The sequence below is a fragment of the Pipistrellus kuhlii genome, unplaced genomic scaffold (assembly GCF_014108245.1).
Source record: "Pipistrellus kuhlii isolate mPipKuh1 unplaced genomic scaffold, mPipKuh1.p scaffold_m20_p_10, whole genome shotgun sequence".
Lineage (NCBI taxonomy): Eukaryota > Metazoa > Chordata > Mammalia > Chiroptera > Vespertilionidae > Pipistrellus > Pipistrellus kuhlii.
In genome coordinates this window covers 34,136,653-34,713,368 of record NW_023425405.1, presented here as the reverse complement: position 1 = coordinate 34,713,368, position 576,716 = coordinate 34,136,653, and the positions used below count along the sequence as shown (strand labels likewise).

At 39.3% G+C, this 576,716-nt stretch overlaps 3 protein-coding genes and 1 long non-coding RNA gene across 17 annotated transcripts in view; 3 read left to right on the top strand and 1 right to left on the bottom strand.

The window, feature by feature from the left end:
• GLCCI1 (glucocorticoid induced 1) overlaps positions 1-35,226 on the top strand; it is a 79,498-nt gene extending 44,272 nt beyond the window's left edge. Inside the window, exons 4-8 of one of the 4 annotated variants that reach the window (XM_036429323.2) lie at positions 14,245-14,358; positions 20,476-20,628; positions 22,178-22,388; positions 31,170-31,290; positions 32,432-35,226. In XM_036429323.2, coding sequence (XP_036285216.1) covers positions 14,245-14,358; positions 20,476-20,628; positions 22,178-22,388; positions 31,170-31,290; positions 32,432-32,780 — 948 coding nt within the window. In that variant the 3' untranslated portion in view covers positions 32,781-35,226. Of the gene's footprint in view, positions 1-14,241; positions 14,359-20,475; positions 20,629-22,177; positions 22,389-31,169; positions 31,291-32,431 lie in introns of all 4 variants that reach the window. The other 3 variants (XM_036429322.2, XM_045578380.1, XM_045578378.1) reach the window with 3 other exon arrangements.
• A 15,093-nt stretch (positions 35,227-50,319) lies between these two features.
• ICA1 (islet cell autoantigen 1) lies at positions 50,320-163,259 on the bottom strand. Of its 11 annotated transcripts, XM_045578392.1 has the most exons (15): positions 162,805-162,948; positions 143,719-143,755; positions 140,303-140,468; positions 136,378-136,450; positions 131,181-131,304; positions 126,533-126,731; positions 85,357-85,482; positions 84,040-84,138; positions 71,719-71,816; positions 69,602-69,654; positions 66,821-66,883; positions 66,677-66,709; positions 57,588-57,857; positions 50,452-50,601; positions 50,320-50,408 (listed from the first exon to the last, which is right to left on the bottom strand). In XM_045578392.1, the coding sequence occupies exons 2-14, from the start codon at positions 143,733-143,735 to the stop codon at positions 50,480-50,482; spliced, it is 1,443 nt and encodes a 480-aa protein (XP_045434348.1). In that variant the 5' UTR covers positions 143,736-143,755; positions 162,805-162,948; the 3' UTR covers positions 50,320-50,408; positions 50,452-50,479. The 11 variants fall into 11 exon arrangements, with proteins under 11 accessions (XP_045434348.1, XP_045434350.1, XP_045434354.1 ...); XM_045578394.1 differs by lacking the exon at positions 162,805-162,948 and adding an exon at positions 163,137-163,259 and having other exon boundaries at positions 50,320-50,601; XM_045578398.1 differs by lacking the exon at positions 162,805-162,948 and adding an exon at positions 163,137-163,205 and having other exon boundaries at positions 50,320-50,601; positions 140,303-140,465.
• On the top strand, positions 163,125-172,221 carry LOC118714256. The gene is made up of 3 exons (XR_004986522.2): positions 163,125-163,701; positions 169,002-169,098; positions 170,867-172,221. It is a non-coding gene; the product is annotated as an uncharacterized LOC118714256 (long non-coding RNA).
• Positions 172,222-257,995: 85,774 nt separating this feature from the next.
• NXPH1 (neurexophilin 1) lies at positions 257,996-521,156 on the top strand. Its single transcript, XM_036429321.2, has 3 exons — positions 257,996-258,572; positions 259,396-259,559; positions 519,145-521,156. The coding sequence occupies exons 2-3, from the start codon at positions 259,506-259,508 to the stop codon at positions 519,904-519,906; spliced, it is 816 nt and encodes a 271-aa protein (XP_036285214.1). The 5' UTR covers positions 257,996-258,572; positions 259,396-259,505; the 3' UTR covers positions 519,907-521,156.
• The last annotated feature ends 55,560 nt before the right edge of the window (positions 521,157-576,716 follow it).

Sequence of the window (576,716 nt, the reverse complement as noted above, 5' to 3'; positions counted from 1 at the left end):
GTGTTCTGGAAATCAGACAAACAAATTGAGAAGTTTTGTTCATGAAAAGTACTAAACTCAAGGCAAGAATAACACAGGTTTGTGATGTTCTTATCTGGTGCCATTCCTTTCCCCCTCCTTACTCATCCCCTGCTTTGTTGGTGTGATATTTCAACCAGGATGGAGCAGGCCTTGAAAACCAGAAGCTTTGCTGCCCTACTGCTGGTAGAGTACTTGATAGAGAGTATAGAAGATTGAAATAGTCATCTTAGTTGCAAATGAATAGGGAGAAATAATGGCTTTGTGAGTCTGAGGTTGAAGTCTTGTTTATGGCAAGCAAGATTTTATCAAGTTGTAAGAGGCAAGATAGCCACAGGGGCTTGATAAGTTCACCACATCTATCCCAGCTTGACTGGATATGCACAGCAGAAAATGAAGTGGGCCCAAACCATCCATGCATCACTGGTCAGTGCAGCTTATAAATACATAAAGAGGAGATTCAAGTAGGCCTGGTGATAATAAAATTTGGGGCCAACTTGTAAAGGGCTCAGACTTTGCACTACTCATTCTATACTCAAATTACATCTAGGAGTAGAAGCTTTACTGGATTTTAACACTCAGTATCATTATCAAAATGGTAATTCTCCCAAAATTGATTCACAGTGATCACTGTTAAAATGTCATACCTTTTGTTTTGGGCAGAAATTAACAAGGTAATAATCCTAAGATTTATGTGGAAATGCAAAGGACCTAGAATGGATAAAATAATTTTGAAAGCGAGAAAAATTTTGGGAGGACTTACATTACACAATTTCAATACTTTTTATAAATGTACATTAGTGCAGTTGGCCAATAATTAGCATAAAAGAAGACATACAGATAAATGGATCAAAATTGTGAATCCAGGAATATACCTTATATTTATGGTCAGTTGATTTCATTCAGTAAAGTTGCCAACACAGTTCACTTGAAAAGGACAGTTTTTCCATCCTAGGTACTGGGATAATTTTATATCCATATATAAAGAAAAAAACTTAGAGAAAAATGAACTCAAAATGGATCATAGTTCTAAATATAAGTTCTAAAATTATAAAACTCCTAGAAGATATTAGATTAAGTGGGGCACTCTTAGGTGCAAGGCAATAAGAGAAAAAAAATATGAATTGAACTTTATTAAGTGAACATTTACATGTGACTAAGAGCATGCACAGACAAGCCCCAGGCTGAAAAAAAATATTAGAAAATCATGTATTTGATATAGATCTTATCCACAGAATATATAAGGGACTCATACAAATTAATAAGACAACCCAATGAGTAATACACTTGAATAGAAGTATTTTCCCCAAATATTTATGGGTACCAAATGTGTTCAGCATCATTAGTCATTAGACAAATGCAAATTAAACCATTAAATACAACTACACACCAACTATAATTACTTTAATTTAAGAGACAAGGTTGAGAATTGAAATGGATGGAGAGAATCTGGACCCCTCATACATTTTGGGGAATATAAAGTATTATAGTACAGTGACTTTGGAAAATAGTTTCTTTAAAAGTTAAATCGTCAACTTAGCATATAACCCAGTAATTCCATTCCTAGGAATCTGTATAATAAAGATGAAAACACCTGTGTACTTTAAGACATATACTGTTGTTAATAGCAGAGTTATTCAGAACAACTAAAAACTGGAAATTATTAATCAGTTGGTAACTGGATAAATGAAATGTTGTATACTCATGCAATAGCATACTATTCAGCAATAAAAGGAAACAATGTACTGAATATTAATGCATGCTACAGTGTAAATGAAGCTCAAGAAGATTTTACTAAGTTAAGGGTTGGCAATATTTTTCTGTAAAAGGCCAGATAGTAAATATTTTAGGGTTTGTGGGCCTTATTATCTTTGTTGCCACCACTCAGCTCTGCTATTGTAATGTGAAAGCAGCCATAGACAAAATGCAGTGGATATCGTTATGCTCCAATAAATTTTATTTACAAAAACATGTGGCAGGCTAGATTTGACCTGAAGATTGTAGTTTTTAAATTCTTGTTAAATGAAAGAAGCCAGATGAATAAGACTACCTATGATATGGTTCCATTTATATTGAAATGCCAGAAAAGACAAATTTATACAGGAACAAAAGAAACCCATTAGTGGTTGCTTGTGGCCAGGAGTGGGGTTGGGGGATTGGTGATTGGCTACAAATAGACTCAAATCAAATTTGGGGCTGATGAAATAACTCTAAAACTGCATTATGATTATTGTTATAGAATTCTGAAAAGTAATTAAAAATTACTGAATTTTACCCTTCAAATGGATGAAGTTAAGGGAATGTAATTTTTATCTCAGTAAAGATGAAAGAAAAAACTGGAAAAAATATAAAAGACTGGTGGCTTTTTCATGATATGTCATGAAGGTATTAAATTTTATATGATGCATATAACTATGGCTAGAGAAAGTATCAGAGTATATGGGTGAAGACTAAAAGTAAAAAGAATCAGCATTTGAGAAAATTATGAAAAGTAAGAGCTATTATTGAAATAGTAATATTTTTAAAAGTTATATACTGTAGTGTTTTTTAAAAATGACTTGAGCCCTGGCCTGGTGGCTCAGCTGGTTGGAGCATCATGGGATACATTGCAAAGATTTCAGGTTTGATTCTTGGTTTGGGCGTAGGTGGGAGGCAACGGATCAGATCAATGTTTCTCTCTCATACCAATGTTTCTCTCTCCCCCTTCCTCTCTCAAATCAGTCAAATAGGTGGATGGGTGGGTAAATGGAAGGGAGGGAGGGAGAGAGGGAGGGCAGAAACAAACTTGGGTCATATTGCTGGGGACTAGGGAGGTTTTTAAGCCAATTTTAAGAAAGTGTAGATTTCTACACATTTTAAGAGCACCAAATATATCTTGCAAATACATGGTGAGAGATTGGAATGGGGCTGTTTGCATAAATGGAGACCTGGGACTATGTTTGTAGGCAGTAAAACTGTACCTCAAATAACCCCATGTGACATTGTTGGTGTTTTCCTGTGGGCCAAAGAGACAGCTATGTAAAATGGAAATAGTAACCATATGCTGTGTGTGTATATGGCATCTGGAATAGAGCTCTTCCAATGTGGGACCAAAGCCCCAGTCATACTAATTTAAAACCTGCTCTTGAGCTATGCAACTCCAGAGGCCAGTCTGAGCAACCATGAAGTAACATGGCAGGAAAGAGCTCACCAAGAACAACACTCTCTTGTAAGGTGATCTTGCAGACAAGTATTTTAGGGAATGTAAAGAAAAATCTATTGCCATAACAGACAGCAGATGCATTAAATAGAATCCTATACATCTGAAGAAATAAGGATAAGAACACAGTCCCAAAAATAACTTTAAAATAAGAATGTTTAGAATTTCAAATGAAATAATAACTTGTAATGAGAATAGAAATAAATAAGAACAGGCAGGATGATAAAGATCATTTGAAAATTTGTTAAGGAACAAAAGTTGGTGAAATAAACAACTGTTTACTGTATCCAAAGGAAATAGCAGAAGAGAATTAGTGAATCAAAAGACTCAACTGAGAAGTGAAAGTCAGGATAAGCAAATCATCTAAAATATAGAACAAAATGATAAAGAAGTTTAAACATGAAAGAGAAATTAAGAAACATGAAAAATAGATAAAGGAGTTCCAGAAAGTAAGAATAGTACGAATTAGGAGAGAGAAATTTTTTAAGGATGAAAATTTGCTAGATTTGAAGAACCATGTGTATTTTTATATTGGAAAAGCCCACCAGTTCCAAGGAGGAAAAACAGGACAATGAAAATATTAGGTCTAGTGTAGTAGAATTGTAGATCAAGGACACACACACACACACACACACACACACACATTCACATTTGGAAAAAGGGCAGATTACCTACAAAGAAATGTCAGATTATCAATATATTTATCACAAAATACAGTTGATGTCAGTATACAGTGAGTTTTTGGTTTGTGTCTATGTTAAGGAAATGAGTTTAAATGAAGCGTCATTTTCCTTTAAGAAAAGATTGCTTTTCTTCCTTTAGATTATGTTTATTGAAGGATTGTTAATCCAGCCTTTATTTACATTTTGCAAACCTCTAAAAAATGTACAAGTGTACTTTTCCATTGGTTCCTTGTTTATATAAAACAATTTAAAATTAATGTACACAGCATAACTATAGTTTAAAAGTCTGCTAAGTAAATGACAAAGATTTAATACTTGTCACTTTTTATGATACTTGATTTCTACAATTTAGTAGAGGTAAAAGAGCATAAAGGTAAATTTAAATTTAAGATTTTTTTAAATTTTTATTTATTTATTTATTTTTTTAGCAAACATTATCACCCTTTAGTGGCACTGCATTTATTCTTGGAATAATGTCAGATAAATAAGACTATGCTCAGTATTGTGTAAAGCACATAGAATTTCAAAGGAAACAGTAGATAACAACTATCTACTTCTTAAATAGCTTAATTACATATTAGGAAAAGCAGCTGAGACTTTAAGGAATAATCACAAAAGGACTTTATATTAACTCCTATTCTCCTTGTTCAATGAAAGAAGAAGGGATATAGTTTGTGATAAATATATTTGTTTCCTGCCTGTTAGTACAAAACTAGAATCTGATCACTTACACTCCTGCAGTCCCTCCAGATGAGCATGCTTTCCAATCTCCTACCATACTCAATTCTTCTAACTTCTCTCATGGTTATATTGCTCGTCTTCTCCCAACGAGGGCCTTCTACAGCTGGGTGCCTTCATGGGGAAGGGATCCTGGAGGTTCCTTTTCTGTGTATTGCTCACCTCCTTCCTAGCTCCATAGCTCCTGTTTCCGACGGAATTGGAGCTTGGGGGAGAGAGGGAAAGGTAAGGGGAATAGATATGTTCCTACTTGACTGGTACTGTTGTAAGATGCCTTGACATTCCCTGGGCTTGACATATTTTGTGACTTCATGGATTCTTTGGAATTCCTTGTTGCTACACATCTCTTACCTTTAGTTCTGTCTTTATGAGTTAGTGAGTCTCTTACTCTCTCCTTGGCCTCTAGAATTCTAGACCTAGATTTCACATTCCCAGCTGCTGAGCTTCATCCTCTAGGCAGCCAGCCCTCTTGCATGGGACCTAAGACACCCCTCCACAATGGCTCTCACACTCATTTCCCAAATGGTTTCTGGAAAACTCACATATTTTTTGTCTGGTTAATGTCTGGAGCTTATGCTGATTCAAATGCTACAGTAAAACTCTGTTATACTACCGTCACATTTTGAGTATCTGGAGTGGGTATCAGATACAAATTCATCATGACCCCTTATCTATGGGGAATATACATCAGGCATTCATGTTGTCCCATTAAAACTTCTCTCCATTTGAGGCAAAGGAGAAAGTATACCCTCTTGGGTCTTGGATTTTATTTTTTCCTACTTAGAGCCTAAAAAGCTGCTTTTACTGTTTCATGGATGCTGGCAGTGTTATGAGACTCCTGGTTTAGAAACAGTGGACTTCAGCACAGCAAGTATCAAGATTATCAAGTTTGCATTTGTTCTGAACTTGAAGTCACGTGGAGATGGGGAGGGCCCAAATGGTTGCCTGCCCATGCAGTAGATCCCATTTCAGAAGAGAGAAACAGAGCTGGGGGAATCCACTGTTTTTATAGTAATCAGTAAGCAAACCTTTTGATCCCAGAAGGTGTCATTCCCAGAGAAAACAAAAATGATACATGTTGTATTATTGTTTTGTTTTGTTTTGTTTTTTTACTATTAATGATTTTGATAAACATAAGTTGAAAAAGGTGGGTTTACTATTCATAAGTCCTTCAGTGGAAATAAGGAAAGATCATAGGTTGTTTCTTTATCTTAGTCCTGCTCTCATTAGAAAGATAGTTTTTCTTAGAGGGAACCATCTGTGGAAGTAAGAAAAATGATTAGGGATGCTTCTCACTTTTAATGAAATAACAATTATTAGATATGGTTTCATTTTATTTATTTACATTTTTATTTGATGTTTAGACAGAGAAACGTCGATTTGTTATTCACTTATTTATGCATTCATTGGTTGATTCTTATATGTGCCTTAACCAGAGATCGAACCCACAACCCTGGCATATCAGGATGATACTCTAACCACCTGAGCTACCTGGCCAAGGCCAATTATTAAATATTACTGATATGGACTTCTCTTTTTATATAAGAAAAATAAAAATTTCCTTATATTTTTACTAAGAGTATACCTTTTTCCCTAACATTCTTTTAGTATTGGTATTTAAAAAAAATACCAATTTTTTTATCATACTATAAGAGGCGAAAGTATTGCAATAATATTTTCTCTGGATCTAAAAGACAACAGAATGGATAATTTTGATTATCCATTTGAAAGCAAAGGAATTGTGTAATCAGCCTCTTAAAACTAAATATTTTTAATAGTCTGTTTCAGTCCATATTGAGTTATAAAGATGTTTTATAATTTTTCATTATTTAAAATTGTATCCAATAGGCACAGTCCTAAATACTGCTTATCAGAAAAATAGAAACTTATCAGTAGGTTAGTATGTAGTCAGTTAATTGCTCCATCACATTTTTGTTCATCTTTATTCTATTTTCACATCTTGCAATATCTTCAACATTAAGAAAGGAAGTTACTTAGCAAAGTGGTTGAGATTATGAGCCAATACATAGTAACTGGTAGTTATTGCAGTTGAACATTAACCTAGTATTATTTTCAGCACTGTTGGTAGGAAATAGAAGTTACAGATTAAAAACTGAAAGACTAAGCCTGCCATTTATTTGCTGTGTTACATTGGGAAACCTATTTTAATTTTTAGTGTTTCCTGGTCTGTAAAAGAGATACAATAAATCTGTGGGATCAAGTGGGTTTGTAAACTAAGTGTATTTTAAATGTTAGTCTGGTATTGTTGTTAATTGTTGAAAATTGTGCCTTGTATAATAGGTAGTTATAAATACATTCTGTATTAAAACTTATATGTATAAAACTTGTCCCAGAGCTGGCTGTATCTTTGGGGATGAATTAGTGTGTGGGAGTATCTTTGTCTGTTCCTGGGTAAGCGTATCTGTGGGTATGTGAGGGTTGATGTTTGTGCAGGTAACCTCTCCTTATGCATGTGTGTGTGCTCCTTTTACATTCACATTTGTGCATGCATGTGCCTGCATTTGCTCATTTGATTATTATGGGGTGAATAAATAGCAGAGAGTTCATTTGGGTTTGCCTATTGGCACTATAAATAAAAACAGGAAGACAACACTGATGATGCATATTTATGGAAAGACAAAAAATGTTTTAAATTTTTATCTATGTTTAGTGTTAGGTGGTGTTGAATTTTAAATTCCTCTGAACACTGTTAAGGAATATAATATTAAAAATTTGTTTTCAACTACAGGACCTTTTTTTTGAGACACTTGATCTTTACAAGCACTAAAGTTTGTCACATATTCCCTTTTTTTCCATATAAAAGTGAATAACAACTTGAGATTCATGACCTCTTATGACATTTTCAAGAAAATGTTTTAGGTAAATCGCTGTAATAATTTTTTTTTTCAGGTGTCAAATTTTCATTTCCGTTTGTATGTTTGTATTCACTTTTTATAAGATTTCTTTATCTCCTCGTGAGTTATTAACTTAATTCTTTAAACAATAGTGAATAGTGGTTAAGATAGCAAACTCTGGAAATACACTTCCTAAATTTAAATATTTGTTTCATCACTTAACTATATGACTTTTAGCAAGCTCTTTCATCTTTCTACCTCTCAATTTCCTCATCTATAAGATGGGGATATTAGTAGTACCAACTCATCTGCTTTTCTTGACAATCTAGAGGCCCAGTGCACGAATTTCAAGCACAGATAGGGTCCCTAGGCCTGGCCAGCAATCAAATCTGATTGGGGCCTTCTGGCTGTTGGCTGGGGCCTTCCTTCATTCTGCATTGCCCCCTTGTGGTCAGCATACATCATAGCAAGTGGTCAAACTCCCATTCTGTCCAACTCCTGAGGGGACAATTTGCATATTAGCCTTTTGTTATATAGGATGAATGAGGTGATTCCCATAAAAGCACATGGCAAAGTAAACTAGCTTATAAACTACCCTGTTTCCCCGAAAATATGACAGTGTCTTATGTTAATTTTTGTTCCCAAAAATGCACTAGGTCTTATTTTCAGGGGATGTCTTATTTTTCCATGAAGAAGAATACAGTACACATTTATTGTTAAATGAAAGTAAAGGAAATTTATTACCTGTATATGGTGTGGTAGTACGGTAGTTGTCAACACAAACCAGACAAACTGTGAATCCTACAGTATCAAGAATTTACTCATTTATTCAGTGACAATCATGTCATCATCTTCTGGAACATCATCATAACAATCCAATTCCTGAATTTCCTGGTGAATTTCTTGTGACTCCATTTCTTTCAGAATCAGTGGACCAAATATCTCATGTTTAGCAATAGCACTGTCTTTAAATGAGTGCTTCTTGTCAAGGTAGCCTGCTCACAGGGCATTTGCAATGCAACTGTCAGTGATTTTCTCCCATGAATTCTTCACCCAAGTCACAACTTCTTGCAGTTTAGGTTTCACAATGTTTCCACGTTGATTTCTCTCCATTCTATTTTTCAATGTAGTCATTAATTTCCATGCGGAAATTGTCTTTGAATGGCTTGTTTATTGCAATATCAAGAGTCTGGAGCTAGGCCTTATTTTCGGGGGATGCCTTATGTTTCACTCAGAAGGAAACCTGTAAGTAGGTCTTATTTTCAGAGGATGTCTTATTTTCGGGGAAAAGTAGTTCTGTTTTCTTTTCTAAAAGCCTTAAAATCCTGCTTTTACTCTTTAAGATTTCTCATTTCTCTGTCCTGTGGAATAGAATTCATTTGGACAAACAGTGCCTGAAGCAAAAGTACTCAGTTATTTGAGGCTGAATTTAGTTTAGTTTTATTTTATTTTTAAATGCTAACAACAGTATGTTTGAGGAAGGGAGACTAACAAGACAAAAATAGCAAATAAACAAGGATGATGTTATCAGGTTTTCAGAAATTTACATTAAAATGTATTCATAATTCTCAGATTTTGAGTGGGGCCAAACCTTGATTTTTGTTTATCTGATTCCATAAATGTTTTAGTCATTTCTTTGTATGTATGCTATTTCTTCTTTTGACCCAGGATCACTTATTCATTAACTTTTTAATACTTTGTACCTTATGTACTGGGGACTCCTTTCATGTTGGGATGTCGAACTACCAATTTTGGCCAGATTCCCCACAGGCCAGGCCGAGGAACCCCACCAGTGCACAAATTTGTGCACCAGGGCTCTAGTTGACATATAACATTGTATAAGTTTAAGGTATATAATGTAATCATTTGATATATGTATAAGTTGCAAAATCATCACCTCACACACAGTTTTTTATGTATAGTGAGAACTTTTAAGATTTCTCTTAGCAACTTTGAAATATACAATATAGCATTGTTAACTATGGTCACTGTGCTATACATTACATTCCCAGAAATTATTCGTCTTACAACTGGAAGTTTGTACCCTTTGACCACCTTCACCCATTTCCTGCCCACTTCCCCACTCCACCTCTGGCAGCCACAAATCTTCTCTTATTATGATTCCACATACTAGTATAAGTGAGATCATACAGTATTTGTCTGTCTTTGTCTACATTATTTTACTTAGCATAATACCCTCAAGGTCCAGTCTTAACTTTTTTTTTAAGGTCACCAAATAGCTAATGAATATTTAGAAACACAAAGTCAGGTTCATCTATAGTTTCGTTTTAAAAGTTCAGTCAGTATAACTCAGTAAAGAAAAGTTGTGTGGTCATTTCATCCTAGTAACCAGGGTGGGTAGGCTCAGCCAAGTGAGGACCAGGAGCTTCTGTGTGATGCGATGGAATGTGGGCTTTAAGGAGGCTGTCTGAGGCAGAGGCTCGGAGCTGTGCACAAGGGGGGGAGCGGTGTGTGTGTGTGTGTGTGTGTGTGTGTGTGTGTGTGGAAGGGTGGGTGGGTGTGTGTTTGTGTGTGGAAGGGTGGGTGTGTGTGTTTGTGTGTGGAAGGGTGGGTGGGTGTGGAAGGGTGGTTTCCTTCTACACCTCCCTCCCAGAAGACACCTTTGTGTCTACTCTCCACTGGTGCTAAGGTCAGGGAGAAGAGATAGCTTTGGCTGTCGTGTGGTCTTGAGCATCAAAGGGAAAAGAAAAGACAGAGTCTAAGTGAAATCTCTGGAAGGTGAGAACATTTACAGTTTTACTATGTAGGTCTGCGCCTCTCCTGAATATGGTGTAAATAACACAGGGACCTCCTATGCTCTGAAGCAAAGAAGGATTTATGGCATCTTGCTTTCATTTCACATAGTTGTTGACAAAAAAAAATGTATAAATGTTCTGAGTACATATATATTTAGGGAGATGAGCTTCACTTTTACTCTAATCTCTGCTGGGTTGTAAACAAGAGCATCACTATGTTATATTCCAAAAATAAACAGTACCGTGTGAAAACTATAAGGTTGCATAATTTAAATTGGTATTTCTAAAAAGTAAAGTGTGTACTTTGATGTATACATTTTGTTTTCAGGGGTTTATTAAAGATGTTTAGGACAAAATGTTTTTTGGCGCTTTATTTTTGTTCGTTTATTTTAAAGATATTTTTTAAACTCTTGGTGGTTTCAAAATACCAATAAATATCATTGGTACTCAGAAAACACTTAATTTTATATCTCTATCCTCATTAAATGACTTGTATGATTTGAAATTCTATATTAATAAATATAATAAACTGTCTTGATCTAGAGTAATTATCTACTAATTCCTTTTCTAATGAAATTAACAGTCTGTAGAAGAACGTTATCTCATTATGACAGCACATGGAACACATAGATAATCTTATTTGTATATCTTTGCAAAGACATTGTATGAAAGACCATAAGCTACAGAGATTTAGAAAAAGTAAAGGGATAAATGGATATTAATATACAAGAAAGGATATAAATCATTCTTTGTTTAAGTGCTATATTTCTTTCCATGCTGTTTCTCCTCTATTTGCCACAAGTAAAAATAAATTTTCCCTGTAACCTATTTACTTTTTCCTTTGAGCTTTATTTTTATTTTTATTTTTTTTAAATATATTTTATTGATTTTATACAGAGAGGAAGGGAGAGAGATAGAAAGCCAGAAACATCGATGAGAGTGAGTCATCGATCAGCTGCCTCTTGCACACCCCCTACTGTGGATATGCTCGCAACCAAGGTACATGCCCTTGACCGGAATCGAACCCGGGTCCCTTCAGTCCCCAAGCCGACGCTCTATCCATTGAGCCAAACCGGTCTCGGCTCCTTTGAGCTTTAATAACAGCTGTCTATTTTGCTTTTTTTGTCATGGTTATTAAAGGTATTTAGCTAATACTAAAAGATTTTGTATTTTTGCTTTACTATATATCTTTGAGGAAATATATTTTACAGACTTCACTTTGTATTTACACCTCAGCTAGTAGGTAACATAGAAGTGGTTTTTTCCAGGTAAAACTGTTAAGTGATGTAATATTTTCATAAATAATACCATTATTAAATAACTTCTCTCAAATTGCTAATTGCACCCTTTAAAATGCTCAGGGATATTTTATTCCTGGTCTAGCACATTTTAAGCAGATTGTACTTCACCTAAAGTACATTAGTAATTTAATGATTTCCAAGCTATATTGTAGTCAAATGACTTTTCTTTAGCCTGTGACTGTTACCATTATATTTTAGGGGAATAACCCTAAGTTATGTTTGTTTTATAAAGTTGTGTGATTAGAGCCAAGTGTCTTTCAGTGAATGAATGGATAAAGAACATGTGGTAAATACACAATGGAATATTATCCAGCCATGAGAAGGAAGGAAATCCTGCCATTTGCAGCAATATGGATGAACTTTGAGAGCATTGTGCTAAGTGAAATAAGTCTTATAGAGAACGGCAAATACTGTATGATATCAATTGTATATGGGACCTAAAAGAGCTCAATTCATAGAAACAGAGAAGAGAGTTGTGATTATCAGAGCTGGAGGCTGGACAAACTGGGTGTTGACTGAAGGGTTAACACTTCCAGTTATAAGATGAGTGAATTCTGGGAATCTAATGTGCAACATTTTCATTACAGTTAATAATATTGAAAAAGTTGCTAAGAGAGCAAATCTCAAATGTTCTTGCTACAATAAAGAAACCGTAGTTATGTGATGGGATGGAGGTGTTAGGTAATGCTCAGGTGGCATCATTTGCAATATATAAATGTAGCAAATGAACACATTGTGTATCTTAAACATATGAATATTTATGTCAGTTATATCTCAGTAAAGCTGGGAAATTAAATGCCATTTGTGTGACTAAAGAGTAATAAATAGTAAAATATTAAGTACTAATAAAATACTAACAAATTACCTAAATTATTTTATTTTTCTTACTACTATGGAATTTAAAATTTTCAAGTATTTAGTAATTGATAAGCCAGGTTGATTTTGTTTACATAAAACTTAACTAATACCGTCCCTATATTAAGAGATTGGGTTTGACTTTAATCCCTAGGAATGTGAAATACTAGTTTCTCACCTTACAAAGAGCATTTTATTTATTTATTTTTTAAAATATATTTTATTGATTTTTTACAGAGAGGAAGGGAGAGAGGGATAGAGAGCCAGAAACATCGACCAGCCTCCTCCTGCACACCCCCTCCCCCCCCACTGGGGATGTGGCCGCAACCAATGTGCATGCCCTTGACCGGAATCGAACCTGGGACCTTTCAGTCCTCAGACCGACGCTCTATCCACTGAGCCTAACCGGTTTTGGCACAGAAAGCATTTTAAAGAGGAAGATATTTCTGGTGTTACAAAGATAAAATCTGAAATAATCTGGGGAAATTTACTATACTTGTTTACTAGCAATATTATTTAAATTGTGTAATTGAACATTTATAGCATATATTATTTCTTTTTATAATTTTATTTATTTATTGTCTAAAGTTTTACATATGCCTCCTTTCCCCCCAATTGTTCTCCCCCCACCCCCAGCTATTCCCACCCTGGGCAAGCCCCCACTGCCCCAGTGTCTGTGTCTATTGGTTATGCTAATATGCATGCATACAAGTCCTTTGGTTGCTAACCCCCCCCCCCCCCCCACTCCCCTACCATTTGTCTCTGGATCTATTCTTGTTCATCCAGTTATGTTGATCATTATATATCACATATGAGTGAGATCACATTATATTTATCTTTCTCTGACTGGCTTATTTTGCTTAGTATAATGCTCTCCAGTTCCATCCATGCTGTTGCAAGTGGTAAAAGTTCCTTTTTTTATAGCGACATATGTAGATGTACCACAGTTTTCTAACCCTCTCATCTGCTGATAGGCACTTAAGCTGTTTCCAAATCTTAGGGGTGCATATATCCTTTCTGATTGGTATTTATGTTTTCTTGGGATATATATTCCTAGAAAGTGGTATTACTGGGTCAAATGGGAGTTCCATTTTTAGTTTTTTGAGGAAATGCCATACTGTTTTCCACAGTGGGTGCATCAGTCTGCATTCCCACCAGCAGTGCACGAGGGTTCCTTTTTCTCCTCCGCATCCTCTCCAGCGCTTGTTAATTGTTGATTTGTTGATGATAATCATTCTGACTGGTGTGAGATGGTATCGCATTGTTGTTTTGATTTGCATCCCTGGGATGATTAGTGGCTTTGAGCATGTTTCACATGTCTCTTGGCCTTCTGTTTGTCCTCTTTCAAAAAGTGTCTATTTGCCCATTTTTTGATTGGATCATTTACCTTCTTTTTGTTAAATTGTATGAGTTCTTTGTAAATTTTGGAGATTAAATCCTTACCTGAAATATGTTCTCCCATGTAGTGGCCTTTCTTGTTTTGTTGATGGTTTCTTTTGCAGCAGAAGAGGCTGCCCGGCTAGGGGAGCGAGGTGCACCGGCCGTCTGCCGGTTTCCAACAATCCCTTGGAATATAGCTATCCCTCACTCACAAATACAGACACTCCCCACACCTCCAAGCTCTCTCCTTTCCTTCTCTCGCACACTGTCTTGCAGCCTGCTGTCCCATCAGCAGACATCTTGGATCTCTCCTATTTATTATTTATTATTTTTAAAAGTCTTAATCATTAAAACTTGGAAGAATGAATCAATCTATTATCCAAAAATTAAAGAAAGAAGTACTTAAAAATTGGTAATCACTTTTGTTCTCTTTCTGATTTTGCTCTCTCTCCAAAGCAGATTGCCAAACTGCGGCAGCAACTACAACGTAGTAAACAGAGTAGCCGGCACAATAAGGAGAAAGATCGTCAGTCACCTCTCCATGGCAACCACATAGCCATCAGTCACACTCAGGTAGGCTGTTTGTTAAAGGGTTCATTATAAAGGGAGAATCTTCATCACTTTAGGATTAAAAATTAATAATGTAAATTCCTAGATCTACTAGATCAATACCATTTTCTAAATTGTATAAGAAGTTTTTTTTTTTAGCTATATATCTAATCTTTTTAATGGCATATATATAGTGGTCTCAAGGATAATTGATACTGGCCTGAGCTGAAATTCTAGCTCATTCACCTATTAAGCAATTATGGGCATTATCTCATTTAATCTTCCTAATAGTACTATAACCCATCTATCTCTGTATCTCTTATATTTTTTACCCCTATTTTGCATATGAAGAAATTGAGGACTATAGTTTTGTTAGGGTTTTTCCCTCCTAGGAACATATACTAACATAGCCCAATGGAACAAAATTTGGGAAAGGCTAGTTTAGACCAAATTAACTAAAAAATATTTATGTAAATTTTAATAAAGAAAATGTAGTTTATGGCAGGAGAAACCCGAGTAGTATATAAAAACAAGTCCCGCCCTGGCTGGTTTGGCTAAGTGGTTAAAGCATTGGCCTATGGACCAAAGGGTCTTGGGTTCAGTTCCTGGTCAAGGACACATACCTTGGTTGCAGTTCCCCAGCCCCAATAGGGGTGCTTGCGGGAGAATTGTTGTGTCTCACGTAGATGTTTCTCTCTCTTTCTCTCTATTCCCCCCTAATCCTCCCTCCCGTCCATTCTCTCTAGAAATCAATGGAGGGGGGAGCATAATCCTCTGGTGAGGATAAACAAACAAAAAACCCAGGTCTCATTAGGGATTGTTTCACAAATGTGAGGATGATTCAACATTACAGAATGTATTAGCTTCATTCATAGCATCAGGAGGTCAAAATAGATGGTAAAAAAAACTCTTGATAAAAACTCAGTACTCATATATGATAAAAAATATCTTAATTTGACTAACTGTACATACTGTGAGATTTTTTAAAATATATATATTTTATTGATTTTACACAGAGAGGAATTGAGAGGGACAGAGAGTTAGAAACGTTGATGAGAGAGAAACATCAACCAGCTGCCTCTTGCACCCCCCCCACTGGGGATGTGCCCATAACCACAAGGTACATGCCCTTGACCAGAATCGAACCCGAGACCTTTCAGTCCACAGGTTGACGCTCTATCCACTGAGCCAAACCGGTCCTGGCAATACTGTGAGATTTTACGAATAAAATATTGGAAGTGTTTTTGTTATAATAAAAATCAAATAGATGTCTATAATTATTGATATTATTTGCTAATAATATAGATGCTCTAGACCAGTGGTTTCCAACATTGGGCACATGCCCTACAGGGGAGCAATTTGATTTTTAAGGGGGGCAATTCGAGAATGAGTTATTAACAGTGAATTTTTTGTATTTCTTATGGTTCTGGAGGGCTGATATACAGTATATATACACTAAGTGACCAGATTATTATGCTCTCTGGACGCATTATAATCTGGCCACTCAGTTTATATCCTATATAATAGAAGGCTAATATGCAAATTGTCCCCTGGACCAGGAGTTCGACCAGCAGGCAGGCTGGCCAACTGCCCATGTCCCCTCCCCCTAGCCAGGCTGGCTGGACCCCACCCATGCATGAATTCATGCACCAGGCCTCCAAAACACACACACACACACACACACACACACACACACACACACAGTGAGTGGCCAGATTATTATGCATTCAGAGATCACAATAGTCTGGCCACTCAATGTGTGTGTGTGTGTGTGTGTGTGTGTGTGTGTGTGTGTGTATGTATGTATTGGGTCGGCAGGTAAGTAATTGCGGATTTTTTAAAGAAAATCAAAGACAATTTTTTCATGGAACTAAATAACTTTATTCTGTAATGTATTGCCCATTTTGATCAATGACCTTTTGTCATCTTTCAGGCAGCATCATAATCCCATGTTCAAAAAACTTCTGTTTTTTATTAGCAAAAAACTGAATCAGGTACGATTTGACATCATCATCATTATTGAAATTTTTACCATTCAAGGAGTTTTGTAAAGATCGAAACAAAAAGTAATCAGATGGTGCAAGGTCAGGACTATATGGTGGATGTGGCAAAACATCCCAACCAAGCTCCATTAATTTTTGCCGAGTGACCAAAGATGTGTGTGGCCTTGCATTGTCATGATGGAATACAACACCTTTTCGATTTGTCAATTCGGGCCGCTTTCCTTCAACTGCATTGTTTAATTTCATTAGTTGTTCAATGTAGACATCAGAATTGATCGTTCGGTTGGGTGGTAAGAGTTCAGAGTAGACAATTCCTTTGTAATCCCACCAAACTGATAACAAAACCTTCTTTTGATGAATATCAGCTTTTGATGTTGTTTGAGTTGGTTCACCTGGCCTGCTCCACGATCTTTTCTGCTTGATATTGTTGTAAACAACCCATTTTTCATCGCCAGTTATCAGTCGTTTTAAAAATGGATCATTTTCATTACGTTTCTTTAGCAAATCGCAGCTGCTAATGCGTTGCGTTAACTGTGATTCTTTCAGTTCGTGAGGAACCCATGTATCGAGTTTTTGAACATAGCCAAGTTGTTTTAAGTGATTTTCAATGCATGTATGTGATACATGAAGCTTCTCTGCAATCTCACGTGTTGTACTGTGACAGTCCGAATTGATTATTGCTTTGATTAGGGCGTCATCAACTTCAACTGGACCACCAGAGCGTTTTTCATCTTTGAGTGAAAAATCACCAGAACGAAATTTGGCAAACCAATTTTGACACTGCCGTTCTTTTAAGGCTTCGTCACCATAAACAGCACATAACTTTTTATGAGCTTGCGATGCGTTTTTCCCTTGTGGAAATAAAAAAGCAAAATATGACGAAAATGTTCCTTTTGATTTTCCATTTTTCAACGAACGCCAAACGAAAACTACAAAACAGATCAAAAAACTTTTTTTACTGATTAACAGCTGAATAGCCAACTATCAAATAACAAAATGTGTTTTACATTTTTACTACGTGTGCAAACCTAAAAATTCAACTGAAGCCATATATGTGTGAAACCCGCAATTACTTACTTGCCGACCCAATATATATATGGTGATCTACCAGTATTTATACATTTTAATTCTCTATTATATGTTTTGAAACTTTATTTGCTACTTTTTTCATATCACTTCATATTATTATATTTTAAACAATTTCATAGTGATTTCTTCCTCAATATTTCACCTGTCCTTTTGTTCTTTTATTTTTCTCTTTCATGGATGCCATGTTCTTTGGAAGCTTGTTTAGATCAAGTTAATGGCCTTTCAGGCTTCTTCCATGTGAATAGGAATTCACTTTTTGAATAATATGTCACAGGGTGGCATCAGGATTTTAGAGATGCTTTAATCATGATAGGGCATGGCCAAGAAAAGTTTGGGAATCATTGCTCTAGACCACATGTGTCAAACACAAGGCCTGCGGGCCAAATCCGTAATGCCAGGCCTTGCAATGTGGCCTGCACCGCGCTGTCATCACTGCACTCCGCTGCGTTCCCATCACAATGACAGTTTATGACTGTTCAGTAAACCATTCGGCCCACGATTTAGGCTTGATTTTAGATTTTGGCCCCTTCTCTGATTGAGTTCGACACCCCTACTCTAGACAAAGCAGTGGGGGGAAAAAAAGAAATAATTTATATTATTATTTGCATGCAATATTATATATTTAGAAAATTAAAGTGAATGAACTAAACTATTAAAACTAATAGGACAGCTAAAATAGAAGACAACTGACAATACCAAGTATTGATGAAGATGTGAAACAACTAGAAGAACCATACTTTGGGGGGGGGGGGGGTTGGACACAAAATGGTACAGCCACTTTTGAAAACAATGTGGCATTCTCTGCAAAAGTTCAGTATACACTGGCCATACAGCCCAACAGTTCCACTCTTTAGCATCTGTCCATGAGAAGTAAACACATATGTCCACACAAAGACTTGTATAGCAATGTCCATGAAGGCATTATTCATAAGAGTGAAAGAATGGAAACAAACCAATATCCATCAGCTAATGAATGGATAAACATTTCATCTATCTGTACAGTGTAATACTACTTAGCAGTAAAAGGAAGGAGATACTGATACTTAGATGGTTGAATCTCAAAAACATGCTAAGTGAAAAAGTGAAGAGCAAAAGACTGCATACTATATGATTCATTATATTAAATTCTCAAAAAGGCAGAATTATAGAGACAAAGTATTAGGATTAGGAATTGACTACAGAGAGGCCCTAGGGAATTTTTCAGAATGATGGAAGGTTCTAAATGTGATTATACTCATAATTGGATTGCTGTGTATATTTACAAAGCTTAATGAACTGCATAGTTAAAATGGGAGGATTTTATTGTACGCCATTTATACTTCATCAGAGCTGTAAAACAAACATGCAATTGCCAAGCAAGCCTCAGACATTTCAAGTGAAATTTCACATGACTTTCTTTTTAACCTTAATCTGATAGAATTAAAATACTATTCTTATTTTATTTTGAGCATCTTTTCTGTAAGACTCCAATGCATTTATAGTAGATCTGTTGTCTTCTTGACTTAAAAAAAAAAATGATGTGTTTGTTCCCAATTTACACAAGAAGTTTTTAGCATTTGGTTATGTGTAAAAATAATCCTTGCTATACATATTGAACTTTTTGTAGGTGAGAGGTGAAGTCTAGAATGTTCTTTAAAATACTCTAAGAACAGCTGAAACCGGTTTGGCTCAGTAGATAGAGCATAGGTCTGCGGACTGAAAGGTCCCAGGTTTAATTCCGGTCAAGGGCATGTACCTTGATTGCGGGCACATCCCCAGTGGGAGGTGTGCTAGAGGCAGCTGATCAATGATCAAGGGATTCCCACAACCCCTTCTTCAGTTCAATAATTGGCTGTAATGGCACACAGAACTCAAATAAACACATCTACCTTGTTTCCCCGAAAATAAGACAGTGTCTTATATTAATTTTTTCTCCCAAAGTCGCGCTAGGCCTTATTTTCAGGGGATGTCTTATCTTTCCATGCGCTAGGTCTTATTTTTGGAGAATGTCTTATTTTCGGGAAAACACGGTATTGGTGTGCCTTAATGGTATAATAAAGGATACAGATGAAGAGGAACATAGGGCAAGATCTGAAAGATCTTGAGTGCAGGCACTTATGTCCTGGTGAAGTTGGGGTATGTCACCGTTTGGTGGATATGGATATGTGTTCACCAACCTGGAAGGTATCTGAACCCAGAGTTCAGGGATTTTTATGGGGGTTTCATCACATATGCATGGTCCACTGTTAACTCAGTCTTCGTCTCTTCTCCCCTCTCAAGAGGATGAGGCAGGGTGGGAATTTCAAGCCTATGATCATAGCTTGGTCTTTCTAGTGAATAGCCCCCATTCTGAAGGTATTCAGGAGCTCACTAAGAGTTGTCTCATTAGAACAAAAGACCCAGGAAATTCTAAGGAATTTAGGAGCTCTGTGTCAGGATCTGGGGTCAAAAAATAAATATTGGAACAAAAGGTGCTAATTGACGCCCCCATCACTCAGGAAGTTACAAGAATTTTAGGAACTTTGTGTTAGGGACCAGGGCAGAAACCAAATATATACTTCTGGCAATAATGTTATATAAGTAATAAAAAATATAACATGCCTAAAATTAAGCCTAAATGGCTTAAGTTTTTTTTAAATGACTGACAAAATGGAAATGAAAAATACTTGCAGGTAATTATCTCAGTGCAGGAAACAGACTGACACACACACACCCACAATAGTAGAGTCACATGGTACATGATTTCAACTATGCTTTTTTCAGTAAAAATAGAACAGGGTAAAAATTAAACAGTGTAGATAATTAAGTCTACTATTCTACCTTACCAGGTAAAAGTTTTATTCATTATACATACAGTCATATCTATTTACTTGCATAAAGGATTATTTTGATTGTGATTTTTAAATTTCTTATTTTAGAACCTAAATTTCTATATGTATATCTGAACTTACATTGTTTTGAAAGGTGAAAGTAACTATGCTCATTGTGTTTGTAATTTCAGATTTACATACTCTTTAGTTTTGATTTCTTTGACCACAAATAATTTGATATTACCTTATCTTATTTGTAGGCTACTGGATCAAGATCAGTCCCTATGCCACTGTCAAATATATCAGTGCCAAAATCAGTTGTTTCACGTGTGCCCTGCAATGTAGAGGGAATAAGTCCTGAGTTAGAAAAGGTATTCATTAAGGAAAATAATGGGAAGGAGGATGTGTCCAAGGTAAGTTTACATGGAATGTTTGAATTCCTTTTTTAAAAAAATATTGTTAACTGTCTCAACAGTTCTTTTTTGGTAACAGTTTTAAATGTAATTCACATACCATAAAGTTTGCATGTTTAAAGTATACAATTTGGTGGTTTTTAGCATATTCACAGAGTTGTGCAGCCATCTGTACAACTGATTTTGCAGCATTTTCATCACCAAAAAGAAACTCCATACCCTTGAGCAGTCATTCTTCATTTCCTTCCAATGGTCCCAGCCCTAGGTAACCACAGATCTACCTTCCCTATTTATGGACTAGCCTATTCTAGACATTTTATATAAATGCAAGCATGCACTATGTAGCCTTTTGTAACTGCTTTTTTTTCACTTGTCAGAAATGTCACTTTTGTTTTAACATGTATTAAGTTCTTCATCCCTTTTTATTGCCAAATAATAGTCAGTTATGCATGGATTTTATCTATCATATCATCAATTGGTGAACATTGGTATTGTTTTTACTTTGGGGCTATTATGAGAAATGCTGCTATGACATTTATATATAAGTTTTCATGTGAGCATATTGTTTTCATCTCTCTGGGTTTATACCTATTGTTGGTATGGGACCATGGTAACTTTTTGTTTAACCTTTTGATAAACTACCAGACTGTTTTCCAAAGTGGCTGCACTGCACTTTTTTTATATTCCCACCAGCAGTGTATGAAGTTCTGATTTCTGCATCTTCACTAACACTTGAAATTATCAATTTTATTATAGTCATCCTAGTAGATGTGAAATGGTATCTTGTCATTGGTACTTATATGCATTTCCTGATGGCTAATGAGTTTTAGCTTCTTTTCATGTATTTGTTGACTATTTGTGCATCTTCTTTGGAAAATTGTCTATATTTTGCCCCATCTTAAAATTAGGTTACTTTTAAAATTATTTAATGGTACAATAAAAGTTCTTTGTAAAATTCTTTATTTTCTAAATAAAAGGCCCTTATTAGAAGTATTATTTGGAAATATCTCACATTCGTAATTAGAAAATTTGGGTAATTTGCAAAGGAAATAGAAAACATTGTTCATGGCCTTCAAAATTAAAATAAGAAAGAACAAACAGAAAAATGTATACTGTGAATATTAGATTTTAATTTCTTATTGGCAAGTGAAAGAGATTTCTTGAGCAGTTGGATGAATTAATTCAGTATATATTTACTGAATGTCCGCTGCGTGCCAGACCCAGTACTTGGCATTCAGGATTCAGTGTTAACAGAAGCCTCTGCCCTTGGGGGATAGTGTGGAAATGCTGACCTATAGTACATATAGGGAGCTGTGTAATTTTAAAGACAATTTACCCTTAATACTTTGGACCCTAAACACCTTGGTATATGAAAGAAATTTTTTGTTCAATAAAGGTAACATGCAGAATTTAAGATTGGTATCTTTATTAGAGTAAGAATCACAGATGCTGATAGTGGAATATGACATCTGAGGAAACTCATGTGTCTTCTGTGTGAATCGAGAGTATGCACTGTCATTCACATGTTTCATGGTTATTCCTCCTACAGCCTTTGGATATCCCCGACGGCCGAAGAGCTCCGCTCCCTGCTCACTACCGGAGCAGCAGCACACGAAGCATCGACACTCAGACCCCCTCTGTCCAGGAGCGCAGCAGCAGCTGCAGCAGCCACTCGCCCTGTGTCTCCCCTTTCTGTCCCCCGGAATCTCAGGACGGTAGCCCTTGCTCAACAGAAGATTTACTCTATGATCGTGATAAAGGTAAGATGGCACCACCCACCTCGATAGAGGGTTTGTTATAGGGCCTTGCTCATACTTTCTTTGCCTTAGACCATTGCATCATTTTTTTTTCTTCTTTTGTTGAGTGGTGGGATTGTAAAGGATTGGTTAACCTAGGGTGGTTTGTTCATTGGTTTTACATATTCCCTTCTTTGTGACTCTTACAAACATCTTCCATAAATGTGTCAGAGAAGCACAGCACATGATTCTGAGAGCCAATGAAAGCTGTAAAATGGACTATGTACAGCTTCATGTCATATGACACAGGTTTTTCTTTGGTATTGCCCAGAGTTAATGATGGTTATGGTAGAGTCTATATTTCTTGTGCCTCTAGTTAGACTGTGTAATCAGATTGTTTTGGGAAGAAATAATTTCTAAAAATACTATTGGAAGAAAGAATCTTTTTTAACCAAGTAGATAAAGTTTAATATGTTACCTTTAGGACATCGGGGATTAATTATGTTGTATACATGAATTATTGATAGCACCAATAAGAGGGCAGAACCTTTGGGATTTTTGTTGTTGCTTGTCAGGCCCAAACCATCTCCCACGTTCTTGTGCTCACTCTCTTGTTTCAGTCTCTGGCCCTCTCAGACCTAGACCCAGAAGGCAAACAAAGACTGCCTTCCTAGTTGCTTTCAAAGAAACACTGAAATTATTTTATAACTCATTTATTGCTTCTCACTGTAGAAAAATAGATCCTAGGCAATAAAAATTTTAAAACATAGAAAAATTAAAGTTTAGAGAATCTTAGAGGATTTTTATGGTCCTTGTCCTGACTTGATCTCCCCACCCCCACTCCCTTTAATGTGTTTCATTTTGAGGTATTTTTACATGTAAATTGCATGCTTACATGCTCAGTCCAGTGAATTTGTGTAAGTGGATGCAGATCAAGATTTAGAAGGTTTAGCACCCCAGAGCCTCTCAGCCCCCTTACCAGACGGTATCCTTCCCCTCTACCTGGAAGTCACCACCATTCTGACTTCCATCACCATAATCGAGTTTGTCTGTGTTACTGTATTTCATAGAAATGAAATGGCATTTTGTGTCTGGCTTCTTTCATTCATCATTATGCCTGACTGTCTGCTGAGATTTAAATGGAACCTACTTTGGACTTTGTCCTCTGCTCTTATTTCTGTGGGTAGACCCCAACGGTTCTCTCCTTCCTTTTTGCCCTTTCCTTTTTGAAAGCTCTGTGAGCTCCCTTACCCCATTAAGGCTGTATTGAGTAGGATAGTACTTAAGGCATTTCTTTGCTTCAAGTCAGCAGTCTACATTTGATAGGATGTTAGACCAGGAAACTATCTCACTGAGGCGTCCTACCAGAGCAAATATTTTTAATCACCCTCTCATAACATTTTCAGTAAAACAATCAAGAAAAACTCCTACTAGAAGCAAAGTGTTATTTTGAAGGTAAATGGAAATGTGAAATAATGTTAACCTGTTTTAAGCTACACAGGCGGTAAGTGGCAAAACAGGTCTGTCTGATTGATGCCAAAATCCATATTCTTTGTTACATCCATCTACAAAAGGCCAGTGGCTGTAATGCTGTCACCAGGAGGTGCATGGAGCACCTCTCGGTCCTTCCCTTTCCCCTCCCCCTGCCAGCTAGCTGCTCACAGCAGTGGCAGGGCTCACAGGGCGCAGAGGGGCTCATGTGGGGCTCGCGTGGCGCGGAGGGGCTGTGGGCGTGTGTGGCGAGGGAGGGCTCTCAGCGGCAAGCTACTCATGCATGGCTGGTCTTCGGGTCCCACCAGTGTGGTGGGTCTGGAGTCCCGCCAGTACAGTGGGTCTGGGCCTTGTGCGATTTCACATGCTGGCCTCTAGTGGAAAAGATAAGTATGTTTTAGATTGATCTCTGACGGCTTATTAGGTCTTGTAGTGGGTTAAAATGAAAAGTAAATGTAATAGTGATAGTATGATTAGAAAACTCTGGAGTTTTGTTTTCTTCTTTTTAAGTTTAATACTCTGAGTATTTGAGAGACACTGACCCACAAAGGAAATATTTTAATAAGTTGACAGTGAACCATCTTGGTTCACTGGTTGTGAGGTTGCCTTCAGGACTCTTAAGTGTCTGTATTCCATGAAACAGATAAATCTGGACTCTGCAGTTCGATTCTAAGTTTAAAACCATATATGTTCTTTAATGCCTTTTTTCCCTAAAGACTTACAATCTTTGTTCTTATGAGAAGGTATATTGATGCCACTCTCCTGCACTGCAAGGTCTTCTGCAGGGAGCACTCTTCAACACCAGAGCTAAGAGCTTTGACACACAGGAATGGATTTGAGTCCTTAAAGTTTTGGGCATAAAATTTGCATTAATTCTCAAGGATTTCATAAATGGTAGCTGCTGCTATAAAAATAATAATTGTTATTATTACTTATCTCCCCAGAGCAAATCTTTTCTTTGCAACAGCAATTTTCAACCAGTTTGCTACAAGAATTTTTAAAACATGCAATACCTGACTATTTAAGTCAGGGACACTGACCTATTCTCCCTTAGATTGTCAAATAAAAAAAGGACAACAGCCAATATAACAATTAACATCTGGTATGAATGAATCAAAATTATACCTTTTTGGTCAGATCTCTATGTACAGTCTAAATTCTGGGGATTTTTTTTTTAAAGGTACTTATTTTATCTTATAATTAGCATATTTTTGCAATAAAACATAAATTGCTCTTTTGTTTCCATATATTTGCAGTAAAGAAAAATGTGAAAGTTAATAGGTTTCTAATAGGTTTGCATCATTAACTATGAAGACAGAATTGATCCTATAATGTTGTAGTCAACTAGGATTGATTTGGAGACTCCCATATTGTTCAGTTCTGTGGGAGACTAGCCAGTTCAGACATCCTGGGGCCCTGGTTAGCGTTCTCAGGAGGGGAGGGCCAGCCGCTGGAATATGCGTTCTAATGAGAGGTATGCTGGTGCTGCTTCCATTACTCCTCTATTCAACACTTATTTCTGCCTCTTTCTAGCATCTATTCTCCATGAATCATGTGTAATTTGAGACCTCTAAAATAATTTTAGTTCATTAGCCTTCTGGGTTTTTTTTGTTTTGTTTTGTTTGTGTGTTTTGTGTGTGTTTGTGTGTGTGTGTGTGTGTGTGTGTTTTGTTTTGTTTTGTTTTTCTTGGGCTATTGCAGTTGCCCAAGACAGAACCATTCTATTGAGAAAGGTCCAGCCGGGAAGAGACTGCTTTCAGGTTTTGGTTTGTGTGTGTGTAGAATTCAGGGATCCAGAATAAGAGCTCTCATCTTGACAGCCTCAGACTATATCCTAAGAGTCGAGTCGGCTAAATTCTTCCACATTATTATGCCCCAACTGCAAGGGAGGAAAATAGTAATTTATATAATACAGATGGCAGCATAAAAATATTAGTTCCCTTAGCAGCTCTGTCAGTGTTCCTTGTTGGTAGCCAAACTGGTGCTGGGCAAGCCACAAAATCTAGACTTCAGTCTGCCACTTTTAGTTGGTCTTTGGCACAATTCATGTCAGCAGTTGTTATAACATTCTGCAGTTTTGCAAGATATAGTGGAAACATTGATTATTGTAATCTAAGTCGACTCAAAAGTTCTACTCAATCCAACTATGGAGAGCTGTATTCCAAGAGCCCATAAATTGGTTATTTGGAACATAAACTATATTTTCCCACAGGAACAACATATGTTATGTGGATGGAGTTTCCTAAGACCAATGAATAAAAGCCTATTTAACTCATACTGTGATTTAACTCATAAATATTAATATTGCTAAGACTTTTTGGGTGTTAGAACTGAGCAGCCCTTATTCACAGAAGAGAGGAAAAAAAATTCTCTTGTCTTTTCAGGGTCTCGAGTTGACCCTAGGCAGACTTTGAATTTTTACTATCTTCTAATTTCTTTCTACATATATTTTAACTCTATCTGATTGATCTGTAGAACTCTATTTCTTAACCTTTTTTGGCCTTTACCCTTACCATACTTTAACCTTCTATCTTCCAGATAGCCTAATCAGCCAAGATTTTGGAGCACTGTTCTTTTTGTGGTTTATTTTGTGAAAATAGATACGTTGGATATACTTCTTTTAGCTCCTACATCTTGCCAATCACTGCTTTTGAGCCTGAATCGGTTTTTCTATGAAAGGAATCTTCCCATGTGGTTCTAGGATGGTTATTCTAGAAGAACCTCTTGGTGGTGAAATTCCAAGGAGTGTAGAGATTCCGTTCCAACAAAGGAGTTACCTCACAGATTAAAGCAGATCTCTTCTAAAGTGACAGAACAAACAAAGCAAACAAACTCTTAGACACAGGCAATAGTATGGTGGTTACAGAGGGGAAGGGAGTTGGAGGGGGATGAAGAGAGTAAAGAGGGATCAGTGGTGACAGAAGGAGACTACACTTTGGATGGTGAGACACAGTGCAATATACAGATAACGTATTATAGAATTATACACTTGAAACATATAATGGTATTAACCATTACCCAATAAATTTAATTTAAATAAATAATAAATATTAGCTACTATTTCAAAAAACTGATCTGTTTTAGAATTATGTCTCTGAGGTCATCTTTCCAATTTCTTTTTTTTTAAGATAATATCTAAAATTATGTATATCCTATTCTGACAGCTTATAAGGAACATCTAGTAAATAAATGCCTTTTTCCCTACTTTTGGAAAATGTTCACAATTGTAGCAATGGCAGATGCTGTGCTAGCTCTCTGGATAAGTTACTGTTCATAATTTAAAACTAATAAATATACAGCTCAGTTCCAACAATTACAACCCAGAATCTATAATAGAAGCAACCCAGAATTTATCATACCTGCATGTGTCTTTCACCTAATCTCCTGTTACACGTTTAGCAGAATGTGAGATCCAGCAGGAACAGGTAACTTTATTTTGCTTGTTGCTTTATCCTTAGCAAGTGGAGTAGTGTCTAGCAGAGTGGTGCTTAGTGGAGACTTTTTGAGTAATCCTTTAAGAGCTTTCTTGGTGGTATGTCCATTTTTAAGGATATATTTTTATAGCTGTGTTGAAATTATTAGTGTCTTTTTTGTTAAGCTCTTAAATTGTATGTGTTTGGCTTTTGAATGTTCAGGAAGAGTGTGATACTCTTTCTCCCCACCTCCCCATAAACAAATAAAAAAACTGATTATGTGAACCTAGTGATAGCCTTTTGATGGGAAAGAAGACATGAAGCTTCATTTCTTGTTGAAATTAGGGGAAAGGAAGTACCTTTGCTAAAACCCGTCGCATCTTTAATTCTGTTCATGACTGGAGAGAAAATAGGGTATCAGCCAGGCTAGAGGAAAAGGGGACCTGTTGAATTTTGTCCCGTTACCTTTTGTTCTCCTCTCAGAACAAATATCAACACAGAGGTCAGTCCTTGTACTGTATATCTTTGTGAAGCTAACAGAAGGCAGACCTAATAAAGCTGTTACCTGAGCTATAAGATTTTAATTAGAAACATAGAATGCTAGGCTGGGAGGAACTCGATCTTCTGGTCACCTCATGTCTCTAATGAGGACAGTGGACAGTTGAGTTGAGATAGATCAGAACTTTGGCAGACAGCCTAACGGTAATGAACTCTGACTCAGATTCACCAGTTGAATCCCTGCTCTGCCACTTACTATATGTCCTTGGGCAAGTTACTCAACCTCCCTGTATCTCAGTTTTCTTGCCTGTAAATTAGGGATAATGATGGTACCTGCCTCATAGCATTGTTAAGATGATTAAATGTGCTCAGATGAGTTTACCTGTGTTATCTCCCGTAATAATGCCATAATCCTATGAGTATAGATATTGTATTTATATTATCAGTAAGAATGCAGAGTCTGAGGCTTAAAGAAATGAAGTAACTTAAGTTCTCTGCAGTCCAGATGTCAACAAAAATGTTAACTACTACTTGACCCTACTTCTTGCTGCCTTTGCAGGAAGAGTGCAGACATTCAGTGTGAAAGGGCCTGGTATGTGGAGGAAGTAAGTTGTGTGGCTGGAGCACAGGGGTGAATGGTGGGGAGCAGGTAGAAAGCAATGCACCTGGAGAGGTGGAGGAGCAGCTACTTTATAAAGGGCCTTGGAGGCCTCGGGAAGAGAAATGAAGAGCCAAGCAAAGACCTTTTGTCAGCTAAAGGACACGACTAGCTCTCTCTTTTGGGACCATAACTTGGGTGGAATTACAGAACTGGAGAGAGACAGCAGGAGTACTAGCTAAGATGCTTTTGTAGGAGCCTAGACCTGTGGTCTCCAAACTTGACTTATTACATACACTTTTCAACCATTTTTAATCTGTGTCCGTAATATAAATTCATATATTTCCAAATTATCTGTATGTAATCCATTCCCCAAGCTAAATATGTGCTTGTAGAGCTTCCTTTCATATTTCAAAGATTTAGAGTAAATATGAAAATGTTCTAATATTTTCTTGCCTGTCAGCAAATTGGGTTGTGCACCTCAGTCGGGAAACCACAGGTTTAGGGTGAAGTCGAGGAGGGATGGCAGGGGCAGAGGACTTGGAAGAAGGGATGGAAGAAGGATCAGCAAGCAGCATTTGGTGGCTGATTAGATGTGTGAGGTGAGGGAGGTGTATGTGAAGGGAGATGAGGATAAAGGCAGAGCTCTAGCTTGGGAGTTGTGAAAAATGATTACCACAGCTAATAAGGCAGTGAGCATCAGAAAGGGAGCAGGATTTTAGGAATATAATGATACAATTAAGGTTCCATGTGGCTTTCTGCCTGAAGATATTATAATACCATTTTCATGTAGCAATTTTTAGAAATTGGAAATTAGAAAAGTTTCAAGAAGAAAAACCATTTAATTCATAATAGATAGTTAACAGGAAGATAATCAGTTTTGTAGATCATTCAACTCACATGTAACTTTCAGTTCTGGGAAAGTCCCTAGCCTAGTGATGTAATAAGAAATAGAATACAGATTGTAACTGTGGCCAAGATGATTTTTCTCACATGACAATAGGGTGAATCCTTGTTTGCTACTGACACAGTCACACCCCTGCCGATGGCAGAAAGGCGTTTAAAGGCCTGGGGCCCATCGTCTTGGGCCTCTTCTGCACACCAGGAAGCTCTGTTATTGCCAACAGTCATCTCCATGGAGGCTCTATCTACTTTCTTCTGTATTTCCTGTGCAAGTCTTGCTGTTTGGATAGCAAAGCAAGGTCCAGCTATGTTTTTGGAATTACAGCCTCATTCTCACTCGTTTTCTACTGTGGACTAGTCTTTTTGGCTAGCCTAGCACAAATAGAGAGCAGCAAACTCAGACTCTAATCAGGTTAATGATACTTTGCATCTTCCTGAGAGAGAAATTCATATCCTCTTCTCCCCACTCCCACAGGAGATTTGTTTAAGCAGTATAGTGTAAGTGTTGAATCTAAGACAATCCACAAATCTGTGTGGTATGTGAAGAAACCCAACTTAATGCTAAGACTTGATTATTTCCAAGAAACTCCGCATAATCTGTAGGGACACGCATAACAGTAGTGATGGAGGAACTGTGTGCTTCTCTAGGTTTCCCAGTAGTATAGCCTTATTTTTCAAAGTAGTGATTTCCCCGCCAGAGATAGAGCCACATCCAAATGCAAGCACACATCTTTGTTCCCAGGACTAACATAGAAGCTCTTTAAATCACTCACCAAATACACTGTAAGTGTGCCTGAAGGGTCTACTTTCTAAGCATGTACTATACTTCATTAATAATGATAAAAAGTCCCTATACTCAGATTCTGAATGTTAGACTGTGTTCCATATCCTAAACTAAAGCAACTTATCAAAATTGTGACTAATGTAATTATGGTGCAAATGCCATCTTTCTGAATATGTATGAAAATAATACATTTCACTAGATCATGTGCTTAGTATTTTAGCAGGGGGGGATTGGATTTGCATTAAGTCAGAATTTGTTTAAATGCGACTATTGTATTTATACAAGCATGTTACTGACTTTACAGCTTGGCATCTCATGGAGATAATGACACATTTTGGTGGGTTTGAATTTCCAAAATCCTTTGCCAGATAGGAAAGGAAGAAATTACATATAGATTTTACAGCTTTTCATGAATAAGACCATTTTCTTTTTGGTCAAAATATAAAGAAAACATGTTAAGTAGAGACGTTTTTAGATTTCTCATGCTTCCAGTAGCAAAAAGACAAATTGTGCTAAGAAAGTCCTTTTCTACAGGCATTTTCAAGGCAAAATCCTGAGCAAATTATTTTTTCATCGTGGGATGAAGGGAAAAGACATTGTGTTATAAACTCGTGTTTTTCCCTGCATACATATTATTCATAATGTTTAATATAAAAGTAACGTTTCTGCTAAGAGCTAGCGAAGATTATTCCACATACTAAAATTTCCAATTACATTGGTTGGACAGTTAGAATACATAGAGAACCCTGTATTACAATCTCTCGTAATTCTGTTGAATGACTTACACATATTGCGCCACTCATTTACATTTTGCAATACATAATAATGTATTTGTTTTCAGGACTACAGCTCTACTTTATTCAGAATGCAGTTTTCTAGACCCAAATATCATCCTTTCATGTTCCGTGGTGTGCCAGATTACTGCTGCATTGAAGATTCCTTTATAAGAAATGTACTACAGAAGGGTGTTAGAAATAGCTTTGCCATAAAGGAAGCTCTGTGGTGGAAGCCAAGGGGCCAGAGTGGATAAATTGTGCAAACGGCTGCTTGTTTGGAAATCAAATTTAATTGAAAAGAGCTTTCAATCACTAGTTAATATAACTGCTTTAAATTTACAGACAGTGGGAGTAGCTCACCGTTACCCAAGTATGCTTCATCTCCCAAACCAAACAACAGCTACATGTTCAAACGGGAGCCCCCCGAGGGATGTGAGCGAGTGAAGGTCTTTGAGGAAATGGCGTAAGTAATGTCTTTTCTGTCAGCTGGGATCTGCAAAGCTGTGAAGCTTTTCACCGAGACCAGTTGATTACAGATGAATCAACTACTCCGTCCAGCTGATAATGTGTTTCAGAATTATAAAAGGAGAAACAAATGGGAAAAAGAGAGCTTAGTGAAGGAGAAGTGGAGGCTGTATGCTGGGAATATTTAAGCTAACACAAAAGGAACTTGGAAACTCATCCTTAACGAGCTAAAAGATCCATTTTTAGTCATTCAGAACGTTCCCTCCCGAGGCTGTGTGGATGTAGGTGGATAACACAAAGACTTTGAGCAGCAGAGTCAGTACCACGCGTGGTGCGTCTAATGGCAGTGGCCACCAGCCGGAGGAAGCCAGTCTCCTTCCCTGTGGACACATGTGCCATGTATAGTCACTGGACTTTCTGTTTACAGATTCTTTTCTTTCTGAAATTTAAATATGTACACATTAAAAATTAAAGAAAAGAAGTTCATACTGAAACTACTTGGCAGAATAGCCTAAACAAAAAAACCAACAAAAAAACCAACAACCTGTGTGGCTCTTGGGCAAAAAAGTACAACAATCCCTGTGCCCAGTGCAGGTGTGTGGTGGAGGCCGCGGCCCCTTGCGTGTAGCAGGGACAGCCCTGCCTGCAGGGGAGGATGGCTTAGGCTCTGGGCGTGGAGGACGGGAAGGGCTCGCAGACCCTGCTTTGTCGGGCTGACTGGCTCTTTGAGAAGCTACTGAAACTTTATTTTTCTGATCTGTGTTACTAGAACGTATGTATAGAGATGCACAAAAAGGAGGAAATGCGGGGCAATCCTCTCCCAGTATACTTTTTCTTAGAAGAAAGAGCTTTCCAACTGAGCATGTTCTTCAGCTATAATGTGAGAGGTATTCCCACGTCCCTGAATGTTTGAAAGCAAACTAATGAACTCTGGGAAGATTAGTCTGCCCAAGTATCACTTCCGTGCTGTGTGCATCAGGATCTGCCAGCTGACTTTGCTATGGAAGATGTTTACCCCTCTACACTTAACTCATCCCCTGTCATTCACATTGTAGCTGTTTTAGAAACTCCTATTAGTTCAGAAAGTGCTTAACTTTTTTGTGATTGTAAGTAAACCTCATTTTATTTTATGGTTTTAGGTCTCGTCAGCCTCTCTCAGTCCCTCTCTTTTCATGTCCTGACAAAAACAAGGTTAATTTCATCCCAACGGGATCAGCTTTCTGTCCTGTAAAACTCCTGGGCCCTCTCTTACCTGCCTCTGACCTGATGCTCAAGAACTCTCCCAGCTCTGCCCAGAACCCAAGCCTGGCCACCCTGACCGTGGAGCAGCTCTCCTCCCGGGTCTCCTTCACATCTCTCTCTGACGACACCAGCACGGGCTCCATGGAGGCCTCCTTCGTCCCGCAGCCATCCCCACAGCCCCCGCAGCTCCTGCAGGACCTGCAGGGCGAGGAGCACGTCTCTGCGCAGAATTACGTGGTCATCTAACGCAGCCAGGGCTGGCCCTACCGGACCTTCCACGGTAGGAACCAGGTCTCAGACGTCTACCTGCATGGAGTGACAAACTTTCTGAATGCCACCACCGACAACAAGCTACTTAGCAGCATCGTAAAGTATCTCTTAACACTGATCTTGGCAGAGATGGAACTCCTCGTCAGCAGTTTTTTGTGGAAAGCAGCAGTGCTTGCAAAATGTGTGTGTCACTGAGCATTTTAAGTGGAGACTATGCATTTCATAGTATGTTTGACAGATTAGTACTGTGTCCTGTGTTTTGTTCCAAATTCTTCAGTATAAATAAGCTCTATATCAAGAAGTTGCCTGTCTAAATAGAAAATGTCTTGCTGTGTTTTGTCCTATGGAAAATACTGTACTTCAGGATTATGTTTACGATCGATCCAGGTGTTTGTTTCTAACTTTGGTAATACATACAATGCAAAAAATAAAATAATAAAATAATGGCCACAACAGTTGCACAGTGCCCACCCTATGGCCTAGCTTCAGGTACTTCAGTTGAAGTCTAAACTCAGGTAACTTGGAATGTATATCATATTGGGATATTAACTATTTCACAGCTAAAAAGCTAAAGAGGGAACATCACTCTTTGCCTTTCCATGTTTTACGCATTTCCCTTTCCTCATTACATTCCACTTCCTTAGAATAAGAAGTGCATTCAGCCCTAGGAGAATGAGGACCAGCAAACCCAGGGTGTCTGACATCACTCTTGTCATGTGGTTACCAGGAAAACAGCTGTTGCATTCATGGTCACAACGTGTGTAAACATGGCTTTTTATTATTATTATTATTATTATTATTACAAGTTCAGGTGTTGCTCAGTTAATGACTGTTCAGTGTCGCATATAAAGTATCCAGTACCAGCCTGTGCACAAACATTCCACATTGTGTGTGATGGAATTTAAAGGAAAGAATGTCTAGGTTTAAATTCAGAGCGAATGAAGTTTCACAGGGAGTGGTTGAGATTTGTTTGTTTATGTTGGCCATCAAGGTCATGAAATGCTACTGTTTTATCTAAAGGCATGTTAATGTCTAGTTTCCCTTTTGGAAAGTCTTTAATTCGCAGGTTTAAAAAACGTTTGGGGTTATTGTCTTCCTCAAGCAGTTCAGGTGCACGAGTGACATTCATGTAGAGAGGGAATGTGTAGGTCTCAGAATTAATGCCACGGGAGTTAGAGGTTAGTTGGTGACTTACAAAAGCAGTAAGGTCAAATAGCCTTGACCTTGCAGACTTGACTTGACTTCTCAGCGCAGCGTGAACAGGGCCCCCAATGCTGCCAGCTGCTCAGGGGAAGAGCCCAGCTTTCAGACATTGTTTTCTGCCACACAGAGAGAGGATCCAAAAGCAAAGGGAAGTTTTCGTATTTTCATTGCATTGCTTTTAGTTCAATAAAACACAGAGTTGTTTCCATCTGCACCTTCCGTACATGGCACAGTTTTCTCAAGAATTAGGGGAACAAGATGTCTACTGGAACGTTGCAGTTCCCTTCAGTCATTCCCAGGTTGTTATTTTCTAAGGAGGTTGGAGAAGGAAGAGACGGTAGAGATGAAAGCAGCACCATTGATTTTTTTTTATTTTAAAGAAACGGCATCTATGTGTATGTGTTTGTGTGTGTATGTATTCTGTGTATTATTTCGTCACGATTCCAATTTTCTTCTTTCCACCAAAGTTTGCAGTAATATTCTCTCCTGAAGGCGCATTCTGGCTCCTTTAAATTAGTCAGTGTTACGTTGTAGGAGACTCATGGGAAAGGATTCAGTTTACTTTTGCCGTTTTCACAGGGGAACCTTTTTAAACAATCTCTTCAGCAGCAGACACCTTTAACCCTAATAATCTCAGGCCTTGATGAAAATACTATATTTTGTAGAATATGGTTAAAGGGAGAAACTTATTAGTTCTGTAAGATAAATATGAGCTCCATTAACTTCTGATACCCAGTTTAGCATTACCCATGTGTTGATCTTAATGCTCTGCTTTTGTCCAAATAAGATGCAATAGTATCAATATCAATTTCCAAAAGATGGACTGAAGATGCTTTTCTGGTGATGAAATCTGATGTACGATATTTATAGTGATATGTGCTTTTTATTTTCTCATGATAAACTGAATATTAATTGTGTTGTACATTTATTCTTAGCCTATATGAACGTTTTGAACCAAATGTGTTAAAGCTTATGCTTTGCCATATAAATTCGCCGGAAGTTGTTGAGCTCAAATGTATCCTACATCCAGCTGTAGAAAAATGTCAGAAAATTGTTTAAATTTTGTACATAGTCTTACTGTTTAATTCTAGCCACTGCGCTGAACAGTATTGGAGTTACCATCATTATGGCTTTACACAAGGAAATGTGTGGCTTTTGTTTTGTATTTTTTCAGTATAGAAGTTCCTGTGTCTTATTTAAATAAAGTTATTAGTAAAAGTGGAACTGCTCACAACCATCTTTGGGGAGACTGGGAGGCCGGCATCTCAACCATCACAGGAACTCGATGCAGGGTGATGGCCCTCTGTGGTGCTCACCGGTTCCCGACCTGCGTCTCCGGGGCTGAGGGAATCTAACTGGATCAGGTTTCCACAGCCTGCTTTCCTTCGACATTTAATTTACACACTTTCCATCACAAGGTAAGAAGCTAGATGTCTAAAGTTCCAAGTCTCTGAAATGCCCCCAGCTCTGAGCACCTGAAATAGAGAAAACATTGTTCCCAAGTTATTATTTTATACCTAAGAACTCTTGGTGGGAACAGGTTATTGTCTTAAGTTTGGTGAAATCATCTAAAAAAAAAAAAAAAAAAGTTGCCTATTTCTTGCAATGAAAGCTATAGTTTAAAAAACATGTTTATTTTCTACTCTTTTCATTTATGTTTAGATTCAGGATAAGAGGGAGAAAAGCTTGACAGAAGAGTGGAGCGTTGATGTTATGTCCCGCTACCCAAATGGGCTCATGATAGATCCTGTGCCCTAAAAGCAAAACAAACCACATGGAGCAGTAGTTTACCAGCAGAGGGCTCATATTCAAAAGCACATCTTACCCAAGAGATAAGATTTCACCTTTAAAACAAACTTTAAAATGACTACTTAATGTCTGTGCTTTTGCATGAAAAAAGGTAAAACACAACATTTTAATTGTGAAGTTTGTCAACTATCTTGAGGATGATTCATAATTCAGACGGGGAATTATGTACCTTATGCAACTTAAAAATTCCATTGCATGCCGGGACCGGTTTAGCTCAATGGATAGAGCATCAGCTTGGGGACTGAAGGGACCCGGGTTCGATTCCGGTAAAGGGCATGTACCTTGGTTGCGGGCATATCCCCAGTAAGGGGTGTGCAAGAGGCAACTGATCGATGACTCTCTCTCTCATCGATGTTTCTAACTCTCTATCTCTCTCCCTCTCTGTACAAAATCAATAAAATATATATTTTTTTAAAAATTCCATTGCAAGTGAATTCGAAGGAAAAGTAGAATTCTCAGCCCCATCTCTGCATGACTCAATCAAATGACAGGCTTAATATATAAACAGCCCTGGGAAACAAGCAGAATGTCAGTATTTGCAAAATAAAGTCTTGAAAAACAAAGGGGGGAAATTAGGCCTGAGTTCGAATATATGTTTAACCTTATACTAGCTAGAAATAACCACTGGAAGGTTATGAATATTGCAAAATAAGGGCTTATCCCCATGCTCCACCCCACAGGGTGAGGCCCCTTCTCTGTGTGAAATTTCCTATCCACCCATGTTCCCTACAACTTCTGCCTTCTCCCTCATCTGCTCAGGGCTCTGGGGCTGCAGGACTTGGTGAAGTTGGATCCCTTCATTCATAGAAGCAGTCAACAGCTGAATGCTGTAGTCTAGCCCAGGGGTTGGCAAACTCATTAGTCAACAGAGCCAAATACCAACAGTACGACGATTGAAATTTCTTTTGAGAGCCAAATTTTTTAAACTTCTTCTAAAGCCACTTCTTCAAAATAGACTCGCCCAGGCTGTGGTATTTTGTGGAAGAGCCACACTCAAGGGGCCAAAGAGCTGCATGTGGCTCACGAGCCGCAGTTTGCCGACCACAGGTCTAGCCCCACAGTTCCTCTCAGATTTGCCTCATTCCAACTTCAATAATTAAGTGGGATGAAGACACTATCTTATCCCCTGTTGCACCAAATCAGCTTGCCTCCTTACTATCCCCCATGCCTGTTTCCCAGAAGGCAGACGGAATTCCAAGTCCTGGAGTGTTCCCCATCTAAATCTCTCTGATGAGCCTTTTCCTTCCTCCCGTCTTCCCACTGAATTTCAAGATGCAGAGGCACGGTGGCTTCAGATCAGACAGCCAACCAGGTGGATGAATTTCATTGGAAATGGGATTCTCATGGCAAGGAAAGAACATTAAGAATGCTAGACTTCAGTACCTCTCTAAGCCATAGACCAGGGAGGGGTCAACCAGCTACTGCACATGGGCCAAATCCACCCCATGCTTGCTTTTGTAAGTAAAATTTTACTGGGCCAAAGCCACCCACACTTACTTGCTTATGTAATGAGTAGTAAAGTCTTAGGGGGATTAAAAGTTAGATGTGGGTTTCTGTCTGCTCCCCGAACCCCCACATTGTTCATGGATCAGGGGTATTGCCTATGGCTATCTTTCTGCACAATAGCAGAGTTTCGAGAGTTGTAGCAGAGACAGTCTGGCCCCCTTGCCTAAAATATTTACAGTCTGGTCCTTTACAAAAGAAAAACTGCTGACTTCCGCTATGGACCAAAGAGCAAACTAGAGATAGGTGATATGTACTATACATGTGGTTGTCTGTGAAATATATTCACAGACTCTTTGACCTACCTCCTTACAGGAGGTAGAGCTTCGTTTTCCTCCCCTTAAGTGGGGGCTGGATTTGCTCAGGTATTAGAATACCGCAAAGTGCTAGACTGGCCCTTCCGAGAGAGGGTTATAAAAAGACCGGCTTCTGTCTTGGGGTGTGCACTTTTCTTGGATCACTTGCTGGGAGGGAGGAGAGAGCTGTTATGAGCATTCTCGGGAAGTCTATGGAGAGACCCATGGCAAGTAGTGGAGTCCTCTGTCCGGTAGCTAGCAAAGGAACTGAGGCCCGTTGCCAGCAACCATGGGATTGAATTTGGAAGCAGGCCCTCAGCCCCAGCAAACCACTCCTGGGTTCCTGACCCTCAGAAACTGTGAGACAACCAATGTTTTTGTGTTCAGATGCTAAGTTTTAGGGTCCTTTGCTACACATGGTTAAAGAACTAATACAATACAGCGGCTCCGCTCCATGCCACCCCCTACCACCACACACATAGTTATACTCAGTATTGACACCTAAAGTCTTTAGATAGCGTTCTATCTTCTGGTTGCGTAAAACAAAGCTTGCCCCATTTTAGAATGGACACTTTTTTTTTTTTTAATACATTTTATTGATTTTTTACAGAGAGGAAGAGAAAGGGATAGAGAGCTAGAAACGTCGATGAGAGAGAAACATCGACCAGCTGCCTCTTGCACACCCCCTACTGAGGATGTGCCCGCAACCAATGTACATGCCCTTGACCGGAATCGAACCTGGGACCTTTCAGTCCGCAGACCGATGCTCTACCACTGAGCCAAACCGGTTTCGGCTAGATGGACACTTCTTAAAAGGAGCCCTTTGGACTCAGTCCATAACAGAGCTTTCCCATGCAAATTTTGCTATTGAAGCAAGTCACGTGGTATTAAGTTCACTGTGTGTATTGATACCTAAACGTTGTCTGATACTATTGTACTAGTAAACTATGCTACCTGAGACAAACCAAGTGAGGGAGTGTGGGGATTAAACCCTTCCAGAAAAGGATTCCCTATAGAAAATGAGGCAAGAAGGGATGGGGCAGATGATCAGGTTTTCAAGCTGGGAAAGAAGAAAAAGCAGAATAAAAAAAAAAAAAAAAGAAAAGAAAAGAAAAGAAAAGAAAAAGAAATACTTCTACCTCAAAGGTCTTTGTTTTCCCCCCTTAAGAGGAGTCTGGTAGCCACTGGTTCTAATCCAACCCATTCCATTCCATGGGCATTTGCATCTCTCACAAAGGAGATAAAAAATAAATATTTCAATGGCTCCAGATTAGTTTGGTGATGGCCCCTCTCATTCAAAACAGCCATTTTCTTAACCCTAAGAATTTGAACAATTAGGTCATTTTTCCTCCCAAAGATTTTCAGATAACAAGAAATGGGTTTCCTTTCACATGACAAATTCTACTCAAGTCTTGGCATCAGTCTGGAGCATGACTTCGATGACATTCCTTTAGCCAAAATTGGGTATGGTCCTGCAGGCAATGGATGTTATTTCAAACCGCTGTCTGGAAGCGAGCTGGATAAAAGGTGGATGTAGGGCTCCACCCGGACCTGCCAAATGGGGAGAAGGGTTCACGCTGGAAAGGCAAACCTTTCTCAGGTTTTCTGTTCCACTCTGTGAAGGAAAAGGGTCATCCCCGAGGGACGGCAGTTAACAAAGGACACTGCTCACGGACTGCAATCACAGCCTGCCATTTTTCATATGGGCTGAAACCAAGGCAACAGGTTCATCCTAACGCACTCTTCCTTCAGCCATGTCTGACAAACACCTGGCGTGGCCTCCCTGCTTCCCTTCCCGGGGACCACCCTGGGAGTTCTGTATGAAGAACCTGTTGCGTTTTGAATCCCTGACCCCTTCTCCTGATGGCTCCCCAAAATCCCAGACCATGGCAGCAGGACTTGTGAGGAGATGATAAAAACTTGGTGGGAAGGGGGTCTGTGGGTGGAGGAGAAAGTGCCAAGACACGCTTTCACAATAATTTGAAGCATTTTATCTTTTCTGACATGGAGCATGTATTATAATTTTTATAATGTTTTGTAAAAGAAGCAACATGCTTCATTCTGCAATTATTTGCAGTCTCCTTCCCCTGCCAGCTCCGGCTTCTTACACATCCATCCACCATCCAGCTTGCAGCAGAAAGTGGGTGTGACTGAAATGACTGCTTTCCATGTTTCTAATATAAAGACAAAGTGAAAAAAGACAAAGACAAGGTGGAATTCAAGGGAAGTGATCAACAGGAAAATAAATGCTTAACCTCACTAGTCACCAAAACATTGCAAATTGAAATAATGTTGTGGCCCTTAAACTGGCGAAGATTAAAAATAAGAAAAATGTTCAGTGTCCACGGCGTGGCCTCAGAGGAGTCACTCCCATAGCTATGATCAGAAGAGTAAATTGGGACAGCCCGAGCAAGAACGTGGCAGCTCTCTCACGGAGTGACAAAAAGCAGGTCACAAACCAGTGTGACCCCCTGGTTTTTCAAAAATGCATACATAAGTGAGTAAAAAAAAAAAAAAAAAAAAAGATATAAAGAATGTACTGAAACGAATCATGATTATATCCAGTTACATGAGCTTAAAATCTCTGCCTCTAAGGTCCTTAAGGACAGTGTAGCTCTATCGTCCTCCTGCTGCTATCCACTGCCATTTGCACCTTTCCTGGCCTGTGGGTGAGTCCGTCAGAAGCCACCCCCTGGATACTCATGCAAGAGGCCCTGGTCCTCCCCAGACCTCCATGCCCTCCCTGTCTCCCAACTGCCCTTGCCCTGTTCACACCTACAAAGCGAGGCCAGAAGACCAGGACGTGTCAGACCTCAGCCTGGACCCATTCTCGGTCTTCTCTGGGTAATTTGCCTGTAGCCGTGGACATGGTTTATGGGTCAGAAAAAAAAAAACCAGCCTGCTTGGCCTGGGCTTCTCTCCCCTGGGCTCACCAGTGAAGCCCTAGATACAGAAGCCAGGGATCCCCGGGGCTGGTGCCGAGGGCAGGTAACAGATGGGTGGCAGGCTGCAGGGAGCAGGAGCTCAGGCCGGTGTGTGGTCAGGCTTTGTTCTCTCCCTGCTGGCTTCTTCCTCTCTGGCTGGAGCCAAGGATGGCAGCTCCCATTGGCAGGATAAAAATACCTCGCAGCTTGACGGCTGAGGCCCACGCATGGCCAACTGAGCCACTGAGGGCAAGGGCAGAGGAAACGGTACAGAACGGCTGTGGCCGGCCTGCAGGGGAAGGTGGCCGGAGGACGCTCCCGCTGGCTTCCACGTGGATGGTTTGGGCTTCCAGTGCTCACAGGAAGTTCCAGGGACATAGGTGCCGCTGCATCGGCGTGAAACCCACAATCGGCATGCGTGTTTGACTTTTATTGTTCATCTATCCCTTGGAGGATTCATAGGAGCTATAGGTCATTTCCTCAGGAAAAATTCAGAGGTACATTTACACACACACACACACACACACACACACACACACACGATCTCAATCTCAAAATATGTATAGAACTCTGGGGCTAAGAAGTCCATAAATTCCTGGACAGGAATAGGGTTTATAATCCCAGCTGCCAGGAATAGCCATGAACTTCTAGAAGAGAATGAGAGGAAGGGTGTGGATGTGCCGAGTGCTGTGCCAGTCCCGAAAATGCCTTTTCTTTGTGCTGGAGACGGGCGCCATGGAGGATGCTCTACGATAGGGGTGTCAAACTCAATCAGAGAAGGGGCCAAAATCTAAAATCCAGCCTAAATCGCGGGCCGAATGGTTTACTGAACAGTCATAAACTGTCATTGTGATGGAAACGCAGCGGAGTGTAGTGATGACAGCGCGGTGCGGGCCACATTGCAAAGCCTGGCGGGACGGATTTGGCCCGCGGGCCTTGTGTTTGACACATGTGCTCTACGATGTGGAACCAGCAGAAATGCCAGCGAGGAGACACCTCCGGCCGAAATCACTTAAAGAGCTCCCGGGAAGTGGCTGGAGAAGGAAGCCGGGAGCTGATGTATATAGCCTGGCCTCCACTGATGAGAAATTATTTCTAAAGTCCATCACCTCTACCCTGGCTTGCAGAGGGGCCCTGGGTGCAGATCTCAGTTGGGTTCAGACGTTTCCTGAGCTCTGTAAAAAAAAAAAAAAAAAAAAAAAAAAAATATATATATATATATATATATATATATATATCTATATATATTTTTTTTTGATTTTTTTACAGAGAGGAAGGGAGAGGGATAGAGTTAGAAACATCGATGAGAGAGAAACATCTATCAGCTGCCTTCTGCACACTCCCCCCTGGGGATGTGTTCGAAACCAAGGTACGTATCATTGACCAGAATTGAACCTGGGACCCTTCAGTCCGCAGGCTGATGCTCTATCCACTGAGCCAAACCAGCTAGGACCATTTCCTGAGCACTTCTAATCCGCTCTCTGTTCGGGCAAGTCATGGAGAAGTGGCCCATCCTAATGCCAAAGCCAGGACTTAACATGAGGTGGAGCTCAGGGGCCATCTCCCACCAGTAGAGCATCAGGCAATAGGAATAGGGGCCTGGGGTTGGGAAAGGAATGGAGGCGGGGGGGCATGCAGGAAGAGATTTGATAGAGAGCCTATGGGGCCCAGAAGTCAACTGAGGTTCATCGTGTTCTCCAAGGAAACTGGCTCAATGAATGTGGCCACGTGCTTGTGAACTCCAGAGCGAGCACATGGGCATGTGGCGAACAGTAGGGCTCTCGTCAGTCTCCTATCAATTATCAGAAGGCAGGATGTAGGTGTATATTTTGTATTAAGGCTAAGGACCCTATTTTCAGAGGGAAGTACAAGGAACAAAGAGGTGCAATGGATCAAAGTTCAGGTGAGCCACAGGAGAGCAATCATGCTCATGCTGACCTAGTAACTCCAGGGTTGGGCCATGACAGCCCCCTCATCTCCTTCACCGGGTGTCCTGTCTAGACTTCTCTGCATCAGCTTGCTTAGACTCCGCCATTCCTTAAGGCTCCCATGGTTTTATAGTCACTGTGCATTGCTTGTTTTCATTTGGATTTCTACTCTTCTGTCATGGACACATTGTTTCATGTCATCCCCAGTTCACCATGGAAGGTGGGAGAAGCTGATAACTTCTTGACTCTTGTCGGGGTGGAAAGTTAGTTCTGCCAGGACTGCCCCGGGTGTGAGTTACTAGCTAAGCCCTGTCTCTCCTAGCAGGATGGGAGCCAGGACTGCTTAGAGGGGGACACGGGTGTGACAGGTAGTGAGTACGTTCATGTGGAACTTTCTAGTCTCCTGTAAAGACAGAACTGCCAAAATTACAAGGCTATTTTCCACTAAAAATAAAAACAACTCATGCAGCTTCCTTTTTTAATCCATATCTATTTTCTTCTTTCCTTTGGACAAACTAGATTTTACTAGTGGTTAGACAATCTCATACGTTACACAGTGTTCCCTCTAGTATTTCCAGTACTCACCTGACACCATACTAGCACGTAATTATTATAATATTATTGACTTAATATTTGCTACACTGTACTTTACAACACCATGGCTTTAAAAAAAAACAAAAAACAACAACAACACCAATCTGTACTTCTCAATCCCTTCCATTTTTTTCCCTCAGCCCCCAAACCCTCCTCCCCTCTGGCATTCATCAGTCTGTTCTCTGTATCTAGGCATCTGTCTGTGCTGAATTTTCATGTAAGGTTTTCAAAGTCAACTTTGAAGACCTAGAGCCTTTTTAGGGCAGATGTACCAGTACCCATGGAATATTGTCTGCCCTGTCCCAGTCCCCGGCCCCTTACAGTGAGGCATGCAACCATTTCTGGCCAATGGGCTGTGTACCATTCCTTGGGTAACAGCACAGCCCGTGCACCACACCCCAGCTCTACCTTGCCTTGGTTCAGTGATGGAAGTACTCACACGTTTCTTGAGATCAGCCATCAGCTGATGACGCTCCCTCAGCATCAGTCCCTGAGGGCTTGTGAAGGTCCAGCCTCACTGACCCATGCTGGAAATATAGCATTAGTGAGAAAGAAAGGAAATTTTCTTGTTGTAAGGAAATGTGGTGGTGGTTGCTGAAGCGTAACCTGGCCTATCCTGACTTTCCCACAGATGGAGGCTGGAAGACAGCCGTGGGGACACACCGGGAACAGGCATCTTCTTTTGAGGTTCATGCCTATAGACTCCTGAGTCTGCAACCCAGGCTCTCTGCTTCTGCTGCCCCCACAGGCTCTCCTCCTGGAGTGCTGCCTCCCTCTGTGTATGAGCCAGAATCCACTTCTTTTTTCTTTTCGTTAAAGCCATGCTTACTGAGGCGTACAGTGACGTTCATCCTTCTTAGTGTGTGGTTCTATGGATTTTGACAAATGCAACCGTGTAACCACCAACACAATTAATTTCCAGGAGCATCCCGACATACCCAGAACTTTCTTGGGCCCCTCCCCCAGCCTCAGGCCCTGGAAACCGCTGATCTGACACCTGTCATAGATTTGCCTTTTTCAAAATGGCATACGAGAGGAATCACACAGTGTGTAGCCTTACAAACGAACAACCTTTTTACTTGTGAATGCTTTTAGGTGGATAGAAAAGTTGTAAAGATGGTATAAAACTTCTTACCTGGTTTCCCCAATATTAACACATTACGTAGCTATAGGACAGTGTCAAATGGAAGACATTGACATCAGTATGATACTATGATACTATTAATTAACTATGGACTTTATTTGGGTTTCATTCATTTTTCCACTGATGTCTTTTTTTTTTTTCTTTCCAAGATTCAGTCCCAGATCCCACATGACATTTATATAGTTGTCTTTCTCTTTAATTTCCCCCATCAGCGGTGGTTTCTCAATCTTTTATTTTTTTCATGACCTTGGTACTTTCGAAGGATACTGATCAAGTATATTGTAATTGTCTCTCAGTTTTAGTTGGTTTTATATTTTTGTTATGACTGGACGGAGCTGTGGACCTTGGGGAAGAATACTACAGAGGTGAAGTTTCCTTCTTACTGCATCCCAGCAGGGAGTACAGGACCCCAAGGTGAAGGATGGTTTTGCTTTGGGAATTAATGGTGTGTTCCCGTGCCCCGCTACCTAAGCTCCCGTGGCATGCATGTACCACAGTTCCTTTATCCATTCGCTCAGCAAAGGATATTTAGGTTGTTTCCAGTTCGGAGAGATTATGCATAAAGCTGCTACAAACATCAAAATCCACGCTTTTGTGGGAATGTAAATATTATTTCCCTGGAGGGTGAATTCCTAGGCGTGGGATTGCTGGGTTGTATGGTAACTGCATGTTTAACTTTCTGTGAAACTGCCAAATTGTTTCCGAAATGGCTGTTCAGCCAGCCTTCCCATCAGCGATGTGTGTGAGTGCCCGTTGCTCTGCATGCCCCTTCCCTTTGATCAGTGGTCTGGTCAAGGGTTCGCGTGCAGAATGCCTTTCCGACGAGCACGTCCCCTTCCTGTGACAGAGCCTACCTCACTCCTACTCTCAGCACGAAATTTTGCCCAACTTTATGGAAAAGTCAGGAGCCTCTTATTCATCCTTCACGCCTCCATTCCCGTGGGGTCTGGGAAAGAGCTAATAAATGATGGGGAGAGAGGGTGGCACTTGAGGGTCTCCGGGAAGGTGGTGGGAAGGAGATGCTCCCACTCTTACTTCAATAGCATTTACCAAGCGAGTAAATGGGACACTAGTGGCCACGCTTGTGTGCTGTTGTGTGAGCACGATATTCGCTCATGTAGAAACTCCATGAGCAGGGAATGCTCCATCCCTATGAGATGATGAGAAAATGGAAGCTCAGAGAGGGCTTATGACTTGGAGCTGGGGCAGCCTCCACTTGACCACAGATTTGTCCAGCTCCAGAGCCCAAACTCTTAAGTACTGCCCTCTACTACTGTCCTGAATCCCATTCCCAAAGGCTGCATGTAATAATTGGGGGGGGGGGGGGGGGGGGGAGAGAGAGAGAGAGAGAGAGAGAGAGAAAGAGAAGAAAAAAGAGAGATTGGACCCTAATCAGTTTGGCTCAGTGGCTAGAGCATCAGCCTGCGAACTGAAAGGTCTCAGGTTCGATTCTTGGTTGTGGGCACATGTGTGCAGGAGGCAGCTGATCAATGATTCTCTCTCATCAGTGTTTCTATCTCTCTATCCCTCTCCCTCCCTCTCTGTAAAAAATCATATATATATAGTTTTTTTAAAAAAAGAGATTGGTTCTTAAAGGAGTGTTGGGTGTCTTTGTATTATTTTCTTCGGCTTTCAGTATCTAGCAAACACATTGAAGTAAAAGTCGCTTGGTCTGAAGTCAGAGTACGTGTATTCCGGTCCTGGCTTTTCACTAACTTACAGTTTTGTGGGGAGTTTTATGGGAGGGGGTGTATAGTTTTTGTTTTGTTTTTTAATTTTTATGTCCCTCGGTTTCCTCATCTGGACATGAGCAGATTGGCTGCCAAGAGCTCCGTGATGCTGTTTGAGTTCCAGGAAGCCAGCTGTAAGAGAGCTGCAATGTAAGTCTCTTCAGTGGGCCCCCGGGGAGCGCCAGGCCATCCAGCGGAGTGTCTGGAGGTGGCCTCAAAAGGGGCCCCTTGTAGTGGGGTTTCTGGAGAACATCCCAGTTCTTTACACCGCCTCACTCCATACCCCTCTGGCAAGACTACACCAGTGTCTCCTCAAAGTCATCCCAGTGAAAGCCAGAGTGGATCACTATTGCGTTTTCCTGCCCAGGATCCACTTCCTCTTCCTCTAGTGACAGCACCCCAGTTCTCCATGCTCACCCTGAGGGTCAGGGACAGGCACATGTAAAGCCTGATTCCCCCACCCACATTCATCCCAGTGGTTGACAGGCAATTGGACACAGGACCCAAGGCAGGCTCAGTTCCAAAACTTTGCTGAAGGTTCTAGTCCCTTTGCTTCCTTATGAGAAGTCTCTTGGAATGAAGAGGGATTTAGAGCTAGGAGCTGAAGAAGGGACAATTAACTAGGGTATTGCCTGAGCCTCTAGATGCAGCTATGCCTGAAGCATAAACTCTTCAGTTACTTGGGCAAATATATCATCACTTTTTTTTTTTTTTTTTTTTTTTTGTGTGTGTGTGTGTGTGTGTGTGTGTGTGTGTGTGTGTGTTTAAATGAATTCTAGTTGAATGAGGTTTCAGATGTGTTCTTTGAACTTTCTGCTTTCTCATCCATACTTGCCCCTCTGTCAGGGTTCCAGAATCCTAGTTATTTTGATGATGATGATGAAGAAGAAGAAGAAGGAGGAGGAGGAGGAAGAGGAGGAGAAGGAGGATAGGAGGAGAAGGAGGATAGGAGGAGAAGGAGGGGAGGGGGAGGAAGAGGAAGAGAATGAGGAGGGGTGAGGAGGAGGAGGAGACTCTATAAGCTCCATGAAGGACAAGCTCTAATGTTGTGTTATGAAATATATAACATTATTGCCGACACTCCACACCCACTTCAGACCCATCACAAACATCATTCATTTTTCAGAAGCCTTGTCAACGCAGAATTCTCGGCAGCCATTGCCAATCAGTCCAGCTTGGCTCCAAGCTGAACGCTGTTTTCCAGCACAGCTGAAGAGACCTACACCAGGGCGCGGTGAGTGGTGCCAGTTGGTGGATTGTGGAGATGGTTTAAATCAAAGCTGAGGGTTCATTGCCATGGCCCGTCTGAAGGACACTAGTTGATCACAAAGACAGATGCAACTTTGATCTCCTGGCAAAGTCAGCAGTGCTAATAGTTCGCCTGATCCACTGCCAGGGCCTGGCCCCTGGGGGCAGGTCTCTGAGAAAGGGAAGCAAGGAGTTCAATCAATGTTGGAGGTGAAGCGTGAGCAGAAGGCAGGAGAGGTCTGGCAGGTACCATTGACCCAGATGGCCAGGCAGCCGCTCGGGCACCTTGGGGGTCTCATCCTGGCCTCACACCCAATGGAAAGACCCTCCCCAGCAGGATGGGTGAGCCCCACCGACGTGCCCCCTGGCAACTCAGGGTTCCCCGGGGCTGCCAACTCTGAGCAGATCACATTTTCTTGGGCCTAAACCTCCGTCAAAAAGTGCTGGTTCTTTCTACGTTGGCGCATTTCTAATTCTGAATCTGATGGGTGCTTTTCTCACTCTCCCAGAACTCAAAACCAACTTGACATTTCTAAAATTACATTTTGAAGGCAATGAATCTATAATGGGCACCAAGGCCCCTGCCAGCTGGGGGGAAACAGTAAGAAAGGAGGAAGTAGAAAGAGTTCTGGCTCCCTCCTTCCATTGGAAGATTCTCTATGTATGGGCAGGGCAGGGGGAGAAGTGTTTTTTTTTTGGGGGGGGGTATGTAGACCACCTGAGGTTGCAGCCAAGTTCTGCAGGAGCAGGTGCTGTCCCAGTCTCCCTGAGGGTTCCACTGCAAAGGCGGGTCAGGCGGGCCTCAAGACGTGGCATGAAAACGAAGAAGTGAGACTGGGCGAGATGAGGGTGGGGCTCCTTTTCTTCATGCCCCAGAGTTGGGGTGTTCTCTGAGGCTGGCCCCCAGAGAAGGCCCCTGGCCCGGCACACAGCCCCGCGTAAAAGAGAATCTGGCAGCAGCTGCTTCTCCTTAAACTGAGAGGTCGCCGAGGGGCTTTGTGTGCGCCTGGATCAAAACACGCCCATCAAGAGGGATCAAGAGCCCAGCCAAGTGGATTGCAGATGGGAAAGGGGGTTGAATCTTTTTTCTTTTTCTTTTTTTAACAAAAAAATGTAAAGAAAATTCAGGGAGAAAATGCCCCATGTGCGTTTCTTTCTTTTCACTTGTTGCAAAGCCTGCCCGCCGACCACCATTCTCCTCTCCCCGTCCGTCACTCACAGATCAATGTTAGCGTGCAGCCTGTTAGTGTTTAAAGTGATCCATTCAACATGGGAGAACCCACAGCCTCTACCTGCCCCCTCCCACCCGGCTCCCTGCGTCTGCAGCCTGGAGTCAGCCCCTGCTGACCCGTCTCCTCTCTGCGGCTGCAAACAATTGTGACCCAGGATAGAACTTAATGCACATTCCACCTGGGGCAGTGCCCTTGAGCAATCATTAATCCGGGCTACAAGGTGACTCCAGGGTGCTGGGGACTGGGAGACAGGGGACAGGCAGGCAGGGGCTGTGTTCTCCGGTGGGGGTGGGGGAGGCAGATGCAGGGTCATGTCTGCGCTGAGTCAGGAGCCAGGAGAAGGGCAGGAGGGGGCTGTCAGGGTGAGAGAGGGTGGTTCCTCAAAAGGAAACCACACCACGCTTGTGGGGAGTCCCTGTGCAGAAGGTGGGGTCCTGGGGTGGGCAGGGCTGGGATAGGGTAGCTGAGGGTAAGGAGAGGGGCATCGTGGGTGGAGGGGGCTGCAAAGGCACAGGCCCAGAGACCAGGGTGGTTTAAGGGTACAGCAAGCCCTCATGTGTGAGTGTGTGTGGGGGGGGGGGGGTTGGGGAGGGTGGCCAGGTGGGGCCTTGGGGTTGTATCTTGATCTCCTTAAAAACTGAGAGTGCCCTGCTAGGAACTGTTAAGTGAGGTTCTAATGAATGAGATTCCGGGACAGCCCGTGCTGGCAGGAAGTGAGCAGATACACAAGCCACATAATGCACATCCCATCCCCCCACCCCCGTCTTCTTTCTGTGCAGAAAAGGAAGCTGCCTTCGGCTCTCCCTGTCTGCCTTCCTCCGGACTGCCACCCGGGTCCCGGGCAGTGGCTGGGCCCTTCCGTGAGGGCACACACAGGCAGTGGGGAGCCCAGCATTCCTGTGGGTTTGGGGGAGACCCTTGCAGAGCTGGGGACTAAGGCCACAATGAGAGCAGAACCTGGCCCGCCCCAAGCCCAGCTGAGCACTTAGAACCATTTCCTGGCTAATCATCAATTCTACCCCCACACAGGGCCACTACCCACTGAAAGGGCGGTATGCAGGCCTCTGTGGACCGCTGGCCTCTCCCTTAGCATGCCTCGGGGGACAAGGGAGGGGCGGATACCGGCTCTGGGGTCTCCATCACTGTGCGGTGTGTACTCCACTTATGTTCCCATCTGCAAACTGTCCCTCCCACCCCTGCCTCAGCCAAGAGAAGTGCAGGTCCTCCCAGCTGCTGGGCCTCCTGCGGGTGTGAGCTCTCCTCCTCCTCCCTCCCTCTCCTGTCCCTCCCCCCACGCACCTCCCCATTGTGTCCCCACCACAGATTCATTTATTAACTTGACTTTGCGAGTCAAATACCTTCTCCATTTAATTAAAAAACAACAACAGCTCATGTCACAGGGACTACAGAGATACATGCTTTTGAATTGTGGCCTCGGAAGGACAGCAGGAGACACTGGCATGGCCGACAGGGCTGCTTCCCAGGGATGGGTCATGCAGTCCACCCTCTGCCCAAGGACCCACACGGCCATCGGGAGGGGCCAGGATGGTGTCTGTGTGGCGTCCCGAGCTGTTTGGGGGGTCGGTGGCTGGGCAAATGGAGGTGTCTCCCTGCAGCCCCCCTCCCCAGGGGACGGACAGGGGTGCAGCAGGCGGCATTTAGGCTTTGCTGCCCCTCCTGCTACCTCCGAGTCAGCAGACACCTTATATAAATCCAACCCAGAGTAGGTTTAAGGCTTGAACTTGGACCTCACCATAGCCCAGGGACAGACACATCAGCAGCCACGAGGCAGGTTTTGGCAGGAGAGCGGCCAGCCTGGGACCCCCTCCTAGACAACCCTGTATGGTTAGGTCCCCACAGAGAATGCACCACCTCCCTGTAGACCAAAGAAGAGTAAATAATCATACCAATAGAAACTGGGCCTTGGACCCTTTCGCTTTATTAAAATGGCACGGAAATAGTAAAACAGCATACTGATCACGTGATCCGCCTGCAGCCCCCCCACCCCCACCCCCGGGGTGCTGCTGAGGAGCGAACATGGGCCCCCTGCCAGAGGCCGCAGACTCATGCATTGAGCAATTCGTGTTCTTTATCGGTTTTTCCCACGGCGTCAGGGTTTGATAAGGGGTCGAGGTCAGCAAAGAGGCTGAACCAGGCGGTCAGGTCCGAGGCAGGCTTGGCGGGCTCTGGAGAGAGACGAGCAGAGGTCAGCACACCACCTTCCAAACGCCCGCCTCCCCCACGCTGCCTGCGGGGCCCAGGCTCCCCGTGGAAAGGGTGGCTGCTCAGCCAGACAAAGCCCATGGCGCTGCACCTGAGACCCAGGAGGGAATTCCAAGTCCCTCTGCTCGCGGGCTGTCACATTTCTCAACCATGGCCTGATGCTCAGCAAAGACCCACTCTTGGTTAAACCCCACACCAGCGGCTGTCCAGAGCCCACAGAGTTGTCTGAAACCTCAGGCCCAGCCACTTCACCACCAGCAGGAGATAGACAGCAGTTATTTCCAGAATCGGACTGCGTGGCTGAGGAAGCGAGGTGCCTTCCTGGGTCCCCCCAGAGGAGTCATTCCCAACCCGCTGGGTCAAGAGAAATACCAGTAGCCACTCCTCGGACTTCAAAGCCCCAGGCCAGGAAGGGGGCTGGAGTCCAGGCCTGAACACTCAGGGTCACTGCCTTCTTCAACCCCCTCCCAGCAGGCAGGGGAGGCGGCTTCCACAGGGGCCCCAGGCGCCCTCTGGGCTCTGAACCGACCCCACCCCCTTCGGCCTCACCGGAGCATTCTCTTCAGCTGTTCTCTTCCCAAACCACCTGCCCCCACTTCCTGAAGACCACAATTATAGAGCCAAATTATTTCCCAGATGAGAACATTTTCAAAAGAGGGACTGATGCAAGTGATTTCTAAAGAAGTCGGGGGCTCTTCTTTATCGAAACCATCCCACATGAGAAGGGGAGTTCACTGGTGTGGATGACCCGTGCGTTCTTCCCTTCTCCAAACAGGTGGGAGAATCAAAAGCACAAAGAAAACGTCTCTTTGACAGGTGATCCTTCTAGCTAAGAGCAGCTAGGAATATGCTTGCCATCTGGCTAAAAGGAGCCTCAGAGACTGTGGGAGGGCGAGTTGCTAAAAGTGGTTGTATCAGAGCGATGGGGAGCTGGGGAACTGGTGGGAGTAGACCACCATAAGCAGGAGATAATCAATGTATCTACTAGAGCAGTGTTTCCCAAACTTCTCTCACGAGGAGAATCACCTGGTGGAATTGTTAAAACCAGAATTCTAGTTTAGCACTTCTTAGTTGGGATTCAGGAATTTGTAGTTTAACAACCCCACCAGGTGATTCTCATCATGAGAGAAGTTTGGGAAACACTGTACTAGAGAGATAAAACTACTGTCAGCAAGGCTAGTTGGTAACATGCCAGCATCACTGTGTGACATTAGCTGAATCCCATGTGCAGTTAGCCCTCAAGACCCTTGGTTTATTTTGATACCATAAACTGAGACTGGAGATATCTCAAGATTGTCTGCTTGGGAGTGGGGAACAAGAAAAAAAGAAAGAAAAGGAAGTAACTTTCTTTTGTCATGGAAGAGGTCACACAAGGGAACTGTCTGGAGCAAGACTGATGTAGGCGGATAGAGAATATCAAGATATCTTAAAGAGAGCCCCAGCGAAAACACCCTTCAGACTCACTTCCCCTTCCTCCTAACCTTTGCAAAGGCCTCCGAAGGCCCTGAGTGGGCGTGGCCTGCGGGAGGCTCTGGCTCCAGGCCCCTGTACTTGGGGGCGGCCCTCATATTCCCCAGCCCTCACGGTGGGAGGGAAAACCAGGTGCAACTATTTGCACACACCTACAAGAACGCCATGGGCATGCTTTTTGAAGATAGCAGACACTCCCTTTAATGTCCTGTGTCAGCCCAGGGAGAGGGGGGTGATGGCCAGAGGGAGGGAGAGCCGCAAAGGCGGGCGAGATCCCCAGTGTAGCAGGTGTTCTCCGGCTTGTCTCAAAGGAGAATGGAGCGCAAGAGCTCGGTAGGCCCTCTTCTGAGACTAAGAAACCGGCTCCTCCTGAGAAGCGCTCAGTCCTCGCTTTGTCTGGTGGTGGCAATGGCCTTTTCAGCTAAAGACAGCAACCCTCAGTGGCCTTTCCTAGCTTGCTGGTTTTTTTTTTTTTTTTAATTTTTTTTTTATTGATTTTTTTTACAGGGAGGAAGAGAGAGGGATAGAGCTAGAAACATCGATGAGAGAGAATCATTGATCAGCTGCCTCCTGCACACACACACACACACACCCCCCCCCCACCGGGGATGTGCCCACAACCAAGGTACATGCCCTGGACCGGAATCAAACCCGGGACCTTTCAGTTCCCAGGCCGACGCTCTATCCAATGAGCCAAACCAGTCTCGGCCTAGCTTGCTGTTTTCACCCGATCTTGGGGGAGCAGCCAGTCACATGGAAACACACGTTGGGTTCCTCCTCGGTAGATTAGACGAAGGGAATATGAATGAGGACAGCCAGCCAGGAAAAAGAGGGGAAGAATGTACTACCTGGGATCATGCATGATTTCAGATATTGCATCAAAAGCAACCAGATTTTGAGGGAATTTTTCTGGACTCTGATGACAGTTGTGTAATAATATAAAGTTACCAGAATCCCAGGAACCATCCCCGTACCGTGGGTGAATTTTATAGTATGTAAATTATAGCTCAATAAATCAGTTTTTAAAAAATGAGCACTATTTGGCGTCATCCAGGAGTAACATAACCTCTCCGATTCCTAGAAACAGCCCTGGAGCATTTTGCTCCTAAACCCAAATCACATCAAACAGTGGAAATGTGGAAAGTTAAGACCTCGGTTCCACTGAGTGCCAGACAAAGCCGAACGAGGTGGAAGCTAACTGGTTACATGTTACCCCTTCCCTCTGCTTCTCTCCGGAACACTGAGGCCCGTCTGTGCTCAGCAGAGCCTGGCCCCTCCCCACTGCCCCTGGGCCTGGCCTGGACGCCCTTGGTGCCCACACCAGCAGCCTGTGCAGCACCTGGGAGCTGGCTAGAAATGCAGGTTTACGGTGCCCACCTGACCTCCCGGATGGGAATGCCGGGGGTGGAGCCCAGGAATTGATTCTAATGAACCCTCTGTGACCGTGTCCGTGAAGCACGTGTACGTCTGGGAGGCGCTGCCACAGATGGTCTCCAAGGAGGCTGCCAGGGTCCCCATCTCCGTCAGAATCAGAGCTGGGACAAGGAGACAGGCCCTCCTGGGAAATACAGGGGTCCGCTTCAGGGTCCCACATTCTCCCCAGGCCGCGAAGTTTTAAGCTCTTCGATCCTTCAAGCAATCTGGGTTCAGGAGGCTGACGCTTCCAGAGGGAACCCGAATGACTGGGAGGAAAGCCAGGGGCGAGGCAAGGCGGGCAGCCTCGCTGGAGTCCGCGTGCTGCTCACTGCACCGAGATCGCTCTTTTTCAAGGTCACGCTCGGCGCTCAAGTTTTAAAATGACTCCAGAGATCACTGGCAGGAAGAGGCAGGTCCCAAGCATCATAGTTTCCAGAGTATTTAGTGGACCACATTCCTAAAGGAGGCAGGTCAAGACGGAGCTCCCGTTCCTTTATAGAATGGGCATGTTTCCTGAACGTCCAGCTTACGGACCTAATAAAATGTCTGTGGGTCAAGTCATACTTTATAAGTACCACAAAGACAACTCCGAGTTTCAGGGCTATCATCTGACTGTGATGGCGGCTTCCTTCAATCAGACCACAAATGTCTCCTACCTGGACTCCTTCATAAAACACTGTGTTGGTGAATGTGGTCCACCTCATGACCCACACAGGCCACAGCTAGGATCTATGGAGTTGGGGGCTCTTCTGCAGAAGAGGGCATGGAGGAGGAAGAGCCTAAAGATACCCCCTCTTTGGGGACTAAGAGCATGGAGACAGCCTATCTCAGAATTGTCACAAGGACACAGGGCATCAGGATTCCCCTGTCCTGGGGCTGAAGCAGGACATTAGTCCGCTTGCCATCACAGTCTCTGCTCAGGATTGCTAGGAAGCATCAGGCCAGCAGTCCCTCTCTGTGTGCACGGAGGGAGACAGTGGTGTGCCTGTGTCACCCATTATAGATTGTTTTAAAATTTTCAAGGCAAACACAGAGCTCAGCTGCCATTTCCCCCTCACGCGTACCTCGCAGGGAATTTGTAGGGGAGGGTGTGGTGAGGGTGATGATGGACGGGATGCCAAGCCAGGTCTCGACCCTCTCAGCCTCTGTCAGGAAGATTTCTATTGAAAGGTAACTCCAGTGTTGCTAATATTCCTCTAATTGCTGTCAACTGTTCTCGCCACGGTGTTAGTCGGCTGAGGCGTTAACACGAAGGAGTGGCTAGAAAGACTCCCATCTCAGAGGAACTGTCAGGAGAGGGTGGTGAGGGAGGGGGGGGGGGGGCGCGGCAGTGCCGAGAGCTCTGTGAACAAATGACTATCCTAGAGCTCTCCATCCCTTTGATATGTCAACTGTGCTACCCATTTGCAGGAAACACATAAACTTTTATTGGAGCAATCCTGCCTCCTCTACTTACATAAGGGAAAATATAAATCAGCCAGGAAGCTCGCTGGCCAGCTAGAGCGGAGGAAGCCAAAATAACGCCCTGCAGAGTAGCTCTCTACCGTGAATGGAACTGCACCAAGGGGAGGAGGGGAGCACAAACACCCAGGCGGGGCTGATGGCCACTGGGGAGGGGTGGGCTATCCTTGCCTTCTCATTGGGGCTCAGGCAGTCCCTCTACCCACATCTCTGCATGCCTCATTTTCTCACCTTCTGCAAGTCTTGGCTCAGGTCTCATCTTCCCAGTAAGAATCCTATAATTCTGCAGCCTGCCCTGCAGCCCCACAGCATTCCCCATCCCCTGCTTCTTTTCCTGTTTTTTTTTTAGGACTACCAAAACCATACTTGTTCTTTTCTCCATAACACTGATCAGTTTCCAGCCTACAATGTTATTTGCTGATCATCGTTTTCTCTCCGTTAGAAGGTGAACTCCAGGGAGGCAGAAAGCTTGTCTTTTGAGTCCTTGGACAAATCCCCAGGGCCCAGCACTCAGAGGACCCCGTACATATTTGCCGAATGAATGAGAAACTTGCCAGAGTGCTAGTAGGGAGGTGGCCCCAAGGGAGACTTTGTTTGGCTGAGAAATAAGAGGCCGCCCTATAAGACCTCTTTCCCTTTCCATGGGAGAGCTCACCTTTCTCTCTTGTGGCCAGAACCCCTGTGTCCTTAGACTCTAGTGTGGGTTGGTGCCTTTCCTTTGGACTTGGGGCAGGCTGACGTGCAAAGGCCTGGGCCTCTGTTCTTGTCACTGCTCCAGGGCCCAGTGCTGGGGCCCCTCTGTGGGCGCTGGGCTGAGGCCTCACTCTGCCTTCTCAGGAAGAGGGTGTGGAGTCTGACGTGTAGGTGTCAGAGTGGAGCACGCACAAGCGCATGACACAGCCACCCTGGCAAATTGGGGACACCACCACCACCACCACCACCACCACTGGACTCAGATGGCAGCAGGGGCCCTGGTGCCTCCATAGCGGGGGCTTGAGTAAGGTTCATCCTGCTGGATGGGAGATCGGAGTTGTGGGTGCCGGCTCCGCCTCCTGACACCCCCATAGCTTGTCAGACCTCCACACAGGCAGGTGGGGTGACGCTCAGCCATGGCTGGCCTTGCTTATCTGGGAGCTCTGTGCAGGCAGCGATGAAACCAGCGGTGAAACCCAGGGCCAGAACGCATTTTTGGATTTCATGTCTCCTTCCTATCTCTAACTCCATTTCTGAAAAGAGTTGAGATGGCTACCAAGCAGGACTCACAAAAGAAGATGAAAGGGAGGATGGATTTCATAGAGAAGGAGGACTTTTTTTTTGTCTTGCCCACCAACTCTTGTTGTGTCCGTGATCTCATCTCCAACAACCTGAGGTTTCTCTAATAGCCCATAATTACTTAATCATCCCAGCTCTGCCGTTTGTTCTCAGCTTTAAGTGCGAGATAAACAAGTTGTTTATTAAGGAGCTAGGCTAAATTCATGGAAAATCCAAAACAATTTGAGAATTTCTTAATACTTTCTTATAATTAAAGCAGTACGAAAGGAGGAACCATATTGAAATACTAGAAAATGGTTCCCTTTACTAAGGTCTGTTCGACTAGAAACTCAAACTTGAAAATTGAAATTTCAACCTGCGTGAGTCTTAGTTTTTGCCTCATCAAATCAATATAGCTTCCAGGCCAGCAGTTCTCAACCAGCGTACCGGCTGTTGGTGCGCCCCAGTGTGCCCTGACCCTTCACCAATGCTTCTGACCACTCTGATGAGTGTGGAAATGACTCATGCTGTCACCAGGGATACATGGAGTTGTTGGGCCATTGCTTCAGGCAGGAGTGAAACTGCTGAGCTGAGAGCACACTCAGGGTAGGGATGAGCCATGATGGGGAGAGAGCAAGAGCAAGATAAAACCTAGTGTGAAGAGTTAAGAAGCCCAGTGTTGTGTCAGTTGGGGACGTGAAGAACTTTGTCTTGTGAGAGTACACAAGGGCACTCAGGAGGGTGATGGCCGGGCAGGAATGGCAATCTGATCTCTCAAGTATACCATGAACGCGTCTAAAACCAAAAAGGCAATGAGATTGAGAACCACTCAACTCACCGTGTATGAATAGAAAATATTAACATGGAGAAAATTGTGAGAAGGAATAGATTTTAAACCCTGTGATATATATTTTACGGCTAGAATGTGATTCTAAGATTTCAGCTGAAAAGTTCTTGCAGATAAGAGAAAATGACAAAAATTAAGAAACAAACCAAAAAGATGCTAGATAGGAAACAAAACTCAGAAAACTCAGGAAAAAAAAAAAAAGCAAGAAATAGGCCTATGGATTAAAAACAAAAAACAACGAATGAACAAACCACCCTAGCTGGTTTGGTTCAGTGGATAAGCATAGGCTCTTGGCTGAAGGTCTTGGGTTGCAGGCTTGATCCCTGGCCTTTGTAACCAATCAATGTGTCTCTCTCACATGATGCTTCTCTCCCTCTCCCCCTACTTTCCAGTCTCTTTAAAAATCAATGGAAAAAATAGCCTCAAGTGAGGATTAACAAAAAGACAACAAAGAATAAACAAACAAACAAAAAACCCCACCACATTTCAACCCGTCTTACATACCTTGCAGCGAGGCCTTCAAGTCTTTCATATTTTGGTCTAAAAGCTGTGAAGGAAGGAATCCTGAGCCTGTCTGGGGCTTGAGGTCTGGCTCTCCTGGGGTCATGGTGGGCGCTGGGTCCTTCAGCTGACCGTCTCCAAACACAGCAGCCCACTCCTTGCTGAATTCGCCCTCATCCAGGGAGGATGCGTTGAAGATCTCACTCAGCAGCAGCATGTCATCTTTGTCAGCACCTTCAAGTTCCAGATTCCCAGCCATCGGGCCCAGGCAGGCTGAAACAGAGCACAGTACTCATCACCATGGAGGGCCAAGCGCCGGGGGCAGTAAACACAGTGGGGGCTGGGATGGGACAGATGGGCAATGGCTAGAATTAGAAAACGTTAATCAAAATATAAATCAATCTCATAATAGCTTCTCTTAAGGCATTTCAGAATGAACTTTTTTCCTCATCCCCTTACTTTCAAAAAAAGTCTAATTTTTGAGCATCCTTAGAATTGCATTGAAATTGTTTCCACAAAAATTCTAAGGTTTTAGTGTGACCTTCATATAAAAAAGCAAATCTACCACCAAAATATTTCTCAGATATGAAACAAAGCCAGGATTGGAGGCATGTTGTACATTTATCCCTTGTTTATACAGTTTCCAGAATCTTCTCCCACAAGCCTAAATCCACAGCCTGCATGACATGTGGCAGCCTTCCCTCCATCAGGATGGGAGAGAACCCTCCCCACCCCTGCCTGGCTCTGGGGGGCCGTGGAAAGTCCAAGGATGACCAGGAAGGGGATCCTGGCTCCCTCTCTCCTTTGCTGCAACCCAACTGCATAAAGCAAAGAAAAGGTGGCTCTGGCTTGCCTGAGGGAGTCAGTGAAAGGTTCACAGGAAAACAGGACAAACCATGCAACCACCTAAAGCAGGGGTGGAGACATCCAGCCCATGGGCCATATATGACCCACAAGATCATTTGGTCTGGTTCTGCCAAGACAACTGTAGGCAGGACTCAAAATTCAAATAAATCTAGGAGCTTTTTTCACACCAACATACATTTACAAGTGAATCCTATTAAGCGCATGATGTTTTAAATATCCAAATGGCCCTTGGCAGAAACAAGGTTCCCCATCTCAGACCTAGAGGATTAGCTCTTAGGTCAGACACACAGCCCTGGAAGGTTGGAATGAGCATGGGACCCGAGGGGAGCCTGGATCACCTTTTGCCTGCTGTGTGACTACAGCAAGACCCTTATAAAACCCTGGGCCTCTATGTTTTTCATCTATAAAATTACAATATTAATAATGCCTGCGTTGGAGTATGGTCATGAGGACCAAAAAGATATGTACCTTAAACTTCTCTGTCCGGGCCGAAGGAGAACTTTGAGAGAGTCATTCTTACAATGCTAGTATGAACACTGACAAAACACCAACTAGCAAAGACAACTACAATCAGAAATTTTTACTATCAGATATCCTGCAACAAGTTCTTTCATTGAGTTTTCTACATATTTTTGAAAACCAAGGGCTGATGGTTTTATCAACTGCGGCTTTGTTGTGGTCCTTAATTGCCACCTGGGAACTGAAGAGAATCAGGAAGTGAAGGAACAATCACAATTTATAGTTTCTCTGAGCTATACTGCAATTCTGATATGTCATATTAAGTGAGTTTAGTAGGTTTTCCACAAATACATAAGATAATTACTTAGTGAAGGTTTTTTTTTGTTTGTTTATTTTTGTTTTGTTTTTTTAAATAAAGCTTATCTCTGTTGGCTTTACTGGATTATTTTCAACCACAGTTTCTATCAAGATCTACAGATTGAGGGGATTTTTGACGTGCTGAGCAGACTGGCTGTAAGTCAGGGAGGGGAGGAGTCCAGTCATTCTTTTATCACTGTGATTTATAAATAGCAGCAAAATATCACTTTAGTTGGACATCTGTCTAATTTAAGCCTCCTTATAGTTTGCGTAATCACAGAAATCTGCACCAAGATGTAGCCTGTAGGTGTGGTGGTGAGAAGATGGGGAAATGCATCCAGATGATGAAGGAAACTGAGCCTGTGTTTGGTGGGGAAGGCAGGGCAGGTGAGGTGAGACAACCCATCTCTACGAGGAAAGGAAAGGAAGGAACATGGGGAGACAGGGCGTGTCTGTCAACAGCATCTATGCCTCTGCCTTCCCCAGCTCTCTCAGCCTCTCTCCTTTTACATATAACCTCACAAATATCTGTACTTCATACTCTCAGTTGGGGCTGAAATGTCCAAACCTTTTCGCATGGTTTACTTTCTGGCCCAACTGAAACCAGATGATTGCTAAACCAAACCCTTGTCAATGGAACTCATTCAAATTCTTGAGTGCTTAGAGGGACATATGACTTTACGTGAACGTTGGGAATGATTGGTGTTCCTCCTGAAGTCACTTTACAGCCTCTGCTAAGTCACACCCTGGAGGAGGCATTCCTGCTTGCATCTAGACGTCAAACCAGGGCAGATCACAATGAACATCAGCGACAACAAATAATAATAAACTTTGAGCCTTCCAAAATAACCACACACAGGGAAAGCTCTATCTTTGTGTTTAATGTTTAGGGTTTGTGTGATGAATGGTATATAGAGTGGACTTCTTGAGTTTGGCTATCTTGGCATCCCTTTCCTTCTTTTCTTGTTTTCCCCTTTGAAACACCTTCTCCAATGTGATCCTAGTGAGACATCCAGTAAGATGCGTCATCTCACCTCATCCAGGTGAATGTGTGACATAGGCTGGCCAGAGTTCCACATTTTGCGGGCCTTAGTGACTGGCTCAGGGGTGGGCACATGCCAGAGGCTTCCCTGGGTTGGTATATGGAAGGACGAGGGAAGAGGTTCTCTATGTCTTTAGGATTCCAAGTTCTAAAGATGCAGTGTTGAGGCCCCAGGTATGATGGAGCCAAGCATAGAGAGAAATAGGATCAGAAGTTGGAGAGATAATGCTGACAACACTGTCTACACCCCTAGATCCAGCCTTGCTTGAAGCCAACACACCACTGCATGTTCCCAATACCCAATACATTAATTCCTTTTCTTTCCTTTTTAATTTTAAAGCTAAACTATTTAGAAAAGGGTACTATTACTTCCAATCAAAAGATTCCTGACTACTTATTGTATCCAATCAAATGCACACTCAGTGACAGAAGTGAGAAAAAGACCCATGGTGAGGATGATATTGTCTAGAGCTATTTCAGAATAGAGTGTGAGGTCTACCATGGGATTTGGCCTATGACTTGGTGTCCTGGTTCTTTAACAGTGAAGCAGGACATTTTCTCTTTTAAAAGAACTTATTACTTAACTCAGAGCAATGAAACTGGCATTGACTTGAACCAGAAAATAAGGAAACCTCGCAATTATTGCCCTGATAATTAAGATGCTTGAGATTACTATGCATACTTGTAAGAAAAACTTAATTACAAGCAGAAAAGGACAGGTCTGGGTCTGTAACCAGACAAGTCAAGACTTGAAAAATAACACTAGTCAGCTGGCTCTTAAGAATCACGATCTCCTTTTCCTCCGAACTAATTCAACTCAACTGTGAGAACACAGGGAAACACACAGAGATAGGACAAGGTGGTTGAAAGAAGCCCTGGTAAGAGCTACACAGCCCAAGTCACAGCTGCTACCAGTAGATGAGGAAGACTGCTCCCGAGCGATGCCATCCTATCCTGCTCTCGTCTTAAAGGATGAACAGAGGTGGTCGAGCTCTCAGGTGTCAACCCCCCAGAGGCTACTCCAAGCCATCATCTTCCTTTGCTAGTTCTCTACAGAAGATCTTACTTATTATCATGGTTCCAATCTCATCTGGGAAGATTCTCAAATCTCCAAGTGTTTTTGGAACTCTGATAACACACTCCTGACTTGGGGACCCTTCAGGGTTTGCCCATTGGCCAGCTTGCTGGCACTCTCCAGAAAAGGCACCCTCCCCTTACGCCTTTACTCAACTCAGTTGTGAGATTATTACTCCCTTACTCAAAACCTTCAATGGTGTCAGTGGTTGAGTGGTGACCTATGAACCAAGAGGTCGTGGTTTGACTACTGGTCAGGCCATATGCCCGGGTTGTGGGCTTGATCCCCAGTGTGGGGTGTGTAGGGGGCAGCCAATCAATTATTCTCTCTCATCACTGATGTTTCTTTTTTTTTTTTTTTTTTTTTTAAATATATTTTATTGATTTTGTACAGAGAGGAAGGGATAGAGATAGAGAGTTAGAAACATCGATGAGAGAGAGTCATCGATCAGTTGCCTCTTGCACACCCCCTACTGGGGATATGCCCGCAACCAAGGTACATGCCCTTGACTGGAATCGAACCCGGGTCCCTTCAGTCCCCAAGCCGACGCTCTATCCATTGAGCTAAACCGGTCCCGGCTCATCACTGATGTTTCTATCTCTCTTCCTCTCCCTTCCTCTCTGAAATAAATAAAGATATATTTATTTCTTCACGAGTAAAGGAACACTCCTTACAGTGGTTTCTGAACCTCTGTGGTCAAGATCTAATGCAGCCCTTTCAGCAACACTGCCTTCTGGGAAGCCTGTGATTTGACAAAACTCCTCTGCTTGCCATTTCTCAACTGTGCCTTCCTGCCTTTCTGCCTGGAAACCTGCTTTCTCCCAATGAGGTGCCCAAGAGGAGAATCACACTCAACTGAAGGGGTCATGGAGATCGTCTCCTCTAACTCACTGGACAGAGAAGGAAAGAGAGACCCTTGCCCAAGGCCATGTAATCTATTACGGACATGTTATCTGGCTGGAAACCCATGTTTTCTCAGCATAGCTTTCACTTCAGAGCCTGTGGAGGATTTCACATATAAACTAGTACCTAAGCTTTGGTTGTTTTAAGGGTTTCTAAGGTCAGATGATTCCACTGGCCACCCCACAAAGCTCTTGGTTGCAGGCGCTGTGGCAAAATGGCCAGGATGGCAGAACCAGTCAGCATGTTAGCCCCATGCTGCCCAAGCGTTCAAAAATAAAAGCCCTACACCCCTGGGAAAACAATCCTTCGGAAAACTGATCCAGAACCAGTGAGCTCTGACTGATTATGGCCCAAGGAGTTTTTCAAAGAGTGAAAACTGACATACAGAGGAAGCTCTCTCAAGTTCAGACAGAGTGTGGGCGACAGAGAGCTAATGTGGGAAAGTGGTGGCAGCCCCCTCAGGGAATATTTTTGAAATCATACTGAGTTTCATGACCTCAGCATAAATTAGAAACACAGAAGATGGAAACAACTACACAGACCGAAAATGAGAGCACAGGAAAACAGATAAATGTCACCCAAGTTACCTTCATCTGTGTGTGAAACAGGAAGACTGTTCTCTGGTTTTCTTCCTGGTCCCCACACTCAGTGCTATGACTAACTGCAAAGGCTGCATGCTTGCAACACACACGTGAACCCCCAAACACCAACACCATCCTCACACCACCCAAGTGAGAGAACAGGGGGAAAGATGGGCAGGAAATTACTTCCCAAAAATGTCTAACAAGAAAAATATTCTTCATCATAAAAAGCTCTGGTCCCAAATTGTACAATACTTGTATGGAATTTAAGAATACTTCTAAAAACTCCCTTCTGGTGAAAAAGTCATAGATGATAAGAACATTTGGGTATAAAACCACTATCTTGGAAACATAGACATACAACAAACAAACAAAAAGGATCTCCCCTTCCCAAACAAACAAAACAACAAGAAAACACAACCCAAGAGGGCTAGACCTGAGCAGGCACTTAGAAAGGACTTTTGGAGGATCCCAGTCTGCTCCTCCAGTTAGCATTAGATCTTAACAAGCAAGCAATCTTGCTGGCAAACTCAACACCGGGATGGGTAAATATCCACAGCATTCTACTGAAGACACACAATCCAGTACGAACGGTGTTGGTTTTAACAGCGCACCATGATTTTATAGCAGTTCATCCGAGGACGCTGAGGGAGGCAGGGAGAAGGGATTTATGAGGAAAGATAACGAGCTCAGTATCAGCCACATTGCGTGTGAGGAAGCAATCGGATTCCTGGTCAGTTATTTATGGAGAACCTCGGGAGAAGGTTTGAATGACTCAGGAGGACCTGGGCCCAGAGCCAGAAACATGCCTTATTGCTGTGGACGAAAGGGTCTCACCCATGCCTATGGGAGCTACTGAATGAACTTCTCCATCGTTCTGAAGTTTGGCCAGAATTTAGAGTTGTTACGTGTGGAAGAAGTAACCAAGGAAGTCGCAGAAGACAAACACTTAAATTGTGGCATGGACAATTAACCTTGTTAAACATCGGTTCAGTGAGTTCTGTCTGCAGAGGGATCTTTTGAGTGAGGCTGAGTGATGGGATTTAGGTGAGCTGGATTCATCTGACTCTCCTGCTTCAGCCACGCCTTTCTGTTCAGTTTCCTGACGGTTCTTTTCCTTGGCCCAGCTTAGAGGAACGCAAAGACTTCTACACGTTTCAACGTGTGCACTGAGGCTGGGGTTGTTATATGTGGTCACGAGGTGAAGTCACAGCCACTTTCAAGTATCTCAGAATGTCGTTCAGTTTCTGTTTTCAGCTTAAAAGCTTTTTATAAACTGGCCAAAGATTCCAGTGTTCCATAACACTATTTGGTAGAAGAAAACACATTTTTCTCCGAAGCTGAGTCAGCATGATTTCCCAGGCAGTGGTTCCGGGAGAACTGTCTCCTTGCTGTTGTCAGGAGCAGTCTGCTTTTTGATGACATTATTCCACAGGTTGGCCACAAATTGGTCTCAGAATCACCCCGAGAGGGACCTGGCCCCCAGGCAGGAGGGTGCCAGAGCTTACAGCCCCCGAGTCCTCTAAAGTCAGCCATCCCTGGATTAAAGCTCTTTTAATTTCGTGATGGTTTAATGTCCTGCATATTTTAATCAGTGTTTTAATTCAGGATCTGGGCCTTCTGGCAATTTTCTGAAGGGCACACATTTGGAAGTCAAGTAATTAGCTGAGTGTTCCTTCCTTCAGCCATCCCAAGTTCTCTGCGCACTGAGAGAATATCTGTATACTCCTGGCCATGTTCATGTTTAAGCTGATGCTACCCTAGGGATTGCCAAGGCAGAAGAGGTAGACAGAAAAGCATGGCTGGTGACTAAAGAAGAGCTTTGTGGGTTGGCAGAGATAAAGGGGAAGGAGAAATCATGTGATATTGTATTAAACAGAGAAAATTTGTATATCGATGTTTTTTTTCTGCCTGAGAAAAAAATACACATTGGGAGATAGAGCACTTTCATCTCTCTATCTTTACAGTTAAACTGAGTGCAAAAAAATAAAGCAAAACAAAAAAAAAGGATATGAGCTGCTATTCTTTGAAACCAAGATTGTAACTATAAACCAATGAGATCACAGTTGTTTTAATGAAGGGGAAAGATATCCTTATTTCAATGTCTCCTGGCACAAGCTTTGTAGGAAGCTTATGAAAGTCAGCATGTGTCTCAGGCAGCAGCATTTCTGGTTTAATTCTGTGAAGAAATGCAAGGTGGCTGGGTGGGGGTCTACCAATACTAAGTAAAAAAGTCCATTCCAAAACCAAAACCCCCTTTTTTTTGTAAGAAGGGAGAAGCATGAGAATATAGACTCTTATTTGCTTGTGTCTATGTAAAACATGTTGGAAGGTACACTGGGAGAGTAGGGAACAGGAATGGGAGTGAGAGTTTTTTACTTGTACATTTTATTATCAATTTTTGTACCAATGTGAATACACCACTTGTTAACACTAGGTGATGGGCACCTAGTGCTTGTATAGCTTTTATGACACCTTTGTAAGACTGAAATATTTCCCCTTCTCCAGAAAATAATTTATTAAAAAACCTTGACTCCATCATCAAAATATTCTACCCTTAGCCGAGAAGGAAACATTTTCATGAAAATGGGGCCACTTATGGCCGTCTACATTAATTACTGGCTTATGATTTTCATAACCTGGTATGATCTCAATCAGTAGTCATGCTGATAAGCTAAACATGGGCATTCATAACATACTGCACAGTATGTTGCCTGGAAAAAAAGAGAAAAGCAGGTCTCTGCCCTCAAGTTTACATAACTAAACTCTAGAAACTTAATGTCAGAGTTCTGCCACTTTTCCATTTCTGAAAAAAACAAAATAAGTTAACAAATGCCCCTGTTTGCTAGATTTTCTTCCTCTCACAATTTGTGAATTAAATCCAAAACACGGTTGGAATGAGTCAAGACAGCCATTGGCTCCAGTTAACTGGAGTCTGTAGGATGACTTTGGCTTGTTTATAGTCCTGTAAGAAAACTGAGAGACCGGGGTAGACCATGTGCCCACAGCAAGGATAGGGCTGCTCTAGAGCATGGCTCAGAATCTCAGGGGTACTCTGGACTCCTGGCCAATCATTAGAAGTAAACCCTTGGGAGGATGCAGAGCAATTGTTAGGACCAGGTTGTGCACACTCAATTTCTTGAAATTACTTAAGGTTATGCATATCCCATACAAATTCATTGTTCTGAATTCTCTTTTGGATGGTTATTCAGTAAATGATTTTAGGTTTGGTAAACTAGCTAGCAAGGTCTCTGAATTTGACAAAGACTCAATGGAGATGCAACACAGGACACCTTCAGAACGACATTTCAAGTCCTACTGTGGCAACTGCTTACCATTTGAAAAGTGTCCCTATGTCTGAGCTCATGAAAGACCCTTTAAAACATGATCTCCAGTCCTGACAATAACCCAGCAGGACTCTCCCTACTGGCTCCATTTTACAAATGAGAACAACTGAGGGTGAAAGAGTTTAAGCATGAAGCAAATGATTGAAGGCCACCCAGATCATTTATGGTATACCAGTGCTCAAATACAAGCCTCTCTGATTCGGAAAGTCACATTTTCTCCACTACCACACATAATTTTTGACATCCTAACTTTTAACTTTAGTACTTTGACATCTTGAAATTAATTATATTAAGGATGACAGAGCCACACATACTAACATGTGCTTGAGCATATTAAAATTCATTTATGGAGACAAATGACAGACACCTATTCAAAATATAAACATTACATTTCTTTGCATGTGAAACCACTATTAAAAAATGAAATAAATTATAAGGCAAAAGAAATGCATAAATCTTACCACCTTCCTCGGGTGTCATGTTTACTAGTTCATCTATCCATCCATTGGAGGAGGGGAAAGAAAACAAAATCACGAGTTAGTTTTATTTTGTAAAGAGTTTGAATCAAATGACTACAGTTGAGTATTTTCTTTCATCCGCATTACCTGAGCACATATTATGTGGAGAATTCTGGTCTAAGGTAGAGAAGTCACTTTTTCCTTCTTCACCTGTGAATACAACATGCAGCTGGTTATCAGTGATTCAGAGTAGGGTGTGTGCTCACATGCTATTGATTGCAGTGGTCAACACACAGCTTTGGGAAGAAATGGCATCCACAAACTCACGCACCAGAAGCAGGGGTCCTGGGATTATGTTTTACTTGAGCTGTTGGTTCTCAATAAATGCTGAGTGAACAGCCCTGAATCTTTGCTTTGTTTAGCGAAAAACAACCTAACGATTCTCCTCCCATGGACACATGTGCAACGTCAGTGGCTGACTACTCCTTGCTGGTGCTAATGAACTTCAGCCATCTGGGCTTGACTACAGTACAAGGGCAGATCACTCAGTGAAAGGAGCCAAATTGTAAAGGCTCCATATTTCAGGACTCCAACTATGCAACATTCTGGGAAAGGCAAAACTAGGAACACAGTAAAAAGACCAGTGGTTGCCAGGAGTTTGAGGGAAGGGAGAGATGAATAGGTGAAGTCACAGGGGACTTTTAGGACAGCAAAACTATTCTGTATGATACTATAATGGTAAATACATGCCATTATACCTTTGTCAAATCCACAGACTATAAAACACCAAGAGTGGACCATAATGTAAACTATGGACTACGGGTGATAAGATATGTCAACACTGGTTCATCAGTTATAACAAATGCGCTACCCTGGAGGGGGATGTTGATAATAGGGGAGGCTATGCACATGTGGACACAGGGAGTATGTGGGAAATCTTAGTACCTTCTGCCCAAGATTGCTGGGAACCAAAAACTACTCTAAATAATAGCGTGTGTGTGTGTGTGTGTGTGTGTGTGTGTGTGTTTAAATATACATACAGACAAACACAGTAGAACAGGCCTTAAAAATTGGTTTGCACATGTGAACCTTAGACTTTCTACAAGTTTCAGACTAAAAGATGACATTTCATTTGAATGGATTCCATTTTGTGTAAATATAAAAGAAGGTGATCAACATTTATAGTCTCAAAGTATTACGTAAATACTACAAGCAAGTAAACATACTGCACGGAGGAAAAGAAAATTTGATTTTCCTATATTGTCACAAGTTGCATGAATATATGATTTATGAAGATATGAAACTTGAATATAAACAGAATAAACTGAGGTTTACATTTCCCCACAGAACTGAATTTTTTTATTCAGTTACCTAGATTCCCTCAACATGATTCATGCTGTTGGTACCCAAGGGATTCTGAGGCTGGAGGGTGTGAACTGATAAAGGGCTTACATGACCAACAGGCCCAGGACACCTGCCTCTCTGACTCCTTCTGCCACTTGCTCCCTCCCTCATGCTCTAGAGAACATTGTGTCTCTGACCTTCTCCTTGTCCTCCCTTGTTCATAATCTTTGCCCAGGCTGTTCCTTTTGCTTTGGTGGCTCTAACAACAGCACTTGACTTAGTTAGTTTCCTGATCAGGTAACATCTCCCTATCAGATATGCCCATAGCCTTTGTAGTTTTCACCAAAGCTTGAGTTTCCCCATTACACGTATCACTGTTAGATCACCACCTGCTTTCCTCTGACTATAAGCCCCATGTTCTGGAATGTTCTGACTATGTCTGGTGAACCCCTGCATTCCCAGAGCCCAGGGCTGTGCCTTCCACAGAGATGGCACTCATAGACTTCATTTGAACAAATGAACAAGTACGGGAGTAAGTGAAGGTATCCAACATAGAGGCAAAAGAGTGAGTTGATTCTTTCTGTTGAATGGTACCTGGGAGAAGAGCAAATAAAGCAGTGCAGTGGGAGAAGAATAGAATGAGTGGTTGGAAAGTAGGAAGGAAGACAGAAGTAGGATAGAAGGTGGAGAACAGGATCAAGCAGAGGGAACTTTCAGGGTCTACTGTGCTTCCTCTTAGCTGCCGGAAAGGCCACCTGCAGCAGCAAAGGGAAGAGGTAGATACATCGCTGGGAGGGCCAGGCTGACCAGAGGATTGGGCAATTTGTGTTCTCTTCCTATCACCTGTAAAACTTTCCTTTGCAGTTCCGTGTCCCAGAAAAGGCTCAGCATTACATCACCTTAATTCTACCCCAGGGTGCCATTCCCTCTACTCCTTAAAGAGAAAATGAACCAATGAGTGAATGGGCAGTAATGGCAGGAAACAGAGAGTGCTGACGAGCTAGCTACCCAGGGCACATGGTTCCTATCATCCACCCGTGCTCTGGTCCCTTTTCAAACCACAGGAGAGTCAGTGCACCGAGGGATCTGGCACTCACTGCAGAATAGCCCAGGAATCACCTGGAAGGCAGTGTCGGGCTCTCCTCCTGTTCCCAACAATGACCACCACCCATCCCGTAACACAGTGAAAGCCATACTCTCCTGATGTGATCTTATTAAAACTGTCTCTACAGCCCAACTGGCAGTTAGCACTAGTAACAGTAATAGCAGAAATGACGTCACCTGTTCTAAAAGAAATAGCTCTCTGCCACATCTCCATTGTGGACACCCCTCTGATGGGCTGCTAGATTGTGGACACCCCTCTGATTAAGGATGCCATTTCGGTTCAAAATATACAGCCTCTCAATAATATACTGGGCTGACCTCACTGAGCCATGGAAACTTAAGGCTGAAAGCATATTCATACACAATTTTTTTCAACTGGAAAAGAAGAAAGGCCTAGGAGGAGTTTTCCAAAGAAGATAAGAAGTTGGCTGTTGAGCAGTAATATTTCAGAATCAATCCTAAGTAAAATTCAAAACTTACTCTTAAAATTAGAGGACTCCTTGTGCTGGTTTTCTTCATCTAATGAAATTAACCTTGAAAAAAATTTAAAAAAAATGTTTAGTATCTAGTTCTGAAAATGTTATATTTATGATACAGCCAGATATTCTATATAATACAAATTACTGTACTTCACACACACACTCTCAAATGTATAATCATTTACTAGCTGCACATTTTTTGAAGGAGAAATACATTTGCTGGTTTTCTTCTGTTCCAAGGCTGGTTAGTAGCAACTTAACATCTGAATCTGGTTTCATCACAAGATACATATTCTGTAACTATCTAGGTGGTTAGTCAGGTACAAGTAAGATATCACTTTCAAAAACATAGCTAAAAAGAAAACCTCGAAGCCCAATGGGCAAGTGTTTATCCTGATTCCTGGTGTCCCAGGAAGGACACCTCAGTAGATTAGTTAAATTACAGGAGGCTGAGAGCAGGATCACGCTCAAATGCAGACGGCTGACTGTCGCCAACTCGGCTCTCACCACACATGGGCAAGAACATGGCAGACACACATCCCCGCCCTGAGACCCAGCAGGCACCTCCAAACCTCCCTCCTACTGCAGTGGTTCAACTTTGCCTGCTCTTTCTGGAAAAAAAAAAAAATCTTATTAAATTTTCCTTGTCATTTAAAATAGTTTCTGGGTTATACACTTGAGCTTTTAAGGATGAAGTACTAAAGGAAAGCAGAACTCTGAAGTTAACTAAACCTAATCGAGATGCTCTTGGGTAGCCCCCATATGAGTGAAGATAATGCTTTCTTTATTTGGACCGTAGCAGCAGATATGGTGGGAGAAGGTGCCAGGACCCACTCCAGCCTCTGCCTCTTACTGCACCGCGGTGGGCAGTCGCTTAGCCTCTTGGCCTCACTGCCATCATTCACACTCTGGGGAAACGGCTACACCCGTCACAGAGGGTTACCGTGAGGATGGGTTGAGATGTCATAAGTAAAGCTCCTGGCAGCGGGCTTGGCACAGAGTAAGGTGCTCACTAACTGGCAGCTAGCATTGTTTGTAATACTAGGAATAGGTTAAACTGCTTCCCCCTGTATCGTCAACTGTACTACCTTGAAATCACATTTTGTAGCCTCCCTACAGTGAAAACCTGCTTTCCTTCTGCACTGACGAAATTTTCTAGCATTTGTTTAAGAAAAAAAAAAAAAAAAAAAAAAGAAGAAAAAAAGGAGGAGGGAGCTGAACTTGGCAGCACGTATTTGAGTGGGACTAATATATCTATGTACATGGATATAGTTGAAACTTATTTAGAAACACAGGAAAAAAAATATAAGGCTGCTTTGCCATAAGGTTGTCATCTAAATTTCTTTTGTGTGGAAAAGGAACAGCAAGTGGGAGGGAGATCTATTTTGGTTTCCTAGGTCAGCCCGTTCAAGGTTAACGCCGCTCCGGCAGGCTATGGCCTGTCAGTAGAAAAAGACATAGGTTCACAGGTAAACCCTTCTCCATGCCGTGGGAGAAGGTCTGCACCAACGAGGTTGACTGTTTCTCTCCTTATTGAAAATGACTGGAGGCACCTTTTCTGCAAAGAGGCGAGAACCGAGGATGGAGCAGTCACTTCCTGTCTCCTCACCCCGCAGAAGAAAACAGCAGGGCTTGAAGGATGGCAAACAAAATGTCAACACCTAGCACTTTCGGATGATAAGACCTAAGTGCCAGATGAGTTACCAGGCGAGTTCGTAGGTTATTTCCTTCCTTGAGACCAAAGCCAGGGGATTTCCCACCTAGGGCAGGATCTTGTAAGCGATGGTGACAAAAGGACCAGCAGAAAGCTGGGGCCGAGACCACAAGACAGAGAGCCAGGAAGCAGAGGGGACACTACCCTGTCCTGCCCCACTAAACGCCTCACAACTGTATCCCTTCTATGGCTCTCTAACTGGGGGGGGAGCGGGGTGGGGGAGTCCTGGCCTGGTAGCAATCTGTACTGGGGGTTGGTCTCCATATTAACACAACTCCTCTGAGAAGGGAGAGAGGGAGAGAGTAAATGGCTTTACTCTGCGAATGAGACTTGGTCAGCCAGACTGCGCTGCCCTTGGCTGTGGGAACAAAGATTTTTGTCCAGACAAGCAGCCCCGGACTTACTGGTTGGGCTCCTCCGCTCTGGCCTCGGCACGCTCCTGCCGGGCAATCTTCTTCCTTTCTTCCTTTTCAGCCAGTTTTTTCACGGGGTCTTGTAAACTCTTGATCAGGAACCATAGGTAATAAAGACGGAAAAAGAACAGAAGGAAAGATCATCCATAAGAAAAGCCAACTGCCAGTGGTCCCAGCAACCAAACCTGGACTTATCGAGACTTGGGGAGGTTACCTGGGATCAAGCAGAGGGCAGAAATGACATTTTATATGTTAGCCGACCCATCTGAGAAACACTAGCCTATAAAGGAAAGGAGTTCTGCCACTAGAATTATGTTTTTCCCCTTTGTGATAAATTATTCAAAAGGAGGCCTTTGGCTATTGCTAACTTTATTTCCCATCTTTAACATGCTGCTAAGACAAACATTCTGCTCTGCAGCAGCCAGCACACTGATGGCATAGAAGTCTTTTCTCCCCTAAAGATGAGATGACTTCATTTCACTTATAATTTTGTTTGCTATGCTGCAATCTAAAAATAGCTTTAAAAAAAAAACAACAACAAGAGAAAACAAAACCTTAAAAGAAAACACAACAACACAGAACAGACATAGTGGCTGAACATAATCTGACAAATTAACCTCCACGAGTGGACAGAGCAGTTGCATTTGAATATTTGTAGATGAAAAAAATGGGGGAGAGTCTTTTTATGATGCATAATTTCTTGGCACAACTGTCCTCAAGGTTTATTAAATATTTAAGGAAAGACTTTTTCAAAAAGCAACTGCCTTAAAAACGGTCCATCAGTGACAAAGCCTGAAAAGGCAGAACATTTCTCTAACAACTGAATAATGGAGTTACACAAAAAAGATCTCTATTTCTGGCCCTAATTAAAATACAAACCTAGAAACACAAAAGGAACTTCTCAAGATACTTATCCTGCGTATATTCTCAGGACTATGCACCCCGTGGGCCTTCCCGTTGCTTGTCCTGCTTTCCCTCTCCCCAGCTTTCCCCTCTGCAGTGTGACAACATGTAGGGAAGGAGACAACTGATGACCACTGACAGGGCTGGATAAGGGTGGCCTGGAGGTCAAGTCTGGACAGAGCAGAGCTTGTGACTGACTGGAGTCTGCCGTGAATACCAGGTGGGCACTGGTGTCACCCTCCTCACTGCCATCTCTGGTTCACTCCCTGCACAGAATCATCTTCCTAAAACTCCCAGGCCATTCTGTTGCCCTCTTTTCTCAAGAACAGATGGTAGTTTCTTATTCTTTCCCACTGCTAGTCTAAACCTCTCTGTCCACTTTTAAAGATCTTCTTACATTGATCCTGTCTCACTCTCCCAAGTCACTTCCCACTAGCCCCCAAAGGCGGGCTTTCCATTCAATTAGGCGTGTCTCCTATGTCCTAGTCAGTCCTTTCCTATCTTTGTTCATTCTGCCTCTGAACCAAAGAGCTCTCTCTACTTATCTGTCCACCCTGAAAGTATGCCACCCAGATGAGTGATGTTTTCCATAAAACTTCATGCAATAAGCACAACAAATTCAAGAAAGTCCTTGCATATCCGAACTGCATTTACAGTTTTATTAATATTTGGTCATATCTATTCTGTATAATACTTTTAAAAGAAAAATTACTCATAATTTCATCCCCCCAAATAATGAGTTATTATTTTAATGTATTTCCTTTTTTTTCATGTTCAAACTACTTATATGCTTGGAATCACTATATATAACACACAGATTATAGAAAGAGATGTCCTCTTAACCAATATAATTTGTGTCAGTATTTCATATTAAAAAACATTCTTTATTATAGCGGAGAATACACAAAGATTTTATATATCTTAAACATTTAATATTGAATTAAAATTGATAAAAGTACATTTATTCATCATTATCCTAATATAGAATCAAGATTTTCCCATTGAATATATATCCCTGATTGAAAATCTGAAGCATTTTCATGTACAAAACACATGGATTGCCATCATTTCCAATGACTCCCTATTTCTAGGCATTCAGATTAGTACACTCAGTCAACAAATAGTCTTACAGTACCTAGGTGGTGTTTTGGATGTCTCATTGTTAAATGAGAGAGACAAAATTATCAGTTAGTGATGGGCCTAGGCAGATAATTAAAAAAAGGGGATAGAAAGTGATTGGATCATTACTTCAGTTCACAGGAATGTCCTCTCTTGGAAGTGACATTTCAACTGAGAGCTAAATGACACGTAAAAGCCAGCCAAGTGCAGCTCAGGGAGAAGAGGGGGCCCCCAGTGCAGATGCTGAAAGGTAGGAATAGCTTGGCTTGTCTGAGGAACAAAGAGAATTCCACTGGGCTGGCGTATAGTGTGTGAGAGTACAAGACTTATGAGACCGGGATAAAGAGGTCAGCAGGGGTCACATAGGGAGAACATGCCTTTACCCCATTCATCAATATTTAACATTTTGCCTCATTAGTTTCATCATATTCTTGGGCTCTTTCTGTCTCTCTAATGCATGCCAACTAAATGGGACCCGTGATCCTTGGCTAGAGGGGGAAATGCTATAAAGAACAGCACTGGCACAATGTGGCAAGTGGAATATGGACTGTTGTCTAGATGCTTTGTTTTCATTAACATCTGATAAAATGAGTCAGTCACGTATATGTGTGTGCGTGTGTGTGTGTGTGTGTGTGTGTGTGTGTGTGTGTTTTGGAAATGTGCAACCTTAAGGAGGAGTTCAAAAGATGTCAAGGACTTACTCTTCAATAGATCTGCCAATCACATCATTTTATTCACACACACAAACACACACACACTCACCCCTGAATGCAGTTCACTCCCATAAAGAGTGGTCCAACCCTGGTCAAAGTGAAGCCAGGAGTTTTCCAGTCAAGGCTCCAATGGCTCCAAGACTCGCTTTTCATTTCTGTGACACTTGCCCAGGCCTCCGGGTTCCCTCAATTATCTTCTCATTGCATTTCCTTTTTATCAGTCAGAACTAGGCAGGGCCAGGACACGGCTGCTTCCCGCCAGGCTGTGTCCAGCTGCCACGGAGCTCCCCTAAGCCCCTGAGATGCCCTTGACAGCTCCACGGTCATCACCCCCTCTGTCTCAGGCCTGACCTCCCCTCAGAACCACACTTGAACAGCTCTCAGACAATCCCTTTGTAATGTAAACCACTCCTTCCTTCTTTTCAGCCCCTTCCCCTGTTGAGCCATTAGCAGGGACTCAATTGTCGGCTCCCTGTCACCACAATCACAGTTAAATCACTATTGTGCTTCACCGACAGAATAGCCGCCATTCCAATTGCTACTTTAATTTATTATTAATAATTCCTGTGACAAATGCTCCTCTCATCCTACTATCACCATTGTCCTTTTAATAATCTGGCTGTTGCCACTTAAAAGACATGCTAAATATATACTTGTTGATTGATAAATTAATGCACAGAAGGTTAAACTGCAAAACTTAGAGCTTTAGACAGGAAATGCAAAGGCTCAGGAGAGTAATATAGAAAAGTTTATAAAGCAAAAAATAATACTGAGGGGGAAAAAAGAATTTTGAACTAAGGGGATTGCATGTGTATGCACACACACATATCAGCTTTACTGAGATATCATTCACATACCTTAGAATTCACCCTTTTAAAGCATAGTTAAATTATTTTTAACAAAGTCACGGAGTTGTGCAATCATCACCACAATCCACTTTAGAACATTTTCAAGGGGCATCTCTTAAAGCAAGAAAGAGTTTTTAGATCGAAATAAGCTAAATACTCCTCTACATAGCAGGGGGGGGAAACCCCGCAACAACACATATGGAACTTGTTTCTGACAGATACATTTAAGAGATAAAAGAGGCTTAGAGAAACTCTGAAACATCACTGAGGACAAATCATGTCCCCTTTCCTCTCTCAAAATCAGGCCCTGGTTGTGACTGTCAGGTACAGGATACCCTACAACAGTGGTCGGCAAACTGTGGCTCGCAAGCCACATGCGGCTCTTTGGCCCCTTGAGTGTGGCTCTTCCACAAAATACTAGTGTGGGTGTGCACGTACAGTGCGATTGAAACTTTGTGGCCCATGCGCAGAAGTTAGTTTTCCACTCTCAAAAGAAATTTCAATCGTTGTACTGTTGATATTTGGCTCTGTTGACTAATGAGTTTGCTTACCACTGCTCTACACCCTGGACCTATCCCCACGGTTTTAGTAAAAGGCCTAACTGGGGGCTGGGGTGGGGTGAATTCTCTAGATTAAAGTCCACAACTCAGCTGAAAACACTTAACCCTGCAGCATCCGTGAAAGTCAGAGGTGACAGCATTTTCTCTGGGACATGCACACCTGCTAGGGCAAAATGAACCTCAGACGCCTGGCTGACAGTACAGATGAAGCAGCCATCAGATGGAACTATTTTGTATCACCGGCTGATGGAAGCCACATTCAAATCCACGCCCAAAGATGAAATGTCAAAGCATTCTGAATCTAACCCCCAAACCCACTAGGTCCTCCGTTATAATTGTTGGTGAAAATCACTACTATTAGCAGCCAAACAGCATCATCTGAAACGGAAAAGTTCTCTGAGGGGGAAAGAATGTTTTGGGACTAAGCAACCTTTCTTTGTGAAGGCTGCACTGACATGCTAATAGTTTCCATCAATGCTTAAATGGTTTCAGGAAGCACACACATGATATATAAGATCAGCGTGACAGAGGGAACGCACAGCCCGGGCTTGCAGAAGTGTCTTAGAAAGGAAACAGCTCCATATAATAACGGGAGTTACTACTGGTACTTTCTAGATTAGGAAACTAAAAAGCCAGAGCCACAGTCATCTGAATGAAAGCAAAAACGACCCAGCAAACACATTTCACAAACAGGCCAGCAGCCAGCCCTCATCTCTGACCCAAATGTAATGTTTGCCTTTAACAATTGGATAACATATTCTCTAATCTTTAATGACGACGTTTAATTTTCTTAGGCTCCTTCCCATTAATTAAACTGGTATGCACATGAAGGTGCCAAATATTGTCCATAAAAGGAAATGAAAGTGCTCAAAATAGTGAGGCATGGTGAAAAGATGTTGGACACAGTTGTGTGTATGTGTTTGTGTTTATATAATTGGTAGCACATGAGGAATCAAAAGCAGAGGACATGATGTGCACGAGCCGTGCAATTCCTGGACATGAAGCCCATGCCCTCCCCACCCATGCAGTTATAAAGTTATATATTTAGGAAGACACTATATGCGGAGCACTATGAATCTAGGACCAGAAGGTACTCTCGAACAAAATATTGAGGATTAAACTGAGGGAAAAAGAAACACAACTGTAATCTATATAATCTTATTCTTTAACATAAGAAGGAAAAGTGGCACTGGGAAGGCATCCTAGTGTCCTGAAAAGAGATGGACTTTGGCAGGGGGTTATGTAGTACTGTGACATGGAAAATGGTCTCCCCTCTTGGGGCCTCTGTTTACCCATCAGAACAATGGGACTAATATCAAGCCTGCTTTTCCTGGGACATTGTGAGGATGAACTGAGATAATGCTTTCACAGAGTACCAAGCTCATGGGAAGCACTTAAACAGTGCTTTCTTTTCAATGACTTAAAATCTAAAAGCAATTGGAGGTCATAAAGGTTCATCTTGTATCAGGTACTGCACTGCATGATTTACGCATCTCACAAAGCCCAGAAAAACAGTTTTCCTGGTCTCCCAATATGAAAACGAAGACTCAGAGGGGTGAAGTAACAGGCTTTCGCCTACAAGCAAACACTTCAAAATGTTATTTTTAATTGGAAGGTTGCAGCTGTATCTTTTAAAAAATTTTGTTTATTGATTAGAGAGGGGGGAAGGGAGAGAAACATCAATTTGTTATTCTGCTTATGTATGCATTCATTGGTTGTTTCTGACAGGGATTGATCACATAACCTTGATGGAGCGTGAGGATGCTCTAACCAACTGAGCTACCTGGCCAGGGTCTTGCATCTGTACCTTTTAAAGATGGCACTTCTGCTTTCTCCTGCTCTTCTGCCACATGGGCAGAAGTGCCACCTGGAAGAAATGCCACATGGCAGAGAGCATACCTGTGGCATTTCTTCCGGGACATCCTGGACGTGTGGCCTTGGGCAAATTACTAGACATTTCTGAGCTTCGATTTCCACTTGGAAACATGCAAAAATGACGAGGATGCCCATCTTCCCAAGGTTATTTCCAGGGCTAACTATAACATATGCACCTCACTTTCTACATGCCAACGCAGAACCTAACAGTATAATTAACTAGAATCCCCAACCTTTGTACATTAGAGCCACGCATAGCATGACAAACTCTCTTAGACATTCCCACACCTCACCCATAGCAGAGTGCTTGGCATAAAGGAACCACCCACACACACAATGGGAATGTCAAAGACTTCCCCCTTGACAAAGACTTAGGGAATGAGAAGAGGAGGGGGTGGAGAAGAACTCCAACTGTGAGGAGAACCCAAGGGACCAGCTGCCCAGAAGGACAAACATCAGTCATCATAAGGACTGGATGAACAGTGACCATCTGGATGAAGGCTAACTCTGGCTTGCCCACCGCAGAGGTCAGCGGTGGACGTGGTCAACCCCTCTAACCACTTCTCTCCCAGTGACCTGGATGCATCCCAGTTTGCTGTTTGCAATGAGCTGGCGCAGAGGAGCTTAGGTAAGAAAAAAAAAAAAAATCGCTCTGCTAAATGCTGTGTAAAGTAATGACACTGAGCGAAAACTTGAAAGTCTGAAAGGATCTCCTGGATGCCGGCCATGAGTAATTGCCATGTTGGGACTGGCAACGAAAACAGCATTGCAGAGATATTTACCCAATTTTCATAAAAACGATTATGGCTTTATTTTCAAAGCAAGTAACTACAGAGCCATGTGGCTTGTCGGTAAATGTTCAAGTGATTAACTGAGAAATGTGGAGGTGGGTGGAAGAAGGCTGTTAGGCATACGAATCTGAGAAAAACAAAATTTAGAAGAGGAGGATTTCTGAATTGTGAAAGCTAAAAGCATTCTGGTCTCTGGAATGATGTTCCACATGACAGTGCTATGTCTTAAACCCTGGGAGACGGAAGGGAACAGTGGCACATCTGTTTCAGTGGTTATTTTTGAACATGTTCAGAGTTAGGTCTGCACATTCAGGTTTCCTCAGAGTTCAAAATCTGGCACACACCAAGAGCCCGTTGCAAAGCCCAACTGCATTTTTAGAATGAGCCCTGTTGCAGGGGTGGGAGCGCTCTTTCCTTTCTTGTTTATGGACCTGCCCTCTCCCTTCCCCTCTCCTATCCCTGTGGGTATTAGATGAGCCCAGACTGGCCTGCAGGGCTGAAGGAAAGGTTTGGGAAGGAGCTCTGGAGCATCCTGGGGGTCAGGAGGGAGTGGGTTGGGTTACCTGGGCGAGATCTGAGACATCTCCTATCCCACTGCCATTCACAGCTTTGCCTGTGAAACTCACTGCGGTGCCAATCAACCAGGGTGAAGATGATCAGAAAGTAAATTAAGCTTTGCCAGGGCTACAGAACCTGGCAACCTCAACAAGCACGTCTACATCGATACAATACTGACAATGGCTACCTTCTGGACCTATTACAGCAAGCATGTCAAACTCAAAGGCTAACACAGGCCAAAAAAATGAGGCATGTGGCCCTCAGGGCCACGAGTTTGACATGCTTGCAATTACAGCATTCCTGATAATCCATCCCTATTACCCCCACTAGGCCTGCTGGTGCCACCACTATGGCTGACACCGTTACTGCAAACACCACCACCACACAACTGGAAACTGACACGCTGGATTTAAAGCCAGGCCTGCCGGCTCTCTGTGTCCAGAATGAAAAACCTGGCTTTCCCTCCAAATCACTGGAATGGGCACATCACAGGCAGCCACCCTGCTACCAGACATTTTCATTAAATGCAGCCACTCTGGTCTCCATGCAAATACAAGTGCAGAGGACATGCCTTCTCTTCTGTCAGCTCTGAATAAGTGCTGGACCCTTCAAAGGGTCCCGTGCTCACTCCTCCTGCAGACATTGAACTCAACCACATGCCGGCATGCTACATAAGGACCACAAGGCCACTGTCACAAACAGGATTTTAGAATTTCCGGAGAAAAGCCACTGCTTCTGATGTCTTGTGCTCCCTCCCCTCCCCCACACACACACACTCGCCCCCCTCTCCCATGTCTGTTCTGGATTCATGGGGACATTTGCAAGCAAATGTCATCCTGGAAGGATGAGATAAACATGAGCACATCTGAGGGTTGGTAACTGAAGATGGTACTGCTTTCCTACAGACAGCATCTCATTTAGATTTTTAAATAATGCTTTAAACTCTAAGTCTAAATCACTTTCTCTAAAAAAGGGACAGTGCTTTCAAGATGGGCTAGGAACATTCCGCCCCTGTCCCTATGACTTGGTAATTTCTGCCATGTGAGAGACATTTCCAGATGACTCAGAATCGGTATAAAATTAGCACATTAATGATAACGCATGCAAAATGCATATGCTTTGTAGCATTTTAATGAGTCAATAAATATTTATTGTTTTAAAATGTGAAATTACAGCACTGCTTCTTTTATTGGAAATCACTTACACATAGTCTCTCTACTTTAAAAATTTTAAATGAGCTGTTAAAATGATTAGATCACAAAATTTTATAATATTGAATTTCAATGCTAAATTTGCCATGAAGTTAACATTCTACAAAAATCATAAATTAAAATGAAAAGACTATGTCACGAAAAGTAGAGTCAACAGAATTGCACCAGGCCCAAGTAAAAGCAGTTCCCTCTCTTTCTCTCTCTCTCCCTCCCTTTTCCCTCTCTCTCTCTCTCTCTCTCTCTCTCTCTCTCTCTCTCTCTCTCTCTCACACACACACACACACACACACACACACACACACACACACCATTACCAAAAATATAAAATGTCAAGACAGTGACATGGATATTTTTCAATTCACGTGTATAATAAAGTGATTTTGAAAAAGAACTATACCTATTTTGTAGAGAAAAGCTCATTAGTAATAAAACAAACTTCAGGGGCATGAGTTACATCCTTGCAATTCTGCAGCAAAAGACTCTTGCCTCCAAACAGGATGCACTGAGTGTTTAACACATTAATTATCATCCTTCATCAAGCATAAAACTAACAGTCAGGAAATACAGCTGCGGTGGCACAATTATCAACACACTCAGAATACACCCCGCAGCAAAGAAAACAAATGGGTCGCTTTTCATTAACCAAGCCTGGCAATCCTCTCCAAAGACAATGTTTTCTGTCTAGCCAGAGACCCAAAAGGCAGTTAAGCGACTGTTTACTTAGGTAAATCCAGAGAACAAATAAATCGTGAAAATATCTATTTAAATGCCAAAGTATCCATTATGGAAATACAGTGCCCTTCAGAAGAAAATTACATACATTAAAAGATGACTTGATCAAATCAAAATCTAACCATAAGGCATGTGTGTAAAAAATATGTTTGGGCAACAGAGTTAGTAAGTTAGGTAATATCCTCAGGCTTGGTGGCGACATAGAAGGTACTGATGGTTTTCATTTTTATGTTTCATGGCATACAATAGGAAAAGCACGGACCTCTGTCTATGCAATGATGGGCTGTGGAATAACAGGATTCTATTACACAGGTTTGAATCCATATAAAAATAATTAGCCATTAGCTTGAGAGTCTAAATGAATAGCATTCAAGAGAGGTAATAAAAGCATAGTTTATTTGTTGATTTCTGGACACTTAACATATTTGGTATTACCATAATCATATTATACCTTAACAGATGTATTACTGCTACTGAGTTTGTATTACAAGTAAACCATAAACTGGTACTTAACCCATAATTTAAGGAAGGCTCCGGGGATGTGAAAGGCAATGGAGAGTCATCTGCCCAAAATATTTGCAATTATGTCCTGAACCATTGCCATCAAACTTTCACTAAGTTCCCTGCCCAGAAGTCCTCTAACGTAATCAGCTTGATCCTCTCAGCAGAATCAGATATCATGGCAAAAATTCAGGAGCCACATTTCCCTCTTCACAGGAGGCCAGGGAAACACAGAGGGTTCTTCCATTCTTGTGGCACAAATTCAGTTTCATATCGTTCTTTGTGTGCAATCGACTCACACCTGAGCTCCTTTTAAGTCATATTTGGGGTAGGCATCACTTTATCTCCTACCTGGCTGATTTGTGTTACGTACAATTGTCTTTCAAAAGACAAACTCTGAAGTTGTAGATAGCATAAAATAAAATCTGATGCACATTCATGCCCTCTCTGCTTTATCAAAGAATAAGCCATAGGATTCTGCTCAGGCCTGTGTAAAAACTGTAAATAGGGTGAGTTGTACTAGTTTTAATCAATCTAAAGATATCAATTAAATCCATCTGATCTAGTGTGTCATTTAAGGCTGCTGGCTCCTTTTTGATTTTCTGTCTGAAGATCTAGCCGTTGATGTCAATGTGATGTTAAAGTCCCCTACTATGACTGCATTACTGTTGACCTCTCCCTTTACGTCCATTAGGATTTGCTTTATATATTTAGTGCTCCTATGTTGGGTGCATAAATGTTTACAAGGATTATATCATCTTGTTGGATTGCTCTCTTTAATCATTATGTAGAGTCCTCCTTTGTCTCTTATATAGTCTTTGTTTTAAAGTCTGTTTTTGTCAGCTAAAGGAATTGCTACCCAACTTTTTATAGTCATTTCCACTTACATAAAAGATCTTTTTCTACCCTTTTACTTTTAGTCTAGTCTTTTGTGCTGAGGTGGGTCTCTTGTAGACATCATATGTAAGGTTCTTAGTTTCTTATCCATTCAACCACCCCATGTCTTTTGATTGGGCCATTTAAGCTATTTACATGTAAAGTGTTATTGATAGATACAGATTTATTGTCACTTTAATTCTTTATAACTACGTTCCTTTCTTTTTCTCATTTAAATCAATAGGCCTTGGTCAGGATAACTGCTTTAGTCCTTACCCACAGGGCAACACTGCCATGTGCTGAGGAAGGCTGTGGGTTCACTGTGTGAAAATGAAAGGAAACTCTCCTCAAGTGCTCATAGTCCAGCTGACAGAAGTGAAGGCACATTCTGAATCCATCCATGCAGCTGTGAGCGAGCAAGTGACCCACTGACAGAGGGATTGTGAGGAGCCAATCCAATGGCCAGGGGTCCTGGCTGGTGTGAGGTCAGGTACATCACAAGGTGAGTAGACTCTCTTGGGTTCCCCTTGGGACTTTCCTTTAAAGGGCCAAGGACTTAAAGGTTTCTGTCTTAGTATTTCTGTAGATGCAATGACATTACAAACATCTTAAATCAAAGATGTGTTTAATGGAGAAAAATAGCTTTTTAATGTTTGTTAATAAGAAAGATGATGAGACACAAATTGCCTGAAATATCAGAAGAAGGTAATGTCAAGGTGAACTTGAACTAGTTCTTTCCTGGTATTTTCTTTTTAATGATAAGACCTGGCCACCTGGTGTTTGCTCACCATTCTTCAAATCCTTGTGGAACTCAAACAGTTTTCTTATCTTGCCATGTACTTACCCTCAGCAACCATTAGAAAGCAAAACGATGCCACATTCAGCTGCAAAACTGGGAATCAGACATGTGCATGTATCCCTTTTGAGCTGAGAAATCACTGCATTTGATGTTGCTTTTTCAATTAGAGAATATTACTACAGTCTTTATGATAAAATCCACTTCTACACTGGATGGTACTCACAGAATAAAATGTTATTTGCCAGAAGTAAGGGAGAAAAAAATACTTTCTCAAGTGAGCATTTCTTAATTTAATAATTAAAAAGTAACAGAGTGTACCAGACTTGTACATTCTTCCCTTTAGCCATGTCAAACTAGCATTTGAAAGGAGCAGGACCCAGCCTCAGGCTGGAGTTCACCACAATTCATCTTCTAGTAACATGTACCATTCAAGGTTCAACCTGTGTATTTAGATAGTTCTAGCTTTGAATTCTGATGCAGTAAAAAGACTCCACTGGGGACCCTGGCTGGGTGTCTCAATTGGTAGAAGCATAATCCCATATGCCAAAAGGTTATAGGTTCAATTCTTGATCAGGGTACATACCTAGTTTGAGGTTTGATCCACAGTTGGGGCATATATGGGAGGTAACAGACCCATGTTTCTCTCTCACATCAATGTCTGTCTGTCTGTCTGTCTGTCTCTCTCTCTCTCTTTCTCTCTCTCTCTCTCCCCCCCCCCCCCCATGGGGGTATAGTTCTCACTTTGCTTCTCTGCTCTTGGGGTCTGTTAGAATAAAGAGGCTTGACTTTTTGTAAGATTTTCTGATGGCCTCTCTAGCTTTCATACCTTCAATGTAGTAAATTCATATGGCTGGTAACCTCTGAAGCTCTCATGGATGGCTGCCATAGTGTGAGAAGTTTTCTCCCAAAAATGAAGCAGAGTGGTCTGTAAAAGAAGATAGTAAAACTATTAAAGTTTTGAATGCCGAGTTCTAGTCATGGGCCCCAGAGAAATGTGCCACCTGTGGCTGTCAAGGTCCTCCAAAATATGATTCCCTGCAGTCTCCTTTCCCATTGTGGTCGTACTGAACCCCTATATTTCAGCCAAACTCAGTGCCTGCCTGTTCCCCCAAATATGCTGACGCTGGTAGCTTATGTGCTCTACCATCCTGGACATTCTCCTCTCCATCCACTTTGTACTCATTCCAGATCCACCTTCCAAAACCCAGGACTAATCGTTAACTATACTTTTCTGGATCCCTCAACTGATTGATTTTCTCCCTCTTCAAACACCGGTCAAATTTTATAGAACTTATTTTACTTAGCACACCCTGGGCTGTCCTTGAGGTGTAGAAAATATATTCAATAGTTAGATTTTATTTTCTCACTTTCTTCCTAAACCTTTGGGGTCAGAGAATCTGGTCTTATTATTTCTTATATTCCCAGTAACACTACAGCAGTGGTCGGCAAACTCATTAGTCAACAGAGCCAAATATCAACAGTACAACGACTGAAATTTCTTTTGAGCACCAAATATTTTCAACTTAAAAACTTCTTGTAATGCCACTTCTTCAAAATAGACCCATGTAGGCCATGGTATTTTGTGGAAGAGCCACGCTCAAGGGACCAAAGAGCAGCATATGGCTTGAGAGCCACAGTTTGCCAACCACTGCACTATAAGGTGGCCTCCCACGCTCAGTTGGTGCTCATGGTACTGTTGATGGATACACAGCACTAACCCGAGGTCATTCAACCAAGGGCATTGAATGATGACAGCCTGAGGAGTAAGCGACTGTGCCAGAAGTACAGGATCAGTGCTGAGTTCACAGGAGCCTTTCTGAAGGAGATGACACAGTCCAGTACATCAAACAGAGTGGGATTTGGAAGGTCACCAATGGAAGGGGGCAGGGCACTCAGGTGGGAATCACCACCTATGCCAATGCAGGGAAGTGGGGCATTATAGTGCATGTATAGGGAATAGCTAATATTTGGTTGGATTAAGCTATAGTCCACTAGAAGGGAGAGATGTAATAGGAAGTAAATTATGAGAAAGGCATTCATAACTTCATAATGCCCAAACCATACCTTTAGCTCAAACTCACTTTTTCTGTTTTCTAAACCTCATACCATTCTTGGTTCACTGTAACATACATCACTTTGTTACCTGGTATGTTGCTAGCATATGAGACAAGAGATTGCATCTGCTCGCTCCGAGAAGATCCACTTTTTGACACACGTCCATCTTCAATTTGTCAAAGCTTTTTTTGGCAAGGCGTACTTGTGCTTGTACCTGGGAGAGTAAAAGGAACCACTTTGAACCAGTCAAACTCTTAAGTAGCTAAAATTTTCCCATTAGAAAAGACCAATAATGGGCTTATCTCTTTCATATAAGAGAACACCTTTGAAAAATTCCAGGCGGCCAAGAAGAACCTACAACACCCATTCTTTGCCTCCAAAGGACCAAAAAGACAGTACTGGATATTATGATTACAGAGCAAAATCACCATCCTAATTATATATTTCATTCCATTATTAAAAATTCTCCCCTTTCAAGCCACTTGCAAACTGACCACAGTGGGGAAAAGTCCAGAAACACACAGGGTAGCCTGGAGAGAACCTTTGCCCCATTGGATTTCTATAGATCTTTGAAGCTGGCCTCCTTGAATGTTAACATCTTACGCAACAGGCTACATTTGTTTTTTAAAGAAATTAATATTGATACAATCCTATTAACAACAGACATTACTTTTTTTTTTTTTTTTTTTTTTTTTTTTTTTTTTACAAACTCATATCCATATTTTATTCCAAAATCCAATTTAAGGTACTGCAAAAGAGAATTGTGATACAGACTGGAAAACAACCTCCACTAATAAATTTATTTAAAAAATTAATATCACCCAAGGATATGTTTTATTATATTTAATTTAGAGAGAGAGGAAGGGAGAGAAAAAGAGAGGGAAGGAGAAAAAGAGAGAAACATTGATGTAAGAAAGACATAATGATCGGCAGCCTCCAGTATGCCCCTGACCTGGGATGGAACCTGCAACATGTTGGTGTGCTCCATGATACTTCAACCAACTGAGCCAGGGCTCAGATCTTTTTAGTTGAGTATGTGCACAAGCAATCCTTCATCCATCCCTGAGCCATCTAGTAATCCAGGGACAGAGTGAAGGTCAGGAAAAGGTTCAGGAATATCTATATGTTATCTATAATAATAAAAGCATAATATGCAAATTGACCAAATGGCTGAACAGCAGAATGACCATCTGGATGACCTTCAGGATGACCTTACAGATGAAGCCGGGGCTGTGAGGACCAAGTCCCTTGTAAGAATTTTGTGCATTAGGCCTCTAGTTCTATTTGTTATTTGATAATAAAATTGACTATTTTAAAATGTAATGCAGCTACATAAAGAATGATGACATCAAAATATATCTTTCCTCCAATCTGAGGCATCAACGCATAATATTTTAACCAGGGAAAGTCAGCCAGATACTAATTTATCTCAGCTAATTCACACAGAGGCAGTTACCAGGTAGGAAACTGTGAGTTGGGAGTAATAACAGCTCTTTCTCACAGGATAGATAGATGCTGGGGGCAAGGATAATGTCTACCTCGAACACCATTATATGATTAGCATCTGGCCACCTGGTACAAAGTAGGTGCTGAATACATATTTGGTGACTGAATAAAGACATTTTCCAGGCCATTTCAAAAGGTAAATTAAGCCCTAACTGGTTTGGCTCAGTGGATAGAGTGTCTGCAGACTGTAGGATCCAAGGTTCAATTCCGGTCAAGGGCATGTACCTTGGTTGTGGGCACATCCCCAGTATGGGTTGTGCAAGAGGCAGCTGATCGATGTTTCTAACTCTCTATCCTCTCTGTAAAAAATTAATAAAAATGTTAAAAAAAAAAAAGGTAAGTTAATATTTTTGTGGGATGCGAATCATGCCTTTTCCTTTACATGAACAGAATTGGTTACTCAGAGATATGCTTCTATCCTAGGAGAAAATATTTTACTTGCTTCTGACACAAAGCTCAGGACTTAAGATGCTTTGAAATGTGCCCCAATTGAATGGTGTTTGAATTTCTGTAAAGTAATTTTAGAAACCTAGAAGAAGATTCAACACTTGACCCAGTGAATTCTGAAAGGCCATATGCTTTGTGTGTCAACAATGATTATTAAAATACTTAACAGACTGCTGAGTTCCCAAATGGCGAGCCCTTTCCCTGCCAAACAAAGAGGATGTTACACTGTGGGGCATTTTGATTATGGTCAAGTTCATTTACAATTTTGTGCTCCATGCCTGCTTTCTGAAACACGTTTCCTGCCTGCAGCCTGAGGACAGAACACCAAGGACATAGGCAGGCACAGGCCACCTTCACGACTCTTAATTTCATATGCCTCCAGATGCACTTAAGTGAAAACTGTTTTGATTATTATTCCTTTCAATCTCAGATAAATTACATTCGATTACATAAACATCTTGTGGAGCTCCTCTGTGTTTCAAGGTCCTTTAAAATGTCTTCAGTCAAATAAATGTCCCCTTTGTTTATTTCTTAATTTTATTTCTGTTGCTCCACCTTCCTCCCCAGATTCTCAAAGTTCCAGGAAATGATCTCGCATATTAGACCCTCTTTACGACCCTGCTTTTTTCCCCCAGGCTGCAGAAATGCAATTTACCAGATAAAGGAGCAATGTCTCCAACTGCCAAAATGACAGGGCACTTCTCTGTACTTACTCCTTCTAACCTGAAATTCTACCTCTTAGCCGCAACTTGAACTACATGTGGTGAAGCCAAAGCTATTCATCCTCTTAGTTCAATCTGGCTTCCCCAGCCAGTGAAAAGGGTCTTCTTCATATTACTCTACAACCAAACAATTTGAGAGCAGTTTTGTATTTTTCTTAAGTGTTTTCCCCCTTTATTAATGAAATAAAGAAAAACTGCAATCCTATGTTTATTACATTTTCTTCCAGGAAAAGGCTCTGTCTTCCTCCCTCAAACTATTCATTCAAATATTTATTTTCTCCAAGCAGGTAGCAGTGAGTAAAATGAAGGTGGTCTCTGTCCTCACAGAACTAAAAGTCCAACGGGCATTTTCACACCAGCGAGGGCATAACAACAAACTGACTGATGTGCTCAGAAGGAAAGCCATATAATCCCACGCGAGAATGATTTACCAAGGAATCTAACTCAGGAGACGCTCTCCAAAGAAGCAGTGCATAAGCTCTCTTCTGAAGGACTGAGCATGATTAACTGAGCAGGGAGAGAGAGTGCTCCAACAGAGAGAGAAGCATGTGCAAAGGCCCTAGGATAGGGGGGCAAGACGGCAGGTCACAGGAGGCCAGTGCAGTTGGGTTGCTGAGAAAAAGCAGAAGGGTAGTATGAGATGAGGCAAGAGAGGTGGGTGGGGGCACATCCTGGAGAAAGGTTCTTGTAGACATGCGCAGGATTTTAGGTTTTATCTTAGAAGCAGTGGAAAAACATTGGAAGCCTTTAAACCTGGAAGGCATAGGATCTTATTTTCTGTTGGAAATGATCACTCAACTATGGCGTGGGAATATAATCTCAACCCCTTTATACAAACATGCCATGCAGCCTTTATTCAGATGCTCATTCTTAGATAATGAAAGCCATCCAAGTTTCCTTCCTACTCTGCTCTTCAGAACTCAGCTCTGTAACATGCTTTCTGGTCACGAGTGCAAAAGTCACCTGGGACAAGGGAGCACAGGGTGATTTTTCTAGGAATGTACAAAATATTGCAGTGGATGAATATCTTTTTAAAAAATATATATATATTTTATTGTTTTTTTACAGAGAGGAAGGGAGAGGGATAGTTAGAAACATTGATGGGAGAGAGACATCAATCAGCTGCCTCTTGCACACCTTCTACTGGGGATGTGCCCACAACCAAGGTACATGCCCTTGACTGGAATTGAACCCGGGACCTTTCAGTCCGTAGGCCGATGCTCTATTCACTGAGCCAAACCAGTTAGGGCATGGATGAATACATTAATCAAATAATTATCTCAGCAATGATTCAGGAGAAATTGGGTCCACACCGCAGACCACTCTCTTTTGAGTTCCCAGAGAAGAGAGTTTCCACTCTGCTTTATTTCACTTAATCATGTGTCCCAAGTTAGACGAGGAGAATAAAAGAGTAACCATTTAATGTGAGCAATGTTTCACCAATGTTCCATTTTTATAGAAGAGAACACTCAGGCACAAAATGCTCTGCCTAAAACCAGATAGCAGTGACATAGAAAGGTCAGAATCTGGCCAGGTTGGATGTTGTCTCCTCTTGTCTAAAATATACAGTCCCCACCAAAACCTTCCTGTGGCCCATTGCCTGCTCTCCCATATCCCTCTGCAGGCATCATACCCTCTGGGCACACTGAGCTGCCATTCTCCACCCAAACCATAGCAAACCCACCTCCACATTTTTGCGCATTTCCTCTGCCTGGAAAGACCTCCCCTTGTTGTTTACATGGTAACTCTTACTCACCTTTAAGTTTCCACTCAAAGGTTTACTCTTCTGAGAACCTTTTTCTGTAATGCTCCTCAGCTGAGTGAGCATCTCTTCCTCTCTGTAGTCAATGCACTTGGCCATCACCCTCATGACACAAACTATCCTAAGCGCTACTTGCTCCTATGTCTGCCCAGCTGCCCTCGACTATGTGCTGCGTGAGGGTGAACGCTAAATATTCAATTTCATAAGGGTAAGTGATGCAAAACACTGAAAAATAAGGAGAGGGTACCAGAAGAATGAACACTGAGGCCGTAACTCTGCTCTTGGACAGAGCACAGCATGTTGTGTACCCAACGGCTGTCACACTTTCCCATACACTGTCCCTCTTCCCCACCGATACCACCACCATTTTACCGAGTGGGTGTAACACGTACACGCACACACCCTCATCTGATTCTCACAACACTCCCACACCACACCATACTTTGGTTTCTGTTTCGCAGAGAAGGAAACCGGGTTTCAGAACCATTGAGTAACTTGCCCAAGCTAATTTGACTGGCAGGGGAGGAGCAGGATGTGAAAGTCCACCCTCATTTCACTGAATCATTTTTGCTTTCCCAATTGTAGCAAATGTCAATCTGGTAAGATGGACTGTGGAATACCCCACATGGGGGAGTGTCAGCGGTTTGCCTACTACTCATTTTGCTTGCCACCTTTTCATTACATAAAAATATTCTAATATGTTAAAATTGAGATTCTGGCTTCTTGTTTTAAAATACAATACAGGACTCACTATGCAATAATGCATCCATTCATGTAAAAATCTGAGTTCAGGGTATTCTGTTTTTAAGCCCTTGGCAAGTTGAAATAAATACTGCTAAAATTATTCATAGCCATGTACTTTATAACATGCAGATACAGTTCAGATTAATTTAGCTAGCTACCGCACTTCCTCAGCATTCTTAATGTTTGCTCAGCTGGTAAATTATTTTTTTCTGTTAACATAAGGCAATTCTGTCATCAGAATACTTGACTGACTGGGTTCACTTCCTCTTAGGCCATTAGTGGAAATATTAACTAGGGTCACAAGACTGAGCCCGGACACCAGCTTTATCAATTTCTCTCTAATCTGAGAAGCACACATTTCAGGAGAGTGTCCAAGATTACAGTACTATCATTTTATCCCATTGGTATTTCTTATATTTTACTGTGGTTTTAAAAATATGTCATTCCTTTTGTTATTACTCTTTTTTGATTATTTATTCATTCCTATGTGACACATGCAAGGCTGGTGAATTGGCCGCTTAATCTATGCCTGCTTATGCTTTACATTACAGTATATTTTTATTATGCTTATCAATGGCCCTTCAATGTAAGTAATCTAATTCACAAGCACAAACCAACTCATACGTTAACAGGTGAACTGATTTGCTGAAAATGATCCTGTTTGAGAAGTTGTGTTAATGGGGGAAAAGATCAGGCCTTTTCCTTGACGGATCCATGTTGCTGCCCTCGAGTTGTATAGCGTGGTGGAGCTGGGAGTTAAGAGAGTTTCTGAAAAGATTGATGCAAGAACAACACCTTCACTGGTTGCCCAGAACATCCACATAAATCCACTCTGTAACCTGTGCACACACCCTTCAGGATCTGACCCTGGCCCACTTCTCTAGTTTCATTGTTGGCTTCTTTCTCTCTCACTCTTCTCTCCAGCAAATTGCCCAACTCACTCTTTTCTCTCAGTGCAATCTCCCAACTCACCAAGGAGTTTTATCCTTTTCCTTTCCACATGTTGTTCCCACTGACATCCTTATTATTCTCCTTTGTTGGCTCTTCAAAATGCAGCTTGTGCCTGCTCTTCTAGGAAGCACATTTCAGTCCTGGTTGGGTACCTCAGTTGGTTAGAGCATCCTCCTGATACAACAAGGTTGTGGGTTCAATCCCCAGTCAGGGCACATTCAAGAAATAACCAATGAATGCATAAATAAGTGGAACAATAAAATTGATGATTCATTTTCTTTCTCCTCTTAAATAAATAAAGCATGTTTCAATCCCCGAATATGACTTCCAGAGGTTCCTCCTTTGTCATGTTCCTACAACTCTTTATCATATGTCTTTATTAGATAATAATTGACTTTAATTGGCTTCTGCATTCTCCAGGGAGCTTGTGGTAGGAACCATATCTTGATTTTGTTACCCAAATTTTTAGGTAATAAATCTCCTCTTGTCTAAAATATAAACCCACATCCAAACTGATAGTAGGAGCTAAAAAATGCTAGCCAAATAAACAGCTTTTCACTGGTACACAGTAATATACAGCATCACAAGCTTTGCGTCTGTAGCCTCCACTTTTATGGTCTAGTGACTGACATCCCGTTGCTTGGTGTGGTCTCTTCTTTTTAGAAGACACTGCCACTGTAATTGTATGCCAAGAAGGAAGCCTGGCCAGCTCCTTCAATTTCTCATTAGTCTGAGTCTTTAAAACACTGTCTATGTTGAGAGTCCGTATATTTCTATAGCATCTCTCTGCTCTTTCCTGCTAAAAATCACTTCATTCCAATATACTCTAATAGGCTGTCCTGGAAAATGTGTGTTATGTGTTCTCTGCACACACCCAAGCCATTGAAGTTTGGTGCCGGTGAGGATTCCCTTTGTCACGAGAGGCCTAAGAACATTTCAGATTTTCAGGATGATGAGCAAGTGTTCTTGTGGCTGAGGCTGCTCGCTGTCCATAAACATTCATTGGCCTTTCTATATTTTCCAGACTCCCCTGAAAATAGGTGTGGCCACTGGACCAAGTTCTCTCCAGTGGAATGTGAGCACAAGTAACATGCAGCCTTTCCAGGCTTGGCCCATAAAGCCTTTCTACACAGGCATCGGCCTGCCCTGTTTCCTTTGGGGACGACTGGGATGTCCACAGCTAGGAATGCTGGGAGGCAGATTTAAGGATTGCGAAGCTGTTGTCAGCACGGGTCTCTGAATGACATCTTGGAGGAGAGCTCTTCCACCAACCTGAACATCTGCCCAGGACTATTTTGTCAGCAGAAAGAAAACAAAGCAAAACTCCTATTAGTTTAAGCCATGGAACGATGGAATTTTGAGTGTCTCTTTGTACCACAGCCTAACCTAGACCATTCTACCTAATATAGGGATGGCTTAAAGAAGAGGCTAGTTAAATGATAAGATACTAGATATATTGTAGCATTGGGTTCAAGTCTAATGATGCCACAGACAATTAATTGCCAGCTATCCAAAGACCTACTTCCATTACTACTTTGATCATCAACAAGAATGCCATCAATAATATCTGATGCTTACTAACATGATCAAAAATTCATTTAAATGCTACTGAATTTTTAAAGAAATGTTGTACAAAAGCAAGGCGGGTTGGGATGAAAACAGTGAAACTACTGGAAAATTCTTTGGTGTTTCATCATTAGAATTCCTAGCTGACTCTGGGGAACTTCTAGTGCTCTCAGCCCAAGTTCCCCAAACTAGCTTCCAAATGTGAATAATACTTTTCTTGAAAAAGGAGAAAGTCATTCAAAAAAAATATTTTTACATAGAAGAAATTTCTTGATACAGAGGGCTGGAAATATATGCTTGAAATGGTGAAGAAAGTAGAAAGCTGGATATGTACATAAACAGAAAAAGCACCTCTCATAACAATGGTCCTTTTCCTTTAAAGTGCTTCTAAATAATTGTGTCAGAATCATTTGGGGTTGTGTTTTCTTTCATATATGCTCTATGCCTCTCATCCTCCCTTTCCTTAAACTACTTAGTTTCAGTTATTTTTAAAGGCTTAATGAGGTAATAACTTAAAATAAAGTACATTAAAATTCGCTCCATAAGCATTAAAATATGTATACATACATACAATAACCACCCAAATCAACGTGTACAACATTTTCAGTATTCCATCAGACGCCTTTGTGTTCCACTCCAGGTCACACCTTCTCAAAAACAGAACCAGTACTCAATATTCCGACCTCAATCACCATAGATTACAGTTGGCTGATTATGAATCTCATGTAAAGGAAATCATATTCTACATATGCTATGATGACTGCTTTCTTTCAGCATCATGCTCTTGAGTTTCAGCTATATTATGGCAATGTAGCAATAGGTAATTCTTTTTCATTGGTATATGGCATCCTATTGAATGAACAATAACACAATTAATTTGTCCATACAATTGTTGATGGGTATTTGGTTTGGTTTCACTTTGTGTTGTGGCTGTTCTGAATAACACTGCTATGAACATTCTTGCACATGAGTTTTACTCATTATCCTTGGGTATAGGCCCAGAAGTACATTATTTTTAGTAGATAATGCCAGTTTTCTAAAGTAGTTCCATCAGTTTATGCTCCCACCAGCAATGTAATTTCAATTGCTCCACATTCTCACTAGCATTTGTGATTGTCAGTCCGTTTAATTTTAGCCATTTGGTTAAATGTAATTTTTAGTCCTTAGTTAAAAAATTTAACCCCAATAAATCCAATGAAAAATTAAAAAAAAATAAAAGTAAGGCATTACCAGCATTCCCATTACCTGAAAAGGTAAAAAGAACACAACCCAAATGCAAACTAAATATACAATATAAATATAGTATCTAGAACTATGTAGAAGATGATCCGAATGTTAAATTAACTAATGCTATCATTGGGACTTATGTGAAGGTCCTGTATTTAGCCGAATGCAGGTCAATTTGTCTCTGTAGGGTTGGGGGTGAGGGTCACATGAGATAGAAACATTTAACAATGATGAATGAGGCATGGTCCCCACTCTCAGAGAATTTTCCAATTGCCAGGAAGATGAGATATGGGCAAAAATAACAGAAAATAACACAGTCCTTGAAAAATACCCTGAGAATGATCCGAAACAGGATAGGATTCACAGACATTTATTTTTTCTGTGTATTATCACTAACACAGAAAGTTACTTCTTAGATTCCATTAAGATGTTTATCTCACCGATGGAATAAAAACAGGGAGTTAATGTGCTAGCATCATCTACGTCAATGGGCTTTCAAGGTCCACAGCAAGACCCTGGATCACTGTGCCTGCTGAATCGGTAACTGTGTGGCCAACCATGCTGGACAGGAGTGCTCAGAAACGTCCTGCGGTGCTTGCTTTCCTGTGGATAACACTCAGCTCATCCTGTTCCTATAGAAGAATGTGGGGCTCTCAACTATGGACATGCATCAAGGCCATTTCCAGACTCCGGGAGGAGGGCAGGAAGGGCGGGCGCACTGCCCTTGGCCGCGGTTGTACTTGTTCTCTATTAAGTGAAACGTGCTCAACAGCGGAGGGGTTCCGCTCTTTACTCTGCAATAATGGCTGAATTCATATCATGGCTTGTTTTGTTAAGAGGGGAAATAGAGCAGAAAAAAAGGAAATTTGCTTTAATCATGCTCCTGAGGGAATAGTATCACAATATGAAAATCACAAGACAGCTTTCTCTCTTCTGAGGCTGCTTACAAATAATCCCTTTAGAATACATCTAGGTTTGGAGAGAAATTCATACCTTGAAATAAAACCCAACAACCTACTGTGGATTAAATACCTATTGTATGTTAAATATATACCCAAGAGTATCCCCTTGGAGAGGGGAGAAAGTGATCAACTACCTTTAACATTATTTTGAACTAAACATTTTTAAGATATGAAAAGGGAAAAGATAAAATAAATTTTTTTTTGGTTAAAAAAATAGGAAAAGTCAGCTCAAATTCAAACTTAAGCAATACTATGAGATAGTGGTAACTGATATTTGGAATAAAACTCAATTTTTACCCTGATCTTTTAAGAATAATAACTGAATAGATGGATGTGCCTAATGTATAACATGCAGAGCAGACTTATGAAACTCTAAATCCAATGATCCATCATTTATCCATTTATTCACTGATCAATGATGATGCATATGCAGTGGTTCTCAAAATGTGCTTCCCGGACCAACAACATCAGCATCACCTGGGAGCTTCTTAGAAATGTAATTCCTGGCCCCACCCCAGATCTGAATCAGAAAGTAGGATAGGGCTCAACAATATGTCTTAACAAGCCCTCCAAGTGATGATATCACTAAGTTTGAGATCAGCCTCCTGGAGTGAAAAGGTTAAGGACATGCTCTTTGAGTCAGAGAAATGTGGGTTCAAATATTTGCACTTAGATTTATTGTCTCCGTGACCTGGAACGAGTGCTTTAATTTGAGTCTTAATTTCCAAGTTAGTAAACAGATACACTGTACCTTTCAGGGCTATTATTAGGACTAAAGGAGGAAATATATACAGATGAGGTCTGTAGTGTATGGATACAACATGCACCCAATGCTGGGTGCACAGGAAGTACTCCGTAATGGACAGCTGTGATTCCCAGGCATGGAAGACCCTGTGTTAGGTGATGCTGTAGGAAACACTGTGTTAATCAGACATGGCTTCTTTCTTCAAGGACCTAAATCTGGAAGATGAGCTACACTAACAGGCAAATGATCATGATAGGTGGCAAAGAGTGGTGTATAAATTGTCCTGGGAGGCTGAAAGAGTGGAGGAAGCAACAAATAAATTGTGTTTTTTTAAAATATATATATTTTATTGATTTTTTATAGAGAGGAAGAGAGAGAGGGAGAGAGAGTTAGAAACACTGATGAGAGAGAACATCAGATCAGCTGCCTCTTGCACGCCCCCCACTGGGGATGTGCCAGCAACCAAGGTACATGCCTTTGACTAGAATCGAACCTGGGACCTTTCAGTCCGCAGGCCAATGCTCTATCCACTGAGCCAAACCGGTTTCAGCTAAATTGTTGTGTTTTTTTAAACAGGAAGCTTCTGGAGAACCACAGATTAAGGAAGGCACATTCCTGATGAAAGGAACAATAGGGAGGAGGGCGGGAATCATGGGATACAGAGTTTGGCTAATGGGATAACAGAAGGGTGAGCATATACTTTATTGTCTAAACAGGGGCACTTTGCAAGTGAAAGAGCAGTATTAATGGTTAAGTCAGAGCCCAGGCCTACATGGCTCAGTGGTTGAGCACGGACCTATGGACCAGGCAGTCACAATTTGATTCTGGTCAGGGCACACAGCTAGGGAGTGGGTTTGACCCCTAATAGGGGGAGTGCAGGAGGCAGCCAATCAATGATTCTCATCATTGATGTTTCTCTCTCTCTCTCCCTCTTCCTCTCCCTTCCTTTCTGAAATAAAAATATATATATATATTTTAAGTCAGTACAACAGCTCTAGAGGAGACCATGCATGGTCACCCTGGAGAACAGGTTGTGGGTAATGAGTACTGGGAAGACGGATGAAGAGTGCGCTGGATTTGTGCACTGAAGGGTCTCCAAGGACAGGGGGAGGGCTCTGTGTTCTAAGTCACCAGGCGCTGCTAAAGATCCTGAACAGGGATGTGATCTCAGTGTGTAGGTACTTGGGACGATGACTATGACAGCACCGGGTAGGCTGCTACAAGGATGGAGAGGAGGGGATGGATGAGAGAGATATTTCCCGAAACCAATTAAATGTCAGACAAAAACAGGGAGAAGCTGAACCCAAAGCTAACATTTCAAGCCTACATCAACAAACAAAAGGAGGGCAAAAGAGAAATTGGCTCAGGCTCTAAGTATCATGAATGCACTTCCAGACACAGGGGTTCAGTTTGATGGGCCCTGTTATATACAACACGTGACTGGGTCCCAATGAGCCACTGGTATGGGGAAACGTGACAACTAGTTAGAATGGAGTACTTACTTCAGTAAGGAGCTCTCCAGATAGAGAAGACAAGCCATTCAATATCTTGATATAACGCATAGGCTATTTTATTTGTATCTATATTATTTAATGAGCACCTACAACTGGGCGACAGTGAATGTTTGTGCCACGCTGAATATGGACGAGACTCTGTTTTAAGTACTTTACTGATATTACAGATTGAATCCTCATAAGAATCTTAAGAAGCTAATGCAATTAAAATTGTGATGCTCATTTTTCTGATGAAATCACTGAGGCTCAAAGAAGTTAAGAGACTTGCCCAAGATTGTCCTGCTATAAAGCATGGAGCTCCCAGCAGGTCCTGGGGGAGTCTCGCTTCAGAGACTGAATTCACCGTGTTGTCATGTGGGTTTTGATACTCAAGACATTTAACAGAACTTGATAGAGTCAGGGTTGGAAAATAAAAGTTTTATTAACCTAAAACGGTCATGAGTGTTTTGTTATGTACATGAAATACACAGAGAGAGAGAGAGAGAGAGAGAGAGAGAGAGAGAGAGAGAGAGAGAGGGAGAGAGAGAGAGGCGGGGGGGGGGGCAGAGAGAGAGATTTAGAGGCATTATTTCCAGTTATATTACTCAAAACTGCTTTCAGAGATGCAAAATAAACAGAATACTCAATTCTTATACTGCTTTTGAGGAATAGGTATTCACATCCAAGAATATAGAAAACAGTCACAACTCCCTAACACATAATGACACATCTATTTGGTTTCTAAGTCTCATCATTTTCCTCTGGAAATCTCTCCCTTGCTCCCTCCTTTCCCTGCCGGAGCAGCCTGCACAGAGCTGCCAATGCGATCTTCCCCCAAAACCACTCAACCGTGGTTACTTCCTTGCCCAGGAGCCTTCATAATGGCATACTTATTAATGTCAGACACCAAGCCACAGAATTAAGGCTCAAACCTGAGCCACTGTATTATCTTCCAAATGGAGAGGACCTTTTAGAATCATCTTTATAGTTATTCTTTTCAATAGTGAGTATGGGGTAAGGATGGGAGCCTGGCAGGGAATTTTGGTAGATGTTCAGGGATTATAAATGCAGGAGTGTGGGGGTGACTGGGCCTTTAGAACCATTTCGGGGGTGAAAGTATATTTTTAATGTGGGAATTACCAGAGTTGCTGGCAATCCAAGAGGTGCCAGTGCAAGGAAGGCCCGAATAGAGGGAGGGAAGGAGGGAGGAAGGGAGAGAGAGGAGAGGGGAGGGGAGGGGAGGGGAGGGGAGGGGAGGGGAGGGGAGGGGAGCGGAGGGGAGGAGAGAGAGATATCTAGGCTGTGGCTTCCCAGGGCATGGAAGAAGGCAGCACTCAAGGGAATCAGACTATGGTTTTGGCAGGAACATCCCCTGCATTCCATCTCTCAGTGATGCAAGGAGGAGGGCAAGACTCCCTCAGAGAGGCCACGGGACTGGGTGGAACTCTTGGACAGCAGATGCAGAGGCCATGCTTCCCAGGGAACCAGCCTTGAGAACTAGGGAGAGGAGAGAATTCAAACAGAAACCGAGATGGGAAGTCTTTCTTCCTCTGCCTTAGATGCTACCCTCCTGAGCTTTGCAACATCCAGAGCTCATCGTAGTGATGGTACTTTGCATTACAAGCATTTGCCTAGATATCTGTCTCTGCACTAAACACTTAGCTGCCCCTGAGGCCCACTCCCCATCCCCCCAGTCCCCCAGAGCAGCATTTGACTATATCCACAACCCTTAGCCTAGAGTCTGGCACAAAGCAGGTGCCCTGAGTAAAATGCCTGTGAATGAATGAATGAATGAATGAATGAAACGAGGGTAGAGCTTTGATCAACTGGACTCATTATACTAGGAGGAGGCTTACAATTCACTTAGTTCAGTCCTATTGTTTCACAGATACTATGAGGCCCAGGGAGGTGACAGGGCTTGCTAAGGCCCATGGTAGGGGGGTGGGGGCGGGATTAGTGCTAGAGTAGGGCTGGGGACCCAGAATGTAGGGGCCATCCTTTCTCCTCTTCTCCCTGCTAGGAGCATGGAGTCAGCCCCACGGTCATTCTAAAGCTTGTTGGCCGGTGTTGGGAAGGCAGAATATATTTTCCCATGGAGACAGGTTTTTTCTTCTTTTTCTTCCCCCCCCTTTTTTTTTTTTTAAATGGTGGTTCGGTTCCCAGGCCCGGCCACAAAAGCCTATTTACCCCATAGCTGAGCTCAACTATAAACCCAGCGGTAGCTCTGAGGCCTCATGAACCCCTAGCTCTGAGCCCGCAGTCTGGGGGGCAGGTGGGCAGCTGGCTCCGCGGGAGGGAGGGCAGAACTCCCAGGAGCAGACCAGGAGCGCGGGGTGGGGGCTGGGCAGGGGGGCTGGGCAGGGGGCCCTGGAGGCAGCTGCAGGAGGCTAGGCAGCCTCTGAATGCCTTGGTGGTTCTTAAGTGGATTGTTTGTAAGTTGGGAACTGTCTGTACTTAGAAAGGCGGGTTTCAAGAGGTAGTCGGGATCCTATTTCACTTGAAGGCCCACGGTAATGAGGGTTCTTTATTCATAATGAAGTAGCCACTAATTGGAGGGCCAGGCTCAGGAGGCCAGTTGGAATTTTCTGCTCCCGGGCCAGAACTGAGTAATATTATGCAGTAGCTTGGCAACACCTGACTTCTGCATAAAATTCATATAAAAATCCACCGCGAAGGGCCTGTCTGACATTCACTGTGTTTATTAGTAATAATGATAATAACAGGGTGGCTCAGACACAGCATTAAGCTTGGAAAGTAAATGAATTCTCCATTTCCTCAAGCCCCTCTCCCCGCCTCCCAGCCAGATTAGGAGATGAGGAGCATTTGGGAAACCCTTACTCTGGGAGTGGGCCCCAGGGGGAGACAGGGCTCCAGCTTCTAAGGGCTCATCCAAGAGATGATCTCTTGGCTTCCTCTGCCTCCTCACAGGCAGAGACATTCCAGCAGCTCACAAACGTCGTCAGAGCAATTGCACGGAAAAAAAGAACGTGAACGGAACTGAAGTTTCAGACAGCGAGTCAATTGTAGTAAGGTACTGCAGTTAGGCTCTCTGGACTTAAGGACAAGTGGCCCACTGCACTGGAACGTTCTGGTGCCCCCTGGAGGATTCTGAACCCTAACAGAACCGGGATTTCGCCCTTTTCTGCAGATGTCTGAGGAAATCCTGCAAAGGCCACAGGGGTTTCTTCTCCCAGGCTCAGATCAGCTCAGCCCCACTCGATCGCAGGCACGCAGTGGGACAGGGCATGCACGAGCTGCCACTTTGCGGAGGTTTCACCCACCTTAAGGTTATCATTAGAGGGTAGGCTTTTGGATCCAGGACAGAATCTATTTTGGGCTTGTGAGGTTTATGCATCCAGCGGTGCAAAGTTCACAGTGACACGGGCAACCCCTCAGTCCTTCTGGGCTCAGTGTTTAGGGAAGGAGGAAGTTGGCTTCTGTGAAACTTGCTTTGTCTTGCACAGATGCTCTGGGAAGTTAAACATTGAGCTTCTAAACTGTGACTGCGCCGGGCGTTCCTCGGGGACGTGGCTCCAGTGTGACGCTGACGAAACGGACATCTGAGTTGTTTATTCCAGAGGCAGAGCATCAGCAGAGGCGAGGAGCCATGGTCTGACTCCAGTAAGCTCCCATAATACACTCCAATAATCTAATGGGATCAGGGCTGTTCATCTGCTCCACCCCACCCCCCAGTTTGTACCAGACTGACTGAAATCACTAACTTGGAGCCTAATGCAACCCACACCATCCAGCCTTAGGTCACTGCGTCTGAAAGACACAGACCAGGTTTCACTCAACTTGCCAAGACCCATGCACTGTTGTAACTATTGCCGCAATAGTTACAATGGAAGTAGGGTGCACTACGTGTCAAATAACGTGAGGTTTTTTACTAACTGTCACCCGGTTTCAGTACTACTCTCTGTCATATACGGAATAGCTTAATTTCTTAATTTGAAGATTCTAAAGGAAAGTTCTAAAATTCAAACCGTGAAGTCACCAAACATAATTTCAGACTTTCAGAAAGTCTGCAGGAGTCCTTCATGTCCTTCATATTCTTGGACACCCATATTCCCAAACTGTCAACATTTCCTACCTTTGTCTTTTTTCTAAATACACACGAACACACATTATTTTTTATGGACTGCAGGAAATTAGTGCATGGCCCCTGCCACTGTTGTGGCTGCCTCTGCCTCAGGCCCCCCCCCCCACCCCACCCCCACCCCCCGCCACCGTTTCATCCGGAAGGTTGTCTGGAAGGACAACTGGTCTAATTAGCATATTACACTTTTATTATTACAGAAGATTGAAGAGAAAGTTGCAGCTATTATGTTTACTCCTACATACTTCAATGTATATTTCCTAAAAAAATGTGGAATTCTCTTGCATAAACACTGTACTTATCGAAATTAGAAGTTAACATTGAAATATCTAGAAAATCTTATTGAGATTTTACCAATTTCCCAATAATATCTTTTATAGCAAAGGAAATCTAAAACCATGCATTATATTTAATTGTCCTAATTTTTCCCTCTCCTCTAATCTGGGTCAGTCCCTGGGTCTGTCTTTACAGAATGTCCTACATTTTTGGATTGTCCTATGTGCCCTCATGATTAGATAAAGGTTAAACACCTCGGTCAGCACATCTCAAAAGTGATTCTGGCTTTTCTCTGCCTAACATATGAAGACACACATGCTGCTGATGAATCCCATTAATGGCAATGTTAATTCATTTTTTGGTTAGGGTGGTATTTGTCAGGTTTCTTCACTTACAGTAATTATTTTACTGTTTGCAAATAAAAAGTGCTTGCAATGCAAATTTCCTAGTCTAAAACTTGATTAGTTTTAGCATTCATGGATGATCTTTGTTTGTATCAATTATGTCTATGGTGGCTTGCAAAGCTGGTTTTCTAATTCCATTGCTCCTTCTATAATTAGTAAGCTTTCTATTAAGTGTTCCCTTTTCCTTATTTGTTTACTTGTTTGTTTATATTAATGTAGCTCATGGATACTTACTTTATTCAGTAGTGAAAAATTTACTATCATTATTTATTTAAATCAGTAACTTATTTTAATGATTACGTTACCCGAGATTTGGCCAATGGGAGGCACTTCAAGCTGTATCATTCAACATGTCCCTAACCATTCTGTAAGCACTTCCTTACTTTTTGGCATAATAAGGGGTGTTGCAATTCTTTCCCTGCTTTGATCTTGAATTCAGCCATTTTTTCCATGGATTCCTCACTCCTTTTATTGGAGAATAGGTGCATAGAAACCAAGATTGTGGCTGCAGGTATTCTCATTGCTACCAAGGTGAAATTGCTATAAAGTTGTCTCAGAAGACAGATCTGGGAAATATTTACACATACACATAAATAAATGTGTATGCATATGCACAAATGCACTCAATACACACAATACATATATTCATATTACATTCATCATATCTGTATAACCTTACGTGTATGTGTGTGTATGAGTGTGTGTTAGAGCTCATGACTTCATTCCTATATTTCCAATTTTTATCCAGTATAGCAGGGCTCATTTTTAAAATTTTTATTTTATTTTACCATGATTGTTGCTTCCTTCTCCCAAAGTGCTAAAGCTGACAATTGTTATTTACAATTTACTTGCTCAATCCTAGAAGCTACAAAAAATGGTTTCAGAATTGCTAATCTATGCTTCCACAAAAAGGGAGGTCTATTAAGTTCAATTTTTTTTTTTAATGCCAGAGAGCATTAAATCATAATACTGAGCTCAAAAGCTACTTGGGTTCACTCCCCCCACCCCACTTCTTTCTTCAGTGTGGTTACATTATTAACTTGAAATATAATCTGTTTCATTTGTTTGTTTGTATTCAATTTGAGAGCCCCTAAACATCCCATGAATCTTATTAATTTACGTTTCTATTTTATTTAACTCCTTTTTTTTTTTTGCTATGTAAAATCTTAATATAATTCAAGGCAGGTCTGTATAAACTGGTATACTGAAAAAAGTGTTATCCCTTCCTTATTTCACCTTCCTTTCACCATACTGCCACCCATATCCTGTAGGCAACTAATCCTAGCATGCCCTAGTCTTAAAGTCAATATTTCTACTAAGGTTAGAGCAAAGCAAAATTACCTACTCTTGTGCTACCATTCAACATGATAGTAGAGAAATTAGCCAAAGCAAGTAGACAAGAGAAACCAATTAGAGACATATGAATTGGAAAAAGAAAAAACATTTCTATTTGTAGATGATATAATCATGAACCTAGAAAGACCTAAAAGTTGATGGTAAAACCAAATCAAATAAAAGTTTCAGTAAAGTAGCAGGCTATAAAAGAATATACAAAGATAGAGAAGACTCCATTTATAATAATAATAAAAAGGTCAAATACCTAAGAATAAATTTAGCATGAAGTATATAAAATCCTTATAAGGAGAATTGTAAAATATCCCTGAAAAATAGAAGTAGACTTGGCCATATTTCCTGTTTGGGTTTGGAAAGTCATGCTCACATAATAAAAATGTTAGTTATCCTCCAAGTTAATTTATAATTCAAAACAACCCAATAGAAATGCCAAAGTGATAGTAAATTACATGTGGGAAAGATAAACATGTAAAAATAGCCAGGAAAACACTAAAAAAGAAAGATTGCAAGGGGAAAACCAGCCTAGTAGACATGTTTACTAGAGTTTCTTTTAAAACAGTGTGGTAATGACACATGAATGAGCTCAGATCAGTGGTATAAAATATAAAATAGGAAAATAGAAAAATAAACCCAAGTACATATGGGTCCTTAGCATTATGATACATACAGTATCTCAAACCACTAGTCAAAAAGTCAACTTAGTAAATAATACTGGGCATTTGGCAAAGATAAAATTAGACCCTAGCTCACATCATGCACAAAAATAAATTCTAAGTAAACTGGGGAATCTAATTGTAAAAAATAAATTACTAAAAGGAATTATGGGTGAATTTCTCCTTGAGTATACATAAATAATTTCTAATTATATCTCAAAACCCAGATGCAATAAAAGGAGTGATTGATAAATTTGATTAAATAAAAACTTGCGTAGTAAACTAGCATAAACAAAATCCAATGATAACTGACAAACTGAGAGAAAATAATTGCAACGTATATTGCAGATAAAGGGATAATATTCTAACATATGAAAAACATTTTTAAGTTGAGTTAGATAAAAAAAATCTCATGGAAAAAGACATGCAGAGATAATTTACAAAAAGGTATGAGAGGCCTTTAACATATTAAAAATTATTGAACCTCAGTCATGACAAAAGAAATGCAAGTTTTACATTGCTGTGAATCTCTTTTGAGCTATTGACCCATGTGTGTGAACAGGCAGATACAGTGCAATCCAATGGTAACAATAATAAATGCAAATTAAACAAATATAAGAAGCATCACATCAAGAGCCTGAAGATACATTAGGTGAGATAAACTGCCACCATTTTTGTGGCATGAATACATCTCAAAGATTATACAGTTAGACAGGGAAGGGATTTCTGCAAACATTAATTAAATCTATTAATTCAGTGCTAATGAATTCCAATATCATAACAATGCACTTCAAATTTGTGCAATGTTGTGGACTAAGTTTTTTTTACCTTCTCAAAGTAGCAAATTGCCTATAGTCTATTTAAGGGACTGCTGGGGAACACACTGTTCTCTGGGAATGAAACGCAAGGCCAGCCTGTGTGTGGTTCATCAGAAAAGGCTCACACTGTGAGCACAAGAGGTAGGCAGGATTCGAACAATGACAAAAAAGAAACTACAGAATTTAAGGACAGAAGCAGAGGATTTACATGAAACTCGGAAAGCTTGAGTTTCAGGCCTTCTTCTAAGGCCTTGTACCTAATGTGGTACTTTTTTTTTTTTTTCCTGTAGAGTTCCAAATATTGCACAAACTGTGCTTATAAAATCTGGATCTACCCTAAAAAGAAGGTCCGAATCTAATGAACCAAATAAACTGATGATCAGAAATAGACCCAGAGACATAGAAGCATGAACAGACTGTTGAAGCTCAGAGGAAAGGCAGGGGAGGGTGAAACCAGGGAAGAGAAAAACCAATGAACTTGTATGCATATATGCATATCCCATGGACACAGACAATGGGGTGGTGAGGGACTGAGAGTGGAGGCAGGAGTGGGCTGGAAGAGGTTAATGAGGGAAAAAGGAGGACCTATGTAATACTTTCAACAATAAGGATTAAAAATAAATCACTAAGATGAACTATTTGATTTTATAGATGAAGAAACTTGATGAGGTCAAAATGTGGATGTCAATCATTAATTAAAAGTCAGCTTTCCCTGCAGAAAGGGCTGCATTGTGCTACTTGGTTACACTGCAGTAATTGACCTGGCCAGGCCCCACCCACAGCCTCTGCTGAAGGAGCAACCTTAGCCTATTCCCTGGGGAGGAGTGGCTTTGTGGTTTACCCTGTGACCCTGTCCCTCACCCCCACCTCCATTCCCTCAACACAGCTGATTAGACCTGGGGTTGCCACCTGACCCAAGGGAGTCATTCCATCTGGGTCAGTGACCTGTGAGGTCATCTGGTATAAAAAGCTCTGCTCAAACACAAAAGACATTGATGAACTAGCCCAATCAAATTCTCTCTCCTGGAAATTTAAACTGGGGAATATGGAGAGAAACAGATAATTAGCCATGGGGAACTGAATGAGACCCAGGCCCAGAGAGCAGCCGTGCACTCAACCAGGAACCAGGGAGTGCTCTCCATGACTTAAGCCAGTTTGCAAACCTGAGTGACATTCATTCGTTCATTCATTCATTCATTATGTTAATCTTTACCCACAGATATTTTCTCCATTGATTTTTAGAGAGAATGGGAGGGAAGGAAGGAGGAAGGGAGGGATGAAAGGAAACTGATGTGAGAGAGATAATTGGTTGCCTCCTGAATGCACACTAATTGAGTCTGGGGGTCGAACCTGCAACCCAGGTAAATGCCCTTGACTGGGAATCGAACCCATGACCCTTTGTGATGCAGACTGGCACTTTAACCATTGAGCAACATAGGCCAGGGCCTGAGGGACACTTTAGTTCTAGTTTGTGAGGTCTAGTTGTGTTGTTCTTTCTGAAAGGCCTAGTATGGTGGCTCCAATAGCTGTTTTATTTCTAAGGTCCTCCTTCTAATTCTTGCCCCTTGCTAACTACCACTTTTGGAGCGATAATGTGGTCAAAAGAAGTGAGGTCTGAATTCATGTTTGAGGAGGACTTGCTCCTCTGTTCTGGGGAAGAGCACTTTCATAGGTCTTTGATTACACAGTGGCAAAGCCAAGAACGTATTCTGGAAAGGGGGCAGGATTTGCTGCAGAGCTTTGTAAATGCTAATCTTCCTCATGGGTAGATTGCTTTTCTCACACTGTTTCCCTTTAGACAAGTCAGACTTAAGTATCTCTGAAAGCCTCAGTGGGAGGCAAGTCAGGGCCAATGGCACTCCCAGGTGGGAAGGCGAAGCTGTCTCCAGGGCCATGGGGCCGTGCTGGGGACAGAGCAGAGAGGCATTCTCCAGAAGTGGACTCCGAAAGCACTTGGCTGATGAATTCATTGAGGAGTCACACATCTGCATTATAATTCTCTCCGGCTACAGGATGACAAGGGATGACATGCGGAAAGTGGCCTGGTGGGACGGAGGCTGACAGCTGACTGGGACACATGTGACAGCCAGAGTCGCATTAAGGAACACAGCACTCCTGTGGGATGCACAAGAATGCTGGGCAGAAATTCCTGGGGAAGTGCTGAACCTCTGGGAAAAATAGGGAAGGGGGCTTGGAGGATCATTATTTGACTGTTAAAGTGAAGGGTGGCCAATATATTCTAGTGAATGAGACATGTGGGGTTTGCTTATTTTCAAAGAACCTCACTGGTGTTAAGTAATTATAATCACCAGCTAGTATCCCCTAGAAAACAAAGGAATAATTTTCCATTGTGTGTGAATAAATGCATGTATATATAAAGAATAAGTATATGCATCAATTGTTTTTTTTTAAATATATCTTTATTAATTTCAGAGAGGAAGGGAGAGGGAAAGAGAGATAGAAACATCAATGAGGAGAGATAATCAATGAGGAGATCAGCTGCCTCCTGCACGACTGGGATCGAGCTTGCAACCCGGGCATGTGCCCTGACCGGGAATCAAACCATGACCTCTTGGTCCATAGGTTGACACTCAACAACTGAGCCACCATGGCAGGGCAGTTATTATTTTTTAAACAAGAAATGAATTCAAACTTTAGAAGTACAACAGTCTCCAAAGTTGGTTAATTCAATCAATGCCTTTATGAAAGTCCTGAAAGACTAAAATTCTTTCTAATTTCCTATGTTACCACTCAGAGCATGCTGCCTTGGCCACAAGCTGGCACCCTTCACGCTCCCAAGAAGGCTGTTCCAGGGGTCAGACCCAGGCATGATAACATCCAGGTCAGCACAGGAATGATCTTTTCCTGAAAATCCTTCTTAAAAAGCAAGAGCATGTTTCCCAGATGCTTGCTACTGAACTGACTTCCTCTCATCTCTCACAAGCCAGAATTGAGTTACCTATATATTCCAAAACCAATTAGTGACAAGGAAAATGAGATTCTCCAGACTGTCTTAGACCCCTGGTTCTCAAAGTTGTACGTAAATCAGAATCAGCTGAAGGGTCTTATTATAACACAGCTTGCTGGGCCCCACCTTCTGAATTTCTGATTCAGTAGGTCTGGGCTCAAGAATTTGCCTTTCTAGCAAGTCTCTGGGTAATGCTGATACAGCTGTTTGGGGACCACACTTGGAGAACAACTGTCTTAGGCTAACCACCTGGGATAGAATGAATGTTGGAGTTCACAAAAAATGTTTCCTATAAGTGGTAACTTCATAAGAAGATATATATATATATATATATATATATATATATATATATATATATATATATATTCTGAAGTGACATATTTCTATCAATTTTCTTTTGAAAATTACAGTTTCTGTGAGTTGTGCATGTGACAATACTGATGGTGGTAGAAGACAAAATATTGAAGTAGAATGCAAGCTCATGGCTTATGGCAGAAACTGTGGTTTGAGTAAATGTCACCCATTGTCAAACATCCACCCATCCTGCCCTGCACACTGTGCTAACCCACCCACAGCCCTCCCCTTGCATACTTCTATTTTCCTTTTTAAGGCTGAGGCAGTGCCAACTGCCTACCTGCTGAAGTGGTATTGACCTCAACTTATCTCTTGGCAAAGGAGACAATATGAGCAAAGGAATGAGTGTCAGAAACAGCTCATTGCTTGGAGGAAACTAAGCAGCTTGAAGTTTTTGCAGCATAAACGATGAGGCTGGAAGTGGTGTGAGGTAAGGCCCTAGATTTGGACAAGAGCAAAACCACAGAGGGCTTTGTGGGGATGTTGAGGCGCTTGAACTTGATCCTGTGGCCTCAGCATTCACTGAGCAGAGATGCAATGTGGTTGGATTTGGGTTTCATCTTGATCACACCAGGTGGTGTGCAGGCAGACCTGAAGCAGGGAGGCGTGGTAGGGCTGGTAGTCCAGGAAGGCAGGAGAGCTGAGATGGCAGGAACAGATCTGGGAAATATTTAGAATGAAAAAAAAAAAAATCTACAAATCTGGTGATCTTAGATATAGGTGGTACAAGAAAGTAAGGCACCAGATATTTCTTAGGTTTCTAGCCTCAGTGAGAATAAAGTGAGCTGGTGATGGGGTAGCAACACAAGGATAAAGGGCGATCAAATCAGTTTTAGATGCCCTGTATTCACACTTCTGGCCCACCTCTATATGGAAGTAGAGACGTTAAAGGGGCAGTTGGGCATGTTAGGATGGGTTTGAGGAAGAGCACTGGACTAGAGATTTTGGAGTCAACTAGTGAAATCAACAGCATAAATAGATCCTTCAGGAAGAGCATAAAGGTCAAGAAAGGGGCCCTGAGAAACACCAACATTAATATAGTAGAGAAATAACCAGGCAGCAATGAAAGACCAGGGTATATGATGTACCTTAAGGTAAATAGGGTTCACCCTAAGGCAAGGTCATAGATAGAGTTCGAAGCAGGAGGGAGTAGTCACATTGTAAAATACTGTAGAGAGGAGATTCCTTAAAATGAGGCCTGAAAAGAAGTACTAGAACTGGGACTTTGGGGAGTCACAGACATTTCAGGAGAGCAGCAGGGCTGAATTATAAGGAGGTGAGTACATGGAGACAAATGCTTTGAGCGTTTCCATGGGAAGGGCATGGGAAGAGAGCAGGGGATGCCTAGAAGGGTGTTCTCTGATGCTTGCAAATTTCTCACTGGAGTAGGAGGCATAGCAATGAGCTGGGAGTGCGGATGGAGGATGAAGTTGAGGAAGGTCAGAAAGGTTTGGGTAGCCAACCTGCTCTTTTTAGGTTTTCTGAGAGGGGTTGACACTGTTGGTTCCTGGGGCTCCTTCATTTTCCAGAGTATTTGCAATCACAAATCCAGGAAATGATACGTATTTTAAATGGGTGTGCACTAGACCTCAGAAGATAGCTTTGAACGAAGCCTAATGAAACTGATGGGTCATGGGGCAGAGTGCATCTTGCAAAAGTGACCACAGCAATATTTCCAGGTCCACAAGGCAGAGATGTCCTAACCACCTGCCTTAATGAATGGCGTGGGACTTCCAAGGCAAGAGACGATGCAGCTTCCAACCTGCTCTTCGTCTGGGGAGGCTGCCACGCTGTGCGGAAGCCCAACCTGCCCACGTATCGAATGGCTGATGCTGGCTGCTGGCTGGGTTCTAAGGGCAAGCATCCCGAGAAAAAGCGCCCTTCCAAAGCCGTATTATTGTCCTTTGCCTTGCAAGTCACAAGGGTCATCTCTGTGCCCTGTCTGAGTTCCCAACCCACAGGGTCTGTGAGCATGATAAATGGCTGCTTTATTCTGCTAAGTTCAGGAGTAATTTACTCAGCCATAGTAACTGAAACAGCGTCCAAACATCCACTCACGTGAACACGGGTATTAGGGAGATGCACTCCTCCTTCCACACACACACCTTCCTTAGCAATTCCGCAAAACAAGCCTGACTGATGCTAAATCCAGGGGCACTTTTTATTCTTCACTGTGTGTGACATAACAAGGGGACATTTGCATCCTTCCTTTGAAACATGTTCATTTTTTGGTTGCATCAACAAAACAAATAATCCTGCCTTTTCTTGATATCTTTGGCTTCTCCTCTACTGGACCCTTGAATGTTGAAATTCCAGTCTCCTTTTCCCTTTGTATTCCGAATCCTCTTCTAAGGGATCTCACCTTTTTTCATGTACCTCAGTCACAGCTACCAACAATTCCTAAATGTGAATGTCTCACCTGGTCTTTTTCTGAGAGCTCTAAACCAAAATATACAACATGTCTTACTTCCGTCGGTGGGATCGATCATACTTTTCACATGGTGGTGGTAGGAGTTGGAGTTTAATGGCCAGAGAGAGGAAGGAAGAAACATTGTCCATCTCCTCCTGGTCTAGGGCAGTCAGTCGGGGAAGTGGGCAAAGACACACGGGCCCAACGTTGTCCCAGAGAGAGAAGCACGAAGAAAGAAACAATAGGCAGGATGTGTTGGGTCCCATTACCTGCTTGGGGTCTGCAAGGTGGGAGGGGCGCAGTGTGCCTCTCAGCCCTGTGCCAGCTCCAAACAGGATCAGCTGCACCAAAGCAAAGGAAGGCCCAATGCTAACTCCCCAGTGTCTCCCTGGGCCCTTGGGGTGTAGAGAAGCAGCGATCCAGAGGAGCTCACAGGGCCTGTGGAAGGATAGGAAGGCGGCTAAGGGTGTTGGCTAGTGAGCTTGCCAGGAGTGGCTCTGGGCTGGGGGCCGTAGTCTGAGTTACCAATTGGGTGGCTCATGAAAGGAAGGTGGCTAAGGCTCCTAGAACACTGTTACCCCAGCCAAAGGCTTCAGGGCCATACACTGGGAGCCCAGACTGTCCATGATGCAGCCAAGATAAGCAAGGAGCAAGGGACCGAGAGTGGCTTCAAGGATGCTATCCCCCCTGGGACAATTCTATCCTGGGGAGGAAGAGTGGGGTGGCATTCTGAAAGAGAATCCCCAAAGAGACTGCTTGAACCAGGGCTATCAGGAAGCAGAATTTTGAAGCGACTCAACATTTACCCTGAATTGAGGGAGGCTGTTTAACCTCATTGAACTGACAAGTCTACACGTCCCCACCACCCACGCTCACAAAGAAACCACTTCGGGTCTAGAAAATAAGGTGTGTCTGTGTGTGTGTGTGTGTGTGTGTGTGTAGAGGTGACCAGAGTCGATTTACAACCCTTCCCATCTGGCCCTGCTGCACTCTGTGTGACATTGGGGAAAGTTACCCTCTCCCAGCTTCCAAATTCTCAACTGGGAAGAGGGGACCATAGCGTTGATCCTTTGGAGAATTTTAATGAGCCTATTCCTGACAAATGCTTAGAATAGTAGCTGGCGCATGATAAACTTCTAAGCAAATATTTGCTAATTTTTTAAAATTTCTCCTAATACAAGTCAAACTTCCAAGTTGCTTTTGTCCTATTCAAGATTGGCTGGGTATCTATCAAGAAATGACAACATACTATATCCCTGACATTATCTATTTACGATTTCACAGCCTCTCGTGTATCTTCCAAGCACAAAAATGCCATTTTAGGACAAATGACATTTGTGAATTACTATTTCCATACCATCCCTGACTTTTCCCCTCAACATTTTGGTACTTGCTACAGAAAGAAACTCACAAGGCAGGGCCTCGTTGCTTATGAATCATATTAGCTGTAACAAACCACAGAGTAACGTGATGGCTGTGTCGTAGGACCCAGGGGTGAAGGCTTCTCTCTGTCTTAGGTTGTTCTGGTCTTGAGAGGATGGACCAGCTTTGGGCAGTAGACAAACCACATGACTGGGGCAGGATGCAGCTGGGCAGATTTATTCATGATGCTGTAGGCATTTTTTTTTTAACATGCATATCAGGACACTCACGGTGCCAGACTGCTCTAGGAAAATTCCCTGTGTTGAACACGTATAAATTAATTCTCAAAATTATTTGCTGTGTGCCCACAAAGCAGCATGATCCCGAGTAATCAATTCAAGATATTAACTATCCGGAGGCTCCTTCAAGCTCTTTCAGTTTTCTGAGTCAATGGGGAGAACACCGAGGAAGGGGGAAGTGGAAATAGGAGAAAAGATTTAATTAGCAAGGTTAATATTGATTGTAGTTGAGCAAAGTAAGTATATCTGAGTGTCTGCGGTATACAAATCTCTAGGCTCTAGGGCTTAAGCAAACGTGTGGAAAGTATCAAGAAGCAGCGGAATGATTCCTTTGGTAGGATTCCTGGGAATCAAGTGATTTTAAGGAGCTTTTCTATCTAATTCAAATTTACTCTATTAAAAACACTTAAAAAATAAGAAATCTTCATTCAACAGACACTTGTCTTCTTCAATGTCTGTCTTGTCAAAATAACAAAATCACCTTTTCTGATGAATCAGTTGTCATTGTGAGCAATGGCTATATTATGGTGATGTGTGGAGAAAACCTGTGGAGAAAAAAAGGTGTGATCCACAGACCGCAGCAAGGGAGTCGGGTGGGAGTTCACTAAAAATCAGACTCCTGGTCCCCACCACAGATCTCATAAATCAACATTCTCCATGTCCAACTGGCTTCTCAGAAGATCCCATACTCAACTTAGGCCAGATAGTCACTCCCTTGGGGTTAGTTGGATGTGTGGGAAGATGTCCTTTATTATGGGAAATGGTGCCGGTGACCTGCTCACTGCCTGTGCCTATTCGCCGTAGGGCTTCTCTGACTTTTCTGTTACAGGTAAAAATCTTTCCATCATCTACTGGCTTTCAACTCACCGGCCAACATGCAAGCAATAATGAGAATTAACTTATACAGCATCATGGGCTGGGGTGCTGGCCCTCTGTGATGTCTAACTTCCATCCAGGAGCCTTTTATCATCCATTCCAACTTGAGGCCCCGACCCCCAGGAACCCATCCTGGAGACCAGCCATTTCACCTCCCAAAGTTCCTCAGAACAAGGTGGCCCCGAGAAGTACTCAATGCTCAATACAGAAACATGACTACATGTTCAGAAGGACAGACACACTGATGGGCTGGCTTGGTGAGGAGGGAATAAGACATCCAAATACTTTTTATGGGCAACCTTGGGGTCAGAGAAAATGAGTCCAGTGGGTACAGAACGTGCTGGAAGGTGTGAATGTGTAGCTGGGTCCCACCACAGACACACCTACTCTCATAGCCACTTAACAGGACACACAGACCCACTCATTAGATTAGGAGGCACGTGGGGTAGAAACAGTGGGAAGAGCATTGACTTTGGCACAAGAAGACCTCAGTTCATATACATAGCTGGGGGTCAGTAGGTAGACTTACCTAGTGGCCACAGCTATGAAATGGGACAAGCATTCATGCCCTCACTGAATTACTGTGTGGTCTTGGTAAAGTAATGACTATGAAACAGCATTGTAGACTGAAGAGCATTTTACAAATATTGAATCAGAAAGTGCCTGCATTATATACATATTTAAGTAGATGCTACATCTATCTGTAACGCAGAATGCTAAGAAAATCCCTAGGCTGGGAAAAAATTCAAATATGTTAAATAGTTTGCATAAATGAACCTACCATACAGTGCACTGTGGAGCTTAAGTCACTGCTGTTTTTGTATTATGAAAAAGTTTATACTTAAAAAACAGCAGTATTTTGACTTTTGTTCAGCTCATGTTTAGCATTCTCTTAAAATATGCTGTTCTTATTTTCTCCATTGAAGCATACATAAAAAAGTTGATCAAATCCTCATTTTATTTCCAAAACCCTCTTTCCTAACATCAACGTCTTAATGTCTACTTTACCTACACAATTTATTAGTTGAAACTGAAGAATGGTGGGGAGATTGGGGACATGCCAGGCAGAGAAGAACAAGTAGGTCAGTCCAGAATACAAGAGGCTTTGCCCAAACTGAAAATACATTAACGATAAGGAAGAGGGAATCTTAGGCAGGAAACCTAACTATTGTCTGCCTCCACACCACTACTTTTAGCTGTTACTTTTTATTTTAAAGTGGAAGACATGCAAAAAAAAAAAAAAAATTTTTTTTAAGGTAAAGCTAGTCCTTTCAGCAGAAAATTAAAATTAAAAGCAGACAGAGGCCCTGGGTTATAAGTACCAATAAAAGCTTTAGCTGACATAGCTTTAATTTACAAATCACTGGCTTTTCCTGGCAGGGCTCGGGGAGGGAGGGGGAGGAAGCATTCGCCTACACAGCCTGGATGAGGAAGATATGGAAAGCTTTAAAATTAAAGATGCTTTTGACCTTTTACTCTAAAACACTTGATTTGTGGCAGCCGTGATAAAATTCCAGGGAAACCTGAGTATGCTATGCAGTCTCTGGAAACCCTATGTCCTCAGGCCTCCCCGTCCTATCTGATTTTGACAGGAACGCTCCGTGAGTGGGAGCCCCATCCATAATGTGCGCACAAAACGATGTGCGGCTTAGCATCTGCGTGCGTGTCCATTTCTTTTTGAACTTGAGCCTTGGGAGGCCCCTGTGAGTGTATACAAAATAAAACTCGTAATCGATAGATACTGGGAAGCCAAAGGGATATAGTTTGATTTATGGCAATGGATACTACGTCTCAGGAAATTTTAATGACAAAATTAGGGCTCACAGGAGCACACATACTCCTGATTTCGCCTGTAAAAACCTGGAAGGCTACCAATAAAAAGGAACTGATGAAACGGCCGGGTCTCAGAAATGTAGCAGAAAACAGATTTAGAGAAAAGGGTGGAGAGGGACGCTGCAGGGAGAGATTTTGACTGAGCATGCTGAATAGCATGAATGAGAATTAGGAGTGAATGATGAACACAGAACAAGTCATTAAAGCCAGCCGAAACCCTCCAAGTTGAGAGATCAAATGTCAGCCTATAGGATGCTGCGAACCCACTCAAAGGCCCTAGTGTGCGGCGGAACATGTGGAGGCTGTTCCCTCTGCAGTAGCTGCCTTCTCCCTCTTTGATTCTTTTTTTTGGGAAAGGCTTTTCTCTGCATTCTCACTGGTGCAAAACACAGGACCCGTTTCTTCTGGGAGGCGAGTGAGGGTGACGGGAAAAGTTATCTGCTCACTTTCTCACCTTTCCCCCCTCCAGGATAAGTATGACCATGCGTATTCCCGTTTTTCTCAGAACAGTGAAGGCTTTTAAAAGCCACATTCTCATCCTCTTTCCTGATTTTGGTGGGTTTCCCTTCAGGCGTTATTTTTGATCCTTTTATTCCTCAGCGACTTAACCACCTCACGTGGCTCTCCCTGCTGATAGCTTTCAAAGATGACTTCATCCACCAGCCTCCTCCATCCGGGTGCCCTATGACATCACCTTTGGACTTAGCTCCCATCTTTGCCTCTAAAGCCTGTCTCCTCTTTTCCCTTCTTGTTAAAAACAAAACAACAGCAAAAATCCTCTCCGATTTTGTCCACTGAAGTGTTTTCTATCATTATCCCTTTCCTTCTACCAATCTTATAGTTCTCATGCCAATCTCATTACGCCTCATTATTTTTATACGCATTATTTTAAGGATAATATATGCATATGGCACAAAATTTAAAAGGCACAAGACGTCCTGGCTGGGTGGCTCAGTTGGTTAGAGTGTCATCCCAAACCCCAAAAAGTCTCGGGTTCGATTTCCTGCCAGAAAATGGGTTCGATCCCCAGTCAGGGAGTATACAGGTGGCAACCTATCAATATGTCTCTCTCTCACACTGATGTCTCTCTCTTCTCTCCCTCCCTCGCTTTTCCTTCCTCTGTAAAATCAATGAAAACACATCCTCAGGTGAGGATTTAAAAAAGAAAGGCACAAGAAGTCATGCAGTAAAACTTCAACCTCATTCTCATCTCTTATCTATTCTCATGGCATTCCCCAATCTTGTCTCCTGCCCCAGAAATAATTAATATTGCCAGATCTCCCTACTACTCCCCCCCCCCCCCCCCCCCCCACACACACTAATTTAAGAAGAAACCGTTTGAGAGAGAAAAAGATCCTAAATGTATCAATAATATATTTTTTTTACAATAAACTCTACTATCTTTTCAGCTTCCCTGTCTATTTGAGCAATTTCTTTCCCATGGATTAATCTGTGGGTTTTTCATATGGTGCTTCCTCCCAGTATATGGGCATTTTCCAAGTGTCTTTGCCTGGACCTCTCTCAGAACATGATCTAATACCCATGAACGGTTTTTACTTATGAGAATGCAGAGTTCCACCTCTAAAAGCCCAGAAAAAAAAAAAAAAACTATTTAAAGGAACAAAACAGAAAAAAACCCTTTCTATCCCTCAATTTGTTTATATAATTAATCTATCTTGAGAAGTAACGGTTTTTACTTATGAGAATGCAGAGTTCCACCTCTAAAAGCCCAGAGGAAAAAAAAAAAACAACCAAAAACTATTTAAAGGAACAAAACAGAAAAAACCCCTCTCTATCCCTCAATTTGTTTATATAATTAATCTATCTTGAGAAGTATCCCTTATTCCAATGTCAGCAGTCACCAGAAGCACCATAGTAAGGAATCAGCATCTCAATGACAATGGTTGTCTCAGAATCACAGCTGGGGAGTGAATTTAAATAGATGGATGGACAGATAGATGGGTAGTTGGATAGAGAGAGCCAATCAACTGTGAAGTGTTACCAAGCCCTAAAATCATATTTCACTTGATGGGAACAACAGAAGCCTGATTAATGCATGTGGGAATTTCATTTCAAAGTTATACCAATGGCCTTCGGAGAACCTGCTTTTCGTTCGGGCTCCTGAGTTCATGTCAGATTGGTCGGTTTAAGATTTTAGGGCTCCTCTATATGGGTTATATTTATCTTGTGTGGGACAACGATTTAGTTTGGGATAATTGCTTTATTATGAAACATTTTTTTTTTCACTAGGGATCATTTTATTATACCTGGAATTGTCCTGGAAGTTTTATGGTAGAAGGGTAGCACACATACTCAGCTGTTTTCTGTTCAAGCTTTTACAAAAACTCACTCAGGGAGGCTGAGTGAAGCCACTCTTTGGAAGAAGTGAGTTGAAAGTGGTGGGGAACTGTGTGCACTTTTGTGAACATAACATGGGCAACGTGCGGACTGATCACTGGCTAATTTCCCTCTTAGATGAGGATCAGACCAAATCACTGAAGACCAAGGAATCAGCAAATAATTTTTTTTAAAGTTTATTTTTCAGAACTGTAAATGGGAAATACCAGTGTTCCATTGACTCATTCTTTTGATAGTTCAAACACTAAAGAGTGGATAGATTTAGGACTTGGGATATGATGGGATTCTGAGTTCCATTGAAAGACAGGAACCCTGTGAATCCAATGACAGTCTATGATTCCACTAAGGGGCCAGCACCGTCTGGACAAATCTTCTTAGGAATGTTTAGCTGGAGGTTCACAAAAATAATTCAATCATTTAAAAATATATATGTTTTATTGACTTTTTATAGAGAGGAAGGGAGGGAGATAGAGAGCTAGAAACATCCATGAGAGAGAAACATCGACCAGCTGCCTCCTGCACATCCCCTAACAGGAATGTGCCTGCAACCAAGGTACATGCCTTTGACCAGAATCAAACCTAGGACCCTTCAGTCTGCAGGCTGACACTCTATCCACTGAGCCAAACTGGTTTCGGCTCAATCATTTTTAAAAAAATGCTATTTAAACTCTTCAACATTTCTTAATGACAAATGAACACAGAATGCAGATTTTCCCTAAAGCAATAGTGATTTAGAGCTTCCTTTCTGAAATATTAACACTCCATAGCCAATTTATAATCCCAGTCTAATGTAAAAGTGACAATTTAGACAACCATCAAATCATTTTTTTCCCCTGTCACTGAAGAGTCTGGTTGCAAAGAAGAATGTATTTGAAGAAAATTCTTTCCAACTCTAATAAAAGTAACTTAGCGTATTAGAAACCGTCTGCCGTTCAGGAAATGGTAGATATATTACTCCTGTTTGAAATTAAATAAAATTCGCATTCTAAGTAAACCATTTTTAAAAATGGTTTTGCCATTTAAAATGGTAGAAATCATTAAAAAAAAAAAAAAAAAAAGAATAGCATAGTGAGATGGCTTCCTTAAACCATAAACATTTTAACATGAGAATGCTGGGCTAACTCACCAGTGTGCAACAACTGTCTTTTCTACTACATTCTAGAAGGTGGTAAAAATTGCAAGTAATTTGTCATGAGAGAAGACGAGGGCTAGCTAGGAAAGACGATATTTGAGCTCTTAACCAAAAGGAAGAGGCTAATATAGATATGACAGACTTGGAGACAAACTAGAAAGATAGGAACTAGTAAATCACACCCCTTGGACACAGTGATTTTCCATATAACCGTAATCTCAGATGACACCTTCCTCAACAGCTACCAAAAGCAGACAGAGGCAGATGGAAGAGCCTGTGGTTGCTGGGGAGGGGGGTGATGGTGGCCTGGGCACCAGCCATCCTTCTGACCCTGCAGCCAAAAGCACAACATGATGAAACATGGAAATGGGGAATCCATCCAGCAGACTCTAACCGCTGAGGCACCAGAAGCCTGTGTTTTGAGATGGAGCTCCCAGTATAGCAGCATTTTGATCTGGAACTTGATGGTTCTACTCAGTCAAACCTGTATGTTTTGTTCATTATCTCCCAGGAAATTCTAGCAACCAGGCCTGCGGGTGACATCTAATACACATAAGTCTTCAGGAGAAAAGCCAGACAACCTTGCAAAAGGAAAACTATCTCGGGCTGGATCAGTTCACCTTTCGGTAACTCACTTTCGCCCAGAGTCCACTCTGACATTTGAGAGTTGAGCAAGCTTTCCCCTCAGACGATCAGAGAACTCCACAGGCAGACATTCACTATTTCTCTCAAGAGAGAAGCAGTCCTCTTAACCCCCACATGAAAAAAATCTATTTTAAGCCAACATATTTGACAGTCTTACATGTGCTTATTTAAAAAAAAAAAATCCACACCAGTGTTTACTAGTTTTGTAGAAATTAGATAAAATAAACTGAATTAGTATATGTAGAGAATATGTGTAGAGAATACCTTCTCAGATGATGATAAAAGTCAAATGACTCCTTGCTTACAAAGCCTGAGCCTCATTTTTAGTCAATGGCAGGATTAAATTTCATTTGATAATAAAAACATTTATGAGATGCATATCATGATTATACATTTGGGGTTCACAGGAGGGTCTGGAAGAGGTATTTGAACACCATGTTCATAGCAGCACCATAACAGCCAAGAGGTATGGAAGCAACACAAATGTGCCCACTGCTAAATAAATGCATAAATAACATGTGGTATATATACATACAATGGAATACTGCTTAGCCTTAAAAGGAAGGAAAGCTGGCTGCATGCTACAACATGGATGAATCTTGAAGATGGTATGCAAAAATGAAAGAATTAAGTCACAAAAAGACAAAAAATTGCATGATTCCACTTACATGAAGTATCTAAAGTAGTCAATTAATAAAAACCGCAAGTAGAATGGTGGTTACCAGAGGTTGGGGGAGGGGAAATGGGGATTGGTTGTTCAGGGGTATTAGTTTCAGTTTTGCAAGATGCGAACCTTCTGGAGATTGGTTGTACAAGGATGTGAACAGACTTACTACTGAACTGGGTGCTTAAAAATGGTAACGATCGTAAATTTTATTTTGTGTATCTACCATAATTAAAAAATGTTTTCATCCCCCAAACTTTCTAACCTCCACATGTACTAGAGGCTCCTGTAAATCAGGGGCCAGCTAACTCTCTTCTGTCATGGGGCAGAAAGCAAACATTGCCCTGTGGACCACAGCCGTCTCTGACACAACTCCTGGGCCGTGCCAGGGTGTGATGAAAGCAGCCACAGACACAAGTGAATGAATGAGTATGGTTGTGTTCCAATAAAAAACGATTTGCAAAACCAGGCGGCTGGCCTGTGGGTCATGGGTTCCCGAGCCTTGCGAAAGTATCAGTATCTAAATAACAGAGATGCCCTGATCAGTTTGTAAACACTCCCCAAGAATGATGAGTGAAACATTCTTCTCTTCCAGGGTCTAATATTAGCGCAACAGCAACAAGACCAGGCTGACCCAGCGAGACCAGAACTCGCCCGAAGTGGGAGGAAACCACTGCCCTGACAAAAGGCCTGTGAGCCCGCCTCCACGTTTCTACAGAGGAGCTTGGCGGTTTTAGAGCTTACTGATTTAGAGAAAGAATAATAAAAACGGGACAGCTGGAGGAGAGCGGGGTGAGCATACCTGTATCTCCTTTAGTGCATGAGAACATTGCAACAGACTTGCAGACCCGGCCGAGCTGTCACGGATGCGGCAGGCAGGCCTGGGAACACAGCACAGAGCCATCCTAACGTGGAGCTCATGGGCCTTCCTCCTCCCTATTTCCCACAAGAGCCGCAGCCAGCCAGCCAGCCATCGGCCCTGCGAGTTATCTGTTTCATGCATGCTACTCCAAATGGTCTTGGCTTAACCCTGAAACTAATTTTTGCTCTTCACCAAGTTCAGCAGAGGAAATCAATAAAGACACACCAAGCCCCAAAGACCTCATCTCAGGAAATTCAGACAGCAAAGCAAGGGTATAATTATTCGTTCCCTTCCCAATGGTGCCACGTGAAAATGGCATGTTTTTCCTATGGCCTTTGGGTAGTATAAAGAGACAGCAACCCAAGGGTGGGGTGTAGCGGCTAGATTCAATCTTCTTGGGCACCACAAAAGAAGCGGGCACCCTAGTTAAATAACCAAAATAAAACAAACAGTAGGCACACACCAAAGCCCAGCAAATGGAAATGGAGAGTTACGAAACAGCACAAAGAGGGTTAGCTTTACAAAAGGAACTTTCACCTCCCCAAAGAACTCCGTCCAGCGCGCAGAATTTTAGAACCAGAAGAGACAGGAGCGATCACCATGGGGCAAGCCTCCCACCCCTTTTATGAATTAAGCAAAGCCCGGAGAGAGTCAGGATGCTGCTTAGACAGACAGTGTTGGTCCATTGCATGGACCCGAAGCTGAAATGCTCCTCTCTCACTCGACACAATCTGTTAGGGCGGGGGTGGGGGTCTCAGCCCGGCGCTGGGCACGGAACCAAAGCAGGACACTGGTTTAAGCAAGAAAGCCAGAAGGCCCAGGCAAACGTGAGGCCTTTCTCACCGACCGGGGAGATGGCTGAGTGGGGACACTCCTGCGTGATTACTTGGCATCTCCAGCTCTCCTGGGACCTGCCCTCAATTGCTACAAGAGCCCGACCTCTGACAAAGACCAATGATTTCAGCCGTAATTAATGATATTGTCAAATTAATTAACCCGTCTTTGTCCACAGGAAAAAAACAAAACTCTCTCCTGTCAATACTGCCGTTTGCTAGTCCTTGACCAAGCTCTGTAGACCTGACATGGGGACACCCCTGACTGATGTCCCTAATAAGGCCTCACCCACTAAGCCACCACCATTTGTTACTAAGCCTTCTCCCAGGGACATACCCTCTGATAATATGGCTTTGGTGAATTCTCAGCGCTCAAAAATCCAACACTGTTTTAAATAGAAGCCTGAGAATCCGGGGCGGCATTCCCACTTTCTGCCTGGTAGGCCCCCTCCTGCGTTATGGTGATGAAACATTAGACAAATGCTGCAGGGTTTCATCTAACCATTTAATAAATGGCCCTCATTAAAACGCCAGTCTTCTTGCCCTTGTCTGTAAGGACTCCGACTCATGCCAATGCCCACGTATACATTTCCATGTTATCTCTTCCAGAGGGCTCGAAACTATTTTCTTACACCTAGCGCAGCTTTTATTCCATTTAGAAGAATCACCCTCCACCCGGTTTCTGACTTTCAAGAAAAACAAGGCACTTAATTGACCACAGGAGGACTCTCTCAAGGGCATCGGGCTGCAAAAGCTCTCCTGTGAGCTCACAACGCGGGCTGATGTAATCGGCTACAAGAAGCCGGCTTCTATTTTTAAGTGATACCCCTTTACTCTGGCTTCAAAGGGCACATATATCACGCGTTGTAACTGCCCATAAAATGCCTCCTGGTGCAGCCTCCTGTCCATTTCCCTCCTGGGGTGAGTCACGCTGTCAGGAGGGGCTTCCCACCACACACAGGCCCCGCCCCGCCCACTGGGATCCATCTACATTTCCTATTATTGGGTCTTGAGGAGAAGAGATGCATATGGCCACTCTCCAGGTGTCTTGTTCATCGCGGTACTTTTGAGAAGGGACAGATGACTGGCAGGGCCCTTCTCGCGGGGTTGGGATCAAGCTTTCCCACCTCTTTGTATTTCCATCCCCAAATACAGGCCCTTACGAAATGCTCACTAATGCTGCTGCTGCCCAGTGCTCTGTCATCTGGCCCAGGAGCTTCACAGGGTCCATGAGGGGAACAGATGATTTACTTCACTGGCTTTTAAGTTTTTCATTCATCATTTCGTCCACCCTTACTGTGTGTTCTTGAAAACATTTCTTAGCATTTGGTTGGAGGGGAAAGTACACTGGATCTTGTTATTTGTTTATTTATACTTATTTTGCTCCTATCCAAAAAGAATTAAGAGCTTTGTGATTCAAGTGATGCTGTGGCAGAGTCTGGGAAAGGTCAGAGCAGTGTATTCCTTAGGCTACTGCCCTCTTCATTCCACAGCACCCCATGGCTCATACAAAAACTTCCTAGCAGCACTCCCAAGCCCAATGCTTGGTCCTTCCAATCCTCCACATTAAACTCTGTGTGTGCAAGCCCTGGGCAGTGGGGCTCAGTAGGTTGAAGTGTTGTCCCTGTACACCAAAGGGTGGCGGGTTCCATTCCCAATCAGGGCACATACCCAGGTTGTGGGTTTGATCCCTGGTCCAGGCCCATATGAGAGATAGCCAATCGATGTTTCTCTCTCATACTAAGGTTTCTCTCTCTCTCTCCCTCTCTCTCTCTCCCTCTCTCTAAGATCAATTTTTAAAAAAATCTGAGCTATGGAGAATACTGGTCTAATCATGCCCCTCCCCATTTCAAACCCTTCCATGCCCTCTCAGCCTTCTGGGAGATGTCCCTCCTGGTTCAGTTCTGCTGACCTCAGGGGCCCCCTGGTTGGGCACCACCATGCCCACATCCACAGTACCTTTTGTGCTCTGGTCCCCAGAAGTGCTTTCACCTAAAAGTGTTTTTCTAAGTTGCTTCCTCAGCCCTGAATTCTGCTCTGCTGTCCCTTCTCCCTCCACCTGGCTCCTTCCCACTCATCCTTCACATCTTGGTCGGATGGATCTTGCTGCAGGCATCCCTGCGTGGGTGGGGCATGTGCTAGCTCTTGCTCTACTCCCTAAGTGACTACACGTGACAGGAAGGCAGTTATCATATCTGTTTATTCACTACCATATCCCACACACAGCCCAACATGCAGTGGGACTTCAGCATCATTGGTTGGATGAATGAATGAATGAATGAATGTATACTAAAGACTACAGTCAGGGGATCCCATTTGTGAGGTATGAATTAGAATTCTGTCTCCTTGGAAAGTGTGAACTCAAAGAACAGAATTTATAGCGAAATACTACTTTGGTTGAAGAGTCCTCTGTTGAAACGTGATGGTGGCAGGAGAGGATGCTGGGAGACTAACATTCTCCACCCCACAACAAACCTCAGAAGCCACCTGCAGCCTGGCCTCTCACCCTGAGGAGACACTTTCCAAGAGATCACTGGAGAGCTGTTTAGAATGAAATCTTAACTGGGACAGGCCACAAGAGTTTGCTCAAAGTGAAATTTCATGCTGTGAACTCCAAGCAAAGAGCCAATTCCACGATTCAAATTCATTCCAAAGAGGGCAGCAACCCACACATGAATAATGCCGCTTCTTACCTGCAAAACCGCACACGTCCATTTCAAAAACATCTAAGGTCAGCTGCCTGTGTCGGGAATGCTGGGGAGGTTTGAGAAAACGTGCTTCTGGCACTTCAAATGCAATGGCTGGAATCTGGCGTCGCTACGGGTACTAACTTGGGTCTGGTGCTGGACTGGCCCCAGGTGATGGTAGTAAAGAGAAGCAGGCCAATCCCTGTCCCCATGGAAAGCCCCACCTCGTCAAATATATACTCACATCTGACTTCTAAAAAAAATTTCCCCCCTAAATTCTAAGTACAACATGTTCCGCTATTAAATTAAATCCAGGACACATAAGACTGGGGTAAGGCATCACTTCAGCTCCTTCTTTATGGCAAAGAATTTTTTTCAACCATAGTTCCCAAAATCAACAGACTGATCACACTGAACAGTGGGTAATATTTCAACATTCAAACCAAATGACGAAGGGCTTGGTTTCTATTTCATCCCTCCACAGCTAGTAACCAGCCTCCAAAACAAAACCAAATAAACACAATTCCACATGAACTTTTCCGGCCTTCCAGAGTAATCATCCGTTTACTTTTATTATCTGGCACATAGAAGGTGCTCAATAAATGTTCGTTGAATGAATAAATCACAGGGGAGGAATTACTATGAAAACGCCCTTTTCAACATTATGTAGGTTCTTCAACTTCCCTTTATTTTTCTCTTAGGGAAAAAATTATGCATAATTTTCTAGGATTCTGACTTTCATTTCCCTGTCTGACCCTAGGCTAGTCATTTGAAATAGGTACTGTTTTCTCCACCCATTAAGTGAAATCTGTGTTTGGGTTATTATGAGATTTAAAGGATAGTAGATATAAAGCCACTGGCACCACACCATGCAGATAATGTTGACGTTCCCCCCGTCCCCTTTTCTTTTTTTAACCTCTCTGTTCCATCTCCCATCCTCTGCCAACCCCAAAATAAAGTGTCAAAGACAAACTAAATTACATGCCTGATAAGAACGTCAGGAAATTTCAAAGGTAGCCTGGGCTTTCCAACATCTAGTAGCCATAAACTCTAGACAAGTTTTATTTACTATTTTGGGACCTTGGATTTTCTCCTTTATAGAATGAGTGGGTTTCACTAACTCATTTTTAAAGAACTTTTCAGTTCTGATTTTCCATGAGTTCAGAAGCCTGCCTTACCAAGAAGTTAGACGCTGCTAACACATTAAGGTCATCTGTGCTCAGAAATAAAATGGACTCTGATTTCCTTCACAGAATGGGATTCTACAGAACAAACCAGAATTAGATTTAACTTTTGAAAGAATGTGTCTGAATCTAATACAGAGGTCAAGAATTGGTGACCTGATTCTTAAGCCACAGAAGATCCCTCCTACCCTGCATACCTCTCCGCTTCCCCATCCAATACATCCTACACCTAACCTCCTTCCTACTGGTGGGGCTTTTCATTCACAGCTCTGCAATGATGTGCTTAAAAAGAAATCTAGGGATTGTCAAGCAGTATCACTGACTCATTTGAAATGAGTACTAGGACAGTCAATACAGTATTATGTCAAACCTAGCATTTGCTTTATTTCTTCATTCACACCCAGAAATATATAAGTCCACCAAACAAAGAATCCAAGACTATGTACACAACAACAAAAACCCAAGGCTGCATTTTCATAAATACTCAGTGCATGACTGCCACCTAGTGGTGGATGTATCCTTGTTGGAACTAATCACCAAAGCAGCTAAACTGCTATATATTTTCCTCAGACAAATTTCTGAAGGGATCACAGATGAAGTCAATGCCACATATTTTAATCCTACAACTAAACCCTACTGCTGCTGAACCAATTCACAAAACAAAGAAGCATCATTATTCTATTAATTTTAATATCCATTATTAATTAAAAGGGGTTTCCACAATAGTCTGTTCTCACCTTTCAGTTTCATTTGATCTAATCATTTTTTAAGTTATGCATGAAAAGGCATTTAAAAATGACAGCCTTACCCAAAGTGCACATTATATGAAAATCTGACTTCAATTAGAACCAGTAATAAGTCCCAGCAGTTTCCAGCTGTCTCTTCACTTGTATCCTTAGAGAATTACATATCACATTAATTGGTATTCTGTCACATAAAAAGACACCAGTGATGATTAATTGCATCCTTGGTGCTTTTGAATTCTGTCTTCTTCACTAGAGGGATTCAAATCACACCTCATTACCTTCCAGCAGGTACCCTTTTTGGTAACCCTCATAAAATCTCCTACCTTCCTGAACTTCTCCATTTGCTTGTAGAGGTCTGGATCAAGCTCCTGTGACACATCCTTCATCCATAATAATGCCCCTCTGTATTCAGTCCGGCACTGCTCCATGCGGTTCACCGTCAGCCAAGTGTCTGAGATGGCCCGATGCCGAAAAGTCTCCACTTCTTGGTGAAATCGACACAAAGGATTCCGCAAGGCCAACCTAGACAGAGGATAAAGCCACAATCTGGAAACTAAGCAGGCTAGAGATCTGAATTCTTGACAAATTACCGATCTTAAATATATGAGCCTAGCACAGTACATGAGCCTTGGACATGGCTGTAGAAATGTTTGAATTATAATTAAAATGTAGGTGAATGGATAAGTCAACCAGAGATGATTAGCCATGTACTCATCTCTTAGATTACCGTTACTTAACTGTTCTATTTAAAAAAAAAAAAAAAAAAAAAAAAAAAAAAACCCACAAAAACAACAGCAAACAACTAAATATTTTCATCAGTATTGTTGGGGGTAGCCTCATGCCTGGACAAAGAACACTTGGAAACTGGAACCCATCCTGTGCTAATGGAGAAAGGCCAAGGAATAAACCATTTCTCCTGTCTACTCTTGGTCCCTCCCTGCCTGCTGCTCCTCTGAAACTTGGCCCTGTGAGGAGGAATGGGACTGTGTGTGATTAGGGTCTCCATGGCTAGGCCATTCTGAATTACACCCCAAGGCCTGGCATCTGCTGCTTGTTCCAATAGTCAGAGAATGAAGCACAGACAGAAGCATTTTCAACTGGTCTACGAGGGGGGAGAAGTGCATGTACTGAGGGCTTCTTGTGTCAGGCAGGCCCTTTTGGCAGATTCTATGATTTGGTTCTTACGAAAAAACTTAAGGATACTACACTAGAAATGAATGTATATTATACAATGAAGTGTGTGTAAAATAATTATAATATTGACTATAACATACCATCACTTATTAGGCAAAAAAAAAAAAAAATAGTGCTTGATGCATATTAAACTTTGGATAAAATATTTATTTGCGGGGAGAAAATACTGTCCCAAATAGTAATGTCACTCTTTTAAATGATGTATCTTTTAAATGTAGTAGATGAATCACACTCTTTTAAAAAGTCATCTGCATGAAGTTTCAGGGCAAAGGTTCAAAAAAATAAAAACAAGATGAATATTTACATTTAAATTTAAATGCAAACTTATCTAGGTGGAGGGAACAACGGTGTCAGTGAGCTGAAGTCAGGTCTCGGCTGTTCCATCGATGTCTACAGTGCCTTACATGTGTATAGCACTCTAAGATTATGGATACAGCAATAAACTTTAAGAAAAAAAATCCCTTTCACTGTTTCCTTTAGCTCTCCTTTTGCTTATGAAGCACTGCTTTTACATATTCAGCACTTTTTAAAAAACAGCTTGCTCACATCATCCTACCTAGGTGTTGCGAGCTGTTTTCAAAGACATATTGTTGTGCCATAAAGTAAGCCTGTGCTTTATCAGCACTGGGTTAAATTTAATACTCACCATTCATCAAAGTGAGTGAGCAGTTGTAGCAATGACTACCCAGTAAGTCAGTAAAACAAATGCTGGTATGAATGTTTATAAAATGGAAGCCCTCTATTGAAAGTGAGAAAGAGTTGCCCTGGCTGGTTTGGCTCAATGGAGATAGTATCAGCCTGCGGACTGAAGGGTCCTGAGTTCAGTTCCAATCAAGAGCACATGTCCAGGTTGTGGGTTCCATCCCCAGTTGGAGGTGTGCAGGAGGCAGCTGATCAATGGATTCTTTCATAATTGATATTTCTATCTCTCTCCCTCTCTCCCTTCCTCTCTGAAATCAATCAAAAATATTTTTAAGAAAAGGAGAAAGACTCCTCAGTTGGCCCCCTAAAGATCCTTTTATTCCTGGACTCTTCTTATCTCTTTCCTTGGATTTTGCCACTTTTCCTAAACTGGCTGAAAAAGTCTTGTGAATCAAATATTCACCCTCGATTTCTTGGGATGTTGGCAAGTTGGACCCAAACTTTTGAAGATGTAATGACACGATGACAGAGATTAAGATCTTGAAGAAGAGAAAAGGGCAAATAAAAAATCTCATTTTCCCCTGTAACCTACTTCCTATAACATCTTTTCAGTTGGTGTATAAACCTCTTCACTGTGGTACCAGGGACTGAGTCCAGATCAAGGGAAAACTCAATCACTGGGACCATTCCACCTGGTCTCATTAGGTCCAGGCTTTCATTCATAGCGGGAACAATTAATAAAGGGCCCAAAGACCAACTCCAAAGGCATTTATACTTGAGCAGGAAAAGGTGGGAAGAACCCTGCCCAAAGAATGCACAGGAGGGCTCAGGTGAAATGTAAATGGCACGCCTAGACAATGGAAAACTATGCTATGGATGCGTGTTTTTAATGTATATATATGGACATAAACAGTGGTTAGTGTTATTTGATCAGAAAAATCAATTTGCTAAATCATCAGTATGCAATACTATACAAACATTGTATGGTATGTTGCTGTTTATATTGAAAACAAATTCGGGCACATCCCAAATTATGTCCATTCAAGGACTGAGACTTCAACTTCATGAGAGTCTCATGTAATTCTCCGACTTCTCCATGTTCAGGAGGACTGGTTTGGATGCCTTGAGCAGCTGAGTGCCATGAAACCAGAGCCCTCTACAGACCGCTTTCCAAACTGCAAAGTTGTCCAAAATACATTCACTTATGGATACAGGCAGACTGCTAGTTTATAGTAGTGATGCTTTCACGTATCATATGTATTGTTTTTGTTGATTTCTTTTACTGCTTTTATCTGTATCTGCAGGTTTGATTACATAAACTTGAGGTACCAAATGTGTGCTGTGTGAGATAATTCAGTATACAGGTATAAAAGGGTATCACTGAATAGCCATATTATAAAATAACCATGTAGCAATGGTAGTTTTTGTAGTAATGTGCCCAGGGACTCCATTTTGTTTCTCATAAATGGATGTTCTCTTTGGCATTCAGGTCTATATATTGTAAAAATTTTCCCACTGAAATTAGTAATAATTATATGATTAACTTATGAGAATTCATGAAAGATTTTTCAAGAATCAATTAGCCTTGTCGTGCTGGGGAAAGTGTATGATAGAAAAGCATCAAGAGGTTCAAAATGGGTCGTCTCTCTTAAAATTGGACTTTTTTTTTAATTCTGTTCTTTTGGTTTTTCTCTGTTTTAAAATGTTTCTATAATGAGTAAGTATTATTTTAATAAGAAAGAACAGTTATAATAAGATTAAAAGGTTCCATTTAAGATGATAAGGAAACACTTTCCTTGGAAAACTGGGGTAGAGAATTAAAAAAAAAAATGGTTTCATTTCATTAGGAAAGATGGCACTGCCCACAAGGTCAGGACCCAAATGTCATTAAGAAGAACCAGAATGCCCAGGAGCAGGACCACTGAAAACCTGACCTAGTTGGTCTCTTTCCTACCCGCCTTCCTTGGTTTGCATAGGAGCACTGGTGTGAACAGGCCTGCTCCTAGCCCACAGAGAGAGAAAGCAGTGAGAAGACATTAACAGGAGAAAATGTTGGACAGTCTGAGTAAGTGACATTTTTATAGCCTGAATATTTTTGGAAACTACCTCTAAGCCTTATTCAGGCATAATCATGCCTAATAGGAGTGAGTGACATTTTTGGAGGCTTGTCAATTACTAGGGAAGGAGGAGGAGAGGAATGTCAATTTCTTAGACACAAAGTGCAACTGTCTGCAGGGTTCCGGCTTGTTCCACACAAACCCTAAAAAGGAGTCATGGGTGTGTTAAAAAAAAAAAAAAAAAAAGTTGCCGAGACGGGTTTGGCTCAATGGATAGAGCGTCGGCTTGGGAACTGAAGGGTCCCGGGTTCGATTCCGGTCAAGGGCATGTACCTTGGTTTCGGGCACATCCCCAGTAGGGGGTGTGCAAGAGGCAGCTGATGGATGACTCTCTCTCTCATCGATGTTTCTAACTCTCTATCTCTCTCCATTCCTCTCTGTACAAAATCAATAAAATATTTTTTTTTTAAAAGTCACTGACCTAGCACAATTTCCTCTGCACCAGAGCTTCTCAAACCTGAACGTCCCTGGAAGTCAACCAGGGATCTCACCGAAATGCAGATCTGGACTCAGCAGTTCTGCGGTGGGGCCTAGATCCTGCATTTCCAACACCCTCCCAGGTGGAACTGCTGATAGTCCTGGCGACGGCCTGAGCAGACTGGTTCAGGGCGCCTTGAATAATACTGATCTGAGTTAATTGGTCCACGGAGAGCAGAGACGGAACCCTTCCACCTGGTCTCATTAGGCTCCTGCTTTGATCAGCTGCTGGAAGAGGACCAGATTGAGTGCTAGGAGCAATGCCCAAGGTCAAATATGAGCCTAGGACAGCCCTCAGTGACTGACATATAAAATGCCCCCTATAGGCCAGAAGAGATATGAAAAAGAATTTTAAAAACCCCCAATTAATAGGGAGTGGAAAAGACATATCTGTTATCTTCATCAGAGAATAAATACAGACTAACCACTGGGAACAGAATAGCCTGTCAGTTTCAGCAGGAGCCTCCTAAAGAACATTGGGGAATCCCCCTTTGTGATTCTCAGCAGATCCCCCAACAGAGCCCCGAGGAAGGCCACACACCTTTGCTGGGAAGAAAAGCAGAGGGCCTTTCCCGTCGCTTGCATCATTTTTCCTGCTCTGGTTTTATCTTGGAAGCCCTGGGATCGGAGAAATTTTCCCAGTTCGTTTTCTTCTTGAGACAAGACTGGTGAGGAAAAGACCAAAAGGAGTCATGAACAATGAGCATTTTTACTACAGAGCGAAGGACAGAGACAAATCCCAAGGTCCTCTCTCCTCTAGCGTCCAAGATGAGGTGAAATGAAACCCAAGTGATGGCTTACAAGGTAAGCTCCCCGGCCCCTCCATTTAACTTTTGTGCTGTTCTTCCATTTACAAAAAACAGGGATCAAATTCACTTGAGTACATCTGTCAGTGCATTTGGTGCCCTGTAATCAGAACCAGAAAATGACCTCTGTACTGAAAAGCGAGCCGATAATGTGCTGTTTGGAGCTGAAATGAAAAAGTTAGGTTTGTCAAGGATGACTGTGGGAATCTTCGGTGGCTGCCTACAATGAAGGGTCAGTTTCCTTCTGCTTTTCTCTCCTGGGGACTTTTTGATCTGTGCTTTCTGAGTTAGCAATTCAAATACTTGATCTGTGACCCAGGTTTTCGGTTGCTGGTGGGGATGAGGAGCGAGGGTGGGTGGGTTGATGACTTGGTGAATTTTTAAATGCAGAGCTAGAATCAAAACATGACCCAACGATGCCTAATCTTGGTCTTATTTTTCTTTTCAGTTGGTGTATAACTGACATACATTATATTAGTTTCAGATATACAACATAATGATCCAATATTTATGTTGGTCCTTATATTTAAAGGTAACCGAGATGACACTCTTGGTGAGCTAGTGACTGGCACAAGCTTTCTAGAGATTGATCTGGCAGTAAATATAAATGTCTCTTTTTGACACTGCACTTCTGTTGCGAGTACATCCTAAGGAAGTAGTAAAATGGGCACAAAGATGTATATGCAAAGACAATCACGGCATCCTGAGTTATAATAGCAGAGCACTCTTTTTCCCTATAGTGGGAATGATTGAATCAAACACAGTGCACCCAACCCAGTGGCCAGTGGGCTGTCATGCAGCCCTTGGTCCCAAATACATACTCACCAACAGCTGAGCAAGGAGTGACACTGAGCTCCTTGGAGAGCATTGTGCCCAAACACAGCATTTGCTATGGGCATCCTCTGACCACGACCACTCTTATTTCACATTTCTGGATTAATGCTTTTACACATCACATGTCTCTAAAACTCCCTTTTAAGTACTACTAGGATTCCGGTCCGTATTGATGAACCATCCTGATTTCTTTGAGAATGCCTCCGTTTCTGACACCACCTCTCTAAGAATGGCTACAGAATGTTAGCCCAGAACCACAAATCCAAAGGTGAAGGTCAAATGCTCTATTCTCTCTTATTAATTTGTATCTGTGGTTTGCTGGAGGCATTCCAGAGGAGGAAGAGGCTTTTAGAATCCATTCTTCCTGAGAGATGAATGACTACCTCCTTCCTCTTCTATCTCTCAAATTCAAGTTCATGGTCAAAGTCCAGCTCAATGGCTACATCCTCCGTGCAGTGGTTGATTCCTATTTCTCTATGTCAGCAATGGCCCATCAGCATCTGGTATCAGAGTGTTTGTAGGTGTCTATTTCCCAAGAAAATCTAAGATTTCTCAGGACAGGAACCTCATGAAAACTATGGCTATCCCGGGAAAATGCTTTAATTGGGGAAACTGGATTATCTATAATTTCCCCCCTTGTTCTCCCTGTACACTTTGTTTCACTTTAAATGCTATCTGATATTTATGCTGTGGTTCTATGTAGCTTTTATAAATTCCTATAAATACATTTAATTAAAAAAAATACATTTATTATTATTCCTTCTTCTCTTCACTCAGTTCCACAATGCATTTTTCCCTGTGGAGAGGCATTTCACGTTTGTGTTCATAATAGCGTGAGGCTACTGTCACCTTTACCTTGAAGCCTCAAGTCACATACAAACGAACACACTTAGCTTACGGCTAAGAAGAAACCAATCCACGGAACCTGGATGATTACATGGTTGGTGAAATGCACTCTTTCCTAAATAAACCTAAGTATGTAGGCAGGAGCATTTGAAAAATCATTTTTTGTTACTTGGTACACTTGAGGATTGACCTCGGGGTGGCAAGCAGCCTTCATTTTGAGAGCTAGACTCTAATTGGCAATGCTGCTCAGAGGGCAGTGGGAAGAGTTTGAGACGCATCAGGCTCCCGGTTGGATTACTTTGTGATGGCCATCATTTTCCGAGAAGAGATGTTCATTCCTTAATGCTAATTTTAACAATTCAAATGAACTGCAGTTAGTTTATAGACATTTTCAATTCTTCTAAGGTAAGAAATAACTCAAAAGTTTATACTACATCCTCATTTTCCTAGGGTTTAAAAATTCAGAGACAAATAAAAACCTATTTATATTTAATTGCTAATTAGATTTTCAGATGTGCCCTAAAAAGGCAACCAAAGAACTATAAAAGCAATTAGCTTGGCAGCATGAATTCATGCAGCACAGGGTGAATTAATTTATGGATGATCTCAGAGAAATGAGCAAGACACACGTGGTACCTGCTCAGAGGAAGCTTACATTCAAGCAGCATGAGATAGAAAATAAAAAATAAAATAAAAATACAGAATGGCAAACTCAGTACCAGAGAGAGTAAGAGAGATTTGTGGCTGCTTTGGACTGGTAGTAAGACTGTATCTCTGAGCAGGTGACCATGAAGTTTCCTCTGAATGACAAGAAGGGGCCACTCTTGAGAGAATTAGGGCAGGGACACTCCCCAGAGAGGAAACAGTAACTGAAAAAGGCCTCAGGTCACCTGGTGGATAAGGACAACAGTGGCTAGAGCGGCGAGTAGGGCCGATCATGTAGGAATTTATAAGCCAGGGTATAGACGTTTGGATCTTATTGTAAGCACTACGGGTGGCTTTTCCGCAGAGAAGCAATGTGTTCCAGTGTACATTTTTTTAGTTTTAATTTTTAAATAATTTTAGGCTTATGGAAAAACTGTCGGTGGAATACAGAGTTCCTCTATACCCTTTGCCAGCATCCGCTTGTGGCCCAATGATCACAAGTAGGAAATGGACCACTGGTGAAATACTAGGGACCAAACCACAACTTTATTGGAGTTTCACTAGTTTTCCCATGAATGTCACATTTCTGTTCTGGGATCTGATCCAGGCTCCCCCACAACACTGAGCTGTGGTCTCCCCAGCCTCCTTCCATCTGGAGTAGTTCTCTGTCTTTCTTCTCTTTCACGACCCTGATGCCCTTTAAGAGTACTTGTCAGGCATTCTATAGGATTTACATCAATGTGGGCTTGTCTGACTTCTCATGATAAGAATGGGGTTATGGATTTTGGGGAAAGAAACCACACAGGTGGAGCGCGTGGTACGTGTGCATAGTATGATATCAACATACATTCTACTGGTTATGTTCACCTAGATCCCTTTTGTGGATGCTGTCAACTGGATTTCTCTACTGTAAAATTATTATTTTATTATTTTTTCCCTTTGTAATTATTTTTAAAAAAATATATTTTATTGATTTTTCACAGAGAGGAAGAGAGAGAAATAGAGTCAGAAACATTGATGAGAGAGAATCATCAACCAGCTGCCTCTTGCACACCCCCTACTGGGGATGTGCCCGCAACCAAGGTACATGCCCTTGACCGGAATCGAACCTGGGACCCTTCAGTCCTCAGGCCGACGCTCTATCCACTGAGCCAAACCAGTTTTGGCTCCCTTTGTAATTATTAAAATTCTTAGGGGTTGTGTGTGGGGGGAGGGGAGGGGGAAATACATGAGACTATGCAAATATCCAGTTTCTCCTCAAACTTGCACTCACGGATTATAACATCTTTCAGTGCAGCCTAATGGCCCTGATTTTCACTGTGGTGTTTGCCGAGGATTTTGTGGCTCCCTCATTCTTCCCATATTTGTTAATTGGAGTTATTTTATGAGGAGGAGCTGAAACTCCTCGTTGTTTGTTTATTTCCATATAGATTTTATGGACATTTATTTTACTTTACAGGTTATAATCTTACGCAGTCCATTTATTTTGTTGCTCAGATTGTCCCAGCTTTGACCATAGAGGGCTCGGGAGCTGCTATTGCTCTGTGATTGCAGTGGAGACAGTGGGCTGGAGGAGGCAGGAGTGGAGGCAGGGAAACCAGGTAGGAAGCTGATGCAGCAAACAGAGAGAGTGATGGTGTGTGTGGGCTGACCTGAGACAGAAGCAGTGAAGATGCAGAAAGGAGAACCTGAAGGGTGTTCAGGTGGCCAATGGACCTGTAACTGAGCCCGACGGAATGTGGGACGCGGTGGAGATGTGTGTCCTGTGTGCCTTGTTTTCCTCACTGCCCAAGACTACGGAGTCACAGCCCTGGAGAAATCTCCGCTCCAACTTAGTAAACAGCAGCACTGATAATTGACAGGATTCTACCTCTGAGTCCTAGACTTTGTACTATCCCCAAACTTTCTTAATTGGAGGTTACTAATGAAGGAAAATGACCAATTGTTAATTAGTGACTTGGAAGGTGTTTGACAACAGTTAAAAACGGAAAAACAACCTAACTAGTCCCATATAGAAATTTTACAACTAAATCACCTAACAAATTGAAATATAAAAACATACTAAGGTACAACTTGCTATTTAGCATTTCAGAGATAACATGGTTGTTAATAATGTAAAGATGGGATGACCATAGGAAAGTCTTGTTCCCTAATAACCCAACATCCAATAAAACAATGTTGGCCACGAAGCCCCGTCAATGAATTATTTGTATGTTCCTTCTCCCTCCATTTGGTCATTTCAAAAACAACAAGATTAGAAATAAGAAAGCCGAGGCAATTTAAAACATCCAAACTTTAAAAATAGAAAACTATAAACACTGACAAAACTTTTTTATAATTAGAAAAAGAAATGGCATATACTTAATTATGGGAGGCCCGATATAAAATTCTCCTATGATGGTACATGCATTGAAAGGTAAACAGCTTACGTAAAAGATGTCTGATAAAATTACTAAAGGCCCCCTGCCCACCACATAGAGAGCAAAGACAAACACTCCTAACCAGCAGTTTCTTTGTCTTACTTCCTAAGCACATGCAATGACACAGGAAGGCAAAATATTCCATTTTTCACTAATAGATCAATATTCGTACTTATGGTATACTTACAGCATATTCTCTTTTGATAGAGTACAATAGCTTTAGACAAGTCCAAACAGGTTCTCTGAATTGAGTGAAACAGCTGCAATAAAAATACAAACAAAATGCTAAATAAAACAGAGAGCAGTAAAATTAAAAAAAAAAAAAATAATGACACTCAAGATAACCTAGTGTTTGATTTGCCCACTAAAAACAAGATCAGGTGACCAAGTGTGCCTGGTGTCATGTGGCGGACTATACAGAAACTGTGATCAAAGCCTTCCGGTATGCTATCGTCCGTATTTATTGGAAGTCATCATCTCCACAATCTAAATTAAGATCTTCAGGAAGACGATTTCCTCCAGACAATTGAAATAATAGCTGAAAAACAGAAGTCCTAAGTGAAGGGCCCAATTAGATGGCTTGGTAAACCAGAGACCCAATATTCATTCGTAATCTAATGTACTTCTTTTGCCACTTGCGGTCTTTTTAAAAAATGGAGAATCTGTCAAATAAGCATCGTATTTAAAACATGAAATTAGCTTAGTCGGTGATCCTAATGTCCTCTGTGGCATGCTCAAGCAACTCTATCAAAAGCAAAGAGAAGTCAGTCAGCTGAGTCGTATGTCTGGTTAGAAGACATCTGGTAACCCGGAGTTTACCTAGCAGCCCCATCACTCTCTATTTCCCTAAATGATTTCATAAAATACGGAGAGGAAACCGAATGCTATGCTACAGCCATCACTGAGGAAGTGAAGGGAAAAGCAGGTGGGCTGTGCTTTTAACTCATGGTGGACCTGGTCTTTGCTTCAGAAATGGAGACAGCTCAGGAGAAGATGGAAGAGATACTTCACACTTTCACCAGCACCCTGGAGGCCAGGCCTGAGACGGATGAGAAAGCCTGGTGGACAGCAGGCAGGCTTTCCTGCCCTCCCTCTGAGCTTACTGCCCTGGCGATGCAGCAATTATGTCCTAGGATTAGAAAACCCTTCCCTATCTTAGTCAAAACGGATGACCTGCTTCATAATAATACAACCACATTAATAAAAACGGAGGCATATGTATGTACTTAAAAGATTAAAACTATTCCCAGGGATGCTTACTATCTTAAAACTTGGACATAAAGAGTATAAATTTTACTAAATCTCATTTCCTTAGAAGGCATCCTCTACCTGTGTAGAAAAGAAAGACAATAACAACCTTTTACCTTCAAACAAGAGAGAAAAACAGCAGTCTTTAATTCTGTGCCTTCACAAATGCTTTATATCAGTATGCTGGGTCACCGACCAGCAGCACATATCAACTCTCAAATGTGGGAGCGAGAAAATTCAAAAAGTATGTTTGGTACCTGATCTGTTGTCACTGTTCACACTGTAAAAACTGCAGTATAAATGAAATGCGATAAAATGCACGCCTCTGCAGGGTTAGATCTGTGAGCCTGACAACTGTACACGCTCTAGTAGCCATATCCAACAAAAGAGGAGAAACATTTCCACCATCTGCAGTGGCACCCGCCAAAAGGCTTCTCTCAGGTTAGTGTTGCTTGTTCTTGTACTTAGAGCTATTTTTAAAAAAAATATATTTTATTGATTTTGTACAGAGAGGAAGGGAGAGAGATAGAAACATCGATGAGAGAGAGTCATCGATCAGCTGCCCCCTGCACCCCCCCCCCCCCCACTGGGGATATGCCCGCAACCAAGGTGCATGCCCTTGACGGGAATCGAACCCAGGTCCTTTCAGTCCCCAAGCTGACACTCTATCCATTGAGCCAAACCGGTTTTGGCCTTAGAGGTATTTTTGAGAAGATGATTTTATTAACAAGCAATTTTGACAAATATTTGAACTTAGTGCAACATTTCTACATTAACTTCCCAATAGATGGAAATGCAATCTGACCATGATTTTAGCTTGGCACACAGCTTTCTGTTTTTTAGGCCTGCCCTTTATGGATAACAGGGTAGGACCACATCAACATGGTTTGCACATTGTTTTTATATGTTTTATTGATGGTTGATGGAATCCAGTCTCTCTATAAACATCAACATCAGTATTAACAATTCTGCAACAGAAACCTCTAACATGTGTCAAATTATTAGTCATAGCTAAGTACTTTGGACAGTCTAAGCCTGGGACAGCAGCTATTTTGATAAGTATAGTTGGTTGTGTAAAAATGCCCCTGCAAGAGTCTAAATATAAATATCAAATTGTTGTGCTGTGTTTAATGTATGAAGAATTAACACAGTAAATTACGTTTTGAATGATGCTTATATTTACTAGGGTGTTAAGTAGAGGAACATAAAGCTATCATATGTGAAAAGCATTAGCAACTTATAATTATTTCAACTGTATTCAGAATACTAAAATCAGGATACCTCCTGGTGGTACCTTTCTCCATTGATGCAATCTCCATTAGAACATCCCTATCAAATCCAGCTTCTACTTTGAACAATTCCAATGACAGAGGAAGGTTGGGAACTAACATTAATTGAGTTTGGCATGTACATTTGTTCTGTCAATGGTCCCTGAATGAGTACTGTGTGACTGGCGGAAGGTTCAGTGGAGACTAAGGCGACATGGAGTTTGACCTCCTAGTGGAGGAACGACAGGCAAACCAATCAACCCTTGAGATAATTTCATGAGAGATGAGTACTATGCACAGCGGCCCTGGGTCTGGTTCTGCCCTTAGATGCACAGTGAATTATCCCTCTTCCACAGGACAGACCTTCCTATACAGTTGACAACTAACCTGTCTCCCCTTAGACCTCTCTCTGTTCTAATACAACCATAGCTTCCACCATCCTGGCCACCTTCATGGAAAGCTTTCTGAAATCTTGAGCTCTTTGTGTTACTCCAATTAAATGATGAGCTCATTAACTTAGCTTACATATTAAATCCGGAGATCACTTTGAAGTCTTTCAGGTCATGTAACATATTTTTCCACTCAGTGGCCTATCGTTCACAGAAGTAAACTTCTTAAATTTTAATATAAACTCCTGGCAGAATGTCTAAGAAGACAGGGAGTTAGTGGGCTTTCTACCAGTTATATTGGTATTCCAGGATCAACCAGATATGAATTCAGCATACTGTATTATTAACTAGTCTAACTAAATATCTGCTTTGTGAATTCACTCTAGAATTTTCCAGGGTAGGACACCAAGCCTACTAGACTCTACTTTATCGAACCAGTTGTGCATCCTTTTTTTTGAAAAAAAAAAATTATTATAGAGAAAGAGGAAGGAAGAGAGAGAGAAGGAGTGGGAGAGGGAGAAACATCAATTGGTTGCCTCCCATATGCACCAACCAGGGATCGAACCCTCAACCCTTCAGTGCACAGGACAATGCTCCAACCAACTAAGCCACCCTGGCCAGGGCCCTTTTTTCCTTTATTTTTCTTTTTTAAAATATATTTTATTGATTTTTTTACAGAGAGGAAGGGAGAGGGATAGAGAGTTAGAAACATTGATGAGAGAGAAACATTGATCCGCTGCCTCCTGCACATCCCCCACCAAGGATGTGCCCGCAACCCAGGTACATGCCCTTGACCGGAATCAAACCTGACACCCTTCAGTCTGCAGGCTGATTCTCTTTCCACTGAGCCAAACCAGTTTTGGCTCTTTTTTAAAATGTAAATATTTGTCAGACCCTAGTGTTGATGTCACTAGGGGTTCTTTAATTGCATTAATGTTTTTCAACAAACATTTACTGAGAATTTACCACAACCCATGCATTCTAACGAAGTGTAAAAAAACCTACAAATTAACAGAGGCATATGGATAGTTACACGAGAATTTACAGGTGTATGTTTGTTTGCTTAAATAGGCTGGGATTGGATTGATCCCAGATTTTCCTCACGAACTAGTTGTTTGCAATAGATCTCCAAATGTAAGCACACCTATGCTTACCCAGGTGAGTCACTCTAGGACCCTGACCAAAGCAGGGCGGCTGCGCTGCTCACCTCCAGCTTGGCATCCAGGTCTGCGTCAGAGGCCACCACGTGCTCATCCTCCTTCTTCCCTGTGGCTTTGATAAAGGCCTGCTTCGTCTCCCAGTACTTCTGCTGCATCTTATTCACCACGGACTTGTCCTGAGCATACCGATCCTGCAAGTCCCAGGGGTAACTGCTAAAAACATTGGAAGAGCTATTTTACTCATGACTTTCATAACCACTGAGATAGTTTTGTGTGAAAAAACTCACCTAAATATTAAAATTATAAACTTATAACATTCATAAGCATATAAATATTTCCTTTATGGTTATTACATCAAAAGCTTAAAAGTTAGAGAAGAAATAAAACAACCTTTGCAGGAAATTTTAGAAACTGAACCTCCATTACTGGGTGTGGAAATCAGCAGGCAGACGCGCCCCTGGTAGAAGTGGAGAAAGTGAGCCAAGCCAGGAAGGGTGACGGGCTCAAGTCCATCGTGAGTCAGAGATAAAGCTGGACACCAAGGTTCTCTCCACTCCAGCATAATGGCCAGCAGTGAAGTGATGGCAGGAAAACAGAGATAAGGGGCTGAAAAATAGCGTGCTTGCCATCTGTCACAGAGATGCCTAAAGTAGTCAAACTTAGACTCAGAGAGTAGAATGGTGGCTACCAGGGGCTGGATGGGGTGGAGGCGGGGTGGGATGGGAAATTGCTAGTCAGCGGTCATAAAGTTTTAATTATGTTAGACGAATAAATTCTAGAGATGCAACTTTGGGCCCAGAGTTAACAACACTGCATTGTACACTTTAAAATATTATTAAGATGGTATATCTCTTACCAAAGTTAAATAAAATTTAAGAACATTAAAAAAATATTATAGCCTAAACCTGTTTGGCTCAGTGGATAGAGCATCGGTCTGTGGACTGAAAAGTCCCGGGTTCGATTCTGGTCAAGGGCATGTACATTGGTTGCGGGCACATCCCCGGTGGGGGGTGTGCCGGAGGCAGCTGGTTGGTGTTTCTCTCATCGACGTTTCTAGCTCTCTATTCTTCTCCCTTCCTCTCTGTGGAAAATCAATAAAATATATTTTTTTAAAAAATTACAGATTTCTGATGTTAAAACCGTCGTTTATTAAATATAAATGCTTAAAATACATTGCATTCTTCTGGGAAAATATAGTGAAGATCAAATTTAAAAATTAGAAAAAAAAATTGAGAAAATAATGTAATTCTGTAAAAGTGGTCAGAGCATCTCAAATATTGACAGGAAGTGTGCCATGGGGGCTGCATCCCTCCCCATGTTGTCTACACCCTCCCCCTGTCTGGAGGTCCTGCTCCAGAGGCTCACATAGGACCTCCGGGTCGCTCCTATGCAGACATGTATCATGTTTTACCCCATGCTACTACCACTCAAAATATGCCAGGCCTGTGTCCCAAAACATGAGTTGCACATATCAAAATACCTGAATCTCAAAACCTGATGGCTTATAATCTCTTTCCAGATAACATTTACAATTTTCAATTCACAGGAGTATTCTTAAAACATCTTAAGGGATTTCAGATGACTTTCTCAGCAAAGGTTATCTTTAGAGAGAGAAGTAGGAATGGAGGGACTTTCATGGTTTCTGCACTATTTAGAAGTTTTATTATGAGCTTACATAATAGGAAATGGGATAAAAATATCTGTAATGTTTATGTAAAAGGCAGTCTTTCTATAGAGTATGTATGTTAATAGACTGAAAGGATATAACCCACCCCCAAAACTATGGTTATTTCAGGGGAATGGAATTTTCAAGAATGGAGAATTGGGTGGACTTTATTGTGTCTCTTCCCCCTCCAACACCTCCCCCCCCAAAAAAAGGTCATGGATTAACAGTAAAAAGACTTCCATTTTGGAAAAAAAAAAAAAAAAGTGGGGGAGGCCTTTAGAGATCTAGTGAAAATGCCTCACTCCATCCCCGGTCATTTTTTTTTTTTTAATATTTTATTGATTTTCCACAGAAAGGAAGGAAAAGGGATAGAGTCAGAAACATCGATGAGAGAGAAACACCCACCAGCCACCTCCTGCACACCCCCTACTGGGGATGTGCCCGCAACCAAGGCACATGCCCCTGACTGGAACCAAACCTTGAACCCTTGAGTCCGCAGGCCGACGCTCTATCCACTGAGCCAAACCGGTCTCGGCATCCCCGGTCATTTAATAAATGAGAAAACTTCAGTTTTAAAAGGTTAAGAATCTTATCTGAAGACTCACAGGATTAAAATCCAGGCCCCTGAATCCCAGCCCAGTGATCATTCCAATAGTCTCTGCAGCCCTTGTATTCCAGCAGCAAGCAGAGAAGTGGCTGAGTAAGTGGGAGAAAGCCTTTGGGGAAGGGCTCACTTCTTGGGGCTCTAGGTCTCTGTTATACCAGTGATTACCTACTTCCCCGAGCCCAGAGCCCACTGCCTTGGTGTGACAGCCATCAGGAGGGTCACGGGATGGAACCTTCCCCTTGTCTTAATGAGGTAGATGGAACAGTTTTTAAAAATATGACAGCTCTTACTTAGAAAGCTGTCAAATAAGGATACTTGGGAAAACTAAATCCCTTAGCCATTTATTAATCACCCTTTAAAACCCATTACATTTTAAGAGATGCAAAAAGTTGACATTTTATATTAAAGAGAAATTAGACCTGATTACTTCTCTACTAAGAGAGGAGGGATTAGAAAGTTCATTTACTGTTGTAATTAATTGTTCATTTGATCAATAAAAAATATGCACCACATTTTTCATGATACAAATGTAAGGTGGTAAAACAAGACAAAGATCTGCTTGTCTAGTGGGCCAAGGATTCAGAAACACTGCTTGAAACGGATCTGGAATTTTTAAGATGTTACCCATGCTGTTTAGATGTGCTATAGGCACATAAGTGTTGTTGCTAACATTGCCATATGATTACCATGCCTATTTTATTAATCATCATTAATTCCAACAGTGGTTGGCTTTTGAATGTTCATGAAGGTTGAAGTCATGAGTATAAATTAATGAGTCTGAGTTCCTATTCATTCAATTTTATAGCTTGCCTACATAAAATTCCCTTATAACCCTAATATTAGAAGTTATAAATAAGATAATGATCAAATAAATATACTAACTTTTTAAATTTAAGAAACGGTGGTAAAAAAAAAAAAAAGGCAACATTATATATATAATTATATATAAATTTCTTAGAGAATACTCATTAGGTAAAAACTTATAATATTTTTGGCTACTTAGTTTCCATATTACATTTAATATGGATGTTGAACTTGACTATACCCAACATTGGAATAGGGTCTAACAGGTTATTGTGGCTAATGTGACTACTGATTTTTCTATTCAGTAGACATTTATTGAGCATATACTATGTGCTTTCCTCTTTCACTAGCCTCTCCCAATTCAAAAAAGGCAACAAATTACTTACCATTTGTGTCCTGACATGTTTCCTTCTTCTTTTTCTACTGTTGATGATTTGGGGAGAAGGGGCAGGGAAAAAGCATGAGAGGATAAGTTATATTATAACCTGAAATAAAACAAATATATTTAACAGTTACACACTATATTATAAATGTTAAACTGACACATAAAATTCCAATCTAAATCACGTCTAGCTGTATTTGAGGGGCCCAACATTACTTGCAATAATACTGTACACAGTTGTCAAGCATAGTTTTTCTGCGTAACAAAGAATAAATATCTCAACGGAAGTTTAACAAGTGAACAAGCAGGTTGAAAGACAAAGGAAGGTTGTAGAAGACTACAAAAAGTGAGATCATAACACACAAAGCAATATACTGTAACCAATTAAAGCATAGAAATATTATATAGTGAAGGTATAAAGAACTGCTTAGGAATAATGAACACTACATTCCAGATAACAGTTACCACTGCAGTGGGGCGTGCAGGCTATTATGCAAGAGGTACATGCAGGGACTTCAACTGAACCCGTCGTGTTCTCTGTTAAGTTAGGTGGCAAGTACTGCATCTTTGTGCCTCTTTAGAGATTTGAAATATTTCATAATCAGTATTTAAAACACCTGAACCAGCCCATTGCAAAAACAAAAAACAAACATAAGAAAGGGTAAAAAGGAGAAAAATGTATTTATTTCTGTTTTTACCAGCCTGATATTGTGTTTTCACCTTATTCATAAATAAAGAAGTCACTTGATGCCTTTGCCCCTCACTCCATTGACCCCCACCTCAGGGAGCTAGCCAGCCAAAAGAGAGGGCAGAGCCAGCCAACCCAGCCACACTTACCTACCAGTTACTGGAAAGAGTGGTGAACTCACTACCTAAGGGAGGGCACCTCTGGCCAGACACGGATTGCTGGCTGCCAGATTGAATGCTCAGTGTATGAATGCTTCTGGCTATGCCAACATAATCAATGCAATCCTTTCCCCTTTGCCTTAGAAAGGGTCCTGACAACTAGGACCCCTAAAATGATTAAAGTTTGCCAGGCTTTAAAAAAAATGTGTTAATGGAACTAAATTGAGTGTTGAAATTCCAGGCTTCAGGTGAGAGGCAGGAGGACATGGTAACTGGATGCTGCTGGAATGACAGCATCCTGTAATCAGCATCTCTCTTCCTCCTGGAGAGCATCCAGGTTTGAGGCGAGTTGCTTTGGAAATGACATTCACGATGAGTAAGCCTTGCCCTAGGCTCAGTAAATCGTGGAGAAGCCATGAACCTCCCACACAGCCTCACACACAGCAAGGACACATTTACTTTACTTAGCACAAAGCTTTCAACGAAATTTCTCATAAAAAAATATTGTCCAAGGAAATGAAATTATTATAGTCTTTCCTTAAGTTGGATTTCACCAGGAACTATTAGGATAATTAGTACTTTCTGATTAATATTTTTATTGTAGTTAAAAAAAAAATAGGGTAAATTTATTCTCTTTAAAAATCTCCCCCTCCCCCCCAATTGATTTTTAGAGAGTGTAAGGGAGGGGGAGAGACAGAGCACTGATGTGAGAGAGACACATCAATTGGTTGCCTCCTGAACAAACCCTATTGGGGCTGGGGATCAAGCTTGCAATATAGGTATGTGTTCTTGACCGGAATCAAACCCATAACCCTTCAGTCCTCGGGCCAACGCTCTAACCACTAAGCAAACCCAGCTAGAACTATCTTAACAATTTTTAAGTGTATAGGACAGTTTTAACTATAACATTGTTGTACAACAGATCTCCAGAACTTCTTCATCTTGCATGACTGATACTATATACTCACTGAACAACTCCCTGCTTTCTCCTCCTCCAGCCCCTAGCAACCACCATTCTACTTTCTGTTTCTGAGTTTGACTATCTTAGATATTTCATGTAAGTGGAATCATGCAGCCTTCATCTTGTGATTGGCTTATTTCACTCATGACAATGTTTTCAAGGTTCATCCATGTTTTAACATATGACAGGTTTCCCTTCCTTTTTAAGGCTGAATAACATTCCATTGTATGTATGTACGTAGCTACTTTTCTTTATCCATTCATTCACTGATGGACACTGAGGTGGCTTCCACATCTTGGCTACTGTGTATAATGCTGCAATAAACATGGGTGTGAAAATGTCTCTTTAAGATCCTGTTTTTATTTTTTTTAAGATATGTACCAGGAGTGGGATTGCTAGATCATATGGCAGTTCTATTTTTTATTTTGTGAAGAACCTTCATACTTTCCCCCACAGTGACTGCACCACTTTACAATCCCTCCAATAGCGATTCCAGGGTTCAAGGATCCCAATTTCTCCACATCTTCACCAACACTTGTTATTTTCCGGATTTTTTTTTTTTTTTTTATGGTAGTCATCCTAATGGGTGTAAGGTGATATGTCATTGTGTTTTTTATTTTCATTTCCCTGTTCATTAGTGTAGGTAAACATCTTTTCATATACGTATTGGCCATTTGTATGTCTTCTTTGGAGAAATGTCTGTTCAAATCCTTTGCCTATTTTCTAATTGGGTAACTTTTTGTTGTTATTGCATTATAAGAATACTGGATAGTCTGGCTATTAACCCATTATCAGGTATATGGTTTGCAAATATTTTCTCCCATTTTAGTAAGTTGCCTTTTCACTGGTGAGGATTTCATTTGCTGTGACTTTTTGATAAGTTTTTGATCATTAAAAAATTTAACAATTTATGTTCTTTTGGTAAGACCAATAATAAAATCACTGAGCACACTGTCCCTTTTACCTGGACTCCCAAGCTACTTCCAGACTATGACACCATGTGGCAGTGTTCCCCAAGATATTGTTTACAGGCCATTTGCACGGGAACCTTTTGGAGTGTCAACATGTCGGTTCCTGGGCCCCATCCCTTACCTGCTGAACCAGAGTCTCTGAGAACAGGTCTGAGAACCTGCATTTGTAACCGGCTTTGCAAGAGATTCTTTTTCTGTTATATATATATTTGTCCTTTTTTTGTTGTTGTTAATCTTTACCCAAGGATACTTTTCAATTGATTTTTAGAGAGAGTGAAAAGGAGGGGGAGAGACAGAGAGAGAGAAACATCAAAGTGAGAGAGATACATCAAGACCCAACCAGGGCCAGGGATTGAATCTGCAACCAAGGTACCTGCTCTTGACCAGAATCAAATCCAGAAAGAACCCTTCAGTCTGCCGGCTGACACTCTACCCTCTAAGCCAACTCGGCTAGGACTGCAAGTGATTCATAAGCATATTAAAGTCTGAGTACCACAGGTACAAAGGCAAATTTCTCTTTGGAAATGGATTTTTCTTGAATAAACTGCTGGGTTATATGCTACTTGAGCAAAGGTGTCATGGGTGGCAAAATCAAGTCAACTCCACAGGACACATCTGAATGTCTCAGGACAAGGTAGCTGCAGCCAGAACTTGTATCTCCTATCAGTGTTTCCCAAAGTGTGGTACATGTACCCCCAGGGGTATGGGAAGAGTCTGGTGGGGGTACACGTTGCACCGGAGTTTGGTGGGGATATGCACTGCACCATGCTTAGCTGTGCCTAATTCTATGTTCTCATGAGTACGAGGGGTACTCAGCGTTACAAAAATTATAGAAGGGGTACACATATGTCAAAAGTTTGGGAAACACTGGGTCTAGCCCCATACACCAAGAACAATTAAATAAACAACTTTCATATTTCCTGACAAAACCATCTCATTTTGCTCTAGCACTTACTAAACCCACAGTGTCAAAAATCAATACTTAAAAAAAAATCATTACAATTCTCACCCACTTTTTCCTTCCAGTTCAGCAGTTTGGTTTATCAAACATACATTAAGCATCTAATTATTATGTGCCAGAAAACTTAACAATCTAGATCATCTCTGAACAATAGAAATATAATATGAGTTACACATGTAATTTTAAGTGATTTAATAGTTATGTTAAATATAATATACTTCACTTAACCTAATATTTCTAAAATATTACTTTAACATGGTAAGCAATAAAAAAATTACTGATATATTTTGCACTTGCGTTTTTATAACAAGTCTGAAATCAGGTGTGTGTTTTTACACTTACAATACAAAGCCATTGAGCCTAATCACTTTTATGTGCTCAATGACCACATGTACATACTGGCTACTGTTTTGGACAGTGCAGACTAAACAGGAAAAACAGGCATATAAACATAATTTCCAGCCTCACCAGACTCGTGACATTTGCAAGGGGCCCATAAAAAGATCTTCATGAATCTCCAAATTTGTAAATTCTGCTGTAAAAAATATCATTTCCCCTGTCAAGTACAATGAAGTCTATCATTAGCTAATACTTCCGTTCAGGATTCTGCAAAGGAAGCCACTGCTTCCCTTCTGCCCGGAGGCCCTGACGGAAGAAGCCCAGAATGAATGGGATCATGTCTCCACCTTTCTAATGGCTCTTCCCAAGGCCACCTTTCCTTAGGTGATAACCCCAAAATATTTTTCCAAGTCTGCTAGGTACACAGAATGCTAAAGCAAGCCTGCTTTTAAAAAGTTTGATGCAGCCGAAACCGGTTTGGCTCAATGGATAGAGCGTCGGTCTGTGGACAGAAGGGTCCCAGGTTTGATTCCAGTCAAGGGCATGTACATTGGTTGCGGGCACAAACCTGGTGGGGGGTGTGCAGGAGGCAGCTGGTCTATGTATCTCTCTCATCGATGTTTCTAGGTCTCTATCCCTCTCCCTTCCTCTCTGTGAAAAATCAATAAGATATATGTTGTTTTTTTTTTAAAAGTTTGATGCATTGCTACAAGGAAGCAAAGTTAGTTTGTCCTTGGCTGCCTTAAACTCTGATACTGAATTTTCTTCCTTGGAGACAGAACCTGGGAAAGTATTTTCATTCCATCTAGGCTGCCTTCAGCAGCACTGAACGTTTGTTCTGGCCCACTTATGGCGGTAGCTAATGGCGCTCTGATTATTTTTGGGTTATGAAAAGAATCTAAAATTCTTCAGCCAACCCTTACTCAAGGTAAAGGTAAAATCAGGAGCTACATTTCACCATATCACTATTCTCAACCCACAGAAATATTTCAGTATTTCTGAAATTGCACTTCCTGTGTCTTGTTTCTTGTATAGTTTCATGTTTCAATTAATTGTCTTTCCAACATTAGCAGTAGAGATTCTCTTCCATCAGGGAGCAGTTTTTCTGTTAGCTGGAGTACTAGCTGAAACTCAGTCCAGGATCCCTTTTTCTTGTATCTGTACTGAACATAAGGTGGAGTCTCTTGAATTGCAGATCTGGGCCACTGCCAAATTTGTCATTTTCCTCTCCGATTTATTCAAAATGGCTATTTTCTAACTAAAAATTGTCACCGTCTTAGAGCTCTTCAGTTCTGTTGTGCACACTAGCCTCCAGGTTTCTATGGGAAGTGGGCTATTCCCCAACCCTCACCCCCAACAGGAAACATACTTTTTAAGAGGACAGAACAGAGTCTTACGGTATTATTGGTATGAAGTGATATATTTGAATAATCTCAGAGTAAAATTACTCACTCCCAAACATCAGCTTCATGGCACCCCACGTCAACATCTGTTCACATTTCAATACCCCTGAACTTAGGATATGTCCTACAATTGAAATCTGGTTAACTGTTTGGCTATCGTTTTTTTGTTTTGTTGTTTTGTTTTGTTTTTCGTGGAACATAAAATGGTAAAAGATCCCTTGAGCAATTTTAAAAAAATATTTGATGAAATACAGAAAAATTGTTTAAAATCAATCCTCAGTAAAATTATACATCACTACACGCCACTAACTTTTGGGGCCATTTGTGTATAACCGAAAGGGAGAATCTGAAGTCAGGAAATGCCAAGTGTTACCTGATATGCAATGGCTGCCATGAACAAGGAAGGTGCTCAAGGTTAAGAGGAAGAGAGAGGAAAAGGCACAAAGATGGCTTCCTACATGGCTTTGGGGCTGAGTTTCTAAGAATCAGCAGTGGTGGCCGTGTGAAGGTTAAGCATACATGTGTGTGTGTGAGTGGGGGTTTTATTCGAGGCAGAGAGAAAGCAATGAACAAATTCTTCTAACCAACCACAAGCAGACGTGCATTCCCATAACTTTAAGAAAGATGATGTGACTGGGGAGAAATAGGGGCCAATCTGTGTGGCCATTTGCAGCATTTAGATATGTTCTGTAGCCACGGGAGGGCTAGATGCTCAATGCTGTTTATTTCACATATAGGGAACACCTTCTATGCCCTGTCTAGAGAGTTCATCTTTGACTATCCATAACAAATGTTGGAAAGCTGTGGCATGTCTCTTAGACTTAGCTTCCAATGGCGTGATATTAACATATAATTTCCTGCTAGTTACATATTCTTGTCATTTCATATGTTAACTTCATCTAGAAACCTTGCCAGTTTTTAGCATTGTGTTTTGTCATTGGGTTTATTTCCTGGTGCAACCTTGGAATTTTGCAAGTCACATAATGTAGAGCCTACAGGAAATTGAGACACAATCAAATGAAGCCCCTTCCTTTTCAGAATGGGGCCCTGTGGCCAGGAGAGATCACAAGGGGTCTGAGAGCACAAAACCAGCCAACTTTGAGCAGAGCTTCCATGCAGGCTGCTGATGGCTTATCCAATGAACAGAGGAAATACAAATCTGTCAGCATTTCTAGCTACTGAGTTTTAAAATAATGTGTGAATGTTTCATTTCATCTTTTTTCCCCCCAGAAATTTATATCTAGTCACTTTCCCTTATGTCAACAATGAATTTTTTAAAATTTCCCATGTGTTCAAGTATAAATGTTAAAACAGTTTCAGTAGAAACAACCCTCTAGGTATAGTTAGCTATACTTATTTTTTTTAAATATTGATTCATCAGATTATTCACACAGTTGAAAAAAAGATCCCTATGGAAGATGAGAAGTTAAATTATCTTCCATCCTTTCAAAAGCTAAGCATTAAAGTTATGTAATTTTAACTAGCTTTTATGTTTTTCCCATCTCTCAAATATCACCTAGCCTTTCCCTTCAGATTTTGTTAAGGCTATGATTACTTGAGTATTCCATATAACTTTAAAGGGATTCTGTTTCTCATTGAGTTTTGTCTTCTACAGTTAATTTTTGACATTTCATAAATTCACAAGCAAAAGTGAAGCATGACCATGCTTTAATTTTATGAGTCAGCAAATCTTACAAGAAGAAAACAGAATTCTAATCTTATTCAAGGCAGCTAAAAGATGGATGAGTTTTTATTGAGACTCTACACATGTAGGGTCATTTTAAAGGATCATTTCATTTACATTTTGAAACAGCTCAGGTATTATATTGGCATTAATTCAGCTTAATGATGCCCTAAATCTATTAAAAATATTATCCCCAAAGTAAATATTTGTAATACCAATATAACTTATCTCCTTATATGCTGCTCAATGTAAAGTAAAAGCCATTAAAAGGCCATGTCACAAACTTCTGCCTCCTCTAAGGCACTCCACCCATCTGGCCTTTGCTTATCTGAAACAGAATAGAGTAGGCTAGCTGACATCTCTAATGCCCTCAGTCACAAAAACTACAACACTATTTTTAAATTACTTGTAGAGACATGTATATAGAAGAGAAAGTTTAGAGATGATGAGCACATCTTTTTCTAAAGATGAAGAGATTGAGATTCCAAAAATGGAGCAAATGCATCCAAGACCAGGTTAAAGATCAAGTTCAGAGGAGTCTCAACCACTATTCTAAGGGATGTTTCTCAAAGGAAAATCATCAAACATAACATCTCATATTCTAATAACCTAAAATAAAATAGCCAAGATAGCCTCTAAAAGGTTTTCCTCCATAACATTAAAATTAAAAATATTATGTCCCCACAAACAAATTGAAAACAAAATAAATCACATACAACTCACAAGGGGACAGTCTACATTTCGCTTGCCCTTCTTTCTCCTATTGAAAGCCCTGCTTGCAAAGGGTGTTCAAGTGTTAATGTTTGGGACAACAAAAATCTTGGCAACAATATCAAAGAAGCCGTCATGTGAAAATAAGAAATCTCCAAGACATTTACAAGAACAAGTGACATTAAATGGATTAGAAGACTGGAAATACAAAAAGAACAAACAGGCTATTTTTTTGCTAAAGAAAATATTATTAAAAAAAAACACAAAACAAAACTTGGTCAATGGGGGAAAAATGGAGACATATGTACTACTATTTATAATACTTTAAACAATGAAATAAAATTTTAAAAAAACTTTAAAATCTTGCTGTGTAAATTATATTAACTTTTAATTGTATATAGGTTGGTTTACATAACTTTCAAATGTCCATCAGAATTTAGCATATGGATTTTAATATCTAGTACATATGGTGGTTTTTTCTTTAAAAGCTTAACCTCAAAAGTTGACAAATCAAGGAATATCCTACTTAGGTCTCAATCAACTTCAAGAGTATTCAATGGAGTAAAGATAGTCTATACAATGTTGGGGAAATTGGATATATACATGCAAAGAAAATGAAACTAGACCACTGTCTTACACTTTGCACAAGAATAAAGTCAAAATGGATTAAAGATTTAAATATTACTCAAAATACTATAAGAAAACATAAGCATTTAAATCTCAGACATATCTCGTAGAAATATTTTTTCTGATATTATCTCCTCAGGCAAGGGAAACAAAGGAAAAAATAAACAAATGGGACTACATCAAACTAAAAATTTTTTTGCACAGCAAAGGAAACCATCAACAAAATGAAAAGGGAACCCAGTGAATGAGAGAACATATTCATAAATGATATATTTGATAAGAGGTTAATATCCAAAATTTATAGAGAATTTATAAAACTCAACACCAAAAAAGCAAACAATCCAATTTAAAAATGGGCAAGGGACCTGAATAGACACTTCTCCAAAGAGGACATACAGACAGTCGATAGACATTAAAAAAGATGCACAATATCACTAAGCATCAGAGAAATGCAAATTAAAACCACAATATCATATCACACCAGTCAGAATAGTTATGATCAATAAAATCAATAAACAACAAGCTCTGAGGATTTGGAGAAAAGGGAACCCTCATGCACTGTTGGTAGGAATGCAGATTGGTGTAGCTACTATGGAATGCAGTATGGAGGTATCTCAAAAATTTAAAAATGGAACTACTTTATGATCCACTGATTCTACCTGTGGGAATATATCCAAAGAAACCCTAAACACTAATTCAAAAGAATGTATGCACGCTACGTTCACTGCATTATTTAGAATAACCAAGATTTGGAAGCAGCTTAATTAAGTGCCCATCAGTGGAAAAGTGGATAAAAAGTTGTGGTACATTTACACAAAGGAAATTCTAACCTTTTGGAGCAGCATGAATGGACATGGAGAGCAACCATGCTAAGTGAAATAAGCCAGTCAGAGAAAGACAACTACCATATGATTTCACTTATACGTGGGATCTAATTAACAAAATAAATTAACAAACAAAATAGAAACAGACTCATAGATAAAGAGAACAGAGCGACAGCCGTTAGAGGGGCAAGGGTTTGGGGGTTTGGTGAAAAAAGTGAAGGGATCAAGCACAAAAACTAAAACAAAAAACTCAAAGGTAGACAACAGTATGGGAAAGAGGTGTGGGGGAGGTCACTGGGGGGGGGGTAAAGGGAGAATAAATGATGGTAGAAGGAGTCTTCACTTACGGTAATGAACATGCAATCCAATATAAAGATATGATGTGTTATAGAATTGAAACCCATATCATTTTATTCAACAATGTCACCCCAATAAATTGAATAAAAAATATATATATATATATACCTACAAATGCAAAATATATACATACATTACATTGTATGTATTTTATATGCAAATATATAGACATAAATGGACAATTACCAATATTACAGACATGATGGGGGGGAAATTGTGTGAATACAGTGACCACAACTCCATGAAATTACACATTAGCATAATGTCAGCAATTAGGATAATTATAGAGACACTTGTTTACAACGTTCTTTTTTCCTTTTCTTGATTTTTTACAAGGTTCTTTTTCTTTAGAGTTAAATTCATAATATAACATCTTAAAGAAATTATCAAATAAATATTATGCCTCCACAGGATCACTCAAAACTTGAGGGAATTTATAGATCATTTAATCTAATCTCCTGTTTTCATAGAGAGGGACTTAGAGAGCCAGGACTGAATAAAATTTCCCAAGGCACCTAGGATGCCTTTTTCCCCTGTATTAAATTACTGGAGAACACAGACAACAACATGTGCTTTATCAAATGTCTACACTGTACACAACCCACCAGGGCTCCTTGCTCTGGAAATAGCATGGATTCAAGGACTTGGCTTGGTAAAGCTGTGGTCACTAAATCATGTTTGAGCTTTGGCTGACTTAAGAGCAAGGTATAAGGGCAGCCCAGACGGGGGAGGGAGAGCAAAGAGAAGACCTTAAAATAACAGTCAGCAGCAAAGGGAAGCAGCCGGCAAGAGAAAGCACTATCAAAAGAAAGCACTGTATTTTCCTGCACCCCGGCTCAGATAGCCACCTACACCTATCTATACTGGGTCATCAGTTGGTGTTATGTGAGAACTCATAAAAGATCCCTTTTCCAAATTCTATTTTCTTAGGCAAGAACCTTTTAGGATTTAATAGCAGCAATGCCTGGAGTGAAGACAGGGCCATCCATCGGGCATATACCTGGTGAGGCAGGGAGAAGAAGTCGAGAGGATCTCAAAGGCAAAGGTGCAGAGCTCCAGGTCAGGAGTGCATAGAGAAGCAGGAAGCAGGAAGGGGGAGTGGTCTGGCACCAATGCAAAGTTTACTTATTTCACAATGATGCCCAGGCTGCCTATGGCAACAATGAGGAATGAGCATTAGCTGCAAGGACACTGAACCCCTGGCCTTCAGGGAGCAGCAGGGGGAAGGTAACTCCCCAGGGTGCTGATGACCAGGCTCCCTCCTCAAGTGGCTGCAGGGAATTCTGGCCCTGGGCATTGCACTGGCACCTCCCCCCACAGCTTCCACCCCTCATGTACCACTGCTAACTTCTTTAGAACTTCTAGCACCCTGATTATAACCTCTGCTGTTCACTTCTTTCCCGCCTGAAGGGATGGATCTCACCCCCGTGACCCTTCCCACCCTAGTCCATTTATTATCCCTTCTCTTTCAAGTTAATTAACCCCTCTCTCTGCCCTCAATCCATATTCTTCAACCTCTTACTTCCTCCAGTTACCATCTTCTTCCTTCACTTTGCAGAGTTCTAAGCCCACCATACCAGAGAGTTTCTCACCATGAGCCCAACTCAGGTGCTCATTTCTCTTGATCTTTGACTCAAGAAATACTATCTCTACTTTTGCTATATTTTCGATTTTCTTTGTTAGTTCCTCTTCCTCTATACTCACATCTCAAATATCAGAAATTGATAAGGTCCCAATCTTGGTTATCTTCCATTACACTTGCTCTAGGTGATTTGTTCTGTGGTGGCTTCAACGAAGAGCTGTATGCTATGCCTTCCAGGATTAAACACCTCTCCAGAGATTACAACAGGGAGATGGAGAGGTGGGTCTGATGCTTTGGAGAAGTGTTTAGGTTTCCATCTCCTATGGCAGTGGTCGGCAAACTCATTAGTCACCAGAGCCAAATATCAACAGTACAACGATTGAAATTTCTTTTGAGAGCAAAAATTTTTAAACTTAAACTTCTTCTAACACCCTTCTTCCAAATAGACTCGCCCAGGCAGTGGTATTTTGTGGAAGAGCCACACTCAAGGGGCCAAAGAGCCGCATGTGGCTTGTGAGCTGCCGTTTGTTGACCATGGTCCTATGGCAATCTTCACCTGGATATCCCACAGGTACTTCAAATTCAGCACATCTAAAACTAAACCTTCCTCCCTCTAGTTTTACCCCCAAAGTGATCTTCCTGTGGTCCTTATGTTAATTACCAGCATGAAATCCACTGAGTGGCCCAAACTGAAAACTTAACTTCTCTCTTATCTTTCTCCAAGTTCTCTCCATTCTATCTCTTAAAAAGCTGTTAATTACATATTTTCCTTTCTATATTAACAAACAGGACTTAAGTCTAGGCCTTCAGAGGCCACACTATCTCTGTATCTGCCCATTCCCATCTTTTATACCAACAGTCTGAACTATTACTACAATTTGCAAGTCAAATTATACCACCCTCATAACCAGAGAAAATTCTAAACTTCTTAGCAAAAACCCAAGCACTTTCACATTCTGGCCCACGTTCCAAAAAATTTCACTATTTCCCATCCACAGAACTATTCCTCTGGTCATTTCAGAGTGCTGGAGCTTTCCTGAATACACAATGCCACTTGCAAAGTTTCCTTCCACCTGAAATGCCCTCACCCCATTTATCCAGGGGGCCAATGTATACCTTACTGCTAGACTCTCCTCAAATGTCACCTCCTCCATGAAGCCTTCCCCAACTCAACACCTGCCCAGACACCCTATCTTCGTCACCGAGAATTAACTACTCCATGCTGGTGGTACCCCTGCACTCCATTACTCTTCTGCAATGAGCTAATTACATCTGCATCTCCCGCACTAGACTATAAGGCCCAGGAAGGCAGGGACCCTCTCTGGTTCATCTTTGCCTCCTTCCACCAAGCAAAGTACCTGCAACAGCAGGCCTTAGTAAACATGTGATGGATGAAGGCGATAATTATGCACTACCATTTACAGAGCACTTCATACGTGTGTGAAGCACTTAAGCCCATTATCTCATCCCTCTACGGCCACCATGAAAAGGATACCACCCCCTTTTGCAGTGGAGGGAGGAAAAAGGGTAAAAATGTGAAGGGATTCAGAACTACAAATCGGTGGTCACAAACAATCACGGGGATGTAAAGCACACCACAGTAAAGAGTCAATAACCTTGTAATAACCATATGCAGTCCCAGGTGGGTGCTTGAAACATCGGGGGGAACACTTTTCAAAGTCTATAATTGCCTAACCACTGTGCACTACACCTGAAATTAATACAAAATAATACTGAATATAAACTGTAATTGAAAAATAAAAATAAAAAAATTTTAAAGGAAAAGAAAAGCTTAGAAAGATGAAGTAGTTCACCCAAAGTCAACTAGGAAATTTAGATCTGCTTTTGGCACCTTTTCTTTAACCACTCCTTTTTTTTAACCACTCCTTTCTACTGGAGGAAAGAGGTGGCTAATGGATTGTTTCTATACAAACAATCTCTCCTAATTACAGGCTCAGGTCCTGGGTTAGCCCCACATCCATTACCACCAGGGTGCTCATGAACAGCAAATTCTTGCTGATGGACTCCTGGTGGCTATCAGAGTTCCAACCAATAAGGGGGGGGGGGGGGGTTGTACCATTTACCCCAGTGAGCTCCTTGGTCTCTGGCTCAGGATGCACTCCCCAGAAACACACAGAGAACCCTGGATTTCCCCTAAGTACTTTCAGGTTTCCTACATTAGTGTCCAAGCTCTATTCTGGGAACAGAGAAGTGGGTGTGAGGGATGATAGTAAGTAATGGAAGAGATTTTTAATGCTCACTCTGGGAAAGTAGCTGCAATACTTCACAGTCACTCCTTGTACAAATGCTCTCACCACCTAGCAGGAGAGAACATTTCCACATTCAGTCTAGACTCTGGGGGTTAGCAATATACCTTTAGCTATATAATCAATGGGCCATCACTGAACACATACACCTCGTGTCTCCCAACCCACAGAATTGTGCTGCATTCAATTGTCTTTTTCAATCATTTTCAAATACATTAATTTTATGTGTTTTCTGTTGAATGCATTCTAAAATTGGCCTCTTCAATTTCCCTAATTCTAATGACAATGTCAATCCCCTATTTTCCACTAGAAACTCTACCACCACCAGGATTATTCAGCATGTAAGTGAAATCACTCCTTTGCTTACCCTGGTGAATATATTTAATCCTCTCAAATCACAGATGATTTGAACTTGCCCAAGGTCACTAACTAATAAGATTTACACACGCACACTGGACTCCAGACATGAGGACTTCTTTACCAGTATTCTCCCACCTGTATTCTCTCCCTTTGTACCCCCTGCATACTGCATTGGGAAGTCTTTCTCTCCATTCCCAACCCTTTTCACCTGCCAAATTCCTATTGGTCCTTTAAAACTCAGCTCAAGGATCCCCTCTTCCATGAACCTTCTCAGGTTTTCTCTGCTCTCTCCCCAATCTGGGAGGGGTGCCTCTGGCGTGGGCTCCACCCCTCTCTGTTTCTGTTGAAATGTAACTATCAGCTGCCTTGTCCATTGCCAGGCTCTAGGATCCTCTGGAGCAGGGTAGGGTCTGATCTTGTCCTGGGATCCCCAGTATCAATCCAGTGCATGGCACATGGCATAGACACAACAAATACTTGGTGAAATGTGCGGGGTGACCCTGCTCCTCTGATTTGGCCAAAGGCCCGGTGAATGATGTCATATGACTTAGCAGGAGAGATTTCTCACCCGGAGCAAATGCCATTTTCCCAGTTTTCCCTGAACTCATTCTCTCACCAGGCTTACACTGGGACACGTAGTTACCATTAGTTGAGGAGCTGACACTTCACAGACATTAGATGTCTGCTTCGTGCACATTACGTTTATCCTGACAAAACTGTTAGTAGACATAATCTTTATTTTCTGAGTCAAGTTCAAAATCGATTTTCCTACTTGACTTGTCTATAGTCGCCTAGAAGGAAGGTTTTGTGTTAAAGGCATGTATTAATTGCTCTATGATAGGGGTGTCGAACTCAATCAGAGAAGGGGCCAAAATCTAAAATCCAGCCTAAATCGCAGGCCGAATGGTTTACTGAACAGTCATAAACTGTCATTGTGATGGAAACGCAGCAGAGTGCAGTGATGACAGCGCGGTGCGGGCCACATTGCAAGGCCTGGCGGAACGGATTTGGCCCGCGGGCCTTGTGTTTGACACATGTGCTCTATGATGTACAGTCATTTCTGTCCTGGAGAGAGTCATTAATACGTAAAATTACTTACACACATAGAGTGTATATACTTGGATGTTGGAGTAGTGAAAGCATGGCCAACTAGGAATCATAAAGGTTCAAGGTGCTTCTACCACACTCATTATCCAGGGCATTTTATGAAGGTTGGCTTAATTTTTTATCAGGTAAATAGGGATTATAATACCTATTTACATAAAAAGGGGCTGATTATGCAGCTTTCTCAAAAAAAAAAAGAGGGCCTTGGCCCATTTTAGAGCCCTATGTTAGATAAAAAGCTTGCGTACTGTTTCTCAAAGAGTGTGGAAGGACCCTGCACATCAAAGCCACCTGAGGTGCTAACAGGAGGAGATGGGAGAAGCCGCCTGGGAATCCACATTAACAAGCTCCAAATGATTCTACTGGACAGAAACGTTTTATAAATGCCACGTTACAGCAATGCTTCTCAAACTTTAATGCACTAGTACCACGGTCAGCAAACTGCAGCTCATGAGCCACATGCGGCTCTCTGGCTCCTTGACTATGGCTCTTCCACAAAATACCATGGCCTGGGCGAGTCTATTTTGAAGAAGTGGCGTTAGAAGAAGTTTAAGTTGAAAAAATTTTTGCTCTCAAAAGAAATTTCAATCGTTGTACTGTTGATATTTGGCTCTGTTGACTAAAGAGTTTGCCAACCACTGCACTAGTACATGTGACTCATTCTGGGGATCTTGTTAAAATGAAGATTCAAATTCAGTGAGCCTGGTGGGCAAATTGAGATTCTGCACCTCCAGCAAGCTTCAAGGGGAAGCCAGTGTTGCTGGTCTATGAATCACATCTGAGAAGCAGGGGTTTGAAAGATCTATCTGCACTGGAATAAATTAGTATTGCTTTGTTTCAGATTGTACTCCCAACTTCAGAAGTATTCCAGAAAGCCCAAACTCTGTGTATCAGTACAAAAATCACCTGTACTACTGACAACCACACTGAACAGCTTCCCTCTTGCCAAGGGAAAAGCAGTAGGATCCTTTTCAGATACAGATAGCACATGTTTCATATGAGAAAAAAACAATTCATTGCCACTTTTTGAGTCCTATTTATTGTGCAAAGCATCTACCTAATAAAAGAGCAGCATGCTAATTGTACCTATGCAACGCCCACCAGCCAATCAGGAGCATGCAAATTAACCCAACAAAGATGGCGGGTTAATTTGCATACACAGGCACCTAGTGGCCAGAGGGCGGGATGCTTGGTTGTCACCATGGCGACAACTGCAGGCATTCAGCACCATCCCAGCTGCTCCTGGCCCCTGGGTAGCATGTGAAGGCAGAAAGGCTGCTCTGGCCAGAGTGAAGATGGTGCCAGCAGCCAGGGGAATGAATCTTGCACGAATCTTCATTCATGCTTCCGGCCACTAGTTTTCTATAAATGTGAAAAATTAACAAACAGAAACCTCATTTAGGGAACCCACACAGATGTCATTCAACAATACTACTGACCCCAACAGGAGACATAACTTCTGACAGGAAGTGATACTATTTTACTACCTCAGCAGGAGAAAGAAGAGTATTTCTCATCCAATAGCAGTTCAGCCAATGGGAAACTGCCATAACTCAATCAATTAAAAGTCACTATCCTTCAAACTTTCAATTTCCTCCAATGGACTCTTCATTTACAACCGTTCCTCCCAAGTCTATAAAAGAGCATTCCTCCCCTTTGTTCCTCTGGACTTAGGAGTGGTTTGCCATTAGACCTCATGCCCTGAACTGCAATTCTTTGTTGTTCCTGAATAAACCCATTTTCTAGAGAAATACCTGGCTATTGGTTAAAGGCCAACATATATTATCTCTACTCCCCACCACAATACCACAAGGTGGATATTCTTTGCTCTATAGACAGGGAAGTGATGTAAAGAGCTTAAGTAACTTGCTCAAGGTCACGTGGCTCGTTATTTTTACAGTTGGGGTACCAATCCTGCTCCATTAGGATCCAAAGCCCTGGTGTGCCCTCTGCACATCCTCCATGATGCTAGATATGATTGTGGTATGAAATGTGACAGCTTGGGGGTGGGAGAAATTGGGGAGGAAAGTTTTCCCTGTAGCAGTCTGCATTTAAAGCTCTGTTGAGGCAGAATCTAGACAGGAGTGGGGATGGGAGTATGGATGGGAATAAGGCTAATTGATAACCTCTGTTATTTAATGAACAAAAACCTGCAGACAGCAAACCTGTCCGTGGTTCCCATAAATCTGACAATGCAGGTGGAGTAAAAAGTGCACCAGTGACCAGTGCACCGATCTAAATGTTGCCACCTCCCTTCAGGCTTCTAGCTGAGAAGCTCAACTGGTAAAGAGCAAAAATTCTCTCTGATCCACCTGCATCCTCTCCTATATGAGGTTTCTGTAACCTTAAAGTTCCTGTCAACACAGGTTGTCACTGCCATGTCATTGCACAGTGGCCACACCTCCCTGCTTCTGATAAAACTGCCTCTACATGGGGGAAAAAATGCTCTGTTTAGTCAGAAAGTTTTCTTTCGGATAACAACACGTTCTGTATTTTTCACACAGTTGACGTGCAGAGAGAAATGCTCAGGGAAACATAAAGATGCTGAAAATTGTCATCTTCGAAAGATCTTTTAACTTTACTATAAATAATACAAATATTTATCAATGCAATGCAAAAAAGAAAGAGAGATACATTTAGAAAGCCACATCTCTTGCAATTATATAGATGTGATGGTCTAAAAACCAGTGGCATTTGAACTATTAAGGATTCTACACTGAGTTTGCCTCTATGTTATATACTCTACACGATGTTTCAAAAATAAAAACTGTAACCTAAGGAGAAACTGGTTTAAAAGTCTGATTAGAATGTGAGTGTATTTTCAAATCAAAGGTAAGAAATCGAGTCTGGAACATTAATTTCCAACCGATAAAGCATTTCCTATTTCACTTCCCAACCCCCGGAACAGACCAGATCTCAGATCACCTAAAACTAAAAGTCAACAGAAACCAATTTGAGATTTTTTTTCTGACAGCCTTGACTGAAATGTTTGCAATGAGTCATAATACTGTATATAGGGCCTTCATGGCTAATGCCCTCCTGTGTGCCTTGCTTCCTGCACCAACACGGTTCTCAAACCAGCTTCGGCTCGGCTAGGTTGGGTTTTCCAGGCCTTGATCATTTCTGTAAAGTTACCAGATCTCAGTGCCTAAGGCTGCCACCCAGCAGCGCCTTTCTCATAACTGGTGTCTTAAATGCTATAATATCTACACAGCCTGGTTCTCTTTCTAAACCAGGACTCTCTCCCCCCAGCCTGGCACTGAATACCTGTCACCTGCCAAAGGGCACAGCCCTTTGAAGACCCCAAAGAAACGCTGAGGGGCCTAGAGGGAGCCCTCCCAGTGAAAAGTGGGAACGATTCACTGGGAGTCGGTCGTTCTGGGTTGAGGCCCAGAATAAACAGGATACGTTCGCTTCTAGAGGAAGCAGGAGCTGCCATAGCCCCGGGTCAGGAAAGGAGGAGTCAGCAGCACCCAAAGGAAACGGACGCGCCAGGGTTGCAAGGGATCTGCCTTGCTTAGGGTCTCTCTGGTGCCAGTGAGATCCGAGGCTGGGGACCACCTCGTTGGCAGGGCACCGAGCTCAGACCTCCCGGCACCAGTGGCCAGGAAGCGGTACCCAGCTGCTCCCTGCCACCTCCGCCAAAGATGGGTCCTGGGTTGAAGAGGGGGGAAAAAGGCACACGCCAGGCTGGTGAAGTGTCACCAAGTCAGCCCCGGAGGAGAGGACCTGGGGATCCCGGGGCTCGGCGGCTGGGGGGCAGGCGAGGCTCGGAGCCGGTGGGGTGCCCCCTGCGCTGGGGCGGGAGCCCGCAGCGCTCCCCTCGCTCCCCGGGGGCTGACGCGCGCTCCCCGGGCGCGCACCCGCCGGACCTGCCCAGGCCCCGGGGAGCCGGCGGGGGAGGGGAAAGGGCTCCGGCGGTCCCCGCAGGGGGATCCGCGGCGGCGGAAGGCGACTCGCCAGCCCCCCGCCGCCCACGCAGGCAGCGCTGGCAGCCCCGGGGGGCGCCCCCACCGCCCCGGCGGCCGGCCATCCCCGCCGCAGCCAGCAGCCCGCCCGGCGCGCCCCCGCCCCGGCCCCGGAGGGCAGGTACCTCGGTGCCCCGGCCCCCGGGAGCCTCCGGGCCGAAAGCCGAGCGTCCCTCCGGCTCCCTCATCCGACGTCGGCGTCAGCGGCGGGCAGAAGGGGCGGGGAGCGCGGGAGCGGCCCTTCCTGCGGCGGCGGCCGCCGGCCCGGATGGCACCGCGGAGCCCGGCGCCGCAGCGCAGATCGGCGCAGCGCCGCGGCCTGGGGAGCGCGCGCCGGGATGGGGCCCAGCCGCCGCCCCCTCGCCATCGCTCCCCTGCGGAGAGGCCCGAGGGGGGGGGGGCTGGCCCTCCCATCGGGACCCCGGGATCTGGGTGCAGGAGGGGGCCCTGGCCTCACCTCGTTTGGGGCGGGTCCGGGATCTGGGGAGTGAGCCTCCCTCTCTCTAGTCCCCGGGGTGTAACCTCGACCACCATCTCCGGGGGTACCTATCCCCCGCTGGTTTCCGCGGCCCGGGGTGACCCCGCCCCTGCCCGCCCGCAGGTGTTCCACGTGTCCACAGCGCGTGCGTCACAATGACCTGGGCGACAGGTGGGAGCCTGGGCGAAGGGTTCCCTCTGTGTCCAGGGCAGGGCGTGCTGCTTGCTTCCACTGTAGGTGTCTGTGGCTCTAGGGGACAGGAGACTTCATGACTTCCAATGCCACGACACAGGACAGAGGCCTGTACCCGTGAGCCAAGTTTGGACTTCAAGGAAAAAGGCTGTGTGAAAAAAACAAAACAAAAATAACTGTATGTATGCATATGTATATCATGTTTTCATTCCCATTTAGCCACATATCTCTTATACTTGTATTTGACGCTGATATTCCTCCTCCTCTCTTAGCCTTTGTCATCAGGAAAGAACCAAACCCTGTTTTTAGGGTACCCTGCAGGGATCATCCGAAGAAAAAAATGCTGAAATAGGTCTTCCCAAAATTACCTATGCTGAAAAGCAGTCTCAAGGTGCAATGACTCAATGCCTGGGTATGTTATATATTTATTTTAAAAGTTTATTGAATAGTCATTGAATTAAGCAATTTAACAGGACGGAATGAAAGGTGGTTACTGAATAAAGATGCAAACAAATCCAAAATCCATCGCTAGCATGAATAGGCTGTTCATGCCAGGCACATGCTATGCACTTGACATTTAATCCTTGGAGCAGCTTAATACTGTAGGTAATACTGTATTATTCCTGTTTTACAAGTGAAAACACAGACTGCCTAGAGTGCTATAAAGGCACTCAGCGAATAGGATATTGAATAGGAGTTTGAATCCAGGGTTGTCTGAACCAAGAATTTAGCTTCATCTCAAGATAGAAAGGTGGCTGGCCAAAATGGATAGTGAACATGTATAGGAGAAGATGCTGTCATTTTAATAGAACGGTAAGATAGTACAGTTCCTGAAATGTATATAACCTTTAAAGTTGACTTTATTCTTTGGATATATTCCTATATAGATAGGTTTGAGCCTGTCTCAGTATGGCACAAAATATTGAGCTGAGGAACACCAATAAATTTTTATGAATAAAGAAATAATATGGTCTACAAAATAGCAAATTGTTGAAAATCTGAGAATCGGGATAAGTTTTGGGAGAAAAAAACATTGCTCCTATATTTGGTTTTTATAAGAAGCATTCAAACTGACCTGTTCACAACACAAGCTAAATTATTTTCCTTTTTGTAATAAAGAAAAGAGGGGAAGGGGCAGAGGGAAATAAAAAGCAAAACCCTTCAGCCGAAACCGGTTTGGCTCAATGGATAGAGCGTTGGCTTGGGGACTGAAGGGTCCCGGGTTCGATTCAGGTCAAGGGCATGTACCTTGGTTGTGGGCATATCCCCAATAGGGGGTGTGCAAGAGGCGGCTGATTGATGACTCTCTCTCATCGATGTTTCTAACTATCTCTCTCCCTTTCTCTCTGTACAAAATCAATTACATATATTAAAAAAAAAAAAAGCAAAACCCTTCAAATGAGGGGAAAAAAAAGGCTTTCTTGCAAGAGGAAGATTATTAAGATATTTTATTTTAAAATATTTTATTCCAAGAGCCATTAACCTGTGTGTAACACCTATTAGGAGTTTGAAAAAATAGAAATTAGGCCCCACCGGTGTGGCTCAGTTGGTTGGGCATGTTCCCACATACCAAAACGTTTGCCTGTTTGCTTCAGGTCAGGGCCCAAGCCTGGGTTTCGGGATTCATCCCTTATAGGAGGCATGCAGTAGGCTGCTGATCAATGTTTCTCTCACATTGATATTTCGCTCTCACTTTCATTTTTTCTCTCTCTCAAAATCAATTTTAAAATATTTAAAAAGAAAAAAAAGATTATAATTTTTTAGCAGAATGATTTTTTAAAAAAACATGGTAGGTACTCAAAAAATATTGGCTGTATATAATAATCAGTTAATTAAGATATTGAGAGAAAAAGATCATAAAATTTCCTGACTCTCTAATGTTCTCCTCTCCACCAGTGGTGATTTACTAGTTACTAGGAAAAAGTAGTAGAAACTCTGTTGATTAAAGATTGGCTTTGTGGTGGGTATTTACATTTGTTACAAGGGGTCCAGTGGAATGGCAGGTTGTCCATGTGTTCACAGTATACCCATAAAATGCAGCTGCCTGGATCACAGGCATTAGGGGAAGTGGCCTACAAAGCTGGTTTATATAACTTAGGACTCAGGTTTCCTTTTTATTTTTCCAAAGATCGAGGTGAAAACCTGAGCTATGAGTCTAACAACCTGCCAAGGAGGCTCCAAGTGGCTTCCAAAACCATGACTAAAGGTGAACAGATAGACATGTGATAGAGCACTGTCTGGTCAACATTGCACTGACATTCCTTAGGCTCCCAGAGAGTTTAAGATGAAGCTTTACATGACTTTTCATCGTTATTAATGCTGTCCTAAAATTTAGAAAAATATTTGAGGAGGAAGATAGTAAGTTCATGCTTGTTCTACATAAGCCACATTGAGTGCTTTTCTTCCTCTTTAAAACATTGCTCCACTGACCACACTTCCATTTGTTTCTGGGTATCAAGTTGTTTCATTAGTGTAGAGCAGTGGTTGGCAAACTCATTAGTCAACAGAGCTAAATATCAACAGTACAACGATTGAAATTTCTTTTGAAAGCCAAATTTTTTTTAACTTAAACTTCTTCTAACGCAACTTCTTCAAAATAGACTTGCCCAGGCCGTGCTATTTTATGGAAGAGCCACACTCAAGGGGTCAAAGAGCAGCATGTGGCTCGCGAGCAGCAGTTTGCCGACCACTGATGTAGAGTACCCACAAGCAGAGCGGAAACAATGTCTAAGAAAAGAATGGCTATTGAGTGATAGGATATGAAGTTGAGAAGGAAATAATGCACATTTTCCAGAGTGGAACACGATAACAAGAAACTTCTCCACAGAAAGAAATCCTTACATTTCAATTCAGTGGTGGTTGTTTTTTGTTGTTTGTTTGTTTCTGATGGTTTCCCAGGTGTGCTGAGGACCACCTGAATGAGGAATTCTGTCAGACTGCCATTAACAGAGACCCAGAATAGTAGTGGATTAAATGAGATAAAGATTTATTTTATTGCACATTTAAAAATGATTTAAAATAATAATAATTTTTAAAAAATTAAAAATGGGGTGGGGAGAGTAATTGGGAAGTAGGCAGTGCAGAACTTATATGATTGCCACTAAGTTATCAGGATATATTCGATTCTTCTTTTCCACGTAATATTGCTTAACGGTAAATCCAGGCGAGGATGTGAAGTAGAAACTTTCCTGCATTGCTGATGGAAATGGAAAAGATGGAAAATGGTCTGGAAGTTCCTCAAACTCGATCCCCAGTAGGGGCCATGCAGGTGGCAGCCTGCTGATGTTTCTCTCGTATCAATGTTTGTATCTCTCTCCCTGTCCTTAACTATCTTTAAAAATCAATAAAAACATATTTTTAAAAAAGAAAGGTAATTTAATAGAGAAATGATAGGTTTTCCAACAAATGGTGCTGGAACAACTGGACCTCCACATGCCCCAAAATACATCTAAACCTTATAACTTTTATAAAAATTAACACAAATTGGATTGTAGACCTAAGTGTAAAACACAACCTATAAAACTTAGAAGATAACATAGGAGAAAAATTAGGTAATCCTGGGTGATGATTCTTTTGATACTGTATCAAAGGCACAACCTATGAAAATAAAGGATAATGGAGCATTATTAAAAATATGTATTTTTTTGTTGTTGTTGCTGTTCTGCAAAAGACACTGTCAAGATAAGCCACAGACTAGGAGAAAATGTTTTCAGAAAACATCTGATAAAATACACAGAACATTTAAAATATACCAAATAAATCTTACATCTCAACAATCAGAAAATGAACAACCCAATTAATAAAAAGGTAAAAACACACACACTTAAATAATAAAGCTATTATTCTCTCATATACCAAGAAGTTTAGACAAAGACAAAGATACTTCTAGGGATAGTTTATTAGCTCAACTACATGATAATGCCTTCATCAGCTTTTTTCAATTCTTTGGGTCTTTTCCTTGATGACAAGATGGCAATAGCAGCGCTGTCCAGTCAATTTTTAAGGCCTGTGAGCATCCCAGTCAGGGAATAAGGAGGCAACTGCTTTCTTCTTGGGAGAGCCTGATTTTAGCCTCCAACAGAAGCTTCACTTGACTTCTCCTTAGATCTGATTGGCCAAATCTCTGATGGCTTATTAATGTAAAATTACCTTAATTAATTCCCTAGCTGTCCTTAAATCAATGGATCTGTGCCAGTTTCCTGAGGTCCTGTTTGCAGAGAAAGGAGAGCCCATTGTAACACAAGCAAGGATCTGTGCCTACCACATATATATTTCCATTACTCTCCTGCTACAGCCATCACCACCACCACCACCCTAATTCTAAGAGCCAGCATTAGTCAGCTGCCTTCAGTACCTAGGCATGCTATGCTCTCTGTGGTTTATGGGTCATTGCACATAACTTTTGCCCTGCCCAGAGCACATACTCTTTCCTTCATGTTCTATAATAGCATCTTGGTCTGTGTGGCTTCAACTCCTGTCTCCCTTTAGTCCTCAGCTTAGGTATCACTTCCTTTGGAGAGTCTTCGCTGATCCCCAATATCACAGCACCTTCTTGTTAGTCCCCTCTTAGAACTTATCAAGCTATGTTGTAATTTTCTATCTATTTATTTATATCCCCTACTAGACTGCAAACTCTAATGGCTTATTGATTGGGCCTTATTTCTCTAGGGGCTCACATAGAGCCTACACAGTAGATAATCAATAAATACTTGTAGAAGGGAAGCACTTTTTGGGTGCACTCAGAATCAATTTGTGTTAAAATAACTTTTAAAAGTCTCATATTGAGGCAGTATTTATTCTGCTTGTCTCACACAAGAGCTATGGATTCTAAGAGCATTTCAACTGTCTTTAAATAGTTTTTCAAATGGGAAGAGTTCTGTTTATAGATTCATAATATAGAGAGTAAATGTAGCTAAGTGATGAACATATTTGAATATTGGAAGATTCTATCTTTCTCTGCAACTTCTTGCTACCATTTTATTAGGAAAAAGCAATAATGACACATTTCAAGGCCCTTTCAATCGCTTTTGTAAGTAGGTTTAAATAAGAAATGGAGGAAGGAATGAAATGAAGGGGGAGAGAAATAATCACCAAATTTGATGAATATAATAGAGCAGCACTTAGAAATCTTAGTACTTTGAAGTGAAAAATACTAATTTTATAATTTACATAAGGTAGTGAAACATTCACCCATGAAGTTTTAAGAGGGAATGTACCAGGCTCAGAGAGTTGGCGTTTCTTTGGATTTTAGACATAGTATTGCCACTTTCAGGTTGTCATACGCTGACCTTTTTCTGGGCGACCACTCAAAAGCCGCCAGTGTGTGGAGTGGAGCCCAGCGTGAGAGAGGGCTCTGCAGCTGGCCTGGTGCAAGGTGAGCCCTGGCCCTTGTGAGTTGTGGATCCGGTGCTGCTGGAATCACCTGCAACCCATCCGAGGACCATCTGGAGCCCGTGACAACCCCCAACAAGACCATCACAGAGGAAACCCTTGGTGTTTGAGAGAATGCAAAGGCCCCTTTAGCAGATGACCCTTCCTTTTGACCCCTGGCTTGCGGCGAGGCTCATGTAGAAACTGAATCATCCACCATCGGCATAAGATGGCCATATTACTTGGATGCCTGACATGAAATGGCATTGTCTTAGACTTTAGCCATAGCCAGGCTTTCACAGCCGTGATCCATATCAAGTGCATTGAGAAGAAAGAGGAGCTTCTGGAGGCTGATCCTAGGAGAAGCCTGAAGACACAAGTGCCTGGATGAGCAGGCACTTGCACTGCTATATTACTTTCCTATGCCTCACGGCGAGTTTCCCATGACACGTGGATCTGGGGTGGAGTAACTTCAAGCTGCTATACAGATGGTTTCGCATGCTTGTGCGGGCACCAGACAGATGAGAGGAAGTCCTGCTGCTTTTCAAGGTGGTCCTGAGCGACCACTGAGAAGGAAAATGCTTACAACGTTACATTTTGTGCCGAAATTTTATTGTCCGCTTTGTCTGGAAGGAAACATTTTATTGTCTACTTTGCTTGAGGTCAGGATCTATGGCAACTCTTGAGATAATTTTTTGGCATAGAGGTGCTTTTCAAATCTGTAACTGAGTTAAGGCCATTGGAATCCAGCACTAAGATTGGGGCTGAAGACCCCTGTGGTGCCAGACTTTGACCCTTTCATGGCTGGATTGTGAGGAGGTCAGAGAGATCTCTGAGGGAAGGGCCAGAGTGACTTGGGCAATGGTGTATATACTGGGGCAAAGAGCTTGGTTGGGACAGTGGAAGTGTTTTAGAAATGGTTAAGCCTGAAGGAGTACATACTAGATAATGTTTCATTCTGGCCTGGCTAGATGGTGAGGGATCTGAAAGGATCAAGACTGGAGAATTGATGACAAGATGGTTTCAGGGAAGGGTGGATGGACATTTCAGAATGAGCCCAGAATGTGAGAACGTCAGTGTTTTATGTGAATGCACATTAAGGGGCCATCATTGCAGAAGACGTTTTAGTAACTAGGGAACAAATGATTTCTTCTCAAGGAGCCAGTCATTTTTCTTCTCCAGCTAGTCTGTTGGTTCATGGACATAACAACTATGAGGATCAGAATGGTGGTGATGCTTGGACCCAGCAGCATAAATTTTTTTCATCAAGACTGATAGCAACAGTGACCTGCAGGGTCCTTCTAGGGGACCTGTTCTACTACTCTGTATCAGATTGATTAATTTGAGTTGGGAATGCCCCTTCCTCATGGAGGAGCAGCAGATTATCATCATTGGAATAATTTTGTGGATTTGGATTTGCTTTTCTCTGCTTACATGCCTCTAAAGCACCTCATGATTCCATACACAGCTTCTGGTTGATGAACTCACTGCATTGCAACCCAATAGGCTACTAACTGCCTGGCCTTACTTTGTAAAATATCCAATCAACTTGCTAAACTAGGCTCCATTGGAATGTCCACTTGGAAACTTAAGCACAACACTATCTTAAGATGTAACACCTTGTGGTGTCAGCTTGCTATGTTGTAGAACATGAGCAGAAACAGTGACCCACACATTTAATATTGTTCAACAGCCAGAATGGACTGCAACCTAGGACCTAGGGGTGAAGGCATGTCTTAGAATGACAGCTACTTGTTCACTTTCAGAATTTTGCTTTAACTCTTTAAATTATTTAACTCCTTTAGCCTAAATAATTCAGTTCTCAGAAGAGAATGCCTGAAGGTTAAAAAGTGTAGACTTTATTAAATTGATAGTTGAGACTATCACCTGTACTTGTTCGGTTCTTTGTGCAATCAGGGCCAAGACCCTTGGCAAGCTGTGGTGTTGGCTGAAAGCCAGGAGAACTTGGAACAAACAGAGAAGGAATCTATCATCTATGTCAGCAGCAGTCTTGTGAATGCTTGCAAAACAGAGGGCTGTAGCTTTGCACCAATATTTCCTTGCTGAACATACTATTAATTCTCATTTCCTTTTTAAAGGAGAGGTATAACAATTAAATTTTTTTTTTCTTTCCTCTTTCTTCCAAGGAAATGTACTGTTCCCGAAGGAATGGTTGAATCCATCATGTTGTCCAAAGGCTGTAGAATATTGAGATGGGATTGTGACAGAACTGAAGAGGATCATAATAAACTAGAGGTCCTGGACTTGAAGACCAATATCTCACCTCTTTGTGGGGTGGCTGGAAATGACCGGTTGTTATGAATATTTCCTTTGGATATCAGGGAGAAAAGGTGTGTGTGTGTGTGTGTGTGTGTGTGTGTGTGTGTGTGTTAAAAGTCTTCATTATATATGAGAAATTTTAGGCCTCAAGAAACTATAGATGGAAGTCCACTTACTTTTCATGTGGGAGACTGCTGGCCTACTGTGTCCCAGAAAATTCATACAACCTTTAATTGGCTTGTTTTGTGCAGTGTTTCTTAGATAATAAAAAATGTTGTTCTTCCCTTCTTTCTTCCATCCATCCTTCTGTCCCTCCCTCCCCTCAGCTACTTATTTATTAAATATTCATTGATAATCCAGAAGACTGTGAAAGTTGGAGGCCTGGAAAAGACAACCTGAGACCTTCATTCTTCTTACTATCCAATAAATGCAGAGACATTTATTGCAACTCTGCAACTGTTGTGATCTGGTACAGTCCTGGTCAGATGTTTAGCCCAAGATTATAAAAAAATAAAACAGAACCAAAAGAAAGAATGCATTTTACTTTAATACCAGTTCTGCAGTTAATAAGAAGCATTTTAAACCTTGGATGTTTAAAGTACTAGTTATTTGAAAGCATTTGTAAGTGATGTTAGAATTCAAATATGAAATGAGTCTCTGCTGTCTGGCACAACTGTCATGTGTTCAGAGTCACACTTGTGGGTGAAGATAAGGTTTCACTTTGTCCCTTTCCACACAATTTTGAGTTTGCATTGTAAAGACCCGATTAAGTATGTCAGAAAAGTAGGCACCTACTAGGGAAGTGAAAAGTATTAACTATTTCAGGCCACTAATAAAATATGACATTTGCTGCAGAGGTAAATTAGCAAATTACGCTCATGGTGCCATAGAGAAATTAATGTCCCTTTAAAAAATTTGAATTATTTGCCTCACCCTCTTCTTCCCCAGTTTTTAAAGTTATGAGTTCTAGTGAGCTTGGAAGAGCTTTATGATGTTTACTTTTCTCTCCATTATCAAAAAGGAAAGGAATTTAGTAAGGACCATAATATCATTCTTTGATCTTTGTTGATGCTGTGTCATCTTACAGATTGTTTGAAAAGACTTGGAACAACTTGAAGCACTTTGATGGAGAGATATGTAATTTTTTAAATGTTATTTTTTTCTTTGACCTTTCATCTTCCATATACTAATTATTGTAAATACAATTTAAAAATCATAAGTTGAAATTCTTTATTTAGATTTAGCTCTCCATAAGGAATTCAACAAAAAGCAAATGCCAACTCTACATAAACCTTTCTAATGAATAGGCCAGACTATGGTGTGTGTATTTTCTATAAAATAAATGTCTCTTTCAGCTGTTAACCCACATTACTCCAGGATATTTCTTAATGGTTATTTTAGACATTTTCTCTTTCTGTAAATTTATTAGTATGAAACTAATTCCTTCCTGACTTCCTGTTATGTTTCCCTACTATTGCATTATTGGTATTTATTGTGTTGGTATGCTCTGTCTTTATAAATTAATTTTGCCTTTTTATTTTTAATTTTTTTCAATGCTCTTCATTTTTTTCAACTTATACTAGCACTATTATTATTATTATTCACACTAAATGAGATTTATTGTTTGTAAAACTTAATTGAAATTTCTTCCTCAATACATTAAAACTAATTATTGTTGGATTTTAATATTTCCTATTAGTTCAAATCAATAATGGGGAATAAAACATTCATACATTGATCTAAATGTTTTTCCTCTACCTTTGCAGCAACGTCTTGAACATTATTTATTTTATCATCTTTTGAATCCCTTGAATGCAAAAACATATTCTTCTATCTCTTCTATATAAAGTTAGTTATCCTATAGTTCTTCATATACAGGTACATATTTATCCTACACTGTGTTATTTGTTTTCTCTGTGACCATTCATTCAGCCAGACATTTATTGAGTACCTTTCATGGGTCAAACTCTATATTATTGTAGGTTATGTTTATTATTGTTTCTAATTGCAATTTTTAAAATTGTATTTCTAAAGCTGCTCACAAAAAGCATGTTTAAAACAAACACTTTTATTCTGATTTGAAACTTTTCTTGAACTTTATTTTCTTGCATAGTTAATTGAACTGTAGTATGTTTTTACATTTGAGAGACATGACTACTAAATAACAGTAAGTTTTCTAATAACTAAAGCTATCCATTAAAATCTTCTACGTACTCATATAGTCTTTGTGCATGTATAAAGTTTCACTGAGGTCTGTAAAAAAAGGATAGAAAACTTGATGAACTTTACTGGCAATAATTTTACTTAAAATGGGAAGTTAAACATGTGACTATAAGTTATAACTTAATATCATTTATTATGTACCAACTTGGTCAAATCAGTCATTTCGTTTAGCATAAAAAAAGTTAGCCACATGAAAAATTCTTGGCAGTCATATTAAAATTATTCCATTTACTGAATATTGACCTTCAAATAAAGGTTTGTGCGTTTTTTTTTTGTTTTGTTTTGTTTTTTTTAATATATCTTTGTTGATTTCACAGAGGAAGGGAGAGGGAGAGAGAGATAGAAACGTCATTGATGAGAGAGAATCATTGATTGGCTGTCTCTGCACTCCCCACACTGGGGATGGAGCCCACAACTGGGGCATGTTCTCTGACCTGAATAGAACAATGACCTCCTCCTGATTCATAGGTTGATGCTCAACCACTGAGTCAGGCTGGCAGGGCTAAAGTTTTGTTTTTAATTCTTTATAGATTACTCTGTGAGAAAAGAATCAGGAGAAATAGGAAATAAATTGAAAATGGACACCTTGCTCAGATGAATTAATTAATTGGAAGCTATTACTATTTGCCTGTTCTGCTCAGTTGGATTTGGCAGAACAGGAAGTATGGTATGGAGCAACTAAATGCAGTGGGCATTCCAGAACAGGTCATTTTGGCCTCTGCTGCCCTCAATGCTCACATTTTGCCTAATTGGATCCAAGTCTGGTCAGTATTTTATGACTTGTGATATTGTGATTTATGAGAAACATATATTTGGTTTTGTCCCTTTTTTGAACAGTGGTATTAAAACTCTTGGAATTTTCTAATGGAGAGAGCTGTAAAGCTGACTATTGTTATGCTAATAAGGTGATTCTCCGTCCTAATCCCCAACCTCCAGGAAGGGGAGAGGGGCTGGAGGTTAGATACATCAATCTTGCAGATGTGATAAGGAAGTCTCTGTAAAAAAAATGAAATGACAATTTTCAAAGAGCTTCTGGTCTAGTGACCATATAGAGATTTTGGGAGAGTGGACCACTTGGAATGGACCCTATGCTTCTCTTCCATGTGGCTATTCCTGAGCTATATCCTTTTATAATAAACCAGTCATCCAATAAGTAACATGTTTCTCTGAGTTCTATGAGCTCCTCTAGCCAATTAATCAAACCCAAGGAGAAGGTTATGGGAACCTCAGAAGCATCTGAATTTGCAACTTGCATCTGAATTGAAGAGGAGGGTGTCTTGTAGGACTGAGCTCCTTCAACTGTGGAATTTGATGCTATCTTTGGATAAATAATATCAGCATTGAGTTAAATTGTAGAACACCCGCTGATATCCTGAGCATCACTTGGTGATATAGGAGAACCCACTCCCCATTCCCAATACACATATGTCAGAATTGGGCTGTTGTAAGAAACATCTAAACCAGTAGAGAATGTTTATGAGTTTATTCAAGCCAAACTAACCTCAATTGCCAGCAAGCAAAATCTCAACGGATTGAGAAAATGCTCTGGAACATAGCATTTTTACCACTTATTTTATACATCAGAGAGATGTATGGAGGGTTACATGAAATTCATTGATGGTAGATTAGGAAGGATAGAGAATGCAAAGCAGGGAGACCTCTGAGATTAGATAAAAAGCAAAATGATGAAACAAATACTTCTTTCACATTGGTGGGTACATAATATTTAACAATTAACATGATAACAATAACAATGAAGGATTCTGTGGTCTTGTGCTCTGGTGCAGTGATTGTGTCTTGAGGCATTTGGGAAAGGGAAATTATCCTGACAGTCTAAAGTAGGGGTGTCGAACTCAATCAGAGAAGGGGCCAAAATCTAAAATCCAGCCTAAATCGCGGGCCGAATGGTTTACTGAACAGTCATAAACTGTCATGGAAACGCAGCGGAGTGCAGTGATGACAGTGCGGTGCGGGCCACATTGCAAGGCCTGGCGGGACAGATTTGGCCCGCGGGCCTTGTGTTTGACACATGTGGTCTAAAGCTATGTTATCCCTAGAGGCCTGGTGCACAAAAATTCATGCACTGGAGGGGGGTCCCTCAACCCGGCCTGCCCCCTCTCACAGTCCTGGGGGCCCTCAGGGGCAGGAGGTGACCTGGCAATTAAGGGAAAGCGATACCCTCATCACATCTCTGCTGCTTCCACTGCTGGCAGTGCAAGCCTCAACTGGCCCTAGTTACCTGAACCTCAGGCAGCCCTGGGTGGCTGGGCAGCCAACATCTGAGGCTTGCCTGTGCCTCAGGCTGGCCCTGGACAGCTGGGGGGCTGTGGGGACCAGGTGCTGCCATCTTGTGACTGTGGGAACTGCCATCTTTGAGGGTGTGACAGTCAATTAGCATATTCCCTCTTTATTGGCTGTGGGCACTGCCATCTTTGCGATGGTGTGAGGGTCAATTAGCATAATTCCCTCTTTATTAGATAGGATAGATGCAAAAAGACCATGGACTCAGTTAAGGTAAAGATTGACCTTTGTCCTTTGTGGAGAAAGATACTGGCCTAAGACATGACTACCCACCATGACTAGCTTGTAGTTAGGAAATTTTAATTTCAAACCATCATATGTGGTTACTTGAGGTCTCTGAGTTTGTAAGGCTTGCCATGCAGGCCTCCCCTCAGCTTGTCAAGTTTAGTATGTGGCCCTTTCTCATCCACAGGGCTCAGAACCATTTTTGACTCATATGTTTTAAAGCCTCATTATAGGTACTCCTAAGAAGTTAGTATTTGAAGGAGGGAGATATCCTCCTTAGTGGCCCAAAGAGGAACTAATATGATGCAATGTGAACTAAATCAGAAAAAATTGATCAATTAATGGTGGAGGCTGGAGTTGAAAGGTCAGATGGACTCAAGATCTGAAGTTTCCATTTAGATTATTGCAAGTTGGTGTTATACTGCCCAGCAGAGGAAGCCAACTGAGGTGAGGTGGGGATTAGGATTAGGGGCCTGGGTAAAAGAAGAATGGAGCTGATAAGCAAGAGAGAAGAGAGAGAGAGAAAGGGAGGGAAAGAGAGAGAGAGAGAGAGAGAGAGAGAGAGAGAGAGAGAGAGAGAGAGAGAGAGAGAAAGAGAGAGAGAGAGGAGAAGAGAGAACTGTAGCTTATCACAGCTAACTTGATTTTGGCCCTTCCTGAGGTTTGTTTTATAGCTTTTCTCCCTTTTCCTCTGCTCTAATTTTAGTGACTCTATTCCATGAATTCAGGAGACCCTAAGTAGAATTTCTAAATAGAACCTTGATCATTACTTCTCTCTCATCATTGATGTTTCTATCTTTCTTTCCCTCTCCTTCTCCCTTCTCTGAAATCATATATGATAATTGTAATCATATATAAAAATTTTATATATAAAATATATAAAATAAATAAAATATATGTATGTATACATATATAAATATATATATTTTAAAAATATAGACTACAAAGGCAACAAACAAGATGCTGAAGTGGAGAACAGTGGGGGAACCTACCTAAACAGGGAGGTCAGGGAGGCCTTTCTGAGAACAGAAAGGCAGAGATGCTTTTATTTCATTATTTCAAATATAATTTAAATGTAAATGGCATTTAAAAATTATTTTGGTCATTTATATGTTGGATCTTCTGTTTTAATAATGTGAAAAAATTATCATTAGCTTTTATTGAACCTTTATAATAATAGCCTATGTTATTAGTTGATTTTGTATTACAGAAACACACACTAAAAGGTCACACTTGACTCCAAAATCCTGAGATACATAAATATCTAAACAAAATTCTAGTTCAGTTTAGCTTCTTCCACTGAACAAATATTTACAGAATACCTGCCCTGAGCCTGGTAGAATGCTGGGGACACCAGATGATTCACCTGCATCCTGAGCCAGGACATAGTCTTATTTGTGCTAGATTTAAGGTTTGCAGCGCTTTGAGACACCTTTTGAAACTGTATCCGGCTCAACGGGATGAAATAAAATTCTGAGCAGTTTTTAAACATTTGATAGTCTGCGTTTTCTGATGCTTATTTCCTAAAACCCAGAGATGTTGCATAATCCACAAGAAGCCCCAGGTCTCATCACCTTTCTGCTCCATCGGATCTCTTGCCAGTTATGCTTCTAAAAGGAAATCCCATTTCCTTTTTGCAGTTTAACAACTCTGCTCTAAACTAGGTCTATATATCTCCGTGGTCCCTGATGTGCCCAGGACTTAATATTTTATCTCTGAAAGTGTACCTTCTTTCTGAGATTTATTTTTCACTTGCATTTCCTACCTTTATTGTTGAAAGCATCTATGAAATTTATAGGTTCAATCTTTTTTTTCCCCTTAGGTTAGTTTTTTGCCTCCTCAGAAGATACAGGTTATAAAGTCATGGGCAGTGGAGACTAAAATCATTTTTGTTTCTAATCCAGAACCTAAAATGGTGTTCCAGCTCTCTACAGACTGTTGGTATTCGCCTTTCTTAGTTTGATCCACATGGATTTGGTTTGGTAGAATGTGAAGGGCTTGTGAACTTAAAAGCACCTAATATAAGCAACTCATCATTGAGCAGGATTAGATAAAATAAATGACTTGTGTGTGGTTATCAGTGTGAGGCTTAATGGACTTGCTCAGGAAGAATCATGGCATGGATAGCTCAACATCTTGAAGAATTCAGTCTATAATTAGAAAAGGCCACTTCTCACCAAATGGAGTTTAAAGACTGTGACAGGTGTGCTATTCACAAAAGATACTCTAATATTTGAGCTTTTTTCCCTAGGAAATAGAAAATTTAAAATTATTGCACATAAATATTGTATATGTATATATAATATTTAGATGCAAACATATTTGAGTGGGAAATAATATATATATGTGTATATATATATATATATATATATATATATATATATATCTGTCATTTCCTACAAAAATATGTTTTATGTGTTATGAAGAGACCTATATATGAATTTTTATATGTCTTATCCTGGGATATTTGATACTGATCTATTTCCCTTGACATTAGAAGTAAGCTATGTAGGTGGACTTTGAGGCAGAACAGAACAAGCAGGAAGCATTTTGACTGTTGTACCAGTTACAGAATTTTTCTTAATGAGGCCGACTTGTGGTTGGATATATTTGGATTAAGTCTGAGGTTTGCTAATTCCTCAATAAATGATTATTAGAATGAATGTATGAATGAATAAACAAATGAACTTGGAAGTAGAAAAATAAAGCTAATTCTGTGCTCTTCCTCTAAGAATACTTTATAGAAATAGACAATTTAAATTACCCTCAGAGGTTGAATCTAGTAAGGATAGGAATAAGTTTTAAGCAAAATCAGAACAACTCATCTAGGGTGTGGGTGAAGAAATGAATATAAAGGGATTTATTGAGGATGTATAATTTACCCATGCTAGCTATAACCTTCCACAGATGCTACTTCTTTAAATTCCACAATAACCCATACACAAGATATAACTAGTCTTATTCTGCAAGAAAGTATAGATGGGCTCCAAATGTTAGGTAACTACCCACGATTACATAGCCTAGAAGTGGGAGAACCCAGATTTAAACTTCCAACTCTATAGCTAGTGATCTTCTGACGATGGTCTTGTCTGGATTTCAATATTCTCTGAAACACAGTGGAATCCCAACAGTTATAAGGTGAGTTTAAACAAGAGGAGAAATGGGAAAAAAATTGCATTAAGATTTCATTTATAGGCTTTAGGAATACAAACTAACCTAAAAGATACAAATTCCAGAGCAATATATTTCATTTCTTTGTTTATGATTTATGTCTTAATTCAGTAAATACTGATCTGGTCCATTCATAAGCCCATGGCACTCACACTTGGCGTGGGTCTTGGGTGTCTCTCTGGTACCATGTTGCATTCTGTTTGGCTCTCCAAAGTTTGAAGAGATCCATGTTTGCAGATTCTATTAGTTCGCCCCCTGAAACCCACATGGTGATTTGCCTCTTGATTTGCAGCTAGGGGCTTCCCAGCTAGTGAGAGAGGCTGATGTAATGGAGAGTTAAAATCTAAAGGATCCATTTCTGCTGATAAGGCCACCCACACAAGTTTTCCTGAGGCTACGGTAATCTGGAAGGCTGTCTCTCATTTATTACACACAGAATCTAGATGGCCTGGCCATATTGCAAAGATAAGCTAATGAGCATATATTACCCAGTAACAGATGCTGAACTATTTAATCTTATTTTTTTTTAATTTTTTTTTATTGGAAAGTGGCCTAGGAACACCAGGTGTTAGAGACAGGTTTCCTTGTCACTTGTCTAACCAGTTTCCTGTCCACTAAGTGCATGAGCTAACAGGTGAAACACCTAAGCTAGATTAAAAGTTAACCCATTAACTGTAAGATAAAGTGAGTTTTGAAAATTCCAAACTGCTGTAACATACCTTTTGCTGTTATGAATCCTTTATGATGAACTTCAATGGACTGGTTATTCATAATTAGTAGGTGTTAAATTCTCACTGAGACTCTCTTATGGATACTATTGATGCTGCCAATTCAAGGACCATACTTTGAGTAGCATGCATGTAAAATAAGGGTATTATCATCCCTCAATTCATAGGAATTTAGAAAACATTCTACCATAGAAACCTAAATTAAAATGTAGTACAAGCAGACACCTAATTTAAAATATAGTAGAGAGGTTAGAAGTGAGAACTCTCACACATGTGTCCCTCAACACATACTATTGATCTGAAAAAGAAAACCTACCTTGCTTCTCTGACAGGAAGTGATCTTACTTTAACATCTCAGCAGGAGAAGACTTCTCCTCCTTGCCCAGAAACAGCTCAGCCAATGGGAGGCTGTTACAACTCAGCCAATGAAGTCATGGAATGGATTTTCATGATACTTCAAAATTTTCATTTCCTCAATGGACTTTTCATTTACAACAGCTTTCCCCAAGTATATAAAAGCATTCCTTTTCTATGTTTCTCTGAATTTGTTCATGGTTTACCATTAGACTACATGTCCTGAATTGCAATTTTTTGCTTAATCCCAAATAAGCCAATTCTTCTGGAGCAATAGCTGACTGGCTATTTGTTAAACATCAATCCTATCTAATAAAGAGGAAATATGCTAATGGACTTTCATGCCATTGCAAAGATGGCGGCACCCACAGCCAATGAGGATGGAATATGCTAATTGACTGCCACTCCCTCAAAGATGGTGGTGCTCACAGCCACAAGATGGTGGCGTCAAGTCCCCTCAGCCCTGCTGCTGCCTCCAGAGTTCCCCAGTCTCTGCTCCCCAGCTGCCCAGGGCCAGCCCAAGGCACAGGAAAGTCTCAGATGGCAGCTATCCAGTCGCCCAGGGCTGTCCAAGGCTCAGTTAACCAGGGCCAGCTGAGGCTTGTGCTGCTGGCAGTGGCAGCAGCCGAGATGTAATAGGGTTTTGTCTTCCCCTGATTGCTAGGTCACCTTCTGTTTCTGAGGGCTCCCAGACTGTGAGAGAGGACAGGCTGGGCTGAGGAACCCATGCCTCCAGTGCATGAATTCATGCACCGGGCCTCTAGTAATATATATATATATATATATATATATATATATATATATATATATATAGTACTTGGTTTAGGACTCATGGTATGATAAATCATCTATATTTTCATCTTTCCTGCCCCTTTAACATTTATTCAGTAATCATTCATACCCCTGGATAAAAATTTCCCAGGCCTCATGATTTTCCTACTTAATAGATCATTAGTCTGTTTTTTAAGATCCAGGAACCAGGCTCAATTCAGCAATTAAATTTAGGGACCCAAAATATTAACCAGGTAACAGCTCTTTTCTGAGTGTTTTTTCCCCCCACAAACATTTCTTCTCCCTCTCTCAATCCTTTCATATTCTCAAAGTGGGTCAGATGGTTTAGAAATCATGGGAAAGGTTTTCAGAAATTTCCTTTGAAGATTTTTTTTTTTTAACAAGGAATGATGTTTTTATTGTCATAGTTAACATACAATATTGTATTAAAACATAATTCATTATAGAACATAATTATTCAGCATTTATATACCCAACAAAGTGATCACCACAAAAAATCACCATACATAGTTTTTATGACATTATTGATATTATTGGCCATATCCCCTATGCTGTACATTATATCTTGTGACTTATTTATTTCAGACACAATATATTAAAACTGTTGAAAGTTAACGATAAATAAAGAATTCTCAAGGCAGCCAGGGAAAAAATAGTAATCTACAAAGTAAACCCCATGAAATTATCATTAGGTTTCTCAATAAGAACCTTATAGAGCAGGAGAAAGTGGAACGATATTTTAAACTTACCAAAAAAGTGAAACCACCAGCCAAGTATAATATATCCAGCAAAGTTATCCTTTAGATATAAGGAGAAATAGTCTTTCTCACAAACAAAATCTGAGGGACTCTATTTCCACAAGAGCTGCAACAAAAAATATTGAAAGGACCTGCTTTGACAAAAAGACTTTATATAAAAGTTTGGCACCCCTCTTTCAAATATCCCTCTTGTTACCATCACTGTAACAGAAAGTCAGCAACCTAAGTTTAGCAAGAAGAACATACCATGAGGTAGGTGTGATTTCCCATTTTACAAGTGAAGAAACTGAAGCACAGAGAGATTAGGTAGAAAGTGCTGGTGCGAACCTAAAAATGTTTGCTTCTGAGTTTGTAGTCTTAACCACTGTGCTAGGCCTCTGGTAGAAAACTTGCAAGTATCTTAAGGCAATATCATGATGTATCCAAAAGAGAATATTAAAAAGCAAGTGGTATGTTAGACCTGCAGAGTAAAATCTTTGAATAATATTTGTTGTTGTAGTTGATTTAGGTTTTATGGTGGTTGATAGATCCTCCCTTCCTCCAACTGATGGACAGACCTAACTCCACCTGCAGCCAGACATTCCTGAGCACTGAACCACCAATCAGCACCTGCCAAATACCCTAAGCCACGGATTCCTAAGTCCCTAGGTCCCTAATAATAGGCCTTACATGAAACCACCAATCAGCATGTGCTGAGTGCCCTAAGCCCTGTCCCCTCTCCTCCCCTTAAAAGGTGCATGAACCCTGACCCTCGCTCTCTTTCTCCAGAAGGCAGCCGGCAGTGGTACTCCTCTCTTCATTAAAGCCTGTGTCCTGGCATCCCGGTCTCCAGCCCACTCTATTTCATCTTTCAGTGGTTTTAAAAGATACATTCTTAAATTGCATTTCCTAAAGTGTGTCCCTTGAAACATTCCATCATTCCTTCCGTCATTCAGCACATTTACTGCATGACACCCAGGGAATTCTGTCCCTCTTGGCGATTTGCAATCTATTGCCATGTTATGGATTCTGGAAAATCCTCTAAAAAAAAGTGTACTTAACCCCAAATTATTTGATGTTGGGTTTTTTGTTTGTTTGTTTGACATTTTTTTCCTGTGAAAGTTCCAAAGAATTGCCTTTTGGTAATTTTGTAATGGACCCACTGATTAACTAACAAACATGAGTGCAGATGCATGTACTGATTACATTTTTCTTCCTTTGGCTAGCTATAAAGAATATTTAGTTTGCAATCACCTTTTTCAGTAACTTAGATTTCCCAAAGAATTCTTTAAACTTAACTCAGAACTAGACCACTTTATAAGCAACACTGAAAAAAAGCAAAGCAGTAATATGAGGTTTGGTGTATTGCTTTTCAATCTTGTCTGCTCATCAGTAGCAATTGGGGAGCTTTAAAATATCTTATGCTCAGGCTGCAGCTTAGATAAACTAAAAAAGGATCTTTTGGGTAGGATCCAAGTATCTAGATCTAGGGCTCTGATTTGACCACCGTCCCCCCCCTCTCCTTTTCCCGAGTTCATTTGATAAATACCTAGATACTTAGGTGAATTCAAACTACTTCTGAAAAGACTATCAAGTGATGTAACAGTAGCAGATTCAGTCTAAAATAAAATGGTTAAACACGTAAGATTTTTCTTTCTTAAAAAATGCATACTATTTAACGTTTCTACTTTATGGCAATTATCTAGGATGTTCCTTATTGAGGTTTTATAATTTATGACCTTTTGTGTAAGCCCCCTTTTCTCATTTGGCTCTCATTTGTCAATTTTATATTTCCAAACTGCACCCTACTGAAAATAATGAAATTAGATCAATATAGTTATGTTAATGGATGTAATATGCAGCTCATTTGAAAGAAAATGGCAATACGTATTTTCATAAGTTCTACATTACTCAACTCACTGACCAGAAATGTGTTAATGAGATAATGCTGGTATTTTGAATGTCTGAGAGTTCTGTTGATGGCACCTTAGAGATAAAAAGCTATTTAACGTGCATGAAAACTGGAATGAATGACTGCACTGAATATATTTAAATGATCTTTAATGCCCTGTTTTTAGCAGCAAATTTTATTCAAACTCATCAACTATTATTCTTAGGATTTAAATAAATCAACTATGCTTTTTTTGCTCATTTTAGCTCATACAGTTCTTTGTCATTTTGTTTGAATAATGAGTACAATTAATTCTATTTGCCAAATAGAAAAGCAAAATTATGGAGCTATAAAAAACACAATGCCAAAATTACATGAGTTAATAACAAGCCAGGAATAAATTTCTACTTGGAGTTTTCTTTCTTCCCAATCCCTGTTGTACACACTTCTTTACTTTTCCTTTTGGCCCTTGATCTTGTATTGTTTCTCCATTCCAGATTTCCATTTGTAATGAGAAAAAGAATACTGATGGTTTCTATAAAGTGGGGGAACTCCCAAATTACCTTTGCAATATCTTTAGAAAATAGGAATCTATTAGATGTTTTGTCCATGAGAAGGCAGAAGTTGTAAGAATGGAAAGGAATGGAGAAGATAGGAATGTAAAATAATTGTTTATTGGAATATTTAAATGAGGGCGAGGATGAATAAGGAGTCTTGTTGGAGAGAAAATGAATTTATGTAAATGAAAGACTACTTGCTAATCTATAGAGAGAAGCCAAATGACTAACAACAAAAGTTATTAACATTTAATCTTCTTTACACTTACCAAAAAAATAGAGAGATGAAGGAATAAAGTAATCTTGGGTACAGCCATACAGTGAAAAGTCATTTGTATACTTCTGATAGGAACTGCCTTAGAGGGGCTACTGTTTAACTATTATCTACATGAAAAGAATACATTTACAATGAAAAGATATGTACACATATAATACCTTAATAAAAAAATAAAAAAGAATAAATTTAATTGAACTTTGATTGTCAAGTTCTTCACTACTTCCTTTCCCTTTGTGAGGTACTGTTTTAACTGATAATAGCCAAGAGTGGCATTTTAAGAAGGGAAAAGATGAGCAAACACTATTGCCTGGATGCAAGCCCTGTGATACAACTGTTTTTGATATAATTCTTCCTAGTTATAGTTTAAAAGGGCTTCATTGATCTCCCTTTCCCTCCCTCCCCCTTTCTCTCCCTTCCCTTCCCTCCCTCCCTCCCTCCTTCCCTCTCTCCCTCCTTCTTTTTTAAATAAAAATACATGAAACAGCCGAAACCGGTTTGACTCAGTGGTAGAGCATTGGTCTGCGGACTGAAAGGTCCAGGTTCGATTCCGGTCAGGGGCATGTAAGCTGGTTGCGGGCACATCCCCAGTAGGGGGTGTGTAAGAGGCAGCTGGTCGGTGTTTCTCTCTCATCGAAGTTTCTAGCTCTCTATCTCTCTCCCTTCCTCTCTGTAAAAAATCAATAAAATATCGTTTTAAAAAAAATAAATACATGAAACAGAGAAAGCATTAGAAAGGGAGTTTGAAGATGCTAGACTGAGTTCTAATTTCTCTGTAAATAGGTAGGAACTAACTGTTTTCAAGGACTGTGGAGGAGAAACGTGAGACTAAAATTGTATACTAACCAAGAGCATATTTGCTTAAACCAATGGTGACATCTGGTGGCTGGATATGCTAATGACGGTTTAGATCCCTCCAAGCTGATCCAGGGTTTGGCAAAGCTTGCTTTTTAAAAATGGCCTCCTTTTCCATTTGAAAATGTTACAGGGCCAGTTAGAAGTTTTATTGTTCATATTTTGTCCCTGTAATTTATTGTTTAAGAGTTCTTTTTTAATTGTGATTAAGTAGGTGAATGAACAACATGTTTTTTAGTGAGTAATAATTTGATAATTTTTTTTTTTTAAATGCAACACTATAAACAAAGCTCTAATTTCCTCTGTCTCCAGAGCTACCTCTCTGAAGCAGTGGCTGCTGCCACCATGCAGATGCTTGGATTAGTGCAGGGACATTAAACTAAGGCACATTAAAAACTTTTAAGAGTTTATTTGAGAAAAAAAAAATTAATAGATTGTCAGATTTCAGCCAGAACAACAGTAAATATTCCTGGCGGCATTAAACAACAACTTGGATGCAAAAGGCATCCTTAAAGAAGGTGCAAAAAATACTACATTCCCAAGATCCAAAGCCACTCCCAAAAGACAACCAAAAGAAATAAAGACAAGCCCCAGCCAGTTTGGTTCAGTGGATAGAGCATCTGCCTGCGAACCAAAAGGTCTTGGGGGTTCGATTCTGACCAAGAGCACTTACCTCGTTGCAGGCTTTTCCCAGGCCTGGGCCCTGGTCCGGCTTGTGCAGGAGGCAACCAATCAACGTGTTTCTCTCACATGGTTGTTTCTCTCTGTCTTTCCATCTCCTTTTCATTCTCCCTAAAGAGCAATAGGAAAATATTCTCTGGTAAGGACTAACAACAACAACAAAAAAAAACACACAAAGAAACAAACAAAAAATAAAAATAAACAATCCCCCTGAGTGTTGGCAACAGTCAGTAGAGTCCAGGCTACTGATGGGATGCAAACCACATTTCCGTTGGGCCATATTTTGGGGCGCCCAACTCCATGGTTGCCAAGACACGATCTCAGGACACAAAAGGAGATAAATGAGAAGGCAATAGCAGGCCCTAGGGGAGAAAGGATCAACAGTCAATGGGGACCCAAAGGAAATTTAGGAGCACAATTCAAAGATCTAATTCTTACAAATATTATTTTATTTTTAAAAATATATTTTATTGACTTTCCACAAAGGAAGGAAGAGGATAGAGAGCTAGAAAAGTCAATGAGAGAGAAGAAACATCTACCAGCTGCCTTCTGCACACCCCCAACCGGGTGTTGTGCCCTCAACCAAGGTACATGCCCTTGATTAGAATCAACCCCGGGACCTTTCAGTCCACAGACTGACACTGAGTCTATCCACTGAGTCAAACTGGTTTCTGCACAAATTTTATTTTATTTTATTTTTTTATTTTTTTGCCTGCCAATCCGAATTTAGGAAGGAAGGGACAATGGGAAATTTTATTTTCCTCTCTCCACCAGGCAGCGCAGAGACCAGCTCTGGGAAAGCTGGTGTTAGTGAGAATTCTCACCCTTGGCCGGCTTCTGCCTGTTTCCCCAGGATCCTGTCTGCAGGCCCTGAGTGAGTGGGGTGTGTCAGGGGGTCATCTTTTCACCAGGGACTGTGAGCAAGGATAATAATAATTTCGCCTAGTCTACCCTAGAGTGAGTGCTTGGTGGAGACCCCCCTTATCTCCAGGGCATCTAAACGAATAAACTTATCCAGGTACATTGTTCTCCTCTGTGGCTTCCTGTAATTCAAGAAGAGGTCTGGTGCGGTTAACCTGCTTTTCAGCCTTAAACCAACTGGATTCACCTGAGGCCTCAGTCCAGCCTAGGGCGGACCCTGGAGGTCCTCCAACCCGTTTGGTTTCTCTGTCAGAATAAGTCCAGCCTGAACCCTCCCACTCACCCTTCCATTTCCGGTCGGAACCAATCCGGTCCCCAGACCCAGCCCAGTTGCCAACGCCAAGTTCAAGACCCAGTCCAGACAAAGAAATGCTCCCATAAAGCCTGAAAGATGGGGATGAAAAGCCGTGGAGCTGGGGCGCAAGAGGCAGGCACCCACCGCCTCCGGAGGCAGGCAGACAGCGGCGCTCAGGGCGCTCAGCAGGTACCTGGGGCTGCTCGCTCCTTCTCCTGGGGGCTGTCCGGGTCGCCCTCGGTTTATTCTTCTGACCCCAGAACTGGTAAAAAGAGAAACTGAGGCATATTAAAATGTCCAGCCGTTTATTTGTGCAAAAATGGATTTGAAGATAGAAAGAGGCCTGGAAGAGCTGTCCGAAAGGAAAGACTTAGAAGCACAGGAAGTGTTCATACCAGGGAAAGGCTGGGCTGGTTATGGCCAGGCCTCTTTCTCTTAGGCCAGTGGTCAGCGAACTCATTTGTCCACAGAGCCAAATAGCAACAGGACAACGACTGAAATTTCTTTTGAGAGCCGACTTTCGTACACTTCTTCTAACTTCTTCAAAATAGACTTGCCCAGGCCATGGTATTTTGTGGAAGAGCCACACTCAAGGGGCCAAAGAGCCACATGTGGATCTCCAACCGTGGTTTGCCGAACACTGTCTTAGGGGATTCACAGGGGCCTATCAGGCAGGTAACCTAATTGGTGCTGACCAGGGATTTGCTGATTGACTGGTGTGAGTTCATTTCAGGGAAACTAGCTGTAATTTAAGTCTGGGTTTGGTGACTTGGGGCTTAGCATAACCAACTCCATTTGGGCCTTTTTTAAAAAAAAAAAAAAAATAAGGTTTGGACTTAAAAATAACCTGTTTATTCTCTCACTTATTTAACTCCTATTCTTGTGCCAACCTTGTTCTGGGCCAGAAACAAAAGCACAGCCCTCAACGAGGGAAGCCTCTGGTTCAGAGCCTGTGGAGCGGACCGCAGCCTGGCCTGGGTGTGGGCTCCTTTTTGTAAATCTGGACGGCAAAGGGCAGGTTTCAGTTCTCATTTTGTCATTATTTCCTGCTCTGTCTTCCATGGTTGTGAGGTCCTCGCTCCTGCCTTCTGAATCCCACTTCTCCTCCTCTCAGACGACTCCTTGTTTCTATACACAGATGAGCAATCACACTTTAATGGAATGCTTTCTATTTCCCCCATATTTAATACTGACACCTTGTGACATGGAGCATCTTGAGAGTCCCCGTGGTACAGAGTGACCAGTGCTTCCAGCTCTGTCAGTCTCCAAACTGTCTGGCTGACTCACTCCTTCCACTGTCATCCTTGAGTCTAAGCTCCCATGATCGCTGGCCTGACTATCCCTGTCTGCCTTTATTTTGTCCTCCACAGTGCAACTGGAGTGAACTTTCATAATAAGTCAGTCAGATAGTTTGTCCTGTCTCTGCTCTATCCAAGCATCTGGGACGATGTTATGAAATCTCTGTGGGCCTCGGTTCCCTTATCTGTAAAATGGGGATGGTAATGGCGCCTCTCTCCTAGGCTTGTTAAATGAGTAAATGAGTGCATATCTGTAAAGCACTTGGGGCAGTCCAAGGGCATAGTCAGCACTGTGTTGGAGCTTTCCATGTGCAGTCACTAAAACTCCCTTTCCTTCTCATTACACTGAAACTCCAGGCTCCTCACCTTGAGTCTCCAAGGCTCTACATTGTGTTGTGTCCTGCCTCTGTCTTCAAACTAACTGCTTAGGACTGCTCTTCTTGCTCATGACTGGGCCACATTGGCCTTGCCTCCAGCCTTTCGGCCTTAGAACCTGATCGGTCAAACCCTATCACACTCTTCCTCTGGACCTTTGCTTAGTGCTCTCCTCACCAATTCAGGTCTCTGTTAAAACATCTCTTCTGAGGAGCCTTTCCTGAGCACCTTATCCCTCACCTCTGTCCCAGTTGTGTTCTATTCCTTAACCTCTCTTGTTGTTTTTTTTCCTTAATAGTTGTCATAACCTGCAATTATCTTATATTTTGAATTATTTGCTTATTTTCTATCTTCCATACCCCCATGATATGAAGTACTCTTCTGCTTGGTTTACCTTTGTATCCTGAGGCTATAGAATAATACTTGGCATCTGGTAGATGCTCCATGAATATATTGCAAAGCCATTTCATCCTTCTTGGCTAATAAAATCTATGGTATAATTTAATTTTCTTGAATTAACTATAAGCACTTAGCTGGAATTAAGCAATTGCCAAACATAATTATTGTACAAGGAATTGTTTTAACTTCTCATAGATGCATTTTTCAGGATTTTTTTTTTTACATTCAAGTAAATGTTTGTCAGAGGCCTTTCTTCTTTACTTCTCTAGTTGTAGTTCTTCCATTCAGCCAGCTTTCCAGTGGTTCTGGATGATGGTTGTTCTGTATTTCAGTTGAGGTGGTGAGTACAAGCGTTTACCTAAGCCACCATCTTCCTGTGTTTCTCACATTTTTCAGGATTTTAAAATGTATTTTCAGTGCCCTAAGTTATTTAAATAGGTCTACAGTGTAATTTTTTTTCAGTCAATACCACTTTTATTAAAGTATTATGTAAAAATGCTATCTCTAGTTTTCCCTGGCAGGTGCAATTTAAAGTCTTTGGAATAGTTGAAGAAGATAAAGAATGAAATAAGGCCGGCTATTAAGACTTAGAACCCAGTGCTTTTAGGAATGTATGTTTTGATTCATGGCCCACTTTATCTATCAGTTTGGTGAAAATAGAGTAGAGGAATGACCTACTGCAGTGTTATACACAAAATTGTAAAGGAACATGGAGGATGGAGGCACTGGACAGGGCTTTGGACAGAATAATGGTGGCATTAGTTAGGATAAATGAAAAAACTATAATTTCTCCACATCAAAGTCTATAGGGCAATGTTGGGATAGCCTTATGTGCATACTCAAAGACTGACTACAGTGAACCCTCTATTTCTTGTGAAGGGGATTCAGTGCCTGTGAATACTCATAATCTTCTAGAATTTTGCTTGGTTCTGATACCTTGCTTTGTTCTATGGATATACTCTGTTGGCCCATATGGCCAAGCATCTGTCCAAAATGGTCCTAAAATATTGTGATATGATATGGGGCAGGCATGGGAAAGATATCTGTGCAAAATAAGATCAAAGACAGATTACTTGGAGAGAGAAAAGTTTCTCTCATAGAATAGAGAACTTTGGGGAAAATGTGATCCTGTTGGGCATTAGTCGTGTTGCTTTTGCAGACTGAAGAGAGAATTTCCCGCCATTCCCGAGCATTTCATACTCCCTCTGGGAGTGAAGAGAAAGGGGTAGGAGGGGAGATCAGACCAAGGGGACACAGGGGAGAGCCCTCTCCTCCCTTTCCTTGAGGAACATTAAGTTCAGAGGAGAAAAACAATTTGCATTCTGTTTTCCAGGCTGGGAATTGCTAAAAGGGATGGATGGAACCCAATTGTTTCTGTAGGGGGATGGTTAAAAACCTGACACTTGTGAGAGGAGGACAAATTTGGAGGGGGGCAGATTACTAAAGGGGGAAGGGTTAAGGGGAGATAGAAGTAAGAAGTAATGCAGAAGACTCAGAAGACAATGGGTTGGTGAAAGAAGTGCTGTCCTTGCAAGGCTTGGAGTAAAATCAGGTCTTCCTTCTTCCTAATCCACATGGCCCACCCCTTTCCCACACACACATCCAAAGAAAAGAATGGCCCCTGGTATAAAAGGAGGGAGTAAAATAATCTAGATCTGTATCACAATGCTTGAATCCCTGATTTCCTTTTTTTCCTTCCCACCCCCCAATACACCTCTCTCCAATAGACAGGCACCCAAGTAATGCTGGATTGGTAATTATCACCCTTTCAGTGAAGAATTGCTTAAAGATTGCCTGGGGTCCTGACTCATTGTGGCCAACTGTGCCTTGGAGGCCAGTTCCCCACAAATGAGGCCTAGTTGCAGAAGCAGTAAGTGCCCTTCTCTTCTTGGGTAGTTAAGAGCAGCTCTTTCTTAAACAAAGGAGCTTCTACACAATTCCAGGTATAATCAGGAGCCCTAATAACACCCTTAGAAATCCTTGGATTTTGGTGTATCTGAAACTGAGAATAGGAAATATGCTCTGCCCTGATGCCTTCCTTCTCCTTCCTCATCTGGTGGTGGTGGTGGTGGTGTGTGTGTGTTAGAAACTTAATTAAATGAGACTGGTGTAACAAGAAGAAAGCATTGCAGAAGTGCAAAGGAGTCCAGTATGGCTTCTCACATGCAAAATAGAACCAAGTGCCCTTATTAAACAAATAAAAAAAATAATTAAAAGCAAATGATTATTCAAGAAATAGGTCAATATCTAGAGAATTACAGAAATTCCATTTAGAATCATTGATGTCTGCTTCTAAGATGCAAATGTGGCAAACTTGAATCTATAATGGTGGGATTCAGCCCCTCCCACAGTTTATTCTTGGCTCTGCTTTATCACAATCTCAGACCCTTGAATCTCCAAGATGGGATAAGGCTCACCACTGGGTAGGAAAGGAAAGGTGGCCATTGAAGGTTTGTTTTCAAGTAGTGTTACAATGTCCCTGCTTCCAGGTGTGGCCTGAGGTGGGTCTCATCACACCATCTTGGCATCAGGATGGCTGCATCAGAGCAGCCCCGTTAATAGATCATACTCTCGGAATAGAAAACAGGCACATTATCTCAGCGCAAGAGTAGTTGTTACTGGTACACCATCTGCCCTTGCGAATATGCCTCACTGACATCCACAGTAATTCAATCAAGTCGATTAGAACTCAGCAGTGACCTAATTCCATGGGTAGCACACAACAGCTGTATGTTTATACCAGTTATCAGAACAGGGCTACCAAGCTGTAGCAGTGATTTAGGTGGCACTTTATAAAAAATGTAGATCAATTTATTTTAGTTTATTTTTGTTGTTGTTTGTTTTTTGTTAACCGTCACCTGAGGATATTTTTCCATTTGATTTTAGAGAGTGGAAAGGAGAGGGAGAGACACATAGAGAGAAACATCAATGTGAGAGAGACACATTCATTGGTTGCCTCTGCATTCACTCCCTGACCAGGGCTAGGGACCGAGCCTGCAACCGAGGTACATGCCCTTAACTGGAATTGAACCCTGGACCCTTCAGTGTGCGGGCTAACTCTTTACTGAACAAAACCGGCTAGGGCTTTCAGTTTATTTATGTTTTTGAAATATATTTTTATTTATTTCAGAGAGGAAAAGGAAGGGAGAGAGAGAGAGAGAGAGAGAGAGAGAGAGAGAGAGAGAGAGAGAGAGAGAGAGAGAGAGAGAGAGAGAAACATTGATGATGAGAGAGAATCGTTGATTGGTTACCTCCTGTATGCCCCCTTACTGGGCATCGAGTCCACAACCCAGGCATGTGCCCTTGACTGAAATAAAACCTGGGATCCTTCAGTCCACAAGTCTAACCTCTTCCTCTAATCTGCTGGTACTCCCCACTGGAACCAGTGGGCAAGGTGGCCAGCTGATGAGGCCAATGGAAGTTAGCTTTATGGGGCTAACACAGAGGAAAACAATGCACTTTTCAACTCCCAGACAAGGAAAGATGAAAAGATCAACAAGATGCAATTTGTAAACTTAGAGCAGAACTGCAAAGAAGACTTAAGGGGTTTCTCTGTGTGAGTTTGTGTTTGCTACTGCGGCTTCCTCCACCTGCTTTGGTTTTCTGTGGATGAGTCACATGCTGATTTAAGATGTGTTGAGCATTTAGGACTGTTTGCAAACAAGACTTTCTTCTTGTGCCTACACTGTCATCCTCACTCAACAGGCTTATTAGGTGCTGAGAACTAGAAGCTATGGGAAAGACAGGCTAAGAGGGAAACTTGGCCCTCATCTTGCAAAAATTGATACAGTAGTTAAGAAGGTAGTACAAACTCATGAGAGGGAGCAATTCAAGATGTTGCATAATTGTACATGTGGCAGGAGTTCCAAAGAAGGTCCCCATTGAGGGCCTGGTGCAGAGGGAAGGTTCTTGGAGGGGATAGTGCAGGTGAGTGAGGAAGGAAGGAGAGCATGTTACAAATCACATAAGCAAATAGGTGATATTTGGGCTCCAGTGGCCACCGGCCAGAACAAATATTGCCCAGTAAGCAAGGTGGAGTCAGACTGAGAGTTAGAGGATTTCAAATCTGGTTTAGGAAAAAGTGTAAATTGCCAGGAAATGAGACAAGTTTACTCTTTCATTTCTTGCCATTCTAAATATGGAAGAGATAAGTACAATTGCTAATGTTGACTTTCTTGATTAACATAGTCTCTTTAAATGTAACCTGGTAAATCCAGTAATTTTTTGTCAGTTTTTCTAACTGCTGAATTGCAAGAAGATGCAACTTAGGATATTGAGATAATGAGATTGTTGGATTTATTTCTATAAAATATAATTCCTACTTTTTTTTGTGTTTTTAGGTGTCTGTAGTGAATTTTTAGTGCCCTTACTTAGCACTTCCTTAATTTCATCTTGGCTGAATTCAAGCTGCTTCTTCATGCATCTTTATCATTTATCAAATCTAGCAACCTGTGCTGTGAGGAAGGATTGAAGGTTACAAACTGGGGACTGACCACAGCACAATCTTTAATAAATGCAGAAGGCGGAAAGAAAAATCACATTTGTTTAGAACCTTCTACCTACCAAGTCCTTATAGATGTATGATCATACTAATATCCATAGCAACCTAGATGGAGGGTTAATATCATCCCCATTTTATAATCTGAGGAAACTAAGGCTCAGAGAGAGTAATTTAGCTAAAGTAAGACAGCTTATAAAGAGATAGAGCTGAGGTTTGAACCAAGTATCATATAGCTCTTTATCCCAAACCTCACTATCTTTATTTTAACACTAGTGTCCCAGTGCACAGATTCGTGCACATTGAAAGGAAATGAGAAGAAATATTTTAATATTGCTATTTGCCCTTTATAATAGAAGTGTCAACCAAATTCATCATTGACAATGACAGAGTGAAACACATGTTGTGCAATTGGCACCAGCAAGAGCTTAATATGTACAGCACATGCACAAGTCAACTTAACCATATATATATATATATATATATATATATATATATATATATATATACACATATATATATATATATGTATATATATATAATAACTTGCTTAATTAGACCTGCTTTCTGATTTAGCTAAACTTTTTCTAACCCAGTGAAGCACCCAACTTCTCTTTCAGTTAATTGTCAACAACACAGCAATAAATATCAACATGAAGCAGATTATTATTTTAGATCATGCAGGGAGAACAAAAGGGTAAATATTTAACTGCAGCAGTGTTTGACTATATTCCACGCAGTGAGAAAACAAGTCATTTTCAAGTTCACCATTTCTTTTATTAACTCAGGTCAATTTTCCAAATTTTCTAAATCTCCATTTTTTTTTAGCTAATGAAAAGATCCTACCAAGTCTCCTATCTATCTACTCCAGGACTTCTGTGAGGATCAAATGAGATGAGGCACATGAAAATGCTTCACGAACATTTGGTTAAAGTGTAAAATGTTTGCACCTGGCTATAAAGTAACTCATGTTCCTGGACTGATGAAACTTCAAGGAGAAGCTAGTCACTAGGGAGAGGAAGCTGGGCATTGCTATGTGACATTATTACCCGGTGCCCAGAGTGACTGTTTCCAGGCTGGGTTGGGCTGTGGGCTGTATTTTGCAACATGGGGTCTTGGCAGCATTGGCTGTGATTTGGGTTTTGCTCTGGGGTGGTGTCCCACTTGGGGGAAGCCAAGTGTTGGTTTGTCAGCATCAGGTCTGTGCTGCCATATATTTTTAAATGGCCAGTGTGCATCATGGCAGCTCCTGCAATGAGCCTCTGTCCCCTGGTGGTCAGTGAGCATAATAACTACCATTTGGACAGAAACTTAGCCTTTTTTTATAGAGAGGAAGAGAGAGGAACAGAGTGTTAGAAACATCGATGAGAGAGAAACATCAATCAGCTGCCTCCTACACAACCCCTACTGGGAATGTGCCTGCAACCAAGGTACATGCCCTTGACTGGAATTGAACTTGGGATCTTTCAGTCCACAGGCCAACACTGAGCCAAACTGGTTAGGGCTGCCTTCCACTTTTAATCTCTTTGAAAAATGCTCTATGTCGTTAGGAAGCATTATCTTTTTAAAAATGTCTCAAAAGAAAAAAAAAAGATAAAATCCATCCTTTGCTGCTCATAGAGCTGAAGGATCAGCCATCAACTTAAATGTTCACATGAAAGTGGCTGAAGGCCTCCTGGAGTCTCAGATTCCATCATCCATTCGGCTTCAGTTGAGTCAGAGACACCTGAGTGCTGGAAAGGCAGCTTTTCTCTGTTTTTGCTCTCTAAGAGTCCAGGACTTAGTGCATTCTTAATTTGCTGTTATGGAAACATAGTTTTCAACTACATAAGCATTTCCCATGAGCGGTGTTTTTGCAATGTGATTTGAGGCAGCATTTTATGGAAATAGAATATTTCCAATAAAACTTACCCGTTTTAAAGTGAGAACCTGTTTGGGTTAGGTTATTACTAATCCACATGACATAAATATTTAGATGAACTGCCATAGCTAATATTTCCCAAGTCAGAGTCAAGCTAGAGACTGTCTATCCTCTTTTTGACTAGAACCTACACTTTGTACCAAAATATTGGAAATGAACCTTTAATCAATAATTATCAATATAATATAAAGTAGCACATCTTGAATCAGAAAAAAATGCTTTCAGAACAGAGGAAAAATTTTAACAAAATCAAACTATCAGATATGAGAAGAAATAAGTAACACCAGTAACAGCAGCAACCACAAAAGCCTCAGACGAACCTCACCCATGTGCATACTTGTGAGAATATCTCTTTTCCTTCCCCCACAACATTAATTTAATTAAATGGGCAAAACCTTGAGTGAAATTGATCTCACATATTATTGCCCAAGAAAACCCCCTCTGTTTTACATAGTGGTGAATACACATAAATAATAGAGTAGGCCAGAGCAGAACAGAATGCATTTATATTTCTAGTTGGTTTAAAAGGGTTTATACATTTTGTGGGTGGGCTTGAAAAACAGCAAGTATTCTCATCATCAGGCTGCTGGCCTGATACTTTATTATCATTTGAAAAATTCTAGATGTACTTTTTGTTTATTCTTTATTACCAAATAAAGGTTTTCAGCAGAAAACTCAGAACTAATGTCATCAGAAGGAAGAGGGACTTGACTTTTATATGAAATAGCCTTAAATGGCAATGAAAACAATAAAAAGCATTGATACAGCACCTCGATACTCAAACATCATTGAAATGTGGATAGGCACAACATGATGGTAAAAAAAAAAAAAAAATCCCAAATTATAATTTCTTTGCAACAACATTATGTGCAATGTCAAAATATGACAAGTATTACTGTTTTGCTATATTGAAATACCTTGAGGAAATATGTTGGGATGTTATCTTTTTAATTGAAGCCAGATTTTTGAGATTTATAATGTATAGAGACTTCTCCTCCTCCTTTTTCTCCTCTTCCTTCTCATTCTTCATTTGCAAAATGGGACAGGGAAAGAGAGGACATTGGTAACAGTGTCAACAACAAAAAAATACATTATTCTTTAACAGATGATTGAATCAGCTCTATTTGGAGGGAGAAAATAAGGGAAGAATACAAGAATTGAACACTTAAAACATGGAGGCATGGAACAGACTGACATACCTCGATGTGGGGTTGAGGGGACGAGAAGAGATAAACCAAAGAGCTTATATACTTATATACATGGACACTGGCAATAAGGTAGTAAAGATTGGGAGATATCTGTAATACTATCAACAATAAAAATATATTTAAAAAATAAAAATCAACAAAGACATTTTTAAAGGAAGAATTGTACACTTAGGCAGTGAGTAAATAAAACAAACAACAACTTTAAAACCTGTATAAATACAAATGCTTTTTAGAATTATAAACCATTACTTCAGACACTCAGACAGCTAACTAGTAGTTTCATTACTTCACACTGTCTTTCAACTGTTTCTTGGCTACTGTGGACAAAGTAAAATTTGGACACACAAACGGGCTTTCTCTTATCATGACAAAATCTCCTCAACTTTCTCAAGGGATATCTTAATATGCAAACTAGAAGAGGGGAAAGAGGCTGGAGGGACTGTTTTATAACAGATATTGAGGATATAGAGATGATCAAGGCATGGTTCTTATCTTTAAAGGTTCCATGATTACTGTAGATGGAAAGCCAAATATGTGGGCAAGTAATTGTAAACACATTATATTGGGCACAAAAGAGATTTTTACAAAATAGAGACATGTAGGATAGGAAGGGAGAAGGGAAGGTGGGAATAAGGAAGGCATAGGGATAACACCAGAAGAGGTACCTAAGGATCACCAGGAGTTCACCAGCAGGGAGGGAGAGGAGGCCTTTTGAAAGGCAAGTTTGTGTGTAGACCTGGAGCTGTCTAACAGATCAGAACCACACACAGAGCACTCAGTATGATACTGGGAATGACTGATGGGAGGGCAGGAGAAGAGGCTGACTGAGGGTGAAGGCTTACAGTTCAGATGTTGTCCTAAAGGTCAAGGGGGCACATGTAAGGGTTCTGAATAGGAGCTTAAAGTAATTCCATTTGCTCTTTAGAAAGACTATTCTCTCTGTCCTGGTGAAAGCTGATTGGAGGCAGGAAGACTAGATGAAAGTAGGTTGATTGCCAGATACGAGGATTGATCCAGGACTGAGTTGGGGTACAGAAAGATAACTACCACATTTCAGACTGGAGCTGTGGTGGTTTAGTTCACTAGAATAAGAAATACAGAGTTAGGAAGGCAGGTAATTGGCTGAGTTTTGGGCTTGTTGGGTTTGTGATTTGGTGTGTTTCCTCGGTTAATAAATGATAGTGTAGCCCTGGCCAGCTGGCTCAGTTGCCGGAGCATCCTTGCATGCACGAAAAGGTTGTGGGTTAGATTCCCGTTCAGGGCACATACCTGGGTTTTGGGAGGTGGCTGATTTGTGTTTCTCTCTCACATCAATGTTCTTCTCTTTTTCCTCTCCTTTTTTCCTAAAAATCAATTTTAAAACACCATACCTTTGGGTGAGGATAAAAAAAAAAAAGAGTGTAGAGGACAGGAAGAAGGGGGGAGTCGTGATGGCTTGGCATTGATCTTAAAGGCAGAGGATATTCATCGAGGTCAGCTGGCAAAGTACCTTTGTGGAAGGTTTCCATCTCCTGTGGCTGAAGTATAGGAGAATGAGCATCTTCTCCCATTTCTACTCTGTGGCTAGTGCCAACTGCCTCCACTCGTATTCAAAGGATGTGGATTTTTTTTTATTTTAAAAAAACACTACACCTTCCAAGTTTAATGGGCTGCCAGTCACGCTCAATCTAATGTTGAATAGGGCAATTAATAACTAGCTGATCTGATCTTAGACTTGAAGAGAATTGGAGGAACTAGTGTAGGCATAAGGGGAAAACTGCACTTACTAGATGGTAGCAGCTGGGATGTATGACACTCCCCAAATTAGGAGGTGAGAATGAAAAAATGCCCAGGAGAAACAAGTCCAGATAGGAAGGTGGGAGAGCCCAATTATAACATGTTGGAATATTTTCCCAATAGGGTCCTGCTAACAATCTCCAACAAATGGAATACATGGGAAAGAGCCTAACGTTTTTGTCTAAAGTGCTTTTAATTTGAAGTAGGTATGGCCATATTTGGAAGAAGTCCATTTTACAGATGAAAACCTTGAGGTTTGTAGAGCTGAATAACTTGCTAAGTGGTTGAGCCTACAAACTTCATAATATTCTTTCTACTCTATCATATTGGATCCTGAGAGGAGAGAAAAGAAAATTAATAGGATGAGCATGGATGTTAAAGGAAAAGAATGTGTAACATCCTTAGTGAATACAGTTTCTCAGGAAAGATGTTCCTATGTCTTCTTGTTGCAGTGCCTGCATTCAAACCTCTTCTCAAATCTTCCAATCTCTATTCACTGCCCTGAGGATTGCATTTAAAACAAGCCAACTTCAGAAATAATTATTTTACTTTCTTAAGATATCAATTAATCACTGGTTGTAAGCTTTCCACCAAGTGGCTTTGCTTCCCAAATTTCCTAACATGTATTGACAGCACTATGTTTTGAGAATATGTGGACTGGAGGGTTATATGTGCTAACATCTCATAATCTCATTTAGTCCTCACATCAGTCCTTCAACGTGACAGCGTTTTTCCAATTTCAGAGTTGAGGAAATGGAAGATCAGAGAGGTGGAGTGAGTTTACTCAGGCCTGCACAGCTAGTAAGAGCTGGTGTCAGTACTAGAAAATGCAAATCTTTGACTTGAGCAATATCCTTTCTACAATACCACACAGACATAGATGTGGATATGTGTGTAGATTTAGAGAGAGAGAAGAGAGGGAGGGAAAGGTCATATAGGAAAAAGGATTGTAAAGCATAATTCTATAAAAATTCAGGGAACAGGGAATTGACAACTTTTTTTTTTCTTTTACTTTCAAATATATCATGTCTTTCAGGCATTCATTCTTTTGTTTTGTCCATATTTTTTCACAGATCCTTAGGCTTCAAAATTTTAGTGAAGTGCCACTGATCTATCCACACAGGTTGTCACTAAAGGATCTTGGAGGCCGGAGAGGTAATGGGACCTAGAATTCTACTGCACTGTGGTCAAGCACAGCAGCAGAGTTACAATTTCCTTGTTGGTAACGAGCTGAATTTGCTTAATGGTCTAAAACTGATCCACAATACAATATTGCTTGATGCAAATGGCAGCAACCATGAATGGCATAAATGTGGGGCTGACTCCAGGCGAGGGGCCTGCTGTGGGACAAACATCCTCGATGAAAGAATTTGGCTTTTCCCTGTGAGAGCCACGGTTGAGAGGTTACAGGAACTGGGCAGAATGCTTAGCAACCCTTGGACTACAGTTCCTTCTACCACCAGGTTTATTGGGTGCCAGATGCAGTGCTTGAATTTTCAAAATGCAAGACTGAATTTGTACCAAATGGTGCAGACATCAGACCCTTTCAATCAGGGCTCTCCTACAGCACTTCTGCGCTTTTCAGAAAATATTTCTGCTGATTGACCATTGTTGGCCAAGGATTAAGTGGTTATTGTCCTGACTTTGGAGAGGAGCAAAGATGGCAGGTAGGCAAACCTACTAAGCTCAATGACACCTTTCCTCTGGAGTCTTGCCTACCATGACTGCTAAAGGTAGGCTAGTTAGATCGTTCCAGAACTCTCCATCTGAATCTGTACTAGCCAAATCAAAATATCTTCATAGTACAGCTTTCCAGGTGCAGAGAGAACACCGATCCTAATGTCTCTCCCCTTGCATGTCATGATTTTTTTTTTAAATCTGTTTCAGTCAAGTATAGAAAAATACATTTTTGAAAAAATCTGTCAAAGTATTAAATACATAAGTACCATATTTTTCGGACCATAAGACGCTCCGGACCATAAGACGCACCAGTTTTTAGAGAAGGGAAATGAAGAAAAAAAGATTCTGAAACAAATAGTGTCCTAAAATATTTTATGTGCATTAAAACCCAACATCACAGTCATAAATACATGTAATCAACCCTGTAAAGTAAACAGCATTTAGAACCATTTTAGAGCCGGGCAAGCACACAGAGACCACACAGAGCCGGGCAAGTAAAAAAACTTCTTTTTTAAAGTATATGTGTAGGCTATATTTGGACCATAAGACGCAGGGACTTTTCCCCCCACTTCTGGGGGGAAAAAAGTGCGTCTTATGGTCCGAAAAATACGGTAATAGCAAAAGAGTTAAAGCTCTGCACTTGCAGCAGACTCAGGGTCATTACTTTTGAAGAATGTTTTCCTTTTAAAGAGGTATAGCTAATATAAATAGGCCAAAGAGGATATTTAAAATATATCCATATATTGCCTTTTGTTAAGATCTTTAACCCTGGAAAATCATGTCCATAATCGTAGCTCATTATCTTAATTAGATCTGTCCTACATTATTTCACAATTTATTCTCATTACTTCATAGGTGATCAGCCTTTCAAAAAGGATGTGAGCAGAATTTTCTGATTTGTATTGTGATAGTGTCTGTCTTCTCTTTCAAACTCTGTTTAGATCTTTGGGGTGTTATAATGGTGGTGCTATATTTAATTAAAAATTACATTAGAAAGATATTAATATCCATTCTGATGAATGAGCACAGGATTAACTCAAGAATTGAAAATCTCTATAATGGCTAATGAGGTGAACTATGCTGGAATGCCCATAAAAACATAGATGAATCATAAAAATGACTAAGAATCTTTCTATTTTCATGCTCTGTGTGTAGGCAGCAGGCCTCGTTAGTAACAAGCCGCTTCACCAAAGGCTTTCTTTCCTCCAAGAGTGTGGTGGTGCCTGATGATCTTGACCTACCAACCTACCCTCAAGACCCACCCCTTAAAAGGGATCAAGATTATGTCGCCAGAAAGTTATCCATTGAGTGGCCAAGATTATTATGATCTATGAACACATAATAATCTGGTCACTCAGTATATATATTTTAGAGGCCCAGTACATGAATTCGTGCAAGGATGGTTGGCCGGCCTGCGTGGCTGGCCTGCTTTCTGGTCGAACTCCTGGTCCAGGGGGCAATTTGCATATTAGCCTTTTGTTATATAGGATATACACTGAATGGCCAGATTATTATGAGTTCAGAGATCATAATAATCTGGCCACTCAGTGTATACAGTGTCAAACACTGCCAGCATTCACTTTCAACATTCTTTCCCAAAACTAATGAGCTAAGAAGAACATGGTCACCTCCCAAATTACCATAGAAAATACTTTTACCAATTGCTTTCCCACTGCATACAATGGATTGCCATTTTCTGGGTCTCCAAATTGCATTCCTCACTGCCCTCTGTCTAACTGCTAAGCCATTGCTATACATTTTGATTTCTTTGCTATTGCCTTTTATCAGCGGTATAGTTTTTGAATCTGTTAGGATAGGCTAGAATATGATGTGGAAACAAGTACTCCCATCCAAACCTAGTTGTTGAACATAATGAAATATTATTTCTTTTCATACAAAATCTCCATGGTCCTTTCTTATTCCATAATAGGCCACGGTTATAAGCTACCATCAGATCAGAGGGATATTAATTGTGAGGAAAGTGGAAAAGGAAGTTCAGGGTGACATTTTGCTTAGCAAACTGAGATTACATGTCAGTATTATTGTTTGGCCATATTTATTTATATGTTGACTCAATGTGATTAAGAAAGTTTATAGTGCTTGCCGTCATTTGTTTCCCTCCATTGAGAAGAGCAATTGGTAAGAATAGGAAGAGGAAGGTATTTTATGAGATTTACCAAAATGAAAATTAGCAGAAAGTTTGTGCTAGTGGACATATAAAATAAAATCTCCCCTAAGTTTAATTTTTTGCATGGGAAACTAAATGACTGTTGCACTTTATTTTGGTAGTTTATTGCTAGAAAACAAACACAGATGTTTTTATTTGCTTTATGGTTTATAGCAGTGCTTTCAACAACCTTGAGAGGTAGGTATAGTCAGTATAATTATTCTTCTCATTTAATGATATGGAAACAGAGGCACCTGCCACAGTTCCTGGCACATAGGGGATTTTAAATAAACATCATTAAATGAAAGCACGAGTGAATAAAAGGTTGAATGAGTAGACTTGGCCAGGTGATTCAGTTGGTTGGAGCATCCTTCCATATGCCAAAGGCTACGGTTTTGATCAGGGCACCTACCTAGGTTGCAGGTTCAATCCCTGGTTGGAGCCTATATGGTAGAAAACCAATCTATTTCTCTCTCTCTCTCTCTCTCTCTCTCTCTCTCTCTCTCTCTCTCTCTCTCTCTCTCTCTCTCTCTCTCTCTCTCTCTCTCTCTCTCTCTCTCTCTCTCTCTCCTTTTTTCACATATCCTTGGGTGAAAATTAGGAAAAAAATAGCTTGAATGAATAAATGAGGCAGATTAAATGATTAGTTCTACATTGGTTAGTAAGTGACAAAATCTTACCAAGTTTTCTAACATTCTGTTAACCCTGCCTCAACGCAACTACAGAATGCAGGCTTACACTTCTGCTATAAATATTTTCTTTAGAGTTTTGCAGATGAATTGAAGTTTCATAACAAAAAGAAAGCAGATGGCTTTTGGGAGGGGCTTACTCTTGCTCTTTGAACTGTGTTTCTGCCTGGCTTGTTTATGCAGAGTGTGCATGAAGGTTGCCAGAGCCTTAATTTCAAATCGCATCATTTAATAAAACACAATGAGGAGAATTAAGGGAAAAGGCTGCAGGGAAACATCCTGCTTATTATTTCTGCAATGAGAGGACTATTTTTTTCTCTCATCAGTGCCAATGATGGGGTCTTTTGTTTCCTCTCGTCCCAGCACAATTGTGATATTCAATGAGAGGAGTGCGAAGTGCCACTTTAAAGCCAAACATTCAGTTCCTCCTAATTCACAAGGGAGAGAAGGATCAAGTTGTGCAGCTGGGAGGTGATGCTTCTTCCTAGCAGCTGTCATTGAAGAGACACGTGCAAACCATAGAAGTCATTTGTCACAAGAACCCATCCAGAATTTGCTATGCGCATCTCTCTTGCTAACGTGACATGAAATAGTAAAGCTTTCAAAATCAAGTACAGAGACTTTGTTGCGTTGACATGGGCAAAATGAAATGGAGAGCTGAGGCAATTAGGTGGATAAGTCAGGCTGAAAATATCCAACCATTGAGAGAAAAAATTTCTTTATCTCGAATTATTCAGGGTGACTGTCCTTGTTCGTCAATTTATCAGGATAATGAATTTTATCCTACACTTTACTTTGTCACCACAGATATATCTTTAGTCTATGAATTTGAATGACTTTGTGATATTTTATTTCACAGGAAATTATAATAGGAGTTGAATGAGCAGGCACTATGTTAAAAGATTGCTCCTGCAGCAATGAAAATAGTCCAAGAGAATTTAAACTTTATTACTCAATAGTTAGCAGGTACGGCTATTAGAACAGGGGGTAGAGAGGGAGATGTGAAATCTATGGAGAATCAAATGCTTGTAACTAATCTGTCTCTCCCATTTAGCATCTTATCATCCTAAAATGGGAGCGACGTTGGTCTGTAGCTCTGAGCTGCTTTCCTGGTCATTTGACAACTGGTTAAATGAGGCTGAAAATTTCATCAGGATCAAGTTTCATATAAATAATAATATATTTTTATATTATACACACAAGTGTATAATTCCTCTGTGTCTTTTTAATATATACACAAAGAGATAAATATTTCAAATACAGGAAGAACAAGCAAGGTCAGTTCTTGTGTCTGCCCATGCATTGGCATTGAGCTTCCTATTTGGGATTCTCAGCATGCTCCACTTTGGCCTTACTCTTTGTTTCTTTATGCTTCCAGAACCACCCAAATCTTGGTCAGGTTGCTCAGGGTCTCCTAGAGGACAGAGCAGGAACTTATAAGCACCTGTCTACTGCCATGAGTGGTCTTGTCCTGCTGGAGTCTACTATATAACAGGGCCAACTTACCACTCAGAAATTACAAATCATGAACATGTTCATTGAAGCAATAGATCACTATATAACAAATAACTGCTTAATATTGACAAATATTTTATCTTTATCATAAAATCATAACTTGAAAAAGGGCTCAGAAGAATGATTCTACTGCTTCCCATCACAATGAGATTGTAAAATTTTGCATGTGCTTTCTGATTAAAAAAGAAGTACATTGTATAAAATTACCAGAAAAATATAAAAGAGAAAATAAAAATCAATTGGAATTGAATTATTCCAAGATAACTTCTTTTTATGGACTAAATGTTCATTACCCCCACCCCCCCAAAAAAAAAAATTTAATAGGTTGAAGCCCTAACCTGAATGTGATGTTGAAGATGAGGCCTTTGGGAATAAAGGTAATACCAGGTGTATCGGTTAATACTGCAGATTTTGTAATAAAAGAAAACAGGGTTAATTTCAAGAGAAATATCAAAAGTGCTTTATTCAAAGTAACGTCCATCACTAGCTACACATTTCCCCCATCTTTCAGGTAATTGGTGGATACCGTCCCAATAGAATGTTTCTTGTTTTGAGGCAGACCATTCAGAGGACCAATTTTCCACTTCTTCATATGTTTTGAAGTGCTGCTCAGAAAGTGCGTGTGCCATTGATAGAAACAAGTGGTAATCTGAAGGAGCAAGGTCTGGTGAATATGGCAGGTGGATTAATACTTCCCAGGCATGATCTTTTAACTTGTCTTTAACTAGTTTTGAAGTGTGTGATAGTGCATTATCATGAAGCAAAATTACTTTGCCATGTCTTCTGGCCCATTCTGGTCATTTTACAATCAAAGCGTGGTTCAGATTGAGCTGGATGTTCTTTGTCTTTCACATCAAAATAATCTCTTTTAAAGTGTTTAGAGTCTAAACTTTAAACCAACGTTCACAAGTATCTTGAGATAGAGCATGTTCACATTAAGCTTCCCAATGAATACAATAACTTTCAGCAGCACCTTTCTTCAAAATAAAGTAATGAATTAAAACTTCCCGCAAATGCTCTTTTTTGACATAAAATTTGACATTTTTTAAGCATAAAAATATCTATGATGTTAACACTTTCAGAAACTTTGACATATGAAGTCTTGAAGCTTGTTGTCAATAAAACAAAATAGCATATATATCAAATAGCATATATATCAACATATGTGTAACTCCATCTATTGAAAAAAATCTGTATTATTAACCAGTACACCTGGTAAAGCCCTAATCGAATGGGCTTGTGCCCTTATAAACAAAGGAAGAGACTCTCTCTTCTGTCTTTGTGCCATGTGAGGACACAGCAAGGGGGCCATTCACCAGCTAGGAAGAAAGCTCACTAGAAACTATGTTGACACTTTCATCTTGGATGTCTAGCCTCTAGGTATGTGAGAAAAGAAATTTCTGTTATTCACACCATATATTCTATGGTATTGCTATGGCAGCTCAAACATATATCCATAGACTAATATTTTATATACTTTTGTACTAGATTAAAAAATGCATGCACATACATATACATGGCACTAAAGCCAATGGTTTAGTTGAATTCTGTCCAACAGAAATATATTGCAAATCATATACATAATTTAAAAGTTTTTATTAACCATGTTGAAAATTTTTTAAAAGGTGAAAATAATATTTTTAGTTCATTCAATATATATAGAATATTATCATTTCACCATGTAATCAATTTAAAAAGTACTCTTGAGATACCTAACATACTCTTTACATTTTAAGTCTGTTAATCTAGTAAATATTTTACACTTACATGACTCAGTTCACTTTTTACTGGCAGCATTGCAAGTGCTGTGGCCACCATATTGGACAGAGCAGATTTTGAATTGGGACTGGATTTGAGTTGGGGCTCTGTGTCCTATTTGCCAAATGGCTTTAGGCAATTTAACCTTTTAAGTACTGTGTTTCTTGTATTTAAAATGGAACTTATCAATATATATATATATATATATATATTGAAGGGTTGTCATGATGCCTAATTGGTACAGTATGTTCTATTGCATGATAAGTAACACTCAGCAAATTTGACACAAATTATTTTTGTAGTCATAGAATATGAATTTTTATAGTAAGTGCTAATTTGAAGCCATTTTTTCAACTAGTAATACCTTCCCACTAAGTTAAATGTACAGACATGTGCCAGAAAATGAAATGTGTTACTATCAAAGATCATGCCACCTCATTGCAATGCCTTTGTGTGTGTGTGTGTGTGTGTGTGTGTGTGTATGCATGTGTACGTGTGTTTCTGTCCACAGTTTAGGAAAGTACAAAGGTGAGAATACACTATCACAAAAACCCTACAGGGGTGAGATGTACTTTTATTGAACCAAATTCCAAGGTATAAGGGGTTGTCTTATTTTGAAAGCTCAGGCAATTATTTGTAATGGTGGTGAATGATGAAGCAGCTTTTAATTTCTTAGTTGACTGGCATCATATTACCCCGACCATTGCCAATTTAAATGGCCATTTTTATTTATTGACAATCTCAGCAAAAAGGCTAGGAAGATCAATTCTGAACATGAGTTACGGCATTTCTTTGAATATCAACCATTTCTGTGTTTCTAAAATCTGCAACATGGTATCCTTTCTCTCTGAGTGGTAGTTATTAATGAATTCTGGTTGCACCTTTTTCTGTGCTCATTATAATTTTTGTCAGAAAGATAATAGCAGTTCCTGGCAGAATAACCTTTCCAACACTCTGTAAGTTGATTTGCTGACAATTCCTATTCTCAGTGCTTGTGACTAGAGAAGAAGAGGTGAAGTGGAAGGGTTGATCAAGGGACAGAGATTATCAAGGAAGTTTAAATAACCAAATCATTAAAATGCTGCTATCTTTCCACATGACAAAGATATTAACAAGATGAGGAAATTGTGTGATATGAAAGCATTTTTCATGAAGTGAATATAATGGGATTGGAGAGAGGAAATTATACCAACCTACTTGCATTCATTATAGTCTGAATATTGGCCTTTCTTACTCATCTTCATGTATCTAGTTCCTGCTCTCATTCTCTGTCAAAAATAACAAATCAATATGGCATTTTTGTGAGGACCTGAACTGGCCTTAAAACTATGTTCTTTTTTAAAAAAATAATACTATTACACTCATCATTTTTTAATGTATCTAGTGGAAGTTGATACCAAAGTGATTTGATGCCCATGACCATCCATTTAAAATTATTAGAACATACTCCTCTTTAAAAAGAAAAAACAAAGTAAAAAAAAAAGCATAAAAAAAGAATCAGTCATTTTACATTGCTCTATTTTCTCACTTCCCCCACAGAATTTTATCCCAATGAAATAGATATATTTTCATGGGTCATCCTATCATATTTCTCTTTTACCAAAATACATTTATAAATTGGAATTATTTTTCCTAATTTTATAAGGCTCTGTGAATTAAAATATTTTCTGCCATGGAGTTGTAAGATTTTTATTAATTACTAATTTATAAAGCCAAAGTAAACATTACATTTTAGGTATATTATTATTGCAAACCATTACAATTTATTAAAAGCTCACTTTTTTATTTTTATTTTATTTTTTATTTTATGAGAGAGAAACATCGACCAACTGCCTCCTGCACACCCCCTACCAGGGATATGCTCGCAACCAACGTACATGCCCCTGACTGGAATCGAACCTGGGATCTTTCAGTCTATAGACCAACACTCTACCGCTGAGCCAAACCAGTTTCGGCAAAAGCTCACTTCTTAATAGAAGATTGTTTCTCTCTGTGTGTCTGATGGGAAGGGGAACTTAAGACGTCTCAATGAGGGAATGCTTCTTGGAGAGCAATATCTCAAATTATCTCCTGATACAATATACCCTATGGTGTGGGGGGAGGAAAACCCAATAGATATAACTGCAGTTGTATTCTGCAGATCAGTTTTAGGAAAGAATATATTGTATGTGAAAGCCGAGTATTAGATGAGGAAAGTGAGTTTCTTAAAACTTTCTTAATATTTTTCTTTGGAATAATCTTGAAGCCACAAGGGTCCCTGATCTCTTTTGGAAGTCTTGGATTATGACTTCCCTACAATTCTTAGTAGAACATTGGTGAATGGAAAAGGTTAAAAAAGAAGAAGAAGAAGAAACTACTTTCAAGCTCTCCATCCTATTGTAAGTGCAGTGGCAGTGTTTGGCAAAGAGCAAGCTCAGTCAGAGTGGTGTCATGGAAGGACCCTGGGGGCTGACTGACATTTTGATTTTGTTGCTCATCAACAATCAAGCTGCCAGTTTTGTCATTAGTGAAGTGGGATCATCTATAAATAGATGTTATAGAGTTGTTGTAAAGATTCAATGAGCCCTAGCTGGTTTGGCTCAGTGAATGAAGTATTGGCCTGCAGACTGAAGGGTCCTGGGTTTATTACAGTCAAAGGAACATACTTCAGTTGCAGGCTCCTCCTGGCTGGGGCTCTGGTCAGGGTACATGCAGGAGGCAACCGATCTATGTGATTCTGAAACCCATCAATACTTCTCTGTGTCTTTTCCTCTCTCTCCCACTCTCTAAAAATCAATGGAAAAATATATTTGGGTGAAGATGTGTGTGTGTGTGTGTGAGAGAGAGAGAGAGAGAGAGAGAGAGAGAGAGAGAGAGAGAGAGAGAGAGAGAGAGAGAGAAAAGATTATCTGAATAACATAGTTAAAACACCTAGATCATAAAACATATTTTAGGTGCTCAATAAACACGTTTTACCCAGGTATTTACACGTTGACTCAGGAATAGTCTCTCTTGTCATTTTTCCAGAAAAGAGAAAGAAGCAGCCACCTACCACTCTCCTGAATTGTGCTTGGGAAATTGTCGGGATTTTCTCAGCCATCTGCAAGCACAAGATGACAAATGCAAAAGCCTCTAAGAGAGAAGGCCTCTTATTCTAGACACTTATCAGCTGAACACAATGCCCAGCAAACAGCTAGAAGGTTTCATTTCACGAGAGAAGAGCTCTTGCTTTGAAATGTTTTCAAAGTTCCCATGACAAAAATTCTTTCACAGTCTCTGCATCGGTGAACTGCTTTGTGTTTTCTAGTGCAGCTAAGCAATTAAAAGAAGATGAATAGATGCATTCGGGCATGTGTGATAACAAATGGCATACTTAAGGTGACAAGGTTTTTTGTGTTAACTGGCTTTGCAGTCACTTGCAAGTTTTTGAAAAATATTCCCTTTTATTGGAAGTTTTCCCTGCTCAATCTCAACTTAAAGGCTATTTTTTTCCCTCATACACATTGGAGTAGGACTTTTCAGGTCATCTTTGATGGGACAAAATATATGTATATATCCTCTCTGTACAAAGGAGGTGCTGCTTTTTTTTATTTTTATGACAGCTCAAAATTGACTAACGTTTTATGCACCAAGCTGTTCGACATTACAAAAGATGCTCATGTTGGCGAAGAAGGATGAAACTTCGGCAGGAAATTGTGGTGGTCCATTTAAATGGCTTCTCCATGGCCCATGCTTTTTGGTAAGGTCACTGCAAACGAGGGAGGCTCCTCAAGGATCTTGGGCTCAAGATATGTTTAGAGCTAGACCATTCCCAGGAGCAAGGAATAATAGGAATTTAAATACCATTTTGGTTGCAAATTGCTAGAAAGGGAAGCAGAGAGCATTAAAGCCCTTTTAATTGAATCTTCAGCATACGTCTGTTTTATTTTCCTATTGTTCTTTTGAGAAACCTTCTTACCCTAGACTTCAGTTAAGATGTCTAGTTACTTGAGTTATGTCCATTAAGTGAAATAATTAGAATCACAGGGAATACTAACCTCCTGCTTAATTATGTGCTTTTCCGAAGCTTCAGAAAATGGGCAGCGTGGTGTAAGGTAGTGTACATCGACTCGGAGGAAAAAGAACCTGGGTTCAGGTCCTGACTGTGATACCTTTGGCCCTGTGACATGAGAAAGTTACTTGACCTTGTGTAGGTATCAGTTGCAAACGTAAAATGAGGCCCTGGGTTTGATCGCATTTTCTAAGGATGGTCATGTTGCCTTGTGGGTAAGAACCTGTCTTTGCCATCAGGGAGATCCGGATTTGACAGACCTCTTCCACCGCATCACTGTGAAAACTTGAGAATTTTGTTTAATCCTCATAAACTTGCTTGTTTCCTTGTTAAAAAGTAATTTAAATGTTAAAATAATAATTACCTTGGGTTGTTGTGAGGATTAAAAGTGCTAATACATATGCTTGATAAAGAGTAGTTCATATTAGTTGAGAACTCTAATTCTAAAAAAATTCTGTATCTTCCACACCCCCTGCCTGCTCCCCCCCAACCCGCCAAATAATTCTGCATCATTGTTGCAAGGTTATTAATAAAGCTGAAATCACAGAACACTGGAATGGGACCCAGATGAGCTCATGTAAATTCCGAATTTTATAGATGGAAGGGAAAACAAAAACCCAAGTGGTGGTGATGTGACATGCCCCAAATCCCACACCAATATCCCAAACCTGACTCCAGCTCTTTACCACTAAGTGCATATGGCACATTCATCAACTATATATATGCTGTTCGCTTCAAGAAATTCTAAATGTTTTACCCCCAATCAGCGAACTCACCAAAAGAGATCCCATGATCACTGTTTTCGCTTTTCTACATAAAACAGCTTATTTTCAAGAAAATGGACAGATAAACTAGAGAGTTCAACCTTCAGCAGAAGAGTTAAGACATTTATCAAGATTCCTTTGTCCAGTGAGAATCCATTTGTGCCTTTCAGTAAATGAAAAAATACCTGCACACCACTCCTAAAAATTGTCATGAAATTTTACAGTGAATGTTTCAATCTTGTATTCCAGTTCTTATCCTTTCCACAGAATATGTTTCCAAACCTTTCAACCCATAATTCCTTCAAGGATTATTTTTATTGTGCTTTCACAGAAACATTTGTCCTTTAGCTCCGTTTTAGACACTTCGCTTCATTCAGCTGAAACTAACTAGGGTTCCCAGTGGAGGAATGGGGGGATGGGAAAATGTAACCATAAAACAAATATGTGTTTTATGACCCGCATTTTGTGAAGTTACCTTGCTGGCTGTGTGTTCTGGCTAAATGGTGCCTTTAGACATAGTGAATCTTACTGTCTGATAGACTGTTTGAGGGGGGCTAGGGCACTTCCCAGCTACATTAAATGACAGAATGCCTTCCAGTGTTGCTACAGCTTGCATAGTAAACACATCTTGTCATTTCACAGTTCCATGCATGATATCTTTTAAAAATATCCCTTTCAACTACGGGCCTCACTCCCCATCGTTTCTCCTGCATTGGAGAACAAATACTGTATAGGATTGATCTACAAACATTGTTGAGGCTGGAGCTGTAATGTTTACCCCTATTCTCCATTCTCCATCTGAATAAATAAAGTGGTATCGTGGGAGAGACTACTCTCCAGATAACGAGTTTTAAACTCATTCATCCTGAGAAATTTCAACTGATATAGTTTGCCTATCAAATGGATTTAAAATTGTATTGTCAGTGCCCTGCTTTCCATGGTGATTGCTTCTGCTCTGTGGCTCCATGCCTCAATAGACAGTTTGATTGTATATATCTGTTGCTTTGTTCATATGATTGTGTTTGTAATAGTCTGTAATGTACAACCTGCTATCTAGCAATAAAGCTGAACATTACCCTTTCCATGATTTAACTAAGGGCTTGATTTGTTCCTAGTGCTCTTTTCTAATGATTCTTTTTCCTTCTTTTTATTCCCCCTGCTGTCCCTACCCCCACCCCACACATCACCTTCCCAGTTCTCTTTCTCTTCTTTTACCTTCCCCTCTCCTTCCCACCCCGTTTCCTTCCTTTCTTCCTTTGATGTACTTTTCTTTCACAGCTTAGGTTTGATGAATATTTCTGCTGAACTTTTGTGAAGAGAAGATAAGTTAGCAATGCATATCTCCTAGGTAATGGCTTCAGTAACCTATCATTTATTATCTGGGCACCTTGCATAGGCAGTGAAGTACAAGAGGCAGGCTTTCCCTTGGTGATCTTCCCCCCACTGTCCGGAGTAGTCTTGGATCTTTGAAATCAAGGACTGTCATTTGCCTCATACTTGGCTGGTTCTAGGAAGGAAGCCAGGATATTTTTTCCCCTGGAAAGAGAATCAACTATATTTCCTTCAAATGCCTAGATTTCACTCTCAGGCTCAATTATCTACGAAAAAAATAGTTTACAGCGAAGAGATTTTACCACAGAGAAGTGATAAATCAAATGGAATATAAAGAAAACCATATTTCAAACTCTCTCTGATAAGTAATTTGATGTTAACTGAAATCTGAAGTTGCAGTATATATATATATATATATATATATATATATATATATATATATATACACACACACACACACACACACACACACACACATATATAATAACAGCTGCTTTCTCAGGAGAAGGGCTACTAAGTTGTTTTGCTAAAGTTGCCTTTCCACAAAATCACCCTTTTAACCACTCTCTTTCACTGAAATCCTTAAAACATCAATATAAGTATTACAATTTTATTAAAATTGCTGCTGATTCAAAATGACTGGATGTAGGACATGACTGAATTTCATACTGGCCTTGACATGTGGAAGAAAATGGGCAGCTATAAACAGGCTGAACTGGTCTAGTCTAGATACAAGGTGAGGAAAAGGCTATATGTATAGAAACCAGAGGGGCAGAATCACAGATGCCCAGAGCAGGAGGCAGGTCAGGAGACATATGAGCCATGTCATTTCAGATTCCTAAATATTATCTTGTCAGAGAAGACTTCTTTGACCAATTAAATAGAACTCAATTAAGCATAGATCTTTATCCATCCTTTACTTTATTTTTTATTATATGTGTTATTATATTTTAAATGCATATTATAAATGAATATATTTAAAATGTGATTTTATATGACTTTTGACTCATATAAGCTCAATGGAGGCAATAACTTTGGTTTACTGCTAGAGACTCAGAACCTAGAATAGTACCTGGCACAGAAAATGCATGTTTTTATATGATGTTAGCTCACAGAAACATCTTTAAGTGCTTGAAACAAAAAACAAAGAATATTTTGAGACACATCAAATTCAAGTTTCATTGTCTACAAAACACAATCATGCTCATTCACTTTTGTAGTATGTATGGCTGCTTTATCATTACAATGACAGCGTTATGGCCTGGACAGCCTAGCTATTTATTATCCTATCTTTTACAGAAAAAGTTTGCTGAACTCTATCCTATAAAAATATTTGAACAATATTTGCTGAACTTTATCCTATAAAAATATTTGAACAATATTTTTTAACTGTCCAATGAGATAATAATGCAGTTTGCTCTAAAATCAAATTAGAATTTTCTTGTATTTAGAAACTGTTGCCATTCCATATAAGACATGAGCTGCAATAGCATATGTTTCTAGAAACTATTAGTAAAGATGTTTTTCCCTAGACCATATGGGAGTAGGGGACTGTCTTTGTTAAAGCATCTGTTTATATTCAGGTACATCATTCAGTCAGACATGGGGTTAAAGTCCTTGGTGCTGTGACATTAAGATGAATGAGGAAGTCCCTTCTCTATTTGTAAAAATGTTCCAAAACTAGGAGTTCCTGATCAAGCAGGGAGCTCCCATTTTCACTCCCCACTCAACTCCATGAGATATTATTTCTATTAGAGCTGAGGCAACAGAAATGCAGACAGTAGGCAATTTGTCTAAGACATTCTAAAACATTGGACATTGCTGTGTTTTTTTCTGGAGTCAGGCTCACATAGTAGTGAAAGATACAGATAACACTTTTACAAATAGCATAGTATTGAACAAGCGCATAGGACAAAGATGGTTCAGATGCAGCCGGGGAACTCCATTAAGGATGTCCGTGCCAGAATGAATTCCCTGCCCATGTTGTTTCTTTCAACATCTAAAAGATTCCTGTGTATGTTCCATGTTTAACATGATTGAGGATCAAGCATTAGGGGCATTGGGAGTGGGAAGGCATTGGGTTGGAGTGTCTCCTTTGGCAAATATATTTCAATGGACCACAGATACCATACCAGCTTCCCATTTTGAAAAACAATTCTCAAAACAGACTTGGTGGAGCTCTGTAAAATATAGTAATATAAGGAAGAGCAGTGTGGGTGCTGAGAGAAGCTCTGAAGTCTGACCTTTCTCAAGTACGATCTGATGACTGACTTCTATTCCAGGTAGAGAATAAATTCAGATAAAGTTAGGTGCTGCTGATGTGAGGAGCCCATACGTGGCCTTACAAATGAGTGTGTAACCAGGTTTATATATGTACTGATAGTCACTTCTCTGGCTCTAACTGGAAAGGCAACTCAATAGAAGGAAGGCTTAGAACAGTGGAACCCAACGTGGAACCCCCCCTCTCCCCCACAGAGGGGCAGTTTGACTTTTAAGGGGGGACAATTTGAGAATGAGTTATTAACAGTGATTTTTTTGTATTTTTTAATGATTCTACGGGGCCTCACATATGCTATATAAATATATATTCTGACATTTATACATTTCAGTTCTGTATTATATGTTTTGAAAAGTGATTTGCTACTTTTTTCATATCACTTCATATTATTATTATTATTTTTAACTATTTCGTAGTGATTTCTCCCTCAGTACTTCAACTGTCCTTTCGTCCTTTTATTTTTCTCTTTCATGGATATTATGTCTCTTGGAAGCTTCTTTAGACCAAATTAATGGCCTTTTTAGGCTTCCTCCATATGATTAGGAGTTCACTTTTTGAATAATAAGAATTATATGTCACGGGAGGACATCAGGACTTTAGAGATGCTTAGGTGGGGCATGACCCCCCCCCCTTCAAAAAAAAAAAAAAAAAAAAAGGTTGGGAACCACTGGTCTAGATTGTAGGGTTTGCGAGTGTTAGAAGGAAATGCCTCCTTCCTTTGGTCTCAGTTAAACATAAAAAATTACATATATGTGTTTTTTTTTTACAAGCAACACTTTTTTTCTTTCCATGAACAATATGAGAGTTAGTTGCAAGCTTGCAAGATTCATAACACTTGCCTGTGTCTTCTAAGAAATGAACATTGACATAATCAAGCATTATTACCATACTCAAGGCATCTAACATTAATATAACACTACTAGAGGCCTGGTGCACAAAGTTCATGCATGGCTGGGGTCCTGATGGGGGTGGGGGTGCCCAGGATGTGATGGGCCCTCCGCCAGGTGTGGGATGTCCATGCCAGCCTGGGATTCGGATCCATCCCGCTGATGTTTGCTCCAGTTGTCAGGAGCCACCTGGCAGCCATTTTTATATCCAAGGCCAACTTCCAGGAGGCCAGCAGCACTGTCAGGATCAAGCAGGTAGCACTGGTCCATCAGTGCCTGCCTCATTCTCCAGAGATTGGACCTGCAGGACTACTGAAGGAGTGGCTGCCTCCTGGTGGTGGGCCACCAGGAGGGTCTGTTAGCTGAGCGGCACTCCTGCTGTGGGAGTGCAGTGACCACCAGGGGGCAGCTCCTGCATTGAGTGTCTGCCCCCTATTGTTCAGTGTGCATCATAGTGACTGGTCATTCTAGTTGTTCCAACATTCAGTTGCTTAGGCTTTTATATATATAGATGGTCTAATACACTGTGCATATTCAAAATTTCACATTTGTTATAATAATGTCTTTTAAAGGATTAAGAAGTGGGTGTTTTTTTTTCCTGAATATTTAAAAATCCAGGATCTAGGCTAGGATCAAACATTGCATTTACTTACCAGGCTTCTCTGGAAACTTCTTAGGACAGTTTCCAAGCCCTTTTGAAAATTGTTTTTGAACTGGGTGTTATTTGTTTTCTTATGATTCAGGTTAAACCTTTTTTTTTTTTTTTTTTTTTTTTTTTTTTTTTTTTTAATATAATGAGGTGATATGCCCTTCTCAATACATCTAATTAAAAGACATGTTAGATCATTATGTCTCTAATTGGTGAGGTTAGTTTGGTCATTTAATTAAGGTGAAGTTCATTAGATTTCCTCACAAAAATACCTTTTCCTTTTTTAAATTAATAAGTAATCAGTAGAGTAATACCTTCAGACTGTGTGAAATTCTCTTCTTCAACAATCTTTCACCCACGTTTTAGCATCTGTTCTTGATTCTTACCTGAGTCAGTTATTTCTATGGTGGTTTGCTAATGGTGGTTTTCTAATTCTATTGACTCTCCTACATTTATTAACTAGAATTCTTCTGTAAAGAAGACCTTTTTTCCCCCTCCACCTCACCTAAAAATATTACAATATTTACTTATAACATACATTCATATGCATAAGCAAATACATGTAAGAAATATTTTTATCTGTTTGGACTGATGGGTTTTCAAAAGTTCATTGAGTTATAACTTACTTCTGCCATTCTTCCTTTTAAGCTCAAATTAGAATCAGTTTAATTTGGATCCATACTTAGTTTTACTGCTGAGTTCTGTGTATTGTGCATCTAACCTGGACCAGAGCTCTACTGGGAAATGTAAGACCATGGCTCTTTGGAGTGTGAAGAGACCTCAAGCATTACCTTCTCATGGACAGTAGGCACTACCTGTAAAATGTATTGTGTCCATCTGTGGAAAGTGTCCATACTATGCATTTGCTTTCTTAAGAATGCCTATCTTCCCAATCATGATGCCCTTATGCAAGGATTCATCACACATCTTCTGCCACCTGGTGGTAGGTGACTGAGTCAACAAGAAGAGATCAGGCAAAAAACAAACAAACAAACAAACAAATAAACAAACAAAAAAACACAACTCTTAGATATTTGGAGACTAAAGCAGGACCTGTGCTAAATTAAACCTCAAGGAGCTCTGGGAGGCAGACACTATTATCCTAATTTTACAGATTAAAAAAAAAAGAGAGTTAAACATTTTGTCAAGGTCATGCAGTTTGTAATGGTGGAGCCAAATCCAAATCTGATTTAACTAACTTTGAAGCCTATGTTAGTGTGTTTGTGTGCATGTGTTTGTGTGTGTGTTTATGTGTGTGTGTGTGTGTGTGTGTGTGAGTATGTGTGTGAGAGAGAGAGAAAGAAAACTATTTACAATGTAATGAAATTATTGTTTAAATTACATTTAATGGACGATGAAGAAACTGAAGTTAAAGTACCTTGGGATAACTTGAATATGGTATAACTACATTTAAGTTAAGTATTTTTATGATATTCTTTTCTTCCCTATATTGGCTTGAAAACCATATCTCATTTTTAAAATACACTGATTTGGGAAAAACATGCATTCATAACTTACCATTGTTTACTTAAAATCAATCCTACATAATAAAAGGCTAACATGCAAATTGACCCTACAGTGAAACTATTGGTGCTATGATGTATACTGACCACCAGGGGGCAGATGCTCAATGCAGGAGCTTCCCCCTGGTGGTCAGTGTGCTCCCATGACGGGGAGCGCTGCTCAGCTAGAAGCCGGGCTGAGGGCTGGCGAGTGCAGTGGTGGTGTATGGTGGCAGCACTAAGGATGCTGGACTGATAGCTTATGTGGGGAGTGGGCCTAAACCAGCAGTTGAACATCCTCTGAGGGCTCCCAGACTGCAAAAGGGCACAGGCTGGGCTGAGAGACCATCCTCCCCCTGCTGAGTGCAGGAATGTCATGCACTGGGCCTCTAGTAGTATATAATTCCCCATATAATGGAATAATTAGCCTTTGGACTATATTTGTCATATCTTTTATTTATACACATGTTATCAACCCCATGGTATACTGTCACTAGTTTTGTTTAAATAATACATTTTATTTTTAAAAGATCTAAAAAATAAGAATAAAGTCTCATATCTTTATCTATGTAGCTACCTTTTCTAGGACTCTACATTCCTTTGTATAGATCCATATTTCCATCTCATCATTTTGTTCTGCCTGAAGGATTTCTTTGAACATATCTTTGTAGTGCACATCTTCCAGTGGTAAATTCTTTTAGCTTTTGCATGTCTCATGGATTTCCAAAAACCCTCACATTATTTGCGTTGGCTGGGTGGCTCAGTTGGTTGGAGTGTTATCCCATCCGATGCTTCTCTTTCACAACAATATTTCTCTCTCCCTTCCCCTCTCTCTAAAAATCAATGAACACACCCTTGGGTGAGAATTTATAAAACACATTATTTTGCCTTCAGCGTTTGCAAAATATTTTTTCTAGATATAGAATTCTAGGTCAATAGATTGGTTGTTTATTCTTTTAGTATTTTAAAGATGTTGCTTCTTTGTTTTAGTTGCTAAATTTTCCCTTATCTATACTTATTTATTTTAATGTAATTGTTCTCCCCAATTGCACCCACCTTCCCCTGGCTGCTTTTAAGATTTTCTCTTCTTCACTGGTTTTGACCAATTCGCTCAGACACTCTTGGCACCAGTGGCACCTTTCCATCTCCATGGCTCTACCTTACATCTCTGGCTCTCTACCTTCCATTTCTGGCTCTACCTTACATCTCAAATTTCTCCCTCACACAGGTACTCTGATCCAACCAGTCTGGCGCCCTTTGTGCTCCTATGTTCCGGGCTCTTACAAATGAAGTGCCCTGTGCCTGGATACCTTTTCATTCTCATCTCTGCCTACAAAGTCCTACCCAGGTTTTAGGGCCTGAGTAAAAATGTATCTCTTCTGTGAAGTTGGCACACATGTTTCTGATTAAATAAACCCCTCTCTTGCTTGTGTTTGTGCAACACTTTCTACAGTCACAATCCGCTTTGTATCCCTCCTCCCTACTAGGTCCCAAGCTCCTGGGAAATCAGTGTCTTGTGAGCCTTCCTATCCATCTCCCACAGTGCCCAGCATCACACCCCGTTCCAGGAAAATGCTGAGAGATGCTGATTGGACAGAGTGAAAAGCAGGATGTGATGTCAACCAAAACTAATGTTCCCCTTTCTATCCCTCATCCGCGTGAAATCATATGGTTCTTGACTTTTTCTCTCTGACTTACTTTGCTTAGTGTGATATTCTCAAGATCCATCCATGTTGCTGCAAATGTCAGTATTTCATCTTTTCTTGTGTCTGAGTAGTATTCCATTGTACATATGCACAATATCTCCGTTATCCAATCATCTACCATAGAACACTAGACTGAAAGCAACAAATAAAAACAAACGAACAAAAACTTATAGACACAGATAACAGTATGAGTGTGGTGATTTGATTTCCAAAGAGAAAAGAGGGTGGGGGGAGTGTAAAGGATAAAGGGGGTCAAATATATGGTGATGGAAGGAGAATTGACTTTGTGTTGTGGTTACACAATACAGTATACAGATGACATATCATAGAACTGGTTAAATATACTGTACCCTTGAAACCTGTATACTTTTATTAACCAGTGTCACCCCAATACATTTTTAAAAAGGCTATAGTGAATAGACAATGGTAAAAAAAAAAATAACTTTACCCTGAATGAATTTAGAATAATAGACTATTCTCAAAACTATTTGATTATAAGGCTGAGATAATTCATAACCTAGATGTGCATGTGAGTGGCCTTTTTAAAAAAAGATATAATTTCTTCAAACAGTTAATTTTTAAATACATCTATAATATCTTTCGACAGTCTGGATTTTCTTAAAGATAATATTATATGCACCAACTAGGCAGGAAGGAAGGTTGGAATTATCCTTATAAAATACATTCTGGTTTCCAGCTTCCAGAAAGGTATCTTAAATGACAGGTGTTGAGTGTGCCCAGAATGTGCCACTGCAGGTGGCCTCTTTCACAGTGTCCTAGCCTGGCTTTGCCCCGAGACCACAACCTTTGTGGGAAAGCACAAGGGCTGGTGCGGCCGGGTGGTGTACAGGGGCTGCTGCTATGAGAGAGCCTTCCAAGAGAATGTGCATCTTCATCAAAATTCTAAATGCGTCCCAACTGTCACTCAAAGAGTTAACATCTGTGAAGAATAAAAAATGCAATGGAGAGGTTTCAGGCAAAGCATGGGGAGACTGATAAAATTATCAGCGAATTAAATTCAGACAGATGGCTTTGGAAAGGAATGAAGTACACAAACCTTACGCCGAGTATAATGACTCTCAACTCACTCTGACAGGGGCTTTGTCAACAGGGTAAGCCTTTTTTTTTTTTTTTTTTTTTTTTTTTTTTTTTTTTTTTTAAATTGGGATTTTAAAGCAGTTGGAAATCAAATTCTTCTTCTCGGAAGGCACTGTTTAGTCCTTAAAGCAACAAACGCGGCCATAGCACCTAAAGCCACCTGGACAGCCTATGACTCTAAAGTGCCCAGGGTAGGTGCCTAGGTGGGTAGTAGGCACAGGGTAGGCATGGAGCATGCTGCTCCCCCTCGCTGACCCCCGATTCACTGCCCACATCCATTGCCCCTTGGCAGTGGAGATATTTCTACCGAACACAGGCCAGTCATTAGCTCTGCTCATAACAGCAGGATGGCAAGGGAAGCTTTCAGCCACTGAACAGACACACACTGGGCACACACAGACACAGAATAAAGGCACCGACAGACTGATTCCTGCTTTTTAAATTTCCGTGTTTATCGTGTTGGTTTCATTAAAAATTAGAGCTCCTCCCTTTTCTTCCCTAAACATAGAAAGTGTCCTCATTAATAGTACCCTTTCACAAATAGACAAAAATGATGAGAACGTAAGGTGCTGTTTCTCATTTGGGGGGTCTCTTTTTTTCCTATGTTTCCTATGTCATCTTCACTTATTTGGCTTCAGGGACCCCAAGTGACAGGCCCCTGCGTATTCACGCTTGGACGCGGCTGGCCAGGCTTTGGCTTAGCGATGGACTTTGCCTTTGTTCCAGACCAGATGTTCTGTTTCTCCCTGGAAACGGTCTGCATTGTGGTACCTTATTATACGCGCTTTCTGGAACGGGTGCCAGAGTAGCCTCCGAATCAGCCAAGAGCAGCGCTGAATCAATGAGACAGCTGGCGGCCTCCCTGGGGAGGGAGCGTTTTCTACCTTTTTTGATTCATGTGGTCTCCGCTAGTTCAGATCCAGGATGCCATGAATGATTTTTCTTAGCGACAGGTGAGAACAAAAAGGCTTTGTAAACCTAATTCAATAGGAGCTGGAGACTCGGTGTGCTATTGATTAAAAGGAGGAGACGACGGAGAGGAAGTGTACACACAGTCCGGTTGCATTTCCCCCATAATCGACTTCTGTGCTTCTGCCTGTGTTCGGAGGTGTCAGGTTTGCCAGGAGGGAAAGCTTGGGAATCAAGAGTATTGTGTTATTGACCTTGGATTAGGATTTTCATCATGTCTCCGAGATTGCATGTTATCTACAAACACAAGAAGGTTGCTCCTTTTTAATTTTTAATTTTTATTTTTTAGCTACACAATTCACTGATCTATGGCTAACCTTGCCAAAAATTCAAGGTCATTTTAATGGGTTTATTCATCTCACCTACACTTTAATGCTTGGGGTGTGTTTATTTATTTATTGGGGCTGTGGATGTGGTTAAAAAATCATCCATGTTTACACTCAAGCAAAGGACTGCAACTCAGTTTGGGCCCTTGCCCTAGGCCATACATGTGTCAGCACACTTTGATTTGGCAAGGATGCTGGACTAGAGCTCCCCGTCTCCCACTGCTCTGTGAACACCAGCCAATTTTTGAGCCACTGTAGTTAGAAGACCATTATAAGGTGAGATGGCACAACCTGGGAGCTCCAGTCCTGGGGTGACTGAGAGGCAAAAATGTGACAGTAACAGAAGTCAGGGACCCTGCAGCGCATCATCCCCATCAATCATGGCAGACGTATTGGCAACATGATGGATGATACCCAACCACTGACCTTGGTGGGTAAGCCTTTGTCACATAAGCAACAGAAGACGTCAAAGCAGTGGGTCTACCCATGATCATAGGGGAGTGATAAGCTGTGACAGCAGCCGAGGGGAAATAAACACTAGTGTCAAATGTTATTTATATTTCTGAGCCAGGAAGAGCAGGTATCTTACTATTCAACCTTTGAGTGAGATGGGGTTTTTCAGGAAGGGAATAAAAGAAATGTCATCATTGCATGACTGTAGCAGTATGAGTGTTTCTCTTTTAACTAAGGTATAACTTAGGGAGTAGTGAGTCTGAGGAGTAGACACTCTCATAAGGGTTAAAACGTATAGATATTTTTTTTTAAACCTGTAAATAAAAATTAGTCTAACCTCTGAGCAAATCCCATACAAACTAAGATTTTTAACTCCATTTGCAAGGCATGGGCTCACCTACACATAGTTTACCCAGTTGGTGACAGATGGCTTGGTTTGGGCACAGAATTAATGTAGTCTGGGATTCCTGGTGATTTTCCCATTTTGGTCTTAGAACTTGTCTCTCAAGCTATCTCCCAAAGCTTCACAGATACAAATGATTTATCCCATGTTCCCTTTCTGAGTTTAAATATTACTCAATTGGTCATAACAAATAAGGAGAAATTCTCAGTAAAATATCTCGATAACTTTCAGTGGGACGTGTTGAGGGCTGGATGACTGCAGAGGATCAGGGAAACAGAGTCAAGATAATGATCAACTTGCTTTTCATAAAAAAATGAAGTTCGAAGAAGTGAAGCAAGATCTGTTCATCTGTTGCCCGAATGGCTTTCTGCCCAAAGTGGTAAGGAATATGGTCAGCTTTATCAGTGAAGAGGTTAGTAGCCCTGACCATACCCATAAGCCAGTGGGATCACTGAAAATGCTGTCTCGTTTCTTCTGGAATCCATATTTAAGAAGCAAGAGACCCCTTCTGGGCCAAAATATTCACATTGGAATCCTAAGACATCCTGTCAAGGTGAGCCAATCAGGTGCATTTACAATGAGGCCTCAACCCCTTATTTTTCCAATCCAGCCAATTCAAGTTGGTAGGTATTTTTCTCCCAAATAGCTTCTGTGTGCTTACCACTGTGCCAGCCATAGATGAAGAGCTTGTTTTAAGGTAAATGAAGGAGATATTATTTATCATGGTAGTCTTCATAAACTTGAAGAATATCAAGAGATGAATTTAAATCGATAATGCTGACAGGGCCAGGAAGAATAGGGGGTAAGGAGTGATATTCCATACATACTAGCTTTATTACAGAAAGGAGATCAGAGGTATTTCAAAGGCAGCCTTCCCTCTTGAGGTCAGGGAGGATGAACATTTCTTCCCAGGATGACATAAGCCACTTTCCTGATCCAGCAAGACCTTCTTATGTTCTCTAGTTCTTGTGATGGGAGTAGACACTGAGAGGCCAACACATCTGGGTGTGCTGCGTGCTGCGTTTGGCTGTGGGGACTGGTGTTGAGAGAGAGAGAGAGAGAGAGAGAGAGAGAGAGAGAGAGAGAGAGAAAGAGAGAGAGAGAGGGGATACAGTGTAAGCTCAGCTGGTATTCCGGATGCATTTCTTTTCCTTTCTGGATGGATGCCTTAGATGCTCTATTGGAAACTGAATTAGTTCTCTTGGCAATCACTCCCATTCCTCTGGACTCAGGGATGTGCAAGACATTCCTCTTTGGGCCCAGGTATCATTTTGAGATCTCATTGTGATAACTCTATGCGTGTGTGTGTGCCGGGAGGGCAAAGTTGCGAAGCAATTACTCAGCAGGGCTGGGAAAAGAAGCAATTACCAGAACACGTTTTAGTCCCGCTTGTCAGAGTGAGTTTCCCTGGGGCCGAGGGAAGTATTAACCTGGGCAGTGTCCCTTTTGGGAGGCTTAATCTAGGTTTTTTTTTCTTTTTTTTTTTCTTCCCTTTAATTGTGTGAGGCCAGTATTTTAACTACAATAAAGGTTCTTTAAACAGCTCTTTATTATGAAGCAGGGCATTATGAATACATTGAAAGCTGCATAATTTATGGGAAAACTGCACGATGGACTTTTTCTTCACAAAGAACATTAGGGTTGCATTGGCACAAGCCAAATACCTTTTAAATGAATAGTCACTAATCAGTAGCAGCTACAGTAAGTGCTCACGTGTTGTGGTTTTTTTTTTCCTTCCCTTTTCTGTGCCATGAGTGCATAAATTAAGCATCTGATTCTGATTGCTGTCATGAATGCATATGCCTATTGCTACCCACCCCCCACTGCTCAGAGCTCCTGCATCAGCTCAGGTTCAGTTTAGAGATTATGAAAAATGGAAGGGAAGTCTCTTTAATACGTTCAATTTTCACCCAGTTTACATGCAGGGTAAAAAATACTAACAATATATTTCACTTTTGTTTTTGGATCTAGGACACATTTTAGGTTTGAAGACATTAGTTTTATAATCTAGAATGTAAGAAAAATAGTTTAGACCAAGCCATTGCCAAGGTTTATTTTTTTGTTTGTTTTTTTTCTTCTTAGCAAAGCTTTTTAAAAATTGTAGGCTTTCAAATTGCTCATTCCCCTATGATTTTGCACATACTATTTTCATCACTTGGAATGTATTCCTTTCCCCCCCCTATCCTTTGCTTCTTAATATTTTAAATTCAAACAGAAACCCAAATGAAATACTTCAGGAAATTATTTTTTTCTAATCCCATCCATAGGCAGATCCTGCTCACTCCCCTACTTAGTGGTTTCTTTGCCTCTGTGAAGTTAATGTGAAGGCATAGTTATTAATTTATTTATAACAAAGATGCTTTCTAAAAGTTTATGAGTATTTTTAAAAATCCAGACATATTTTCTAATTGGAACAATATCACATATGGTAGTTATGGCTCCAGGCCAAGCCACAAATTTATTTAACTCAAAAAGTATGGGTTAAGTGAAAATATTTAAGTTTTAAAAGTAGCATAAAAAATAATAGTGTAATATTGACAATAGTATAAAATATTAGAGCTTTATGTATGATTTAAATCCTTGGCAAGTATTAGTTAATTGACTTCGGACAGTATTTCTGTAAAGTAGGTACTATGGTTCTACTGATTTTATAGAGGAGGAAATTAAGGCACAAGGCAGTTCAGGTAATTTTTCAAGTTTGCTTAGCTAATATGTGGTAGAGCTGAAATTAGAGTCCAAGGAGTTAAAGAACAACAACAAAAACAATCCTGTGATTTCAACTGCAATGCTAATTTTATTTGAGTTTTGTGTGTGTTTTGTTGTTGTTGTTGTTGTTGTGTATGTGTGTGTGTGTTTTACTTTGGTAATTGAGGTATAGAAGAAAGGAAACTTAGAAGACAACTTTAGGAAATATATTCAGAAGATAACTTTGGTACATTGTTAGGTGCTTTAGATATTGGCAAAATGATTCCATTGGGCTAGCCAGTTACTATGTTCTTAACAAGGTTTTTGACTTACAAAAGCAACAGAGAGAAAAGGCTGTACAGAACTCGGAAGAAAACAAGTGAAAATTTTCTATATGAATTTTGTAAGAATTCAAAAAAGATGGAGAATAAGAAGGGAATTAAAGAGGATTTATAAGAAACAGATTTAAAAAATGTTTTTATTGATTTGAGAGAGAAAGAGAGAGAGGGAGATAGAAACACCAATGATGAGAGAAAAAATCCTGCAAGCCCCCTCCTGGGGATTGAGCCTGCAACCAGGGTATGTGCCCTGACCGGGAATCAAAGGTTGACCTCCTGATTCATGGGTCGACACTCAACCACATTGGCTGGGTTTTAGATTTTTTTAAAAACCTAAACAATGAGCATTAAAAGAGGAAAATATGGAATTGTAGCATATGTCCAAGTTCCCTTATAACTGATCCAAGAAAGAAGGGGGAGGGAGGGAGAGAGGTCTTCATAAATGTGGGATCTGATTGTTTCCTCAAAGGCCCACAAGGTGGCAGTGTTGTCTGAGACAGCTTTGTAATGGCAGCTGCTTAGCCAGCACCTAGGGTTTGTAGAAGTGAAGGGATAAATGTAGGGATAAAATGTAGGGGATGTTTACTCATCAACTGTTACAACTTGGAGAAGGCCTTATTGATGAAGGTTATTTGTTGTTATGGTTAAGCTTTTTTAGTTCATTTATGTTTTCCTTTAACTCAGTAATTTATAGTATTTTAGGGACTGAGAATATTATATCTTTCCACAGCTCCTGCAGCTGCTTTTCTCATATTTGGAGAAACAGAGGAAGTCATTCCTACAGAGTACAAGAGTTAAACCTGGCCATGGGAGAAGCACCTTCCTGATCAAGGCATTTCTTTACCCAGGTAAGTTACTTAACTGGTTGTGATCTGAACATCATATTCACCCAATGGGTATTGTGGCATAAATGCCACCCAGCACTTGGAACCTTGATTTTTCACATAAGACATTTTGTAGTTTAAGTCTGGAAAGGACCCGTTGCATCATCCCATCAGCTGAGAACAGTGACTTTTGCTGCTTTCCTTTATACTTTGCTGTCCTTTCCCCGAGGAGGGAGCAACACGGAATGGAGGAAACCCAAGCGGTGATTTGAGTAGAATGTAAACACGGTGGTGGAGAAATGAAATGTTTAGCTTTGCATTAGGTAAGCAGATTTTCAGCAAGTCGGGCTCAGCAGATCGGTGTGATGTTCTGGGAAGCCACTTCCCTTCTGCAGCCCACTCATTAATTTTCGGAAGCCTGACAGAATGGCTAAAAGAATGATCAATTTCAAGTGTCACTCCTGGCGCATTTTTCGCCTTATGTAAAAGGAGTTCCTGACAAGGACTCTTCGTGCCCTCAAAATGTCTCCTAGCGTTAAATATTGGGAAGAAGTTGAAATAATGAAACGGCCCTTTTTCTGTCACCAGAGTGATCGGATTAGGAGACGTTGTGATTAGGGTCTATTACTGACGTTTACGGATTGGGTGGTGGTAGTGGTGGGGGAGGATGGGGTCAGCCAAAGCACTCAAGCCAGCAAAACCTTCAGAGAAATAAACACATTCCTGGGGAACTACTTTTCCTTAGTGGAACTGTGTGGAACAAATGGGATACTGCTACTCATTTCCAAGTGATTCCATGACGTTGTTGCCTAGTAGGTACAGTCCTAACTCCCTTCTCCCACTCCCTATCCATTTTTATTCTAACGTGTTGCTTGAATCTGGGTAGATGCCTGGTGTCACTGAGCTGCCGCTGAGAGGGCTGTGGGTGGCTCTCTACCAGAAGGACAGAGTGTCTTTCCCTCCTCGTGTCTCCTCTATCTCCTCCTCACTCTCTCATTTCCCCCCGTCTTCCCTGGATGCCACCTCCACCCCTCCCCCTGCCTTTTACTTTCATAATACCTTCTACCCTTAAATCTTGATGCCAAATCATAGGCAATACGTAGCCATCTTGATGTCTGTTGGTACCAAAACATTTGCTAATGTTGGCCTTAATTTATTTTATATCCAAGTAATTGGTGAACTTGGTCTTAGCTCCCTGTATATCCTAACAGTTGGTGAACTGATCATATTCCCAGTGCACTTGGTGAGAAAAGGGGGCAAGGTCATTGCAGAATCCAGTTACAGTATGTCTACCACAGGATGTGGAAAAGATATATTCTGAAGGTCAGACAAACACTGTATGGCACTGCAGAGGATACACAGTGGCAGGTGTAGGTGCCTGCTTACTGGGGCCAGGCAGGTAAAGGAAACAAATGGCTCAGGTCTCCTAAAGATGGAGAAGAATGGGAGATCTGCTAGTCCCGTGGTCGGCAAACTGTGGCTCAAGAGTATGGCCCCTTGAGTATGGCTCTTCCACCAAATACCACAACCTGGGCGAGTCTATTTGGAAGTGGTATTAGAAGTTTAAGTTTAAAAAACGAGGCTCTCAAAAGACATTTCAATCGTTGTACTGTTGATATTTGGCTCTGTTGACTAATGAGTGTGCTGACTACTGTGCTAGTCCATCCAAAGGGGCAGTCCTTCTGTCCTTCAGAACATGTGAATTCACTTGGTTTGATACTAACTAGTCAAAAAAAGCATACATTGTCTTGGCAAAGGAAAAAAGAAAAGGAAGGAAGGGAGGGAAGGAAGGAGGAAAAAAGGAAGGAAGAAAGGAAAGAAGGAAGGGAGGAAGAAAGGAAGGAAGGAAGGAAGGAAGGAAGGAAGTGAAAGGAAAGAAAAAGAAAACTAAAGGAGAGAAAAGAGAAAGAGAAAAACAAAAACTAACTCTCTGCAGACCTGGTGTACTCCCAGCTGCTTGTCTGTGAGTCCTACCAAAAACACTATAAATTCTGGAGTCAGAGAATTGTAATTTTGTTACACCTGGGAATCTGAATGTTACCCCAGTGTTCTGAGGGAAGTTTGAGTGCACACACTTTTCTGGATGAATGTTCATCCACTCCTTTAAAACTCTTAACTCCTCAGAATGCGAAATTCTGGACTAAGATGGGAAGCAATAAACTAATTAAACATCACCTACTGCTAAAACACAATGAACTATTAAGTTATAAACTAATTGGATTGGATCCAATGCAACTGGAACCAGAGTCACATTCTAATTGCTCTTTTACTTTAGAAAATATCAGAGATCACGGGATGATATTTTTTGGTGACAGTTCTTAACTAGCCGTGCAAGTCTTCCGTAGAAGCCTTCATTAGAGCAGTGGCATTTGAAAGAATTAAGGCCAGGTTCATGTAATTGACTTAGGTAGGAGAGGAAGAGAATCTGTACAGGACTTTTAAAAACACAGCCTTCATTTCACACACACTAATCCTAATAATCTCATAGTATGTTTTAAAAAATATTTTCCCCCCTTAGAATATCCTTTGAAAATGTACATTCTAAGGGGAGCTGTTTTTAAGCCTTTGCAGCACTTAGGAATTGTTTCCTTTGTCGTAATTGAACTGTCAGGCTGTGGATAATCACGCTGGCTGTGATGTCTATCGAGAGTTAGACACACACAGGGAAGGTTGGGAGACGCGTGTGACATGACACTCCCCCCACGGATGTAAAGGGAGAGACTAAACTGCGTGGGAGAGCGCGCGCAGCACTGGAACGAGGCGCTGAGGGCGCGCGGGCTCATGTCCATTCCCCCTGAATATGCTTTTCAGACAGTCGCCTCCAAGGAGGGCCTCAGATCTCGGGTGCCCGCCCTTTCATAATCTAAATTAAACCAGCCTCAAAGGAGCCAGTGAGTCATTTGTTTTCCTCATCAGTGAGTGCCCTCTAACAGCTACCCTGGGCCTTGAAAGTGTGGGGCCCTCTGAGCTTTTCTGGGAGTGGTGAGCACACCCAGGCCCCTCAGCTCCTCACAGTCCTGTCCTGGCAGGACACTAATCCCCACCCAGTGGGCTCTCAGCAAGGTTAAGTACTAGGACTCTGGGGCCCAAGTCTCAAGCTGATGGCTGGGTGGACCAGCCCCTGGGGGCTGGCTAGGAAGGGGTCTGAGCCGTGCCTCTGCGGGAGCCATTGGGGGTGGGGGCTGTGCAGAGCACCTCCACTTCCCCAGCTCTCTGCCGCTGCTGGCCAGGATCAATATACACCTCTCAGGGGGCGGCTTTTACCTTCTTGGACCCTGTCAGTCATGCATTCAGCTCTGAGAGCTCTCCATGTGTCTTCGCTGGGTGCTCATTTGCAGGTGTCAACAGTGTCAGTTCCTTTGCTCTGTCTTTTGCTGGCCTGGTGTCAAGTACCTCTCTCCTGCTCCCCTGCTCCTCCTGCTCATCTTCGCCCACGCTCATCTCCATTCTGTCTGGCCTCAGGGCCCAGCCCAGGGTGCCACTGCGATGCATGAGGGAAGAAGGGTGAGGAGAAAGAGGCTCTGGACGTGGACCCCTGTCAAAGATGACATCTCTATGAGGCAGTTTCTAGGCTTCACTACATGTTGTTGTTTTTTTCCCTGAACCCCTCCCACCTTACTTTCATCACTTCTCCGCATGCTCCCAAGTGAGATAACTATGAAGGGGGATTTTAAACAACTCCAGGATTTGAAAGATGAAGGTCAGAGACAATGCCAATGCAATGAATAGGAACTAAAAGAGATTGCAATTCAATTGTCACCAGTCCACCTCTGATAAAGAAACAATGGGCTCAGAAGAAACATCCATAGATTCCTTTCCTTAAAGGTTCTGTTCCAGAAACAATCCATTTTGTTTCCAGTATAGGAGTATTGCCTCTGAAGCCAAATGGCCCTGTCATAGGACTACACTTCTCTTCACATAGTTCATCGCTCTCTTTCTTACTAGCTGTAGAAACATACTTCCTACCTTAACGGCACCAAATTCACTGAAGCTGGATTTCTTCAACAGTAAAAATACCACACAACCCCAATATGTGTGACATACATCATATTTCAGCCCTGGACTTGTCTGTCTGTGAGCTGTGAGTCTGAACACACTTCCACACTACTCCATCATAATCTCTGTCATGCCTTTGCCTGGGCAGGTAATGTCTTATAGACATAAAGTCTGTAATTAATTTTATGACCTTGGCAGCCTTCTGCAGTTCTTTTTCTATTGTTTACAGAGCTAGCAAAATATTAACAATTTCTAACAATTGTTGTTCCTTAGTCTGCTAACCTCTTTCCAGTCTGTGGCACTTTGCAAACCTTTCCCTTTTCTTTTGAAATCTTTCTTTTAAGCTGAAATTGTATAATTAGATGGTCGCTAGCATACGTAGGTAAAATAAAAAAGAATTTCTCAAGATTTAACCCATGAATTCTATCTTTAGACAGCAACTTGCAAGGTGCCGGAGAATGCAAGGCTGCGCTTGGACTGCACTCCTCCCTCCCCCCCTACCCCAATAATTGAAGTAATAGTTCATGTGTGGACATGTTATCAATATATAGAGTTCTGTAATATAATAGTTCCAGTTTGCTCACATTTTTATCCACGTGGCCAGCCTCTGCGTTCCTTTCGGACTGCATCTGTAAGGATTGTCCAGGAGCTCGATGAGAATGTAATAACCTTCTCTCTCTAGAGGACAAGGAAGGACTGGCAGAGAAGGCTCTCCAGGGGTCTTTTAGCATCTCCCCACTTTTTTTCCCATCAGGCAGTGCATTTTACCGAAGTTTTAAGAGTAACAGAGAAAAGGCACAACGTTACCCATGTTACCCCTGTCAGGTATGTATGCCAACAGGCGAGTGCTTCACCCACGGAGAGGAACCCTCTTTGCTGATTGCAAAGAATTGCCTTTGAAAAGTTCCTGGTAGAAGGATTTTTATTACATGTTAGTCTGGAAACACAAGCATTCCTCTGGGTTCTCCTTTTTTTGTATGTGTGGAGCCAAAGACAGCCTGCAGACGTCAGCAGGCGTGTCTTCCCTTTGCTCTGTTATGGGTAAGTCCTAGCGGTTTCTTGTTACAAACGGTGCACTTGGCATCACCTTTACAAGCCGTGACAGAACTTTCCACTTAGTTGCGGGATATATTTCTGAAGACAAATTAAATCTTTTCCATTGAGAGCAGAGTGTTTTTTTTCCTCAGCCAGAGAAGATCTAGTTAGCTTATGTTATTAACAGACCCCCCGTATTATCACATAACTTTCTCCCTACTCATCTCCTGAAATGCTGCCCACATGACTGGGGACTGGGTATAATCCGGAAGCTGGTGTATGATTAAATAGCCTTATACTATGTTGGGGCAGCCTGGAGTCAGAATCTTCAGAAAAAATGTATAAAACGCTCACATATATGTTTTTTTTTTTTTAATTAAACAGTGCATGCACATTTTCCAGAATTTGGCACCCCACCCACTCCCTAAATGTCCACTAATTGTTCTGTTATAAATACATTAAATTTTCATAATTCATCAGAAATTCTAAATACACACACACTGAGTGCTAGAAAAAAAGATCCGTAATAGCCACAGAAGGAAAGGACAGCAAGATGGACACTGGGGAAGGGTGTCGGTTTGGCATTTGTTAGGAGCAAAGCAGAGAATTCACTTCCATTTGGAGCATCCGGGCTGAGGGTCCAGAGTTCTCCTTGTCCGTGTCCTTCCTCAGAGAAACTCCTGCAATGTGGCATGCAGCAGATATATATATATATTTTTTTATTGTGATATCACATAATTGTCCTCATCCCTCCATTCCCATCACAAACCCCTCCCCACATATGCCCCCACCCCCCTGTTGTCCATGGCCACTGGTTAGGCTTATACGCATGCACACAAGTCCTTTGGTTGATCTCTCCCTCTTACCCCCACCCTCCCTTACCTTCCCTCTGAGATTTGAGAATCTGATCGCTGCTTCTCTTTCTCTGGGTCTGTTTTTGTTCATCAGTTTATGTTGTTCATTATTTCCTCTAGATGTGTGAGATCATGTGATCCAAGAAATACCCTTGTAAGAACCGAAACTGAGACAAGCCATCATGTTTATGCTGAGAGGCAAATGAATCAGTCTTTAGTGACTTCCTTTTTGGACCAACAGTTCTTTTCAGTCCCAATTTCAGTGTCAAATAGTTCCTTATGTATACATGTCAGCCATGATATTTCAGATCTGGTTGGTGGACAAATTGTGGTGATGCAGGTCTGATCGTCTCTGGTTTGGTCCTGGGCATCCTTCAGCGACATGCAGCTGTTGTCTGCTAGTATGGAGAGGCGTCGTACTAATATATATAATTGATTTTTTACAGAGAGGAAGGGAGAGGGAGGGAGAGTCAGAAACATTGATGTGAGAGAAACACCAATCAGCTGCCTCCTGCATACTCCCTACTTACTGGGGATGTGGCCACAACCAAGGTACATGCCCTTGACCGGAGTCAAACCTGGGACTCTTCAGTCTGCAGGCCTACGCTCTATCCACTGAACCAAACCAGCCAGGGCATTTTCTTCCACCTCTTGCATCTCTGCCTGGTGGACTGGTGGGAGGTCCAGCTCTGTCTCCTTCTCTTTGTTGAGGAACATCTGCCTCATCTCTTCCTCCTTCCTGGGCAGCTTCCTCAGAAGCCTGGTTCTCTTGGCCTCCTCTGTCTCCTACAGGCTGAATGGCTGGCTGTGGGTATCCATGGCCGACCTGGAAGCCCAGCTCCTCCAATTTGCAGCGTTAGTAGCGCATAGTGCCGACTGTGGGTCAGCTCACCAAGGTCCTCCTTGCTCACCCAGGTCAGCATCTACCCGAGCTTCTTTCCTCCAACATCTTCATCCCCCAGACCGCCCACCACGGCCCAGCTCCTCAGTGTTTCCAAGAAAACGTTTAAAAGTCCCTATGATTATCTAATTATTTTTCTTGCTGATGACTACCCCTTCTTCCCGGAAAAAATTAAACACGTGTCCCATTGTGGGAGGTTCTCCTACACTTCATTGCCGACCTTCCAAACTTGTTTGTGTCTGCAGTGTCTCTGGGGAGTGCCCATTTTCCCTTCTCTGCCTCCTGACATGATGCAGAGAGCCCTGTGTGTGATCACAGCGCTGACTGGCCCCTGGGCCTCAGGACAACATGCTCCCTGTATGATACTTGTAAGCCCTTGGACATCATTATCACTGTAAGGTAGTTGGGCATGATACGGTTTGCTGTTTGCAGTTCAATAAAAGCACTGCAGCCTTTCCACACGCATGACCCATGGATCACCTGTACCACCAGTCCTATGCGTGCCTGTGAAGTGCACATCCATTTGGCTCCTGTCAAACCTGTGACAAAGTCAGAATCACGGGAGTCACGAAGAAATAGTTGCATGTCTGAGTGGTCTTCATTCTTCTCACATTCTTGATGGAAAGTTTTTTTTTTTTAAATGTATAACTGAAAAATGAAAATAATGTTTATTTAGAAATGGAAGAACATGTTTGATGGCACCAGCCTCCCTTCTGTCCCTTCAGTGGATAGTTGTGAGATTCCTAAGGCTACTCAGAAGATTGCAGCAGAATCAGGCAAACATTTATAGTTGGTTTATATCACTAAACAAATGATTGGATGAATAAATAAATGGAGGACAAGTTTCCTCTCTATAATTACTGGGCTATGAGTGAAGCCAAGAAGCCACAGTAATAACTGCTGCAGGTAAGATCCACTGGCTGATGCTAAAATTGGTGGGCAAAATTCTGGGATATAGGCAGATGTGGGATCAACAGAACATGTGCTTGGACCACAGAGACTCGGAGAGAGGAAAAGACTGGGTTTCTTATCTTGTCTGTGTTGTTGTTATTGTTTTTAAAAAATATATTTTTATTGATTCCAGAGAGGAAGGAAGAGGGAGAGAGACATAGAAACATCAATGATGAGAGAGAATCATTGATCAGCTGCCTCCTGCATGCCCCACACTGAGGATTGAGCCCACAACCTGGGCATGTGCCCTCACCAGGAATCAAACTGTAACTTCTTGGTTCATAGGTGCATGCTCAACCAATGGCAGCTGGACTCTTCTCTGATTTTTAACTTGTCTTGGGTCTTGAATCCTTTTGAGAATTTGATTAATGTTATGAACTTCCCCACAAAAAATAATGCACATAATTGTGTACTTTCTAAACCTGGGGCACAATTTGACGACCCAATTAGGAAGCCATGGTATAGAGGAATTGATAAAAATGTCAATCAGTATGTGTGAGCCTTTCAAAACTTCCCTGCACCCATGGAAAAGCTCAGCCAAGTGGTAAAACAGAACTGATATGATATGAGTGAAGCCATGCTCATGATGAGGTATGTCAACTCGGCATTTCATTAGTACACTGGCCACCCTGCTCCTCCCCTTGCTCCTCCATCACTCCCAACCATCATCCATCTCAGCCTCCCTTCTTCCCTCTGCCACACCCACCCCCTGTCCAAGGTCTGAAAAACACTTTTGGATTTTCTGTGTGAACTAAATGTTAGCTAAATCACTTAATCTGTTAACCTGCTTTTGGAATGAAATACAATGCTAGTCTATAAGGTGCCTGTATACATTTTTAAAAGACTCCCTCTCAGGGCACATGAATTAGAAAAGGCCCCTCTAGGAATCTGCAAATCCTCAAGGAGGGTTTTGGAAATTTCTTTCAGCTTTGGCCTATGCACTCCTTCAGGTTATCCTTTTGACATGCTCCTTTCTTCCCTCCCTCTCCCCCTCCCTCCCTCCTTCTGTCCTTCCTTTTCCTCCTCCCTCCTTTCTCTCCTCTAATTTTTCACTTCCTTATTTGCTGCCATTATAAATTATTCCAGACTCATCTCACCTGGTATTTTCTCTTTACTATCCCTAAAAGAATTAATTTCTTAAAGGAGCCTTGGTTCCTTTTATTGGAGAATAGTCTTTAGAAACCAAAATCTGGGTGCTAGCTAAATGAATAAGTTTTAAGAAAGAGTAAATATGGCCCTGGGTGGCATTGGTCAGTGGTTAGAGCACATGTGTCAAACACAAGGCCCGCGGGCCAAATCCGTCCCGCCAGGCCTTGCAATGTGGCCCGCACCGCGCTGTCATCACTGCACTCTGCTGCGTTTCCATCACAATGACAGTTTATGACTGTTCAGTAAACCATTCGGCCCGCGATTTAGGCTGGATTTTAGATTTTGGCCCCTTCTCTGATTGAGTTCGACACCCCTAGGTTAGAGCATCAGTCTGAGCACCAAAAAGTCATGGGTTTGATTTCCAGTCAAGGGCACATACCTGGATTGTGGATTCACTTCCTGCATCTGGTCAGGGGTCAGGGTGTGTGCAGGAGGTAGCCAGAAGAGGAGTCTCTCTCACATCAATGTTTTTCTATTATCTATTGTATCTATCTATCTATCTATCTATCTATCTATCTATCTATCTATCTATCTATCATCTATCTCCCTCCCTCCCTTTCATTCTCTTCGGGAAAAAAATAAAAGAGTATATGTGGAAGCTGAGGATCTGGAAATGGATTCCACTAAAGCTATTTATACCATATATTGTCTGGATATCTGTATGTGTTGAACATTAGATATGTAAAAGGCTTAATGATATGTGTAAAGTACAGTCTAAGTATCTGAGAAATCTATACTAATAAGAGGGTAATATACTAATTAGACCATATAGACAAGACATATTCCGGTAGTCCGGTCTTCCTTCCTGATAAAACCACAGTGGTGGGAGCCAAGGCAGAGGTTAGGGGTGATCAGGCCAACAGGGGAGAGCAGTTAGGGTGATCAGGCCAACAGGGGAGGGTAGTTAGGGGTGATCAGGTTGGCAGGGGAGGGCAGTTGGGGCGATCAGGCCAGAATGGGTTAGCTGCAATCAGACAGGGAGGCAAAGGCGGTTAGGGGCTATCAGGCAGGTAGGCAGGCAGAGGGGTTAGGGATAATCAGGCAGGCAGACAGGGGAGCAGTTAGGAGCCAGGCAGTCCTGATTTTGAGAGGGATGTCCAAGGGGTTCCAGATTTGAGAGGGTGCGGGCCAGGCTTAGGGACCCCATGAATTTTGTGCACCTGGCCTCTAATAAGTTCTATAAAATGTTATCAGTGAATATTTGTTTACAACCTATGTTATATGTGATAGCTATCATGGTTTATCAGAAATAAAAGCAATGGCAGATCAAAGCTGGGGAGGAAAAATGAAGCCCACTAACTAAATGCCATGCATTAACCTCGTTTCTTTGTTCATAAGATTCCTTAAAGCTAATTAAGCTCAGATCTATAATTAATTGAGTGGCATTTCACATCTTGAATGCTCACTCTAAACCCATTAGTCTCTGCTGCAGGGGCTTTAGTTAGGTATTAAAGTCTCTGCATCTTTGCCTGGTATCCTCACGTTTCCTCTCTTCTTCCAAATACATTGCATTAGCAATTTCCTGCTTCACTGCTCCTCCCTATAAAACAAGCTGTAAGGTTTCGTGTCTTACAGCAGAGTTGAGTAACAGTATTTTCATTTCTCTATATAGAAATCAGCCTTCTCTTTCTTGCCAGGTGTCTGCCTTAGCACGGTCACTCAGGCTTTGAGGACATGTAAATGGGAGCAGAGGAATCCAAGAAAATTGCCCATTAGCTGATGTTTGCTCAGCTTCCCTGTACTTCCTCTGGACCCTGCACTGACTACACATGCCCCAGATCTACACTGTGGCCCAGACTAGACACACACACAGTAACTGTGGGAGCTGCTGGGCTATGCTGCATTCACCCCAAATTCCATGGGATTAAAGAAAAATTGGGCCCTGAAAATGGGTGCTATTGTCATTTTTTAAAAATTCTTTTTAGATTGTTACAGTATTCCTCGTTGACAAAAGACAGTGTGCTTGAATTTCCTGGAAAGGGGTAAGAGCATTAAATTTTTTATCCAATGAAGAACACAAGCTAAACAAGGATCATTTGAATGACATTTGCTTTAATGTGTTCAGTAGCTGCATACATTGCTTACCGCCACCAGATTTACAGGTGAACTCTGACACCTATTGAAGTAGTTTCTAACAGTTTTGAAGCTGAAGAAACATTTTAATGCCCCCACCCCCAAGTTTAAGAATTCCCAAAATAGCAGTTGTAATTTTAGGATCTTCTGAATAAATATTGATGACAAAAGCTATTATGAATTCAGCAACGTGTTGAAATAAATATGTACTTTTTTTTTAACAACAGCATGTATATACGGTGCATTGGAAAAATAGGATACATGCTATTTATTTAATCTATAAATAACTCTTGGTTCACATATTGATTCCGGGACTCCTCACAAAAAGCTTGGGGCCAGGATCAGAGTATGATCACGCAGCCACTATGAATAATAGTCGATTTATTTAACTGATATTACCAAGAGTTCTTACTTAAGGGGTAGTAAGCAAACCAAGATTAAACCTTAGGGGCAGAGGAATATCCTCCCAGGAGACTTATTAATAAGAATAATACATTACAATATCAAGTGACACGCACACACTTTTTCATTGTTTAATCAGAATCCTAAACAGAGAGCTTAACTCTTTTTGAAATCACTTAATACTTGAAAGTAGTGAATTAAATTGCAGTGAATTAAATTGCAGTTGGTTATGCTAAAAACAAGACTCCCTTCTAGTTGTCCTTTGTAGAAGAGAAATTGCTCTTGAATAGCAATATTAAAACATGGCAAAGGAATAAGCACTCATAATATTGGATTAAAATAGTACACTTTCCTATGATAGCAATTTGGCAAAATGCTTTGAAAACCTTAAACACTTGGCCCAGTAATCCTACCTCCTGGTTATATAAATAAATTTCAGCATTTTAAAAAATGTTGGTAAAGAATGTAAAACTATATTTTCAACATACAGACATGGTTAAGCTGATTATAGCCTATTGACTAAATGGAACATTAAGCAGTCATTAAAAATTATATTTACAAAGTATTCATTAGGTATAGAAATGCACAGATGTTATTTAAGAAAAAACAACAACCATGTACTTTCCCAGATAGTAAATATTTTCAGCTTTGTGGACATAACTTTTCAACTGAGACCACGATGTAAAGATCACTCTGGCTGCTGCTCCAAGGACAGACCGAGGAGGGGCAAGAGCAGAAGCAATCAGTGGGCTACGGCAGGGATGCAGGCAGTGGGTAATGATGGCTGAGACCACAGTCACATGCAGAATGAGGGACAAAGCAGCCTCACCCCAAAGCCCATGCTCTGTCAAATATGAATTCTAACCACTGACGGATACTTCAGGCCTGGGTCATGCAAGACAGCACTTACCTGCAAAAGATCTAACCTTTTTGTGTGTCCTGTCAGGGTAATTGGCAACTCTGATAGATAAATCCATAATAATAAGATAATTGCAGGGGGCTTGTTAAATCCCGTGGGGAGTGCTCATTAGCTTTTTTGAGTTGGAGCAGGGACACTCCTGAACATCTAATTTAAACTGTGAGACACACTTTCTAGAGGGGAACAAAAGAAGTTACATATATACAAACTCACAATATTCTGTATGTGTTTTTTTAAGGGTGTTTACAACTTCTGCCTCTGGTATTTAACACTGAGAACCCATTCTTTCAGGCTCATCTAAATCAGAGCCCTGACCTGAAATTGAGGTGTGGGGCTCAGCAGAAGGGAAAATGGCACTTTGCTGAGTAAATGGGGAGATGCTGAGGCACAGGTGAACTTTATGGCATCCTTTAAGAGCACCTCACCTGTAGGGAAGAACCATTTTAGCTTGGGAGTATTGCCTATTGTATTGAAATACAATGGTATATTTACTCATCATTTCTCAAAACATAAATTTGTTAATGTTATGAAATATTATAAATGTCCTTTGGTACAAAAGTCACATGTCCCTTTTGAAATATTTATTTGGAAATTGAGCACAAGGTGATTTCATTACTCCCCTTGAGCATCAAATGAATGGCCCTTATTACTTTTCTGCTCCCATTCATGTTTGTAAATGAAGAAATTGAAGCAGTTTTACAAGGATCCTGGATTCTTCCCCCTTCTTTTCATTGACTTTGCTGGAAGTGGCAGTGGCGGGGGGGATGGGGAGGGGGAGGGATGGAGGCCATTTGGGCCTATGTGATGAGCTTTCTCCTTCCTTCTTTGTTACCTGACTGGAGCTGCACAGCAAAGTTGGCTTTTTCATGAGCAGACAAGGCTAGTTTATTACCCTGCTGTGTATCTGGGTTTGAAAGGTCCAGACCGCAATTCTATTTCCTTACACGATGCTTTTATCTGACCCAGTCCTAGCCCTTATCTAGAAGCAAAGACATTTTTCTAGTTGTTGGATTACTTGATAAAGAGATTTGAGAGACAACAGGAACAAGAATAATAGGATATTTTCCCGAGAGGCCCATATAGAGACCCTCTCATTCCCATGTGTGTTCAAGAAGAACAATGGAATATATTTTTTCCTTAGTGCTGTTATGCTGTGACATACCTAATATACTTGACACTTGGAGGGGATCATGTTTTAATATCATCTTTCCTCTACATAACAAAATTATTTTCAGGAATTATCATAAAAATGGAGATATGTAGCTTCTATATATAAGAATAGTGCCTAAAGCTTTACCTTTAAGTGGTCCTCTGTCCAGCCAATGGTTTAGGATGATTTCTGGTTGCCTGACGCTGATAATAATATAACAAAGTTCTGACTCCAGTGAATCTTTCATACAAAGTAGTTTTTTTTTTTTGAGCACTGAAAAGAACTGAGAGTTTGTTAAACTTACAGAATATAGTGTATGTATAGTTGTGTACTTGCTTGCTATTGAATACTTATTAATACATGTATGGGTGGCATCATTTGATCTGAAGCATGCTTTTATTACAATTCTTGGTAATGAGTATGTGAAGGAGTAGCTGTCACCTGCCTTAACCTTCTTTGGTGACTGCTATTTCTAATAATAAGAACCTGAGAGTATCTTCAACCAATTTTAAGTAAATTCTCAAAAATTGGGTCACCAGTGATCATCCTTTGTTTCCATGTTTCCTTTGCTATTTCTATAAACTTAGCACTTACATGTGTAGATCTTCCACTCCAAAATGCTCAAATGAATCAATTATAAAGTGACTTATCTTCTAGCAAAACCAGCATCAACCTTATAATTGCAGCAGTTTGCCAGGAAGCAATGATAATTAGGCACTTATTAATGGGAATGAACCCCTAAGAAGTAAGTTAGAAACATCGATGAGAGAGAAACACCAATCAGCTGCCTCCTGCACACGCCCTACTGGGGATGTGCTTTTAACCAAGGTACATGCTCTTGACCAGAATCGAACCTGGGGACCCTTCCATCTGCAGGCCCATGCTCTATCCACTGAGCCAAACTGGTTAGGGCAGAAGTAAAAGGCTTTTAGTTCAACACAAATGACAAGAGTCCCTTAGCAATTTAAAACTATTGATAGAAAATAGCTTGACCATCAGATTTCAAAATCAAGCTATGAAGTCTTCTTGTTTCCTTTTATTTAGAAGGAATACCTTTGTTAAGAAATTGTTAGTTTTGGTTTAAGAGTTGAGCTGGGCTACAGCTGTAAGTGGAGCACTAGGTGGCGCCAGAGGATTGTAATAATTGCCCACAATTAGAGCCCTTTACAAATCTCTCCAGTGTCAGAATCAAGACCATGAAATTTTACATTAAAAATTATTCAAATGATCAGAATTCTTTCTCTGGTTTCATTCACTAAAAATCCAAGTACAGTTTTGTCATGAGTGAAATAAGAGTTTATGCAGTAATTACTGGGCAATAACTTTACAAAACAAATTATATTGGAGAAACAACATCACTTTGCATGTTCCCATTTCCAAATTCTGTACATCCTCAACGTCACAGTCTTAGTTTGATTAAGAGTCATAAACCATTGTACACCATTTCCATCGACATGAAAATATGCTCAATAGTCACCTCTCCAGTAAGTGATAGTCTCTCCTTCTTTCCTCCCTCACTTCCTCCCTCCTTCCCTTTCTCTCTCTCTCTCTCTCTCTCTCTCTCTCTCTCTCTCTCTCTCTCTCTCTCTCTCTCTCTCTCTCTCTCTCTCTCTCTCTGTAAAGGGTCACTGTAAATCTTGGAGCATACATAGCAGAGCATATGAGGAAAGATGAAGGCTGTTCTTTCATTCTCCATTTGCTCATGTTGTAAAAAAAAAAGAGTTGTAAAAAATGTCTACTGCTTAAGCTGATTTTTTTTTTTAATGTTTCATCTTCACTCTTCAGCTGAAAGATCCATTTCATAATCAATCATTTCACTGAGGTCTTTTAAATTGATTTTTGGTTCATTTTAATGGAACGTTATCCACTTTCTATAAGTCAGATAAAATTTGACAAAAGAGAAAATAGTACACAAAGATTATCATTGCATTTCTATTCTCTTTTTGAAAATGGTAAAAGAAAGCATATACCTAGTTTTTCAATCTGCTTATTTGTCATATTTCTCTGTAATATATAGAAAGGCTCCATTCTCATTAATTCTGAAACCTGAGATATAAGTAAAAGCTAAAATTCAAAATCTCTACTTGCAGATTCACAATTTACTATGAAAACAACCAAAAAGCATTTAGTGTTACATGAGATGAGAAGAAGAATTACTAATATATAGTTAAATTTATGAAATTTTTTAATACTTTATATGTATTTCTCAAAGATACTTTAAAAATTAAAAATAGCACTTTAGTTTTATATACAACTCCTCTGAAGATCTCAATGTGACCTTAAGTTTTGGGACAGGTGATACAGAATATAAGCTACAGTCTTGTAAGCACTCTGGGTGGGCACGGGATGCTGAGTGAACTCCATAGCTGTCTTAAGTAGAGATTATATTTCCTTTATAGCATCATATGTTGCTATATATCACATGTGTCAAACACAAGGCCCGCGGGCCAAATCCGTCCCGCCAGGCCTTGCAATGTGGCCCACACCGCGCTGTCATCACTGCACTCCGCTGCGTTTCCATCACAATGACAGTTTATGACTGTTCAGTAAACCATTCGGCCTGCGATTTAGGCTGGATTTTAGATTTTGGCCCCTTCTCTGATTGAGCTCGACACCCCTACTATATATATATTTCATTTCTTAGAACCTATGACCAGAAGTAAAGCAAATAAGATTGCCAGAATTTTGTTGTTAACCATAAAGGATTCAATCATATCGGCATACATGTTAGTAAACTGTTCACTCTGATCTCTAATTGCGCCCCAATGACCTAAGAGGATTAAGAAAGCTTTCAAAGTTCACAAGCATTCCTATACTGAGGAAGTAAACTGAACATCTTTTTTTAAAAAATGCATCTGAAGTATGGAGTTCATATAGGCTCAATAAACAATCTTTTGTTCTCTTAAGATAAAAAATCTGAGAGGAATGTCTTTGTGGCAGAGATAAATCTACTCTACAGAGGAAATTTATTCCCAGAGAACATTTTTATCTGATTTTCAGAAACTCAAACTTGTAAACCATTACTGTTTGAGTCAGTGATAGTTTGAAAGGCCTTTTAGACACAAAGTATCAAAAGCAAAGAAAGTTATTAAGGAAACTTGCACTTTGTTTTGTTGACATTTTAGGTTAAATGATCAAATCAATTGTAATGCTAATAGTTTATATGCTATTAAAGAGAAAAAAGATAGAATTAAACAAACTATACTTTCATTGAAAAACAAATGTAGCAAAGCCTCATCAATTCTAAGTGATGGGACTTGGAAATAGCTTTGAATTAGATTTTGAGTGGTTATATATTTTTACCCAGGAAACAACTAAAGTGGAAAAAGGAAAGGGCTGGATTCTAGAGTCAGAGATTTAAGTTCCAGTGTCTTGAATAACTTTGGGCAGGGCAACCCCTCTAAGATTATTTTCATTATACTCTTATGAAATGCTTACTACATACATCCTATGGGTCTTGAGAGCATTAAAGACGATAAGTATGATGTATGAAATAACTGCAATAGTAAGCCCTTTTGATTTATATCTCTCTTATCTATATCTATCCATCCATCCATTTATATATCCATCCATTTCATTTTATCATGTATTAAATCCTCCATTAAATGTCATGTGTGGTAATATTTGTTTCTCTCTCTCTTTTTTTTAATTGATCCTGAAAGTGTTATTTGATGGATAGAATAAATAGAAAACTAAAATAGTTAAGCTTGGTCTAAGGTAATTTTAATATGGAAGATATATAAAAGTCATTTTTTTTAATCCTATAGATAGTATAAGAAAGACCATGATGTTGTGGTACCAATGATAAGCCTAAGATCTAGAAAACTACATGTTACAGCAAATATGAGATTATGATTATTTTCTTGGTTAGTTTCTGAAAGGAGAAAAATCCTTGAGTTAGAGGAGAAATTTCCAGACAGAGATAATATAATTAAAATGACAGGTAAAAATAAGGAGCATATTTTCAGGAAAGGGTCAATAAACTATCCTAACTAAAGCAGATGGCAATATATGAAAATACAAACAGATACATTTTGGATATGACCATTTTAAGGAGAACCTTAAAGGTCAAACTAAGGAGCAGTAATTTGACCTACAATCTGCTTAAAATTATAATTAGGCAGAAGAGCTAGAAAAAGGGGAAGAAACTATTACAGAAATGTGTATTTAGCTCATCACATATTTTTGAATACTGACTATAGGCAAAGAATTGTGCAAAGCACTGAGGAGGTGTTGCAGTGTAAAATGAAATATTGATCCTCTCTACTAAGAGCATCCACATTAGTTTTAAAGAATATGTAAACATAATGAGGTTAAGTATCATTGAGAGCAAAATATAATAAAACATGGAAATGAGCAGACTGGTACTAGGTGGTACAGAGATTCAAGGAGAAGGAAATGAAGTGGATGAAAGAACATCTTGAAAGAGTGGTCTATATTTGCTGTGCAATTCTCTCTCTCTCTCTCTCTCTCTCTCTGTCTCTCTCTCTCGCTCTCTCGCTCTCCCTCTCTCTCTGTCTATATATATATATTTTTAAAAAATATATTTTATTGATTTTTTATTGAGAGGAAGAGAGGAGGAGAGAGGGATAGAGAGCTAGAAACGTCGATGAGAGAATCATCAGTCAGCTGCCTCTTGCACACCCCCTACCGGGGATGTGCCCGCAACCAAGGTATATGCCCTTGACAGGAATCCAGCCTGGGACCTTTCAGTCTGCAGACCGATGCTCTACCACTGAGCCAAACCAGTTTCAGCTCTCTGTCCTTATAGTTCTTTCTTGATTCCACTCCATTCAGCTTCCCTCTCATTCATCCATTGAAACTGCCCTTGTCAATGTCACCAGAGACTTCTGTATTTTTAAACTGAGTGGTCATTTCTAATCTGACTTGACTTACAAGGCATATTTAATTGTGTTGCCTACTCTCTTTCTTGGCTTTCTACTGTATCAGTGAGTGCCTCTTCTCAGTCTCTTTTACTGGGTTCACCCCACTCCTGACCTCTTAACAATAAAGTGCTCAAGACTGATTCCCTTGATGATCTCATATCTTTAAACACCATCTATATATTGATATAGCTATCTAAATTTACATTTTCAGCCCAAACATTTCCTCTGAATATGTTGACTTGTGATACTACCCATGGGGGTATCTAATATCCACCTCAAAGTTAACATGTTACTAAATCTCAAACTCACTTGATTTTTTTCTCCCTCTTCCTACCTTCTTTTCTCACAGTCTTCCTCATATTAATCAAGGTACTCGGCAAAAACTTTGGAGACACGATGTTTCTCAAATTCCTTCATTCAATTTATCAGCAATCTGTGTCATCTTCCTTCAAAATATATCTAGAATTGGTTCATTTTTCACCATTCCTAACACAATCCATGTCAGCAAGTCACTGTCATGTCTTGCTTGGATTATTGCAACAATCTTTTAACTGTTCTTTCTGCTTCTGCTCTTTCCCCCAGAACAATTCTGTTAAAATGTGAGACAGACATGTCACTCCTTTGCACAATGTAAGGGCTTATGAAGTCAAGTCCTTCCAATGCTATGCAACTGGTCACCTCTGACCTCATCTTTTTGCCACTTCTTCCTGGCTCACTCTTCTCCAAACACAATGATATTTATGCTGTTCCTCTAATATATAAGGTCTACTCCTGTTCAGCTTTTTCATTTGCCCTTCATTCTTCCAAGAAAGTACTTCAAATACCCACATGGCTCACTCCCTCTTTCAATTTTTACTCAATTGCTTTCTTCTCATGAGACCTTTCCAACAATGACTCTTGTCATTCTCAATCTCTCATCTCTTCTTTATTTTCTTCATAGAACAACATCACCATTTAACTTACTATAGATTTGACTTATAATTTATTTATTGCCAGTCCTCCTTCACTAGAATATAAATTCCTAAGGACAAGTATTGGATATTTGTGTTTATTTTTTCACTGATGTGCTCATAGTACCTAGAACCATGACACATTTAATACTTATTGGATGAATGGGTGGATGAAAAGATGAATGGATGGATGGAAAGATGGATGGATGAATGGGAAAACATCAGGGAAAATGGCTTTGATCTAGATAATAATGATTGATTTTGGACAGATTCAGAGGAAAATAAAGGCATAGAAAAAGGCATTTCGGTTAGGGAAGTGATCCTCAAACTCATTAGTCAACAGAGCCAAATATCAGCAGTGCAATGATTGAAATTTCTTTTGGGAGCCAAATTTTTTAAACTTAAACTTCTTCTAATACCACTTCTTCAAAATAGACTCGCCCAAGCCATGGTATTTTGTAGAAGAGCCACATTCAAGGGGCCAAAGAGCCACATGTGGATTGTGAGCCAAAGTTTGCCAACCATGGAGTTAGGGGGAGCAACATAAGAAAAAAATTAAGGTTTGACATATGATTGGGAAATAGCAGGGCAATAAGCTGAAGCAAATATCATTGGGAACACTGTGATATTAATTCATGATGAATGAGATGAATATCGTATGTTGGTAGGCCTTAACTGCTACCAATTGAGGTTCAGAGAAGCATTCTATGAAATAAGGCTTTTAAATTGCAATCCACTACCTTCCTAGAGTAAGATTTCTCAAAGTGTTTAGTTCTGACATTGTTCATGAGGTTTACATGAATGCTGGTTAAAATGCATCCGTTTTATGGTCAAAGCCCAGACCAATAAATCACAATTGAAAATAGAGCCTGGTAATATACTTTAATAAACCCTAAAGGTAAAAATTCAGTAAACTAAGGTTTGAAAACTACTGCCTTAGGGTATCCTAGATAGTTACTATTTCTAGGATTGCTTGGGGATGAGGCAGAGGAAAAGAGGTGGGGTAAAGAAGGCTATAGGTGTGAATGAAAGCATTCTACTCCAGATTCGAGAAGAGAAGCTTTGAGTTTCTGTTACCTATCATGTTTCTGATTGAGAGTTCTCTTGAAAAAATGGTTTCTTGAAAAAATCCTATATAATAAAAGGCTAATATGCAAATTGACCAAATGACTGGTCACTATGACATGCACTCACCACTAGGGAGTAGACTCTCAATGCAGGAACTGCCCCTGGCGGTCAGTGCACCAGAAGCCAGGCTCACGGCTGGTGAGTGCAGCCACGGGAGCCTCTCCTACCTCTGCAGCAGCAATAAGGATATCTGACTGCCGGCTTAGACAAAATTTTTAAAAAGTTATAATAATAATAATAATAATGATAATTATTATTATTATTATTATTATTGCAATGGAATAACAGGGCAATATGTTGTTTAAAAATAATCTGGAGGTAGTATAAGGTTTTGATCAATACATCAGGCAAATATTTATTGAGCATCTACTATTTGTTATGCACCCTATTAGATGCCTGGAGTACAAATGTGAATAAGACATAGTCCTTACCATTATGATACTCACAGTAGTGAGATTAATGGGAATTGGGAAAGACTATAGCCAGGGAAACCAGTTACAAGGTAGCTGTCCAGATATGAGATGATGAAGACCTGGTCCAGAGTGGTGGCAACACAGTGGATGCAAGAGATATTCTGAAGGAAGACTTGATGAGATGATGTGTCTGACTGGTCTGTGAGATACATGCAAAAACAATGAGAGCTGATTCTGTGGTTTAAAGGCTATCGGCAAAGAAAATTTGGGAGCCACTAGTGAAATTAGGCTGTCTCCAGAGACATGGAAGCATGAAACAGATTGATGAATCTCAGAGGGAAGGGGGAGGGGAGAGAGGGAAGAGATTAACTAAATAACTTATATGCATATATGCATAACCCATGGACACAGGTAATAGTGTGGTAGACTTGGGGGTTTGGGTAAGGTGAGGTGGAATGAGTCAATGGGGGGAAAGGGGACAATTGTAATAATTTCAACAATAAAGTTACATTAAAAAATGAGGGTATAGCCAACACCGGTTTGGCTCAATGGATAGAGCGTTGGTCTGCAGACCGAAAGGTTCCAGGTTCAATTCCAGTCAAGGACATGTACCTTGGTTGCGGGCACATCCCCAGTAGGGGGTGTGCAGGAGACAGCTGATTGATGATTCTCTCTCATCAATGTTTCTAACTCTCTATCCTTCTCTTCCTCTCTGTAAAAAAATCAATAAAATATATTAAAAAAATGAGGGTATATGTGAATAGGAATGTGCTTGTGTTGGGCATATTGGTGAGTTCACTCTTGAACATTGTGTTAGACAGGGGTAGGACATTTGAATGAAGATGCCTTCTGGTAACTGAAGATAATGGATTGCAGTTTAAGTAAAAAAGAAGAGTATGAAAGATAGAAAATTGTCAGCCTGGGGAAAGTTAGTAGGAAGAACCAGCAGAGGAGATAAGAAGGAACTGTCAGGGAGTAAGAAATCTAGGAATTATGGCTTTGTGGAGAATTGGTATGAAAATTGAGAAAGGCCATTGAATTCAGGTAATTGTGGGCTATAGGTTACTTTAGACTCCTGTCATTGGAGAAATAGAAATACAACTCAGGGCTGGATAGTGAGACCTTGGAAATCAGGGAGCAGGAGCCACTGATGCTATAAAAATGTAACTGTTTTAGGAAAAAGTATTAGTGTTTTTCCTTGACCAAAGGCCTCACAGTTATCATTTTTGCCAAAAAAGATTCATTCAGAAATCCAGAGCCATAAGGCCTAGTGTCCTGTTTTCCTATGGGTATGGTTAACCCCATTTACTAGACTTAAAGTTGGTGATAATTATGATAATGGTGTTCATTTCCTTTCCAGAACTGTACTCTCTCCATCCCCTCCCCTCTTTACATGGTCCTGAAAGCAGAAGGGGATAAGGCAGGGTCTGATTGTAATACATCTTTGGGTGAAATACTAATAAAGGGTGAAACAACTGAAATTTGAGACATGTAGGGACATCTAGGGACTCTTATGGTACCAATGCACAATTGGCCATAGAAGTGAGGGGGCTTAACGAGTCAGTCCCTGAGTAACCCATTCAGACCAAATTTCTCATTCAGTGCCAATCTTTGAAGGTGTTTGAGGGGAGGAAACTTATGCCTTCTGGCCTAAACCACTCTGCCCTGATTCCTTTTGCTTATTTCACCTGGCTGTGATTTGCCTGAAAACCTTTTTGTAATTATGCAGTATTTGAGCATTTCATAGGTGAAGACTTGTTATTCCAGAGGGATGATATGCTTCCCTGAAAGGTGTTTACTAGGCTGTTTTCTGGACACTGTGTTTTCCAAGTGTGGCTGAATGTTCAGCTCATCTAGTTCAAGGCAAGGCAAGGGTTACAAAACTGAAAATATAAACTTAGATAATATTTAGAGATTATCAGTATGTAGATAGTACTTAAAGGTATAAGATCAACAAGGGAATCTGTACAGATAAAAAAGAGACCTTGAGTATTTCATTGTTAAGAGGTCAAGAGTGGGGTGGACCTAGCAAAAAGACTAAAAAGAAGTGCTCACAGATGTGGGGGGAAACCAAGAAAGAGGAGTAGGCAACACAATCAAATGCCTTGTATGTCAAGTAAGATTAGAAATGACCACTCAATTTAGACAATCCAGTAGAAAAGACAAATGTGTAAACAGCATGGTGTAAATAATTCATAATTGTGTTTTATTGCACAAATCTCTTAGAAAAGTGGAGAGGAGGGGAGGTGATCTTTAAATAGAGGTTTGTAGGAAGGTTAGTAGTTTACCAAGAGGTTTACTTGAGAAGATTCAAAGTAAAGGAAAGAGGCATGAAGATCCTAAGTTGATACATACAGTTGTGTGTTGGAAACTCTGTGGATCTTGTACCTGATGAATGTGAAGTGTGTCATCAGCAGGGGCCAGGAGGCAGGAGATAAAGATGGAGAAGTGGACATAGGCCAGCTCAAAAGCAGTCTTCTGTGCTGAGCTGAGGAGTTTGACTTGATTTTGTAAGCAATGGGAAGTTGTGAAGATATTTAAACAAATGAGTGATGTAGATATATTTTTGTTTTAGTCTACCATTCAGATGGCATGGAGGAGACCATATGTGTGGAGTTAGAAGCTGAAAGTGGGGAGACCAGTTAGAAGGTCATTGCCATAGACTAGATGACTGATGATATGAGCCTGAGTCAGTAGCACTAGCAGGAACATAGAAGAGAGGAGAGATAAGAGAAATAATTAGGTGAAAATTTGAGAGGTGTTAGCAATTTTACTTTTTATGTGTATGTGTGTATGTGTAGGGGGGAGACATAAATAAAGTAGGGTTTCCAGTGTGATAGAGGTATCACTAGCTTTGATTGTGATAATGCTGAAAAGCAAATAACTTTGAAGTATATATATTTTTTTAATCCTTACTTGAGGATATACTTTTTTTTAATTGATTTTTAGAGAAATAAATTTATGTTCTAGAGAAACATCAATTGGTTGCCACCAGTACATGACCTTACTGGAGACGGAACCTGCAACCTAGGCATGTAACCTGACCGACAATCAAATGCGTAATCTTTGGTGTATGGGATAGCAGCTCCAACCAGCTAAGGCACCTGGCCAGGGCAGTAACTCCCAAATCTGGATGGTTAAACAGTGACCATTTCTTTCTCACTTCTGGATCTGCAGAACTGCACGTCAGTGTTGGTGACTGTGCTTCAGATCACAGGGCAGCTCCTAGAAGCTCCAAGTGTTTGTTTGTTTTTTATTTCAGGACCCACATTTAGGATTCAACTTCCCCCTGGTGGCTAGAGGAACGAGTGGAAACATTCTATACCTCTTGAAGTATTTCCTAAAATGTAAGTAAGTAAGAAAAAAAAATTTGTACATACAGGTAGGTATACATCCTTACTGTGAGGTCAGTTGGCAAAGTACATGGCCTAAATCCTAGTACAAGTAGAGAACTCCAGAATCTATCACACCTACCAACAGAACATGTGTGTAATGTAAAGATATAATGTATTCATTTTAGGCATATTGAGTGTAGATATCTCTAGGACATCTAAATAGATACACACACAATTGAATAGTTGAACCAAGAGAAATATCAGAGCTGGACTTAAGAACTTGTTGGTCATTGGGTATAAATGATTGTTAAAACCATGGAAATAGACAGGATTTCCTAGTCAAAGTGAAAAGGGAAAAAGGGTTACTGACAGAGCCCTGAGAAGCACCAATGTTTATTGTATGAAGATGAGTCCATGGATAATCTGAGAAGGAACCTTTCTTTAGAGGAGAATGGTGGTACTGAAAATAAAATAGGGGATAGAATTAGGAGGAGCAGGAAGTGGAAATGAATGACCCAGTGTTCTAGCAGATTTAAGTCAGCTTTGATGGAGAAGTAATGTAAGGGTGACTTTTTTTCTAATCTGAGAGATTTCCTCTAAAAAAAAAAAAAATCAGATTGCTGCTCATAGAATCACTAGGAGACAGTGATTATGCAAATAAAATCCAGGCTCCAGTTTCTGACCTGGGCCTGGCACTCAGTAAATGGTAGTTATTATTACCCTGTTGAAAACTGTATAACATTGAGAAATTTACCACAAATTTAATACAAACTGTGATGTTATACCATTTTTGCTTTGAATTTTATCAGAAGCATTTTATTATTAGAGCCAGAAAAGTCAGAAAAATGTAATATTAAGTGATTTTATGTCATAACCCTTGAAATTAATTATGGTAAAATTCTGGTGTAATTGTTTTCATTTGGTTGAACTTAAAAAGGGAAATTGAGAGGGTTGTTGCATCCATGTGACATCTCTTATTTAGAAGATGTCTAATCCCAGACATTCTGTCAGTCTGATATTTGGGTTGAAGAGGCCATTTGTACCTAGCTGGTATAAATCATCTTGTTTTAAAGTTCTGTCTTCATATTGCCAAATCAGGATAAAAGCTGTAAAAGCATGTATGTTTCAAAATATCTAGGTTATGGAGATGTATTTGCAGACTTGTTTTTAGTTCTTAGACAACCTCAGAGCTTGTCAGCCTTTGTCCTCAATCATTGCTTCCATCCCTACATGGTTCAGAGTTCCCAGTGTTCTTTCTGGCTGAAAGCAAATACTGTATTTCGCTTTGTTAACAGAACAGTGGTTATCAAGTTCTTTGTCTTTAATGATTTTGCTTTAGGGAATTGTCAATTAATAATCCCTGGAGAGACCATCATGAATAATGTCTGTAATTAGATTATAATGCAAAGGTTTGCTTATTCACAATATTTTTAAAAAATTAATTATGATTTCTGGGCAATGACCCTGATCTTCCCATCTTTTACAGTCAACTGCCTTTTTAATGCTGACTTTCTTCAATTTTTCTTATTGTTTTCATTCTCTTCTTAAAGTTTGTGAGTATAATTGAAACTATCCTACCTTTGAGAACCCTCTGTCTCACCTAGCAGAATAAATGAAATGTGGATACAAAGACTAAGCATATAAATTACCTCTAAAAAAGAAAATACCTTCTACATAAAACTTTTGATTCCCTTTCCTTTTTTTATTTTTATTTTTTTATTCTCAAGCTCGACTGCTATTTTTTCTCTCTAGTCCAGTGATCTTGTTATTAAAGCATTCTTGTAAAGGTAATTTAGCACACATGCCTCATAGTTATTAAGCAAGTTCTACTACATTCAAATACCAAATCACTTTGCAAATGATATTTCCTTCTTACCACAAGCAAAATAGCTTGGGGTGTGGGGGTTCTTAGTTGTCCTGAGTGACATTTAAGAATTCTTCAAAAGTAATGAAAATGGCTTTGGATCTTTAAAAACAAGTATCCATAATATGAGGATGCCACTCTGAGTGTAGGTCCTCATAAATCAATGACATTAAAAAACATTTGCAGAACAATTTATATGAAAAAATGATATAATTAATACAATTGAGTGAACCCTTGACCTAGAAGAAAGGTTATAAGGGTGGAGATGAGAAGAAGTGCACAAACAAGGCGTGCAAACACACAAACACAGATGACTTAAAATCTTTGAAACACACCAAACAAAATATCTTCTTTTAATTTTAATGTCTTTGAAAATTATAATGCAATGTGCAATTGTTATTTGTGAAGTTTTTTAAACCAGAGATGACTTCACATTTAATTATACAAAAATAGAATAAAGGAGTTTTTATTTTTATTTTTTAAAATATATTCTATTTATTTACAGAGAGGAGAGAGTGGGGTAGAGAGTTAGAAACATCAATCAGCTGCCTCCTGCAAACTCCCTGGGGGTTTAGCCCACGACCAAGGTACAGAATCAGACTGAGGACCCTTTAGTCTTTGGTCCGACACTCTGCCCACTGAGCCAGATGGGTTAGAGCAGAATAAAGGAATTTTAGAACTGGAAGATACTTTACACATCATCTAACTCTGCTTCCTCATTATAGATATGAAGGTTCTGAGGCCAGGGAAATCTTCAGGCATTTTTCCAAAGTTAGAAAACATACAAATCCCAGGTTATACTAAGGTCAGGGTATAAGAATAATACATGGTTTGTAAGTTTTTTGTCACTATAAGGGAATAAAATAGGTACAATGTGGTGCTCTCTATATAAAGTGATATTATGGCCTGAAGATTAAGCAAGTCAGTTGCTGGGTGCTTCGTAACAACAGTTTTCCATTTTTACTTGGATTTTGGGTAAAAGATTATGATATTCATGCATTTTAAGACAGTTTCATTTTAAGACAAGAGTTTTGTAGAACTCCAAGTTAAATTCTTTCTTTTTCTCTTCTCAACCCCAAGATAATTCATATTTTTAACTCCTAGCCTCCCTTTCCCTTTTGGAAAAGAGAATTATTTAAATGAACAGAACCAAAGCAACCAAAACAGGTAATTTCAGTTAACAGAGGTATTAATACATTTCAGATGAATTTTAATTTTATTTTTTTCTTATGTTCAAGACAATTATTTAATATCAATGTTTTCTGCCCTGGCCAGGTGGTTCAGTTGGTTGGAATGTCATCCTGAACACTAAAAGGTTTCAGGTTTAATTTCCATTCAGAATACATACCTGGGTTGTGAGTTTGATACCAGGTCAGGACACATATGGGAGGCAACGAATTGATATCTCTCTCTCTCTCTCTTTCAATCACTAAAAACATGTCTTTAGGTGAGGATTTTTAAAAAAAATCAATGTTTTCTTTTCAGGTCATTCCCTTTAGATTCTTTATATATATATATATATATATATATATATATATATATATATATATATATATATGTATATATATATATTTCCTGGAGAGAAATATATATTACTAGAGGCCCAGGGCACAAAATTCATGCCCAAGCCGAGGGGTTGGGAGGGGGGGTGTTCCTCAGCCCAGCCTACATACTCCAATCTCTGATCCCTCTCACAGTCCAGGACTGCTGGCTGCCAACTGATCACCTGCCTGCTTGATTGCCCCTAACTGCTTCTGCATGCCAGCCTGATCACCCCCTAACCACTCCCCTGCCTGCCTGATTGATACCTAACTGCTCCTCTGATGGCCCAATGCCCCTAACTGCCCTCCCCTGCAGGCCTGGTCACCCCTAACCACCTCCCCTGCTGGCCTGGTTCCCTCCAACTGCCCTCCTTTGCAGGCCTTGTCTATCCCAACTTCCCTCCCCTGCAGGCCTGGTCCTCCCCTAAATGTCCTCCCCTGCAGTCTTCCCCTGCAGTCCTGGTCATCACTACCTATCCTCCCCTGCAGGCCTTTTTGCCCCCAACTACCCTCCCCTGCTGGCCTGATCACCCACAACTGCCCTCCTCTGCTGGCCATCTTGTGGTGGCATTCTTGTGTCCACATGGGAATGGCCATCTTTAATCACATGGGGGCAGCCATTTTATGTTTTGCAGTGATGGTCAATTTGCATATTACCTCTTTGTTATATAGGATTGCTTTATGCTATTCATTTTAGAGCCAATCAGGTAGACTTGGGGAAAAGCAGAGGTCCGCGCGGGGGACTATGTTTTACTGTGGTGATCATTGATGCTAAATTTCTATGTATCACACACAAAATTTAGAAAGACAGCAATTTCTGAAAAATTTAGAAAGTCAAGCAATTTCTGAAAGGATTCTTAACATGAGTAAAGTCTAAAAACATTGATATGAATGCTATTCTCCTTAAGCATAATAGCACTTTTGTTCTATCCCAGGAAGGCTGATTGCAGATGTGTTCTAAGAGTGCATTTTCTTTCCAGTAGGGGAATACTTGAAACAGAAGCATGGGTGGGAATCATGCCTTAGTGGTTTTGGTTCTTTTTAAAGCAAATGCTAGGAATGGAGGAGATGATGAGCCATCCTTTTCTCCCCTCCATCCCCCAACTTTATGTCATTAAAATTAGAGAGGTTTAGCAAATGATGATTACGTTTTTCAGTGTTACATGTCTTAGTGTCCTTTTCTGATAGACTACTATAGGAAATAAAGACTCCTGCAAAAATACCAAAAAAAAAAAAAAGAAAAAAAAAAAAAGAAAAAAGAAAAAAAAAAAGAATGACATTCCACTGCTGTTTTATATCCTAAACCAAGTGTTTCATAGGATCCCTAGGAGTTGAATGTCTGGGCAGAAAATCTCAGGTCATTACCTTAAAAAGCTCTTTGGCAGACCAGTTCCCATTACCAGGTGCCTGTGGTGCTTTTCTTAAATCATCAGTCCCATTCAGACCGATATTTTAAGGTCCTTGATCATCTTTCTATTTCACAAGCAGTCATTTTTTAAGGCTCAATGGCACTAGGGGCAGAATGTTTTTGACGTCAGGTTTAGAAAAGAAATTGGTATATCCCAAAGCTGGCCTGATTCTTTCTCATTTTCGCCAAAGGTCAGATGCAAGTTTAGTTCTGAGAGCATTGTACTTGGGCGTATGGGTGGAGGCAGGCGACATTGACTCCAGCTCCACACTCCAGCTTGGGAGGCCTTGGCAACTGGTACAAAGCTGGTCAATTTTAGGATGGTCTCCTAAATCCTAGAGGTTGGTCTCAGCCTCAGCTATGAGCTCTGAGGCATTAATTTTTCTTCTCTAAACTTTTTGTTGTTGTTGTTAATCCTCACCCAAATATATTTTTCGATTTTTTTTTTTTTTAGAGAGAGTGGAAGGGAGAGGGAGAGAGAGAGAGAGAAACATCAATGTGCAAGAGACAGATGGATTGGTTGCCTCCTGCATGCAAGCCCACCAGGGCAAGGGAACCTGCAACCAAGGTATGGTGCCCTTGACCGGAATCGAACTCAGGCCCACGTTCTATCCAATCTGGCTAGGGTTCTTCTCTAAATTTTTAAGAGCATGAAAAACCTGGTAAGTGAAGATAGCTAACACCTGGTAAGTGAAGATAGCCAACATAGCATTGCAGGTATGCTATATATGTGTGTATTTTTTTTTAAAGTGCCTTTTCCAGAGATCCAATTAGAAAGTGTGCTTCACAGCCTTACTCTGCATACACACCAATGAATTCCAAGAGGTCATGGCAGCAGCAGTGTACAACTTTGAGATTAGAAGAGCTTGCTCTTTAAAGAGTTATTTTTAGCTGGAAGGGAAAGAGTAGGCTTCAAAGTACCTGGCAGGTATGTCCTACAAGGGAGTCTAAATTGGAGGTGTGATTCCAGGGGAAGGTCTCAGTGGGGCTTCTCTGTTTGCTGTAGAAAAGGGTAGTTCAGCTGATTTTACTGCTGTGTTGGGGGGGGGGGGGTTACTAGTGACCCGCAGGAGAACTCAACCTGTGGTCCCCAGGACCTCTTTGTAGGCCATCCATTGTGTCTGGCCACCCCAACCCCCCACTTCCCACTCCCCAAGGATGAAACCACAGAGCCTGGGGTGTCCAACAGCCACATTGGAGGAAAGGACTCCCTAAACCCATCAAAAAGCACGATGATTCTATTTTGATGCCACCAACTTGAGCTCCTGGGATAAATTCCAACCCAAGTCTTATAGATGCGTATCAAATTGTCACCCTGCAATGTGTCAGGCCGGGCTCTGGAGAAGAGGGTCTCGGGGAAGTCAAGGGCAAGGTAGAGGAGAGAAAAAAAATGCCCTCAGCTCAGCGGGGACTTGTGGACAGAGTCGGAGCAAGCCAGGGAGACGATGCTTGCCTCCTGCCAACACCAAGCAGCAGGGTCTGGTCCCGGATCTTACCCCAAATCAGGGCGAAGTTGCTTGCTGGGGAGGGCAGAGGGGAGAAGAAAGAGACAAGGTTTGAAGGCAATGGCAGGGAAGAGGATGAGACCCCTACAGGGACATGGAGAGAGTTAGAAATCCTGAGAGGGACACACGCTGGTGGAAAGACACCTAGGACAGTCTCAGAACCCAAGGAAGACAGAGAAGAGAGATGGAAAATACACTGAGAGATAGAAACCGCCATGGGAGAGACTGAGAAAGACACACAGAGTCAGAGCAAAAGAGACCCAAACTGGGAGACCCTGCTTGTATAGGAGGGAGGTGTGGGGAGAGAGGGAGGTGGCCAAATTTTCCCCTGCTTCCCCCGCCCACGTCCCTGGTCCTCCTTTCCCCCCCCTTCCTCCTCCCCTCCCCACACCCCACCTCTCCTCTCGCTTGGCCCAGCCCGCAGAGAGAGAGGAGTCAGCGCACAAGGTCGCCCAGTCCTCCGGCTGCCTCGCTGAATGGCTGGCGGTCCGCAGCGCCTCCGCTCGGGTCCCCGCAGCCACAGGTCCGTCCTAGGCGCCCAGCTTCGGTGCTGGAGGCCAGCAGGGGAGCCCTGTGCTGTCCAGAGCCCATTCCTGCCTATCGAGCCCCCGGGATACGCGCCCCGCCACTCCCCTGGCGGTAGCGGTGCTCCTCACGCCCAGGTCCCCGGGGGAGGGGGCGCTGTGGCCGCCGGAGACAGCACCGGAGCCCGTTCTCCCTGCGGGCCGGCCCGCGGAGAGCCTGACAGCAGGATCTGTGTGCACGAGGTGCCAATTAGCCTCCGAGGCATCGTTTGCCCACTTGCCAGTGTAATTGCCCAGAACGAGGAGTAGGCGCGAGCGACTGCGGACCTAGGAAGAAAGCTCCGCGGGGTCTGCGCCCGCACCCCAGCGCACTCCGGAGGATCCGTCCCTCGGAGGCTGGGCAGGACCGCGGAGAGCGCCTGGGACTCTGATCCTCATCTGACTAGCTCCCAGGCTTCCAAGGTTCAAAGGCACAGGCGAGCTCGCCACCCTTTTTCAGACATTCGGACTGCTTGCAGCTGCCGTGTGGCTTTTTTTGTTTGTTGTTGTTGTTGTTCCGAAAGGCCAGTACCTTATCTCTCAAGTTCAAGTTCCGAGGACTTGCCCAGTCTCCTCCTCTTAAGACATTTTCACCATCCTTCACCGCCTGGGGAAGCTGGAAGCTTGGACTGCTGGTCCCAGAGCCAGCGCCAGCGGTCCTACTCCATCCAGCGCGCAGTATCCCGGAGCATCCACCTCTCTCCCTTCCTCCGCCTCTTTCCCTCCCTCCCTCTCTTTCCTCCTCTACTTCCCCCTTCCCCCTTTTCCTCTTAAGTTTCCTGCACTGTGACTCCAACTGTGCCAAGCCTAGGCTCCAACCCTGAGCTCGGCTGGGACCCCGGGACGCCATCTCCGCTGAGGCTGGACGCAGCAGCGCACCGGTCCGCGCCCGGGCATGGAGACCAAGCGCCAGGGAGGGCATGTCCGGGGCGCCGGAGAAGCCAGGCCCGAGTAGCTCCTCAATGGAGCCTGCCCAGAGTGGCCCCTGCTCACCCGATTCGCCCCCAGTCCTGTGCGGTAGGTACCTTAGGGCTGAAGTGGGATGGGGCACTGGGAAGGGGAGGCGGGGAGGGTCACTCACTGGTAGGGGACAGAGTGCGCTAGGTGGGTGACCCTCACAGACCCCACAGACGTGCGCTCTAGAAGTTAGCACTGACTGTGCCTCTTGGCTGGAATAAAAGTAGTGCCAGAGGTGTGTGTGTGTGTGTGTGCGCGTGTGTGTGTGTATCACTGTAGGTGCTGGGAGCTTGAATGGGTAAACTGAGCCTGGCTTCCCTGTTTGCACATTTGACACCCCTTTTCCCCACCCCCACCGCACCCAATGCGTGGAGATACCCAGCACCTAATCTTGGTCACCTCTCCCTACCCCTTCCTTTCCCCGCGCCCCTCTCTTCCAGTCTCTCTCCCTTGCTCTCCCTCTTTCTTTCTCTCCATCTCTCCCCACTGGTGTGTACGTGTGTGAGCTGTGCCAGGGCTGGCAAAGAACCAGCCTCCGCATTTAGTCCCAGCCGCCCCACCATCAGATAGGAGGGCAGATCTTGCTGCCAGAGAGACAGTTAGGGCTCCGAACCAGCCTGCGCGCGGCTCTGCGCCCTGCCACCTTCCTTCTCGGAAGGCGCACCCAGAGAGCGCAGGGCTCCAACAGCCCCTCAGCCTCCCCACCTCCTGCCCGCCTGCCTGCGGACCTGGCGCTCGCCGCTTTCAGGCTCCTGATTGACTGGCTTTTCAGTTTTTCCCGCCCCGGTTCACCCCTCCCCGCCACAACCCCCTTTCCCTGCTTGGCCTCCGAGCTTAACCTTGCCCGCATGGTCATGGGATGTCTAATTTCATTTGTATCTAGGCTGCTGAGAGCGCTCCTTGCTCTGTAAAGTGGATGTCAGGTGGATCTATGTTTTTGAAGGAACAAAGACTCAGCGAAGGCGACGTGGAGGAAGTTTGAGACGCGGGAGAATGCAGGCTGCGTGCTGGTACGTGCTTCTCCTCCTGCAGCCCACCGTCTGCTTGGTAAGTCCTTGCTGATCCTGCGCCCCCCCGCAACCCCACCCTGGCCTCGAGGCCCGGCAGCTGGGGGCGCGCGGGACGAGGGCGAGACAGCCAGGTCAGCGAGAGCAGCATTCCTGGTGACTGTGTTAGAACAACTTTGGCAAGCTGGTGTCCCTATCCCTGCAGGATTTTCCGGGACTCCCATCCCCATGTGCTGCTCCAGTCCCCCCTCTCCTGCATGGGATTCTGAACTGAATCTAAGGCACACTAGACACCTCCGAAACCGAGGAGATAGTGAGAGGAGATGCTTTGTGACAGGAGAAGGCAAATAGCAGGGAATGGAAGGCAGGATTCATCCACAGAGTTTAAAGGAAAGGAAATGAAGTGGATGGAGAGTGGCGAGCGGGAATCTGCGCTGTGACTTTGAAAGTGAATCCGCCCTCGTAGCCGCTCCCCCCCACCCCCTCTAGTTTGGAGACGTGCACAGAAAGGAGTGCAGGGAACTTTGTGGGACTTGCAGGGGTGAGACAGGGCAAGCTGATCAGTTACAGACATCACAAGTGATCAGATAGTTAGGTCAGAGATGCTCCGGCAAACATGTAGCAGCTCCCTGTTCTTCTTTTTCCAATCTCCCCTTTCCACCAAATAACCAAACCAGAACCACACGTCATCCAGTGGCCAGACCCTTATTAGGGGAGTCAGGGAGAGAATTCTAGCAAAGCCACTGACCCAGTCTTCCCAGAGCCATTTGGGGGCATGGGACTTCGCACATTTTTGTACCTGGGAGAGTGGGGGAGTGGCAAGAAGTGCTTTATTGTGGTGGTAGTGGGTCGGTAGCTGTGGACAGCACGCGGAATAGACACAGAGTGCAATCAATGTCTCAGAGGGCCAGGCGCACTCAGACCCTGCTGGTGAAGTTGTGTTCATTACACAGGCCCCCATTTCCCCATCTGCGTGCCTCCAGAGCTTACTGAGGGCTCCAAGCGTTCTAATTAGAGATAAGGATCCCTGGGGCGGTCTGGGACCTCTGTTGGGCTGGATAATGGGATGGGGGAATGCTCTTCCTTAATCCCAAGAGTTTCAAATCTGGGAGAGTTGCCATCCCTCCTATTGAGAACGTTTCCCAGCCCTTTCCCTGATGCATGTGACAGTAGGGCTTCTAGTTGTGTGAACTCGGTGTAAATGAGTGTGTAAGTGAACGTGTGTGTGAGTGTTCATGTGAGGGTATGTGTATTTATTTTAAGGGGTAGAGAGTCAGCTTCAATCCAAGAACCCCTCAATGTTGTCTGTCTTTGCACCTTTATCTCCTGGCCGTGGCAGCCGCGGACGCCAGAGGGCGCTGCGCGTCAGTGTCCTCGCCTACAGGACACCTTGGGGTAAACAGGTGAAAGGCTGGGCAGCCAATCCAAAAGAACAGCCTTTCTGACTATGGGCGAAGCCTGTGCCTTTCCTGGCTGCAACGCAGAGGGAATGCAAAAAGTATCCTTCCAATTTCCCATTTCCAACCGTTCTTGCCCCCACCTGTGTCCAGGAAACCCACTGACATTGAGAACCCAGGGAGGGAGGGCAGAAAGTTTGGTCAGAAGAATTACAGAAACTATTTATTGAAAGAAAGGGAAGGGACTGCCCAGTGACAGCAACAGAGGGGAAATATTAAGTATTCCCTGGATCCCGGACCCCCTCCTGTTCCTCTCCCCTGCATAACTCTACATATGACCTGAGCCTCAGGACTGTCCTTATATCCTTTGGACTGTGTTTTTATGCGCACACATGGCAAAGGCTGGCGGCTGTGGCTCAGTATATTGCTCGGAGCAAGTATTTCGATATCCTGGAAAAATAATCTATCAAAAGCAGAAGTGAAATCAATACATTGTGTTAAATTTTAAATGTGTTTGTTGGCAGTTAAACCGTTTCCCACTCATTACAGCAACAGTGCTGGATTTATTCTAATGCGCTGCGTTCTCAACAACAAGCGCATTAATTCTTCTTTAATTGTAAACTGGGAGCATTTGAAAACCGTTCAGTGTGCAAATTATGCTGATTCAATTACCGTTTAGTTACAGACTTCATTACCTGAATGCCTTTTGGCAATACCGAGAAAGGAGACAATTTTTCCAGTTTCACTCAAAAACAATACCAAATGTGAACAATAAAACAGAGAAGGCGATTTACAAGCCCATTCCCTTCTCTCTGATCTAAAGTTGTTGTGTGTGCTGGGGATTGGAATCCACATGCGCCACAAAAACAAAACGGCCGGTGGTTGTGATCCAAGGTAGTATTTCCAGGGATTGTCATTCCAGGGTTATTTGCCAGCAGAATCCCGGGCTGTTTTCTTGGAGGAGCAGGGAGCTGACTTGTAGCATGGAAATGAATTTTAAAGGATGAATTGGGCAGTCAAGATAGTTTGGTTTTAGGCAAATAAGCAAGTAAAGAGCCTTAATTAAACCTCTAAGGCACTGTGACAGACAAAAATAAAATAAAATAAAATAAAATAAAATAAAATAAAATAGCCAAAGCTGCTTTCCCCACCTATTTTACTAAACACCAGAAACAGGAACTGGATTTAGCATTTATGGGTGGCTGTACTCAGGAACATCCAGACCTTTGCAAGCAACAGCAATAGGTGCAAGTAGGTTGTCAGGAACTAATTCAAGTTATGTTCCAAGAAGGTAGTTATTTTATTTTGTCTTCCCCCCACCCTTTGAATTGACATAAGCCAGAGAGGAGTTAAAGGAGTAAATTTTTGTCTTTACAAGCTCACATCTCAACTTTGGTGACAGGGACACTCTGTTTACACATTGCCTCCTCGCTGGTACCAGGGCACAGCTTTCCCTTTAAGCTCTTGGAATCCCAGTCATGTTTCCCAGGGAGTGATCACCACATTATGTCCAGGGAGCAAGATGTGTTTAGATATTCCCCATATAAAATATGTAGCTTTCTGTTTATGGAGAAATACAGAAAATACTCCCAAATTTGGGAGGAACTTACTATGAAAAACAGCTCTGTGTCCAGCAGATCAGGGCTCCATATTTAAGGCACAATTGTTTGCCTGTGTCTGGGTGAGTGTTCCCAAGGTGTGTTTCTTGGCCGAGGGTTGCTTGAGTGCCTGTTCTAAGTTGATGATTTTCTGTCTTTTTGTTCTGATTGAGAGATAGGTCTGCCTTATTTTCAAATTAGAAGCTTATTTTAGTACTACAGTGGGGAGTTAATTAGAAATGTGCCTGCAAAAGTTACCCACTAAGGCATATTAGAATTTTAAAAAAATTACCACAACCCTAACCCCTGTAATAAATTCGGGAAAATGGGAAGTTTATTTTTTAAAAATAAAGTGAAGGAAATCTGTGTACTGAATGCTGTGTTTTGCAGATTTAAAAGTCTGAGTTCAGCAGGAGAGACACCTATGGCATAAAAATACTTCTTAAAAATAAAAAATAAAACATCCTGCAATTTTTATTCTTCTGTCAGCCCTGGACTAATTCCAGAATATTTCAATATGACTCAATGGGGTGGCAGGACTGGAACATTTTAACCGAATTGAAGCATGCCCTGGGTGAAGTAGGGGAATGTGGTTTCTGGCTCTGAGGACTGGGTGTCCTAAAGTGAGCTATTCCCCATGGGCCAAGCTGCAGGAGAGGTCAGGACACATAGGGAGAGCATCTCCCAGAAGAAAGCTCTGTTTGGGGCTTCACTTGTGGCCATTTTCAAGGTCAGGAATTGATTCTAACGAGTGCTCCCTGGGCATGTCAATAAAAAAATTACTCAGAAATCAAGTCCAGAGAATCTGAACAGGGGTTGAGTGGCTTGACTGTGATCAGTCACATCCACAGTACCATTCTAATGAGAAGAGATTCTCCCCCTCCAACATAGGTCCCACTAGCCAGTTCTGTTAGGAATGAAAATTGATAATCATCTGGTTGTTGTTTTTAACCAATGTGGACAAGAATGGATACTTCTTTCTAACCCTTGGGCTTAAAAAAACATTTTGAGCCACCTATTCCCTCAAATTTAAGAATTTGAGGTGTCCTTAAAATGTGAATTACACATCAGTTGTTTAACAGAGAGATTAAAGAGTGATTGGTATTTTCATGTACCTCTGTACTGTTTGAAGCCAGACCCTTTGGGTGAATTCACCCCTTATGCAGGTGGCTATTAAGAAATGTGGACGCTGGGAGTGGGGGCAAAGCAGCAGGAGAGAGTCCACTAATGTCTTTCCTCTGATTAGGTATTTATTTGTGCGTCCCATCCTTTGAAAATTAAGCCAACTTCCCACTAAAAACTTGCATCCATTGAGCTTATACCTGATAATACCTTAACTCACTGAAGCTGTTCAGTGTTCTCTATAATGCCAGTTGTTGGAAGCCCTACTTGGAAGTCACTCCCCTGCATTTCCTGAAGCTTCTACTCCACATCAGCCTTGTGACTATAGAATTAAACCTAAATTTTAGAAGGAGCCTATGCTCCAGCAGCACGATGTGATAATTCCTCAGTCCAGGGTTCTGTGAGAGAAGTCGCATTTTTCCTGAAATACTCAACTCTCCATTGACCAGGAAAGCAGCTCTCTGGGTGTGTGGGAAGCCCTGGAGTGGGTCGTTCTTTTGCCTCACTTCCAGGAGGATTATCATGGTCTGGGGCCTTCTGGTCATAGCTCCAGGGAAACTGCCTTCAGTATTAAAAGGATTGAACCAGAATTGCTCCAACTTTCTCAGCTCATGCTTTCCCAGAAAGCCATTAAGTTCCTGGCTCCTTTTTGTGCAAAGTTGATTTCTATTTGGCTTTGAATTGTCGGCGGCTATTTCTTCCTTAATGAAAGTATTGTCTGGGTGAAAAATATATTGGGTGGCAGGGAAATTGCTTTGTTATTTTGAGGTAGGTGCCCAATGTCCCACTTTTCTAGCTGCAGGAAGATTTTCTGCAGACTACAGAAATTGACAGCATTGTCCAGGTAATAACCATCGTCGACAATATTTTCAAAAGGACGTTTGAGTGATGAAAGCATTTGGATTTTGCTCTTTCAAATAAGCAATTTTCTGTCTTGGGGTTCTCTGATTTTATAGGGGGTAGGGAGAAGAGGCCCACATGCTGGCAAGGAGATGGCTTCCCCCTTTTGCCCAGACCAAAAATAAAGAGGTGTTGTCTGCTTTGCTGGGAAACCTGAGGGCTCAAGGGCCCTCTGTGAGTTTGGCTGTTGCAGCTTTGATGTGAAGGGTCAAGAGGGAATCCCCCGACTATGAGGAATAACATGCTTCTTGCACTCCTCTTCCCATAAAGAAAACCAATGTAAGCCTGAAAGTTTGCCTGCTGTCCAGTGGCAAATTAGGAAATGTGCATTCTTTCTGATATACGTATTTTTTTAAAAACGTGTCTATGTTTGGTTTCATTCAGGTAAAGTTATCTTAAAGCAACCCCATATATTAGGAGTGTCAGATCTCATTTTAAGACACTAACTGTCCTGGCCGGTTTAATTAATAGTGGAAGGTGGGCAGGTAGGTGCACGGGGCTAAGCTAAGCGAGTCTGCTCTCTGTGGTCAGCGGCTTCCAGGAGCAGCGGGTGGCAAAGCGACTCTGCTGTCTTGCCTTCCCCTGCCTTTTCCCAGCCACCATCCGTCTTGCCCCGCTGCCTCGCGCTTGCAGGAACTTGCCGTCTTGATTTATCTGCCACTTAAGCCCGCGACCAGCTCTTTCTCTCGGTGTCAGCACTAACTCCTCCCAGAGCTCGGTACACACGGAGCGTGTGCATTTCTCTGCCGACGATTGGCATGTTGACGACTCCGCTTGAAGGAATGTGACAATAAAGTGGGGAAACCAAAGCTTGGCAAGCACTTAATCAAGGATAAAAAGGTTCTGCTGTAAGGATGTCACTCAATTTATTGTGAAAGTCGAATGAATTACGTTTAATGAAAGTGCTCCCCAGATGAATATTACCGGCAATTTCCCGAGTTGGTTCTGTCAGCTCGAGATGAGGAAATGCCAACTCCGATCAGAAAAGCGCGCCCATCTCAATTACTATGCAAGCCTTCCAAGAGCGGGTTTTTATTATTTTTTTTATTGAGATGATATATATATTGGCGGCTTCTTTATGCCCCCTCCACGCGCGCCCAAAAGTGCGTTTTGCCCATTTTCCAAGTTTGACGTCTGCCCTCGAGGGTCGCTGGCTGCTGTTGGAACTTCCTCGGTGCGCACTGAAACCCTAATTACCTCCTCTGTAAACAGCTCTCTTTAGTATCTTGTTTTCTATGGAGGTGGAGACTGTCGAGGGGGCGGGGTGGGGCAGGGAGACAAGGGACAGAATTCCCCTGCTCTGGTTCCCTTTGTCATAGCAAGTTCCTTCTGTGTCTAGTGAGGGGTCCCCGCGTGTGGAGAGTGGGTGGCATCTGGGGCTGAGCCTCGGGATGATGCTCATGGTGGGATCCCAGGAACTAGGAGAGTGCAGCAGGAGCACTCCAGCAGCGGCCACACAAAAGCCTTCTCTTCCCCCCCCCCTCCCCAACTTCCTTTAAATAATGAGGGTATTCTATTTGTTCAAATGGGAAACACAATGGGGAGGGGGTCACGTAGGCTGCAGCCTGAGCGCATTGCCTCATCTGCATGAGAATGGAGAACCTAGAGGCTTTTCTCATTAGGTTTCTTTCTCTCACAATGAGACAAATTGCTGCATAGAAAACCCGAGTGTTTCCTTAAGAACTGGCTCCTGGGGGGCTCTATGCATCCCCGCTGAACCTGAATTTGGCCGGGCCTAGCCCATCGCCAGGCCACCCTAATGGGCTATGATGGGAAGTAGCCGAGGCAGCAGAGGCAAAGGCATCCTCGCCCCACCGGAAGGAGGGAGGGGGCGTCCTCCTGGCACTGCTGGCCCTACGTCTCAGACTGCCCTCCTCACCCATTGATTTTAAGGCTATTGCAAGTCCTCTTCTGCAGTTGGCGAGGAACTTTTCTTCGATGTAGGCTTTCTAAACTCAGTCCTCCGACCGACCGGAGCTGCGGAGTGTTCGGGCCCGGGGAAGTTTCCCAGCAGGAGTCGCTGCCGCCACAGCTGCGCGCTCTATTGTCTGCTTTCAGCCGCCAGTGACTTCCAGCAGCCCCAGCCGACTTCTGAGAACATAGGGGCAGCCAGCCCTCTGGTTTCTAGACTCCAAGCCCGGACACCAAAAAGCGTTGCTTCCGGGGAACTTTTCGCAGACGCCGCAGCCAAGCCCTCAGTGCTCGGTGCTCCCGGCGGCAGCAGGCAAAACTGCAGCAGTTTTCCAGAGAGAGAGGCCGCGGGTACCTACATTCAATGGGGCAGCGGCGGGCGGGCAGCTGGGCCCGCAGAGCGTCGGTCAGGACCACGGACAGCGCCACAGGCTCCGCCCCGTCCGCGGTCCTCTGTGCAGCCTCAGCCGCCGCGTCCGCTGGGTTCCCCTGGAAATAGAGTCTGCGCTTAACCCAGCTTCCCCGCTCCGTCATTTGGGGACATAAAACTCAGACCGTTGGTGGCGGTTAGAGCCTCTCCTTCGCACCCGTTCCCCCCACCCCTGCGTGGTTGCTGTATCACGTGATTATCACTGCTCCATCCCCAGTGGAAGTGAATTCTTGTCCGCTTGCTCCTCCCCTGCCCCCGTGCCCGGGCGCGGAAACCAGACAGAAGCGTGAGTCGTGCTGTATAGAGCTGGAAGCAACGTTCTTAACAAAGTAAAAGCTTCGTTTGGCAGATAAGGAAACTGAGGTACGGAGCAGAGAGTCAACTTCCTCGCAAGAGTAAAACCAAAGTGGGAGAAGTGATTTCCTACTCGGTCTCCCACCTTCGAGGGGGACAGGGCTGGGACCACCCACCAAGATGCCCACCAGGATTAGGCGCCTTTAAAAAGCAGCGCGTATGAGTGTGTGTGTGTGTGTGTGTGGGGGGGCAGTGAGGAGTTCTAATTATTATAAATTCCTAAAGAAGCAGCAATTATTCACAGGCAGCAGGACAAATCACGGCTCAGGAAAGGGAATCGATATATTTGCTATCGAAAGTGCCTGGCTCGCCTTTAATGCAGATGAATAAGGATGGGACCTCATTATTTTTTCGTAGTTAGGCTGCCCGGCGTGGGGTCAGAGGCAGCATGGAATCTATCATCATTAGACCTGAGACGGGGAGGGGAAAGTTTCTATTTACTTAGCAAAACAAACAAACCTCTCTCCCCAAATCTAGTACCCCCTCCCAAAACAGAACAAAACAAAACAAAAAAACCTCCTGTACACCATTGCCCCGCCTCCCCAGCACCACTCCCTCCCTCCCGTGCCCCCTGGCTCCCTGCACATTCTCCCGACTTCGATGAGCGCTCCAGAGTGGACACTGCGGTCCCTTAAGAGAGTGCGCGGTTCCTCCTTGGCTGCGGTGACTCCTTTGCTTTGGAAATAAGCCAGGGAGTACCGAGTGTTGGCGCTAGGGGTTCTCTGTGTCAAAGGCGAAGAGCAGCTGGAAAGTCTTGTCTGTTTCTCTCGCCTTAGTTTGAGAATCAATCCTTTCAGGGCACCGGGCTCTGCACATGCCCGCAGTATTAAAGGAGCAGAGGTCTGGCAGGTAGTGCTTCATCATCCCATGTGAGATGCCACTAGGAGAAAGGCAAGCCCGCCAGAAGAGAAGCAATCTGGAGGTGAAGCGGGGTGGGGAATTAAATAAGAAGGGAAGGAAAGGTTTAGGGGTAACTCGACCAGGGTCTTCTGGTTCCCCAGGCGTGGTGTCTTCAGGCCTGTCCACCACTGTTTCTCAGGCCTGTGAATGCGCGCCCCGCCTCCACCCACGAAAGACGCTGAACTGTTTAGGGTCTGCCTACTCAATTACACAGCATCCCAAGCCCCTCTCCCCCCAATTTCTCCATCCTTCAGAAACCTGCACTCCCTGGCACAGCCTTTCTCACTCATAGAAGGTGTCTGACACCCCTGATGGGCAACTCCTGGGGTGAAATTTATATTCTTATGTGTGTCTTCACTGCTTCCCTAATGCCATAGTTCTCATGGCCAACTGAAGTGTGTTTGAGTGTGTGTGTGTGTGTGTGTGTGTGTCTGTGCATAGTTTTGAGTGCTGGACTTCATCTGTCAGGTTTCTCCCTTATTACAGCCGCAAAGAAAATAGGGTGTGGCACTTAAAAAAACACAGGAACTGCTACATTGCAGTAAAATAAATCATAATCGTAATAACATTAATGAGAGCGAAATTTAAATTGGTGAATTTCCAGGCACTACAGTAGTAATAATGTACTTCTTTCCCTCGATTGTTCTTTTCTTCAGAGCCCAGCCTTTCATGGTGTGTTGTGATTACCTGAGTGTCTTTGTTCCCTTGTCTTCAGAGCCAGCCAGCCAACACAACACCCAGACTGTGTGATCTACTGGAATCCTTTCCTCCCACCCTCTTCATTTTCCAACGGCTTTATAATTAAACTCTGTGAGATATATGTAGAATATACCCAGTGGAGAGTCTTTTATTTTTATTTATGTAGCATGCTGAGAATGGAAAATTAAGGAAGTGCTTACATTAAAGTAATAAGCCTGGTTTGATATTAACAGAAATGCCCTTTTAATTTACTTTTTTTTTTTTTTAAGTCTAACAGGTTCTTTCATACCCCAGAGCCATGACTTTTTTTTTTTTTTTTTTGAGTCATGCCTGTTAAAGGAGAGATCCCAATCGACATAGTAACCTGTATTAACTTAGCAGAACAAAAGGCCAGGCTAGCCGCTCATTTGATATGTACACTAGGTTTAGCATGGCAAGGGTGCAGTGTGATGCTGGAAGCTGAGCAGAAAGAGTTAGGGGGCAATGGCTGCAAGGCCTCCCATTGTTCTGCCTCTCCCTGTCCCTAACCACATCACAATGCACACATTCACACCCAGTGTAACAGGGTCTTCCCAAACCAACACAAAGGCATGACACTGCAAACCTGCAGGGATTTTCATAAAATTGAAGTTTACAGATTAAAGACAAGGAGGCACAGATTTCCTTCTTTTAAGATTGGTTATTGCCAGAAAAACTTGGAGAAAATTTCCTGGCGTAGAAGAACCTACCCCCCCCCCCCCCCCCCACTCCCTACTTCCCACTTACAGGTTAAACACACAGACACACAGCAGACCAAGACTGGATGTTAATAATGTACATGTGTACATCTACTCTGAAGGATTCTATGAAAAAGTATAGCAGGAAAATATTTTGTGTTCATAAATTGTTGGCTTTGAAATTCCAACTTGGTTTTGACAGTACCATTTCCTTGATAGGAATCTGGTACTTGACACTGGACTGTTGTTCTATTTATATAATCACTTTCAGTTATAGCATGAATTCAGTTTTGGTAAAGAGGAACTACTGGCAAGGTAGCTGGAATTTTAATCATGTATATAGGCATATATATTCCAATCTCTCCAATTGAATTTTAGAAAATGATTTTTCTCCTTTTAACCTTGTAGCTAAATGCTATTAGAGGCCCACAGGTATATAAAACAGCTTATATAAAATTAATGGTCTGCTTTACTTTCACAACCTTTTACTTGTGAAGCCCTTGTAAAATATTGAATCTATTTAAAGTAGGAAGAATATAAAAGTCAGGTTTTGTGTGCAATCAATAGTTGTAAATGGTTCGGTGAAATACTTGATTGTTTTGAATGAGTTTGAAAATGTGATGAAAATTTATTGTCTGTCTTTGTGCACTGATGTGCTAATTATAAGGCTGCCCCTTCTTTTGTGTACCTGACCAGTTTTGAAACTGAATGTAAGATTCTAAGGCAACATCAAAGGAAATTGTTAAAATTTTGGGAAAGATGCCTCTATTGACTTACCTGCTTACAAAGAGATCAGTGGGTCACTATAAAGTCATGATTGAGGAAGAAATTAAAAAAAATCTTTCAACATTGCTTTATTATTTAAAAAAATTTAATAATGGATTTATTGGCATTGTATAGTCTGGATATTTTATATACACTTTTGAAAAAGAAAATGAATGAAGGTTTTAACTTAGCATCAAACTTCATAAAATGAGATTTAAAAACATTGAAACTATTAACATAAATCTCTTCTTGTTTTGCAAAAGTGTGGGCAAAATTTGGAAAAATTGGAGGTTCTTTTTCTTCCTCAAAACATATATTAAAGACGACATTTCTCTGTATTCTGTTATTTGGCTATGGATCTTTAAGACATGCCATAAGCCCTACTATGAATTTCTTTCTCCTTACCATTTTCATTGCATTTTCATTGGGGAATGAATCACTTTTTTCCTCTTGCCTTATTGGACTAAGAATTATACATGGCCCAAAAGCATAGTGACATTTTCTTTATTTTTAAAAAATCCTCACCTGGGGATATATTTTTATTGATTTTAGAGAGAGAGAAAGGGAGAGAAACATAAATGAGAGGAGAGAGAGAAGAATACCAATTCATTGTCACCTGTCTGTGCCCTGACCAGGGAAGGAACCTGCAACTTTTTGGTGTAGGGGATGATGCTTCTACAGCTGAGCCACCTGGCAAGGGCAGCCTAGTGACATTTTCAAAACCTTCGTCCCACTTTCTCCTGTTTCACTTGAAGGTTACCTAGTATAAACATACTTTTTCCTCCCCTCTCTCCTTCTAAAAATGGCCACTGGCCTATCCCATTAACACACCCTCTAAATAAGAAATAATGTCATAACTTACCAACCAGCTACATATATTGTTCCTGCTGCTCAATACTCAATGGAAAACTCTTAAAACACGAACTGTATTATATGGGACTCATTATACTTTCTGTCTGAGAAGTTTTCAATGAAAATGCCATAATTAATCCCAGGTTTGATTCAAAATCCTATTTGGAGAATGATGAATTGTGATTTGTTGTTGGAGCAGCTGTGGTGTTGGTAAATGGGGCTGACTACCTGATCTCTGAAATTGAAAATATAAAATAGCTTTATTCATGTATCATTTCCATTATTTGTGAATAGTTTCTTGCACCAGGACATCATCATTTATTGTTTTTCCAGAATTAAATACAGAGAAAAATGCAAAACACGGCATATGAAAGGAAGTTATTCATATGCAGTCAGTGTAGTATTTCTCTGGTCTTGATGTGAAACTTAATTGCTATTGATGTGGAGATTTCGAAGAACATGGCAGAGTTTTTGCCTCTTTCACAAGAAATATGTAATTGAATGATGAGTCCCTCATGTTAGATTTTCAACCTTATTTCTTTTGGTTTAACAAGGCAAAGAGTTATGAACAGCTGCACCTAGAGGCAGCCACTATCAAGCTAGTGCAGATCCGTTGTTAGCACCTAGGTGTTGAGTTACCACTTTTGGACCTGCAGCTCTGCTCTCAGGCTGCAATGTTCAGGGGTGTGGAGGCATGAAAAGGGAATGATTTGGCTCAAGATGCTTAATCCTGCCTTGCATTCTTGACTGAAACATTTCACAATTAGAATGGCTCTAATTAATGTTTGGCTGGATGCATTTGCACATAACTAAGTTTGATGGGTCCCCACCACTCCCCTTGAACAAGTGGTGAAAAAGAGAGAGGCTTTAGATGCAAATCCACATACCAAAAGATGGTTGATATCCTACTAAAGGCTAGCTAGGTGGATAATGTCACAGCTCTTGCGCAATTGTCAACACTGAATTAATGGTAGAAGTCAATGATTTATGAAAAGGTGGGTGACTTTTTGGCTCCAATGAGGACCTGACTAACCACAGGCTCCTTTTCAGTAATCCCCTCAAATCCCCCCAACTTCTCTCTCTCTCTCTCTCTCTCTCTCTCTCTCTCTCTCTCTCTCTCTCTCTCTCTCTCTCTCTCATCACTTCCTCACTTCAATTCTTAGGGGAGGTAGCATTGAAAAAGACATTAGGAGAAAAGAAGGAAAGAGAATGGCTAAGTATTTTCATAATTTTGTTACCTTAGGCACATTTTTAAACTTCTTAGACTTCAATTGTCTTATCCTTTAAAATGGTGCTAACAACACATCCTCTCAGAGTTAAGGATTAACTGCATTTATCTACATATATAAAAGCCAAGCAACAGGAACACTGGAATGACCAGAACAATTGGACTTACTGATTGCTATGATGCACACTGTGGCAATCAGCCAGCCCAATTGGGCCCTGATTGGCACTCCCACCCTGATCAGGGGCAGGGCTGGCCAACCTCCCTCAGCCCCTCCCCCTGCCATCCCAGCCTGATTGGCCCCCATTGGGGTGGCCTGGCTGGACCCTACCCATGCATGAATTCCTGGTGTATAATAAGAGCATAAAAAGGTCCCTGACACTTAGCAGTGGTGAACTTAGCAAGAAAAAAGTCTTGCTACCCTTTAGAGAGAAAGGTTCTGACCAGGTTCCCGTGCTCCTACTTTGCAGAGATGAAATGCAAGGCCTAACTCTACCCTCGGACCCTCCTGTCTCTTGTTTCCCCCTTGCAGCTGGTTGATTGTATAGTTGCCCAATCCTGCCTAGAAAGCCATATGTACTTAATGTGAATAGTAATCACTGTGACTCATACCAGAAGAAAATGGCCATTTCTACAGCAACTAGTTAAATGTTTATATAAATAATGAGACAAGTCATCGACAGACTCAATGAACAGATTGCCTAGTTGACAGGAGAATTCTTCTGATATTTTAATTTTATGTGGCAAAGACTATGGACATGTATTAAGATCTGATTTAAAACACTAATTTAGCCGAGACCAGTTTGGCTCAATGGATAGAGTGTCAGCTTGGGGACTGAAGGGACCAGGGTTCGATTCCAGTCAAGGTCATGTACCTTGGTTGTGGGCATATCCCTGGTAGGGGGTGTGCAAGAGGCAGCTGATCAATGACTCTCTCTCATCGATGTTTCTAACTATCTCTCTCCCTTCCTCTCTGTACAAAATCAATAAAATATATATATATATAAAAAAAACAACAACACTGATTTATTTGTGAAGGGTATTTTCTCAATTAATTTTTTTTAACACTTGGAATTTGCTTAAAATTTGCATGCAAGGTAAGCAAAACATAGCCTACTGTGTTTTAAAGTTGAGGGACCTTTGGCCAGAGGATATAGGTATGTTATTCCACTAGTTTATTATAGCTGAAAGTCTGAATATAACAGCACCTTAGCTCCCCAGAGTAGTAGATGAAATACTTTGATGGGATGACAGCCACAGCAGCCCTCTCATCTGCTCAAAATATCTCCTGTATGTCACCATATACCTCCTTCTAAGGCATTACCCTGGGTACCCTAGAAAAGTTCCTATAGAGAAACACTATCTTGTGTCTTGAATTTGACATGAGAATGGGGGTGGTGTTGGGCTGATGGCAAAGGATAAAATGTTCCCTTTCCTATTTATACCCTAAATGTGTTAGGACTTTAGCATGATTTATTTTTTCATTTAGTTCTCTTAATAACCCTATAAGATAATAGGTGCTACTGACCAGTAAGGTCTTATTAATATCACTAATCCTATATAATAAAAGGTTAATATGCAAATGACCGAGTGGTGGAATGACCAGTCACTATGATGCACACTGACCACCAGGGGGCAGACACTCAACGCAGGAGCTGCCCCTTGGTGGTCAGTGTGCTCCCATAGGGGGAATGCTGCTTAGCCAGAAGCTGGGCTCAAGGCTGGGGAGCACAGCAGCAGTGGTGGGAGCCTCTCCCACCTCCCTGGTGATGCTAAGGATGTCCAACTGACGGCTTAGGCCCACTAAGTTGTCAGTCAGACATCCCCCCAGGGCTCCTAGACTGCAAGAGGGCATAGATGAGGAAATTGAGGCATTGAGAGTATGAGTGTAAGGTGGCAAGATTCTATCCCAGGCAATCTAATTCTTGAGCCAGTGTTTTTAATTACTATACTATATTATGTGTGTGTGTGTGTGTGTGTGTGTGTGTGTGTGTGTTGGAGGGGGGGGGAGAATGCAGACCAACGCATGCATGCATGCACACACGCATGGATGCCTAAAATGTCCGCGGGGAATGAGAATGGGTCCATTTAAAAATATTTTTGAAAGCAATAACTATGTTGTTTTCCACTTTGATGAATAGTTCTTTCCCACTCTTCTGGGTAGACCTTTATTTATTTATTTATTTATTTATTTATTTATTTATTTATTTTTATATCTTCTGGGTAGGTCTTATTTGGGTAGCTGTAGTGTGCTTCTGGTGCTATTATAATTTAGTAATTTTATCAGATGTAGTTCTTATTCTTGAGGGACTTCCCATAAGTGGGGAAGACAAAGTAATAAATGTAGGGTTGATACTGATGGTTGTGACTCTAGCTTGTGCTGATAGTGTGTGGGACACAGTCTCTTTAAGAAGTCTGCATCTATTGACCTGCTGCTATGAAAAATGATCCTGGGCCTTGGCGTAAGGTAATAAGTGAGACCAGGGCATAAAGCACAGCCCTCACAGTCATCTATGATGGAGTTTAAAAGGATCCGTAACATCTGTATCTCTCCTAACAAATCACACAGCTACTTTGTGAATTATTTGCCACGTCTGAGCAGGAAGAAGTGGGGAGAGGAGAGTTTATTTATAAGGGCATAACTATGTGTAATAGAGATAAACTCTAGTTTCTTTTATGGTGTTTATTATGAGTCTAGTATTTTTGACAGTTACTAGACATAAAAGAGAGATGCAAATCCACATTCCTTTAAAAGTAAAATCTTTGCACAAGATACAAACTAAGAAACACTTAAAAATACATTCACCTTACTAGTCAAAACAGTCCCAAATATTCAACTATCTTAGCATAGGTATTTTCCCTGTAGTATGGATATGTTATTTTTAAAATAAAATAGAAAAATACTCACAAAATAGTTTATGGAATTACCCAGTCTATATAGGATGTAGAATTTTTAAAATTTATTTATGAGGAATAAAAGTGAATCCAAGACACTCCTGCCCGAAGCACAAGCTCTCTGGCAGGAGATGAGGGGGAGAGTCTGGCTCCATTTCTGTCATGTACTACATTTGACCTTGGAGAAGCTTAGTTATGCCTTGGGGCAAAAAATTAAATGTTCCATTTTGCAGCAGTATCATCTTTCACCTTTATGTGGATTTAAAAATGTAAATAAAATTGCTTTCTGTAAATGGTATACATGAAGGTCATATTCATAGTCTCTGCAAGAATTCAAAATGCCATTTGACCCATCATTGGCTCAATAGATAATAATGCTTTCTATTAGTTTCTAGTAATCTACTTTTTAAGCATTTTATGACTCAATATTTTTATGCCTAGTTCCTAGTTTGTGAAATAGGAAATCAGAAATAAACCTTTTAGCACTTCATTGTAGATGTATTTATAGAATATGTGCCTTCAACTTTGAACTTTTAAAAATGTCAAATCTTTCCAGAAAGCATTTCCTTTGTAATAAAATTGATTTGGCTGAACATATGCAATGAGAGAAGAATGTGCTTTTGAAAAATTTTGAGAGCTCAAGCTTATTTCAATTATCATCTGTTTTCATTTTGCTTATTATTTTCCTTATAGATCAGACAGGAAACAGGATTTGGGATCCCGATGGCAGAATGCAAGCAATGAATGTAGAAAGAAAGTAACTACTGCAGAGAGAGAAAGAGAGTGAGTGAGAGAGAGAGAGAGAGAGAGAGAGAGAGAGAGAGAGACTCTGACTAAATTCTTTTCATTGGAGAGAGAGAGAGAGAGAGAGAGAGAGAGAGAGAGAGAGAGAGAGAGAGAGAGACTCTGACTAATTTCTTTTCATTAGAATTTGGATAATAAGACCCTGATAGATTCTTGTGTTTAATCGTAATGATTTTGATGGTTAATGACTTTTGATTGTTCTTCTGGAGGCACCTGTCAGCCATTTCCAAAGCACAGATGGCTTTACCAGCCTCAGTAGGAGTTTCTTTTCCTTACTAACCTTGAGCTGAACCAATTATTTTGGGGTAGATGAGCAGACCAATGTCATTCCAAGTTTTTCTGTCTTTGGGAGATTATTTGGTTTGTTGAATAATGAGTTGAGATCATTGGTTTCAAAAGTTTTATGTTTTGTTTTTATTGTAATGAGTATTAGTCCTCTCTCTGAGTAGATGTGTAATGAATATTCAGTGACCAAGGCCATAGACTAAGATGATAATATACTCTCCTTCACTTGGACATCCTGTTTTATGCCTATTGTCTATATCAAACTTGCCTTCTCCTATTTTCAAATAAATTATATACTCATCTTACATATGACTCGGTGTTCAACTGGCTGATGAGAAAAGTTGATTATAAGCCTTTATGAAAGGCTTATGATTATGAATGATTGTGAAATAAGCAAGAAGACCATTCTGATCTCTATTTTATGCTTTCTTTCTCATGAGGCATTCAGGGTACTCATACTTTTGGATAACCAGTGTCCACTCTCATGATGTGCTTTGTATAAGGTGACCAGACATCCTGCTTTTGGCGGGACAGTCTGGATTTTTAACAATTTGTCCTGCGGTGTTTTTAAAAAGTCCCAAATCAGGACGCGGGACAAATTGTTAAAAATCGGGACTGTCCTGCCAAAAGCAGGACATCTGGTCACCTTAGCCTTTGTGGAATATAACCCATGCTCTTTTATATAAAAATCTGGTAAATTTTTTATTAACTATTGTGCATTACAGTCATGGGAAAAGCTGATAAGAGAATAATGACTGATTTGCCACCCACAGATTTTGCAGCATGGCATCAGTTTGGTAGAATTGCTTTGGTTCAGGGCCCAGAAACTGAACTTTGCCAGTGCTTCTTGAGTTACTACTGAGAAATAGACTCACTCTAATCAGAATATCAATTTTGAAAATGCCCTTTTCTTTTGAGAAAAATAGCTGAAACACTATTTAGAGCACATTCTTTCAATACGGTAACTCTGGGGAGTCCAATTGGTAATCAAAGTATATTTCTTAAGAGGCAATGGCAGGACACAAAGTGAAGTTGAAGGTTCCCTTTATCTGTTTCATGTCTTCCTATCCTTGAGAGCACATACCCCTTGTTTACTTCTCTGAATTCCTGTTTTCTATGCACACAAACCCATTTGCTATTTTTTTAAAAAAAATATTCTTTCTTTAAATGTGTTACTATCACTGATGCAACTTCAAACAGCTTTTCCTATGAGTATTTTTGTTGACTTTATTTAATTCCCTCAAGGTTGTTTTTGTTCTTATAATATCTTGGTTCTTGTTGGGCTGGGACCTCATCCATACCCTTAACCATTCCATGCTTTTCATCTCTTTTATATAGGCCTCTGTAAGGCTCTTAGACTAGGAAAATGAACATATGATGTTGATTTAATAGTTTTCTTTCATATCTCCACTCAGGGGTTATTCATGGTGTGTGATTCAAGCAGTCACAAAGGCTCCTAAGCAAAGCCATTTTGTGTGTGGTGACAAGAAAGCATTTTCATGTCTGTTAAAATGCTTAACCCTTTAAAATTATTATTATTGTTGTTGTTATTATTTTACAGTAGACATCCTATAGAAATGTCTTGGTTTCTCTAAATTTTTTAAAAGAAATATATTTTATTGATTTTTTATGGGGAAGAAAGGAGAGGGATAGAGAGCTAGAAACATCGATGGGAAAGAAACATCAGTCAGCTGCCTCCTGCACACCTCCTTTTGGGGATGTGCTCACAACCAAAGTGCATGCCCTTGACTGGAATCGAACCCGGGACCCTTCAGTCTGTAGGCTGATGCTCTGTCCACTGAGCCAATCTAGTTAAGGCTCTAAATTTCTTGAGATTATAGAAGTCGGTGCCAGATAAGCCATTAAAAAGAGTATGGGGGGAGGGTAAGTTGCTGTGGGATTGGCACTAGAGCCATTTGACAAATTCTCCTCTTAGTTTCAAATGCTCTGGCAAAAATTAACTGGATTCTGCTCAGCAGGAAGCATCAGTGCAGACAACTCCTTCTAAAAGCTCAGAAGATGAATGTGCAGCCTACTTTGCCTTTCTGGGAAAAATCTCATCAGAAATCATTCCGTAGGAATCTGATTTGTGCAGGTGTCTGGCAAGGATAGAGGTTTTTAAAAATAGTTTTATTTTTAATTGTGGGAAAATATACATAATATAAAACTTATAACACAACATAAATCTTATCCAATCTTAAGTGTACAGTTCAGTAGTGTTAAGTACATTAAAGTTGTACAACCAATTCCCAGAACTCTTTTCATCTTGTAAAACTGAAACTCTATACCCATTAAAAAGCAACTCCCCATTCCCCCTTGCCAAAACCGGTTTGGCTCAATGGATAGAGCTTCGGCTTGGGGACTGAAGGGACCCGGGTTCGATTCCGGTCAAGGGCATGCACCTTGGTTGTGGGTATATCCCAGTTGGGGGTGTGCAAGAGGCAGCTGATCGATGACTCTCTCTCATCGATGTTTCTAACTCTCTATCTCTCTCCCTCTCTGTACAAAATCAATAAAATATATTTAAAAAACAAAACAAAAAACTCCCCATTCCCCCTTCCTCCATCTCTTGGCAACCACCATGTCTATGAAATATATATATTCAGAGAGGAAGGGAGAGGGAGAGAGAGAGAGAGAGAAACATCAATGATAAGAGAGAATCATTGATTGGCTACCTCCTGTATGCCCTACATTGGGGATCGAGCCTGCAACCAAGGATATACCCTTTACTGAAATCAAACCCAGGACCCTTCAGTCTGCAGGCCAATGCTTTATTCACTGAGCCAAACTAGCCAGGACTATGTCTATGAAATGTGACTGTTTTAGATAACTCACATACGTGGAATCATATAGTATATGTCCTTTTGTAACTGGCTTATTTCTCTTAGAACAATGTCCTCAAAGTTCACCCATGTTATACCATGTCAGAATTTCCTTTTTTTAATTAAAATTTTTTAATATGGCCGTATTTGTCAATCTTTTTATAGTCTGTTGAATTGGAGTTATAGTTAGAAAACTTTAGCTTATACCCAGTTAATAAAGGAATTCATCTATTTTTTTTGGCACATATATGGTAACCCTTTTCCATTTGGGATCTATATATTGAATGTGGTATAAAATGTTAGTCTAATTTTATTGTTGTAAATGACTAAACAGACATTCTAGCATCATTTGTTTTAACTCCCACACTTACTGCAGTGATTTGAGATGGCTCTTTTCCCCTCTACTAAATATCCTCCCATCTGTCCCTGTTTCATTGTTCGGTTGTCCCTGTATGTAACAGTACCACACTGTGTTAATTTTAAAGGCAGTCTAGCTTTATTTCATCTGTTGGAGCTGGTCCTCTCTAAGAGCTCTCCCCCAGCTTAATTGAAATATAATTGGTATATAACATTATTCAAGTTTCAAGTGTACAATGTGATGATTTGATATGTTGGGGAATATTTAGCACAATAAAATTAATTAACACACCTATCACTTCACATAATTACCATTTGCTTGTTGTTGTTATGGTGAGAACATTAAAGCTCTAACTTTCTTTCTTTTTAAAAAAATATATTTTATTGATTTTTTACAGAGAGGAAGGGAAAGAGATAGAGAGCTAGGAATGTTGATGAGAGAGAGACATCGACCAGCTGCCTCTTGCACACTCCCTACCGGGGATGTGCCCGCAACTGATGTACATGCCCTTGACCGGAATCGAACCTGGGACCTTTCAGTTCGCAGACCGACACTCTACCACTGAGCCAAACCGGTTTCGGCTAAAGCTCTACTTTCTTAGTGACTTTCAGGTATACAACATTTTAAACTATAGTCACATGTGTACATTAGATCCCTAGAACTTACTAATTTTATAACTTAAAGTTTGTACTCTTTGAGATCTTTCCCACCCCTCAGTCCCTGGCAACAACTATTCTACTCTCTGTTTCTTGAGTTTGATGTTCTGAAATTTCACTAATCAGTGAGCTCATACAGTATTTGCCTGTCTCTGTGTGACTTATTTCACTTAGCACGAGGCCCTCAAAGTCCACCCATGCTGTTGCAAATGGCAGGATTTTATTCTTTTTTTTAATGGCAGAATAATACTCCCATTATATATATGTCACTTTCTCCTTATCTATTCATCCATTGATAGACACTTAGGTTGTTTCTATATCTTAGTTATTATAAATAATGCTGCAATAAATATGGGGCTGCAAATATCTTTTCATGTTAGTGTTTCATGTCTTTCAGATATGTACCCAGAAGTGGGATTGCTGGATCATGTGATAATTTTACCTTTAATTTTTTGAGAAAGCACCATACTATTTTTTTTAGTGGTTGTACCAATTTATATTCCCACCAACAGTGAACCATGGCTCCCCTTTTCCCATATTCTCACCAGCATTTATCTCTTTTTTTAAATATTAGCTATTCAAATGTGTAAGGTGATTTTGATTTATATTTATCTGATGATTAGTGATAGTGAGCACTTTTTTATGTACCAGTTAGCCATTTGAATGTCTTCTTTGGGAAAATGTCTAAGTCCTCTGCTAATTTAAAAATTAGATTTTTTATTTTTGCTATTGAGTTGTATGAGTTCTTGTATATTATGAATATTCACTCCTTACTTGATATATGGTTTGTAAATATATTCTTCCATTCCATATACTGCCTTTCATTTTTTGATAGTTTCTTTTGCTGTGCAGAAGCTTTTCAATTCAGTGTAGTCCCACTTATTGATTTTGTTTTTTGTTCCTTGTGCTTTGGTGTCATATACAAAACATCACTGCAAGTCCATTACTAAGAAGGAAGAAAAAATTTATTATACCATGCCAGGAATTTTACTCCAGCTCACAATCTGAAATGGACTAAAAGATAGAAAAAAATATATTTTATTTTCAAATATATTTTTTCTTTCTATACTATTAGGGAGGGATATATATATATATATATATATATATATATATATATACATATTCTATATATAATCTCTTTCTCTCATATATATGGAGAGAGAGAGAGAGAGAGAGAGAGAGAGAGAGAGAGAGAGAGGGAGGAAGATGAGGAGGAGGAGAGGGAGAGAAAAACATTAAACATTTTCATCTATTCTATATTTAGAAATTATCATAATAAAATATTACCTTTCCAATGAGCTGAAGAGTTGACATGAGCTCCTGCCTTCTTTGTCAGTCAACATCTGATAATGATTCTAAATATTTTAATTAACAGGAAAGAGACCAAAAAGAAAAAAAAAAACACCAAAAGAATAAAACAAACTATGTGCAAACATAAAATATTTATGAAAATGTCTCATTAGTTTTGAAGATGGCTGTATGTCCCAAACAGAGCATTCTGCAGTGAGGTTGATTTTCTAAGTATATAAATGGGTAAATATGCTCTTAATCATGAGCCATAAAGAACCATTTGCTTTAAGAAAAGTCAATGTTTTATTGATTAAACTTTTCTTAGGTGAGGAATTTCTGAATTGCGTATGTTATAATTGTTCTTAAGACTATCTTGATATTGGTAATAGTGAGTTCCAAAAGGAAATTACTTTTATAATATATGTCTTATACGTAATTTTGAAAGAAAAAATCAGAGGACTGCGTTTGGGACCTGGCAGATTGCCAGTGAACAATGTGATCTGGCTGAAATAGTAGGTGATTTTCTATGTCTTAGGTATTTAGAGTTTAGAGAGGATGATCTGTTTTAACCACTACAAGTTTTTGGACAAAGCATTTCCTCTGCATTGTGCATCACATTTCCTTCGCAACACAATTCTTCATCTTTGCCCAGCTCTTAGTTCTTTTCCACAGTTGGCTTCTAATGGCTGGGGAAGTGGTAGAATTAGGACCAGTCATGGAGGAGAATGGAGAAGATCCTCTGACTATGTGTTTTGGTCACTAGCTCCTTTTTCCTGACCCTTACTTTCCTTCTCCTCACTCTTTCTAGGATATTCTCAAAATTAAGAACGAATGCAAAGAGTTGCATTTAAAAAGGAAAATGTGGTTGTAGAGAAACATTGCCAGTTCATGGTAAGGGCAGAAAGGATGAGCAAATTTTCCCAGCAATCTGCGTTCATTGGAATTCCAATCCAATATTCAAGCCAGAGTTCACATTGCTAATGAGCAATATAATAATTTTTGTCAATCATGAATTTCTCTATTCTTGGGGATTATTACAGCTAGACAGTCATCTTTCCTAAGAATCACTGCATTTTATTTATGTGCTCATGGTAAATTGTGTTTTAATAACAGAAAATAAAGATATGAAGAGAGTGTATAGAAGTCCCCCCCCGCCCTTTGATAAATGCAAAAGACAGGACATTTAAAAAAAATAGAAATCTCACTTATGCTCCTAATTTCATTATTTGAGTTGCCTTGCACTATGGAGGGAGTGAATCAGGGCTGAGCATTTGTGTCTCAAATGATCAGCGGTAAGCTTGCAATGGTATGTGCCATGCCATTACTTTCCATAAGATTCCACATGAATCAATGAATTAATTCCATGAACTATATTGTTAGTTCCCCATATATAAATTTGACAAAAGGGGATAAAGCTTAGTTTTCAGAACTGTAGTATAAGGCTGAAAAAGAAAATGAATTGGCTTAAATTAAAGATCAACTTGTGGCCACTTTAAAAGACTAATCCAGAGACTTCAATCAGCTGGCGTAATATCCCATGCATGAAGAAAATTGATGTACTGTATATTGTGTCTTGGTGAGTAATCTCTGGTCCTATTTTTTTTTGTGGTGCCATTGAAAAAGGAAATGAGTGGATCTTTTAATGGGAATCAGGGCTGTTAAGCTTCAGCAGAAGGGTGAAAGGTAAAGCTTTATTTCCAGGCCAGGGCATTTGTGCTCACAATGAGAACAGACTTCCTTTTTTCTGCACACCATCTGCACAGCCTTGTGGCCTGCATTGCCATTTACTGTCTGGAGAGAATGGCACTTCCCAGAAAGGATCAGAATTTAAGCAATGTTCCAGCCTGGGATTTTAACATTCACAAGCTGTTGGTGAGCACACGTTGGGAGGAAATTGCCTGATGCTTATCAGCGTCCACTTTTGTCACTTCTCCCAAAAGAATTTGGGCCAATATTCAATATCAGATGGTGTTGGAAGCCACTAACCTATAAAATATTAAGTGGTTCGTTACAATGCATATTGGTGTGCCTTTTATTCATTCAAACCAAATATGAGATGCAGGTGTGTGTTTGTTTTTTTCCATTTGTCCTAAGAACTAAATATATTTTTGCTAGCTGTTTATTTGCTGATCCCTACAAAAAAGGATGGTTCTTTGAAATGGTACCCACCACTCTTGTGAAGTCATCAGGCACTTTTCTAGATGTAACTTCTGCTCTGATATGGGAAGGGGAGAAACTGAGTATTGGTAAGTTATTGTGTAAATGTGAAGCTGAGGCATAGGGTAGTTAAATATCTTACTTGGGTTACACATGTTGGAGTTAGAATGCTACTAATTTTTATTTTGCCATGAAGGGAAATTAAGAGCACATGATTTTATACTATTTTCTACAACTTTCTATAAACATAGGGGTGAAAGTCTAATATATTTACTTAGGAGGATTTTATGTAAACCTATGTTTTTAAGGGAGATAAAGAACTCAGTTCATCTTGTTGGTAGTTGATTAACTCATTGATCTCTGACTTGGGAATAATAAATAATGAGCAATTGTTCATCACTATTTCTTAATGCCAAGGTCACTGTAGCTTGAGCAGTTTCATGAAATAATCTGCCCATCTCTTTAGAATTCACAGAGGCTGTGGGACCTTGAGTCTGGTCCAAGTGGCTGTGTGTGCTCAGCATGTGACAAAAATGATAAATGGAGAAGCAGGTTCAAGGAAACAAAGGTCTTATTGGAATGGCATCTGCTTCTCTTCCAGGCCAAACATGGCATTCCAGGGGTCAGTGAATCATGGTGGAAGAGGAATTTGACAGGCTTGAAAGCATAACTTTTGTTCTGGTCTATTTGATTTTGAGCAAAAAACCCAACAAAAATAAAAGTAGTTGATTTTTCCATACAAATTCAGGCTATAATAAATTAGCTTCAAAAGGAAACCAGTTTTTGTCTTTATGAGATCTAATATAAGTCATGGTTGTCCTTTTATATCTATTCACTTATTAAGGTCCAGCTTGGTGAAAGCAACCTTTTTCTTTTGATTTGTGTCCTCTATTTAACTGCCAGTGATTTCTAACTCTTAGTTCCCACCACTTTCCTTATCACTGTCTAAAAAAAAGCTATCTAACCCTCATATCATATTAAATTATCAAAATGGTGGCACATTGTTTACTTCCAAACACTGCTGCTGGACCAGATGAAGGAACTAGAGAAAGAGATGGGAAAATAATTTTCTTAGAATTTTTGGAGAAAAGAGGGTCCTAAATAAGACGCCAGGAGAAGATTTGATTTTGGGTAGTGGACACACAAGATAAAGATCTTGCAACATGGAAACCCACACCTATAACCTATATGTCCATGTTGACCAATGTCACTTCAATCAATTTAATAAAAAAAGAATTTGGGGTTAAGCAATTGGAAGACAGGAGCTGGGAGCCAGTATAAAGCTCCTATTAATGTGTATCATTATAATGCAAAAATAAAGCTAGTCATTTCTGAAAACTGTACTGGAATTACACCTATGAGTATTATTCAGAATCTTCGTAGAATATGATTAGCAAGGAAAATTAATAAGATTTGGGTTAAGAATATGATAGTTATGACACTAATTTTTTCCAGTTTTGATTGTGATAATATATATCACACACACACATACACACACACACACACACACACACACACACACACACACACATACATACATGCCTAAGTGGCCAAATGACTGAATGATGGAACAACTGGTCAATCACTTGCTCTGACATGCACTGACCACCAGGGGACAGACACTCAACACACAGGATTTGGGCTCCCTCCTCTCTGAATTGGGCCTGTTGGAAACCAGCTATCCAACATCCCCTGAGGGGTCCTGAATTGTGAAGGCTGAGGGACCCCACTGGTGCATAAATCCATGCACCGGCACTCTAGTACAGCGTTTTTCAACCGCTGTTCCGCCGCGAGATGTTGCCTGGTGTGCCATAGGTGCAGACAAGACAAGAATTTTATAATTTTTCACTATTTTGTTTACTTAATATTTCATAATAAAGTAATTATAAAATACTTTCTTTGTGTTTATTTGATTCCTATTCAAGAGAATTACTTTATATATAGTCAATATAGGCACAGAGTTAAATTTTTTAACATTTTCTAATGGTGGTGTGCCTCGTGATTTTTTTCATGAAACAAGTGTGCCTTTGCCCAAAAAAGGTTGAAAAACACTGCTCTAGTAAATAGATCATTTACTTTGCATTTGTTGTTTAGGCTAAGAATATAAATGTCATGAATAATGATTATTATATTCTCAGGAAATGACACCAATGTAAAATTATAAAGATTTAAATAGAAAAATAATGCAGTTTTAATTAACATTTTCCCTTACTCTGAGTTTTTTTAAAATTAAATTTATTGGGGTAACATTGATCAATATGATCATATGGGTTTCAGGTGTGGGTTTCTATGTTACAAGATCTGTATATTGCAGGGTGTGCCCACCACCTAAAGTCAAATCTTCTCCTGGCACCATATATTAGGGCCCCCTTTTTTCCCTCCCCCCTTCCTTCTGGCTACCACCACACTGTCGTTTGTGTTCACGAGTTTCAATTTTATATCTGACATATGAGTGAAATGATATGGTTCTTAGGGGCTTCTGACTTATTTCACTTAGGATACTATTCTCAAGTTAATATTTTATATTATTATACAATATTATAGAATATTCATCTATATATACTTTAAAAGTTTTTTTCCAGCATAGTCTTTTTTTTTTAATCTCTTCATATAACCACAGATTTGAAACATCATTTTCTATAGGGTCAATATAAAGATAATTTGGTCTTTCTCTAGTTAGTTAATCAAATCTTATTTTTTATACTTGAGAATTTAGAATAATTTTGTTTGCTTATAAACATCAGATATTTTAGGCTCCCCTATGATGTAACAATATAGTTTGACATTAAAAAACCCACTTTGTGGGAGCTATGGGTTTCTTACATTTTAAGTGGTATTTTCAAACTCTTTAATCATGGAAGAGGCATTACTTCTTGGTGTTGCTACTTAATTTCTAGTGGGAATAAAGAAATGCTCTTTACTGTGCAACCACTGTATAACAGTTGGCAACTGATGCAAATGAAACAAACATCTACTTCTCTGGTCTAAGTCATTTAATTTTCTTAGGTGTTCTAGAGCCTCTTTGTAAATGGGGGAAAGAAACAACCCACAGGTGCAATCTGTGACTGGTATATGCTGAACCAGAACTGATACTCCAATGGAGAGGATATTTTTGTCAAGCTAGGCAGTTTAGTCAGGGAGCCTATGATAGCTGGCATAGAGGCCACATTCTTAGCCTAGTGGAGAAATAGAGGGTCTGGTCACACACTGTATTTTGTATTGGTAGGGTGCTTTTTATTGCCTTAATTCTCACCAAGTTTTTCTTTAAAAACAACCACCACCACACAGTTGAAAGGAGCCTCAGAAGGCAGGCAAACAATTTCATTGGTCCATTAGGCCTCATAGCTGCTGGCACTCATCCCCATTGCTCATACTTGAGATTTCCTCAGCATTTCTTCTGATGGAGCTCTCAGTGAGGGGCCACATGAAGTACTCCCACTTCTATCCCTGGCTTCTCAGCCTTCTGGCAAACACTAGGTGCAGGCTATTTCCAACACCCCCCACTGTGTGTGTGTGTGTGTGTGTGTGTGTGTGTGTGTGTGTGTGTTTGAAGACTAAGATAGGCATTTCTATTATCTTTGTTGTCATTGATTAGAATTTTAGAGCTATAAATTAGTCAGACCAATTGCAGTTCACTTACTTGCTTAAATTCAGACAGCTAGTCTAAGGCCTGAGCCAGGTTCCAGAGCAATTCTTAATGATGTTATACTAAATGTTTTTTATTTAATTCTTTGAGACCTATTTTAATTGAATTAATATATAATATAAAATAAGTGTGGCACACAAAAATAATATAGTGGTCCTAATGAATTGATGTCTAATGAGATTTATCTTTTTCCTTCATGGTCTGTCTGACTGTGCCGATGTGAAAAGATAAAGGTGTTCCCGAGAGCATGCAGAATCTTTTATTTTTAGGTTTATTGAGCAGCGGAGAGAGGACCAGATGAGTAATTGAAGACCTGATTCTGATTCTCTCAGTCTTGGGCAAGTCTTAGAATTTAGAGCTTGAAATGCACTAATTTACACTAGCCCCCCATTTTAATGCTCAGGAAAATGGACTGAAGAATAAAGTGACTGGTTCAAAAACATACTAGTAGCTAATTACAGGAGTAATAAGGAATAGAATCCTGCACTCCTGACTTCAGATCCTCAATATTTCTCCTACACTAAACTGTTCTCAAAGTTACTCACCTTCTCCATGTCTCTGTGAAATGATGATATTTAATAGAGCTGGTAAAAGAATAAGATGTAATAAATAAGAGAGGGAGGGAGGGAGGGAGGGTGGGAAAGAGAGGGAGAGAGATGGAGAGGGAGAAGGAGAGGGAGGGAGGGAGGGAGGGAAGGGGGAAGGAGGAAGAGAGAGAGAGGGAGGGAGAGGGAGAGAGAGAGGTTGTTATAATAATTTAATGGAGTAGGAATTATGAGTGAAACATTGCAAATTTAGCAGGTTGAAGTAATCTTGATGGAAGGGACCAGTTTACACCCCTTTTGAAAAGACAGACACTTTCTGGCCAGGGAATGGAATTTTGGGACAAGTTTGAGAAGGAGCTAATGACTCCCATTTTTTTCTTAAATTGAATTTATAAATTGATTACCTTTGGGAGATTCTTATCCATAAACTGATAATTACATAAAACAGCCTCCTTACCTTATGCTAGCTTTTTGATGCTGATCTCCCCCCCCCCCTGCCCCCTCAACTGAAGGATTTAACTTAGTGAATATTTTGAGTTTTCTTCATGGTCTAGTAATTTAATGCTTATCTAAGAATTTTAGTATTTTTTAGGCAGTGTGGTTAATGAGGTCATAAAATTACTTATTTTTACCCAAATTCTAGATGAAATGATACGTGGGAAGAAATTATTAATTTTATCATGTGGAGACTTCACAGGATTTTACAGATTAAAGCCAAATACCCTTCACAGATTGGAGAAGTGACAAACTGATTTATATTCCATTAATTTCACTATATTTAGGCAGAATTATGGGCTTTTGTTATAAAACACAAAATTAATGAAATTGCCCAATAGTGCAATTACAGTTTCAGCAACAGTGAAAACAACTTTGAGTGCCAGAGTTTTGAAATGTTAAACTGCATTTTTACGAAAATGTCCAATTGGCCACTGCCCTGCCATCTTCTTCCTTCTAGAAATATTAATACAAATGTGGGCAGTACTTCACCCTATTAATGCCTTCAGCTTTGACTCCAGTTTTTAAACATGCCCACTGTGGGTTCTAATGGTTGGAGGAAACTGTGAGATTAGGGATTTAAAAACATCCAAATAGAGTGGAAAAGGTAAGGGAAATGTAAGGGGAAAGAGTAAGGATGGGTAGTTGATACAAATCCCATTATGAAGTGTGTGTCTGTGAAGAGAATGACAGACAGCAGTATAGAGCTAGATAGGCAATACACATTTGTTACATGAATGGATGATATAGTACTGAAGATCCCTTGAAAATGAAAGCAACCATGAGGTATACAAAGTGTGGAAGCCTAGCCAGACTGAGCTATGCCATATGATCCACAGAGTTTAATAAAATAAATGGCTTCCCTTAGCTTTACAGTTAAGTGTGTAAGTTGTTAGGTTCTCTGTTAGTTTTGTTCAGATCAGTAGATCAAAAGTTTACTTGCATATAAGAGGAACTTAACAAATATCTTATTTACAAATATAAGAATGATATATCATTTTTGTACCCAGCCTGCATTTTTGAAGTTAAGATTTAATTAGTTTCGTTTATCGTTTGTCCGTTTGCTTCTCTGTTCTTTTTTATTCCATTCTTCCTAATGGCCTCAGACTTCCCATTCCAAAGGAAGAGAAATGCTATATTTCTTGTCCATCCAGTTGTTGTTTTGATTTAGTTCTATTGAGAATCAATATTTAAAAATTCAAGCACTAGTGTGCAAAGCTAGGTGTCTGAGCATTGATAGCAAAATTGGTTCCTCTTTGCATGACACTCTGCCTAGGAGCTTCCTAAAGAGATCTGTTCCATTAGTAATAGAAGGAGCTCAACAGAAAGGTGTTCACTGGAAAGACTCATTTTTAAACTTTGCATTCACCATGGGACATGCCTAGCACTGATCTTTCCAAATGAAAGTTTTGAGTGGATTTGACTTTTTGTACTTAAGGCAATTAAAAAAATATATCTATCTATCTATCTATCTATCATCTATCTATCTATCTATCTATATATATATATTTATTGATTTTTTACAGAGAGGAAGGGACAGAGATAGAGAGTTGGAAACATCCATGAGAGAGAAACATCGATCAGCTGCCTCCTGCACACCCCCAATGGGGATGTGCCTGCAACCATAGTACGTGCCCTTGACCGAAATTGAACCCGGAACCTTTCAGTCCACAGGCCAACGCTCTATCCACTGAGCCGAACCGGTTCCAGCAAGGCAGGTTTTTTTTTTTATTTGTTTGTTTTGACTCTGAATATACTGGGAAGTAGGAAGCAAAACAGCAGGAGTCCTGAACCAGACATTCTCAAATTTGTGCCTCAACACTTTTTTTCCTTCTCTTTGTGTCTGGAACATTTCAATATTAGGTATTAAAAATGACTGGCTTATACTGTGGACAGAGTATTGAAATTATTGAAAACGTTCCTATTGTTTATTTAGAGGCCTGGGAGAAACAGAAAAACCTGAGAGCTGCTTGGAGATAAGCTCAGCATTAGGTTGCTGAAGAGAAGGACATTTGGAGAGTGTACTCTGTTCCCCAGCATTTAGTGTCTAAATGCTCAGTTTTCAGTTCTTCAGCCTTCCTCTCTCACATGACATGATCAGGAAGAAGTGACAGGTGACACAAATCCCTTTCTCACTCTCCAGCATCTCTCTCTCTCTCTTTCTCTCTCTCTCTCTCTCTCTCTCTCTCTCTCTCTCTCTCTCTCTCTCTCTCTCTCTCTCTCTCTGATGTGCAAATATAGCAATACTGAAAATTCTTAGAATGTGGAATTGGCCAAAAGGCCTGTAAGTTTAAAATTATGATAGATATTTCCAAAATTGTTCTCCAAAATTTTTGTTCCAAATTATATTTCCACAAACAAAATATGAGAGCTATTTTCTCACATAGTAACTTTTTTATCTACTGCTCCATATCAGCACCTTTTTTTCTCTGCCATTTAGACCTTTTCTGGGGTCCCATATCTGTATTTCTAGCCATTTCTTGCTAACAACAGTATTCCCAGAAACTTTTCTCCTTTCTTTTCTGCCTTAGTGACTCTTCATGCTCTTACATAATCAGGTTTGGCAATTCTCAGAGCTCTTCATTCCTCCCTTTTTTCCTCCCCCAAAATGAACCAGGTGCATATCTTATCAATTCCATTAAAAGATCAATTTAATCTCCTCCTTTCATAGGCCTTAGTAGACATTATCTTTATATCTTTTGGAAGAACCTTTCCTAACTGCCTTAACTGTGACTTCTTGCCTTTTCCATCCATCCATCTCACTGTTCAGGTAATTTTTCTTTCTATAAAACAAATGCGTTATTATTCATCTTCTAAAAATTATTTGATAACTGTCTGTTGCCCATAGCAAACGTCCAGACTTCTCAGCCAGGCTTTCAAAGCCCTTCACAATTTCTGTCTTTCACTCTTTTTTAGCCTACTATCCTTGTCCTCTCCATGAACCCAAAGCAACTTACTGATGTTTAACCACACTAATGGCTCTGTTCTCTAATCCCTACACATGTTCAAGCTGTTTTCCTCTACATCTACCACTTAGGTTGATGCCTTACCCATCCCTTAACCATAGGGACAATTAAAATGCCAGTCCTTTATGTGATGTTCTTACATATTTGTGGCCAGAGCTAATTTTCCTTAAATGAAAACTGTTCTTTGTACCCAAGAGGACTTTTGAAATAATGTGACTTGTTTTATGATAAGCACCAAGCAGAGCTAGATTAAAGTCCCAGTTCTGTTCAGATGACCTGGGAAAGTTATTGTAACAGGATTTTCTCATTTATTAAAATCTAGAATAAAAAAATGAAATGATGGTTGTCCCAGAGTTTAGTGGAGTGAAAGGCACTTAGTGGCTATGTTGTGCCTGTGGTTTCCTTATCCTTGAAGACTGTCCTTGGTAGCTCATGTGGAAGTCTCCTGAGAATTCATACAGTGAGCGAACTGCTCATTAGGCTGGTACCATTCAGTGCCAAGGATTCATATGCACATATTCTGGAGGGCCCTAAAGTTAGCCCAAGCAGTTTAGACTTTGAACTGTTGATTTTTATTTTTATTTTGAGTTTGGGAAGAATATGATCAAAATGTACTTTGTGAAATTATTCTGGCAGTCTGATATAGGCCAGATGGGAAAGAAGGAGACTTGGAGACCAATTAAGAGGTGGATGTAGATGCTGGAAAGGGGGGTGGGGCCAGGGGCAGGGGAAGAAGCTCTCATTAGGAATGCTGGCACTTATAATAGGAAAAGATACCTTCCAGGAGGTCTTCCCAAAATCTAAAAGTTTTCAATTGCATGGGGAGGTTTTTGTGTGATGGAAAAGCATGAGTGAAATCCAGTGAACACATCCAGGGTATCATGAAAGCATCCTTATAGAAATACAGATTTTCCTTTAGACTGTCTTCTATAGCCCCATTCCAGTGTGATCTATAGAGGGAATTTAGAATGGTGGAATTTCCTACTTACTCTTGTATGCTCAGGTGACATTGGGGATTGTGTCTCCTGGAGGATTAATTACCATCAAAGGCCTCTCACCCCTGGAAGGCTTCCTTTTAGGTCATGGTCCAGCTCCGCCCCGGGCGATCTGGGCAGGCTTGTATGTGGGATGCCTGCAGTGGCCCTGACAAGTAGATGGATGAGGTCTCATTTCCGTATGGTGCTATTAGACGCCGGACCCAATGCTGCGGTGCAGGCTACCAGGCAGGGGGCATTGTCACAGTCCCTTTCCAGCTGTTGGCTGTTAGCAACAACATCCATTCTGCTGCTGACACCCTGCTCTCCCCAGCGGCACTCATGCTTAGGAATTATTTAAACTACTTAAAGACAGTAGAATATTTAAAAGTCAAAATGCCTGCTTTCTAATTATTCCCTAGACCTCACTTAGCAATAGCTGGCTTCTTGTCACATGCTGAGACTCCCGTGGGGATTTCAGCAGTCTCTCCCCCCACACCCCCCTCCAGCAGACTTGATGGTGTTGGCACATTAGTAACAAAACTGGAGACTGCTCTCTCTCAGCCTTAAAGAGGAAGGTGAGAATTCCCTTTCTGACCCCATCCACTTCACAGCCTCCTATGGAGCGGACAGGGCAATCTCAATGGGTGGTTCTTAGGTGTTTAGGGGAATCTTGAGGCTATTCCTTGACTTGCTTCTGTTCACTCAGGTCATTCCTAATGAAATGACGTATGAAAAATGGGGAAACAGTGAAAGGGGATTTGGTACTGTTGGCCTCTCTTGACCTTCCCCGACTTTCCTGAGTATCTTGAAAAGTGGTAAGAAAATATAAAAGAATGACTTAAAGGAAGTCAAGACAAGGACCATTACAGTGTCACAGAGTTTGTTGAATGTTTATTTTATTTTATTTTATTTTTGCTTTGTTAACTGTTGAAAAACGGCATTAAGCAGCTCCTAGGGTTGATGAAATACAGCCCTCTTCTATATACAAAATGAACACCAGCTAATTAGTAATTTGGTTCATCAATTGATATGGGAAAGATGAGCTCTTTTTATTAGGTCAGCAGAACCAGTGATGTATGGAAGCACTAAAACGAGGGAGCGGATTAGGCTGCTCTTTGCAATTTTAATTATGAATTTTTATGAATAGAAAAATAAAATGTGGGCTGGGAGAATAAAGGTGTCTGCAGCATTTGCTGGAGTTCTGATTCCTTTATGTTTCATTTTTCTTTAGCCTCACATCTAGATAAAGATTCGAGGGGACATTATGAATTCACATATTCTTAGTTTTTAATATATTATTAGGAAGATGAGGTGTGAAAATCCTTTTATCTGATTTCCTGTGATATTATTCCTATTACCCATTAAAAAAGTTTTTAGAACCAGAAAAAAACTTCAGAGATACTGAGGCCTGGTCCTTTGTTTGCTGGCCCATTTGTTCCCCCAGTTATGTGTGAGGGAGGGGGTGCAGAGTACTGGTAATGAGCTCAGGATCTGGAGTCATTAGGGTTGATTCAAAGGCAGCCTTCCCCACAATGTAACCTGGAACCTTTCCCTTACCTTTCCCTTAATCTTTCTACACTATAGTAGTTTCCATGTTTATAAAATGGAGATAGTAGCTCTCTTGGGGCTGTTTTAAGGATGAAAAATGTAAATGAGAGAAATACAAAACACTCAGCACTCTGCCTGACACTTAGCGTTGAGTGAATTTTTTTTATTATTTGAATATGAGTCCCGCAAAAGCCTATTGTAAAGTACCTTTACTTTCTGTAGAAGACTCTGACTACTCTGGGTTTCCTCTAGTATGGCCAAGTTTAACTCACATCTGGTTTAAGAGGTCAATGGATTTTATAGGTCTGTGAAAGGGTATTAGTAGCTAAAAACTGCTAAATGAGGACCTATAGGAACATCAGGTGGTGAGGCCTCTTCCAGAATCTCCCTAAGGCCATATCACGCACATTCTCAGGTAATTGGCATATGATTTACAGATGCTTCCTATCTGTTCTGAGATATTTTCAACTTAGGCTTTTATTATAGCTCCCCTTAGGACACTAATTTCCTGAGTTTCCCTAATCTTCTTGCAGACTTTCTTATATCGTCTGCTTTTTATGTCCTTAATTTTCTAAAAGCATGAGTGTAAGACAGCAGATATATAAGCTACGTGATGGGGAGAGTAGAGAGCTGAGATTAACCTTTGCCAGGACATTTAGCTCATGTATTAAGAGGCTGAATTTTCAGTCTAACATCTTTAGTCTTGCTAGAGCATTTTGGAAGTTCACCGATGTCAGAATTTTAAATAGGGACCAGTTGGTTAGTATGGTGACCAGTAACAAGATAGCAACCATTCCCAATTTAGGACTTTTAAATTTAAAGAGATTAATCACGAATAGAGGCTTTCTTAGAAGAAAGAAGTCACTGGGTAATCTGCCTATTTTCTTCTAGAAATTTATGACCAAGCACTGCGATTTATTTTGAGGCCAATTCCAAGTTTCTCGGGCATCTCATGCTATCAGTGTTATTGATTGCACTCTTTAGGGATGTCTGTAATTTGTATGCAGTTAATTAATAAAGTTTATTGGGCATTTAGTTGTGAAATAAATTACACAAAAATAAAAGAGAGAAAAGAAATTGTGATTTGTCTGTACCCTATTTAAAGGAAGCAAAAAAAGAAGGAAAGTGTTTTGTACCATGTTTTAATATTATTTTCACTAAAATTTCTAAAACAAACATAGAGATTTTCATATAAATGATACACATAAACCCTTCCAGCATATAATGTATAGAATGCTGTATAAAATCAAATCTTGAAGTTGGCCAGAATGTTACAAAAAAAGTCAGTCAAAAGTCTTAGCAAATGGCCAAGGAAGAAGAATATTAACTTAGAGTTTCTTCTAAAGTGGTTATGCAGATGAATTTAGAGAATTTGAAGAGGATTTAAAATCAGTTCAAAAATTGAAAGCCCATTTGAATTTTATTCTTGAAAGCCTCTTCTCTGAAAATGCTAACCATTAGCTAAGAGCCACGCTTGCCACAATCTGCATTTATTTTCATGTGTCTCATTCTCTCTGTGAGATTTTAGTCCATGAATCGGAAATCTTTGTTTGGTTTTGATTTTGAGCTGGCTTTGTGTAACCTATGATCTGTCCCAGGTCCTGCTACTCATTGTTGGTCACCATTGATCAGGGCAATATGGCCTGGGATGCTTCTCCACACCTCAGGTCCTGCACTTTTCCTGGAAGCCTCAGAGATAACACTGGCCTTAGATAGAAGGTTCAAGGTTTTGAGTTAAGTTTTCTGGTTGTTTGCAGTTGATTTATTGATGATACTATTTCTTTATTTCTCCTACAATTTTTCCTAGTAGTTATGCCATCATGATAATTTTAATTCTTAAATTTAAGCTATAATTGTAGCTGTGTTAATGCAAAAAATTACCTCAAATAAAATTCTAAAAAGGTGTTTTCATATAAAAGAATTTATATAATTTCCTTCTATTTCTGAAAAATCAGATAAGGCAATTAATCAATTTTTAAAGCCTGTTACATTTTATCTTTGGTTAAGACTATTTTTCTTCATGACATTGATCTAACAATCTTGTTAACTTAATGCTTATGTTGAAATGCTTTTCTTAAAATTCAAACTTTTTTTTTTGAGTTCTATGTCATACAAAGAAAAAAGAGAACACCTTAAACATTTTTTTTTTTTTAGTCTGGCTGGTATGGCCCAGTAGATGAATGTTAATCCAGGAATCAAAAGGTCACTGATTTGATTCCTGGTAAGAGCACATCCCAGGTTACAGGCTGGATTTCCCAGTAAGAAGCATGCAGGAGGTAGCCGATCAATGGATCAATGATTTTCTCTCAACATTGATGTTTCTTTTCTTTCCTTTTTTTAAAAAAATATTTTTAATATATTTTTTTTTTACAGAGAGGAAGGGAGAGGGATAGAGAAAAACATCGATCAGCTGCCTCCTGCACACCCCCTACTGGGGATGTGCCCGCAACCAAGGTACATGCCTTTGACCGGAATCGAACCTGGAACCCTTCAGTCCGCAGGCAGACTCTATCCACTCAGCCAAACCGGTTTTGGCTCATCATGGATGTTTCTATCTCTCTTTCCCTCTTTCTTCCTTTCTGAAATCAATAAAATTTAAAAAAATATGTATTTTTAAAGCAATAGTATACATTTTTTATATCAGCAATCTCTGAAATTTTAAGACTTGGGCTTTTCTAGACTCACAAGTGACTTATCTTACAGTGACCAATATACTCCTTATGGTAATGGTCACATGAATATAAATATAATCTCCATTTATCAACACATTTTTATTGAGTGCTTGTCCAGTGCCACACACTGTGCTGGGGACTTAGTTCTACCTTAGGAGCTCTGGATTTTGTGAGAACAATCACCTAGGACATGACCATATAGAGGGGCAAATATGTTTTTGTGTTCTCAGCTATTTATTTTCCTTCTGTTTCTCTCCCCTTACCCTTTCATGAAACTACTGGTCTTTATTCTTTCACTTTTCAAAATATGGTCTCAGTAAACAATCAGCCAGGTAGTTAGATAATTACATCTAATCTTGAATAAGTTAACTCTGAATAATTAAAGTGAAGGCTCCCAGAGATCTTTACACTTTACTTCTGTCTAATTGTGGATTGAAATGCACACTATGTTTAGGGTAAACTCTACACCATTATCATTATTGCTAGCTATAGAAGTCTACTATATATATGTAAGGCTTCTACTATAGGCTAGACATTATATAATAGTAAGCATTTTATACACATTATCTCAAATCCATGCAAACATTTTTCTGACGTATAATGATTATTATTCTAATTTTATATGAGGAATCTGAACTTCATTAATATTGGGCTTGCTCAAGTCCAGGTGGCCTCTGATGAAAGAACTCTAGTTCCATCCAAGTTCTGAACTGCTTCCAAAGCTCATGCCCCTCTCACTCTTTTACTCTGAATCTATCTTAATGTTGAAAATATTATACAATGTGGGTTGTATATCTTGTCTTATGGTTAAAGTGCATGTGTTCTAGAAATCCAGCTAAGGAGCAGTCTCACTGATTGAAAGTACTTTGGGGCTGAGTTTAGTGTAAGAATCTCGAGCACATGTGTCAAACACAAGGCCCGCGGGCCAACTCCGTCCCGCCAGGCCTTGCAATGTGGCCCGCACCGCGCTGTCATCACTGCACTCCGCTGCGTTTCCATCACAATGACAGTTTATGACTGTTCAGTAAACCATTCGACCCGCGATTTAGGATGGATTTTAGATTTTGGCCCCTTCTCTGATTGAGTTCGACACCCCTAATCTAGAGTTAGCCATGGCTCAATATGTCAGACTTACAGAAAAGACTCTGTTTTTATGCTGTACTTGAATTGCCAGATGGGTCATGCAGAGATCTGCATTGACCATTGAGATGGTTCAATGTGGATTTCCATTATTTGGTCCATGGATAAGTGGTATTACTATAAAACATCTAAGAATGAGAGGGATTTAAGGAGTTGAAGTTTTTGTTATGTGGTAAAAAGTTATAGTCTAACATTCCCAACAAATCCTGAACCTGAAAATAATTTTCCTATAAGGGGAAACATTCACTTTATTCAAGGGGCGTTGTTTTAAAAATTCTCAGAAAATTTGTACTTCCTTGAAAGCTGAGCCATTTGAATTTTAGACCATTTAAGGCCAACTTCAGCTTTGTAAGGGAAAATGCAGAGTAAAAACAGAGAAAGATCTCAGTAAAAACAGAGAAAGAGCCTGTGGGGATGGGCCCAACTTGTACTGGAAGTTGGTGAGGAGGTGCGTGCATATAAAACAAGCACTAACTTTTAAGATCCTTGTTTATGCATTTCACTGTCTTCTTTTCATATGGACTTTTATAATAGCTCTTTATCAACTTTCAAATATCCTTTAAACTTTTTTATTTTTATTATCTTTATTGTTGAGTCTTTTAATAACCATAAAAACTTTGTTGAAAGGTGCTGCTTTTTTACAATGCTTTCAGGGCCTATGATTGTGAACTCTGCTTCTCTTCCACAGTTTTGCCTGGGATGACAAATATAATCTATATATATAAAAGCTTAAGCAACCATTACGACCAGATGCCTGGATGACCAGACGATAGCTATGATATGCACTGACCACCAGGGAAAAGATACTGAATGCAGGAGCTGCCCCCTGTGGTCAGTGCACTCCCGCTCCCTCAGCCAACCTCCCACAGCCGGCCTACCTCCTGCAGCTGGCCAACCTCCTGCAGTCCCTCCCCCGGGCCATTTGGGTGGTCAGTGTGCTCCCACAGTCAATCTCCCATGGTCCTTTCCCTTAGGCCGGCCAGACAGAGGGACCCCACCCATGCACAAATTTGTACACTAGGCTTCTAGTATTTTTAATAAAACAGAAGGAACTAGCAAGATGGGTAGTCATGGAGATGGGATCTTAGAAAATTCTGTGATTCAGAAAGATAACTGGAGGTTAGGGCAAGGGCAGAAAAGGGAGTAACTACTTTAACTTCTTGGGTTTTCTTTTTTTTGCAATTAGAGGGAATTTAGTTTTCCAGTGGACTTATATCCAAAAATCAGAATTACTTCAGCAGGACTGATTTTATCCAAATTGAATCTGAATGATCTAGGTGCAGCTGCTAACTTTCACATTTTGGAATTATAGAGAACAGGCAATGAGACATGATCAACTTTGAATTTCACTCTTTAAGGTGAATTTTAGCCCTCTGATCCAGCACTCTATAATAAAAGTTGCTTTTAAGGGACTTTAAGTAGAATGAGTCCTCACTCGGAGAGGAAGGATATGTGAGGAGTAAAAACTCTGGGTCATAGGAATATCATTAACATAAACTATATATTCTCATAAAACTGAACTTTGGTTCAAAAGAGGGATGGAAGAACAGAGGGTTGAGACAGGTGAATATTGAAAGTCAGGGTATCTCAGTTTTGCAACTCAGTAGGAGCTACTGTGTCAGCGACTGCTTGGGAAATAGATTGTAAGCACAACAGAAGCCACTTCTCTCAGGAACTCATTTTGTTGCTTACTACAGAATAGATCTTGACTTAGCATGGAATATTGGCATGATGATTTTTTTCCATGGCCTTTAACTATCTGGAGAAACAACTTGTAGGAATTTTTTTTCTTAAAGATTTTTTAAAGTTGACTTTTAGAGAGAGAGGAAGGGAGAGGGAGAGAGAAACATTTATGTGAGAGTGAAACATTATCAGCTATCTCCTGCATGACCCCTAATGGCGATCAAGCCCGCAATTTGAGCATGTGCCCTGAACAGGAGTCAAATTGGCAACTTTTTGGTGCACAGGACATCAACCAACCAACTGAGCCACATCAGCTAGTGCACCACTTTAAAATTTTTATTCCTGAGCTATCTATATTTATTCTTTTGTTCCTTGGAGAATAGATCAAGACTTTATGGAGGTTTCTTTTTCTCATAAAACCAAGCACCTTATTACTATTTCATATTTCTCATTAACATGTTTCATGGATGTTACTTTGTTGGAAGATATAAAATAGACTTTTAATTTTTCTCATTCAAAATAGCAAATTACAAAACAGGTTGTAGAATATAATCTTATGGTAAATTATGTTTATCATAATGTTAACACTGATATTTTTCTTGAGAGGGATTATGGGTAAGTCTTACTCATTTATTTATTTTTTGTTATCCTACACAGTGGCCATAAAAACTGAAAATGTAAAATATTATTTTATCATGTTTACAATGTAATAATAATAAGCCATTTACTATTTATTCTAACCGTGGTGGCCTCTTTGGTTATTTCCTTTTATTTCTATAGGTATATGTCTTCTTTTTGTGCTAAGAAGTAAGAAAAATAAGTTATTAATATATTGTCAGTCACATTGGAATTATACTAATTTTTAATATTTGTGCTTTCACTTGTACAGAAGCTCTGACTCTATTTGTCTTTGTTCAAACCATTTAATTGCTTGGGGACAGTTTCCTCATCTGCATACTAAGAATTTTCACTAAATAATCTCTAAGGTGTTTCTAGAATTTAATTTATGAGTGACCATTTTTCAAAGTACTTTCATATTCTTGATTTCATTTGATTCCCTGATCTTCCGGTGAGGGCCATAAGATCATGATAAGATCATTGCTATTTTTCAGATGAGAAACTGGTCCACTGAGAGGTTGGCTGATGTGTCAGGAGTCACCCTGAATCAATATCAGGGTCTGTGTGAGGCTGTGGCTGTCCTTCTCTGGGTCCTGTGTCTGTCACAGGTCTGCCTGCCTCATTGTCTCCAGTGTTCTCAGAAGCCCTAGTCTCTGGAGATGCTGTGGATGCCATCCTCCTGGGTGGGACTAACTGCCTGGTTGGAAAGAGATTTTGGCTGGGGCACCACATCCCAAGAGTTTCTCTCTGGCAGGAGAGGAGATAGACAAAATCACTAGGCCAAAGCAGAGAAGCTGGTGATTGCAAATCATCCTTCTCTGCCTAATAAAGTGTGAAACTAGGCTGAGAATGGAACCAGCTCATTAGGCACAATAGATTCACTTTACCTAATGGAGGCTGAAGTCTTGACTACCAGGATCTGGATTAAAAGGGGGAAACTCACTTAATCTGGGCTCTTCCACAGGTTTCTAGAAGGTTGAAAAAACCATTACTGCTCTGATGTTCCAATTTCCCCATAGTTCAACAAAAGAGCCAATCTACCTCTCCACTGAAACATCACCCTGTGGTACTTACATAAAAGGGGTAGATTACTACTAGATTTTGTGTTTACCTCCAATTCTAGAAGCAGAGGATGTTCCATAGTAAGAGTCACTTCTGTAGTTTGGGTGTTTAGACATGGTGTAATGGTGGTTCTTTCCATCCTATTTTTCTACTATCATACTTGGAGTTTTCAGGGAAAACCTTTGGATTAATTCTTCGATGTAGAGACATGACTGCTGTCAAGTACTTCCAAATGGAAATGCTTTAGCAGTGTGGCTGCTCCTATCCAAGGCTTGAAAATCATTGACTGAAGCGGGCTGCATCATCTCAGTCAGTTGTTTCAATGCATTACACCCAGGCTGTGTTATCCATCATAAATGTACAACGAAAGCCTTTTTCCCACTGCTATTGATTTTCTCATGGTGACTATTTGTCTGCGCTCTTGACAGCATGACAGTTGGCTGACATTGCTAAGCTCTGGTGTCCTTTTATACCTCCTGCTGTCACATACTGGCACTGTGGTGGGAAGATGCAGATTAAAACCCCCTTGAATAATTGCTCTCTTATTGGGTCCCCTTCCCCCCATATCACTTATTATTGTACTGTACTGTCAGTTCCAACAGTTATTTTCCCTCCTGTCAAACTCCAGCTTTATTTTTTCAGTAGTTCTTTCCCTCATGCTGTGTTTTCTATATAAATAAGCTCATATTCCCATTTACTAGGTTCCAAAGCCATTCTAAGGCAGTCAACAGTGATTCCTGGTATGCTTTTCTAGGAAGAGAGGCAAGCTGCCAAACTCCAGCAATGACAGATCTTCCATTTTAGTTATAATAACTTCTCAGTCCAATTTGACCAGACTGGATGAATCTACCCCAAAAGAACAGATGCTTTCAGCTTGGGCAAGAGGTCATTTCCCCTTTCGAGGCTCCTCAGACTTCATTTTCCACTTGAACTGCTGCAGGTATCTTGAGTTCCCTTCAGATTACCCAGGGGCTTGATGAATAATAGTAGGATTCACCAGTGAATGGACAGCTCATTAGCCAATCTGTGTGTGCCTGCTGTGACTATTCTGAATCAAAAAAACAGATTTCTGATGGTGGTTAGCCAACTAACAGCAAAATGTACCCTCATGAATTTTAACTGTTGTCTTGTCAGAAGTCTGAGCTTGATGTTCTCTTTCATGATGTTTATTTTTTCTTAAGGAAATTGAGAACTTGGGAGGATTTGGTTGGAATTAAGAATCAGGTGTGTAAAGACAGTTTTTCAATAGGATTGTGATGATTGTTATGCATGCTTTGTGTTACTTTGTTCTTTCTCTTCAAAATCCTTGGTGCAAACAGTTTTGATCACAGTTTTACATGTGTTGGGTTCTGGGAGAAAAGATACAGAAAAAGAAATAGTTGCAAAGCTTTCTTGTTTTTATTAATGATTCTTCTTATTGTATATATTGTACAAAATTGAAAAATATAGATATGTACAAAAATGAGAAAAAGCACCCATAATCTCACTATATAAAGATAAATTCATGCTAGCATTTTTTTGGTGCATCCCTTATCTTTTTGGCCTTTATTTCTATTCCCATCTCTTTTTCATACATATCTAATATAATACTTATACAAGAATACTAACTTCTAAATGCTTAGATGTATTTGAAAAAATAAGTAGATACTCTGCAGATTATTCATAACCTGCTTTTATAGTTGATCATCATATTGTGAACATCTCTCTCATATTATTATATACATTGGGAAACATGAATTCAATAGTTGAATAGAGTTTACAGGCAGGGTTTTACTTAATCCAGCCCTAATTGTTTTTTGTTCTTATTTACTTCTTCCAAGCCCACCTCTTTTTGTTATTATTTTTTCCAATCTCACTTTCATGATCCTCTGTCTATCTTTAGTACTTTATCCACCTCCCACTGGCTTTTCCTTCCTTCTCAGTTGGAGTTGGAGATGAAGACATGAAGTTGTGGCCAGACTGGTTCTTTCATGAACCTTCTCCCAAGGTGAGAAGAATGAATATAGCTGAGGCCGGAGTATAATGATGGAGCATTTGTGAGAACAGGGATGCCACTGGCAAAGCCCTAAAAATCACCTCTGCTTTTGGAAAGTATCCTGTTGTGCACTCTTATTTGGAGGGTGAGGAGGTGTGATATCCTGCAGCTTGTTATTCTCATTGTTTTTACTTCCACCTCCTAAGACTCCTTCTTCAAGCATCCCTAAACTTCAGTTGTTTAAATTTTGTGTAGGGAGCTCTAGGGTATGAAGCCTAGAACTGCTGCAGGTTGAGCTTCGACTCTGCAGGTATCAGATTCCCATTCTGGCCTGTCCCCCACAGGCTTCATTTAAGCTCTTCTGCTTGGTCTCCTCCAAGGGAACTTCAGGGACTTGATGCTTCTTTTGATGTTTCTCTTAAGAAGGAGCCTTTCTGTTCTATAACCAAATATAAATTTATACCATTTATTTTTGGTCCAAAAGTAATGGACCATTTGAGAAGATTAGGCAACTTTGGATGTGATTTAGTTATATCATGATTAAAGAAAACCATGGAATGGAGATACTTTATAAGAAATAGCAATAACTGGAGAGAATCCAAGATGGCTGCATAGGTAAACACCTAGCCACAGCCGCACTCAACAATTTCAATAAAATACAAGTAAAATATAAAATGGACATTACCCAGAACTACAGGAAAGTCGATTGACTGGAAATTCTACAACGAGAAGCGAGGAGAAAACCAGAAGGAAGAGCAGAGGAGCTATAAAAGCCTAAGGTACAGAGACATGCAGCGTGTGCGGAGAGGACAGAGCCGGAGAGGAGGGAGGCTGAGTGCCTGGCTGGCGTTCCCTAGCAGGAAGGAGATAAAAGCTCCAACTGTGCAGGGCCCCAGTTCCGACTTCTCTGAATCCCAGTTCTAGGCCAGACCCTGGGGACCCAGGCTCAAACAGAGGGAGCAGGACTGTAAGGCGGAAACCTGGGAGAGCGGCGAAAGGAGGTCCCGGAGGCATGCACATTGTGTGCAGAGAAGGGATGGTTGGCTGTGCCACGGGATTGCCCTGGCGGGAAGGAGACAGGGGCTCCAGACTGCTCTGAACGCCACCTCCAACTCCACTTCCAACTGAACTGAACCCCAATACTGGGCTCATTGGGGGAGAGCCTAGACTGTTTAGTAGCAGGCGAAAATCGAGGGCACCTTTCTCTCAGAGGCGCTTGCAACAAGTACTGAAGGACCCTGGGGATTACTGAGACTCAGGAACTGTATAGGGTGGGGCTGATGGAAGCCAAAGCTGTAGGCTCCACCCTGAAACCCAGCCCCAACAGGGAAGCTGCGAAAATGCTGAGAAGAAATAGATCACAAATGAAAGAAATGGAGGACAAAAAGCGACTGGGTATAGAGTTCAAATCTACGCTTATAAGGTTTTTCAAGAATTTCCTAGAAAAGATCCATAAGACCTATGAGGATATGAAAAGGGATCAACTAGAATTAATAAGGAATCAACAAGAAATGATAAGGGATCAACAAGAAATAAAGAATACATTGTCTGAAATAAAAAATATTATACAGAGTCCTAAAAACGGAATGGAAGATTGCAAGAATCAAGTCAAAGATTTGGAACATAAAGAGCCAGAAGACACTCCTCCTCAGAAGCTAGAAGGCAGGAGAATCCAGAAAACTGAAGATAATGTAAGAAACCTCTGGGACAACTTCAAGTGAACCAACATCAGAATTATGGAGGTCCCAGAAGATGAGAGAGAGAAAGATATCAAAAACATACTGAAAGAAATAGTGACAGAAAACTTCCCCCACCTGGTGAAAGAATTAGACTTACAAGTCCAGGAAGCGCACAGAACTCCAAACAAAAGGAATCCAAAGAGGACTACACCAAGATAAATCATAATTAAAATTCCAAGAGCAAAAGACAAAGAGAGAATATTAAAAGCAGCAAGAGCAAAGCAGGTAGTTACCTATAAAGGAGCACCTATACGATTGTCAGCTGATTTCTCAACAGAAACTATGCAGGCCAGACTGGAATGGCAAGAAATATTCAAGGTGATGAATAGTAAGAACCTATAGCCAAAGATAATCTATCCAGCAAAGCTATCACTCAGAATCGAAGGTCAGATTAAGAGCTTCACTAATAAAAAAAAAAAAGCTAAAGGAGTTCATCACCACCAAATCAGAATTATATTTTTTTGCTGAAGGGGGTTCTTTCAGAAGAGAAAGTAAATAAAGATAAAAATTATGAACAACAAATACGTAATTATCAACAAGTGAATCTAAAAACCAAGGAAAAATTTTAAAAAAATCTGATGAACAATATTAACTGTTGAATATAATAGAATCAGAGGTATGGAAGGGGATTGAACTGACAATTCTTGGGGAAAAGGGGAAAGCGGCATGTGGGAAGAGACTGAACATAAACTGTGCACCTATGGATGAGGACAATGGGGGTGGGGAAAGGGCAGAGGGTGGGGTGGGAACCTGGTGGAGGAGAGCAATGGAGTGGGGGGGGGGGGAAGGAACATTTGTAATAATATGAACAATAAAAATTTATTTAAAAAAAGAAATAGCAATAACTGTACAGAAAAGCCAACTAGACCTGAAAACAATCGCCTTTGAATTACATGAAGCTGATGCTTTCATATGCCTCCCTGCTCTGCTGCTTAGAACATGGTAATCAGGGCTGATTACAGGAGACATTTCAGTGTTCAAAGTGCTTCTTTTTTTGTGGGAAGCACTTTCAGGGCCTTAATGCTAGTGTTTTCCAATATTTTTTTGTATTCTTCTTCACTCCTCTTTCCTTACATCTTTACCTCCATTAAAATAAAGCAGATCTGATATCACACATATAATTGTGGATTAGGGACTTCTAAACAATTTGATTGAAGTAAAACTTAGTCATAGTAAAATGTTTTCTCAAACAGGTATTTGGATCTCTAAACATTATTTCTAATTTTTAATCCAGATAACAGCCATGTTGCTCACCCCAGTCCATACTCTCTAATTTCTACACCCCTTGGCAAAAGGGACATTCAAAGTTTATTTGTTTTTAGGGCAGTGGGAATGGGGATGAAGCTCACATTATTGTGTTGATCCTGAAAGTAATTTAAATTCTTTTCTGGCAGGTTTCTTAGCATTTTTGTTCCATTTCTGCATATGAAAATATTATGGACTCCCCATTTTAAAGGATTTGTATTCCTCTCTTCCATTATGTATATATTTAAAGGAAGTACATGAACCCTTGTCTGTAGCACCTATTTTTAATATCACTTTGAGAGGTGTCAGTGAATGTGAGAAAGCCATGGTTCTTTCTCTATCAGCCAATCACCTTCTTTCCTGAAACACTTGACCTACTTTTCTAGTCTTTCAGACCTGGCTTTGTGTCTTCATGCCCCCAGCACAGATATACCCTTTGGGTGTCTCCCTACACAATCCCTTTTCCTCAAATCATTTCTTATCTGAGATCAAACTAAATTCAGTGTTTTCCCTTTCATCGTTATTCAAATCTTAGCTTCTTTTCTTTGCCTCAAGACTCCTAGATTCATATTTGATCTTATTTGACACATACAACTTTGGTTTGTTTTTTAATGATATTTTACACTAAACTTCCTCTGTTACCACATCCTTAAATGTGACTCTGTGCATTTGTTGTCTTTTCATCCTTGGCTGTGAAACATGTAAACAAAGACATGCTTTCTTTTAACAAATATATTAACATGCTTCATGTTAAAAGATAATGATTCGATCATTGCATTGAAATCTAACAGCACTGTAGAACTGTTCTCAGAGCTGATTTCTAGGGCAGATTACATATTTTCCTTCCTCTTAACACCCCATCTCCCCAAGTTTATTTCAAACTGAAGATTGGCAGGAATTTTAGCTAAAGGAAGGTATGTAAGTTCAAATGTAGTCACATTTTTGTGAGACTCTGTGCTTGTCTATCTTAAATCTTACCCCCCAAATGCATAGTGTCTGCATAATTGGGAAAGTGAGCAGAGGAAGAATTCCTCCTCTCCTTCTTTTTGGTTCTAAAGTGGAGATAACTGTCTGAGGCACAATTCTAAAAAGATACTTCTCTGGTAAATGACCTGGGGCAACAAACTTCCATAGTTCTCATAAGAAACAACCAAAACAAAAAATCTGGTCTGCCCAAATATTTCTTCACTTTGTGGTTTCTTTATAGTTATGTTAGAGTGCAGGTTACCATGTCAGCTGACCAAGTATGTCTCTCCTTGAGGTGAAGATGACACAGGAAACACAGTCATTCTCTTTCCTTTCTAGCTTTTCCTCTAGAAATAAAATATTTGAGATGCAAAGAAAAAATATAAGCTAAGTATTTTTATAGCTAGAAAAACTGACCTTTATTTGTAAAAAGCACGGGCTGTTTTTAGCATATAATGATCCAAAGAGAATGGTTACCATGAGATTTTTTTCCTGAGGAATCTACTAGATAATACACTTCTAATAATTAAAATAACTAGAGAGATATTGTCATTAGGAGTGGTGATGAATATTGAACATATGGCTACTTGAAGAACTAAGAATAATTGCGGGCCAATGGAGGAAGTGTTTATAAAATGTAGATAAGGAATAACTATGAATATGGAGCTATAAATGGGGAAATCATGAGCAAATGCAAATAAATGTTTAAAAACTATTCTCATTAAATATGTTGGTGGTGAAAGTATTAATTACCATTGTTATTTAGAGACAGTTCTATATGTTATATAAAAAAAAGTTAATGAGAAAATATATGATTTTCTAAATCTATTGTTATACGTACTTTGAGAATAATAATTTTTGGTGTGGAAGAATGGAGATATAGATGTAATCTTGAAATGATTGAATAAAAAGCCCCATATTCTTAAATTAGAAGTTTCAGTATGAACTTATAAAGTCTTGGATGTGTAAATATCTGCATATGTCCTATATCTGCCAGCAGGAGAGTTCTAGAAACAATGAGAAATTCAATGGCAAAGAGCACAGCTAACATGCAGATTGAGGTAGCTTTGAAATAACATCTATACTAATAAAAGGGTAATGTGCTAATTAAACTGGGTCGACTGGACATCTTTCTGTCATCCAGTCCTTCTAGACAAAGCCACGGTGGTGGGGGCTGAAGCAGAGGTGGCTAGAGGTGATCAGGCCAGCAGGAGAGGGCAGTTAGGAGTGATCAGGCCAGCAGGGGAGGGGAGGTAGGGGTGATAAGGCCAGCAGGAGAGGGCAGTTAGGAGTGATCAGGCCAGCAGGGGAGGGCAGGTAGGGGTGATCAGGCTGGCAGGCAGAGAGGTTAGGGCCAATCAGGTAGTGAGGAAGAGGAGTAGGGCCTACAGGGGCAGTCAGACATACCCTGAGGGGTCCCAGATTGGAGAGGGTGTAGGCCTAAGCTGAGGGACACCCCTTCTGTACACAAATTTTGTGCACTGGGCCTCTAGTTTTCTATAAAAATAAAGTGGGACTTGGAGATTAGCAAATACTAGGTCTGAGGCTGGAAATGTAAAAAAGATTAATCTGGCAAATCTTGTCATTCCATATAGGAAGTTATCAAAATCCACTGGGGTTATGTCAAGAGAACTCAGGAGCCAACTTTAAGACACTCCCATTGGGACAATTTAAGCTTCAAAAGAGATAATAATTATAATTGAATAAAACCTATAAATTATTCTTAAATTCATGAATGCATAACTGCATTTTTAAAATGTAGCCACCTTCAAAAGATTCTAGAGATCCAATTAATATTCTTAAAAATGGGTTGATAAAAGTAAAAGAATCACACATTTATCCAGTCTTTCCAATATGAACCCTTAGGAAACCAAATAGTAGATAAGGGAAAGCATTTATTTATAAAAGTATTATAATAAATAAGTGAAAAAGAATGGATAAAACTTAAGTATCACCACATTACAAACCCTAAATGAATTGCTAGATATAGGCATTAGATCTCAACAGCTGCTTACAGAAAAAGACAGACATTAAATGCTTTTATTTAATGAAAGACCACACTTATTAAAATATTTGTAAAAGGGTAGATCCCAAAACAAGTCAAGGTTCTGGATCCAGCTGCCAATTTTCAGGAAACACACAAGGCACAAGGATATGTTTCTTATGTGTTTGAACTATGTCAAGCAGATGCAATCTGTGCACTGTGGGAAGCTCTGTAGGTCAGATGCCCCAGATCCTTGAACCAATAATTATAAAGCAAAGGAGAAGCTAGCCAAGAAACCTGTGGATTAAGAAGAGACTTAAAAAACATATCTCATTTAGTAAAATGTTGGAGACTAAGATATGATATCTAGAAATGTGCAGTTCTGTGATAAAAACCATAAAGAAGTAATTAAATGTTAGGCTAGTGGTTAATTTTGGGATGAGGAAAATCGGGTTTGAAATATGAATGGTACACGCAGGTGAAGTGTCTTAGGTGATTGTGAAAGATTCATATCATGGGTGCAGTTGCAGGATATGTGCCTTATAACAACTCATTAAACTACACATAAGTTTTGTGTGTTTTGGTGTTTTATTCTATAAAAGTTAAAAACAAAAGAAAATAAGATTGTATGGGATTTTTCTTTCCTCTCCCAAGTAAATTCTATGATTCTTTCTCTGCTCTATATGTGGTCTGAGATCTTATTAAAGCCCAAGTCCAAAGACTCTGAAAGTAAATCCATTTTTACGTGAGTGCATGCCCAGTGATCCAGAGAACTGACATGGTTCAAAAGGGAACCCAGCATTTTCCTGTTTTATTTGCCTCCAGGGAAAACAACGTGACTTTAAAGGTTTGTTGTCATCAGTGAGAATTTCTAACACCAGGGTGTCGGGGAGCTGGGCAATAAATCTCAGTGGACTACACCGGCTGCCCTAAGTGTTTTAGCACTTCCTGAATAGCTGCTAACAATGACTGTGAGCTGTACCTTGAGAAGCCAGAGTTGATCTTTATTTAATCTATCCATCCATTGTGTGAACTTGGCCACCTGGGAACAGTAAGAAGAAAAATGACTCACCAAGACTTGTGCACTGTGCAAGGCAAATGCTCCCTTTCCTCACGCAGCCCTGGAACGGAAGTCTTTTTTTCCCTTAGTGATCCACTAAGTGCTTGCAATCATGGTCTGCACAGTTAGTCGTTGTCAAGATGGATGTTTCTAAAGGAATTATTTTTTCATTTCATGGTGAGATTCTTTTTTATCTTTTAGACACTTCAATTACTGGCAGAAACTGGACATGAGAGGCTCAAGTAGGGAGGTTTCATTTGTCCATCGGTGCTCAGGAATGAGGGTCACACATGTACTGTGTTGTGCCCAATGTCTGATGAGCCACAGCCGTTTCTTGCACGGACATTGATGGAGATCTCTGAAACTCCATCCAGGGTTTACCTTTTCAGTCAATATCTTAAAAACGAAAAGAAATACTCAGGGATGATGACACCAGTCAACTCTTTTTTCTTCTTTACTGACCTCATGTAGAAGAAACTGCTTCATAAATAATGCCAGAGTGACTAGAGAGGGCTGAAGGCAAATTATCTGTGTTAGGCCATGGAGTATATGTCAGAGAGGCATTTGCAAGGTGCAATTTACCCAGTTGCAATGGTGATCAGATGGATATAGAAACGCCTTGAGAGAGAAACGAAATATCCATGGGAACAGTTATTGGTGGTTGGGAAAGATTTAAAAAATGTTTTTAAATTAATTTATTGGAGTGACATTGGTTAATAAAATTATATCGGTTAATAAAATTATAATATACCATGTGTGTTGTATTATCTGTTCACCACCCAAAGTCAAGTCTCCTTCCTTCATCACTTATCCCCACTTTACCCTCTTCTGCCTCCCCATACCTCACTTTTCCTCTGGTAATCACCATACAGTTGTCTTTGATTTGAGGAATGAAATAAATACTATGAAATTACAACTCAGAAATATTTCAGAGGTGAAATAGTGAGTGCATTTGCATTGTTTTTGAATTTCTTTCTAATTTAAGAGGGAGGAAGCCAACATTCGGAGTAAGTAATGTAATTCATAAAGCTGGAAAAACAAACAAAGCTTCTACCACCCTAAAAATGCTTTATTTTGTTCTAATAACTAGTTTTTAAAATGACTCGTGATGACTGGAGCTTCAGGAGTCGGTGTGGTTTTGGCAGACCAGACTCCGTGCTGCAGAGCAGGCTGGCCCTTTAGACCCTTCATGTTGGCACGTGGAGCCCTGTTGACTTTTCACGGAGCTCCCTGAAAACTGGCTGGGGAGGCCCTGAGCATCTGGCTGATGTAGCAGAATCCGCAGGCTGGGACTACAGAGAAGCTGTGGCCCAACAGAGTGAAACTGCTGAACTTCAGCTTTTTCACCAGTTTGCTTCACTTTAAAGAGCAGCCTCAGCTTGAACAGCTGGGGCTGGATTGCAGGGGAGAGTGTTCCAGGAGCCTCACTGGCTTTCCCAAGTAAGTGCGTGGAATCTGGCCCCTGTTAGCAGTGCGTGTCAGCAGTGCCCAAACACGACGTCTAACTGTGCCTCAGTGAAATGGCGTGGCTTCATTTCCCTTTTTAAAAGTCCATTTCTCACACAATCAAACCTCCTCTCTGGAGTCAGGCCCATTTCTGTTTTTAGCAGGGAGCTGTTTAGAAGAGGAAACTATCTGGAAGTGCTTATTACTTCTATTAGAGGCCCGTTGGAGGAAGATTCCTGCAAGCATAGAGCTTCCTGAAGTCTGAGCAAAGCAGAGAAGGGAGCAAAGCCCCCCAGAGGCTGGCTTCCTTCCTGCTGCTGCTGCCACCCCTGGTTTCCCTCCTGCCACCATCGCCCTGCTTTCCACTTTCCCCTCCCTCTTCCTTCTAAGCAGTCTTCAGTCTTTGAGCCTGTGTCGCCATCATTGTTGGGTTAATTTGCATGCTTGCTCTGATTGGCTGGTAAGTGTAGTGGCATGATGGTCAATTTGCATGTTTCTCTTTTATTAGTCATCTAGACTTGGGGTGGGGGTGAGGGATCTTTAGGTCCCCTTCTGGGCTTCCCAAACGTAAACTGGTAGATAGTGCAACTTAGAGTGAGAGTTAGCTTGCTCTAGCTCAGGGGTTAAGTCTTAATATTCCAGGCTTTCTCTCTCTATTGAACTTTTGGCATTTTTAAATGACAGTGATGATTTGACATCAGTGCCTTCATTTCTTCCTTCCTGTGCCAAAGGCTGACAATGATCACTGACTTCACTGACTCCTTTCTGATAAATCTGTACCCTGTCTTGGAACACTTATTAATATGGCCAATCAATGAGTTAGCCTGTGTGTTGAATCCTGTTTCATAACCTTGGTTAAATGGTTCTTGAGTGACAGTGGAGTGGAGTGAGCCAAAGGACTTGTGGGCTGTCCTTGCCCCAGGATTGTAATGAACAGAGTGAGAACTGTGTTCTTTTCTCGGCTCTTCCACTTGCTGGATAACTACAACTATGTTTGATGTTTTGAATTTCGTTTTCCTCATTGGGATAAATGAAATTCCTGCTCTAAATACTTTGCAGTTTGTTGTCAATTTATAAGAATAAACAAATGGATGTGGATGCTTTTTCCAAATGGCCTAATGTGATGCATGTAAGCGCTATTAGTAAATTAATATATTACAACTTTCTGCTTTCCTATTTTCTAGACTTATGGTAGCTATAGTCTTCCTTAAAAATATATTTTTATTCATTTCAGAGAGGAAGGGAGAGTGAGAGAGAGATAGAAACATTAATGATGAGAGAGAATCATCAATCAGCTGCCTAATGCATGCCTCCTCCTGGGGATCAAGGCATGTACCCTGATGGGGAATTGAATCTTGACCTTCTGGTTCACAGGTCAACCACTGACCCACACCATCTTGGCGGTGCTAGATTCTTTAAGTACCTAAAATTCCCAGTATTAATAGTGCTGTGGAACAGGCAGTACACTGGGACACAGCATAACTGGATTTTAGTTTATATCAAGGCTTAGTGCATGAAATTAGTGCATGGGTAGGGTCCCTAGGCCTGGCTGGTGATCAGGGCCAATCTTTGGGGTGACCAGTGAGATGATCATGGGGGCCCCCACTGGCATCCACCTTGGCCGGCCTGGGGTCACTCACCAGCCATCCCCACTCCCCAATCATCTTGCCACTAGTCACCTCCCTCTGAGGGGTGACTGGCATTGAGGTAAGGGGCTGGGGGGCCTCACTGGCACCTGCCTTGGCTGGCCTGGGGACTGCGGGGTGGAGGCAGCCCCTGCATTGAGCATCTTCCTGGTGGTCAGTGTGCATCATAGTGACCAGTCATTCTGCTGGTCATTCCACCGTTTGATTAATTTGCATTTTAGGCTTTTATTATATATTAGTAGGCTAGCTAATTGGTTACAAAATCTTGGGTGTTTGGGCTCTACATCTATATTTGTAAAATTTAAATTTAAATTAGGTAAGTGGGTGTAAAGGATTGTTTTTAGCATAAAAATTGCATTGGTAATGAAATCTTCTGAAGATATAAATTATATCTATAAAAGGAACTGCACGAAATCTAAGGGAGTAGGTACCCAGGTGCCTGTCTATTTCACCTTTACAAGTGTCCCAGAGGCACACTTGTGGCACCCTGGGGTCCCCTGGAACACAATTTGAAAACCAATAGACTTGATGTTCCACAAGATTCATTCTAATCTTTACATTTTGTGATTTCAACTGAATCAAAGAAGACAGCTCTCAATGCCTTAACCTCCTTATTGTACTGTTGAAACTGCTGGAAATTTATAGCCATGTCCATGAAAACCCAGCAGCAGCTAGATATTATTATACTTTGGTGTGTGTGTGTGTGTGTGTGTGTGTGTGTTTTAAGTAAACTGTAGAGGACATTTAAACTTTCTCTTACTGTCTATGGATCTCTCTGTTTCATTAAGACTTGAATTCTCCATATTCTCTCCAGCAGCATATTCATATCCACAGGAATTTGGCTAGTGTCATTCATTCTGCCAGGCATGATGCTGGTACTAGGGTTGCAAAGGTCAGTAAAACACAGCACTATCTCAAGGATCTCACATAATCAAAATAGTTTTAAAATTGTGCTCAGCAAATTATAATTGAAACTTTATATCTTGAGCCTTACATATCAAGATTTTATTTGATTTTAAAGGGTGGTACAACAAAGTAGCTTGATTCTTATATGTGAACTATTTAGTCTGCTGTATTTGCTATGGCTTGTATGAGTCTACACCATGAAGCAGGATGGTTAATGTCTGTGACTGAAGATCCAGTGATGGCAGTTGCAAAGGAGTAGGCTTTGGCCCCATGTATAATTCCTACAAACCATTTTGACCTTCTTTTTAACAAAAATAAGTTAAAATTAGATATTTTAAAAATACATTTTTAAAAATTCTAGAAATGATTACAATCATGAAATGAAATTAGTCCTCCCTTTAAAAACTGTATACAATATAACCACTTCATCAGTTGCTTTAGGGTTCTTTATTCTGAACTTGATTGAAGAAGTGTCATATAACTGAGTTTCTTTTTTATTTTTATTTATTTTATTTTAAAAATACATTTTATTGATTTTTTACAGAGAAGAAGGGAGAGGGATAGAGAGTTAGAAACATCAATGAGAGAAAAAACATCAATCAGCTGCCTCCTGCACACCTCCTACTGGGGATGTGCCCTCAACCAAGGTAGATGCCCTTGACTGGAATGGAACCTGGAACCCTTCCGTCTGCAGGCTGATACTCTATCCACTGAGCCAAACCAGTTAGGGCATAACTGAGTTTCTTTAAAAATGATGAAGAAAATTTCCAAGAAGCCATCAATGGGGTGTAATGATAGACAAATGGACATATATAGTTTCATTTGTTTAATTTTCTCTTTTCCTTCAATAAATATAATGGTCTCCATTTTTGTTCATCTAGGAAAAAATTTTAATGTTCATTTAGTAATGGACTTTTTCTTTCCAAATGTGATCAAACCTGAATAACACTATTTAAATTGTCACTCCATGCTATGATTAGCTATAGAAATCATCACTTAAGCAACTTACAAAATATGAAAGCTTCTGACCAAAAGGATAAATGAACAGGTGAGGTAGCTGTGAGCATAGAGTGCAATTGTTAGCACATAACCCCAAAATTGACATCAAGCTAAATGACAACCTGTCAACCCATCCTTCAGAGTGTCCTGTTCTTAGGGATCCTTAGGTGTTCCTGTGAGAGGAACTTCTGACTTCTTGCTACTTGTTCCATAGAAGGACAACACCAAGAACTCCCTGATTGTCCAGGTCCCATGAGACTCCATTTTCTTTCAGGAGGTTGGTAGAGGAGCAGGTGGGGCAGGCTAGAGATCTAGTATTTTGGTTAAGTGGGGAGGGACTCAAAGATATAACGTCCCATTTGGCAAGCTTTTTCTTGTGGTTTAAATATAGAATTAAAAAAAAAAAAAAGGAAACCTATTTTTCAGTTTCAGGCTAATTCATTTCAAGGGAAACATCAGAGACAGAGTTCAAGAGGCAATAACTACAAGTTATTTTTCTGACGAGAGCTTTTTGGATTCGGGTATTGATTAGGACCCTCCGTGAAAATGAGAGGAAGCTGGGGTTGATAAGCTCAAATCAATGTCATAAAAATAAGAACTAACTAGTAACTCCCAGAACGGTTTGTGGGTTAAACATTGTTGGCGTTTATCTGACAATGACACTGCTTATAAGGATCAGTATCAACCTGCCTGGTTTTCTCTTTCCAGCTCGACAAGCTAGGATAAAATGCTTAGAAAAAAGTGACTCCTTAGATTAAAAAAGGAAAAGTATATTATGGAATTTGAAATGGCCCCATAAATATCACTTTTCCCCCCCACCTGAGTTTGGTCAGGTTGAAAGCGTCAGGAAGGTAAGTCCAAAATTCATCTTTATTTCTGATAAAACTGATTTTTTGGAGAGTAGGGCTTTTATCTGCTTGCAAGTGGATTTTCTCATTTGAAGGCAGAATTAGGCAGAATCCCCATCAGCCCAAGGTGGCGCAATGGCATCATGTGACTCCTGATGTAAGACATGGAGGAGCACAGTAAGGAGCACATGGAGACTGCACTCTCCCACTGACCAGCTGTCTGAACTCAGAAAATTCACTTAACTATTCTGAATCTTTATTTCCTTCTCTGTAAGGCACACATGACAAGACCCACCTCCTTCACTTAGCATAAGCTAGAGCTAGCCCCTGTTTACCTCTCTTAAACTCCACTTTTTTTTTTATAGTCTCTGAAGTAGATGTTCTATTTATTTTAAAATTTATCTCTATTGTTAAAAGTATTACAGATGTCCCTCCCCTCTATTGACACTTTCTAGCTCACATCTGCCCCCCTGCACCAGGCCTTCACCACACTATTGTCTGTGTCCGTAGGTCATGCATAGATGCATATAAATTAATTGGTTAATCTCTACCCACCTACTTAGCCCCACCTTCACTCTGAGGGTCAACAGTCTGTTCCATGTTTTTATGTCTCTGGATCTATTTTGTTCATAAATTTATTTTGAGTGAGATCATGTGATACTTGTTTTTCTCTGAAAGGCTTACTTTGCTTAGTAAAAATACAATCTCTTACCTTTTGAGACAGCCTGGAGGGACCCGGAGAGAATTATGCTGAGCTATTCCACTTTTATACTCAATGTTCCAGTTTTCTTTACACACCAGGCTCTTGGTTGCCTCAAGGGTTTTGGTTTGCAGTTATCTCTACCTGGAGAGGCCTTCCCATTTTTCTTGATCTGGTTAATTCCTACTGATGCTTTAGTTCTCAGACTAAATACAACTTATTTAATTAAGTCTTTCCTGACCCTCCCATTATTACCTGTCCTTTATTATTTCTCACTTATAGGTTTTGCAATTCAGAATTCATATTTATTTGATTATTTGTTTAATGTCTATGGCCCTGAATGGATATGCATATGAGAATGGGACTGTGTTTATATTGTTTACCATTGTATACTAAGAGCTTTGCAGAGTACCTGATGTAGAATAATTACTCAATAAATATTTATTGAATGGATATGTTAAGTGCCTAGCATGCAGTGTGTCCCCCGTCAATATTAGTTTCCTTTAATTCCTCTTCAAAGATCGTCAGCTCACTGGTTTATGTGATAGTATCACTGAAAAGCTTTTCTGTTTGTTCATTTTATATCTCTAAACTCCATAAGTATGGTACTTATTATGACTTAGTACTTTGTCTCTTTTTGGAAAAAAAATGTTTTTATTGATTTTTAGAGAGAGAAAGGGAGACAGAAATATTGTTGAGTGAGAAACACCCATTGGATGCCTCTTGCATGCCCCCCACTGGATTGAACCTGCAACCCAGGCATGTGCACTGACCAAGACTCAAACCAGTGACCTCTGGGTGCATGTGACAGTGCTCAACCAACTGAGCCAAACCGGCCAGGGCAGTATAATATCTCATCAATCACTGTGGAAGACTTTAAGTGTCTGGAAATATAAATCCTTTTATTTAATCTTATTCCCAGCTTGCCATAAAATAAGTAACTTTATCTAAAATATGTATTCTTAGAGAGTAAAATTTTGGAATTCACTTTACAAGGGAAACTTCCCAATCTGGGATGAGACACTGAAATTTGAGACAGTGTGGAGCAGTGGAAAGATCTCGGAGTTTAGTATCAAATGTGACTCTGAGTCTCTCTTCCAACACTTATTCACATGACTAAGTCATTTAAACTTGACAAATCTGAATTTTTCTCATCTGTAGAATATTGAAAGTTATATGAAATAACATGTTAAAAAAAGCGCTATAATGAAGCTTACAGGCGTCACCAGTTATAGCTTGGTGGGATTAGATATTTATCATGGGATTCTGCCATAGGACTACTAGCACCTTTAGCATTTTATCTCTCACAGGTCTTGTTCTTAATTTATTTAATATTGACAACAATATCTAATTTATAAGATTAATGAATACTGTATGGAAAGCATTAGCCTATTTTAGGTACTTTTGCTATTCTTTCTTTTCAACCATACTATGCTACCTTAACTGTAATATTGTACTAAACATTTTTGTACTATCATTATATAACCTATCAGTTTATAAATCATACATTAGTTTTATTATCAAGCTTTAAAAAATAATGAGTTCCCCTCTTTTAAAAAAAATATATTTTATTGATTTTTTTTTTTTTTTTTTTTTTTTTTTTTTTTTTTACAGAAAGGAAGGGAGAGGGATAGAGAGTTAGAAACATCAATAAGAGAGAAACATCGACCAGCTGCCTCCTGCACACCCCCAACTGGGGATGTGCCCAAAACCAAGGTACATGCCCTTGACTGAAATCGAACCTAGGACCCTTGAGTCCACAGGCCATCACCCTATCCACTGAGCCAAACTACAATAGTTAGGGAAGACTTCCCCACTTAATATTTATTCTATCTGACCACTTAATGAATGGTTAACTCTAGAGGTTAAACTGATTAAGTAATTTACCTAAAAGCATAAAGCTAATCTTCTCCTAGAAACCCAAATGACTGAAACCCAGGCCTTACATCTCTTAGTTTTGTGCTCCCAGAAGCTACGCAATATGTCTTTCATTTATAATGCCACTTGTTCCTTCTGAGATACTGAGTTACTTAATTTTATTCTAATTTAGATTATATTTTGATCTTCTTACAGTTAAGGGAGGACTTCTCTTTCACATATCCTTTCATGTTGGCATCTTTCACCTGGTCAGTCACCTACTAAGTGTGGGGTCTGGCATACCTGACTTAATCTCTTCCAAGCTGAGTTTTCTCATTTATAAAATGGGCAGATAGTAGGAATATCTCAAAGGTGGTGAAGGTTAAATGAATCAATCTAAGCATTGCATATTGTATGGTTTCTGGTAGATAGTAAGAGCTCAATTAATAACAGTTCTTGATTCTGTTATGCAATTTGTCCATCAAATCTATCTTTTAATATCCTAGTGAACCTCAGTAATTGTCCTGGATTCTGTAGTAAGTCTTCCTCATCTCAATATTGCTTCTGACAGAGAGCTTCAACCTCAAATCTTTCAGAAGCATTTTACTGAGTTATTTGAATTTGCCCATTATAGCATATGGAGCTCTGAGGGATGGGACCTGGACATAGAATTCCTGCTTACTGGGGATTTAGGTGATTGGCAGCCTCATTATCAGAGGCTGAAATGTGAGGATAGCATCACAGTGACATCTGCTAGGGTGGATTTGGCTTGTCTGCTTGTGGAATGTTCTCTTCTTCCCTCAGTGCTCCATATGGGGCCTCTGGAAGGCGAGTGACCTTTCCAGATGGAAGATAGCTCTTCTGCATTCAAGGGTGAGTTTGTATGGTGTCAGTCATCATCTGTTCCAGTTCTAGAAAGTTCTGTTGCCATAGTCCAGGGCATTGAACCACTAACCACCAAAATGGAAAAGGAGAAAGAGATTAAAATGAACTGAATGCACATGATATGCTTGGGTGATTTAGAGCCTTTCTCATAGTTAGTGCCTGCAACACCCCAGAGTGCAGTTGGAGCTAACGGTTGAGTGGGTGGCATTGTTACTGTATTTGAATGATGGATTCATTCATGCATCCCTGGGCTGTACAGAAGAAACATTCTCTTAGCAGTGGTTCCTCCAAAAATAGTTGTCTGTCAAATATTGGAAGAGTTTCAAATTTAGGGGGAAAAGCTGAAAATTTCTGCCATTGGATTCTGATCTACAAAGCCACTTAGAATGGTGACTTGTTTGGTGGTACTAGTAGCTTGTGGAAAGGACCTGCCATTGCATACCTTCAACTCCCTACCTGGTTTTCAATCTAAATTCTTTGCCCTAGATTTAGGAACAAATTTAATGGCTGGATCAGGAGGATTTCTCTGCATTGCAATACCTTGGCTGATTCTATTTTGAATTGATGTCTGGTTCATGGTGATTGGACTCTTGGTTTGATTAAGCAAAATTCCACCTTATTCTCTGAGCCTGTACCTTGCTTCTTATTGCAGCCTCATTGATGAAGCTGAGAATTTATAACCCTGAGACCCAGCCTTAAGGGGCGTTCCTTCTGAGTTACTTACTGACTTAATCTTGCTCTTTGGGCCACTTTTTGCAAGGTGAACTCATTCAAATTTCATAATTCTTTGAACATTAATATCTTTTATTACTAATTAAAAGGGCTTTCATGAATGTTACTTTAGATAAATTAACCAAATCGCTCTGGCAGCTCTTCAGATTAAGACTACTAGTAAATATAAAAAATAAATCAAGAGGAAACTAAAGGAAACTGTGAATGGTATTCTGATTAGTACAGTAAGTACTGGACTAACTCTTCAGTTCTCTTATTTCATTGTCTTAGCAGGAGGCCGGGGGTGAGGGGAGGAAGAGGAAGTAATAGTGTGTGTCCTTACATTTGGTTAGGTTGTTTTTCCAACACATTTAACTCTCGAGTTGCAACTTTTTAACCAAACTTTTAATTTGGTACTTCATAGAAAGGACTCATTTTCACTCAGCCTTGTAGGAGGGAAGGAATGTGGAGCTGATGATTCCTTGTGTGTGGTATCACACTTACAGTTGAGGAGAGCTTTGCTCTCTGTGAATCAGATCAGTTCCAACATTTGTATGAATATCTTGACAAGCACTGTTTACTAGTATAGAAATATGTGTTAAAAATGTGAGAACCATTGTTTTCTATGTCAGATGTCAATAGTTTTATAATGGCAATAAAAATATAAGGGAGGAACGAGGCACCATGTTTAACTTATTCTAAAACTTGACATCCCAAGTTATATAATTTAATCACGGCAGCCCCACCCTCCAGTTCTTTAATATTTTACAAAATACATTTCATGAATAAATATTAGCCCAGTACTTCTGGAGTTTGTGATTAAATATTAACAAGGTTATCTTTACAAAGTGCACAGAAACATTTTACCGGACTGTGTCTATGAATTTATCATTATCTGAAAGTGTGATTTTACCAGGGCAGTGAATAATAAAAAAAAAAATTGTAATTTATCCTAATAAGCTTGAATGGGAATCCACTTGCTTTGGACATTTCTAGCCAGGCATAATTTATCCCATCCTTGGCTGTGAAACAGTGTGGATCTTCTTAACTGAGTCCCTGACAGATGGTTTCAGCATTTTCAGGACTCCATTTCCAATCATTTTGCCCATATTGCAAAATTGGCCTTGAAAAAGGGTAAAGAGTTGTTATGCTGCATTAACATCCCTTCAGAATTGCTTGCTGTGAAGGGCATGAAGAAATGAAGGAAATCAAGAGAGTAATGCTTAGGAAATCTGCTTTTGGAAACTAGACATGTTAAGGGACATATTGATGGTCCCAGATTACATCACAATCTCCTTTTAATTTTGATTGTAAATCCCAAGAACATGTTAAATGCAATAATAAAAACAAAAAATATTCCGTTATTGTAGCTCATAAGGCAGTCTGATGGCATCCATGATGTGAGAAGTTGGAAAGGACTCTAGTTAAGGCTGGCTATCTGCCATCTTAAATCCTGCTGATAGGTACCCCCAATGACTATTCGATAAACAGAGGTTCTCATAGTCTCTGGTAGAGAACTATTCAAGTCTTGCTACTGGCTTATAATGAAAGCACTCAAATACCTACATTCATTTTCCAAGAAACATGCATTGATCACATTCAGCATGCCCAATTTTCATTTTCTTTTGCAGCTTTAGCTGACTGACTTCCTCATCTCAAGTGCCGTTCCTTTCTTTTTGTCGCCTTTTAGTTTATGAGCAAAATCAATGAGGACTGAAGCTTTCCACAGCCATCTATAAAATGCAATTACTGTATACAACACACAGTAAAACTCCTGTGGTGTGTATGTTGAGACATAATTTATGCCACTTACCTCCAGAGAAGTATTGATTTTTTTCTGTGAATGTTTTACAAAAGGGTCTCTTGAGTGCAAGTGCAAGGAAATATGTGGCTACAGGGGCTGATCTATAATTTGATTAATAATGACCAATCTCTTGAACTTGACTCCTCACTGCACTTTTATTGTGATCTGACCTTAGAGTTTTGTTCCTTTGCAGTTTTTTTTTTTTCCAGAGGCAGTATTATTCCTACATTTGGACATGCTGATCTTGTTACTTGCCTTACCCATGATTTAGCTCTCATCAGGTTTGGCAGAACTAAATTTGGTGCCAGAAGACCTTAGTTTCTTTTCTGACTCAGCTACTTAATAGTTTGTACCTTGGGCACACTGCTTGCTTCCCCGAGTCTCAGTTTTATCTTCTGAAAAGTGGAACCAATAATGCTTCTCAGGGGACATTATGTGCTGAGGATGAAATGCGATATTTAATTCATGTATCCAACAAACATTTACCCATCAGGCATTTTGGCAGCCCTTGGGGGACATGATGGTGAATTACACAAGTGCAGTACTTGCCTTCATGGAGCTTACATAATCAACAAGTTTGTAAATAAACTCCATATACTTGAATATGTTTCACCCATGGAAGATGGCATCATCATTATTACTGTTAATATCAGCTGTTGTTATGCCTGAGGGTGAGAAGCAAAATAATGCTGATGTTGCTCCTGACAGTCAGTCCCATTGGTGGAGGGAGCAGTTAGAGCTAATGACATGGAAATTGTCCTAAGACTGCACAATGAGCCTTCTTAACGCTCCTAAGCTTAGCGTTTGCTAGTTTATCCCCTTACATTTGTCTGGAAGCTCTATTATTTCCCTTGTAGTCAGAGTGTTGTAAGTGGAATAGACAGAAAGAAAAAGAAAAAAAGGCTTTTAAAAAAATACTCTTCTAGAATGTAATGTCAGAGTCAATGAGCACAGGAAGTTCATTTTCAAAGAGTAAGCCTTCCTGTGTCATCCACCTTCCCTCAGGGTTTTATCTTGGGTCACCATGTGATGGATACTCCACTGTCATCTTAACTGTCTTCATGAAGGAGACAATACCTTCTGTGGTTAAGGGATTGTGGCCCTGTGAACTATAAGGTTTTTGCCATCATCAGGATTACATAATGGAATCTTCTATCTTCTAAAAAAGGTGGGGATGATGGTTAGCTTGCTTGGAGGGAGGTCTCCTTCTGAGCCTCCAGTACTAGTCATGGAAGGAAGTGTGCTTTGAATTACTTGCAGTATAACCCCTTAGCTCTGGCTGTTTCAACGTTGAAGAATGAAAGAAAGGTGGGGTTCAACCCCAACATCTGGCTGATATAAAAAAAATGGCAGCATATTCATCAATGATAAATGGTCAGACCACCTTGTGTTTTGACTTTGCTTACTGCTATTTCCAGAAGTTCATATTCTCCTGGAATAATTGTCTGTGCCATGTGAAGAAAGAACATTTTGTTCTGAGAGAATGAGGGAGCAGTTCAGGCTAATTTACCTTGAAGGAACCTAGAGAGTAGTATAAACTTCATTGTTATATGACTACAATATATTTTCTCACCTTGACCTGGAGTAAGTGTCCACTTTTGAGATTAGAGGAAAATTAATTGCCTATTTTCAGCTCACTGAGGTCAGCAATATAATAAAATGCTCATATATATGCACTCAGAAAGATTATATAGTCAAGGAAACTTTCCAGTGATGTCAAGGTCTACCTTTTGGCTTAACAAGTCTGGAAGGAGCCACTTCTAGTCAGAAGAGATCCACACATGTAAATGAAAATGAGTTCACTCTCTTGTTTAAAGTGAGAGAATTTTTCCTAAGTTTGAGGTGCCAGGAATAGCATGGGGTTACTGCTTGATAAGGTCCATAGGATGGGATGCAGTATTCTCATTGTTCGCTTAAATAAGAATGAGAATGCAAAAGTAAAATGAAGGAAAGCATAGGAAGTGTAGCTGATTTTTACTTACTTTTATTTTTTAAACATTTTTTATTAATTTCAAAAAGGAAGGGAGAGGGGCAGAAAGATATAGAAACATCTATGATGAGAGAGGATTGTTGATTGGCTTCCTCCTGCATGCCCCTGACTGAGGATCGATCCCACATCCTGGGCATGTGCCCTGACCAGGAATCAAACCATGACCTCCTGGTTCATAGGTCAGCACTCAACCCCTGGACCACACCTGCTGGCACATAGCTGATTTTTAAAACCTTTTTTTCTGTTTGGAGGGATCATACTTAGGTATCCTAGACTTCTTCTGCATCTAATATGGGGGCCCTTACTGAGACTCTGGAAGTCAGCAGGCTCACAGGAGGTACACAATGGCACACTTTGTCATTTATTTCCTTTGTGAATTTTCATAGTTATTCTGCTATAAAACTTTTATTCTAAGTTTTAGGCAGAAAAACATTAATTTCTTTAGGCAGATATTTATTTCTATAAATAGGAAAAGGAAATAATAGTTCTTGAATATATATTGGGTTAAACCCTGTAATAAGCACTTTTACATATATTATTCAATTTTTCTCTCTGTATTGAATTTGAGGAGGCATTGTTATTATTATTATTATTACTGCTAAGATTTAAGCTTATTTATTGTGCAATCTTACTTGACATCTGGAGCCTCAATTTCTTATTTGTTAAATGAAGTTAATGATACCTTCATAGATATTTAACAATATGTGTATAGAATAAAGATAACATAGTAAAGATTTCAGAAAATGATTACTTAAATTTGTTTTTTTTTACTATTTCTACAAGTATATTTCCTCCCCTATTACTTTGATAATATGCAAAAAAAATGCAGGCAAAACTCTGAATGGTTTATCTTTCTGAAGTGCTAACCAATTGGTTTAATCAAGTAGACAATTATTTTGAGTTTAAATCTCTGAATTAACTGCTCTTTTTCTAGGCATACCCAATTTCATGGATGAATCCACATATGAAATACAACTGATTTAGTGGGTCAGCTTTTATGGGCATGCAGAAATACTTGGTGGTGCTGAGAACATGGTCCTTGGAGTAAGAGAGACCTGTTCAAGTCCCAATGCTACCTCCAGACCATACCTTCACTGATTGCTATTTTCTTGGTTAACTTTATACTATTATTCCTCATCTTTAATAGGGGATAGTATAGATTTTTGTGAGATTGGAAAGGGGTGTTAAAATAGAAGTTTCAACCAGAATCATGTACTTATCATGGTTTTCCAGAGAAACAGACCTAATAGGATGGATATGTGTGTGTATGTGTGTGTGTGTGTGTGTGTGTGTGTGTGTGTGTGTATATATATATATATATATGTTTGGGAAGCATCTAAGAAGTAGGTTTACAGTTGTGAGTATGCAAAACATAGTTTATTCTTGTACTATTATTTCTATGAAAGCTGGAAATTTGAGCATTTATGAGATTACATGCCTGAGAGCACTGTGCTATTTGACATTCTTTTGAGTTAGTAAAGCTACTGTAATAATCATAACCTGCATGTTTTTTCCATGCCAATAACTATAAACCTACTTTTGCCCACCACTGTACAAATGTACAGGGATGTAATGTTGTTGAGATTCTCCAAATAACCCACTAAAGCACCCATTGGAGAGTCAGTTTCAACCTCAGCCTGCCTGAGAGTATGTGAAGGTCATTACACACAGTACCAGTTCATGAAGGTCTTTCTATATCCTTTATCTTTCTTTCCTCCACCCCTGCAAGATCCCCTCCACCTATCACAGAGGTGCTGGTATGTGGGAGGAGGATGGGGAGCACAGGGCAGAGAAAAGAAAAGCCAGCCATATCCCTCTTTCCCATTCTGCTGTCTTCCAGCCTGGGAAAGTCTCAAGAGGAAGGGAGGAGTTTTAACATGAACTAAGCACAGAGTTTTGATTAATCTCATAACCTGGACATTGTACTTTCTAACCTGAAGATTATGTTTATAATTTAGAGCAATTGTGTCTGCAATTTAGAAGAACCCAACAGTGAGCAAAAAAGCCTTGGGACCTGCTCAAGTTTTCATTTGGGATCAGTAGGATTTAAGAGAGAATTTATATCTGAGTCCCTGGCAAATGGTCCTAGGCCTTTCACTTTAGTGTTGCCTGGGAAGTGTTAAAAATACATCAGAACTCCCCCAGCCCCACAACTGCACTCCCAACCTACTGACTCAGAAACTCTGGGCAATGGCCATCAACAATCCTAAGCCCTTCAAGTGATTTTGATGTAGGCAAAACATTGACTTTAGATCAGTTTTGTCCTGAACAATGTCAGACCTCAGCACAAGAAAAAAATAGTGTCCTCCTACCATGCTCAGGTAGGTCTATTTAACGACCAATGGCTCTCACAATAAATATCAAGGAGATATATAAATACAAAGCATTTAACCTCTTTCTTTATAAATATATATATATATATATATATATATATATATATATATATATATATATATATAATTGATTTTGTACAGAGAGGAAGGAGAAAGATAGTTAGAAACATCAATGAGAGAGAGTCATCAATCAGCTGCCTCTTGCACACCCCCCACTGGGGATATGCCCGCAACCAAGGTACATGCCCTTGACCGGAATTGAACCCAGGACCCTTCAGTCCCCAAGCTGACGCTCTATCCATTGAGCCAAACCAGTTTTGGCTTTAACCTCTTTCTTCACAGCAATAATGTTACAATTGATCTTTCCTCTTCTGTATGAGATAATCATCTCTGCTCTGCTTACTTTGTGAGAATGTTGTGTCAAATGAATGTATTTGAAAGTGCCTTTTAAACCGTGAAGCATTATACATATGCAAATTATTATAAGTACCTTGTTTACATGGACATCAACTTCAGTTTCGAAAGTGGCATCCCTGAAGTTTGCTGATCATTTTAGCTTTCATTATCTCACCTGTCAACCAGTTCCTACCACTAACCAATAGGTATCAAGCAGAAGAACCAAATTATAGGGGGAAATCTGCCAGACCAAGGCTGAGTGCTTTAATTTGAGTGAGAAAAAAAAAATAGAGTTGATGAATTTTGTCAAGGCTGAAATTGGATATTTAGGATAACTTAATGACTACAGGTTTATTAACCCCCCTGTTCTTCCTTCATCTCCCACCCCCCTACTTTCAAAAATGTTTCTGCCTATCATACAGAGTCTTGAGTGAAATTAATAAAATTTGCAAACTAAAAGGAATTTAAGGATGAGAGACGAACCGTTTTTGAAGTTCCAGTTGTGGAAAGTTTTTTTTCTATATTGCCAATCGTCTCTTATTTTGCTCATTCTTTTTGGAAAATGTTATTTTCAAGTTCTGTTGTGGAATTGTAGATGCTCATAGTGGTGTGTCATGAACTTCAGGATTGCTGGCAATCAGTGACCAGACTATTTTAAGGTGCTATTTTGTGCCAAGTCCTAGTGTTGCCAGAGGAAATAGGATTCTTCCACAGTGTCATGGGAAATGCATTTTAGGGATTCTTATATAGGAGGACTTGAGGTATAGTGTTGCAAGACTTATTGGAGCAAAAACAAAGGACTGCCCCCAGGTTCACCATGCCTGATGTCTTATCCACCACGAAGTGACTCAGCTCCATCTCTGTGGAAGAAGTCTAGCCTCCGGATCCGCAGGCTTGCACTTGTCCCCACCAAGTCCAGAGCTGCTGCATCCAAGGCTCCAGTGGTCCAGCCTGGTTTCTCTTTCCATCCAGCCTGTGATCCTGGGACCAGTGCTTTGATTCAGCCCACACGGCTGCTGAAGAGAGAGAACCAATGAATGCCGGTGCCTCTGTTAAGTTTTTATTATATTTTCTTGGGCTTGAGCTTTCTTTCAAACTATCCAATCCCTTTCCTGGATGTTCTTTTCTGGTCTCATGTCTTATCCTATCTGGTCTTCCCCCAGATTTTCCCAGGCTAAACTCCTCCCCTTTATAGTCATCATTTGGCTTCCACTGCACATGCCTCTTCGTTTTGTTTCCTCAAAAAGGAATTCCTCCCTTGTTGCGTATCCTTCCATCCATTAATCTCAGGAACTCGCTGGTAGTTCCCTGGGGAGATTGCAAAACTGTCTTTCTTGCCCACTCGGGATTAATGTCCCCTTGGCAGAGGTTGGAGGATGCAGCGTTCCCTGGAATGTCCATGAAGCTGCCTCTGCCTAGTTAACCAGGCTTAATGTCTCATTCCATTTGCTCCCTTCCTTTGTTAACAACTACATACCTTACCCACTGTAACATTAGGAGAAATATCAAATGTGATATCTGCTCCAGGCTATTCTCAGAGCTTGGATTTAGCCCCGGGGAAAAGGAAACGTGTGCTGTCAGTTAATCAAAAGAATGGTATGGACAGATAGAGTCTAGGTTAGGCTTGGGAAAACAATGCATGGGCCTGGGTGTCTTCATTGGGAATTTGGGATTTTTGCTCTGACTATATGGTACATACTGTGTTTAACATGGCAGTTGACATTCCAGCAGCTGACACATGTGACTATTTAGCACAAACTACCCAGATTCTGCATGGTATAAACCTCGTATCAGGCAAAGTGAGGTGAAGCAGTAATACTAGTGGGAACTCCCAATAGGGGTGCCGGGGTGATGGTGTGAGACAGGAAGTGTCTCTGAGCTGTGCCAGTGGAGGCTTCTTTTCCAATTCCTACACCAAGCAGGGAGAGACCACTCTTAAGGAAGAGGCTTTAAGCCCTTGCCATCAACACTCCAAAAGGGAATGGGTTGGGCATAAGAATGCTTCTTCCAGCAGAGACAGCCCAGATGGAATGCTCAGGAGACCCCCAGCCAGGCTGCCTTACAAAGCCAGTCCCACAACCAGAACTTCAAGGCTGTGCTTTCATCCAATGCCCAGGCAAGACTTTGTAATAAGGGGTACAAACAGCAGAGATCCCTGCTGAGCGACGCTAGCCCACAAAAGCCAGTCTGGCTTTGAAGATCAGCAAGCATGAGACTTGGATTGGCTTACTGAAGTTGTGTGCAGTTTGATTAACTATTGAGCTACTAAAACAAGCAGTGTGAATATAGGATGCAGTGAATGGGTGAGTGGTACAGAACCTTCCCACTGCCTCTCAGGTTCTGCATAGAGATGGATGCCCCCAAGTTCTATAACTGATGCTGAAGGCTGCTGCTCAAGTATATTAGAATAGCAAGAGCTGAGCCCTCAAAGGTCCTTTTTGGGGTCTTTACTTTCTAGACCATAGTTGCAGACTTCTGAATGTGGGCCATTGCAGCTGGCCTAACCATGGCTTCCCATACCACCCCAGACTTTGCCCAAGAGGGAAAGACTGGAGCAGCTAAGGTCTCCGCTGTAACCACACTAGTTACAGGTGGTCACCACTTCCCTCATGAAGAACCATGAACAAAAAACTCTGCACATCCCTTACACTTCATTTCAGATGAAGTCAGTGAACTATAAAGTGGACAATGTTTTTATTATAGAGTGTGGGTTCCAACATCCTGAACAAATCTTTCTGTCATTCTCATATATTTATGAATTAAAATAGTGCATTCAGGTATTATATGTGGACTTGTACCGGCAGAATTTTTCTGACCAATAGGGTCAAGATTCTGGAACCCAAATAGGACAAAGGCTTTATCAGTGTCTGGGTGTGTGGGAACTTAAGACGATGGCCAAAGGCTCAGTGTGCTGGAAGTGTGGAGTTTAGTGATGGTCTTTTTGTATTTCAGATCTCAGGTTCCCTTCGACAGCATTGATTTCCACCTGTCAAATAGCCCCTAACAGTAACAGCATAGAATCACCTACTTGAATTTTTTACTTTATAGTTACTCTGTAAAATTTGTGACATTGATTTGTGGAAACAATTCCTGATTGGGAGTTATTTTGAAGTTTGCTGAGCTGGGGAGAGGCAGTATATCATGACGATTAAGAGGACAGACTTTGCCCTGGTTTAAGAGGACAGACTTTGCCCTGGCTAGTGTCACTCAGTCATTTGGGCATTGTCCCATGCTTTGAGAGGACACTGGCTTCCGGGCACATACCCAGGTTGCAGGTTCAATACCCAGTTGGGGTGCATAGGGGGGTAATTGATCGATGTTTCTCTCTCATATCCATGGTGTTTTTTTGTTTTGTTTTTTTCTCTTTCTCCTTCTTGCTTTCTCTCTAAAATCAATAAAAACATATTAAATAAAGAGGACAGACTTTAGGTTCAGACTGCTTGAGTTTGAATCTGAGCCTGACATTTTCTAGCTGTGACCTTGAGCAGGTTGCTAATCATTCTGATTCAGAGATGGCACCCGCTTTATTTGGCTGGGTGGAGGATTAAATGAGTTTCTGTGTTTTGAACCTTTATAACACAGCCTAATGTATAAGTGTCTGCTATAACTATTTCCAAACACAGACTCTTTTGTGAAGGGAACCATATTGTCTAGACTGCTCAGGGTTTTGCCTGCTGCTGTAATATAGAATTTTTGAAAGGAACTTGTTTCTTAATTGGAATGATAATAACACTGTCCATAACCATCAGAACTAGCTGATGTATTATCAATAATCCTGATAGCAAAATAAAAATTCAGCATATTTTACTTTTCTAACCTTATCTTTCACAGAATCACACATTCTTAATGCAGATCTTCTCTAGTTAGGCCTCTTCATTTTTCAGATGATAACCAGAGGCTAAGTAAGTAGGTAGATGTCTCCTAGCTCATAGTTACAGGGTCAGAATTTGAATAGTAGCCTCTATACTCTTTGGTATAAAATGTCTCCAATAAAACAAAGGCAAGGTTCAAAGGCAAATACCAAAGATGAGGTCTCTGTAACGCTACTCTGGTCAGAGGTCCTGGAAGTTGTCTTAGTAAATCCTTTAAGGATATTTGTTTTTGAGTTGGGATCTGTAGCATATGCTTTTGGTCTTTGAAAAAAAAAACTCCTCAGCTGTCATAGATATGGTTTCTGTCATCTGGCTCTTTCAAGCATGAAGGATCTGTCATGTCTAAATTTCATAATATGATGCGCCTATCAGTTCTTACTACTGAACTGAAGTTGGGTACACAAGGCAAAAATGAGAAAAGTAATTTGTTATCAAGTAATGAAGTAACATATAATCAGCTCCCAGAAGCTTTTAGGAGTTGTGTGATACAAGATGTGACTATAAAACAGTGAACCCCAGTGCCCGGAAACAGGGATTCTCATGCTCAGCCATGTAATTCCTGGCTCACAGAGCTTCATAAAACCCAGATTCCTAGGATCATTCAAGCCCTTGGAGTCAGTATCTTTAGCAGGTAGAATTATTTTATAAAATTACAAGGTGGTTCTGATTAATTAATTTCCCAAATGACACATTAAAACCTAGGACTCATACTTCAAATATTAGAATCAAAGCACTTGGAGGCTGGCAAGAACTCAATGTAACATCCATTCTAATTCTACATTTTATAGGTAAAGAAAGTGAGGTTGAGAGTGGTTTATCACTTTTAGGATCATAGATGTTTAGAAGAGGAAGAAAGCTCATAAATGATCTGATATATCATTAACATTTTAGAGATGAAGAAACTGGGAGCCAGAAGGGCTGTGAGACTTGCTCCAGGTCATGGTCAGAGCAACAAGCTGAGATCTATCAGAGCCCCATCACAGAGATGAGGGAGCGCTAATGGGGCATATTCAAGGTTCTGCAACATTGTGGACACACAGGCAGTGGAGACAGGAATCAGAGGGCAAGGTCCAAGGCCTGTATACCCATCTAGTTGACCTGCATGAATCTTCTAAAAATTTTTCCTTCAATATTACATATAAAGAAAAAAATTAATATGACTTTTGAGATTGGATCAATCTTGATCATTGTTTTTGGAGAGTTAATACATTGGAGGAAAAAAGTATTTGGCTGAGAACTGGGAGCGCTGAGATTTGTTCCCACAACCATCACTAATCAGCACTGTGGGATTGTAGGTAAGTCATTGGACCTTTTCTTGCCTCAATTTCCCTGTCTTAGAAACCACAGGATTAATATATTCCCTAACTACTTTATAGGAACATTATGAATACAACATTTAAAAAAAGTACAGGAAAGTACGTACATTGAAAAGTATAACATTTTATACATTTTAACTTTGTTATATGGGAAACTGTTGAAATAGAAATGCCTTTTTGTCAAATAGGGGTATGTTAGTAAACAAGTTTATTTTATCATCCAGCCATTGTGGATATTTCCTACCAATTAAAACACTAAGATATATGTGCTTCCACTATATGTTTGTTTTAATATCAATTATTCAATGTAATTTACAATCCTTTACCTAGTATGGCAGGCACATAGTAAGATATTTTAAACTTCTTAAAAATTTGATTTTATTTCATATTAGATTAAGTATTCAGTGCTTTGCACTCAAGAATCAACATTGTCCTACTTATCAACAGAATGCTGAGCCTCCGAGCTTCTGCTGGCCCTGCTTCTGTCTATACATGCCCTTACCTACCTACCTGTTTCTAATCTCTAACCTCATTCACACCTCCCTCTTGATCTTGAAAACTTTTCTGATGATCTGGGCTCATTTTCAATGCTGATAACCTGCTTCAAGGCTTGCTCTAGCCTCCTCTCTTGTTCTAGGTCCTTATTATTTGCCTATAATTTGCCCCAGACTAACTGAGTGGACGCAGCAGTCCTTGATGAGCCACGCAGCACTGGAATGCCTGTGTCTAGGAAGAAACAACAGAGCTCCGTGTTGCCTTGCAGAATGGATCCCCGAGCCACTCAGCAGAAGTTCCTGGGGAGAGCAGTGTAAGAAATGTAGCTTTAAAACCATATTTTTATATTAGCAAACTCTAGAGATACATAACCAGGTACACTTCCTAGATAATTTTCATAAGACTTTTTGTAATATGTGCACTTTTTGTGCCCATTAGGTTTCCCATGTGACTGAAGATTTCAGTTTGCACTAAAGTTTTGCATACATGAACTATTTAATAACTGTTAGTTGAATAACTGCGTAAGACTCACAGTGGTTTTGTTCTCAGTTATCAGAAACCTCATTATTTGCAAGAGAATTAACTTTGAAGAACGGGTGAGTGTCTCTGAACAAGGTCTTACCCAATGATTAGCCTTCTCCTTGAGGACACTTGCCTTTTGAAAGCACTCTTGCTGCACACAGATCATTGTTTCCAAACTTGATGCACATAAGAACCACTTGCCATGCAAATTAAAAATGTAGATTTCTGGGACCTCATACCAAACCATTTTGGTTCAGTAGGACTGGAAATGGGCCTAGGGATGTGCATTTTCACAGCATCCAGTGTGATTCTGGTGCTGTGTGATAATCACACTTTCAGAAGCACTAAATTTGTCTCTAGAGAATGTGTTCAGGGTCTCACATTCTTAGAGATGCTTTTTGGGTTGAACTCCAAAATATCACTGAGGAGGTCGTGATTATTACCTATAATTATTGACCTATAATTTACATGCCATACTTATTTTAGTGGACAGTTCAATATTTTAAACACATTTTCTAAATCGTGCAATTATCATTATGATGATTGTTATCTTCCATCCTTCGCTGGGTTCATTTTCAACCCACCCATTATGCCAACAGGTGACAATGTGCATAATGGCTTCTTATTTGGAAGGCAGCAAAGTGTTTTGAAAGGACCAGAGAGTCAAAAGATCCACGTGTGAGCTTTGGCAAAACACATGGTGTTTCTGAGTATTAATGGCTGTATTTATAAAATTGAGATTATATTAATTAATATTTCTTCTATAGGGCTCTTGTGAAATTACATGGGAAAAGCTACTAGTATTTGGAAGCGTATTAAATAATTTAATTAATGCTTGCCTACATTTGGTCATTCAATTACTGATCTAGGATGTGGAAATATATTAATGAGTAATGCAGACCTAACCTTGTTTATCCTGAACAGATAGTAGGGAAAATTAGCATGGTCCCTGGGGGGTGCAGATTGTGGTTGGGGTATAACAAAGACATTTGACTTGAATAGGGAAAGGGAAGCCTGTGCAGAAAAGTCAGTTTTACCCAAGGGAATAATGTTTGGGATGAGAGCTCACAGGTTGACTGGAATGAAATAGGAATGGTGTCAGCATTCCAGGTGGGAGGAGTGGGGGACAGTGTTGCAGATACACTATACATTTGAAAGATATGAACCAATGCTGAGATAACTGGAGGGCAAATATCCAGGGAGAATGTCATATTAGGGAGCAGGCATCATACCCTATATCCTTTGTAGTTCAAGTGAAGATTCAGGGCCTAAACCTTAAAGGGTGTCCAGTGTATGGACAGATGTGTGTGGCATGACTAGATTTGCATTTCCAGTGCCCACTCTGGGAAGATGAATGGGGTGTAGTGGGAGGGCAGAGGATGCCAGAAGGTCAATTGGGAAGGTATTGTAACAGTTCAGGGGACAGATTCTGGGCTAAAGCAGTTTTGATAGACCTAGAATGATGCTGGTGCACTCAAAATAGACTTAGGGGATGGAGTTTATTGGATTTAGCTATGGTCATATTTAGAGGGTGTGGGGAATGTGGCATATGGATAACTGATTTCTGTCTTTTGTAATCAAACAGTGGTGGTTAAGGATATGGGTCATTACAAGGGCAAAGAATGTGAAGGTGAAGAGGGAGATCACGAATGAAGCACATGTAAAGCACTTGGAACTGTGCTGGCTGATCCATGACTGGATGCCCTGCTGATGGTGGTGATGGCTTCAAGATGCCTTCAAGGCATCCTAGTGGATATCTTGAGCTGTCATGAGCTATACAAACATTGTTTATTACCATTATTTTAGTCATAAAATGTGGCGACCAATATCTTAATTCATGTTTTAATTTATTTAACTTATACTTTAAAATCACTTAGCAGGGTCCTCAAACTTTTTAAAGTGGAGGCCAGATCACGGTCCCTCAGAGAGCTGGAGGGCCGGACTATATGAACTACTAATTCCTACTGTAACACCTCGGCTGCGCTCACTGCCCAAAAAACCTGGCGGGCCGGATCAGACTCCTCTGCGGGCCGCATGTGGCCCGCGGGCCGTAGTTTGAAGACGCCTGATAGAGCATTGATCCCTTCCCCAACAGTGTAAAAGTTGGATTTTACTCTATTAAATGGGAGTCCATGTTTTCTCCTCTCCCAAGTTTATTGATTGAAGCTGAAGTTGAAACTGGATCATTCTTCAGAGATCCTCCAGGGAGTATTACATTAGAGATAACAGCAGGCTTGTAGATTAGTACAGTTTGCCAGTTCACAAGCATTTGTCACACTGCCCCCTCCTTACACAAGAGCAGAAGGAAAATAAGCAGTCTTTGCTTGGTGCCTCCTGCCTCATGATTTGTTTGGCATAAATTGCTACCTGCCTTGTGGCTGGGCAGTTAACTAATTTAAAGGCTGAATGAGAAAGCTCTGAAAACTGCCAAAAGTGTTCTATTGAAGCAGATAGCCAGTCAATATGGGGACTGGGGGATAAGCTGATTAATGATGAAATCAGGAACACACTTTGTAAAGGATCCCTATGCGTTGCCAAGCTGATATAAGTAGAGCTCATCTTACTGGTCCCCTGATGCCCATACAGTGTTTCTGATGTAAACTTTATACAGATACCAATTTAATCATGATTAAATCATGGCTGATATTTTTTTCAGTGAACAATACTCAGATAATTGTGATTTCGTTTTGTTTTTCTATTATAAATTTAGATGTCTACCTGCCAAACAAAATCATAATTAGATAAATGTTTGCATAGCTACAGATGTATTTCAATCCAATGGAATATTTAGGTGTTTTTGGCTGACAAACTTAGCTAGATCTCTCTAAGGGCATGTGGAGTTAGTGTTCTTTGGTGTCTGTCTGATTTAGATTAGTATTCTTTTTGCTTCATTAATTGTGTGGCATTTTCGATGTTGCGTTAACTCCCTAAGCTTTGGTATTCTCATCTGTAAAACAAAAACGATAATATTACCTCCCTTCCCTCATAAGATAATTGACAGAATTAAATGAAGCAAATATCTGTTGTAAATATCTGCAAACTGCTTCAAACAGTGCTTGTCACATATAAGTGCTTTGGTCAATCCGGGCTGCTAAAACAGAATACTATAGATTAGCTGGCTTATAAATAGTAGAAATTTATTTCTCACAGTTCTGGAGGTTGAGAAGTCCAAGATCAAGGTACTGGCAGATCCAGGCTCTGATGAGGACTCACTTCCCATTTCATAGATGGCTGTCTTCTTGCTGTGTCCTCACATCGTGGGAGGGGTGAGGGAACTCTTTGATAAAGGCACCAATTCCATTCATGAGGACTCCACTTTCATGGCCTAATCACCTCTCAGAGGCTCCCCTCCAAATTTGTCACATTGGAGATTGAGTTTCAACATACAAATTATAAGGGGACATAAACATTTAGTCGATTACAATATGCATTTATTCAGTGAGGACTATACCTACTGTTGGAGTCTCTTCTTAGGTCAATGTGGAGAGAAAGAATGTAAGTATTTCTCTATTGTTGGTTGAGCATTGTGGATAGAACATGAGACAGACCAAAAGAAATTGCTCTTCTCTTATAAGATCTCATATTTGCTCAGCATCTTACTTCTGCCTAGAATGTGAATTCTGGGGGATGGGGCAGAATCCTGGTGTCTGGTCCTGTGTACTGTATATGGTCAAGCAATGTATGTGGCATCAATGAATATATAGTACAGTGATCTGTAGGCTTTTCATTGGTCCTCAGGTCTCTGTGGAAGGGAGAAGTCAGTGTCTTCTAAAAGGAGAAGAACCCACTTGAGGCTGTTATTATCATTGCAATGGCCATTGGGGGAGCTTCAGAACAGTATGGAAAGGGGACTGGATTCATGGCGAAATAGAAAGCTGGTTCTTGCAACCCAATTTCTTATAACACTATTCAAAACAGTGATATTTATAAAAACAACTTCATATTTGTGGATATTTCCTCATTTTAGATGATCAGATTCGCCTGAAGTAGTGATGAAGTACCATGAAATAAAAAGCCCAAACACTTTGCATAATTCTGACATCTTTATTAAATTCTATTATCCATTAGTGCATGACTGCTGAGTCCACTGTTTATCAGCCTGAGATGAGCTGCAAAACTTATTCACATACATTATTTAAAAATTAACATGTTGATTCCACAGGGTTATTGAAAAATCTGTCATGCTGATTTAATGTTGCAAGATGGAATTAATTTGGAAGGCATTTTGTCTAATTTGAGTAGCTTAATTCCACATTAATAAATATGTTGTGGTGTTTAGGATAAACACCTTGCTTTGGAGGAGCACGTTGATTTTCCAAGTGCCGACTTTTACTCTGTCATTGGGAGTAATACCATCACGTGTAGAGTGTTATTTTCTTTCCCCCCTTTCTCTTTTTCTGTCTCTGAGGGCAAACATCTTCATTTGCTTTGGGGGTCTGCTGTAATCAGAGTCACCTGAGGAAACTGGTGGTGAGTCTGATTCTCTCTATTATATTGTTTCCACTTTTCCTGTCTGTGTGTGGGTTGGTAAGAGAGCTTGCCAGGGTCTTCTGTGGCAGAGCTTGTGTTTTATCTGAGAGGAGAAGAGTGAAAGGGAGCTGGGAAAGTTGAGCATACCTGGGAAACTCAGTGTAACCTGAGTTTCTTTTGATGTTTGTAACCATGAGCTTCACCAACACCGGTGAAATAATTAACACATGTTCCAACAAAAGCAAAACCAACATGGGGATGTCTCATCAATGCCTTTGTGTGGAGAGGAACAGGAAGTATGGGGGATTTTATCACGTACTAATAGCTGAGAATTAGCAATGATCGTTTCTTCTGAAAGCATCTGCTTAATGACAGCTCTTGTAAACTTCATCAGGAAAGAGTTAGTGGAAAATCTGTAGTTATAAATTTTGCACTAAAGGGTTATATTTAGATGTTTCCTGTTGCAGAATGACTAGCTCTGAGCTAATCCCAAACTTTTGAATGATGACTATGGACCCTGAAATTCTAAGTGCCAGGCACTACTTTAAGGAGCTCTCTGCATATGGTGGGGAAAATTGTTTATATCTAAGGGAGCCCAGATGAGGGCCAAGTGGGATTGAAATCCAGTTGGATCAGAAGGCAAGAAACAGAAACTTGACATTTTACCTACTCCTGGCCCTGAAATAATGAGTGTAATCATATTTTATTAGTAATTCTTGATGTCTGTCACTATACACAAGTATTCTATGGAATACTTTCACAAACACTATTCATATACTTGACACAACAACTCTGGGGGCAATTATTATTCTCATCTCACAGATGACAAAACTGAGGCTCAGAGAGTTCAAGACATTTGTCTGTAGATCTGCAACTTAAGATCTAGAATGTTTCCGTCGCTTGTTTTCATATATTCTGCGCATGCAGTTCTAGCATTGGTCCCATCCAAAACATAGGATCACAGAGAAAGGAATACATTTTGAAAGCTTTTCTATGTTTGATGATTAAAGAAATATTGCATTTAGGTAGGATGGGGAGTATAGGCACAAAAGAATGAAAATCTTGCTCCTTTAGTGAGAATTATATACATATATACTCATATAAACTATAGGAATATATAACTTTAAAATATACTTATGTATGCATATGTTTATATGTGTATGTCTTTAGACATACCCGATTTAAACAAACATCTGTAATAAGGTCAACGTGAGGGAATAGTACAAATTTAAGGCGCTTGTTATTCCTAGCTGGAGCTATAGCCTTTCTCAATAAACACTTGCCTTTTGGCTCCAATTTATTTAAGTTTGAACTCCTGTACCCTTTCACTGGAAGGTTCCATTTATTTTGTCATGAGATCTGGAGAAATAAATACCTAGTAGATGGTACTGTTCTGGTCTTCTTTGCTTCCTTGACCTTGGATCAATAAAGGTGAGAGCATAGTAGTTGTTCTCAACTTTGCAAGCAAACCATTTTTTCCCCCAATAGAACAATAGAGAGTGCTTTTAACTGGAATCCAAAAAAGAATCAGACTTGAATTACAATTATAGGCAAGTTTTCTGAAGAAATAATGCATTTTGTAGGGCATAAAACAATCATTCTAACCCTTATTGGTAACAGGCAAAATGGGGCATCATGAATACCTCATTTATAAATCTTTGCTATATTAGCAGGCTTTGTGTTGGTGACTTTCTGAATTAATGCCTGAAGCCTTTATCTGCTTTTCTGTAGCAGCCACAACGCTCAAGTTGGAGGCTGCCAGCCAACATTTTTCATGTCCTTCCTAACTGTGGAAACTGTCCTGCCTGTGAATGTTGTCCTGGCCCTGAATTTTAGATTTCTGCTACAAATGGTCTGAGGTCCAATGATACCTGGCACCCTCTCCCTTCTCTCAGGTGTGAGGCCATTTGTGCAGTTATAGACTGATCATTTATTCAACTCGAGACCTTGCGGTGTCTTTTCATTCTATAAAGCCTGGAGACAGGTAGCCTTCTGTAGAACCACTGGGGAAGCTGTAGCCTGTACTCAAAGGATTTGAGGAAGACATTTCCACCTCCACCCGACCCTCTGGCCCCAGAGAACTGGTGAACACTGTGCCACTCAAGCAATATAATGCTGCTAATACCAGTTATTTCTGTTCTGGAACTGCATTCAATTCTTAGCTTCACATCCTCACGCAGCAGGTTTGTAGACCCTGCTGAATTTTCTGGCACAATTTCAGTCCTAGTGCAGGCAGCTTCAGTAAGACATGGGCCAGGGGACTGAATCGAAGGCATATTTCCTTTTATCAAGGTTGACTGAAAGAAAGTAACTACCAGGAGATTCTAACTGCCCAGGAATGGGCGACCCTACCCCAGTAGCTCTGGCAGTTGGAGCCCAGCCAGGCCAGACACCAGAGATGGATCTCACCACAGCTGCAGATGCCAGGGCTGAAGAAGCATAATCCAGAGCTTGACAGCTGCCAAACTAGCCCCCTGAGTGCCCAAATGAGTTGGCTCTTCTGATGGAGATGACAGGAAGGAACCAGAGGGATTGCTGTGGCTCCTCTCCAAATCCAGCATGAAAGTGAAGCCAAGAGAACAGTACAGTTTCCCCCGTAAGAAGCACAAGGAGTCTGAACTCAGTGTATCATTGCAATACCTGGAGGAGGTTGTGAGCAAAATCCTAGACATTTTTGTGATCCTTTTTGGTGCTTAAAGCATTCATTCATGCAATCAGGTGGCATTTATTAAATGCCCACTGCAGAAGGAGAGAATACAGAAGTTAAGTAATATAGTAAATTACCTTAGGGTCTTGATTCTCAATCTTGGGGGGCTGAAGGTCTGTGGCTCACCAACCCTACACTTTGCCCCCTTCCAGTGCTGGAAAATTTGAGAGGGTAATTATGATGAATTTACTTTAGGATTACTGATATACATGGTTCATATTTGAATCATGATGCATAGTCTAGTAATGTAAACACTATAGACTAACATAATACTGATGCAAATACACATTTTTTTTCATATTATAGGATGAACCAAAAAAACAAAAATAAATTCATAATGATGGAGTTAAATTAATAGCAATTTCTTACTCCTTGTAACAAATGCAAACTACATTCAATTTATAGTGCTGATAATGTTCTGGTAATGAGGTGTTTTTGTTCCAGATGCAAAATTCCACCCATTTGCCTGTGTGTGTGTGTGTGTGTGTGTGTGTGTGTGTGTGTGTAGGAACAGTTCTACAGTGTTGACCAGCATTATGTGGCAGCCAGAATTCTTAGCAGAAAACTGAATTTAGATTCTAAGTACACTCTCAGAAACAATAATTTTCATTTGTAAGCACTAAGTGTTGGAAACTTCTGGCATGCTTGGTACTTTACTAGCAGGTAGCCCTTAGTGCTGCATTAAAAATAAAGGTGTATAGTATTGACCGTCATTCCAAAGGTGTTCTGTGGAAACAATCAGGATGAGAATTTGCTAAAACAGAGATGTGTGTGTAGAAGGTATTGTGGAAGAAGGAGGGGAAAGTGCCCAAATGTCTAGCAGTGTTTCCCAAACTTTTGACATATGTGTACCCCTTCTAATTTTTGTAACACTGAGTACCCCTCGTACTCATGAGAACGTAGAATTAGGTGCAGCTAAGCACAGTGTAGTGCATATCCCCACCAAACTCTGGTGCAACGTGTACCCCCACCAAACTCTTCCCGTACCCCTGGGGGTATGCGTACCACACTTTGGGAAACACTGGTCTAAGGAATGAGGGGAGGTTTCTTGAGATTGATTGCTCTTTGAACAGGTTATAAATGTGGAGTAGGAATTTTGGGGGGGGATTAGGATACTGAAGGGCAATCTAGGTGAAGAAAACTGAAGGTACAGGGATATAAAGGAATAGAATGATCTATAGGTTCTCAGTTCCTTAGTTGCAATTCTGAACTCCCCCTAGCTTTAAAACCTCAATGTTTTTCTTAGCTTGTTTGGCAATGAACTGGCCTGAAGTGATGTGAGGCTACATGTGATTTTAGTATATCCCCATTAATGTTAACATTCATCCATAGTTGCAGAAATATTCATGTGTTGATTATAAGGTATACTACCATGTATTAATGTGTTGATTATATGGTATACTACAATAATATTAATATGTTGATTATAAGGTCATAAAGTAAGCTACATGCACCATAACATTTCAATAAAATCTTAAAATTTCTGAATTACAAATTACATCTGGCACTATGGGTTTCAGGTAAGGGATTGCATAGTTTTGGGCAGCTACAAGCATCTCATTATGGTTTGGGGAACAAGGGGCATTTCCAGGAGTGGTGAGTGATAGGATGAAAGAGGGAGGAAAGTCATTTGAGCTCCTTGAATTTACCTTGAGCTCAGTAGAAGGATTTCACAGAGAACCACACATGTCATATGGTTTACCAGTACCTTGTTCTGTGTCTTCCTTTCCTAGAGCTACCTTACAAGTTACTGCATACTGAGTGGCTGAAACAGAAATTTCTTATCTCGCTGTTCTGGAGCCAGAGGTCTGAAATGATGATTTTAGCAGAGTTGGTCCCTTCTAAGGGCTGTATCAGGGAGTCTGTTTCATATCTCTTTCCTTGGATTTGGATGTTTTTCTTCTCCCCTGTCCTCCACATTGTCTTTTTTATGAGCATAACTGTGTGTCCAAACTTCACTTTTTGGTAAGGACACAATCAGATTAGATTAAAATCCATCCTAATTACTTTATTTGTAGGACCCTCTTTCCAAAAAGTCACCTTCTGAGAGGCTAGCAACAAATGAATTTGGGGGGTATACAATTCAACCTATAGCCCCCCCCCCATTTCTTGCCTGTTTTCAATTCCTTCCGTTTCTTGTATAGTTACACTGAAGATTTGTTGCTTCTCCCTCATAGAGACTCTTCCTCTTCAATCATTTCTTAAGACTTTATTATTTATAAAACCTATACATTGATTATTATTACCCTAATTTCTTTTTAAAAATATATATTTTATTGATATTTTACAGAGAGGAGGAAGGGAGAGAGACAGAGAGCTAGAAACGTCAATGAGAGAGAAACATCGACCAGCTGCCTCCTGCACACCCCCTTCTGGGGATGTGTCCGCAACCAATGTACATGCCCTTGACCAGAATCAAACCTGGAACCTTTCAGTCCACAGAATGACGCTCTACCACTGAGCCAAACCGGTTTTGGCATATTATTAGCCTAATTTCTGAGGAATACATAGAGAGGTCCAGTAACATCCATATGATTACACAGTAAATAGTGAACTTGGGATTCAATCTTTGGCTTTTCTATAGACAAGCTTTGGGGTTTTGTCCAATGTATTGGAAAATAGTCAAGCCAAAAAGAGGAATCTATCCCCACTTACTACCTCACTTATCTCTCTTGTTGCTCACATCATGGCTGTGGATTCTTGAATGTTACGGGGTATGTGTGTCAGGTGACTAGGACCTACCATCCCTTTGGTGTTTTACACTTTCAGCTCTGAATCAAGCAGGCACTCTGCAAGGTGACTTACCAAGGTTTCTACTTCCACACTATTTTGTTTCTCCAAGTGAATATTGACCTCACTCCATGTCTTATCCCTCCTCCCACCTCCCCTTCCTACAAGTCAGTGTCTCAAATGAAGTATTGTCATGCAGACTACACACTTTAAAAGGAAATGTACTTTACTGTCTTATTTGCAAAATGTTTTACAGTTAGTTTAATTCATATGGTCCATATGTCCTCTGTCCCACACAGAGCAGCTACATATTTAATCCTCTTTTTCCTTTCCAAAGAGCATCAGAATAAACAGAGTATTGTAGAGTGCAATTTGTGTGTGTGTGTGTGTGTGTGTGTGTGTGTGTGTGTACAAGAGAAAGTGAGAGCAAGAGTGGGAAAAGAAAAAAGGGATGGTTTCTAGTTTACAAAAGGCTTGGCATCTAAAATGACCTTTAAAAAACTAGTTTCTATTCTAGCTGGGTTGAAAATGTTTCCCTCAGGGACTGATTTTGAGAGAGGCAAAAAGCTTGCATTTCTGGGCAGATGTATGTCTAGATGGGAGGTGGGAGAAATGGGAACAGATCTGCAGAACTCCCACTAGTCTGTATGATTCTGCTTCATCATCATCAATTAATATTTGTTGGGTGATAGATCATGGGGCACACGGCACTGTATGCTGTTCCAAAGGGTAATATTTTATTTCTTGCCATGGGATCCTGGAGTGTTGCCACATTTCACAGCTAAATGGTAGAGATTTTCACAGTTGGATAGGGAACTCATTCATATATTGTTTATAAAATTACTTCTCGGTCTTAGGAACCAAGAGAATACTTTTATAAGTATGCATCATTTTTAGCTGATTATCACAGAGAGGAAGAGGAATGTATATATCACAGTAAAAATTAGGTTTTTATTTTCCAAGAGTATAGAAATAATGCAACTCATGAAATCCATATTACTTTTCACCACCACATGCTAAAGAATTTTAGGTAAGACCTAAAACGCATATGGGAACATTACTGGAAAATGTGATTATTGCAGGTGTTATCTTTCCTATTCCACAACTGGGAGAACTGAGACATTGAGCATTTTAGTGGCATCAATAAACTCACATATGGAAAAGGATCTGATCACATAGACATCCCAAGCCAGGAAAATTAAATAAAATATAAAGTTTTATTCCTTGTGGGCCATGAGTTACTTGTTAGTCTTATCTCCCTCTAAATCTTCTCCTCTTCATTTTTTACCTCCCCCCGAACCCTCCCACTCCATACTCAGCCACTCACACTCTCATGCACACACACCTGGTACTCTTGCCAAGCTAGATTATTCACAATTTTCTGTCTTAGTCATATATTTTGCTGCCACCAAAGCTTCTATTGTCTTATTGTCTGTAACAGCATATTCTATTATTCAAGTTCTGTTTGCTTAAATCTTGGGCATCTTTAAGGAGCTGCTCAAATTCTACTGGTTCTCAAGGCCTTTTAGCTCCTCTTTCCTTCCCATCCATTAGTGAGGTCTCCTTTATTCCTCTTCTATCATTACACATCTTTGAACCATGGATTATAGCTATTTCTCTTCATTCCCATTTCTCATGCTCTATCTGAGATTTGCTTGTTAGTTACTGAATATCTTATGTCATTGGCTTGATGCTCTCTGGGACCCTAAGGCATTGCAGTCATCAATCAATAAGCCAATTAGTCAGTCAATCAAGAATATTTGTTGTTGTCCACTGTGAAGTACCAAAACAAACACAGATCAAAAAGCATTATAGTGGGCCTCAAAGATTTATTTAATACTGTGTTGTTGTTTTTTCTGATTTAGGAATTAAATAGTATTGTATGAAGTATCATTTGTAACTCTTCAGATATTATTGGAGCTCACAAATACCTTGATTGTGCTGAGATTTTCATTAAGTTGACCAATAAAGGTAATGTGTTGTTTTTCACCCACTAGAGAAGTATTTTCTAACGCCAACTCTGGAGTGAAGGAATTACTTTATACATGTTAATTCTTGCTGCCTTTATGACTAGTTGCAAGAGGCAGTAGAACTTTTAAGTCTTTTGAGCTTAGAACTTAAGTGTATAAGTAGGGAAAGAAAGATAATGACTTTTTTTTGTCATTTATTGCCTCTTAAATGGGTTTACAAAGCTCTTTACCAAACAAAACCACAAATAACTGCAGAAGGTCCAGTATCGTATAAAAGGATACTGGATAAAAAAAAGAAGGAAGATATTTTTTCATCACCATTCCATGTTTGGCCATCACATAGCTTTTTTCACTTGAAAGTTAAATCTGATAAAATTTATCATCAAATATTTAGATTACAAATAAAATTAATTAATTGATGGATTAATTCAGTCCACAAATATTTACTGAACATCTACTTAGTGCAGGCATAATGTGAGGCACCAAGAGTGGAACAGTGAAAAAGAAAGAGGCAACATTTGCCCTAGCCAAGCTTGCAGATTAATGTGTATAAGAGCCACTCAGCAGAGAGCAACAATGGGCTGTGAGCAGACCCTTACAGGGTATTGACAGGGTGTTGCTCAGGGATGGGAGAGGGGAATAGCATTAACTTTCCTATACTCTACTTGGGATATTTACTAGTATATAGAGGCAGATTCTAGTAATGCTTTGAGATTACTAGATGTAAATGTGCTTGGGAGAGGGCTAGAGAGATAATCCTTGATATCTTTAAAGTTGTTTTAGAAGTGAACAGAGCTGCTGGGACTGTGTTTTGGTAAACAGAATTGTATTAGAAATGGAAAGTTTCATCTATGTTTAATGACCTGAAGCAGTGTCTTTCTACCATTGCAATCATTGTCAAACACACAGATAAATGTTAGCTAGAAATAGCAGTCCTTAGGTGCTGAAGTTTAGCAGTTGTATTGTAGTTCTTTGCAAGCCTCATCTAGATTTTCATCTAGATTATGACAGTACTTTTGCGTAGTAGGTATGCAAAAATATTATTGAAATTGAACTACAAATCAATATGAAACTCAAGGAAAACCCCCAATTTTTTTTTTTGTATAAAGAACAATTTATTTCCTTCTTTTGCACCATCCCTAGTCCTGACTTGAGTACTATTTGTTGACATATTGAAAGGATGTCGTCTTAATAGGAGTAGCATAAGAAATGTTTCATTGTCAACACACAGCTATTGTAATGTCCCACTTTTCCCAAGGTGTTTTTATATATACTTGTCCTAACTCACAACAGGTATTAAAAAAGAGGAAAGAATATTGATAGCAAAAACAGAGAATTTGTAAAAAAAACAAAAAAAACAAACAAAAAAAACATTTATTTTTTTAGCTTTAAGTAGTTCTTTTTAATCTATGAAGTCTGGATCTGTACAAGTTTGTGCTCAAAGCTACCCGTTTTTCATTGGGAGGAATGTAGAAAAGTTCTTAAGTTCTCTGTGTCTTCTTTCTTGCCTCCTTCCACCTTCTGACCATTTTTTTTCTTTCAAAATGAAGATAACATCAACCTCATAAGATTGTGTAACGATACAATAAAATATGTATTTTATGTAAAACTTGTAGCAGAGGGCCTGCTCAGAGGAGATACTTAATTGATATTTGTCTTCTCTTCTTCCCATTACCTTCTCCTTTGCTCTGAAGATCCAAGCTTCAGAGCTGAATGGCTCAGCCTCATTAGTTTTATCTGTTTATTCTGAGTTATTTATTATTTTGTCAGGGATAGGCAGATGTTCACTTTATATACTCATAAGGTCAAGTTTCCTTAAATAGCTGCAAGGAAATGATAGGAAATGTGCCAAATACACTAAAAAATATACTTTTTAAAACAGTAAAGCAAATGACACAGGTGTTCAATAAAGCTGCCCCTTGGAATATAGATAGTTCCTAAAAGAGTTGATTATTATATATTCTGTAACTCACTGGTTCAAATTCAGAATGGCTTCACCTTATTCAATTTAGTAGCATCCTTTCCCAGCATTACAAATCCTACTTTGTTTTTTAGCAATGAATACATTTAAACTGAAAACAGATTTGAGCTATGGGATCCAAGGAGAGAAAAGGAGTAGATTACACAAAGAAAGAGTTATAATACCGAACAAGCACATTCTCTGCCTTTTTTTTTCTCCATGAAATTGAATTGTCAATACTTCTATCTTGATAAATTACAAAACAGCATTTCTTTTCCTCTGCTTCTTCCCCCCACACCCCCATATTTTACCTTTTTATATTTGTGTGCATTACATGAAAGGCAGGTATGGGCTGAAGGATCTTGTAGTAAGAAAAAAAACAAGAAATTGGCAAACAAAAGCTTATTGATTTTCCATGTTTCCTTAACATGAAAGAATATATATATATATTGGTGGGGATGTACTTGCATATGAAGTAGCATATAAGTTGAAATAGAAATTTCATGAAAAAATAGGCTAAAAACTCAAAGCCACATTATCAGCTAGATAGAGATAACATGTGCTAATATTACTCCCCAGCTAGCTTCATGATAATGCTTATTAATAATTATTTATATAAAGGTATGCACAATACATATTTATTTTATTTTATAAAAATTTCTCCGAATTTGAAATGGAGAAACCTGGGCTGAGAACTGCTTGACCGTGGTGTCCTGAGACTCAGGACTAATCTTCCAGCCCTTCATGGTGACCTGGACCAGGAACTCCTAAAACCCATCACAGCGATCCATCCTCTTTTGCCAGTAGTTGGGCAATCTAAAAGGAAGGTGCTTTTTTTTTTTTTTGCAAGTCACTATCTGACTTTTCCAGGCAATTCAACAATTTTTTTAAGGGGGAAAAAGCAGCATCTGTTTTCCTTCAAACTATTTTTGTTCTACGAATGAGATCACATGGTTTTTGGACTGTTCTCTGCAGGGAGGAGAAGCCAGACAGAAGGCAGCTTTCTCTCAGTGTTGGCAATTATAACAAAGCCATAAAACCCCAGGTAAATGGGAACTCTTTAAACATTTGCAGATAGAAATCCGACACAGCAGGAAAGTGACCCAAAGGGAAGTGCTTATTGATCCATTTCCCCCCAAAGCTGTCAGTGACGAATGAACATCATCTAACTTAACAGGAACAGCTCCGAGCCAGCAACCTTGCAGGTCCTCTCCCTGGCTCTTCTTGGATGGCTGTGTGACTATGACCAAGAAGCTTAACCTTTACAGGTATCATTTTTTCCCATCTCTTAATGGGCATATCCCTATCTCAGCCCTGAGCCTTTCTATCTCAGGCTGCTCAGGGGAAATGTGCTGTTGGGCTGCATTGTATCATAACCATATTTCTTGCCAGGTTTTGTCATTTCATTTTTCCCTTAGTAGGGTCTTGTCCATCATTGTTGGCTTTATTCTCTCCTAGAGTACAAACCAGCGAAGAGGGAAATTTCAGAGTTGTGGCATTTGCGTGTGTCAATAGAGACAGCCACAAGAAATTCTGACCTCCTTGCTACATCATTTGTCTTGTAAGATGCATCTTTTGCTGCAGCAATCAGTGGGGCAAAAAACTATGGAGGAGACAAAACTTGATCTGATATGATGTTTTCCCTGCCAGTCTTCAGATGAAACCCATCAGTAAATACTTTCTAAGATGGAGCTAGTATATATGAATGCAGTTCTAGGAATTCTGGCAAGATCCCAAGGATATGTCTGAGGAGTGCCTTGAACTGAAGGACTCTAGAGAGCACAGGCAAGTCAACCCATTATCATACCACCAAAGCACTTTTAACTCATTGTTATCATTGATGTCCCAGTCTATTTGGGAGACCTGATATAAACTAGTTGTGGCAGAGAATACTCAGCCAGGGCTCACCCATATCCAATCTTCCTATTCTTTTGGAACACTGGGGAATGGTACACTTCCCAGCCTCCTTGTTGATAGGTGGGCCCTGTGACTAGTCAATTACATCTTAGTGAGTGTGGTATGTGTTACTTCAAGGATAGGCATTGAAGAACTGAAATAGCTAGCATTCTTAATGTTTCCTCTTTCCCCATTATGGTTTCTTTGAGGGTCAGGTATTGAGGGAGCAACATCCCAAGATGGAGGGAACTTGGGTCTCTGAGTCTCTGAATGGTGGAGAGACCCTGCTCATCCTCCTTAGACTTTATGTGGTTGACAAAGAAACTTTCAAAGGGTGACAACATTAAGATAGAGGGTTTCTTTTAGAGATACCACAAGAAAGTCTGGCCTACCCTGCCTAATGTTATGTTAAACAAAACCGTAAGAATTAAATGCCAGTATAAGACAATGACAAAGTAACTGTCTCTAGGAGGTATAAGAATAATCACCAAATGAGAAGTAAGGTCAACGAGGGTCCTCATCACAAGGAGGGATTCGATCAGTGTTCATGGAAGTGGATTGAAAGATATGGAAGATTTGAATTGGAGGAGAACAGGGACAGGAGGAATGATGTTCCAAAGATGGCAATGCTAGTAGGATGCTATAAGCCAAGACGTCCACAGCTGTGGGGGAGAGCCTCAGCGCAGGGCACTGGCTCTGCTGCCTTGAAGAAGAAATAGAAGTTCTTATCACTAAATATTAATAGCTATAGACCTATACTCATGCAGGTAGTTATGGAAGCAATGTTTCAATATTTGGGGCTGCGATGCATTACTAACAGTCAAGGAGAAGAATATCAGAATTTATTATGTGCAAGGGAACAAGACAAGTTGTAATTGAACAAGGGCCATAAGGACCTCTGGGCAGTAGGAGGCCATTCTTGTGAAATCAATGAGACCCTCTCTAGTCTAGCTACATCTCTTGTCCCACACTCTGCTGTGCTAGTTGTCCAGAGGTGTGCAATTTTGGTTTTTGTTATTGTTGTTGTTAATCCTCACCTGAGGATATTTTTTTCATTGATTTTTAGACAGAGTAGAAGGGAGGGGGGCAGACAGAAATCAGAAAATATGGATGTAAGACAGACACATTGATTGATTGATTGCCTCCCACATGTGCCCCAATTAAGGTTGGGGATCGAGCCTGCAACCAAGGCTCATGCCCTTGACCAGAACTGAACCCAGGACCTTCAGTCTGTGGGCCAAAGGTGTGCAGTTCTGATAGCACCAGCATAAGTTTATGACACAATGTTTAGGCCTGTAAATCAGTTAGTACACACCATTGAATGTGATGACTAATTATGCCACAGCATTATCAAAAGCCCCATATAAAATGGATCTAATTTGTTTTATGCAGTTAATATTTTTTTATTGAGTATGCATTATTGATTTTATAGAGTAGATAATTCTTTGAGAGATATGTTCATGAATTTATATCAGCTACAGCATCATTCTTTTAAAGCACAGAAGATGCTGGCAAGGGACTTAAAATTCAAGTCTGCATTTTGTGATTGTTAATTTTACTCCATTGTCATTTAGATTAATTTCCTCCCAGGTTACAGAGAGTAAACATTCCTATTTAAAGGCTGAATTGTCAACTCAAGAAAGGTTTCCTCTACCTGTATCTTCCTTAAATGGCCAAAGTTGGATTCATTGCTACTCTCAGCCTGGGCCCATGTGCACCCTGTTTCTCCAGCAGTGAGGATGGTTATACCAGGCTCTGAGCTCAAAAGCCTTGGGACTCTGCAGCCTGCTGGGCACCTGAGGGACTTCTTCCCCTTGGAGGGTGTTATGATGTCTTTTGTTGCCTTTGGAAGCAGGTGGGCCTGGATTTCCATCTCAGCTCTGTCACACATTAGCTGTGTGACAAACTAGTTACCTCTACTTCCTTGGATTTTCTCACTGGTAAAATGGAAATTATGCAGAGATGAAAATTATAAGAGATGCCATGCATTTTGTATGATCATTGTATGAAGGAACCTAACTGGCAGTGTGGTTGAATTGGTCTTTCCTGTGGCTACACTGGGCCTGATTAGTGTCCATCTTGAGCCTACATTATCTAGAGTTCAGGCACAGAGCCAATTGCTGCCTCACACACCACACACAGTGCCTTATAACAGGTACACGCAGAATTCCCTAATATTGGGAGATATTGCTAATTTGACCTCTGTGGTATTTATCTGCATTTGGAAGCCAGATGCCTCCCTACCAAGGTACCTCTGTATGAAAATTCTTAGTTTTATTCATATCAGGATTGTATGGAAATGACTGAAGAATTTAATAAATATGGTGACACACTTGCCCTTTAATGAGATTTAATTACATTTTTCTCTATCTTAGCATTTCTAAAACAGTGTCCCAGGAACTACTGATGATCTGATGTGGCCAAAGTGTTCTTAGAAAGAAAAAAAAATAGGATGCTGAGAATTAAATACCTCTGGAAAACCTTGGGTTAAATACCTCTGGGGAACCTGGGGTTTTTGTTTGTTTGTTTGTTTGTTTTTTAGTTCAGTATTTGTCAGAGCTTTTATATCCTAATTTGTGCCACAGATTTCTAAGAGACCTAATGTAGAGCAGGCAGGCAACACATATCTGTTCCAGGAGTGAATAAGTGAATCACTGAGTTAAACCTAGTTTGCTCTTTCAGGATCCAGTTTGGCACCTCATCAGCTTCCCTTCATCCCTCAGTTTTCATCCCTTCCTTCCATTGGCCTGGACCTGATTTGCTCTCCTTCTTCATGAGCCATATATTTGTGTAGAACTCCATGCCCCTGTCCTGATTCTCAGGTTGTGAAAGAAAACATCAGTGCTTCTGGTATGTTAAGAATGTAGGAAAACTATTTCCATGCTCATGACTTCTTCTATTGAGTATAGTAAGCCCAGTACGTAATTCTCAGTCAATATTGTCTTGAGGCCTGGCTCTTTTACCCCTGGGATGCTAAACTCTTGAAAGGAGCACCCCAGGCAGGCATTGACTGGGATGGTCAGTCGGCAAAGCTGCTTCAGAGGCTCTCCTGCCTCCATCCTTTTGCTCCTTACTTGCACTGACTTGGCAACTGCCCTTTGGAAATCACAGGGTGACTTGTTGGCTTGCTCCCTACTGTTTGCTCGGATAAGGGACCCTCTGAGAAACTGAGCACTGCCTTTGCTTTATTCTCTAACATTTAAGAATAGGTGTCTCAGCACAGGTCAGGGTATCATTCGCTTGGATGATATAGGCTACCACAGCTTTTCATTCCTGTTCTTCTAATACTAGCCAGGAATGCTATGATGATATCTTATCATGAATTTCTCTATAGTCATTTCTCTATAGAACTTCCAAAAGAAAATGCACAGAATGTATTTGCTATCAGATATTCCAGTAAACCAGACATAACAATCTTCTTCTCACTCATTATTACTTGGAGAAATAATAGCCAATGGGTAGGAGAGGACTGTTCTCATTGGTTCAAACAATGAGAAGGGGAGGGCATTAGTCCAGACACAGACTTAATCATTATAAATTTGGCATGAATTATTATAGGTGGTCCTTATTTTTTAATGAGACTTCTTCTCTACAAACCCATAAATGGACATATTTCCATGGATATAGACTCTAGTAAGGAGAAAAAAATGGACTTGTTGGATTAGCAGAATTTTTGGCATGTTCTCCAAACAACTCATTTATCCAACATTTAACCCCAAATTGTTCAATAGACCTTAAGAGGCCTACCTACAGTGATTTAACATGGCAAAAAGATACACACAATTTGATGTATAGTTTAGGGAAAACAAGGCTCATGGGATGTGGGAATTGACTGAATGGATTTTGATCCACTATTAATGGCCCATGACATACTAACTATCTATTTCTAACTGATTGTTTACTGCAAAGAGTTTCCTGGGGAAGAGGCTCCCCTCTGTGGACTATTTTCTTTGCTTAATCTTCACTTTGTAGCTGACAGAACTCACAAGGGTGGTTTTTGACCCAGCTCCCAGAGCACAGTAACTGATGCTTTGAATGGGAAAGATGTGGTGTAAAGGAGCAATTTCATTTATAGAAAACAGAGGCCAGAGAAGGGAAGGAAACAAAAGCTTCTCTTGCAAAGGGCTTTTCCTCCCCTGAAGGGTGAGCTTGGATCCCCATGCTGGTGCCCACCACCAGCATCACAGATTGTGCCCTTCTCCATGGTGCCTGGACTGCCTGCTGTGGTGACAGCTTGGTTGGGAGCCGGAGTGGAAGGGAGAGCCCACTCAGCCTGGGGCTACAGGCTGGACACATTTCAGGAGGATGTGGTTGGATTTAGGCATGACTTTGGATTACAGAAAGGCTCTTGTTTTTCCAACAGATTGCTTCCCACAGTAAACAACATGGACAAACACACGATTTGTTTTAACATGAAATCTGCACAGATGAAGTGCAAGGCATGGACCATATTGAACTGTCTTTGTTTTAAGACTCTTTGTCTGGAATGATGCCTCATTTGCATATGAAAAATGTGTTATTTTTTTGCAGTGTTCTCTTCCCTCTCATTTTTCTTTCAAGAAACAGCTTAGTTTACCATTGAGAAGTTACAGTGTTTACTTTGTGGAAGAGTAGCGTAGAGGTAGTGGCTGACAGAAGAGGCATCAGGAAAATTTCACATATTTGTTCAAAAGGGTAAAGAGATTTCAATGTATGGGGACAGAAGGAGATTTGACTTTGGGTGGTGAACGCACAAAGCTACATGCAGATGATGTGTTACAGAATTTTACACTTGAAACCTACATAATTGTATTAGCCAATGTCACCCCAATAAATTTAGTAAAATTGAGCAAATAAAGTTGCTTTCCTATTTCAGGTGGACCCTGAAAGAAAAGTAGAAGTTTACAATACAGAAAGGAGTACATTTATTTATTTTTATTGCTTCCTTACTAATTACTATAAATTTAGCAGTTCAAAACAATAGTCATTTATTATCTAGTAGTTTCTCTAGGTCAGAAGCTCAGAGCTTTGCACTGAATAAATGCCCCATAACTATGGGCTGTTCTATCTCCAGCCCTGGCACAGCCACTGGAAAATTTAAGGGTCAAAACAGTTATTGAATGAATTAGTGAAAAAAAGATGTGAGGAAAAAGAAAAATGTGTGAAGTTCAAAATAAGTGCAGAGTAAAAATAAGGTATCATCTATTTGTTGAATAAAGCAACAATTTTCTTTTTTTTATTAATTAATTAATTTATTTTTTTACATATTTTAATGATTTTTTTGCCCCCCCTCCCTCCCTCCCACATATCCCCTCCCTCCCCAGAGTTTAATGGCCATTGGTTGTACTTATATGCATGTATACAAGTCCTTCGGTTGATCTATTATCTCCCCCAGATCCTCCTCCCCTCCCCGCTGTAATTTGACAATCTGCTTGTTGTAAAGCAACAATTTTCACATATACAACAACACTGTAGAAAAATCCTCAAATCTTAAACATCTCTTCCTACCTATATGAGGTAGATAGTATATTGCTAGTGTGTTACCTTCTATTAGTGTTACCTTCCTTAACTGCCCATCTACAGTAGAACTCCCTCCAATTACTCTCTTCCCCTTATCTTGCCTTTCCTCCCAAATGTTAGCTCATGCTACATCACCTGATAAGTCTATTTTTGTTTATTACCTGACTCCCCTCCTTGAAATGTGAGATCCATGAAAATAGCTCCTTTGTTCTTGTTTTTCCTTCCTAGTGCAAGCTTTATTTGCAGAACAGTATGTGGCACATAGTAGGCACACAAGAAAGATGATGGGTTAATAACATCTTTTGAGAATTCTTCAGCAGTGACAAGAACTTCTTTTTAAATGATAAAAGCTCTTTTTACTCTATCCGCCATTACTCGAAATCTATAATATATTACACTTAGTTTTAAAGCAAGAAAAGCAGTTATCCTTCTGGGTGGCTGTATAGGAATAATTGCATATAAATGGATCTCATCATCAGAACCTGGGAGTTGTTTGTATCTGATCATTTATCTCCTTAGAGGTGGTCAGGATAATTGCTTCCCACATAGAGGTGCCCTCAATCCTGACAGGTACAGAAGTGTGTCAGATAGGAGCAACACCCATAATTCTGCTCTGTGCACCATAAAAAAAATTAATGGCTATAAAAGCCAAATTGGCTTCCTCACCAGCAAATGAACTTTACTGCCCACTTTAGCGTACAGACTCTTAGTAACCAATATGTAAAAAAATACCAACCAGGGAAAGATATTTTCCTACTTTATAGGCTTTTAAAAAACCATTTAATTCAATCTGGCACCCAGGCTGAATGTAAAGTAGCTGCAAAGCAGTATTGATGGGGCAGTACATGATATAATTAAATCTATGTATCAATCCATCAAGTGAAAGATAAAAATCAATCCCATGCAAACAGACAGCTTCAGGTGGGAGAAAGGCAGCATTTGTTACAGCCCTGTTCCTGCATTGCACCCTATTGGCCTTTTCTTGAAGGTGAGTCTCACCACCTGCAAGATTATCTCTTGGTATTTTCTGAGAGCTTGTTTTGTGCAGGGCTCTGAAGGAAACTGTCCAGTTTTTTAGCTCAATGGAAGTTTTCACATTAGCCATCTCTGGAAATATGACAAAGTACCTTTCCCATGTAGATTGCTGTAAGGCAAAGAGCCATGACGTGGGGCCCCAAAACCCACCTGAGGAAGTTGGTAAGCTTGTAGGTTCTTGGACTCTGTTGCAGACATTCTGATTATATGGGTGGCAGTCCCCAAACCAGACTTTAACAAATAGTATAATTTACAGCTGCAAAACCTGGGTGAGCACCTAGGCTCCATCATTCACAAATTTTGTGGCCTTGAGCAAGCTAATGAATCGTTTTTCTCAACCTCCATTTTCTCACTTGTGATTCAAGCTTATGGATGATAAAGTGTTCTGGATACATCCTCATTTAATCCTACTTTATAGGATGGTGTAGGAGTAAATGAGGCAATGTATGTAGAACATTTAATTCAGAGTCTAATAAATGTTGTGCTATTGCTACCACCAGCAGCTAAGTTGTACCACTTGCTGTCTGAGGGGCCTGTTATAAGTGCTTTACAAGTATTCACTTTAAACATTTATTTAGATTTAGATTTTATCTTGGAGAGAGGAAGACAGGGGAGAGAGAGAGAAACATCAATGTGGGAGAATCATCAGTTGGTTGACCCCCCACACACACCCTGATTGGGGACCAAACACGCACCCTGGGCATATGTCCTGACCAGGAATACACTTTTTGTTGTATCGGACAATGCTCTAATCAACAAAGCCACACTTTTAAATCTCAGATAGGTACTGCTATGATGCCCATTTTATATAGTATAAAAAACTGAGGCACAAAGAAATTAAGTAAACTTTTTTTGGTCTTATAGTAGTGAGGTGGTATATCAAAGAGAAGAACCCAGATTAGTGGGATGTCAGACTTTATATAAGTTATCTGCTATAATTACTTACGTTCTCCTGGAGCCCACCTACCTTCTACCCCCCCCCCCCCCCCCGCAACACATACACAGCTTTACATCTTGCCATTTTCAGCCCCATTTTGATTTGTCTTCCTAGTTTTTCTTGTCCCTCTAAATGTTCTGGCACCAATACATTTATTGGTGACAAGGATCTCTTAACATATACATTGGTAAAATAAAAACATACTTCATAGAATTTAAGAAATACAAAAATCTTCTATTCCATATATTTTTTTTTATAAAATCAACATTAGGTGACAAATCAGAATAATTAGCATAGGTGTTTTTGGTTCAGGGTCCTATAAATCCTTAAGAAGAATTAGCAAGAAATTATTTAAAAACCAAATTGAAAATTTAGAATTGTTTTTGGCTCACTATGGGATTGTAGGTAATTTCTTTACTTCTTTAAAATATTTGCCTTTTCTGAATTTTGTGCCACAATGAATTCACATTATTTTTGTAATCATAAAAGATGGCTTTCTTCAAACAAAAGGCAAATTAATTGCAAATAGAAGCTCACAGCATTAGTCTTGTATTTCTGCAGGCTGCTGCTCCCTCCTAGGCATGCATTCTGGTCACCTCCCTAGGAAGCTGATCAATATTTTGGTGCCAAGGAGAGGAAGGAGGGGGTGGAGAAAGAGGGAATATTTTAAAACTCTGTGAGCTCTGTTAGAAGTATGCCTCAGTTCACTGACCTTGAAAATTAACCTCGGGTATCCAGAGAACTAAGCCCCAACACAAACAAACAAGAAAATTCATCTCCAATTTTGACCAAATTTTAACGTGTTGTGTTTCCACGATGCTGAAAGTTGCTAATCTAATGAAAAACAACATCAGTCAGGAGATTGGAAACCCACAAAAATCAATATGGGTGTCATTTTATAGATACAGTTTCTCTTCTGCGCATGTATTTGTTTAGTTACCACCTGCCATAGTTAGAGGTCGCACTGGGTTCTGAACAGACACTGCTGTCTGAAAGAGGATAATTATGAAAATGCCACATTGCAAATGAAAGTATGATGAAAAAGCCTCTAGTACCTTTCAGGGCCTACAAAGGCACCATAGAAGCATTCGGTTTCTTAATAAAGTGATTGCTAATTTTCTATTCTTTTTGATAACACAGTGCAATCCTTTTACTAGTAGGTTGGAAACCTTTGGGCATAAAGAAATTGTAGACTCTATGAAACCATCCTATACACCAACAATAATCTCCCAGCTACATCGATCCATTAACACTACTTGGCAGCCAGTGGGAGAGGAGGCTCTGGAACTGGGCATTTCATAATCTTTTATATAAAAGCAGAGTTTCTAAGTGGGAAAGGTGTGATTGCAAGTTGTTGAGAATGTAGAGAGGAAAGCCTGTTGTTTGTGTATGCCAAAGAGGAGACACCATTCAATAACAGGAGCTTACACTTACAAACTAACACTCTTGGGTATTTGTTGTATTTTCAGACCTGTTTTATCACTCTCTTCTTAGCACAACTCTGTACCAGGTAGGCATTTTCACCCCAGAGAGCTGATGAAACTATAGTCTGGTTAAGTTATTTGCTTGAAGTTACTGATGGGGTTAAACATAACACAGGCTGTTATACCTAGTGAGCTGGGGCCTATTTACGCACTGTAGTTGTTTGTCTTGAGAATTTGTTGTTATGGCACAGAAATATCTGCATGAAAAGTAAAAGCAGCCAAAACCGGTTTGGCTCAGTGGATAGAGTGTTAGTCTGCGGACTGAAAGGTCTCAGGTTTGATTCTGGTCAAGGGCATGTGCATTGGTTGGGGGCACATTCCCGGTGGGGGGTGTGCAGGAGGCAGCTGGTCAATGTTTCTCTCTCATTGATGTTTCTAACTCTATCTCTCTCCCTTCCTCTCTGTGGAAAATCAATAAAATATATAAAAAAAAGAAAAAAGATAAGTAAAAGCAAATAAGCAACAAACAAACAAAAAAACCCAATCCAGCCTTTTCCCCTCCTATTTACTTTGTCTGAATAACATTTAATATCTGGACCTGCCCAAATCAATGAATAAGAAGTGCAATGTTTTAAAAGATTAACCAAAGAACTCATATGCATATATCCATAGCCAATTGACACAGACAATAATGAGGTGAAGGTCTGGCGGTGGGGGGAACAGGGTGGACATGATTAATGGAGGAAAAGAGGGGGCATCTGTAAAACATACAACAATAAAGATAAATATTAAAACAGTTTTTTAAAGTTTGGGTAATTGGCTCTTTTTCTTCTTATCCAGATGCTTTGACACCCTTTATGCCCAGCTGAAGTTAAGATATGGATAGACATTAAGATGCAATGCAAAGATTATCTGGATCAAATTATACAATACCTTCTATAGTATGATAGTTATGATTTAGGTTGGAATACAGCTTGATGATTGTCACTTTCAGGTTTGTAGATAAAAAACAATAACAACAACAACAACAACAAACAAGCAAACAAACACACCAATCAACGGAAACAATGAGGACAGGTTTAGGGATATAATCTCTAATAGAATCTCATGCTTCACTTGGGGCTTGGTATATTTTTTAAAAACGACTTTCCAATTTAAGCCTTAGATGATGTGTTGTTTATAGCCCTTGGCTAATAACAGAAAGAGAGATGGAAATGTGATATCTGAGATTCCTATCAGACGGGCCTGATGGGAATCTGGGTTAATGTGTCTTGGTGACTGGGATCGACTGGACTACAGCACCGACAAACAAAATTAAGAACAAACCAGGACCCTGCTTGCATGGTACCTAGCCTCTAGTGCACATGTGTCAAACACAAGGCCCGCGGGCCAAATCCGTCCCGCCAGGCCTTGCAGTGTGGCCCGCACCGCGCTGTCATCACTGCACTCCGCTGCGTTCCATCACAATGACAGTTTATGACTGTTCAGTAAACCATTCGGCCCACGATTTAGGCTGGATTTTAGATTTTGGCCCCTTCTCTGATTGAGTTCGACACTCCTACATGGGTGAAGAAAGAAAACAAGTATATGCCACTTCAGGTGGTAGTAAGTACTAGGGTGGCAAATGAAGGTAAGAAGAAAGAAAACAGTGATTGGGGCGCTCTTTTAGATAGGTTGGTGGATTAGGCGGGACTTTTATTTTTTTGACAAGGTAAAAACAATAATACATTTTAACCACTTTATGGTTATGTGAATGGTAGTGGATATGAAAAGATCAAGGCAGTATGTGCTGGCAGAATCACATTCTGCTCATGTGTTGTCTGCCTGGCTGCTTCTACTGGGAGATTCTCCATTCCTCCCACATCCCATCTAGCTCTCCCTTTTCCTGGGGGCGGTTCTGGTGACTTCTGCCTATATTTTAGGTCTCAGCCTAGATGTTCCCTTGCTCAGGCAGGCATTGCCTTTTCAGTTCTCCCTATACACCCTGTACTTCCACCATCACACTAGTAATTATGCATTTAATACCTGTCTAACACTCTGGTAACTCACTCAAATAGAGTGAGTTACCAGAGTGTTAAGATCATGCTTCTCTGTTCACTTTTGCATTTTTTTTCTTTTTATCCCTATACATATGATTTAGAATAACAAAATAAGAATTTATCTTCTATTGGGGGGAGGGCTGGACTCACATGTATATAATAATAAATACATAAAATAATACAGAATACTTGAAGTTGCATTTTTATCACAGATTGAGGGGAGCAAAGATGGATGACAGTAAGTGGATTTGAAGGTGATAGGAAAATGATTTTAGAACATTTCTGCTTTTGCATTATGATGATCTAACTAACAATAAATTTTTCTGTTGTTTTTTGCTCTATGAAGAACCATCTCATGTAATATATTCCAGTAATTAATTAAACTCATAAATGGCTCTTTTTGCTAGTAGGTTGCAGCTGACTAGAGGTGCTAGTTGTTCCTTGGGTTTATACAGAAAGCGCTAATAAGCTCAGTTATCATATACAACAAATAGGCCATTATGACATTGGTAGCCTTAACAACGAGAGTAACATCATCTAGTTCACATGTTTTGCTGGATACATGAATGGAAAAAAAATCGACTGCTTGCTGGGTTAAAAAAAAAAAAAAAAAAAAAAAGGATTGTAGGGTGTCAGAATGGAAGAAGAGAGACTACTTATAAGCTATATTAAAAACCTAGCCAAGAGAATGGAGTGGCTTAGACTAGGGTTGTGAAAAGCAGAGAAGTGGTTGCATTTGAGATGTGCCTTGGAAATAGAATCAAGATTTATTTTATGAATTGGATACAGCATGTGTGGTTGATAAAGGTGTCTGCTGACTTTTGGCAAGAGTGAGTGGCGAAGGATGGAACCACTTGGTTTCTTTTTTGGACTAAGTATGCAAATAATTATGTTTATTATAAGGTTTTAAAATAATTTCTTAACCTGTTTTTTTATTTATTTTTTATTGTGAACTTCTTCTAAGGATAAAAGGCTTTTATACTCACTTTTATATTCCTTGTATTTCTGGGGCCTCATACTCAGCTGAATGAAAGAAGAGATCATGATAGATACTTTCATATTGCATATTCTTTATCTCTGGGCCTTGCCTCTTTAACTGTATTCTTTCATTTAAGATAAAACATTAAACTGGGAATCCTCACTTTTGGCCTAATCTCCATTAATTGTGTGACTCTGGAAACTCCAATTAATATTTTTCTGGGCATCTTCTTCATCTGAAAATTCTGCAATTGTTATTTTTCTCTTGGAGATGTGCAACTCCAATTAGAACACTTAGGTTTTTATAACTTTTTAAAATAAATTGTATTTTTAGAAACACATGCTTTAGAGATGATTAATTCAACTCACTCATATGGAACCTGAGATATGCTTCTCCACTTATAAAATGAGATAAAAAATTAACAATGATAACACCTACATAGATAGATTCTTGTGGGACTAAAATTAACAAAACATGTAACAGTGCCTGTCTATGAATAAATGTCCCATAAATTTTTGTTCTCACAATGATTATTATTGTTAGATATCATATGACTTATCCAAGAAATCTGACCAGTTAGTGGCACAGTTGGCACTAAGTTATTTCCTTAAGAAATACAAACCTTCCATTTACCTTATAGGCCTTTCCTGTCTTCTCCCCCAGCAATCAGAGCTGAATATGCCTCATACACTGTGAAGACAGTGCGCTCAGGGGGTTATGGGCAAACCTCAGGGATGCAATGAAGCTTCACAGTGCAATCATCAAATCACCTGACCTGCCAGGAATGTTGCAAACATGACCTGCCAGGAATGTTGCAAAGTTATGGGAAGTTATTTGAGAAATTAACTTAATTTCCACCTTGGATATTTAAAATGTGTTTCCAATCCCATGGGGGATTTGGGTAGTGGGTCTCATCAGAATCTGGGAAAAGTGGTATTTGAAAATATTCCTTAGGTTGATCCTATTAAGACATTAAGAACTACATTGTAAATAAATGCCATCTCTTATTTCCATGGTTATAGTAAGAGTTGATATACCCATTAGGCTTAAAATTAATGTTAATGAGATTGAGTTAAATAATTTTCAGGCATGTCAATATATTTAAAGTCCCTTAAGCTGGGACTTCTGCTCATAGTAAAAATAAAGTAGTAGGGGCCAAATTTACACTTTTACCTGAAACAACCAAAGATGGATGGAATGTGTGAAACAAATTTGAGGAGATTGTACATCATATTCTAGGCCATAAAATGTCTCAATGCATTTAAAAAGGGCTCAAGTCACTAAAGCATATTCTCCAATCACAATAGAAATAAATTACAAATCAGTAAAGTTGTAGTCAATTTAACAAATTGCCAAGTGGAATTATTTATCCTATACAACAATTCAAATGAAAATATTTTGGGGTTTTAGTAGGGAGTGGAGAGAAAACTTCTCAGTTTTCACCCCTCCAGAGAAAAAGAAATCATGTTAGAGTGCATAAAAATGGCTAATATAGGAATATCATTTTGTTTATAAGTTTATACGGGCAAAATAGTGTGAGTACTGGAGGGAAATAAGACATATTCAACAAATAAACATGTGCTCTTGAGAAATGAATGAATAGACTTTGAGATCGGGACAGTTTAATGCAGGTGATAATTTTATTTTCCGTTTGAATTGCATATACAACCTAAACATCAGTGAAACCCATTTCAGTTACACAGCATTTAAATAGAATTTAAAAATGTGAACTATTTTTTTTTTCATGATGGTTGTCCTTTGGGGGATAGACATTTTCAAATCAGTTCTACCATCCATATATATGGCAAACTCACTTTGCCAAGTATTTCTGCTCAACATGAATACCATTATTATGGGACTCTTCATTAAGTTCCAGTTACCCACATCCACTCCCACATCTGTGCCTTTGCTCATACTGAAACTCCATATGAATATTTTTCCTGGCTTTCCATCTTGCTTTCCAAACACAGCCTACTTAAGCTCCCCTTTTACCTGCTATGGCTTTTCCTTTGACTATTCTTACCTGCCAGGAATGTTGCTTTCTCTCAAATCTTACAGAATTTCATGCATAATCATCACTAAGAAGTATAATGCAGGCTCCCTTACTTATTAATTTTAATTCAGTGGGTTATAAACTATAGTAAACATAAGAATCATTTGAGAATGATTACAATAATCCAGGTATCTTAATTTTACAAGTTTTTTCTAAACTTGTGATTTGACTTCTCATTTGAATAATAGAATTTTAGAATGGAAAGAAACTTATAGAATTAACTTAGCTGATTCTTTCAATTTTTTTAATGAAGCAATTGAGGACATGAGAGGTTAAGTGATTTATCCAAGTTCATGCAACTATAATAATTATTAAGAGAGCTACTTCTATAGAACCAAGTCTTCGGGCCCCAAAACCAAGTCTTCTTGCTGATGTACATGTTGGCTCTTACTAAGAAATTTGCCTGGTGACTCTGGGTAGTGTTGCAAGTGATATGATTTAAACACACAGTTCTCAATAAGTTAAGTGACTAAAAACTTCATGTCTCTCTGAAAGAACTTTCAGCAGCTGTTGCTTTAACTTATTTAGTCTGGATAGTATTGGGTCAGATAGTTTCTTGTTGTGGGCCTGTCCTTTGCATTGTAGACCTGTTAGCAGGATCCCTACCCTCTAATCACTGGTTGCCAGTAGCACCCCAGTTTGGCCAATAAATATATGTCTGGAGAGATTGTCAAATGTCCTCTGAGAAACAAAATCACTCCCAGGTGAGACCGTTGCTGTATACAAACACATATATTCTTGTGCTCTTGGATTTTTAGGTTCTTGGAAAGACTCAGAAAGGACCTTTCAAGACCTTTTCAAAACAGAAATTTGTGGTGGGGATGATGCTCTGAGTTTGAAGCAATCACTATCTGAAGACACCTTACCCCCATATTTTGTAAACAAAAGGATGGTGACATTAAGAGTGCACTGCAATGTCATAAAGTAGAATGTATGAAGGCATAAGATGGTGTGATTTAGATGAATTTTTATGGCTTTTTTATTTAATGAGTTTTTATTATGCTTCTTTTTATTTCTCAGTACCACAATGCTTATTATTTCTTTAAGTGGAACATTATGTTATGATATGAAATGTGGTTTCTATCCATTAATCAATGTATGTATATGCTAGATATGAAGCCTTTATCTTGTGAATTTTTAAAAAAAAATTATGTAGATACATTCTTTGGAAAATGTAAATACGTATAATCCTTTGTGGAATGCAATGTGCCTTATTCTTCCTGGTCCCCTTTCCTTGAATGTTGCAGCTTAAGGAAACAAATCTGACTACTTGTGTCAAGCTTGACCTTAATGGAATAATTTCTTAGTGAATAACTGCCCATCTTTGCTTTTGTGCTGAAGGAAACAGCATCTTTTTGCTCTTACAGGAAATGTGTACTGAAGTTTAACAGATGAGCAAACAGCTGCAAGAGGAAATATCTTTAATGTACATATGGGTCCACATAAAGGAAGAGAAATGTTATTTAAAACAAGTTTTTATTCCAGAGAGTAGCTTGTGAAATAGAAGCAGCATGCAGGGTGTGCAAAGTTGAATTTTAGTCCCGGCTCTGTCACAAGGATACTCTGATTTTGGGCACATTTTTACTTAATAGTTAATTGAGTTGGGCCAGGTGATCTTGTTCATACCTGTACATTTACAGCAAAAATTCCTATCATTTATATTGCTCAGAATAAAGTATTGTTCAGCAGAAAGAAGAAAAAGATCACCAGAGAAATGACCTGTGTGACATCATAAACTTCATCATGATACACTGTCCTCTTTCAGAGTTGAACACAGGGTTTTACTTAGAGGACATATGCACATAGAGGCCTCATACACAATGGTTCTAATTAGAATAAAATAAAATATAACCTTCAAATTATTTTCTTCTTCTATGGCTAAAATAGAGTTTTATATTTGCTCTTAGCTATATTCTGCTCAATTAGGTCCATTGGTGGTTTATCACTTAAAGAAAGTAATGCTCAGTGTTTGTAATGATAATTTTCATAAGCAAAATATAGAAATTATAAATATCAACTGCTTGCACTCTAATTAGCTTTCTAACATGCAATAGATAATACACATTTGCATTATTGATATCATTTTTCTTATTCAATCCATGGCAACTAAGCATTGTCAATTCTTAACAGGATTACATCAAGTTCTCATACAAGTTAGCTCCTGGCCAAAGTCTGACATGGGCAGTCAATATCTGCTTTTAATTATGTTGATGAGCAACAAAAGTCACCTTTTCGTATGTAGGCTAAATGCTCAGTATGTGTAGGAAGCCCAGCTGTTGCTCTTTGGATTTCACCCTAACGATTACGACAGAAGGTCAGGGATATTTTGATGCAAGCTAATTAAAATAGTAATGCTCTGCATACTTTGTAAGCTTGTTCTTGGGTCAGTATGTAAAGTAGAAATTTCTTTTTTGTATATAATGTGACTGTGCACTTTGGGGTAATGATTCAAAAGTGTAAGTGCCAAAAAAAATCTACACTGTTAGCCTTTCAAAGAATACTCAGACAAATATTCCTAGAATTGTTGTTCCTTCCTTTACAAAATTGATTACATTAGCCTTGGCCAGTGTGGCTCAGTTGTTTGAAATATTATCCCATGTACTGAAGGATCACTAGTTCAATTCCTGTTCAGGGCACATGCCCAGCTTGCGGGTTCAATCCCCTAACAGGAACTCCTATGGGAGGCAACTAATCAATGTTCCTCTCCCACATTGATATTTCTCTCTCTCTCTCTCTCTCTCTCTCTCTCTCTCTCTCTCTCTCTCTCTCTCTCTCTCTTAAATCAATAAGAACATATTCTTAGTGAGGATTTTAAAAAAAAATTCAATCCATTGATATAAGTTCCTCCTACCCATGCCATAGAACAGTTGTGTTTGAAAAAGGAAATTAAAGACATGGAAAACATGGGTTCCATTAGATCATTATTGAAACCAGACAGGGGTATTATTTATTGGGGGACTGTTGGTTGTCAGGTCTCTAGTCAGATGTCTGTGGATATCCCAGCTGAATTAATTGGATTCGCTTTCTTAGAAATTTGTCTCCTTAGAGCAAGGTGTGATCTATGGACTACCTACCGTAGAATCACCATACAGTTTTAAAAATGCATACAAGCTGGCTTCCCAACTAGATATTGTGCCCGCAGCTCTGGGATAGAGCTCAGAAATAAAAAGTCATAACAAAATTTCCAGATAATTCTGATAATCATTGAAAGTTCTCTAGCCTGGTAGGTGTGGCTCAGTGTTTGAGCATTGATCTATGATCCAGGAGGTCACCATCAATTCTCGCTCAAGGCACAGGCCCAGGTTGCGGGCTCGATCCCCAGTAGAGGGCGTGCAGGAGGTAACCAATCAATGATTCTCTCTCATTGATGTTTCAATCTCTCTCTTCCTCTCCTTTTCTCTCTGAAATAAATTTAAAAATGTATTTTTTTTTAAAGAAAAAGGTTCTCTAACTTCTAACTCAGGTAGCAGGAGCCACAACTCAGTTAGGAAAAACATTTTGTCTTTTGCTCACTTACTTTCCTGCCTATTCAATTCCCAGTGACCCTTCATCCCTTTCCATCCCTTACCATCAGCTTATTAGGTTTTAGTGAACTATCAACTAATGTCTGCTAATGAAAGCTTGAAGTATTAGAATATCTAGCAGACATTTCTATTTCAAATAATAATAATAATTGATAATAATAATAATAATAATAATAATAATAATAATATATGGCTCTATACATTCCAAACCTTGTGTCTCTTTACCTTTTACATATGTACTTCTGGTGCCGGAGGCTACAGAGTGTTTTCATGTTACAAAGTGACCTTGGCCTTGGACTTCGGTGTGATCACTGTAGATGAGTGAGCATGCTGAAAAATAGGAGTACTCCTGCAATACCCTCCTAAACTGAGATGGATATCAATAGCTTAGGTGTACATGGAAGTGACTGTGAGCCACATAAATATATCCCATGATGGTCCGACTAAATGTAACTACTTACAACTCAATTTCTTTTTAGGTGGATACCAAAAATCCTTCAGTCACTCCAAAGCCACAGCCACAAGGGGAGGAAGTATAAAAGGGGAATCTGAGGGAAAGAGATAGTGGCCCTAATTGATTATAGTTAAAGTAGCATCTCTTGCAAATTAAAAAAAAACACCTATGATTATGAGAACACATTGTTGTCCTCTTCTGGTCCTTCCCTTGAAGCAGCCCCAGTGAGTGGGGGGCCCTGAAGCTCAAGTTGCATTAGCTTCTCAATAAACTCAATTTTGCCCATACCAAGCTCAGTGACAGATACCTTGCAGCTGCACCAAATAGATACACAATGAATGAATGAATGAATGAATGAATGAATAAAAAAGGTATACATTTTTTCCTCCCAGCATTTTAGATGTGGAATTTAGCAACACTTTTGGAGTCATATAACTTAATAAAATGATACTCACATTCAAAAGCAAGTTTCCTGTTAATGGACTTTGCTATATGCCTCAATGAGCAATACTTCTGGTAGAATCCTTTGTTGCTTAGGTACCATGCTTAGCATTGCCCTAGGTTCGGGGAGCAAGCTGTACAGTAATAATTTCTCTCCAAGAATGTTTCCATGTGCATGAGGCCTATTTTCTCCGAAAAGGAATTCAAAAGAATGTGATGGCTAGTTATCGGCCTGTTGTTTCCCAGATATCAGAACTCTCTGGCAGAGTTGACTTGTGAGCTCTTAAGAAGGCTATTGAGTGATTGTATAAATGCTGGGAGACAGAAAGAGGGATGTTTATGTTGTCTGATGGTTTTCCACTCAGACCGTATCCATATATGCCTCTGATGCTGTCTGTAACATGAGAAGGACTTTCCATAATAATTCAGTAGGGTCAGTATTGTTGAGTGTGATTTCTGGAGTTGGAATTTCTGGGCTTCCTGCTTACTGTGTGACCTTTAGCCAGTTACTTCATCCTATTGTGCTATCACAGTTTCATCATTTGTTAAATGGGATTGCTTGGAGGATTGCATGAATTAATATTGTGATGCTCAGTGAAGACTAATTGTTATACTTGATCTCATCTTTGACACTAACTGCCTCTTGACATGGGCAAACATGTGTGTTCCTCAGCAGTTAAATTATAGTTAGAATTAGCCTTGGATCACTATTTATCACACTTGTAAAAATTATTTTGAAGTCAAAGGTGTTGTGAAAATCTTTTGTTTAAAATGGAAAGATAAAAGCCCGTTTATTCTCTAGCATATTAAAAACAAGTGAAAAAAATCAACAAGTTGGCCTCTTTCTTACTCTTTGGAAATAAGGATATTGAAGAGCCAGTCTAGTTGCCTAATGAACCAAGAACCCAAACCTTGGATTTCATTACCCTTATGATTCTAGATCCCACCAGAATCTCTTATCAAAACCGGCTCATTAAGTGCAAAAGACTATGCGCTTCTCCATTAAATTGTGCTGAGCTAACGTGTGGCTGATGTGAGACAAAATGAAAAGTAATTATTTAAAACCTGTTTCTGTAGCTGCACATCACAAACAGATATAAACACTTGCAAAACAACGTGGGGATCCTCATTTATCCTGGCTCCATTCTGAGTAAGAATACTGAATAGCAAACCTATTTAATGAGGCTCTGTCAGTAGTAAAAATTAAGTATAAAATAACTCTACTATGTTTTCCTGTTTTGAGAAAGTTACCTCAATGACTAACTCAATAGATTAGGTTGTTTGTTTTTTCCACCCTCTATTGACAATAATTGTTTCTACATGCATAATCTATACTTTTTGGCCTAAGAAGTTTTGTAAACATATTTATAGCCTTAGAAAAAGAAAAGACACATTGCTTTCTAATAATAATTCCTAACACTTGCTCCATACCAGAAATGATTTTAAGTGCTGTATATATGTCAACTAATTCATTCAATCTGTTTATAGCAGGGGAAATGGAAGCATAGAGAGACTATGCCATTGACCCACGTTTCAATAGCTAGTGAGTGATAGAGCTGGATTGACATCCAGAAAGTCCAGTTTGGATTTGTGGTTGTAACCACTAACTGCTATAATTTCTTATAGTTTTCCTTAATTACATCAACTTTCCTAAAGCAGAGAACCACACTAAGCACTGAACAGTGACATTGAAACCATAGAATGTGAGCTTGGATCTGGTGATATTTATGTCTTATTTTGATTTTTCAGTGAGTTAGAACATGATAAGAAATGCAACCCAATGTTGAACTAGGAGAACCATTTTGGAGGTGGTTATAAAACTAGCCCGAGGTGATCTGAAGACAGTGGTGAGAGCAGGAATAAGTATGAGTCTCTGACTGACTCTGTTTCTTAGCTCAAGTCACTAGAGAATGTGTCTTCCAGTGACAGTCATTGGTGGCTGCAGGGGATAGAAATAACCTGGAGGCAATTGGTGACTCCAGAGGGAAGTGACAGAACTTGAAGTGCTTGGGGGCAAAAGGAAGGTTGCAGGGATCTGGCTCTTGGTTAGGTACTAACTTCATTGCCGCCTCAACTTAAAACAAGATTAATAATATATTTTAAAATGGCATTCCAGGAGGATGTTATTCTTCCAATGCTTCCAAGCATCCATATTATAGAGTTAGCCCACATTTTTAAAACCTGAAGTCACAGTGAGTCAGACACATGATCAATCCCACAAATTCTTCTCTAGTCTTATTGGGAAGCATAGTGCTTCTGCTTTTTCTTGAATTTGAAGGTATAGTATTCATTTATATCAGAAACAATGGCTCTTAAGTAGATATATTGTATGCAAACAAATTAAAATACCAACACAGATTGGAAAAAAGAATTTATAATCCCATTATTCAGAAATTATCACTTAACATTATTCCTATGCATATTTATAGTCACAACAACTTTGGGGTCACAGGCATCTACAATTTTGAATATTGTATATTTACTTTATGTGAATATTTCTCCAGATCATTAAATATTTTTTGAATTTGGGTTTGAAAACACTGTTGAATGAATGAATAATAACTCATTGTACTTGTACCATAATGTATTCAATATGCTCCTATTGTTGGGTGATTATATTGTTTACAAAAGTTTGTTATTTTGAATAACAAGTTTTTTATATGTGAATCATTGTCTGAATTTTAAAATTATTTTAGTATAGCCATCTGTAGGGTAGGCTTTCATTTTCAAAGACCATACAATTTACTATAAAACCTATAATATGTATTATAATTTTTTACAGAAATTTCTTACTGGTTTTTTGTTGTTCTAGCAGCTATATTAAAGGATGTGTATTTCACCAAATCCTCATCCTCCTAAATAATTTTCTATATTTAAATTTGGGGCATTATCATTAAAATTATTTAATTAATTTGATTAGGCAAACCATCATATGCTATTCAATTACCATTTCTTAAATATTTGTCATCTTTGTTGCTTCTTTGCAAATGAAATGTCCACTTACATCCCTTGTCTAAGATCTAAAATTTTGCAGAAGTATTTGCTATTATATGTTATGAACCAAATGTTGGAAAATCTGACAAACTTGTTGAAAGCAAAACGTATAAATGCCGATCACACTACTACACAGTTCAAATTTTTTTCTTTACCAGTGCTCACCAAGACTGTTTTTTATGAAATATGTGGAAAGATTTAGTAAGCATAAATAATGTGTTTATAATATGTTATGTAGGGCAGAACTACCATTTAGGACTTTGGAAGAAGGAAAAACCATTCTGTATATACTAATATGCATATATTCCTGAGCCCTATTTACTACTCCAAATGTATAATCCATTGCCTTGCATTCCTTTAATGCATTATAACAACTTGGAAGAGAAAACAAATGAGCAAGAAAACAGAGATGTACAAACATTGTCAGCTGTCTTTTCCCCATGTCCAATTCTTATCAGTTCAACGGTCTCATGGTTCCTTTGACCCTGTTCACAAATTAGCTTTCAGTTTGTTCAAGTACATCTACAACTTTGGAGATGTGCATTTTCTTTGAGCATTTCCCCTTTAACCCTCTGGTGTTTCTTTTTCTTCAACAAAGGACACAATTTGCTTAGCTGCAAAATTTGTCTGTACTTCTCAGAAATTAATGTGATTCTTCCAATGTGTGAGAACAATAATTCCATTTAGTTTAACTCCAGTGGTGTTCAGAAAGAGAGAAAGAAAGCACAAACTGTAAGGAGAGTAATGATTTGTAGAAATCTACAGGAGGCCTTGGTCCTTGGTCCAGGAGTATGGCTGCTGACAATTACACAAATAGTGTTCCTATGCAATTATCCCAGCAATAACCGATAGCAAGCAAAAATTACAGAGGCCTGATGTGATTCATGCCCAGAGGTTTCTATGTAGCACTTTGTTTGAGTCAAAATGGCTATCTTTTTTTTTTGTCCTGCTCTTTAAAGAAAAGATTCAGTCAAGTCCTTAGGAAAATATAATTTTCTCCCATCTAGTTTTAAATGGCATTAGCACAGCAATCGGCCGTCAAGGTGAATGATAAACATGTCTGCCCCTGGGTGCATAAATGGTGAAAATATCAGGTAATATGGGTACCATCTTTCTAGCTTTAGCATTTTGAATAACATTAACTTGTAGAGTATAGAGTTATGTTTTCTTAAACTGGTTTCTTTCTACAATGGGCAATCAGTTCCCTGATTTAAAAATATCCTGTGTACTGCCAAGTTTTTGATTGGATGTGAGTGCATAGAAAAAAAAAAAATCAATTTGTTTTGTTTTTCATTTTTGCATGATTACTGCATTGTATTTATTTCCATGATTACTTCAATGTCACCATTCACCTACCCTTAATTGAAAACTGCTTAGGAGATTACATTTCAGGATATATGCAGGACCTTTTAAGCAAATCAGATTGGGGAAAATAAATGTTTACTCTGTTCTTTTTTAAAGATGCAGGTATTAATTCTCACGTGTAAAGTGTGTTGAAAAGTATTGTAATAGCCCCCAGGTCCATTTTAGAACTCTGGCAGCGATTTTCACAAAAGCTAAATGCAACTGTACAATAAGATAGGGAGGACAAAATCCCCCTCAAATGAACCCTTCTATAACCATTACTAGAGATGCACAGACCATTTTAGTGAAGCTACCATTGTAAATTGTTCAGACTTTGTTTGGCTGAAAACAAAAAAGGCAGAGATGGACAAACACATTTATTTCTCTACCTTTAATGCATTGAATGGAAAGTGGGTTACAGTGGACCAATTAGTTACCCCCTCAGTGGAATTTGAAAAGATAACATCCCAAATAATTGGAAATTTGGTGGTGTTTTATACACTGATTCACTTTATTTTTCCTGAAAGAGATGTTTAGCTCTTTTTACTTATTTTATTAGAAAAACAGAAACAATCTAATAATTTTCTATACTTAAATGCTGAGGCTGAAATTGCCTGGTACTTGGTTATTGCTAAATAAATGCTTGTTGAATTAAATATCATTTGGCATAGCCTTGGCTTGAAGCCTGGGCCAGTTTCATGACTATGTGGCTTATTGGGACTCCACCTAGGTTTTAGCCCTAATCCAGGATGGGTATTAAAGGAATAGAGGGGCTGCTCAGCAGAGTTTCTCAGTGTGATAATTTAGCATATACAGTTAGCCCTCTGTATCCACAGGTATATATTTGCAGATTCAATCAACTGCAGATAAAAAATATGGGGGGAAAATGTCATGTTGTTGCTGATGTGTACCACATCATCAGGCCTGTGATGGTTGCATCTGTGCCGAAAGTGTAGAGTTTTTGCTTTCTTGTCAATATTCCTTAAACAATACAACATACCATTATTTACATAGCATTTACATTGCATAAGATGTTATAAATAATCTAGAGATGATTTAAAGTATATGGGAAGATGTGCATATTTTACATGCAAATACTATGCAATTTTATAGAAGGGACTTGAGCATCCAATGTTTTGGGTATCCAAGGGTTTCTGGAGCCAATTCCCCTCAAATACTGAGGAACAACTATATGTAGCAGTCCAGCTGACAGTTCATCGTCCACCCAATATTCTCTTTGTCTGTCAGTCTTTCAACTAGCCCATCTCCTTGGATTTAATGAATCATCAGGAACAACCAGACTAGCATGTTCAAAGAAGGGAATCAACTCTGTTGAGTCACAATCATCTTAATCATTCATTCTGTTTGATAAAGACTGTGAAGCCCCAGTTGAGACATGTTACTAATTCCATATCATCATGCTTCTCTGATTAGTACTGGCATTTCCCGTGGCAATGGAGAAAATTTTCAACTCTATTTCCAAGCACTCTTTTTAGAAGCAATTTTTTGTTTAAGTGTTGAATTTAGTATTAAATTGCTAGAGAACTGAAAAGACCTTATTAATAGCCAGGGTGCGGTTGTAATACATAAAGCCTTAAGAGATACCCAGCGAGGTCAGGGTGGGAATGAAGCTTGTTAAGAGCTAAAATTTTGGTCCTAACAAGCTGTGGGATCCTGGGAGCTTTTGACATGATGGAAGAAAAATAAAAGAAAGAAAGAAAAAAAAGGATATGTACATGCTTGCATAACGTCCTTATTTAGGAGCTAGTCTTTTGGTATTTTGGAGGATACTGAAGTCTAAAATACAGCAATAGCTAGGGGCAGTCTTTCAGTCTAATGAGACATATGTGATTCAACCCTGAAGATGATGTACTCATCAGGGGAGAAGAAAGGTCGACCAAAAGGTGTGGGATCAGCTCACATTCATCAGGATGAACCCATTGGTGCTTTTTGGATTAGAGGCTGAGGCTGTTGTGCTTATGAGGTTGCTCATGTGCTTGCGTGTATGTAGGTAGGTTGGTGAGTGGCAGTCCTCAGCACCCTCAATTGTGATCCATAAATACCCTTAATGTAAAAAGGTTCTGATTCTATTAGCACATATTATCAATATTTACATTTTTCTCCATATTTCCACATTCCTTTTCATTCTCAGAATTCAGGAAAAGCAACGTATTATATGGGAAGAAAAGAGGTTCTAGAGATATCTGCTTTGATATTAAAAATACTGTAGTCCCAAGTAGCTCAGTGGTTGAGTGTTGACCTGTGAACCAGGAGGTCATGGTTCAATTCCTGGTTGGGGCACATGCTCAGGTTGTGTGCTCAATCCCCAGAAGGGGGCATGTAGGAGGCAGCCAATCAATGAATACCTCTTATCATTGATGGTTCTATCTTTCTCTCCCTCTCCCTTCCTCTCTGAAATTAATAAAAAATATTTTAAAAGATACTGTACCCAGAATATGGCTGATCTATTTTCTGGATTCTTCAGCTGCTTCAATTTGAAACTTCACATCCTTTATAAAGGTTCTGTGCTTAAAATGATATTGTCTGGTCACCAGAACAATAGGTTTTGTAACAGCAAATTAAGGAGGATTTTACGAATTTTTAAAAAAAGAGAGAAATAGTAACACCTCAACTTTTCTAATTGCAGTTTAAAATTTTACTTGATTCTATCAGAATTCCAGAGGAGAATCCAAAACTGGTGATATTTGATTTACTGATTTATGTGGGTTTTAAGTCCTCTTTGGATCAGGACATATCTAGATGCCACTTTCTGCCAAGTGGGACAGTGGGGAAGGATAGCTCTTGGGTAGCAGGGTAGTAAGACCCTACAGTTTGGCTTTGTTTCTGATAAAGCATAGGTCCTCAATAAAAGGCATTGAATGAAAAGGTAGCATGTAACCCACATATGCTGGTGTGAATGGTCAGGAGTGAACACAGTCCACAGCTTGGGGAAGGCCGACACACACTGATAGACTGAAGTCCAGTGGGAGTTATTTTCTGCTCAGCACTCCGTTGGGGGCTGCATTTGTGAATCAACTCAGAGCAGCTTCTTATTGATATGGTCACTTTGCTTTTAGTTCCCATTTTGAAGTCCGTCTCTTTGATGGATGGGTAAGGAATCACTTAGACACCTCTGACAGAAGACACCAGGCAGAAGATATGACCAGATTTTGAGAAATCCTGATTCCACAAAAGAGATGACATGGACTGCTGAGTAAAACACAGCAAGTTGGTTTGTAAAGAGAGCAAGCATTATGTGACAGAAGCACCTAAGTCACTGTTCAGCCTGGTTGTCTTTGAGGGCTGGAGAGAAGGCTTCTGTCTGAAAGGAGAAAAAGGAAAACTTTCCCAAGGCCAAAGCACACCAGGTTGTAAAAGCTTTGAATAGACATTTGGTGACCCCTTGTCCCAGCCTCCCCAACCTCACTTCTTTATTCTTCTTGGCAAGGACCCCCTGCTAAAATCTAGGCAGTCTCCTCCACAGGTCTTGTCTATGACTTGTTCATCACTAGTCTTGAACGTTTGCATATACCATGTCTAACGTACAGAATATATCCTCTGTCTGCCATTTGTATATTTACTCTGTTTTGTTTAAAAAATCTGCCTTAAACCTAACTCTTGGGAAAACATCTCATAACTGAGCTGGCCTTGGCCATGTACTCACTGCTTAGCCTTCCATCTCTGTTTGGAACAAATGGGCCTGGTTTAGGCTGCTCTAATATGCAACACCTACACTGGTGTTAGGTATTTGGTAGCTATGTAATGGTCACTTCTACACAGGGGCAGTTTTTCTCCCCAACTGTACTTATGCAATGGATTCTTTCCTCCTCCCTCCATGCAGGATAGACCAGTCATTGGCAAATAGCAGGCTTAAGCACATGTTATGGTTGTAAATCTTAATATAAAAATATATTTCTGAAAAATGAGAGGTGGGGGAAGAGTGATTACATAAAATGCCTTGTTCTGGGAATCTACTGCCACATAACAAATGATGCCAAAATGTTGTGACTTGACAATGATAATCTGTCATTTAGTTAAGGTTTCAAAGAGACTGTTTAATGCTGTGCCAAATGGAATTAGATGGGCTCTCTTTGCTAGGCCTGGAGGATCTATTTCTTGGATTGTTCACTCATCTGGTAGGCAAGTTGGCTGTGGTTCTTGAGTGAAAGTTCAGCTGCAAGAGTTGGCTGGGAGCCTTGGTTTGACTCCATGTGAGTACCTGCACAAGGTTACGTATGCTTCCTTACAAGATGGTGGATGAATTCTAAGAGAGAGTGTTCCAAAAGGCAGGAATTAAAGCTAACATGCCAGTTAAGGGCTACATCTAGAACTGGTGTAGCCTTATTTTATCAGAAGCACATTCACCCTCTTCATGGAGGTATGGCATGGTCATATTTTCGAAGCCCACGTGTGATGGGAGAAATTATTTTGACCGTATTTTGAAAATACAGCCTGCCAACTACTGCTTTACTAATGAAACTACACAGTCACATTACATAAAAAGGCAGGGTCCCCTTGATAGAAAACTCTTCTCAATATTAATGATGATAGCTAACATTTATTTGTTATTCTGTGTCAAGTAGCAGTAGGCTAAAATGTTTATACATGATTGCTCATTTGATTCTCACAAATTATGTTGGACATTTCTTATCATTACCATTTTACAGATGAAGAAACTGAGAAGAGGATGTAGTTTCCTCAAAGTCACAACTAGTAAACAGCAAAGACAGAGTGTTAATCCAAGTGGCCTAACCTTATAACTCACACTTTCCTGTCTCCTGTTGTTACTTTTGAGTGAGCCATTGCAAAGAAGCATGAAGACCACAGAAATACCAGCAGTCATTAGTCCAGGGCTTAAGAACCTGGATTTGGAAGAGTGAGGTGGGAGAACTGTAGATTAAACTAGACTCAATAGAGAAACAAAACAGAAAAGAACTGGGTTTGGGTCCATGTGCTCCTTGGGTACTTGAAGCCTCCAATTATGACATAGCATGATTATGTGTGTATAGCATTTACTTCCATCAGTCTGAAAACATTTTAACTTTTAAATGTTTTAAAAATGTAGTTAGTTCCCCCTTTCTTAAGGCAAGTTTACTCTCAAATATCTTATAAGATCAGTTAACTTCTTTCTTTAAAACTTTCAAAAAGAGGCATGCATGATACAATAGGTACCTGTGGCTTGGTCAAAAATCCCAGGTACTATTTTGCAATCTTTAACATCTTGTATAAGTTACTAACCCCTCCCCCAGTGCCCAGTTTCCTGGTTTGAAGAATAGTACGAATGACCTTTAAGGGTAGGGAGGACAAAATAATATACTGTGTGTAATGTATTCAGCAATAATGGGTTTTCATCGGTGCTATTTCCTTTAAAGGTATTCTGAGTGTTGCACAAAACTGGCACTCTACAAACACTTCCTTCTCAAGTAGCTGTTACCCTCTCAAAGCAGGACAAATCCCCAAAGAAGTCCATATACCAAATTGCTTACACGTGGCTACATAAATGGCCCAGCTATGTTTCAGTATTCAATAGCATGCAAGGCTCTATATTTTCCTTCTTTGTGTGAAAGCATCCTGCAGATTTAGTAACAAGCAAAGGGATATAAAAATTAATCCAGGCAATTGCTTCTTTTTTTCTGAACAGTTCTTCCCAGTTCATTTCCAGCTTCTAATACATTTACTCCCTTCTTTGCAGATTAGTAACCTCCCTGCCCCACCACACCCAGTCCTATCATAAAAAAGGGCTCAAAGTGCTTCAAAAAGTGCTTTTTATTATACTTCTCTCCTACCTTCCCTAATTTGCTATTTTCTTAATAAAATCTGGTAGAGATTTTCATTTGAAATTTACACTTGAGCAACACTTTAATTTTAAATTCTTATAATGACTTAGGTATTTGATTATCAGCTTTCATGAGGCAGAATTTTATGTTGTTTTTTGTTTTCGTTTTTAAGAACAAACATGAACGTGCCTTTTGGGGAAGTGGGAGCTTCTGTATGTTATGGTCATGGAATTGGTCATTCTTACAGAGTTCTTTTCTTGAATGTCCATCTGTCATCCTTCTAAATTTCTAGAGCAGCTGAAGTTTAAGAGGGAAGGTTAATGAGGGGTTAAGTGCAAAATAGGCTTTTGATTTTATCTTTTTATTTTTAATGTCTGGGAGTCAGGGGAGCCAATAAAACTTGGTTACTATTTGCAATGACTTACATTAACTGCTTCCTTTAATCTCTTTTTTTGTTCTTGAGAACTTTTCTTGGTGGTAGGTTCACTTCCTCAGAACTTTGAAGGTGGCTAAGCTGGATTCTCACATGTCCTAGACCCAAGTTACCTCTGAATCCAACCCTTTTATGTGACTGATATTTAAATTTTTTTATTTATCTTTGATATTTTTTAAATTTCATCAGCCTACAGCAAAATTCAAGTCATTTAATAGTTAGAATTGACTTTTTAAACTACTTACCTTTATTGCTTGATTCTCCTTTAAATTATTTCAATAATGACTGCCATCCTTTGTGTTGATTCTCTAGTTTGCTATAGCTTTTTGTTGTTGTTATATTTCATTTTTGGAAGTTGAGTGAACCACTAGAAAAAGAAAAAAAATTGGAAAATTAATCACATACCAATAATTTTAAACCATCAACACAAACATTAATTTTTTTTCATTTGGTTAAACGCTGTATCTTTTCTTTCTTCGGTCACCTTCTTTGTGGCTTGGGTCAGTATTTACAGTACCCCTTAGATAATCAAGCCTTGTTTTTACCTTACATGTTTTCATTAAAACTCACAACCAGACAAAACTCTTTATTTGGATTCCCCAATTTAATAAAAATATAAATGCATATGATTCCTATTTCCTTCCTAATTTCTCAAGACATAGCGATTGACTTATGCTGAGAGTACTAATTTTTGTCTCTTAGCCAAGCTTCCTAAAACTTTCAGCAGTTAAGTCTACAGGTGCACGAGTGGTTTTTCCCATCATTTAGTTATAATTAATCTATTCAGTGTTTTTACAGAGCTTGAGTTGAGTCTGGTGCCTAAGCAGAGACATATAGCCCCATATCAATTTAGTTCTGTAAATTTTATCCCAATTTTCCTCCAGGTAACTCTCCAGAGACATAGACTTCAGTCATATAAACTGAGATATTTCAATGAATACATGATGCCACCATATTGAAGTGGGCATGACATTCTGGGCCAGTTCTCAACTTGCTTGCTGACTCTGACCAATTTGTAGTGGTTGCAGGTTTTCTGGAATCACAACTAGCCTGACATGAAAGATCACCAGGATTGATGATTCCCTCGATGTCTTTCATGAAAGAAAAAATGGTAATGAAGAGTCCCATATTTTCCATCTTTCCTTTACACATTCTTATTTATTAAGAAAACAGAGAAGGGCTCATTTTCATTTCACTTAGATGCCTCAGCTATAAAACAAGATTCTGCTTGAAAGGTTAACGTTTCTCATTTCTGAACATGTTAACACTCACTTAACTTCAGTATACATATAGTCAGGTCATACAAAAAAAATATAACAGCATCTGTAGATGTTTATCATTATCAAAGGATTGCAAGTTGAGAAGTTTGATTTCTCAGACCCAATCTTCTCATTTGATGAAACTAGAGGTTGTCTCAGACTTGCTTTATTCCTGGGCAGGAGATACTTCAAAGACTGCTGACATTTGAAAAGCAGAGAAGCTGAATGCTGACTCACACTCTTAATTCTAGAAGAAAGGTGATCTGATGTGTGTGACTGTATTGGATGGGAGTATGTATACCTTGTAGTCACATAGTTGCTCTCATTTTGGAAGCGCCTCCTACTTGGACCCGTATTATGTTGGTTGGGCCCTCCAATGGTAGCTTGTTGACAAGCATGTATTACCCTTTCTGTGGTGTGTAAGTTAAATTCCTTTTCCAAGGCTATGTAGCCTGAGGAAATGGAAAGGGGGAGAGGGAGAAGAGTCTGGGATGAGATGTCTGGATTCTATAACTTCCTTCCAGGCCATTAGTTGATCTATTAGATCAGCTTTTCTCAGTCCTTTTGTGTGTAACTTTCCAGGCAGAGTTGTTGAATTATGGGCAGCCACTTTCAGCAAGCTGCTTAGGTCAGGAGGCTTTTCTTTGGCATTTAGCTCCCACGTACTTAAACAAGACCTCAATTTGCTAAGATGTTTAACATGAGAAGCTTGCTCCCCTTATCTGCTTTTTTTTTGTTATTTCTTCCACGCATTGTTATTCATTCCACATCTGGCTGCAGGTTATGGCATTTGGGCTGCGCTTCGCCAGGCTAACCTCCATTAGCTCTCCTAGGGCTTAGGAAACAGTCCCCTCTCGATTGAAATATTAATGATCATAAGTACAACAGCAACCCCTCTGCTCTTGGAGTAATGCAATTCTAAGCCGAAGGGCAGCAGCTCCAATTACAACTACAGGAATCTTATATACCCTCCCAGTAGGATACACAGGGACTCATCTGGCCTCTGATATTTGTAATTCGATGCTTCCTTGTGCTTCGGTGTAGTGAGGCTCTAAAAGAGAAAAAATGATTCTAGCAAGGAGATTTGGTTGGTGAGGGTGAACCACTCGCAACTGCTGAGCTAGTTTTGTAGGAAATTGCCCTTATGTGCATGGTGGGGCCTCCTCACCTCTTCTTCTAACACTCTGTAGTGGAGATGAGGGAAGCCTGTGCAATGGTTATCTCTCTCTCTCTCTCTCTCTCTCTCTCTCTCTCTCTCTCTCTCTCTCTCTCTCTCTCTCTCTCTCTCTTTCTCTCCTCACTCCTCTAGGCTGGTTTCAGTAATTAAATAGTGCATTAGGAAATGGAGTAGTGCATTTTATTTTCAGCTCAACTACCCCCTGAGAGACAGGCCCTCTGCACTCAAGGACATTCAGCCCAAGGGTGAAAACAAATGGGCAAAGATTATAAAATGGGTTGAGTCACGTGATGTAGGGAGTCTGTTGTCAGAAGCAGATCCACAGAGGGAATCTTTTGAGGCTGATTTCTCTGCTAGACTGCTCCCCTAACTCCTACCTGGCAGTCTAAAGCCTTAGACTACCAGAGGACTATAATCAGATTTTGTAAAAGCCCATGAATTCTCAAAAGGAAGAGAGGGGAAAGAAAATGGAGAGCAGAGCACTGGGCAAGGAAAAATGGAGATATTTACCTAAAAAGAGGGTTATGCCAAAATAGGAAAACTATAAAAAAAAAAAATGGGAGAACAAAATAAATGCTAAGAAACAAACAAAAACCAAAACAACAACAACAAAAAAACCCAATATGTGATGGAGTGACCAAATGTGAAAGAAAATGACATTTAGCATTTATGGAATGCCTATAGTGTTCTAAGAACCAGTCTAATTGCTTGATATCCATTGACTTATGACCCCTGTAACAATCTTATCAGGAAGGGAATATTCTTATTCCCATTTCACAAGTGACGAAATAGAAGCATACAAAGTTTAAATAACTTGCCCAAGATTAACATTTTATTTTTAACCATTATACTTTAGCTTCTTCCCAGGAGATAAAAGAGCCTTTTAGAAAAGGCTAGAGCAGCTGGAAGATTGGTCCTCAGAACTGAGTCGAATTGAGCCAGGCAGATGAATAGTGTTAACAAAAGCACTCTAGCAAAAGGATGTCTCCATAAAAGGGGACACAGTTTTTAAAGGTTGGTTAATTTCCTTGAAGTTATTGATGAAATTGCTTTATTTTGCTCCCATAACTTTGTGTTCAGCTCCGAATAGAGTAAAATTATGAGCTTTTCTTTTTCCTTAAACCTTTAGTTTCTTGAATGTATTTTTTAATGGATATTCTTTAAATGACTAATATTTTGGGCTCTTGAGAATGTTAACTGAAAACTTTAAAACTAATTGAAAGAATAAATACAGTTGATAGAGTAATATTAGGGTAACATGTGACATAATTGGGAATGCTCATGATATACAAACAGTACTTTTAGAATGAGCCCAAATTTGTTTAAATGTATATATATGCATATTCTAAAGTGTGCATGCATATTCTAAATAACTGGAAAGTTACACCTCTAGTCATCTCTGAGAATAATATAAAGAATTCATATGTTTATATGTTTTTCTTTATGTTCTTCTGAATTTCCCAGTTTTAAAAAATGGTCTGTATTACCTATATAAGCAGAAAGAAATGCTATTAAAAGTGAAAATAAGTACAGTTCCAGCATCATGTTTTAGAAATGGCTTCAGGAGGTACTTAATCAAGTTATGAATCCTAACCAACCATCACACAACTATCTCTGCTTTTTATTTGGATTAAATCTACTGACTTCATAAGCTAGATAGAAAACTGACTTCTGAATCTAAAATAGGATTAGTCAAGCTTTCAGAAGTCAAAATGGAACCAACTCTCTCTCGCATCGCAAAGAAAACTGTTGGCCCTCATCCTAAACTTTAGGTCCTTGGAGTCTTTTGCTGTTTTCTTAGTGTATATCACTATTTATTTAGGGGAAGAAAAACAACTTAGTGTGTGCAAGAGCCTGTGTGTGTGTGTGTGTGTGTGTGTGTGTGTGTGTGTGTGTGTGTATGTGTGTGTGTGTTAAAAAAGAAACCTTCTCTCAAGGCAAAAATCAGCCATGCTTTATACAAGTTATATTTAGCTATTGGACATGAATTCAAGGAGCTCTTTGAGAGTGTTCCATCCAATAGGAAGTTTGATATATATGCTCCTAGTTACCACTACAATGGACAACAGAATCAGTGTACAGTATCTGGAGACCAGAAAGCAACCTTATGAAAGTATTATATGTTGATGTTACTATTTTCATTAATAGCATAGGAAGGGAGGAAGCAAAAGGGATTGAGATGAGACTTTAGGAAGACTTTCTGACTATGATCAATAAGGGGCAGGAAAACATTGAGCTTATGAGGGCAAGTAAAGGAAAAGGATTTTAAAAGAAGTAAAACTACCTTAGGATAGCTCTGGTTGGGTACAGGAGTTACCCTCTTGGGAATTCTTCCTTCTCATAAATTGAAACAAACTTTACCAGAAAATGCTTTACCTTTTTACCTGGAGTTCAAAGCTAATGTGCTCTCCTGGCAATGCCCACAGAAATTCTGTAGGAATGCCTCTGATTCTTGTGAACTGGCCTGTCTGAACTATAAACTGCAGAGAGCTTAGCTAAAAATTGATGGCCCATAGCAATGAAAAGAGCAAAACAAATAGCCACAAAATCAATGAATAAGTGACGCTTCCTCTGTTAGGTAATGCCAGATCTGCTTACTGCTAGTCAAAGCTTGTGCAAAGGAAAGGGGAAAAGTCCATCTCATTTCCATTGCATGGAAATAAGAGCCTCTCTATTCTTCCCCTTGCATGCAGAGCACAAGAAATCAGATTTTTGGCCCATGTTCTGTGCCTAACTGCTTGCTCCTTGGGAAGGAATGCCAATAATCTTGCCAAATACTCGCTCTGATGGGCTATGTAGTCTTTCCTTGTTCCTTGTCTGCTCCCCATCCTAATCTTTTCTAGAAAAACAGATTCATGCCAACTGCAAAAGTAATCAAAAAAAGTAAATATTTCAAACCAGTGTAGCAATAAATTAATTTTATGCCTATTCTAAATGGCCCTGTTAATAAAAATAGAACTCCTCTGGTGCTTGAGAATGACTGTATAGAGATGTGACTTCGCTGGCTTTCTGGTTGCTCACAGCTCTTCCCAAGTGCTGCCAGAGGCTGTGTCGGTTGTTGGTTGTGGGTGCTTAACAGCCATCTGGAATGAAAGTTGGAAACACCTACTGGCAGTTAAAGACATCTCTCAGATCGAGAGATAGTGGCTGCCATCTCAGTTAGTAAACAAGGTGGCTTCCCCATTGGATTGAATGTCAACTCCAAATTCCTGATGGGAAGAGCAAATCAAGGAGGGAAGAGGATCAACATCACTAGAATGTTTTGTTGCCTGGAAATTCATTAAGACAGGATGATTTTCTTTTATCCCAGAACCCAATCCAGGTGAAGTGTGGCCCATTTTCACTCTTAATCTCATTAGATAGAACTAGTGAACTGCTGCCTATGCTGATAAAAAGTCTGTGGAGGACCATGCTCTTTAGAAACAGTTGGAAACAGTCTCTGCTGGAAATAAATGAAAGAGCAGGAAGCATAGGATTGCATTGTTCCTTGTTTACTTGATACTACAGTTGCCAGTTCTGGAAGTCCTGAGCAGTCATTGAATCTTCTGTTATTTGCTGGATTGTGTCCTCCCAGAAAGTGGACTTCAAGAGTCCCCTTAAACTTTGGATCAGAAGTAGCAAGCAGTAGAGATAAAATAGGAAACATTTGTTGAGTGCTCTTCCCAGCCTATCACTTCCAGCTTATAAAACAGTATCTTGAAGCAGATGTGACCTGTTGTATTTTTTCTCTTGATGATTCTTACTGCTTTCAGGTTCATCCCCAGAGACTTGGGGAGTGAAGATGGATAGATTCCAGCCCATTGTCACCCTGGGTGTTTCCTTTAAAAAATAAGCAAGATACTCTTCTGTCATCATTAGAGTATTCATTTCTCTCTCACACAAGAATATTTCTCAGGAACATGGCCAGAAATTTTGTCCTATACTTTTAAGCAAGTATACAATATAGGCTATTGGCATTTTGAAGCCAAAAGCATCAAGGAGTGCAAGAACCAACAGAAAAATTGAAGCGTAGAATCCAGATTTGCTGCTTAAATCTGATTAAAGGGCTTTGAGTCCACTGATGTGTTAGATGCTTCCATCACATATTTTTGTGGAATAAGCTGACACTGTCTCTTGGCACACTGTTACATTTTACCAGCATTTTGGTAAAAACAGCTTTTAGTGGGTTTATATTTCTAAGGCCATGGCCTCGTGACTTGTAGGGTCGCAAAATAAATGAAGAAAAAAAATTTCTTTTGCGTCAGTCTCTCCCACAAATCTCACTCTTACAGAACTCTTTTCTCTGGAAAAAAGGGATGGACAGTTCCTTGTGTACTTTAAAACATAACATTTCTCTTGAAATTTCTATTGGCTTTGACCATTGCTCACTAGGTGGGATGATGCCAGATAAGGTTTCCACTATGAAGACAATCTGGTCTTCATTGTTTCCTTCTTGTCCACTTTGGTTTTCAAAGAAGCACAGCATTGTGGTGACTGAGTCTCCCATACACACCAGCCCAGGAGCTTTGCTCTTTTTAGTTCTTTGGCAGCATCTCTTCTCCTGATGTCTCAGGCACTTGACCTTATGAAATCATTGGAAACTTCTCTATGTGACTACACTGTGATCCCTCTTTTGTATGACCATGAAATTGTTCCCAAACTAAACCCTTTGCTTAACTTCAGTTGCATGGTTAGCAGCCCATCACTCACTTAGATTATTTCAAGCTAAGTGGCATTTAGAGTAAGGATTGATGAGGCACAGAATTTCAGTGGCAATATTGTGAGAATCTATTCCCCTCTGTTGACTATATGGTTTCTTTTTCTCTCCTTATGTAGATTTCCCTGATGGAAGTTTTGCTTCCCTCTGATCTCCATTATATCTTCTCTCCTCACTGGTTTCTTTACTGGTTGTCTCTGGTCTATCATACTTTTAGCTTACTCCTTATGGTTCCAACTCCAACTATGCTTGTAACTCTCCCAAATAACTGTTAAAACTCTCTTGGGTTTTCCCGGAAACTATTTTCTGGGAAGCCATGTTCCATTTTTATTTTAAGTATCTGGTCCTTTCATAGGTCAATTGCTAAGTTTGAACTTTTTGCCTTTGGTTTATGTTTCCACCTCTGGTCAGATCATCTCTGACAGGTGTCTTAGAGTAAATGCTGTGCCTGGAACTTGTGAGTGGGGCACTTATTTGTGCAAGAAGCTATGGTCAGAAGCTGCAATGGCCTACACGTGTGTACCTAATATACTATCCTTAGAAGAGACCTCTAACTATAGAGCCACTATGAGCGAGACATATTTAGAGACAAAGGAGGGGCATATTTTATTTTATTCTGAACTGGGACATTTTAATGTCATGTTTTGTATGACTTAAAGGACAAATGTGAAATTATGAAACCAAATAATAAAATATTGTGATTTGCACCAAATCTTTTAAACTCTATTATTCTCTTTGTCTTGGGTATTCAGTGCCTCTAGATTGAAGCTTGTACATTTCTCTGAGGTGGACTGTATTTGCTGTTAGTGAGGCTATGTGGGTGAATGTGATGTTCATGCTATATCTAAATAATTTAGTTCAAGGAGAACATATGGTATTGGGCACTAGTTCATTGGACTAGTTTCAATTGTGTAGGGTGTGTGTGTGTGTGTGTGTGTGTAGCACTTAATAAAATCATATAGTTTGAGTCAGGAGTGGCCTTACACCATCTAGTTCCAATCTCTTTATGTTTATAGGAAACAATATTTTTAATCCCAGATAATCTGTGAGTGTGGAAATTAGGAGTTGATTCTGCTGAATTGTAGGGCAAGGGTTTTTCCAGTGACCCATGCAAAAGATGGATAAAACATATGGCTTTAAAAATGATACTCATCATGAAGACCCTAAGTGCATGTGAATAGAATAGAGCAGATTATATGCATAGTTACTAAAAATATCCTGAGGATGGTAGAGAACTCAATCCTCTATAACTGGTCCTGAACCAAGTTGCCAGGTTTTAGTTTCCTCAAATACTTTCAGCACTTAGAATTTCCTTTGTATCTTTCCTTTTGGGGACCCAAGTTCCTTTAGCAATGAATAAAAAAACAAGAACTAATAATGTACTTTCATAAGGTATGTTCTCCTGCCTGATACTATGAATTATTTTATCTGATGCTCAGTGCAAATGTTTAGATGGTGATTTTACACAATGCCCAGCATAGCAGCTTATCATGTAGCTGCATGAAAAAGTCTATCTTTTGTAGAACAAGCTATGTTAATGCAATGGAGGGAATTTTTTTTAAGTTTGTTTTTCTTCACAACAATGACCTGTTAACTATGGTTCTATTATTTTGTGTGTGGAAATCCAAATCTGATGTGTTGAACAAGCAACATGTCATCAAATATCTCTTCAATAATACATAAAAGAAAGTTCACAAAATAATAGTTGTAACAGGATAAATGTTTATTGAAGCAGTGCCAAAATGTTCTGTAAAGAACCAAGTACCCTGCTGGTACTTGAGATCTATGTCAAATACAATTTGATGGAGGACTTTTTCATTTGTCCTGATCTGAATGATAATTTCTAATATTAGAGACCTTTATCTGGCTTCATGCCAGTACTGAATGTAGTTTTTGACATCTTTGTACATGTATCCTGATCCATTTACTAAGCAGGCCAACAAGCAGCTGAAAATCAATAAAAATTGCAATTTGCAAGTGCAAAAAGAATTATATAATTATAAAAAATTATCATTTGTTAAATTCCTAAAATATTGGCCCTTGAAACTGGAAGTTAATGACTTCTAAAATTATTTTGATAAAATTTTTTTGAACAGAGTATTAATAGGTCAGGCTAACAGAAATTAAAGGCACTGATTAATCTTAATGTCACTAAATTTAGGCCCACTGTGCATTTTGTACATCCTGATAGGTGCCTTAGGTCATATAAAGCACCACCTGTGAAGACTTTTGCTAAAATTAATTGAACCTGGATTTAATTAAGCCCCTAGATATAACTACTGGTTCTTCAACAAGTAAATGGCATGAGAAAAAAAAAAGAGGTGAACTATTATAGATTAAAACATACTTAACCACATAAATAGCAACCAAACCCAATGGGTAGATATTGCTAGGATCCTAATTCAAAAATATCATTCTAAGAAGACATTCTTTGAGATCAAGGAAAATTGAGCATAGACTGGATAGTAGACTGTATGGATTGGATATTTATGAATTTTGTTAAGTGTGATAATGATCCTTGCCTATTTAAAGATGCATATTAGAGATACATGGTGATGAACACATAGGTGAAATATGATACATTGAACTTGCTTTAAAATAGTTTAGTGATAAAGTGTGGGAGGTAGTTGAAGTCAAGAATAGTGTATTTTTGATAATTTTTGAAGTTGGGAGGTTACTATGCTTTTGTCTTTAGTTTTGTGTATATTTAAAATTTTTAAAAATAAAAAAATTGCAAAATAAGCTAACAAAGAGAGCTTTGTCTTTTTTTTTAGAATTTGTAAGATTTTTAAAACCAGAAATCAGGTTAGACTTGATAACAAAAATAGATACTCTTTAAGGTTCTACACCATTCAATACTGAAGGCTGAGAACTTGTCTCTTAGGATAGGGCTACATTTGGTACTACTTTGCTACATTGTTGATTGTGTGTCCATGGGCATTCACCCCACTGGGCCTTAGCATTTGTATTATAAAAATGATAGCGTGGCCCTGACAGGTTTGGCTCAGTGGATGGAGCATTGGCCTGTGGACTGAGGGGTCTCAGGTTTGATTCCGATCAAGGGCATGTATCTTGGTTGTGGGCACATCCCCAGTGGGGAGTGTGCAGGAGGCAGCTGATCGATGTTTCTCTCTCGTCCATGTTTCTAACTCTCTATCCCTCTCCCATCCTCTCTGTAAAAAAAAAAATCAATAAAACACATTTTTTTAAAAATGATAAGATCCATAATACAGGTTTATAATGAGATTTAGATATGATATTATATGTGAAACACCTGGTACAGTGTCCAGCATATGCTCACTCCTCAATAAATGGAGCAGCTACTATCTTTGCTTCATTTAATAAAGACCAATTAAGTGTCAGATATGTGCCAGACCTGTGCTAAATCCAGGAAATTTCTATGGAGAAAAAGATATGGCATATGCCCATAAACAGTTCTTAATTTGTTGAAAAAGTTGAATCATGGGAGACTGCTGTTTTCTAGACGTGAAAGAGACAGACATCAGCAATTTCATTATAGTTCAACTTGAGAACCAAAGTGACATTTAATCATAGAAGTAGGTGGTACTATGTTAAGATGGTAGATCCTTGTATCAGACTCTCTGGGCTTGAAACTTGGCTCTGGCATGAACAAACTGTGTGTTCCTGTGTAAAGTCACCTTTAATGCCTTTGTTCATCATTTGTAAAATGGGTATATGACAGTACTTGCCTTTTAGAATTGTTAAAAGGATTACACAGAAAACACATAGAATGGTATTTAGTACATAATAAGCCCTGAATATTATTGTTACCCGTGCACGTGCAAACTAATATATGAAGACACCCTATTCTGTAAGGTGCAGATAATTTTATTAGGTGCTAGGAGTTGGTGCTGAAGGAATGATAGAAAGTTAACTCATACAAATAGTTATATATCAATCTTGGATAGAAAAAAGCAGAGTTCTGCTTTACTGCTTCAAACTGTATGAATTAATATTATATTATATATTTTTCCATGCCATCTTGCAAAATTCTCAGATTACCTTTTAAACATTAATATTGCTATAGCCAATATCATAAAAGCCCAGCAACTGAACCACAGAACAACCAGAAGGACTGGTGGACCAGTCCTTATGACATGCACTGACTACCAGGGGGAAGATGCTCAACGCAGGGGATGTCCTCTGGTGGTCAGTGTGCTTCCACAGTGGGAGCACTGCTAAGCTGACTGGGATGAGCAGTGCTCCCATGATGGGCCAATCCCCGCAGGCCACCATCCCCTCCATCAGTGTACAAAATCCATGCACCAGACCTCTAGTTTTATATATATATATATATATATATATATATATATATATATATATATATATACACCTTGCTTATAATTAGGGCATTGGAGAAAGTTATAGATAAAAATACTATACATCTAGTTAATTTTGAGTTTTAGGTAGTGATTCTTTTTTTAGTATATGTATACCCCATGCAATATTTGTTATAATATTTTATCTGAAAAAAATTATTTGTGTTTATCTGAGATTCAAATTTAACTAGGAGTTCTGTATTTTCATTTGTTAAATCTGTCAGCTCTAGGTGGGAAATGGATTGCATACTTAGAGATTCCACAATCTGGTTAAATAACCTCTCAAACCTACCCCTGGGTAGCACTTCATTTAAACTCAGCAGATAGTAAACTCAGATATCTGAATTCTCCACATCCTTCCAAACCAAAAAGAAAATCCACTAATACAGATGCCACAGAATCAACAGGATTCCCTGACCTCTCCAAATTCCAGAACCTGAATTCTTGCCAAGTCTACATGGGAGAATTGCATACAAACTGTCAAGCACTGTTGTGCTGTAAGGTTTTATTTTTATATATTTATACTTAACAGAGGAGCCAGAAATGTTTGACTTTACAATCTCAAATTTTTTTTCAGAGTACTAGTGCTCACTGGAGAACCAGTTCGAATGTGCCCTTGCTCTTTTATAGAAGAACAGTAAAGAGGATATGTCTAGCACTTATTGTTGGATTCGTCCTTGGCAATAAGAAAACTACTTTCTTCAGGATTTTTTTTTTTAATAATATGACTCCATTATCCTCAGTCCTTTTTTTATGGATCTTCATTCATGTTCCATAGTCTGCTTAAAAACAACTTGCCATAAAATATTTTCTTTTTCTCACTGTTATTTCCCGAAACTTCTTTCTTATCTTTCCCATCATCCACCCAGAAATCCTAGGAGGAATCACAGGTTTATTTTCAGTGCATCTTCATCAACAACCCCACCAGCTTCTCCATTCCCATACCACATCAGTCAAACCTTCTCAGTGTCACCTCTTAAATATGTCAGTGCTCCTCATTCTCTCCTTTTCATCCACCGTCTCTGCCTTGGCCTAGGCTTCCCTGGGCCACCTCCATACTAGTGTTTCTCAGATTTCTATGTGCTCCCAAATCACCTGTACATGTTGTTAAAATGCATGTTCTGATTCCAGAAGTGGGTGGGCCCAAGAATTCTCATTTCTAACAGATCCTTGGTAATACTGATACCATTGGTCCAGGATCCACACTTTGAATAATAAGGTTTTGGGTTACTTTTATAGACTGTCAGCAAGTCTTCCTTCCATGCCAACTAATCACCACATTGTTCTCGCTATTCTGGGTAAGATTTTTGTCTGTCTGATTCTTTTTGCTACTGAATTACTTAAATGATATGAACCACCCAGTCCCATGACAACTCATGTCTAGTTCCTGTCCTTTCCTCAGACCACATTCTAAACCCTACCCCCACAACACGTCCTTCTGCTCCTGAAACTTGCCTTTTCTTTTTCCAGGCCTTTTTACTTGGCTAAAACATCCTTAATCTCTTTTGCCTGTATTAACATTATGGAACAATGTGCTAAAACATTGCAGGAATATAACCCATGGATACAGACAATAGTGTGGTGAAGGCCTGGGGTGGGCAGCAGGTAGGGGCTAGAAGGAGTCAATGGGGGGGGGGGGAGAGGGCATCTGTAATACTTTTAACAATAAATATAAATTTAAAATAGATAGATAGATAGATAGATAGATAGATAACAGGCATTAGATGTTTAGATGTATGCAGGCATTAAAATATAAACCAGTAATTTTTCCATTAGCACAGGGGGGAAAATTGTGGCATAATTCTCCCAGCAAGCCTGTTCTGGGAGAAGTATGCCATGATTTTTCTTCCTATGCTTGTGGTAAAATTACTGGTGTATTTCTTAAACCCCTACATACATTTTAGCACCTTGGCTCATAATGTTAATACAGGATTTAGTGGGATACAGTCTATATTAAGGCCTTAGTTTTCAAACAAACTGCAGATGTAGAACTATGAGAGTAGGTTTGATGCCTGGTTTATATAGGAGACTCTCATATTAAACATATGTGCTTCTACTGAGCAAGACAATGTTGAAAAGAAAACTCTATTACAGGTGGCATATATATATCGATATCGATATCGATATTGATATAGATATATATACCTTCTCTTCAATTGGGTCTGTTTTTAGAAATTTTATGTTAGGTGGTTTTTTAAATTAATTCATTAACTATATAAAGCTAAAAATGTGAATTTAAAATGTTGGAAGTATGAAGTATTGTGGGACCAAAGAGAAGTAAGGAATTAATTTCATTGAGGAGCATGTGAGAATGTTGCACAGAGGGTGGCATGTGAGTATCTTCCTAAAATATAGGATTTTTAAAAAACCTTTTCAGTGTGTAATTTTTTTCTGGTAACTAGGGTAATATATGCAGAGATTTTTTAAAGCAGAAGAGACCTTATAAAAGCACCAGAAAACAAACAATTATGCAAAATTTCTGGACCTGGAGATACCAATATTATTTTTATTTTCTTTCATTTTTTTCCTATTACTTACATAATTAAGAACATATTATATACATGCACTTTTCTATCCTACCATTTCTCTTAACATGCAAACATTTTTTCTTGTCAGTAGAAACTGTGATTTCACCAGCTGACCAAGAATCCATTAATATGGTTGAATAACGATTTTTAATATAACCCTCTAAGTTTGGGTTCTTAGTTACCTTCAGGGTTTTTATTTTCTTTTGTTGTATGTTTTTAGAGATTTATAGCTCTGGTTGTTTCTAAGACTTATACATAGAATTATTGGATAAAGGTATAAAATAACATTAATGATCTTAACACATATTACCACACTGCCTTCTGAACCAATTGTCCTAATTTAAACTTGAAGAATCAACAGAAAGAATGAAAGAGGAGCTTTGGAGGACAGACATGGGAAAGTGTGTTATGTAGTCAGCAATAAAGAGTAGTTGGATTTGTTTCGAGTGTGAAGGCATGAGTGATGGATGGGAACCAGGTTATGGAGTATCTTTATTGCCAAACTATTGTACTATCCTTTCTTCTACAGGGAGTCATGAGTCACAGAAGGCTTTTGGGTAGGTGAATGCCATGATTTTAGAACTTTCTTCCAGTTAATTATAGTTTATTAAATGTCGCTGAACTTTTGGATCATGCCCAAATACTATTTAAGGTCGTCAGCTATCAAAATTTGAATGTCTGGGAATAAACTATGCCATTGGCTCATCGTGTTTAAATGTATCATTGACATTTACCTTATTGAACATAAATTGATTTTTACACACTTCTGTCAGTGACTGCATAAAGCACCTGGAAAGTAGAAAGTGCTGGGTCAACTCTATGTCATGGAAGCCTTTTAATGTGTACTCCAGTGGAATGTAGAACTGTGAGTGCTATAAAGATTTATTGAGGATTTGAGATGTTTCTTGTTTAATGATGTGCCCTATTCCTGCCTCAGAGTGGGATCAGAAAAGCAAAGATGCAATAAAAAAGTCCAGTCACTTACATATTATCTATTTAAAATCAGGAAGCAGTTTGCTTCTCCATCCCCTACCCCACTGCCCATGAGATCCTGTTTCTCTGTGACACTAAATATTTATATGAAACTGTAAAGAAACTAGTCTAATGTCTAGATTTATTTTACATCTCCTAGGCAACACTGGGTAATCTTATTTTCTCCTGTTACTCAGATGCTTTCGTGAAGCAAGCATAGACTCAGATTAACGTTGCTCAGTATGGTCAACAGGGATTACCGCTTTCTGAAGGAAAAAGGTGGAATCTATTAACTTCATTTTGAGCATGCCCTCAAAAAGGAATATGAGACACAACTCTGACAATTACATGATTCTCACCGGGATTGTTTTCCTGGTGTCATTGCCATGTACACTGGGGCTGGGAGAATGTAAGCTTCCAAATTTAGAATCTGTTTAAACCCCATAGGTTCTGAGTTTCAAATTCAACTTTATCTTTTCAGCCTTTGGATTCTGTCTTCTGCTGTCATAACATCACTTCTCAATTCAAAGAGGAAAAAAGGGTTTCATAGCGCCTCAAATAGAACTTCTCTGGGATGGCCATGCATCAAGTGTAAATGAATCGGAAAACCAAGCAATTAACATTTACTTGAAATAGATAAGACTTTAAAAAATAGGGATAAATTGCATCAATAGTTTGAAATAACTATTCAAATATTTTATGGCATCTACCACTGGACATGCTTGGTTGAGAATATGAAGCACTCCCTCCCCATTACCACAGACATTGGAGACATTCTGTTAAATCTAAAATGTAAATAGCCTCTCCCTCTCATACTATGCTTGACTCTGACATTAATACTCTAGCATTTATGTGACTAAAAAAGTATTTCTGATCAAGCTTTCTAATTTTGTCATAAAATTTTGCACAGAATGATTTCTTGCTTAAAAGGCCAACCATTTAATACTCTTTTCTTTTAGCCAATTTAAAGAAAATAAATCAGGTCAATTCTTTTTATGACACAAAAGGGAAAAATGATAAGTTTTCTTACTCCAGACTTCTTTATTTTTACATTTCTACAACTGAAATGTCTCTTCTCTTCTTTAAGTACAAACTGACAGGTCATTAATCCTTAATGTAGATTTGTACCTCTGGGTATTTTGGGGAGAAAACTCATTAAAAATTTTTTGTTTTATATGTAACTGTCCTAATAGAAATTTGGAGTTCATGTTTAGAACTTGTTAAAATGAAGAGAAAGCATAAAAATCCTTTTTTTTTTTTAAAGAGTTGAAGTACATGAAATTATTCCTACCCATAGTCAATGTTGTCCTTCAATTCTTGAATGTTTTCTGCTAACTTTTTTATAGAAAGAACACAAGTTTTGTTAGTTCTATATTTTCAATGTGAATATATTTATTCCATTTGTATTGTCTGAGTGGGTCTTATGCATTTAATGCCATTTTCTATAATGTTTTTGTTTATTTCTGAGAAGCATAGGATTTTTTTTTTCAATTCTATCCAAAAAGTGAGAGATTAGGCCATCATTCTGCTTTTCTTTTTATGGAAACAGGCTCTGATTTGGTGAAGGTTTGCCACCAGAGCCAGTGGAGAACGCTTTATTGATACTGGTGAAGTCATTCTGCATTATGTTACCACATCCTATTTCCCCCTTCCTCTTTCTCCCTGTCCCTCTCTCTTCTGTTGAATGTTTGAAGGGCTTCTAAATGGAAAAGAACTTCCCCTCATAAGCTTACATTTCAAGCCTATCTATAAAGATTTTATGACTGATAAAAAACAACAACTCTCAATGAAATTGTGGATTGGGAAACCCCACTCCTTGATTGTCCTTTTTATTCTAGCTATTGATAGTAATAAAATAATTCATCAAGAGAGACATTACACCTCTGCTTTTTACTTTATTTTTCTTAAATAACTGTACCGGTGTCTTCCCTGTCTAAGCTACATTCTAGATGTACATTCAAAATCTTCACATATTCAATCCTTCTTCACAGAGTGACCATCAGCTATGCATTGAACCTGTTGGTGGGCACTGGAAACACATAATGAACATAGTAGTCACTGTCTGTGCCCTTGGTATGAGTGGGGAGAATGGGAGGTCAATGGTATTCAATTTGCCCCACAAAGTGCAAAAATTACAGCTGTGCATAAGAGCTATCAAGACTTGATCATAGTTCTCTAAACTGTTTATTGGAAGAATTTCCTCTAGGCCTTCCACTGAGGGAAGGCTTCCCTGGAGAAGTAGATTTTGAGAAAGAAGGTAATGAGGTATTTCCTGGACAAAGTAGCCTACAGAAGAAAGTGGTGAAAGGATGTGTATTCTAAAACTGAAAGAAGGCTGGAGCAAAGAGTGTGAGGAGGGTTCTTGTCATGTGAAATGGGAGAGTTTTATCTAGACCAGTATATACATGAGTCCGTGGGTCATGTTAGAAATTGTCATCTCTAGTTCATGTAGAAGATGAAAAAAGCCACAGAAGACTTTTGAAGAGAGGAGAGACATGATGGATCTTGCTTTTTAATAGGTCAGTCTGGTGGGTAAGGATTATACACATTTGTAATTAGAGTATGTGTGTTGAAAGCTGTGTGAAGCTGTTGTGATGGTCCTGGTGGGGACAGCAGAAAGTAGAGATTGGATCTGGGGGATGTGGATTAGATAAGGGAGATAGAGAAAAGGGAGGCGTTCCAGATAACTACCAGGTTTGTGACTTACATCCTATGTGCATGGCAGTTGCTCTTGAAATACTTCCCTACCCTTGGGTTCATTAGATTACACACCCTATAGGGTCAGAGCTATGCTTCTGGAGTGAACTAATAAGCTTGAATATTAAAGTAATCAATTCTGGGCTGCAATGTTCCCTTCTTACTGTGAATGGCATTTACTGTTTCATGGTCATAATTTGCAAATATTTACTCAAGCATTTAGAAATTCTTTCCAAAACCAGTGTCAAAGGAAATGTTATTATTAGAACTTTGAAATGATAATTACAGTAATGCTTATATCAGTCAAGAATTCCAAAAGCTCAAACCCCCCTGCATTGTGTAATGTGTTTGCATAATATTCATGAGGGCAACTAAATATGGATTTCCAAAACAAGGATAATAAAAACAAACACACACACACACACACACACACACACACACACACAATACACACATCAACTTTGATAGTTTCTAAGCCTCATTTTATGTAAAAAGAAAAGTCCATTTATTTACACATTTTGTTCTTAGCTATGCTAGAGCTGAAGAGGAAGTAAGATGAGTTCAGAAACTTGAGTGTTACTCCAGGGGCATATGTCCTTTCTCACTATGAACACCTCACATTCTCTTTTGCACTTTCCTCAAAACCAGTCGTTACAGTCTTTGCTATGTGAGTGTAGTCTCATTAACTGCTTCAGTATTCCTGATTTTTCCTTTGCTAGAATCAGAAACAATGAAATATTGATTCCTTGGCCCTCCCTTTCATCTATTCAGCCATGATTCCAGACATAGGTCCCATGAAACATTTATTTTTAGATACTTACTGTGCTTAAAGCACTATACCAGTAATTCTTGACAGGGAAAAAGTCTGTGGAAGCCAATTGTGATGGCTCCCAATTTTCTTTACCACCTCATATTTATTCCCTTGTGTAGTCTCCTCCCACAGTGAATCGGGGCTTGTCAGTGTGACTGGTCAAGAATGGTGGAGGTGATGTGTGATTTCCAAGGTTCCATTCAGTGCCCATTTGTCAGACATGTGAGTCTGCAACCTCGGAAGTGGATCTCTAGCCCTACTTGAACCTTCAGGTCACTGCAGTCCCAGTGACATATTCCTGCAACCTCATGAGAGACAGTAGCATCCTGCCAAGTCACACCTAAATTCTGTCCCCCCCAAAACAACAACAACAACAACACACCAAACAAACAAGAAAAACAAAACACCACACAACACACTGAAAGATAATAATTTTTCCTTGTTGTTTTAAGCATTACGTTTTGTAACAATTTATTGAACTGCAAAAGATGCTAATACAGATACCTCCCATCATGTACTTCCTTCTATAGCAGAGGAGGGTAGTGTTCACATCTCAGACATGTCCCAACCAATAAAGAAGAAAGCTCAGCTATAGCTTCAGCGCACAGAGATTTAGTTACAATTGAAGATATTTGAAATTCAAAACATACGTAGATAATAGTAGCAACTTTGACAAATTTAAATTCACTTTTGCAGTTTACAAAGTGCTTTCACACAATGTATTACAAGCATAGCCCACTGAAACTAGTGAATATTTATGAAGAGGAGCGAGTTACTAAAACTCTATTAAGTATCTACCATATGCCAGTCAATGAACTAGGAATTAGAGTAATAGCAGACATCAAAGCAGACAAAACTCTGTGGGTGTGTGTGTTTTTAATCCTCATTTGAGGATACTAGTATATTTATTGATAAAGAAAGAGAGACAGAGAGAGAGAAAGAGAGAGAGAGAGAGAGAGAGAGAGAGAGAGAGAGAGAGAGAGAGAGAGAAACATTGATTGATTGCCTCCCTTATGTGTCCTGACTTGGGGAGATGGAACCGGAAATCTAGGTATGTGCATGGGATGGATAATACTCCAACCAACTGAGCCACCAGCTGGGGCAAAAAACTCTGCTTTCACTGAAGAGGGTAGACATGCTAAAAGGATTATGTAAGATTACTGCCAGGGTTCAAGAACCAGTCACTACCTTACCTAATAATAGACAAACATGTAAATTGACTATGCCTCCTCTATACCACCAGCCAATCAAGAGTGACATGCAAATTAAGACAACAAAGATGGTGGTTAATTTGCATACTCAGCCTCTGAGTGAGGAGGGTGTGATGCTTGCATTGTTGCCATGACGATGACACAGGAGTTCTGATGCAGGGTTCTGCCCCATCCCTGGTCTCTCAGGGCCTCTGGCAGCATGGGAAGGAGGGGCCAGAGCAGAAAGAGGCTGGGCCGGAGTGGAATGGTGGTGCTGGCAGCCAGGGAAAGGAAAGGGCATTCTAGCAGGAATCTTCATGCTTCTGGCTTCTAGTGAAAACATAAAATAGAGGAAAGCCAAAGTGAATGAGAATAAAGAAAGGCTTCTCTGAAAATGTTATAGGTCAGTTATAACTTATAAGATTGAGGATGTTAATTTAAGAGGAGAAATGTAGTAGGTGAAGATGAGGCCAAATATTCTAGGTATATGAAGTCCAAGTCAGGGCAGAGCATGCTCTGTCTCTTTAGAAAACTAAGAGGTCAGGTGTGGATGGAGTAGGACAAAGAAGACACAAATGGTTGTAGATGATGCTAGAGAAGTAGGCAGGAGCCAGATATTCATTACCTTAGGCCACATAGTACTGTAGGTTTGCAAGAGTTAAGGGGGAATACTTAAAATGAAGTTCAAGATTGTATGTGGCTGAACTATTGTAGAATTTGAACTCAAGTTTTTTCCCCCCACCACTTTCATTTTATAAAATTTACTGTTTCTATATTACAGTGTCTTTGACATATGGACAGAAAGCAACCAAATAACTGCTTTAAAAGAGATGAAGGAAACTAAGATTCAGTGAAGGCAGGAAAGACCTCTAAAAACTCATCTGTGGTACTTGTCTCTATCTGACTGGGACACATGGATACAGAGAACAGACTGACAGCTGTTAGAGGGGAGGGGGTTGGGGGTTGGGTGAGAACAGTGAAAGCAAAGAAAAAAACACATAACTCATAGACACAGATAACAGTATGGTGATTGGCAGGGGGAAATAGAAGAGTGTAAAGGAGGGACAAATGGTGATGGAAGGAGACTTGACTCGGGGTGATAAACACACAATGCAATATACAGATGATTAATTGTAGGATTGTGTATCTGAAACATATATAATCTCATTAACCAATGTCATCCCTTTATTGAAGAAATTCAATAAAAAAATAAAAATAAAAACTATTCTGGGTAGAGCCAGGAACTGGGGTGTTAGGCTAATGCTCATAGAATCCAGGTTTTGTGACTCAACATTCAGTTATATAATTAATTTTTTTGCACTTGATTTCATTTGATACACTCTATGATTGTTCCACCTGATTGCTAATGTCTTTACTGTGTGTTGCAAAGAATAGATGACTGGGTAACTGTTAGAAAGCCGTCAGGCTTGTCTGCTACAGCCGGCCCTGTCAAATAGCTTCTGGGCTTCAAGAGACCATCTAGAAGGGATTCAGGCATCTGTCAGCCGTGAATGCCCCTGGAAGAGACTGGAGAGACTGGAAGCAAAGTCTGTAAAACAAAACTGACTTATCTGTTTGTCATCAGGAGCAGTGAATAGAGACAACTGGAAAGAGTCTATGCTATTTCGCAGCAGCTGTGGCTGAGAACTGAAAAGTGTAAAATAGGTGGGGGCTGCCCAGTCAGGGGTGCAAAACAGGTTGATTCTCTGTGACCTGCTACATTGGGAAAGGGGCCATAAGCATATGGATTGCTGGGCTTATGACCTTCCACAACTGAGGATTCCTGAACACTGCTAGAGCATGAATATGGGTGAAAGTTAGTGGTAATTGAATGGGGAGTTTAAGGGAGATAGCCCAGACTGCTATTATGGGGAGTTTATACTTTCATTGACCATGATACCTCAAAAGATTGAAGAGTCAAAGAAGGAGAAAAGAGGGTTTTATGTGAGGTCTTGCTTTTAACAAACACCCACTGATTTCCGCCTGGCAGAAAAAGATTGGGAGGCTAAGGATTCTTGAATTACCAACCAGAGACTGCTTCCCCAGGCAAGGAGAAGCTATTACTTTGCTTTGAGATTAGGGGACTCAGAACAGGACACGGCTGATCCTTGGAAAGTTGCAAAGCTGCTAAAGAGGTAGCAACAACATATTTTCCTTTTATTTTCGAATGTTGCAATATCTGAAAAAAAGGTATCAATCATAGTACAGACTGGCGGTGATCCAGTCAAACCTCTGGGTAGCTGAGCATTCTGGTGATTGGCATTTGAGTGATGTTCTCTGACATCCAAGCTAAATCTGCTCTGTTCATGCAAGCTGACCTGTGTGGTTCTTTATGCCCCACCCCCCTTTCTTGTGGGGAGAGAGAAAAGGAGCTGTGCACGATCCTGGGCCCTACTAGGCTACTGAACAAATTAAATTTCTTCTGGGTCATTTAGGGAACCTCCTTCTTTCAAGCTTCAGACTTTCTATTAGTGAAATACTTTATATTCTGGCACTTGGCAGATAGAACTAGCTTTACTTTATTAATATTTTCCTTTATATTTGGAGATTATCAATCCATCCAGGCCTCTGAATATATCTGTATCCCTGAGAAATGCCAAACCCCTGAGCAGGAAACAAAGTTGTGCTCAAGGATCAAATGGGAATCCATGACATTCACCTGTCACCTCTGCAATCATAAGAATTGTTCTAAAATCCTACAGTGCTTGCCTGGCTGGTATGACTCAGGGATTAAGCATCAGCCTGTGAACCTGGAGGTCCCAGTTCAGTTCCCAGTCAGGGCACATGCCTGGGTTGCAGGCTTGATTCCTGGTAGAGGCGGGGCAGGAGGCAGCCTATTAATGATTCTCTCATCATTGATGTTTCTATATCTCTCTCACTCTTCTTTCCTCTCTGGAACCAATAAAAAAATACTTTAAAATAATAAAATAAAATCCCACAATGCTTAACAGAGGTTTACTGAAATTTTCTCTACAGAGCGGTCAGAGTGAAAGAAGAGAAAGCAAATATTTTCCACGTTTGCTTTTGCACAACCTTTCTTTCTTCCTTTTAGTAGACATTTTTTAAAGACATATATGTATCAAGCATTATGAGAAACAATAAAAGGCATGACATATTTTGAGTCCTCGCTGAGCTTAGAATCTAGAAGGAAACACAGCTAGATTGTGTTTGAAACACCATTCCAATCGAGTGTGTTAAGAACCATAAAATAGGAAAGTGTAGGGAGCAAAAGGACAAAGCAGCAATGCTCAACACATTTGGGAGGAAGATTGGGAGGGGGTCAAAAATACTCTCCAGAGAAACGCCTTTTAAACTAAGTAATGCTGAGCAAGGTGAAATGGAGCTAGACAGAGTGTTTTAAGCACAGAGACCAGCAAGTTGAAAGGATCCAGAGTACAGAGATGATGAGATTGTGATACAGTTAAGGCTTTGGGAGAAATTCATGTGGGCGGGGTGAAGTTTGGTGGCCATAAATCTGGGAGGGTTGTTATTAAGGGTGGAGATGGTCAAGGTATGGAATATACTGGAGAGGTAAGTAGGGTCAATCCCTACTTACCTCTCCAGTATTTATGTTTAGGAATCTTTTCAATATAGACTAGAGGCTGTAAATTTATGTTTAGGAATCTTTTCAATACAGACAAGAGGCTGTCCTATCCATAGGGTATAGTGACTTCTTCACTGACTTCTGTACTATCTGTCTACCCAGATTCATTACAGCTTCCCAGAATGCATACAGAGAACCTGGCCTTTACAGATCCCCTACTGTATTGCCAGGTATTGTGTGGGTTTATAGGTTCTGGAAGCAGGATGTTTGAGTTTGAATCCTGGTGCTGCCATTAATTAGCCATGTGGCCTTGAGCAAGTCCCATGACCTCTCTGTGCCTTGGTTTCCTTATCTATATGTAAAGCTTATCTACTAATAGTACCCATATTATAAGGTTGTGTGAATTTTAAGTGACTTAAGGTTAGTGCCCAGGAGATTCTAAGCATCTAGTACATTTATAATCATTCCTGTTAGTATCCCTATTTTACTGGTAGAGGAATTGGATTTGAGTAGTGACAGAATTTGGGTTTGCATTACTCCAACGAGGAATGCTGCACTTCCCTTTTCTGAAAGAAGGAGCAGACATTGAACCAAGGAGTGGGTGTGTAATCCCCGAGGGACCCAGAGCTGTAAGTGCAATGACAGTGCTTCACATACATTTGCCAGATGGTCAATTCTCCAGGCCCGATGAAAGACAAGAGGTAGCTCCATCCAATTCCCTTTTGATCTCCTGTTGGAAGTCCTCTAAGAGATGGGGTAGAGGAAGTTATTCTTTTATGCTGCATAGCCTGGTCATGGAGCTGTTGTACAGAGATGGGAAAATATAAAGATGTCCAAGCTTCCAGGTGCTAATGCTATGCAGTCAGAAGGCGGTTATCTCATAGTCTTGGATGATGAATTTGACACACCTGAGGTTCTTAGTTCCTCCAAACTGTTAATAAGCTTATAAGCTATTAACTTTTATTCAGATATTACTCTATATCAGATACTATTTCATGTACTTATCATGTATAAATTCAATGAATTTCACAAGTCTATGAGGTGGTTACTATTATTAACCTCAATTTATACATGATTAAACTAAGGCATAGACAGTCAAACAGCTTGTTGAAGCTCATACAGCTAAAAAGTGGGGTCAGATTTAACACTAGCTGGTCAGACTCCAGAGCCTGCACTCTAACTGTCATACTTAGAACTTTTCTGATTGTGAAAATTAGAATATACTATTGATTGAAGCATCAATAAATTGTGCTTGAATCATGGTTGGAGTTACAACTAGGTTAAGTTTCTTCCTTTCCCTACAGATTTTCTTCCTCAGCAGGACAAATTCGTTTTTCCTGATTTTACAAATATACATTTGTAAATTATTACTTTAAGTTTCATTGGGGGTTTAAAGATGAATAGAGTGTCTTGCAAGAGGTAATTTTAGTAGGCAAACTTTCAGAGACAGACACACACCTATAAGGTTCACCTAAGACAAAGCATTAATTGCTATATTATAGAGGGATAGAGTGACATGGAATTATGATCGATATTATGGGTCCTAAGGACTTTTTCAGGAAGCATATGTGACTTATTAGATCCCTAACCATTGATTCTAAGTGGAATCTATATGAACAAATTGGAGATTGTCCTTAAGTTTTGAAGATGTTTGTGTTCATCTTTATTAACATATAGTTTATTTAACAATCCTATTGTGGTCAAGGAAGCCTATTTCAAATTATTGTCTATCTCAGTAACTTTTTCTTATTATTATCAATCTTATATTTCTTCATATCAAGGATCTTGAAATATTTTTCTCATTCACTTTAGTCTCTTTAAACTGGTCATGTAGGAATTGCTTAGGTAACCTATATAATCTATATAATTTTCTATGACAATTTTTTTTTACTTAAAGACTACATAGATATAAAGATGTTCAGCATAAGAAATGTTATTTTGCATTTTGGTTGCTTTTCTGTACCAGAGAATGTCAGTAATGTTAAAATTTGGAGACTAGACCCACAAACTGTTTTTCATAGATCCCTTTTGTTGGAAAACTACAGTATTTGTGGGAATTTAAAAAACAACAACCATTCATTGTATTTCTGTGATGCCTGGTGACATCACATACTTCATCCAGGCTGCTTATCGTTCAATAAGCCCCTCTCTTTTGTGTTTTTAAAATATAATAGATGTACGCCTCTTCAATTAATCGATGCCTTTCTGTAATGAATGCAACCTGCTGAGAGATGCCCATCTCTATTTGTTGTGTGCAATGAGACATGCTTATTCTGCCTGAGGGTAGGAAGTTCAGTGGTTTTTGTGTTTCTACTAAAAACAATATTGCATTAGGGATCTTGAATTGGGGCTTTAATACAACATAGAATTCCTTACAGAGTAACTCAGTTATTTCAGTCAAACTTGATATGCTCATTCATGGGTAAATCATAACCAGAGTTATTGATGACACAGTCAGGTTTAGTAGAAAGAATCTTAGGACCCAGGAGAGCATGCTCCAGTTTTGCCACACTTTCATCTAATGCCTCCTATCTAGGAAGCCTTAAATCAGTTTTGTGAATCTATTTGCATTCTCGCCCTCAGTTTGGCAATATGATATGCTTTGGCTGGATTGTCTCATTTCAAGAAGCTTTTGTGTTTTAAAAACAAAAGGATGAGTGTGCATCACATATGTTGGAACACTTGCAATTCCTTGGTGTTACTCTAAGTGACTGGCCAGGGAAGGCAGGCTGCCAGGCTTGGCAATCTTTTCAGATTCTTTTTCATGCTAATTTTCAATTTGTGACAGTGCCGTGTTTTTATCAGGAAGGTTTTATTAAGCGTTGAAAATGACTATTTCTTGATCTGACTACATGGGCATTTGGGTAGAGTCATAATACGGATTCCTCTAAAAAATATTTTGCCATTGGAATATTTGGAATAATAGTTCAGGAAGCTGAATATGAAATAGACATTGTCCCATTACCAGTTATCATGGAGGGATTTGGACAAGAGTTTTCTATAGAAATGGAGAAATATCGACCTAGAGACTCTGAGTGAACACACTCTGTCTTAGTTGATTAGGTAAATAAAGAATTGGTTGACTAAAATTAAATAAATTTTTCTGACTCCAAACACTGAGGAACCTAAAACACCCAAAATTCAAATCCAACAACACTCTGGGAATCTGTACTACAACCTCAGAGGGTGAAGGTGGAAGGGAAAAAAATTATGGAGGGCAGTTGTGGTACAAATCAGTTTAAGAAGTGATTTTGACCTTCAAGAATGGATAGTTTAGTTTGGAATTCAGGATTGATTCAGGGAAACTTAATAAAAATCCCATGTCATATGCTCAGAGGACAATTATATTGCTAGAATGCTAAATTGAATACTTGTCTTAGAATAAAAGCAGTAATTTTCAAACTTAAAAGAAAATCTCTTGTATTCCTGTTGGAGCAGAACCAAGGTCTTTCTTTGGGTTTGTTTATCTCCTTTGCTTTTATGTATTCACATAGAAGCTATGTTGATATGTCTGGAGTAAGGTATTGCAATTAATTTGAGCTGATAATTTTAAATCGTAAGGATATAAAAGGGAAAAAATGAGACATCATGTTATAATATGGCCCTTGAAAATAGATCATTGATAATATTAGGTAAATGGCCAGACAAGTTGGCTAAATAGATAATTGATAGATAAACAGAACTAATGTTATAAAAATGGGATCATACTATATATGCTTTGGAAATTCTACTGTTTATTGTTTTTAGTGATAATTTCAAACTATAATTAAACATTTACATGTGGGAAGGAGAATTCAAAATGACATTTATTTTCATTGACTAGTCATATTTCAAGCACCATGTTTCTCATAAACTTTAATATGTATGTGATATTTATCTGGAGGTAGTTGGTATGTGATATTTAATTTTTAATGTTCTGGGTTTCTGTATGTAATTCCAATTCTCGCCCACAATGCTGTACTTGTTCAGGGGTAGATTGTTTTAATCTTAAAAATATTGTATTGATTGATACTCTCGAACTAACTTGGAAAAGTGGGACTTTCCTGGAACTGTATTGTGTCATGTAATGTAGAGCAAGGACAGGGGGAACATAAGGAAACATAAGGAATTAACTCTGCCTCTGTCTGCATGTTGGCCCCACCCTTTGCACAGCTGGCCACACATCTACATATATGGCAGGGAACAAGGTTGCTCAAGGCTACCAGGCCTGATAACCCTCCAGAGAAGGGCTGACTCTCTTCCCTTAGGTCTCACTTGAAAGAATTGGAGGAAGGTCTGATTTGTTTGGCTTGTGTTAGATGCCCAGTCAATTTTGAATAGGGTCATCTGGTACATGCATGGCACTTGAGAGCCCATTCCTGTATATTTGGTGTGTTCCAAGTTTAAAAGGCTGAGCAGCCTCCTTCTCCTAATTGGTGTCAAGTATGTTTATAAAACTACACTTGGATTAAAATTTAGATAAACGGGAGGGACAGTTAAAATGTTCAGACCACTTGAGCACTTCACTGTTGACAATTATAGAAATAATGTTTGGTCAATGTATAATTTATTTATATGCATGCTATCATCTTTCTTTTTTACCCCTTTTAATATTAGCATTATATAGCATTTCATGGGAAAAATATCTGGTCTGTGGATGTATGTAATTTAAGAATAAAGCAGCGGGTTGTTATCAGTGCAGAAAAGAAGATTCAAAACAAGGGTTTGTGGAATAAAATTTGCCAGTTTTCACACCTGGATAATGGACCTTCAGAAAAAGAAAATTTAACCTCTGAAATATTTTTCCTCTGCTATGGGCTGTGGAAGCAGACTATTGATGAATAATCAAAAAGGGAGACTAATCTTAAAGTATAAGATGGAAATAGACACCTAAAATAGGAATCTGGGAATCAGAGAATTTGAGGTGGAGCTGAACTGTCTTTGGCTGTTTCTATTATATTAAGCCACAGGGTATAAGTTTTAAGAGCTTCTAGAAATTATAATTTTTATGGGTGCAATATTGGTTCCTAGCGTGTTGCTATCCAGAAGGGAGAAAGTAGTCAGGAGAAGACAGCTGAGGACTAAGTGGATGCAACCTTGCTAAAGATAGAAGCTGGTGGAAGAGAGATTTTTGAGGGAGTGTATACCAGGCAGAGTACTTGAATCAGTCCATACCCAGCAAAGGTGAGCATGATGAGATGAGCTCAGACACTGGATACCAGGGACAGGAGATAGCAGGGTGGGTCACACAAACAATAGACAAGGCAGGTCAATAAGTCAATAGAACAAAAAAGATAACCTGAAAAGTGCTCAGTAGCAGATATAGCACATTTCCATCATAGCAGGAAGTTTTATTGGGTAGCACTGAGAGGCTATGACAGTGAGCCTGAAGCCTCTGTGAACCTGAAGGTTTGACCAACATCATGGCTTCATTTTTCTTTCTTTTCATAGTTTCAGAGATTGGCAATAGTTGGGAATCTACTTGGATCCTAACACCAAAATGACAATTTGGGGCAACTGAGACTTGCTATCTCACATCACTAGAGAGACAAATCCTGGGTTGGGTCTAGATATGTACCTTTGCATGGCTGGTGTGCCTCAGAGGTTGAACACCCATTAACCCATGAATCAAAAGGTTACCCATTTGATTCCTGGTCAGAGCACAGGTGCAGGTCTGATTCTCAGTAGGGGGTATGCAGGAGGCAGCCAGTTGATGGTTCTCTCATATCATTGATGTTTCTCTCTCTCCTTTTCCCTTCCTCTCTAAAACTCAATTAAAATATTAAAAAATAACCTTAGATATGTAACTTTGCATCCAGAGTCCTTCATTTCTTCCTTCCAAAAAAGTATATGCCCCTCTGAAGGCCACCAAGTAAAGATTGTATTAGTAATGGTTAACCAAACCATAGAGTGAGAAATCCCCCTGGTTCCAGTCTAGGCTGCGCCTACGCTATATAAGACAATAAGACAGTCGACCATCTAAGCTATTTTTAGATGTTGTCTCACTTCCCAAGGGAAGTCTTCCTATGTCTGAGATTTAGTGGTGAGATTTGATACTTTGCCTACGTCTCTTCATATACAGTCAGATCCTGCCCTATCCCAAGAATGCAGCAGTTTGAGATACTGAAACTAAAACCTGTATTTTCTTGCTAAAACTTAAATCTATTCTTGGGGAGAAGGGAGACTGGAATTCATAGTTTGCCATTTGGAAACATTAACTCTTTGACTTGATGTGCTTATTTTAGTTAAGATCTTCCTTGCCCTAATCAATGATTTTTCTTAGGATATAAACCTCTTTTCATAGTAATTGACTCCAATTTTGTTAAATTGGTGAGCAATTTGGATTTGTACATCTATTTATTTTTTGCTAGATTCTGCTCTTTTTTATAGGGTGTTGAGGAATAATGTCAAGCAACTCATAGAAGCTCATTCTCCCACTCTCTGAACTGTTTCTATTTTTAACTCAACATTTTTTTGTTTAAATTGCAGCAGCTTTATGAGGCTATTAGGCTACTATTCAATTAAGTATTGCTTCTGTGTACACAATGGCACCCCAAGAGCTTTAAAGTGCTCATGCAGTTTCAGAAATGTTTAATTTGCTACCAGGGAATAGCTCAGTTCAGAATAGCATGAGGAAAGCAGAGAGGAGAAAATGGTACCATTTCCCACATCTATGGGGACTAAGGAAGGGTAATAAGAACAATGAAAGCTATCATTTATTGAGCTCCTACTATGAGATTAAGCATTGTGTCATATCTTAATGTGTTTTATCTTTTTTGACATTAACAAGAATGATTTGAGATGGGTGATATTATCATGTATTCCCATTTTGCTGATGAGGAAACATGCTTGGAAAGATAATTTATTCAATGATACAGAGCTAGTGATGGAATTGTACTCTGATTTGATTCTAGAAACCATATTTTCAACCACTACTTTTTCTTAGTTGACTAATATGCAAAGATGGTACTTCCCAAATGTGTCTTTCCTCAAGCTCCTCTTAGGTGCCTTTTGAAGTTCCACTTGCTTGAAGAGCCAGGTTAAAGCTCATCTGCCCAAGAAGACTTTCCATATCTCTCAGCCAAAGTTCACATCTTCTCCTCTGTTAATCCTATAACACTTTCTATTTCCATTATTACCATTTTCCAAGTCCACCTCATATTAGAACCTGTGTCTGTTTTGTGAGCTTCTGGAGAGTCAGCACTTTAGCTTATGTGAGTTAATGCCCTCCCCCGCCCCCATACACACACACACACCCTGTGCCTAGAATAGTGTCTTGAATATAGTAGATTCTGAAAATACTTTTGTTGTAAATGATTTTTCAAAATTCACTGACTTAGTGAACGATGTATTTTTTCTAATACTTGGTTGAAAGAAAAGGTGAAAAGGTTAAGTTTTCTATTTTGACAGTCTTTTCATTGCACTTCATTATGTTTGAGGACAGGCCCTTTAAAGGTGACCTCCAGAATTACAAGCATTTATTTACCAAATCCTAATTGTCGATTTAGAATCTTCTTGGAGCTGGGCTTGTAATGCTGACAGAGACAGATTGTATCACTCTTGTCTTAGAGTTTAAAATCTAAGGGGAAAGACAGATACTCATAAGCAAATTACCACCCAAATATATAATTATAAACATGTTATCAAGGAAACAGAAGATTGGAGGAGGAGGGGAGAGGCTGAGAAATCATAGCTGGGCAAAGATTTGATAGATTGGGATGAACAGAAAGTAGAGTGGTCTTACCAAATGGAACATCATGTGGGAAAATCCTAAAGTGGAAAAGAGCTTGAAGAATTGAGCCACCATTCACCTGAATGTCATGAAATTCAGCAACAATGACTTCCTGGTGCTCAGTTCTCCATCATGCATGCATATGCATGACAGGCTCTATGTGTATTGATTGCACAGTTATAGGTTGAACAATGCCAATATTTTAAAAGTTTTAGGAGCCTATTATAATTGGCCAGTTACTTAATGGGTAAGCCAAGCCTATGGTAGCCTTGTTTACCTTTGAAGTTGTACATTTGGTTCAAATTATAGTATCTTACAGTCATATCATTTGCCATTTATTCATTGCTTATAGACAAGGTTCTGTGTTAACCATTTTATTCATATTATGTATTTCTTTTCCTTCTGTGCAACAGGGTTCTTGGCAAATTATTCTGTAAAGGCCAAGTAGTAAATATTTTAGGCTTTGCAGGCCACATAACCTCTATTGCAACTAGGAAACTGCCATTTTAACACAAAAGCAGCTATACAAGATATGTAACAAATGGGTGATGTTATAAGACTTTATTTATGGACACTGAAATTTGAATTTTATACTAGTATATGTTGATATAACCATTTGAAAAGTAAAAACCATTCTCAGCTCACAGGTCGTATAAAAACAGGTGTTGGTATATAGCTCACCTGCTCACCTATCCCTGTTATCATCCTCATTTCACTGACAAGGAAGCCGAGGTCAGTGAGAAGTAATTGATAACCAGAATGGAATCCAGGTCTGGTACATTCCAACACCTCACAGCATTAACTATTCTGTTGGGCTTATGGAATGATTTCCTAATTATTTCTGATGTATAAATCCCATTTTCCAACCAGATTTCAATTTTCTCAGAGGTACGGACTCTTTCACTTTTCTTATTTCCCTCCATAGCAATGATGGATTTGTAGCAGGCATTCAAAAGTGGTTTAACTGTCCTTCGGTTTCTCTCAAAGTAACCCAGAACTATAGGATTTTGGGAAATACATAGCAATCATTTTTCTATTGCCAAGGTAATTAAGTTTGCTAAAATGCAGCCGTGAAGACTGATTAGAAATATGATTAAAATTCTAGGTGCAATTCTCATGTCATGTTTGTAGAATTAGTGCCATATTACCCGTTTTTACATGCAAATTGCATAAAACACAAAAACTTGCTTTCACTTCCTTTGTGGAATAAATTGCCTTCTAGTCCCCTAAACCATAGGGGATTCTTTAATTTCTTGGTTTTTGAAATTGTGCCTGTGGAGTCAATTAAGGTGAAGAGCGTTTAAAGCCTTAAAAATGAGTAAATAAACTGAAAATGCTTGAAAAGTCTCGTAATCATTAAATAACATGTGGGTAGACTGTTTCACTGTCTTGCTGTCTCTTTCTTCATCTCTCTCCCCAGTTACTTTAAAATTAAAATTCAGAAGTGACAAAATTGTCACAGGGATTTATTAACATCTAAAAAATGGCTGATTGTTTTGACAATGAAAACTGGTTTTGTTATTATTTTTGTCACTGTTTATTGAATTACAATTTGAGATGTTGGCTTTGTTATTTAAGGTACTGCTTATGCAGATATTTGGTATAAATTGAAAGACCTAAAATATATAGTATTGAGATTTTGGTAAAACTTATATTTTACAGATATACAATTGTCTTCTCAGGGAAGAGTTGGCAGCAAGTTATATTTCCTTGGAAGTCTACTTAACGTTACTGTGGTTCAGTGAAGGAAGACTGTGCTTAATGGAGCCCTGGGATCCCTAAAGAATCAAGGCTGCTTCCAATTGGCTCGTTCCAAGTTAAACAAATTATTGTCTAGTGGAGGCACAGCCTTTTCATTAGGTTTTCATGGGGAATAAACTCCTTGCGTTTGCTGCAGGCTGAGTATGTATTTCTATTAATCAGCAAAGCAAGAAGCAAAGAAGCCAAAATATGAGCCAGCCTAGGAAAATCACAAGTGTTCTTGTACCTGTCTGAAATCTATCTACATTGACAAAGTGAAGTTTGAAAGACTAAACTGTTAAGTAGAAACTCAAGGTCATCCTGGGGAATTTTTTTGGCCTCACCTTTCAAATTGCAACATTATCACAAGCTCCTTTGGAAGCATGCTTTTATCTGTAGTTTAAATAGTGATAGTGAGTTCCCCAGGCCCATGTGGCTCAGTTGGTTGGGCATGGTCCTGTGCACTGTATGGTCACCAGTTCTGTTCCAGTCAGGCCACGTACCCAAGTTTCACACTTGATCTTCCATTGGGGGCATGCAGAAGGCAGCCCATTGATTGATGCTTCATTTTCTCTCTCTTCTTCTTTCTTCTTGTCTCTCTAGAAAATAGGGGGTGGGGGAAAAAGGGAGGGAAGTGATACTGTTTTCTGTGGTGTAAAGAAGGAATGTAACCAACCGTTTATTTTATTTTAAGTACTTAGGCTTACATCATTTTGAGGAACACTAATCTAAGAAAATATGACATATTTATATATATTGATAGTTAACTATGGATTTAAAGAAGGCATGGCATTTAAAATACTTAAAATGTAACTGGATATACCAGTACAAATAATATTTTATTTCTGCCTAAAGAAAAAAAAAGTGGATGTTAAAGTCATATTTAGCACAAGTTGAAAAGCTGATAATCATTTGGAAATATACAATAATTTGATATATATACATAGGGATTTCATAATTTGGTTTATATCGTGAAGATCTATGAAACAGTGTAAATGTAAATTGGTAATTGGGGACATGATTCATATGCTAGGCAATTTTTGAAAGGTGTTTGATAACATTCAATTTCTAATGCCTTAACTTCCCACAATTTATAAGGGTAATTCACTTCTGCAGATTCCAGAGTATTCTGAGTATATTTTAGTTGAGTCTAGTTTTCTTGTTCTTTGTTTTTGTTTTGTTTTGTTTTTCTGGGATGTTTTTTCTTTTGAATTTTAAAGCTTCATGTTCTATTAAAAAGAACATAGCACCAAGACCATCGCTTTGAATGGGTCATATATCTGTTTGTGGCTCAATTTTATAATGCATTGTTCACTCTTTAATTGTTATTACAAAGGCAGGTAAATAATGCATTTAATGATTTTAAAGGTATTCAGATGAATTAATTTATAAATTAATATTTTATTAATACTCAAACGCTTTTAAACTTAGCATATAAGTTTGATATGTCTCTGGTGTGCTTATTACAGAAAAGACAAAAGGTATATGTATTCACTTATACATTATGGTGTCTATTGTCTGGGGTTTTGTATTATTCCTATATAAAATTAGGTAAGGTTAAGGACGAATGGAATTGTGCTTTTCCAAGGTGAGCAGGGAAGCTGAGATTGGGAGGATATCTCCTGCTGAGTACTTAAGTAAGCTTATTAGCTCTTTCTGACTTACCTGGTGAAGTTCTGTTCAGGACAAGAATGACAGCAGTGGTGCAGAAATAAAACTCTAAGAAAGAGAAATGTTTGTGAGAATTAAAATTTCAAAAGATAGGCTAGCATTACTGGATGGAGCTAATGAAGACATTTAGGTATTGGGTCTCTTAGAAGAATATTTCATGTTAAAATGGCCACAAAATCTAGCATTAGCCCCTGCCAGAGTGTTTTTAATTGGAATGAACTTTATTACTATTATTTCTTTCCCTGAGCCAGTTTGCACTGTTCAGTTCAATTACTATATCTGAGTCTTTCCCATGTGTCCACCAGAGATTATGAATGTCATTGGCTTTTCAATCTGACAAATAACATTCATTAGACATTAACTATGCTTTATAGAAAATCAGATTTTATAATCCTCACAATAGCTCTCTAACGTACATGTAGTCAAGATCCTCATTTTACAGTTGAGGACAGTCCCAGGGAGATTAGATAACTTGCCCAAGGTCACTGAGAAAGAAGTGATGCCAGGATTTGAAATGAGGGAGCTCCCAAGCTCATGTTCCTCAACATTGCTTTAGTTTGGGAGACTTGAAAGCTCACCATCTAGTACAATACAGGCAACATGGGATTTTAACCTGATAGGATAAAGGCAATAAAACACACACACACACACACACACACGCACACACACGCACACACACGCACACACACGCACAAAACTACGTACAGATGCAGGAATACAACAAAAAGGGACTATTAATATATGGGGATAGTCTTAGTGAAGGGGTTTTAGAGCCAGTGATATCTAGACAAAAGTATTGGTGATCAAGAAAAGCTTACCAAGTGGACAAGGTTGAGATGGCCATTCATGGCTGAGCAAGAGTATAGACAAATGCAGGGGACCTTACACTACAACATGAGTTTGTGTAACTACAGGAAGTTCTGTGATGATAACTGTTGAATGTGGCGGTGGTGGAGAGGGGAGGGCAGGGGGAGAGTATACAGTAGATGAGAATGAGATTGGCAACAACTGGGAGAGGTGCATTTTTTCAGCCAGAGTATCGGGCTTCAGCCATTAAGGGGTCAGCTTTGTGAATTAGCTAGATTGTTTAGGTGGAAATATTTGTGGTGGACAAATACGATGGGTGGGAGACCAATTAGGAGGCCAGTGCAGGAATTAACCAGCGGCAATGCCTGGTCTGGGTTGAGCAAGTAGGTGGATGGTGAAGCATCAGTGTTTGAGGATACAAGAGCAGGAGCAGACTTGGGGAGAGAAGAGTTTGAATCAGGGTTATATTAGTCCTGGATGCATCACTTGGTAATATTTGTATTTTCCCTTTTGTCTAGAGTTTCCTTGAATGCAAATTCACATAAGCAGGTATTCTAAATGTTGACTCTGAAAGATTTGTTTTGTGGAAACAGACACTCAGGGGAGCCAGCGTTAAAAAACAAACAACCTCTCTCGGTTTGCTCATCCAGACTTCAGAGTCGTCTACAGAAGAATCAGAACACTGTGAATAAATGCCTCCAGCTCTGCTCATACAGTCATACCTAAGATGTAAAAAGAGGGAGCAGGGAGGGGTGAGCAGCAGCTATAATATTTATACTTGGCAGCCTGCCTTCCAACTCTGAAGACCGGTCATTCTCTAGCTGCTGTTAATCCTGATTATACAGAAAATTGCACAACACTTCCCTTTGATTTGGCCAATTGAAATGCTCTTTTAGGAAGCAAGTGGCATTCCCAAATTGCTTTGTCCCTGGATCAATGCATACCTGAGAGTTCTTTTGCTGCAGACAATGATCCTATCATTTCAGTGTAGTCAATTAGAAGAATGGATATGAAAATGTCTCGCTCTGCTATAGGAAACAAATAGGCTGTGAGTGTTTATTAAGCAGTTTTCTCACATGTCCCCTCCTCGATGGAGTTAAAAGCATTAGGATTTGAATCCTGCCCACGCTCACTATATAGAACATATGTCATTCTCTCCATCTTTATTGCTATTCACATTGAGGTCAATTATAAGCTGCTACTTAATGTTACCATGAAATTGTTCAATTATTTTCTCTCAGCATCTAAGCAGCTATTCTCAAAGGGACTTGGGAGGAATGGTATTAATACTGAGGAATCCTTAGTAAGCCAGGACCCCTAGATAGCTCTCCTTTTGTGTTTCGTCCTTTTCTCAATTATACACAAAATGCCTGAAAAGTTGTTAATGAATAACTTCATATCCAATCTTCTCTTTGGTTAATAAACATAGTTTCTTTTTTTTGGTGACAAAGTCCTAATTAAAGGATAGAAGCTGTTATCTCTGCCCTCTTCCCCACCTCCCTCATAACTAGACTCTCCTGGGGCCCCAAGGGCTTGTGTTGATTTCTAACTAGGAGAGCATTAGGGTATGTTTTCTTTTTCCATTTTAATGCTGGAATGGAGGGAAAAGAGAGGTAAAAACAGTTTTATTTTTGCAGTGAATCCCAAGTAATGGATGCTATTTATCTGTTTGCAATTTCTATGCCCTTGGATATACTACTATTGTCAGGATTTGCAGGGAGATGTAGAGAGAAATCCTATATAATAAAAGCCTGATATGCTAAGTGTCCAGTTGACTGGCCGGCCATTCAACCAATCAAAGTGTAATATATTAATGATATGCTAAGGCTGCTCAACTGCTTGCTATGACATGCGCTGACCACCAGAGGCAGATGCTCTGACCTGTAGGTTATTGTGCTGCTGGGGTCCAGCTGCTTGGGCTGGACATGCTCTGGAGCCCTCCTGTGGTCCTTCCCCAGCTGGCCAACATTCTGCATCTTCCCCCAGCCCCAATCTTGCACCAGAGGGGTCCCTTGGCCAGGCCTGAACCCTCGCAATCTGGGACCCCTTGGGGGTTGTCAGAGAGCCAGTTTTGGCCTGATCCTGTAGGCCAGGCTAAGGGATCCCACTGGTGTATGAATTCGTGCACCAGGCCTCTAGAATTTCTATAAAGGATCACATATCAGTGCTTACCTAGAGATACCTCATGTTCCAGTTTCCTTTTTCCTCTGTAGCCTAGTTTGGGTGGTCTGAAGTTAGCCTGATTGCTCCTCACCACTTTATGCATGCTCTTGGCTCTAATTTGGTTATCTTTATAGCAATGCAAAACCAGCAAAAAGTTTCTTAGAGGCATTTCAATTTCTTCATGAATTCCTCCAAATTGCTATGTGTAGGTAATTGTGCTAGATGTTCTTGGGTGAAGAGGAATGACTGGATGTCAAGTAAGGGCCCTCTTCTCAAGGATCTGTGGTGTAATGGAGGCAGTGCACATATAAACAGCTGGCTCTGATGTAAGGCACAATGAATTCAGCAGAAAAAGAGGAGCAAACAAAAGGCTGTCGGAGACAGATGCCAGAACAGTTCCCAGCGAGATAACTTCATGGAAGGAAATCATTTAAACTGAACCTTAAGAGTGAGAAGAATTTTTATAGGCAGCACGGGGCTCGGCATTCTGGCTGAGGAAATGCCATCACAGTAACAAAGGTCATTACACTCTGTGATTTCATCTTCTTAACCATCTCTTGCCACTACTTCTGTCCCGGTCTTCAGGATCCTCCTCTCTCCTCTAGTTGTATCACTCTTCCAGTCCCATTCATTTTCGAAGTCTCATTTTCCATATTGCTACCACAGTAAGCTTTATAACTCACAAGTCTCCTCTGCTTGGTAAGTATTGTACAATCGTATTCCATTGCCTCTAAAGACTTCAGATTCCTGCCTTAGGGTAAGAAGCCTGCCAGAATCTGATAAGCACCTCTGTCTGCCATTTCATATCTTTCTTCACTCTAATTCAGAACTACGCATTTGACAAGCATACATTTACACCTGTTTGTCTTTTTGCCTTTATGTCTTCCTCCCTCATCTGCCTGTCAAACATTAAGTACAATCACTCCCATTTCTACTTTAGTTAGCAATAAAGACCTGGTTTATGCACTTAGTACTGTGCGCTAGCATAAGTGGCACAGGTAAGTAGCACCATCACAGGTACTGTTTAACCAGACTGATTTATATCTAGTTGTGCCCATATTATCCTCATAACATTAGATTTTTTTTCTTTTTTTTTGTGGAGGAGAAGGGCTATTTTTGTTAGTTTATTAGTAAATGGAATTTTCAGCTTTAGTGATTGTTTCTGTATCTTTCAGTCATATTGTGATAATTAAGTAGATATTAGAATAGGTTAATTTTTAAGAAAGAGCTTAAAAAATGAAGGCACAAAGAAGTGGCGGAATAAGAAGTATCTGAGGGTAATATTTAGCTGAAGGGGAGAAGCTGGCATAGTAGAGGGTGTTTTCCAAACTCCACAAATCCCTTACTATAAGTGTGTATATATATTAAGCCTGGTGCACGAATATTGTGCAAGAGTAGGCCTTCTTCTCTTCCCTCCCTTCCCCTCCCCCCTTACTGGTGGCACCAGCTTCCTTCTGGCACTTGGGACCTGAGGAAGGTCATCCAGAAGGATGTCAGGTCTAATTAGCATATTATGATTTTATTATTATAAATTGGTCTTTAAATGAAAAATGGGATTCATTCATTCATTCATTCAATAAATAATTATTGAAAAAGGCCAGTTGCAAGACACTGGGTATATGTTCGATGTGGCTCCTCTGCCTGCTCCCGCACCTCTCCCCCATCCCCTGTGTTGACTTTTCTAATGAATCCTGGTAAATCTATGCCAGTGCCTGAGAGCAACCAGGTATAAAGCTAATTTGAAAACCTGAAATCCAGCTCCAGGGGTTTTTGCTAAGCTCAGTTTATTTCCTCTTTATGCTTCAGCTTACTCAGTTCTTGACCCACTTGGTTTCTTGTATTGGCTCTCCTGTCTGATATATTTAAACTTGGTCACTAGGCTTCAGATTGCATTCCAATGTCATTTATTTGATAGGCGGGAGATTCATTGTTTTGACCTAGAGTGGTTCCTGGACCCTGATGTCTGTACCTGTAGCAACTTTTAGGCCCTGTCTTCCTAGTGTAGGTGGGAAAAATGAGACACAAATGTTCAGAGCAGATTTGTGAGTTTTTTTGCTTTGACCAAATAGTCCTAAGTCTTGAACCTTCATTGAACTTACTCTTTATTGTACTAAGGATTTATGTTTGATCTTTGGTTTGACAAGCATATTTAAATTTTGTTGCATAATATAAGTGGATAGTTTTGTTCTCCTTATGAGATTTCATACAAATGCAAATATTCCATTTGTTAAAGGAAAAGTATATATATATATATATATATATATATATATATATATATATATATATATTTCTGATATAGTGGTTATAAACTTTTCTGAAGCTTATGTAATTTTACCATCATTACTCTTCTTTGGGTGGTTTGTTTTTCTTTTTTAATTTTAAACTACCATGGTGTTAGATCATAGGGCAATCAAACTAAGAGGAAGTAAAAAAGAATTGTTTTTCTTCCCAAATCACTTCTTAATATATCAAGGGGTAAGAACTATAACAAAGCCAGCAAAGTGGCAGGTGCAGTGATCCTGCAGTCACCAAGTTCTCCAATATGCTATTTCCCAGAAGCCCTTCTGAATTTCCTGTTCTCTTTCATGAGGAGAGCAAATGATATTGTACTAGGAGTGGTAAGTGATACTGATGCTTGTCCTCACCAATGTCATATCTAGATGGCCTTTTATTTTTAATTTTTTAAATATTTTATTGATTTATTATTATTATTATTATTTTACAAAGAGGAAGGGAGAGGGATAGATAGAGACACACCAATCAGCTGCCTCCTGTGCACACCCTACTGGGGATGTGCCTGCAACCAAGGTACATGCCCTTGACTGGAATGGAACCTGGGACCTTTCAGTCCATAGGCCAATGCTCTATCCACTGAACCAAACCGGTTAGGGCCTAGATGACCTTTTACATGGGGGAAAAAACATCTAGTCACCCTGGCATTTATCATGTCAGGACTTGATTCCCTAAAACATAGGAAGTCAATGTGACCTTGTACTGATCTATTGCCTTTCTGCTTTATAATGAGAAACTTCTTCACTTCTCAGATCTGTGATCCTACTTGTTCTTCCTGTAACTCAACAAACAATGATGCTATTCTTGGACCAGACTATAGGATATTCGGAAAATTCCATCAATTGCTAGCTGCTAGAAATATTTAGTTTTAAGTCAATTTCAGTAAAAGTCCTGACCAAAGGCCAGTGAGTGAATTTTGGCTTAATCAGTTGTGAAAGTTAAATACTTATATAGCTTCCAATGTCTGGTATTTATGTTATAGTAGTAGTAAATAGTATATTTATATTGATGGGTATAGTATATCAGGAAAGTATACAGCTTACCCTAAAAATGCAAGCACCATTTATGTTCACTTTAAAACATGTAGAAAATATCAATAAATTAGCCAAGAGATAATATTCTGGTATAATTAAAAAATACCTCTTTTGTGAATATTTTGGCATAGGTTCTTTTAGTTATTTCTATTTCAAATAGCTTTGCAAATTGTTCACAAATGCTTTCCAAAACGTTCTTTTGGGATAAGAGGTCTGAACACATTACTATTTTACTCAGAAGTCTTTACTTGCCATCTCTTGCCTATAGAATAGATTCAAGTTCGTTAGCTTTCTGTCTCCCTTAAACTTTTTGATCCACACTTTGGTCTCTGTCACTTGAGTAGGTGCTGCTTGGGAGTACTTGGTCCTTTTGTCTCAAATGTCTTCCACCATCATATCCATCTTGTTAAGCCCTTTCAGATGCTCCTTCACTCAGAATGTCCTAGGTTACAATTAATGCCTTGCTTCGCTCTGTTGCACAACTCATTTCTCTCTATTAAGCATATCTCTTAGTCAGCCTTACTTTACTCTACTTTGCATGCCTTCTTTCTCCATTAGATTTTAAGCCTGGAGGGAAGGGTTTATCATCCTCATAATTTGTTGTGAGGACTTGTTTAGTGTCAGTGTCTCCCACTCTCCTATAATCCAAATAAATACAGGGGCCATCTTCATAGCTCCAAAAACATGTTCCTATAGGTTGAGGATATAATAGCATAGGCTCAACAATATTTGAATCCCATTTACCCTTCTGTAGTGTGCAGCTCCTAGCATAGTACCTAGACATGGTCATACTTAAGAAATGTTGGTTGAATTTGAATGATTTGTTATTGAGCACAAGTAAAGAACATGTAAGTGACAAACATCAAAGCACTATGAGTTGTCCAGATTTTTTGGAACATTATTTAGAAACTTATTCATAAATATAAAGGATTTTGAATCGAAGTGCAGTAAGTAAACATTTTAGGGAGCAGTGAGTATTACAGGGTGTTCTTATTGGCCTCAGTAACCACTATAACCTTCTGAAACATTATTGTTCTTACCATTTTTGTTTTCTGTTCAGCTGGCCAAATCATTATTAAGATTGGATCAATACTTGTGTCCTCAACTGCATTCCAGGTGGAGTACTATCCATTTACTTAAGAAGACCAACACAAATCTGCCTTCATTGTTTGGATTCTATTAGTCATCATTGTCATTTGCTTAGCTCGCCCACATTCATGGTACTTTTTCAGGTTTTAGCTACTATGTTTAGAATTATTTTTCCAAGTTTACTTTTAAATAGAAAATGATTTACTTTGTTTTGGTTGCTTTCTAGGTGACATTGAAAGGTACATACTTTTCTCACTCTTTCTAGGGTCCTAATAGGAAATAGTACATATGTTTCTTATAACTCTATACAGTTTCTTCATTCCTTCTTCCTTTATTTGTTGGGATTTCCTTTCCATTGTGTTCTTGCCTTATTCATCATTCTTTCTTCATTTACTTTCTGGCAAACTAATTAAGAAAAGTTAGTCTTCAATTCTTTCTGAAAAAAAAAAGAATCCTTATTGAAATCTATTCTTTTGCATTAAAATGAATACCACCAATCACTGTCCTCTCATGGGACAAATGCAGTGATGATAGAGTGTTAGCTACATTGTATGAGCAACAGTGCATGTAATTGAGAAAAAAAAATGAAAAAAAGTATGAGGGATTCTGTCTCTTCTTTTAAAGACTGAAGTGGCAGCTGCCTTTAGTATTGGTAGCATTGTCTTGGTTAGGATCATGTGATACTTATTAAATCCACAATTTTATATAATAAATGATTTAGATTTAGTTGTTATAAAACATGTATTTTTAAAAAAATGTCCATTGATTCAATATTCTCAACTACCATTTCTAATGTAGCCTGGTCCTTTAATTTCCAGTTATCTTCTATAAATATTTCTTGAATAGTTACTATATACCCAAACTGAAGGAGGCTCTCTCGGGGGCTTATGGGATGTTGCAATTAGAGAAAACATTACATTTTCATCTACATTTTCTCTTTAGTTGTACTGTTCCTGCTTTCTTGCTAAATGAGTGACTTCTTCAGAATGCTTTTATCTCACATATTTTTTTTATTTTATTAAAATTGACTTAAGTCGAAACTAGTTTGGCTCAGTGGATAGAGCGTTGGCCTGCGGACTGAAAGGTCCCAGGTTCGATTCCAATCAAGGGCATGCACCTTGGTTGCGGGCACATCCCTGGTGGGGGTGTGCAGGAGGCAACTGGTCGATGTATCTCTCTCATCGATGTTTCTGGCTTTCTATCCCTCTTCCTTACTGTCTGTAAAAAATCAATAATATATATATATATATATATATATATATATATATATATATATATATTTAATTGACTTATGTGAAACAAACAATATTGGAAATATTATTTTCAGTCAAAATTTGAGCTTCCTGTTTATAATTTTTTATAACATTTTATCACTATTACTCTAATTGTGATTATAATGTATATTAAATCCATTTGTAAAACAAGGTGTTATGATCAGATCTGTATGGTAATGGACTACTGCTAACAATAGAATAATCAAATATGTCTTTGGCTTTGTTTATACAAGTTCATTACAAATTTGTGGCTCGTCAAAATGCTGACATTCTGATAAATTAGAAGTCTGTGGCCTAAAAGAACCCCCTGTCCCTATTTACTCATTTCACATAAGAGATGGATACAGTACTTCCAAATATAATAATTTACATTACCTGGGAATAATAATACTTGTCATTTCCCCCCATTTTAGATTGATGCTGAAATGTCATGTTATATATTACTGCTAATTATGAGAACTGTGTAGCTTATACCATCTTTATTTCTAAGGCTTAGAAATAACATCAAGTGATTTAATCTAGATTCATTCTTAACTGCTAGTTTCTAGGAAGACTGTTTAAGGGACGCCTTATCTCTTGCATGTGGGAAGTGGAAGGTGGTATAAAAATGCAGTATTTTGTGGAAGCTTCTGTGTAATTTTGGCTCACTGGAATGCCAGTTGGGGAATGGCAAAGGCTAATACTCAACAGATGGCAAAGTCCTAAAACCTATAATAATGGTTGCAGTTATTTTCATTACTGTCATTTGATGACACATACAATAGTGTGAAAAGGCTTGAACTGGGTAATCACAGTAAATATACTCAAAGGGACCAGATGCATTTCAAACAATCAAAATGGTGATGGATATTCAGGCTGAGTGCCACTTTTGCTCATATTCTAGGTGCATTTACTGCTGGGAATTAGAAGCAGCATTACTTGTCGCAGAGAGAAGCTCCATTCCCCGTTTTAGTAATAACAAGCAACAAAAATTGACATCTGTTGTAACACAGACAGATTATTTCACATTCTTTATGATTGTGTGTCATTATCATGCATATAAATTTAGTTTGCAGATGTTCAACGTCGGAGATAAAAATATCAATTTTGCCTACAAAGGATTTGCAATGGATACTGAAAACCTAAGCACTTTTGGAAAACAGACAAGTTAAATCTTTTAGAGTAGGGCCAATACAAGTCAAATGATGTTAGGACCAAAGAGCATCAAAGGGCCCCAGCTAGGGTTGTGTGGAACTTTCAGAAGACATTAATCATTATTTCCAGTTGTTTTTTTTTATAAGCACCCATTCTTGATTTTAATCTCCAAAGATTGAGTTTGGGATATTTTTGTTAGTTCCTAAAATGAGGCCACATTTTTCTCTCACTAAAGGACAGAATCTGCCATTCAAGAACAATAATTAAATCACATTTGAATAGTCGTAATTCTTCCTGAGTCTAACATATAAAAATAGTTGTTGGTGATTGCTTAGGGTGGAGCAGGGTAACAATGATCTACAATAGTGCTATTAAACACAGTAACATAGACACATTTATCTTTTGATATGTTAAATACTCAATTTAATGTCACTGTGCTGTGTGTATTTTGGTTGGTTAATTTTAGGAGATAAGGATAGATAATGAAAGGGATGGTTCCATGTTTTGTGGTACACTATATAAATACCTAAGAATACAAAAATAATTATGTTTTATGGAAAACACTCCTTTTCTTTACTCTCAAGCAACCCCAAACCCAAACAACTTCAACCAAATGGGCAAAAAACCTAGTCACATATTTTAACAATCTTGTGCCTGCTTCAAAGGCACTGTTAACAATGTGGATATATTTTGCATTTGCCTCTGGGGATTTATCAGTCAATGTTAAAGCACTTCCCACTGTGACATTTTTTAAACTGTCTCTTTCCTCTGCTGAGCTAACAACATAATGGGGATCAAGGAAACAGTCTGGAACACGCACAGCACACAACCCCTGCCAGGCACTGGACGTTCAGGCATTATTTCTGACCCTCTTTTGTAATGGTCAAAGATACAGGCCTGCTGCCCTCTCACACTCTGCCTTTTCAAAAGCTTGTTAAATGATTCAGCTATGTAATATTGTGCATTTGGAATATTTACACAGGGTCCAGTTCAAATCTAAATGTACATCCTATTATGTTAGTAAATATGGACAGAATAATATATGTAAATCAAGGAGTGATACTGATGACAATATCTGAAGAACCTAAAAGGGCATAAACACTATGATTAAATGACAACACATAGGTCCTTGGATGCTAAAAGAGATCTCTTTTCTTTTCTCTAGATATTTTTCTATCTTAAGAAGTAGAACACTATGTTTAATGATTGGGTATTTTCTGGTGCTTTTCGGAAATAATATATTCTCAGTAAATTTGATAATCTAAGGACATATTTTATTGAACAGTTTAACTTAGGGCTTTGGTTCTGGTTTGTTCTGGGACCAAGAAGTTTAAGGATATAATAAATATTGATGAAAATAATCCAAAAAAGTTTGAACGTGAGCAGTGTGAGATCACATTAGATTGTTTTAAATTTAGTAATAATATCTGGCCTGTTCATAATTAATATAGGACATATATGTATTATTGCTTAAATAGGTATTTAAATTTTACATGCTCTGGCTAAGTTTAGCTTAAATGACTTAAAAGCACAATTTAATTAAGACCATTGAAAGGCTGAAAGAATGCATTTTGCTTCATACTTTGCTTGAATGGTGTTTCTCTATGCAGTACTCATTTACCAGTGGCAAATAAAAAAGTCAATAAATCCCTGTTTCCAGCAACTAGACTAATGAACTTCATTAGTTGATCATGTTATCAGTATAATTGCTACAGACTGCATTTTGCCCTTGGTTATTAATGCAACAGACTTCTGCAACTTACTCTTAGGAGAATTGCCTTAGGAAGACAATTGGTTTAGCTCTGGAAATAACGTGGTTTTTTGTTGTTTTTGTTTTTGTCCTGCCTCCTCTCCCTCCCTCCAAACTCATCATTAAATCCTCTCGGGAATACTTAAGATTATGCTGTAAAGTACCCAGTAGCAATGGTTTAGACACTGCTCTTTGGGACTCTTTTTGCCAGACACCTTAGTTTTGTTATAGTTGGCTATATGTTTACAGAATAGTGTTATGGGTCAAATTGTGTTCCCTAAATGGTATGTTGAAGTACTAACCTCTGGTACCTGTAAATCTGACCTTATATGAAAATAGGGTCTTTGTAGGTATAAATTAAGATGAAGTCTTACTAGAGAAGTAGAGTAGACATTTTAATCCAAATGACTGTATTCTTAGAGAAGACACACATGGAGTATGCCTGTGATGACAGAAGCAGAGATTGGAGTGGTGCAACTATAATAGAACAAGCCAAGGTGTGCCAGTGCATGCAGTGACCATGTAAAATGTCACTATATATTAGGTCCAAAGAAATATCATCTGTGTTAGTTAAGCCAGAAAAAAACTATGAAACTCAATATATATATTTTTGGCGATTCTTCAATCTTTTATTCTAAAACTATAGCAGGCATTATAAAAAAATATATTTACAGTCCTTCTCTACTCTTCATAGATGGAGAATATAAGAATCAGAAATAGTCTAAACTATTGGCAATGTATGGAAGATGGGAGAGAAATACAAACCTTAGCTAATTCATGAACTGTTTCAAATAAGAACTTTGTGTTACACAAACAGATTTTATGATGAGAAAATAAAATGGGAATAATATTGTAAAGAACTCTGAGATACTGTCACAAGGGCTAAAGGACAAAGATATTTGTAGGTATAAATTTCATTATTATTGATGACTGATTTTATACCTTTATCTTTGAAATAATATTAGAAAGAAAAATTATCACATGTGTAATCCTCCACTGTGTGTCTGTATTTTATTGGTCTTCTGATTTTATGTGAGCAAAGAATGATCTCAAAATTATACAATTTTAATATTTTTTCCAACCTCTTAAAACATTTTTTTCTATTAATTTTAATGCTACAGAGACTGTAGTTTTCTTTTTATGCAGGTCTAAGGAAGAACTACCATTGTCTTTTACTTTTCATTAAGGAAGGGAAAAACATTTGTCCAGTTAAAATACATATGGATGATTATTTTTTCCATTCAGACTGAAATCCCTTGGTGAAGAAGGTATTGCATTATTAAAATCTATTTGTTTGATGTAGAAGTACTGCTATTAACACAGTAAGAGTTTTGAATTTTAATTTTGATTTATTTGCCTGCTAGAGTGATAGATTTCAAGAATTCAAAACATTTTATTTTAACTGAAAAATTGCTTAAAGACATAACTGAACTTTTTAGTCCAAGACAGTTTTGCAATTTCACATTGGGCCATCAGCATTAAGAGAGAAATTTCCAAAAAGAACAGAGTGCCTTTCTGTGAACCCAAGGATAGCTTGTCACATCATGTATAGTTACATGGAATCCAAGAACTCTCTATAGCACAAGAAAGTTGAATGACCTAGCAATTTCCATTTCAATAACATTTCATATACCTACTAGAGGCCTGATGCATGAAATCATTCAAGCAGCTTGGCCCTCGAAGCCCTGACTGCTTCACGGTCCCTTGGCGTGCCCTCTTCCCCCCCCCTCACTCCCCCCCCCCACTGGTCATTCTAGAAGGTTGTTCTGTGATCAGGTCTAATTAGCATATTAGCTCTTTATTATATAGGATTAACATTCTCCCTTCTGTTTTAATTTTATTATCTATTTTTAGATCTTCATGCTCTTTATCATGTCATACTTGATATGTTAAAAGAAGTTCAGGCACTATAGTTTATAACTTTTTCCTTAAAGGACAGGCAACTATCTACTGGATATGATTAGATGAGTTCTATGAAGTCCCTCTTATCCGAAATCTCTCTCTCCCAGGTAGCCCTATGGGCTTATAGTTATCTCCATATGCCTTTGGGCTAAACCTTCAGAAAATAAAAAAAAAATTAAAAAAAAAAAAAAAAAACGCATAGGAGGGACAATCATTCTAACAATCATTGTAATCTTACCTACCAGAGATCCAACTTCTGAAGAAATGGGCATAAAACAGAATCTTGACAGAGGAAAGGGGATGGCATCATTTAAATTGTGAATCACTATTAAGTGAAAGAATGATCCTTGAGGTGTGTGCCTTGAATGGGATACATTGTGAGAATCATAAATGCTTGGTGGAAGTTTGTGAAGGAAGGCACTAAAAAAGTGAAAGTAAAATTAAGAGTACATTCTGTGCAGTAAATCCTTGGGGTGCATTTGATGAATATATTTCCAATAATTCCAAGTGATCCCTTGGATTGTTGGAATTTATAATTTTGCTGAATTTAAATCAGTTTGTGGAAAAATGATGGTGAGAGCCTTGGTCAGCTGACCAACCACTCAGCAGCTGATTCTCAGCAGGGCTTTGTTTGTACTAGTGCAAGGAAATCTACAGTAACAATAACTCCATGGAGAGCTGTTTAAATTGGTTTCATGGGTGAAACTTTAGGCAGTTAATGTGTGGTGTCAGGAAGTTCCCAGAACACATGTAACTCTGGAAGGAAATGTACTTTTAGAATAAGCCAAATGCCCTTATAAACATTTCAAGATTGTGAATTTCTTGATGTTTTCCAGTTAATAAATACAAGGAATTAATTCCCTGGGAATCCAGGGTGTCACAAAGGTGAGTATGGGCAGTTTATTTTATAGTCATGTTTAGCATTTGAGTTTGTTTTCTCTATTTCTTTTTTCTTTCCCTTTCCTTCCCATTTTCTTCCTTTTCCCTTCTTTCCTCCCTCCCTTTCTTTCTCCCTCTTTTCCTTCCCTCCTTTTCCTTCCTTCCTCCCTCCCTCCCTTCCTTCCTTCCTTCCTTCCTTCCTTCCTTCCTTCCTTCCTTCCTTCCTTCCTTCCTTCCTTCCTTTCTTCCTTCCCTTTCTCTTCCCTTTCCTCTCACCTTTCTTTTCTCCCTCCCCCCCCCCTTTTGAATATTTATAATGATCTAATCAACCAGTTCAGGGAATTTGATTGCAATAAATGTATGTTTTGGGGGAATCTTTGCTTCTTTCTTCATTTTCTCAAAAATATCTCTGAGGAAAAGAGATTAAGGACTAGTAGGAATGCTAAACAGAAACTTGACTTACCTTGTCATTGTATAAGCATTCTCATGCTATCCCATTAGATCTATAATAGTAGACTTGGCCAATTTTACCAAGAGTGAATTAATAGGTATTTATCCCTGACCAGGTGGCTCAGTTGGTTGAGTGTCTTCAATATCAAAAGACTGCAGATTCAATTCCATACTTGGTTGCCAGTTCAATGCCTAGTAGGGGTGCATATGGGAGGTAACTGATTGATATTTCTGTCTTTCATTTTCCCTTCTTCTTTCTCTAAAAATCAATAAAAACATATCCTCTGGTGAGGATTAAAAAACAACAAGTAGCCAAGACCGGTTTGGCTCAGTGGATAGAGTGTCAGCCTGCGGACTGAAAGGTTCCGGGTTCATTTCTGGTCAAGGGCATGTACTTGGTTGTGGGCACATCCCTGATGGGGGGTGTGCAGGAGGCAGCCGATCGATGTTTCTTTCTCATCGATGTTACTGGCTCTCTATCCCTCTCTCTTCCTCTCTGTAAGAAATCAATAAAATATATTAAAAACAACAACAACAAAAAAACAAACAAACAGGTACTTATACCTCTTAGGTTATAAGAGAACCTAATCATTTCTGCAACATAACAGTACCTCTTGTTACAGATCAAAGTGAATATTTAATATATTCCATGTTTATGTTTTGATTTTTTGACATTAGACTATTATTCATTTTTCTAGCATCCTGTCTCCACAGGATGTCTCATTCATTCATCAACCCCTCTTCCCAACTGGTATCATTAACCTTGCTTTGTAGATAAAGAGACACAGAGGTCAACAGTCTTGGCAACAGTTTTGTCCACTCACTGCTCTTGCTGATAGGAAATAAAAGTGTTTAAAAAGTGCAGCTTTATTTCCTGGTTTATCTTGCATGAAGTTAGGTCTCAATTATGCACCAGGGGATTATATGTTCATAAACTGAATAAACCATAATAAAGATGGTCATGTGCTGCCAAATTACAGATATGGGTATGTTTTTACCTATAGCTATATACATAGTATGCATCTACATATATATAGTTGTATGTTTGAGTCTCATGCCACCATAATCTTGTATTTGTTTTGGTGTTTAAGAGCAGAGGATCCTGGGGCTTCCCTATGGTATGGGATTCAGAGTGTTTTGTGTGTGTGTGTGTGTGTGTGTGTGTGTGTGTGTGTGTGTGTGTTTTCATCATTAGATCCATTACTTTCACATAGATAATTTTAATAATTACAGTCATGTTTTAAAGTATGTGCACATCTCTCTCAAACCCCCCCAGCCAGATCTAAGCTTCATTTTAAATGCTAGCAAACCCAGTAACTCAAAAGCTTTCAAACGTAGTCTATTGTCCAGGGCTTTTATGGTGTATTTCAACAAAGAGAATCTCTGTGCTCACTCAATTTGCAAACATCTGGAGGAAAATAATGTGATAATTAGGAGGCAACATGGGTTCATCAAAAACAAATCATGCCAAACTAACTTAATTTCTTTCTTTGATTTCTTAACAAGCTGAGTGGGAACACAGTGGGTATTTTTATTATAGCAAGCATTTGATGTAGCTTCTGGATATTCTTAAAAGGCCTAGGGAAAAATGCAGATTTTGGTAAAATGGTTTGCTAATCAAAGGTATCTTTTGTAAAAAGGAGTGAGCAACCATTGTTTCTATACAGTTTTAATATATAACAAGGAGAGACTGTTGGATATATTTTTTGATAGTTTTTCTAAACTTATTTGTGACCATTATATCTACGTCTTTAAAAAATATATTTTTATTGATTTCAAAGAGAAAGGGAAAGGGAGAGAGATAGAAACATCAATGATGAGAATCATTGGTCAGCTGCCTCCTGCACACCCCTACTGGGGATCAAGTCTGGTATGTGCCCTTGACTGGAATTGAATGTGGGACCCTTCAATCCACAGGCTGACACTCTATCCACTGAACCAAACTATCTATCTATCTATCTATCTATCTATCTATCTATCTATCTCTCTCTCTCTCTCTCTCTCTCTCTCTCTATATATATATATATATATATATATATATTAACAAAAGTGAGAATATATTGTGCTAAAATCGTATAACTGATTTGTTTTCACTTATTAATGTGGTATGGAGCATTGTCCTGTGTCAACAAGTGTGCTTCTACAGCATCATTTCTAATGGCTGTATAGTGTTCCACTGTCTGGATTGACATAATTTATTGATGTATTATCTCTTGTTAGAGAGATTACATCCTTGTTGTTGTTACTATGAGCCATACCAGGATAACTATACTTGTAGTTAAGATGTATTATAGATTTCTCTCTCTCTCTCTCTCTCTCTCTCTCTCTCTCTCTCTCTCTCTCTCTCTCTCTCTTTTTCTTCTCTCTCTTCTTCTCCCTGTCTACCCTCACCCCCTTCTTTTAAGAGAAAAATTCCACCTCAGGAAAATTAAAATTCCCTGGAAATATTTAAATGATGAATATTTCCATGAATGGTTTAGAAATTCCATATTTCATTATACAACTGTGATGAAAGAATTGCTAAATTATAGCCTCAAGTTGACTTTTCTCCCATTTCTCTCTAAAGATTTATCAAAAGGAGAGATTTGTTTTTATGGCAGTTATTGTTTTTATTGAACATCCTGAAATAAGAATTATTCTATGCCTCAAAGTGACATCAAACTGTTTTATTTGTTAATATATTAAACAAACTAGTGTCTTTTAAATGAGATTAAGGATTGCATCTTGTGCTTTACTCCTGCAGCAGATATAATTTCTTAGATTCTATTGTTAGGTAGCTCCAATTTTCCATTTTCTTTCCTTCTTCGTTTTTGCTTGCTGTGCCTCATTAAAATTTCAAATGAAATGGTATGACACTGATTGGAAGGAATTGTTTCTGTTGGGAGGAAATGTACACACAAGATATGCAGCAAAAATTCAGCTGCATTTGAACCCTGCTATTTGTTTGACACAATGAATTTTCAGGAATGGAATTGCAGGAGCTAAATCTTTAATAAAATTGCTATTGACTGTCCCTGCAGGAAGTAGTGTGCATAGTGCTAAACAGGAAGGTTGGAACCCTCAGCTCTGCAATTATTGGCTATGTAACTAACCTCTCTAAGTACATGTACTCATCTGAAAAATGTAATAAGACAAACCCCTTATGGTTATTGAGAAGATTCAACAAGGTTATGTAACTAAAGTGCCTGGGACCTAGTAATCTCTCAATAAACGTTAGTTTTTAGTGTTATCTCTTGGTGATCCACATTTCCTTTGGATGGTAGGGCCTAACACTTCCTATATTCCTTGCAAAAATTCCTACTCTGTTTGTCCCATATTTGCATCATTTTGAAGCAGTTAGACTAGAATTGTTAAAATAACTCTTGTAACAATATTTTCCTCTTTCTTCCTTTCTTTTTCCCTTCCTCCTTCTTTCCCCTACCGAGTGATTATTGTGCACCTATATTTTTCTTTACTACTTTGCTAGGCATTGGGAAAGAAAAAAACATATTGGATCCCTTTCCCAAAGGAACTTATAGACCAGTGAACAAGACAAATATCCTATCTAATAAAAGAGTAATCTGCAAATTGACTATACATCTGCTATACTCATAAGCCACACCCATCAACCAATCAGGATTGAGTATGCAAATTAACCCAACCAAGATGGTTGCAACCACAGAGCATTCAGGAGGCTTGTATTTCCCCGGTAATGGAATAAGCCAAGCTTTCTGCACACCCTGGCTGGCCTAGGCCTCTACTCAAGGCTACAAAGTTTTAATAATAGAAGATAAATCCCAGATACCAGGGTTCCACTTGGTTCACTGGGGGGCATGGCTGGCCTGCAAACCACCATAGGTCCCTCACCCAGGCCACCCCACACCTTAAGGTAGGGGTGTCGAACTCAATCAGAGAAGGGGCCAAAATCTAAAATCCAGCCTAAATCGCGGGCCGAATGGTTTACTGAACAGTCATAAACTGTCATTGTGATGGAAACGCAGCGGAGTGCAGTGATGACAGTGCGGTGCGGGCCACATTGCAAGGCCTGGTGGGACGGATTTGGCCCACGGGCCTTGTGTTTGACACATGTGCCTTAAGGGAATCCCCACCCTGATCTGGGACACTCTTCAGGGCAAACCAGCTGGCCCCACCCATGTACCAGGCCTCTATCCTATATAATCCTATATAATAAAAGAGTAATATGTAAATTGACCTTCACTCTAATACACAAGATGGCTGTCCCATGTGGTCAAAGATGACTGCCCCTATGTGGACAAAAGATAGCTACCACAAGATGGCCAGCAGGGGAGGGCAATTGGGAAGGACCAGGCCTGCAAGGGAGGGCAGTTATGGGCAATCAGGCCAGCAGGGGAGGGCAATTAGGGAGTGACCAGGCCTGCAAGGGAGGGCAGTTAGGGGCAAACAGGCTGGTAGGGGTGCAGTTAGGCATCAATTAGGCTGGCAGGAGAGTGGTTAGGGGGTGATCAGGCTGGCAGGCATAAGCAGTTCAGGGCAATTAGAAAGCCAGGCAGGTGAGCAGTTGGGAGCCAGTAGTCCTGGATTGTGAGAGGGATGTCTGACAGACTGTTTGGACTTGATCCTACCTGGATCAGGCCTGAACGGGCAGTGGGACATCCCTTGAGGGGTCCCAGATTGGAGAGGGTGCAGGCTGGGCTGAGGGACACACCTCCTGTGCACAAATGTCATGCACTGGGCCTCTAGTTAATTAGATAATAACACAAATAAATATAAAATTTCAAGGATACCAGGTGCTACATCATAAATTAGAGATACATGGGTTATAAGAGCATACAGGTGATTGGGAAGGCTTGCTGAGGAAATCAAGCAGAGATATAAAGAGAGTATAAGAGTTAAATAGGTGATGCAGCAGACTACTAACTAGTCTCCTGATTTCTGCCATTGCCCTCTTATTGTTCAGACTCTGTAGGGGAGCCAGAGTGATCCCATTAAAATAAAAGATTACATTAGATCACTGTTCTGATGTCTCTGGTCATGACTTCCCATCTAACTCAGAGAAAATCTCATGTCCTTACCTCAGTTTGGTTTCCTGCTACCTATCTGACCCTTTCTTCCTTCACTCTCTTCTTCTTACATAGTCATTTCCAGCCACACTGGCATCCTTGCTGTTCCATAAACACTCAGGTGAACTCCACCATAGAGTTTTTGATCTTGCAGATCTCTCTGCCCAGAACACTCCTCCCCAGATGCCCCCTCTCTATCAGTGAGCTCTCCCTAATGATCCTATATAACATGGCAATGCTCTCTTCAACAGCACTCCACATCACATTTAATATATTTATTTGTTCCTTTTTTTTTCTTTTTCTTATTCCCTATCTCTACTCAACTGGGGGCAGTTAAAAACTTCATGAGGTCAGGGATTTGTGTTTATTGCTGAAGTTTCAGCTCCCAGAAAAATGCCTGGAAGGTATTAGCCACTTATTCAATAATTGAGGAATAATATAAGATGAAGAGACATAGAGGTAAGAGCATTGGGGGCTGAGGGAGAAGCATGTGCAAAGGCCCTGAGGCAGGTGGAAGCATGCCAACTAATAGGAACTGAGGGAAAGACATAGATGCTAGTGAGCACAGTGATAGAGTCTAAAAAGGTAGGAAAAGACTGGGTCATGCAGTTGCTAAGAATTTTCTCCTAAAAGCAAATGGAAGCTATAAAGTGTTTTAAGCAGGAAGTGGGGTGATCTGATAAAGTTTATATTACAAAAAACCCTACCATGATTATAGTGGCGATGTAATGTTAGAGAGGGCAGAGTGGATGCAGGGAGATCAATTAAAATTATGTGATAGTCCTAGCTGGTTTGGCTCAGTGGATAGAGTGTCAGCCTATGGTCCCAAGTTCAATGTCTGTCAAGGGGACATGCTGAGGTTGTGGGCTTGATCCCCAGTAGGAGGCCAATCAATAATTCTCTCTCATCATTGGTGTACTCTCTCTCTCTCTCTCTCTCTCTCTCTCTCTCTCTCTCTCTCTCTCTCTCTCTCTAAATAATTATTATTATTTTAGAGGCCTGGTGCATGAATTCTTGCATGGGTGGAGTCTGGCCAGCCAGACCAGGGAGAGGGGTCATGGGCTATTTAGCCAGCCTGCCTTCTGGTCAAAATCCTGGTCAAGGGGACAATTTGCATATTAACCTTTCATTATATAGGCTATGCACTGAGTTGCCAGATTATTATGCATTTAGAGATCATAATAATCTGGCCAATCAGTGTGTGTGTGTGTGTGTGTGTGTGTGTGTGTGTGACAGTAGTGGTGTGTGCTGAGAGATGGGGGCAATGTAAACCAATGACTTCAGTGGATCAGAAGATAAATGGATGGTTTAAGACCAGTAGTTCTCAACTGAGGCAATTTTGCCTCCCTGTGAATATTTGGCAATATCTGGAGACATTTCTGACATCTCAATTTGCTCAGGAGGAGGTTGCTAAAGACATCCAGTGAGTAGAGACCAGTATGCTGCAAAAGAACCAACAACACACAAGCCAGTTTTCACAACAAAGAATTAATTATTTAGCCCTAACTCTTTTATAGGCACATGAGATAAAAACTCAGAACTTGCTGTTTGGAGTAGATAGCGGGGTAAAGGAAGGGAGGTATTTGGGTTTACATAAATAAATAGATAGTGTCATTCACTGAAGAATTATAATAGTTCTAGGTGTTTCTGCCCACATGGAATCACTGGGCATTCTATTTCTTTAATAAATAGAATGGTTAGTCACATTTATATTGTAGTTTATGATTGGGATGTAAGATTTTGGGGTATATTTTATGACAGTGATATGGAAGTTAGGAATGACAACATTTGATTTGATATTTTACTCAACTAACTGATGTTACTGAGTCACTCAACTGTGTTCGTACAACTGATATGTGTGGCACTTATTCTCAGCTGACTTGATTCATCCTTGAGAACATTAACCACTATTAACAATTTGGATGTCCAACTAATGAGTGGCTATGTAAAGATAGTTAAACATTTTATTATCTTTCTATAAAAAAGTAATTTTACATACATTCTTCCTTCATACTTTTTATGTCCTTGTAGTGACAAGAAGAAGCCAAATTAGTTGTATTATATTATGGAGCATACTTTGAGATGCTGAGATATTTGTGAGAATTTGACTCTTAAAGGAGAGGAACTGGAGGTGAGGCGTCTGGATTTAGCCTTTTGATAACGTATAGATATTCCCAGAAGTATAACCACTACATCATCCTTTCATTTTGAGGACCTCCCAAGATCCTTCAAAATATTTAATCCAATATCTCTTTATGTTGAATTTGCGTAAGAATGGCTGACTGTATTCTTTTATGTAACTTCCTGTATTGTTTATGCTAAACACTATCCAGAATTCCAGGGATATCTAACTATTTGTGTCTTTTTGAAGTTACTGAACCCCAGTTCCTTCTCTTCTCTCATTGCATATTTCACAGAAGGCATCTGGTAGAAGAAGAAAATTATAAAATTTAATTTTTTTTTATTTTATCCTTAACTATTTATAAGCAGAAAAAAGCTTAGCATGAATAAAGGGGAGATGTCAATGAATTCCTGTGGCATCAGTTGTTTTTTTATTTTACTTTTTAAAAAGAACATTGAGAACTCATTGAGTTTGATTTTAGAATTGTGGCTGGCCTGGTGATCATTTCTGCATGTGCCATGTGTTCATGGCATAATTCTGAGATGGGCATGCATTTTGGTGGAGCGTTAATTTCTGTTTGGCAGAAATTGGGGTCTCTGTTCTAGTCAATAGTCCCATGCTGCTGTCCAGTGCTATGCTGAGACACTGACTCTCTCAGCACTTAGTGTGACATAGGATTACTATTATTTTCTATATACCACGACATTACAAAATCTGAGAAGCACAGTTGTTGTATGTAGTGGGAGAAGAGAAACCTACTTCAGTCACTAAGTTTATTGAAAGGTAAATGAGTTTATGTGCATAGGGTCTGGGAGTCTTGGACATGTTTCCTCAGTGTGCCTTTACCTACCCACTGACCCTTGTATTCATTTCCTCCTAAAGAAAGGCCCCTCCCCACTCAGTCTGTGTGGTCCCAAGATGCCAAATAACCACACCTCAGGCCCTGGTGTGGGCCCCCAGTGTGCTGTACTAGCTCCTCTTGTCATGCTGATTGGCTCAAGGTTAGTCATGAGAGTCCACCAGAGTGAACTGCATTGCATAGACTTTCTCTATGGCTTTTAGGAAAGAGAATGTGCTGCCCTTCTGGAACTAAACAAGGAAGCTTGCAAGCTGGAGCCTCTGCATCATCTTGGTGTCTCCAGAAGCTAGTACTGGAGGGGAGCTGAGAAGTGCACAGATCACTGATGATACCGTCTGACACAAAACTGAACAAAACAGCCGAAACCAGTTCTGCTCTCTGAACCAATAAATAACCCCTTTCCTCAAAATAATTGAATTAGGTAGTTGTCATTTGGAGCCTGAAGAACCCTAATATATATCTGGTCAATGCCACCCTCCCGCCCCCCAATCATCTGCACACTTTCACAAATGGTTAACATCCTGATTTGTCACATTAAAGGCCTTGTGGAGACAGGAGAGATTTAGAAATGAGTCTTCCAATTTGATTTGACCTCTTTTAGCTGAAGTGTGTTTTTCTTCTACCTTTGAAATGATAATTCATAACCTATGAATAAAAGCTATCACCATATAAAGTTTCACATAATCTATGATTTTCCAGAAAGTGCTTTTTTCATGGTCAGTTACCTATATTAATTCAACAAATAGTTATTATGACACTGAAATGGACCAGGGTATAACATATCACCATAAAAAAAAGTTTAATTTAGTTGGTAGAGAAGACATATGATTGTGAAAAGACAAGTACAAGTCAATATATAACTAAATATGTTATGAGTATCACTTGGGAGGTCAAGGGAGGCCAACGCCATCAAAGATTGACAAATGACAATCTCCGTGAAAGAGATAGGGATAGAGTCAGAGCTTTCGGAAGAGGAAGAAGTCTCCCCAAGAGCTGGAGCATAGTTCACATGCTCAGGTACAGAGAATTGTGACTGAGGAAGGTAGTGATTCAACAGGATGGTTGCAGCCTAGGAGTAGGATGAGGGAAACAATTACTTAAATGTTGAAGATTTTTATTCTAATAATTGAGTCAGAGGGAAGAGGAAGAAATAGGTCAGGCCTTGGAGCCTAAAGCAGAAGCATCGTGAGTGGAAAAGAAGGAGCAGATGTGCAGGGATAATTGCTAACACTGGGTTATTAGTTTAACCCAAAGCATCAGAGGACTAGCTTAAGCATGAGTCTTGGCATTAAGGCTTTGCCGATTGCATGTGGTCACATTTTGTTTCCAGATAGGAAAGTCTTCAGAGGAAATAGGTTGGGGGAAGAGTCTGTAATCAGTTTCAGAAGGGTTCAGTTTCGGGTGAATCTGAGCTTCATAGTTGAACACTTACTGGAGGAAGATAACCCAAGCTCTGAGGAGATGCCATTTAGTCATTCAGTCACAGAAGGAGATGGCTGAAATCATGGAATTGAATGAAAGTTATGCGTGAAGAAATACACAAAAGAAAAAATGAGAAAAGCCTTGAGAAATGCCCATTTTTAGGTGGTGGGGGAAAAAAGCAGACAGAGCAGGCCCAGTCTGATGGAATAAGTTAGTGTCAGATAGAGAATTTGAGGGAGGACATGGCACACAGAAGGCACTCCATAAACCCTCTTGAACAAAGGAATGGATAGAGTTTTACAAAGAAATGAAGGTCATCAAAGTAAAAAGATACAGAGCTGTCCAGAAAATGGGGAAGTTAAAAAGAAAAGGCATTTGGGATCAGCGGTACAGAGGTTCAAGAGGTTATTTTTCAACTCAGACTAGAGGTTTAGGAGAGGATATGGCAAAGGTTCACTGGGGAAACACAAGCCAGTGTCAGGGTGAGAAGCGGAGTTGAGGAGCTGGAGGTACAAAAACCTGGGCTTAAGTCATGGCTCATAAACAATTTCCCTGGGTTCAATTTTTATTTCCCTAAAACAGTGTTTGACTAAGTGATTTCCAATATTTCTTCCAATGCTCACATTCTACTGGCAGTTCTATTAAAAATATATTTAGATAGTACTGTTCTAAGTTCCTTTGATAGTGTCATTTTGAGAATCCTTTGTGCCACAATTGTGTGACGATTGGTGCCATATGGAGAATTAGAACCATCTTACTCTCCTTTTTGTAGACTTCTTGATTTATAATCAGTAACTAAAATCATCAGCAATATATCCATACAATATTTCAGAATAAACAGAATGTGACTTTGCTAAATAACAAAACTGTTCTAATTTTTTACTTCAAATATCAAATATGTTTAAGAGCTAAGGAGCTATTATAATGGGTTTGCTATGCTTTAGTAGCTATCTTGTTTCCCCGAAAATAAGACAGTGTCTTATATTAATTTTTGCTCCCAAAGATGCACTAGGTCTTATTTTCAGGGGATGTCTTATTTTTCCATGAAGAAGAATACGGTACACATTTATTGTTAAATGAAAATAAAAAAAAATTTATTACCTGTATACGGTACAGTAGTACGGTAGTTGTCAACACAAACCAGACAAACTGTGAATCCTACAGTATCAAGAATTTACTCATTTATTCAATGACAATCATGTCATCATCTTCTGGAACATCATCATAACAATCCAATTCCTGAATTTCCTGGTGAATTTCTTGTGACTCCATTTCTTTCAGAATCAGTGGACCAAATCTCTCAGGTTTAGCAATAGCATTCTGAGACAGAGCCAGGGGGGGGGGGGGGGGCTTATTTTCGGGGGGATGCCTTATATTTCACTCAGAAGGAAACCTGTAAGTAGGTCTTATTTTCGGAGGATGTCTTATTTTCAGGGAAACACGGTATTTCTAGTAAAAAGTTGGGAGAAGATCTACTCAAAACTCTGTTCCTTTCTTTATTCCACTAGAAACTTTTCTAAATCCTATTAGGTCCAAATATGCAGTAAAGAATTATGGGGATGGTACCATTCTGCCCCAATAACAAACCTGGAATGACAAATGCCTTCCTTGGTCAATTAACCTCTGCCAGAGCTCCCAGTGACTAAAAGAAATGCTAGGGGACACAGTGTAGAGCTGACTATAAAATATGTGAATTACAGATCTTTTGAAGAGGATAGTGTTGTGGTTAGAAATCTACCAACTCCTTTGAACCCTGCATCCCCGATTTCTCAGAACATTACCAAAGGCTTGAGCAGAAACTGGCTCCTAACCAGTTTTCTTAACAAAGCTCTCAGATCTTTGTTTTCACAAAAAAAGAGATAAAAAGTCTGAAATCCTCCTTATGATTCAGGCATCATCTGTTATCCTAGATCAATGTCAGGCTAAAGATTTTTGGAAAGGATTTTGGCAAAGTGCAATTGTAGATTAACCCACAGCATTCCATTAGATAAGTGACATAATGAAGGATTTTAAACAAGTCAGAGGCCTGGGCTCTAATCTCAAGATGACTGATTTTTCTCTATGACCTTCAATTATATAGTTGCATAATTTTCATTTGGTCCTTGAATTGGTTATGTTATCTGTGGCATGTGGAACACTGCTCTTCTGTTTGTTGCTGTAGGAGTATAGAAGCTGCAGGTGCTGTTATTTTTTGTTTTGGGGTGACCCACTCTTTACATTTCTGCTGAGGAACTTCTTTCTTTTTTTATTTTTTATTATGGTCTCACATAATTGTCCTTATTCCCCCATTCCCATCCCAAACCTCTCCCTAGATATGCCCCCCCCCCAACCTCCGTTATCCATGGCCACTGGCTAGGCCCATATGTATGCACACAAGTCCTTTGGTTGATTTCTTCCCCTTACCCCCATCCTCCCTTATTTTCCCTTTGAGGTTTGAGAGTCTGATCGCTGGTTCTCTTTCTCTGAGTCTGTTTCTTTTTAAGCAAGCAAACAAAGGATGAGGAAAGTCAATTCTAAAAGGAGGGAGAAACTTCTGGTGAGGAGAGTGCTGCCATCCACATCATATTGGATAGGAGGCAGCATGGTTGGGCATGCATAATGGGTTATGCATCTTTGGGTCTTAGTCTGTTGCAATTTACAATTTTGTTGAAGTTCATGGACCATGTGTCTGACATTTCAAAAGATATAATCATTGCCGTGCAGTTTACTTTCCTTTTGGCAACTTGTAATACTCTTCTTACTCCACGTCCTTCTTTCTTCTGAGGGTGGCTTGCCACCCAGCTTATATCCCAGGACTTTTTTTTTTTTTTTTTTTTTACTGTCCTGGAGGATCCCTGACCAAGCACTTAACTTTAAATCTTTTTCATTTAAATGGCCATTTTCAACGACTGGTAAAGATGAGCTTCATTAGCACGTTTTGCCCATACTTTATGCTAATATTAGGAACTAGTTTGTGGCTTCAGGTCATTCAAAACTGAAGTGTTCTTTAATTTCCCGTTTTGCAAGTTTCAAAATGCTGCATATGGCACTTCATGATCTGGTTCATGATAATGTCTTCCATCCTTCATACTGGCATAACCATTCAGATTCTATGCTTGAATAACAGCAAACTGGTAATTCCCCAGAGGCAATGTGGTGTTTATCATCTCCAAGCCATTATTCATGCTTCCCTTATCCTTTGGATGCTTTCTCCCACATTCTGCCTACTTAACTCCTCCTCTTTTCAACAGACCTCTGCTCCGACTTTCTCTTTCCAAATTTCTTTCCTGATCACCTCACTCTCTCAGTTGGGCTAAAGGCATCTCTGCACATTCTGTAAATATTCTGCAATACCTCTGACTGCCAACCCCCACCTTGTTTACATTTCTATTTGTGTATGTTATCTTCATTAGACAATCTCTTTGAAAGCAAGACTAGGGTTTTCTTAATCATTGCATTCCAGTGTTTGGCGAATAGTAAATGATTAGTACATGTTTATATGAATTGGCCTACTTGGGAGAAAGAATAAAATTGCAAATTGATGCAGGTTTTCATGTACACTTGTTATCCCAATAGCTATTATTTGGGTGACTGGGCACTCATGTGTGACCTTGGACAAGGTAACAAGGAAATGTTGACTGGATAAATAAAGCAGGCTAAATAAAATACACACACAACACTTGTTATTTTAGAAATAAAGCATATATATACATAAACAAGTCTATAGGGGAGAGAAAAATAGACTCAGGGGAAGTTAGTAATGAAATAAGCTTTTTAACTATGCAATATACTTTCTTTACCTAATATCTCATACGAAACAAAAAAAAAGACTTCCAGGCCTCAATGCTCCAAATTGCCACAGCGGCAGTACCATCATTCCTGGCTCTTTGAGTAGCAGGATTGCAGAGAGAATGGTCTGACACTAAGAGGCAGATTGCCAAGGGGCTGGGAGAAGTTACTGAAGCATTTTATTACTGACACTGAAGAAATGATTATAGATCTTGAAGCAGGAGAACCTACCATACCGTGGCAATGAGATTCATTGGTTTCCAGAGAGTTGCATTTTGACTTTTAAAAGGAGATTTTAAAAAATGATAGTCAAATGCACTTCAATGGATTAAAAAGAATAACCATTTTAAAAGCAGAAGGGTAGAAGCTGCTATAGAGTGTATTCAAATCTATGCTTCTTAGCAACCAGACCAGATTTCACCCATAAAAGGAAGCTAGAGCGGGGGAAAAAAAAAAAAAAAAAAAAAAAAAAAAAAAAGCTTCTTTGGTTCTCTTGAGAATATAAAGGCATATTAGAGAAAAAGAACCACTTTGAGATTTTTAGATGAAAGGCATGGCATAGGTATAAAGTATTTTTATATTAAAAAAAAAAAAAGAGAGAAGGACAACGAAGAAGTGATGTCTAGACTGAATTGGTTATCCTGGGTATACATGAGAGCAATTGCCAAAGTGAAAATGAGAGAATATCCTGTCAGCTAGAATCATTAGAGTGTTCAGAGGTTATTATTATTTTTTATCATAATGGATACAGTATTTTTTTCCTGGATCAAAGTAAGGGAAATGTAGGGGGAGAATATGTGGATGACTTGGTAATTTAAGAACATTTCCTCAAAAGGTTTTCACAGTGAAGAAGAGAACTGAAAAGGTACAAATGAAAACATTGCTAATGTGTTTACAGAATTAGATGTCATCTGTCTTCAGATGACGTTTCAATGACATTCTATACAAGGACTTGATTTTTAGTGATTCTGCTCAGTAGGGAACGTTGGGGCACGCAGGCATAGTTCTTTGATAATTTAAGGTCAGAACAGCCATTAGAAACAAAACAGAAACAACAAACAAACAAACAAACCAGGAAAAACCCCCACCATATTCAACAATAAAGAAACATTTTTTAAAAGAGAAAGTCAATGGCAAGGATATAATTTTTGCCAATACCATTGAGAGAATTTACTAAACTGGAAGTTTCATTTCCTCTGGATTAAATGAGGCCTTTTTGTGTATGTGTAACAAAAGAGAACTATGGGGTGTGAAAAAAAAAATGATGCTATTCATATGCCAAAACAAGGCATAGATTATCTTCAGGAAGATTCCAGTATGTTCTTGAGTGCTATACAAAGAAGACTGATGTGTTTGAAAGAAAAGAAATGCAAATCAGTCTTTTCTGGATAAACAAAGAATCTAAATTTGGAACTAGAATGTGAAAATTTAGCAGAGGTTTGATGCACTGGCTTGAACAGACTGTGGTGCAGTTGTTATGGGCTGAGGTTATTTTATGAGGGCTGCATTTTCCCTTGAAGCCAGACCCCATATGGGGTGGAATGACGAAAGCCTCATATATCTCACTATCATTAAGCTAATGAGATTGGTCAAGGCCACATGCATTCTAATTCTTGGCAAAATTTAAGATAAATTTAACAAACTGTTCTAATGGCTTTGTGCTGTTTTTGGAAAGAAAGAGTAAAAGAACGAAGAAATAAATAAAAACAAATCTTCAAGTGCACAAGATTCTATTTCAGAAATGCTGTTGTGTGATCAAAAGCATTCTTTAAGGAGGACTATTATTTATCCACACTATTGAAGAGTGTCATGGTCACAGAAAAAAATTTAATCAAATATGAAAATACAATGTGGAAACAAAAAACATTATACAGCATTTGTTCCTTAAGCATTCATTTGGTACACAAAATATTTCAGCTTTTATAGTTGAATTTTGAAAATTATAGTACATGGATATTAAGAATAAACTAGCTTGTTTTTGCAAAATTTACTCTTGGAACTGAGACCAACTTTTAGAATTTATAGCCAATTTATAATTGCTTAAAAAGTTGAATTGGTGGGAGCCATAATAAATACTTTCTGATATAAGGCTTGCAATGACTTATGTGCAGTGGGAAGAGATATCATTTTATTTAAAATTTTTGAATAGGTTTTCATAGCTAGTTAAAAAATAATGCAAAAATATTTTAACTTTGGTGTGTTAAAATAATATTACAAGCTGTTATGTGGATAATTCATTAAATTACTGAAATTGTTCTTTATATTGGTAGGTAATAAATACATGGTATTGTCTATTAAGTAGAGACCACTGGTGAAAAATGTTCAGATTACTGTCCAAAGGCTGAAGTTATGATACAGTGCAGAGCAACCCCCAGTAATAAATGGAAGTACCATCTGCAGTATATTACAAATGAGTCAATTTAAAGCCGTGTGTGGGACTCTCTAAACACAGTTGTAGCTGCACAGACAAAGTGAAGTGGAGAGTTTAGAAATTATCTAGTTCCATTTATCAGCTTAGGCAGTCACTGTGGATAATTTAAATTCTACAACTCTTCTCCTCTCTGAGAATTAGGTTTTTTGGGCCTGAATATTCTCTTTAAGGACCTTAAAATTTTATCTCTCTTTCTTTACCTAATTTGGATGTGCTGTGTGGAAGTAGCCAAGATGGGTGGGTTGATGAATATTCCCTCCTCCACTTCCCACCCCTAGGTCTTAGAAAAAAAAAAACTATAACATTAACTTTGCCAGAACAACTCATGTTAAAAGGCCTTCTGATGGCAGTTCAGCAGCATCACATTGACATAATATTATTATAATAGATTCAATTAGAGAGTGACATTATAGTGCTGGGTCCTGTGCTCATTAAGAGATTTCACACAGAAAGTCATTCCTACTAAGAACTTTTCTAAAATTATAAGGGTTGAGTTAAATTCAGTCCAATACTGAATAAAAAGCCAATTGAGGGATTAAAATTGTACAATGTTTTGTAATTACTATTCTCAAGACATTTAAAGCTACATTTTGTGCTGAATTAGGTTCCAAAAGCAAAACACCCCCATTTGTACTCCAAGATTTGACCAAATAAACACACAACAATAAATATCTTGAGAAAATAATGCAAATAGAACCAGACATTTTGGCATGATATTTATAAAAATACTAGAGGACCGGTACATGAAAATTCATGCACTTGGGGTGGGTGGGAGTCCCTCAGCCCGGCCTCTGCTCTCTTGCAGTTCAGGACCTCTCAGGGGATGTCCACCTGCTAGCCTAGGCCCACTCCCCAGGGAATTGGGCCTAAGCTGACAGTCAGACATCCCTCTGGGAGCCCTCAGGGAGATGTCCACGGGAAGCGGGCCTAAGCCATCAGTCAGACAACTTAGTGCTGCCATGGAGGCGGGAGACGCTCCTGCCACCATTGCTGCACTCCCAGCTGTCAGCCTGGCATGTGGCTGAGCAGAGCTTCCCCTGTGGGAGCGCACTGACCACCAGAGGGCAGCTCCTATGTTGAGTGTCTGCCCCCTGGTGGTCATTGCACATCATAGTGACCAGTCGTTCCCAGTCATTAGGGTCAATTTGCATACATATTACCCTTTTATTATATAAACTTTTATAAGCATAGGTAATAAAATTTGTTGATGTTCTCAGTAAGTTATCCAGTTGCCAGCAAAAGAGATATGTCCAACTAATGAAAAATATTGAGCTAATTTTTATGTCTTCATTTTTTCAGTTCTCTTTTGGTTTGTGATGCTAATGAGCCAAAGAAAGTCAAACTATTAAATATTATGTATAATTTGATATCATTTTTTTGTCTGAAAGTACAAATACAGGATTTTTTTTTCCAGCATGCCATTATTAATAGGTTTAGCATTATTTCAACATTTTTACTCCCATTACTTTGATTTGTTGTTTTGTTAGTAGTTTGTCCATGAAATTACCACTCATAGAACTTTAACAACTTTGAGTCACCCCAATGTTAAGTTATTCACAACTACTCTGGTCAACATCGGGCAGTGGATTATGGGATATTACAACTATTAACTCATTTTAATTCTATTTCATTCTTTTACAATATTCTCTTGTTAGAAGCAAGTTATACCTGACAAGAGTATTTGAAAACCATAATTTGAAAATAATAATTTGAAAACCATAATTCTTGTTTTAATATGTCTTTACAATGTTTCAATTGGATTTGATCAAGGTGAGTAATGCATGGCTCATAGTACAAATGTTCTCAGTCCCCTGGTCTGACAGAGGACACTGTTACCTAGTAAGTTATAGGATATTTTTTAGTGCACCCTAGATATCACTATAAAACTGAAAAAGAACTAAAGACTCATGTAGCTCTGAGATCTTATATCTGCCAGTAGATGTCTGTGGCAAACTTGAAAATTGCCTTGACTTCCTTTTCACTCTGGGGACTGGTTGCTGGGGAGCAAGGATTTACTCATAATTAATATTTTTTGTCTTCTAATTAATTTCTTCATTTAAAATAAATACATTGAACTATGAAAATCTCTTTATGGTGACTAAGCAAAGAATTTTAGCTTGAAGCAGATTTAAGATATAAAACATCTCACAGCTCATCCAATACTACCCTGTTTCCCCCAAAATAAGACAGTGTCTTATATTAATTTTTTCTCCCAAAGTTGCGCTAGCTCTTATTTTCAGGGGATGTCTTATCTTTCCATGCGCTAGGTCTTATTTTCGGAGGATGTCTTATTTTCGGGAAAACACAGGTATTTTTCTATTAGTATGTGATCTATTTACTTCTATATTGGTATTCTTGATTCTGTGTCCACCTCTTTACATATAACCCTACAAGTCCCCATCTTTGAGTCTTTTTTTTGTAAAAGCTTCAGCTCTGGCAACTTTGATGTTTTTCAGAGGTAAGTGGGATATCCGTCACTTTAGGTGCTAGCCTTTGATTTTTCACACTTTTATTCTTAATGTCCAGTTTTCCTGTTTCCCAAATGTAGCAGTTAGAACAGTGACTGGAGCATAATATTTCTCTGTTCTTGTTCCCTCATGATTCTTCTGAGCTAGAAAGCATCTTCTCAGAGATGGTAGCTGTGCGGCTAGCTTTCTTCTTGTAAGTTGGCATGATGTCATTTCAACTCACCCTGGAATCTCCCTAGCCACGATGAGAAGGGACTTCGTGATATAGAGTAGGAAGTATGAAGTGGGGCTCTGAAGTCTTTTAGAAATATTCTAATCTGTTAAGAGACTTTTAGCTTTTTGGAATTTATTGAGGCATATATTACTTAGCTGAGAATTCTAGTAGATCGAGTATGTAGTGATGAAAAGGAAGCCTGGCACATATATTTTGGAGAAGACTCTTGACAGCTCTGTGCAATCTGACTCCACTTTGGCTACAGAAGTATGGGTGGTTCTTTTTTTCAAATTGCCAGGGATTCACATGTCTAGTATGTAGATGACTAATTCATGGAACTTTACAGACATTATCAATAAGGAATCTATGCCCATTCACATGAAATCAAACAACTCACATGAATTCTAATAATGATGATATTGCTATAACCATAATGTATTATTAAAATAAGAATAATAGCAAGTGAATGCTGTAGTCAACTTAAGGCATTCTTGTTAAAGTATTTTGTAAGAGTCTGAACTATTAAATTTTCCTACTTATTAAAAGTCCTTCCCCATTGTAAATGCTCTTATTAAAAGATTACTCCCCATAATGAAACCATATATAGGGCAATTCTGATTGCTTGAAAGTTGAGTTGGATGTTAGGCTGAAATTGATCTGATGGTAACTTCTGTTCATTTTTTTCATATTCTGGATAATGATAAATTTTGCTTCCTTTGATTATCACACTTGTCTGAGCATTTCAGGCCCATCATATAGCCACTTCTATATTCATTTGCAAAGTAATAGAAATGGAATTCTGTGGAGTCAAAGCTTTCTTCTGCAGTTTATCTGCATTGTAGAAATTGTTCAGAAGATTTCTGTCCAAAAGGAGCTGCCTCTCCTTTACTACGTGATTTTTTTGTGATGGAAAGGACCCAGGAAGTAATAGGGCTTATATTTATTTGCTTACCTAACAGGAAACCAGCAGATATAAAAGTTCATCTCTGACCCAAATATCTGATAATTTTCCCAAGAATAAGTATTGCACTCCAAGAAATTTCAACTTCTTCATCAGGTGTTTTTCAAGTACTTCCTAAGCATTTCTATGTAACTTTCTACCATATGTATTAATAGAAATAACTCTTTTGCTTCTTATCATCAATATATAACTGAAAGCACAAACAGCATTTTGAGGATGTTGTTATAATATTGGGAATATGTTAAAAAAAAAAAAGTGATCTGTAATCATTTTTGTCAAAAGCTGTCTGGAAGTCTTATCTGTCTGAAGCAGTCAACCAGTAGGCAGTTTTTCAAGAGGCAAACTAAAGTGCTGAATAAGACCCATAAAAAAAAAAAGTGCTATGTCACTGAGGGTATAGGTAAACTTGGATTTCTTCAAAGGTTATGGGAATGACAGCTATTAGCAGGCTGAAGGTACAATTCTCTAAGAACTAATACACAACAGTTTTTCCCCCTGTCTTTTGCCCTAAAATGTCACATCATTTTCTATTTGGTTAGATAGCTATTGAATGCAAAAGAACTTTAGAGTTTCTTTCAAGTTCCTTTTTTCTACCTTTCTCTTTTTGAGGTTGTAAATGTATTGAATCTCATGACTACCATTTGAATTATTCCATTGAATTCTACAAGTTCTTAGTAATTGGTTTCATGGACTCTCAAGACCATGGTTAGTTCTTAAGGGTAATACCATGGTCATAGAAAAAAGAAAATAAAGACATATCAAGATACATAATTTGGATGAAGAACCATTGCTTAATCATTTGCTAGAATGTTGATGAGTGACAGTGACAACTAAGTAAAAGAAAATATTTTAAATAACACCCTTTGGAAATCATCTTGCATTCTCCTGAATTATTTTTTGGTTTTTGTTTGTTTGTTTGTTTGTTTTGTTTTGTTTTGTTTTGTTTTTTTAAGCATTTGCCCAAGTCTTTAACAACAGAAGGATAGAAATTATTACATATACAATTGCAATAGTTCCAATGAACTTTTAATATTAATAAAATGCATATTAATGTTACCTCCTATTTATTAGAGTGTTACTTGCTGAGAGAGTGGATCCAAGGAATATGATGGTTTAAAAGTAATGCTTCTTACTTTCATCCACTGAAGGTCACTTTATCTAAGGGTACAGCTTTTCTTTCTCCTCTTTATTTTTTATTGAAGTTGGACCGCAGCCTGCATAGACTTTCTTTTTCCTTTAAAGATATCATTTTCTGCCTAATTGTGCCCAGCTTCATTTGCACCATGAAAAGGATTGTGTTTGAGTTTATAGACTCAGGAGACTCTTTTACTCAATAGCTAAACTCCAGCCACGGCCCTTTGGGATATTTGAGTAAATGTAAGTGAAAGATCCCTGTGTTTGTCTCTGTGTTCCCTTTAAAACAAAAGTTTAACTCAGGACACTATGGGAATATTTAAAGAAATTTATCTGCAGAACTGTCTTCCAGATAAGATCCGAAATATACTTTTTTTTGGCCTGCGAAAGTGTTCATCAGTCAGCAGAATTTCCAATAGTGCCTCTGATGTTTTCAAGCCACCTTCTCCCCATATTAATAGGTAAAGGAACGGCATCTGCCTACAGGAGATAATGACATTTCTTGAAAACTTTCCATAAAAACCTAATAGCAAAATTTTTAAAAGCCAAGGGCAAATCAAGGATGGCAAATTGGAATGCCAATTGAATCAATTAGTGATTGTGACATCAAACCCAGGCTAAGGCAGACCATGAGAATGTATTTGCATCCAGTGGGAAAGCATGCTGTGATTTATTTTTGATGTCTGCCATGGCTATGGGAGAACAAGTTCCCTATTTGACTGAGCATATGTTCAAATGTTGACATATTCCACCTCTGGTTTAAATCCTCCACATCAGGTTTGTATAGGCCTTCATTACAGTGAGCTGTTTGGTTTTCTGATTTTTGTCATTCACCTTCTCTTACTTGGGACTGCTTAGGCCCAACTGAAGATTTAATTCTTCAGACTTGGAGAGCATTGGATTCCTACAATTAAGTGAAATGTTAGGGGAAAAAGTGGAACATTCAATAACAGGCCAACGTTGGTCAATTGGTCCTCAAGTTCCAGATCTATGGGCATGGCTTTGATTTTATGAATGTAACGTTACTTTGTGTTATAATTCTAATTGAACTGCATGGTTGTCTCACCCTTAAAACCAACTTAGTGTATGGTATCCCTATGCTTTTGTGTACTACTTTGGTCTACTCTTTCTATTCAGGAAGTAGGGATCACAGACATGGGATCAGATTTTAGACACAAACAAAGGAATTTCCAGGACCTCTGCCTTTTGTGCAGTTTAAAACCATACCCCTCACACTTTATGTCACTCATCTTGCCTGCCGCTGGGACTAACTTATTTCCTGGTCTGGCCAGTGAGGATGGACTGTCCCGGGTTAGCCTGCATCCACTAGACTGGTCTGCTACTCCACAGCTCCTTTTTGTTTAGATATTGTAAATGTCATCTTTTAGCTTTTATTAATTTGTATAATGAACTCATGATTCTCCCCCTATTCTTTCAGCTTAATTGAATTTGTTGCTAACATCTAGATTGGTATTTCTATTGGATATGTGGTTGATAGACAGAAAGTAAGTTATCCAACTGGGTAAATATATTTATAGGAGGGACTCCAGTGACATGATATAAAGCAAATCAAATGAATTTTTGTTAAATGTGGTATTGGGTTTTTTAAAAATGCCTTGAATAAGCTCAGCCCTTACCTGAAATAAATTCTATTCTAGACTATCAAATTAAGTAAGATAGACTTATCAAAAAAAAAAAAATGAAGAGTCTGCTGAAGAAAATTGTAGAATTGAGTGTAAAAATGGATAAGGTGCAGGTGGCTATTACTTGAAAAAGAAAATACTCCAACTTGTAGCGACAAAGATGAAGAACCCAGAGAGGAGAATGCTGATCTAGTGAAGCAGATGGCAAACAAACGCTAGTGAGGAAAACAAAGCAGAGAATCTGGGAGGAGAGCCAACATCTACAATGGACTAATAAAAGCGAACAAACACCTCGGTAACCATGTCAGACAGCTAGGAACCCAAATTGGCACTACTAAGCTCATTGCCTTGTACATATCAGGAAAAGCAGAAGGACCACCCATCTGTAGATGCTTATAGTCTCTATGGACCAGCAGTCACTGAAGAGAATTAGAGTCCTCCCAGTGCCAAGAAGACTCTTCAGATTTGCATATGAGCTACGTTTGGTGTTATTTTTATTTCAAATATGTCAGCAAACCAAGGAATTATGTAAAACATTAAGAAGTTGAAATATACAGTGGAAACCTTTAAAGAGGAAGAGTGGGAGAAATCTATGAATGTCTTATTTAGGAATTGATTGTTGTCTCATATTTTTCATAAAAAGTTACTTTTTTTGGGTAGATAACAAAAATTTTGAGGAGTTTTTAAGGTGAGAGAAGAGCACATTGAAAGCTTTCAGGTCTGTCTGCACAGTGCTGCACATATTACTTCAGTGAATGATTTATTTTTAATCTTTGAAACAGTGGGTTCTATAGTTAATTTAATCCAATAAAAAATTCACGATTGCCTGACCAAAGTGGCTCAGTGGTTGAGCATCAATACATGAACCAGGAGATCACAGTTTGATTCCTGGTCAGGGCACATGCCCAGGTTATAGGCTCAATCCCTAGTAAGAGACATACAGGAGGCAGGCAATTGATGATTCTCTGTTATCACTGATGTTTCTATATCTCTCTCCCTCTGCCTTTCTCCTTCTGAAATAAAGACATATTCTTAAAAAATTCATGACATAACCAGTCTTGACAGCATTACTTTTTATCATTGCAAATGATTTATTGATTATATTTTACGGTTGCAACAGAGGTTGGTATCATCAGAGACAGACATTCAGATCTAGGCGTGAATTACCCTCTAACCTGTTGAGTGAATTTGGATAAATTCTGAACTCCTCCTCTACGCTGGATAATAATATGAAGATAATAATACCTCATAAACATATTAAAAGCATGAAATTAAATCTATATAAAGTGCTTAGTATAGTTTCTGGTGTGGAGCAAGCAGTCAGAAATTAGCTAATATAACTTTTTTTTCTGTCAGTGCTGCATACACATACAAATAATCACATAATTGTTAACATATTTTATATAAACTGAAAATTGAACTCTAGTAATTAATTAATTGTGTAATGAATATTCTGACTTACCTACTTTCACACTATGAAAGTTCAGATCTTATTTAACATGAAAAGGAATAATCTGCTAGCTGCATCTACATGGTAAATGGAGATATGAGGAGTGATCTGGTGAATTAGACTCTGTATAGTCAATTTGACTTTTACATTTACACCACAGGTACTATGACAAAAAGCATGAACATTTGTTTTTTTTTAGACAGACATTGCTAATTTGTCATCCAAAAGATTGTACCAGTTTGCATTACTACCAGCAGTAGGAGAAGAAAAGACTGTTTTTCTACATTTTTCCAAATTTTTAAAAATGTGCTGACTAAAAAATGATCTTATCATTGTTTTCATGGACATTTTCCCAATCATTAGTGAGGTTGACCATCTTAATTATATGTTATTGGCAATTTATGTAACTTCTGTATATTGTTTGATCTTATGCTTTTACCACTCTTCTATTTAATTATTTGTGTATTTTCTTGCTTAATATGATCATCATCATAAAATGTTTTAAATCTTTGCTAATCTAGTTTGCATTAAGTTTTAACATATATGTATATTTTTACATTTTGGATAATGCATTTGAATTTATGATGCATTTTTTTTTTTTAGAAACTGCTGGATTGTTGATAATGTATTTTTAAAGGTATTTTACATAAATATTTTAAAATATAGGTTTTAAGAATAACTTTTTCATGTTTTTCTCTTTTTATTTTGTTATCCTGTTATCATTGTTTTTAGAAATTTCTGTTTAGCATTCTGTTGTTAATTTGAGAATTTGGCTAGTCTATTTAAATATTATTCATATGAATGCATTGAGGTTTTTAAATTAGCCTAATAGCCCAGCTGGTGTGGCTGAATGGTTGAACATAAACTTACGAACCAAAAGGTCATGGTTCAATTCCCAGTCAGGGCACATGCCCAGGTTGTGGGCTCAATCCATCCCGTGTGGAGTGTGCAGGATGCAGCATCATTGATGTTTCTATCTCTCTCTTCCTTTCCCTTTGAAATCAATAAAAATATGTATATATATTTTAAAAATTAACCTAATATATGGTCAAATTTTGTAATTATTGCAAGGGATAACTGAAAGTGTGTGTAATTTCTAAAATTTCTCTAGCTACTTATAAATTATTAATTGCTTATTATTAAAATGACTATAATTTTGCTTGGGTGCTTTATTATTTTTGCATAGAGTACATTAATATGCCCATTGGTAGTCATAACTTTTTTTTAAATTGATTTTTTACAGAGAGAAAGGGAGAGAGATTGAGAGTTAGAAACATCAATGAGAAAGAAACATTGATCAGCTGCCTCCTGCACACCCCCTACGGGGATGTGTCCGCAAGGTGCATGCCCTTGAGCAGAATCAAACCTGGGAACCTTCAGGTCCACAGGCCAACAGTCTATCCATTGAGCCAAAAACAGTTAGGGCAGGTGGTCATAACTTTTGACAATATGATCTTATATATCTAAGAGTATTAACTTTGAATGCTATGTTATTTGATCTACAAAATTTAAAGCTCAATATGGGTTATGTCATTTATCAATATAAATATAGATTGTTTCATTTAATGCTTTTGATCTTGTATTAGTATTAAATTTTATCTAGAGTAATAGTATGGGTTTCATGAGCAACAAAGATCATGGGGTCAGGAAGTTTGATGTGCTTTTACTTCTGGGGCTCAAATACTACTTAGTAATCCTGTCCTTTGTGGGAGTTTGGTTTGCTTATCTCTCTGGCCTGAATAGCTAAGATTCCCCTCAGGGAAGATTCTCCTTTGTTTGGAAAGTAATTCTTGAGGTTTTATCCTGGGAAGCAAATGTCAGTGTTTCTTGCTGCTTTTTTTTTTTTTTTTTTTTTTCTTTGTCTTGGAGAACTAGAGCCAATATTGGCACAGTTGTTGCTGTTTCACTGATGGTCTATTAATTAATTGTCCCAACTATTGTCCTGTTTTTTGAATTTGCTGACTCTGAGCTTGGAGATTCTCTGGAGCTCCTTTGAGAAGGATTCTTACCTTGGCAAGAACCTTCTCATAGGTCATTTGGGTTGAAGTTTTCTCATGTGGTTTCTGTTAGTTTCATCCATCTTTATTCTCCCTTCTAGAAATTCTTTATATTTCTGGCTTGTTTATAGAATCCTTTCATCTTGAACACTACTGTTATTGTTGGATTGTTTTATTAGGATCCATTTTCTTCTGCTGTATTGGGTTTTTTAAGAACATTAGAGGCCCAGTGCATGAAATTTGTGCACAGGAGTGGGGTCCCTCAGTCCTGCCTGCAATGACACCAGCGACCCTTGCCTCCGCCTCTGGCCAGAGACCCTCCCTCCTTGTAGCTGGAACAGGGACGCTGGGTTCCCAGCCCCTCCCTCCACATGGCCAGGGTGCAGGACACTGGGCCCCCATCCTCTCCCTCTGCGTGGCCAGGGCGAGGGACACTGGGCTCTGGCCAGAGGCCCCTCCCTTCAAGTGGCTGGGGCATAGGACACTGGGCTTGCATCACCAGGGCGACACTGCCAGAATCCTCCTCCCTTACTGCCCCTTCCCCCCCACCGCTATGGGCACTGCCATTTTTGTCACAGATTGACAGTTAATTTGCATATTATTCTTTTATTAGTTAGACTTTGTTCTCAATCTGCTGTCTTGAATTGAAATTTTAATATAAGTTATCTAAAACATCTAAATATAAGAAATAACATGATAATTGCTACCCCGTTTAAGAACTAGAAGATTATAACAACCATTGGATCTTACCAATGACTACCTGATAATTCTCCTTCCCTCCAAGTGATAATAGCTCTCTTAAATTTTGTGCAAAATTACTAAATTGCTTTTAGTAATGAATTGACTCTGTTTATATCTCTAAACATTATATCTAGTTTTGCACACTTTTTTACTTTATCTTTTGAAGAGTAAGGTTTTTGTTTTACAATTGTTTTGAGATTTATCCCTGTTGATAAATCCAGTTCTAATTTGTTGTTTTTGTAGATGTAAGGGTATTCCAATGAATATAATGTCCTTTAATTTATGAAAATCAATGAAGTCTCTTCTATTCTGCCTGAATTGTTGTTTTTTAATCTTGAATATCAATTTAATTTCCCCATATATTTTTTCCTAATCTATTAATGTGATCATATGATTTTTTTATTAGTTGTATTAATATAATGAAATACATTAATGGATTTCATATTGGTAAATAAATCTTCATATCTGAAATAATTGGTCAATTAATTTATTTTTATTTTGTTTACTTAATCTGTAAATTACTGAGAGAGCACACCACTTAAAAAGCTAATACTCTGATAGTGGTTTGTCAATTTCTTATATTTATATTAATTTATTCTTTACATATAATTGAAACTATATTGATAAATACACACAAGCATCAAATTGGTATGTCTTTATCTAAGACTAAAATATTATAAGGAAACTTTTTACCACTATGCTTTATTTTTGCCTTAATATTTGTATTGTGTGATTTAAACCCTTTTGCTTTTGATGGTACTTAGTTGATATGTATTCTATATTCCTTTCATCCTTTATTTTCACCTTTTTAAAACAACACAAAGCTGGATTTTAAAATATTTAAAATTATATCTATTTATCTTTGTTCTTTAACTGGGAAGTTTAGTCTGTTTATATTCATTGTGATTACCAATGTGATTGAATTTATTTTTGTTAACTTATTTGTGCTATTTGTCGTGTGATTTTTAGCCGACACCCTTATAATAGCCTAGGCTTAACTTATTGCTTATAATTTTCTGTTTTATGTCTACTTTATTATTATGAGTATTTTCCTTACTTTTTTGCAGAATCAGCTATACATTTTAACAGACAATTTTTTTTAAATCCAATGATTTTTGGTGTTTGGTAGTCAGAATGTTCAGGGGATATCTAATCCACTATCTTGCCAGAAATAGAAGCCCTAAGAACTTTTTTGCTCTCCATCCTCTTTCCATAGTATTCCCTGGACAGGGAAACAGGGCTTAAATAAAAGAGGAGCTGAGAAGCTGTAATGTATGGTGAGTGACAATAACACCTGGTGAAACCCATCTGCCTCAGGGACTATCTGTATCACTCAGGCACTGCATTGCTGGCATTTTTGAACAGCTATACAAGTAGGATGCAGTGAACAATTTTTATTTACATTTCTTTTGATTTAGAGAAAACTAAGATACAATCATTGAATGATAAAGAAAACATTTTATCCAGGATTTTTTGTTTTTAATTTGAGACTAAAATGATTTGGAAACCTCTAGCTCTGCCTTTCTTTATTACTTCCTAATGAATTATTAGCTGAAAATATGACAAATTAAAAGGTGATTTTCATCTACATAAAAAAACAACATATATATTCAGTTACAGAAACCTCAACCATGTGTGTGTGTGTGTGTGTGTGTGTGTTTTATAACATTTAAAAGAATGTCTTGTAATCTAAAGACACAGTCCCTATGATTGAAAACGAATCAGGAAGATAGACAGTGTGAGTTTTAATATTTTCTTGGTCCTTGCAGCAGTTTGGTAAATTTCTTCTTCTACCAATGCCTGCCTAACCTAATTCCAAAAGATGTGAAACTATACTGGGGTTCTTGCAGTCCTCCTCCTTTAAGTTTGTTTCACTTCCAAACTACCTGCCTATCTGTACTTGACAATACAATGTGTTCCCTTTGACATTTAATAATTTTTTCTAGTGGCCACATGGCAATATGATCTTCAGCCATCATTCAGTTTTGACAACATGCCTGTCATTATCCATTACTGACAGGTAGTGATCAGAAAAAGAGAAATGACAATGTTGCTGCCACAAGGTGGAAGCCATTGAGATGAACCAAGGCAGCAAATTCTTAGCCTTAATCAGACATGCATTGTACTGGTTATTAGTTCAATTGTGAAGAAATACAACAAAATTAAACTGCACAGATAAAACACTGAAAATGTATCATTGAAGATTTATCCAAAAGAGATTTAATTTGCTACATAATTTTAAGTTGTCAAATATTATTCCTCTGTACCTGTAAGTCTTTTGGATGACCGATTTCAGAACATTTAACTTTGGCTCATCATTTCAAGTTCATATTTTGTCTTTATCACATGTTATGATACTTACCATATCCATAGTGTCTAATTTTATAGTAAGTGTTCAATTAATGTTTGACTAATGACTAAATTTCTATTGTATTTAGTGTATTAGCAGTGTGATGTATTTAAGAAAAAAATTATTTCTTGAGTTTCAATTTGTTTATTATATCAGAACACATCTTAATTATAGCCACAATAAGTCTAACATGATATGAAGCACAAAGCATCAAGGAAACTTAGCTTTATTCTGATTGCTGATTAGGAATTAATTTTGAGATTTAAAAAAATCATGTAAATTAAATGTGGTCACATTCAGATATTAAAAAACAAAAAAAAAAACAAAAAACTAAGCCCCTTTATCATCTGTGTCATTGATTTTTAGAAGGCATAATCACGTAAGATGAAAACAGTCATTTCAGATCCATTCTGGCCCTACATTACCACTTATTTATAAAAATATATTGATAGCCAGCTCTCTCTAAACAAATCTATTACTTTATGGTTCTGCTCTCCAGGTGCTTACACTCTAATATGGAAGAGAAGGTCAACCAATTTATGAGAAAACAAAAATAACATAGAGTAATATATCTATATAACAGTATGAGACAGAATTCTTTAAATCGTGTGAGAATATTTTAGGGAAGGTCGATTAGTTTTGAACAGTTTAAAAGAAATGATGAATTATATGGGCGAGATTTATATCAGATCCTTAATATTATGGCGCATAGAAGAATGATGAAAGGGAACTCAGCATGAGAATAATTTTTTGTGTGTGGCAGAAATAGAATAGTTTGAATTGGATCAACTGTTCAATGGGAGTCTTTTGAGGCTTGGAGCCAAAGGACAGGTGGCTTGTGAGGCTATGGTTTGGAGCCTACCTGAAGGGTTGCAGGAGAATCCTAGCAGTTTTGAAGGCTAATTAACATGGTTGAAAATAAAAATTACCAGAGTGCTACTGACAAGAACAAAGCTAAGATAAAATGGAATTTAATAAATGTTTTTAATCCAGGAAATCTTACTATCTAGAAAAACTTCAGATGTCCCCAGTTCTAAGGATTATTGTTTCTTAGACTCTTTATTAAGTTTTATCAGAAGGGAATAGCCTTTAAGATAAGTAACAAAGACGTTGACTTATTCATTCAAATTTTTGTTTATTGTGAAACTAGAGGCCCAGCGCATGAAATTCATGCCATCTGGGTGGGGGGGTCCTCAGCCCGGCCTGTACCCTCTCACAGTCCTGGACCCTGTTCAACTGACCCTTCAGGGAGTGAGCCTAAGCTGGCAGTCGGACAGTCTTAGTGCTCCTGTAGAGGCGGGCAAGGCTCCTGCCACTGCTGCTGAGCTCACCAGCCATGAACCTGGCTTTTGGCTGAGTGGCACTCCCCCTGTAGAAGCACACTGACCACTAGGAGGCAATTCCTGCCTTGGGCATCTGCCCCCTGGTGGTCAGTGCGCATCATAGCGACCAGTCATTCCACTAGTCAATTAGTCTTTTATTATGTAGGATTGCTTGAGGATGCACAGTCACCCGAATAGTCTCAGCCTTGATGAAACCTGTCATCCTGTGCTAGGGATGTGTATGCGGTTCATTAGGTGGGCAGTTCAGGACATTGTACAGTATAGAGAGAAGTCTGGGATGGGATTAGTGTCGGGTCTCTTGGAAACACATAGGAGTGACATAATTCTGCATGGGAAGAATACCAATGAGATTTTCATTTTGCAATAAGACTTTAAATGACTTTAAACTGAAATATACTAGTAATATACTAGTAATAATGATAATGGAAGAACATATACCCAGCATCTTATTATGTGTCATCTGTGAAAACGTTGTATGTGTATCAACTCATGTTAATCCTCCAAACTGCCCTACCGGATGGGCACCACTTTGTTTGTGTGGAGATGGTCACAATGGGGCAGAGATGGGCACAAACTAAAACTGTACATTAATTTTCATAAGCCCATGTATGTCATTGCTGAAAGGAGGCATTCAGCAGGAATATTGGGTTGTAACTAACAAAACTACTCAAAATGAAGCACATACCTTCCCACCTTCGAGTCACTATATCTTTTTGAAATTACAAGGGCAAACTTGTTGAACATTTAGATCAACAAGGCTCAGTTGTGAAAATCACTTTTTGCCATCTGAAGACAGGACATATAAATCGAAAACGAATTGGACAGTACTGGAACAGAAATCCTTTCCGGTAATAACAATCGGAGGTTTATTTGGCACAAACATAAATGTAAAATATTTATGATAACTGAAGCAGCAGTACCAAACAAGGGAAAGATTCACAACCCTTCCAAACAATAGGTTTGGAAGCAGGCAAACACCGTTTGGAATGCAGTGTAGGAACAGGTTTAAGGTCATTCCCATTTACTTTTAGCTTTCCCATTTGTCTTCTGTATGTTAAAATGTCCCAGCTTAAAAATGGTTAATTTTACAAAGGAGAAATGTCAATTACATGGAAATTAGAGGACATAATTTATATATCATTCCCTTATGAAAATAAAAAAGTGGCTAACACCATTCTATATAACATAGCCTTAGATGGAGTGATCTTTCCCTGGAGTAATCTCTTTTGATTAAGAAGCCGCTCAGTGGCATAGAAAAGGACAGCAGTGATTGCTTCCTCTCCAAATCATGTCTGAATAATAAGTAGTCAAAGCAAGAATGACTTGGAATATTGAGGTGTCTTCATTTTCTAACCTCAGAACATTTCCATACTTGTTTTATCCTCGAAATAATAGATTTGAAACTTTTCGTTATCTTAAAGTTACATCACACAAATTGATATTGATGGAGAACAGCTCAGACTGAGGATGGGTTAGAAAAAGACATCTTTTCATCCTGAGAATACCGATGTCAAAGTGATCATCTTCTTCTGCTACTCATTCTTAAATACCAATTTGGCTCATCAAATCCAGACATCATAAGTTTCACTCAATCTGGTTGGATCTAACAACTGCCCAGAGCAATAATTAATAGGTAAAGAAGAAGGACATTGAAAAAGGCACTGTAAAACAAAGACAAAACAAAAGGTAAATGCAATTACTTTTTCCCAATTAAACCCAGGGTGTGTAATAACTACAAGAAATAACCAGCTTGAGCCTGGCTAGAGTGGCTCAGTCATTTGATTGAGCTTTGTCTTGTGCACTGAAAGGTTGCTAGTTTGATTTCTGGTTGGGGCACATACCTGGGTTGCAGGCTCAATCCCTGGTCAGGGCTCAGATGGAAGGCAACTGGTCTCTCTCTCTCTCTCTCTCTCTCTCTCTCTCTCTCTCTCTCTCTCTCTCTCCCTCTCTCTAAGCATGTCCTTCATTGGATTAAAAAAAAGGAAATAATCAGGTTGATACAAAATTTTTTTTCAAGTATAAAGATATTGCTACACTTTTACTTTCCTAAATATTGAGAAGCCCTAGGTCCTCTATAATATTAAAGTAATCCATTGCATCTTTTCAGATACTGAAGCATCAAGTACGACTGATACATAGAATTCTGCATTGTAAAACTGAGGAAAACTTATAGATATTTAAGACATGCTAAGTACAAAAAATAATTAACTTAAAATCATTCACTTAACATGTTATTTAATTTATAATATGTTAAGTGAATAAAAATACAAAGATTTCTCAGGTAGCCTCCAATCAAAAACTCGCTCAGAAACTTGAAAATGACTTTGTCAGTGTCTTATACCTTGGCATAATTATTTCCAATTTAAATTATTATTGCATATTCTAAAAACTATTGCATGTTGCATATGTACATTTCAAGAGGAGATGCATTGGTTTCCATATTTGACTCAACACTGTATAAACTTGTAATTGGCACCAAATGATGAGAGTGCCCTGTGGTTCCCCCATCAGTAAGAAAGACAGGCAATTGCTTGTCATTTAATTCAGTTCATAACTGTCAGAACAGGTTCCCTCAATCTTTGGAGATAAGTTTGGCTTAAGCTGCTCAAACTTGTTCGTCAGAATGAGAAAGCATACTGTGATAATTTCAAACGTAATTATGATTTTACTAGAGGCCCGATGCACGAAATTCGGGTCTGCCTTCCCCCAGTTACCAGCACTGGCTTCCCTCTGGCACCCGGGACCCAGGCTTCCCTAGCAGCTCTGGCTTCGTCTGGAAGGTCATCTAGAAGGATGCCTGGTCTAATTAGCATATTATGCTTTTATCATTATAGATATCTTAAATGGGAGCTGTGCAAAATCTAAAATTTTGCCTACATGCCGGCAAATTTGTAAAGTCTGTAAAGGAAAGATTTGCCATTCTTCATCAGCTCTAGGTGATAGGTTGTCATTACCATTTTGCCCTTTTGCAAGTGAGAAAATTGGAAAGTGAGGTTGCATGCCTAACATCAGACAGAAAGCGAGTGTCAGGGTCAGAACTTAACCATGGACATTTGAATTCGGGCTCAATCACAGTGTTTTCAGCAAGCCATAATCTGTGATGTTTGTGCTGCTGCCATTGTTGTTACCTAAATATTCACAAATATGTGTGATTCTAGTCATGCACCACATGGGACATTTTGGTCATAAGACAAACAGAATTTATGATGGTAGTCCCATACGATTATAATGGAGTTGAAAAACTCCTATCGCCTAGTGACATCTTACCTATTGTGACATCGTAGCCCAACGCATTACTCACATTTAGTGGTGATGCTGGTGTAAACAAACCTAGTGGGCTGCCAGTAGTATGAAAGTATAGCACATCTAATTATGTATAGTACATGATACCTGATAATGATAAGTGGCTATGTTACTGGTTTATGTATTTATACTCTATTTTATTATGTTAGGGTGTACTCTTTCTACTTATTAACAAAAGGCTGGTGTAAACAGTGTGTCCTGTTACGATGGTGGTGGACACCGCACACATCACATGGTTACTGTGTCTCTGGATTGTACAATTTTCTCTTGCAATTGACTTAATCTAATGCTGTTTTGTACAATAACATGCGGTACAGTCTTGTAGCCTGGGAGCAATAGACTGTACCATATAGCCTAGGTATGTAATTGGCTATACCATCTAGGATTGTGTAGCTGCACTCTATAAAGTTCAATTAGTGATGAAATCTCCTAATAATTTATTTCTCAGAATGTATCTCCATCACTAAGCAGCACAACTCAATCAAATATTTAAAAGATGCAACAATAAAAAAGTTATGTCTTATTTTCTGGCTTTATTTGGGGTATAAATAAAATTTGTACATATTCAAGATGTCAGTGTGTGTGTGTGTGTGTGTGTGTGTGTGTGTGTGTGGTGATGAGAATACTTACCACTTAACAAATTCAAGTAAACTATACAATATTATCAACTATGCTATGGATTACCATACCCTAGAACTTATTCATTTTATAATTGAAAGTTTATATCCTTTGACCAACATTCACCTATTTTCCTCAACTATCAGCCCCTTGGTAACCACTGTTGATTATACTCTCTGGTTCTGAATTTGACTTTTTTAGATTCTAAACAGTGAGATAATTAGTGTTTCTCTGTCTGGCTTATTTCACTTGGCATGATGTCCTCAAGTTTCATCCATAGTATTGCAAATGTCATGATTTCTTTTGTTTTATGGTTGAATAATATTCCATTGTCTATTTGTACCATAGTGTCTTCATCCATTGTTTGGTTGATGGATACTTAGGTTGTTTCCATGTCTTCGCTGTTGTGAATAACACAGCAATAAGCATGAGAGTGCAGTTACCTCCTTAAGAATCTGATTTTATTTCCTTTGGCTACATGCCCAGCAGCATGATTGCTTGGTCATAGGGTAGTTTTAGTTTTAAATTTTTTTGTAAACCTCCATACAGGTTAAGTGCTTTTAAACGAGTGAAGGCATTTATAAATTAGATCATCCAAATTACCTGTTCTTATCTCTGTTAAGAGGTTCAGTGGTTATAACACAGTAAGTGCTAAAGAATAGAAGGTATGGTTGCAATCCTCTGATCTGATATGGCTGTAATTTTTTGATGTGTTGGAAGATGGAATGCCTACATACAAAGGACTGACACTCAGCTCAAAGAATGGCAATAGAGAGACCTCTGGGCTAGAACATTGAGACCTGGGAATCATTTAATATACACGGAATCACAAAATATTCTTACTTGCGACAATGAGGGGGTTGGTAGAGAATAGTGTTCCCCATGGCATCTGCTGACTGATTCTTCTTTCTCTTCCCTTGGGCAGGCATGATGTGCACAATTTTCATTTTTAAATCCTTTCGGAGGAAAACACACTTGACATTTCACCATGGGTTCCATCACTCTCTCTAGTTTTAACAATCTGTCTGATTCACACATTTGTCACTTGTCTGGCCCCAATGTAGATGATTTCTAAGGTCCCTTTCTGCTAGAAAATTCCATGGCTTTTTCATCTATAATTGGCTGCATATATGTCATTGCACTCAAATAATAGCTAAGGTCTGCTTCTATTGCAGACCATACTATTTTGAGGTTAAAAACTTGTTTTAAATTTGTTCCAATTTCTTTAGTTGGCAAGAAAAAAATGAAGGTATTTCTCACAAAATTAATGGAGTTAATTTAATGTTTTATTTTTTTAATTTATTGTTTTTTATGTTTTTCTTTTTAAAACTTTTATTTATGTTTAAATTACAGTTGACATTCAATATTATATTAGTTCCAGATATACAGCATAGTGGTTAGACATTTACATAACTTATATGGTGATACCCTATTAAGTTTTGCATCCACCTGAAGCCATATGGTTATTATAATATTACTTACTATATTTCCCAAGCTTTACATGCCTATACCTATTTTGTACTTCTTAACCCCTTCACCTTTCTCACCCAGTCTCCATCCCCTCACCCATCTGACAACCATCAGTTTGTTCTCTGTATCATTGAGTCTGTTTCTGTTTTATTTTGTTTTTTTAGATTTCACACATACGTGAAATCAATGTTATTTGTCTTTCTCTGCCTGACTTATTTAACTTAAAATATTACCCTCTAGGTCCATCCATGCTGTCACAAATGATAAAATTCCATTCTTTTTATGGCCAAGTAATATTCCATTGTATATATGTACCATGTCTTCTTCAACTATTCTTTTCTTTTTTTTATTTGGCAGTCACTTTAATTTTTTAAATGTATCTTTATTGCTGAAAGTATTACAAATGTCCCTCATTTTTTCCCATTGACCAGTCCCCGATTACACTCCCCCTCCAGGCCTTCACCACACAATAGTCTGTGTCCATGTGTCATAAATGTATATGCATATAAGTCCTTTGGTTTATCTCTTCTTCTCCCCCCACCCTCCCTCCTGCAACCTTTCCTCAGATATTCACCAGTCTGTTCCATGAAAATAAACTGATAAACAAAATAGATTAACTTAATATTCTAATTTATAGAAATTAATAAGTGCATTAATTACTGGACTCATCAGCCAGAGGAGCCAAAGTTAGCTTTCTCAAACCTAACAGAGCTGAAGGGAATTGAGTCCTGTGACACACAGAAATAATCATGTTTCCAGTGTTTGATGCTCTTGATTCATGAAGGTAGCTTCCCTCTCTTGAAGAGAGCGGCTATCTTGGTCTTTTAACCCCTCATCCTAATTATGATGTTTTTCTTTTCATTGAATTTATTGGGGTGACACTGGTTAACAAAATTATACAGCCTTCAGGTACACAATTTTACAACATATCTGTATACTGCACTGTGTGTTCATCACCCACATTCAAGTCTCCATCCATCACCATTCATCCCCATACTCCTCCTTCGTTTTCCCTACCCCCCCCCACCCCGCAATCACCACCCTATTGTCCTTGTCGATGAGTTTTTTTTTGTCTTTTTTGCTGAAACCCCACCCGCACCACCACATATGTCAGCTGATTTTCCTTTTTTACTGAATTTGGAACACCCTATACTATTCTGTAACTTTCCATTCTTAACATATTCTGTCTCAGTTCTTGGTATTGTCACTGGTGCTCTTCTTTTTTGCCTTATTGCCAAGGAAGAGAAGGCTAATTCCATCTCATCTCCTCCCTCCGGTATTCTCTCTTTCATCTTTCTCTCTGCTGTCTCCTTTCACAGAACCAAGAAAACTTCCTTTCCTGGTGCTGCCAGGGACAGCTGCCTCTTTCTTCTCTCTTTCATTGCAAAACTTGTGAAATGAGTAATCTGCACTAAATTTACTCTCCCTGCACCTACTGCTCATTTAAAATTGCTTCTCCCTTGCCTTGACTGACATTTATTTTCTTTGGATATTAAAAGTTTATCTATTCATTGTAAAAACTAAAAAATACATAAAAAAGAAAAAAGCACACCTTTAATTCCACTCTCTAGAGATGAATATAACTACAGCTAGTACTGAATAAAATTCCATTTTATATGCTAATCTTGATAAACTCTCTGTAGTTGTACATATATGAATACAGGGATTTTTATGTATATATATATATGCATATATTGCTATATATGTGCATACTCTGATATATATATATATACATATCATATTCATATATATATAAAAACATATATAAAATTTTTATATACTGTTATGAAATTGTTAATATCAGTAGATATACTCTTTGCATATTTTTGGCATGAAAACTACTTCATCTCATTTTGTTATTTGAAAATTATTTTTTGATATATTTTGATTGATTTCAGAGAGGAAGGGAGAGGGAGATAAAAACATCAATGATGAGAGAAAATCATTAATCAGCTGACTCCTACATGCCCCTTACTGGGGACTGAACTGGCAACCTGCCATGTATCCTGACCAGAAATTGAACTTCAATCTTCTGGTTCATAGGTCAATGCTAAATCACTGAGCTACACCAGCAGGACTGAAAATACGGTTTTTTAATGCTTAATATTTTGTTATGTTCCCTAACTTCAGGACTTAATCTTCAATTGTCAAGTACTTAGGATGCTTTCTATTATAAACAAATACTGGTATTGCTCCCTTCAAAGTTAGCAATGACTCCTAGTCATCCAACACAATGACATTTGTGGCATTTGGAATGGCTGCTACATCTCTGAGATGAACTTCCCATTGCTTTTGATTCTCTTTCTTTTGTTCTGATTTTTAAAATTCTTTTTCTCTTCCTAAATGTATATGGTTCTCAAGGCAGTGTTTTTGGCTTTCTTACCACAATAGACTCTCATCTGGAAAATCCACTTTTTCTAAATTTACATTTTCTATCTAGAAATATATTTCAATTTCTATCACCTCTTTTCTTTTCTTTTCTTTTTAAAAAAATATATTTTATTGATTTGTTACAGAGAGGAAGGGAGAGATACAGAGAGCTAGAAACATCGATGAGAGAGAAACATCGACCAGCTGCCTCTTGCACACCCCCTACTGGGGATGCGCCCACAACTCAGGTACATGCCCTTGACCTGAATCGAACCCGGGACCCTTCAGTCCGCAGACTGATGCTCTACCACTGAGCCAAACCGGTTTTCGGTTCTATCACCTCTTTTCTTAATAAACGTTTCCACCTAGAGCCAATGTTTAAAACCAAATTAGACCCATCCAACCTTACATAGATTGAACTTAACTAACCTAAACTCAGGATATTTTAGATCACCAGGTTTCTTTTAATGATACCAACTATTATATGAATTGTCCAATATCAAGCTTCTCAGATAAACTTATTTTCTGCCAATATGTACAAGTTCTTTTCCTTTTTTATTTCCTTTAGTCTCATTGAAATTTATCCTTCACTGTTTCAATTGAACATTATTCCTAGTCACTTCATTTTTAGGCTGCTCTTTGTCCTCATTAAAAAAGAAATAGTCTTTGAAATAAAAGTCAGTGATAAAACAGGGTCTGATATATGTATATTACTATATGAAAGTAATTTGAACAACTTTTTTATACCTGAGTACTTGCACCACATAAGAGGTTTTTTTATTTTTTATTGAATTTATTGGGGTCACTTTGGTTAATAAAATTACATAGGTTTCAGGTGTACAATTCTACAGCACATCATCTGTATATTATATTGTGTGTTCACCACCCCAAGTCAAGTCTCCTTCCATCACTATTTATCCCCCCTTTACCCTCTTCTAAGGGTTTTCTTTTTTCAATGTAGGGAGGTGGAGACAGGGCTGTCTTGTTTCTGTTTCTCCAATGATTGCTCACCTGGAAGGTCTTGCACTATGAGCACCCCTTTGGGATTGCTTTCTAATCCTTGAGATCAATCAATATACAATGTGTCAGGTGTACCCAAGCTAATAGCACCTCTGATGTGTCAGACCTACCTATGATGTGGCCATCTCCTTGAAAGACCATCCTCCTCCTTAACAAGAATCCCTCAAAAATTGCCCTACCATGGTCTGTGGACAAAGTCAAGTTGGGCATTCCAATTTAGTGTCATTCAGCTCTAATGAAGGATGTCCATTTTTTTAGATCTCTTATTATAATAACAAGTATTTCTGTACATTATCCTATAAAATAAAAGCATAGTATGCAAATTGTCCCCTCGTGTGGGAGGTCGTACTGGAGTTTGACCAGGGGGTGGGGCCAGCTGAGTGAAAGGAGGGAGTACCCAGCCAGCAGTAGGCAGCCGCTAGGGACCCTACTAGTGTACACATTTTGTGCAGTGGACATCTAGTGTCCAATAAATAACACATGCTACTTATGTGTGTAGTTGTGCTTAAACAGTTAGATTTCCATGTGAAAAAGAAACTGGGGAAGTTGTTATAGGAAAGTACTATCATGTGGGGAAGACCATATGTTTGACTAAGCGTTTTTACCATATTAAGCACCCCACTGTCCTCGGCCATTGAAGCTTTCTTGAACAGATATGTGCCTGAGCATTCTAAAAGCACTCTTCTGATTGCCAATATAAAGCGACTTTTGGGATGATCTTTCAGATATTTGCCAGAAAGAATGAACATGCTAATGCTTTCCCTCATTTTCAGGGAGAGAAGCATTTTAGAGCATCGGAATGAGGTCCTGTGGAAGGTCGTATAATTACTTCCATTAAGGCCCTTAAAAACAGAATGACTATTTATATTCCTGGACGTCTTAATGAAGCCCTTTTTCATAGTGAAGGAGCTTTCTGTGATGGTCTCGGAGGTCATTCTAGGTCTCGTTTTGAATAGTTCTGTCTTAGAAAAGTTTCGTTCAGAAAAACACTCCTGTTCAGAAAATCTGGGCCTGGTACTGGCTCTGTCATAAAATTATTATGTAAATCTTAATTCGTTCACCATTTCTAAAGAGGGTGTTGAGGAATGAAATAAATAATAAATATAAATATTATGTTGTATGTTTAGAAAAGACTGAAAGAGAAGTTCAAATGCATTTTGTCTAATTGCTTTCTAATCTCTGTACAGCTCAACTGCTGTGATGGCTGAGGCAATTTGTAAAAAAAAAAGAAAGAAAGAAAAGAAAAAAAATGTTCGTATTTTGAAGAAATAAAAATGGCAAAGTCAAGGAAGAAATATTGCTTCATAGAGGTGACATAAGTGGTTTCAGTTCATACTAACATTATGTACTAACTGCTGTGGGCTACAAGAGGAATCTTTTCTCCCTTTTCAACTTTGGGGATTTTGTTCCCTTTTCTCCCAGAGCCCCCTTTACCATCTGTTTCTGCATTCCTTTTCCCAGCCCGAGCATCTATTCTTCTTCCCTTGTGTGCTGTTAAGGTAAGAGGGAGGACGGTAGAGTGAAACCTGCCTGGGTTTTATGTTAGAGAGACCTAGGTTTCATCTTTCTTTGTCACCAACATTGGGATTGCCTTTGTAAAGTTATATATTCTCATGTGAGAACACAGATAATTTTTACCCCCTTAGCTGGTGCAAATGAGATGATATATAGAAAACATCTTAGCACAGTTGCTGACACAAAATGAATTCTCAAGAACTACTAGTCTTTATTGGTCTGTTTTCATATGTTGTGTGAAAATACCACTGCCAATTTGGATGTAATTATTTTATGCCTGATAAAAGGGATATAAATTTTCTATATGTAAAGGAAAGCTTGACATAAAAAGTAAAATGTATTTTGAAGAGATAGTCAAAACTAAAAACAAGCATGCATTATTATCACAGTTTCAGTTGAGCTTCAATTTTAAATAAATACTGATAGTAATATTGAGATGTCAAATACAGTTTGATGATGGATGCCTGTGGTACTCTCCCTAAATTGGAGGCCACCATGGGAAAATACTTTGGGTATATTTGTAGATGGAGGTTGTATGTTGGGTTGTGAAAGCCAATTGTCAGTTCTGCACATGGTGTTTTTCAAGTTGGAGAAGCTATTGTGAGGGTCAAGAGTGTGGGTTCTGGAGCTGAGCACCAGGGTTTGTAGTCTATGTTCATCAGATAGTAGCCATATTATATGGCAGCTACTTAATTGTGCTCCATGCTTTCATATGTAAATTTGGGATAATAATAGTTCTGTGTGAGGTAGTTGGAATATGCCTATGTGTGTGTGTGTGTGTGTGTGTGACTATTAACTGAGTCAATACATGTAAAGAGATTCCAACAGTTCCTGACAAAGAATAAGTGTACTATATTTAGTAGGTGCTATTATTATTGTCATTAATAGTCACGATAATAGGGCTATGGTGTGACTTGGAAATGATTATGGTTGGTAACATTCCTAGAATTATTTTATGCCTAACATTGGCTAAGCACTGAATATCTTCAGTGACTTAAAAAATCCACTATTTGAGCCCAAAATAAGAAGATCAATATCATCAATACTTTATTTATTCATGGATAAAGAAGTTAAAGAGCACTGTAGTTCAGAAAGCTACTCCAAATAACACAGAAAGGATCTATTATCTCTTACAATTAGGGTTGTGCCTAAATTTAAAAACTGATTTCTTTCTAGAAGGTGTAAATCTATTGTGAAAATATGAATATGGCATTTATTATATTGTAATATGCAACTTAAATTTAAATCCCTGATTCACATTCCTTTCCTCCCCCCTCACACACATACACACACATACATACATGTACACATTTAAGTCAGTCCTTGTAGGCAGATAGTAATATTTCTATTGTACAGATTAGAAAACTGGATATTAGAAAGATTTTGTGGCTTTCCAAAGACACACACTGAGTACATGAGAGAATTCTCGACTCTTCACTGTGTCCCTTTGGTCCTATCCCAAAGTATATGCATTTACCTTTATGCTGCTCTGTGGAGCTTTGCTATGTTTTATGTTTAGAATATGCATCTTAATTAAAAAGTGCTTTCTGGTGAAGCATTCTCTGTTACTATACAATGGAGAGCCACTGGAGGTCTGAGGCTGACAAGCAAAGCTCTGGAGGCAGAAAGGGAGGTAAACTCACTCTAAATGGAGGTAAACTCACTCTAAATCCAGGGCTTGGGGTACTCAGAAAAGCAGGAGGTCAGAGACGAGAAGCACGGGAGAACCTGATCACAAGACACACTGGTAAAATGTGACTGTAGTGACAGAGAGGTGGGACTGTAGCCGCGCTAATGAAGCAGGTTCTTGTCAATTTGGGGTGAGTCATGCTGACAGCCAGCAGCAAGCACCAAAGAGTAAATCAGGCTCTCTGGAGGCCTATCACAGGAGGGATGCAGCTAACGAGAGAGCCTGTGCATCGCTCTGATGAGGTATGGACGAATGCTCCTTAGGAACAATTGACCTAGAAACAGGTGACTATTCCGGGGGTATCAGAGCCAAGCCCCCACCAATCAGTGTAGGCAATTCCGGATGAAATATGCAATTTTTCTAAGCCAACTTAGGGACAGAGCAATCCTGGCTTTTTCCTACCCTTGCTGACAGGGTTTTTTGGACACTGTGCGTGGGTAAGTTCTAAAATAGAACAAAGCAAGGGTTGGCTAAGTCTCCCCCATCTTGGTACATAGAGAGGCTAGGAGTCAGAGAGACCTAGATTTGGATTCTAGCTCTTCCATTTATTTGCTATAAAACTGGTAGCTTATTTGCTGTCTTGGTAAGATTTTTTTCATCTCTAAAATGGGACCAAGCATACGTCAATACCCTGACATATTGAGAGCATAAGTAATACCCAAGCACATGCTATGTATTTAATACATATTGGTTCTGTCAGTCCCCTTCTATTTAGAGAGATAAAAATTGATATACATGTACTACCTATTTTTCCTGATTAATTTCTTCACATTGTTGCTCTTTTCTAAAGTTTAAGATTCATTCATTAGTTAGTCATTGAGCATTTATAGTGTGCCAGGACCTGGACCAGGAACTGGGGTTATAGAAATAGAGAACACACCTTTTTCTTCCATGTTTCTCACTGGCCACTGCATAGTTATGGGTAATTTCAATACAGTGTGATGAGTAGAGGATGCGAAGAAAGCACCATAGATAGGTAGGCTGAGTCATCTAGGGAGCCTTCTCATATGGAGTGTGGGTTATCCAGAAAAAGAAGGGTGAGAGTGATTGTATATTCCCTGAAAAGGGTAATATGTACAAAGATATGAAGGTCTTGTATAGACAGCCATGGGTCTCTTTCAGGTATTTTAATGGCCATTTATAAGATTTAAATGTCTTCCAATAAGTTAGTCACTTCGGTTCTAGCCAAGAACACACATTTCCACCCAGTCTCTATTTTTGTCACTCATTGCCACCCATGGCTACATCTACATCTAATTATCAAAAGCTTTCAATGCTGCTTGGCTGCAAAAACTAGCCAAGCTCTAGGGCTAGACTTTAGAATTACAGGCATCGTCTTGGGCTATTTTTCAAAAACAATTTAACAATTTAAGCCCTGTGGTCAGTGCCACAACTGTGTTACTTTAAACAACATGTAACCTTTTATTGGCTATTAACATTTCAAAGCAGTTGTTTCAATCTTTACACAGAGCCTTGAAAAGGGGTATCCTAGATAGTATTCTCAAAAAGGATATTATGACTTCCTGTTCTTAAGATGTGTATTATCCTAAACTTTTATTATGGGATATAAGGGAACGAGCTGGGAAACATTAAGTTGTACATTTCCCTGATCTGTTCTGAGTCTGAAGGAAGAGAGTCTCATTCAGGAAAGTCACCTCATAGTACAGCACCACCCCTCCTCCATCAAGGCCACAGCCTTCTCAGTCTAGATCATCGTCTTTGGATGTGAGTAGGACCTTTATAGCCACCACAACAGGCCGGTGATATTGCCCATCCTCCTGCAGTGCTCCCAAGACAACAACACTCGCAGGCTCCTGGTCCCTCAGTGCATCACCCCCGGATGCCGATGGCCTAATAACTCACACTGGTACCTCACCTAGGCAGATACCAGCACAGCTGTATTTTGCAGCTTTCAGGCAATTTGAAGTACTTGCTGCATCAAATGCAAATGCAAGAGGAGGTGATGAAGCTGAGAAATATCCAGAAGTCTTGCCGGTTGAAAAAGCTTCTCAACCTGCACATTATCTTCAAGTTGCCCAAGCAGATAGGAAAATTGAAGGACAGACAGCTGCTAGTACTCCCACCAATGGGGACAAAGGTACAACCCCTCTCTTTCCACCACCCAGACCGGTTCGAAGAAGATTAAAATCGGAAGATGAGTCAAGGCCAGAAGTTGATGAACATACACAAAAGATAGGTATCTTAGCTGTGTTCTCACATCACAGCCTTTATTTCTAGGTCTGCTGGGAAAGATAAGAAAGCTATTCAGACACCAATTAGATGCCGCCAGGAAACCAACACAGTTCTGGCCAGATTGAAGAGTGAATTGCAGCAGCAATTAAAGGATGTACTTGAGGAGAGAATTTCCTTGGAAGTTGAGCTGGAACAACTTCAACTATTCTCTTACCTATAAGCCAACTGCCATTAACTGTGAACATACCCGTTTTTAATCAGTTTTGGGTTAAGCCAATTTGGAGACCCAAACATTCAGCTCACTGCTTAATTCAACATTAAATTTTATGATACTATTTTGCCCTATATGTTTACCATTGTATTTAAGTTCCTCTTATTTTTTAATTTCAACAATAAAAGGGTCAGGAAGACTTTTACTGCGGGGGGGGGGGGGGGGGGGGGGGGGGGGAAGGGGGGTGTAAAAAAAAAAAAGAGCATTAAGTGTGTTGAAAATATTCTGCCAAAGCAAAGACTAGTGTTCTGGAGCTCTGAGGCCTAGTTGGGTGGAGTGAGTAAAAGTGAGTAGCAACAAACTGAAGCTATTTGCATAATGATCCACCTGAGAGCCCCAAATCAGTCTCCACCTATGCTCTTGTGAGCTTTATTTTAGCTAGAAAACATGTTGGAAAAGACTTTTTGGACACAAAGGGGCTTTTGTTTGTGCATTATTGGAATGCATTCCTTTCTAATGTTGCTGTGCCTAGTCAAGTCTAAGCACAGGAAAAGGCATGAATCCGTAGAGAAAATTCTGAATATATACCTTTAGATCGTTAGAAAAGAGGTGGTAACTGGTGACTCCAGAATTCAGGGGGTGCTTGTTTATTTGTAGAGAGCTTCACTATGTCTGTAGAGTTCCCAGTGTTTCTAACATATTGGTTAGTTGCTGAACTGGTTGCAAGAGCAGCAATTTAAATAAAGCTAGCCCTGGCCAATTTGGCTCAGTGGATAGAGCATCAGCCTGCAGATTGAAGGGTCCCGCATCCCATTCCAGTCAAGGGCATGTACCTTGGTTGAGGGCACATCCCCAGTGGGGGGGGGGGGGGGGGTCAGGAGGCAGCTGATCGATATTTCTCCCTCATTGATGTTTCTGACCCTCTGTTCCTCTCCCTTCCTCTCTGTAAAAAAAAATCAATAAAATATATTTTAAAAAATAAAGCTAATATTCCTGATATGAAACTAAAAGACCATAAGTAAACATACTGATGTGATTAGTAGTTTCATACTCTGTTGTTTAAAGTTTCCTTATTTTTCAGGAATTGGAAAGGGCAAACTAAAGTGATTAAGAGGAAAAGAAACTCTGAACTCAATATAAGTTTATCATTCTTTCAAGTTTATTTGGTCAATGCAGAAAAGCTAACCCTGGTATGTTCTTGAACAAATTGGGTGTCTATATTTTGTTTATTTTAACAGCCTCATTTAACTTGAAGTCTCAGAGAGTTTTACAGATTGAATGTGATGTCCGTCTCTGGTGTCCTGTCTGATACATCAGTTTTGTCCTGATAACAGAGAGAAGTATATTTATAGATGTATTTTATTCTTCCAAGTCTAGTATTGAGACCTAAGGAAATGAACAGAAGTTACTAAGACCCTTTTTTGTTTTTCTCCAAAATTCCTCATGCTACATTTTAACCAGATTGATATTGGCAAAGTTGGGGAATAAGACTAAAACTAAAAATTTTCTAAAGTTATTATATTTATATCAGAATTTTTGACTCTTTAAAAGAGTTGTTAAAAAAAAGAGTTTTTAGTTGTGTCCCATTTAAGTAGAAGGTTATCAGAGTGTGAATATAAAACTATATAGATTTTTAATGGGAAAATATTTAGAAATATGTTAAGAAATGGTAGACTGTAGAGAAAGTGCTAGCTTGTGAATAGGAACTGAAGATATCAAATGAATTATTTGCTAAGACATTTACAGAGGAAAGCAGGGGACAGATGCCAGCCACAGACATGAAGTTCCCCAGAGATGTAAAGGACTGTGATAGCACAAAACCAGATGATCGAGGCATTGGACTGTGAAGTCTGACAAGAGCTCCAGGCGCCATGGAGCCCATCCAATAACTGTGAAATGGAAAAAGGAGAGATAAGCCATGTTCCCACCCTTAGTTTCCAAACACATAAGACCTCAGATTGAAAGAAAACGCAACTATATTTAATTTAGAACAAGAAAGCCACAGATAAATTTACGTATGAAAACAAGCTTTTTTTATTGAAAATAAAACCATGAATTTTTAGGCTACCAGTTCATTGAGGTTTATTTGAAAAGATGCTCTTGGTCCATTTTCTTATGTAATTAGATTATAGGATCAATCAGTTGTCCAAAGAGCTGAAACCAGTTTGGCTCAGTGGATAGAGCGTTGGTCTGCGGACTGAGGGGTCCCAGGTTCGATTTCGGTCAAGGGCATGTACCTAGGTTGTGGGTACATCCCCAGTAGGGGGTGTGCAAGAGGCAACTGATCCATGATTCTCTCTCATTGATGTTTCCAATTCTCTATCTCTCTCTCTTCCTCTCTGTAAAAAATCAGTAAAATATATTTTTAAAAAATCAGTTGTCCAAAGAACTAGTGTATAACAACAGATATAGATTGTCTAAAGTTTAAAAAAATAATATTTATCGATAGTATCAGAAAATACAAGCATATCAATTTTATATGGTATTAATGAAAAATGAAGAATACCTATTGATAGAATGAGTTGAAGTGTGATAGAGCAGGAGGAAACATCTGAGCTAACTGGTTGAGCAGAGGAAGAGATTCATCCTTATTTTAAGCACTCTCTAAAGAAGGTGTTTATCCTGTTTCTTAGATTGCTGGTATCATTGTCTACAGTATTCACTCAGCAGGTTATGGGTATAGAAGAACATTATGCTGGCAGTTAGTTCAAAGGCTCAATAAAACTCTGCCTGGGTGATTGGTCTCACTGCCAATACATAAGCTCACACCTCACCTGCTGTGCAGAGAAACTTCCCCTTTTCTGTATTCTGCCTTGCACCTTGGACTTTGGCTGTTGCCTCTCTGAGGTCCACCCCACTCCCCAACCCCAATTCCAGAACATCTCAGTGGGAGTTTCTCATAAACAGTTTTTGCGGTTCAGTGTGGTTTTTCTCCAGTTGCATCTGTACTTCCTCTATTTGTCGCTTACTGACTCCTGCAGTGGAGCTGTTTGCACCAATGGGCAGTGCTGCTGGTGTTCAGAAACAAAGGTCTCCCTGGATCCCCAGCTTGTCCTGCTCACTCTTCTGTTCTCAGCCAAGTTGCAGACTTTCTCTCACAGGTCCTGTGGGGCCTGCTGGGTAGTGGGTCACTTTGTACGAGTTTGTTGCTTCTGCCATTTGCATCTCCAGGCTATCATCCCTGGGTCCAGGTTTTTGGTCTGCATAGAAACTGCTCATAATTAATAAATCCTCTTCTCATTTTTGTTGTCACTTCCTTTATTTAGAGTGGACCCACAGGAGAGTTGCTTGGGACTCTAATATTACATTCTTATCTGTTTCGTCCTCACAGTCCTTTCCTCCCTTCATTTTGGTTCATCTTTCTAGACTTTTCTTTACTCAACTCGCCATGATACCTTTGTATCCCCTAAACTCTAAGAAATATTTACATTTAGCCGGGACCAGTTTGGCTCAATGGATAGAGCGTCGGCTTGGGGACTGAAGGGTCCTGAGTTCGATTCCGGTCAAGGGCATGTACCTTGGTTGCAGGCATATCCCCAGTAGGGGGTGTGCAAGAGGCAGCTGATCGATGACTCTCTCTCATCGATGTTTCTAACTCTCTATCTCTCTCCCTTCCTCTCTGTACAAAATCAATAAAATATATTTAAAAAAAAAAAGAAAAGAAAAGAAATATTTACATTTAAATGTAACTCACTACAATTTTCAGCTTTATGAACTAGATAAATGTATTCTCAAGGTACCACAGTACTAGAAATCTTTATGAAATTGCACCTGCATTATATTTATCTGTGTATTTCACATATTGGCCATTATTTTATAATAATCAATTACATATGTTTAATTGGTAAGCAATTGTCAACTAAAGTAAGGAAAACTCCAGAAGAATTATTATTAGAATCCTATTTTCAATTTATGTCTTAATTCTTATTTGTCACAAGTTAATTCCTATTAATAATTTTGGTGAAAGCTGAAAGTCCTTTGATTAGGAATAAATGTCTACTTCACCAGAGGTGTCTGAATTGGGAGAAGGATTGTTTCGTGGCAGACATAACCACCGAGGTCTATTTACTATAATCTCTTCATTAAGATTTAAGCTAAATCAGCTTCTTGAAAATCTATTACTTTTTCAGACATGGGTTGTATTTATGGCAGGATTTCCACCTTCCTCATTGGAAACCTGTTATTCAGTGCCATTTGTGGGTTTGCCTTTTGGGTAGTTGTACAAAATAGTTAAATTCATATCAAACATTTCATGCTTAAGGTACTCTGATAGGCACTGGGGATATGGATGTCCATTAAACACGGTGAGGGGAGACTGGTGGTGAAGATGGCAGAGGGAGAGTGTCAGATGGAGGGACCAGCATGTGCAGAAAGCACAGAGCATGGAAAGTAACATGGGCTATGTGACATCACATGGATGGTCAGTTCCAGATAATGTGACAAAAAGAGAGAGTCTGTTCCTCCAAACCGAATAATCTAATATTGTAGACTGCACTCTGAGCAAAACACATCTCATGTCTTATAGAATATTTCCCCAAATGATTCAAGAGTAAAATGGTAGGTAGTAAGCACAGATGCTTAAGTAAAACTCATTTGATGCATAGAAAGCATTTAAAAACAATACAAAAACAAAAATGAGTTCCTGGTAGAATTAGGAAGCTGGTGTCGATATGTTTCAGAGTGAAGTGCTTTGTCAAAAGATCTACTAGTGACTGCAAAAATTGTAGAATTATCATGCAGTAATCAAAGGAGGAAATTCACATAATACTAGAGATCATTGTAAGAGTTATTGATATGAAGGTAACACCTGGAGCTGCTACTGCTAATGAGGCAGCTTCAGTCAAACATACCTGCTGTCAGCATGTTTTATAAGCAAAGAAGTGCTAAAACAGCTCCCCCATCTTCCATGAGGGAAATGTCTATTAACAGAATGTTAATGCTGGGAAAGGATGATCGCAATCGGAAGCCATCAGAAACCTGCTGAATGCTTCAGCGGGGGCAGCCCTGAAGAGAGCATCCAGTTCAATCCCTTGTTTTACACACGAGCAAATAGGTTCAGAGAGGCAGAGTGAGCTGCTCCAAGTCTCACAGCTAGTTAGCGACAGAGATGGTCCTAGTGTCCAGTAGAGTGCTGTCTCATATAATTTGCTGCAGTCCCTTTATATTAGCAAAACAAACAAACAAAAAATCCTCTTTTTCTGTACTTTCACTACTTCTGACACCATGTGTGTGGGCTTTGCACACATTGCAGTTCTAACACTACATGGAGTTAGCTCAGATTCCACAGGTTAAGTTCCGTCTTGTAGGACTTGCTATGTAATAACAAAGGAAAATCCTATCGCTTCTATCATTCAAGGGTCCTAGAAGCTCTGTACTAGGGACTGGAGATGAAGAAAAATTTATTATAATCACATATTAAGTAGTTAGATAAATAGATATTTGTGGGAGAATTAATAAGCTCTTCAAGTCATTTAATTTCAGAGCAATAATAATAATAATAATAATAATCCATTTTTCTTACTTTCAGAATTAAGATTTTTCTATCATATCACACCACATTTTGTGAGTGCTTATTTTGTGACCAAAGCTATGTATGCTGCAGAGATACCAAATTTCATCTGGAACTGACCTATATTTCTTTCTGTAAAAGTTAAGTGATTTTGATTTATTTTGAGATAATTTTAGCAGTATTTTTTTCCAGAAATCAAGAGATTTTATGTTTATTATAATATATCTGTATAATATATGATTTACTACATAATTTACTAAAACTACTCAGAATGGGAAAACCCCACTAGGTGGGATGGTAACATTGTCCTCACTTCACTGGATCAGCCGACCAAGAAACTCTATGACTAGACAGCAGTGAGGTTACAGGGCTTCTGAGAGGACAATTTCATTAGGGGAGGTACTTCTTCAACTTTAATAGTGTCATGTGTAAGGATTTTTATTTCATAATACAATATGCATGGAAATATCCAATCTTGTTGCACTGGAGTGGGAAATCTAAGTGGATCTACATAGGTGGGAAGATAATTCAGGCATCTATTAGTGGCACAGGCCTTTGGAGTAATAATTCCTTAATCCAACTAAGCATCAGAAGCTCCTTGGGATTGGAGTCCCAGCGTGGTGATTAGGAGATACACTCTGACTTTATAGGTCTTCGGTTGTGATCAACAATCTGTGTTTTTAAAGACATCCTTAAAGATTCTGACATACAACTGGATACGGGGTTACATTACTCTGGAAAATCTTTGCAGTACAAACAAAATGATTCAATGATTATATTTTAATGTTTAACACGGTCTCTGCAATGACTACAAGAGATTACCTTTGTCTTACCAGATTTCTTTGGTTCCTATAAAGGTCATAAAACTAAGAGGCAAGACTTTTCTCTCCTACTCATATACCATTGGGGGGAAATAAGTATATCTATCCCTTTAAGTAAGCATTAGTGAAAATCAACCTACAAATACGAAATTGAAACATGATCTCATGCCCACTGTGCTTAATGGAAATGAATACCCAGTGACTAGATTCTAGGCATGAATAAATAGAAGTATTGACCACCAGTCAGAAGAGGTCTTTGTATTATTTTACAAAGGATGAATGATGCCTCTTCAGATATGCAGCACAACATGTGCCATTTAAAGGAATGCACACACTATTAACCTTTTTATAGTTCAAGCCATTAAAATGTGATGTTGAATACTTCAAGACATCAGAGAAGATGCATTTACCGTGAGGCAGCTTATTGCAACATAAAGAGCCCCGATTTCAATTTAAGAAATCTGGGTTCTACTCTTCATTTAGCTATTGACCCAGTGTCCCAGAAGAAAGGAGGGAGGGTTTCATCTCCATGGATTCCCAAGATCTCATATTCTATGGTATTTGTCACTGAAATTTAGGTTTAATTTTTTTTTTAAGTAATAACCTTTTTTTTATTCCTGGTTCCTTGATCTACTTTCTTTTTATAGACCATTCTAACTGATCAACCATTCATTTATTCATTCATTTAACAAATAATTATGGACACATACTATGTTGAAGACACTGTACACAAGAAAAATCTACTGCCAAGGAATTTGAAGATTAGTAAAGGTGATAAGAAATAGGCAATATTTCAAAAAAGCAGAAACAATGTTAGAAAATGATTATCATTAGAGTTCAAACTAGGAGAGCTTACTTCTGGGGTGACTCATCCTTATAGAGATTGCATGAAGTTGCATCCTAAAGTTGTGGTAGGATTTGGAAGTAGAAATTTGGAGGAGAGGTGGACCCTTTCAGGCAGCACAGAGAGATGAAAGAATTGGGTTGTATTTAGAGAACAGTGAATAATTTAGCTTGATGTATGGGACAAGAGCTGGAGAGACGGGTTGGCTTAGTAATGGTGAAGCGTGTCTCATGAGGCTTACAGGTTTGACTTTTCAGGAAGCAATTTTCTACAGATCAAGCCACCTCTGAGCTTGTTCATTTCTTAGTTCTGCCTGGGAGGCACCTTTGCCTTTAGCTGTGATCACCATGGGAGTGCGTGTATGTTTCCTTACACCAGGGCTGTTTTCAAGAAGGCATTTGGTATCCTGGCTTTGAATCTTGGACTTTGATATGTGAGACGGGGATGCTAAAGGTTACCTTCAGTCTTTTTACTCTCTTGTCTGTTTTCTCTCAGACCACACTCCGATTTTTATTAATTCTTAATCGTATCCCTCCCATGTGCTTCAAGATGGAATGTATGTTGGAAGAAGAGGCTACTGCTTGAAATAAAAGGGAAAGTCTAGACCTGGTACTCAGCACTAGAGGTCCTAGATGCTCAGAGAATCTTACGAGCAACATGGCAAAATTACAGAAACGTGATTGCAAGAAGAGATTGTATGGTCTGAAGAACCTTTACTTTAAAGAGCAAACCAGATATAATCATTAATTATATTCTAAATCTACTTTTAATACCCTGAAAAGAAAATTCCCAGTCAGTTCATCCAGTATCCGCTGTTTCCTATGCTATTTGTCATAATCCTCTTGAACCGCTTTTTGCTGACCTCCTTTAAATCTACGGCTTTTGCTCCCTCGGTGACATTTAGAATCTTCCAGGTATTTGCTGTGTTAATTGTTTAAATATTTGTGAAAGGGGCTTGATGTGGAGTGTGGGTAATCTGGCATGTGAGTTGAAAAGACTCAGCTTCAGTGTGTTCTTTGTCTAACTGCAGTATGTGTTGGGGGCTGGTTCTGGGCAGAATTGGAAGTAGGGAAACTTGATCTTCTGGTTCCTTAGCCTTCTCCTTTGTCTCTTTCCCTCTCTTGCCAGTGGCCCTGGCTCTTTTCACAGGAGTAGTTTCTGCCTGTTCCCTTCAAAACATGTTCCTTGGCAATGCTCCCTTAAACTCCTTCATGCTAAGGTTTAATAAACTAATAACTCTCAGTGGTTTTCTTGTATCATGCTTGTTTGCTTTCAGTAGCTTATAATTTCTTAAAGTTTATAGGACCTAAGCCAAAGGACTTCTTTTCTAATTGGATGGATGAGGTGGAGAGACATGCCTGGCTTCTTAAAACAAATAATGCATCCTGTACCCTCTCCTGTCCCAATAAAAAAAGAGCCATTTTTAAAAATTAAGTACTTCATTAGGCATTTCTAAAGCTCCTTGTTAGGAATGACCTTAATTTTATTAAGTGTGCCTGATATTTTATACCTACAAGCTTCCTGCTTCTAGTTTGCATTTAGAATACGTTCATTCCTCAAGTGTTGGGTGATTTCTGTTTCTATCTAATGGAAATTCTGTATTGTTGTCAAAATTCAGGAAGCACAGTTATCATTTCACTGTGGTGTGTCAGAAATACTTACATTAGATTTGTACTCTTCAAAATCATACCCTTTTAACGCATAAGCAAATCACATGCAAATGATGGAGGAAATATCAGGTGAATTTGTTACACTTAGATGTGACCATTGGGGAAATCACATTGGAAAGTGCCTGGCTGTGTTGTAGGATTTATGGCATGGTCTGGCAAAATGGATGGCCATCTGAACACAGAAAAACCATAGTTTTTGTTTTTTTTTGTTTTTGTGTGTGTGTGTGGTTTTTTTTAATGTAATTGATCATATGAGAGTTAGATTCCTGCTATGATAAATTAGGGGGGGGGAAATCAAGAAAGTAAGTATCATGAATGTACTAAAGACAAAGGGACATTATTTCACCTGCCTACCTGCTAATATTGTTAAATCAAAGAGAAAAGAGAATAATGTTTAAAATGCTGGGTTAGGAATAGCATATGCAACTCGAATCTAGGTTCCTTCCAATTAGCTTAATTTTATGAGAAACTTGAACTGAGATCATTCACATCATTATTGCATTTGTGGCTGAAAAAACTGCATTTTATTCTGACCTACACATTATGGTACACAGATTACGGTAATGTTGCTGCCTATATGAAGTTATTTTAAAGGGGGGAAAAAGAAAGATGTTGCACTGTGTGGCAAGATAAAGTTTCCATGAAGACAAAATAAATCATTGTCAATATGATATGATTTAGGAAGTGTTAAATTTGGTAAAAGCTTTCTCCCTCTCACTTAAAGCTATGCTATATGTTAAATTATCCCTCACCATACTGTTCCTTTACTTTAGGTAAAATTTATAGCACATGGCCCATCAGTGCTCAGGTTCTGAGGATACTGAGCAGGTAAGCTTTGGGGAGGTAGGTCTGAGCGGTGGAGTGTTGGAATCATAAGGCTAGGTATGGATGTTAGATGATTGGACATTGCCTTCAGTGAGCTAGTTCACAGGTGATGAGGCATTTGTGCAGTCAGAGAAAAGAAACCAGGAGAAAGGGACTCCAAAAATGAGAATCATTAAAATGTGGAGACAGGCATTCCAAATTTCTTCAAATCTTTTCATTTGAATTGAAGAAGACTAGTTTTGCATCTAGTGTTATTCCCTTTTTTTCCACTTGATGTTTAACTTGGGAAAATCAATATGCAGATAGTTGGTTGGAAAAAATATTGAACATAATTTCAGCCTAATTTTTTAAACCATAGAAACATGGTTCCTCTTTGTGTAAATTTATATTTTTGGGTATGTTCCCCTCTCAATATGCCTGGACATAGCATAAGAGAGAAATGGGTTTAAATACTGGCATTGCTACTTAGAAGCAAAGTGGCCTTCTGCAAGTAAAATAACTGCACTGACCATCCATTTTCTCATTTGTGAAATAGAGATGATAACCTTGATGAGATTTTTTTTTGAGGAGAAATATAATATCTAGTGCATCTGGTTGAGTGCTAGTAAATGGTATCATTATTAGTGATTCAGGTACTACTCTGCTGACACATTCTGAAAATTATTTTTTTTCTGAAAAAATAAGTCTGTTGGTCAGATTTAATACAAATAAAATTTTATTTCTCTATAACATTAAAATCAGAACCATTGCACTGTCTCTTTTATTCTCAAATGGTACAAATGTAAGTTTAGTTAACTTGATGTCAAATAAGTAAGTTAAGATAATTTTAGTCTAAAGTAATATATTAATACTAGAGGCCCAGTGCACAAAATTCATACAAGAGTAGGTCTTCCTTCCCCCAGCTGCCAGCACTGGCTTCCTTCTGGTCGCTGGCAGGTACCTGGGATCTGGGCTTCCCTCGCATCCCCAGCTTCATCCTGAAGGTCGTCCAAAAGGTCAGAAGGACATCCAGTCTAATTAGCATATGCACTTTCATTATTATAGAAATTAAAGTGTCCATGTTTGGAAACTTGATGTGCCTCTTTGTATAAATGTACTAACTATGAAATGTGCATTATGACTTGCCTTTTTATTTTTATTATTTTTATTCTAAAAATATATTTTATTGATTTTTTTACAGAGAGAAAGAGAGGGATAGAGAGTTAGAAACATCGATGAGAGAGAATCATAGATTAGCTGCCTCCTGCACACTCCCTACTGGGGATGTGCCCGCAACCAAGTTACATGCCCCTGACCGGACTCGAACCCGGGACCTTTCAGTCCACAGGCCGACGCTCTATCCATTGAGCAAAACCAGTTCTGGCTAAGACTTGCTTTTCCTTGGCATCATGGACAGAGAACCCAGCTTACTCTGGCAGAACTCATTATTCAGAAACTTGATAAATAGAAATGTAAACTTTTTAGAAACACTAATATAATCAATAACATTAACAATTTATTATATGTCATAAAGTTCTTTGGGTATCTTATGATTAATTCAACCTTTTCAATAAACTTGTTCTTTCTTATTATTTAACATACTGTAGTATGTATCGTGATAAATGTGGTTCTCATTTTTCCAATCACCACAATATTTTGGATTGCTGCTTCTGTTCTTATTGTGCATGTTCTCTTCTCCTCAGGCCAAACCAATCTGTAGATTTCTCAGATCTCAAATTTCCCAGCAGAAATAGGAAATATATTGTAGTTAAGGAAGTCAAAGGTCATAGGTCATTGATCTGGGCATATCCGGCAAAAGACTAGAAAATAAGTAATATTCGAGCTTAGTATGTTTTTATCAAGTAGATAAGTGGGTTTATCTTTTTTTTAAATTTTAAGCCTTTGATACTCATCAAAAGATAGTCATCCTTATAATGGAGGGAGTGCATGCAAGAAAAGGAGAAACATGGGTCCTATTCTTTCTCAGCTCATCATCTGACTGCTTTATTGAAAAACTGACTTTAAGATTACAGATAAATTTTCCTTGTTAGGACACAGATAACAATCAGGATTTCAATTCATCAGAATGTAATCCATAAATGTTGGAGAACTTGATTATTGCTTTTATGCACATCCATCTAAAGAAGCTCCTTGGCTGCTATAATGCCACATTTTAAAACTGATGTTTCAAGGTACCTTTATTTTTCATGATCTTTTATTGATCTCTTTTAGTGCTTTCTCTGAGGAGAAGAGAACATGCACAATAAGAGTAGAACACAACTTAATTCGTAATGGTTACTTGTTCAAAAAGTATTTGGTGAATGAATGCATATATGCTCATATATCACTGAAATTTTTAAGAATTTATTGTGTTCTTCCTTATCTAATACAGGAAGAGAGTCTATAGCTTGATAAACGTGATATTGGAGGACAACCTATAGATTTCAGAGTCAGGGGCACACAATTTGAATCTCTACTATTTGGAAAAATAAGTTAGCTTCTTTGAAACTTAATTTTTTTCACAAGGAAAATGGGTGTACTTTCTACTATATAAGTTTCCTGTGTAGATAAAGTAAAAAGACTCTCTTAGTTTCTTGTCAAGTGGGAAATTGAAGGAAGTGACTGTTATAAAGGTATGGGCATGGTTAAAGGACATCTGTAAGGTATTATGAAGTATTGCTATGGGTATGCCTCATGCCCGGGGGAGTGCAGAGTTCACAGAACCCAGAAAGAGTGCTGTGCGTGTAGGAGACGAGTTATCTGGACTGTGGCCTTGGTAGAAGGATGAAATCAGGGAATATATATCCTGACTTCCCTTTATCCCCTCATTCTTACTAGTGCATCTGATTCATGCAAAAAGAACACACTAATACATTCCATACAGGCCAGCCTCTGGGGAACAGAGCAGGGTGGAATAGAGAGGAGGGTATCTATCTATCTCTGTATCTGTAAGTCTATGGATTCATCATGAACATAGTGCTTTCTCCCTTCCACACAGAGTAACTATATAATTTATTGTCTGCATTTCAAACTTTCTGATAATGAAAGGGGACACCACTAGTAGTAATTACTCTCAGACAACAGGCATAGAATAGGAATTGTGCCAGACAAACCAGGACTTAACTGTCACCTTACTCACAAAGCATATTAAGCTCAGGCAAATGTGAGTTTCCTTTCTTTCCTTCACTACTTTTCTCAGATGCTTTCCTCTTGTAGTAATGTGAGTATTTTGAGAAAGAAGATTGAATTATTGTAATAAAGCAACCTAGACTAATTCCCCTGTGGCAAGCTTTCCAAGTTGGTAATTATTACTGAGTCTCTTGATACAGTCTGTCAGAATTATGTGAAGAATTTAGGTTATTCTTTCAACCTAAGACCTGATTATCTTGTTTAGTAAGCTCCCCCTTCTCAGAAACCTCATTTGAACACACAAGACAGTAGAGGCAACAAAGAGTCTGTTACTCAATAACTGGATGTGCGTACTGTGCACATGGGAATTTGGTGAGCTATTTATTCTGCAGTGGCCTGTCTTATTTTTTAGCTTAAAACCAATTAGTGCCCACTGTGGTTGCTTTGATTTTGAATACGCTTGTGGTTAATATTTTCAGTCTGTGTAAATATTGGTGATTGACCAGGAGTGTTATTTGATGTCATTTTCTATAACACAGAACAAGAAAAGGAAGAATACTAATGAATGCAGGGAATTAGAGGATAATAAACATTTCAGGATCTGCTGATAGCTGCCTATGAGTTCAAAGACAAAAATAGTTTAAGCCAAATGTCAGTATGATCACATGTGATAGAAGTGAATTTAGAACAAAGAAAACTTTATGTGCAAAAATTGTGTGTTGTTTGACTTCATGTCTATGTTCTGGCTGGAATTTTGGACCATATATACAGGAAATAAATAACCTTGGTTATTTCTGTTTATTAATGTGTTAGCTTTTATGCTTATATTTTTTGTGTGTTTTTTGTTTTGTTTTTTGTTTGTTTGCTATACTGTTTATGAAATGCTGTCAGCATAGTGGCTTGATGCTTTCCTTAGAGTTTTCCTAAGATCATGGGCAATGTGAACTTGAATCACCTCTGGTGCTCTTCTTTTGGCTTACTGACCTCCTGGAAAGCATTGCCTTTGCCCGGCTTGGATGAGTCTCTGTGCTCATAAGGTCTTGCACTGCTCCTCTTCCATTCATTCAATTTGAATAAGATCTCCTCTGAGACTTCCTTTTAGTTAAGTACTGGGAGAATCACTTGACTGTGACCCTAATTGGTTAGGGCCATGGTCGGCAAACTGCGGCTCACAGGCCACATGCGGTACTTTGGCCTCTTGAGTGTGGCTCTTCCACAAAATACCATGGCCTGGGCAAGTCTATTTTGAAGAAGTGGCATTATAAGAAGTTTAAGTTTAAAAAAATTGGCTCTCAAAAGAAATTTAATCGTTGTACTGTTGATATTTGGCTCTGTTTACTAATGAGTTTGCTGACCACTGTTTAGGGTAACATATGGCCCACTCAGCCCTAGTGATTTTTTCAACCCTGTTGGAAGATAGGTTATTTTATTTAAGGAAATGCCTACTACCTTTCCAGTTGGGGGTATTTATTAAATTAAACATTTTATTGGTCAGCAAGCATTCAATTGGACATTCAACCTGTTCTGTGCATTCAATGAAATTTTAACTCTCCAGTTAAGGTGTCCTGACCAGACATTTTATTAAATTGTTCAACTGTGGAAGATACAAAAACATTCTGGAGGCAGGGTTTTGTGTCCCTTAATTGATGTTATCAGAAAGCCTCCTGAACCAATGTTGGTCACAGCCCCAACTAAGAATCAAGTCTTAAGTATCACATGATCTCACTCATATGTGGAAGCTGAGAAACAAAATAAATTGATGAACAGAGTGGATCCAGAGACATGGAAGCCTGGAACAAAGTGAGGAATCTCAGAGGGAAAGTGGGGGAGGGTGGGTGGGTGGGAGGTAATCAACCAAGACCCTTGTATGCATATATGCATAACCCATGGACACAGACAATAGGATGGTGAAGGTCTGGGATGCTGGTGGTCTGAAAGGGGTCAATGGGGGGAAAAAGGAACATATGTATTGATTTCAACAATAAACAACTATTTTTTAAAAAAATCAAATCTTCCTAAAAGTGCAGACTATAGGCATTGCTAGTTTTGGAAAATAAGTCAGTGCAAGAGTTTGTAGTTTTACTGAGTGCTTTCTGGAACTTTTTGAAGTCACCCTCCCATACAATAAATAAATAAATAAATAAATAAATAAATAAATAAATAAATAAAAGAATTTGCACATACCTAAAAATCATACCTACTTATAACAAATTATTCCTACACAGAATATGTTATTAAATTGCAAAGTATAAATTGAAAATTTTTATTCTTATAATTATTACATAAAGGTAAAGCAAATATTCAGAAGTAAATTGGCTGACTTATTTACTTGCTTACCAAATGCCTTCTGATTCCTCTTATTTATCAGATTTTCATTTAGACATAGAGCATATAATAGTGAGTAAGTTGGAGATGTTCTCTATTCTGATGGATTTTACATTTTCATTTGGAGAGAAAGGAAATCAACAATAACCAAACAAATAAATAAAAAACACACAAGAGAATATCAAGTGCTGTGTGGAGATTACTATGTTTGAACATAACAGAGTGGCCACAATTTAGGTTCAAAAATACTTTTGGAGGAGGCAACTTTCAATTACAGTTTGCATTCCACATTATTATATTAATTTCAGGTATAGTGGTTAGACATCAAATACTTTTTTAAATAATTTTTTTTATTGATTTCAGAGAAGAAGAGAGAGGGAGAGGGAGATAGAAACATCAATGATGAGAAAGAATTACTGATCGGCTGCCCTGCATGCTCCACACTGGGGATCCAGCCCAAATCCAGGCATACCCTGATTGGGAATGGAACCATGACCTCCTGGTTCATAGGTTGATGCTCAACCCCTGAGTCACTCGGGCCGGGGGGAGACTTAATCTTTTAAAACTTTGGTTTCCTTATATGTAAAATGGGACTAATTTTACATCATAGTTGCTGTCACTACTATACATATTATTATTGTTGTTGGAGTGTTTATTGTTTAAAACCTTGGCCCAAAGAGGGAAATCAATTAGTATTTTTTTTCTTCTATTTTCCCCCTTTATCTCTTGTATCTTATTAGTATTACTCTTCCATCAAAGAAAATCTCTCCCCCCCCACCCCCCCGCCCCAACACTGGTCAAGTTTTAATTTGCATAAATGAGTATATGCTTATTTTAAACTATTTTTCTCCTAAGATCACTATATAACTTTTTCTCTGTCTGGCATTATTACTAATAGTTTCCCTTTTTGCTCTCAAGTGTCTTTATTTGAATAACAATTTATATGGACACTCTACTTGTGGTTCTTCTTATTTATGCATTCATTCAGTATGTAATTAGTAATACAATTGTTCATATATTTTTTTTCAAATATATCTTTGGAAAAGTCAGTGTTCTATAAAGGAAAACTCAAGTCCAGAAAACAACTTTCTGAAAAAATGCAACGTCCTGTTGACCAGTGAACCCTGACTGAAAGGGATACTCATTATGACCTATCGCTCCAGGAGCATTCTGGGCCAACCAGATGCATTCTGGAGGGTGGTCTCCTCAAGCTGCACGTCTCAAAGTGCTTACGACGATGGGAAACATTCATGGCTCCTCTCTCTCCCAAGCACAAGTGTAGGGTTGTCTCTGTGACTCGGGTGTGGCATTATGTGCACCCAGGGGAAGGTTGAATTGTACCTTGCCACCCATGTACTGTGTGCTGGCCAAAGAACCACAGCTTCCTTTGAGAAAATGAGCTTTTTGTTTCCCAACAGACAGTAAACACAGTGATGCTGGGGGAACCACTGGAACAACATTTTTCTAGGATGGTGATATCATTTCTCACCCTGTCCATACATTGGAGAAAAAGAGCTCTTTGTACAATTTAGCCTGAATCAAGCCCTAGCACCATGTCAGGTTGGAGAAACCAGGGAACTGGGAATCCCGAATATTTAATTTCTGCTTAACCAGGTTATAATAACATCTATTTTTTTCATAGAGTTCTATTTGATTCATAATTCAATTGATTAGTATACATTGGAGCAGGAACGTGGAGGAATTAATAATGTTGTAATTAACAAATGTCAGTCACTTTTAACATTCATCTCACTCCTCTCCCTGTATCAACCTCTTCCCCACCACAATTCATATAAAACAGTCACATAAAATAGACTCTGCCTTGCTCTGGCCAGTATTCTCAGTGGTTAGAGCATCAGCCCATGCACCAAATAGTCACCGGTTGGATTCCTGGACAAGGGCTTGTGTTCAGATTGCAGGTCCCATCCCCCACTGTGGGGTGTGTGCGGGAGGCAGCCAATCAATGTGTCTCTCTCACATTAATGTTTCTCTCTCCTCCCCTCCGCTGTCCCTTACACTCTCTCTAAAAATCAATGGAAAAACTATCCTCAGGTGAGGATTAACAACAACAAAAAATGACCTTTGCCTTCAGATAGCTACCACATTAAAAAAAAAAAAGTTAAGGAAAATGAGAATATGGCATAAAATCTGTGCTAAATTAAGAAAAAAAAAGAAACCTTCAGGACAAGATTTGGGATTATGTTGATTATACGGTCCATCTAGCAAAGAAACTCTCTGAATACATTATTACTTTAAAACCAAACATTAAATGTTTCAGACTTTTAAAAGCATAGGCCATAATATCTGGCAGAACTAAGGTATCAACATTTATGAAAATATTTCTTTTAGTAAATAACATGAACTATCCATTGTTAATATTAACCCAAAATTCCTTTTATATTAAGTCTGGAATTAGAACAAGGTACTTTTAATTTTGTAGCAGTATGTGCATTATCCTACAGTAACAATAATAGTTGCAATTTAAGGGCTTGGTGGGTGCTGGGTATGTGGTGTATACCGTCTCATTTAGTCCGGTCCATCCCTTTAAGAATTAGATATTATTATCTCCAGGTGACTGAGTACCTGGTCAAAGTCACCCAGCTGGTTATTGACAGAGACAGTTACTCACTCCTTTAGGGAATGCAGTTTGTTTACCAGAATTATTATTGTTATGTTTGTTTCCTAGATGTCTTCGTTAATTTAGTGGAAGTCAGTTTACTGCTGACTTAAATGCTTATTGAACTCTTTTTTTATCCCTTATTTATCAGCTTGTCATAGTCAGACTTTCCTGCATTGCTATTTCTATGACCCTCACCTCTTAGTTTCCTGAGGGATAGGTAGCTATCGGAGGGCTTTAGCTTTCCCAGTTAAGGGCTTTGGGATAGCTCTTGGTCCTGGTCTTCTAGCTTGACCTGTAATACACTAAGTATTTTGTGCTCTAGCTAACATTTACTGCCACTGACAGGATCTAACTGCACTTGAAGGTTTTCTAGAAAGAAATAGCAGCAACTCATAAATATTAAGATTTGGAACATTGGAAATCACTCAACAAATAGAAAATCTTGCTAACCACCCAGTTGATATTTTTTAACAGAGCATTAAACATGCTTGCTCCAAATATTGTTCATGGAGTCATTCCTTTGCTTCTTAATCTTTTTTTTAATATTACTGTACTCATTAAAACTGAGGAGAATAACATCATATAGTGGGGATGAGGAAGCATAACCTGTAGCAACTGCTAAAATCATTAAATTGCACAAATATCTTATTGTATGTTAAAAATTTATGTAAGTTGGATATTCTAATTTTTTACTATTCTTATTTATTTTGATATAAATATATTGTTTTAAATACATTCATTAAAAACTGGTTTCAGGGAGATATGACACATTTTCCAGTGATTTGAACTATTTGGCCAACTAACTCATGTTTTCTGGTTATGCACATACTCTAGTTTGAAAACCTGAAGGTATGTAATTTTATCCAGGAAGATCCTATAAGAATACTGAGCCTCTCATTCATTTGTTCATTTTAGAGATTTTTTTTTTCAGCATCCACTCTGCAGAACAATTTTTCAGGCACTAGGTACAAACATTAAGGATATTGCTTTCACAGATCTTCCGTTCAGGGGAGGGTCATTAACCAATGACTATGGAAACCCAAAGTATCACATACAGACAATTCTATGAAGGCATTGTGAGAGGGAGTAAGTAGGGATTTCTTCATATCTGTTAGATTGGAAAGACCTCTCTGGAGATGTGACATTTTAAACAGACACTTGAATGTTAGCAAAATACTAGCCATAGAAATATAGGTTGTATTTTATGTAATTTCTAGGTATACAGTTTCAGGATAGAATAAAAGTCCTAAGTTGGGAATGAGTGTGTCTTGTCCTTATGTCAGAAAGAAGGCCAGTTGTATAGAGAGTGAGTGAAGTGAAGGTGAATGACAAGGCGAGAGACCAAGTTGTCAAAGCCTTGTAGATTATGGTAACCAGAGTTTGTGTTCTCCTCTAAGTTATCAGTCTAGGACTTGAAATGAGGAGTGACACACTCGGACTTATCTTTTTAAAAGATTGCTCTGGAACCTGTGTGGAGAAAGATAACAGAGGGTAAGAATGGAGGTAGCATGACTAGTTAGGGTGGCTTGTGAAATGGTGCAGGTGAGAGATGATAGTGGCTTAGACAAAAAGAGTAACAGTGGCTGTGATAAATTTGGGATATGTTTTAGAGATAAAGACTAAAAGGAGTCCTCATTAATTAGGTGAACATAAACATCGAGGTAAGGAGAAGGAGTTGTCAGGGATTTTAGCCTGGACAACCGGGTGTGCCATTTGGTAACACAGGGAGAAGGATGATTTAAGGAGAGAGTGATACATAACCATTATGGGAAATTCAACATCCAGGTGAAGAACACCAGGATATACAGCCAGAGCAAGGGTCAGGTGAGTGTGTTGCAAACAGAGAGCTACACATAGAAAGCCCAAAGTTGGGAATAAGTTGGATGTGTTTTAGGACCAGCAAGAGAGATTGTGTGCCTGGAGCATGAAGCAAAGAGAACACTATAGAGATGAAAACAGAGAGGTTAGGTTGGCTATAGGCAGGATCATGCAAAAGAGTTTGGACTGCTTTCTAAGTGTGACAGAAAGTCAATGGTAGGTTTAGCCCTAGTAACACAGGCTATTAACATTTTTTAAAGTATTTCTCTAGGTGTTATGTAAAGAATTGCTGAGAGAGGGTACAGGGAGAGAGAGAGTTGAAGAAGGGGGAAAAGACTATTGAAGGCAGAAATAGGAGACATCTTGCAGTACATGGTGAGTTCTGTACAATCACACATTTTCCCACTCATATTTTATGTGGTCTCTGAACACCCAGCTGGAGTTATAGAGGTGAAAACCTATATACAGTTATATATAAACATGTTTTTGTGCCTAGTTTCAGTTTGCACTAAGTTTTCTAATATTGCAAGTGGTGTGTATATTGGAGAAAATACTGCAATTGTTTTGTTTGAAACTGTGCCAATATCTGTTCACCAGTTTGGAATGTCAACTAATTGGCAGCAATGCTGCCCATAATATTTAAGTAGCCAGTACCTCATGTCTATATCTATCTGCATCTGTCATTATCTTATTGATGACTCTTTGATAGGTATAAGTACCGTATTTTTCGGACCATAAGACGCACTCCCCCCCCCCCCCAGAAGTGGGGGGAAAAAGTCCCTGCGTCTTATGGTCCAAATATAGCCTACACATATACTTTAAAAAAAAAGTTTTTTTACTTGCCCAGCTCTGTGTGGTCTCTGTGTGCTTGCCCGGCTCTAAAATGGTTCTAAATGCTGCTGTTTACTTTACAGGGTTGATTACATGTGTTTATGACTGTGATGTTGGGTTTTAATGCACATAAAATATTTTAGGACACTATTTGTTTCAGAATCTTTTTTTCTTCATTTCCCTTCTCTAAAAACTGCGTCTTATGGTCCGGAGCATCTTATGGTCCGAAAAATACGGTATCTGATACCAACATGTATTGTAGACTAGTATCCATATATTTACATATTGAAATTGATCTCATGGGACTCTATGCTGCTATTTTGAAAAATATGTAGGTTACAATATTGATTACTTTTATTTCAAAGTGATAAACTATTGTTAGATCAAGGGAACCCATATATTGGTAAATTGAGAGCCACAGATATAGGTAATGCTGGAAAAGCTGGAAAGCTTAGGTTTCTGGTGATGACTGGTGTTAAGCTAGATAGAATTAGACCCAACAGGCTCTTAATTTGCCCAAGAACATATAGCTAATTAACCCAGGTGCTGGTATTGAATCTAGCTCAGAATGTCTCCAAAGCCCATATTCATTGCATCAGACCCATCCATATAGTATTTTATTTTCAGAAATTTATTCCTTGTAGTAGAATGTCCTGCTAAAATTATTGGCCTAAGGAAAGTATTTTAAAGCTGTGTCTCTACTAGTAATAAAATGAAGTTGTTAATTCATTCAATTTAGTGATTAAATTAATTTTAAATTAATTAACTTCGAAGGGGAATAACAGATATAATAATTGTTTAGCCTGTTATCTGAAGAACAAATTCTGATTGTGGCTTTTTATTTTTCTTTACAGTTCTAGTTGTTGGGATATCTTGTAGAAAAGCTAGGTTTTATTATGGTTTCCAATTTAAACCTGAAAATATGACTCTATTTGTTTTTATTTTTTAAATATATTTTATTAATTTTTTTACAGAGAGGAAGGGAAAAGGATAGAGAGCCAGAAACATCAACCAGCTGCAACCAATGTACATAGGCTTGACTGGAATTGAACCAGGGACCTTTCAGTCCGCAGGCCTATGCTCTATCCTCTGAGCCAAACTGGTTTCAGCTCTATCAGTTTTTAATTATCTTTTTTTTTTATCACAAGTTTTTCTTACATTGGTTAGGTAAATGTTTCATGGCTATAAAAAATAGAAAACAGATTTTTACTTTGAGATTTTTAAAAAATGAATAGTTATTTATGAGAAAAGCTGTTCAGTTTTTTTATCTCTAATATTTCTATTATAGAAATCCACCTCGTAAAATGTTCTTTTTAGTGTCAATATGTTATCTTTAGAAGTATCAACAATGTTACTGTTCTGTGGGAGAATACTGAGAAGGACCTAACTGGCAGTAATTCTGATGTAAAAGTGTAACCTTGAATCAATATGACAATGTTGTGACCTATAGTTCTAAGGACTATCACCAAAGCATTTTAATTTTGTGAGAATTTACAACATTAAAAAATATAAACAGTTGTAAGGGAATCTATCAATGACCCCCCCCCCTTTTATTTTCTATCTCAAAGGATTCTTTTGATAGGGTTTTGATAATGGGGAGAAAAGAAGTTAAAATACTAAATCTATTTTCTTCTGTTTGGAAAACTTTACACTGGAAATGGACATGCTATTAAAAAGTTGATTTTTAACATTTCACTTTTATTGTGAGGCAATGAATAGCTTGGATTTACGACATCATAGGGTATTTTCTAATCTTCCCATTGCACCTTGCTTTTCATGGTGATTTGTGTTTGGCTTTGTCTTATGGATAGAAAAGGGAAGATCCACACACTGTGTTGAAGATATCAAAGAAATTAATTACACTACCTGTGGTTACTATCTGCTCAGAATCAAATTACTTGGTTTAGGAAATATTTCATCTGTTAAAAATCCGGTGTGGACCGGAGATACGGCGCCTCCACCAAATAGATGGTGAAACCCCCTGATAAATGCACGTTTGATTCCTCTGCCTGCGAAAGGCATTGGCTGCCTGTGTCCAAAACGTTCTCCTGTGAGGCACCCGCAAAACTGTCATCCTTTCTTTACCAAATTGAATTGTAAACCATTCCTCTCCAGGATTGTTTATGGGTCGTTGGAATGTTACTTAATAAGCTCAAGGCTGTGGCGTGGTGCTACATATCGCCTAAGAAGGAGGCTTCTGTGAATTCTATTTATCTCTTGCATCAGTGTCTGACAGGTAACAAATGAAATTCCTCTCCTAAAATTAAATCCAACTTCATTTCTGTCTCGCACCCATAAAGAATGAATCGTTAGTTACTTCTTGGACAGTTCCTGTACTCGATCATCTTTCATTACTTTTATAAAAGTCTGTCATAGATGCTTTAGCTCTTTGGCCTTGGCTTCTAACTGCCTATTATAGAGATAAGTGTCTGGGTTTGACAGTATAAAACCTTCCAATGTTTCTTTACCTGCAATTAAAAAGTACTTTAAAAGCAGCCTTGGGGAATTATATGGTCTTTCATTTCTCCATTGCATTTGCCTTCTCACGTCATTTTGGTCCTTTATTACCAAAAGGACTGTATTTCTAAAGCATGTGGGACGGACAGTTCCCTTTACTGAGATCCAGACCTGAGGACCTGCCTCCTGTATGTCCTCACCTGGTTGTCCCACAGCACCTTAATCTGAACCCAGTTGCAGTTTCTTCCTCTGTTTTTTTGTTTGTTTGTTTGTTTGTTTGTTTTTTCTATTGTAGAGATTGGCAAATCATTGTCCTGGGGGAAAAGCTAGCCCACTGCCTATTTTTGCATGGAATTTTATAAGGTTGAGGGTGGTTTTTATACTTTGAAAGGAAAAGAATGATATTTCATGACATGTGAAAATTAGATATGTTCAATTTTAGTATCCACAATGTTTTGCTGTAACAGCCACATGTACTTGTTTATGTATTGCCTGTGGCTGCTTCTGTGCTACAATAGCAGAGCTGAGGAGGTGTGATGCATACTGGCTCTCAAAGGCTTAAAATAGCCCAAGATCTGGACCTTCACAGGAAAAGGTTGCTGACTCCTGCTCTGTTTGAATGGAAGACTTCACCACTCTCTCAACACTTACTCGCCCACTATCGAGGCCGCTGCCTCATCTTCCCACCTTCCCTCTTATTCAGGCGCATCTCCTCTAAGGGATATCTGTAGACCACATTCCTCTTCTTCACTCTCATTTCCGCCACTTGAGCATCTGGGTCCTCCTGTCTGTTGCCTGGACAACTTCAGTAGTCCTCCTCAACCCTCGTTTCTCTCCAATAAAATTCAGATTCTATACCAATATCAAATCTGCCATGTGAAAAATTAATAAATTACTTCTCTGTGATGTCATTGGGACCCTGCTTTCCAAAGCAGCAAGTCCAAACTCCCTAGCATCATAACAAATCCATTCATTCATCGGTCCTGACTTCTCCAGTGTCATCTCCTTTGGCTGCCCTTGCCTTCCACTCCCACCCTTGCATCCTAAATTCCCGTAGTACAGTACTTCCTATTGTCCCCCTAATATGTTGCTGTCTTTCATGACGGTCTGCCTGTGCGGTGCAGCTGCCTTTTCCTTTACTGCCCTTTTCCTACTTTCTAAATAGCAAACTTGATTTAACTTTCTGAGATGCAGTTTAAATGTCACAGCTGAGAATCCTTCCCTCGCACCTTCAGGTGGAGTTAATTGTTCTCTGCATCTCAGCGCTTCCTTGGGTTGTCATCAGCTGTGTGGAAACCAGAGCTCTTCCTCATTTTTGTGTCCTCTGAACCTGGCATTTGGTACAAAGGAGATAGTAAATATTTGTTAGTTGAATGAGTGAGAGTGTTCATATGCTTTTGGAGAGATTCTTGCTTAATTCAGCAGAGCTCAAATTCTAAAATAATAAACATCAAGTCTGTCATTCTGTCTGGTTTGAAATGGAATTCTGAATCTTTGTAGGTCAATACCCAGATGTCTCTGATAGGCCTTTCTAAATGGTACAGTCTTCATTATTTAATTTCCTGCATTCCTAACTTGCAAAGTTGTTGACTCAAATGCACCTACTTATCTATGAGGTAATTCCTTCTCAATTAAATATTCATGATCTCGATGTAAACAATAAAAAAGAGCCCTTTCTATGCCAAATTTTATTTGTATTATATTGCCTACTATTTATTTTAAATTTTCAAATTCAGCTTCCAAGAGGAGCAGTTTATATAGAAATGGTTCGTGTCTGTTTCCATTATTCCATTCATTTGAGGAATTAGCTAAGCTCCTGATATTCTGTTATTTTTCCAGCTAATATCCTTGGATTTACATTACTGCTTGTTAGCATCTCTATAAATGGCTAGACCTGGGGCTCACTGAGCTGTTTTGCATGTGCCCTATAAAGACTGGTTAGATGGGAAAGAACATAAACCTGTCTAAAAGAAGATTTTAAGATTATCTATGTGTTTCATTCACCTATTATTTTCCTGGCTCCATTTAGTATGGATAATAATAGAGAGAAGCTTATGATTATATAGTACTCTATGCTCAAAGTGCATTCACCTACATTATGCCTCTTGTGAGAAAGGCATGGGTGATATGGTTATAGTGGTTTTTTTTTTTTTTTTTTTTTTTAAAGAGATACATGTTCAGAAAGGCGAGATTACTTGATAAAATTCTTACAACTCATGACTAGTCTATAAATATCAATTTGAACTTCATAATCCTTTTACCCTTTTCACCCATAGGTATGTATATATTGCCATTTCATTATTGATTTTTTTTTTTTATCATTTTACCTTTTTCTTAAATAAAACCCTTAAATTTTTTTTGTAATGCTGGTTTGGTGGTAGTGAACTAAAAGGAAGCTTCTTTTAAGTTTGTAATTTTGTTTCATAATTTACTTCAAGAGAGAAATAAATTGTATTTTAGAAATAATTTACTTTAGATTTTTTTCTTTTTTAGTCTATTTTTACATAATTTAGAATAATTATTTAAATATTACAGCTTAGAGCTTTTATTTTCTTTTGAAGATGATCAATGCTTGAAACTTTGCTCCAATAGAAAGCATAAATCTATAAATAATTTAATATTCATTCATACATATTGATATGCAAATTTCATGGGGCAATTTAAAATTGAAAATATTTATAACATACTATTACAAAGGATTTGTCCTACATTTTGAATTACTGAAGTGACAAAGAACCAAATTATAGTCTATAAAAAATTCTTAATTTTTTCTTCATTCAGAAAAATCATCAGATATGAGGGATTTAATGCCCTTTTTGTTCATATACTCAACTTCCATAAAGGAAAACATGTTGTTCACCTTTCACCCTATGCTTGTTTAGGTGTTTTAGATTTTGCTTTTGGGCAAAAGTAGACATTAAGAGATATGTATGCCTAGAATGAACTTAAAAATATATACATACATACATATATATATATATATATATATATATATATATATTCAGAGAGGAAGGGAGAGGGAGATAGAAACATCAATGATGAGAGAGAATCATTGATTGGCTGCCTCCTGCACATCCCCCACTGGATATTGAGCCTGCAATCTGGGCATGTGCCCTGACCAGGAATCAAACCGTGACCTTCTGGTTCATAAGTCAATGCTCAACCACTGAGCCATGCTGGTCGGGCTAGAATGCATGATTTTATACTCAATGTCATAAAATTGCATTTGCTGCATTAGTTTCCTGTCATCAGCAACATGAGGAATGGTATAGGATGTTAAGTTCATTATTGATGGATTACTAGCAAGATATCCTTAATAGTCTCTACATCCTGCTACTCAACACATTGTCCAGACTCCAGTGCATTGACATTACCTGAGAGCCTATTAGAAACTCAGAATCCCAGGCCCTACCTGCAGATGTACTGAATCAGGATCTGCCTTTTAGTCCGTTCCCCAGATGACTCATAAGCACATTAGAGTGTGAGCCACACTGGACAACATCACCCTATAGTGTGCTTTCTATGAGAATCCTTGTAAAATTACTTTATCATAAACTTTCTTATCAAAGATAATAATTACATTAAAATTATGACTACACATAATCAAGAAAAAAGCCTCAAAAACAAGAGTTTGGTTATTGTTATTGTTATTGTAGTTGTTTTTTAATTTTTTGAACACTGAATTTTGTGGTTGATCCTGATTTTCTCTCTGCCCTGGTCACATCTTACATCTTGTAGCCCAAGCTCTATCTGTTGAGTCCCATATGGCAGGTTATTTTGAAAGTACCTTTCTTATCCTTTTGCTTGTTCATCGGTATGTTATCCACAATTTCCAATACTTTCAATTAAAAAAAAAGTTATTTTGTGATGCATAGGATGCCTCATTTTTTGTGTGAAATATAAGAAAAAATAAAACCGACATAAAGGCCTAAATATTTCCTGGATTTGTTACGTAATTTGAGCATTACAAACCTAGTACCTTCCCTCTTTGCCACCTACCCTTCTGAGCATCATAACTAATGTTCAGTAGGAAGATCTTGAGGCACTCTGGGAGTTAAAGTTATCAGAGCAGTATTAATTAAACTGAGCGCACCGTACTGTACTTACTAGTACTGAGCTAGAAACACCGACTAATGTGTTTTATAAAGATGTTAAACAAGAATGGAAAACCCCAAAGATTTCTGACTAAATCAGAACATTCACTTCAATTAAAACATCCCATTTCCAGAGAACACAGTCTTTAACTTCTCCACTGACAAATTATTTTCCTACTCTTTTTACCACATGCGATAATTTTCTGGGAATTTAGAAATCATTTACATCAAGCACGCACTGATAAAACAAGTAGCAGGTGAATTCCGAGCTAATGTCAGGCTATATATCTTTACCAGCAGGCAGCCAAATAGCTGAACTTACTGCCTCAGGAGGCCATTGAACCAACTCTGGTGGCTGAATAATTTTATGACCAGCAATAGGCTCACATGTTATACATGCTAAGCGTAATCAAATCTTATGCTTTGGGGCATAAATTAATCACTGCAGGGGTCAGAAAAAGAATCTCCTTTGCTCTGTGAACAGAATTGAATAATTAGTCAGTGGCTGAATAGATATTTGTGAAGTCTTCTTCATAAGGATGAGCATTGGTTTTAAGAACCATTCTGAGTCTTCGTGGAGTTGGGGGTGGGGTGGGGTTGAGGTCTTGATTGGAAGAGGAGGGGTGCCCCAAGTTGAGCAGTTTGTTCTGGCAGGTAGACAGGTTGGGCAGCTTCCTGGCCCCACACTGTTCAACCTGATTTTCATTAAATGCTCAAAGTGCCTGCTATTAAAAAGTCTCCAGGCAGCTGGAGCAAATGGGCCTCCATGCCTATTTGGAGATCTTGTGGTTGATTTTCATCTTTTAATCAGGACTCCTCATAAGGGGGGAGGGTGGCTTACTAATGCAGTGAGGTTCTTTCTCTTACTTCTGAAATTCACATTTTGCATTTTTAAAAGGCACATTTCTCTGGGATTGGGGAATTGAACCTTGATTCCTTTTCAGTAAAACAGGCTCAAGGGGAAATGTGTTAATCAAATAGCATTGAAGGCCAAGTGTAATCAACTTGCCAACATAAATCTCTTCAGGTTTGCCTACATGGTCATTGAATGGAGCATGTTGAGCCAGGTTTTGTGATAAAGCAAGGACACTGTATTCTGTGGAAAATAGATGTCATTTCCCACACCCTTCTGCTACACCTCCATATTCAGCAGTTTTAAATTTTGATAAAACCAAATATATTTCAAGCCATATCCCAGGAGTGTTCCTAATAAAAAAGAAAACTGAAGAACAGCTCGTTTTCAAATAATGACTGCATCTGAGTGACCATGATACTTAACACTCCTAGGTATGAAAACAAAAACTTTATTGACATACCTATTTATTGACTCCAGCAGCCTTCCAGATGTTTGTATATTCTTGTTTTTGTCTTTTATCTGCTCTCAGTTTTAAATCAATCAAATATTATTTTGTGCCTGGTACAGCCATGGGTTAGACATATTTACTTGTACAAAGAAAAAATGTGATTTTTTATTTTCATTAGAAGATTTACTGTGTCCTAGAAAGAGCAGATCTCTGAGGTGGACATGAAAGTTGAAATGAAGGCAGAAACTTTTTCATTTAGAAGCTCATAATCTGGTTGGAAATGTAGGACTTGCCAACTGAATACAGTTGAGACATATTGCAAGCAGTGTCAGAGTAAGTAGTTTCAGAGGGCGTATGTATGTTTAGAAAAAGGGAGATTATCATGATCTGGCATGATTCTTGGTTGAAGACAGATTGTTGCTGGGTGTTATGGGTATGCATGATTTATAGGAAAAGGGGGTATTTTGTGTGGGCATGAGAATATGAGTAGGGGTGTGTGTTTATGTGTGTGTAGGCATGTGTGGGGCATAGATGGTTGCAGAATGAGTACAGATTTGAATTCAACAAGGAGCTGAGAATGAACTGAGAAGAACTGAGGACATGTTTTAATGATAATAGGGAACAGAATTGGGTAAATATAAGCCTGATCCTTGACGAACTTGAATGCCAGGCTAAGAATATCCTACAGAGATGAGGAAACCATTGACATTTTTTAGCAGATAATTGGCATATTAAAAGCATATTTGGGAAAGAATAATATGGAAGGTGGACTAAGGCAGAGAGGAGCTGGAGTCAAGAATACTGGTTTGAATGCCATCCAGTTGTGAGACAATTGTGTTTATATTATTTGCCATTTACTTTCTGCTTTCACAACCAGAAATTCTACTTGATCAGATTGTTTTGTTTGTTCAAATGTGGTGTGTGTGTGTCTTCCCCTGAAAACTCAAGGTTCCTTTGCCAAAAGAAAGATGACAGGTTGAGAGGTGGGTCTTGATTTATTGGCTATTTGCTAATGTGGCCATAGTCCTGGTACTGTCTCTTAGGTACTGGGTTTAAGGTACTGGATTATATGTTTAGATTGATTGAATACAAGTAAGCATGTTCTATGTTGAATTCATTATGCTCAATTTCAGGACTAATTCTCTTGCTTCTCTTTTTTTTAAATAAAATATCCAACATTTTTACAAGGCTGTTTTTCTGAATTCAATGTACATTAACAATCTCATCTAGATAATAAATCTTTGTGTCAGCAAGTATCATAATCTCACCAGATTTTATATTGCTACATTTTCATGGCACTCTAAGATAGCAAAGTAAGTCAACTTCTCAGACAAATGAGCAGTTCAAATTCCTTTGAAGTGTCAGTCAATATTGTAGAGTACCCACTGAATGAAGAATTCTTCCTTCTGTGAATTGGGAAGACATAAAATATTATATGCCTGGTCTGCCCTTATAAACTGTAGTAGAATGAAGGAGAGAGGAAAATCACAAATTAAACAGTTAACTAAAACTTAAGAAGACCCCTGAAGGAGTAACAGCCCTAATCCCATTAATTACTCTGTCCTATACACTTCATAAACATTACCTCATTTACTTCTTGTATCAGCCCTATGAATAATATTGTTAGCACCTCTACTTCTGCAGATGAGGCATCTGAAGCTCAGAAAGCTGGGCCATCTTGCTCACCTCAGGGTCACACAGTAGCAGAGCCAGCAGCATTTGAACTCGTGGGTCTCTAACATTTGAAGCAGGTGTCCTTTCAGGCTGTGCAAATTAGTTATAAAAAAGGCAAAAATGTCCAAGTTACTGTTTAATTCCAAATAAAGTGACTTGGGAAGGTTATATGGAGTCATGATTTGAAGACGACTGGAGTTTTGGGAAAGAAAGTAATATATTGTACATTAGATAAGTATCTCCAGGAGAGCATTTCAAGTCATGAAAGTGGCAGATTGGGATACAACAGACTGCAGATGTGAGGCAGTAAACAAAAATCATCAAAGTGAGAGAAAAAGGAAGATGTGCCCCTAAATTAGGGCCATGACTAGGAATGGAAATCCTGGCGGGAAATGTAGTGCTCGACAGAATGTACAATGTGACAGACATGTGCGTATTGAGATGATGGTGTCCGGTAGCACTGAGCACTGATGGGTTTCCCATGCCAACAAAGGGGGAAAGCAGATAGGGAGAAGCACCAGCATCTGTAGGTGTTTAAAAAAAACCCTCAAGTTATTCTTTAAAACTTTCTTACAGACAGTAGTAAAGCAATGCAAATGTCATGGAAGCTTCGCATACATCTTTTCAGCATCACCAGGCAGCCCTGTCATCACATCTCCCCTTCAAGGCAACCCACAGGTTGAGAAACACTAGCAGGGTTGCCTAAAACCATCCAAAAACACAGATATTTACATTACAATTCATTAATAGTAGCAAATTTACAGTTATGAAGTAGCAACGGAAATAATTTTATGGTTGGGGGTCACCACAACATAAGGAACTGTATTAAAGGTTCACGGCATTAGAAAGGTTGAGAACTACTGATCTATAGAGTCTATTGTCAGAATGGGGAATAGCCTATGGCTGTTCAGGTGTTTGGCCAGTAGTAGGCAATATCATGTGGATTAAGATGCCCTGAGCTGTCTGGCAGCAAACAATTAATTTAATGCATCTTTTTTCAGGTTTGGGGAAATGCCTTTAGCCATTCCCAACAGATGATAACATATGTGACTCAGCCCTTGTTGAGTCCCAAAATTCCATCAACTTTTGATGAAACTCTTGCAATTATGACATGCTGGAACTGACTTCCAGCAAAAATCATACTGACATGTGTATATACATATGGGGGTATATATATATATATATATATATATATATATATATATATAGTCATTTTGGTTGATGATTCAGGGTTTAAAACCCTGTAACTATTATTGTGTTCCTAGCACAATATTTCATTGGGTGCTTACAATGTTCCTTACTATGTGGTACTATTCTGTCTTTGCATTGCTCTTTGAAATGCATTTGCTTCTCTCAAAACAGTATTTATGTAATCATACTTAATATGAAAAAGAGATCTCTCTTTGCACATATTATATGTAAAGCAGGCTCGAACTAGGTTTTTTATTAAAACATACTTGTGTGGCCTTCCAGCTCACTTTAATTGCATTTAAAATTCCTTTCTGCACCTGTGCGGAAGATTGCAAACTAACATTAATAAAGTGGGCTTAGAGCAGTGCGGTATCTGAGCAGTAGGTTCTTGACAAAAGTTATTTACTCAACTAGAATTCCATTTCAAAGTTAACATGTCTCTGTGCTACTTGAATAAAGCATTCATCTGAAAACCCCGTTAGACATTTTAACCCAATTTAATTTATCCCCTGCAAGTTTAATCCCCTGCTGAAAAGAGGAGTTGCAAATTTTCCAGAGTCACAATCCACTGAAGTGAAAAATGTTTAATGACATCATAGGTACTGAGCTTCAAGAGTTTAGTTAAAAATCTTCTTCAAAATGTAAAACAGGGGGCAAGAGTTAATAGGATATTTTATGTAGTTATATTTCAATCCTATTCCAAATCTTTCTAAAGTCACTTGCATCTCTACCATTAAAGCTGTTGTATGAAATGAGTAACTTAGGCATCTCCAGGGAGTAGAGGAGGGGGGGGGGTGGGCATTTAAATTTTAAACCATAAAAGCAGATCTCTTCTGAGCTCTGACATTTACACTTCATTCAGTCATTCTGCATTTTATAAGACTCTTTGCAATCACATCAACCTAACAAAACAGATATTAGGTGCCGACCTTCCACAGCGTCATGCCCAACTGCACGAGGAAACAGTCCACAGTGCACAACACAGAGTGGTTTGGCACCCGAGTCACATCAACCCAGACTGCAGTTAATTGTGCAGCAGAAGTCTATTTATTGGTTACTGAAATATTTTTGGTCTGAGTGCCAGAGAGTGAGGATAAAAACAGAGGAGGAGGAAGAATAAAATTTGAATCCACTTAGTTTTTGGCACCCTAGAAAGCGTTTTGGTCTTCTTTATAGTCTCCTAAAAATCTAATTATTCACTTGGCAGCCATACCTCCATAACACAACTGGATAGTTGTTTTAAAATATGCAAAGCACAGATTTCAGATTTAATAGGCGATAATGACCACTTTATAGCCTGTCAGGTCATGGCCTGTTTGGCCTAGTTACAGAAAGTGCTTCACGGTTCACTGCTCCGAGCTGATGGTGGCTCCAGGCCAGCGAAGGTGTCCTTGACATAATAGAGAATAAGGGTTTCTATGGAACTCTAATGGGATTCTCTATAAAGAATAGATAAAAAAAAAAAAAAAAAAAAAAAAAAAAAAAAAAAAAAAAAAAAGAAGTTGTGGCTTGGATAGCAAACCTCTAATGGGGATTTTGGGTGTAGTATTTATCTCTCCCTGTGTCATTAAAAAAAAAAAAAAAAGGAAACAAATGCAAAAATTTATAGCAGGTTTCTTTGTAAAGTAATAATTTTCTATTCTAGAACTAGGGTTATTAGTGAAAAGCATTGTGTTTGGTGTATTACCATTTCAGTAGTTCTCTGGTTGCCAGAATGACTTGAAAAGTCACCATTTAGGCAGCTCCCATGGCCAAGGGCATCTGCCTTAAGAGCTGGGACGTGAGCCCAGGGCCTTGCTCCAGAGTCCACACTTTTAACTGCTGTGCCAAGATACTTAAAACATGCAATTTTTCCTTCATGAATTTAAATGATGGAAATTAAGTTCTTTCATACAGTTAACTGTGTGGATCAATATAGCCATCTTGATGGGTCAAAATAAACCAAGTTAAAGCAACTGCTATCAATATCTACCATTCATTGAGAAGTGACAATGTATGTGAATTCATTAGTGACAATGTATGTGAATTCATTCAATTCACATACATTGTCACTAATTCTCAAAATAATATTGGGACAAAGGTGTTGCTATATCTAATATATAATGAAATTTAAGAATTATGGCTTTAAAATTATCATTTGGCCATAAAGCACCTGCTAATACAGAACTGATTATCTGCATACCTGAGTACCTGGTATATAATGAACAGTGTGATATACTTGACAGCTCTTTTAGTGAATGATGATTCAAGTTACACTTGAACTTTAAGTTCTATGTCCAGGGTTGAAATATGAGAAATACCTCTACTTGGCTCATGCCCATTAAGAGACTGATTCACCATGTATATCCTTGTAGATAACAATAGTTATACAACCACCTTTCTTTTGGTAACAGCAGAATAATCCTGGAATTAGAAGTCAGAACCTGAATCTTTTTGCTTTCTGAATTTGTGATTCTAAGCCAGTCTCTTTGTCATTGTGCCTTAGATTACCCCCAATCTATCACTGAGTTATTGGTATCTACATCCCAGGAATGATGTTGGAGATCAATTCATTCACATAACACATTAATATATATAATATATAATATGCAATATATAATATATGATATGTAATATATAATATATGATATATAATAGATAATAGATAATAGATAATATAATAATGTTGGAGATCAATCCATTCACATAACATGTTAATATATAATATGTAATATACATAATATGTAATATATATAACATATAACACATAACATAACATATAACTTATAACATATAACATAAAATAATAGCCATGGCCAGGTGGTTCAGTTGATGGTAGTGTCATCCCCTGCACCAGAAAGTTATGGGTTTAGTTCCTGGGCAGGACACATACCTGGGTTGTATGTTTGACCCCCCCATTGGGCATGTATGGGAGGTAGTTAATTAATGTTTCTCTCTTACATCAATGTTTCTCTCTCTCTCTCTCTCTCTCTCTCTCTCTCTCTCTCTCTCTCTCTCTTTTTCTCTCTCTTTCCCTACCTCCCTCCCCCCATCATTTTAAAATCAATAAACATATCCTTGGGTGAAGATTAAATGAAAAAAATATTTCTTATTAAAATAAAAAAATATATCAGCCTCAGACTAATAAATTTAGTTAATCCAAAAAATAGGTTTAAAAACAAAACAAAAACACACCCATTAGCTTCATTTAAACAAAATGTGACATGAAATAGGCCACAAAAGAATAAAATTTAATGAATTTATTATTAAAAATAGTAAAACAATTATATATAAAGCAATTACCTAAAAATATTAAACAATCTGATTTATAAGGCTATAATTCAATACCTAAAATATTATTAAACAACCTGATTTACAAGGCTATAATTCAGTACAGTCCAATATTTTTCTCTTTACAACTATTCAAAGCATTGCTTTCTTCACTCTCAAATCAAGGAACACTTTCTTCTCTATCATCTTTGTCAATCAAATGCTCTAGAACTTTCTTATAAAATGACTAGAGGCCAGGTACACAAAATTCGTGCCTGCTCCCAGTCTGAGAGCCCTCAGAGAATGTCTAACTGACATCTTAGGCCCTCAGGGACCAGGCCTAAGCCATTCATTAGTCGGACATCCTTGGTGCTGTTGTGTGCTCGGCTTCTGGCTGAACAACGCTCCCCACTAGGAGAGCACACTGACCACTAGGAGGCAGCTCGTGCATTGAGCATCTGTCCCCTTGTGGTCAGTGAGTATCATAGTGACTGGTAGTTCCATTGTTTGGTTGATTTGCATATCAGCCTTTTATTATATAGGATTTGCAGTTACACATTACACAATCCCAAACTAAGGAACATTTTACAAATTAACTAGCCTATAACTTTACATTTTGCAAAAATGTAAAGGAAAGAAACAGAATGAAATACTGCTGAAGGATTGTGACCACTAAATGCAATGCATGACACAAGATTGAAACCCTGGATGAGAAAAATTAGTATAAAGTGTTCTATAGGGATGGTAGATGGCATTTGATATTGACTATAGATTAAATTTAAAATTAAATCAAATTAAAAATCTCTGATTTTGATAGCTATATTATGGTTATATAAGAATATAATTTTTCTTAGGAACTACTCCAGAACCTCTTGAAGTGTAAATGGGCATGATGTATTCAACTTACTTTGAAGATTAAAATAAAAAAAGCAATATACACATATACATTCATGCATGCATAGTATGCAAGAGAGAGGAGAATAAAGAGCATATGATAAACTGGATTAAATTTATGGACCCAGAAAAAGAATATATCTATGCCCCTTGTAGCTTTCTGTGAGATGGAAGTCATATCAAAATTATGCAATTTCGAAAATATGTAAACAGAAGTACTATTTTCTGGAAAGTTTCAAATTATAGTGGGTCATCCTTGCAGTCTATCCAAAGAACCAAGATTGCTTAGCAAAAGATCATTTCACTTACAAATGTATTTCTTGGCTGTTGAAAACTAACCTCCGCCTGGAGAGAAACACAATCTCACACCTTCCTTTAACACTATGTCAAACTGTGACATAAATATTTTGACTAGAAGCAAGTCAATGATATTCCTGGAATATGCTACTTAATGCTTACACATTCCAATGTCAAACCTGACATGATTGTCAGCATCTGTTGCAGCCCCTTTTACGCTGGCTTTACATGAGCACTCTCTGCTGAGAGTGACTGGCTTTCCAGGCTCATAGTGGGAGTGTGGCTCCAAAATATGAGGCCCTTATCCGTCAGAGAGTACAAAAGATTGAGGTACGCTCTTTAGAGTGACCAGACATGCAGATGGGTTTGAAGTACGTACAATTTTTGAAAATTTAAAAAACCCTCATTACTTAACAAGTGCTTGCTGATGGATTTATAGAAGAGAGAATTGGACAGACTCTTGCTTCAACTTTGCTTTAAAAAAAAAATAGGAAGGAAGAAGCCTTTTGGAAACAAATGTAAAGCTCTTGCTCTTTTAGAGACTGGGGAATAATTCCCTCTGTGTTATCATTTGCTTAACTGAAAACCCATGACAGTGTTTCCCTTGTTTTCATTCTCTGGTCCCCCAGAGCAGTTATTGTTCAGACTTAAGTGTCAGAAGGTCTGAGCAGGGGTTTGTGGACGGACACAGTCAACGCAGGGGACCCTAAGCTGTAACTGCAATGCACTGTTAGTGTCTCTGTTTTAGCGTCGGCAAGTGATGCCGGATTTCTATATACCTTCCTTCCACAAAATTAGAACTCTTTAGAAAAAGTAAGGTAGTTTCTTATTTGGAAGTTGACACCCTAATTCCCAGAGCTTTGGTGAACTCTGAAGTAGACATACAGTATCAGCTCTCAGTAAAAGGCTGGATGCCAGAAAATTTCTGCTACAGTTTTAATTCTGTCCCCAACCATCTTGGGAACTTTAGGTAAACTAGTTCAGCTCTATTGGATGCAGCTTTCTAAATCATCAAATCATTTCTAAGGTCCCCTTTAGCCTCAGATGTTTTGTGATTCTAACTCAAACAGTTATGGATTTTCACTATACAGCCACAAAGCACAAATATAATAGTCATACTATATTTATTTATACTCTAACACCCCCAAACAGTTATTTTCAACCCGTGTGCTACAAGAATTTTTAAAACATGCAATACCTGACTATTTTGTTGGGGGCCATTACCTCTTTTCCCAAAGGAAAAAAAAATGATAACAGCCAACACGATAGCCATCCAGTATGAATGAATCAAAATCGTACCTATGTTTTTTTGTTGTTGTTGTTGTTCCATGGAATTATTTTTATGTGTGCCATGAGATGAAAATTGCTGCTCAAAAATATGGGCCTTTAAGACTCATATTTTTAATAGCATTTAAACTTGTACTGTTAATGGACACTTTTACAACTCAAGTCTGAGCCTTTGCAAACACATCCATAAAATTCATTGTATTGCTTCACATTTATAAAACCCCACTGCATTTTCAAAGCAAATGGGCATTTATGCAAAGAATAGTGCCACATATGCCTAACTCCCTGTTACAAAGCTATTATTATTATTTGCTAATACAAATGTCCACTTGAATAGGGCAGATAAAATGTCCCTGGAAAGTCTGACAGTTTTTTTTGTTGTTGTTGAAGAAACCCCTGGTGTTAGATACCCATAAACATTTTCCTTCATTACAGTCGTAGGATCAAATTTCTGGAAAGTCTCAAAAGAAGACCCGGAGGATGGCACTAAATTTTGCCACGCAAGAGACCACCCTCATCATTAAGTTTTCTGATGTTTGTCAAACTTCCAAAGTACACTTATGTTCATCTAGGCATTTTTGTTCTTATTCACTTTTCACTTTTATTTAATTAAATGAAAACACATTTATTTGGAGATTTTTGATGTAACATTCTTGACTGGTTATAATGGTCCATAGCAGTCACATAATTGTACTTTCCTAGAAAAATATCACATTTTCTCTTTCATCACTGTGCATGTTTACAGAATTACATGAAGTCTACATGAAAGCTTATAATATTAAACAAGTTCATCTATGCAAGAAAATGAGCTGTTTCTCTGTGGCTGAAGCAAGTTTATCTACAAAGGATATCATTATGTGTGGGTAGGCTGTCTATTCAAACATGCATTTATTCATTCCACTGATATTTGTAGAGCGCCTACTTGGAATCTGGCATTTTATAAAGTGTAGTAAACAAAAATCATAACGAGTGTATTACATGGATCCACCATGAAGATGACAGTTTCAGGAAAATAATGTAGGTAAATAGATGGTAAATAGAGACAGAGATAATAGCATTACTTTTATGAACTAATAGAGTAGGTTGCTCTGAGAGGATCAACAATTCTTGCTGCAAAGTTTAAGATGGGCTAGAGCAGTGGTCGGCAAACTCATTAGTCAACAGTGCCAAATGTCAATAGTACAACAATTGAAATTTCTTGAGAGTCAAATTTTTTAAACTTAGACTTCTTCTAATGCCACTTCTTCAAAATAGACTTGCCCAGGCCATAGTATTTTGTGGAAGAGCCACACTCAAGGGGCCAAAGAGCAGCATGTGGCTGGCAAACCACAGTTTGCCGACCATGGGACTAGGCTATTTTCTAAATACATAAATTTAAACACTTTGTCCCTGCACACCTCCTCTGTTAGGAATCAAAGCCTCAATTACAGCTGCTCTAGTTGGTGCTGCCTTCTACAGAAGCTCCTTGAGCAAAGCAGCTTCTTCCTGGTCTTTGCAGCCCAGAAAAGTGGGTTCCAGGGCCTTCACCAGTCAGCAGTTACACAAAGGCTCTGGTCCATCTTTTCTCAAAGAGCTCTGAGACCCTTAATGACAATTCTGTCTGACTTCAGAACCATGGAGTAGCTGTCAGATGTCCTAGCTGTGCCCTCTAGTGGCAGCAGGAGTATTACCCAGCTCTTTTGAGAAGGGTAATTAAACTACCTCTCCAAGTTTGCAAATAAGCTCCTATAGAGACCAACCCTGGGAGGAAAGTACCCTAATAGACTGCCCCCTGCCAGTTCTCCTATGATGGCTTCTATCCACAGTGTTCACAGCAGTCCAAATGACTAATGCTGTGATGTCATTTTAAAGCCCATTGCTAAGTGAAATAAGCCAGTCAGAGAAAGATAATTATCACATGATCTAACTCATTTGTGGATTATAAGGAACAGCATAAACTAATGAACAAAATTAGATTCAGAGATGTAGTATCATCGAACAGACCATCAAACCTCAGAGGGAAGGCAGGGAAGGGGGAGAGGGTTGGTATGCAAGAGGTCAACCAAAGAACTTGTATGCATATATAAACATTAACCAATGGACACAGACAATGGCGGGGGGTAGGGGGAAATGTAAAACTGGGTAAATCTGTAATTGTGTTTTGAAAGAATAAATTAATTTGGGTTATGTGGAATAAAAATTCTTAATTTCTCATCAATATTAATTTATATGTCAAAAGTTATGTGTATATTTATTGTTTACAAAGTCGGGACAATATTTTCATAGGCTGAAAAGTTCTCTTTCTTAGTAGCAGAAACAATAAGTAATGGCTCTTCACAAGGCATATTTTTCTCCCTGTGGTTATAGTATTTTTATTTTTATTTTTTTGTTAATCCTCACTAAGGATATTTTTCCACTGATTTTTTTTTTTTTGAGAGTTGGAAAAGAGAGGGAGGGAAAGACAGAAACATTGATGTGAGAGAAACACACCAATTGGTTGCCTCATGCACAAGCCCCAACCAGAGCCCAGGCTAGGGAGGAACCTGCAACCAAGTAAATGCCCCTTGACTGGAATTAAACTGAGGACCCTTTGGTCCACAGGCTGATACTCTATCCATTGAGTACGGTACCTACAGGAGAAGGAATAAAAGCACAAACTAATTATTATGGTTATACAAACTTGTGAGAAGCCCCATTACCCATGAATTCAGACCCGTCTCCAATACAACAGTGTAGGGAACAGATGGTACCCTATGTCAGAAGTGAGCCAACCTTCATGGGATTATAAGAGTCCATAGGGTAAACATCTAAAATTCTTAGCCATTGTATGATTCTTCAAACTGGTAGAAACATGGCTATGTTTCTAGTTCTTGAGGATGACATGCAATGCCCAAGCTGGTCAAAATGTCTTCTCCTAAAGTCGTTACATTGAAGATAAATTATTGCCCACATTTGCCAATACTGAATGGTAACACAATCAGTGTGATCTCTACCACCACCTCCTGGGAAAGATGACCACAGGGTTTGTTACAGTTACCCTAATTTCCACCTCAGTTTGTTTAGATTATCTGGGAAGATGTAATATCACCACGCAGAACACAGAAAGAGAATAGCAGTGTGCTTTCTGAAAGCCCTGATTTCTTTTCTATCAGGGCTTCATCACCTAGCTAAGCACAGTAGCTTTCATGTGTTGAACTCATACTGTTTTCCATAGTTCATATCTAAAATATTTTTTTAACTTCATGAAAATTCAATGAGTGAAGTGTCATCTCTACTTTGTAGCCGGAGAAAACGTGGCCATAAATGGTTATTAGGGACAGAGGAGCCAATTTTGGATTTCGCCCTGTGATCTCTAATGCAAAGCTCATTCTCTTACTTCCTTTGAAATACAGCCATCCCGCACCTCCCAGGTGAAGGGAGAGGCATGGAGTTTCTTTTCTGCTTTTCCATTGTTAATGCTGTTCCTGGAGCACTGCTTTGTAGCAGAAGGAAATGATGTATTTTTGATGTATTAAAACACCAACCCATTTCCTGTGGCTTATCATATATAATACAGGCACTCCAGGTATTGCCAATGAAGTGCAGCTTCTAAATTTGTAAGAGGGAAATCTCAGAGGGCCAAATGTCCTCCCCTCAAATCTTAATTGTGACTAAAGTATCAATGAACCTTCACTATTGAAACAGATGTACTAAGAATGTAAACCATACAGACAATTTATTGAGAGCTTCCTCTATGCGAGGTACTCATTCCTCAAGTTAAAAAAAAAAAGGCATAATATAGGAAAAATATCCCTCAAAGAGTTTATAGTCCTCTTGAGGAAACTTTATGAAAAAGAGCCTATCATATCTAGATGCTTCTATGTGCTTTTCTCTACACTAGTTAAGAAAGGGAATAGAGAAAGCATGAGCACAGGTAGCCCACCTTGTAAAACTTGACAATGCCTGAAATAGAGGAAATCCTAAAATTGCAGAGAGAGAAATATAACACAGAACAAAGTAAATGAAAAGATGACTGGATATTATACCCAGTGTAAGCTTATTGGCAATAAAGACATTTTTAGGCATGAACAATTCATATAGTTTGTCCCCTATGTACTCTTTATAAGATAATCACACAATCTGTACACCCATAAAAATGAAAATCCAACTCAAGAGAGGAGGGAATGAGGTATCTGAAATAGCAATGAGCAGAAAAACTAATGGCATCAAGGCTAAAATATAACTGTAGGTAGCCTGGCTGTGAAACAATGTAGTGATTAAGGATCTATCACAAAAGGTACACCAAATTATAGAAATATGATACATTCATACTATAGAATTCTATATGCCTAGTTAGTAAATATAATATTGATTGGAAACATATAAAATGTAATTTATAAAATATGACACTATTTCTGTTAAATATTTATATATGAAAACATACTGAAAATAGAAATAAAGTATTAATATTGACAAGTTCTGGAGAGAGAGGTGGCTTTGCAAAGAGAGCAGGGGCTGAGGATGAAATCAGGCTTTTATTTTTTACTTTATATCCTATAATCTTACCTAATAATAGACCAACATGTAAATTGACCTCTACTACACCACCAGCCAATCAAGAGTGATATCCAAATTAACCCAACAAAGATGGTGGCTAATTTGCATATACAGGCACCATGTGACAGGGGTGGGACACTTGCATCATCATCATAGCAATGACACAGGTAGGTGTTCTGCCTCATCTTTAGGCAGCTTGGGAAGGTGGAACTGGAACAGAAAGAGGCAGCTCCTAAAGCTAAAAGAGGCAGCTTAGGGCCTGAGCAGAAAGGGGCTGGGCTGGAGTTGAAAGACAGTGCTGGCAGCCAGGGAAAGGAAAGCCCATTCTAGCAGGAATATCCATGCATTGGGCTTCTAGGCCTATATAATAAAATACTAATATGCAAATTGTCCCCTCAACCTGGAGTTGACCATGAGTTTGTCCAAGGGGTGGGGCCGGCCAGCCAACCAACCTCGGCCCCTCCCCCTAGCTGGCAACTGTCCATGGTCCCTCCCCCTGGCCAGCCCAGCCTAATCGGCTCCAATCCAGAAGGGCCAGCCAGACCCCACCCATGCATGAAATCCTGTACTGGGCCTCCAGTGTTTTAATAAGTGTGAAATTTGGGATTCAGGTTGTAGATTTTTCTCATGGGTCTTTGTCAGATGAAATTGAAGAATAAATTTGTGGACTAACAGATTTCTTGTATAAAAATGTAGATGTTTATTGAAAGCATATACAAAACTCCATCTGGTTAGCGGTATCCCCAAAGGGGGCCTCCCAAATGGGAAAGACCTGCTCTCATTCCCCCCTCCTCTCTCTTTCTCTCTCTAATGGGGAAAAAAACCTAAACAATTTGAATCTACTGATTTATAAGTGCTAATTTGGGACCCTCATGCTTTCCTCATTGATCATTCTGCCACATAGTATTAGTTTCAAAGCTCAAAGCCCATGTGGTATACCCACTCTCTCCCCTCATCTTGCAACATTCCTCTATCATCTGTGAAAATATGTTTCCTTCTTCCCAATATCCTGTGACTTTTCTTTATCCTCTGTGAATGTATGTCTTCTTCCCCCCTTATCCTGTGTCATTCTCTATCCTTTATGTAAGTAAGATAAGCATTTGGCATCTCCAAACCCAATCTATGCATTTCTCTTTCATGGACCCTCTCTCAATTGTTCTGGCCAGAGATGTTTAATTATCCCTTATAGCTCTCCCAGCTGCTCAGGTGAGGACTACTTTTAATTGCTCAAGCCAGAGATATCTCTGTTCTTGGTTTATAGCTGTTTTTTTAAATTTCTCAGGCTAGAAATGCTTCCATCTTTCCTGGACCACTCCCCCCTCCCTGTCTGCCTCATTAAGTTAGCTAACTAACCCTTATCAAGTGTGTGAATGTGGAACTGCATGATTTAAATTATTTTTTAAAATAAAGAACATGCCCCATCGAGTAACTAAGAAGAAGTTCTTTTGCTTACCAGCAGTGATCTTCAACAAGCTCTTTTTGAGCTTTCATATTGCCATATATAAGCTGAAGACAACAATGTTGACCTTAAAGTAGTGTGTGTGTGTTTGTGTTTGTTTGTGTGTGTGTGTGTGTGTGTGTGTACACACATTAGCATGTGATCCAAAATAAAAACAGAGCCATATGCAAAATGCTAATTGCAATGTCTGGAATGTAATGTGCCCTTAACCAGTAGCAGTTAATAGTATGCAACATATATTCAACATAGTGAATCACAAAACTGCCAAAATGATGTTGTAATCATAGAGCAAGGCCATTTTGCATTTTGTTGATTAGTTAGTTATTCACTGATGAGAGTTATTATTTAAGCTTCAGGTTGTTTAAAATTTTTGTTTGGCTTCAAGTATTCATACAGTTGATGAAATAAGTACATGATTTTCAAAGCAATTCGAGATTATTTATATTAAACAGTAATAGATTAACAGTACCATGTGCAAATTGGCAGAAATTACAAGGCATCTTATTGCTCTCTTATAAAAAAGGTACACAAACACCTGGAGGTACATGTAGTTGGAGAAAGTATATGTAAAAGGAGTGCAATCCTATATAATTGACCATCATTCCAACACACAAGATGGCTGCCCCCATGTGGTTAAAGATGGCCACCCCAATTTGGACACAAAATGGCCACCACAAGATGGCCAGCAGGGGAGGGCAGTTGTGGGAAACCGGGTCAGCAGGTGAGGGCAGTTAGGGGTGATCAGAACTGCAGAAGAGGGCAGTTGGGGGCAATCAGGCCAGCAGGGGAGCAGTTAGGTGTCAATCAGGCTGGCAAGGGAATGGTTAGGGGGTGATCAGGCTGTCAGAGAGAAGCAGTTAGGGGCAATCAGGCAGGCAGGCAGGTGAGTGGTTGGGAGCCAGCAGTCCTGGATTGTGAAAGGGATGCCTAAACGGGCAGTGGGACATCCCTCGAGGGGTCCCAGATTGGAAAGGGTGCAGGCTGGGCTGAGGGACACCTCCCCATGCATGAACTTTGTGCACTGAGCCTCTATTTTTTATATAAAATATCATAAGGCCAGGAGCTTAATTGAAGTGGTAATGAAGATGAGGAGTGATTAATACCCAAAAGTGGTGTCTTTCAACAATATTTTAATAGCTACATATTGATGTTATGATTCTATACCTATGCTGAAAATATATTGGTATTAAAGTATGGCCCTCAGACATAAAAAGGAATTAGATCAAAGTGTGGCAACACTTCCAATATCTCATGGTAGTCTTTCTCCCTAGTCCTATACACAGGTCCTGTCCCAGACATGCCCTTCATGTTACATGTCTTTGTTTATGGTGGAAAGAAATTACCTATCTAGCAAAGTTTAAACACACACACACACACACACATATATACTTATATACTTAAAAAAAAAAAAAAAAATATATATATATATATATATATATATATATATATACCTCATCATGTTAAGAATCTTTATTTTTCTCAGTGTTTCTAAAATGATGAGAGAAGCAACACATATAATTTGCGGAAATGGTCTCTTTGAACCAGTGAGCCAGCTTCTTAAATGGGCATTGGCCTCTTCTGACATGGAACATTATATTCAGTTAGGAAGGATAGCATATTTGGTGTTTTTGTTATTATAAAGAAAATTATCATTAATTGTAGAAAAATGGTTCACAGTTCTTGGCTCTTTCGGAATTACTTAAATTAGAAGTTGTCAGATTTTTCTTTGTACTCATCTTTATGCCATATCCTCCCCAGTTTTGTTATCACTCATATATACTGACATCAAAGGATCTTTAGGTACTTTTAAAAGAAATTCTCTTAATATGTTTGTAAAATCAATGGCATAGGGTGTTCTGGGCACAGTGTTTTCTTTTACAATGATATTATTTATTCAGTGCATATTTATGTGCTTCAGAGACAAAAGTTCTTAAGATGTGAAGCAGTGTGATGGAATGAGAAAGGCAACGATTCCTGATTGCATCTGTGAGCAGATTTATCAAGATAGTTGTTCTTCTTTCCCAGCTGGCATTATTAGCTCTTTACCACTGTTCAAAGTCACTTTAATAAGGTGGATTTTCAAAAGTCAAGGTTCTTCTTTTTTAAGTGTATTTAGTATTAGACTTTTACTTGGAGTTTAAAGAAAAATATCTTGGCCTAAGCAGGCCTAAACTGGCAGGTATCTTGCGCATACCTGCCTTTCCTCTCCCACTCCTCTCCCCCTCGCCCCCACCATCTTCCCATGGTTTCAACAATATTATTTTCCTTCAATTGTTCTCTTTTGTTTCTACCTAACTTGGCACCTCTTCTGCTTGTCCTCAAAGCATTGACATTTTTTAACATGTCATCCTTGCCTTCTTCTCTATATCATGCTCTATCTATACAGTACCATCCACTCCAACATTAACATCACCACCTTCTCATTTCTCCAGACTTTTGGGCCCATCTTACAAACATTCTTTTAAATAGCCTTATCAGAATGACTTGCAGTCACTTCAATGTTCAATGTCCCCTTGATAATTTTATTTTCTAGCTAACTTGTTCTGTATCCCTTATAGTATAAGCAAACACATTTACTTTTTCATGTTCCTACTTAGCCAATATATTATCAAGTTGAGTTAATCCTACCTCTAAAATATCTTGTACATCCATTTCTTTTCTTTCTCTTTTTCTCTGTCTTAGTTCAGGCTCATGGACTTTCTGAAATAAAATATTGCAATTAGTTATTCTTCAAGTCCTCTTCCTAGCAACCCACCCTTCAAAGTCCAATCAGTGATTCTTCTAGAGCTAGAACAGCCTACTTAAAAACAAAATAGAACAAAATATGGTGATTTCCCATTACTTGTAAGATAAAGCTTAAATGTTTCTGCAGAATCTGCATAATTTGACCTCAGGGTACCTTATTCAAGTTCTATTGACTTCTTGCAAGTTCTTTCTCTGTTTCTCTCCTTATCAGTGCTCCCCAAGGCTCAGAGACTATTTTCTAGTCTCAAGTTTGACATGTTCTTTTTAGCTTGGTTCTTTTGCCCAGTTTGTTCCTTTTACTGAGAAGAACTCCTCTGATCCAATCTCTGTCTACTTAACCCTTAAACCTCTTTTATCTTTCAGGTCTGAGGATATTATTTACTGCTAAATATCAACCTTTTAACTCTTACTGTGCCTCCTACAATGTTGTACATAGTATTGGTCACATCACTGTTATTTGCTGAATTGATTCTCCCATTAGACTGGGACATCCTTGAGGGCAAAGACCATGTCTTATTTATCCTTATATTTCTACTAGAGGCCCGTTGCATGGCATTCATGCAATAGGTGGAGCCAGGGGGAGGGGGTTCCTGGCAGTCCTCTTGCAGTCCAGGACCTCTCTGGGGATGTTCACCTGCCAGCCTAAGCAGGCCTAAGCTGGCAGGCCAACATCCCCCAGGGGGTTCTTAGCACTGCTGCCATGGTGCTCCTCCTGTGGGAGCCCTGCTTAGCCAGAAGCTGGGCATGCTGCTCCTTAATGCTGCCTTGCAGGTGGGAGAAGCTCTCCTCACTGCTGCTGTGCTCACCAGCCATGAGCCTGACCTCTGGCTGAGCCGGCAATCCTCCTGTGGGAGCACAGGGACCATGAGGAGGGGGGCAGCTCCTGCATTGAGCGTCTGCCCCCTGGTGGTCAGTGTGCATCCTAGTGACTGCTTGTTCTGCCTTTTGGTTGTTTTATATATTAGGGTTTTATTATATTTATTTATTATTTTATTTTATTTAATGCAATTATATTTATTTATTTTATTTATTTAATGCAATATTAGCAAACCCTCACTATGTAGTTACTGAATTAATACAACAACATAAATTGGGGCTCTGAAAGGGTCTGGAAACTTTCCTATGGACCCTTCCTGTTTTTTCGTGATTGATATTTTTTTTTTTAGACATTGCCCTGCTCCTCTCCTAATCTAAGTGAAAGAGAGAATACGAATGTTTAAGACAGTGTTGGTAACAGCTGAAACCTGTTCTCATTCTGTACCCAAACTGAGATGTTCCAGAGTGTTTTCTTGACTGTTGGCACTACTGGAAGCCTTTCACATCATCCCATTGAAGGCAAATAAACCCACTGCATCTGGTCGTTAAATAGTTTAATAGCTGAAGTTATGCTCATCCTTTAGTAACATAAGTTTTACCATCTACTCAACCTGTCATATATATTTTGGTTGTCATAGCAGCACTTTCAAGAATATATGCTTTCTTTTTAATTGTTTTAGGTTTTGGCTATGTAAAGGAAGATTTATTTTAGAAAAATATTAATATGTTTGCACTCAAGTCCTATTTTAAGTAATTCATTTACATAAAATATTACCCAGTGGGATTCAGAGGATATAGTAGATAGTAATCTAATGTTGAACACTTAACATAGTTCAGGCACTCTCTGTCTTAATGTTTTAAATGGAGTATTCTGTTTATACTCACAACAGCTCTGGTAAGGGCTGGGAATCATTCTCCTATTCTTTCAAAGAGAAAAACAGAAGCATAAACAAGTTAAACAACTTGCCTACATCATACATCACAGCCTGAATTGAGATTCAGGCAGTCTGACTCTGGAGCTCACACTCGTAATTACTACAGCTATGGAGAGTATAATTTAGAACTAAATTTCTATGCTACCTGAAAACCAGAGGTTTGTCTGCCTGCCATAGTCTTATAATTCTTTCAAATATATTGGTTCTTTTTCCTTGAAATCATGTCTCCTTCTACATTTTTTTTCTTCCACCCTCTCAAATGCCACTGGTAGAATTTCCCTTTAATTCCCTTTTGCCTCCTTCTTTGGGACAATTTCATTACTGCTTTATGAGCCAGTGAGTGCACCATAGATGTACAGCCCTTCTAGGTTGCCAATTATGTATGGGATATTGTGTATTAGATGTTTTCATTTATGTCTTTTTTCCTGAACCACATTTTAAAAACCCTTAAGTTAAAAAAATTATGTCTTATACAATATGTTTCTTATTTATACTAAATGATAATAATGATAATATTATTTTATTTTGACCTGTTAAAATATACTAGACTCTCTGCAAAACTAAGTTTTCTGACATGATTGTGACATGGATTAACAAAAGTCTATAGGATGTTGGTTGACATATTTCAGAGAGTCATATAGTTTTAAAGCTTATAGTAATTCTGAAGTAGAAAAAAGAACTATAAAACGTTATTTTAAAAGTGTTTAGATTTTGGTGGTAAGAAATTATAACTTTAGTTTGATTTATGTTTGAATTCAATTTGCTTTATTCATGTTAGATGAACCTGTGACCTATCAAAGTCAATGTTTTTACAGTCTTTTCATCGTGCTTAGTGGTGGCTTTCTTTTTTCCTTTTCTTTTTTTAATGGGCATACACCTCATCTCTTACATCATTATGTAAAACCAGAAGTGGAATTTTGTTACATACTAATAAATATTGGCCAGATGCTGAAGGTACTTTAAGAAGTGTCATCATTTGATTTTACGTCTCTGAACGGGCTTTGATCTGTGGGCTGGAAGTTCAGACACTGAGATGTAAATGCCATTTTCTGTTCTGTTTTCAGGTCACATGTGCCAATTTAACAAATGGTGGGAAGTCAGAACTTCTGAAATCGGGAAGCAGCAAGTCCACACTAAAGCACATATGGACAGAAAGCAGCAAAGACTTGTCTATCAGCCGCCTCCTGTCACAGACTTTTCGTGGCAAAGAAAACGATACAGATTTAGACCTGCGCTATGACACCCCAGAACCTTATTCTGAGCAAGACCTCTGGGACTGGCTGAGGAACTCCACGGACCTTCAAGAGCCCCGGCCCAGGGCCAAGCGAAGGCCCATAGTGAAGACGGGCAAGTTTAAGAAAATGTTTGGATGGGGTGATTTTCATTCCAACATCAAAACAGTGAAGCTAAACCTGTTGATAACTGGAAAAATTGTAGATCATGGCAATGGGACATTTAGCGTTTACTTCAGGCATAATTCCACGGGTCAAGGGAATGTATCTGTCAGCTTGGTGCCCCCGACGAAAATAGTGGAATTCGACTTGGCACAGCAAACCGTGATTGATGCCAAGGATTCCAAGTCCTTTAACTGTCGCATTGAATATGAAAAGGTTGACAAGGCCACCAAGAACACACTCTGCAACTATGACCCTTCAAAAACCTGTTACCAGGAGCAGACCCAAAGTCACGTTTCCTGGCTCTGCTCCAAGCCCTTCAAGGTGATCTGTATTTACATTTCCTTTTATAGCACGGACTATAAACTAGTACAGAAAGTGTGCCCCGACTACAACTATCACAGCGACACACCTTACTTCCCTTCGGGATGAGGGTGACCGGTGACCGGGAGGTGGATTGAGACTGAAGCCTGAGGAGTTCAAGGGCATATGACAGGGCTGTCACCTCAAAGAAGAAGGTCACACCTGTTGCCTGGAATGTGTCTACACTGCTGCTCTTGTCAACTGGCTGCCAATACGCTAGTGGAAAACAATTCGATGTAATTTCTGCCCAGTCAGCTTCATCTCTCAGTATAGTTGTAAATCATTGTAAGTTTTCAAGCCACCCTTGAAGACACGCTCTCACATATAGATGTACACACATACACACACACACACACACACACACACACACACACACTGAACACATTTCAGCTGGCATTTGTCATGACTCCTGTTCAGAGGGCTTGCATTGTCTGACTCATAATGGTTCAGGATAAAAATATCATCAGGCAAAAGGATTAACTTGACAGTGGATGGTTTCTAACACTTGCTGTTGTGGAAATCCCTTTTCAAGTCTTGAGCACATGCTAATCAATAGTCCCCATTCATGCATACCTATTGCTTGGAGTAGCTGTACTGGTAAATACTACTGTAGGAGTATATGCTTGTTAAAATGGGAAAAAATATGTCTTTAGAGCTCAGTATTCTTTATTTTATGAACAACAACAAAGTGTAGTAACTTTTCTCCAGCATACAGTAGGCACATTCAAGGTGGTACAAGTTGGCTCTTTTTTCTATGGAGGGAGCCTGTTCTCAGTAAAGATGAGCCGACATTTGGAATTTACATGTGGGCAAATACTGGAATACAGCTTTCATCACCAACCATTGGACTTCTTGCAAAGTTGAGACCAGCTAAAGCTGCTTAAAACAAGTTCTGATCATTCTATAAGAAAGGAAATGCCTGACAGACACCATGTAAGTTATAAGTGTCTGTCTTATCTTTACTACACACACATATTGTAATAAATTCAATATCCTAGTCTTCATTTGTATGAATGGTTTGTATTGTACATAGTTTAACCAAGTGTTATTTGAGCTGCTTATTAATATTAACTTGTACTTGTCTCTCTGCTTGTTATTGGTTAAAAGAGAAAAAATAAAGGATATGAGGAATCCATTTTATCAATGTAGCTGTGAATTCCATTACAAAAGGAAAGTTAATGTACAAAGCATTTATTCAGCTCAAGTATTGTTGACAGCTATACATATAAAACATTACAGTCTGTCTGTATTTAGATATTTTATTTCTGGACAAAATGAAATGTACATAAAAATAAAATGCTTAAAGTTGAGTTTCAATATGTGCTTGTGTAGGATGATGATTTAAGTGGTTCTGACCAGAAGAATGTGTTGGAATACATGGTTTTGCATTTTATATCTCTAAACTTGTACAGAACTATCTAACCTGCTATTAGTTTCCCAGTCAAAACAACTTAGGAGTTTCCATCTCAAGGCTGGAAACCAATTGTGGCATATGGCATTGCATATATTTTTGCTTTACTGTCACGTTAATTATTCAAGAATACCAAAAAAAATCAATGAACACAAGGAGATCATTGAGATCTCTGAAATTAATTGCAACTAGTTGAGCTTTTTCTTGGATGGGGTCTTTATTTAGCAGGGGGATTGAGAGTAAGGTAATGTTTTTTCTTTAAAAAAAAAAAAGTCAAGGTGTCTGAAAACTGTGGCTGATGTTTACTGTAATGACTCAGCTTTATCTATATAGCAGTGTTTATGGACATTAAACTTTTTTTTTTCTTAAAAATAATTACTCTATACAATCCCAGCAAAATAAACAGAAGAAGAAATATGTAAGGTAACTTGTTTTTAAAGGCACAAATTGGGGAAGGTCAACTAAAGAAGCTGGATAAAGAACACTTACCCGGTCTCATTTCCCCTTCATGCTGCATAGAAATAAATGTGTTTTCATGTAGAAAATAACAGAAGGTACTACAGGGGACCCCCAAATCACAGAGTTCTAAAGTAAGAGCTCAGTAATTGATTTAGCTAATGAGAAGCTTCAACAACAAATTAAAGATAGACCATCCTGTTAAATGTCCATCTCTCAAAATTTTCCAATATAACTAGACAACCATTTATTATCAAGGTATTAATTAATTTGCCATGGGATTTAGAAGCTAATGTTAAAACAGACTTTCTGGTTCAACAGGCAATAAGAGCTTCATGAGCTATAGCTGCCAGAAATATTTTCCACAGATTAATCTTGTTATTCTGGGGTTTATTTATCAGAGTGATTACTTAGAAGTTAGTTCTCTCTTAACAAAGAGGGAATAAGTGAGAAAGGAAAGATAATATTTTCTAGGATCATTTGCTTGATGGACCATGTCTGTCCTTTTGCTATCCACAATTCAAGATGACACGAAAATATGCTTCAACTCTGCTTGGCTGCCCTGCTCTTTAGCCTCCTCATGAAATGTTTATTTTAAAATTTTGTAAACATTCAGAACATAAATAACGAACATTCAATGAACTGTATCATTTTTCCTGTAGTTTTTCTTTAGAAGAAAAAGAAAACATAGCAAACTTCCTCCTAATAAGGTTTTCCCCGTTTAAAATTCCAAGCTTTTGGGACTTTTTTTTTTTTTTTCTGGGCCTATCCATACTTCTTACCTCCTACATTATAACACCTCCATTTGTAATATGGGAAGTTCATGATAATATAGAACTTTGATTCAAAGGACAAGCTATTTGTATCAGTATACTCTTCTTGTTTTAGACAAGGAAATGGGTAAAGGAAGATGAATATGAAGGTTCAAGGTTCAAATAAAAATTTTATTAGGGCAACTTGTTGCTTCAACAAAGTAGTTAAGTTTTAGTTATGCTAGAAAATCACTTGTTATTTGGAAAAAGTCAACTTTAAGCTGCATTAAGGAAACCATTTTCTTTAGTCTCAAATATCATTTCACAGTTTAGCTAAGATACAGAAAAAAACTTCAAGTTGGAAATAGATGACACCTGATGTGACCATGGCTTATTATTATCCATTCATTTCAGAAACATTTTAATAAGAGTGAAATTATGAAGACATGATTATCACAGCTTTTTGCCTCATGGAAGAAAAACTATACAAGTTATTAATTTATCTATTTATGAATTGTCATGGTATAGTTATAATTGGGCATTTTGAGGGTCTATGGCTTTTGTGAGAATTTATCTGCATGAGTAAAAAGGGCATAAACTGTTAACAGTTCAGTACTGAAGTTCTGGGAGTTGTGATTCTGCAAGAAATTGAGAAACTTGTTATAATTGAAAATGTGGACTGGGAATTTTCAGGTTCTTACACTTCAGCAATAAATTGTAAGCCATATTTTTGCACAGAATAGATTTAAAAAATCATGAGAAGCCTGAGAAAGTATTTGTCTTTTCCCTGGAACCCACTGCTTGACATGTAAGAAACAGCTTCACCAATGAAAACAGCTCTTTGGAAAAAGAATTTGTGTCTCCAGCATCAACTTTGAATGCCAAGTTTTAGCCTGAAGCAAATTTCAATGGCTGTGTTTATAAACCTTTGAAAGACTTGATTGATGTACCACTTTCAGACATTTATTGATATTTATTCAATTATCAATCTATTGTATATTTTTATTTTCATTTTATTTTAATAGAATGCAAACCAGCTGATGCATTCAAAAATTAAAAATTTAAAAGCATTGATTTCCATAAACATAATTACTATTTACCTAGTTTGTAGATGACAGAAACTGAGAACTTAATACCCAGAAATGAATCCTGAAAAACTGCTAGGTCAAACTTTTCTCAGGAGTCCCATGCATATAAAAAAGTGATTTCATGGATTGGGAACATGAGGAAAATAATCTTAATAAAAATTTACAGTGTATCATTGGGTTTTATATCTGATTTTATGAGAAACATTTTGAAGTAAGTTTATAATTATTTCTCTTTTTACTAGGATGACAAATAACAGAAACCCCATGAGAGAATTTTAGCTTTAATTTGTGTGAGGACAGTCGAGAAACAACCTACAATTAGGAGAGACTACTATTGCCAAGCAACTGGACAAGTATTTCACATTTGATTAAAAAAAAAAAAAAACTTTAATGTTTATAGTTCTGCATTTGCAGGAATATGCCTTTTATCATTGACTAGAGGCCTGATGCATGATGATTCATGCAAGAATGGTCTTTCCTTCCCCTGGCTGCTGGCACTGCCTTCACTCTGGCAAGAATCGCCTTTCCACCTTCCCACGCTGCCCGGAGGGCCAGAGTGGCTGGGGTGGTGTGGAATGCCTGTGTTATCACCATGTATGCAAATTACCCACCATCTTTTTTGGATTAATTTGCATGCTCAGTCCTGATTGGCTGGTGGATGTTGCCAAGGTACAGTCAATTTGCACCTTACTCTTTTATTAGTGTTGATGGCTTGGAGGATGACTTGAAAGGTCCAGAAGTGATGGATGCAGGAAATTTACAGACCTTCTGTCAGTGGCTATAGTGGCTGTTGCCATCACAGTTGCTAATGGACGTACCAGGTGTTGGTTCTCAAATTCCAACCAGTGAATTAGATATCCAGCTAAAGGTCTGTTCATGTCATACACCTGGCAGATAATGCCTTTTTAGTTCCTAATTCTGTCAGGCCTCCAAACAGATATGTAGGATGTTACTACTGCTCTCTGATGATCAAATTCCTTGACTCATATATAGAAGTAAACTGAATTTGTATTTAAATAAATAATTCAAGAAAGTTGTTAGAATCCTACTATTGCCAAATAAGTATTTTTTAATAATTTTTTTTCTGTTCATCAATTTTCTGAAATGCAATTTTATGATTAAAATTAATTTCTTTGCATTTTAAAAACAATTTCGGTAGAAAGCAGAGTCAAATCACATATCCTAATCAGGTTAAAAGTATTTCATGGAATTTTTTAAAAATTAACATAATTTACTTATTAGCTTAGTTTCAGGTGTACAAACTAATGATTAAATGGTGTATATATCTTGAGATTATCTCCACAATAAATCTAGCTAACATCCATCACTATACATAGTTACAAATATTTTTTCTTATGATGAGAACTTTTAAGGTTGTTCTCTTAGCAAGTTTCAAATATGTAATATAGTGTTATCAACTACTAGAGGCCCAATGCACAGATTCATGCACATTTAAAGGAAATTAATTAGAAGGCAGGAGGAACTGGGTGAGACAGGCTGGACATGTCCTGGAGCCAACTTTCCATGGTCTCTCCCTGGCTGGCCACACTTGGAGTGGCAGCAGGACTCGAAGGGCATCTGCAGAGCGAGTGGGGTCCCTCTGGCAGGTAAGGTCCCTGGGCCTGGCCTGCAGGTAACCCTGAATTTTTGGACTGGAACCCAGATTCTTTGTTCTCTGTAATTGAAGAATGAATCCACAGACAGAAAGTGGTATAGAAAAGGTAGAGATATATTGAAGAACAATTAAAGTCTCCCACAGAGGGAGGGGGAAAAGAGTCCCACAGAACTGACTCCCATGTAGGGAGGGGGAAGAGTCTCACTGGGTTTCCTTTCCCTATAGCTTACAAAGGCTTGGTACCTTGACACCCCCCCCCCCCCCATTGGTCACTATTCACTTAGAGTGGTTACTATAGTAACTCTTGGGCTCAAAGGTTGAACCTCACATGGGGCATGTGAGGTTCCCCCTCACTCCTTTATTGTTTCCTATTCCATTTGGGCTTTCTTCTCTCTCTCTCTCTCTCTCTCTCTCTCTCTCTGTGTGTGTGTGTGTGTGTAAATATGGACCTTTCTTTGCTACTTCCAGTTCCCTTGTCTTATGGAAATATACCTGTTGCTGCTTCCTTGTCTTATGGAAATGTAACTGCACCTGGCTTCCTTGTGTTATGGAAATATACCTTCTCCCAGTCTGTGGCCCTGTTTTTTCCATGGACCCCAATTCTAAAAAGCCCCTAAGCCTGACTATGTTCCCCCTAAAATTCCTGCTTCATGGGGATCTGGCCGAAACCTGCAGTCCAACATCCCTGAGGGGTCCTGGTGTGCGAGAGGGCACTCTGCAAAGTTGCTGTTGCTCAGCAGCTACTGCGTTGAACGTCTGCCCCTGGGTGGTCAGTGTGTGTCATACCTACTGGCAGGTTGGCTGGTCAGCTGGTCAACTGGTCACTTAGGATTTTATATATATAGTCACCATACTATATATTTCATTCACATGTATTTTATAACTGGAAGCATGTACACTTTGACCTCCTTCACCATTTTGACATCACTTCCCCACCTCTAGCATCCACCAATCTGTTCTCTGTAACTATGAGCTTGTTTTATTTTATTTTTTTTTAAGATTCCACATATAAATGAGGTTATGCAATAGCTCTTTTCCTCTTTTTTTTTTTTTTTTTTTTTTTTTTTTTTTTGTGTGTGTGTGTGTGTGTGTGATGTATCTCACTTAGTATAAGGCCATCAAGGCCCAACTCACCAATAAATACAAGGGAATTGTCCTTTTAACAAAGAGAAAACCATATTCTAATTTTGCACCAGTATACTTTTGATACTAAAACTAATTTTTAAAAGTTAATTTTGGCAATAACACTGAGACATAGAAAATATCACATCTATAATTTACATATATAGACACCAATAAACATACAGAGAGATGCAAATGGAAATCTTACAGTTTTCATTCTAAAATTTTAGCCATGAATCAAGCAAAAGACTTGCTAGTTTAAAAACAACCTATGAGGGAAGGCAGGTAAGAGATCAACCAAAGGACTTATATGCATGCATATGAGCATAACCAATGGACACAGATGGGGGAGGAGGGAGAGGGATTGTGCTGGGGTTGGGTGTAGCTGGGGAGAGGTCAATGGCGGAAAAAGGAGACTTATGTAATACATTAAACAACAAAGAACTTAAAAAAAAAGTACAGTTGGAAGAAAATTGTGTTTCTGGCAGATGGACAAAGTTAAAGTAACCTGTTCAGATGACCAATTATTTTTATTAAAGATATTTTATTTGCATGTTGTAAGAGTTGTTTTTGAGCTATATTTCTTTTTCTGCTTCCAACTGCCCTCCCCATCTCCTTCTTCTTGTCTTTTAGAAGCTTCTGCATACTAAAGAATGCATTCCACTGGCAGAGATTTGAGAATCTCTCTTGTCAAAGGTGCACGTTAAAGTGAATTTAGATTTGTTAGTTTGCCCAAAGTGGCCACTACAATCCCAAATCATCCAAAACTTTAACCATGTCCTAGAAAGGCACAGATCCTGTTCCAAGTGGGTATACATATAGGAAGCAGGAGTTTTTTTTTGAAGGAAATAAAGAGTGTTAGATCAGGTGGAACCCACCTTTGCCTCGGTTTCCTAAGAGGTATGAAGCAGGAGCCGTTTCTTAACAGCTGTTTCAAATCTGGGAATCACACATTCTCCTCCCTTTTGAACAGAATAGGATTACTTACCAAAAACTTCACTAAACAAAAACACAGGTCTGCACAATCAAGCTGGAAAGCTCAAAACTCCAAGAGAGCTGAGCTCAGGTCCGAGAATGATTTACTCCCAAACTTCAGGGTCAAGGAGAAAACAGTGCACCCAATGGACTTGTGGGTACCAGCACCCTTTTGTTCATTGGCCTCTGAGTTTTTGGGGTCTTCCTTGGATCTCACTTTTGAAGCCATAAACTGTCAATAGCTTAGAAATAAATGAATCACCAAAGCAGTAATCAGCGAAAGTTTATTGTGCATACACCCAAAGACAGCTTGTAAACACAAAACCTAGAATGAGACCTAGGGGTATATTGTTATAAAGCAGCTTATATAGGGAGAAAGCAGTGACTATTCTTCACAGTGATTGGCTACAATCAAATTTTCTTAAATTAAGGGATAGTGGTTGCCTCATCAATTTTGTGAAAGCCTTTGTTTTGCTTATGATTTCTAGAGGTGTGAGCAAGAAATTATGTGGGTCAGGTTAGACTTGCAAAATGAACTAAATACATTTTTGTACGACTTTTTAAAAAGGATTATGTGATTTGTCTGCTCAGGAAATTTTCAAGGTTGGTCTCCATTTGTTTTTTATTTCAACAAGTAAAAAACAAAGGTGGCACCTGTTGTTGGTTTTAGCAAGGCAAAAAGAGCATGCGAAGGGGTGTCTACCAGCAGGGCCCTGTTTCAAAATTAGTAAAAGAGTTGCTTTCACGTGGTCTGGGGGCTTTTCAAAGGGCCCAGCTGGGCCTGGATCAGGTAAGCCTGCGCTGGCCCTTTAAAAGCCCGCCCTCAGTTCCCCGCAATGCCCTGCGGGTCTCCTGGACTCCAGTCCTGCCAGTTACAAAGCCAGCTGTTTTGGGGGCTCCACTCTCAGGTTCAGGTCTTAAAAGCTGGGGTGACTGATGTGGGGTCTGAACCCTTCGCTCCTCAGAAAGAAGGCCCTGGTTTTGAGTGAGCCCCCTCCTGCCTGTGGTGGGGTTTATGGTGAGATGGTGTCTCGTCCTCGCCCACCGGTTCCCAGTGGGCTCCTCCCCTGTGCCCGAGGGAAGGTGTGCCTCTGCTCGTTGTTAGTTTTTAGAGGAAATTGCCCTGTATGCAGCTACACATTTGTGCTGCGTTGGGGAAGAGGTGACTTCAGGATCTTTCTGCATTGCCATCTGAACCAGAACTTAGGACCTTAAAAGAGGTAAGCAATGATTCTTTAAACAAACACACACAAATAAATAAATTGCAGAGAGGAATTGAGAGGGTGAAAGAGATAGAAACATCAATGATAAGAATCATTGTGTGGCTGCCTCCTGTACTGGGTGGGGGTCGAGCCCACAACCGGCTATGTGCCCTGACCCAGAACAGTCACCTCCTGGTTCATAGTTCTATGCTCAACCATTGAGCCATCCCTGCCGGGCTGACTATTTTCTTTTATTACCACCCTTCACCCCAAAGAGAAAGGGGTGCAGGGTGGTAATAAAAGCCAGCTGTTTTGGGGGCTCCACTCTCAGGTTCAGGTCTTAAAAGCTGGGGTGACTGAGGTGGGGTCTGAATTCTTACTGAGCATTTAAGGATGAGCCCTTCACTGTGCTGAGTGGTGTCCATGCGGTCCCCCATTTAAGCAGCTTGGCTTTAAAAGGTAAATGCTCTTATTATGACCCTGTTGCAATGAGGAGTCTGGTGCTCCGAGGCAGTTGGTGACTTAAGCTGAGAATTGCCTAAGCCAGTCTATTGCTGTGGCAGCCAGTATGGCCCCCAAACCCCTCTCTGTGAAATCATGTTGACTTAGGGCCAGAAGTGTCTTTGAGCTTCATAAGGATGGAAAGTTACTGGGCAGGGGCTGAATCCAGCTATGGTGTAATTTTGAATTAGCACTCAGTCCCTGCATAGGAATGTGGTTTAAGAGAAGTCTACCGTATGTTTAGGAAAGTGTCAACAAAATGGCTTCAGTTTTTCTTGTTTGTTTGTTTGTTTGTTTTGCTTTGTTTTCTTCTCAAAAACGAGTGAAGCAATCTTAATAGAGTTTTCAGTCAACACTCTTCATGTCATTTCATAATGTGCCCTTCTGCTATATACCTTGAATTGTTTTTTTCCCCACAGAGGGAAAACAAAAATGCGTGGCTGTGTCATCATGCATAAAGCTTAAGTGGGTGGAGACATTTGGAAGGATTGTTCAGTCTTCCTTTGTTCGGTCATGTTTCATTTTGTTGTTGTTTCTACATCTTATTCTTAAATGAAACACACCAAAAAAAAAAAAATGTAACCATTTTCTTGTTTTACTTTCTCAAGTTTTTTAGAGACCTGATCTATATAAAAACCAGGGAGTACAATATGTACTTAAAACTTTTGCCTGCTGTAGCCTGGCCCTCTGAACATAACAGTGATACTTATATACTTGTCTCAATATTTCCTAATGTTGAAAACTAACATTTTTTTTAACAAAAACTATAATTGTTTATACTCCAGTGGTTTAACTAGAATCAAGTTCAAAATATTTTAATGGTATAAATAATTATGAGCCCTCTTTTCAATGTTAACTAGCTGATCTCTTCTTTTTAATTTCCCCCAAAATTTTAGGGAAAATTGAGTTTATCATTAAAATCACACTTGTGTTTAAATACTTATAAAATTTTCCTCCACATAAATTATAAAAATTAAGGGATTAGCTGAGTTTGCAAATGTAGTTCTTTATTTTCTTTAATTTACAGGTTTTTATTTTTATTTATTTTTTTCAGCTATTACTCAGGCATCACCTTTTGTAGTACATGCTCCCAACCCCTTTATACACACATTTACTTCTTTGGACCATACGAGCTTTCTCTGACTTTCCACATTCTAGCCTCTGCTACACCTGTAAGTGTAGATTTGAAAATTTGGCAGAGCTTAATGGCTTTGACCAAGACTTTCTTTATTGATTTTTGTTTTGTTTTGTTTTTTGTTTTTAGCTTGAATTACGTATATCAAAATGGGGAACTTGGAGCATTAGGGCCCGAGTTCTACATCATATCTAGCAGAGTTTGTTGGAAACAGTTAAAATTATACAGAGCCAATACCTCCTCATTCATTACTCTCACTCAGAATAGGCGCTTCTTATACATACTATCAACAAAAGGGATTCACTACTGAAAGGAAGATTATGAATACCTGCATGTTTATGGGAAATGCCTTGTGCTCTTGGGGATTTGAGAGCAGAAGTCACTTGCTTTGTGATGAAATCTGGGGAAGCAGTGAGCCTGGTGGTGGAGTTGAGATGGCTGTTTGAATTGAGTTCTAGGCCATTCTAGGCCATTGAGAATGGTGTCATGAGAGCCCTGGCCAGTTTGGCTACATGGTTAGATAATCAGATCCCAGACTGAAGGGTCACAGATTCAATCCCAAGTCAAGGGCACATATCTGGGTTGGAGGATTTAAAAAAATGTCATGAAAAAAGCAGGAAGTTTTCTATTTTATTCAAGAGTGGCATAAACTTGACAGAGTCCAGTATACTCACCTGACCTTGAGCATATGCAGGAGCACTAGACTAGAGCTGACTACTGAAGCCCAGGTGGGATGTATGTCTCTGAGGACAACAAAGTGGGCTGATGATGAATGAGAATCAGGTGCCATCTTCTCCCAACACCATAATATTATGTATCCTTATGCAGGCTTTATGCAACCTTGGGAACAGGTGTGGAGAACCCCTAGATAGACTGAAATTGGCCTCAATTGGCTGAGATTTAAGAGCTTTCCATATGGTGGAATATGGGCTTAAGAAAAAAATTAAGTTATAGGAAGGCAAAATTGCATTTACTCCCCAATTGATCATGTGACTTGAAATTAACATCTGCTAGATAGTATTTCATTCATACTATTCATAGAAATGTTGATACCTGTTTTGTGGAAGATGCAGTGCTAGCACACTGAGACGGAGATTTTACTACAGAGACAATTAGGTTGAAGGACAAAGTAATCTATTAAAATGCAGAAAGGATTTTATGACTTTTATTGTGCTTTCCCTCCAATATAAATTCTTAATTTTATTTTGACTTAAAATAACCTTTATAAATAATGGTTTTGGATTAAAGGGATAATTATGTAGGTATGAAGGACATAGGTAGAAAGTAAGTAAAGTTTTTAACACACACCTTCAATCATCCTTTTTTCCTTTTTCAGTCACATTTTTAGAGTTTATGAATAAAGGCAGAACTCAATTCCTGATGCATTGAAAGGAATGGAATGTTTGGAGTATCCAATAGGGCCCTGTCAAGGAAAACGCCTTGCAGTGAAAATAGGACTCAACCTAACTCAGCAGACTTCAGGTCTAACACTCTGTTACACTTCAATCTTATTTCCCCCACACTCCCTGGGAGCACCCACTTACATATTTATAAAATAGCATTTCTAGACTAAGTCATGGCTTGCAAGTATATTTCATGAATCCTTAAATTTCCAACAAGATGCCTCCTGAGCTTTTGCAGTGGGACATGAAGGAGTCCAAGGGGAGGTGGTAAGGAGCCATCTGCATAACTTTTCCCCTGAGTAGTCACTTATTTAAAACACTAGAGACCCAGTGCATGAAATTCATGCATGAGGGGTAGTGTCCATCAGCCCAGCCTGTACCCTCTTCAATCTGGGACCCCTAAAGGGGCAGTCAGACATCCCCCTCACAAATCAGGACTGTTGGCTCCCAACCGCCTGCCTGATTGCCCCTAACTGCTTCTGACTGCCAACCTGATCATCCCCTAACCACTCCCCTGCCAGGCTGTTGATGCCTAACTGCTCCCCTGCTATCCCTATTGCCCCTAACTACCCTCCCCTGCCAGCCTGGTCACCCTTAACTGCCCTCCCCTGCCAGCCTAGTCTCTCCTAACTGCCCTTCCCTAATGGCCTGGATCCCCCTCAACTGCCTTTCCCTGCAGGCCTGGTCCCCTCAACTGCCCTCCCCTGCATGCCTGGTCCCCCACAACTTCTCTCCCCTGAAGGCCTGCATCCCCCCGCCCTCCCCCCAACAGCCTTCCCCTGCAGGCCATCTTGTGGTGGCCATCTTGTGTCCACATGGGGGCAGAGATCTTTGACCACATAGGGGTGGCCATCTTGTGTGTTAGAGTGACAGTCAATTTGCATATTACTCTTTTATTAGATAGACTATTTCCAAAATGCCAGCCATGCATCATGCACTGGTAGTCTATGAATCAATAGATTTTTTTTTTTTAACCCTCATCCAAGAATATGCTTTCCATTGCTTCTAGACAGGAAGGATGGGGGAGGGGGCGGAGAGAGAGAGAGAAGCATCAATCAGTTGCCTCACACATGCACCCCAACTGGGGATTGATCACATAAACTGTGTATGTGCCCTAATTGGGAATTGAACTTGGGACCCTTTGGTACACTGGATGATGTTCTATCTACTGAACCACACTGGCCAGGATGAATTAATAGATTTTTTTTTCATTGCCAAGTAGTACTCCATTGTGCAGAAATACTATAATATGTTTATTTGTTTACATGTTGTTGGACAGATGGGTTGCTTCCATCTTGGGGCTATTATGAATAAAGCTGCTTTGAATACTTGTGAACATGTGGACCTATGTTTTCATTTCTTTTAGGTAAATACCCAACAGTGGAATTGCTAAGGTGTTTGTTAAAGGTATGCTTACCTTTAAGAAAAAAAGCAAACTGGTTTACAAGTGGCTTTATATCTTTTACATTTCTATCATCAGGAATGTGAGTTACATTTGCCCTATGTCTTCCACAACACTAGGTATTATCAGTCTTTTTAATCTTGGCAATTCTGGTAGCTTTATAATAGTATCTCATAAAGACTTAAATTTAGTTAACATTTCCCTCATGATCTCTCATGAGGTTGACATCTTTTCAGATGCTTATTGCTGTATGTATATGTATATATATATATATATATATATATATATATATATATTGAGAAATATCTTTTAATGTATTTGACTCTTTAAAATATTTGAGTAGTAGTTCTTCATATACAGTCTTGGGCAAAAGTAGGTTTATAGTTGTGAGTACACAAAACAGATTATTTTTGTATTGTTTATTAATTATATTATTTTCCATACAAGCAGCTGTAAACCTACCTTGCAAATCCTTTATTTTGAACATCAGCCCTTTTTCAGTGATACAGGGATGGGTAAAAGTAGATTTACAGTTGCATTATGACATTATTTTGAGTTAATAAAGCTATTGTAATAATCAAAACTTGCATGCCATTTTCCATATGAACAACCATAAATCTACTTTTGTCCACCCCTTTATGTGCTGTAAATAATTTTCTTCATCTCACCTTGCCTTTCATTTTCTTAATAGTAACTTAAGAAAAATAGAGTCCAATATATTACTTTTTATGGTTAGTGCTTTTTTGGTATTTTCCTAAGAAATCTTTCTCTATTCTTTATTTTCTTTCAGAGGTTTTAGAGTTTTAGCTTTTTGTTTCCTTGTTTTGATCTATGCAGCATTTGAAGTTAGCTTTTGTGTCATGTGAGGTGTGGGTTGAAGTGTTGTTGTTTTTTTCAAATGGACATACAGTTTTTCAAGAAACATTTATTGAAAAGACTATTTCCCCCCATTTAATTATCTTGACAACTTTACCCAAATTAATTGGAAGTATAAAAGTGGTCTGCCATTGTTCCATTTATCTGTGTGTTTATACATGTTGATGTGTTTTGATTTCATTTTTTTAAAAATATATATTTTATTGATGTTTTTACAGAGAGGAAGGGAGAGATATAGAGAGCTAGAAACGTCGATGAGAGAGAAACATCTACCAGCTGCCTCTTGCACACCCCCTAATGGGGATGTGCCCTCAACTCAGGTACATGCCCTTGACCGGAACCTGGGACCCTTCATTCTGCAGACCAACGCTCTACCACTGAGCCAAACTGGTTTCGGCTTGATTTCATTTTTTCCCTCATTTTAATATACTATACTTCCTTGTCATTTTAAGAACCAGGGCATATTTAGAAATATACTGTTCAATTTCCAAATATTTATGGAATTTTCAGACATCTTTTTGTTTTGGGTGTTTACTTTAATTCAATAGTGGTCAGAGAACATACTCTACATGGTGTCAGTTTCTTTTTATTTACTGAAATTTACTGTATGATTCAGCCTGTGGTCTGTTTTAGTGAATGGTTCACAGCAATGGACAAGAGTGTGCATTCTGCTGTTGTTTGCTGGGGTCTTCTGTAATGCCAATATGTCCTGTTGGTTGGTAATGTTTCAGTATTCTTTACCTTCACCCCTTTCATATATACTTATTTTTCCATCACTACTAGAAAAGTATTAAAGCCTGAAACCATTGATTTTAGTTTTGTCTAGTTCTTCTCTAATGTCTACCATTTTCTTGGTTGCATGTAGTTTGAATTCCTAGTGTTAGGTACATAACACATTTAGAATGTTTGCTGTTAATAACATTTAAAAATTTTTCCATTATGAAAAATCCCATTTTTTTCTGGTAATATTCTGGGATCTGAGGAAACTTAAAAATAATTTATTAGTGTTTTTACTGTATACCTTTAGAAAATCCTTTTATCATTTACCTCCTTAGGGCTTTATTTGTAGTTAATTAATTTTTTTTACTTAATGGCTTTATATAGACAGCCATATGGTGGGATATAGTGGATACTGTGCTATGTCACTCAAATCTCTTTCAGTGAAAGAGTGATAGCCCCAGCTTTTGAAAGAACTGTGGCTGGCAGGCTTTCCATTTCAGCTCCTCTATAAACTGCAACTGCTCCAGAAGTTTGCCTCATCAGACCTTTTGAGAAATTACATTTCAGGCTCCCATTGACATATCAGGAGAAGGTAAAACTAGTTTGGTTATTTTGCTTCCTTGTAAAATATGCTTTCTTTGGAATCACCTCTACATTCTGCCTTTGTTCTGAGGCTTCCATTAAATTCTATAGGAGATCAAATAATTATCTGCAAATGTTCCCAAATTTGAAGAGGTCCTTGCGCTATTAAATGTCCTTGTCTACATTAATGAATGAAGTGTGACCTTTATGTGAGTTTCATCTTGTTTGAAGTCGGAAGCAGATTACAGGTGTTAATCTAGGAAGGGACATATTTTCTATAAAACATAAGAAGAAAGTGTTCTTTAATGCTATGAAAACCAAATAAACTATTCTTAAGACTGAGCAAGATGAGAATTCCTACTACTTTTGGAGAACAAGCTTATTGTCAACTGGATGGGAACAGCAGAGTTAAATGTGTACAGCTATTCTTCGCACATGAACTTGTCGGATATACCACACTGTTCTCCAGGGGCAGAGATCCTGAAGGAGCAGAGAGAGGCCAGGGGTATCTTTAGAACAGATTGTTTTTCTATGGAAATGAGGATTGTAAGTGGGGTGGCAAGGAAGAGATATTCCCTTTTGTAATATATATATATATATATATATATATATATATATATAATCTCACAAAAAACTAGTGAGATTAGAAAGATTAGAGAAAAATTTAATCTAAGACTTTTCCCATTAAAAAAATATTTGGGGGTTATTATTGTTGAAAACAAAATGAAGAAAATCCTTTAATTCATAGCTACTCATAATGAAGACAATATGGGAGAAATTATAGTTCCTTAAACTGAGAATTTTCTATATTTTTTAACATTTTGTCCTTGCATTTCGGGCATCACCTTTGTTCTAATTTATAAGTTTAAAACAAACTTAATAATACACTTAGTTGAAATTGTACTCTGTTCCAAATTATGCCCAATTTAACATTATCACAGTGTTTTTTAATGCAATGTACTCTATACCATGTTCCAAGTCACACTGTGCAGCACATCTAAGCAGCAGGAATGTCACAGTAAAAAAAAAAATAACATGGTCAAATTAGTTGGGGGAATACTGAGCTATGAAACTTCTTGAAAGTATTTCAACTTTGAATATAAATTGTGAATCACCTAGCATTTTCAAAACTTACTTGACTGCTAAACTTTCTTTTGTAGTCTACTTCATGGGACCATTTTCTTTGTATTGTTCTTTGGGAAATAGTATTTTTCATCTTTTAAAATTATTTCATATACATATGTCATTTTATTCCGTCAAAATTGTCTTCTCAGGTTGGCCCTAGTATCAGAATATGAGCTATGAGAAAATTGAGGTGTGAGGTAATCACATTGGATTTAAGTCACACATCTAGAGAAAGCTAGGAGGTGAACTTGTCTTCTGATTCCTATTTCATTAGCCTTTCACTATGGTGTTATTTCTTAAGTATAATGCTGAGTTCATGTATATAGATCAATACAATTAATTGAAAAATGAGATTTTCATCTCTTGGATGATTAGTAACTTTGAGCGTGTCTTCATGTCTCTTGGCCTTCAGTATGTCCTCTTTCAAAAAGTGTCTACTTAGGTCCTCGCCCAATTTTTTTATTAGATTGTTTATCTTCCATTTGTTAAGTTGTATGAGTTCCCTATAAATTTTGGAGATTAAACCCTTATTGGATAAAACATTGGCAAATATGTTCTCCCATGCAGTGGACTCATTTGTTGTTTTGTTGGTCGTTTCTTTTGCTGTGCAGGAACTTTTTATTTTGATGTAGTCCCATCTATTTATTTTATCTTTAGTTTCCATTGTCCTAGGAGCTGTAATGTTTAAGATATTGCTAGGACATATATCTCATGTTTTGCTGCCTATGGATTCTTCTAATATTTTTATGTTTTCCTGTCTTACGTGTAAGTCCTTTATCCGTTTTGAGTTTATTTTTGTGTATGGTATATGTTGGTGGTCTATCTAGTTTCATTTTTTTTTTTTTTGCATGTATCTGTCCAATTTTCCCAACACCATTTATTAGAGAGACTGTCTTGACTTCATTGTATGCTCTTGCCTTCTTTGTCAAATATTAACTGAGCTAATGTCTTGGATCAATTTCTGGGTTCCCCGTACTATTCCATTGGTCTACATGCCTCAAAAATTTAAAAATGGAACTCCCATTTAACCCAGTAATCCTACTTCTAGGAATCTATCCTAAGAAATCAGAAACACCAATCAGAAAAGATATATGCGCTCCTATGTTCATAGTAGCACAATTTACAATAGCTAGGATTTGGAAATAGCCTAAGTGCCCATTAGCAGATGAGTGGATTAAAAAACCATGGCACATCTACACAAATAAATACTACATTGCTGTAAAAAAGAAGGAACTCTTACCATTTGCAGCAGCATGGGTGAACCTGGAGAACATTAAGAAGAAAAAACAAAACAAAAAAACAAAACAAAAAAAAACAAAAACAGTCAAAGAAAGATAAATATCACATGATCTCATTCAGGTTTTGGAATATAATAAACAGCATAAATTAATGAACAAAAATAAACTCAGAGACACAAAAGCTTTAAGTAGACCATACAAACTCAGAGGGAAGAGGGGGGAAGGGTAAGAGATCAACCAAAGGACTTGTATGCATGCATACAAGCATACCCATAGACACAGACAGTGTGGGGGGTGGAAGTGAGGGCATGTTCTGGGGGGTAGGGATGGCTGGGGAGAGGTCAATGGAGGGAAAAAGGAGACATATGTCATACTTTAAACAATAAAGAATTAAAAAAATATTTTAAATATATTTTCTCTTACTGGATTGATGAAGTAGCTTAGAGTCATGAAAAAAGGATTGAATTATAATGTTGTGTGCCAAATAGTTTCCTTGAGCCTGAATCTAGTTCATGCCTTTGATTTTGAGATAAGGCATGGAGGTGGCATCAATTTTCTAGAAAAACTGTGGAATGATGAGAATAGAATATCACCCTTTTTTATAAGTATTAGAAAATGTTTTCATTTGATATTTTAAGATGACTTGTTCATTGATACATTTTTACACTAACATTGGTGAAAAACTACTATATAAGAGGTTCTCTATTGAAGATTGTAAAGCAAGTGACCATGAATCTGATCCTGATTTTTAAAGTGCTATTTCTTGTGAAATAGGAATGGGACAATTTGGTAATTCAACCTCTCTAAAAAGTGATTTTATAACTTCAGTGTTAAGGGCTTTACCCATACAATCTTTATCTTCTCATTTGCATGACATTTTGTGGGTCAGATGTCCCCATTAGTAGAAGCTGGGTAAATTAGTAGAAGCTAATTTTGTAAAAAAAAAATTAGCCTGGAGGAAAGATTTTTATTTTTGAACAATTTTTAAAACTTTAGCTGATATTAAAAAAGTTCTTTGTTTCAGGCCCTTTCCATAAAGATATTTATATTTGTATTTGTAATGAGTGTTTTCGCTCAGAGTTGCTACTTACTAGTAGCTGAAAATTATATGGAAATGCAGTGGGATTTAAATCTGTTTCTGAGATGATCTATGTCCAAGTAAATCCTGTAAATTCAACACCCCAAAGCCTATAGTTAGCTCAAATATCTGTTTCCACTGTTCTTCTGCAGGAAGGAGCATCTCATTTGGGATTCAAGTTCTTTCAGAAGGAGAGGAAGTAGCTCATATATTTTTGAAGATTTGACATCTTTTTGAGGCCAAAATACAGACAATTGTGTTAACATTTAATTATTTATAGCATTAATTAGTTGAGGAGGATGGGTTGCACACTCAGAACTGTGTTGACTTCACAATGAGTATATTTAAAGCCAGGATAGTTTTTGTTTGATAAATGGGAGGTGGAAATGGAAAGTAGGGGGAGTTTGGGAAAGGCCCTGTTCATGGATTTGCATTTTAAGCTGTTTTGGTTTCACTTAGTGCAAATCATTTTACTTCTCTTGAGCCTCAGATTGCTGGCCTGTGAAATCAGAGTTAGTAATACCTCCCTCCTATGTTTATAAGGATTAAATAAGATAATGTTTGTAAAGTGACTTACCATGGTGCTTTATACATAGTGGCCACTTCACAAATGCTAGCTGCCATTATTGATTTTATTGTTTAACCTGAGAATTCAAATGTAATGTTAAGGAAAATACAATATTGTTTCTTAATCACAAGCAAATGGGCTTCTAAAGGTCCTTGAGTCAAAACTATTCATAAATTATTCTTGTTTTCACTACCTCTGTTCATTGTCCTTACATTCACCTTTAGTCTATCAGTAGCTCTAAACCACTTGCATATTACAATAGATTTGACAAGGGAGCTGCGGACTTTAGGAATCAATATGGGTACCCAGACCCGCACCTCACACCACTTCCATTAGTATCTCTAGGATGGAGCCTGTGCATCAGTAGTTTACAAAAGTTCCTCAAGTGAGGTACAGCCATAGATGAGAAACTTTGGCCTACAGTCCCTGGCTCCAAGACTTGTTCATCATTTACATAAATTATTTTCAATAGGACAAAATATTAAGGAAATTAGTGACATCTTAGCCTGTGACGGCTAATCAGATTCCCTAAATCTTGATTATGAACAATATTAGGAACCAGCAATAAAATCAAGTTTAGAAAATGTACTTAATAGGACATTGGAAGTACAAGAACTGTAAGGAGACAAGGGAATTGTTAGTTGGAGATACACTGAAAATAGTAGGTTACTGATTACAGATAAGCCCTCTATCTTACTATTATTAAAAAACATCGTGATCCAATCTCAACCAAGGCTGACCTCAAACAAAACTTGAACTGGTGACAACAAGCCCTGGAGCTTTTATATGGCTGCATACTTTTTTCCTTCCTTTCTATAAATCATCTGCTTGGAGGTTGATTTGGAGTGTTCTACTTAGCCAGACTGAGAAAAGGAAGAGGCATATTCCACTATCGGATCAATTTGGAACTGACCAGGTGCTCCACTTGTATAACGTAGCCAAAGCTTTCTTTGTCTCTTAAGCCTGGATTTAATCAGTATTTGTGATCATATTAACATCCCCAGCCAGTCAGCAGTAGTGGTGGTCATTTAGGGTATTAATCTTTAGGTATTAATCTTATATTGAAGTTATAAATCTAGGCATTCTTAGGACTCTTGTGACAGTAATTTCAATATGGATAGTAAGTGATTTTTTTTTTAAATTCTCACATGGTTTAGACAGCTGTAATTTTGTATAAAACTTGTATATATTTGATGACTGAAAGAACACATTTCTCTTTCTAGATACATAACATATTATAGTGAAAGTATACATAAGTGTATAAATTCTATCTAGATGCCATGTGTAGATAGAATGCATTTCTCTGTTTCTAAAAACTATAAAGCTATAGCTAATATCACTCTTTATTATTCCCTCTGAAAAGATTATATATTGGTCACAATATTAGTAAAAATATATTATGTACTACATTGTACATGAACTGAGTAAGAAAACAACTATTTGCTTTGCTAGAATCTATATAACTTTTGGATAATTTGGATTGACTATGTTGTACTAAAAAGTATGCAAATAATCTGGTTTCTACTTTCCTTGTTCTTTATATCTGACTGAGCCATTTCTTTGACAATATGATTTTATATGGTTGAACCCCTTCTTGTTTGTGTAGTCTTGTCTCACCAGAGTGCATTCCCCTCTGCTTCCCATAAAGCAGTAGATTCTACTACCACATTGAGAATATACAGGCGTGGGCAAAAGTAGGTTAAATTACCAGCCATTATTACCTAGAAAATAAATCATAAGTAAGGATATGAAATAATGACAAATAGTACAATAATCTATACTAATAAAAGGGTAATTATGCTAATTATTGGATAGACCAGACATCTTCCAGTCATCCAGACCCCCTTCTGGACAAAGTCATGGTGGCAAGTACCGAGGCAGAGGTTGTTAGGCCTGCAGGGAGGGTGGTTAGGGCGATCAGGCAGTCAGGCAAAGGCGGGTAGGGGCAATCAGGGATCAGGTAGGCGGGCAGAAGTGTTAGGGGCAATCAGGCATGCAGAGTGGCTAGAGGCCATCAGGCAGGCTGTCAGGTGAGCAGTTAGGAGACAGTAGTCCTGGATTGCAAGAGGGATGTCCAAGTACTGGCATTGGAACATCCCCCAAGGAGTCCCAGATTGGAGAGGGTGCAGGCTGGGCTGAGGGACCACTTCCCCCTCCCCCAATGCATGAACATTGTGCACCAGGCCTCTAGTTAATAAATAATAACAAAGATATACTCTGTTTCCTGTACCTCCAACTATTTACCTACTGTATCTTACATGCTTAATGAATTTGAATTGAGTTGAATTATGCCACTCAATGTTGTTCTCAGTAAATAGTGGTTTCCATGCTGTTAATTTATTTGAAAAGGAAAGCTGTTTTCTTTTTACAGTATATCTTTTTATTATAATTGTACCCGGCAGGTGTTAAAAGAATTTCATACATTTTATGGTATACTCAATTTGCTTATTATAATGGATTGTATTAAAAAGGAGAATTTTGCTGGGACCGGTTTAGCTCAATGGATAGAGCGTTGGCTTGGGGACTGAAGGGACCCGGGTTCGATTCCGGTCAAGGGCATGTACCTTGGTTGCGGGCATATCCCCAGTAGGGGGTGTGCAAGAGGCAACTGATCGATGACTCTCTCTCATCGATGTTTCTAACTCTCTATCTCTCTCCCTTCCTCTCTGTACAAAATCAATAAAATATATATATATAAAAAAGGAGAATTTTGTTCATGAAGATGAAGATAGCTTAGTTTTATTATATGGACTTTTTAAGATTAGTTTTATTAAAAATATTAAATGTAACTTGGAAGAAATAAAGCACACACTGTAGGAAGAAATAGAATACACACTGTAACTTGCCTCTGTCCACAATGAATTTTAAAGCAAAATATATTGGTGTATTTAGGAGGCATCTTTTGTTTTAGTTTTGTTTTTAAAAACTAAAGAAATTCCTGTTACTTTTTGAAATATTGTTGTTGCAAATTACCTCATGAACAGTCAGTAAAAATTATTCAGATTTATTGTGAGTACATTTGTATATTTGCTTTTTTTAGTATAAACTTCTCAAATGCTCATAATTGGGTATTAATAAATATAGTTAAATTTCCACAGCCTTTTATCTACTCTTTTTGTCTTTGCAAGCTGTTGTCCGCTTAACAACAGAATAAGGAAAGTAAATTAGTGTAAAGTTTTTGAAGGGCAGTTTGGAACTCTTTACTGAAAGCCTTTAAAAAGGTTCATAAATTTTGGCTCAGAAATTCTTCATAAGAATTTATCCTTAGGTGGTAATCAAAATTCCATGGAAAGATTAATGTACAAGGCCCTTTATTACATCTTTTAACATGCAAGATCATCATGTAAAATGAAAAAGAAAAAAGGTTAAATGTCTAATAACAGAGCTGTTAAATAAATTATGGTATATCCATATTGTGGGGTACTATCTGCTTTTAAAATTCATACTGTCAAAGAGTATTCCATGGCGTGAGGAAATCTCATAGTATAATGTTTCTGAAAAAGTTAGCAGTGCAGGCTGCCTGTATCATAGAGTCCTGGTTGTTGTGAGATTGTGGTAGCAAAACAGTGAGTGTGGCATTGTGCGTTTCAGTACATTCAGAAGAAAATGTACTTAATGTTAGAGATCAGTGCTATCTGGTTACACAACGAATAATTAAAAATGTCTTTCTTATACTTGTCTATCTTTTTTTTAGTTACTATGTATAATTTTGCTATTAGAAAAATGTTACGAAAGCCAGTAGTCCCTGTATAGCTAACAAAGATAGTAACAAACCCCAAAGACCAACATTTAAAAGCACCATGTTTTGTTAGTCACTAGGAAAACGGTCTGCAAGGTGACTGCTCCATAACCAAGAGAGCAGTTCATCCCAGTCAAACAGGGAAAGATGAAAGATAGTCAAACCTTCACTGACCCCATGCCGACTCAAAGGCTTTGTGTCCTCTCTGTTATCCTCAAGTTCAACAGCCTTGGCACCAGCACATGTTAGATTCAGATCAAACAACAGAAAAGCTGATGTAGTAAAGTTATAAATACCATAACGTAAAAAAATAATATAAACTTTTCAGAAGCAATTGGCAATAAATACGATGAGCCTTAAATATGTTCATATTTTTGGACTTACTATAATAATTTCAATGCTGAGGCTAAATCCTAAAGCAATTAAAATTGAGCACATCTTATGTATAAATATGTTTAGTGAAGAATTTTTTTCAAAGTAAAAATATTATATGGGAGCCAAATATATAATAGGGGAATCATTATATTTATTATAGTGTATTTGCCTGAGGGACAATTGTGAAGATATTAAAATTATGACAATGATTTTTAAAATGCTTAGTATATATCAAGTTAAAAAGCAGGGTATATCAATGAATTTATATAAACAGTTTTAACTTCATATAGAGGAACCCTGTATAGAAAAAAGAATGGAATAAAATATGCTCAAATGATTAGTATGATTCTACTTGGAGGTGGGCCAATGAGTAATTTTCTTTTACTTTTCTATATATTCCAAAGTTTTTTCTCTAAGTACCCTTTTATAAGGCAAAATAAAGATGGCTGAAAAAGATGGTGTCAGAAAAAAATGTATATGATTTTAGAATGAAATATTCTCAGCCTTTAAAGGATGCTCTCAAATGTTCCATGTCACCTTGAGTATGACTTAGTTCTTCCAGTGGGTCTGTCTCCATCAGTCCCAAGGCAAGAAAAAATCTACAAATAAGGTTCATGTTCCCAGAAGTCCACACTTGACTGTTAACCTTTCAGCCCTGGATTGCCATTTATCTGCCGGTGGTATGGGAAGTAGTATGAGGAGGGGTGGGACTTAGAACACCATTCAATAAGAAAAAAAAATTTGTTTGAAAATGAGTTTGGTTGAGAAGTTTTCATTTGAATTCTCTGAGACAGCTGTGTGGGAAAACCTCTGCATACGAAGTAAGCAGAAAGGCAGGGAGAGGCGATGTGATGAGAACACAGGAATCTGTGAAGAGAATGTGCAATGACACTTTCCTTGTCATGGCATAGCCAAGGGAATATTAAGAGCCGAACTACAAAGAATTTTAAGAGCTGAACTACAAAGGATTCAATTCTTGTTTGTTCATGCTGCTGTGATATAACCTCATACACGGACTCAGATCTCTAGTAAAAGCCAATTGCAGACGTACCCTTACATTAGCGGTTGTTGTGGAGAATGAAAGAATCGGGATGCTTTCTCCTAGGGAGTGGCTCAGTGAAGGAAAGGGATATATATATATATATATATATATCTATATCTATATCTATATCTATATCTATATCTATATCTATATCTATATCTATATCTATATCTATATCTATATCTATATCTATATCTATATTTATATCTATCTATCTATCTATCTATCTATCTATATATATATATATATAGCAGAAAGACAAACTGAACTAAGAGGCAAGAATAACTTGAAGCCAGTGATGAGTCGGAGGGATATAAGCCCGCCAAGAATTCCAAGAGAGATTGAGAGATACCCCTTCACATTTGGTTTGTAATAATCCATTTTATTTGCATTTCAAAGGTCAAGGTGATACCAGTTGACATACTATTTATAGTTGTAAAGTGTAGAATTTATTGTGTTATCCTGGGAAGTCAGTAATGATCCCACTGCTAATGAGTAAAATCAGAATGGCTAGATCCTCTTGCCACTGCCATTTTTCTTTTACATAAAAGAGGTTTCTATCAACAGAGAGATAGAGGGGTTTATTTTCTAAAGTTCATTCATTCATTCAACAATATTTTATGCTGTACATCAGACACAGTTATAGGCAGTTGGATTACAATAATTAACATAAATACCAAAAGCCCTGTTCTCATTGGACTTACAACTACTCTACAATTAAAACCTCAAAGAAAAATACAATACAAAAAAAAAAGGGAAATGCAAACAGACAATTTCATTGCACTTTAAATGCCCATTTTAGAAGAGAGTGATTATTTTGAAACAACATTTCAAGGATTTTACTAGGTCTGGGAAGATGTTAATGTTATATTTCTGCAGCTTCAAGTTATGTTGAACTTTTGCTTCCACGTGACATAAGATTTGGGGGTTCTAGAGGTTTGGGGCCAAAAGAGAGTTATAGCCATTTTTCTTGATCTACAGAATGGCTGGATTGAGAATGATTCTCTAGAAAAAATTTACTTCACATTCTGGTTGCTAAACAGTGGAAGTATACTAATAGATATGGATAAGAGATGAGCTATGGAGCTAAACAGTGAAGATGCTGGTCAGAATGGACCTCATAAAATTTTGGGTTTTTTTTCTCTTAATATACTGATTTCATTTATTTTCAAGCCAAATGGTCAGAACACATGATTAGAAGTCTCTTGATGTCATGTTGAGAATTGGCTTTCGCTGAATCATTGCAGTATAGCAACTGTAGACATACAGTTGCATACAAAACAGACATACAGAAGCAAAATCCAACGAGATTGGATTTTAGAGATTGCATGTTTTTGTGACTATTTGGTCACAAGTATTTCATATGGCCTTTATTAGGGAAAAGAAGAGTAGTGGTCTTAGTGGAAAAGATTCAATGGTAAAATGAGTTTGGTAAGCCATTTCCGTCATGAGGTTCCCAATGCATATTGGTTCAACGAGGCCCCTAAAACATCCAACATTAAAGAAACATTTTTACCTTTGCTTACTCATGAGATTTAATAAATTTTTTGACCATAAAATCTGATTTAGTTTGATATTTTCTTATTTCAAGAAACATCAATTATTATCCCATGAATACATTTTGAAAATGTTACTCCAAAATGGTTTTATGTTTAAAAGATATATTTTGAAGATAATTTGAAATAAATGGTAAATAAAGCTGTATTTGATAGACACTAACAAACATAAACAAAATATTTTTGAGGTCTATGTGGTTATTTTTTTCTTTTGAAAGTCAAAATGATTTGAAACTGGCAAATAGGTTTCTAGGCCATACGTGGCTGATAGCAATTTGTTGCACAAATTTGCACTGGTAGATAATCGAATTTTTATCACTCATTACAAGCTGATTACCCTCTTTGAAGATGCTCTACTTTTCCCCAAGTTTGCATCTGAGGCACACATTAGCTGGGCAATTGCTTGCAGTTTTTGTTTTCTATTCTCTAGCTTTTAATGCCATTTGAAGATCCAAAAACTTTTCAAGAAGCAGTAAAGCAAGAAAGTACTATCCTGCTTGCTAAAAGAAAATAAAACCATGTTCAAGGTATGCTTATTCCTCCAATTTCATGGATGCTAAAATCCATGAATGGGCTCCATCTCAAGGCCATCTTGAGCAGAATTGCACTGCTTTGCATCTAATGTTGCAAAAAGACTCCACCAGGGAGTCTTTTTTTCTTGGGAGAGTACTTCTTATTACAGATGAGCAGCAGAATTTCCCAAGATTAGCAAATCTCTGTAATGACTTGGGTTTTAGACACCTGACAGGATATGCAAATACCACCCAAACTGCCTCTCTGAAGGAGTAAGAGCATCCGGTAGCAAAATAAAATAGGCTTTGCCTGTTTACTTCCGCTGCTAATTAAAATGCTATAATTACAAAGCTAATAAATTTAGATGTTTTTCTACATAGGATTACCTTTTCTTATTAAAATACTAACCTTTTAAAACCACTACTATTTCATTTGTACAGAAAGACCATTTGTTCTAGACTAAAGTTCATCTGAATGGCTGCATTGTGAAAATTAATATCAATAATCTTTCTAAAAATAATCCTATAAAAGAAGTCAGCTTGAAAGTGAGACCCAAACAGTTTTTAGTTACATTTTAATCATATAGGAGACCCAAAGTGAGATTGTTAGAGGTATCAGCTATCAAAATCAAACAAAGATTAATGTAATATACATTAAAATGACATGTATTGATCTTATATTATGGGTTAGACATTATGATAGATGTTGGGAAGAGAGAAAGCAAGTCATACTCCCTTTCCTAAAGAGGAGAACGTACTGTAAATAGGCAACTAGGCATTGCCCAGTCTTAGAGTAGGGAGGGAATGGCAACCTGTGACTATTTCCAGAGGAAGTGAATCTGAATGAGTTTTTAGAAGTGACTGATAGTCAGGTCTGGTGAGCTGAAGGGATAGGGTATCCCAGGTAGAATGTACAATATGTGCCATGGGACAGGGTGAGAAGGAAACACGTTGAGTGAGAGGGATTGGCATGGGATGAGGCTCAAAAGTGGGAAGGGCCATATCACAAGGAACCTTGTATTCCAGGCTAAAGAGTTGAGGTTTTATCCCGTAGGTGGTGAGGGTCATTGATAAATCTTATTTATGGATCTCACTGGTTGGACCCTAACTAGCACATAGTTATGGTTAGGATGGGTGGCATTCTACGTATTATTAGGTGATAGTGGTGTGTGTGTGTGTGTGTGTGTGTGTGTGTGTGTGTGAGAGAGAGAGAGAGAGAGAGAGAGAGAGAGAGAGAGAGAGAGAGAGAGAGAGAGAGGAGATTATAGAACTCAGTGATGGAGGAATTTGTGGGGCTTAGTAGTTAAGCAGCGATGGCATTATTGAAGAATGTTGCTATTTGACAGACAAGCATACTATAATGCTAGTAGTTACAGGTAATGTGTGTGTGTGTGTGTTTTAATTAGAAAAATTGACCATATAGAGCTAAGTGTCAGAGATTTTCTCTGCTTGTTCAAGGAAATGGTGACTGTGTTGAGACAAGAACATGGATGCCCCTAGGAGGTAAAAATGCCTCTTCTCCTGCTTATGTAATCTTTCCTGTTTGACAGACTTGTTTTACTTCTTCAATCATTTACCTGTTTTATGTACTTCGAATTTTATTTCTTTCCATAAAGTAATTTTTCCCAAAGTGAAATGTGCAGCTGATTATGGAGTCAAAACCTGTGCTAAGAGTCTATCACTTTTATTAATCAATTACTCGGACATTTACCTTCAATTCATTCCTCATAGACCTCTCAGTTTCTTACCCATTTAAAATAATTTTCATCCTTTAATATAGATGAGAGAGAGAGAGAGAGAGAGAGAGAGAGAGAGAGAGAGAGAGAGAGAGAGAATAAAACAGTGACCTTTTAATTTATAGTACATATGATATAATTTACTTTAAAATGTTAATTCTGCTTGGGCCCCAGGTTATTTTAGTATCCCAGTAATGAATTTTGGGATACCAAGTGTTATTTAGATATAAGGAACAGAACTCAATTTAAAAGTAAAGAGAAAAGGTGGTGTGTGTGTGTGTGTGTGTGTGTGTGTGTGTGTGTGTGTGTGTTTTGAAACATTCTGGAGTCAGACTGCAAACTCAGGGTCAGGAATTGCTGGCAGACACTGTGAGCTACCAGAACCAGGAATTGGAAAGTTAATTGTGCTGATTCTTCCTTCTGGACTCTATGGTCTCTTAGCTGCTCCTCACCATGTGCCTGTTTCAATTCTCCTGTGTATAAAGACTGACCCTGTTTAGATGTAAACTGGAGGTTCCAATCTGGACTAGAGGCAATCTCTTGAGTCCCAATCCCAAGGAAAATAGCTAACAGGTTCATCTTGAGTTGACTGTTATGCTAGGTTACATGGACCAGTTGCCCACTCCGTGGGAACCTTGAGCATGATGCCTGAGAAGAGAGAATGGAGAGGATCTCCAAGAATGAAATGTAGGGCAGGAAGAAAATAATTGGTACCAATGAACCTCATTCCTGAACCTGCTGCTACTCTCCCACCTCTAACCCCCTTTAGGAGCATCTAACAAATCTCAACTTAACCCTAAGTTCCAACTCTTTAATTTAGATGCTAATGAGCAGTGGAATGACCCAACCATGGACATGAATAAGGAAAAGGTAGAGAACAAAGGTCTAAGGGGAAACTCATGAAGAAATTAATGATCCCTTAAATAACCCAACACTACCTGGCATATGTGTGACCTACTTTCTGCAGGGCAAGAGGGCTCACTCTTCTTCCCAACGTATTGGAGTGGTTACAAGGACCTGAATTTTCTCCTGCCAAAGTAGAACAAGCTGAATTAGTTCTATGAATCTTTTTTTGAAAACTGCTTGGTACTTAACCTCTCCTCACCCTCTGCTAGCAATTCAGAAGTGGTTATTTGTCTTGTTTCTATTTGGGCTGTTTTATTCTTTTTTTCTATACTGCTTTGCTTCCTTAAAAATAAGGATGTAAGTGTCCCTAGAAACAAATTGTGTAAAATTGAACCCTCCATGCCTTTTTCTGTGGATAAAAGCTTTCTGGAATTTTTTCCTACTTTTAGTAGTATTTGGTTAAGGATGAGGATTATAGGTACAAGAACATTTTCCTTCCCCTTGGGGGGATCAAGGATTATAAATGGGAGTAAAGAATAATGGTCTTCTCCTCACACTACTTTAGCTTCAGGTGAAATAGCAATAGAACTGCTGGGCAGGCACAACCATTGTGATGCTGAAGTATTGGTTCAACAATGAAAATATACAAACTGGTTTCCAATGGGTTTGTATAAGTGTATTTTGACATATCATCTCTTTCAAAAACTACCTTCCCTAAATGATACTCTCTCCATTTTATAGTTGTCTGCTTTGACACTGCAGAAAAATAAGGAGAAATACTTTAATTTTTTAAAGAGACCATTCAGTAACCTAAATCACTGTTTTTCAAACTCCTGATGCTTGGAGTTCCCTACCTCATGCAGAGATATGTCTGAAGCATTAAAAATCCAAGAGTGAGGCTGATTGACCCATTTCTTTGAACCAAAGGAGCTCCATAATCTTGAGTAATTTTATAATCTATATGGAAGTAGATCACTATCTTTCACTGGTCAATTCATTGACCACATTTTCTGTTACCTTTTTTCCCCCTCTTCACCTCAACAACATACTTCCATAGTCATATCTTGCCCCCTAAAAGCTGTATCCTAAAACTGCTAATTCAATAATATAACTTTCTGACCCAGATCTCCTCTTTTTCCAATGTATTTGTTCAGTAACTCTCGTGATGCCTCTACTTAGGTCTTTTCAGTCCTTTCACCCCCTGCTTCATTTCCCAGCTCACCAGCTCCCTCCTTTCTTCACTACCTTCATACTCAATTCAAATCCCAAGGCCTATCACATAAAAAATCTCTCATTAATTTCATAATTTCCTCTTCCCTTTCCTTTTGTAACACCTCTCTAGCAGACTCCTATTCCTGGATGAACAGAACTATCTGCTTTATTTGTACTGTTGCTCAGGAGCACAAAGAGAAAATATTATAATAAAACAGGCTGCTGATTCTATAGAGTCATGGCTTTGAAGTTCAAGTTGACTCTTAAGTATTGGTCAGCAAGCTGGGTACATTTTTCTGACCAACCATCTCACTCTCTACATTGACATTTCAAAGGGTCTCACTCTTCTCAATTTAAAATTTCATGTCCACTGTCTCACTTTTCTTAGTGTCAGCATATTATTTTACTTTCTATTTACAGAGACAAAAAATGATAGGAATAAACAAAAGAGAACCCATTCTCAAACATAGCTGTGCTTCTACACATTACCTCTCCTCCTATTATAGTGGAAAAACTAGTACTCCGGGTGCTCCTATTACGACTTGAGAAATTGTCATCTTAGAAACTGAATTCTTTATTATTCTTTTTAAATAATCTAATCTCTTCTAGATTATTCAGAGTGACAATTAAGCATGATCAAATCACCATCACAAAAACATCAACAAATAATCTTTTGTAATGTATCTTCTCAGAGGAATTGTTCATACTCACTGTCAAATACTTAACAGGTAGAATTGAATAAATGAATAAATTATTTGAAAATTGATAATTTAACATAAAATATTTAAAAGCAATAAATGAATATTTATGATGGTCCTACTGTACTGTACTAAGTGACGGGAATATGGAATATGTAGCCACATTCTCTCTCCATTCTGATGGGCTTGCGGTCTAGTCAGGAAGACTAGCAAATAAACAAATAACAGTACAATTTGATATGTGCTATATGAAGGTATCTGGGACTATGAAAGCATGTTCATAAGCAATTAAAATTTTCAAACAGTAGCACAGTAGTTTTTACACACCATATTAAATTAAGACAAATGTGTTTTTAAGTTAAAAATAGAATAAAGTTCTAAAACAAAACAAAACAAACAAACAAAAAAACAACTCTAGCATAGTGTGTCCACAAGTTTCAGATAAATTCCACTTTGTGAGATCTTTGAATTTGGGCCAGAAATTGCACAGGGATTTGAATTGTAAGCAGTACACTGCTTTAAAAGTCTCTGCTTGACCACGAACTCTTTTTCATATTTAAATAAAGCCTTTAAAAAAAATTACCACTATTTCTTTATTCTAGAGTGAGTCCCTGGTTTTGGCCCATAGTTCCTAAATTTCTGTTCCGTTTACCAGCTTTGATGAACTTTGTTGTATAACAACAAACTCCCCAGGCAGAACAATTAATTACACTGTATTAAAAAATTACCTGAAGCCATTGGGAGATGTATGAAATCACATAGTACTTGTGATCAGAAAGAGTAAATATATGGATAAAGTTAAATAGTGAATGATCAGAATATCTTATGGAGTTTACAAATGTATACATACTGATGTGTTTGTGAGTATGTGCATTTGTAAAGTAATATTTAAAACTTAGATTACCAATAATTGCATCAAATGTAAATGGTCTAAATACTAAGTGAAAAACATTGTCAGAATAAACAAAAATATTAAAATCATTTAGATGTTGCTTACAAGAGAATAACAAATTTAAAGTCATGGAAAGTTGGAAGCAAAATGTACAATACACTAACCTAAAAAGGTTAATAGTAGAATTTTAAGGTAAGACACATTATAGAGATAGAGATATAATTTAGAGTAAAAAATGATTAATGCATGAAGAAGATATATTATTCTATATTTGTGTACCTATTAACATATTTTGAAAGCATAGGAGGCAATAACATGTGGAGATACAAGTTATTTGTATATATTATATAAAATATACTAGGGGATCCCTTAGCCCAGTTTGCCTCCTCTCATAGTCTGGGAGCCCTCAAGGATGGGAGGCAATCAGGGAAGGCAATCCCCCATCACACCTCTGCTGCTGCCACTGCTGGCAGCACAAGCCTTGGCTGGCCCTAGTTACCTGAGCCTCAGGCGGTCCTGGGTGGCTACCTTCTGAGGCTTGCCTGTGCCTCAGCTGGCCCTGGGTGGCAGGGAGTTGAGGGACCTGGGGGACTCTGCAGACAGGCATGCAGCAAAGGGGACTGAGTGCCGCCATCTTGTGGCTGTGGGTGCTGCCATCTTTGACGGTGGGGAGCTCAATTAGCATATTCCATACTTATTGGCTGTAGGTGCTGCCTTTGCAATGGTATGAAGGTCAATTAGCATATTCTCTCTCTATTAGATAGGATAATTACATATTACATAAATATATACACTTAAATAAAAAAATATATGTGTGTGTATGTTATGTTTTGCAACTAATAGCATGTTCTTCCAGGACATTTGGAAAATCTATTGAACAAAATAAACTGTTGAATATAAGATATCTAGAGACACAGAAGCACTGAACAGACTGTCAGATATTATCAGAGGGAAGGCAGGTGGGAAGAGATCAACCAAAGAGCTCGTATGCATTTATACATAACCCGAGGATACAGACCAATAGTGTGGTGAGGCCTGGGGTGAAGGGAGGGCAGGCTATAAGGAATCAATGGGAGGGGGAAAAAAAGACATATGTAAAGCTTTTAACAATAAAGATTTTTTTAAAATGTAAATCCTGTGTCACACTATATACAAAAACCACTTGAAGATTATAGGTAAAAATATGGAAAGTAAAAAAATATAAGATAGCATATTTATGGTCTTTGTGTATATAAGATAGCATATTTATGGTCTTTGTGTATACATAGATGTCTTAAATAGAACAAAAAAAAAAAACCCGCTTAAACATCTAGAAAAAGAAACCTATTACACTTTTGCAAAACTAGGACTTTTTTTTCACTTTTAGAAGCATGGAACAGACTGGAATCTCAGAGGAAAGGCAGGTTCACAAAGAACAAAATGCCTTTAGGGAATATGTAATATGTATTTGTAGACCTGAAGCCATTTCTTTACCTGGAATGTTTTGTGTTTAGCCCTGCTTTAAAAAAAGTAAAGACACCATACTTCCAAGATGGCTTATAGCCAGTAGACATGACTTTGGCGGTTAGAATAGTTTTGCCTTTATTCGCTTGGGAAAAACCAATTTAGAAAAATAATAAGGCCCTTCTTACAAGCCATAATTACCTTGCTTTGCAACCCTTGCTATTTCCTGGTTGGCTCCTAGGCAGACTAAAACACAGCAGCAATAAACAGACTAATCATTTTCCTATACTGAAGCCTCCATCAGGAAACTCATTAATCTCATTGGTGCCAAAAGCAAATATCTTCACAGTCCTCCCTGCTTTGCCTTTCAGGTGACTCGGAGCACCTGGTTGCCAATTGCTCGCTGACGATAATTAGCTTTCAATTATCACCAGTTACATTTTCACCTGTTCAATTTGCAAATTCCTGAATTTTTTGGCTTGCCCTGTTAACCAGTTCTGACCTCTTCTGTCTTCCGTACACCTGCTCTGTGAGAGCAGGGAAACAGCTCTCCGCTGGGGAATTCCCCTTCATCTGCCTTCCTGTCCAGCTTTATCCATCTGGTGTTAGACAGCACATGCTCTGCAAGGAAACATTTGGAGCAACCAGGTTCTTAGTTCCACTTTCCTGGAAGTGTTTCTGTGACTTTTCTCATTTTATTCAGGAATAGCCAAATGATCCTTTATTTTAATAAGTAAACTTAAGAGATAACCAAGACAATAGCCAGACAATATAAGAAATGAGTGAATTTTCAACAGTGAGAGTCACCTAAATTGAGTAATGGATTAAGATTTAATAAACCAGTAAATAAGATGAAATTAAAGGAGGTAATGCTGTAAGATTTAGTGTGAGCAAGATTTGTCATGCTAAGTAAAGGTATCAAATTACAAAGCAGATATTGACCTAGTAATAGAAAAACACCTAATCATATGCAATTAATGTATTTATTACACCAATCTCCAACTTTCTTTCATTTCAGAAAATGTTTTATCTAGCTATTCAGTATAAACAAATATATATATGGAAATTACTTCTCTTTAAATTTATTGAGCTGACACTGGTTGATAAAATTAAATAGGTTTCAAGTATACAATTCTATGATACATCATCTGTAGATATTCTTCAATACTAAATTAGTAATTGTTTCACATATACAGTATGCTCACAATCTAAGCAATGAAAACTGCATATTTCATGAATATCTTCCCCTTATGGTAAATGGGTGAAAAGGCAGTTTGGGGCTTCATCCCAACTAAAATTTGACATTCACGTCTTTAAACATTAAATACCACCACATCTCTTAAAACAGCAGATTCTAATTTTGCAAATATACACACTAGAATACAACCTCTTCCTTTACAGACCCTATTACCTTGAAAATAGCACTCTGTTGTTGTTTTTTTTTAATGGCAATAAATAGAAAAGTTAAAAAAAATGGACTATATTGCTCAGGGAAGATGGTTAAATTGAGGCACCATGGATGGGCACAGACAAATACAGTAGGTTCTCTGGTTACGTTGAAGATCCTTTCCTACAGTGATGTAATGCAATTTTCGCCATTAAGTTGGAACCCACCTGCATGAGCAGCTACATCCCTCACATGGAGCACACACACAGCAGTAATGAAGTGCAACAGAAAAAAAAAAAAAAAAAAAAAAAAAAAAAAAAAAAAAAATCAAAGATAATTCCTGACCTTTACTTGTGGTAAATAAATAATAAAAAACATAAAGTACGTATGTACATATGTCAAAATGATAGAACTTTTTTAATATAAATAAATGGAAGATGGTGATGTAACCATGAAATGACCTACATCAAGTCCAATGAAATGACCTACGTCGAGTCCAATGTAACCCAAGAACTCTCTGTGTATGTATATATATGTGTGTGTGTGCGTGTGTGTGCGCGTGTGTGCGCGCGCGTGTGTGTGTGTGTGTGTGTGTGTGTGTGTGTGTATTTAGTGCATATTCAGCAGTTTGAAGTAGGTTTATCAGACCAAAGGATATGGCTTCAAACATATATCAAAATATACACAATGAGCATTAATGCTGAGTCTGAATGTGCAGGACCAAGTGTAATGGAATTAAGTAGGTATATTCCATTTATATTTAAGCACTTAGTGAGTATTATACAAATAGCATGTCTGAAGCCTCTGTAGGATTCCCTCCATCAGGGTTAGACTCATTTGATTTCAGCTGCCAGGAGATGTTTTGTAACAGACACTATCAGGTAATACTGCAACTTTCTCATCCCTCAGACTTCTGAAGGAAATCTGTGCAGGATAAAAAAGAATTTATAGTAATCACCGAGTATTCTAATTTGGCTTTTATTTCTGAGCCTCAGATAAGAAAAACTGAGTTAGAAATGGATTTGATTAGTACTCAATTCCCGTTTACTTTATCCCGATTTAGCATGTTAATTCTTGTTGCAAAATTGTAGTCTCTGAATTTTTATGCACTTGTACACTGTTGAAGTTTTTCATTCAAATATTACTAAGAAATGGAGTCAACAAGAAAGAGATTTTGAAATCTTTAAAGATCCAACATATACTATCTCTATTTGGATACTCAGTAACTGTTTTCACCCATAAGCCACTTATTTATTAACTGTTGACTGGAATGGTTCACTGGTTCTGTGATTTATATTTGTGGAATTTGACACATATCATGTAGGAAATATACTCTACTGTATTCTTGATTGCCTGGTACTTTTGAAGAGATATGATTTTTAATATCTTCATTCACCTGATGAAAATTGTATTGACTATTCTATAATCTATCTATCTATCTATCTATCTATCTATCTATCTATCTATATATATATATGTATATGTATATAGATATAGATATAGATATCACACAAATCATCTACCTATACCAGAGGCCCAATGCAGGAAACTCATGCAAGAGTAGGCCTTCTTCCCCCGGCTGCTGGCACCAGCTTCCCTCTGGTATCTAGGACCTGGGCTTCCCTTGCAGCCCCGGCTTTGTCTGGAAAGTCATCCAGAAGGATGTCTGGTCTAATTAACATATTATGCATTTATTATTGTAGATATCTAGGTTTTTAAAATCACTTTCACTATGGCTTCTCATTTCCTAATAATGAGTTTATATAAACCACCTGTATTTGTTGCTCTGAAAAATAAGGCCCCAGAGCTGAGATAGCATGTAAATGTTGAAAAGCAGGGAATCAATTATTAGAATTATAGTATCTATTGGGTCGGCAGGTAAGTAAGTGCGGATTTTTTAAAGAAAATCAAAGACAATTTTTTCATGGAACTAAATAACTTTATTCTGTAATGTATTGCCCATTTTGATCAATGACCTTTTGCCATCTTTCAGGCAGCATTATAATCCCACGTTCAAAAAACTTCTGGTTTTTATTAGCAAAAAACTGAATCAGGTACGATTTGACATCATCATTATTGAAATTTTTACCATTCAAGGAGTTTTGTAAAGATCGAAACAAAAAGTAATCAGATGGTGCAAGGTCAGGACTATATGGTGGATGTGGCAAAACATCCCAACCAAGCTCCATTAATTTTTGCCGAGTGACCAAAGATGTGTGTGGCCTTGCATTGTCATGATGGAATACAACACCTTTTCGATTTGTCAATTCAGGCCGCTTTTCTTCAACTGCATTGTTTAATTTCGTTAGTTGTTCAATGTAGACATCAGAATTGATCGTTCGGTTGGGTGGTAAGAGTTCAAAGTAGACAATTCCTTTGTAGTCCCACCAAACTGATAACAAAACCTTCTTTTGATGAATATCAGCTTTTGATGTTGTTTGAGTTGGTTCACCTGGCCTGCTCCACGATCTTTTCTGCTTGATATTGTTGTAAACAACCCATTTTTCATCGCCAGTTATCAGTCGTTTTAAAAATGGATCATTTTCATTACGTTTCTTTAGCAAATCGCAGCTGCTAATGCGTTGCGTTAACTGTGATTCTTTCAGTTCGTGAGGAACCCATGTATAGAGTTTTTGAACATAGCCAAGTTGTTTTAAGTGATTTTCAATGCATGTATGTGATACATGAAGCTTCTCTGCAATCTCACGTGTTGTACTGTGACAGTCCAAATTGATTATTGCTTTGATTAGGGCGTCATCAACTTCAACTGGACAACCAGAGCGTTTTTCATCTTTGAGTGAAAAATCACCAGAACGAAATTTGGCAAACCAATTTTGACACTGCCTTTCTTTTAAGGCTTCGTCACCATAAACAGCACATAACTTTTTATGAGCTTGCGATGCGTTTTTCCCTTTGCGGAAATAAAAAAGCAAAATATGACGAAAATGTTCCTTTTGATTTTCCATTTTTCAACGAACGCCAAACGAAAACTACAAAACAGATCAAAAAACTTTTTTTACTGATTAACAGCTGAATAGCCAACTATCAAATAACAAAATGTGTTTTACATTTGTACTACGTCTGCAAACCTAAAAATTCAACTGAAGCCATATATGTGTGAAACCCGCAATTACTTAGTTGCCGACCCAATATATACTGTGGAATGCAACCCAAGTACTCTGTTGCAAATGTAGAGTATTTAATGTGGATGGTATTCCATATTTCAATGAATACACATCTTCCAGCTTTTCTTTTTCCCAAAGGGTAAATTTGTGAATTAAGTTTGGTCAATTATTTGTGACAGGAGGTTTCCAGGTAAGAGCAGATTCATCTGTCTTTTCCCTACATTTCCTCAAACATAGATACAAAGATGAAGGGCGAACAACCATTGTGCTTTAACAAGATAACAATAAAAATGAAGGTGATATCACTTTCTAAGGAGATTATATTTGTATTGGAATCAGGGTCCTGCCATGAAAGAATTGCATTACTGCCAACACATGAAAAAGTCCAATGTATGGATCTTCTCATATCTGTCTGATACTGAGTGCAACTGTCACACAAATCAAACCAGATAAAAAATTGTGAGAATTAATAAACATGGTCTTAAGCCACTAAAGTTGGAGTAATTTGTTTTACAAAAAAAAAAAAAAATTGGTTAGCATATCTACTCATGTCTATACTATTTACAGGGGTTGACAAAAGTAGGTTTATAGTTGTATTTATGTGAAACACAGAGTTTATTTTTTTTATTCTTTAATTATTGTATTATTGTGTTGGAACTGCAAACCTACTTTTACCCACCTATAGATGAATACATTGAAAAGATAGGATCATATTAAAATGTGGAAAAAAATTGGAATAATATTTTCCCCATATGGAGTAAAATGATTTTTGTGATTCTCTCCATAGCTAGAGAAAATCTAGGAAGTAAGTAGAATTATATTTACTTTCCATTAAGAAAAAAATAGCTGTATCTTTGGGTCTTGAATCTGGCCTTGCTTACATCAGATGATCTTTAGGGAACTTGGTATTTTGCTGTCACAAAGAGAAGTTGCTTTACTTTTTTTTTTCTTTTTCACCCCAGGGTATTTTTCCTTTCATTTTTAGAGACAGTGGAAGGAAGGTACTCTTCAGAAAGAGAGAAACATCAATATGAGACATTGATTGGTTGCCTCCCACATGTGCCCTGACCAGGAACAGGAATCTAGCCTGCAACTGAAGTACTACCGTAGGTGTACTGGTTAATAATGGCAGATTTTGTAATCAAAGAAAACATGATAATTTCAAGAGAAACATCAAAGTGCTTTATTCAAAGCGATGTCCATTTCCCCCGTTTTTCAGGTAATTTGTGGATACCTTTGCAATAGACCTTTTCTTGTTTTGAAGCAAACCATTCAGATACCCAATTTCCCACTTCTGCATGTTTTGAAGTGCTCTCAGAAAAATGCATGTGCTATTGATGAGAACAAGTGGTAATCTGAAGGAGCAAGGTCTGGTGAATACATCGGGTGGATTAATACTTCCCAGGCAAGATCTTTTAACATGCATTTAACTGGTTTTGAAGTGTGTGATGGTGCATCATCATGAAGCAAAATTACTTTGCTGTGTTTTCTGGCATATTCTGGTCATTTCACGATCAAAGCATGGTTGAAATTGATGATTTGCTGTTGGTAGCAATCAGTATTAATGGTTTCACCTAGTTTTAGAAGCTCATAATACACCACACCTTCCTGATCCCACCAAACACAGAGCATTGTCTTCTTTCCAAAGCGATTTGGCCTTGCAGTCAATGTTGATGGTTGACCTGGATCAACCCATGATTTTGTGCATTTGGGGTTCTCAAAATAAATCTTTTCATCGCCAGTCACAATTCGATGGTGGTGTTGAAGCAACATTTTACTGATGACTCTTCGGTTTTCCATTTGTCTTTCGTTCAGTTGATGTGGTACCATTTTCCTTCCTTTAAAATCTTTCTCATTGCTTGTAAATGATCAGAAATTGTTTGCTGAGCAACTTTTAAACTTTCTGCAAGTTGTTTTTGAGTTTGACATGCATCTTCATCCAATAATGCTTGTAATTGTTGATCTTCAAACTTTTTGGTTGACCTAGGCGTTGTCTTTCATGTTGAAATCATCACTTTTAAAGCATTTAAACCAGCGTTCACAAGTATCTTGAGATGGAGCATGTTCACCATAAGCTTCCCGAAGTATATGATAACTTTTTCTTCAAAATAAAGTAATGAATTAAAACTTTCCACAAGCATTTTTTTTTGGCATGAAATTTGACATTTTTAAGTGTAAAAATATGATGTTAACACCTTCAGCAAATTTGACATGACATTTTGAAGCTTGCTGTCAATACAACAAAATAGCATACATTTCAAATCGCACATATATTAACATATGTGCAACTTCATCTATTGAAAAAATTCTGCATTATTAACTGGTACATCTAGTATCGTATTTTTCGGACCATAAGACGCACTTTTTTTCCCCCAGAAGTGGGGGGAAAAAGTCCCTGCGTCTTATGGTCCAAATATAGCCTACACATATACTTTTAAAAAAAAGTTTTTTTACTTGCCCGGCTCTGTGTGGTCTCTGTGTGCTTGCCTGGCTCTGTGTGCTTGCTGCAGCCACTGTCCATTCCTCCGTGCCCAGAGTGTCTGCCCCGCTCTGTAAACCCCGAGTGGTAGAGGAGTTCCCATGTATGGTAGTCAGCCTCCATGCCCTCGCTGCAGCCATATCTCCATGTCAGCCCAGGTGCGGTGTACGGTAACTGCGTAATCCAAACCGTAATCATCGCCTGTACCCCTTGCTGGCCCGTACTCCGTGCCCGGAAGAATGCCGCGTCTATTCCCCCAATCATTCCTCTCCACCCTCTGTTGCTGTGCTTGACTACTGGATAGGCATACTGTAGATCTCCACCCACCAGTAAACTCCGCCCTCCGCTGAATGCCCTGATTGATAATGCTGCTACATCAGAATTTCTCTTCATACTATTATACCGGTAACTGTCAAAATGTTTGTACTGCAACAAACTTCATACCGGTATATTGTATGCAGAGACTTTCTGTGCACTATTTGTTTCAGAATCTTTTTTTCTTCATTTCCCTTCTCTAAAAACTGGTGCGTCTTATGGTCCGGTGCGTCTTATGGTCTGAAAAATACGGTATATGCCTCTAACTAGAATTGAACCCAGGACCCTTCATTCTACGATGCTCTATTCGCTGAGCCAAACTGGCTAGGGTGAATTTGCTTTGCCTTTATCTGTTGAGAGAGCCTAATTCTTTGAGTTGAAGTATCTGTGTGCCCAGATCTAGAAGAAAAAGAGAAATTTGTAATTTAGGTCATTCCAGAAGCACACAGGGAAAAAAGGATTCCAGCGCCAGGAAGTCATTTGGGAGGTGCAGAACTAAGAAACAATAAAGGAGAGGCTCAGTAGAAAAGGGAAGGAGACAGAAGGTGCTTTCTTCAGCTTGCTCCCATAGGGGCCACTGGAGCTCAATCCTGTAAGGAAACTACAATATGACCTGGTATACAACACTTGACTCAGAATCTCCTGTGCACCCCCAGTCATCTCTCACAGAGGGAAGGGAGCAGCAATATTTGCACACCAACTCCAATGAGTGGAGGCCTGGGTCTCCAGATGGCTCTATTGGAGAAAGGCTTTTCCTGGCCAGGAAGAAAACAAAATGCCTCAGGCCTAGCTGAGTTCATCAGAGAACAATGAAAGGTCCAAGAGATATGGGCTGGGCCTGATAGTGTCTGCTTCAGGGATTTTTCCTACCATTAGGCAAAGGAGAAGGATTGTTGATTTGACAAATTCTGAGACAGGCCTACTTGCCTAGAGGTTGGGAAGCTGGAACTGGGAAGGCTATTGTTACCATGGTTACTCTGAATGGAGACCCTGAGGGCAGAGTAGGCAGAGGCTGATTCTGGGTTTGCTTGGCTGGCCCATCAGACTACCAGGATGTCCAGGGTTCTCATGCTGCAGAAAGCAGGGCCTAAGGCAGCCAGGTATGGCCAAAGGAGGAAGGGGACAAGGCTTGGCTATCTCACTGCCAAATGATTAAGGTAAGGATTTTGCCTCATTAGTAAGTGAGGCATGTGCCCACGTGATTTAGAAAAATTAAATCATGTACATTTCCTGCACCTAAGTGATATGGAATAAATTAGTACTTGCAATGGGTAATGTTGATATATTTTAATTGTTATGTTATAGCCAGACTTCTAATTTTTTTTTTTGGCATCAATGGATTATGTATAAAATTAAGAGGATCATCCTTGAATTTTACCTGTATCTGAGAATTTCCTTAGGAAAAATCCCTAAATGTGGAATTCTGGATCAAAAGACATGCAAAGTTTGAGTTTTAAAATACATTGTAAAATTGTCTTTCAGTATGGATATATTGATTAATATATAGTTCCATAATGTACTTGGGTTTTAATGATGCATAAGTGCCATTTCATATCTTTTAACTTCATGCAACTATTTTTAGCTTTCCTGTCAATATTCTATAATTTTACAAACAACAGAAATTCTAAATGTATCAATTCAAAATTGTTTTTAATTAGACTAGTTGATATTCTTCCCATTTTTATACTATTTCTGGAAATTTTGAACATAATTGTTTCTTTTGGTATGAAGTTTTCCACACCCATTTGTTAAAGTGGCTTGTCTTTGTCTAATATTAAATTGGTTTGATTTAATGTAAGGGAGTAAAAAGAATTATAGTTCGGTGACTCATTGTTTTCCACCTTTTTAAAAAATTATTATTTTTTAATCAGAGAGGAAGGGAGAGGGAGAGAGAGATAGAAACATCAATGATGAGAGAATCATTGATGGCTTCCTCTTGCACACCCCTCACTGCGGATCGAGCCCACAACCTGTACATGTGCCCTTGACTGTAATTGAACCTGATGTCTTTCAAGTCTGCAGGCTGATGCTCTCTATCCACTGAGCCAAATCGGTGAGAGTTCAAATTTGTTTTTATTACCTTATTATTTATTTAGTTTGGATGATAGAATGGATAAATAAAATTCCATATACACTTATAAATACCTGCTAGTTGATTTACAACACTGGAAATTCCCTGTAAGTAAAAGGAAATGAAAGAGATTGCATCTCTCATAATTTAGAATCTCATCAGGAAGTAATATTAAAATTGGCTTTCAGAGTATAATCAAGCATTTTGTTCATTTACCTTTAATTGATCTACTATAAAAATGGAAGTGCAAAATGTAGATGAAATTGAAATACATTACAAATCAAAGAGGAGACTAAAATAAAACAATAAAATAGGATGGGGATTTTTAAAAACCTGGGCACTGTTGGGGTCCTTATCCTTAGTATTATTTAATATTTCTAGAGAGGGGAAAAAAAATCCAATAACTTAAAATGTACTGCAATTTAAAATGATGTAAAAAAAAAATTCTGGATTGGGTTAAGTTTGAGTTACTTTTCAGTTTTGGGTTACTTTTCATTCAAAAAGGAGTTCTTCGACAGGTTGCTTGTTGTCTGGCTTATCGAACAGCCTTGAGAAACAGGCAGCATGGGTGAAGGGCTAATTATGGCAAGAAGAGGAGGCGGTTAATGAGTGCTGTTACTCCCCTTTTCCCTGTACTAACTTGGCTTGTAACCACGCCCCCCCCCCCCCCCCCTTTTTTTTCTTTTTGCCAGAAATGCTCAGTGAAATAAATAAGACCAGGGAGTCAGGCATCACAGAGATTGGGCCTCGTATCTAAACTACAAATTCTTTAATTTCCTTGAGCCTCAGTTTCCTTGTCTACATAATGTGAAAATTGGAAAATTGTGAATATGAATAAAGACAACATGCGTGCATTGTCTAGGTTTGTAAGTGGCATTCATTAAGTCTCAAAGGATAACTATATTATTTTAATTTGCTCTTTTAGCTATTATTCCTACTATTACTGTTTTTATCAGTATTGGGATGCTTTACTGCTTTGGTTAAGGTTGTGACATTTACTAGAAATGAAGGTAGCATTCCATTGGATTCAACTTTCTTACAATTCATACTTAAAAATGAATTCTAAATTATTATTTTTATTAAGTATGTCAATAGAATGAGCTTTCTTTTAGATCTGTTGAAGACATTCTTACTAAGAATTATTATTAAGATTCTCTTAAATATATTTTTATTGATTTTAGAAAAAGTGTAAAGGAAAAGGAAAGAGAGAAACATATGAGAGAGTCACCAATCGGCTGCCTCTTGCATGCCCCCTACTGGGGATCGAACCTGCAACCCAGGCATGTGCCCTGACCTGGAATGAAACCTGCAACCTTTTGTTGTATGGGAGGACACTCATCCAACTGAGCCACACTGGCCAAGGCTTAAGAGTCTTAGACGTCTGTGTTATTGTCTAAAAACTTAGTAGACAAATGTGATTGTTGTGGGGTTGAACCCTGGGTTCAGAATAAGACCACTTGAGGCTGATGATTAATTAAAAAGCAGGCAAAGATGTATTGAAATATCTGGCCAGGACAGACCGAGAGCACCACACGCAGGTGGTCTCCACACGACTGCACCGTTTCAGGGGCAGGAAGTCCCTTTTAAAGGTTCAAACCACAGGAATTTTCCTTTGTTCTAAATTCTAAATCTTAAAGACTACATTCTAAAGACTGGGGTCAGCCCGCAGGGTGTTGCTAGTCACAACCTGCTGGACACTGGAATGTGGCCCTATCTTGCAATAGCCTATAATATAGAAGCAGAGCTCAGAGGTTATCTACAGTTTCTATCTCCGACAGTTACTGAGTTAGTGGGAATTACTCTCCTGTGGTCCTGGTCCCAGGCATGGGAAAATTGCCTTAGCCTCCAAGTCTCCACTTGAAAGCTAAGGTAAATAGCTCCCCCCACCCCCATGTTTAATCAGGTGCAAGAGCCAAACTAGAAGGGTTAAAATTCAAACAGCAGTTTTTACCAAAGTATGGTTGCCACTATATTTCAGTGATCATCTATATAATTCATTCTTGAGATTGGCTGTAATATGTAGTTCAGTGGTTACTAAGACTAGGTGATAACTAAAATTACCTGGTGTGATTTTAAGACTCACAGAAAGTGAGGTCCCATTTCGATCTTTTGCATTAGAGTTCCCAGACGGGTTATCGGTATAATATGGGGCACTTCTGATGATCAGACCAATGTGGCATCTGTTTCTGTTGCATCTTAGTAAATGTTACACCTTTAGTAAAATGGAGTAAAGATGCTCTCCTCCCCTTTTATGGTATTTAACATGTGTTAGATTTGAGGATTACTTTTCATCAAAAGTCCACATGTGTTCTTCCTTTCCTTTTGCTCTTCTAACAACATAGACTCGTAGGGGTGTCGAACTCAGAGAAGGGGCCAAAATCTAAAATCCAGCCTAAATCGTGGGCCGAATGGTTTACTGAACAGTCATAAACTGTCATTGTGATGGAAACGCAGTGGAGTGCAGTGATGACAGCGTGGTGCGGGCCACATTGCAAGGCCTGGCGGGACGGATTTGGCCCACGGGCCTTGTGTTTGACACATGTGACATAGAGAGTTATTGAAGTCTAATTTCCTCCACATGCAAGGATCCTGGCACTCTGCACAGAAATGTTCACAGAAATTTGGGGAGATAATTCTTTGAGATGCTCCTGTGTTTACATATGGAGTTACCTATTTTTAAAAGCTGACAATTTACACAACATTCTGGGAAATAAGATGTGACTATGGTTTGTGGAAGAGGAATGTGAGAGAAGTTCCATGACTTCTTTCCTCCATTAGGTTTTCTTTATCCAAATAACAATAGCTCGCTCTCCATTCCAGGCTTGCAAAATTAAAGGCCTACATGGACCACGCTGGTGGAAACTCTTGCAAAATGGTTTCCTTGGTTGACTAAGTTAAATTTTTCCCGTACCATTTTATTTGCAGGTTATGTGAGTGGGTCATAGTCTTTATTTCTCAAGCATATATATTCTTCCAGCTTTCTTGAAAGCTGGTAGTTTTCTTTTTAATTTTTGATAGAGAGATGAGTTCAACAAGTTCAACAAAGATTTCATTTTCTCTTAACTCTGCTTAAAAAAAAAAAAAAAACTAACTGTGCAGGTAGGATGATAAATGACATCTGACACAGGGTTTCAGTATCTGGAGACAATAGGGAATAGTGAGGATGATGATGAATGGAAGATTCATTCACTATCTCTGGAGAGCAGCTGTTCCTTAACTTACTGTTGCAATGTAGAAATAAAGACTCAGTGTTTCTGGATCTGATATCTTTTTTATTATTAAAACAAGTCTCCATATTTTTAGGAAATGAGAATTTTAAAAAAATTAAAAACATATTGTTGGTTTACACAGTTCAAAGCAATGAAAACATGTCCATGGGATAAGATATGGCCCATTTTGTACCTTCCAGTAACCCTCACACTAGATCTTCATTAATTTCAAACATAAAAATTACCATGGATCCTTGGCATTAACCCATTGTGGTGATATGAATTACTTTTCTATGTTTAATCAGTAGTAATTTTTTAAATTTTGATTTCTGTGCAGCTTTTAATTATAGCTTTCTGAGATTGGGGTAAGATATTCACGCTAATGTAGTTGGAAGTATTCTTAAGAGAAATTTTTATCTATTCATTTTGCAGATGAAGAAACTGAGAAGCAAATGAAGTTGCGAAAAGTCATGCATCTAGTAGTGGTAGAGTCAGGATTTGAACCCAGAATCCCTGAATATCACATCAGCACTTGCTTTTCCATTTTACCATGTGCCTTCAATGTATTTATTAGTTTACTATAAAGCTTGGGAAATAAAATTCAATAGACCCATTTTCCTTATGCATTTTCCCCACTGATCTATTTCATAAGGCAAGATACATCTATTTGGCATTTTAGCAAAATTTAAAATGACCTCCTAAATGTGTGCTTTGTTATGATACTTCAACATAACTTAGATTTAGTGATAGCAGAAGCAAAATGAGCAAACTTGTGCCTTATCTTACATGTTAATAACCACTTTTCTGCTTATTGGTTGTATTGGATAGTAAAGCCTCAGGAATGGGAAGTAAGGCATACACTGTGCTATTTTTTTAAATTATTTTAAAATTTCTTCTGGAATACATGATGAGTGAGCTATCCTAGAGTTTATGTTTTGGTAACTTTATTTTGACTTTGTTCAGCACATTTATTATAACTAGTAAATTCTAGACTATTTCCCAATGGAATTCAGATCTTCTAGCTTGGTCATATTTAGGAAATAGCAGGTAATAATGCACTTATTTAGTTTCTATTCAGAATCTCCTATTTCTTGGTGCTGGAAGATTCAGCCACAATCCCATTTACAGTGTTTATTACCTCTCAGAATCAGTGAGCAAGCATCTTTCCTGTCCCTTTTATTTGTCTGTCTTGTCTATTGGCTATCCATTTTCCATTGTTGTCCCAGGTTGGCTGCCAATGGTATATTTCTCAGCCACTTAATAACTTTACTTAGACAGATTTATAAGAAGTGAAGTGCTGTCAAGTCCAGGAGATGTATAGATTGAGGCTTTCTTCGTCTCCTCTGCCCCTTCCAACTTTACAGAATAAGTCTGTCTCCTTAATAGCACTTTGGTCTTAATAGAGTGTGTCTTTCAGGGTCCAGCTTCAGCTGTATTATTGGAGCATGGCTTATGTTCATCTCTTCTGAGCTGGACTGCAGTTAAATAGGAGCAATTTATTTCTGTTGTTGTCAATATCACATTTCATGAACCTGAAACTCATTACATTTTTTTTTCTTCAAATTACCTTGCTTGGCTTTGTAAGGGCATTTTGTATTTGCCACAGATCATCCTTTTAGGTTTGGAAAGAAACTTTTTGTTACACTTCTGATTGGTATAATAGGGTGCCATCTAGGCTTGGTGTGGGCAGGAGAAAAGCACATTTCTGATTATAGAAACTACACTTGCCATGCTCAGTCACAGGGATAGTGGTTGTGGAGCATCTAGCTCATGTTGCAAAGGAAGGAGGAAAAACGAACCTGTTCCATTAAAAAAAGTTGGTAGTAATATATCATAAAGATTGGGGATGTGTTTTCCTCCAAGAAATATATCAGAGGGGAAACTATGAGTATTATAAAGAACAACGGCTTATAAAGTGGACATTGTGGTACTGGACTCAAATAATATTGTGTGTGTCTTATGTACATTTTATATTGCATTGGATCTTTTACCAATTTTATCTGTATGATTCTCTAGAGCAGGAGTTGACTATGGCCACCACCTATTTATGTATGGCTCGTGATCTAAGACTTGTTTTTACATTTTAAATGATTGAAGAAAAAACACTTTCATGACATGTAAGCATTATATCAAATTCAAATTGTAGTGTCCATGAATAAAGTTTTATTGGAACACAACCATACTCTTGTTTGTATGTTAGGTCTGTGGGACATTCATGCCACAACAGCAGTTTTGAGTAGTTTCTACAAGACGTTTTTAGCCCACAGAGCCTAAAATTACACTCTCTGATTCTTTACAGAAAAGTTTGCCAGTTTCTGTTCTAGAACACAGTGCTAGGCAACCAGGCATAGTTTTTTTCTCTTCTTCGCCTGATACTGCTCTTTAACATAAACTCTGGTCCCAGGAGCTACTAAGTCAGGGCTGGCTCTCTGCCCAGATGGAGTTTCATAAATGAAAGCATTTCAGGATACAGCAAAAATTTCTCTACCCACCAATATCTCACTTAGTGTTCTGAAAAGATACAGCTCTTCTATTCTTTTCTGATTTGACTTATTCCTTGAGTTCACCAATCCAAAGGTGATGGAGAGGGTCATTTTCTTTTTAGAAGACTACAGAAAAATACTTTAGAGTGGAAAAAGCCCTACACAGAGATTCAAGAAAACTAGAACCTAATTGGGATTCACCAAAGACTGACTCAGCTACATGCAAATTAGGCAAGGCATTTGATGCTGGTTGGCAATGAATCCTAATTGCTGCATAGTAAATGGAAATCAAAACCCATATTCATTAAACAGGGAAACTAGTTTAAGTTAGGGAACAAAGTATATGCAGGGGGTCCCAAAAGTGTATACGTAACTTTGAATAATGATAAAGTTAGTGTTTATTAAAATACATTTCATTTTCAAAATGTAATAGAATCTACAGACTGTATGTGTATACATGCTGCTGTACCTGGGTAACAAGAAAGTGAGCCATTGCCACCATCTGGGGGTAGCTGCTTTGAATCACAAGCACAGCATCTCAGAGATGAACCCAGTTTTGAAAGCTTCTTAAATGAATATCTAGAAAAATATATGATGTTATTGTGGTGTTCAATATTATCCACATTAATGAGTTCCTGAAGTTTCAAGATCTAAGCAAATTTATGACACCTTGAGAACAGGAACAATGTGTTATTTTTAAATTATTCTTGTTTGTATCAAAGTAATACATATTCATTATAGCTTATATAATTACACACATATAATTATAACAGATGTATATTATATATTCCCATGACATAGATACTTGCTTCACTCACCAATATTTCAAAGACCCCCTACCCAAATTTGCAACTTACATGGCTAAATAGTATTCTCCTCACACTTCTTATTCATCAATTGTAGAGGTAAAATTGACTTTCTAATAGAGAAGATAAAGATAGCCCTCTTCCATCCAGTTATTTAAATAAATACTCAACATTTACATTATTATAGCTGTGTAAGCATTGTTTCCTGCTCAAATATATTTTACAAATTGCATTTCTGTGTTTTTTTTTGTTTAGTTTTCTTGTAATTTATTATTTTTTCATTTGCTCAGGTATTACTGTAAAAGAAATCTACAATGAAACTATTTCAAATTTTTTGTTTTGCCTTTTTTGCTTTTTCCTAATTCTTTAAGACTACTATATGTGTGGTTTCAGAAATATTTGAGAATCCTGAGAACGTGCACAACAGCATGAAAAGGTCTAAAAGAAGCTATACTATGAATAGATGTGCAGTGAAATTTATAACAATGTGCACTGACATTTTAGGATAAGGCCAAATTGCATTTTAGAAAGTACAATAATGAAGGAATATTAAATAATCTGAATCTTATTCTGCCTGCCTCACACTTGAACTTCCTACTCATTATCTCAAGTGAATTGTTTTGTGAACTTTTGTCAGGCTCACTCAAGCTCTGCTAATGTTTTACTGATGTTTTGATTTAATGTAGCAGATACTTGATCTTTTCTCACATTTTCAAACATCTATTATTTGAGCCAAGTGGGGTTTGCTTCCATTACTTTTCCTAGAATGTGCCTGAGTTTGGGTGGTCAAAAGCAGTTGTTCATTCTCAGTCATCCCATTAACGCAGAGAAGAAAAGGGTAAAGATGATTTAAATGATGGCTAACACTAATGCTCTGTAGATCTAACTTCCTGAAGTAGTTTAATAATTACAGTCAAATACAAATAAAGATGGTCTGGTGTGAATTTTCTTCAACTGTATCAACCACCTTCTACTCGATCAGACTTTGTGTGACTTAATACATTTCACGGCACTCCCCTCAGTTTCCCTGCATTCATTCTTTGAACATGCAGTGTATCTTTCCACCTGAGGTTCTTGGGTGTGTCTTTCCTCCTGCTGGAATATTGTTTCTACTCCCTCCTTTTTCAGAGTTAAAACCAAACATTCCTCCTTTGACTGCATATTAGTTAGTTTCTTCCCAGAAGCAGAACCAAATATGTATATATTGAAGGGGATGTACTCTAAGGGATTGGCTCACACAATCGTGGGGCCTGCCAAGACCAGAATTTGCAAGGCATGCTGGGGACCCAGTGAAGAGTTGATGTTGTGGCTTTGAGTTCAGAGGCTGTCTGGAGGCACAGCTTTCTTTCTTTGATACTTGTCCTTGTCTCTTAAGATCTCCAAGTGATTGGATGGGGTGCACCCATATGTGGAGGATAATATGCTTTACTAACAATATACTGAGTCAATTGTTAATCGTATCTAAAGAATACTTTCAAAGCAACACCTAGATTAGCATTTCACCAAATATTTGAGTCCTGCTGTCTAGTCAAGTTAATTCATAAGATTAGCCATCACAGGTTGACACTTCTCCATTTACTTTGGTCATGATCCTGTTAGAAGATTGTGTTCCTAATATTATTTTTGCAACCATAATAATTGTAATTCAGTGACTCCTGATAAACAGTGCCCAACTTACAGTAGTTCAATTTATGATTTTTCAACTTGATGATGATGTGAAAGTGATACTCAGTTTAGTAGAAGCATACTTGGTATTTTGAGTTTTGATCTTTTCCCAGGCTAGCAATATGTGATAAGAAAATCTCTCCTGATGCTGGGTATCTGCAGTGAGCTGCAGCTCCTAGCAGGCTCATGATCACAAACATAATGAACTGACACTCAGTAGTATACTATGTTGTCAACATATTTTTTGGGGGGGTTATTGTGCTTTAGCATCTCATTATGTGTACAAAATGTTCATCGGATATTTTTTAAAATAACATTTCCAATCTCCTTATTCCTTAATTATCTGTTCAGATTTTCGATTTCCTCATGATCCAATCTTGGTATATTGTATATTTCTATCAATCTGTCCATTTTTCTAAGTTATCTAATTTGTTGACATATAATTGCTCATAGTCATCTCTTATGATCTTCTGTATTTTGGTGGTATCAATTATACTGTCTCTTATTTATAATTTTACTTATTTGCATCCTATCCTCTTTTTTATTAGTCTAGCTAGAGGTTTTTCATTTTTATCCTTTCAAGAACCAATTCTTAGTTTTACTGTTTTTCTGGTTTCTATTACCTTTATTTCTGTTCTAATCTTTATTATTTTCTAACTTTGTGTTTAATGTGTTCTTTTCGTACTTGCCTAAGGCATAAGGTTAGATGTTTATTTGAAAATTTTCTCTTGTATTATATAACTTGGAACTAAATTGTCCCATAAAAGATTTTAGAAGGTTCTCAGTGGTTAGTGCTGAAGAGTGCCTTAATAGAATTGAGAGTAAGCTTCTTCTTACAAATACTGTCCTCCATATTTAGAGATGGATAATTATGGTTTTTTCATGATAACTATTTTTAATTAAAAGCCAAGGTTTCTAGGAAAAATTGGGTTATAGGCTCAAATATTGCTATCCCTATCATTATTGCCATAATATTAATTTTAAGTTGTGGAAGCAGATTTAGATTATTGAGCAACTACTTAACATTTCATAAATAATTCTATGAAGTGGACATTAAATACTTTATTTCATAGATTTAAATAAATGACTCAGAGAGGGAAGTTAAGAGAATGGATACAAAGGAGAACTTAAATTCACTCCAAATCCTGTGTACTTTCCAGTGTACTCATTTGAGGTAAAATAAAATGAGGGTAACACTTAGTTCAGATACACTCCAGTGCCAATGTTGTACTTTGGAGGAAATTCAAACACGCATAATGCTATCTATTCTGAGAAATTAAAAATAATGCATATGCTGTCAGAAAGGTCTTTAGAAATTCAGCCTCCCCTTAATAATCTTTCTCTTGTTCCTCTTATCTGGGTCAACAACTACCGTATTTTTCGGGCCATAAGACGCACTTTTTCCCCCCCCAGAAGTGGGGGGGAAAAGTCCCTGCGTCTTATGGTCCAAATATAGCCTACACATATACTTTTAAAACTTTTTTTACTTGCCCGGCTCTGTGTGGTCTCTGTGTGCTTGCCCGGCTCTAAAATGGTTCTAAATGCTGCTGTTTACTTTACAGGGTTGATTACATGTGTTTATGACTGTGATGTTGGGTTTTAATGCACATAAAATATTTTAGGACACTATTTGTTTCAGAATCTTTTTTTCTTCATTTCCCTTCTCTAAAAACTGGTGCGTCTTATGGTCTGGAGCGTCTTATGGTCCGAAAAATACGGTAGTTTGTGCTGAACACCCAGCAGGTTGGGAAATTAGTAACATGAGCCTTAGTGGTGGATTTTGTTGCCAGGGTTGTTTGCATGTAACTATATAAAAGTACTGTACTCATGTTTACTTACTAAAATTCCCTTTCTTCATGGAGAAATGGATAAGCTGCAATTACTGATTAATTGTATTAGAGAACACATAATTACTGAGAAGCAATTAGGTTTAAAAAATTAAGCTATTGAGGTGGGGATGGGGGAAACTTTGATTAAATCTCATGAAGTAATAAATCAGCCACAATGTCCATATAGAACAAGGTTGATTTTTGTTTTTTGGGGGGCAGCCCGCCCTTGGTATCAGGTATAAGTTACATGTACTCACAGAAGATTAGTAAATGGCAATTTTTAAATTATAGTAGTTCTTTGCTGCATGAAGAACATTTTTTTTAAATGAGTGTTTTGTTCAAATAACATTGCTTCCTGAAAATGATAAAAGTGAAAGAACTAGCTAATCCTTAATTTCAAGCAATGTTATCTCAAGCAATAATAGTTCAATGATTTTCTTCCTCCTTTTAATGACCTGAAATCAGGGTATATGATTGATAATGTTTTCTTCACACTCATACCAGTAAAATCTTATCATGAAATGATCTCTTCATTTTTCATGATAGATTTCTTTGAATAAAATAATATTTAGGCAATATCCAATATTAACCAGCCTTTTCCAGACATATCTAAATTACAACAAGCAGTAGGCTCCTCTAGCTGTAAATTGCTGTATTTCCACATCAGAAATTTATTTTTTTTCATGGCCCCTACTCAATAGTATGGGTAAATAATTCTAGGGATAATGGTGTCATTATAAAAATATGTGGATTCTTTTTGCATAAACCCATTCAATTTCTAGAAAGTAGATAGATATGAAATAGACTTTTGCTGTAGAAATATCCTAATGACTTTAATTTAGTCACATACACACATTTATATGTGCATATTTATTATGTGTAAATTTACACAGTTGAAAGTGACTTTGAAACCCTATTTATTTTATAGAACTACAAAGCTGCACTTTCTCTCAGTATTAAATTTTAAATATAACTTTATAAATTAAAACAAAAGAAAATAAAATCTTATTTAGAGGCTTTTTATAAAAAATCCAGAATTTATCATATAGTTTGGAGGATTTGAACTGCATTATGTTAACATAAATTAATACATCTTAATTGTGTACAAGTTTTGTATTCTATTATTCCTAAATCATTTTCAAAGAAATACAATCTGTAAAACAAGATTTTTGGAGATTGAGCCTCTATGAAAATTCCTTAACAAAGTGATTTTGGAGAATCTTTGTTTACTTATTAAAAAGTAGAGGGCTGAATTATTTCCAGATATTTTATTTCTGGTATTAATATTCTATAAGTAAGCTTTATGGAAATGGGCCTTTGTTTTGCTATGTGGCATACATCAGTTAACTACACATTCAATTTGTTCAGATACAGATTTATAATTACACTAGAGGCCCAGTGCACAAAATTTGTGCACAGGGTGGGGGGTGTCTCTCAGCCCTTCCTGCACCCTCTCCAACCTGGGACCCCTCCAGGGATGTTAAACTGCCCGTTTATGCAGGCAGTCGGACATCCCTCTCAAAATCCAGGATTGCTGGCTCCCAAATGCTCACCTGCCTGCCTCCCTGATTGCCCCTAACTGCTTCTGCCAGCCAGCCTGATTGATGTCTAACTGCTCCCCTGCCAGCCACTTTGCCCCCAACTTACCTCTGTCAAACTGGCCACCCCTAATTGCCCTCCCCCGCAGGGTTAATCACCTCCAACTGCCCTCCCTTTCAGACCTGGTCCCTCTCAACTGCCCTCCCTTGCAGGCCTGATGCCTCCCAACTGCCCTCCCTGCTGGCCATCTTGTGGTGGTCATCTTGTGTCCACATGGGGGCAGGATCTTTAACCACATGGGGGAAGCCATCTTGTGTGTTGGAGTGATGGTCAATTTGCATATTATGCTTTTATTAGATAAGATAGAGGCGTGGTGCACGGGTGGGGGCTGGCTGGTTTGCCCTGAGGGCCTGTGGTGGTTTACAGGCCGGCCATTACCCCACCCCCTACCCACCCCCAGGGACCCAAGCAGAGGCCCTGGTATCTGGAATTTATTTACCTTCTACAATTGAAACTTTGTAATCTGGAGCGAAGCCAAGCCCCCTGATCACTCTGTGGCTGCCGCCATTTCTGTTTGGTTTTACGTTTCTTCTATAATTGAAACTTTGTAATCTGGAGTGGAGGCCTAGGCCGGCCAGGGCAGGTGGAAAGCTTGGCTTCCTTCATTGCCAGGGTCAACCCTATCCTGCTCTCTCCAGCTCCGAGGCTGCAGCCATTTTTCTTGGGATTTATCTTCTATAATTGAAACTTTGTATCCTTGAGTGGAGGCCTAGGCTGGCCAGGGTGTGTGGAAGGCTTGGCTTCCTCTATTGCTGGAGAAACCCAAGCCTCTCAATTGCTCTCTGTGGCTACAGCCATCTTGGCTGGGGTTAATTTGCATATTTGCTCTGATTGGCTGGTGGGTGTGGCTTGAGCAGAGTGATGGTTAATTTGCATATTACTCTTTTATTAGGTAGGCTAGAAAGCCACTTTGAAATATTTTATATGTGAAATATAAAGTTCTTTGCTGCAAAAAATAAGGTAAAAAAACTATAGAGAGGACTATAAATAAGAACTGAGAGAACAATAAAAACAATTGATATCATGAGGTTTCAAGCTCCTCAATTAGTCTTGGTTCCAGTCCAGACTGATGTTGACACAACATTATTTTCTTGAAAATATATTGAAACTTCAGAACTGCGAGCTGTTTTGCATGATTTACTTGGTAAACAATGATACCAAGTGGAGAGGGAGGAGTCCTCTACAGTCTACATGTAGTATTCAAGCACACTTACTTTGATATGCATGTGTTTATATGTTCTTTCTTTGGGCTAATTTCTTTTCAGAGAGATGTCACCAAAAATGGAATAAGGAGAATAAAAAGGAAAGCCATGTAGACTGAGCAAATATGCATAAGCAAACAGAATTAATTATGTAAAAACAGGCTTCATTCCTTTCTCTAGGATTTAATATGACCTTGAGAGTACATAATCTCTGAGAGAACAATTTGGAAAGTAAAAGAATGGTGTTCTAGTTTGAATGCATGAAAAAAGATGAAGTGTTCTGAACATCATAATAATAAACTCAGAAAAATAATGAAATTCACTCTGATGTTAATATGCAAGCACCAGGGGGGATCCAGCAGACAGATAACAATACATTTCAGTTTTACATTAATTATACCATTTGACAAACTGAACATTGTGTTGCTTATGTCCAACAGCCCTTATAGAGGCAAGATCACAGTCAGAGTGTGAGATGTCAAAATGCTGGAAATCTGTCTTCCCAGGAGGATTTTTGCCAATTAGTTTGGGACTAAAGAATCCTGCCAGGCATGAGGCTGCCCAGCAAGGTGGAGGATCAAAAACAGAAAGAAAAGAAATATTTCATAAGGGAGAGCTGAAAAATCAGCAACTCTGCTGGCAGCACAAAACTATGCTTGAAAGCAGCTTGAGGATTTAGAAGCTTTCATAGTGGATTGCATTATAATTTTAGAGGCCTGTTTGGGGAGATTTGCTTTATTTCTGGCATTAGAAAATTAATAAAGATTATATAATGTGCTTACTCATGATAGCCTGCACATAATGAAGAATTTTGTCAACTGTGCATATTTTGCAGAGCAACTGATGAGACCATGTTGGGCCAATTTTGTCACTTAAAATAAAGGGAATATTCCTAGGTATTTAAATATCTATAAAAAATGATTGGATGAATACTTATTTTCTGAGTCCTTATTTGAAGACAAAGCATCAGAATAGGTAGGGGGAAAAGGTCTCTGCTCAGTTAAATATATATATATATATATATATATTTTAATTTTTATTATATATATATATGTATTTTTTTTCCTTAAATAACTAAGCAGCTATAACACATGAAAAAAACTGAGGTATGAACTTTATCCTAATGCGCCTGAGTTACTGTACTTACAGCACTTCTAACAAAAAGAAAAATTCATTTTCTATTCATTCCTTTTTCATCCTCTTATTTCTAAACTCTTTTTCCATGATTCTATTCTGAGGTATCAGAAGCCCCTGCTGGTTGGGTGTAGAGGATAGCATTCTAGCCACTCTGAAAACCTATTTGTTTGCCATTATTGGGTCTTTTTGTCAACTTCCAATTTGTGCACTATGATAAAATTAAAAAGTATTAAATGACAGGAGGAGTATTAACTGAATGACAAAGCTTTATC

Excerpts from the sequence above, each read along its gene's own strand:
- ICA1 (XM_045578394.1), bottom strand. Across the intron at positions 69,655-71,718 it reads AGAGCGGAGGAGCCCAACCA|GTTAATTTCATTAGATGAAG; the intron begins GTAAGTCCGGGG and ends ATTTTTTTCAAG. Across the intron at positions 66,884-69,601 it reads GGAGTCCTCTAATTTTAAGA|GTGAAGAAGGAAAAAGTGAC; the intron begins GTAAGTTTTGAA and ends TTGTATTCACAG.
- NXPH1 (XM_036429321.2), top strand. The coding sequence starts at position 259,506 with ATGCAGGCTGCGTGCTGGTACGTGCTTCTCCTCCTGCAGCCCACCGTC. Across the intron at positions 259,560-519,144 it reads TGCAGCCCACCGTCTGCTTG|GTCACATGTGCCAATTTAAC; the intron begins GTAAGTCCTTGC and ends TTCTGTTTTCAG.